Below are 520,338 nucleotides of genomic sequence, written 5' to 3' on the forward strand. Positions count from 1 at the left end.
CAAAAATCAGCAAAATACTGCATTTACAAATTGTGGAAAACTTTTCAGAATAGGATTCCTCCATGTGAAGCTGCAAAAACTTTCATCTACAGTCCATAATTTGATCAAAGTTTTCTTAAAATCTGGAGAAATCTCTGTGGGCAAGGGTCAAAGCTGAAAATCTTTGGGCCTCAAGAGACACTGCATGATTCTGTCATGGAACTAACTGCTCAGTAACTCTGTCATACAAAAACAACACCACATGTGATCATGATCCAGAAACACTCGTCTTCTCTGAGACAAAGCTCACTTAAAATGGACTGAGAGAAAGTAGAAAACTTTTCTGTGGTTAGAAAAATGCAAGCTTGAAATCATGGATGGACTAAAGAGGAGAGTGACCATCCGGCTTGTTATCAGCGCTGGGTTCAAAAGTCTGCATCTCTGTGTCATGTTTTGGCTGTGTGCAGGCAGGAGAAGGACCCAAATGCAAAGCTCACCATACAGAAATTAAACTCAAAAAGCTGCTTTATTGCAGAATGGCACGAAAAATATAACAAAACTAAACTGGGACATGGATAACTAACACACAGGGAAACACAACCATGAGGATAGATCATAACACGGACACGGGGCTTAAATACACAGAGGGAGCAATCAGGGAATGGGTAACAGGAGGGAAACACAGCTGGGGCAAATCAGGCCTAACGAGACAAAGGAAGCAAAACCAGACACATTTACATGAGACATGGAGTTTCAAAGTAAAACAGGAAACATAACACAGAGACGTGAACTTGACAAGGGGAGACAGAGCAGCTAGAGAACACAGAGACATAAACCATAAGACAGAACTCTAACAAAGAAACCAAAGACTAGAAATGATAAATAATATGATAAACTCAAAACCCTGGGTCAACGACCCAGGCATCCTAACACTCTGGTGGTATGAGGGTGAGTCTATGGAACTGGCAGCTTGCACATCTGGAAAGGCACCATTAACTGAGAGGCATAAAAGGTTTTGTGCTCCCATCCAGACAACAATTTTTTAGGAAAGTAAATAATAAACTACATACTCCATCTAATACAAGAACATGGTTTCATAGTAGAAGTGTCTGGGTGGTAAACTGGCCTGCTGCAGTCCAGACCTTTCAGCAAATGAAAACATTTGATGCATGATAAAAAAAAATCAAATGCCACAAAGAAGACCCAGGGGGTTTTAGGAACTAGAATCCTATATAAGAAAAAAACTGGGACAACATTCCTATCCCGGAAGTCCAGAAAGTGGCCTCATCAGTTCCACACATTTACAGACAAATGCTAACAGTGGTAAACGTGGCCCTGTGCCAACTTTTTTGACACATGTTTCTGCAATCAAATTCAAAATTAGCTTTTTTGTTTTTTTAATGGTACTTGTTCTCTGTTTAAACATATACTTACTGTTACTGTTTCTATTGTGAATAAAATAAGAGAATTGCTAGTCGTTGCATTCAGTTTTTAATTATGTTTTACCTTTTGGGGGGATTGGGGTTGTACCTCACATCTTCAGAGCTTTTTATTTTCTACACTGTGGTTTAGTTATGAAGACATTTTTGAGAATTGCTATATTTCAGAGGCAGATGTCACACAAAAATAAGCAAGATTTCCCAAACATGACCTGCTTTAAAACAAAGCCAACTGAGTGTGAAATTTGAAATGCTTAAACTATTCCATAGAGTGGAAAACTGTCCTCTCAGGTGGCCATTGATTTCCATGTGCATGCATTTTTGTATCTATGGTTTGAACTTGAGGGAAGCTCAGAGCTTTAATTCAGGATGTGTTGTCTGGCACAGTTAGTGGCCTCTTCTGGGAGGTTAAAATGCCCTCCAACAGCTGCAGCACCTGCTCAGATTTCTCTCTGAGACAGTGTGATAAAACACAAGTCTCCCTTCGTACATAAAATAAAAATGCAGACTCACAATTCATCTGAAGTCATGACTTGACATACATTTTTGTTTTCTGCATGTGTCTGTACATACGCATATGTACTTCATGCACATGTGGGGACATATGTTTGTTCTTTGGTGAAGAAGTGCATGCCTGTCTGAATTTGTGTATTTTCCACGAATAACATACTGTACATACATGAGAGTGTTATTTATGCATCCTCTCTGTGTCTGTAAGTGCGTAAGCTCCAGATGTGTCCCGGGGTCAAAGCAGGGCTGCCCTCTCCAGTCCAGATGTGTCCAGGTGTGGCCTTAAGTGTCACGCCAAACAGAATCTTCTTAATGGCAGAAACAGGTCACAGGTTTACAGATATTTTGTCCTGACTTGTGTCTCAAGAAGAAGAAAAAAAAATACAAAAAAAAAAAAAAATCAATCATGTGACAAGCAGGTGCACAGACACTTGACTTGCTGTAGTTTCTACTAAAATGAATGAATGTCTCTGGTCTAAAGTAATCTAGTGATTCATTTCTCTGTTACTATCTTTGGCAGGATATGACTGTCTATTCAGTCCTTACAGCTGTGTCCGTTGATATCTTGAGCAAGGAGGACAGGACCACGCTTAAGGACGGAGATCTGGCAACTTTACAACAGGAAAAGGGCACTCAAGTCTTACATTCTCTGGCACAGCGAATGGAGAGAGCGAGAGAGGAGGAAAGAAAGAGACAAAGAGAAGGAGGCACTAAAGTTTAACAGAATTTTTAAAATGCAGAATTTACTAAGGGGAAATGTGAGTAAAGTTCAGGAAGAGCTTGGTGTTTGTTAAGTGTAAGGATTTGGGTTTCAGGGGCATCAGGTCTGTGGTCAGGAACATAAGGAGAAAGGGAAAAAGGAAGATGTGCTCTACTTGTTATCTAGCCTCACTGTTTACTCAGATTCCAGCTCACAGATAGCATCAGCAAATAAGCTGCGGCCAAGTCAACGTGCTGTTAGACCATGCCAAAACTGACCTTTTGCTTCTGTGAACACACACACACACAACATATACACATGCTGTCAAGCCATTCTCCACATTCTCCACAGTTATAAACAGCAAGTATCAGTGGGGCCAAAGCAAAACAAGAACCTGATCCTCAGTACGTTTATCTGAATCAAATAACACAAACATGAACATTTACATTTAAAAGGCACTGTGATCATTACATGTACAAATAACAAAACTGAATCCTTATATGTAGTAGCTAAACTACTAAAATATGAAATAAGAGTAGAATTCAGCAGTCATTTACCAAAATGACAAAAAGCATGCAGAAAATGTTCTCAGAATCCACATTTGAACACCTCACAGATCTTGTGTGGGTTATACAGTCATCCATCCATTTTGGCCTATTTGGTCAGGCTCAGATTATATATATGTACAATGAATATAATCTACAAACAGTTAAAACAGGGATTTAACACCCCAGTAAGTCAAGAAAGTGAATTCTTGACTGATTTTTCTGGGTTTATTAGGGTGATTAGACCTTTTTTGTTTTGTTTGCTCTGTGGCCCAGGACAAATTAATAAAAAAATTGCATACTAACTCAGCTTCATTAGAAACAGAGGTCTAATCCACTGTAACTCATCAGATTTTCATAACTGTAAACTATCCTCTCTGTTATATGGAGAGGAAAGTAAGATTTTTTAAAACTGTTTTAACATAATTCAGCATTTTGGAGATCATCTTAAAATAAATGATCCTGATGATGGTGACAATGGTGATAACATTGATTACTTGGTATACAACCTGTTCTTATTTTTCTCATTTTAAAAATTATTATATTTTTTCAAATGTGACATGTCTCAGATATACAAAAGCTGTCCTTTGGGAACACTGGGTGACAAACAGGGTCTTGGGATAAATGAGGTGGAGCTATTGCTACAAAGCTGGTATTACTGGTGTGAGGGGCTGTATTTTAATCCAAACCCAATTCACTGTTTCCTAACTATTCCTGAATCATTCTAATTGTAATAATGTAATAATATCCTGGCTTAGAAACGTGTTAACTATGCCAGCCCTCCAACCTCTTTATTTGGACTTTCTTGGACACCATCACCAACTGGCACCAACACCAGACGGCCTCTTGTAGCATATGACAATGGACACAGTTGTAATAGCACAAGCAAATCTATTCCTAGATATAATATTTTCTTCATTATTATTAAACCTGTTTTGCTCTCCCTGCAGCTGCCATATGTCTATCCTCCCTTGGCCTTACAATTTAAGGTGAGTTTTTATTCCTTACTGTCACCAAAGCCTTACTCACAAGCAGCATGTGTCTCTATGGTGTTGTAGGTTATATAAATAAGATGACATGCAGGAGTAGAAGGAACATGACCACCTGCCACATAGCTTTGGTGAAAGTTATAACCGGCTCATGGGCTGATGTCTTTCTGGTGAGCAAATTTCACAGATACTTGATCTGACTGAGAATTATGCTATGACCAACACTTTGAAGTCTTCATTGTGTTTCTCAAACTAGTCTGAAACAGTCTGTGCATTGTTGCAAGATGCAAGCTAAAAGAAGGCACTGCCACTGGGGAATATTATTGCCATGAAGAGGTGTAGCAGGCATACAGCATTAAAAGCGTGGCCACAAGAGTTCCTTAACCCAAGCTTTCCCAGTAAATCATTGGCCAGAACATCGTTATTCTTCCAGCAGCTTGTTTTCTTCCCACAGTGCATTCCTGGTGGACTTACTCACCTGTTACATGGCATGAAATAAAATGAGCTTTAATTTATATCACTGCTAATGTGGGAACCTCTCATCATGCCAAGGGTGCTCTAACCAGGTCATCTGGCCAATGATAATGGTTTGATGAGGGTTGCTAAGTTCTGCTCACCTGCCTGTACAGTGGCTAATTTTCTGACCAATATGTCCTAGACTATGACTTTCACTGCTGGCTGGACTCTTGGTAATTTATTGCCTACATTTAAGAAATGTACTATTTTGAAATGGATGAATCAACCCTTTTAACGTCTGCTCTTCGGTGCTGGAACTCGTAGATGATTTTATGAACTAGAAAAAAAAACTGTAGCAAAGTAATGATGGAATAAAGTCTCCCATGTTTTTGTAGACTAATAAAATGACTAAAGTGTATTATAATTTTGCGACAGCATTTTGATGAAGCAATAGGAGTTGGTGAGCTTTGATTTTATTACGTAAGCATTACTGTATCTTTCACAATCCCCATCTTCTTGCAATGTCCCTCATTCATATTCAGTGTCTCCCTCTATTGCTGTATTCCTCTCTTTGTGCGACAGAGTGGTGTGACAGTAGAGAGCAGACAATGTCGGGTTACCCTGGTAATTTAGGGAGGAGGACGGAAGTATCCTGGACAGGCAGTCCCTCCTCCCGAGAGTCCCACTGATGATTCACCAGCCTGCATGATGAAGGTTGGTGACCCCAATTTGAGTAAGGCAGGAGGAGGTGGAGCGGGAGAAGAAGGCGGATGAGGAAGGGGGATAATAAGCAGGAGGGGATGGCGATGCCTACGTCAGTGGCACTCGCTAATAGGCAGATGTCCTTGTCCATGACAGAAGTAAATCATGTCTCTTGGGGGAAAGAATACAAGAACGAGAGGAGAGGAAGGGAAGAAACAAGTAAGACAGAGACCAAGATTGCTGTCTGGAGTAGTGAAGTGCAGGGCTGGACGTGAGTGCGTGTCTAAGTGAAATTATAGGCAATTAGTTCAGCCTCTGAGCCCACTGTAGAAATGTTGTTTTGATGAAGAGGAAAACAAGAAGGAGGGAAGCCAGAGAAGGTGAAATGACTCAGTTTAAGTGTTTGAAGCTGTTTAGGTTGAGTGGGCTGGGTTGCATTAAACCAGAGAAGGTCACAGGTGATCTGCAGAGACAGAGGAATACAGAAAAAAAGAGCAAAAAAAAGGAAAGGTAAAAGAGTAGTGTGCAGCAAAGAACTAGTAATGTGAGTGTAACAATAGCAGACTATGGAAATACTCAAGAGTAAGTTAACTTACAATTAATAGTATATTTCTATAGAAAGTACCATCAGAAAACTGCAAACTAGCAACAGAAATAAAAATCACTCACATCCCTGTTCCCCAGATTACGTAATATATTCTCTGTATTAAATTAGTATTTATGTTTATAATTTTCTTAAAAGGCTTGTATGGCTTCAGACAATTCATGTGGAGCAATGTGTCATGTTTTGTAAGCATCTCCTTGTTTTTGCATGAAAATATTTATCTATTTTTTTATGTAACTCTTTGAAGCGCCACAAAATTGATCTTAGATGTAGTACTTAAGTGTCCCAAAGACTCGGCTAATGACTAAAAGAACATCAACTTTTATGAGTATGTGATCTACCTCCTGATGAAATAGCTGTATACCCAACAACCACCCCCACTGCCAAGTTTCCATGCCACAGAAAACATAATCAAAACAATAATAATAATAATAATGGATTGCATTTATATAGCGCTTCTCAGGACCCCTCAAAGCGCTTTACAATTCCACTATTCATTCACTCTCACATTCACACACTAGTGAAGGCAAGCTACAGTTGTAGCCACAGCTGCCCTGGGGCAGACTGACAGAGGCGAGGCTGCCATATCGCGCCATCGGCCCCACTGGCCATCACCAGTAGGCGGTAGGTGAAGTGTCTTGCCCAAGGACACAACAACTGAGACTGTCCGAGCCGGGGCTCGAACCGGCAACCTTCCGATTACAAGATGAACTCCCAACTCTTGAGCCACGATCGCCCTACAAAACACCAGAAACACTTATTTCTTAAAAGTAATGTGGACATTCAAGGTCATAGAAACATTTCAAGCAATCATATTATGAGACACTAATAATAATAATACGATCCCATCAAAAAAAACTAAGGACAGGATTGGGCCTGCACCCAGGGCTGGACTGGGACAAAAAAATCGGCCCGGGCATTTTGACTAGAGACCGGCCCACCAGGTATTATAGGAAAAGCCATAAAGCCTTTGAATGAAAACAGACGCTGTTGTGACAGTGACATACAGTCTTTTTGGTAAATTACGTCAGATAAAAACTTTGGTTGTAAGAGTCAGATGATTATTTATTAAAAGCTAGATATTTTAAATGAGAATAAGAAAGAAAAGTATTTCTTTGTGCCCCCCTTTCCCTGTCAATGCCCCACCTGGCCCCCTGGCAAAACTTTGCTAACCCGCCCCTGCACAGTTACCAGCTGTCAACTACTTAGAAAAGGATCCTGGTGTTATTTGTCTTTCAGAAACAGTTCATAACTTCCCTTCAACTCACTCATGTCACCTAAAAGGTAAACCTGTTTCTCCATCACCTGTTCAGCCCTGATGATTCAGTAAGGACATCTCCTGGTTTCATCTTCATGCTTCCCTCTCACCACATATCCAAACCGATATCATGACCAGCAGCTTTTATAGCTGTGGCTCCAGCAAACATCAGCTGATACTAAAAATGAATAAATAAAATAAAATAAAATTATAATTAAATAAATTCTAACAACAGCTGATCAAGCTTTAACGTGCTGCTGTTGTTTAGCGCGACATCCGCTGGTTTCCTGTTTCTGGTGCAAAGTGGGCGATAAACAAACAAGAGAGAAAAGCCGATCAGCTGATCATTGATCAGTTTCATGATTGACAACTGCGTTCCTTCTCAGCTCAATACGAAACGCGTAATATTTTCTCTGAATGAGGGACCATTCCATTTTTTAAGGGGTGGTTGGCAACTCTACTAACTAACCTTATGAATAAAATAAAGTTCACTATCAGTAACATCATAGCACCCACTCAGCTGTTTAGAAACTCTGTCATACTAGCTAGTACACAGTACGAGTTATTGTAACTGACTGTAAAAAGTCAGCATAACGAAAATAAACTCCACCTAAACTTGGTTTATATCTGACTCAGATAGACTGCAGGTCATAACTTCTTACCTGAAGTTCAGTTCACCACACTCAGACCGGTGGCTGCCTCGGGTCTCTCCTCCTGCCTCCCCTTTCCCTCATCCACCTGCTGGCCTCTGTGGAAGCTTCGCCATAGCCACCACCAAACAACTGAGTTATTTTTACACATCTGCCAGCATCTGGTCAATCCACCACCTTTCATTGTTTATACCCTAACAAAGGGAGAGAGAAAAACGGCAAATACTGGCAAATGCACGGTATGGCCGATGGCCAGTCCAGCTATGCCTGCACCTGAAGCAGGGTTTAAAGGGAAAATGATTCTCATCAACAATGTGTTCCTATTTTTGTCTTATTAGCAAACATAGCTGAAAGGTTTCTGAATAACATATGGTTCAAATCATGTTTCAAAAGTAAGGCTTGAGTGAACCATTAAATCTGATAAACAACTTAATGTATATTACTGTTCAAAGAGTTTATTTTTCATGTGCCACAGCTTGGCATTGCTTTATTGACTGCATAGAGATATTTGCTCAGTAATAATAAAAGAATGACATCCCACTGTCTGCCTACACACTCAACGTGTTCTTTTTCATCCTCATCTCTGAGTTGTGTTCATGGTGCAGATGTAAATAAAGTTGAGGTCATGGAAGAACTGAGAAGTATATTATTTTTTTCTTGTTTAAAGATTGTGTGAAAATATAAGGTATTTTGGCATACTGCAGGCTAAACGGGTTATTTTGCAGTACCGGGGGGGAAGTTTACAGTAATGCACGATGTTGGAGTGGTGGAGGGCTGGCTGTGCTGTTCGTGGTCTATGTTGGGCTACATCAAGGCTAACAGGTATCAATTTAAGGTCAATATTGAAGGTGATGATGCTGATTAGTCGCTCACCAAATTTTTACTTACTTTATATTGTCTAAGGGGTTGGAAAGCAGCCATATAGCTCATTACACATCTGCTTATACCTTGTTGAAATCAGATCGCGATATCTACAAAGAGCAGTGAATGTCAGAGTATCAGTACAGGTCCACTGATAACAGCCTGTCCACTGAGAAAATTCTTCTGGTGCTCCCAAAACAAACTATGTGGCTTATTTCCAAGTGATTCCTTTCCATATGCTGCACTGCTACACCCAATCTTCAGGTTACTCCAACTGCCAAATCCCACTTTAACTGCTGCCTGGGATAAACTGGCAACCTCTCCAGGATGTAACGCACTTCTCATCCCACAAATGCTGTGGTACACTGCAACCTATACCAGCTGTCATAGGCCAGAAATGCAAATATAAAATCTAAAAATAGCTATTTTAAGGCCTTGTAAAAATAAAGTTGGGAATCTTTGACGTTACCTTAGATCCTAAGCCCAGCATACTAACATGACCATAGTTTAGCTGATGTAAGATCTGTAATATGTTGTGAACCTCTAAATCACAGGTGTCGAACTCCAGGCCCTGATGGCAGGTGTCCTGCAGGTTTTAGATGTATCCTTGATCCAACACAGCTGATTTAAATGGCTAAATTACCTCCTCAACATTTCTTGAAGTTCTCCAGAGGCCTGGTAACAAACTAATCATTTAATGCAAGTGTGTTGACCCAGGGTGATATCTAAAACGTGCAGGACACTGGCCCTCGAGGCCTGGAGTTCGACATCCCTGCAAGATAAGCACGTTAACGTTTGCTAGTTGGGACCAAAAAGGTACAGTTGAAGTTGATTAAAAAAAAAAAAAAGTCATAATTTTGCACATATAGCTGTCATACACCAGAGGATTAAATAGATGACCATTGTGACTTGATCCTGACATTAGCTGAAATCATGAGACTGACTTTGAAATCAATACAACATATTTAATAGGAATATTGATGACTGCACAAATGTGACTTTTACGTGTAGAAAAAAAAGGATCTCAGAGATAAACATCAGTCAAACCTTCACTCAAATATTCACAAGCTTCTCAATAATAGCATTTCCAGCTGGTCCTGATTGGTCACAGCTGATGAACCTGTCCAATCAGTGCTGACATCAGTTGGTCCTCAGCATCACAGACACTAATTAGCAGCATCTTCCTGTGTTTACTCCTGTGGGGAAGGGAGTGGGCCGTGATAGAGTCTACAGACTTATAGATAAATGGAGATAACTTTAATCTCACTCTAATTGGCGCTTCCCTCTCCTCCCACCTCCTCATATGTCTTCCTGTCTAGACTTGAGTTGGACATAAGCCTCCACTTTCCCATATCATGCTGTGGCAACTTCTTGATCATGCGCACAGATAGATATAGTGTAATATGGATTTGGTTCCTTTGCAGGGCTGCAGGCCAATAAAAAGGAAAATTATAGTTTAGTATCTTCACTTTTTTATTTAAACAACTGGCAGCTTTATTTATGGGAAACAGTCTCAAAATGCTGTTGTGTTCATATATTCACCCTAAACACAAATAAAATTGAGTCTTTCAATGCCTATGGGGTTTTTACAGTTTGGATCCCAGGCTTTTTCCAGCTGGCATGCTCCACTGCTGGCCTCTTTATCTCCCTGGCCACTTGAGCTGGGGAAATGAGGCTGCCACAGAGCGCCTGGCCCTCACAATTGCTGGAGATCCTCCAACATTCCCCGCGGTGGCAAGTCAAACAAACCTGGGGACTGATTGTGACTCAGCCATTCCTTTTGTGTCTGTTTGCCTGGCTGCTTTGACAACACCTTCAGTGAGAACTTTACAGTAAATATCAGCACTTCTACTTTAGAAAACGTACTGTGACTGTATTGTATGCGCTAACGTAAATGGGGTTTTATTCATTTATTTACCCAATTCTTCTTAATAATATCTATAATAATAAAGGAGGGAAGCACCAGAAACACTCTCTCATTCATTCACTTCCTTACATAGTTTACAGTATTCTATAATGAATATTTAATTTGTGTTTTAGAAATAAACATAAATCTTTTCTGTCATCACTGGTGGCTGTAATATTATGGGATTAATTTAATCATAATTACTATAATCATTACATTGAGGGATTTTCAGCACTTCCATTGTGAGAATGTTTGAACTCATTAACTAGTGTATAAAGTTCATAATCAGAATGCAGACACTTAAGTACAAAGTAATTCTGCTGCCTTGAATAGTAAACAGAGAATGATACAGTTGTCTAGAACTGTGCACATGTCTGCTGAGACAATGTTTTTATGTATGCAAGCTGCTGAATGCAAATGAGCAGTGAGGAGGCAAAGTATCGGACAATCTTCTTGGCATACTGTACCTTGCACTAAAGAAGGTCTGTATCAAATTTAGTACCTTTTGTCTCACAAAGATATTTTTTTTAGAGATTTGCCTGTTGGTTGCACAGAGAAGTTCAATTCAGAGTCATATTTATAAAGCAACAAAATTACAACAACAGTTCCCTCAAGGCACTTTATATTGAAAGGTAAAGACCCTGCAATAATTCAGAGAACAAAAACCACACACCCATGAGCAACCACTTTGGTGACAGTGAGAAGGAAAAACTTGCTTTTTACAGGAAGAAACCTAAAGCAGAAGTAGGCTCAGTGAGGGACGGCCATCTGCTCTTACTGGTTTTGGGTGAAGGAGGGACACAGGGCAAAAGACACACTGTGGAGGAAAGGTTTTCAGCACGATTGTAAAAGTAGAGAGGGTGTCTGTCTCCCAAATCCAAGCATCACTATGTAAAGCTGGTACTGTGAATGCTTGCCTTCCCCACTAAACAAGAAGAATGAGCAGTAAGACAACAACCGCAATGTTTCCAAGTCAGTTACAAATAAGCAAAAATATTAAATTAAATGTGAAGTTGAAGGGAGAAAGTGATCACACTGACTCATTGAGGAAGCAGACGAATGAAAAGCAGTTTCACTGACTCATCAGCCGGCTGAGTGAATTCCCCATCTCATACTCCAGTGTATTCATTCATTGTGCTCCCAATGTCACAGCTCAGAGGAAACTTCATTAGTCCTCGTTACCATATATGTTAACGGGTTTAACTCTAGCATTGATACAATGACAACCAAAGTTAATACTTGCTTATACTTGGGTTAATATTTGTTCCAGTGAATGTTATCATGTGAATCATCATTTCTTCCCCCTTTTGATAATGAAATGTGCTAAAAATACCAATTCATGAGGTCACTGCCCAATTATTTTTGTCTGCTGGCTGGTGTTTTTGGCAAAAAGGGTGATTAAGTGGTTTTGAGAGCTATCAGACACTTGCCAGGAAGTGACAGAGGACCACAAACAGGAAGGAGCGGAATGTGCTTCCTGTCGGCCGATGGTAGTGTACAGGGGCAGATTCCTTGTACCATCGTGACTGATACACCAGCATACACACACATGCATACACTAAAAGGCAGGGATGTTTTTCCACTGAAATCAGGGAGAAGCAGACTGTCAGGAAAGGCAAACAGCAAGAAAAGATAACACTGAGACAGCGTGTTCAAGTGCAGTGCGGCACATTGGGAAGCATAAGCCAACACCAAGCCTTCAGAACTGCCTTGTAAAGCTCATTCTCACTTAACCTTTGGAAAATACTCATGTAATATTTGTTTTGTGGAATAAAGTGAAGTCATGAAGAGATCACTCTTTCGGCCAACTTAATAATGCATCCGTTTGACAAAGATGTTCCCGTCAAATTGGACTGATCTTTTCCATACTAAAGCTTAATTTTTTAGGTCACGTTTGCATGAACAATGACAGCCTGGCATGCTGACATAACAGACTCTTTAACAAAAAGCTTTTTACCAGTCAGATAGAACCAAATCTGTGAAGGTGTTCACCGAAAACACCAAAACAGTGAGCTGAAAAAGGTTTCTGATGGTTTCCATTTTCTTTTAATTGCATTTTTTTAAAAGATGTTGTCCAGAAGTATTTGGACAATGACAGGTGACTGAAAAGTACACTATGTTGGGTTGAAATCAGGTGACTGACATTACCCTTGAGCAATATTCAAGTTTTTGCCTTTTGCAGCTTTCTTTAGGCCGTTATCTCTTTGCACTGTGAAGCAGTCTGATCAGTTCAGCTGAATCTGAGTAGAAAGTATAGCCCTGTATACTTTGTAATTCATCCTACTACTTTTACCAGCTGTCACATCAATAAACAACAAAATCCCAGTTCCACTGGCAGCCATACATGTCCATGCCAAACACTGCCTCCACCATGTTTGACAGATGACCATTGTGATCTACCCATTGTTCTGATACAAGTTCATTATGGTTTCATCTGTCCAAAGACCGTCCACTGAACTGTGCAATTTGACAATGACATGCCTACCTCCAATACATTATCAGATATCAGATCGGACGTGTTATTAGAAAATGAACCAGGAACCAACTAAAGCATGAAGTTGTATAAAATTGAAATGAATGTGTTTATGTATTGTATACATTCCTGCAGATAGTCACAGAGGTGAGAGTGAGAGCTGGGGGAGTTGAGAGCTGCTGGTCATAGAACAGTATATGAAATTAACATTGGTTGTCCTTGAGGGCTTCCTGATTCAATCACACAGGCTTGATGACGTCATGCAGAGGTTTAAGTCATATTTTGGATTAGGGAGGGTGAGAGAGAGTGAGAGGGATAGCAATGTGGGGTGGCGGGGAGGCGGACGGGGGGGGGAATGAGTCACTACCTCACTGATGACTGTCTCCACTGAGTGGTCAGATAATTCAGGTACAAAAAGAGACACAGGCACAGCACGACCGCCTAATGGCACTCAAATAAAATGACTTATTGGGAACTCGCAAAATACACCTTTTAGGAAGATTAAATAGTATTGATGCCACCCCTCCTCCTCCCCATGAGGCTGGTACAAAACAATGACCAATACTGTTCTTCTGTATTTAATTAATGATCAGGGACTTACACGACGGATGTCTTTGCTGCCATCATATGTTGAGTCAGTATTGGCTCTATTACTGAAACATTCAAGAAAAACAATCTGGTGTAATCCTGATTCATCAAAGAGTACAGTTGATTTAGGTTATACAGTCCCAATCAAAAGTTTAAGACCACTTAAAAAATGGCAAAAAATCATATTTTTCAGGGTTCGATCTTATAAGGTTCCAAGTAGAGCTTCAAACTGCAACGACAAGAAATGGGAGTGAGACAAAACATTTTTTTGAGCATGCAATTTATTGAAAACAAAGCTTAAACTGAAAGAGGCTTCTTTATAGCTGATATAATGTTTAGGACCCCAAAAAACAAAACAAAAAAACCATAAACCCCCCAAAAAAGAAATCAAAGTTCCAAACATGAACTCAGTAATGAGTAGGTCCACCATTATTGTTGATCACTTCAAAAATTGTTTCGCGGCATGCTTGATGCAAGCGTGCTACCTGACAGAAAATGACAATGAATCCATATTTTTGCATATATTTGGCCTTTAAAAGGCATATGGTCCTAAACCTTTGATCAACTGTAAAGCAGACTGTTTCAGTTAAAGCATTGTTTTCAATAAATTGCATGCTCCAAAAATAGTTTTGTCTTACTCCAATTTCTTCTTGTTACATGATTAAGCTCTACTTGGAACCTTGTTAAGAGCCAACCATGCATTTTTTTTTTATTATTGTTTTCAAGTGGCCTTAAACTTTTGATCGGGACTGTATGTTCCATGCTGTAAAAATGACTGAAAAAATATAATCGCATCACTATAATCTGCATCCATAGATGCAAGGTCAGAAACAAGGACAGATGATGAACCTAGAATTGTCATCATTACAAATTTCTTGATCATCAGAATAATCATTTTCAGTCAGTCAGTTGAGATCCTACTGAACAGTCCAACAAGTGAGTTTCACAAGTAAAAAAATAACATTTGTGAAAAACTTGCTAAGAAAGAGGATAGCAGAATGATACTTTAAAAGCTGTTGCAGTAGTCCAAACATCATTACTTTTATGATGATACTGGAGAAATACCTTTTGTTTCTTTATACTCTGTACCTGATGAAACCTTTAAGAGGAACAAATTACAAATTTCTTGGTGATCGAAATAACAATTTTCAGTTGATCAGTTAATCAATTGAGTATGAAAACTTAACAAAGTGTTCATAACATACTATAACAGTTCTACATGTGAACATGAGGTTTTGAACTGTGTCTAAGTTAGCTCATTGTACAGCAACACTTTTATTACGTTTAATGTCATTATTATGAATATGAAACTGAAGATCAAGGAAATCGGCTGTCACACTTTTATAGATTAAATGGGTTGTTTTTTTTTATTTCTCCAAATAAAAACAAACAAACTAAATATCCAGTATAATATATGTATGTCAAGGGCACTGGCACATATATTTAAAAAAATAAAATAAAATAATAATAATAATAAATTTTCAAGCAGAAACCAATAAATATAAAAACTGCGTGCAACTAACTGTTGCTACTATAGTCGACACACTATTCTACCAGTTTGATGAAACACAGATATTACACTGGTCATCATGATGATAGAGAGCCAACTGGAGAAAACTCAGTTTGTAGCTTTGTTGTCAGGCATTTTTAAATAATTATAAAAAAGGGTTAAAATATAGCTATGCAGTGGTAAGCCTTACAGGACAGACTTTGATTCCAACTGGCTGGAGGTGCTTCTGTGTGGAGTTGGGATGATCTCCCTGTGCCTGCACACAGTTCCTCCAACAGTCCAAACACATGCATGTTAAGTTAGACGATGGTTCTAAATTGGTTATAGATATGGTTGAGTACGAATGGTGTTACCCTTTATGTTGTTAACCTTGTGATGGACTGGTGTCATATTTAGTATGAACCTAACATTATACAGTACTACACAAAAGTGGGACAACCCCACATATATACAGTGGGGCAAAAAAGTATTTAGTCAGCCACCGATTGTGCAAGTTCCCCCACTTAAAATGATGACAGAGGTCAGTAATTTGCACCAGAGGTACACTTCAACTGTGAGAGACAGAATGTGAAAAAAAAATCCATGAATTCACATGGTAGGATTTGTAAAGAATTTATTCGTAAATCAGGGTGGAAAATAAGTATTTGGTCACCTCAAACAAGGAAAATCCCTGGCTCTCACAGACCTGTAACGTCTTCTGTAAGAAGCTTTTCTGTCCCCCACTCGTTACCTGTATGAATGGCACCTGTTTGACCTCATCATCTGTATAAAAGACACCTGTCCACAGCCTCAACCAGTCAGACTCCAAACTCCGCCATGGCCAAGACCAAAGAGCTTTCGAAGGACACCAGGAAAAGAATTGTAGACCTGCACCAGACTGGGAAGAGTGAATCTACAATAGGCAAGCAGCTTGGTGTGAAAAAATCAACTGTGGGAGCAATCATCAGAAAATGGAAGACATACAAGACCACTGATAATCTCCCTCGATCTGGGGCTCCACGCAAGATCTCATCCCGTGGGGTCAAAATGATCATGAGAACGGTGAGCAAAGATCCCAGAACCACACGGGGGGACCTGGTGAATGACCTGCAGAGAGCTGGGACCAAAGTAACAAAGGTCACCATCAGTAACACACTACAACGGCAGGGAATCAAATCCCGCAGTGCCAGACGTGTTCCGCTGCTGAAGCCAGTGCATGTCCAGGCCCGTCTGAAGTTTGCCAGAGAGCACATGGATGATACAGCAGAGGATTGGGAGAATGTCATGTGGTCAGATGAAACCAAAGTAGAACTTTTTGGTATAAACTCAACTCGTCGTGTTTGGAGGAAGAAGAATACTGAGTTGCATCCCAAGAACACCATACCTACTGTGAAGCATGGGGGTGGAAACATCATGCTATGGGGCTGTTTTTCTGCCAAGGGGACAGGACGACTGATCCGTGTTAAGGACAGAATGAATGGGGCCAAGTATCGTGAGATTTTGAGCCAAAACCTCCTTCCATCAGTGAGAACTTTGAAGATGAAACGAGGCTGGGTCTTCCAACATGACAATGATCCAAAACACACCGCCCGGGCAACAAAGGAGTGGCTCCGTAAGAAGCATTTGAAAGTCCTGGAGTGCCCTAGCCAGTCTCCAGACCTCAACCCCATAGAAAATCTGTGGCGGGAGTTGAAAGTCCGTGTTGCTCGGCGACAGCCCCAAAACATCACTGCTCTTGAGAAGATCTGCATGGAGGAATGGGCCAAAATACCAGCTACTGTGTGTGCAAACCTGGTAAAGACCTATAGTAAACGTTTGACCTCTGTTATTGCCAACAAAGGTTATGTTACAAAGTATTGAGTTGTATTTTTGTTATTGACCAAATACTTATTTTCCACCCTGATTTACGAATAAATTCTTTACAAATCCTACCATGTGAATTCATGGATTTTTTTTTCACATTCTGTCTCTCACAGTTGAAGTGTACCTCTGGTGCAAATTACTGACCTCTGTCATCATTTTAAGTGGGGGAACTTGCACAATCGGTGGCTGACTAAATACTTTTTTGCCCCACTGTATATACACACATCTATAGCTTTCATATAGCCGACCATTTCAGAGGAATGCTTTGTTATTGTTTTGAGAGGAATGTTTAAGTCACTTAACACTGACCTATGAATCACCCAAACATAAAAAGCACCTAACTCAAGTAATGCACCAGTGTTGTGTCTACAGATAATGACAACTTGCCTGTTGTTGAAAAAACAAAACAAAACAACAAAAACTCGTCCCTAAAAAAATCCCCCACAATTTGCTCCTTTTCTTTAGATTAATCTAAAGAATTATTCATTACTAGTAATCTGTTATTATTATTACCATTATCATTATTATATTATTAAGCTAAATACCAAAGATAATAAAATCTGACAGGCATAAGATAGAATTTTTGTACCAGCAATGTCATTCCACCACAAGAGGCATCAACTGAACACCTGGCATATCTTGACACAGTGTGCAGTGCAATCTTTAAAAAATTGAGGAAAATGACCAAGTGGAGGACAAGTGTCAGACCTAAATTACAAACTACAGCCAACGCAGCCAAGGACATAACATCCGAAAGTTGTGTCCTTAAGAATAAGGGGGGAAAACAAACAAACAAACAAAAAACCTGTTCACTGAAGTCTCATTAGAAATGGTCTCAGTGGGAGAGTGGCCATCAAAAAGCCATTCTTAAGAGAAACAGGCTGAGCAATGCCAAAATAGAGAAGAACTGGACTGAAAAACAGTGGCAACACGTCCTATAGAGTGATCCACATTTGAATTTTTTTAGTTAGACAAGGTCAGGGAAGAGGTTTCTAGCCATCTGTAAAACACAGTGGAGGGTCTAGTGTGGTTTGGAGCAGTGTTAAAAAGCTTTTCAAAATTGGTGGAATAATGAACACTGAAAGATACTATCAGAACCGTGGAATACTACCAAGATTCCAAGTATCTGATTGGAAAATGCTTTACTTTTTAGCATCCCAAACATACTGCCAATGCAGCAGAAGCATAGCTGGATAGAAAAAGACAATGAAAGACATCATGGATTAGCCTCCAACATTACTGAAGCAGTGTATTATCTTAAGAGAGAACGAAACACAAGGAAGCCAACATCCAAAGCTTCTTGAATGTCCTTCAAGAAGCCCAGAGAATTATTCCTGAAGACTACTTCAAGAAATTACAAAAAAAGCTGTTTAGAGCTCAGGCTGTGCTGAAGAATAAAGATTGTCGTACAAAATATTGACCTTGAAGCTTGTACTGTAAATGTAGAAAAAGTTTTTGCTTTATTTAAACTGTATGTTTTTGCACGTTTCAATCAATCACACATACTTCCCATTTCTGTAGAAAATATAAAGAAATGGAGGTACCTCAAGACCTTTGCACAATGCCAAAAGGAAGAGTTTAAATGAGCCCATTTTAGGAAAAGAGCTCAATTCAAGAGTGGCTTTTGAAATTGAGCTTTTCATTAAACATGAATATTTACCAGTTATTTCTTTAAACATTTTATTTTGCAAAAAATAACATTTTGCCACACAGTCCAGATAACTTTCACAGAGAATACAAAAGTGTTTCTTTTAAGTGCAATATTTTATATACCACATTCAGTTAAATTGAATGAGGCAATTTCACAACTCCAGCACCAGTACAGCAGTAACATGTTTGTACATATCCAACTCTGATGTTTAACTGAGACAGGAAACCTGCTCATAAACATGATACTGAGGCTAAATGTCAGGTGACATCTGGCAGGATTCACTGACCTCAAAAAGCTGCATTATCTTTGAAGTGTTGCACTTCTTTAACTTTGCAGACTGTTACAGCCTCTACCTCAGACATTTGTTGAGACTTATTATGAAACCACTAGTGGCACTTCTGATATTTAACTCAAGAGAATCATTGAGCTCTGGTGCAACCGCTAAACTCTGCCATCAGGTTTGGATGGCTACCTCTTGACACAAAGGCACGCGACTCCCTCTTGTGTTAAAACAGTGGGACTGCTTGTTGAATGCAGTCAAATCTCTAGCATATAATCCAGTCCACCGCACACACAAAAGCAACATGTTTATACATCAAAGGTGAATGATATCACATCCTGACATCTGATTAGAGCCTCTTTCTGCACACCAATGGGAGTGTGCAGGTCAGACACCTGAAAGTTCAGCACGTCAATGTCTGACGCTCCAAATGTGGCCTCCACCTTCACATTCTCGTACATCTGGAACTGAACCTTCTTGTTGGTCATGGAGAGCAAGCACCGGAGGAAGCCCTCTCTCAACACAGATCGAGCATCCTGCTCTTTCTGCAGCTGCTCGCTGTCGCTATCTGAAGCTGCTGAGGAGGAAATGGAGGTTCGGCAGAGAGCGATGAAGCGGGGCGAGTTGGGGTCAAATCCACGGCTGTTGGGGTCAGGTCCTTTGGGCAGGCGGAGTACGGGCACTGGAGTCGCCATGCTGACTGCTTCTGCCAAAGCCTGCAAAAGGAAAATAAAATTCAGGAGCAGGAAAATAAATGTGCTCAGGAAAAACTTTTCCAAGCACAACCACACAAAAAAAGATTAAACTGCAAACTAAAAATAAACAGATCTACTTGCAGTTCAAGATTAGCTACTATATTATGAAAAAGTCATTCACTGTCACTTGTAAATTGTCAGTTAACTTTTCTTTTTATATGTAAGACTCGGCAAAATAAGTATTTAAGATGAAGTGAGGGGGATCATCATGGAAAAGTTATTTATTTGTTAGTTACATTAAGTAACAGGTATAAAAGCAGTTATGTAATTATAGCGCTACAGTTACAGATCCTGCTACAAAATGTATGTAAACCATATGTGTTTGTTTTAAGTTTATTTCTATGGGATCAAAATCACATCTTAACAATTCTAAGTATAAGTGGTTATTCTTTTCCCCCCTCTTTATCCTGTCAATTACTCATATCCGTGTTCAGATTTTTGAGAACTGGTCTTCAGTCAAAGATGGTGTGACATGGGCAGAATTAAAAGCAGCATGTCACGGATAAGAGAGATATAACAGAGACATAAGAAAAACAAGCAAAAAAACCAAACAAACAAAAAACCCAACAACAACACTCGCCTTAGTGCATTAGTGCATTCTTAGCTTTACTGAAATCAACAAACCTTTCATAGCTCGCTAAGAGTTGCTGATTAACAAATGATTTGATCCCATTCTCTGCTGCATATCACTGTAAAGTATATTTTGATTTTGTGTTTTTCCTTTTGTGCGTGCCTTTGTAAGAGTAAAGCATGATGCGCCATTCGGGGTTTTGATAACAAGTTATCCACATTTTCATCAAGTTTTATTTTATCGTTTTCTCTCCGGCCCCCCTCTTTCTTTCTTTCTTTCTTAAATACATTTGGAACTTTTCATTGTAAAAATGCACTTCAAATTTACGTTATTATTAAACACGAAAAAAAAAAAAAGATTTATATCGTCGTTTCATCCAAAGCAGAGGTTACAGTGAGCTAAAACGTTTCATGTACGCTGCCCGACATAAGGCAAATTTACCAGAAAAATAAAATTGGCCAGTTTATGATCAACTGAACTCCATTAACAGTTAGACACTTGGTTTACAATCCCGTTTAATTTAGACACAACATAGCCGCACAAAACGACCAGAAAGCATAGTGAAACAATCGAATTAAAAATGCACAAATGCTCTTTCCTTTACTTACTGTGTGCTTTCTCGCGTTAGCACCGTTAGCAACAGCTAGTCCCAGGCCTTGTTGTTCGGTTTCTTCCTCGACGGATTCATTTGCGCATATAAATCAGCTTAAATGGGCATTACCTCCCCCTACTGGACGTGAGGGCAAAGAGCCAAATTTGCAAATAATATTCGCAGTTTTTTTTTATTTGAAAAGTGAATTTTGAAATATTTTATTCTATGCATCAATAATAATAATAAAGGTGGACATGTAGAGATATCAAGAAGCAACTGTTAATACCATTAAAAATAATGTTTTTGAATACAATTACTTTTTAAAGACACAGTAAAGTAACTTGTTAAAAGTGTGTCAAAGGTAAGTCAAATAACCATTCATTAAATCCGACATAAACAGAAGAGCATTTCTGAAATCAAAGTCATGCTACAAGTTAGTTTGCTGAAAATTACCTCCTCTGTTGTCAATTCAGCTTATTGTAGCATTTTTCTTCAGGACCTGTAGTCGCAAACATTTGGAAAATCCACCCACAGAGCATAAGTAAATTTTGTAGCCACTGATGTAAACAATATATATAACTTTTCACTAGTCCGTTGTTATGTTGCAACATAAATTTTGAAAGCACATACTTTTGAAAGATGAAGTAAGATGAATTACCAGTTGAACTTTTCACAACACCCGGGGCTTGTTTTGCCCCACAGCCACTGTGTAGTAAACAGTGTAGCAAAACAGAGCTCAAGTGAACCAGATAGATAGACATAAGGTGTCACGGTCCTGGGTAAGTGGCCCAGTGTTTTGGTTTTCATATTATTATAGACCTTTGTTTTTATCTGGGGTTTGACTGCTAGTGATGGTTTCTGTTTTGTATTTCTAGTTCAGAGATTTTGGTCCCTGTACTCTGTGTCCCCTGTGTAGTTTCAAGTTTGTGCCCTTAAGACGGTTGTATTTCCTGTTTTACTTTGAAGGTCTGTGTCTCAGGTCATGTATTCTGTTTTGCTTCCCCATTGTCTTGTCTAATTAGGCTCAGCTGTGTCTCCCTCCTGTGTGCCATTTCCTTGTTACCTTTGCTTGGTCTCAATTCAAGGGCTGCATCCTTCGGAGACCCGGCCTTCGCAGTCTACTCAGGCCAGGTTGAGAAGGCTGGAAGTGCGAGGCTGTGAAATAGGACGGTCTAGCCTTCAGATTTGCGTCACCAGCTGTGTTTAATAAACTCAGCCATCTGCTCCTTGCTGTCTTAAATATAACAGGACATTGGAGTAAATTCTCTACCATCTCACACTTCTGTTTAATCAGTTTTCTATTTGTTTATTCAGCTGTGTAAAAACTATAACTTTAATCTCACCCAAACCGTTTTACTCAGGAACAAATAAAACACAGAAAAAAGCCAAACAATGACATTGTTAAGTTACCTGAGTAGCAAAAGACACGCGGGGTCTGAAAACAATGTGCAGGGAGTCTGGTGTTCTCGTCAGCTTTAGTGAGTCCTTACCACCCTTTCAGCTATTGAGTCTCCGAAAAAATCGGAGCACTTTTGCAAATATGTGAGCAGATATTTGAAGTTGACACAGCTACATTCTTGCCTGAAAATATGTTAAAAGTTTACTTTGTGACCCAGAAAGAGTAATAAGATTAATGTTAAAACTAAGCAGCTTCCACTTTTGTTGGAAACTGGAATTGGCTGGGCCATGTTATGAATCCTGGGATAGGTTGGGCCACGAAGGATACACCTGACCCATCCTTCAAATTCAGGGAAATGAAGGAATTGTCGGCCGCATTTGGAGCAGCCTTCGAATTGGGACAGCCCTCGTCGTGTCACTGTGACGTAGTCGGCCTTCAAATGCAGCCTCGGAAAGGTCCAGCCCCTGAATTGAGACACAGCCCTTGTGTGTATATTTAGTGTGTGGTTACCTCTGTTCTTCATCGGAGCGTCTGCATATCATGCATGTTGGTCATCCTGCTCATCTTCCCCAGTGTCTCTCCAGCTATGTTTTCATGTTTCAGGTTGTTTATTTTTATAGTTTAATGTTTAGCTGTCCCCAGTTTAGGTTTTTGTTGGTGGTTTTGTGGTAATTCTTACAGCTGCAATAAAGGCTCAGTTTGAAACACTCTGTCCTGCATCATTGTCTGCGCCTGGGTCCACACCTCTTATGACCACCATGACATAAAGGAAGATATTTTGTGATTTTTATTTCATTTTCATTCATTCATTCATTCTTTTTTTTTCTTTTTTTTTATCTTTGACATTATTTAGCTCTCTAAATTTCAAGAGAAATCGCAATAAAGTTGGATTTTTTTTTATTTCTAAGAGTAATGCATTTTTTCACACTATGGAACTGGAAAATAAAACAGGATTTTGCTTTTAATAAATAACGTTTGAGTTTTTTTGGATTTTGTGAAAACATGTTTTACTGAGTGTTGGTTTGAAGATAGAGGTGTTTGTTAGGGCTTTTGTGGTTCAATTTAAAAGGTGATTGGTTAACTCAGTTTTATTTATACAGCGACAAATCAAAACAACAGTTGCCTGAAGGCACTTTATATTGTAAGGTAGATCCTGCAATAACACATAAAGAGAAAAAAACAACTTGTATGACCTCCTTTGAGCAAGCGCTTTGGCAACAACAATGGGAAGGAAAAACTCCCTTTTAACAGGAAAAACTCCCTTTTAATAGGAAAAACTCCCTTTTAATAGGAAGAAACCTCCAGCAGGCTCAGGAAGGGGCGACCATGTGCTACAACCGGTTGGAGTGAGGGGAGGAAGACAGGACAAAAGTCGTGCTGTGGAAGAGAGCCAGAGATTAATAACAAGAAAAAACAGTTAGTTAGAAATATCAACTGTTGCTTCACTCTGTGCAGGTTAGTGATGTAGAAAGACAAGTTTTAAGTGATATAACTATAACTAACTGATCCAATCTTGATCCATCCCGATTTAAATGGCTAAATTACTTTCTCAACATGTCTTGAAGTTCTCTAGAGGCCTGGTCATGAACTAATCATTTGATTCATGTGTGTTGACACAGGGTGATATCTAAAACCTGCAAGAAACTGGCCTTTGAGGCCTGAAGTTGCCCACCCCTGCTCTAAGGTCATTATAAGGTCTTTGATTTTGTTTGTTCACAAGATGGAGCCAACGTGCTTCGTATTTGCAAAGTCATGATTCAGTGAAACGAGATAGTGGAAAGCTGTGGGTTGGCAACCAGAGGAGTGAATCCAACGGTGTAAATAATTTCCCACACCCAAGCATTTGTAGCCTAAGCTCATTTGCAAATCCTGGCACTTTGTCCTTTAAAAGTTGGCTTTGTTCACAGTTAACAGATTTGCACACAGATCCTGTCACTGTCTGTCTCCGTATAACCTGGGTGAAGAAGACCCCCCAATGGGGTCATCAGGGGGTCTGAGGATGAGATGAGCGTCACAGCATACATAGTTTGGGAAGCACAGGCACCTGGTTCATGTTGCATTAATTTGAGTGACAGGTGGAGGTCCAGTGTTTGCCAGTGCATCCCAGACAGTTTCTGCCTCTCTCTTAGTGGTGCATCCAGCCATGTTGGAACCCTCCTCTGAGGTCACAGCAGCAGCAACAGTGCCAGGCTGAAGAAAATGAATGTACAGAAGGCAGCAAGCCCAGAAAAGTCCAGGACACATACTCAGGGAGTGTGCTGACCAGCTGGCACATGTCCTGATGGACAACTTTACCACCTTTCTGAAGCAGACTGTTGTTTCATCATGTTTCAAGTCTACCATCCTATCATTACAGTGCCCAAAAATCCACCATCACATGTTTTAATGACTGTTGCACTAGCTCCCCTAATGATGAATTGCTTTTGAGAGGCTGCTAAGAACTACATCATCTCTATAGCTCCCATGTACGACTGCTACGGAGCCACAATGGAGTATGTTGACCAGCTGTATCGCCACCTGGTATGGCAATTGCACGGTCTAAGACAAAAAACAACTGTAGAGAGTGGTAAGGACTGCAGTGAACATCATCAGGACTTCTCCATCCATCCAGGATGTCGTGCACAAACGACGTCTCAGCAAAGCATTGTTTCCATCATCTGTGACTCCACCCACTGACACCAAGCACTGTTCTCCCCCTAGAAAAAGATTTTGTGGCATGAATTCTGTTTTAACATTGCCTGTCTTGGTTCCAAAAGTTTATTTCAGTGCAATAAAACTGCATTTCCTGAACAACTCCATCTCTGCACAAAGGTAAGACACCAGACAAACAGAATTCACCCACTCAGCCAAGTGCTTCCCACTCGACCTCTCTCTATTTCCAAAGATCCTGTACATATGTCTGTGAAAGTTCTCAGTCATCCAGGTCATCGTAGTCTAAGGAGCTTGGATAGGAAAGCGTCTGGACTTCTTTAAATCGCTTGAAGACGTTTCATCTCTTGTCTGAGAAGCTTCTTCAGTTCTAGGGTCAAATGGTGGAGAGTCACAGATTTAAGCCCTGTGGGAGTTTCCCCCAAAGAGGGACAATAGACCCCCTAATGATCCTCTGCCTAATCGCATGAGCCAAGGTGTGAAGACGGGTGTAGGTCACAATCAGCCAAGGTTTTGGGTGAGCTCATTGTGAAACCTAACCCCACCCTATCATGGAATTTCCTGAGGTCAGATGGCCCAGGATGTGAGTGGGAGTTGAGGCATCTGGGAAGGATCTCAAAACTGGATTATAGATGGCAAAAAGTTGGTGTCGTAAACCACCGCCTCTGTTCAAAGATGGTCGCTCACAGTGGACATAAATGGCTTCTTTCACTCCTCTTTCAAACCATCTATCTTCAAATTCAAATTCAAATTCAAATTTTATTCGCCACATGCAGTGGCAGGTTGCCCTGCAGTGGAATGAACCCGCCCCCCGACCTTACACACACAACACAGACATCACATGGGGATACAAGTCAGAGAACGGTTGATACAGAAAAACCACTGAAATGGACACTACAATGGGAAAAGTACAAGAGGAAAAAAAGAGACCTCTACTTATGCTGGGCTACAGGAGGACAGCATGAGAACAGGAAACAAAAAAACTCCTCTGCACAGAAAAGCACATAAATGTCCACAGTACAACATTATAGAGCACGTGGCCAGCAACAGGGTTGGATAGGGGATAAGGAGTAATCCCAGGCAACACAGCAGCCATCCTGCCACTGCGCCGACTCTCCAGCGCGGGCCCAGACCCGCCTCCTGTTCCCAAGGAGGCAACAAGCATCGAAGGCATTGGAAGGGGAGGGGGGATGTGTGAATGCTTATCAGTGTAAGTGTATGTGTGTGCGTGTCCATAGTTCAGCTGAGACAGTGTCCTTCACCCTATCAGGCTAAGTAAACAGTCTGCTAGCCAACCCAGGTGGCCTTGCATGGGATGTCTGAAGTATACTGGGATGTCGTGCTTGGAGGAGATTCTCCTGAGTTTTTCTGATACACTGGCTACATAGGGGATGACAATGTTGTTGTGTTTGTCTTTCTTATCCTCCCTAGCTGGTGTCTGATCTTCTTTTCTGTGCATCTTTGCTGACTTGATGTTTTAAGAGCTTTCTTTACGTGTGTGTTCCTTCTTTTTCCCTTCAGGCTTAAAGGGAATATTTTCTGCCCGGTGTTGTAGGGTCCTGATTACTCCAAGTTTGTGTTCCAGCAGGTGATGGGAGTCAAAGAGGAGGTACTGGTCCGCGTGTGTGTGAGCTTCCGATAAATTTCAATGTTGAGGTCTCCATTCCCTTCAATGTACACGGCACAGTCCAGGAATGGCAAACAGTTATCCTTTGTGTCTTCCCTGGTGAACTTGATGTTTTTATCCACAGAGTTAATGTGAGCAGTGAAGGATTACACCTCTTGTGTTCCTGTACAGTTTTTCCTTACTTATTGTTAAGTTTTTTATATACATTTATCCACATTTCTTAGATTTTTCTCACATGTATATAACCTAGATTCTTTAAAAAAAAAATTTTTTAATATCTTTAGTTCTATTCGTTTATATCATACAGTCCAAAAACTCCAGTCCTCGAGGGCTGGTGTCCTGAAACTTTTCCATGTGTCCCTGCTGCAACACACCTGAAAAAAATTTAGTGGCAACCCCTAACCCAACTCAAGTAAATTTAAGTAAAAGTTCATTGTAAAAAAAGTACTTCTAAAACTACTTTTATTGCACCATGTTCATTCACCCTGAGCTGCTGCAACATGAATCAAATTGCTGAATTGCCACCTCAGCATTCAGCCAAGTTCCATTACTAATGACCAGAGATGGGCAGTAACGCGGTACTTGTAACGCGTTACTGTAATCCGATTACTTTTTTTCAAGTAACGAGTAAAGTAAGGGATTACTATTGCAAAAACGGTAATTGGATTACCTAACTTTCCCGTAGGAACGCTGCGTTACTGCGTTACTAAAACCATGATTTTTTGCGAGAATGTCTCATGACAGTGACGTAAGCAAGTGCGACGTTTGTGAAAACAGCTGTGTGCAGTGCAACAATGGATAATATATCGAGTGCGGGAGAGAGTATGAGCGTGCAGCGTTTAAAGCGTGGAAGTACTGACCTTACTTTGAGTTTGATTCCATAAAAAGTGACATAAAAATTTGTGTCCGTTGTGCGTGGGAAGAAAACTTCTTTTTACAGTGAAAAAAACCCCCTAAACTTCCGTGCAAACGCCGAGTGCGCTATGACGTAATGGGAAAGTCACAGAGAAACTCGCGGATTCTTCCACTGACCGCTGTGGCACACCTGCACCAAGGTAAACCTCCGCCCACCTGCTTTACAGGTGAAAATAGAGCAAAAGGACCGCTGAGTCTTTGACTTTATTTATTTTCTGCTGTGTTTTACTTGCATCTATTTGAAAGAGTGAGTGTAAACACAAAAAATATTTTATTTTATGTGCTGGAATGTGCAGAAAATAGGTTTAAATATTAAACAAATTTCTTCCAGTCAGAGAATGTTGCATATAATTACATTTTTGCTTGATGCATAAAGTTAAAAGGTTAAAACTAATAAAACAAGTTTTAAAAAGGGACTTTTCCATTTGATTACATTTTGTATGATGGATTATGTAGAAAAAGTAGAATTGGGCTGAAAGATCTATCGCTTTATCACCTATTCAGGTTGTAAATCGTGTTTTTAAAAAGTAACTAAGTAATTAATTACTTTTGAAAATAAGTAATCAGTAAAGTAACGGGATTACTTTTTGGGGGAAGTAATCAGTAATTAGTTACTGATTACTTTTTTCAAGTAACTTGACCAACACTGCTAATGACCTACTAAATTTTGGTGTAGCAGGCAGCCTCCCCCATATCTCAGCCTGTGGGGGAGGCTGACATGATGACTGAGCAATCTTCAAAAGAGATTGAGGCATTTTGGCTGCTGACCTGAGAACTGAGATCATTATTTCTCTAACAATATCCATAACAGATCTAAACCATAAGTTAGAAAAAAATCACTTGATCCCAGTCTTACTTTTTTTTGCCTCTTTCTTACCCTAATCATCCCTCATAGTTTAAATGGCCACAGAGTGTTTGTTCTCATTACTGTGATGAAGATCATTTAGCCATTTAAATCAGGTTGGATCAAGGACACATCTAAAACCTGCAGCACACCGGCCCTCGAGGCCTGGAGTTGCCCACCCCTGACCTAAAACTACCAACCAACCACCCAACCAACCACGGAGCACAGAGTTTAAAAAAACACAAACACACATCAAACAATTTATGGTTGGGGGGAGTGAGTTCCTGAGTAAACATGTGAAAATCCCCCTTCTTGGTCTATTTTTGCCTCTTTCTCTAAAATATTTGAATTGACTTGTGTCACCTTTAAACAATCAGTATGCTTGATAGGGAATTTAAGGATATTGGCTTGTACAATAGATCCATCCATCCATCCTCTTCCACTTATCCTTGTCAGGGTCATGCAGGGGCTGGAGCCTATCCCAGCTGTCTTAGGGCGAGAGGCATGATACATCCTGAGCATTTCCCCAGTCTAACCAGGCTAACACATAGAGACAGACAACCATTCGCATTCACACCTATGGACACACACTATGATCTCTTTTTTTTTTTAAAAAGTATATGCTAATTGTTTTGTGTCTTCTTGTACACATATGCTACACGACTGGTGTATTAGCGAGTAGTCTTTCAGTCATTAAGTGTGCAGATGGGTTTGTTGGTCATTCGAAAACGTTTGTATTTTATAATTTAGATCGCTTTCTACCCAGATGAACATAATGGACAATTTTAAAACTTGTCTTCATCATATATCTTTTAAAATCAGAGGTAAGTTAGTTACCCTGCTTTGATATTACTGAACCCGTGTTGTAAATGAAGGTTTATGATGGCTGTACATTTTTAAGCAAACACATTGTGTGTGTGTGTGTGTGTGTGTGTGTGTGTGTGTGTGTGTGTGTGTGTGTGCGTGTGTGTGTGTGTGTGTGTGTGTGCGTGCGTGTGCGTGTGTGTGCGTGTGTGTGTGCGTGTGCGTGTGTGTGCATGTGTGTGTGTGTGTGCATAAGCCACCTTGATTCTGTGTTGACTAATTGCCCATTTTTGGGCTATATCACAAGGGAGTTGTGGTTTTAAAACAGTTTAGACTGAGCTGTTTGCTTCTTTTGCATCTCAGTTTTAGAGACAATGTGCGGTCGGAATTTCCTAAAACGTTTACAGATGTTCTCGCTCTGGTCTCTAGGCTTTGGTAGGCTACTTCATTCCTTTGCCAAAATTGATTCTTTTGAATTAAACATTGTTACTTTAATACGTGTTACGTACTACGTGTTACTTTAATATTTTTACGTAATATATATATATATATATATATATATATATATATATATATATATATATATATATATATATATATATATTTTGTTTATATGTGTGTGTCCACTTTAGGCTTTTTCACGTCAATAATTTTAAAATGGGCTTTATGTGAAAAGACAGCAGCAGAAGAACTAGGTTTCTGTTTCCATCTCTTCCCTTCCCCCCCCCCCCCCCCCCCCCCCCTCTGTCTGTGCACTATTCTGTGGTTTTGTTGCGACTAATGTACAGTGGAAAAAGGCAGTCGATTGTTGCTTTTGAACAGATACTTTTGTAATATTTATCAAATTGTATCACGTTAGACAATGACATGGCATAACCTTTGAATTAGGAAATATTGAATCTATTTATTCAGAAAAACAGATTTAACGGGTTTTAGTTTGTTAATACAAATTACTCACAGCTTTGAATGTTTGCTTGTCCACAGAGCCTGCAGGCGCCGATAATAATTGTCATCGGTGAGTCACCTCTGCCTTACTGTGAAAATGTGTGCACACAATGCTTATTTTTACCATTTGACTATCATTGCAAGTTAAGTGCTGTTCAGTGAGTGTCACTGAGGTTCCCTACAAGAAAAGAATTAACAAATGAGGCTGTCAGTTTGTAAGTTCAAACAAAAGGCATGAGTTGGATTTGTTGAAATTGGTGTTGCATGCTTGTCCACCTTTGTTTTTTAATGGCTGAATAATGACTAAACATTTGTCCATTCTCTGGTCTCTTGCTGCTTAAGTGTGCATTAACGATTTGACCACATCTGTCAGTTCAGGGTTAACCTCTACCTTCACCTTCCACTTCATTAAAGTAATGTATCTTTCCACTTCTGATCATCATATTCACTTCACTCATTAGAGCCCACACTTCTGACACCACTTGTCAGTTTGACCGGCAGTATCTTTTAGGTTCAAACAAAAGGCATCTTCCACAAACTAATAAAATACAATAAAGGTAATGAAACCACTTGTTTTCCCTGCAGAGGAAGATATACTTTTATATCTGACTGCCAGCAATAATGTCCAGGCTTTGGTTATCTATGCTTTTCAGAAAAGACTGTAATGGAACATGGTATGACATCAAAGAGGCTACATGCTGTGAAAACAGACTTCACCCTGGTGCAACCCTGTCTTGTTGTGGAAATGAGCCTTACAGTCCTGGAACAGCCACTTGTTGTAAACAGCAACACAGACACACAGTCACAGGTAATAAAGTTATAAGATAGAAAACTAGAATGTAAAAAAAAATATGTATAGAATAGTAATATTAAAAAGTATGTCAATAAATGTTCATCAGCTGGTATTAAAATAGGTTATATGTTTCCATCTATTCAGATCTATTCTTGAAGGTCTTTTTCTCACTTCTGAGAACATTTGTGTATCACTCAACCTTGCATTATGGGTATTAAGCAGATAAAGGCTTTTCTTTTTTAGCAAACAAAAAACTGCTAGACACCTACAGTGCTGATGTGATGGTTAAGAGGGAAAGCTTACACTATTTTGTTGCAACCATCATAGAGTACGGGGAGATGTGAGGAAACAGAAGTACAGAGCATCAGGAAAGTATTCATAGCTTCTTCACTTGTTCCACATTTTGTCATATTGCAATCTTTACCAATAGATTAAATTCATTTTCACCCCAACATTCTACACCTAACACCCCAAAGTGACAAAGTAGAAAAATAGTTTGCCTGAAATTCTTGCAAATTCATTAAAAATAAATAAAATAAATGATAACATATACAAGTATTCACATCCTTCACTCAATACGTTTGAAGCTCCTTATTGAGTCTTATTGAGTATGATTTTTAGACAGTTTGTCATATTATTCTTCCCAGAAACTCTTAAGCTCCATTGGGTTAGACAGGGACCATATGTACACAGTCATTTTCAGATATGTACAATTAGATTTAAATCTGGTTTCTGATTTTCCCAATTAAAGACATTCACATACTGGTCCCAAAGCCACTCCTTTGCTGTCTTGGCTGTGTGCTTAGGATTGTTGTCCTGTTGTAAAATTAACCATTGCCCCTCCTCCAGTCCCTGCTGCCAAAAAACATCCACACAACGTGATGCTGCCACCACCATGCTTTACTGTAGTGATGGTGTTAACCAAGTAATTAGTGGTGCCTAGTTTCCTCCAGATATGATGTTTGGCATTCAGGCCAAAGAGGCAAATCTTTGTTTCATCAGACCAGAGAATGGTTTCTCATGGTCTGAGAGTCCTTCAGGGGACAGCCACTCCAGGCAGGCTGTCATGTGCCTTTTACTGAGGAGTGGCTTCTGTCTGGTCATTCTACCAGACAGGCCCAATCAGTGGAGTGCAGAAATGTTTGTCCTTCTAGAAGGTTCTCCTCTCTCCACACTGCAACACTGGAGCTCTGTGAAAGTGATTATCGGGTTCTTCGTCACCTCCCTAACTAAGGTCCTGACCACTCAGATTGGTGGGGCGGCCAACTCTAAGAAGAGCCCTGGTGATTCCAAACTTCTTCCATTAATGTGCTCATTGGGACATTCAATGCTAAAGAAATTTTTCTGTACTCTTCCCCATATGTGTGTCTTGATACAATCTTGTTTCACAGGTGTGAATATTTTCCAGATGATCTCGATGCTGCTCAAGTAAAAGAAGCAAAAGAAAACAAAACCGTTTTTAGATTGAACTTTGAGTTTCTTTGAAGTTGTGAACTTTCTAATCGTGATTTGATGCACTTATAATAACACTCTTTCAGCAGTTACATTAAGGTACTGATGTCTCCATCCTGTTTTTACAGCCAGAGTTACACAGGGTCTTAGTGAAAAGGTATCCAGCTGCTGTGAACTGAAGGCTTACAACCCAGTGAATGAAATATGTTGCCAGTCAGCCATCATAGCAAAACCTTCACCAATGGCTGAGTGTTGTGGTAAAGGTGAGTAGATGCACTGATGCATTAAATCAGTATACAAGTATACAATGTAAGTATCGAATTATGTTTTCTCCATCACTAAGTTTTGAGTGTCTGCTGCGAATTTGTAGTTGTTTGAGTATTAAATCGTCGGATTCAGTTAAGGTGCAAACTGAAAGAGATAGGAAACTGCAAGGTGGTGTCAAGAGAGAATATAAGTAGCCACCATCAGATGGCAGACTTTGGAAATCAAGAGAAATGACTGAAGGCAGAGAAAATGATTAAGTGGTGGCTTGATGCATGCGCAATCATTCAGGTAAGGGAATGCCAACATTTTCATTGGGAGAAACGTTTTGTCACTCATCCAAGTGATTTCTTCAGTCTCAGCTGACTGCTGGTTCCCCAACCTTATAAGTAATACATCTGCATAATGACAGGCACTATCACCACTGACTAACAATGGGTCATGAGGGCAGTTTCATGATCATTATTATGCAAATTGTCATGACCATTAAGTTTTACATCAAGATCACCCAGGGTTAAAGTCAAAATCAAAGGATGTTGTCTTTATGGATTTAGTCAACTAGACTGCACCATATATACCAAACATTAGCCAACATGGCCACTGTCCAACCTCTAGCAAGTATAAAGCTAATATAATGGTGGAAGTATTACTAAGGGACATAACTAGATTGAATTGAAATCAGTGATTGTCTTTTGAAACAGTCATAATGAGATGCATCAGGGCACTCGTTTGGGAAGTCATTACGAGGCACTTTCTAAATGAACTTTAATTTACAAGGTCAACAAGACATAAAAACTGAATGTACAGAATATATAGTAAAACATGGTTAGAAAACACACACACACACACACTTAAAGGTTTACCAACATTGCAGCAGCTTGACAGCTTAGCTATGGTTAAGGTAAGTTAAGAAAGCAAAAAACAAAACATATTTTCTTTTCACAGATGTTTTTGATAGGGTCAAGCAGATGTGTTGTGGTTCACCTGATATTAAGACGAGTCTGATGAGAGATTCCAGTCACCATCAGTGCTGTGGTCACAGCCAGTATGACACCGAGACTCAGTGCTGTTGTTCAAGTGAGGAGAAGAGGCTGGAAGTACACCCAAAGATGTCATCCTGCTGTCTCAGGGACTCCACTTCAGGTCAATACAGTATGTCACACTGTGCAGAATAGATTTAATAAAATCTAAATCTGAAATCTGAAAGATTTTGTAGTTTGCATCATACTTTGCATGTTAGACCAAGACAAGAAAGTCATTTGATGGGCTAGAAATTTAAAAAAAAAGAAAAAAAAGTCTTATCCCTCAAGACTATCTGCACTAGATATGCCATGTCTTTAATGTTGCATATACTTAAAAAAAAATCTTTGTGGGAGTATGATAGCTGTCACAGAGTATTTAAAGGAAGCCAATGTTAATTACTGTGAGTAATGAAATTGTGTTGACTGTCTTTGCAACTACAGCTCATTTATGTGGAAATGAGACCTATGACAAAACACATAACTATGCTGTCAGTCAACTGTTATTGACAAACGTTCACCGAATCACAGATGCTGTGACAAAAGTAAGTGAAGCTGAAAAAACAGAAAAGTATTTCACTGAATATACAGTAGATGATTAGGAAGATTATTCATCAAATGAAGAACATACAGACATCTTTAAAAAGCTCCATATTAGTTTAGCTATGATTAAAGTTCAAGTGTTTCAGTTTTTGATATGTGTATCTTTTCCACAGGGGCGTATGATGTGGAAAAGGAGCTGTGTTGTGGTCCAATTAGTGATAAGAAGATCCTGACAAGGAACTCCCCAGATCACGTGTGCTGTCATCAAGGCCAGTTCAACAGCAAGACTGAGTGTTGCTGCTGGCAGGATGATGGTGCTGAGATACAACCGAGGAATTCATCTTGCTGTGAGTCGTGTATATTTGAATGGCATAACTTGCCAAAGGCAGCTTAAAACACATCTTAAAATTTGATTTAAAAGTAGGCTCTTCATTTTATATTTTATATTTAAATCATGAAAACTGAATACAGTTTTATTTTAGTGTTGGGAACAGTTCCATCATATTTATAATGAAATCAACTCATAGACCACAGTGCTTATCGCATTACATACTTATAATCAGATTAAATGCAATAAAAAAATTGTTAATATATTATCGTTTTAATCAAAATCCTTTGTGCTTCATGTTCACAGGTATGCAACAAGAGGTAAGTGTTATGTTTTCCAAGGAAGGAAGTTGTTAATAATTAAACTGAAAATAACAGACAAGCGCCACTCAAGGGCAACAAAAGCAAAGAAACACAACAAAACCCAAAAGATGTTCACAAAAAAATGTCTGTTAACCGAAAACATGCTTTTATCCACAGTATGTGGCTATAGAAGGGCTCCCAAAAGTTCTCTTTTGCCTTTGTCTATAGAGTCAGCTGCCAATGGCAGTACCCAAGCAAGAAAGTCCATACTATTTTATTTATTGTGTGTGTGTGTGTGTGTGTGTGTGTGTGTGTGTGTGTGTGTGTGTGTGTGTTTATTTTTCCATACTATTTTATTTATTGTGTGTGTGTGTGTGTGTGTGTGTGTGTATTTTCCAGGCACCTGTGCTCCAACCCAACTGGTAAGTTAACTGTGGCTTTGCCCTATTATTGTCCACTTATCTATACATACACACATACAAACAGTATATACAAACATTTTCTTAACCATCCATCCACTGCTTTGTTGACAGCACTACAAACCTTTGGACTTCTCTCAATAAGCTTCATGGTGTAGTCACCTGAAATGGTTCTCACTTCACAGGTGTGCCTTGTCAGGGTTCATTTGTGGAATTTCTTGCCTTCTTAATGGGGTTAGGACCATTAGTTATGCTGTGCAGAAGACAGGTTGGTACACAGCTGACAGCCCTAATTTAATAACTGTTAGAATTCATATGGCAAGAACCAATCAGCTAACTAAAGAGAAACAACTCCATCATTACTTTAAGAACGGAAGGTCAGTCAGTCTGGAAAACTGCTAAAACTTTGACTGTGTCCCCAAGTGCAGTCGAAAAACCATCAAATTAGATTACATGAAGACCGCCCCAGGAAAGGAAGACCAAAGGGTCACCTCTGCTGCTGAGGATAAATTCATCCAAGTCGCCAACCTAAGAAATTACAAGTTAACAGCACCTCAGATCAGAGCCCAGATAAATGCCACACAGAGCTCGAGTAGCAGACCCATCTTTACATCACCTGTTCAGAGGACACTGTGCAAATCAGGCCTTTATGGTCAAATAGCTGCTAAAAAACACTACTAAGGAAAGGCAATAAGCAGAAGAGATTTGTTTGGGAAAAGAAAAACAATCAGTGGGCAGACCAGTGGAAATCTGTGCTTTGGTCTGATGAGTCCAAATTTGAGAGCTTTGGTTCCACTCACCATGTCTTTGTACAATGCGGAAAAGGTCAAAGGCTCCCACCTTGAAGCATGGAGGAGGTATGACGGTGTGGGGGTGCTTTGCTGGTGACACTGTTGGGGATTTATTCAAAGTTGCAGGACCATTGAACCACAGCATCCTGCAGCGACATGCCATCCCATCCGGTTTGTGTTTAGTTGGGCCATCATTTATTTATCAACAGGACAATGACTCCAAACACACCTCCATGCTGTGTAAGGGCTATTTGACCAAGAAGGAGAGTGATGTAGTGCTGCAACAGATGGCGTGCCCTCCACAATCACCGGACCTAAACCCAATCAAGATGGTTTAGGCCGAGGTGAACCTCAGAGTCAAGGAAAAAGGGCCAACAAGTGCTCAGCATCTGTGGGAACTCTGTCAAGAATGTTGGAAAACCATTTCAGACGATTACCTCATGAAGCTCGTCGAAAGAATGCAATTAGTGTGCAAAGCAGTAATCAAAGTAAAGGGTGGCTATTTTGAAGAATCTAAAATATAAAACATGTTTTGAGTTATTTCAGTTTTTTGTTTACGACATAATTCCATATGTGTTGATGCCAGTGTTGGGCAAGTTACTTTGAAAAAGTAATTAATTATAGTTACTAGTTACTTCTTCAAAAAAGTAACTGAGTTAGTAACTGAGTTACAAGATTCTAAAAGTAATTAATTACTTGAAAAGTAACTATTGCGTTACTTTTAAAAACATGTTTAACCCTCTGGGGTCCAGGGTATAATTGGCCATTTTAACTACTTTTGATGTTTTCTCTACATTTCACCTTTAAAAACTATTTACTTTGCCTTGTTTGGTATCATTGTTTTCAGCACAACCTCACGTGTCTGAATTTAAGGTTCTATTTTCATTTGACATAGTGTATTAACACAATTGATCTAAAATCAGACAAAAAACATAACATTCGAGTAGAAAAAAGTTATAATTTTTACTGTAACAACCACAAACATGTTTAATGAATCATATTTCATAACTGCAAATATAAATTGTCAATTTTAAATAATCCCTTTTTTTAATAACCATTTCAAACTATTTACAGAACAATCAGGTGTTCTGCATTCAGTAAGATGCCACACAAATTATTTGTGCCACTTCAAAAATTTCTGTCCACTATAAAGGAGAACATCACAGCCTGATACCTGGAGGTCTGACAGCAGCAGGTGTATCACTCCTGTTCTCTACCTGGAGACAGCAGTCGCCTCATTGTTCTGACACACAACACAAAGCAATCCACAACACCACAACTCTCTCTCTCTCTTTACCTGCTACGCCCCTCTCTCACTCTCTTTACCTGCTGCGCCTCTCTCTCTCACTCTCTTTACCTGCTGCGCCTCTCTCTCTCACTCTCTTTACCTGCTGCGCCTCTCTCTCTCACTCTCTTTATCTGCTGCGCCTCTCTCTCTCACTCTCTTTACCTGCTGCGCCTCTCTCTCTCACTCTCTTTACCTGCTGCGCCTCTCTCTCTCACTCTCTTTATCTGCTGCGCCTCTCTCTCTCACTCTCTTTACCTGCTGCGCCTCTCTCTCTCACTCTCTTTACCTGCTGCGCCTCTCTCACTCTCTTTACCTGCTGCGCCTCTCTCTCTCTCTCTCTCTCTCGCGGTCACGCCTAAAACTTCCCCCTCTTCCTAAACAACCAAATGTCATGTTGCCATATCATTTTTGATTGGTCGACATGGGGCATTTTTCCACCAACACGAACGGGCTGTTTTTTGTTTTGGTTTTTTGGGGTCATAAGCAGAGAGTGCTTGCTAGCGCTGACCTTAGACAGTAAACATGACAACACAATTTAAAAACTGATATATATCACCTTGTTGCTTTCTCATCTTGAAGTGATCATGTGATTGGCTTACCACAACTACTTTATTCTTCCTCAGTCAAACAGCAGCACTCATGCGATTGTCTTACCCCCTAGCTACAGGTGTTGTGCCAGAAAGTGATTGTGGCCCTCGGCAGCCCGCAGAGCTGCTTAAAGCTGTAGAGCCCAGCTTATTTACAGCTACTTCCTTACAACTGATATAAGATGAGATAAGCTGAACACAGCTTCAGCCGTCTGTTTGTTGAAAAATAGTAACGCGACCGCACCGTATTTTCTTGTTAGTAACGGCATTGTAACAATAGAAATAGTAATTAGTTAGATTACTCGTTACTGGGAAAAGCAACACCGTTACTTGTAACGCTGTTATTCCTATCACTGGTTGATACATAGTTTTGATGCCTTCAGTGAGAATCTACAACGTAACTAGTCATGTAAATAAATAAAAAAAACATTAAATGAGAAGGTGTGTCCAAACTTTTGACTGCTAGTGTATCAGGGGCTGCGGAGTCGAACAGAGGTAAACACACCCTCAATATACACAAGCAGGAAAACGAGAGGATGGGGAACAGGTGAGAACACAACTGGGACGTGACGAGGCGGGGAGGAGAGCAAAACTCAGTGACATAAGACACAGACTGTTATTAGTAAAAAAGGAAATACAAGAGAGACATGGAGACACAGATTCGACACTTAGACATGGAAACATGAGACGAGGCGAGGTGAGGCACAGGAACAGAACAGAAATCAGGAGGGCTAAATATAATACAACAGAAAACAATTCAATGAATAAAACTTAAAAACACTGGGTCACAGACCCAGGACAGTGACAATGGCATAGATGCCACATGACACCTTATCTGTGAGAGGCTTTGAAAACTTAGCATAGTATTTATGCAATGTTGACTGTTTTTGTGTTTTTGATTATTTTTACCTGTTTTTGCATATCCGCAGCACTGAACCAAACACACATCTCTGTCGGTCATCATGCTACAATCCAAAAGAGCACCACTACTGTGAAAGAAACCAAAAGCCTCTCTGGTTCTGTACCTCAGGTATCACTGTCTGTTTGTTTTGGTTTTGCAGCTGTCATGTCAGTTACTATCACATAAAAATTACATAACCCTGTGGTTCTAACTTTGCAGCTTTTGGAAGAGAAAGTGGAACTGGATCACAGCCCAAACTCCAACAAAGCAGTTAGAACTTAGTGAGCAGTTTATTTTGCTCTACTGGTGTAAAAACAAAGAGTTGTTTTCAGCATAAATTTCTCCTACAGAGCACATTGTGCCTTTGGTTCTTGTGATGTTAGCTCACTGTGGAAAACTCTTCAAGTAATAAAGTGTGAAGACATAAAACACGCCCCTAGTAATATCATTTTATATACTGTAATACTAAACTAACTCTTTCTAAAACTGAGAATAATGCCTTGGGAGTTTATCAAATGATGAAACAAAGAAATACTATCTTGTCTTCTATTTGTATTTGTAAAATCCTATATGCTCATTTTTAGTTAAATGTGTGCATTAAAGAGGGTTCATGCAAGATATGGAACCTATGCAGACTCAAACCCAACTTAACTTTTCATAAGACTTTATTTGCACAGCAGAAGAAGAGTGAGGTAAACATGAATATACACCAGCTGAGAACAGACTATCATGGAGAGCCACTGGCAGAGAATAATTAATCACAGAGAGTCACTAATGGTGAATCACCCCGGAAACCCACCAACACCGGCTGGAAAATCCCAGACACTGCCATGGAACATGACAGTTTTATATTTGGAAAAACATCATGTGAAACTATAGTCGCATGGGAACACCCTGACTCATGATTCTCTGACTCACTGATTCTCAAACATTTCCCATGATCTGAGTAAATGTTATTTTCTTTCCTTTCTCAGATCCTTTTTTTTCCCTGTTATGTCTTTCCAGATGTAACGGAGTTCAGCATTTATGAGAAGTTTCTAACTCCTGTCCTCTTTCCACCCTTCCAACCCTCACACCTCTATGTTTAGGTCAAATCAAGGCAATCCACACATACAGGTCTGCTGTGATGGATGTATGTCTGCGTGGAAGCCTTGGATGGATCCGGTAATAATCAAATTGTTTTTCCTTGTCTTGTTTGTTTTGTTGTTTTGTCTCTGGGCCTCATTTTTATTTATAATAGAAAGTTGTGTCTTAGGAGAATTTTGGAAGAATTTTTAATAAGATTGTTAATGGGTAAAATGATAGGCAACATATTTCATTATTAAATAAAATGTAGAGCTGACAGCAGTGGAAAAGAGAGATTCTAGGAAAAAATACTGCTTTACTGACCCTTTGATGAGAGAGCTCACAGCTCCCCGCTCCTTTTATACAATAACTGAGGGTGTTTTTTGATCTGTCTAAAGGTCATCAAACGGCCTCAGTATTCGCTACTAATGCAAAAGGGCCAAAAGTCTTAGTCTGCATTTCTGAACAATTTACTGTATTATCTCTGATTCTTCAAGTGCTGTGGAGAGACGCCGTACGGCTCGGGACAACGTGGAGTTCTCTGTTGTAATAACACCTTGTACGAGGACAGAGACGATGGAGAGGAATGTTCAGAGATGGGTATTCCTTACAACCCGGCCAAAGGGACTATATGTTGTTCTCAGTTTCACGGCAGCCCGGGACAACACTGCTGTGGGACAGAAATTTACCGGCCTGATGTTGAGGTTTGCTGCAATGGACACAGGTCATTTTGTGTGTGTGTGTGTGTGTGTGTTGCTGATAAAATCTAGTGAAAAGGGATGGGGTTTTTTCCATTCCTTATTCATTAGCTTGGTTCAATCAGTGTTTGATTTTAGGTCAGTGGGGAGTTAATTTTTATGCATCTTGTGCTGGTTGAGGGGAAACCCAGAGGGAAATGCAAAGGAAATGTCTTGCATTCCAGTAGAAGGTCTTTTCTTTATAGAAATTCCAGCTGTGCATAACACTGTCCCACCTTTGTTTACTTTCAGGCACCGTTGTGCTCTGGTCTAATGTGATAAAGGGAAATTGGAAGTCATGCAAAGAATTGACTAGCAGGTAAACACCCAGAAAACCAGAGAGATCTTGTAATTATAGATTGTCATTATTTAACTTATGCATAAGCTTTATTTGATATTAATTGCTCCCTCTGTTTTCCAACCAGACATCCCAAATCAGAAAACATTCACTGCTGTGGGGTCAAACCCTACAACATTAAAGACCCAAAGGTGAAGTGTTGTGCAGTAACACTGTACAATCTGACTTCATTACATAAGCATGGAGGGGATGTGCAATGCTGCGGATCCACTCTGCAAGACCCACAGGTAGTTTATCAGTAATGATGTATATAATATAATTATCATGTTATCATCCTATTCATGCCATGAGAAGTTATTTGAGATAAACTATATGAATTTCAGGGGCAGGACGACACGTCAAACGCTCCACTTCAGGTTATATCTCTATAAATGGCTCACATGCTTGTTTGTTCTCTGTGGTGGGGCGTGGTCTGCGGTGCCGTGCGGACGCACCTGTACGGCATCCGCAATCACGCCCGCCGTGTTAAAACACGAGGACTCAGGGGTTGGTGTGGTGTGTGGTGAGATGTAACTCAATAAAATGGCTCTGAACGATACTCCGTGGTCCCGCCGTGCCTTATTCTCGCCACATTCTCATTTCCATGCCCCACCATCCATCCCTCTTTCTCAGTTTTTCACACCCTCTCATCATTATCAGGGGATTTGTAAGGTTCAGGAGCCACTGAGAATCTGTCACTGAGCCGTTCTCATTACTGCAGTCTCAGGCAATAATCTTTGCTTTCTCCATCTGTTTTCCATATCATATTTGAGATTGCAGTCCCAACTAATGAATGAAATTATAGAGCTGCAAGGTGAAAGTAGCATTACAGGCCACCCTAGTTTCAGAAATTATGGTCACATTAATTTTGACACTGTTTCTTTTCTTTTTTTCTTCCTCCAAAAGCATTTTGAATTTCCTTTCTAACTTGTGACACCTCTCAATAACCAGTTGAGCATTAAATCTAGAATATATGCCTACTCTACAGTGAAGGAAAACAACACCTTGTAATGCATTGGCTCCCAAGGCTGCTTTCATGGACACAGCTTGTCCGGCTGTCACACAAATAGTTGATAAATGCATCCAGGAGAAGATTACTGTACTTTATAAAAGTCAGTCCAAAGAATCCTTTACAGATCATTTCAAAAAAGAGGAGGATCTCCAGTCTGAACCTAAACACAACAATTTATAATTTAATATAACCAAACCATCATTATTAGGCTTTGCAAGCCAAACTATGCAGTTGCTGCCAAGGCCCCAGTAAGACCAATACTAAAACATTTTTATATTTAGTTTATATCTGACAGTCAGAATACCTTCAGCATAAGGAATATTACACCTGTCTTTAGAAACTTAACATCTCTTGTCACTACCAGGACATTTGCTGCTCAAGTGAGGAGGAAGAGGTGATCTTCTCTGCTAAGACAGGGTTTAGATGCTGTGGTCACCTCTATTACAAGACCACCTTGTGGTCATGCTGTGCTGGGAGGCTGAGATCAATCCATGAACCAGGACAGGGTCAAAGAAAGATGATTAATGGTTTGTTTTGTCTGCTTAGATGTCCTTTCCGTGCAGTAGAACTTCATTTGACGTCATTTTAATTTGATGGCAAAGCCCAGATCCTGCATTTTACCAATAACATGTATAATGTTGTTTTCAGAATCCAGAGTCCTATCTGTGAATAATCTGAACAAAACAGATCTTTGCCAAAAAAGTAAGTCTTTTTTTAACATAAAAAATGCTGATGTTTTGGTTTGTAATGCCATGGCTTTATGTATCTTTGCTTAGTGCACATTGGGACTGTGAAAAGTGTGTAAATAAATAAATAAATAAATGTTTATTTATATAGCACCTTTCAAGACAGAATCACAAAGTGCTGCACATAAGATTACAAGTCATAAAAAGATTTAAAAAGAGAAAATAAAACAGGCAAAAAATTAACCAAAAGCAGTTTTTAAAAGGTAAGTTTTGAGCTGTTTTTTTAAAAAACAGCTACTGAGTCCGCAGTTCTTAATGCTTGGGGGAGAGAGTTCCACAGTCTCGGGGCCACAGTGGCAAATGCTCTGTCACCCTTAGTCCTCCTCTTAGTATTTTTTATAGCAAGTAAGCCCTGATCAGATTACCTCAAATACCTGCTAGGGACATAGGGGTGTAGCAGATCAAAGATGTAGGCAGGTGCCAGTCCGCGCACAGCTCTGTAGGTCAAGACCAGGATCTTAAAATCGACTCTAAATTTAACAGGAAGCCAGTGTAACTGAGATAACAATGGTGTCACATGTGAGTGCTTGGAGGATTTTGTCAAAAGCCTAGCTGCAGCGTTTTGCACAACCTGCAGACGATCCAGAGAACCTTTGCTTAGACACATAAACAGCAAATTACAGTAATCCAAGCGTGACGAAATAAATGCATGTATAGCAATCTCAAGTTTAGAGCGAGATCAAACCAGGCTTAGCCTAGCCACATTTCTTAAATGATAAAAACAAGACCGAACCAGAGATTTCACATGCCCATCCAATGTGAGACTCGAGTCAAAGGTGACACCTAAATTCCTGATAGAGGATTTAACATAAAGTGAGAGAGGACCAAGGGCTTTCACTATCTGCGATAGAAACCTATCAGGGGCGCATACGAGGACTTCGGTTTTCCCCTCGTTGAGTTGAGTCTCAGCAGAGCGTTGTGTTTGGGAATGTGCTGACGGTTCATGGTATGGAGACCGAAGCTCTGCCTTTTCCTTACATCCTGGAAACAGATGATCGCTGCAGCTTCCCTAAACTGATTCTTGGGAAGACCTACTTCTTTAACAAAGTTAATGTTTTCACTGATTTCAATCATGACTCTGTTCTTCAGTCACTCCATTTCGTTCTTTCCAAATGTTCACCTTAGGTCACCATTGGCTGATTTATACATGGGCAGTCCTGATGAGTTACTCTAGTCTCTGGCAAAGTACTAATTTTGTATTTTTATTTTGTGCTTGCAATATTGGGTTTTTCACTCTCTTGAACGTATTACACATTACTGCATTGTTATACATTGGTCTGTTAGCAATAGTGATGCTATCCTAAAAAGAAAGTCATATACCTAATCTGTCCTTTGTTTTTTTTTGTGTATTATTAGAGCCATTAGTAACGGTTGATTCTCACAATTAAATCAAAAACTCCTTATGTACCGTCTGTAACCATAATGTCTTTACCTGATTTAGAAACAGTAATGCATTACAGACAAATGCCATTACAGAATGCATTATTTTTAAATTGTTACACTTAACACTGCTTACTTATGCATTTAAAATAATTACATACATAATATTACTAAAACTGCAGCATCAGTTACATGTGACTCTGCACATAACTAGCCAAACACTGCCATTCCTCCACTCTCAGAAAATCTGTTCACTGAGATGACTAAGTAAAATTTTTGAAATCACTGAGAACATTGTAGCTTACTGAAATATTTACTGAGTTTCACATTGTACTCACTCACATAACTCAAGAGTTATTACTACTGTGACACAGCCCAGTTGGTACATATTTAAGTATACAGTGTATGCAATAATACAATTACACTATTAACTTCAGAAGTCTAAAAGAAAGCTTAAGTTTCTTCTTGATTCTTGTTAACATGGAATCAACAGTTGCTGACTTCTTACAGCACTATAAAATGTAGCTTCATAAAATATTAGCACACTCGTTTTTTATTTTTAAGCTATTTTCTTGCACTGAAACAAATTATAATACATAATAGAGATGGCACGATACCACTTTTTAATGTCCGATACCGATACCATAAATTTGGATATCTGCCGATACCAATATGAATCCGATATAGTGTGTTTTTTAATCAATAAAACGTTTTTTTTAATATCTTGCTGCATTTTGTATAAGTTTATACTCAAGTTTAAATAAATAACAACACTAAAGCTATTCTGTTATACCTGTATGTAAAAAATACACTGCGCCCAAAATATTTCATAGTTCAGCAACACTGATCAATCTAATAAACTTAAACCTACTCCATCCTCCCTATTCTGGTATTTTAAAGAGTACTTAGCAGAAATGTTAAGCAACCTAACTAATAGGGTTGCAAACTCCCAGCAAAAAAAAAAAATAGGGAACCACCCTCCTCCTCATGATGCTTAATCGATGTAATCAAATTTAATTTAATGCAGGGGGAAAATGCACAAAAATAAATTATTTTCAAGAATAATTAAATAGATTCAACATCTTTCTTCAACAGAATTGCAGACTGCACAGATGGTATCTTCCCAAAGGAAAAAGTACTAGCTTACTAGGGTATATTAGACTTAACAGTTACTATATACAGTAATGGACTTCTATATATTTTACATCATATAAAATATATAGATTCATATAAATAAAGCTAAATAATGTCTAGCTTTATTTATTAAAAGCTAGACATTTTAAATGAGAATAAGAAAGAAAAGTATGTCTTTGTGCCCCCTTTTCCCTGTTCATGCCCTATCGGCCCCCCTGGCTAAACTTTGCTAGATCCGCCCCTGCACCAGCCATCAGCTACATAGAAAAAGATCCTGGTGTAGAAAGCAGGGGCGATTCTAGGATCAGAGCTTTGGGGGTGCTGAGCACCCAGAGAGCTGCTCAACCAGGCAAGATCAACTTTACTCATCACGATGAGACGTCTTCCCTGTCTCTGCAGTTCCTGCATCCCTACATGTCTCCAGTTGTCCTCTGTCTGTCTCCTCGGTGCATTTAAATATGCTATATAAAATTCAACGGGAGCAACAGGACGATCAAATGTCGCTGATTCTACTACAGAGTAGGACGGGTTGTAGGGTAGCAAACATCGTGGGAAAACACAGTTTCAACACTGCAGGGGCGCACCTTGGACCAAGGGCAGGACACCTGCTATGAAAGGATGCTGAGAACCGCAGGTGAGGCCAAATCAAGAGAGGAAAAATCCGTGGAAAGCAAGTCCACAGACACGTTGCAGCCGGATAACAGGCACAAAGTAATATGGAGGTCACAGACATAGCGGGCTGGGAAAACATGGAATAAAACACAAGGAGGAGAAACGAGGCACGGGGACTGGCAGATACACAGAGGGGGCACACAGGGGGTAAAGTCACGAGGGGAAATCAAATAAGCAACATTAACAGAACAACCTCGGGACCCTAAAACTGCCATCAAACAACAACAATACAAGACACAAAAACCAGGTAGAAGTCCCGGGACCGTGACATGCAGGTGGTCACATATGGTTAAAATGATTCAAATGCAGTAAGTATGCACGTTTCACATATCAATATAGTCCATAACTTGATTATTGTCTGTAGCCCACATGATTAAACACTTTAGTTACATAAAACATGTGAGTTTAGATTTTATCTGCTGTATAGCCTGTATAGTAAATTAATATGTAGCCCAATAAGTATAAAATCCAGAAAGCTACACAACATGGGGCGGTTCATTTACAAACACAGGTCTAACTTGAGTTTCACACAGTTTGTATTAGAAAACAATCAAATTGTTAAATGCTTAAAGTACACAAACTGTCAGAAATCTGCACCATCATGAACAGAAATTTATTTGTTGATTAACCCTCCGAGGTCTAAAGCCCACGTTGTGCACATCAACATCACAGATTTGTACAAATAAAGTTTATAACAAAGACATGTTAAATATTAAGTTGCCATAGCGATGCCTCCAGGGAAAAATTAGGCAGCAGAGCAAGAATGAGACCATATTAGTGGATATATGTTTGATAACTTTGCCTAACAACCATAAAGAAATGTTTTATATTTTGTGTGTTATTGAGCTTTAATCCTGCATGAAGGCCAAGATGAATCTCTTAGAGTAGAACTTTACAGGAACTATTAGAATAAATAAAAATAATAACACATTGACTGCTTTAGTCTTTTAGATTCACTTCTGTCTGTTTTTTTGTCTCCATTTAAAAGATATCAAACTCTGAGCAAAGAACTTGATGTAAAAAGAATCTCTGCACATTCCACAGTCTTTGCTGCTAAAGTGACATCACAGCATTTAAGCATGTTTTGAATGAAAACATCAGCATATGAACACAAAACTGAAGAGACACTGCAGCCGTATGAAAGCAGACCACTATTTAGTGACATTTCGACGTTTCCCTGAGGATTAACTGCTCTGTAATTTACCAAGAACTAAAGTAAGCTCAAATTTCAGTTTCTAAACTTAAGATCATTTACTTAAATATATAAAGCCTGATTTTCCTGCCTGCCAGGACAGTATTTATGTACTTTACATTGTGCAAGACTAGACTATATTTTCCATCATAGAGAGGATGATGTGGATCTATTATTCAGGAAAACAAATGAAGACTTAACTGATGTAATATTTGACAAATTATACATAAATGAGAAAATGTTTTTAATCATATCTGAGTGACAGAAGCTCTTTTTAACACGATTATTTCTGAGATTGTTTTGTTCATTTAGGAAAATAGAGAAGACTTTTGTTCTCAAACAAACTATTCGAATTTCTGAGAAACTGAGGCTGCGTCCACATGTACACGGCTGTTTTTGAAAGCGCAGCTTTGTCTCTGCATTTGGGCCTTTCGTCCACACCTAAACAGCAGATTGAGTCACTGAAGAGATTTTTAAAAACTCCTGCCAGGGTGGAGATTTTTGAAAACGACGTTTTTGTGTTTAGGTGCGGACGAGGAAAACGGACATTTACTCAGGCAATGTCAAAAGTGTGCGCCGCTGTTGACGCCACGCTGTGGCCACGTTAGTGTTTACATGAGATCAATTTCTACAATGGCGGATGTAGACAACATACTGTGTCTGTTAATCTTAGTATCTGCAGGTTTTACACGCTTACATATACACACACAGTTACTGCGCCTCCATTTAGAAACACAGAGGCATCAGACGTGGCTTCTACATTCAAAACAGTCGGTTTGGAATAAATGTAATTTAAAAAATTACATTTATGTATGCTGTATGCATTTTGTCCATTTCAAAGTTGTGAGTCTGTTCCAGCCAAAAAGCTGTCTTTAGTTATTAACATTTGAAACGATGAAGGCACGTGAAAGTAACACAAAATTAGCTGCTTTTCCAGAAAAAGACAAAAACTTTTCAGAAGTACGTAAGGTTTTGTGAGGTTTTCCCACCCAGGCTTCTAGACTTCTGATTGGCCAACATTTCTACACGGTTAAGATTTGGCGTGTTCTTGACAGCGTTTCACTTTGTTTTTAGCGTTTACATGTGGAAGAAGATATTTTCTCAAAACTGCACATGTGGACTGCATTTTTTTTTTTTAAACGAAAAAGGAAAACGTGCGTTTTCAAACATAGCCGTGTACGTTCGGACGCAGCCTGAAGTCATCACAAAAAAAGCAAATTCTCTGAACATTCTGAGTTGAGGTTTACTGATCATTGTTGTTTTGTGTTCCTTGTAGTCAAAATGAGTGGAATAGGAGATGGATTCCAAAATTACCGTAATGGTAAGCACATGTGCTCAGTCTTGAAATTGATGAAAAACAGATTTTCAGCAGATAGTTATGAATGCTAATTAAAAGATTAAATGATCTTGCAGACCGGCAGGTTACCCCCCAAAGGTTTTCAAGTGGAGATCAGGAACATGCTAATGAACCAGTTAACCAACCAGCTAATGATCCAGCTAATGAACCAGTTGATGGACCAGCTAACCAACCAGCTAACCAACCGGCTAACCAACCAGCTAACGAAGATATTGGTGGACTCCGGGGCTACGTGGTCGATCTTTATCTTGCTCTCCGTGATATTTGTCGGAGGCTGGATGCGCTAATAGCTTCAGTATTGAATCAATATGACGATTACCTTTACGATGACAATTACAATGTCAACAATCGAAATATTAATGTGAGGGACAATAATGCCAATGTTGACAACAATGTCAACATTCGAAATATTAATGTGAGGGACAATAATGCCAATGTTGACAACAATGAACAGCATGAGGATCATAATGCTGTTGTTTTTGGTGGCATTGAAAATGAGGATTCTGATGAGGCATTTGAAGACTGTGAGGATGTTCACCAGTACATCCCAGAAGAGGACCCTCAGCCAGGTGTTTCCAGGAGGAGGTCTAGAGAGATGGATGAAGAAGACGTGGAACCAAACAAAAGAATCAGATGGAGCGAAGAGTTTTCTGATGATGACTCTGAATTCTTCTCTGCTTCTGACACTGATAGCGTGGGCTGTCCTCATGCTGGTAATATTGCCGATGAGGACATCAATCAGCAGGTAACAGAAGAAGAACCACAGCCTGGTGGATCCACGAAAAGGTCCAGAGAGGAAGATGTTGACGAAGAAGGTCGTAATAGCAAAATATCCAGGCTTGCACACTCTGATTCGGGGACCAGCTCAGCTGTGTACGACCACTCTGAGAGCAGCAGTGATGAACTTTTTGAAGATGCACACGAAGAGCTTGACAACCATGAAGCTGGAGGCTCGAGGAAGCGTTCCCGAGAGGATTTTGAGGAAGAAGAGGAATACTTGCCTGTGTGCAAATTTCGGAGGTGTTCAAATGAGTCCACCAGCAGCAGTGATGAAGACTAAGACTATTTCGACGGGTTTCTTCAGTATCCTTTTAGTAGGCTGATGGCCTACTCAGGTGACCCTGAATCCTCCATGCTGCAATAAGCTGGGCATACACTGTGCTGCGATTTTTTTCAGTCGCGTTATTCAGCTCCTGCTCAAACTGATTGACTCGCAGGGGTGAGAAGTTTGTGCCGTGGCTTGTGTCCAGATCACACGCCGCACCACCGTTCTACTCCGTCTTTTCACTCTCATTTCTGCGTTTGCGCGTGGGCAGTGTGAGACGCTGCGGTGACACCCTCAGGACGACCGACAGGATTTCAAACAGGTTTGATTTTCTTACGAGCAAACGATTGATGATCGGGAGCTGGTCGTGAGGCGTTAATCGCTTCTCGTTACCCCATGTAGACGATGCACGACACACGATCAAGGCCAAACTCGGGACGATGCCCAAAACGGTCGCACGACTGAAAAAAATCGGCTCAAAATGGGCCAAAAATCGCACAGTGTATGCCCAGCATTAGGCTGCCGGGGGATTCCCATGATGCACTGGGTGCTTCTTCTTCACCCACTATGTTGAATAGACCTCTCTGCACTGAATGGTACTTGTTATTAACCTCTGTCTCTCTTCCACAGCATGTCTTTATCCTGTTTTCCTTGCCCCTCCCCAACCGGTCGCAGCAGATGGCCGCCCCTCCCTGAGCCTGGTTCTGCCGGAGGTTTCTTCCTGTTAAAAGGGAGTTTTTCCTTCCCACTGTCGCCAAAGTGCTTGCTCATAGGGGGTCATATGATTGTTGGGTTTTCTTTGTAAGTATACCTTACAATATAAAGCGCCTTGAGGTGACTGTTGCTGTCATTTGGCGCTCTATAAATAAAATTTTAAAGCGCTTTGAGGGGTCCCGAAAAGCGCTATATAAATGCAATCCATCATTATTATTATTATTATTAAAATTGAATTAAAAATTGAATAGATGTCACTGTGATGATTTCTTCCCTCCATAGAAAGCTTAGACCCAAATGCAGATTCAATGCACATGGTTAAACTATTTATGAGACTTTGTTTAAAGAGAGCGAATGGAGAACGTGGCTCGAGCTAGGAGTGTCAGCAGAGAGCAGGAACCAGAGGAAAAGCTATCGAGAGACTGAACACCTGGCTCCTGATGGGAACAATCCAACGGGAATTCTGCAACAGAGGGAGAAGAAGTTGAAGTTGAAAGATTTACGCTGTGTCACATGAAAATATTCCTTTGCAGCATTTGATTGAAAATAATTACTTTGATTCCATCACATCTTAAATGAATAGTGCTGGACGGGTAAGGGAGTTTGAGGGTTGGATGAGTATGTTGGCAGAGGAGATCTAAACACAGGGAAAACAAGGTTAAACACAGGGAAGCAGCAAGCCAGAACTGGAGCAGAGGTGAAGCCTAGTTACCACTGGAGATGGCAGAACAAACTGGCGAGGAGTAGCAGGCAGCGCTGGTTTAAGAAGCCCTCCTGCTGATTGTTTTCAGATGAGGCCCAGGTGAGATGCTGGAAACTCCACCTCTGAAGTGTGGACACAGTATCCCGATTCCAAGTGGAAAAGCCCCTCAGACACTTCCATGGTGCATGACAAGAAGGATGAGAAAGCATTCATTGTCCATCCATCCGTCCGTCAGCGTAATGCCTAAAAGTTTATTCAGATGTAAATATATTACATTTTTAAATAAAGATCATCAGTGTTTTTAATGACACTGCATTTCATTCATGTGTCTCTATTGGACAGTGTTGTAGAAGTTACAGAAGACAGGAAGCAGTTCCAGCTTGGCCTGACGTTTGATCACTAGTGATGTGCGATACCACTGATTTCCTTTCCGATCCGATACCAAGTAAAATTCAGGGTGGTATTGACGATACTGATCCGGTACTTTGTACAAAAACTTAATTTATTTATTGTATCTCAAATTATAGCATCATAATCATTACAGGACATCAGATTACTTGTTCTTATCACTTAATAATGCAGAGTTCATCATGTAGAAATAAAACAACTGAAGCTGTGCTATTTGAACACCTTGCCTGCCTGCAGCACTAAAGGACTCCGTGAGAGACATCTGTCTTGTAGCATCACCTGGCTGAATGATGGTCTCTTATACTGATGCTTCACAGAGGTTTTATTGGAAAGGTTTTTATTGAAACATTCAGTGAAGACACCGTAAGAGCTAGGAGCAAAACAAAACCAGCAATATTAATACCATAACATCAAAGGAAACAAATTTCTCCTGCTCACATATAGCATATACATCAAATTTACATCACTCAATTCATTATATCACCTCACTAACTTACAACTACACATAAAGGTCAAGATTAACAACATAAACTTTATTAAACGACATTTTGATTGCATGTAACTTATTCCGTTAAAGGAAACATTAACAAACCTTGTGCCACTGTCAGCCAGGTACTAATTGGCAAAGGAAACGTACATATTTTTCACTTTAAGGCACACTATTTACCATATCCTAAAAGAAACATTACTAACAGCCCTTTAACTGTTTTGCGCCAGTTTCCTGTTTCAAAATAAAAGCATGGATTTCAAAATAAAACCGAAGTGCCTTTCAAACAAACGTAAAAATTGTTACCGCGCCAGATCCGCGGTCCCGAACCGTAGTAAGGAAACCTCTGGCAGCAGTGGCGGTCCTAGCCTGTTTGGCGCCCTGGGCGAACACTCCCTCTGGCGCCCCCCCCCCACACACACACACACACACACACAGACAAAACATATTAAGGATTGTACATTAACATAAAATTGTTGTACACACACATATGAAGAGAGACAGAGTATGCATAGTATGCAAACGGCTAAACAGCCATCATAATTCGTCATACAATGAGAACAGGACAAATCAACAACTGACAATGACTAATTAATATTAAAATCTGTAACATAATGTATTGTTTGGAGTTTAGTCTGTTACTGTTGCTATTTTTTACCATTTCTTCTTGGAGCAACTGTAACCCACATAATTTCCTTAGAGATTAATAAAGTATTCTGATTGTTTCAGGATGACCTGCCATTATCCAATCACACGTCTGCTTATCTGTATCTTTTGTTTCTCCTCCTCTTCTTTTCTCTTTTTTCTAAACTGAGGACCTGATGGCTTTGAACTTTTCTTGTCCATCTTCCATTGGTTTTAATTTTGCACTCCAATATGAACACCCATCCCTCAACCCGAGGATCACCACAACATAACCTAACACACCTACACCTTAGTTCACAGATTCACTTTGTCTAGGGTGCATTTCTGAGATTTCACACAACCCAGGATTCAGATCATGAATCCATAATGAGCTTGGATTTACAACATTATAAATGAAATGTGCTCTATTTGGAAGCAGCCGGCCACTCCCCTTTCGACGGCTTGTGTGTGAGACTTTAAATCATCAAACTGTAAATTTTAAATTGTTATTGATCCCTTTGCCCCTGGTCCTAAAGTGTATATTTATTTTCTTACTCTTCTTATATTTATTGTTTGTTTACTTGCACTGCTGTAACTGGAGCCTCGTCGTCTCGTCTCTATATATACTGGACTGTATGTAGCGGAGATGACAATAAAGTTTACTTTGACTTCAGCAGCGAGCAGGCGCACCGAGGGCTCTCGCGCTCAGTTTTCGTGTATAGAATTTCGAAAAAACATCGGTGCAAATTATAAATCTGTATCATGATGTCTGGTGTTTTCGTGTTTGTTGGTTTGTTTTTATTTTGTTTTATTTTGCGAGCTGGTTATTAGATGCTCCAGCCGATCAGAAAATCCCCCGCCGCCCCGCCCTCTCCTCCCTGTGCCGCAAGCAGCAGGGCGCCCTTACTCCCAGCAAATGGGCGATAGAAAACCGATCGGTGCTTATGCCATTCCCAATATGCGCTGGTTGACGTCGGGGCAGCATGAGTACGAGCATTTTTTTTTTTTTTTGCCGATGCCGGTGATGCCGCCCCCACCACGATGCCGCCCCGGGCAACCGCCCGTGTCGCCCGTATCTAAAACCGCTACTGTCTGGCAGTTACTTGAAAGTTCCGTAACTGGCTCGTAGCCGGCAACAGCTTACTATACAGGTCAACTCCGCTAGCAAAAAGATTGAAGGAGGCGTAGGAAACTGCTTCACTGAACTTTATTTCTTCTCCAAGGCACGAACACCGCGTACAGTGGGCTGAAACAGTCTACTCACAGCGAGCATCGCCGACACAACTCTGGCTGTCGAGGGAGTTATTATATTCCTTTAATTTATTTCCTTTCCGTCTCTTCTGTAGCTAACCGTTACTTTTTCTTCTTCTCCGCTCTCTCTCTCCACACCCACACACGGCAGTCCCGCTACACACATTCCAAAATACATTTCCCATCAGGCTTCACCCTTAAAGGGCCAAGCCTGTAACAAAATATTTACCAAATTTAAAGGTCATTTACATGTCTCGCCCTAGCAGCACCTGTCCTTCTCCTCCTCTTCAGTTCGCCTCAACATAAGCTTGTCATATTCTGAGATATGATTTACTCTGAGGTGTTTGACGAGGTTAGCGGTGTTGCCACAACACCTCACTTTCTTGCCACATGTATCGCAAACCACGTCTCGGCTGTTTGTGGATGTAAAACACGTGCACACATGACTCCAGTTACGCTCAGCCATTGTTGTGAGTGCGCACGCCAGAGGCTGCCACACATTTATACAGCCGTATTTCACACATGACTATAAAAGGCGGGAGAGGGAGTAGTTCTTTCCAATGTAGACAATCCGAATGATCGTTTCTTTCCACTGTGTTCCTGTTTATGAAAAACTACAATTTTACCCAAAATGATTAAAATATCGATATTTTAATGTGGAAACCTTCTGTTTCCACATCTGGACTTTCTGTTGCTGCTGTGAAACTTTCTTTGAAGTGGCTCAAAGTTGTAATTGATAATCAATTCCTACACAATGTGAGAATCCAATCAATTTGTTTATCAGGGGAAAGGTGTGATTTTTTTAGGACACAGGAGCCTAACATTAACCGGTTTAATCTTAGCTTATTTCCATAAGAAGAAAAACATACTGAGAAAGAGATCACCAAAATATACATGTACAAATGTGAAACGGTCATATGTAGTGTGAAAGAGCTATTTGACATCTTTAACCTCCTAGGACCTGCCATCCACATATGTGGACATCGCATTTTGGGTTATTTAGACCAAAATACTCAATTTTGCTCTACAAGGGCCTGATATCCACTTACGGGGACATTATACTGCTACAGTTCTATCAAAATTTTAAATGAATATCCTCACATGTGGCTTCGATTTTTCATAAAAACAAAAATAAGGTAAAAAAAAATAAATCTGGTAATTCTTTGTTTTTACATTCATTGGACCCAATCAGCCCAAATATCAAAGACAAATTAAAAATGCATGCTGTGGAAGAGTTTGGGTCTTAGGAGGTTAAATTCAAAGTAATGTATAAATCCACTTACATAAAACATGAAAAGGCGGAGCAGCGATGCCCATCTCAGCCAGTGGATGATGGTAGGGCAAGATGGCAGCTTCCACAACATGACGCCAGCTCCTGTGTATTTTTAGTAGATAAATGATGCGTTTATGACAATGTATCAATTTGTTGGACGATGTAATTACACCTTAATTATGTAATTAGAAGCAAAAATGATTTTTTTTAATCAAATCACCTCAAAAAATTACTGTCCTTACTTTCTAATTGATTCTTTACCTCTAAAAGGGGCGGCTGTGGCTCAGGAGGTGGAGCAGCTCATCTACTAATCAGATGGTTTTTGGGTCAATCCCTGGCTGCTTCAGACTGCATGCTAACTGGCAAGACATTAACCCCAAGTCACTCTGATGAATGTGTGTGAATGTTAGATAGAAAGCACAGAAAAAGGGCTTCTATGAACAGGTGTGAATGAGGCGACCTGTATAGAGCGCTTTGAATGTTCAGGTAGAAAAGCACTGTAAACATTTCTCTGTGTTGATTTCTTTTAGACCTCAAACATCACTCACCTTGTTGCAGTTTCTTTATTAATGCTGAAAACCCAGAATGGAAACTGACCTTACTGCTTCCTTTAAGCATCTAGAAGCTGCTTGACATCTTTACAGATCTATCTATGTCTTTCAAAACTGTCTATAATGTTTCTTTACAAATACATATTACATATTGTAATTTTGCTCTAAATTCATCTTTGCATCTGATAGAAGAATCCCTCCCTATTATGATTTCAGTTTCATCGCTGGACGAAGCTTCAAAGATTTTCATTCATGCCACCAGCATTCTCTATATCCAAACTATTGCGGCTCCTCCAGCCAGCGGCCGCGGCAGGCTAAACACGAGGACACAGATGACACGCAACAGTAAACACATGAGATACACCGCTGTACTATGTGCTACTTTTATTCCACATACAACTGTCCACTATACAAATCGGCACACGGGCTCAAACCATTAAACAAATGCACAGACTGCACAAATAACTGCACCATTTACTATGCCAAATTACAACATTGGCCTATTGCATAACTTAGTGCATAAGTTTACATAAACCATCAAGTTACAGTCAAAAATGCATCAAAATGATTCAAGCTGCGCTCAACAGAAGGTTTCGCCTCATGCTCACCCTACCTTTCTGCTCATCAACATCAGGTGAGTGCAACCACATTTATCACCTAACACACCCATGAGTCACGCCCCACACCCGTGCACCAATACAGTGAGTGCATTTAAACCAACCCACTTAATCAAAAAAGGAACAACTCATATGACTCCTACACAAACTACTGCCTAACACATTAAGCTCGTCAAACATCTTTCTCATCAGTTCTTTGGAAACAACAGAATGACTTCAAGGCGTTGCCGTGAATTTGTGTATTATGTTGGGTTGCATGGTAGCAGGGGCGATTCTAGGATCAGAGCTTTGGGGGTGCTGCGCACCCAGAGAGCTGCCCATCCAGGCAAGGTAAACTGTACTCGTCACGATGAGACATCTTCCCTGTCTCTGTCAGTCCCTGCATCCTTAAATGTCTCCAGTTGTCCCGAGTTCCCTCTGTTCCTCCTTGTCCTCATCGTCTGTTGTATTCGTCTCCATTATCAGTCATTATAATTTTACCATCTCTGTGTAAGTCTGCAAATTTCTTTATTAAATCATGAGATTCTTAAATTCATCAAGTCTCTCTGTGCCTGGGTCCTCGTCACAAAACATGACATCACTGTTTTGTGCATTTTAACACAATTTAATCCCACATTTGTGAAAGAAAAGCAAAACACTTTTTTGAAAAGTCTGTAACAAAACCATCAAATCTGATCAAGGTTATTTAAATGCTGAAGAATGGATTGGAATAAAAAACATATATTAATTAATTACTGAGGAGAATAATGAATGATGCTCACAGTGAGTAAAAAGTAAACTGAGTGCATTTTTTGGACAGAGATTCACTTTTAAAGTGTTTGTATAATACAATACAGATACATAAAAATACACTCCAAAAATAGAAGAGTCCTTGAAATGTACAAAATATTATTACAAAATTAGAAAAATGGAGACACCTTGGCCTCTGGTACAATGTATGAAAAGATGGTCACTTGGTGTTCGCTCGCTCTGTGGTATAGTATCACTTCCTGTTCCTGCTCAAACACAGTGGTGTTTCTGAGTAGCTTATTTGCTTAGCAGTTTAATTAACAACTTTTAAATACATTCTTTTTTCATAGTATAATCTTCACGTGCTTCTTCCGAAGTACACTTTCTGTGTACTCACTACCTAATTTATAGCCAAAGTATTCACTCACTGTCTCTGTACTGTTTCGCTAGCTTAGCTCGTAGCCGACTCGTTAGCACCATGGCTACTTCACCTGTCCCTTCTGCACTTTCTTGCTCATTGTGTCAGATGTTTAGTTACTCCTCGGCCTCCTTTAGCAGTAATGATATCTGTAACAAATGTAGCATATTTGCAGCTCTGGAGGCCAGGATTACTGAACTGGAGACTCGGCTTCACACCCTTCACTCACCCTTAGCTAGCCAGGCCCCTGTAGCTGGTGCAGCCGAAGATAGCGTAGGCCCCGCTAGCTGTTCCCCGGCAGATCCCAAGCAGCTGCGGAAAGAGGGCGGCTGGGTAACGGTGAGGAGGAAGCATAGTCCTAAACAGAAGCCCCAGGTACACCACCAACCCGTTCATTTGTCTAACCGTTTTTCCCCACTCGGTGACACACCCGCTGGGGGTCAAACTCTGGTAATTGGTGATTCTGTTCTCAGACATGTGAGACTTTGTGCAACTTTGCCAAAACAATGTCGGACTCTGTAGTTTTCTCTGGTCCCCTCCCCAATCAGACCAGGAGTGACATGTTTAGCCGCATGTTCTCCTTAAATTGCTGGCTGTCTGAGTGGTGTCCCAGAAACGATGTGGGCTTCATAGATAATTGGCAAACCTTCTGGAGGAAGCCTGGTCTTGTTAGGAGAGATGGCATCCATCCCACTTTGGATGGAGCAGCTCTCATTTCTAGAAATATGGACAAATTTATTAAACCCCTCAAAATATGACTATCCAGAGTTGGGACCAGGAAGCAGAGTTGCAGTCTTACACGCCTCTCTGCAGCTTCTCTCCTCCTGCTACCCCCCCCCCCCCCCCCCCCCCCCAAAAAAACCCATCTCCATAGAGACTGTGTCAGCTTCCAAAAAGACAAAAAACAAACTAAAAACCAGCAACAAACAACTTAAACATTTACAAAGAAAGAACAATACAGTATCCACATCTGAACCAAAGAGTAAAACAGTGAAATGTGGATTATTAAATATTAGGTCTCTCTCCTCCAAGTCTCTGTTAGTACATGACTTAATAATTGATCAACAAATTGATTTACTCTGCCTTACAGAAACCTGGTTGCAGCAGGATGATTATGTTAGTTTAAATGAATCAACACCCCCAAGTCATTCTAACTACCAGAAATCTCGAAGCACAGGTCGAGGGGGCGGTGTGGCAGCAATTTTTCACACCAGTCTATTAATTAATGAAACACCAAGACAGACTTTTAATTCATTTGAAAGCCTGATGCTTAACATTGTCCACCCCAGCTGTGAAACTCAGAAACCAGTCTTACTTGTTATCATCTATCGTCCACCTGGGCCTTACACAGAGTTTCTGTCTGATTTCTCAGACTTTATATCTAATTTAGTTCTGAGCTCAGATAAAATAATTATTGTGGGTGATTTTAACATCCATGTTGATGCTAAAAATGACAGCCTCAACATGGCATTTAATCTGTTGTTAGACTCAATTGGTTTCTCTCAAAATGTAAAAGAACCCACCCACCACTTTAATCACACTCTAGATCTTGTTTTAACATATGGCATAGAAACTGAACATTTAACAGTGTTTCCTGAAAACCCTCTCCTGTCTGATCATTTCTTGATAACATTTACATTTACAATAATTGATTATGCAGCAGTGGAGAGTGGACTTTATCAAAGTAGATGTCTTTCTGAAAGCGCTGTAACTAAGTTCAAGAATATAATCCAGCCACTGTTATCATCGTCAATGCCCTGTACCAACATAGAGCAGAGCAGCTATCTGAACGCTACCCCAACAGAGGTCGATTATCTTGTTAATAATTTCACCTCCTCACTACGTACGACTCTGGATACTGTAGCTCCAGTGAAAACTAAGGTCTCTAATCAGAAGTACCTGACCCCGTGGTATAATTCTCAAACACGTACCCTAAAGCAGATGACTTGTAATCTGGAGAGGAAATGGCGTGTCACAAATTTAGAGGATCATCATTTAGCCTGGAGAAATAGTTTGTTGCTTTATAAGAAAGCCCTCCGCAAAGCCAGAACAGCTTACTACTCATCACTGATTGAAGAAAATAAGAACAACCCCAGGTTTCTCTTCAGCTCTGTAGCCAGGCTGACAAAAAGTCAGAGCTCTTTTGAGCCAACCATCCGTTTAACGTTAACTAGTGATGACTTCATGAACTTCTTCACAAATAAAATTTTTATCATTAGAGAAAAAATTACCAATAATCATCCCACAGATGTAATATTATCTACAGCTACTCTTAGTACCATTGATGTTAAGTTAGACTCTTTTTCTCCAATCGATCTTTCTGAGTTATCTTCAATAATTACTTCCTCCAAACCATCAACGTGTCTTTTAGACCCCATTCCTACAAAACTGCTCAAAGAAGTCCTGCCATTGATTAATTCTTCGATCTTATATATGATCAACCTATCTCTAATAATCGGCTATGTACCACAGGCCTTCAAGGTGGCTGCAGTTAAACCTTTACTCAAAAAGCATCTCTAGACCCAGCAGTCTTAGCTAATTATAGGCCAATCTCCAACCTTCCTTACAAATGATCTTCTTATGGCCTCTGACAGTGGACTCATCTCTGTGCTTGTCCTTCTTGACCTTAGTGCAGCATTCGATACTGTTGACCATAATATCCTATTAGAGCGATTAGAACATGCTGTAGGTATTACAGGTATTGCACTGCAGTGGTTTGTATCATATCTATCTAATAGACTCCAATTTGTGCATGTAAATGGAGAGTCCTCTTCACACACTGAGGTTAATTATGGAGTTCCACAGGGTTCAGCGCTAGGACCAATTCTGTTTACATTATACATGCTTCCCTTAGGCAGCATCATTAGAAGACATAGCATACATTTTCACTGCTATGCAGATGACACCCAGCTCTATCTGTCCATGAAGCCAGATAACACACACCAATTAGTTAAACTGCAGGAATGTCTTAAAGACATAAAGTCTTGGATGGCCACTAACTTTTTGCTTCTTAACTCAGATAAAACTGAGGTCATTGTACTCGGCGCTGAAAAGCTTAGAAATATGGTATCTAACCAGATTCTTACTCTGGATGGCATTACCTTGGCCTCCAGTAACACTGTGAGGAACCTTGGAGTCATTTTTGACCAGGACATGTCCTTCAACGCACATATTAAACAAATATGTAAGACTGCGTTCTTCCATTTGCGCAACATCTCTAAAATTAGAAATATCCTGTCTCAGAGTGACGCTGAAAAACTAGTTCATGCATTTATTACTTCCAGGCTGGACTACTGCAATTCATTATTATCAGGATGTCCAAAAAACTCACTGAAAAGCCTTCAGCTAATCCAAAATGCTGCAGCAAGAGTACTGACAGGTACTAGAAAGAGAGAGCATATTTCTCCTGTTTTGGCTTCCCTTCATTGGCTTCCTGTTAAATCCAGAATTGAATTCAAAATCCTGCTCCTCACATACAAGGTCTTAAATAATCAGGCCCCATCTTATCTTAATGACCTTGTAGTACCATATCACCCTATTAGAGCACTTCGCTCCCGCTCTGCAGGCCTACTTGTTGTTCCTAGAGTATTTAAAAGTAGAATGGGAGGGAGAGCCTTCAGTTTTCAGGCCCCTCTTCTGTGGAACCAGCTTCCAGTTTGGATTCGGGAGACAGACACTATCTCTACTTTTAAGATTAGGCTTAAAACTTTCCTTTTTGCTAAAGCATATAGTTAGGGCTGGACCAGGTGACCCTGAATCCTCCCTTAGTTATGCTGCAATAGATGTAGGCTGCTCGGGATTCCCATGATGCACTGAGTTTTTCCTTTCCAGTCACCTTTCTCGCTCTCTATGTATTAACAGACCTCTCTGTGTTGAATCATATCTGTTATTAACCTCTGTCTCTCTTCCACAGCATGTCTTTTATCCTGTCTTCCTTCTCTCACCCCAACCGGTCGCAGCAGATGGCCCCGCCCCTCCCTGAGCCTGGTTCTGCCGGAGGTTTCTTCCTGTTAAAAGGGAGTTTTTCCTTCCCACTGTCGCCAAAGTGCTTGCTCATAGGGGGTCATATGATTGTTGGGTTTTTCTCTGTATCTATGAAGCGCCTTGAGGCGACTTTCGTTGTGATTTGGCCCTATATAAATAAAATTGAATTGAAATTGAATTGAATGTTTAGTGCAGATACTACTATGGCTCTGCAGAGTTTTTCTTTTCTTTTATCCTATGTCGCAGACTCGCAGCACAGCCAGGTGCTGGAGTCTGCTTTGACCCATGGTCCTTCTCAGCCAGGTATGGAGCTGACTCAAGACACTAAAAGACCTCTCACAGCTACAGCTGCTAACTGGGTTTGTTAGGGCAACCTGAATAACAGTTTTCAGTGTGGTGAAGATCTGATTATCCAGAAGATTGTACAATGTTAACATATCTGGGATGGCACCAGCCTCACTCTTGAGCTTCAAAAAGTTTTTTCTTTGCCAGTTTAACAGTTTGTGTTGTGCCTGTCACTGTTCCCTGTCTGTTTTCTTACCTGGTTCTTCCTGAACTTGTAGTTTCTCCTCATGTTCTCCTCTTTCCTCTCTCCCTCTTTGGACTGACAATCATACACAAATAGATTGTATTCAATTAAATTAAAAAAAATACTATTAAGATCACTAATAAAAAAGTCCTCTCTCAGTTTACTTTTAACCAAAAGGCAAATAACCAAACCACATGTACATCTAATAAAGGATATAAATATTGAAACACTGATCCAATATTATCCTTTATTGATGGATCATTTGATCTTACACGTTTACCTGAATGTGGCTCCTTTTTTTGAAAAAACTTCCTCATATCCATTATGGACCTGGCTGTCTCTCTGCACACACACACACACACACACACAACAGCAGTTATAAGGTTAATGGGAATCCAGTCAGTTAGCTAGTAAGTACCTTGGGTTTAATATCGGCACATATGACAAAATAAGCAGCTTCTCTCCTTTTCAAACAGGACAGTGGTAACAACAGCAGGCTACAGATAATGTTAAGTTTTAGATTTTAAATAGGCTGTATACATTTCAATGGGAGCAACAAGACGGTCAAATATCGCTGATTTTACTACAGAGCAGGACGGATTGTAGGGTAGAAACATCGCCGGAAAACACGTTTTCAACACAGCAGGTTACCTGGTGTAATGTTTTTCAGCTAAAAAGAAACATGGCCTGACTCCTACCCAACTATATAAAGAGTAACTTAGGGTTAAATGCAGCTAATATGTCCTGTTTTAAGGCAGGCGCTTCCACCTCCGCTCCGCTGTGTCTCAGACGCCGTCGCTCTGGCAGAAAGGGCGCCAGAGCAGGGGAGAGGCGAGCTGGAACAAACCATTTTGGGAGGGGAGAGGGGTTATCTATACTTTTGTTGTTAAAATGTTCCATCTCAAGTACGTACTGTATGCTTTTTATATTTTTAGTAGTGTGTCCCACAAACAGCAAATATTGTCAAAAAAAAGTAAGAAATCTTTGGGGGTGCTTTGATTCATTTTGGGGATGCTGAAGGACCCCAAAAATGGGCTAAAATCGCCCCTGGTAGAAAGTAATATTAAATAAATTCTAACAACAGCCTATCAAGCTTAAACGTGCTGCTGTTGTTCAGCCGCTGGTTTCCTCTTTCTGGTGAGAAGTGAGCCAAAAACAAAGAAGAGAGACGGACTTGCGACAGAAAAGCCGATCAGCTGATCATTAAGCGGTTTCACGATTGAAGTAGCAGCAGGAGAGAGAGAGAGAGAGCGACGCAGTCCCTCCATATATCTGTTGTTAAGCTTAACGTGGGAACGCTTTACAGACATTCAGAGATGAACTTACACACTTGCTTTACTTCTCTCTGGGAAAACTTCCTCGGAGATGAAATGCTGGTTTGCTAGCTAGGCTACAAATACACACGGCGCTCTATCACGTGATGCACACTGCTGCGACTGCTACGGTTATGAGCCGAGTTACGCCGTGTAGCAAGTTTTGTGAGATGCTTTTTTGATATTTAATGGATCGGATTACATTTTTTTTATTTCTCGCCGTTATCCGATCCAGTAATTTGGGTCAGTATCGGACCGATACCGATACATAATATCGGATCGGTCCATCTCTAATACATAATTTAAAAAATGTTTGACCTTGACCCACATAATCAAATGTATGCATATACTGTAAATGGCATAATTTATTTTGATAGCTAAAGCTAGTGAATGTTAACCACTGAGTTGCCAATGCCATGAATGTTACTATGCTGTACCACCTGGAGGTCCCACTGAAAAGACCATGAAAGTATTTTCTTTTCATAAACAGCTGTTTTTATTCTTACTTTTTCTATTGGAATGTAATTTATATAAGGCCTCAGTGCACAGACACAGTAGTGGTAATGGCAGATGTTTGGGTTTTGTAGTACTGTCTCGATACTGCATGTTTGACTTTGCATGTTTGTGTTTATTTTGTGGCCTAATCATAAGAACATTAATGTTCTTATGATTTAAGCTTTAAATAAATAACATATTTTGCTTTATCTTGAGGCTGTTGTTGATGTAGTTGATGATCTTGAGGCTGGGCTTGCCATTGGCAGAGTTTGTTTTTTTTTCTAAAAAAGTGCTTTCATTACATACAGACTTTATGTTTAACATGCAATGTTTGCAAAAAAGTTGAAACATTTATTTTAACTAGTTTTGAACTGTTAAATAGTCAGGAATAAATGTTAAAGAGGATTCTGCACCTTTCTCAGATCAGATTCATTAAAAACATGGGACTGGCTGCATCTATAAATGTATTACTGGTACATCTGGTACACGTTTAAGGTCAGAAAAGTGGTATTCAAGCATTAGTGTACACCCATTTAGACTGCTTAACCTCCTAAGACCTGGCGTCCACATATGTGGACATCACATTTTGGGTTATTTAGCCCAAAATACTCAATTTTGCTCTACAAGGGCCTGATATCCACTTACGGGGACATTATGCTGCTACTGTTCTATCAAAATTTTAAACGAATATCCTCATATGTGGCTCTTATTTGTCTTAGAAACAAAAATAAGGTAAAAAAAAAAAAAATCTGGTAATTCTTTGTTTTTACATTCATCGGGTCCCAATCAGCCCAAATATCAAAGAGAAATTAAAAATGCATGCCGTGGAAGAGTTCAGGTCTTAGGAGGTTAATTGATAACTTGATATCCCAAGACTATTGTAAAAAAAAATTTCTGACATTAAGTTCTAGATAGATTAAGACTATCTGGTAGCTTTATAAGGTACCAGATTACTCTAAAGTAACATTAGGCTGCTTTGCACCCTTTAAAAATCAGATAATTTAAAAAATATTCATATCTAATAGCTTTGTTTAAAAAAATGAACTTAATTATACACCTGACACGTCAAAATATGAAAAAGCAAAAACAATGCAACACAGGAGCACTTAACACATTTCATGAAAATCAATAAGGTTATCCCTTTCTGTTATTATTCTTCGTACATTACAAGGTCATTAAATTACACCTTGTAAGAATAAGCAGAAAAGGCCCTCTTCTTCTCTTGTACTAGAGAGGTTTGGCTTGATAGAAAAAAAGAACTGTGCAAAACAAAATCCAAAATGACTGACTTCCTCTAGGATACAAAGGAAAGTGTATGAATGCAATTTTGCTTGAACTGACACTCAGTCTTTTATTTTGTTTTGGTCCTGTTAATCCTTCTCATGGGAACATTACAGAGCAGAATATAAAAAGAAAGGGGACTTTTCAATAACACAGGAAGCTTTTAGGGAAATACCAAAATATTCAACTGATGTCATTTGGATGCAACCAAAACAAATGAAGTGATGTTATTACCAACTTACGCAAACTTAAAAAGAACCCAGAAATAAACTAATGAGGTGTGCAAATCCCTAAGATCAGTGGTGTAGGGTGTGCCTGAGTGTGAGGATGTGAGTGAATGTTGTAAATCCAAAAAGTAAAACCTAACTAAAGGCTTTCGAAGACTAATCATGACTTTGCAACACAACACTATGTAAACAATGGTATGAACCTAATCAGATTATTGAATTAGGAGGCATATATTTGCACTGGTTCCCATCTGAATGTTACACAGTCAATCTTTTTATTTGAACCTATACATATACCTTTAGGTTCAAATAAAACCTATACACCATATCAATAAGATTATTAAAAAAAAAAAAAAACCTGCTTCACCTATAGGGCTCAGTGTAGACCCTTCCTATTCTGTTCACACTTCTACAGAAACTTTATGTCACAGAGGAAATGGCCATGTTTACTGACTGCAGTCATTTCATTATGTAACCATACCTGGGATTTCTTTGACCCAGAGGCAATTCTATTTAAAAACAAAAACAAAACATTACTAACACCTTAAATTACCAACACGGCAATTAGAGCTTTATAGATACAATAATTTTTTGAATAAAAGCATAAAACAATTTAGTTTCTGAGTTTCAAAAGAGGGCTGAAAGGTTTTAAATGAAAGGTCACAGGGTTAAAGTTGAATGTAAAAAAAGGCTTTGAGTTGATTGAGGTGAGTCTGCGTTATAAAAACGGCCTTAACTGTTTGAGAACTGCATTGGAAGTTGTGAGAATAATATTCCTGATGTATCAGAACTGCATCAAAGCATCAAAAGATTGCAAGAAAATGTCTTTTTTTTTCCACAAGAAATGTGTGGCTTAAAACGACACATGCTTGATCAGTACTGGACCTCAGAGAGAAAACATTTAGAGCAGAAAACAGATTTCACAAGTGTACAAGGGCTGTTGCATGATACAATTAAAGCCAACTATATCTTTTCTTTTATGCGATTTTTCCTCCCCAAACTGCATTCAAATAAAATTCTGTATCTGCTTTTCACCTGATCAAACCTTTAACATAACAGACCAGCCTGTTCTATAGGAATAGATGAACGTGATAATGGAAATGTAATACTGAAAAACAATTGGCACATTCATTTAAAAGTGCTTTATTAAAGCTAATAAAAAGCCCCATGGCATCACATACATCCACTGCCCCAACGGCATCCCAGGGGCCGTGGTTAAAGCCAACTGGCAGGGATCCCCACTAGACTGTTTAACCTCTCCCTGCCACCATTTCCAGCTGTCTGAAGGCACGATCATTTACATCCCCCAAAAAACTGGTATAAACAGCCTCATTAAGTACAGACCTATAGCCCTCATGTCTGCAGTCATGATGTATTTTGAGCATATAGTGTCTCATCACATCAGAGACTGTCTACCCCCTCCCTTGACCCCCACCAGTTTGCTTACAGAGCAAATCGGTCCATGGAGGATGCCATCACCATCACCCTTCATAGAGCCCTGATCCATCTAGAGAACAGAAGGAGCTACATGAGGATGCTCTTCATGGACTACAACTCAGCATGTAAAACCATAATTCCAAACATCCTCAGCACCAAAATGAACCACCTTCAGATCCCCCCTGCCACCTGCTCCTGAATCAAAGACTTCCTTACCAACCAGTCTCAATCATTGTGACTGGGCCCACCCCCACCCCGACTGCCCCTCAGCAACAGATCCTCCTACGGCACGCCTGTACACCTGTGACTGTAAAGCAACCCACGCAGCAAACGTCAACGTCAAGTATGCCATTGTCCATGGACAGTGGAGTAGATTTTCCACTGTCCAGGGAGAATGGTCACACGAGTGCTGAACTCACAAAAATCCTCACAGATGTCCGCTGGATCCATACTGGTCAGGTTGTTCTGAATTTGACGGAGAGGACCCAAAATTCAGACAAAATGGAATGTGGAACAAAACTTGAATTAACAAAAAGCGAGCAGTTTAATGAGGCTGGTAAAAAATTTTTTTTAAAAAGGTACAAACAAAGGGCAAGGCAAGCTGAAATAATACTAATATTAAACTAAACTGGGAGAACTAAACAAACGACATGAAACTTGGAAACATGGCATGGAGAACATGACGTAAACAACAGACGACCTGACAAAGAATGAACAGAAACACACAGCTTAAGTACACTCAAGGGTGATTAGGGGAAGTGGAAACACATGGGGAAACAGCAAATACTAGTCTGACATAACGAGACAAAGGAAGCAAAGCTGACTAAACTGACATAGGACACAGACCTTCAAAATAAAACAGGAAACTTGAGACGCAGACATGACAATATAAATTTGACAACATAAGACACGCAGTATGAAACACATAAAGGGAGAGGGAAACTTAAATACAGGGGTAGAAAACACAAAGGGAATCTAATAAACAAATTAACTTAGCTACCCTAAAGAACTTAAACATAACATCCAAATAAACTAAAACTCAAAACGCTGGGTCAACAGACCCAGGAACATTACAAGACAAAGGTAAAGGGTACAAATATACACTTTAAAATTAAGGTAAAAGGATCAATAACAATTGGGGTGGTGGTGTGTGATTTCTATACATTTTACATCAGATGACCACTTTGGTTGTAAGATTCAGAGAATAATGAGAATAAGAAAGAGAAGTATTGACTATGTGCACGTTAGCATATGCTACTTCCGGTGCGGAAACTCCTGTGGGGAGCTTTGTTTCCGGTGTCCTATTCGCGCCTGGTTTACGGTCCAAAACAAGTTAAGCAAATGAATGAATCAAGCGGCAATTTACATTTCTATAGATGTCTTGGGCATTTACCCAATATATCTGTAAATGATGTTCATCGACTTGTCGATATTTTTTCCCCGCGCCTCAGAGCAAAGGAGAAAATGGATTCAAATGTTAGATTTCTCAGCTGTCCCTCGTTTATTGCGGGTGTTATGTTCTAAAAATAACCAGTGATAGGTGAAATCAAGTAGCCAATTTTATTTTTTTGACCGTGCAAAACGTTTCGTGGACATCGTGGACATACAGCACTGCATTTCAGAGTCACACTGCTAGCGATCGATGCAGCGATTCTGTACTGTACAGGAGAGACGGCACGGAGATCGTCTGCAGCGATCAGGACGCAGGACACAATGTGATGTAAAATAAGCATGCAAACTTGCACTAAAAAATCCGTGAAACAGCGAGGTGAAAGGTGAACCTCGTTATTAGCGAGGGACCGCTGTAATTTTTAAGGTAAGTCACAACATACTCTTCATAAATACTAATGTATAGAAACCCTTACCAGCAATCATTCATTTTTTGTGTGGCTTTTTTCACGGTTTGTTAACATGCTGTGTAGGTGTGTACTTGACTAGCTGATCTCGACATAACGGGGAAACATCTGGTTTGACTATTCTTCACCTGTAGTTTGAATGCTGAACATTTGCCTGTTTAAATCATAAGACCAGTCACTATACAGAGATGTGCTTCTGAATGTGGACGATGTGTCTCCTGCATGCAGTGATGCAGTTCTGCTTGTGTTGAGTGATGTAAACAACTGATCGATCTAAACTCTTTAAACGTCAAAATAGATCATTAGATTTTTTATGACACAACAGTGGTGAGTGTTCCCACCTTCTCCTCTTTGTAACTTAACGCGATCTTTCCGTTTTCGAGTTTTGGACATGATTTTGGAGTATATCTTCACAGTAGCGATTGACCGCAAAGTAAAGCTACCGGAAATGTACAACCCCACATCCTGTCTCAAACCAGGAAGTTAGCATTTTCTCGTGCACAGGGTCAATTTCTTTGTGCCCCTCTTTCCCTGTTAATGCTCTACCTGGCCCCCTGGCAAAACGTTGCTAGACCCGCCCCTGCACAGTTGTCAGCTATGTAGAAAAGGATCCTGGTGTTATTTGTCTCTCAGAAACAGTTCATAACTTCCCTTCTGTGAATCTGATTAAGAGCACCTGACTGCTACATATCCTCTGAATTCATATGGAAGTAAGGGTGTACTGTGAGTAGTCTTGTGAAAATCTTCTTTTTCCCATGAGTATAAATAATTTGTGCTTTGTGTCTATATGCTTTGTGCTTTGTGTGTACCAAATGAAGTGGTCAGTGTATATGCTGCATTTATGACTCGTAGGTACCAGTAGAAAGGTAGGGATGTGACCGGATGCAAAATGTAACGTAGAGGCGCAATCGGTTTTTATGTGAGGAAGAACGCTAGGCTTTGGCGACCTCTTGAGGCAAAAAAAAGCACTCGAAAGAAGTTGTATTGACTCGTACTATACCTATGCGTGCTAGAACGCCGCTCATCTGTCTGGAGGTTAACTCGAGTGATTTGAGGTTCTAGCGCAATGGCAGGTAAGGCGATTTGTCATTTAAAGCAAGTTGTAGCTATTCAAATGTGAACACATAACTGAAGTTTTAAATCACACGCAATTAATACAAACAAGCAGCACGGGTTGAGGAAGTTGGAGAATGGCTATAGCGATAAACACGGATCTGACTGATAATTGAAAACTTCCTTTTTTCTCTCTTAGTCATTAATTATTCGTTGCCAGAGCTCAGTTAGGATGAAATCAAACTTGACCTGGTAGTAAGGCAAACCACCGGTTAAAAGCTCTGCTGTCATTTTTTGGCACAGCCGCAGAGTGAAAAGCAAAGGAGATCCTCCTTCGATCTAAATCCTGTTTAGTATCCGCAGAGATTGTGTTTTCACAAAACGCATTCGCCTAAATGATGCCCTTCGAGGAAATGACGTGATACTGTTAATTGTTCTGCTTTTTTTTTAAAATTTGTATTCTTTTCCCTCCTTTTTTCAGCGTAAAATCGTTTGTAGTTTCACTTTTGTACTGCCGCACCCACTTTTCTTTGTTTCTTTTTTTAAATATTCGGTTTACATATCCACACAGCGCCGGATGAAGATCACTGGCCAGAATATATCAACACAGATTTTAAAAGTTATATTTAGTTATAGATTAGCTGCATTTATCTCGAAAAGGAAATATTTTTAGAAATATCTTGTGTTTTCAGATGGAAAGCACGCCACTGGAGTGCTTTTAATATGCAGCACTAAAATACTAATTAAATCTCAAATCAGGTACACCTGTAAAATCTAATGTAAACCAAACAGAGCTTTATAAAGAGATCACCGCTCAGTTCTGAATGATTCTGTAGTTTAACTCGCAGTTTTCCAATAAATTCAAACAAACACTGGTCAGACAGCTGAGAACTGAGCTTTCTAAATGACAGATGTGTTTCAATTTGTGTACAAGCGTGTTGACTAATTTTTTTTTACCACTTGAAGTCACCTTAAGAAGTCAAAATGAGAGCAAATTATTCAAGTTGTTACGTGAGTTTGTGTTGAATCCTCTTAAACCTGATAAATGGGATTTTCTTTCTCCTAGAAAGCGCAAGCTCCCTGCTTGTGCGGGTGAGAAGTAAGTTTGTTGAAAAGACCTCCAAACCTCTTCTTGACCAGCTCCTGGATGACATTTTGGAGGATGGCATCTTGAATGATGGAGAGAGAGAGTCAATAGTTGAGGAGAACAAGAACCGAGCCGACAAGGCGCGCTGCCTCATTGACACTGTGAGAAAAAAAGGAGATCTAGCCAGCAACAAGTTGATTAGTCACCTTCAAAGAAGAGATCCTTTGCTTTTCGCTGAGCTGGGTCTGATTGTCTGACCAGGTGAGATGGGATACATCAGTGGAGCTTATCAACACATATGAGCAAAAGGAGGCTTTAACCCTGATTTCACGACATAGTGTCACAAACTGATGTTGTACTTTGACACTGAAATACAGAAATAGGATCTATCAGGCTTTGACTTTAGTTGATGCCTCTTAGGTTATGTTTAATCTCTACGCATTGTTGTTTGGCACCATGTTTTTTTTTTAACCGTTACCTGATTTTTGGTATTTATGTTTTTATCCACAGGAGGAAACGAAAACCTTGTGAACACTCATCCCTACTGCCGAGACTTTGTGAAATAAAGAAATGTGGAGTGAACATGCTCATCTTTCATCATCATTACTTTTCAAAGCAATAATATCAACATGAATGATCACATCTAAAGATATAATACTGTATCTTAATATTTTTTTACACTCTAGAGCACTATTATATGATGCTTTTATATTTTGCCGACGTGACAATCATAAAAACAATCTATTTGTGCTTTCAAATGTCCATGAAAATAAAACTGTAATGGTTCCAGGTTCCTCTGTACATTATTTTTTGCATGTGATGGATGAGAATTACAGAAATTACAATCTGTTTACATTAAGATCACTTTATAATCTAGTTGAATTAAATCTCAACGACAGTAAATGAGCTTGTGTGTTTATTATATAGTGTGATTAATTTGCATGTACAATGACATGTGGACCTTTATAGCGCATGAGGGTTTTTTGTTTATGTTTTAACCATTATAAATTACAGTTTAATAATCCGGGTTACTCATATCAAAGTAGGAGCACCACAGGCCTGCTTTGACTTTTAAACATATTTATGCACTGCGCGGTACTACTATGTAGGTCATATGCGGAAAGGAGGAGCCTTTTATCGTTCATCTCTGATAGCAAACATTATGCAAGCATAATCAGGTTATAGTCCGCAGCAATTTAAGCAGGTTGGCCACACAAGTTTTGAGCAATGGCAGGTAAGAGACTAAATGCATTTTGTTCTACGTTGTCATACATGAGTTTAGCCAGCGAGCAGGAATGCAGCACAATAGGCATAAAGTGTTTACCACTACTGCACTGTGTTACGAACGTTTTGCGGAAGACAGCGGCGGAAAATATGTATTCTTACACTTTCGACAGTTTTGCAACAAAAGTGTTTTTCAGACAAAAGTTTGAATAGTGCGATTCGACATTTGTTATTTTCATTCATGTTTATGCCAGGTTGGATCAATACTTTCGTTTTGCACCGCGGAAAACTATTCCCGCCCGGATGTCTGTTGTTGAAAAAATCGTCTAGTGGAAGGGTTTCAGAGATGAGAGAGCGAGCGTTTAAGTTTCTTTGTTGACAACTATTTGCGTTATGTATACACACTGAATCCACGGAAGTACAACTTCTAAAGATGGGAGGTCACACATTTCCAAAGTGCGACAGGATAGCATATAGAGTTTGTTTTGTGTTGTTTGTTTTTTATTAAAATATCCAAATTTGTATGTTGACGACAGGCATCGGTAATGGTTTCGTTATGCACTAAAACAGTAGCTTCGTTTTTACTCTGCACTTTATGAGGAAAAAGGACATATCAGCCATTTCCTCCGTCAATCCGAAGAACACCAGGCGTTACTATAACAGGGCAGGGAGTCCTACGTGCGTAAACATTCACTCTTTATACGGGACCAGCGTTAGAAATGCTGAAGTGATTCATGCACATGAAATGTTGTAGATTCGCGCTAATCTCTCAGGGGATCATTCTGTAAATGTGGGTCTTTCACCGTTAACTGCATTAAGATGCCAGATTATTAGATACAACTAATATATTTTACTTTGTTACAAAGCAATAAATCTGTACATAGATCACAATGTTTGTGTGGTATCGCAAGAAATTAGTTGGTTATATAAATATAAGAGTATGCATAATAGTTATTATTCATAGATACCAACATCCAAGTTCCTGTTATTCATCTGAAAGAAATAGAATGAGTGTGTTGTTACAATGGTAATGCAGTATTGGTTCTGTGTTACATTAATGTTGTAAGAAAGTGAAAGAAGGGTGTGTCCTGTAGGAGACAGTAGAAAATGGATACTGATGTTCTGTACATGCCCTGAAAAGAAGGTTCAGTAAACCACTTGCAACGATACTCCATTGTAAGGCTCAGTTATTTTATTTTTATTTTTTGAAGATGCAACAGTTTGCTTTTAATTTTAAAAAAAGACTATTCAACTTTTAGAGTCATTGTGAAAACCACAGTTTGTAGTGATGCTGACATGTGTTATGCGTTACTGCTCCCCACCACAAAGTGAAGGGTATTCGATATATTAAATAAAATATATTAAATAAAAACATCAAAATGTATACATCGCCCACTTAGTTTGAGACGAAAAGTTTTCAAAGGTCAGCAATCTTTCTAAACATTTCTAAAATGACATATTCTCTATTCTAGATAAGGAGCTTGGCAGGGTACGGTCAGACTTTGTGACGAGTGTGTCCAAAGCGGTTATAAAGCTGCTGCTTGACGACCTCGTAGGAGATGGTGTGCTGAATGATATCGAGAGCGAGTCAATACTGGAAGAGAATGACAGCAGAGTTGATAAGGCGCGCTGTCTCATCGACATTGTTAAGAAAAAAGGAGACACAGCCAGCAGCAAGATGATCGTTCACCTTAAAAGTAGAGACTCTTCACTTTACGAAAAGCTTGGTTTGTCTTGCAGTCAGCCTTCTGAGGCAGGTGAGAAACCTGAAAAATATTTTTATTAAAAAATATAGTGCAGAAGATAATGTAATGATCACATAGGTACAAACAGAATAAAATACATTATTTCAAGCAATAATCTGTTTTGTCAGCCCCAGCTCCAGATCCTCGGAAGCCGCCGGAATGGTCAAATACACTGATCCACACGACTGAGCAATTCTGGAAGATGAAAATGGATGATAAAAGTGTGAGTCATTCACAAAACTCATGTAAAATATCTCAGTTTGATAATAAGAAATAAAGTGTTTTCTTATTAAAGTTAATGTTGAGACACAAGATAGATTTTTCAACTTTTTTCCCTTTATTTTTGTTTTCCAGATTTACCATGTGACCAAAGACGCCTTTAAAAATCGCGTAGCTCTGCTGATCACTAACATAAAGTTTACTGATGGGAAATTCAATAGAAATGGAGCTGAGAAAGATGAGGAGAACATGAGGAAGCTGCTCTCTGCTCTGGGTTATGAAGTGGTGAAATACACAAATCTCACGGGAAAGGTATTTTTATTAAAAGGGAAAATCTGGGGGGAAAAATTTTATGTCTGGTTTGTTTTGAGATACAGTAAGTTATGCCTTGACTTTTTTTGTTATGTTCTTACAGGAAATTAATAAGGCTCTAATTGACTTCTCCAAACATCCAAAACTCAAAGATACAGACAGTGTGTTGGTGGTTATAATGTCTCACGGGAAGCTAGGAGCAGTCCTTGGTGTCGACTGCAAAGAACCCCTTTGTGATAATGAGGAACAAGATGCGTGTGAGGTGAACAACATTTACAAGCAGTTGAGCTCAGACAAGTGTCCTGCACTTCTGAACAAACCCAAGATCATCATCATCCAGGCCTGCAGAGGAGGTGATCACCTTCTGTTCTTACAGTTACAAAAAAAAGGATTAAGTTATAGATTTGCTGGAGTCTTCTTATCTTACAAGTACATTGAATGTGTTTCAGAGGAGAGAGGAGCTGTGCTTGTTAGTGACTGTGCAAAGCCAGATCTGGTCTGTGATGACTTGAAACAGCCAAGTCCATCCCTGTGTGCTGATGAAGAGGGCTTAGAAGACGACACTCTACGATGTGTACACAAGGAAAAAGACTTCATTTCTCTTCTCTCCTGCACTCCAGGTCAGTGTAGCTAGGCAATAATTAAAACTTAGTGACACACACACTGATGACACACATGAAGCTGTAATGATAACACCCCCACCCCCCCTCAAAAAAAAACTGTATCCAATTTCTGTCTCTGAATTTTCTTCCTGCAGATACTGTGTCATATAGAGACAGGAATCAAGGGTCTATCCTCATACAGTACATTGTTCAGGTTTTCAACACCTTTGCACATCAAGACGACATCGAGGAGCTCTTTAGAAAAGTAAGCGCTGCAAGTGTAAATTGTTTTATACTTCTTGGAAGCAAGTCTCATTACTTCACAACCATGTTGATACTGCTTGTGACATTTATGTGGACAGTTACTTTAAAGCAGTATTTAAATTACACTTCAATTATCACTGGGAAATAGTGCATGTACAGTATTAAAAGTAAAATAATAAAAGGTTGAAAAGTTTGCAGAGTATGGCCCAAAAGAAGGTTTTCAACGCATTTTTCATCTCCTGGAAGTTACGCTTACAGGAATCAATGAGTGCCATATCTGTCACTTATGTTTCTGGTACATGTGGAACGTTGTATTGCTATAGTCAAGCAGTAATTACTTTATTCTCGTGTCATTAGTGTGATAATGTTGTACATTATTACTGTGATAATGTCGTACATCATTTATATCATACAGGTGATGCAACGCTTTGAAGACTTCGAGGCTCAAAACAGGAGACAGATGCCAACAAAAGACAGATGCACACTGACAAGACACTTCTACTTCTTTCCAGGCCTCTGAGATATTTTTACAGTTACCTCAACTTTGCTGCCATTTCAATTGATGTTTTTAGTGCTCAAAGTTAGGTGTAATTTCCAAAGAACTACAAAGAGATACAAACCTAGAAACAAAGTAAATGCAAAAAGATGATATGATCTCACAGTTAGACAAAAATGGCCACAATAAGATGCAAAATAGCTACAAACAGATGGAAAATACAATGATAATAAAAATTTAAAAAGAATGAAACAAAGCTACCATCTGTCTGTCTCCTTTGTTAAAAAAAAAAACCTGATGACATTTCTAGCTTCATGTGAGACCCATGCACACAAAACACATCAACAGTGAAATATCCTCTATGTGGCAATTGGCGACAGTTGGATGGACGAACTGGAAGAGACATCTAGCAGAAACAGGGTCAGAGAGGGACAGTCATACTCTCTTCCACAGCATGTCTTTGTCCTATCTCCCTCCCTTCACCCCATCTTCGCAGAAGATAGCCACCCCTCCCTCAACCTGGTTCTGCTAGGGCTTTCTTCCTGTTATAAGGGAGTTTTTCCTTCCCACTGTCGCTAAACCTCTTGCTTGCATAGGAGTCCATATGACTGTTAGCTTTTCTCTGTTTTCTTTGTATTATTTTTTTTCTATTATTCTAGAGTAACATGTAAAGTATCCTGACATAACTTGCTGTGTTTTCATGCTATACAAAAACAAAAAAATAAAAATAAAATGCGCTTTGCTTTTATTTTCCACTCACTGCCTTTCTCTCTCTTTGGATTCATACACCACTGCTGCATTTAACTTAAGTAGTTACTACACTCTGCCTCTCTCTCCTACAGAGTGTCTTGCTCTCAGTTCTTCTCATCTCTGCCCTTGTCACCACATCTTTCTGTTAAAAAAGAATCCACTGGTGTTAAGTGCTTGTTCAAAGGGGGTCATTCAGATGTGTGTAATGAATCTAAAATATATGAAAGTCTAATGTTTATCAGTACATAACAGAAAATAATGAACTTTATCACAATATGCTAATTTTTTGAGAAGGACCTGTAGACAGGCATGTTTTCATTGTTACCCAGAGCAGACACTTCCAAGTAAGGCAGGAGAAGGGAGGGGGATTACTTGTGAACTGAAACTTACTGAACTTGTTTCTCTTCTTCGAGATCTTGCAATGATAGATAAGAATATCTGTGGTCTTGATGCAGTCAACCGTACAGGCATAGTTCAGTGTATTGGAAACACTCAGCAAAGGAACGGTAGATGGAAAGAAAATTATTCTATGAAATGAAGAGAGATGGCAATTTTTCTCTGGCTATGTTATTTTTTATTTTATTTTTTGTCATTAACGTATAATATTGGCCATTAAAACATCGTAGAGTTGAAATGTCCAGACAAGTTCAAACATGACTTGACATGTTGTGGTAATTCAAAGGACACGGAAATGTTGATACTGTCAGTAAACTGCTTTTATCTCATCTTTCTGTTTTCTTTGTCAGCAGCCCAAGTTTCACGTTTACTTCCTGTTCCTTATGTCTGCCTTCTTTTTAAAGCAAGCTGTTTTGATCATAATTCAGTATACACAAAATGCATTTATTGTAAGTTAGGCGTGAAAATATCTGAAAATAAATTGAAAATAAATTAAGTTATAAATGCAAGATTGGAGAGTTTATATGCCTAACGTGCAGCAGATGAATCTATGAAAGTAAGAAGAAAGATTGTCACGAAAGCAGCACCTTGCCTATGCACTAAAGCAGGAAGAAGAGTTTATGAACTCTTGTTCAATACAAGTTAAGGCTTGAATAAAAATGTTACAAATGCAAAAGCTAGTTGATCCTTGAATTTAAAAACATCTTACATTTCATTAACTGCTCTATAACCACTTATTGGCATGTCTTTGTTCCTAGGAAATCAGGCAGTGCTGTCCAAAATACTTCACAGCACACATGAGCACACATAAAGGTTTGCAAATCGTAACATACAGAAAGCACAAGTAGTGCAGGAGATGCTCAGGAACATGACTCTTAGAAAATATAAAAGATGTGTTCTTTGCAAACAAAGATAATTGTCATGACTTCATTTCTAAGAGACCACTGCTCAGAAGAAAAAGAAAATATTTTATGTTGCATTTCAAGTTTGACTTGATTACAACCACTTCCATGGAAGTGTGGCTTCCACACAACTATTAATAGATAAAAACATCTTGGCAAACACACAATCATTTGTACATGCTGGAGGACACAGGTTGCAAATTTGTGAAGTAAAGGTTATGAAAGATGGCAGGTAAGACAGAAGGTTCATGCACTCCAAGTGTTAATGTGTGATAGATTTTGATTTTGACATGATTATTTGATCTCATTCTTCCCTCTAGATAAGGAGCTTGCCAGAGTGAGAGGACGGTTTGTTGAAAAGGTATCAAAAGCCCTTCTTAAACAGCTCCTGGATGACCTTTTAGAAGAGGGTTTGCTGAATGAAGGAGAGACAGACTCTGTGCTCGAAGACAACAGCAACAAAGCAGACATGGCCCGTGCTCTCATCGACATGGTGAAGAGGAAAGGAGATAAAGCTAGCAGGAAGATGATCGAACACCTGGAGAAGAGAGATCCTACACTTTACTCTGAGCTGGGTCTGTCTTGTGGTCAGCCTCCTGGTGAGTTCACCCTGTTTGGAAGAAGGAATAAAGTCTGTCCGTACAGAATAAAGTCTGAACAGTGCTTTTGTTTTTTCCAGCCGCAGCGTCTCAGAAGGAGCAAAGCTGGTCATCCGAACTCATCGCCACAACTGACTCTTTCTGGAGGACAAAGCTGAACGATAAAAATGTTTGTCATGACTGTTCAAACACTTTTAACAAACAAGATTCAAATTTGGAATACTTTGTAAGTTTATACACTTAAATTTTACATTTATAACTGTAAATATTCTGTCTTTACATTTGTATTTTTAGATTTACCCTGGGGCAGAAAAGTCCATCAGCAGTCGTGTGGCCCTGCTAATCACTAATCGAAATTTTTCTGATGAGAGATTAACCCGAAAAGGAGCTGAAGTTGACGAGGAGAACATGGATAAACTTCTCCGATCTCTGCATTATGAAGTGGTCAAATACAAAGATCTCACTGGAAAGGTATTTAAATACTAATCTTTTATTCTTTCCTAGCAAATTAAGGCTGAGTGACAAAATAACTGATGCTGGGACTTTTTGTGTTCAATCAGATGATCGATGAGGCTCTGATGAATTTCTCCAAACATCCCAAACTCAAAGAGACAGACAGTGTGTTTGTGGTGATTATGTCTCACGGGAAACGGGGAATAGTCCTCGGTGTCAATCACAGAGAAGAAGTGGAACCAGATGAATTCCCTGTTGACAATATTTACAAGTACTTGGGCTCACAGAAATGCTCAGCACTGCTAAACAAACCAAAGATCATCATCATCCAGGCCTGCAGAGGAGGTGACTTTCAATCATTTCATCTGACCAACATCTACAAATGTCCTCGTAGCTAAAGTTTGGACCTGAATTAAAAGCATGCTGCGTGTGTTGCAGAATCTGGTGGCTCCGTGATGGTTAGTGACAGTGCAAAAGTGGTCTGTGATGATGTGTCACAGAGCCACTTTGATGAAAACAGCATTGTGGATGACTCTGCTCGATATGTGCACAAAGAAAAGGACTTCATTTCACTTCTGTCCAGCACCCCAGGTCAGTTTGTCTGCTGATGGGTTTTATTATGCAAAAGGTTTCTGCCATTATTGAGATAAGCATCTGAAATTTGCACCAATAACACACAAGCATAGTCTCATTCTGTTTTCACATGATTTCCTGCAGACACTGTTTCATACAGACAGGAAGACCGTGGGTCTTTTCTGATCCAGTTCATTAAGGAGGTATTCAACACGTGCTCCCATGAGGACGACATCGACGAGCTCTTCAGAAAAGTAAGTACCTGAAAACTCGTTTGGTGATAGTGCTGCAGGCAAACAGATGCAGTCACTGGTTATGTTTTCATCACACAGGTCATGCAACGCTTTGAAGATTTTCCCTCTGAGAAACTGAGACAGATGCCAACCAAAGACAGATGCACTCTAACCAAGCGCTTCTACCTCTTTCCAGGCCGCTGAGACAGGATTGAATTTTGGTCAGAGGAAACTCCTAATAAGTGCTAATAAGTACATTAATGATTTCATGGAATAAGGGATTCATACTTATCTGTAGTATAACAGGGGATATGCATTGATTATTGTGAATTATATGTATAATATTGACTTCTTTATTTCTGTTTTTACTGCTTTGTGAAAGTGAATGTGAAATTTTGTTAACCTTTAATACGTTTGGAGATTTTAGTAGCTATATGAGTGAGTGTATCGTTTACATTCATCAGTTGTTCTCATCTATAATGTCATCACTGTTACTGTTATGTGTCTAAGTAAATGAGCCCTTAGTTACAGTAAATGAATCTTGTATTAACTAAAACATTAACACATTGATTAGTGGACCTCTCCCTCGGTTACAAAAGGTAAAACCAGCATAACAATAAAATTAAAATTTGAAAGTAGAATTTGGTCTCTTTGGACATTTATTCAGTTTCAATTACATTTTAGTGTGTTGATTTACTTATATGTGGTATTTTCTAAGTGGTTTATAAGTATTAATAGTACTGAAAAAAATCCATATGTTAAATGCCGCTAAGGAAATTAACTTTTTAATCTAAACAAAATGTACTAAAACACTAGAGCCAATTAAAAAATTATATCTTTTGTTAATAAAGTAGATGTGTCAGGGGTTGCTGAGTGGATGAGAGGAGGACCCAAACGCTGGACTCAAAGGTAGGTAGGTGAAGGTTGGTGTTTATTGTTGATGGAGTGAACAAACAGAACACAGGTAGGAAATGGCTGGCTGGACGACTGACTGAATGGATGAAGGACTGACTGACTGAATGGATGAAGGACTGACTGACTGAATGGATGAAGGACTGACTGAACGCCTGGCTGACTGAACGCCTGGCTGACTGAACGCCTGGCTGACTGAACGCAGGCGGAAACGACAAGATAACATCAATGACACAACAAGGGCTGAAGGGAAGAGAGGGCTTAAATATATGACTAACAATGACAACGATTGGAGACAGGTGAGTGAACAGCTGAACATAATGAACTAATGATAAATACCCCCCCCCCTTCAAAGGCCGGCACCCGACGGCCAAAAGAGAAAAAGACCAGAACAGGGCGGGTGGAGGGGGCCCAGGACCGAGGGACGGAGTCCACACAGAGACCGTTCAGGTGGGCGGCCGCGAGGAAGGCGGCGGCGGCCACTGAGCAGTTCAGGTGGGCGGCCACGCCGGCGATGACGTCCAGAACGTGGCTGGGGCGACGGCACGGCAGCCGCAGGACCAGGCGAAGCAGAAGCTGAGGCTGAGGCTGGACCAGGCGAAGGCATGGGAGCCGGGGGTGACGGAGCCACAGCTGTAGGGCCAGCGGGCGCCCCTGGCTGTGGCTGCAGGTCCGGGAACTGAACAGGGTGGTGGATGAGTGACTGGACTCACTGGCGGACAGGTGGAGGCTGAACAGCAGGTGAGGGGACTCACTGGCGTGGAGGCTGAACAGCAGGTGAGGGGACTCACTGGCGTGGAGGCTGAACAGCAGGTGAGGGGACTCACTGGCGTGGAGGCTGAACAGCAGGTGAGGGGACTCACTGGAGTGGGGAAGCTAAGGGATGAACAGAGGTTGGCGATGCTAATGGCTGAGCTAATGACTGAGTTACTGAAGGGGACAAAACTGCGGCCTGGGCTAATAAAGCTGGTGCCTGAGCAGGGGACAGGTCCGCTAATCTAACTAGGGACAGTGCGAGGGCGTGAAAGGCTGGGTCAGGAGGTGGACCGGTTAGCTCTTCCAGGCCTCTAGGGGGGGTCAGGCTGGGTTCTGGCTGCCCTCAGCCTGGGCGCTGGGACAGGCATCGGAGGTGGCTGGACACCAGTCACCCCCACCCGAGAAACAGAAGCGGGTGTGGAGGTAGACTGGGTCGCAGCTGCCCTCCTCCTGGGAGCTGGCACTGGTGTGGGTGTAGACTGGGCCCTAGCCATCTGAGGAGGTGAAACGGCTGAAGGGGAAGGCCGAATCTGGGCCGCCGTGCTGGTGGGAAATGGCTGAGTAATGGGTGTGGAAATAGTGACTGGGTGTATGATACGGGCAGGTTTATCGGGGATTGTTCTGGTTTTTCTGCCACCACTATTTACAGTCTTTGGGGGAGCAGAGCAGAAAAACTCTTCCCAGTCCACATCCTCGTCTAGAAGGGAAACTCCCCATGAATCAGAGATGAGTCTATTAGTTATTTTAGGTGAAGAATCAAATGAGGAGGGCGGAAAACAGTCACTGGAACTCACCATCGGGAGTTGCTGAAAATAGTCCATGTTATGGCGGCGTGTGCGCCGCTTTTTCCGGGAAGAGGAAGCGGGCGGGGTACACAGCCGAGCCTCTGGCGCGGGAGCCTCTGTTAAGCCGAGGTGGGAGGCGGAGCCGCTGTGCCATGGCGAGGTTGAAGGTCCGATGAATGAGGCAGGTGGCGTGTGAGCGAGGAGCGGACCCGCAAGAGAGGGAGCCGCCGAAGCACGGCGCGAAACGCCCACTCTCCGCGGCAGATGCTCCGGTGCATGGGAGGCAGCAGGTGGGTGAACGCGGCGTCTCCGAGGCCCGCCCAGAGCCAAGCGAGTACCCTCGAAGACGTGCTCTCGCTCCGCGAAGAGCCGCTGTCTCTCCTTAAGCTTTTCCGCCCACAAGGAGAGCGCTGCCTCCTGCCGCTCAAAAAGGTCCGAGTCCGCTGGGTCCACAACGCGGGGTCGTGTCATTCTGTCAGGGGTTGCTGAGTGGATGAGAGAAGGAGGACCCAAACGCTGGACTCACAGATAGGTAGGTGAAGGTTGGTGTTTATTGTCGATGGAGTGAACAAACAGAACGGAGGTAGGAAATGGCTGGCTGGACGACTGAATGGATGAAGGACTGACTGAATGGCTGGCTGACTGAACGCAGGCGGAAACGACAACATAACATCAATGACAAGGGCTGAAGGGAAGAGAGGGCTTAAATATATGACTAACAATGACAACGATTGGAGACAGATGAGTGAACAGCTGAACATAATGAACTAATGATAAATGGGAAGAGGACTGAACATAATGCACACAGACCAAGGCTAACACAATAAAACAGGAAGTGGAACAGGCAGTAGATAAACGGTGAATGTGAACTGAAAATACTGGGTCAACGACCCAGGAACCCTGACAAGATGAAGTGAACCTTTAATCAACAGTTCTGTATCGTTTTGGTTCATATACCTTTCATATACCACACATTTCAATAAGCCTGCAAAGTTTCTCCTCACATGTAAACCTTTATTTCTCATCTCACGTGTTTGAGAATTATGACTCCGTGGTATAATTCTCAAACACGTAGCCTATAGCAGATGACTCGTAAGCTGGAGAGGAAATGGCGTGTCACAAACTTAGAAGATCATCATTTGGCCTGGAGAAATAGTTTTTTGCTTTATAAGAAAGTCCTCCGCAAAGCCAGAACATCTTACTATTCGTCACTGATTGAAGAAAATAAGAACAACCCCAGGTTTCTCTTCAGCACTGTAGCCAGGCTGACAAAAGGTCAGAGCACTGTTTAGCCAACCATTCCTTCGACATTAACTAGTAATGACTTCATGAACTTCTTCACAAATACAATTTTAATATTAGAGAAAAAAATTACCCATAACCATCTCACAGATGGAATATTATCTACAGCTGCCTTTAGTACCACTGATAGTCATTTAGACTCTTTTTCTCCAATTGATCTTCCTGAGTTAACTTCAATTGATTACTTCCTCCAAACCATCAACGTGTCTTTTAGACCCCATTCCCACAAAACTGCTCAAAGAAGTCCTGCCATTAATTAATTCTTCGATCTTAAATATGATCAATCTATCTCTAATAATCGGCTATGTACCACAGGCCTTCAAGCTGGCTGCAGTTAAACCTTTACTCAAAAAGCCATCTCTAGACCCAGCAGTCTTAGCTAATTATAGGCCAATCTCCAACCTTCCTTTCAAATCAAAAATCCTTGAAAGAGTAGTTGTCAAACAGCTAACAGATCATCTGCAGAGGAATGGCTTATTTGAAGAGTTTCAGTCAGGTTTCAGAGTTCATCACAGCACAGAAACAGCTTTAGTGAAGGTTACAAATGATCTTCTTATGGCCTCTGACAGTGGACTCATCTCTGTGCTTGTCCTGCTAGACCTCAGTGCAGCATTCGATACTGTTGACCATAATATCCTATTAGAGCGATTAGAACATGCTGTAGGTATTACAGGTACTGCACTGCAGTGGTTTGTATCATATCTATCTAATAGACTCCAATTTGTACATGTAAATGGAGAGTCCTCTTCACACACTGAGGTTAATTATGGAGTTCCACAGGGTTCAGTGCTAGGACCAATTCTGTTTACATTATACATGCTTCCCTTAGGCAGCATCATTAGAAGACATAGCATACATTTTCACTGCTATGCAGATGACACCCAACTCTATCTATCCATGAAGCCAGATAACACACACCAATTAGTTAAACTGCAGGAATGTCTTAAAGACATAAAGACCTGGATGGCCGCTAACTTTTTGCTTCTTAATTCAGATAAAACTGAGGTTATTGTACTCAGACCTGAAAATCTTAGAAATATGGTATCTAACCAGATTCTTACTCTGGATGACATTACCTTGGCCTCCAGTAACACTGTGAGGAACCTTGGAGTCATTTTTGACCAGGATATGTCCTTCAATGCACATATTAAACAAATATGTAAGACTGCTTTCTTCCATTTGCGCAGCATCTCTAAAATTAGAAATATCCTATCTCAGAGTGACGCTGAAAAACTAGGCTGGACTACTGTAAATCATTATTATCAGGAAGTTCTAAAAACTCCCTGAAAAGCTAGATACTCTGTTACTAGAGTATATAAAAGTAGAATGGGAGGGAGAGTCTTCAGTTTTCAGGCCCCTCTTCTGTGGAACCAGCTTCCAGTTTGGATTCGGGAAACAGACACTATCTCTACTTTTAAGAAAAGGCTTACCCTAATGACTCTGAATCCTCCCTTAGTTATGAGGCAATAGGCATAGTCTGCTGGGGGACTCCCATGATGCATTGAGTTTTTCCTTTTCAGTTACCTTTTTCACTCACTATGTGTTAATAGACCTCTCTGCATTGAATCGTACTTGTTATTAACCTCTGTCTCTCTTCCACAGCATGTCTTTTATCCTGTCTTCCTTCTCTCACCCCAACCGGGTGAGAGAAGGATGGCCGCCCCTCCCTGAGCCTGGTTCTGCTGGAGGTTTCTTCTTGTTAAAAGGGAGTTTTTCCTTCCCACTGTCACCAAAGTGCTTGCTCATAGGGGGTCATTTGATTATTGGGTTTTTCTCTGTATTATTGTAGGGTGTAACTTACAATATAAAGCGCCTTGAGGCGACTGTTGTTGTGATTTGGTGGTATATAAATAAAATTGAATTGAATGAATCATGTGGGTCTATGACCACTGGTGCAACATATAATTATTCTTAATGAAAGCATTTTGTTAGTAACTCAGATTTGTATTACTGCAAATTAACTATCTTTAATCTACAGGTGGGCTACAGTAATAGAAATTACAAGTATATAAAGTTACATATTTATATAAATGTAATTATTTATGTAAAAGTTAAAATAAAATTGCCAATAGGAGGTGGTTAGCTTGAGATATTACTAATTACTGTGACCTAAATTTACTGTTTTTCTATTGAAGATCCAGTGGCAGGTTAGTTATACATTGATTTAAACACATTGTATAGACTGGAAAGCTTTAGTAATTTATACCTGACAGCCCTTGTTATTTATGTTTTTTGAATAGTTTTAAGGAAATACATCACTTTATTTTGTATTTTAATTAGAGTGAAGATTTAAGATTGGGTGGGCCCAGTGGGATTTTCAGTTTTTTAAGCACGCTGCAGCATTTTTGACTGTGGGAATGAGCATTTTAAAACATCTTAGACAAAACATAATATGGTACAGTTACTGACATATTAACACATTCACATTCAAAGAAATCATTACATGCTTTCTCAACTTGTTCATCTGGGGATGAGCACTTCTTTACCTTTATGATTGGCTAGCTGACAACAGATAGGTCAAAAGATCCTTAACTGGGTGGAGAGAAAACGTGAGCATGTACCTTTAAAAGTTGTGCAGTGTTTTGGCCACATCCTGTATGATGGTGGTTTTCAACCTTAGTCATCTGATGTAGCCTCCACCCTCAAAACCCTGTTAGATGGGTTAAAAATAATTCCCTTCAGCACCACCTTATAAACACCTGCACTGCTTTATCTCTTACGCTCGGTGCATGCAGCCTACCTCTGTAGCAAACTGCCTAAATCTTTAATCAGTTGGTAGTGGGTTTATATTTCAGACATGCAACTAAAATGTTTAGTTAGCAGTCCATATAACAGCTATATTCATGAGCCTGTTTTAACCATTTATCGGTTCTCTTTAGCTAACAATTTTATTCAGTTATTGAGAATTTCGTGGTTTCAAGTGATGAAATGCTGCATAAAAAGCATGGTTTGCTTGTTTCACTCGAGCCAGAAGCTTGTAAGTAGTAGTGCAATCGTGTTCACTGAGGATTTCCTGCATCTCGGTGCATCTCTTTCTTTACAGGAAGATGACCCTGATGGTGTGAAAGTAGTTTTGCAAATAGGAAGTAGCTTTCTTGGTAAAAAAAAAAAAAAAAAATTTGAAAGGAAACCCACAAACCTGAAACCCTGTAACATTAAGTGTACAACTTTGAAATGCCTTCAAATACTAAAAGAAAAAGTAGGTGAAACTCTGGTCTCTCTCATGCAACGTACAGAGGAATTATGGGTCGCACATAGGGATGGGTACCGGTATCCGGTGCCATGATGGCACCGGTTCTGACATAAATGGTAGTAACCAGACCGAAAAGCAGCGCACATTTCGGTGCTTTATTTCAGTGCTTTTTTTTCCTGAGATGTGATACACTTTAGATTCTAGCCAATCATTTTACGTTTCCGAGGATAGTAGGCGGGTCCAGGTACGTACGTTCTTTTAGAGCAGAGCTACAGATTAAAAATGCCCAAGGTGAAGCGGTCAAAGTCTGACTGTACTTCACAGCAAAAGATGCAAACTCAGCAGCCTGCAACAAGTGCTTTAAGCTGATACTGTGATACTGTCAAAGGAGGTAACACCTCAAATCTGATGAAACACCTGGCGACGCATAGCGTTTTTTTTTAAAAGCCGAGAAATGTGCTGTATTTGATAGCTTGCTGCGAGACCTTACACCGAGCGCATCTACTGCGGGTGTGGTGCCTGTTATCGGACCCGGAGTTAGCAACATCCCCCAAAAACCCGAAGAGGAGAGTCCTGGCCCCTAGCCCTGCCAGTGTAGCAGAAATGATGAAGGATGGCAGCAGCAGCCGTTCTTCTCTGCGTGAGTAGCTTAATGTTGTTCGTGTGTAATTTACTTTGAGTAGGCTAACCACGTTATTAAATTAATGCATCTAAGGTGAACTAGCAAACACCGTAGTAGTTACATGTGGCTGTCTTCTTGTTTGATGGCAGATACTCCCTTCACCCTGGCCAAAAAGGCTAAAATGACCAAAGAAAAAGTGGAAAACAGTTAAACATGAGAGGTTTTTGGACAAAGTTTGTGTTTTTTCCATTGATTAAGCACTGCTTCCAGCCAAGAGTGATACCATATATGCCCTATAGCTGCAGAAAAGGCTAACATTGTCATCTTTTTACAAAAAAACAGCTGAACATGAGAGGTTTTTGGACCGGTTTGAGCACCATATGAAGTTTCTTCATATGGTCTTTTCTGCCTTCTTGCACTCATTCTCGCTTCTCCTTATTTATTGTGTGACTATACGTCATACTTTCCACTTGTGAAACTGAAATAACTCCACTAACTTTACTCAAGTAGCTTCCCAGTGTTTCATTGGGCAGACATCCCTTTTCTTTTCCAAATTTTCCATCATATTTTGACAAAATCACTGCCTTTGCAGATTTTAAGGCTGTGAATAATTCCCCCCGTTGAGTAGAATATAATATGCTGAAAAGCTACCCAGATGCATCATGACAACCTTCCCTGCTCTCAGTTCAAACGGATAAACAGTCACATGCCAGAGAAGTGTTGATTTTTTAAACAAATATTGCCAATAAATGTGTGAGGCATCTTCTCACTATACTGGATAAGGGAAAAATAGATACAATACAGCACAAGCTATAGGTTAAAAGATGGAACTGAGCACTGGACACATAATATAGTTGGCTGTTTGTGGATGGTAATGTTGGCTTTGTTGTTAATGTTACTTTTTTTGCACCATCTAGATAAATGCCTGTTCCTTTTTGAGTTCTTGAAGTTGCTAGTTCTAATAAAAGAAGACTGCTACAATTTTCAACTTTATTTAGGGAAATCTGACCAGCAGCAGTGGTGCAGTTTTGCCATCAGATGTGGTCTTCTGGGCTTCCTAAAACATACATCTGCACATAAACCTGGAAGAACTCATATGAAGCTACCCAAGTGTTGCCATTTTAGTTTCAGCTTGTCCATTCAGCAAGCTAAACCTAGACACAGAGTGCTGCTGCCTGACCTTTCTTTTAGAAGTGAAGGTGTGTTTTCTATGAAGCGGAAGCATATCCATATTCAGATGTGGCGCAGATCACATCAGAGGCGCGTGAAACGTGTAAACAGGTCTGTGCAGGTTCTGTAATGCAGGTAGTCTAAGAAGTTTGGAAAGAAAGCGACTGCACTTTAGATTTTGTGCAGATGTTTCATGGGCTAAACCTTTCAGTTCTAAAATCAAATGGTAGACTGTCCCAGTTGTTAAACCCTTCTTGGGTACCTTGAGAGGGTCACTAAGCCAGTATTAATTATGTGGCTCGCCACAGTGAAACATCTTCAAGAAACTTAGTCCAGTCATTTTTTCCCCCAAGCTTTTTGGTCTAAGCAGATCTTTGTTATTTTAATCTTTATTTTGCATTTTTCCCATGCCGCAGAGAACGAGAAATTGCTGAAAGCGGTATTATGGCTACCCATAAGTCCCGCTCTGCCCCAGCTTTCAGGTTACTGCACTTTTGCTGTTGATAGAAAGCTAAGGACAGGTTTGGTTTTTGCTACTAATGATGTGTTGGTGCAGCAATAATCCTGCTTTGTGCATTCAGGTTCAAACGTTGTGCTTGAAGAGTCAATGGTGCAAAGCGACCAACTGCGGGATTATGACTGAACTCCTCAAAATCAGAATCCTGTCTAGAAAAAGTGACATCATAGTCCTGTGGATCGTCAGTTCATCTCGACAAGACAGTCCGTCCAGACCAGTGAAGGAGAGCAGTTTGGGACTGGGCTGGAGGAAGGCTGAATGTTTGACGTCCCTCTCCAATTTTGCAATCATGTTTGTGGACATTCTGGTGCTTAAATAACTTGCTACCAACACATCAACTTCAAGGACTCACCATTCATGTTTTCACTGGTATTGGACTAATGGATATATTATTCCCCTGTGGAATCATGTGTGCAAGGCAAAGTACAAACTCAGTGTAATTTTTTGGGACAAACTTTACTTAAAAAAAGAAAAAACAAGACTCATTAAACAAATAAACCCATGTCATTACAATACAACACAAAGGCAACAAGTTGAGTAGGCAACATGGTAACATGGTTGCAGTCTGTGCTGTCTGATGTTTCCCCCCAAAAATGATATGAGTCTTTTAACGGGGCTACTTTGAGTTCATGCTGATGCATTCATTGACTCAGTGAGTTCATCAATGGAAATAAATATACAGTAGAAGTAGCTTGACAGGATAATATGCACTGTTTAAACCTTGGGGTTTACAGAAACGGCAGAAATAAACAAAAGGTTTGTCACTTCATTAATCCAACCAGACTAGACTCCACTTTAACAGCTTATTTAAATATACTGGCAGTGTTAGAGAGCTTTATATTACTTTAGAAAACAAAGACACATTTGGCTACCAACAAGCACTCATGTTTTCATCCAACGACTCACATACAACGTGTTCAGACATGTAGCTACCAAGGAACTTGCAAATATCCTTTCAAATCTTATATATGCATGCATGCACTCAATCACACTCAACACTGGAGCAATGGTCAAAAATGCTGCACAACCGGTAAGGCCAGATGAAATTAAGTACAGTAGCATTGCTTCTGTCAACTACAAGAGATGTGCAATTAGAAAAAAAGTTTGGCAGTGTGTTAAATATACGAGCAAAATACCCAACATCAGCGTAGCTATGTTCTTTTTGATGTGTTCCCTTTTGCAACAGAGTACAAAACACCACTTTACAGTGAACTAAACCATGCAGGGCTTTTAAGAGGGAGGTAGAAGACAGAGAGAGAAAGTAAGAAGACTACAAAAAAGATAAATACATGTGCAAATGAACAGAGGTCTACAGATAACATAGCTCTGAAAACATAATGTGTCACTTTGCCTGTACAACACAAAAAAAGACACATCTGAATCAGTGTCATACTTGGAAGTTGGAATGTTTTAGTATAGTGTTACATTTCATTTAGTAACTTTTTCATTCAAGAAACATCATATCATTGACAACACCCGACACTCTGATAAACAGTTTGCAGCACCACACATTTACAAAATAGCAACTCATGCGAAACAAAAACAAAACACCTCTGGCCCTGTACACTGTGTGTAAAATTTATTGTACATTATGTAACGTATCTTTTGCTGAACACGTAATAGATTGCATTTGTTAAAACAGGAAATTGGAAATGTGTGTTATTCTGCTTTTAGCTCTGTCGTGTGACTTTGTGTGTTTTTTTTAGTGTGATTGTGGCTGAGGTTTAGCCCAGTGTTCCCCCAACAATGGAAGCAATGACGACTCCCAGAATGATACAGCATATAATAATCATAATTTTCTTCTGAATGGTATTAACAAAAAGAAAAAAAACAACATCCAAAGCAGCAAATGGGGAGCAGAGAAAACATGTTAGTTATACTGTTTGTGCTTTACTTGAACAGAGTTAATAATAATTTGAACAAAATGCAGTTTACAACAAAAGTAAAAGAACCAAGCGGGGAAAAAATGCAATTTAATTCATTCTAATAATGCTGGAGTGTGACCAATATGTTACGTTATTTCTACATCTTCTTTTAAAAGAAAGAAATCTTTAAATCCTGCATTTTGCTCATACCATCTGTCACATGCCACAAACAGAAATCATCTCTGCGGTTAAAGCCATCACATGCACAACATAAAAAGCATCAATTTGGTTCCATCTAGTGGTTAACTGAAAATATGCAAGCAAGACTGCAAATTTATCAAAAATTAAAAATCCACCAAACACAAACTTCACTTTTAAAACGTGTTTTTTAGCAAAGGTCCCTCTAATGAAGAAGTTCAGCGTGCAGCAAATAAATCCTGTGGACAGTTTCCAACAATTCTTAAAGAAACTGTTTAAGGAAATATGTCCTTAGTTATGAGTCACATACATCTCATCACATCAGTGTAATAAGAAGAAAATAAAAGTTCAATTAAACACATCATCTCTATGAGACACCCTCATGCAGTTCTAAAGTTTTACATATCAGGACATAAACAAAATCATCTGGTTATTACAGCTAAACTAAAATTATCCATCCATTCTCTACTGCTTATCCTTCTCAGGGTTGCGGGGGCGCTGAAGCATATCCCAGCTTTCTGAGGGCGAGAGGCAGGATACAACCTGGACAGGTTGCCAGTCTGTTGCAGGTCTAACACACAGATACAGGGCAACCATTCACACTCGCACTCCCACCTATGGACAATTTATAGTTTCCAATTAACCTATCCCCACTAACTGCATGTCTTTGGACTGTGGGAGGAAAGTGGAGTACCCGGAGAGACAAACATGGGGAGAACATGCTAATTCCACAAAGAAAGACTTAAATTAGTTCATTAAATTTTAATTTACTCAATAAACCAAAACATATGACATATTATAGTGTGTCATTATTTGTTTAAAAAAAAGGCAAAGTGCAGAAGCAGTGTGTGAAAAGCTAAGTAAACAACATGATTCAGTAGTTTGTAGAACCAACTCCAACAGCAATAACTTGAAATAATCATTTTTTGTACAAATTTCTCAGTATTTTATATTATTGGGGTTTTTTTTGGCTTACTCTTCTTAACATTGCTTCAGCTTGTTGAGATGTATGCGCATGTAATGAAGCACAGTTATTCCACCAGAGCATTTCAATCTAGTTGAAGTCTGGACTTTAACTTGGCCATTGAAACACCTTGATTCTTTTCTTTTTCAGCCATTCTGTTGTCGTTTTGCTGCCATGCTTGGGATCATTGTCAGTGACTGTAAGGTGCCCAGCTTCTGTGGTTGCAAAACCCAAATCAACATGAAGTGTTTGATATGCTATAGGGTTAGGGGGGTTAGGGGGGTTAGGGTTAGGCCTTCAGTGCTAGGCCCTCAAACTGGTCATCCTTCTGCTCAAAGACCTGTTTCAGAGAAATGAAAATATCTTGATCTCTGAGCTTCAGAGAGAAAAGTGCCCTGACACTCTGAAAGGACACGTCAAAGGCACAGCGTTAACGGAGAACCTGGCGACCCAAGACTCGTTCCCAACAACAGAGAAGGATGAGGGACAGAGCAGTACACAGGGATGGTTCTCGTTGAGGCATAGACCTTAACGAGAACCCTTCTCCACTATCAAATGCATTAGATTAGCAGCACGTGGCTGCTACTTACCCTTTTAATTCCTCTGAAAGTATTAAGAATGTACTTAGTTTTTCACACACTGGTTCTGCATTTTGGATTTTTAAAAAATAAATAATGACACATATGTCATGTGTTGTTATTCATCTGAGGTTCTTTTTACCTCATTTTAAGCTCTGTAAAGTAACAGACTAAATTTTTAAATGTCCCAACCTTAAATTAAATTAAAAGAAAGCGTTCTTTTGAAAACAGATATCTCATTCTGTCTAAAAAAAAATTTTTACAACTATAAACTTAGACTTGTTTGTGTGTTATAAATCCTAATTTTACTCATAAACTATTAATAGCTTATTTAATTTACGTGGTCATTTCAGATTCATCGATATATCATGGATGTATCGGGTGAGAAGGAAATAAAATCTCTACATTGTTACAGTATCTTAAAAATCATGATTTTAAAAAAAAAAATCACAATTATTAAAAAAAACAAAACAAAAAAGAAAACATCCACCCAGCTGTTAACACATTACCACAAATCAATGGTTTTATATTTGTTAGACTTTTCCAAAAGCAGAAATTGCACGGAAGCATAAACACTGATATGCACACTACAGATGAAAACCAGGAAGGGAGAATACATTTTTGGAGATTGCTGTAATTCCTAAACACTCCTCCATAAAGTCACTATGCCTGCGAAACGACAAAATCTCTAGGGCACATATTTGACCAACCTGACTCAAAAGTGGATTTCCCAAAATGTTTAACTATTCTGTTTTACCTTTAGTAATACATCATTGTTAAAACTAATTGGTAATAAGCTTATTTTGATGACTATTTTAGTAATAATGCAATCATCTTCAATTTGTGTTTGTGGGACAACATGGAGAGAAACATGCACATGACAAAGCTTTGCAACTCAAACAGGCCAAGCACAAACCATTCCTGGAGCTGAAGCACACATTAAGAATAAAAGTTGATGCAGATTATATTTGAGTGTTCATAGCTTGCTGCACAGACCTCAGACCAGTAATGCAATGACTTGCTTCCCAGTTCATAAGCAGCGCTCACTGCACACATTGCAGAGGCCACCATACAGTACATTTAACACATGAACAGTTGTGTGTGTGTGTTTTTGGCATTCATGTTACTCATAATGACTGTCCTGTCTGCCATGTGATGATTTTTTAGGCTCCTAACTGAGTCCCACTGCGAGTGAAATAATGAGGATGGTGATACAAATCGCAACACAAACTCCTATCAGGATCACCTTCTGGATGGGGGACCATGGGGAGGGAGAACAAGGAGAGCACAGCGTTAGATAATGAGTCAGGGGATTGAGAGGAACATGAGAGAGAGAGAGAGAGAGAGAGAGAGAGAGAGAGAAAGAAAGACAGAAAGAAAGAAAGAAAGAAAGTTTGCAGTCTTTAATTATAAATGGGGAAATAACCATGTAGATGACCCTTGCACTGAGTCATTGGATGTGTGCAATTTATCTAATGTTGAGCACCTTGTTAGACGTTGACCAAGAGGTGGCAGAATTACTCCATTGTGTTGCAGATTGTTTAAAAGAAGGAAGACTGCCATGATTCCTTTCAAAAGCATTTGTCAAATGTTTATATACTACGGGAACAATCAGCTTCACATAATCCTGTCCAAAGATAGTGAACCTCCAGAATCCATGATGTAAGATGATACATCTTGCTTTACTAGCAAACAACTATTCAAAGATGACAGTTTGTGCATTTACTGTATATGCACTAAACATGTAAAATAACTTATCTGTTGTGGCTCCTTGTCATGCCTCTCCACCAGAATGTAGTGTTCATGTGTTAAAAGTGACTCTGGTTGAAAAGGTTAAACTAAAAATACATACAGAGTGTTTTTATTTATAAATTGAATTGTTCTTAGGTCAGATTCTTATAGGCACTCACCGGCCAGTTTGTTATGTACACCTATTCAACTGCTTTTTAAAGCAAATATCTAATTAGCCAATCACATGGCAGCAACTAAATTCATTTAGGCATTTAGGTCATCTAGACATGGTCAAGATGCTAAAGGTCGTGGTAGGGGAGCAGCAGTAACTCAAATAACCAGTTTTTACAACTAAAGTATGCAGAGGAGCATCTCTGGAGGCACGACATGATGTGCTAGAGCAGCAGAACATCAACAGTTTAGGCTGGTGGTATAATTGTGTGGAGGATATTTTCTTCGCACACTCGCTGCTTTAATCACCGTAGTATCAAATGGTCACGATTTAAACTTTGCAGCCCATCTGAGTCTTGCTGTTGACCATATACTTTCCTTTCCTTTCCTTTCCAGGGCTATATGCCATGTCATAGAGCTCAAATCATCCCTACCTGTTTTTTTGAACATGGCCATCACTGTTCTCAAATGTCCTCCACACTCACCAGATCTCAATCTAATAGAGCATTTTTGGGTTTTAATTTTTGCATCATCATGGATGTGTAACCGACAAATCTGCAGCAACTGTGGACTAAAATCTCTGAGGAATGTTCTTAGAACTGTGTTGAATCTATAAAAGGAAGAACTGAAGAATTAAGGCAGTTCTAAAGTCAAAAGATGCTCCAGCTCAGTACTAGCAAAGTGCACCTAATAAAGTGTCCGGTGAGTGTATATGCTAAAGTTACTGAGGCTGAAAGTCATTGCTGTAGACTTAAATACACTCACAATAGCCACAGTCCATACACAGATACATGACAGGTGAGCATGCACAGCAACCACTCCACTATGCACATGCACCGATTCTGACTTCAACTACCACCGTTTCACATGACAGCACGTTTTTCCGTTTAAGCAACTCACCCTCCGGGCTTTACTCTGGTATTTAACAGCCTTCTTAGTGTCTGATACCGCCCTCTCCACATAGTCTACCGAGTGCTCCACATTGTACTCAATGCGGTCTATCATTTCCCCCTAGAAGAAGTTAGTTACAGAGGAGGTGTGGAGGACATGCAGACAAGAAGAATAAAGAGGAAGCCAGATGTGTAGGCAGGAGGAGGAGGAGCGGATACAGATGGAGGCAAGTGACAGGGGAGGAATAACAGATAAATGAGTAGGAGAGAGAAGGAGAAGAAAAAAGAGAAAAAGAAATAATTATGTCACCCGTCTGTTGGTCTTTTTGAACTTTTTGCATTTTGGGATGTTGTCCTTTCCCTGCTCCACATAATCCTGGGCCTCCATAACACAGCGCTCAATGTTGTTCACGAGGTTGCCCTGCACAAGAATCAGAGATGGAGACACATTAAGGTAATAGTAAGAAGAAATCTGTAGTACCAGCAATGTTTCGATTTCATAAATGTTTCAAAGCAACCTGACTAGACTAATGACAGCTATCATTACATGAATGTCATAGAACACAAAATAACTGTGATATCACATCTCTTATCATTTCCATTGTATTGGTAACAAACCATGATTAAAACAGCATTAATCAACAAGAAAAAAAAATCATAACTTTTCACATTAGCACTGACCCACAATCACTTGACAAATCAAAAGTGACCCAGACTGCTCTCTGTGCATGCACTAAAACAAAGACAATTCAAAGTCCGCACAGGTGAAAAGTCATGAGTTAGAGGTAAATTACCTTGCTGTGTTAGAAGGGGAACAACGTTCTGTGTTCTCCAGAGCTTAGAGTCATTGGAGTGGGGGCAGTGTTGTGTAGTGAAGAAGAAAACAGAGGCGAAAACCAAGAGAGTGGGAGACAGAGAGAGCAAAGCTGAGAAGGGTAGATTTAACAATCACAATACAGTTTAATCTTAAATCATGTGGCACTCAGAGCATAAAGGGTTAGTTAATTGAACGGTTTAGAGCACACACATACAAACACCCATTTCCACTGAATTATTAGACATTTTCCCACTAAATGTTATTGCATTGTGCCATCAGTGTAACCAAAATCAGTTTCATGTAGCGATTTACTTCAATATTTCACATATTTTCTTATTTTTCATATGTTCAAGTGTTCTCTAACTCAGAATCCATTCTGTACAATTCAGGCCGATTATTTCTGATGAAGGAAATAGTTCATCTCTGTGGGGGTTTAGCCACACACACACACACACACACACACACACACACACACACACACACACACACGCACACACACACACACACACGAAGAAAACCCGAATATGTATCGGAAAATTAGGGAACTGTTCACTCCATGAGGCTTGGAACGCTTTTTAATGTGCAGCATTCATATTTTGCAACATAATAAAGAGACTAATTCTGAACAGCTCTAAATGCGCGAAGCTAAAGCCTGAAATATTTAAGGTTTATTTATAATTAAAAGCTTTAACAAAATGTGACTCCGTTAAGTTGCCAACTTGAAAGTTGTAGATGTCAGATTTATTTTCCAGCTAATGATCGCAGCAGGAGAATTATTTATAAAAAAAAGAAAAAGAAAAAACAGTCCAAAGCCAAAAATCCCACGTGGAGATAATCACCAAACTCCAATCAACTTATCTTTGAGCCAAAAATGATCTGTTCCCCCAAAACTGTCTAAATTTACTGAGATAGTTTGCAAACAGACACCCAGATGGAGCTGAAAACATAACCTCCTTCCAACTGTGTTGGCATAGACAAGCCCTCAATTACACTAATACACTTAAAAAACCATTCTGCAAAATGAAAGACATGTAGTTGCTTGAGCTTTAATAGGGAGGAGCAGCATGCTAGCATGCTGAGCTGATTAATGATTTTACTATTAATGAACACGGGGAGCTACTGAACCGCTGCAATGGCAAGATGGCCCTTTCTGCATGTAGAAACCAGTCATTATGCATCAATTGGCAGATGGATTGTCAGTTATAAACATATTGAGCATTTGCATGTTTGTTTCATTTGCATGCATTTGGCCGAGACTCAAGCAACACAGCTGTAGAGAGAGAGAGAGAGAGAGAGAGAGAGAGAGAGAGAGAGAGAGAGAGAGAGAGAGAGAGATCAGTGTTTTCACCTGGCTTTCCACCAGCATGGCCATGTCCATGAACATGTCGTGAAGCTCCCTGATACTGTTTTCCAGCTTGATAATCTCATTGTGCCGCGTCTCGATCTCATTCATTGCTTGCTGGGTGATGTTGTCCATAATTATCTAAGAAGGTACAAAATTAAGGAAGTAGTGACTGACAGGTGCGCCCCTGCTGCATTCTTTATGTTTTGCTTTTTTGTTTTTTTGTAAGACTTACCCCCGAGGTGAAGATGGCTGGGTTGTCACTTTCCAACATGCTCTCCAGCTCCTCGTTTGTTGTGTTTCTTCCAGCTAAAAAGGCAAAGCGCACAAACTTCAAAAAAAGACCACCAGCTTGCTTAAACTTTTAGGGATAACTGTAGGTGTGTCGATATTTAATTTAAAAGTCTTTCCAAAGAGAATGAAGACTATATTAATAAAACACTAATATAACGCCCTGGATGATAACAGTCATCCCCTCCTGGTCTATATGCCAATTTGAGGATTAATTAAAATAAAAGCTGTTTGCTCATCTTTTACATATACTTTTACATTACTTATACTTATTTTCCATCCTCTCTCCATCCGTCTCCACTGTACAGGAACGGCAACACTTGATGTAATATGTAAAAGATTTGTCCAAGCAGAAAAAGAGCTAAAAACAGATGTAATAATAGAAAAACTGATCTGAATGTCGCAGGGTAAATATGTGTTCATACATCTGTCAGTATTTAACTAGTCATCTCAAATTATCTCCAAGCTAAGGTTCAGACAGAAAGCCATAAACCCTGCAATTCAAACATTAATGGGCCTACAGTTAAAATATTGCTTAACTACAGGAGTGAGCCATCGGACTTCTTATTGCACTTAACCCCACATCTCTGACATTTGCAGGCCAGGAGTTTTGCATTTTTCTGATCCAGCCACACTAATGTGACCACGATTAATGGTGTAAAATACCTCGAGAAACTAACAGTTCAGTTTTTTGCTCTGTGTATATCCATTTGTTGATGTGTTTTGAAGCTGTAATTGAAGCAAAACATTCACGGTCTCTCTTCTTTAATCCTATCAGCACGTTTCATTAACGTTTGAACGAGGATCTGTGAATACTCTAAAACCTACAAGTTAGATTTTTTTCGCTTTTGACAAATCACACACGGTAGCTCAGCGACTGCAGCTGAGTCAGAGATATCAGTCTGCATCTCATTTTTTAGTAGCTGAGATTGAATCTGATACTCGCTGATCATCTTTTGACATTTCCCCTTCAACTGTCAGACAGGCAGAACATGAGTAAACACGGCTCGTATTCATTTCAATATGAGGCTTGTGTAGTTTTCTTAGCATGAGGAGCAGAGGAAGATGGAGAACTATCACCTACTTATTCAGCAGTTTATTAAGTTTGCTTTAATATTTTCAATCTCCCATCTCTTTCTGTGTGACAGCATTTTTTATGGCTTCTTTCTGCTGATGAGTTTGCTCCTCATCCATCTTTATTGTCCCCGACAGAGTTGCCCTACTTTACAAACATTTCCCTACACCTACACTGATACTCTCGTTTGAGCGCTGAGTTTGCATGCAGCGCTGCTCCACTTGGGCTCCATTACTGCCCCACTGTTACTGTAAGTCATAGTCAGACACTATCAGCATCATTTCCAATTTTTCCTTTGCACATTTTAAATCCTCTTTGGGGTTGCATGTGAATACAGGACTTTCCCTTTCTTCCCTGTGATGACACACGTGATGACCCATCAAATAGTAACTCAATGTACAGAGCTGAGCAGTTAGTTTAACTTCTCTCGGCTATGGTTAAAAAAACAAAAACAAATAGCAAGCCAAAGAAATCTAATAGCTTTCTAACAACATGTCTATTAAAAAAAAAAAAAACCTAGTGGTGAGAGAAACACTGAGCTTTTTTACTAAATAGAAGTACAAGAAAAAGCCATTTAGAGAAAAAGTTCAGAAATATTGTCATAAAAATTATTTAAAATCATCAAAACTTCCCAATAGGCAAAATGGATTAAGATTAACAAATTAAATTAAAACACTAAGAAATATATTTTGAACATTTTCAAAGCAGATATTTTGACTCACAGCAGGGACAGCACAAGTGCCTTCATGATGGCTGCATTCAATTTTCTTCATACTGGTTCACTGCTGTGGCATGCTGGGATATTATGGGGAAATTATTAATTCTGCCTGTTCCTTCCCTACTGCGCCACATCACAATGTTTGTCTAGAAAAAGATCTAAAAAGCACGCCATCGATAACATTTCTCCTACGGCCTCAGCGTCACAGGTCTAGAGACCAGTGGGTGATCACCTGGCAATCACAGTTTGCTAGAGAAAAATGTGCACGTTACTTGTGCTCGAGTGAAATTCCTCGCAAAGAGGTATGTAGTGCTACACCAGAAACATTCTTGTGATTGCTTTGAACGCCAACAGGTTGTTGTGGTCCCCTGTAGTTGACCTGTAGTGTCGTATACTACAGGTCAACTACAGCAAGCTCAGGCAGCCACTTACCAACATGTCGGGAAATTCTCAATGACTGGAGGTTGTCAGCAACTGATATAAATTAACATAAAAGAGCCCTTCAAATTACACTGTGCTAATACAGCACTTTAATAAATGTATTTAGCTCATTTCTGCCACTGGGGTATACTGAAACAGCAACCACAAAAGAAGCCAACTGGAAGTGCCAAAAACCTGCAGTTCATCTAGTGGCCACTTGAGGCCGCTTACCCTTTTAACTACTCCAGAGATAATCTTAACATGCTCACAGCCTGGTACAAAAATGGTTTGGGTCTCTACAATGAATTTCTGCTTTCAAACATCTCTCTGGGGGATTTATTTCTTCCCTTTGTATTTTGTTCAGGGATAGAGTTATGATTGCTTTGACAGAACGTTATCAGCAATAGCTGTCGGCAAGACTTCATGGCAGTGTGTGTGCTGCTGGTGCCTTCTGGAGTATTTTTAATGGAATTATGTGACAAATATTATGACCCTCTATGAGGTACAGCCCGTCCAAGAACTATGTGCTTCAAATTGGTTTAGTTTAGAGAGAATTTTTGTCTTTTTATTAGTCTGCTACATACTGTAATAATTAGCTGCTATATGCACTCACCAACTACTTAATTAGGTACATTTATTCAGCTGGTCATTAATGGAAATATCTACAAATGTCTAAACCCATCATTAATAATTTTATATTTTCTGCTAGTATAACCTCACTCCAAGAAGAAATGCACTTAAATAAATTAAAGAATTTTAAAGTATTTTATAAGAAGAAAAAGCATCAAAGCATTACTTAACCTTTCAATAAGGGTTAGGACGTGCTGATGAGTTATAACACATAGTGACCTCAGTCTAAGGGCAGTAAAATGTGCAGCACTGCCAAAAGTAGAAACGCTGAACAGTGACGCTGAAAAACCTGTTAATGCATTTAATACTTCAAGGTTCTACTTTAGTAATTCCCTCTTATCAGGTTTTTCTAAAAACTGAACCTGAACAGACTTTATTAAATCTAAAACACAGCAGAAAAACTACTAATAGCGACTAGAAAGAGAGACTGTTTCTCTTTCCTGTTAAACTCAGAACTGAATTTAAAAGCCTTCTGCACAGATACAAGGTCCTGAATAATCAGGCCCCATCACAACATATCACCCCAGCAGAGACCTCTCAGGCTAGATTGTGACTTGTGGTTCCCACAGTTTGCAAAAGTAATGGAAGGCGGCTATCAGGCCCCTCTCCTGTGCAACCAGATTAGGTTTAAAAAATTCCTTTTTGACTCATAGCTTATAGTTAAGGATGGATCACGTCACCCTGCAGCATCCCTTAGCAGTGCTGGTAAAGGCAGGGAATGAGAGACTTGCTATGACGCAATGAGCTCTTCTTCTCCACTCGCCCCTTTTCACTCCTGATGTGTTTACATGCCACTAATGCCGGTCATTAACGTGTCTCTTCTATAGTTTCTTTTCTCTTCTCTTTCTCCTCAGCCCTGCAGTCACAGCAGATGGTCGCCCCTCCCTGATCCCTCCTCGGCCATTGCATGAGGTCTCTTCCCATTAAAAGAGAATTTGTCTGTCTGGAGGTGGTGTTTATTGGACTTTTCTGTCTAATATTGAAGGGTTTGTTTTTTCCTTACAATATGAAACGCGTTGAGATGACTGCTGTTGGTGCTATATAAATAAAATGAGTCAAATTGAACTCAAGACTATTCAAACTGGAACTCCTTGGGGAAATTGTTTTGTAGATCAAAGAAATTTATAGTAACCCTGACATGGTGTGACCAGTTCTTCTGTGTGATATTAAAAAGAGTGTAGCGAGATAGTAGTTTGACACTTTGTGCTTTGCTTATAACGATGATTTTATTAACTTTAAATTCTTGGAAAAAGGCAAATAACTCCAGCTCCTAAAATTTCAAATAATTAGAAAAAACAAAACTCAATTCATTCACAGTAGCTTAAAGTAACAGACCTGCACGGCTTGCTTTGTGAACTCTTCTCATTCTTTCTCACCACTGGACCCCTGGGAGGAGATTTTAGAGGCAACAAAATCTGGATTCATGATCTAATCAGCGTGCGTGAGAATGCGTGTGATGAAGACTGGTGGTTGCTGTGGGGCCTCAGAGACAGAGCAGGTAGCGTGTTGGTGACTGATGATGGTCGGGAGTCAGAGCCGATGATTGCCTTCACGAACAGAATTTTGATGAAGCCGCACGCAAGCATCCATGGCAGAGTCCATTCACACTTCTCTTAGTATACACAGAGCGCATCATGTGCAATTCAAACTTCATATCCATATCAAACCAATGAATTTCATTTAGTTGTGAGTAAGTGGTTGCACAGTTTCATTACCATGCTTAAGAGACATGTTGAGCAATAACATTTTAGCAGCATGACAAATGGGAGGATGAGAACGAGGCACAAAGAAGAGCGAGAGGCCACATTCACTACATCGCTGTGATTGGTTTCCAGTCCTCTCTGATAATAATCGCTCTAACATCAGACTAAAACTACCACATTGAAGAGGGTCAGAGAGGAGTAACAATGAGTCATGCATAATCATGAAGACAAAAAAATTGAGGCACACTACCCTACACTATTTATCTCACTTCCTACACACACACACATTCTTCATAGTTTTTTGTTTTTTGTTTTAAGCCATGACAGTCTCTGAGGGAGGCTCTTAGCTGTTACCATGGAGACCTAAACCCTGAGAAGCCTAATATGAAGCCAAGAAGTCTCACTTCACCCATGGTGTTTATGGGCTATTAAATCATTGATACTATGTTGCTACCAGTAACAGCATTATTTCATTTCCATTGTTATATAACACAAATCAAGCGAGACCCTCCAGGAGCAGAGAGAAACGGCAAATTGCACAACCAGGCACAAGAACAAGAAGTGTAATTTTCTATTACATTTTGCCGATCTGCACCCATGTAAAGGAGATCGATCTCTTTTGTTCCCGAGGCAGGTATGTGGCGTACATCTCTGTCTTTTCCGCTGGCATTGCAAGCGCGCTTCTCCTAAGCTAAAAGAGCGTCCACTGAGAAATAAAACACAATAATCAAATGTCAAAGAGACCCTGCAATGCCTGTGACCAACATCCACTCCACCCTGCTGGCCTGGCCTCTCTGCTCACTGCTGCAAAATAATGGAAGCAAAATAGCATATCAAAATATGCATTCTCAATCAATAGTAAACTAAAATGCAAACACAGTGAATTAAACTCATATCAAAGTGCTTTAAAAGGTTAGCTGAAATTCCATGGGTTAGTTCAGCATCTGTAAAATGCACTCACTTGCTGTCTTGCAAGAAATGGTAAAGATTTACATTATTCTAATATTCAGCCTTTGAATATGAAAACATATTGTATTAGCCGAGCATGAATCCTAAAATCAGAAAAGAAAACAGAGCCTGTCTCTACCTTAAAAGAATAAAACTGGATAACCTAAAGCTTTAAAATCACTATCAAATCAATTCTTACTCTTTTTCTAGTGAAAAGAGTGAAGTAAAGGCCACCGGAATGACGTGGACCCAGCTGAAGAGAACGGTCCAGAACAGAGTCCGTTGGCATGGTGTTGTTGCGGCCCTATGCTCCACCAGGAGTCTACAGGCTTGACAATGATTTAAGTGAAAATAGCATACAGTTTTATGGCTTTAATAATGTGTCTCCGATACACTAAAACTGTTTGAGTTCAGGTCTGAAAACCAAAAATTGTATTTATCAATCCATTCATTTTCTTTCACTTATCCATTTCAGGGTTGCGGTTGGCCTGGAGCCTAACCCAGCGGGGTAAACCTTAGACATGTACCACAGGCCTAACAAGAAACACACAGCCATTCACATCTAAGATCAACTTAAAGTCACCAATCAATCTAACATGCATGTGTTCACACAGTCCCAAAGAATTCCTGAAGTAAAAGTCATGGGGAGAATATGCAAACTCCACACAGAAATGTTGCATAACTCAAAAACGTCTTGCTGTGAGGCAATGGGGCTAAACAGCACAACACACAGCGGTGTTGCCCAAATTTTATTGATAGAGATAAAATTCCAGAAGAATAGATGTATAGAAATGCATTTTTATTAGAAATGATGCATCTAGATCTATTTAGGGCTTTATTTAAGACATTATAAGGTACTCAAAAAAATTCTGACAACAAATCTGTGGAGGAAACACCATAGACGGCAGTTAAAGGAGATGATAAGTGTTTTCATGCACTGACATGAGTGCACAGCTGAGGTTCACGGCTGTTGTCGCAGATAAATCTAACACTTGAGGCAAAGATACACATGAGTAAATGTATTGTTTTATGGGTTTATTGTAGCCTTCACATAACATGACGTGACAGGTGTTTTTGCTGGACAAGCCAGAAACACTAAACAGCACCAATACTACCAATTTTGCTCATTTGTAAAAGACATAGGAAAGAAGAACATAAGGATGACAAGAAGTTATGAACCTTTTTTTAAAGCAAGAAAGTTGTTCTCACTTACCCGAAATAACTTCTCGGCTCTGTTACTAATAGCAGCTAGTGGTCTTGATTCAAGACTTTTTTAGAGTCACTGTTGATCAGGGGCAAAAATGTTGTCTGGACAACAACGTGTTTACATGACAGTGTACCTTTCCTGTTTTCTTTTTCATGCATGTACCCAGCGGGTTTGAGTAGGAGTGAACAGGAAAGGGGATGAGCAGCAGAGGGAACATCAATACTCTGACAGAGCAGACTGTTTCCCTCTGTGTGACACACTCTCATTGATTCACAGACGTGCACACATACACATGTCAAAGGTGCAGGCACAACAGAAAAAGGCCACTTGCTACATCACCCTAAATGATTTAAACAGTGTTAGATTCAACTATTATGGACTCATTCTTAAATCCCTAAACTCCAAGTCCGTCTTTATTTCATACTGATGATTTCCCGATCTTTCTTTCCATCTCCGTGCTCTCTCTCTGTAACTAATCCCTTCCTTGACGACAGGTGAGATCAGCTAAGGCCTCCTGTGACTCCACCAGCTGACAAATCAAATCCAAATGGATCTAGATGAGCTCAAGGAAAAAGTGAGTCACATGCGTGTGTTTAACTTCACTAGTGGATTTGCGTTGTTCTTCTTTGCGCACGGTTGTTGTTGTTGTAGTCTGCATATACTGGGTGGAGCTCACGCATACAGACTGGTCGCATGTGTCCATCTAAACTGACGGCCGATGGCCAGAGGAAATGACATCTATACCAAGCGTCGTGCAACATAACTGCCCTTGCTCTCCTCTGCTATTGCTATTACATGAGTCACTGTCTCTGGATGCTCGTGTGCATGTGTGTTTTTATAAAGGTGACTCTATCATGATTGTTAGGGGCAGCTGGCACAGTGCGGTCTGCCAGGATGCTGTGTCAGAGGCCGTGCGAGGTGCCTGGTCCAGGAGCTCAGCGCCTACAGCTAATACCTGTCAAATCACATTACACATACAGCGTGTCACGAGTGAGATGAGCTCAGATCTGAGCTGCAGCAACCTGGCATGTGCATGCATATAGGTGTGGGTGTTGGTGATGTATGTGTTTTGGAAAGTGGTTTCAGTGTGAGGGTGGTTGTTTTGGTACACTACACAAAACAATTCAAAATAAAATATGGGTGTGGGAAACTGAAATTTCTCTATAAACAAAATCAAGAAAAGACTGCATTTTGTAGTCTTTTCTCCACAAGTGTTACTGATGATTCTGTGGGATGATAATGGTTGGACACAGTCTCCAATTTGTATTGTTTTATGTGTGCGTGTGTGTGTTCAAGTTTAAGCTGAAGACATTCAAATGCGACTTTGAGAGTGAATAAACTGAATATATTTATAAATTAAACTTGAATGTCAGCCCAGCTGAGCGAATGTTCTATGAATAACGATGTGCTGGAAGCTGTTGGAGCAGCTGCGAGATGTTGCGATGATGAAGTTTTCCCCCTGCCGGAATTTCTTTTTTTTAAAAAAAAAGCAGAAACCTTGAAAACAGAAAATGTCAAAAGAACCTGCGCCTACAATTACAACGCTTCTCGCTACACAAGTTTCTCTGATTGAATTTGATCAAGTCAATCAATTGAGGTTTGAGGGGTCATAGTGTGTGGTAAACAGTGTGCAGACATACTAAAGCTCTTTCAAAAATGGTGAATACACCTCAAGTCTGCACACATGCAATGATTTTTAAAATTTAAAGTGGCAGAAAATGGGTACAGTAGCCCAGCTGGATGGTAGATGACTTTAAATACCATCCAAAGTAACAGGTGCGCAAGAGTGGCAAGCAAGAAAGGTGGAGGAAGGGTGGAGTGTGTGGAGACGAGTGTCAGGAGTGATTTGTGACAGAAAGATAACAGCAACAGTAACAGTGTGTGTGCAAGATGGTGACACCTGCTATGATTGATGTTTTATAGATGGTGGCGCTGATAAAAACACCGGAGGTCTGGCTGGAGGTAACAGACCTAAGATTTTCACTAGCAGTGGCCAGATAATTAGAAATGAGTGCATGAGAGGGATAACTCAGGTTAACAATTGTTGAGACATATTTAAAGACACAAGGTCGAGATAGTTTGGACATGGTCAGAGAAGAGATGGTGGATGCACGGGCCAACTGATGCTGAGCTGTTAAGCTGGAGGAGAAGAAGATGACCACAGAGAAAGTTCACAGATGTAGTGAAGGAGGTCATGCAGACTGTTGGTGTGGCAAAGGATACCAGGGATAGAATGAGACTAAGGCTACGTCTACACTAGCTCGGATAAATTTGAAAACGGCGTATACGTCTGAAAATGCTCTGTGTCCACACTATCATTTTCATTTGTTTTCACAGAGTTGTGCGTCCACATTGAAACAGCCAAAAACACTTACGTTCCAGTACTGCGCATGTGTGAAGCGCAAGATGTTGCGGCAAAATGTTGAGGAAAAGCAGCAAATTTTTTAAATGGACTAACAATGAGCTGGAGTTGTTGCTGCGAGTAACACAAAAGTACAACGTTGGAAAAGCGAGTGAGAGTTAAAGAATGTGAAGAAAAGCTATCTACATGTACAAACTAATATTAGTCTTTAATAGGGCTGTCAAAATTGAGAGCAAACAAAACAACTGCTGTGCAATGCCCTCCGCTATCTTAGTTTAATTGGTCACATGACTACATCACATGACTAAAATGTGTCATCGTTTTCAATAAAGGCTCCTGGTTCGCTGTCCACACTGCGACGCGAAAGCGGCGTTTTCAAATATATCCGCTTTGGAGAACGTTTTCAAAAAGCTCTGTTTTCCTTGACCAAAAACGCCGTCTCAATGTGGACGGAAAGCCAAAACGGAGAGAAAAAAATGCGTTTTCAAATGAAAACGTTTTAGTGTGGACATGGCCTAAGGCACATTATCTGCTGTGGTGACCCCAAAAGGGGAGCAGCTGAAAGAAGGATAAGAAGAAGGAGTGCGTCACCGCCAACTGAGACCCTTTCTGTGTTTGGATGTTCTCTCTGTGCCTGTGTGGGTCCTCCAAGGCTTCTCTGGCTTGTTCCCATAGTCCAAAAAAAATGCATGTTAGGTTAATTGGTTATTCTATATTGATGTAGGTGTGAATGTAGGCATGAATGTTGCTTTAGGCCCCGGTGCCAGCAGGGATAAGCTCCATCTCCCCTAAGCTGGATAAACAGTTCAGAAAAAAAAAAAGGGATGCAGATCTCATTTTCAGCCCAATTAACATGAATTCAACATCTGAGTAATAAGAGGGAGGACAGATATGAAGAGGACGATGCTTGGCCTGAGGATAAAACACATGCTAGGAAATGTGGGAAAAGTGATTTTGACAGCCTTTTTTTTGGACAGAGATGACTAAAGCTGACCATTTTGTTCACAGTGTAGCAACAGCACACCTACACAAGAGTTAGATGTTATAGTGTACGATAAGAGGGTGTGTTCTAGGTGGGATCAGACAAACCAGATAGAAAATACAAATTAGAACAACAATTAAGATGTTTTTATCTGGCATATGACAATAGATGTAGATGTTCTGAATCGGTGCAGTGTTCACACAGGTACAGTCACAGTTTGAGGGGTGGCGGTGGCTTTAGTCTCCCGGGTCTACTCACTAATCTCCAGTTGTCTCTGAATGCGTCCCTTGCAGCGCTCCCTGTAGTCCGACTGAGTGGTGTTGTATTCTGACATCACCTCGACAAATTTACGGGACAGTGTGGAGTGCTGCAGAGACAAGGAGAAACAACAAACCACTTCACCTGAGTCCGACTGATGCTGGCGCCAGACAGTAAATAAGAGAAGTAAGAATAAAGTCAATGCTACGTGAACAGGAGTGTAGCAGTGTACCAACTGCATATTACACACTAATTACATGCAAATGTAGTGTGTTCAGAATGGAAATAGGACAAATAGGCCCAACAAGTATACTCAAAGCAGTGAGTATAATACTATACTATGAATACTAAAAGAAACACTTGATTTTTTCATGTGCTGTTTGATAGACACCATTAATCCACATTGTAATGGGAGGAGGTAATGGAGGAACCTCTCACATGTGAGTTTTATTTGTGATTATGGTTAGAGTTTGAATGCCATGATTTCATCATCTGTGAAGTTGTCTCATCTTTGCTGATTGTCTGAGAGAAATCCAGTGATTCTATGTCCTCACAGAGTGGGGAGGGTGTTAACTCAAGTACTCAAATATGGCTCACCGTCATGCAGTAAGATGCAACTGGAGCACAGCTGTGATTCTGCTGCTTCCCTGAACTGTACCTGTGTTTTACGTATCCTCAGGTCAGCCGATGACCTGTTCTGCCCCTCCTCTTGCTCAATGGTTTGTTGGATACCTGGGCAAATGCACAAAAGTACACATTTGATCAACATACAGCTGCTCTCTTTGAATAAAGCCTCCAATGCTGCTGGCTGCCTTTAGAGATTAATTAAATCATACACAACGTACAGATTAGATGAATTAACAAAGATACCAATGATTTAGCTGTTCAGCAGTAGTGAAAATAAGGGTACGAATCCGTTGATGATACCAGAGGAAAGACGAGGAGGTTAATAAAAATCAAAAATGAACTGTAACCACGAGAGCAGAACTGTGCTCACAAATCCTCATGGTACTCTGCTAAATAGATTATGAGGAACGGCAGTTCATTTTGTGTGCAGATCTGGCATTTTGTCCTGAGGCTAGAGCAAGAAGAAAGGTCCAGAGGTTATTAAAAATACAAGAATTCAATATCTGGAGACCACAAACATACACATCCAAATTTATTAGAAATCCAGCTATTTGTTTTTGAGATACCTTGTTACAAGATGGACAAGGGAAAGGATGAACTGTTACAAGAGGAAAGGCTAGGAGGTCAAATCATAATCAATAACACTCTGGAGGCTGTGAATCTTTTACCGCATTCGGTCAATGCTTGTCGAGCTGGGAGTGAAAGTGCTGGACACTTTGTCAATAGGGGAATCAAATTCTAATTCAACACCTGTAATCAAGAGGATGTGATCTATGATCTATGTATTAAACTATAATTATAACCCGGGGGGTGGTTATTATATCTACGTATAATAATGTAGTAATGCACTAAGATTGCCATACATGCATGACACAAAGATTAACTAATCATACGTCAAATCAGTCACTCAGATGAATAATTGATGATGTGGAAGAAGCAGCGACTATTAAGAAATTCATCAAGGTACAAATTACTGGGGTGACTGTTCCCGTTCTAGTTTTCCAGTGACATGTTAGTATGTAATAGTCACTTTTTCTTGACTGCTTCTTCACTGTCACACATCAGGAAGATGCTGCCGAGCATAATAATGTAAATGAAAGGCTATCAGAGGCCACGGGAAGTACAGTTGCTGAAATATACAAATCCAGTTTTTCATTATTTAAGATGGGATTGGATGGCTGATGAAGGCTGCTACACCTTCATGGACACATCTTACAGTGAGATGTGCAGCTACACCTGACTTGTTACTGTAAGGGTCTGTGTTCGTTTCTATTTATACACACAGCTTCAGTATAACAAACTATCACAGCTCATAGGGTGTTAAAACATGATAACTCATAATAAATTACTTGCTTTCAGGATCTCTGAAAAACAAGTTCATTTAACATCCATTTATCGATCGGTCCTGATCGATTCAGCCACTGGGGATGCTTCCTTTTTGCCAATTAACTACAACTGTGTATTATTTGGAAAACCCAGACAGGCTAGAGGAGTTGCTTTATTTATTTAACACAATAATTGGTTGTGTCACAAAGGAGACATTGTATTTTAATTGTTCCAGGAAAATCCACAATGGGTTTTTGATTTACTTTAACATAATCAGTATTATGCATCATTTAGAAATCATTTCAAATTGGATTTTTGCCTTGAATGTGTTTCCAAAACCACTGAGAGCATGATTAAATCCACTCTTTGAGCTTGTTAAGTCTGTGTCTTCACAGTGCCAGGCTGCACTCAGTACAACCTAAGAGTATTTATAACTCTAGGCACATATAGCTAATTAGGTACGTCTTGTCCACAGCACAGAAAACGAACCTTTGCTTCACTACTTATACAAGTTTTTTCTTAATAAATAGTTTAGGTGCATGAAAATAAACCACTAGCACAAATGCAGTATAAGAGGTCCTTAACAGCCAAAGCAGACTGTATATGCAGTACTCAATGCAGTACTGGTATTGTGAAATTAAAAATGCTCATTAATACTATAATTTCCCATCTTTATTCTTAACTGGAAAGCTATTGAAAAAGGCATTTGGTACATTTACCAGTTTTCTAGAAGGTACAAAGAATTCACTTTTTAATTGTCTTATTTTTCAATTTTGCTATTTTGATGCTTAAAACTACTTATTTGAATTCTTGGTATTTCTTGAAATAAACTTTCTTTAAAACTAAGTAAACAATTGACCTCACGAGTCACTCTAAAGCAAAAATAAGACTGCAGTCACCTTACAACCAATTAAAAATAAATAAATCAGTGCCTGGTGATTCCAGTATTTTGTTATGTTGTTGTGATTATGCTGATGATAAAATGCCAGATTCAAACAACTACTTCAAATAAATAAAAACAAAACTGCATTGAGCCAGTTATCCTGACTTCCACAAGTGCTTGCCTGCAGAACTTCAGCAGCGATTAATATAATAACTTTATGTTCATTTTGATTTACCAAAATGACCACAATTCAAAAAGACCAAGATCGACCTCTGAACCATCTGTTGTCTGTTTGCAAAGAAATTTTGAATTATTCATAATTGTTAAAGAATACACATGAAATACAGTGGAGAAAATAATTATTTGGTCGTCTGCTAAATTTGTAATTTTGCTCACTTACAAAGAAATTTTTATAGTAGTTTCATTTTAATGGAGGGAGACATAACATCAGAAAAAACACATTACATAAAATATATAGATTGAATTGCATGTCATTGATTGAAATGAGTATTTGATCCTGAAGCAAAACAGGTGGAGAACACTTTGTTGCTGAACACAGCGGTAAGCTGTTTAATTGTTCTTGGTCATCAGGTTTGCACAGATTTCACAGGAGGGATTTTGATTCACTCCTCTTTACAGAAACTCTAAATCCTTTAGATTTCTGCTGTTTCAGCCCCCCAACTGACTGAGGTCTGGAGACTGGAAAGCCCACGCCATGACCTCAAAATGCTTCTTATTTAGCCACTCCATTGTAGCCTTTAAGACATGTTTTCAGTCTTTGTCATGCTGTGTAATGAATGGTGTTCAGGGTGACTGTGGTTCCAACTGCTTTTAGATCATGAATAAACTCCTCTGGTGTAGTTTTGTGCCGACCCACCACTTTTCTCATGATCATCCTGACTTCATGACCCATGAGGGTAACTGATGGTCATTTTATATTTATTCCATTTCCAAATTATTGCACCAACAGCTGTCAACGTCAATTCAATTTTATTTATATAGTGTTCACCAAGCTTCTTGCTGATGGTATTTTAGCCCATTCCAGCCTTGTGCAGGTCTAAATTTGTACCTGATGTCCTTTGACAGCTATTTGATGTTGCCCATGGTGGTGAAGAGGTCCGGACAGGTGTGCTTTATGCACATAATGAGTTTATTCACTGATTCTGATTTGTATGCTACATCTATGCTAGTCTGAGTTCTTGCAGGGTAGGAGGGGATCAAATACTTATTTCACTGAACAGCATGCAAATCAATTTCTAACTTTTATGTGTTTTTTTCTGTGTTTTTGGTCAATATTCTGTCTCTCTCCAATAAAATGAAACCATCATAAAAATTAGAGGCTGTTAATTCCAGCGAGCAAACTGAGCAAATTCACCAGGGGTTCAAATAATTATTTCTCCTACTATATATAAAAAGTAACTGCTGTTGCTCCCTCTTCAGGATCTATCATAGGGTGCACTCTGAGGTCACTCAGTGAAACACACAGAAAGCAGCAACACAAAGGTATCCCGTGGCATCAAATGACGTGAACTGGAGTGACACAGTGGACTGTGATGCAAGGCCTGGTCTGCCTGACAGCATGTGCCTCCCGATACATATATGTGTGCTTATCTTTGTGTCTCCAGGCTGTAGGCATGCCAGATGAAGGATAAGGCAATCATCTTCTAGTTCTGTGCACCGAAGTATATATTTTATCTTCCTTTAATACAGAGTATACCGTTATTTCTTTACTGAATCTATGAGTGTAAACCAAGTCGTCTGTCAGCTGCCAAATGCTATACAGTTCACTGTCTCATTATGTCTCGCTTGTTACCATCTCTCCGATCCTAAGAAAGTACCAGGACTACGAGATAAACCACTGTGCACACATATAATAAACAGGGCAAGAAAATTATTTTACATGGTCATTAACCAGTTAATTGGTCTCTGCAATGTATGAATTTAAGATATTCAATTTGCTAACACATTGAAAATGCTTGTCAGAATCTCTATAGTCCCATGTTGGCAGTCCAAAGCCTTCATTTTTCAGTTTACAGTGATCAAGGAAAAGCTGCAAATTCTCACATCTGAGAAACTGCAACCTTAAAATATTTCAGACTTTTTGCTTTAAAAAAGAGATAGAAATTAAACATTTTATTCCTGGTAGTTTCATTCACAGTTATTAGAAAATGCCTCACATCCGTGTAGACAATAAAACAATTTTAAGCATTTATTACATAAAAACCCTGTCATACTCAAAAGTGCAATAATTTTTGGATGCCAATCAGAGTTTTGGGAACCAACTGGTCACTAATTCTCAGAACAAGGCACATTTAAATAAATTAAACAAATGCAAAAAAGTTGAAGCAGCATAGAAAATAATAGTAGTGGCTCTGGCAGGCGAAAAGAGAAAGAAAGTATACCCACTCTTTAACTTGGAGCGTACTTTGTTGGCCAACTTCTTGATGTCTGCCATAAGATCCTCAAGTTCAGCTTTAGTTTCTGAGAGGAGATGAGACAAAAGGAGAGGATGTGTTAGTGGATTATATACTAACTCAGCCAAGCACATAAACCACTGGGAAATACGATTTCACAGGCACCGACTCCATACTGACACACAGGAAGTGTCGCTCCCAACAGAGACGAACATTCATCACTTTCAGTCCACAGCAGCACAACTCATCCTTCTTAATGCTTCTTTTCTATAGGGAGTAACTATATCCTCCCTTTTCTCTTGCACTCTTTCGTCTTCTTTCCAGGTTTACACTGTTAAATATTCACATTTATATTATAGAGACACAAAGATACAGATCAATGAGTGTGGAGCCGGCGCACAGCCAAAGAGTGGCAGGACCACTAAAGGCTAAAGAATGGCCACACAAATAGTGGTGGAGACCCTAAGGGGCTTGCACATGTTAACTGCAATAGGTACCGTTTCTTTTTTCTTTTTCCTACAGTGCACTGCCATGAAGAAAAATCAAGGCATTAGTTTGTGTGCCAAAGTAAGTAATGATTTTGTCCTGGTCCTACAAAGTTTCCTACTTTGACCCCTGGTGAGGACAAAGATGTGATCGTAGCAATAAGTCAAATCACAATGGATAAAAAAAATCTGGCCTACAACAAGATGAATTTAGTATATTTTAGTATATACTGTATAAATTTGATATAGATGATGGAGTTACTAATACATTTAAAATCTCTGCCGGCAGTTTATACTGATCGTTTAATACGTAGAAAATGTTCAAATGGAGAAAACAGCGGGTAGTAGAACTGGAACAACTAGTGTAGCTTTGATCAACGAGGAAGACTTGAAACATTTGCTAGTTTTAAGTCAAATCAGTATAGTATGTTATAGGAACACAATACAGCAAAGTGGTTAACTTTGGTCGACCAGGGAAAAAGGTAAAAATTTCTCTTGTCATACCTTCCTAATGCTGGCTAGTCATTAGATTGCCTTGGCAACACGCATAACCTACCGTCTTTACTGTGCTACTCTAAATTTTCTGGACGCACAACAGTAGCCTAAGTGTATGATAATCAGACACATTTTTACATTCAACTGTTTACAAGAGGGACCAAAGATGGCATCATTTGCTGAAGAGAGTGAGGGTCTTGGAACAGGGCACTCATGAGGATTCACAGAAAGGGAAGGTCAGCACTAAGTGGAGAACATAAAGACAAAAAGAATGATGCCTTCACCCCTCTATCCAGCCATCCATGGGCATGTTTAACACTTTATTTTGTGAGCACAAAGGAAGTTTTTCTCTTCAGTGAAACCTTCAAAAGTCAGCAGCAGTGAAGGGCCCACTCGAGTGCTTTCCATGTAGTTTTTTCTTATAATAAACTGAAGAACCAACTGTTGCTCATTATACTTTCAGCTGAGGCAAACATTTTCATTTTGCTTCAGGTTATCACAAATGTGAAAAAAGCACTGGAAATACATTTTATTTTCTCTTGCAGTCAAATTTGTGGCTTTTTTCATGTAAAAGGGCCACTGAAGCATTAACCATTGCCTGTTTAAAGGCTGAATACATCCATTTACACAGAAGATGATTCATCTTTTTTTCATATATGGTGTAGCTTTGATCTACATTTTCTTGTAAATGTGCAGAAGTGCATTTTCATAATTTTTCCATGTGCATTCATCCCCAACACAACCTCAATTGACCTCAATTTATTTAGGGCATGCTATTTCGCTGTTACAGTGAAATAATTGCATGGCCTCATATTAGAAAGTACGTGGTTAATTATTTGCTTTATGACAACGACAGCAGTGGAGGAAGTAGCAGGGAGATAATAACATTTACAGTGCTGTGAAAAGTATTCGCTTTCCTCCTGGCTTCTTAGTTTTATGCGTATTTATCACACTTAAATGTGTCAGATCATCAAACTGATGGTAAAATTTAGAAAAACATAACCTGAATAAATACAAAGTGCAGCTTTGAAAGCATTATTTCATTTATTAAAGGACAAAAAAAGCTCTTCGATCTTACTTGACCCTGTGTGAAAAAGCACTTCCCTCCTAAATCAGATAAGAACTCCAATCAAGATCTGTGATAATTGTGAGTTTGTCACATCACTGTGTAGGAATTGTTGCCCAATGTTCTTTGGAGATTTTTTTTAAATTGCCACCTCTATGATGCCAAAAACAACCTGACCCATCAGGGCATGGACAGAACACCTCTGGTTTCATCTAGAAATCCAAATCATTTGAGTTCCGGAAGTTGTTGTGCAGGATCTCTGCTGATGCTACTTGTTCTATTAACCTTCCCTAAAACACTCAATAGGTCTGAGAACTTGACAGTTTGGAGGCCAAGTCAACAGCATCTTGGTATTTTGTATTTCTTTTGTATTTTTTTGTATTTCTTAGTTAGTTAGTTTTTGAAGTATAGCAGGATGAAATGTGACAATGAAAACTGCCATTTCCACAAGTTTGGTACACATCCAAGCTTTATTGTGTTTACACAGGTGCAGCCACTTACAGGTGTCCACAGGAGCTGTTGCAAATTCCACTCAAATCTTCTTACAACTGCCCTAATGCAAATTAGTATTAGCTTAAAAATGCTGTTTAAGGGTTAAAGTAAAGTGCTACCCATTGTTTCAATTTTCACTACGGAGGGGAGGAAAAAAAAGTCAGAGAAAATGGAAAAGCTTTCACACATATTCCCTCTCTCTATCACACACACACACTACCCTGGAGCATTAACTGCCATTTTTAGCACATTGCAAGGAGGTGAGAAACTCATTTATCATCTTAATGCCATAAAAGAACCAAATCTCCATATGTTAACAAGCTGTAGGAGGCCAGCATACATAAAAGATTCTTCTAAAAAGTTATTCCGGTCAACCTATTCAATCAAACCAAACCGCCTGCAGTAGTTCTTTCTAATGAGTTTGTTTCTGCGTAGTTCCCTTCTTTTTAAAGCTGAATAAATCACAACGATAAATAACGGCCAGTTTTAGCCCCACTAAACTAAAATTCGTACTAAACATCTGCACCCAATTAGAGACACAGCCTCAGTGGATAATTTGATTACACAGTACAAGGAATACTTCAATCACTGCTACATGTTCAATTACTGAAATATAATATTTGCACATATCTCTGATGGGAAAGAAACTGAGAAATGTGAAATCATCATCATCTCTTCCTCTGAAGCTACAATGCAGATCCATATTATATGAATGCTCCTCATGGCAGTCTGGGATATCATTCTCTGAAAGGAGAATGTTGTATTTGGATTTTAGTCACACTGAATAATACCATTCATACCATACCATTTCATCTAAATCCTAATCAGGAGCTCATTCAAACAAACCCTCACTGATGCAATAATGCAAAAGATGGTAAACCATTTATACACTGATCAGCAAAGCACTACAAGACTTTAATCTGCTTAACAGATGCATTTCCATATCAGCAGACATCAGCCTGTGGTACGTACAGCTCAGTGAGACAAAGCTGTGGACACACAGAGTGCTGGCTGATAGGTGTCCTTTAACATACAGCATTTTTGTTTTGTTTGTTTTTAAACAGCAAAGTGGAACATTTTCATTACATGGACAGCAAACACACGGATCACCCTAAAGTCTAGCTTCAAACACATCAAGAATAAATCTGAATCTATTTTTTTTTACCAATAAATTTAAAAAAAAGAAAAAGAAAAGCCAACAATAAATTTATTGTATTACCAAAGGCTTCCTTAAAGCTCAAGCCTGAAAAGCCTTTTCATGCCGTGTATCACTGATCCAGACGCACATCCTTGCAGGAGATTGTGTTTAAGAAATGTCAGAAAATACCTGTTTCAGTAAAAGAAATGAAACAAAAAAAATTTAGGATATATTCAAACGTCTTTTTGAAATGTGATGCACAAACACTGGGCAAAAATCCAATTAATAGCAACTGAAAGATGTAGAACGAGAACCTGGGTAATAGAACCGTGAGCACAGGATCATTTTCCAGATTAAAAAAAAAAAAAAAAAACTCTTAATGGAAAGACTCACTCTCTTGAGATTACAAAAAGTAGATGTGGAAGAAAAAAAAGGGGGTTTAAAATTGTTCTTTTAAGAGGACTATGCATATAAAGTGAGATCAAGTGTTTTGTCCCTTCATTTACATTTGTAAGTCTCTATTTTATAAAATAAATGAAAGGTGGGAAAAACACAGAATTAATGTAAGTCTACCATACCAACACTCTCCAGCTACAATAAATAATAACCTACCAATGTTTTTAAGGAAAAAAAAAAAGCACAAGTTAGAGTACCAAGAAAATAAATAGCTACTCCACTCAGGAAATGAGCAATTGGGAACTAGATCCTTGGTATGTGTTTGAATAAGCCTATATCGCTTGCAATTAATTTTGCTGCCAGTGGCAACAGCAAATACTGAGTTTGTCAGGGTCAAACACTAAGGTGGTGGGCTGAGAGCTTCAAGGCAAAATAACAGTGTATGTCCTATGCATGCATGTGGACATGTGCACACTTCTTCATAAGGCTGACTAGTTTCAGTTGTGTAGGACTGAACAGATCACCGATACATGACATGAGGCAGCTTGGGGCTAACCTTCTGTGTCATCCCTCATTTTAAATGTCAATATAGCAAGTCTCACTATTGACAATAGCTATATGTTGTGAATATGTGTGCAAATAAAAAAAAATAACAAATGAAACCAAAACAGACTTTACATAGATTCTCACAGATATGTGAGGAAGAAAAGGCATGAGAAACTCTGCTTCAGTATCTGGTGGAGCCAACTTGTGCCGCAATAGCTGCTGCAAAAGCTTGTCATCAGTCCTGCACATCAATGTGGAAGAATTTTAACCCATTTTGATCAGAATGGTCAGAAATATGATCAGAATACATTCATTTTTGAGATGGTTGGTTTCCACACATGAACTGCTCACTTCAGGACATTTAACAACATTTCTGCTGGCTTAAGGTCAGGACTTTGACTTGGTTGTTCAAAAACACCATTGTTATTTTTCTTTGGTAATACAACTGATGTGCTGAGGGTTACTGTCTTGCTGCAAAGCCTGCTGGCAAGATTCAGTTCACAGACATCATCCTTAGAATTGCTATAATATTTCAAAATGTCTAGCTCCATCAATCATGGGCAGCTATTCTTGCACAGTTGTAGCAAAACAAACCCAAACCATGATAATACTATGACAATGGCAGTTTTCATGCTGGAGTGCGGTCTTTGTTCTTTTTCTCCAAACATAAAGTTTTTTCATATTAATTTAATCGGCTCATAAAACATTGTTCAAACAACTTTATTGATTCTTCCTGCGATTTTAAGCAAACTGCAAGATGAGCTTCTTGCAGTCTTCACATACACACCAGTTTCTTTTGATCGTTGACTCATTAACATTAATCAATGTGTGAAGGTCTTTCGTCATTTTGGAGTCTTGAACGTCAATATGTCTGACTGTGGATGGGTGAAATCTAAACTCTTTAGAGACAGATTTGTAACATTTTCCAGTCTGATTAGCATTCATGACTGATTAGCAACCACTAATCCAATCTTACTCTTACTTTCTAAAATGTGTTGGGATTTTGATTGTTCTTGAAATAAAAACATTGTGCTCATTCATAAATGATTACAACTTGAAATAAACCTGTAGGCCTGAGTAACAGGTTGTGATGTGATGTTTGTGAGCGGTTGGTTGAGGTTGCTGGTAGTCACTAGGTAAAACTGTTTGCAAGGAGATACATGGCACACTAAGCCTAAAATCTCTCTGCGATTGCTTTGGCCACTAGCAGATTGCTGCAGTCGCTTGTAGTTTGCATGGAAGACACTGAATTGCCTGCAAACTCGCTAACCATTCACAGGGGATTTTTTCACGTTTGAAAAAGGGAACAACAAACCAGAGAATGTCTGCCTTCAAAAGTCGCATCTTTTCAAGCGCGTGATAGTGATAGAATCGTTTTTACTTCAATCGTCTCTGTTTGAGGGCTTAATTTTAAAAAAAACTTTCATCCACAGAGATATGTAAAAAAGTATAATATTGTAAATTCATTGTTTAATTGGGTTCTATGAGTTTTAGAACTAGTAATAAAATCTGCTGATGTCATATTTATGCAGACCATCCATCCATTCGCTTCCGCTTATCCTTTTCAGGGTCGTGGGGGGCGCTGGAGCCTATCCCAGCTGTCATAGGGCAAGAGGTGGGGTACACCCTAGACAGGTTGCCAGTCTGTCGCAGGGCTAACACACAGGGACAGACAACCATTCTCGCTCACATTCACTCCCGCATTCACATCTATGAGTACCCATGCAAACACGGGGAGAACATGCAAACTCCACACAGAAAGACCCTGGCCTGATGGTGGAATTGAACTCAGAACCTTAGCGACAGTGCTAACCACCGTGCCACCAGGCTGGGCTATTTATGCAGACAAACAGCAAATCTCAAACTCAGAGAACAGGACAGTTGTGTAGGACTGAATAGAAAATGCCTTCTTCTCCTTGGTGCGTGTTTCTCTTGCTAATTAAGCCACACACAACTACTTCTGCCGAGTTTGTGATAAGACAAACTCAGGGAGAAATAAAATATATACGTAAATTTGTGGGCGCATTTCACAAACCAGCAAAAACAGACTGGCTGTATAAAGACCAGGAGCAGGAAAAAGAGCAGATGCAAAGGATGCACACAGTATGTTGGATGATGTGGTCAATGGGAGGACAGTGCAAAGCTTTGATTAACAAGCAGATGAAGAAGCAGAAGAAAATATGGACATAGCTTCTGGGATGGCAAAAGTAAGGGAATGCATCAGATCATTAACTATTCTTTCCAATGGGCACCAGCAAAAATGTCAACCTGCAAATTTTGGTTGTATGACAGTCTATAAGAAAAGCTCTCACTGCTCATGTGATCTATGACCTCCAGTTACTCAATCATATTACTGAATACAGTGTGATGCTCAGTTTGGATTTTATGCTCTCTCTCTTATCAAACATCAAAATGGGAAGACGCTCAGTTTCTAGGCGTGACTTCCCCGAAAACAATGAGCGATGTCATAATGGCCATGTCCATCTTTTACTTGCAGTCTGATTGTCAGATACAAAAGAGCCTGCAAATGATTTTGTTTAAATGATGGCACAGATCTTCCCAACTTCAATAATCAATCTGAATGGAAGTTAAACATCATAGATTGCAAGAAATTTGTTATTATACCCATTTATCTTCAATAAAATGAAGAGCCTTTTAATTTGTGGATTCCCCCCCCCCACTGCAGTTAAGGTTCATCCTTGTGCCCACTTATTCATGTGTTTGCACTACTTCAGAAACTCAGAGGGGTGTGAGGTTATTAACAAGCGTGTCTCTCGGTTCTGTGTAACCATAGCAACCTCCGGTCACCTGTTCGATGAGGTCAGCTACCAGTATTACAGAGAAAATACCATAAAAACTGAGCTTTGTTTGAGGCTGCGTGTGATGTGTTTGTGTGTGTGCATCCTGTGCGTGCGCTAAGGAGTTAGATTAGATTTCCCGCTTGTGGTTACCAAACAGAGGAGGCCAAGCTGCTGAATCAAGTGTCTATTCAGCCTCATTACTGACTGTGTGAAAAGAGGAAGAGTACAGGAGCTGATGAATAAGCAGAGGGAGAGGAGAGAGGGAAGCAAATTAGAGGGCAAAACTGAGGAGTCAATTGAGCTGTGGCATCACACTCCATCCCTCTTCCAGACGCTCTCAAATGAAATCTTCAGGTCATGCTTGTTGCCATCATTAAGACTGTGTTGCTATGGCGATGTCTGCAGTCAGTCCTCTCGCCAGCTTCAGATTGTTTCAAAGTGACAGAGGGAAGGAGAGCGAGAGAGACGCTACAAGGCACGGTGAAATGTAGAAGCTCGGAGAAGAACAGTGTGAGCACATATCAAATACACGCAGGAAACACAGGAATGAATTTGTTTTGAAGGGTAATAAAATTACCTTTTTGCAGGATTTACACTCATGTTACTCGAGCAATAATCAATTTATTCACCGCAGAGCAGTCTTATGATTTTAAGTTTTGTTGCAGTTTTTTTTTGTTTCACATTTTGTCGTTTGTACATCTAGTACCCTGTGTTTCATCATCTTTATCTGCCGTTGTTTGTTTATGCATCTCTTTTTTATGTCTGTGTTATAGTGTTGTGGAAGTTTTCCATTTAAATAAAGCCTGCAGACGAGCGGTGAGCGGTAGCTAACATTCTTTAATCAAAACACACAAAGAACGGACAACCAAGCTTGATGGAGCCCCTGCATGTTCGCGGGACAGACGGTCAACAGAGTTCTCCCTGAGCCTAGCATGGCTCTCAGTTAAATGCCTTCTCCAAGAACAAAAGGCAGTACACAGCTGTTTCACACCTTAAGGTTCACACTCCCTTGCTACCTCCCAGAGTCCTTGAAGAGACAAAAGATTCCTTCCTGTGGAGTTGTCTGCTTCCTTACTAGACCCCCACCATTTGTCTTTCAGTATGAGTATCAGACATGTTAAAATCCAGTGGCACCAAGGCATTATACAATAAAATAATGTGATTAATACATAAGTAAAAGAAATTCCTATACAATAGTAACATCCTGTTTAATTTGGTAACCACTTTTTGTGCATCTTTTACTTCTCGTCTTTGCCTTTTAGCCATCTGTGTAATTTCCCACCCAGATCTATTAGGTTTCCCTTGGATCTGGGTTCCCACTTCATTCATCTGCTTTTACAATTTTTCAGGTTTTGTGAAAAATTACAGTAACCGTCTTTCCTTCGAATAGTTCCTTTAAGTGTCCGATGATGTTGTTGGCTATTTTACTAATTATTGACGCAAAGCAGAAACAAAACAGATCAGACAGGCATGCTCAGTTAACTCTTCCCAATTTCAGTCTAGGTATTAAAGTATGTAGTCATTTACAACTGACACACTGTTACAACACACACTAAGACATACACATGATTAAATTGGTTAAATAAACAAACCGTTTCTCCCATGTGTAAACACTGCAGATCTCCACTCCCACTGGCAAAATTACTAAATTAATTTAAAAAGACAAAAAAAACAAAAACAAAAAAAAAAACCACACACACACACGCACACACACACACACACACACACACACACACACACACACACACATCAGGCAAGTCAATGACCTTTTTCACAGTGGACCAACAATCACAGAGATAGATGACTTAACAACCAGAACGGTGGAGATTTGAAATGCTCATTTTATAAAATCTGTTACGGGAGTATTTAGTAAAAGCTTAATAATAACTGTTCCTGACCAAGACATCACGTGACATATAAAACAGTGGAGCAGAACACCATTAAGCTCATCAAGTTAGGGTGGAAATGCATACAACACAAGGCTAATGCAGTAATGCAGTGCTCCGGGCAATTTGCTGTGTGTCTTCCCCTCTTTCCCTGCTTTCTCAACTGTTCCTATCATAATAAAAGGTGCAAAAAGCCCCCCAAAAAACTCAATAATGATAAACATTCAAAAACAGTAGAGAAAAGTGGATTAGAAAGAAAAAAGCAAAATGTAAACATTTATGCCACACTTGCAATATTTTGCTATGCACAGACAACATCAGTATTCATTTCTTCAGCTGTTGGCAATAAAAAAATGTAATATCACTGAAGAAATAATTCCAAAAACTTTTCCTTTAACTTTAAGCTATCAGTGTGAGACTGTTCCTGATTATCAGATTGCTGATATCTCAATTAAAGCTTTGAATCAAAAGGCAAACCTCCTGCAGTGAGCATGTTCTTATCATCATATCACTTTTCTCAAAGGTGATCATGAAATCGTATCATGTGAACTGAGAAAAAGATCCCAGAATTCTTTCCAACATTAAGCTTCTAGCCTACATGAACTATTACAGCAGGAGTGTTTAACCTTTCAACAAAACACAATCCGAGGTTGCTCTTCACATAACATGGGTAACATGACACTGACAAGATACCAAGCTGCTTCTGTTTCCTCCTCTCTGATGCAGGGTCAATTGGTGCCATTCCAATCTCTAACTTGCAGCTATTTATCTTCTTCTTCATCTCTCTCTCTCTCAGCTCCCTCTGTAAATATATTACCAGTCCTTTGTGTGTTTGGTCCGCTTATTGATCGTCTAGAGTCCAGATGCCTGATGTTTCAGAGAGACAGTGTGAGCTCATCCCTCAAATATTACTGACATTTGCCTTACTCCAGAAATGCTGTCCTAACATGGATAATGGCAAACTGAAAGCACATTTACAATTTAACCACTAAAATACTATGCATACAAGAAGTGTTTAAAAATAGAGCTCCTTCCTTCCTTTCCTGGGTTAGATTTGAAATCCCTGGTAACCTCTGTGTTTGAAGGAAAGAGAAAATGGCAACTGCACTCTTCATCCTGTTGTGTTTTTTTTTTATTTGGTACTTTACAATTTACGGCACTTCTCATGTGTAAATGAGTGAACACCATCAATAGCTGCCTGGAGAGCTCGTCATAAAAATTCAATTCAATTCAATTCAATTTTATTTATATAGCGCCAAATCACAACAAAAGTCGCCTCAAGGCGCTTCATAGATACAGAGAAAAACCCAACAATCATATGACCCCCTATGAGCAAGCACTTTGGCAACAGTGGGAAGGAAAAACTCCCTTTTAACAGGAAGAAACCTCCGGCAGAACCAGGCTCAGGGAGGGGCGGCCATCTGCTGCGACCGGTTGGGGTGAGAGAAGGAAGACAGGATAAAAGACATGCTGTGGAAGAGAGACAGAGGTTAATAACAGATATGATTCAATACAGAGAGGTCTGTTAATACATAGTGAGTGAAATGATTCTGAATGATACTGGGCCTGCCCCCTGCATCGCTACGACAGACGACTTTTCTTTTTTCCTTCCAGCACGGTCATTCATAACAACTATAACACATTTGATTTTCAATACAGTCAGACAGCACATCAAAGAGAATATGGTCTTTCTATAAAGCTGTTGGGGACTAATGCTGTGTACTTGAAAAGGTTGCAAGAAATCAGATAAATGCACCTTTATGACTTGAGAAGCTCTACAGCCAACTCCTCATCTTAGCTTTGGTTGGACTGGTTCCTACTTGTTCTTACAAGTAGCATCTAATGTAGCTGCTGCTAGCAGCAGACCAAGCAGGGTCTTTTTTAGTCAGGGGCCCATACGGACAAGCCAAATGCCTTCGTTCAAAAAGTTTTATGGTCAGACGAGACAAAGACTGAGCCATTTGGTTATAACGAGGTATGTTTAGAGCATGGTGGTGGTAGCATCATACACGGTTCTGTTTTGTTTCCAGTGGTACTGGTATATTGAGGATAAATTAATAAAGGAGGAGGACTACCCCAAATTCTCAATGTTTGACCACTTTCTGAGCAGAGTGGTCAAACACTGAGTCAGAATTATGCCAGAAGCTTTTTTAATTTCTTCCAAAAGCATCTGATGAAGTTGCAACTTGCTAAAGTCATTAAACATGTTTGCTGTACATTCATTCCACACTGGAAAAAGAACAGTTCAAAGAAATCATTAAAAGCCCAAAGATTACTATTCATTCATTCATTCATTCATGTCAACGATAAGTGGGTAGTGGTGCAACGGATCACGGTTGATCCGTAATCCAAACCGATCCCACTCCATGGTTCAGTACGCATGTGATCCGAAGATTCAAAAAAGAAGAAAAAGGTCTGCGTATGGTGCGCGTGGTCAGTCTGTCAAGCGATAGCTAAGTGGAGGAGCAGAGGAGTTTGCGGTATCTAAGCAGCCCTTTGCCGCCCAATCCGACCGGGCTAAAGCTATTACAAAAGCTATTGGGGTGTTTAGCTGCAGACGGGAGGCCGTATTCTGTTGTGCAAAACAAGGGGTTTAAACTAGTCAACGCGTTAGTTGACACATTGACACCGTGCAGCCCCACGCACGGGGCGATCCGTGGTAACTAGTTAACGGAGATTTGCCGGGTTAATGCAGTTATGGCATTAACGTCATTTTAACGAGATTTATGCTGACAGCACTAGTTTAAACTATGATGAAGGTGCTTGAGCCACGCTATGACATCCCATCGCGCGTCCACTTCAGTGACAAGATCGCTCCCAGCATGTATGAGCAGGAAAAGTTTAAAGTTATGGCTGAGCTGTCCCAGGCATCTTCTGTTGCCCTAACTACAAATGGGTGGCCCTCCAGGGCAACGGAAAGCTACGTGACCATGACCGCTCATTATATCACAGCGTAGTGGTAGATACAAAGCCTTGTACTGCCCTACATTGCACCTTAATTTGGATGGATGGATGGATGGGTGCTAACCACCGTGCCACCGTGCTACGGTGGCACGGTGGTTAGCACTGTTGCCGCACAGCAAGAAGGTCCTGAGTTCAATTCCACCATCAGGCCGGGGTCTTTCTGTGTGGAGTTTGCATGTTCTCCCCGTGTTTGCGTGGGTTCCCTCCGGGTACTCTGGCTTCCTCCCACCGTCTAAAGACATGCAGTTTGTGGGGATAGGTTAATTGGATAATCCAAATTGCCACTAGGTGTGAATGTGGGAGTGAATGTGAGTGCGAATGGTTGTCTGTCCCTGTGTGTTGGCCCAGCGACAGACTGGCGACCTGTCCAGGGTGTACCCCGCCTCTCGCCCTATGACAGCTGGGATGGGCTCCAGCGCCCCCCGCGACCCTGAAAAGGATAAGCGGAAGTGAATGGATGGATGGATGGATTTTATATAATTGCATGGAATGAGTCTTGAGTTGAATGTTTTTTAATAGGCAAAAAATAAGTAAACGGCAAGTTAAATTTTTGTCTTCTTTTTTTCCCCCTGCTGATCCGATAATTGATCCGATCCGTGACGGAAAAAAACATCATCCGATCCGAACCTTGAGACTTTTGATCCGTTGCACCACTATAAGTGGGTGTACACTTGTGATCACAACCGTAAATCAGCTTATGATGCTATAACACTAATCCTGAAAATCTAAAATTTTCAATCTCAGAACTCAGTTTAAATGAATATGTCCTACACTCTGTGCTGCAAGAAAACACTGGTCATGTTATCTCTTTGGTTACCGCTCACTGTAGAGCACATAACCTCATTATGTCTCTGCTAACAAACCATTTCCTTCTCTCCAAGAGCCTCCCTTTGCCCTGCAACATCTTCCAAGATGATACTTTAGGGTTATAAAGAATTAATATGGTAATGATATGGTCACTTTGAAACTAATACAGATCAGACCACTAACCCTGCACGGCATCGCTGATCTGGCTCTACAGTCGAGGACAGAAGGCATTCAGACTGATTTATCCCTGTGTGAATACGTTATCTTACCACCTTTGACCTGTCTCTTAATGCGTCCCTATTCTTGGATGCGATAGTCCGCATTACAATAACCCCACTTTCATAGAGATCTTATTATTCAACAGTAAAAAGCCATGTCTTCGGAGGCTATAGCACCACATTATCTCAGCTCAGACATAATGAGGGAGACGTAAGAGAAAAGGAAACAGAGTGAAAAAGAGAGAAACACAAAGAAAAAGACAGCTGAGGGAGAACAAAGAGAATACAGAAAGCTGGGGGAACTTACACAACACTTTCAAATTCTGGTTGAGGGTGGAGGAGCCTTGGCAAACAGCACTCCGAGGGTGGGAGCAGACCAAAAACTGACTAACTAGAAATAGTAACACTCACAGGCTACAATTAAAACAAGCATCTCCAGTGCTGTGAGTTGAGGACTTTTAAGATTCAGGGGAAAGATGCTCTTTACAAATTGGAGGCTGAGATGTCAGAGGGTGCAAACGCATAAGTGGCTGGAAAAACAGACTCAGAAATGTTGTCAAATAACCTCTCAAGTATCAGTGTTAAAGGGCAGATTCTCTGCAGCCAAGTGCAGATAAGTGTCTATTGCTTTATTGTGTTTCTGAGGTGCATTTAACAACTGTACCACTCGTCCTTACTGTTATATTGTAGGGATAACATTCCCAGCACATCGCAAAATATGTATAAAAAAATGCCAATGTGAACACTGACAGAATAGACCAAGTCCCTCTGTTTACATAAATTTCAGCTAATGAGTTTGAGTCTGGCGTTATGATTCATGCAAAACTCTCCAGCCAGGAGATGTAAGAGAAAACAAACATTTAAAGGCCCTTCGCTGGTGTTCTGCTAGTTTTGCATCAGTTTTAACATCACTTTGCTATCTGTGATAAAATATTCACCACTGCTTTTGCATGGTCAATAATGAACCTCAATGCTAAAAGTTGTTTACTAGTGGAGCACCACTTCAAGGTCTTACACCAGGCTGTCTGTCTTAAATGGTTTTAATGGACAGATGAGGAAGGCATGTTAAGTGCACTAGGATCAATCATTCTTCAGGCCTGGCGCACAGTCGCTGCTCAGGATTCCTCCCAGAGTCCAAACACTTTGTGGCTTCCTGTGTCATCTAAGTATGAATTGAATATATTTCCCCTGTGGTGAATAGCGTGGTTGGGATGGTCTTCGACTTTCCCAACTAGGTGTGTCCAGTGATCATCCATAATGTGCTCCATTTTTGCAACAGGATAGCATATACAGATAATGGAAGGATTGGTAATCTTGAGATTTACTTCTATTCCCAACAACCCAGACACCTGAAAAAGCCAAGTGCTAAAAAAAAAAAAAAAAAAAAACAGCCTGAAATTGTTTTTTTTCCCTTTTTGAGCTCTGTGTCTAACAGCTTGTTAGTGCAGCTTTCTGAACTGTTAAAAACTGAGCAGATCAGCTACTTTCCTTCTTGTCTTTTCAAATACAAGTGGATGCAATTAAAATGGGTGCTAGTAGTAAAATACAGTAAGGAAAGAGGCATGGATAATCCAATCCATGCCTCAGTTTAAAAATCAGCAATTAAACCATTCAGATAATGAGAAGGAAACATTAGCACTGATTTAGGGTGTAAAATCCTTTGCATTTATGATGAATCACTGCTGCGAATTGCTACATGAATAAAATCTATCATTTATGTCCAAGATGCTGAATAGTGAGCACTGGCCATCCTCTCCAAAGCTATACACACTTGACATGTAATGAATAAAGGGTTAAAAAGAAAATGCTGAGGGATTTTCCCAGCATGTCAAAGTGAATTTTACAACTGTTTTTGTAACCATCTTTGTTTAATGGATCGGGTTGTGACTGGCAGTTTCAGGATCTGCTAGTTGGGTCTCCAACTCCCCCTTGGAAGGCCAGGACTTTCCCTGGACCAAGCATCTCCCTTCAATTTGATTGACTTTCTGAGTATTATTTAATAAAATCACTCAGTTAATTTAATGCTGCTGTTTGGACGACCTTTTTTAAATGGCTTGACCAAGCCATGAAAACAGTAACAATGAACTGCACATAGCCTACGATGGAAAACGTCGAGCTGCAAAAACTGGTCTTATATTTGACAAGTTTCAATTCAATTGATGTTTAAACTAAATGGGTAAATACTTTTATTAAAGCAGCATATATGCAGCTTGTCACACAGCATAAAGAGGCATGAGAAATTAGAAGGAAAGCAAGCAAACACATCCATGTGCCATGGCACAGTAGAATCAAGCTCAGCATCAGCCGAGCTAAACACCTTCTGTAAACATGCACTGTAATCTATTATCAGCTGGTGAACACACTTTAACATTCAGCAGCAGTGAAGCGAGCAGAAAACCATATGAATGGTGGCTTCCAGTTTCCACAGCGGGCGGTAATGCGTTACTAGAAAACACAATCTCTGAAAGCTACTGATTATCATCCATAACAACCACAATGTCTCAGTGTCACAAACCCTAATGTGGATTAAAAAGGTGCTTTAAAAACACCTGAATTCTCCCAACTGAAAATAACTGCATGCCTCACTGTATCCTATAAATTTCCCACTCTCCTGGGACTAACAGAGTGTGGAGGACGTGGATGCAACTGTGTAGGAAAAGTAATGAACGCTGACCTTTGACCTTTTGTTATATATTCTGCCTCACTGATCAAAAAATGAGAAGCTGTGCCCAACAACCAGTGCGACAAGCTAAAACAAATAATGCAATCATTTAATTGCGAATGGAAAATCAATAATGTTTCTAAATTTAAATTTGCAGCTTCTCTTCCTGCATTAGAGGAATGCACTCATGAGAACATATGGGCTCAATACACATTATGACACAGATGATTACGGAATCCATCATCATTTGTGAAACTTCTACTATTCTACGCAGCTGCAGAAAACTGTCCACACAAACACATAATTAACTGCAAACAAAAAAGCACACAAACAGCATACTGCAATTCCCCTGAGGTAATTTTCTGTGCTTCATTCAGAGGGGTGGATAAACTGAGATATGGGATAATGTGTAATGCAGGGGCGAAAGTAACACCGCAAAGAGGCTACATGCATGACATTATGTGTGTGCGTATGAATGTAGGATCTAAGCCTGTGGAGTTCTTGAGGAAACATCTCGGGCAGTGAAAGTTTGCAGCGAACAGAAGGGGAAGAAGAGGAGGGATTCAGGGTTGTGAAGCTGGCCAAGCGCGCAGCTCCTGGGGAGATGTGAAATGTTTTTGAAGCCACGGTGGAAGCACAAATAGATTAATAGATCTCTATTAAAACAAACAAAAGTAAATAATTTTACATATTACATAGTACTTCATCAGTAGCAGCAGACTGGATAAAAAAAAAATATATGGCAGTGTTTTTCCTCGCTCTCTCTTTCAATATAACGCACAACCCACTACTCCCATTTAAATGCTTAGGCCGCTTTATTAGGTACACCTTGCCCTTACTTTTACTTTCAGAAATGCCTTAATTCTTCAAAGCAGATTAAATGAGCTGCTGGAAACAGTGATCAGAGATTTTGCTCCACATTGGCATAAGAGCTTCACATAGTTCCTGCAGATTTTTTTCGGCTGCACACCCATGATGTGATTCTCTCCCAAAGCTGCACTATTGGATTCGGATCTGGTGACTGTGGAGGCCATCTGAGTGCAGTGCAGTGAAGTCATTATCATGTCCAAGAAACCAATTTTAGATTGTTTAACCTTTGTGACATGGTGTGTTATTCTGTTGGAAGCAGTGATCAGATGATGGGTTCACTGTGGTCACCAAGTGATGGACATGGTAGCAGCAATGATCGGACACTAGTAGAGTTTAAACACTGCTCAACTGGTACTAAAGACAATATCCCCCACACCTTTACACCACTACAGGGCCAGAACCGTTGACATAGGGCACAATGGATTCAATGGATGGCACCCAGTGTGTTCTTCTGATACTGTAGCCCATCTGCCTCAAGGTTTGACATCTTCTGCATTCAGAGATGCTTTCCTGCATGCCTGGGTTGTAACAGGTGGTTATTTGAGTTACTGCTACCTTTCTGTCAGCTTGAAACACTCTGGCCATTCTCCTCTGACTTCAACAAGATATTTTCACACAGAACTGCCGCTCACTGGATATTTTCTCTGTAAACACCCGTTTTTATGTGGGGGGGGGGGGGGGGGAGCAACAGAAGTTAAGAGTCAAGATTCTTGGATGAGTAGCAAAATACTTGTGCTAGAAGAGGAAAAGAAAAGGACAGACTCGCCTATTATGCATCAGCAAGGAGGTAAAGTTTGATTTGATGGGAGGAACCTTCAGAAGCAGAACTGATTCATCTTGCCACGGGGGAGGAAAAATCAGTGAATATCAGCAAGACTTTCCATTTTCGATACAGCAGTGAATGAGCGTAGGTCTTGCATGCATTAGATTTCACAATGAAATGCCACTGTGCAATTACTTTTGATGACACACGCCAGCAGAAGCAGGGAAATGTCAAAATCACAATTAGAACCACAGCAGCCAAAACAAAAAAAAGGACGTTTTCACACAGGCACGCACAACCACACTCACACACATATACACATGCAGACCTTATAATGCACGGATAAACTGTGAAATTGGATAAAACAATTGTGTTCCCATCAGGATTAATTTAATCTGTTTTTTGAGATTAGTTTCTCATTAGGTCAACGTTTCAGTTTTACTAAGACTGTGGCTTCTGATCATGAAATAGCAAAACAAATCTATTTTACATCATAAGATTAGCATCTATTATCATGGAAATATCATTAGTTATTTTAGTGCTAATAATTTAGAGATCTTACCGGCTATTATATGAAGACTTAGCCAGGGACAATGTCCAAAACTCTGAGCCAGCAGATATCCACGCCAGCACATCATGTTTAATGTGACGGGCATTTTTATGAATGCAGATTAATTTAAAAAGCTGCTCCAACACTAAACTGTTGTCAGAAGGTGGTTTTGAAATTGAATTTCATAAATGTGTTCCTTCCTTTGTGGAGAATTCTTATCCAGTGCCTGTTTAAAGAGATTAAGTGCTCCTTCTTCTTCCTCTATCAGCTGTTCCCTTTAGGGGTGGCCACAGTGGATCATCTGCCCACATCTCACCCTATGCAAAGCATCCACATTTGCCACAGCAACCTTCCTTCACTATATGCATGAACCTCTGTGGTCTTCCTCTTTTTTCTCATGCCTAGCAGATCAGTCTTCAACATCCTACTTATCATACTACTTATTAAATTTAGACATGCCTCAGGTCCCAGAAACAGATGATGTAAGGAAATGTAACAAGAAACACTGATGTAGGGAAATTTCTGCTAAACAAAAGCAGTAATATGTAATATGTAAATATATGCACAAAAACACACAGGGTATAAAAATCCTACTCAGCAAACGAATGAGCGTCCTGAATGTACGTTCCAGGTTATTTCAGTCGCCGTCAGTGGTCGCAGTGCAACGGGTAGAAAGTACAGAACATAATGACCTACCTGTAATGAACAACCCTGACATTTACATCAATCGTTGATTGATGTACGGTTCTTTAGCATTTATCACAAAGGCGCACACACGGCTCTGATTTCATTCACAGTAATTTCAGTCAGGAAATGACCTGCAGGAGAATTTGTATCATAAATGCAACACCTTTCCTCATTGCTGCTCCGCTCAGTGCGTCCATCTGCACGCTCAGGATAGATAAAGGGCCCATCTGATGCCTGCCGCTGCAAGCACATAGATACATTTGCAGGCGGGAGGGGAGGCAGGGACTTAGTGAGGAGGAAAGGAAAATTATTAGTAGGAGGTGTCAATAGCATGAGTAACATCCCCCTTGTGTGAACAAGGGTCAAGATCAATGCCCTGACATAAAATGAGAGAAGAAGAGGTGATGAGAGGTTGTGGAGCAAAAAGACAGCAGGAACGATGGATTGAGTATCCAGCACAGACTGAACAAAAGCGATGTAAAGAGGGGCACAAATGGGCAAACAGACAGCAGAGAAACTGGGAAGTATGAAATATGGTTAACAGCAGCTGAAAAGGAAAATGTAGCAGTAAAGAGTCATGGAGACAGAAAGCAGAAAAACTGAGAAAAATGGAGAAACGGGAAGGTAAGAGATTTCACCGTGAGGGTATAAATGCCCCAAAAGCAGAGAGAGGACGGATTGGTGGAGCGCTTTGAAACATTTTCAAGGTCTTCTGACTTCTACTGAAGTCTCCAGTCTGCACACAGCCTTTCTTGCTCTTTCTGACAAATTGTCCTTTTTTTCTTCAATTTCTTTTAAACGACACAGTCATTTTTCTTCCCTTTGTTCAGTGGATTCTGTGACGATTATCCTGCTTTTGGCTGCCGTCGTACATTAGACGGCAAACTTTGACTTTTGGCTTTCTTCTCTTTCTCCTTTCCATTAAAAGCTTCTCTGACTCATTACTGAATCACTGCAGTATTAAACATTGATGTTATCATTAAACAGTGATAGGTGAAAACAAGGGGTCAGTCGTGGCTCAGACAACGTAACCTCGGCTGAATGAATCAAGAAATTAAGTCATGGCGAATCACTCTTTCTGGAAATAAGGGAGCAACAAATCGATGGGTAAAAAATTAATTAAAACCAACACAACATTAAGTGATTTGGTAAGGTTGTTTTTAAGCCTTCAAAGCTAAATTGAGATCTGAGGATGGTTTTGCACAAACGGTCTCTACCTAGCCCTGTGGTCCGGTGTATCGTGTGTCTCACTGGTATATTCTCCATTTCTTTTGATGGTTATTTCCCCATTAATGTTAGTTTACATCAGTGTGGTTGGTACTGCACATGGCCTTATCCTTTTACTTCATTGTAGGCCCCTTTTTTAAATCATTAAACTTGCTCTAGTGGTGGCATCTCTTATTTTATGATTTTGGGGGGTAGGTAACAAGTTTAACAAGTGAGAAATAAAACTCTGTGGATATGATTAATAAAAACCCATTCAAATTCTGGATAAATTAGGACTTTGGTTAAAAGAATATAAGTTATAGTTTTCACCTGAATGGAAACTCCTAAGGCAGTCGAGTCCCATCAGAACAAAAGTACAGTATTTCTGAGGCAAGAGTTACCCTGAGTATGTCATTTTAAAGCGCTAAACACTAGAAAACAGAACAGACAAAAGAGCCTTACTCTCATCTGGGTTGGGTGAGGCAAGGATGGCGCTGTGCTTCCTCTTCACCTCTTCAACTTTCTCTGCCAGCGATTCGATAAAACCACGGATCTCTTCCACCTGTCAAGAGAGCGAGACACAAAAAGGTGCTTTAGATCTGCTCCGTAGCAGGAAGCACCTGTGACTAACCTGGCAGATGCTGTGAAGACCACAAATATGAAAGTTTTTCCAAGTTCATCCAGCCTCAGTCATCATTTCTCCATGCAAAACTGGACGACTCTCTTAATTATACCGTTTAATTCTGACACAGATTTCAAGATCTGGCTCCTTTGAAATCCACTGAGGTTCAGGACTGATATTCTACCCCATCACCTCTCGCCTATACTTCCTGCTGCCTGGCAGCCAGCTGTGCTGTCTCTGGCTCTCGGTGACAGCTGGAAGATCAGCGGGTCACATCTGTCAGTGACTTCATCAATCTCTACTTTCATCTCAGTCCATCAAACTGCTGATCATTTTCTCCTCCTTTACACCTGCTCTGCTACAGGCCAGCCTATCCCCATGTCATTCTGGTCATTTCCTTGCACATCTCTCTGGCTTGGCTTTTTAACTCTAATTCCACTTTTCCTCTGTCACTCTTCACAGCTCTACTACAATCCTGAGATTTCCTCTTCTCAGCCCCGGTGATTATTCGCCAGTTATCTCTTTAATTGGCTTCTGATTGGCTCTGTTTTTTAATAACATAATTGGCTCTGAAAGACAACTGGGAGAGAGACCAGACACCGTGGGTGGGTCGCTTAGGTGAATGCAGAGCTAAACGTCATGGGGGGAAGAGAGCAAAAGTTAAAGATGTAAGAGAGTGAGAAAGGACTGGAGAAAGGAAGGACGCCAAAGAGAGTAGAAGATGAAACCACTTTAAGCTGCCTCGCTTTAGAAATCACACGTTAGTGAGTCATGGCACATCTCTCTGCTCTTATAAGGCATCAGATAAATTTTATTGGTATGAGAGAAAAACATGATCAGACAAGGCTAAAAAGCCCACAGATGTGTAAAAACAAACTGATACACGTACTTGGAGGGTAGCTTTGCAACTGCTTGTAACTTTTTGACCCAAGACATTTGTTATTATTCTCTGTGTCTTGTGCAAATGTCCTGTTAAACAGCCTTAATCCCCAGCTGGATCTTGCAGTAATTCATTAGTTTTAAGTTATTCTAGTGTAAAAGTCTCATTTTTATCTGGTAAGGAGAATGATTAGGAGCCTCGAGGCAACAGCGAGTCTTTCTTGCTTTGGCTCACTTCATTCTTGCATCATCAGGTGAAGCATAAATGGGCTCTGTTGCACAATGGAAGAAAAGTAAGACATGTTTTTTGACAAATAGCTGAAGATGAGGGTCTTTTCTCTGCCTTTTCCTTTTTCAGCTCACTGTTAGGCACTTATTTTCTTAGAATTATCCATATTCAAAACCATTTTTTTCAAAATTGTTCATAATTTCAAATATCAGCCTCATCTACTACCCATCTTTAGATCTTCAAATTAAACTCTTTCTACAGCATCACAATTTAGATTTAGTTGCGTCTTAGAGTAGTGTTTGCATCCATCTAAACGATCTGATACTCAGACAACGCCAAAGCAGATTAAAGCCTCAACATATTGCATACAAATTTATTCACACACTTGCTGTTGTGAATACATTTGTGTGCAATACATGAGAAAGAAATTATTACTTTATAGCAGGAGTCTAATGATTCACATACTGTGCAAGTCTTGAGCCACCCATCACGTCTCTGTTTCTTTAGGAGAATGAGAAATAGGAGAAGCATGCAAACATATATGGAAACACAGAACATAAAGCAAAAACAGCTGTAGAATTCAGCTAAACTTGAGTTGTGTTACATAAGAGCTTACTCATAATCAAGTAGCTCTTCGCCTTCCTAACAGTCATTCCAAAGTTCATCTTGACACCACCAGGACGGAGCCTCCACCGTGTTTTGCAGATGGCTGTAAGCACTCACTGTTGCATTTCTCTCATGACCTCCTGGATACACATAGACCTCAGTTTCCTCAGTTTTTTAAAAGCCACACAATGTGGAAAAGAAGTTTTCGGTAACTGCTCTTTTGGATATAATACTTTATTAATCCTTCGGGATTAATAAAGTATTTCTGGGGGGAAAAAAACACTGTCAAACTTTTGTCTTTTTCATAGATTCAACTAAACAAATGAGAACAAGGGATGCATTATTGTACAGGCTGCTAGTAACAAAGAGTATAAAGATATCATTTAAAATTGGCTCTTTCCCAAGTTATTTTTATACACAACACTGCTTCATACCTTGAGACTTCTGTTGTGGTTTGGCATACAACCAAAAAAAAGAAAAAAAATATTCCTACGAAGATGATCAGATACAAGGACTTGACTGAAAATAAGTGAGGAGCAGATGATGTCTAAAGAAAGACCTTGAAAAACTTCCGAAAGCCTGAAAACTATTCTTCAAGGCAAACCCATCTCCTCGAAAGCAAAATATAAAGAAAGGAGTGGCTCAAGACTTTTGCACAGTACTGTAAACATTTATAAAAGCCCGTATCAGAAAAAGCTTGCAGAGAAAAACTGCACTGCTGATTTTCATAATCAACAAAGTAAAAACGCTACTTAAATGTAAAAATAGAGCTTTTTAATCACTTTATCGTGAATGCATGTCCTGGCTAATGAGCTTCAAAGACGAGCCACATCACATGAAGCAGACCCTAAATTAATTTTCTAATTAAACTAATTAGAACTTCTCTGTGTATCCACCATTTCAACAGCACTAATAAAGATTACGGAAATATAAGAAATTCTTTTAGTTACAATTTTCATTGTGTGACATGTAAAAAAAAAACCAAAACAATATTTCGTGGGGTGGGCAGTTTCAGTGACTGTTACATAATCGCATAGTTTAGACAGCATCAGGAAGATATTCAGCCATGTGCTGCTAAAACCGACTGTTGGTTTGACAAATGCAGCCTTAACTCTTACCCCTATAGGTATTATGTGCATTAATCTCCACATAAACAGGCATGCACACAGATAGATACTAAGCAATTTGCACACTCAGTGTTTACAGTGTGACTCAAGGTCACAGTGGTATTTCCACTGTCCGTTATCCCTGCAGATCACTAGTGAAAGCTTAATTAACACACCCAGTCGGGGTGGAAGCCTGACCGCGCCTGCTCTTCTTCTGCTCCCCTCACCATCTACATCTCTCTGTCACATATTGATACCCGTTCTTCCTCTCTGGCCTTGCTGTCTAACTTCTCCTAACGACTCTTTCAAAAATCTGCCACTCTCACTCTCCCTGAAGCTTTTAGCTCAGTGTCAAACCGCTCTCTGTGGATCCCTCTGTCTACATGTTTCAGTCAAACTCTGCCTCCTTCATTTCTTCACTTGAGACAGACTGAAAATTACAGACAGATAAAGAGGGCTGTGTTTCTATATCAGGGATACAGACAGTCTGTCAGAAGCGGGAAGCAGCAGAAGAACATAAATGAGAAAAATGTAAGAGAAATGGCTGCAGCCTGCAGCGATCCTCCGGAGCTAAAACATCCCATAATTACAGACTTTTTGAAGTTATACCCTGGATTACCTCTGTACTGACTGTCAAACCTCAGATTCAGGAGTTTTAGACTTCGCAGCTGAAGAAAGAAAGAATAGAAAACTTTCTGCACTTTTTTTTTAAATATAAAAATGCGTTGTTCTGGTTGCTGACATACAGGCGTAGCTGAGAGATACCAAAATTGTTTTCATATTTTGCATTCAACGGGGCGGCACATTGGTGCACTGCTTAGCACTGTCATTTTACACAATGAAGGTTGTTGGTTCAAATCCATGATCTCCCTGGGCCTGTGTGGGCTTTGTCCAGTGCTTCGCTTTCCACAAAAAAAACCAACAACAACAACAACAACAAACAAAAACTGGTGATTCTGAACTGAACAGAAAAGCTCTTACTGTGATGGGCCATCTACCTGCTTTGCTAGTGCCCAGCCTCCCGTGCCATGACACCCTGGATAGGCAACATCGGAGCATTAGATAAGCTTTTAAACAAAATGGACGGCTGTACCAGATGTGCCAGGATGCTGAGTCACAAGCCGATTGATGATTCTCTTCCTGTTTTAGATGGTGTTCTTCTGTTGTGTTCCCCCCCACGCCACTGTATACTAGCATGTGCAACAAATATTGCCACTGCCACCTTAGCCACCTGTGATCTTAATAACAGGGAATGTTTTAAAAGGTGGCCACAGTTCAGACTCAGAAAAACAAGGGAAAAAAGAGAGCATACATTTTGAGCATGAGTCTGCACAGTGACTAAGCATTGATTCTTAAAGGATTGAACGACATTCTTCCAAAATTATTTCCTCCTTTTTTGCTTTGAGGAGAGTGGTACAAACACTTGGACATGTCAGTCCAAAATCTTCAATGTTTTGAAGACATGATTAACAACATTTTCACAGTCAAATTATTGAGTGTCCCTTCTTGCCCTGTTGATGGGGACATCGTCATCTCGATTGGGACATGAATGTTTCATCGCAGCATGAAGGTAATTGCCTCCAAAATCCTGAATGATTTAATGTAATCATTCCCTGGTAGAAAAGTGGATCAAAAGCATGCCAGAAAAGATTAGCACGGCAGAGCCACCAGAGACCATTCATTCTGGTGGTCACTGGTTCCAGTTTATCCTTAGTCCTTTTCCTGGTTTCTGTGCAGTGCTTTGCAGTGCAGTAGAGCTTTCATGGTCTCCCCCCTGTGTGGGTTCTCTTGCTCCCAGAGTCCAATCAACCTTGAATTTAAAAAAGAAAAAACTAAAAACTTTAAGTGGTTAAAGCACCTGAGGGACCTGCTGCAGTAACAAGATAACACATTAGTAGTCATCTGATAGTCGCGAAGCACATGAATGAGCCACTAATGGTGAAGAATGAAGGAAGTAGCCGATGCCGAGCCGAGCCAACTACTACAAGCATAACTTCCCCGCTCTGTGCGCATTAACATTTTGCTCCATTTGAGAGACCACTGTAGTAGACAAGTTCTGGTTAATCTGCATTTCGTCTCTTGCCCATTCTTTGGCTCATGAATAAAATAATAAGACTGGACAGAAGCAGCTGAGGTGGCCTGTTTGATTGACCTGTGATCAGATGACTCCACGCAAGAAAAGATTTTTCGAGGATACGCACACAGTCAGAAGAGGTATTCACAGACTAATTACTCATTTATTATCAATATTTACATACTATATGGTGCTTTTTGATTGCCTCTGCTGCCGAGTTTCTCCAAAACTGTGCCAGTTTAACACAAACTTGTTACTAAGCTCAAACATCTGGCAGGGTGTGCACTTCACCACATTTAAATTTACATGAAGTTATGGTTGATGGAGAAATCTAAATGCTAATGCTGGAAGTGGGTGGAGAGGTGGAGTGCGTTAAACAATCGCAGGCAGTCACTGAGCACATTTAATCAACTCGCATCTATATGCTGCCCAGTTGCATGAATTAGTGCTTTTGATGACTTAACAACAATATTGTGATGATAAAAACAATATTTCCATCACACGTCTGTAAAGAAGGCTGCGTCTTCTCCTTTTTGACGTCTGTCTGTGCTGAAATATTAAATATCTATACAGACGTTTTGATTGATCTCCCTGCAGCTCAGTCACTGATGATTGCGGCTTTTTGGCGATGTGTTTGTTGTCTCGCGGCACTTTGAAAGCTCACGTATCAAAGTGCTGGTTGCCAGACCTTTTTCGTAACTCAAAAATGCAGCTAAATGCCCTTCAACCTCGCCCGACCCACCTTTGTAGCAGCATTTGCAATGGTGATTTAAATACTTCAAAGGCAAATCCCAGGTGTTTTAGAAAATGAAAGTAGTGGCGCATATAATACAAGAAATATAACTGCCAACAACACAAGTAATAAAAAATTTACACTACTGTTCTCACAGTGAACGCCGTCACCGGGTAAAAAAAGGCCTGGCACCATATGAATGATGATTCCCAGTGGGTCTCCCTCTCTCTGGGGTGGAGATGTCACTGCTGCCATGCTGAAACGAGGCCCTCCCTCTGAGAGCTATAATGATGTTCAGCTTGTACTCTCAGCAAACGTGCATGGCACGCACTGGGAACACGCTCCCAAATGTATGTGAAAAGAAATTTACGGTGTGGAAAATTATTATTTTATTCTCTGATGAACTTGTAAGTTTGCAAACATGCAAAGAAGTGAACAGTCTCATTTCTATGGTAATTTTAATTTTAATTTTTAATGAAGAGAGACAGAATATTAACGATAATCTAAAGACTACAATCAGCATTGTTGAGAGACTCCTGATCTCAACTTCTTATCTGTATAAAGCGCGTCTGTCCACAGAATCAGTTTCTTGCATTCCAACCTCTCTACCACCCTGGACACGATCAAAGAGGTGACATCAGGGGAACGATAACAGGAGGATGATCGTGAGAAAAGTGGTGGATCAGCCAAAAACTGCATAATGAAGACAATTGGGTTTACAGTCACCAAGAACAGCACAGTGTCCCCAAGGTCCCACTGCTCAAGAAGGCACATGTACAGGACGTCTGAAGTTTGTCACTAAACATCTAAATGACTCAGAGAAGGCCTGGGAGAAAGTGCTATGGCCAGATGAAACCAAAATCGAGCTCTTTGGAATCAACTTGACCCACAGTGTTTGGAGGAAGAGACAGCTGACCCACAGGACACTAACCCCACAGCCAAGCACGGCGATGGAAACATTATGCTTTAGGGCTTTTTATGTGCTAAGGGTATAGGAAAGTACAGGAGGGATCAATGGACAGGGCCATGCACCATAAAATCTTGTATGAGAACCTCCTCTCCTCAACCAGAACACTCATGATGAAGTCATCGATGGATCTCCCAGCATGACAGTAAGGAGTGACTTATAAAGAAGCACATTAAGGTCATGGAAGGGCCTAGCCCAGGGGTGGGCAATCTCAGTCCACAAGGTCCGGTGTCCCTGCAGGTTTTAGATGTGTCCTCGAACCAACACAGCTGATTTAAATGGCTAAATTAGCTCCTCAACATGTCCTGAAGTTCTCCAGAGGCCTGGTAACAAACTAATCATGTGATTCAGGTGTGTTGACCCAAGGTGAGATCTAAAACCTGCAGGGACACCGGCCCTCATGGACTGAGATTGCCCACCCCTGGCCTAGCCAGTCTCTAGAGCTGAATCCTACAGAAAATCTATGGAGGGGTACGAAGCTGTCACTGCAGTGGTTGGCAATAAACCTAAAGGACTGAGAGAGTTTCTTTAAAGAGGAGTGGGCCAAAATCCCTCTTGAGATGTGTATGAACCTGGTGACTTCTTACCGCTGTGTTTGCTAATAAGAGTTTCTCCAACAAGATCTGCTTGGGTATCAACTACTTATTTTACTCAGTGACATGCAAATCCATTTATAACTTTTATGTAATGCGTTTTTGCTTTTTAAAGTTTTATTTGTGGTTGATATTGTGTCTCGGGGACTGTTACGGTACTATTCATTGCTTGGTAAGTGAGCAAACTTACAAATTTAACCGGGGATCAAATAACGATCCCCCGCTGACACACAAGTTCAGCATCTGTCGTGCCACGAGGAAAGACTGAGAGAAATACATGAAAAATATCAATGTTATTCAGAGTTGGGCGAGTAGAGCACTGGTGTGATATGTTGAATCAATAAAGGCTTTTTCAAATGAAATAAAATGCAGAACAATTTATGCCACACCAGCAACAACATCAACAGTTATAAAATCATAAAAACGCGCCCCAGAGAAGACAAACGGCATGAGATTGATTACAGCACTCAAAAAAGCCAGCACGAGTAGATTCAATATCAGCAGAGGAAAAACACCCGGGCATGTTGTAGAGTAGCAAATTACCTGGACTGACAAGTTATTAGCCTTCAATGAGCCTGATAATGTGTAAATGGGGAAAAAGTGATTGACAGCAAAAAAAGGAGAAGGAAGGATCAGGATTGGAAGAGAAACACACCTGTTCAAAGAATTCGTCCATAAAGCCTTTCTCCATCCCAACAGCGACTTCATCTTCCTCCTCAGTCGTCTCCTTCCCCTGGACACACACACACACACACACACACACACACACACACACACACACACACACACACACGAAATAAAAAAATTTATACGCATTAATACATAATCTTATCATAATTTAATTACTTATATTACATGAACCAGTTAAATAATAAAGCAATAAACATGGTTAATAACATTAAAAAAACACTAAAACAACATGTAAACATAATTTCTATCAACAACACTGATGATGACGACTGAATTGGACCGTGTTAGGTTGTTTTTACATAATTCGAGGTTAAATGGAACAGTGAGAACCCCCCCCCCTCCCAAACCTCTCCAAACATCACCTGATTAGAATCAAGGAGCACTTAATGACACTTTTAATTAGAACCACAGGTCGAGTGATTAGCAAGTCATTATTGAATTAGAACCTACGGGCAGAGAAAACCTTGACTTCTGCACCCCTCTACCTTCACTCATGCACAGATACATGTAACCATTTCAGCTTAAAGGAGCAGATTAATATTTTGATACCACTCCTATATCTCTGTAGTTAACACACTAAATCATGCAACAGGTTAGACTTTAATCAGGGGAAACCAGCTGTTGTGACTTTGTCCTAATGGTAACAAAATCCCCTTAGCAGTTCTCCAAATTTACATGTGACTTAATAACATTTTGAAAAATAAACCCTAAATAGTCAACTAAAAGCTTACTGCAGAAAAAACAAACAACAGGGTTACTCAAAGAAAAAGAAAAAAAATAAATCACAAGACTGGAACCTGTTGAAACTCAAATTCTCAAAATGTCCAACTCTTCTAGTAATTACGGTTGTTTTCTGCTGTTACTGAGGTACATTCACGTCACTAAGGCCTGAACATTCTCAGTGAATAAATCAAAGCTTGGACGCAAAAACATAAAAACAAAAAGTTCAAAACTCTGCAAACTTTTCGCAGTCTGGCATATGATTCATTCTGAAATGCATGCTTCTAATCACACATCAGCCATTATACTGCATTAGTGGGATCTCATGTGGCCTCATCTCATTCATCACAGCCACTGTCAAACTAATTTGGTTCCCCATTAGTGGCCTATGAGATCCATTTGCTTATCAAGGCTGTGAGGACAGAGTGCAGTTTTCATCTTCTTTTGCCTGAAATGACTCCTTACTCTTATCCCAGAATTTCCAAACAGCAGTAAGAGAGTCCTGAATTATGCAAATGATGCTTCCCAGTGTCTGTCAAAATGATGACTTCATTTCCTCTCAAACCTCAAAATAAAACTGTTACCAAAGTAAGAATAAGATTAAGAGTCCCTAAAACTTTAAAAACTCTTTAAACCATTAAATTAACCAGTAAATATTTAAAAACTTCAATGAATCATATCCAGATATTATTTATGCTCTCTCCATGTGTATGGGCAGCCAGCCAGGTTCAACCAGACAGGGAAACAAATGCAGGCATTACATGCATCAGCAGGCAGGAAGCACAGGAAACTTTTGCATCAAGTGATCAATTTCCAGTAAAAGAAATGAGCTACTTATCCCTTGTTAACTGTTTAACAATGGATCAGCAGGATGCACATATACATCATGCGTTACTGACACAAGTTTGTACAGCTGATATTACCAAACATTCATGAATACATTTATATTCTCCAGCCACTTTACTCCTTGTCAGTGTTGGATTGAAACCATTTTGTCTTCAGAGCTGCCTTAATTCACTATTTCATAGATTCAACAAGTTGCTGTAAATATTCCTCAGAGATTTCTGTCCACATTGACATGACAACATCACACAGTATCTGCAGATTTGTTGGCTGAGTACAGTGAACTCATTTTCATGTTCAGAAAACAAGTTTGAGATGATTTAACCTTTGTGACATGGCAAACTGTGGTCAGAAAGGGATGGGCATGGTCAGCAACAATAGTCGGGTAGGCTGCAATGTTTAAATGATTTTCAGTTGGTGATAAGAGCTCCACAGTGTGCCAGGAACATATCCCCCACACAATTACTCGCCTGCGGCTGCCATGCATGCCTCAGCAGCCTGGTTTGTTGACACGGGGCAGGGTGGATTCTGATTCTACCACCTGAATGCAGGAGAAATCGAGACTCATCGGAACAGGTAACATTTTTCAAATCTTCCATTGTCCTGTTTTGGTGAACAGGTGCAAACCGTAGCCTCTGTTTCCTGCTCTTAGCTGACAAGAGTTGCAGCCAGTGTGGTCTTCTGCTGCTGTAGCCCATCTGCTTCAAGGTTCAACATATTGTGCATTCAGAGATGCTCTTCTGCATACTTGGATGTATTTATTTGTATTATTTGCGTTACCATTGCCTTCCTATCTGGCCAATCTTGCACTAGCATCCATGCAACATTCAAAGTTGTTCAAATCACCTTTCTTCTCCATTCTGATGCTCGCTTTGACCTTCATGCCAGATCCACTGAGTTGCTGCCATGTGATTGGCTGATTGAAGTGTTAATGAGCAGCTTAACAAGTGTACCTAATAAAGTGGTCAGTGAATATAGTTGCCAATGTATGGTGGCACTGCAAGTTGTTTAAATACGGAGATTCATCTTTTTAAAGTCATTCTAAAGTATGAAAAATTGCTTCTGACTCTTTTTATTCAGTGAAAAGCATTAAAGTGTCCGAACATTAGAAAATAAAGTCTGCGTAGGAGATTTTTTGTAGATTACAACTGAAAAATATGATAAAATGACTCAACGAATCTAATATGACTTAAATCAAATCATACCGCTTCTTTTTTATGTTCTACTACGCAGACACTGAAAGATAAAAATTGTGAAAGTTTGCGCCTGTAAAAAAAAATAAATAAATAACTGTATTAAACTTCTTCTTCGATGCCATTTCTCTTTGAAGAGGGTTAAAATGTGATATGCTGACACAGTAGGAGATGGGGAGGAGACATAAGGAAATCAGACGAGAACAACTGAAGAAAAGGAAACAGTTCCTGAGAAAATGCTTGTGAAGACAGACTTTAGCAAGACAAATGCCACAGAGGAGTACGCGAGTAAGCGAGAGGAGTACAGAGATGCTGTAATCCCACTAATATCTAGACCTACTCAAACTAATCCAAGTGTACACAGAGTATATATATTCACTACAGGTACAGTAAATTGCTAACAAACTAGAATAATAAGAATAAAGGTCCTAAAAGTCCATTTTGAGACCTAATCTTTAATGTGTTGGTATGGCGCTGATATGCATTCACGGAGCTGCAGACTTTCAGAAGCAGCCAGAGTAGAGGCGGCAGAAGCAGCAAGAGGCAGAGGAGGAGAATAAGCAGGGAATCAGAATAGGCTCAGAGCACCAGTACTGTGTTCAGCCTCCACAGAGAGATGCTGTATCTCCCACAGAGAGAGGAGGGCTTTGGTCTGGTTTTACTTTGTGTGGTCAGGAGGACAGAAGACCGAGTAGCGCACCTCAAACGTCCTCCTCCCACCAGATCTGAAGCTCCTGCTGAGCCACAAAGAGGCTGGGAGAGGCCTTTAGTGCTGCGCTCTTCACTGAGCCTACAGACTTGACTATCCACACAACAGATGCTCTGAGCAAGACACACAAACATGCATACACACTGTAGCTAGCACACTGGCAATATACAGCAGAGGGTAAACACACAGAGAGAATGAGCTTTATATACAAACTGGTCCCCCCATCATACCAGAACCTTTGAATGCTTGCTGCCTCTGGGGCTCACACTCGGGTGAAACTCCCCAACTGTGGTGTAGTCAAGTAGTGGCCTGATTATGGTGTTTATTAGATTAGAGAGTTGATGCGGGCAGCATGCCAGCAAGATATTGCTCTATGAAGACAAAAGTGCCTGCACAGACACAGGAGGAGGAGGAAATGTAGTCCAAGTGTGAGGGAGGGAGAGATAAAACAGGCTTAGTGAGCAGGCTGCAAGAATCACGGTTCCTATCACCAAGGTATTAAAGGGAAAAAAAAAGAGGGGAACAAAACAATTACAGAAAGCTGTTAAAGTGCATTAACATGTGCAACAAAAAGCCATGCAGGCAATAGTGTGTTGATGTACAAGAAATCGGATTAAATAAAGGGGGTGTGGAGGGGGAATAAAATATGCTTGCAAGCCTGTACGCTCTCAGACTCTGTGCAGTGTTTTATATGAAAATAAGCTGAGTAAGACCAGTGAGAGACAGTTCAAGTAGACACCCATGTGAGCAGTACTTTATTGTCCTTTTGTGTTACCATATTAAAGCAGACCCGTTTCCTGCATCTTTGTATCGCAGCCAAATCAAGCAGCTTCCTGCAGTCCCATTAGAAATGACTCATAAAAATCTGTGTCAGCTGCACAGAGGAACACTGAGCGTATAACCAGATTTATTATCCCAATACAGCTAGGTAGCATTCATTATAGATGTGCGCTCACTCAGTGACACGCAAACCTTTGATTATTTATTCATTTTCCTACAGTAGACAAACACCAAGCTAGAAACAGCAGAATCTGAACGATATAGTAACAGATTCGCGCTCAGTTTGCAAAGCTCTGCTGCTCACAGGATATTTCGAATCTGCTAGTAAAGGAGGAAGAGAACCACGACTTTCAAACTGCAGTCTTACAGCGAGTTTTGCATGGGCTCAAGCGCCATAAATTTTGTCAGAGAGTGAACACAAGACTCTGTAATAAAGTCCTTCACCCCTCACTTCACTACAAGGGAACTAAATGGGCACGTGTCCTTCCAGGTCCAAGTAAACTGGAAACTAATTTTGTATTTTTCATTCATTTAATTTTTCTTAGAGTTTCAGATTGTGTTTGGTCATTTCAGTCTATTAAAAAAAAAGTGAATAATTTTAGCATTACCTTCATTGCTTTTGTTTTGTTTGCTTTTAAAGTAATATAGGTGGTCTGAATAAGAAGCAAAAAATAAGATGCCAAATCTGCTACACGATCAACTCACACTGGTTTTTTGCAGCCATCTTGATTTTGCACATTATTTGAATATTATTATTAATATTTGAATAGCCCCCTGTTCTGAGGCTTAATGCTCCAACTGGTCCCCATGGAGATAAACACTGAATAACCAGCTCCACTTAAACCGCTATGGCCTGTACTCATTCAAGCCCTCGAGACATTCAACGCTCTACGCTTATATGCAGATCTGCGCTCTGCTTATATGCATTCAGGAAAATCTACCAGCAAAACTAGCAAGTGAAATGTTATTTTTCACTTTCGCTTAAAGCAGAAAATCATACCCAGAATTACTTTGTTATGAAAGGCATAGGTTTAATTACATTTATCTGTCACCAGAACAACCACCGCAGAAGAGTACGAGTGAAAACTATATTTAGAGGCTGTGCATGCACTGATCTGCCACAACATTAAAACCACTTCACCTGCCTGCTATTGTGAAGACTCCTCTTATCCCACAGTAAACAGCTGTGACTGGTCAGGGCGTTAACATGGCATTTTTGGGGTCTCCTGCAAAGTCTGGCACCAGGACATGAGAAGCAGATTTTTTGGGTTCTATTGGTTGCAGACATGCGCAAATGCCTGCTTAAGTCGGGATCTAGGGGAATTTGGAGGCCACATCAACACCTTGGGCTCTTTGTTGTACTCCTGAAGACGTCGCTGATGAGTATTGCAGTGTGACAGGGCAAAATGTCATGCTGCAGGATACGGCCGTTGCCATGAAGATTTCGCAGTGGAGGGTATTTTTGTCATCCTATGTGACCAAGTAACAAAGTTTTCCATGCAGACCACTGCCTTGTTACCAGATAACAGATGTTAACCACTTCACCTGGGGCTAGGCGATTAATTAAATATAAATTTCAATTATTCCACTCACAACTATATTGTGAAAACAGAAATAAATTAGGATAAACTGTTGCTTTTTTGTTTCTATTTTTGCTACAAAGATCTTCTATTTTTTCCTTTTATTGTGTGTGATAAATTCAGACTCAGCCACTCGCCTGCGGCTGCCATGCGTGCCTTTAAAACCTGCAAATCTACTGCCACATGGGCCTCTCTTTGTCCCCGACTGAACCAGCAGATGTCCCGTGGTGAAAGCAGGCTACCAGGAACTGGCAGTTACCCTTGGACTACAGGCTTTTTGATCAAAAGCAACCCCCTAATCAGGGCCCAACTCTGTATCCTGTGCCTCTCGCAACCTCTTTTTTCTTTTATTTTTATTTCAGTTTAATTTTGTTAAAAGTTTGAGGAAATCTGCTGTAAAGTGACATCTTTTAACAACAACAAACTTCCGGCAGAACCAGGCTTGGGAAGGGACAGCCATCTGTGGCATAGCACTGATGGTACAGAGATGGTGCTGACACATCGAAACCACAATTTCACAAACCTCACTGATCGATTGATCCACTGACTGGCTAACTGCGTGACCGGCTGATGAACGAGAAGGACACAGCGTAGGGCTATCGAGACAGGTTACACAACCATGGATCAGTATGGGTGATGAGAGGACACAGGAAGTGATAGACTGAACCAGAAGACCAGCCAACTGTAAAATTAATTCAGGTCTTTTCACATTATTGTTCCCTCTTCTCTCATATAGAACCAGGAGCAGAGAAAATCAACAAGTCTCCATCTTTAAGGGCACATACACTAATGGCAAGTGTGAATTTCAGGAGATGCAGTCAGCTGGAAAAAGCAATGTGGTTCATTTCTTCGTATGCACTGGTTTGTCCATTGACTCCTGCTGGTAACATGCTTTAAAAAAAAAAAAAAATACAGCTCAATACTGCGTTGATCTGAGATATGAACCTAAAAAGGTGCTTTACAGTTTTGGCCTTGAGTAAAAACATAAAATATTGTGTAAGCAATCACACAGAAGAACATCTACTGTTCTCTTTCTTATCAATCATCTGAGCTCAATACACCACCTGTCTATATTTTCAACGCTCAACAACACTCTGCAATCAAACCACAGCCAATTTACTGAAATGGCACAAATCGAAAGAAGGAACTCACCAAGGAAAAAAAGAAAAAGACAATGACAGGCTGTTCCTCCTTCCAGGGTGTCAAATGCTGCCATCAGAAGCCGCTGGCATCACAGAGATATGAAAAAAGATATTGTGCCAGCTACAGCAACAGAGAGACTGGTCTCACTCCAACTTGACACATGTGGATGATTTGTTAGGACCCACTTTAAATAAACTGCAGGGTTCATTTTGCAAACCCAAACCACAATCTTTAAGCAAACAACTGTGCAGCTTGAACACAGAATTAACTTACAGAAAGAGCTCAACTTAAACATATCTATATCTATTAGTGGATTTAAAAGCATTGTAAGGATACAGTGAATGAGACTTCTGGATGTTTCTCTGAAGTGGCCACGAGTGTTTTATGTTTCGTGTTGTGGGTAACGATTTTATGTTGAATCTGTAGCATTTTTCGAGATTTGTTTAGTTTGCATAGCTGCTAACTTGGACAGGTGAAAGAGATTTGATCTCAGTGGGACTTCCTGGTAAATGAAGGTAATTAAAAGGAGAGATTGTGGGGCTTCTGAACAAAGGCAGTTATTTGGCACCTACGCCAACCTAAAACATGAAGTTTTTCCTCCAAAAGGGTTAAAGAATCAACACAAGAAATAACATTTTAAAGCCAGTCATTAAAACCCATTTAAAGACATTTCCTGGAGCCAAGGGCTAACAGGGTCCTTTTAGAGGAAATCTCTTGTTCCAGTCTTAGTTCCAGAGCTCTAATCATTACTGTTGTGTTATTACCATATTATAGACCTGCTGGCTGTTTGGCTAAGCCAACACAAGTTATACTACGTGTTCCTCCTTCATATATATATATATATTTTTTTTTTTTTTTTTTTTTTTTTTTTTTAAATTTTGGGGGTTTTAGTTTCACTTTAGTTAGAAAAGGATATCCATCTAGTTTATGAAGTATGAATGTTTTATATTCCATTAAAAAAAAAAAAGAACAGATGTGGCTGAGGTTAACAAGACTGTATTATAAGCTGTGCCTACAGTGTACAGAGCACGGGGTAGATAGATGAAGGAGAATAATGTGGGTTGGAGAACAGATGAAGCGCTGCCACTACAGCAGCACAGTGTCAAAGTGTGAACATGTGCAACAATTTCCCTTTCCTAACAATCCTCCTCAATGTCCTCCCCCTTTAATGGGCTTCCTTTTTCTTTCTCACTCTTCCTGTCAGTCATTCTCCCGCTCTCCTTCCTCCAGACTCCAGCTTCACTACAGAATCATTACAGCAGTGAGCCCACACAGCATGGACTCAGTTACCTTTGTCTCGCTCTCCCTCCTCAGACCTGCACTGTTTGTCTTTTCTTCTTTACTATCTCACTATCTCTTGCCAAGACCACCAATTGCTATGTTGTGTATGTTGTGATACCTTGCCCTCAGAAGTATCAACATTTCATTCTGCTAGACACTCACCAGCCACTTTATTCGGCAAATCTTGTTAGAGGCAGGTTGGACTCCCTTTTGCCTTCAGAACTGGCTTACTTCTTCATTACACAGACTCAACAGGGTGATGGAAACACGCCGAGATTTGGGCCCATGTTGACACGATAGCATCGCATAGTTGCTGCACATGCTGCTACTGAGATCTGGTGGCTGTGGAGACCATTAAAGTACAGTGAATTCTCGTCATGTTCAAGAAACTAGTTTGAGATGATTTGAGTTTTGCGATTTTTCCGATGCTTGGTCTGAATCTCACGGGTCATCTTGATCTGTCCTAACGTATCAAGTCACCGACTTATACATTAACAAGCAGTTAAGTAGGTTTACCTAATGAAGTGGCCTCTGAGTGTATATGTATTTCTTAAGTGGAATATCAAACAACACAGATCTGACAGATTTGCAACTCTTTCAGAACTGAAGGAGGCAGCATATGACAACAAGACTGCGATCCAGTGATGCTGAAGAAGAAGAAAGACTACAAGCACAGGAAAAACTACAAATGGAAAATGAAAACTAATTCAGTGATGGCTGACTCACCGACAAGAGTCACTATGTGTGTCGCTGTGCATTTGAGGGGTGGTGACCAAGGTACGACAACTGATCCACAAGTGGAATATGCAAATGCAAATGATGTTTTTCAGACCAGAGGAGGAAATACTTCCAATTTAGAAATATCGTAGCATCAGAGTGATTTAAACCTGTCTGAATACGAAGTAGCACACGGTTATTGGTTAAATAATATCTTATCATGTTCATAGGAAGATTTCGTGTGAATCCTGATTTACTGACCAGATTTCCAATGTCTGTAGTTCCTACAGGTATTGTTTTCTAACGAAGGAGCTCACGAGATGACTGACCTTTTAGACTAAACAGTGGATGCTTACTTCCATTATGGCTTGCTCATAATTGGCCTATGGGTATGGATATGAATATATAAGTGACATGCTGTTCATACACAAACTTATTTGCCCTGAGCATGTGTGTAGGAAGCAGTGGATCGTTGGCCAGTCTTCAGCGTTGAAGGAGTGGGTGAGAAAATGTCATAAAAGCTCCAATTGAACTTTAATGACAGATCACAGGCAGTGAAAAGATATGCTGTCACCGTTTATACTATGGCTTTGCCCACCCCTAGTCTCTTCTCTTTCTTCCCTGGGGAATATATTAAGTGCTTTGCTTGGTATCTCGCTTACCATGAGGGATTATGACAGCACCAATGCACCACTAAAGCAATTATATTCCAGATATGGAGGAAATGTAAGTGAAAGTGAGAGGGATGTCAAAGAATAGCAAGATGCAGAGAAACCAAATGAAGGAGCGATGAAAGAGCTATATGACAAGAAGTGCAGAGGAAAAACAGGCTGTCAGGAAGCACTGGTTGAAACAAAATGGCAAATTTAAAACAAAACAATTACAGCTGTTGATCTCCATTAACTGATTACATTTTGGTATTTAAGTCAGGAATAAATAAAGTTAAAAGTGCCCTTGATATCTCAAACCCAAGGTGGTGTGCTCGAAACGACAGAATTTAGTTTCCGGTGATGCAAGTGAAAAAAAAAAAAGTAGAAAATCACTGAAGTTGTTCTTTAGTCTTGCTTGAAAAGTGACTTTCATCAAAATATTAAAGTTATGTTGGCGTTAGAGTGTTTGCTAATCAGTTTAACAGTCATTTCAGCTTTAAAGCACTTGTAATAGTAAACGCAGCCAAATTCAGGATCGTCGTGATGCAAAAATTTCAAACTTTGACTGCAACACCCGGGTCGATGGTAAAAATTACGAGGCATAATGTGTTAAGCTACAGCCCTGATTTTTTTCCTGTTTATTCGTTAAGGCAGACTGCTACCATTGATGGTAAACTTTTAACTTCAATCAGGGACTTTGAAGAGAAACATAACACATTTTAGACACAAATAACCGTTATCCTGCTGAATTACCACTGTTGTTAACATTATAGAGAGGCAATACTGATAATGTGAGAGCGAGGCATCAAATGTTATCGGTACCACTTTATTGTTAGCCATAGCTGCTACCTTAGTGATAACTTGAAGCTAAAGGAGGCGAAAATGGCACTGTTGCAAATCTAACCTAATCCAAAAATACAAACAAAAATAGCCACCATCACATTTTCAGTATTTTAGTAATAAAAAGGTACCGTAATTATCCGTTCTGGTGGTATCACTCTTCTCTTTCTCTAAAGAAATAGCAATTGCTATCTATAAAAATCAGGACCCAGAGGGATGAACACCAAACTGATGTTACATTTTATTTTATTTATTACACTATTGTGGCTGAAGTAACTTGGGTATCTTATGAATCTACAGAGAATAATCAAAAAGAATAATAAAAACATGATTTTGTTTCTCAGGCTCATAATTATACTGCTCTGGTTTGACTCCATGTCCAAAAAGAAAGGGTTTTTTTTTAAAAAAAAAAGAAAAAAAAAAAGAGTACATTAAGCTTCCTGCTTTGCACCCAACAACAGTTGTCACGGTAAGCCGTTTCCTTGTGAACACAGAAAAGCATTTAGTATGAACAGATTGATACCTTATTATCTACAACAAAGCTAAAGTATCCATGAATATTGATTTTAAAGATTCCTGATGAACAGAAACACAGCAGATGTGTAAATGAGAAGCTTTTCACTAGAAAGTTTTCTCTATCAATTTAAAAGTTGATGGTGTCAGGATGGTATTCACAGCTTCAGCTTCAGAAGTTACTGATGCTGTTCTGCAAAAACATCTATTTTCGGTAATTGGGGAAATTGAACCAAGTTACTAACACAACAAAGAGACAAAAACAGGCAATTTAAATAACGTTTAACTTATTAAAAGAGTGCTGGAGGGACACAGCAGCAAAAATCCAACAAAGGAAAAACTATGAGAAAAGAAAATAACAGAGTCCAAAAGTTGATAATAAAAGCTCAACTCAGAAATAGGAAAAAGACAGGAAGGTTGATGATTCGACAGACTAACTTAGGGAAGGCATAAAGACAAAATATAAACCAGGGAGAAAGATAATAAGGCATAACTGAATTCAGTCGGGTAATAACGATGGCAGGAAGCAAAGCCACAAGAAGGAAGTCCCTTGAAAATAAAACAGGAGGTGAAAAACAAAGTAAGATACAGGGACACCCAGAGGACAGAGAGAAAGGAAAACACTGTTGAATGTTGTCATTTCTAAGCCGTGCCTGATGACCGAAGGTGTCCTTTGATAATGATGCTACGACTGACCAGGCTATGGCAATACTCATATCAGCCTATCACTCCAAATTCATCACATACAGGTGCTTGTGAAGGACCACTAATGTAACACTTGGTGGAAGCAAAAGTAAAAAGTGAGTAAAATAAAACAAAGCCAAACACAAACTTGTGTCTCGGGCCCCAGTCACACAGGCCTACAGTGAGGTCGACGACCATCGAGCAGTCATCGAATGGAGCAAACGGAAGAAGTCTTTAGGCTTGCTGCTCTGAAAACCTCCTTGCAATTGCTTTGATTAGCAGATTACTGCCCAGTGTTCATATGGAACACACTCACCTACCAGCAGACATTCGCTTATTTCTAGCTGAACAGTCACAAAACTAAATGTTCACCTTCAAAGTAAAAGCTGTGCTTTTTCCAAACGTGTTGGCCGTGGTAACGCACAACTTTTACTGTCTGTTATTTGCGTTGTACTTTCTGAAGTATCACTATTACTGTCGTCCATGCATACTCCAGACTACCGCGGCAACTTCCTAGCAACCAAAGAAATCAAAGGTGGTTATGGAGGTTGTCAGGGGTGGTGGTGGTGGTGAGATCACCAACCAGTCTGTATGCCATGGATGGCCAACTCGCGCCTCTCGAGCCACATGCGGCTCTTTGCCTGGTTTCATGTGGCTTTTACGTTCATATCAAAGGTGGTTGTGGTTGTTGTAGTAAAATGTGCGCGTTCGCTTCGCTTGAGCTTCAAATCTTCAGTGCAGCTTCAGCTCACTCCATGCTAACATGAATTTCCAAAAGGGACTGAACTTCGCAAGCACGAGTTGTGATATACAAGACAAGCCTCAGTTGGCAATATTTGCACGGTCTGTGTCAAACGATTGTGTGATCAAAGAAGAACTCCTTGATATTGTGCCATTAAAAGACAGAACCCATGGCATAGATGTGAAAGAAACCATGATGGCTGCATTTGAAAAAGCAAATCTGCCCATAATGAAATTAACTGCAATAGCCACAGATGGAGCACCAGCCATGATGGGATCTGTGAACGTGCTTGTGGGGCTGTGCAAAGCTGACCAAACTTTTCCTGAGTTTTGGAACTTCCACTGCATCATCCACATGGAGTGACTCGTGTCTAAATCACTGAATTTAGATAACATCATGAAGCCTGTGATGGAAATCGTCAACTACACCCGCACACATGCGCTTAACCGCAGGCAATTCAAGAATCTCATCGCTGACCTGCCGCTGCAGTGCACTGTGAGGTGGCTGTCAAAAGGCCAGGTACTCTCTCACTTTTGGATGCCGTAAAACTGTTTATGGAAGAGAAGGACAAGGACTATCCCGAGCTCTCGGACCTCAAGTGGATTATGGATCTGGCCTTTTTGGTTGACATGCTGTTTCACTTGGACAGACTGAACCTGACCCTGCAGGGTAAGTTAAAAATGCTGCCTGACCTAGTGCAAAATGTGTTTGCGTCTATCAACAAACTGAAGCTGTTCAAGACACATATTCAAAAGGTAGATTTATCGCATTTTCCCACTCTGCTAAAAGCCAGCGGGCAAGTCGCCAGCGCTGCCCTGAGTAAGCAAAGAGCCACATATGCAACGCTGGTTGAAAACTTGCATGAAAGCTTTGTGACCCAGTTCCATGATCTACAATTGAAAAGGCCACAGATTACGTTCCTCATCGACCCATTTAATGCACAGACGGACTGTTTGAAAGTCCCGCTAGTCACAGATGAAGCTGCGGCTGAGTTGGAGATGATCAATCTTTGTAAGGAGGACCAATTGAAACCTGCTTTAAGGGAAGGGACCATTGAGTTCTGGAAAAGTGTGCCAATGGAAAAATACTCCAATGTCAAACGGGCTGCGCTTAAGATACTGTCAATGTTTGGGTCAACATACGTCTGCAAGTCTGTGTTTTCTACCCTAAAACATGTGAAATCAAAGCATCGATCTGTTCTGATTGACACTCATTGCTTCGAGTGACAACAACGGAATACAAGCCAGATTTGAAGAGGATTGTTCAAGGCAAGGAATGCCAGAATTCCCACTAAACAACATGCATAGCAAAAGAAAAATGCTATTGTAGATTATTATTATTTTTTTGTTTGTGGACTCGGTTGAACTGAGAGTTTGTGTGTAAGACAGTGCACACAGTGTTCATTGTTGAAAATGACTGGCCTGTGGTTTTAGTACTGTAGGAGTCCATTCCTGTCAGTATCATGTTGATGTGTGACATTTACACACATCTCTGCTCAGCCAGATTTATTCTATTTTTTGTGCACGTGTGTGTGAGAGAGAGAGGGAGGAAAGGATGGGTGATGTTCGTGTGTATGATGTGGCTCTTTGTGGTAACACAATATAAAAAAAAAAAAAGTCTCTCTTGGTCTCTGACTGGTTGACCACCCCTGCTCTATGCGACTGCGACTCGGGCCTTAAGGGCCCATTAAGTTCACCATTTTCACTCAGCAGCAGACAACAAAAGTGACGTCCCATCCAGTGGTACAAGCCGCACTTTGGTGTTCTTTTTGGCTGGTTGTGCAACTCTCCGTCTTAATGATATATCAGTAAAGAAGCTATACAGAGGCCATGTTGCAACAGTCTCGAAAGATGAGGCTTTCTGGAAGGGAAAAAAAATACAAGCTCAGGGGAAAAATTTAACCTCTGTGACTTCATTGCTTCCAGTCTTGTCTTCTTTTGCTGTACCTGTGCTGATCTGGAGGTTTCGTCTGAGTGGCGACATCTGTCTTTCTGGAGAATACTGCAGTGAGTTCTCATGCCTTCAGCGCTGATATAAACGGTACAGAACTGTGGCAGCATCTATTTTTTACTCCTCTACAACCAGATACACACTTTTCTTCTTTTTGAAAGTGGCCTATGAGCTATTAACACCTAACGATGAGGCACCAAGTCACATAAGCTTGAAACACACCTTGTGTTTACCTGAGACAGCAGTGGCATCTGACAGAAGGTGACGAGAGCGTGTTTAATAAGAGCAATCGAAACCAAAGGAAACTGCAGGGTCCGCGACAGTGAGCCCAAATATTGTTATATGTTCTTGTTTACTCCAGAGGACTTAGTTAAAAATATCTGTACCACAATATTAACTACCTACAAATGCAGACAGAGCTAAACCGGGACTAATAAGGACAATGGCAATTCACAACCTTAATCACCAAGAAACATCGTTGATAAAAAGATGTTATCGGCACAGCTACAGAGCCCTTCTGCTGCCATTAATTATAAGATGATGAGAAAAGAGAGGTCAGCACATTAAAAATTCAATTTTAGCAGCGGCAACAAAGATGACCTGAAGCTAAGTCTCCCACAACAGATGGGAATAGTTTGATTACAGAATCATCTATTTATTATTAGGATTTCTTTTAGCTCGTGCCTCTTCGAAGCTGCTTCTCCTTTTGAGAAGATGCAACGTGATTTTGGCACGCAGAAAACGCCACAAGCAACATGGTGATTTGCATTAATTCTAGGAGTCAATATTCAGCAAACAGTGGTACAAACGACAGTCCATTCACACATATCTAATGTCTATTAACAGCCAAGAGATATTGGATATCATTGCAACTGTCACCTCATTTGCAAAGACAGACAAGTCTCTGGTGAAATGCCAGATCGGTCACACTCATTTCATGGCTCATTAATGCAATTATGCAGCATTTATCTGTTAATGAATAATGTGTTTGTGACAGTCTGTGTGCCTTTCTGATAATATAGTGCAATAACAACGTTAGTTTATTCCTCATACCCATAATTTTACAGAAAAGTCTGATTTGTTGGTCACAAGCAGAAACCAGCCAGTTTGCCCTGCAGTTTACAGAGGCTCAAAGCTTTGAACGACGACAAACAAAACCTCTGACCCCCCCTAGGATCAGCGTTCAGTTCAACAGCCACCAAAGTGGCTTCTTTTTCCTGACTGCCGGTAGTGTCAATGAAAAAGGGTCAACAGTAAAGTTCAGGTCCTGGACAGAAGAGAAAAAAAGATAAAGACACAGAACAAAATGCAAGAAAAAAGGTGGATAAATGAAATAAAAACAAGACTTTTAAAGACACGAATGGGCTTTGTTGACAATTATCCTATTACTTAATGTGTCACTCCAATGCCAAACAGGTAGCGACAGTGATTAGCCCCAGCATTCAGAGACACAAAGAGCTGCCTGAGCCAACAATGGCTAACAAGGCTGCCTAGAGAAGCGAGGAGGGATAAAGGAAAGGAAAAATCTAGGGGAGGACAGGAAGCCATCTGATAAATCACTGATAGGAAGAGAGCAAAGAGCAATAATGGCCGAACTCACCATTACATAGAGAAAGAAAGGAAAAGAGAGGCTTACTATTAAAGACACAGAGATAGGAACAGAGGCAGATACAGTCAATCAAATGACAAGACTGAAGAAAAAGAGAGCTGATAAAATGTCAGGGAAAAAAATCTGAAGGCGAAATTAACTGTTACAGGTGCCGCGCTCATAATGCCGGCCTAAACGAATAACTCGCTGCTGCAAAATAATAAACAATCACATTTGATTTATAACAGTCCCTGTCGTGTGTGAAATGTGTAATAAACTCATCAGTGTTTTTCCCTTCAGGTTTCAGAGCTCGAGAAAGGCTGACAAACGCGTCACATCATCACCATCTGTCACCAAATCACTGCTGGGCCAACTGGGAGTGCTGGGACAAGGTGAGGGGAGGGAGGAAGCCGTGTGGCCATCCTTGTTATTAAGTCGGGTGGCTTTAGGCAGCAAGCTAACAAGTTATTGGGAGAGCAGAGTCGTAGGCAGGTGTTGAGCTCATAAAGTAGCTTTATGTGCATATGGGCAGTGTTGGAGCAGAACCTGTACCCTCACACAAATATGAGCAAAACTCAATTTCCTGCCAAAATGACACACGAGCACATGGCTGAGTAAACTTGCAGTGTGACACACACAAAGACACATAAGCAACAAAATCTGTAAAGCTCACAAGTCCTCCGTTTGCTCCTGATATGCTTTGTTTCGATGTGAAAAAGAATTCTTATATAATGGGGGAGGTTTTCTAGCTGAATGGGTTTGCTTATTTTACACTGAAGAACTAATCACAAAGTCCAAATAAATGATAACACCAACACTTTTAGCAATCACCAAAAGTTCTTAAATTAAACCCTCAAAGCAAGTCTTAACAAAGACTTGCTTTGTTAACTATAACTATCTTATAGTATTTGCATTTAACAAATGCAAATACTATAAGATAGTTATGATCAATACTGACACAGAGCAGATACAGGACACAATCCACTCTATTTCTTTAGTCTGTGCAATCATGGTAAAACAGGCTCGTGTTGTTTTTCAGAGAAATGATTCAACCGACTTCCAGATGTTACATTTAGGCAAAAAGACTGCTGCCCCGAGCTCAATCCCTCCACCCTGCATTTCATGATTTGGAGACATCATCTGTTATCTTGTTCAACTATAACACATACAAATCTTTGAACAACCATCCATAATTATATACAAACACACACACACACACACACACACACACACACACACACACACACACACAAATACAATGCTGTGAACCACTTCTCATTTCTTTATATTTTGCTTTAAAAAAAAGGGAAATACGCACATCAATTTATTGACACATGTGCAAAGGACTCAGTGGCACCGTGTCAAATGGAGCAACGAAGCCAGATTTGAATATCTTTGGTTCAAATTGTTGTCAGTATGTACAGAGAAGGTCAGGAGTCATCTGTGATACACGGTAAAGGCTGTGTCATGCTTTGGGGTTGCACTTCAGGCAGTGCTGTTTGAGAGCGTGTCAAAATTGGATGAATTATGAACACAGGAAAAAGTACCATGAGATACTAATGCACCATGAGGTACTATCTGGAAAAGCATCTGATTGGCAGCAACTTCCTTTTTCAGCATGACAGTGATGCCAAACACACTGTCATCTTGACAGAACAGAACAGAACAATAGGCAGCAAACATCCAATGAAGCGCTTTGAACATCCTTGAAGAAGCCCGGAGAGCTACTGCAACTGTACCCAAAGACTACTTAAAGAAATTACAAAAAAAGAGTGTTCAGGCTGCTGAAGAATAAAGGTGATCATACCAAATACAGACTGTCGAGCTAGCTACAACTCTGTTTTTACTTTATAGACTGCGTCTCTTCCAAGTATGTTTGCACATTTCAATAAATTGCTGCAACTATTTCTCACTTTCCTAACAAAATGTAAAGAAATTAGTGGTGATTTAAGACAACTGCACAGTACTCTATGTAGGTTTATGTTGTGGTGGCTGCTGGCTAAGAAAGAAACTTCCACATGTCTTCCTTAATGTACTTAAGCCTAAATAGGTTGCAACACTGACTGAGTCACTAGCGAGTGTTCATCATGAGTTCCTCTAGTTTCTATTCCCAAAGCGAGGATGCTCTGTTATGCTGCTAGTCCACAGAGATCTTGAAGTAAAAGTTCCTGGGGTCATGGGAATCCAAGATTTCCCCTAGTGTTAAGGTGGCAGCTCTTAGAGGGCCTCCCGAAACTCCCAAATCTCATTAAAACCAATACAACAGTGGAAATGGAAAATCCAAAGCAAAAATAATGAAAAGCCACAGGAGGTGGGTTTATGAGCATGCACAATATAGAACTTGACCTTCTCCCGTCTTGTCCACCTGAGAGGCAAAATATAAAAAGTGCAGTTATTTGCAGAGCTACTTTCAGGTACTGGGTGCTAAACAAACCAATGAGTAGGCTACAAGTTCTTGTTCTTGAGCTTAAGTGTTGGCAATAAACTGACCAAGCTCTCAGCTCTCAAGCTCAGCAGACTTAATTGCAAAGGTCTGCAAAATATTTCTCTAAATACATCTCTACACGAAAGCTGGAGCTCTGAAAAAGTCAGGGCGCTGATAGATTAAAAATGGATCGTTTATCACATAAATACGACTGATAATTGTTTCTTCGCTTTTCTATTATTATACTAATAATCTTTCGTCTATACGATTGGTCAGCCACACAAGGGTTTTTGGGTCCTGGAAACTTGTAAATATATTTAATATAAAAATGAGTTTAAAGTAACTATAGAGTAATCAGAAACTAAATTACTGTCACTGCTTACTGTTCAGTTTTTGACACAATCCCATCTATAGCCGGCCCTTCAGAGACAGATAAGAATCAAGAAGCCACATTAACTTGAAGCTGAAGAGGAAACCAATATTAATCTAATGCTGATAGGAAGTAGCTCTCTGTGACTTGCAATTTATTCCAGTTTTATTTGGTGCAGTTTGTCTGAAATAGGTCCGGCTGAGCTTCTCCAGCTGCCATTTCTCAGACATGACGGATATGATCAAAACTGATAAAAGAAAATAGAATCAGGGTGTTTGTGGACTGGCTGATGATTCACATTGAAGCTGGTGAGGAAGATTTGGACTATTTCTCCATCTTTCTCTTTCTCAATGATACAACTGCATCTTTCCAGCACTCCAAAGACATAGCATGGCAGGCTGAAGGCACACCTCTCTCTCTCTCTCTCTCTCTCTCTCTCTCTCACACACACACACACACACACACACACACACACGGCAAGGCTGGGTTGTCTCCCTTGTGACCAATTCATAGCTAGATCTTCACTGAAAACTGAAGAGCTGCAAATTGTTTCCCCTTTCCTCAGCTTAACTGCCAATTACCCAGATCTGACAATGGCCACTTTACCACCACCACACACACAGGAAGTAGCCTATATGAAGCTGAAACTAACATTCCTGTGGAGGATGCTACTGAGTGGCTGTACTTCTGTATCAGTCAAGCCAAAAACCTGTTAGCCATCCAATCACACGTCTTCTTGTTACCACGTTAGCTTTAATAAACAATTAAAAATTGTTTTTAAAAAAAAAAAAAAACAGCTGGCAGAAAGTCAAAGGGTACAATTCAAGATTTCAAGGCTTTATTTCTCATCAGTGGTAAGAATAAATGGTGTCGGAGTTCATATCCACAAGACTACATCCCTAATGAAGCACATTGCAGGGGTTTGAAAGACAAAACGTTGCGTTCCTTGTTGTTGGTGTTTAAAGGTTCTTGTATAAGACCCCTGTGACGCGCAGAGGGCGGACATTTCACAGGTGGAATGGGCGAGCTGAGACCAATTTCCCCACTCGAGTCACACACCCATAGTTGGCCAGATCGATCAAACCACACTGCACACATTAATTAAAATCACTGGTGGCATATTTCCACATAAAGTGCACGTTTTGTTATCTAACACCTTTAAATTCCGAATGATTTTACAATTTAAAAAAAAATCCTAAAAGGAAACCAGCAGTGGATTAATCAGCGACACCAGAAATATTTGATGCTATTAAGTACAAAGTCTTAGCCGATGACCCTTTCTTTAGCACCAAAGAACCTTTAAACTCATTTCACAACACTGACAAAAAGATCAAAGGGGCCATTGAGAAAATGACTTTTACTTTGTTTTTAACATCTAAAACCATTCCTGTCTGCTGCGCTTCATCCCGATTTACGCACAGCAAACCATGGCAACAATACGCGCTCGTTTCCTACAATAAAACGTTACATTTGAGCTTCCATCAGGACCCGAGAGTCACAACTGTTGCTCACTCCGCGCACCTCGCTCTGTGGCCAGGAGCTTTCTGAGCACACATCGCTCCATAAAAAAAGCCCGTCTGTTCAAATTAACAGGTGGATGCTGAGCAGAAAGCGCACAAACACAAACTTACATGTTTAAGTTCTTGCATGCGGTCCTTCATGATTCCCCGTTTCGCCGGTAAATTGTCGTTATTCCCTCAGTTCCCGTTGTCTTCTGGGTGTATGTGACGGTGATGGAGCGGCGGGGCGGAGACCGACGGGTAGACGTGAGCTCGACCGAGAGGAAGAGGCGCGTCTGGCGGCAGCAAGGGGCGGTGATTTTCCCCCCTTCGGTTCGGATGCTGGGATGGTGAGACCACTTTACAGAGCTGGGTGACGCGCAATAAAGGTGAGGCGAGGCCTTCCGCCGTTAACCCATTACACACCCACAACTTCCTCAATCCGGACTAATTGACTTTTTTTTTCTTCTTTATTCTTTTCGGAGCTCTTTTATTATTTTGGCTGAATATTTAGTCCGAGTGCATGAAGGTTAGTTTGACACAAAAACCAAAAGCACTGGGAGCCTGCCTGAGGGGGGAAATTGTGTTGACTCTGGTTAACAATTGAGCAGGTTCAGAGATAACGCCCAGGTACTTTGCATTGTGCCAAAGCGAACAGCGACCCCTGTCGAAACCGACGGATATGGCAACAGTACAAGGAGCTCGAAATGACCCAGAAATATTGCCTTCAATAATATATTTTTGTATTTAAAGCTCCATTTGAGAAAATGAGAAAATTTAGTCAATATTTGTTGTTTCCTGAGCAAATTAAAATAAAGACAAGGTCCAAAGAAGCATTAAAAATAACTCTGTATTAGTAGAAATTTTGACATCATCACAATCTTCCAGCTGTTTTTTCTTAAGCATTTATTCAACTCTTGGGTGGGCTGGAGTCTGTGTCACTGGTCCTTTTCTAGGCACAGAATCCCTGCAGTTACCATACACCACTCAAAATGGTGCCAACATGGTGCAGCAATTTATTGAAATGTGAAATACTGTATATAAAGAAAAAACAGAGCTTGTACAATTTTAACAAACTTCAAAGTCAATAGTTAGTACGACGACGGTTATTCTTCAACACAGCCTGAACTCTCGTAGGCAGCTTTCTTGTTATTTCTTTAAGGAGTGTTCAGGAATAGTTCTCCAAGCTTCTCAAATCACATTCAAAGCTCTTCTTTTGGATGCTGGCTGCCTTTTTGTTTTGTTCTCTGTTAAGTTGTTCCCACACTGCTTCAGTAAAATTGAGGTCTGGGCTCTGGGGAGGCCAATCCATGACCGATAAGTGTTACATTTGTGCCAAGCAGAGGCTTTCCATATGATATTGCGCGCTGGATCAAAATCTCACAGTACATTTCTGCGTTCATAATTTCATCAATTTTGACAAAATTGCCAACACCACGTTTTCTAGACTGCTGTAGACATTCACTGTTGTGCATCTCTCCTGACCTCCTCCGTACATACTGATGACTGTCCTTGTGTAATTTGGCAAACCACACCCTTTTCTCTCCATTTCCTTACCTAAGAACAACTTCTCAACAGCCACCTTTCCACTGAGCTTCTGATGAAGCTTCAGCAAACAGGAGCTCCTGTGTTAGATCCTAGCCCATATTTCATAAGGACATGACTGTCAGATGGTGCTGCAGATAGTTTTTTTTTTAAGCATAGATCTTTTACTCTTTTAATCTTTTAATCTACTTGCCTCTCAAACTGTTATCTTTGATGTTCTTCATAGATTCAGCTAAAGAAATGGGAACACATTATAAGTTTGGGGGGTTTTTTGCAATGGGTTGCTATTAACAAATATAAAATTGGTTCTTTGCCAACTTGTCTGTTATGTGCAGACAAAACACTCAGTCATCTCTTGAATTAGGTGCCTTCCTATGCGTGAATGATTCATACGTCAGCGTTTAAAAAACAAAAACAAAAAAAACATTTCTCTGAAAGTGGTCAGATAAAAAGGGCTGGACTCAAAAAGCTAAACAAAAGCAAAGAAATGCCAAGTGTCCAAAAAAACCCAAAAGACCATCAGAAAGCCTGGAGAACAGAAGACAGCTTCAAAACCTCAAGAAAGTCTGGCTCCTTGGAAGCAAAATATGCAAAAATGAGGGGTGACTTAAAAGTTGTACACAAAAATGTATTTTTCTTAGCTGCAAGAAACAATAATTTTCCTCCATTACAAACGAGGCTAGTTCAGTTTCTCCCTTGTAAACGCAGCTCCTGAAGTTTCTTTCTTTTTAACCTGATTAACTACCATTTTCTTCATTATTAGGTCATTTTTTATTATCATAGCTCCCTAATAAAGGTAAATTCATTTTGTGGCTCTTTCTTTAATTTCTTTTATGAGCTAAAAATAAATAATTAAACAACCTCAATACATTTCTTGTTTAGTTTTAATTGAGAAACATTGCAGATAATACAATAAACCACAAAGATATGGCCACTTATAAAATTGCTTTGATTTATTTATACTGTTTTGCTTTTTCTTCACTGTGGTTTTTGCCACCAGCTGTGAGTACACACACATTTGTTCATGTACTTCCAGCCAAACTGAACATTGTGAGTGCAATCTCACCGCTTTTAGCGAGGAACACTCGACCAAATATAAAAACGACTGGCTGTAATTGCATTTTGCTCTTGCATCACATCCACTTGAATTAAAGAGCTGAAAAATAAATCAGAGTCCAAACACTCTGCAGTTCCAGAGGTGGTTCTGTGTGTCTGTGTGTTACAGAGGAGGGCTAATGAAGGCGCAGCTGCATGAGTCAGAGCTAGAAATGAGGTCTTCGCTTACGTCCAGTGTATTTAGTGTCGGCTCGAACCTCCCTGCAGGTTAACAAACACACAGCAAAGACAGAGAGAAGCCAGTTAAGGTGCATTTTAAAATACAGGCAATAAAAGGTAAAATCCAGTTAAAGCTAAACTAAGTACATTACGACATTCAGAGCTTTAAGCTCGGTATAATGAATTAAATTTTTCGTCCTCTAAGAGTTGAAAATACACTCATGCACACACCGTCCCTGTCTCCTCCTCCTCTCCTTCTTTTCCAGGATCCAGTCTCGTCCCTTCTTCAGCGATTTTCCCTTCATGTTTCTGAAACGACATCTTCACAGCGACAAATGAATATTAATACTTAGCATTAGATGCAAAACATCTCACATATCCAGTCACTTGAGTCTTACTCTGTAAAAGGGAGGAAAACCTGCCTGACAGGGTTTTAAGTCAAGCAGGACAACGACCCTTTCTGTCATTTCTTTTGGTCTTTTGGCTTCATAAAGGCAGGTAAGACTGAACCTGCACTCATCAAAGCTGAGACCAGTTCACTATCCTAATGCAAAGTAATAAATGGGATGATTTATACGGCTGCGTTATCACAAATCATAAGCAAATCACCAATTATCCTGATGAGAATAAATTACAGCTGAAGCAAACAGTCGCCAACATCATTCATCTTTACTGATCATATTGTTTGCTGCAGAAAAAAAAAAAAGAGATGTAGCAAATCCTCTGAAAGCTACTACCACACAGACGGGAAATAAAAAAAAATGTAAGGTTGTTAAAATCCCATACATTATTTCCTTCGGCAGTCAACAATGAACAATCAGCAGAAAAACACATTAGAAAACACTCAAGTGGCCTCGGGCTGAAACACATTGCATATGTCTACATGAATCACAAACACACAAAAAGCTGTATAAACGCCAGAGAGTGAAATAAACTGAATTAACAGCTGTTATGTCAACCCATGCAAACAGCTTTATGAAACAGTCTAATTGCTCAGGGTTGGCAGCATCGGTCTGCAGTGGACGTCTTTACCTTTGTCCTGAGTACTGAACCTGGTTTGGAACAGCTTTGTCTGACGTTTCTGATCCCAGTCCCTGAAATACAGGAAAAAGAAATTAACATGATCATCATCTGGCTGAAACAAAAGGCAGCAACCCACAACATCCACAGCTTTTCTTACTTTGGGAAGAACTCCTGCGACGCCGGCAAACAGACACAGGAAGAACCTGGAGATAAACAGGAAGCGTGTGTGTAAGAAAACGTAAACCAGCCAAACAGCTCCAATATGTAATCATTCATCATGCAGCCAAGTCCCCCCTGTTCTAATTAGCCCTGTGTTGTGAGCACCCTGCTACCAATTTCACAGCCAATTAGGAAGGAATCGGTTGCAGACGTCAAAATAAAAAGGAGCCACTTCCAGTAAATACTGACTTTTTTGCTTTTGCGCTGTTGGGGTAATCCACCACCATGCCTCCACTGAAACCTGCCTTCATGGCCTGTGTTGTTATCAGCTCGAGCTTTGGAGAGAAAAGAGGAAGGTGGTAAGTGAGTGAAGAGAAACCTTCAGGGTGTTCCTCTGCTGACACAGAGCCTTCATGGAAACACAAAGGTTTTTTTTCCCCCTTTTACCTGTTCTGAGTTCTCGGGATAAAGCTGAAAAACTGCACGTGAGCCTCTTGACTGAAAGAGCAAAAAGAGGTTATAAAATGTTTTCATCAAAAATAAGCTTCCTGGATATTTGAGTGATAAAAATCTTACCAGACATGAGTACAGAGTGCTAAAGAAGGTGTAGAGTCTCTTTGGAGGACTGTGCGTCCTTTTGTCTGCATTACAAAGCCACTGCAGGGCAGAGATACTGAAACAGAAAAAGAGTTTTTTAAAGGGGTCATAAATCATTCAAAATTCCCAGGAAGAGCCCGACTTATAAGCATCCTTTGTTCTTTACCTGACGCAACCATCAAAGGTACCAGGTCTGAACGGCATCCCGTGGCCCATGTCTCCCAGTACGAGGTCTCCTTCCACCTCTCTGTCCAGTGCAACATCTGTCACACAGAAGAGAATTACATTTGTTTAGAGTTTATGCATTTCTTGTGGTGACATAAATGCACAAAAAACAACCAACCTTAACCACATATTGGATCTGTTATCATGCTTAAAATACATTTTAGGCTTAAATTTCATTAGCCAATCACATGGCAGCAACTCGATGTATTTAGGCATGTAGACCTGGTCAAGAAGATCAGCTGAAGTTCACTAAGCATTAGAATTGGGAAGAAAGGTGATTTAAGTGACTTGAATTAAGCATTTTTGTTGATGTCATCAGGGCTGGTGTGAGTATTCAGAAACTGCTGGGATTTTCCCCGAACAACCACCTCTATTGTTTGCAAAGAAAGGACAGAAAAATAAAATATCCAATAAGGAGCAGTTCAGAGTTAAAACATCCTGTTGAAAACAGAGGAGAATGGCTTGACTGCTTGGACTTGATAGAAAAGCAACAGGAAATCAAGAGTATTTTGAAACGCACAAAGGTCTGAGCTGTAGCAGATGGGCTACACCAGCAGACCACCACACCTGGTGCCATACCTGTCTGCTAAGAACAGAAAACTGAGGCTAAAATGTACATAAGCTCACCAAAACTGGATTTAAGAAACATTGCCTGGTGATGATGAATCTCAATTTCTGCTGCAGCACTTGGATGGCACGGTCAGAATTTGGCCTAAATGACATTAAAGCGTGGATCCCTCCTGCCTTGTATTTACAGTTTAGACTGCTCGTGGTGTATTGTGGCGGGGATATATGATTTTGCACACTTTGAGCATTTTATACTCTAGTTTTATGACTACCTATAAGTGTGTGAATGTATTGGATGTCCTGAAGCTAACAATGTCTTCCTTTAACTCATCTAGTTCCAGTCTGTAGCCAGACTTCAGGAATATTTTTGGAATATAATCAAGCTTTGGCACCATATGTTGGGAAAAACATTGTGTTTTAACACACGGACATCAATAAAACAGGAGGCTGACTGTTCATTTCCTTCAAGTGTGTTAGAATATGCCAGTATTTAACTGCACATGTACAAATTTTGAATGATATATTCCGTATATCATGAGTGATATAAAGTTTGAGTGTCAAACGAACCCAACATCGCGGTGCTGATGTCGACTCCGACCCAGTAGTGTCCCTCTTCTGACAGGTAATCTCCGCTGAGACCGGAGCCACACCTGAGAGGCACAGACCAGATTGTTTCTCATCACAAATACATCAGATTACTGTGTCACATAACAATGAGTTATGTTCAAACTAAAACTCAAAACAATGACTTTTCTACAACACCAGCAGACATTCTGACTTTTGCCACATTTCCACCTTTAAGTACCACGAAAAAAAAATGCTGCTTAAAATAAATCCGGGAGGTACAAAACCCTCCACAGCCAATCATAAATGTTTACATCCCCCACCTCCCACGTTTTTAGACTAAAAGCACTGCGCCATCCCCTGAGCAAGAGGCTTCTTGGAGGATAAAGATAATATCCCAGAAACTTGATTTAGACCCTGGTCCTTTTAGTCAAATCACAAGAACATTCCTAGTTCTTGGAAATGCGTCCTGTACTGGAAAATGCCACTTTCTCAAAACTCAATTTTTCAGGGATTTCCTTAAATGCTTTACTTCTTTTTTCTTTTCTTTTTTTTTCCATTACTAATAAAGAATTCAATAAAGTTTGATTGGAGCTAGTTCTAAACGTACATTCATTCATGCAACAGTACTGCCAAAATGCGTCTACCTGTCAAAGCACTGCTTAGATTACTGATGAGCCTTTTATGTTATTGTTAAGAGTAAATATGTACTACCATGTTACATCTCTAACTTAATGCACTTGCTATAAGTAAATTCAGCCACTCACTCACCCAACATCCAACAAGAAGCAGGGCTGGCCCTCTGGCAGGCTCAAAAGCTCCACAGCTCTCTCTGACATCTGGGTCTGGATCTCAATCATTCGAGAGCTAAGAAGGAACAAAACACAACAAGATTTCAGATCTTTTATATTATTAAATTTTTTTTGGCATATGCTAACTTAATTTTCTCGCTTATGAACACAAAATCAGGCAACTTGCCCCTAACGGACAGGCATAAAACTGTTCTCTATTCTGTTTTACTGTAAATCCGTCTGAAAACAAAAGGGGGTAATGACACAGCTATACCCCTTTTTTGGAAGAGGAAGGGTGGTTCATACATGACAGCCACAAACAAAGCCTCTTTAAGTTGTTATATGTTTGACCCAAAGGAGTTTTAGGTGTTTGAATCTTTGGTCAGTGTCCCACATCAAAGTAAGTTAGCCAAGGTGGGATGAAAGAGGCTAAACACGGGCATCTTTACATTTAGTCAAGAAAATGTATCCTTTCCTGAGGTCTTCAAATTAATTTATACACTGAACAACTGTGCAGTAATGAGCATTCACCCAGAGGTGCAACTAATTGTTCTCATTATCAACCCACTGTACCTGGTTTGATACAGATTAACGGATTGCTCATTTAGTCCTAAAACCAAACGCTTTCCAGTTAAACATAAAAAACCAGCAGTCAAGAAGCCATGAAGGCAGAATAAAAATGGTTTACTAAATGAAGTGTCTCAATCATATACAGAATGTATATATAAAGTGCAGCGGACAGTAAAAGGGTTAGAATAAAACTACTGAGATTAGATTCTCTATGTTAGAAATGCAACCCTAACAAAAAACTAAATGAAGCGCACAGTTTAATTATGTCAAAGGACAGAAACACTGAGACACTGGATAAAAAAAAGAGCTGTGTGTAACATATAAACATGTAACGTAGTCACAAACATAGTATCGTTACATCCACACTCACTTTTGGGAGTACTTCTTGGCCTCCTCTTCATTGTAGAACTACAGAGATTAGAGCACATCAGATTGACAGATCAGTAACACCTCCGTTTACTCCTACAACCCTGCAGCTGCTTCTCTGGTGCTTCAAGCATCATTTAAACCAGACTAACACAAAGCTCACCAAATCACATCCTTTGAAAAAAACAAATAACCGACTCATGTTCACTAAACAACCATTTAAACCATGTCTTTAAAGCTGCTTCAGCTGGAAGCCTTTAAAGAGCCATTTACAGATTTAAAATGCTCCTGTAGAAGAAGCACCGGCAGAAAACAAAAGCTAATAAAAACAATAAACCGTCCGACTGACCACATCTGGAGGAGCTGAGTGTTCGGGTCGTCGACAGCTGGACGCCATGCTTGCTTCTCCTTGCCAGTCGTTATGTTACGGGAGTAATTTTACTTTATAAACAAGCTACCTGGTAGCAAAAGACCCACACGTGAATTATGTTGACGTCATTCACAAGCGACGGCACGCCTCTTCTTCTTTTGCCCCGTTTGGAGCGTTGGAGCGCTTTACTGCCACCCTCTGACCTGACGTGCTGACCACCTTAAGCGTTCTAAAAATAAATAAAATAAATAAAAACATATAAAAATATCATTTTTTATTATCAATATAGATTTTTTCTTTGATCCTAACATAATACTATTATCTCAAATTTTGACTTAATTCTCGAAATTAGAAATGCTAGTAAAAAAAGATTGTAGTCGAACTGGAAGTTAATATTTTTAATTAATTGAGAATAGATTGTTAGAAAAAAAACGACTAATGCTTTATTCTGAATGTGGTCCCAATGCTCATACATTATTTTTCGTAGCAAATTTGCAATACTTACTACTTCAACTTAAAATCTGGATCTTGGATCTTTCGACCTTAATCTAGGACATTCTTTTATTATTGCTGTTGATTTTGAGAGGGCAACATTTTGAGATAAATCTCAAATAATAATATTTGTAGATTAACTGTAATGAAAAAATCAGATTTAAATCAGATTTATTGCCATATTTTAATACTATATTTATTACATTATTATAATCACTAATTATAGTCATTTTTGGCCCTCCATATCATTACCAACTTACTGTTTATTTTTTAATATATCTGTTCATCGTGCTGCATCTTTGTGATATGATTTATTGTCTATTTTTTGCACCTTTATCCAGGTTCTCATTCCTCTTGACTCCAACAAAAACAGGAACTTTATGCAGAAACTAATTCATTCATGAAATCCTCTTATCCGTCTTACTTTGCATCCAGAGAGATAGAAACGCTTTCCTCCATAAAATTCACGTTTAATTAATCACACAGTAACAAAGTTGGAATTATCTTATCAAAGTTTGTGACGCTGTTGCATGAGTAGCTACTCTGTCTTTTACATTGCAAAAGAAAATAAAAATACAGTTTTAAGAATAAGGAATTGTCATTTCAGTAAAAGAAGAGGACTTAAATCAAATCTCTCTCAAATGTTTTAACTATATTTTACATTTTAGAAGATAAAGATAATAAATTGTCCTAATTTCCTTTAATTTTACACGAGAAATAAAGTGTTAATGTTGATCTTTATGTTGCTGGTGCTCTGCTAAATGATTGGTCGGTTGTGTTTGACTACTTCCTGTAAACATTGACTCTGATTGGGTCCTCTTTCTCTCACGCGCCGGATGCTGCAGCTGTTTTCCGGCCCCTGCTCGGTAAAATGGCAGAGGTCGGTCACAGGCTGGGGAACGGAGTTTACCGGCTGTCTGCTCTCAAAACCAGCCAGAGTCGAGCCGTGTGCCCCGGAGGAAGTCCCGGGTGTCTTATAACAAACCATGCCTTCGTTTCCGGTCGGGTTACGGAGAAATCAGTCCAGTGTGGACGTGCAGTTCAGTCAGCTTCAGAAAGCACAGAAACACTTCTTAGGTCAGAGAAAGTTTCCACAGTGAAGGAAAGCGGGAGTCAGGTGTTGGAGAGTGCGGCTGCCTCCGGTTTCACCGAATTTTTAGAAAACACGGGGAGCCTGCGAGCTCATAAAGCTGCTCTTTTCCTCCAGAAGAAGCTGCTGCTTTGCAGGATGAGACTGTGGACGACAGCAGCTGTCTCCATGCACCCTGACGCCTTCAGGTCCCCCCAACAGCGCCGAGCTCTCTGCACGCTTACCTTCATCTTGGCAGATCCTGGATCAGACAGGCTGGGAAGTGGACACGGCCTGAGATGTTTGAATCTGCTCCATGACGCACTGAAGTCAAGTTTCACAGCAGCTAGAAGCTACAGCTGGAGCTCAGAAGACGCTCCTCTGCTGCACAGGAGCAGGACGGCCTATTATGACATCCTCAAAGTGTCTCTCAATGCCACGCAGTCTCAGATCAAGACGGCTTATTACAAGCAATCCTTCATCTACCACCCTGACAAGAACCCCGGGAGCAAGGAGGCCACCCAGCGCTTCTCTGATATCAGCGAGGCTTACACCGTGCTGGGAAACATCAGCCTGAGGAGGAAGTACGACCGCGGCATCCTGAGCCGGGCAGACATCCAAAATGCAGGCAGACCCTCCAGTAAGGAGGCTTCCAGCAGATCCACGGGTTCCCAACAAAAGCCTCAGCAGAGAGCCAGACAGTTCTCCCAACCTGGAGGGAGTCCCATATTTGATTTTGATGCCTTTTATCAGGCTCACTATGGGGAGCAGCTGCAGAGAGAGAAGGACCTGAGAGCCAGGAAGCAGCGGATGGAGGAGAAGCTGAAGAAGCATCATAGGAGGTGGAGGCAGAAGAAAATGATGGAGGTGGCTGTGGTAATGCTGCTGGCCATGGCAGGGCTAATTATTATCAATGTCAACAGGCCTTGAAATAGAAGCGGCAGCCGGAGGCGCTCCTTTCTGGGGCTGCACTTTATAACTCTCAGGGTGAGGAGGTGGAGACGGGAAGTGTTTGCACAGTTGCTGACAGCTGAAGAGGTTCATTTGTTTTCAGGAGTAAACAAACCGTCTCACTCGGATTATTTAAGCTGTTTCAAGCAGCAACTTGTTAGGCTCCATGTCTGTACTGTATACTGATTGTTTAAAAACATGGGTTCATTTCTCAAGTCTTCGATTTAAAAAAACAAAAACAAAAGAGGTCTTGCTTTTTACAGTCGTTCCTCCTGTTCATGCTTAGTGATGACAAAAAAAAGAGGCCAGGCTTCATTTTAATAGTTCACAGGACATTGAATTGACCTTTAAATCACGCATGATGTGTTTTTATTGTAAGCGATGTTGGACAAAAGCCCCAGTTTTCCCCTTCCATTCAAAAAACTGAAGCTAAAATGAGCCTTCAGCTGTCCCCATTTCAAAGAGGATGTCCTCTTGAAAGACAGGCTCTTTTGTTGGCAGCTCACTATTTCTATATCTGCCTGAGCTCAGGGTGGAACCGCTTTTCAGGGAAACAAAGAGACTGGGTTTTGAAGGTTTTGAAAGTTAATTTAAGAAGAGGATCACTTAAATCCAACAACCTGTGCCTACGCTAAGTGGAAAATCAGGTTGTGCATTTGTCTGAATGTCCCTTTTTTTTGTATGTATTGGTTCATTGTGAGCACTATGCACACATGGTGTGAACACGTCCTTAATGACCAGTGTAAACATGAGGAATGATTACAGAAAGCAAAACCTGGTTGAGACAGGCAGCGATTCTGTACAACAACAACTGAATGTTTCAGTTTCTCCACGTGTAGAAGGGCGATGGATCGAAGGCAGTGGAAACTGTAAACCACCCCACAGGTTGGGGACTTGAATGTAAGTCAGGGGTGTCAAAGTCATTGTAGTCACCGGCAGCCCATTTTGATCCACAGTCGGATGATTGGAGCGAAACCCGCATTAAACACCACAGTGGACCTGCAAAAGCACAAAACCTTCACATGTAGCTGTTGTAACTAACAAAAGCAACAATAACTTTGACCCATTTTCACTCAACTACAGTGATGTTTGTGGATTTTATGAACAAGTTAAAGATGTCGCTGCTGTCCTGTAGTGTAACGGTTCGTGTTACCAGGGCCCTGCATTTGACACCCCTGACACACTCAGTTTCTGGGTGATGTCCTCATTACCTCATTTCATGTTTTTATGTTTTATGAGGTTAAGATTACCCTGATGAAGGCAGCAGGCTGGTAAAAATCACAAAGCTGTTCTTTATACTGCAATTGTTGCTGGAGCTTTGACTTCTTTGGACCCTTTTTCTTTTCTGTGCATCTATGAAATACCTGGCATAGACTTGGGTTAGTCTTTCTAGCACCTATACTATTTTCTGTAGTAGCCGGCTGAAGTCAGACAGCTTTTGGTGGTTCAGGTTGATTTCTGTCTATCAAACTTCTGCAAAAGGACGACAATCATTCAACTTGTCCTTCCTGTATAATGCACATTTCCTTTGGCCTTCCTCATACTCCAGCTCTGTAATGTGGAAAAATCACTTTAGTAGAATTTGAAGATTATGGAATCTTTTTTTTGTCCCACTGGGGGGGGGGGGGGGAGATTTGGTACAAAATATATATTTTTTGCGATACATAAGTCAAAATTTAAAGTTACAATCTTGTTACTTATTTTGACTTTTCAGTGGCAAAAACAAGTTTCCATATAAGATTAAGCTGGTATTAGTAGCATTACATACTTGCACCTCCTTCCATGTATTTCAGTTTAAATATGTTTATGTATTGTAAAATTAAAATTTAAAGTCGATTATTATGTGTGAGGAAAGCTGCAGTACAAAAAATACAATAAAACTGTGCAGTGCATCCCTTTTTTTCCTGACTGATTCAGCATCAGGGCAGAGTCTGTTCCAGCTGTGGGAAGCAGAGGACAACAACACGGAGGGCTAACACAGAGAGACAAGCACTCATATTCACATTCATACCTATGACCAATTTAGAATTACACGTTACTCTAACATGCATGTGTAAAGGGAGAGAACCTATAAAGGTACAGAGATAAAGTCCCCGGCCAAAGAACTCAAACCCTTCTTGTATTCTCGCTGTGAGTTGAAAGCACTGCAGTTACCTAATAATTACCTGAGCCGAGGATTTGGCCCAGCTTAGAAGCGATTAGGTTTTAGTTTGGCCCTGAATCCAGGATTCTTTTTCCTTGTGAGATAACTGTATCATGTCCTCATGAATAGAAATTAATAATAAAAAAATGCATTATATGATACTGCATTGGTGTTTGTAGGAAAATACTTACTACTTAAACAGTATGTGCACAGAGCACCCGTGTTTGTCCCCCCGAATGTTACAAGAGCTGACCTGTAGAGGGCATCTGAGCACAGTGAAATGATCACTAGGTTACAGCTGGAGGCCTGACGTGCTCCCAGAGGCTCTTTGTGTGAGTATGAATGCATGCAAGCTGTAACATATTAAAGACATAAAAGCACTACAAATATTGACTCATGTCTTTAACTTGTTGTCTAGCATAAGTCAAACATTTGTAAACTGTGGCTTTTTAAATTGAGATCACTGGCCACCCTGATGAGTCTACGTGGGGAGCATGAAAGCATGGCAGGTCATTTTATGTCAGCCGTAGAGCTTAATTATAGAATAAAGGTGGGTGGTTACGTTAAATATAAACACACAAACAGCGAGCAAACCCACGGTACATATGAGTTTTCATACCTCTGTTAACACAGATAGACTCATAAGTGGGTCTCTTTTTGTCTCTGTGTTACTTTCGGCACTTTATGAGAATATGTTTGTTGAAACTCTCGAGTCTGTTACCTGCCTGAACTTTCGAACGGTGACATCTCAGCGGGAATAACTGGAGAAAGCGTGCAAAAGTTTGTTCACATTTTATTCACAGAAATATAAAGTAGTATGTCAAGTACATCACTTTGTACAAAATTGCACAGACTCTTCAAAACTCAGCCAGACAACAGAAAAACTTGGCTGTAGGAGTGTTAAGAAAATAAAAGGGAGACGATGAGTAATCTGCGATATGTGAGATGGCTTTCTTGCAAACAAACAAGAAGAATCAATCAATTGTACATAAGTAAGACTCAATAGGAAAAATGTAATTTTACAACGGCTGAGGAATAAATATGTCTCAAAAATAGGATTCAAATTGGCACATGAACCGCTCCGTCCGCTCCTCGACTGCAATCACCTGTGAGGCTAAATGGCCGCGCTTGAAGGGGCAGCTAACGCTTGATATGTTTATTACAACTGAAGAAAAGTGTTGCATATGTGCCACCTGTTACAAACAGCTGCTCGCTTGGCTGTTGCGCTGTCTGTTTTTTATGCTTTAAGGAAAAAGAAAGAAAAGACTGACATGTTAGGAAATATGCTTGTTCACTGCCTTGGCAAGAGATTGCTGAGATGACTGACAGGAAATGTGAAGCTGCAGTTGCCAAATTTATCTTTTAGATTATTCATTAGAATAAGGGTGTAACAGGCGGAAATCTAGAAGGAAAAAGCTCCTCATCTGCCCTCTGTAATCCAAGAGCCTTTCATCTGATGAGCACAAGCATATGCACGTACTTTGAAGGGTTCTGCTTAATCTACTATGCCAACACTTTCCAGATGGACTTAATCTGGCCTGAAAATACCTGTGATTGGACAAAGTCTCCCTACCACAGGTTAGAGTTTTTAAAGCTTCAAAACAAAGCCATGAGAGATGCAGAAATCCAATCATAGTTTTCTTGGATTATTGCTCACTGGTGCCAAAATCATGTTGCCTGCCCCAGTTTTAAGACTGGAGGTAAAGGGGATTCAGATAAGTTGGGCTGACTCCATTCGAGGTGACAATATCCATCTATGAGCTTCTCCGAGGCTCATTTATGTCTCCTTTATTTAGCACAAATCCAAAACTGCAAGTGTGTGCTCTGTTTGGGCAAACTTGCAGGTTGCTTGGAAAGTAGCTCCAGCCAAAAATTAGTCCAACATGCAATCAGAACATATTGTTGTACATGTTACACAAGCGAGTCTTGGCCAGGAAAACTGCTCCCTGTGTTTCCAGTCTTTGATTTAAATTAGCCACCTATTGGCAGCGTGGCTTCACAGGAAACAGAACTTCCTGAACTACGGGGCACTTGCAAGATAGCCCAGAATCAACTTTGGTCCTGTGGTAGCTGTAACATTCATGTGGCCGAAAAGCATTTCAAATGTTGATCATGTTTTTGAGAAAAGTGTCTGACACCATAGATATAGTTCAGTTTTTACTTTCCAGAGGGTCACCTAGTGACAAGTCTGGTTTCCAGACATCAAATAAGCACCGGGCGATTTCTACCAGCAATCACCTGACAACAGTCACCACTTACCACAATAACCGACTGCTTTTTACATGCAGGCGAGTTTCTGTTTTAGTTTGACTACAGTGCCAATGTCAGTCCGAGTCACAGCTTTGGAAACACGCCTCCGAGGGGGGATGTCCTGTCATAAATCCCGTATGGCTCTAGCTTGCAACGAGCAAAATCTGTTCCACTGTAAGAAAATCAAAATGACTGACAGTAATTTTCCGAAAATTGAAATGATCTGGCGCAGGTCCAAATAAGTTCCGCTAATGTTTAGCTCTGTTCAGTCCCATTCATTGAACACTTTGCTGCTTTTCACTCTCCAGGTAAGCTGCAGCCAATGTAAGTATAACAGAGGCAGTGATAGGAAGTGACGGGGCTCTGGTGGTATTACACTAATTAGTTATTAGCAATATTTCCAAAAATGTCACACTTTTCTTTTTGTGAAAATGATGTTTTTCTTGAATAATTTTCTGCATAAAGCTTATTCCCATGTCGGCACAAATTAAAGCAGTGACGCCATATCTGTCCATTCAAGCATGGCCATGTAGTACCCTTTATTTAACTGTGTCATTCCTGGTCACACCCAAAAGCTCACCTGCAGGCCACATATACAGTGTACAATACTGCTACCATTCAAAACAACATGTCCCAAGTCCCTCCGATAAATGCTGGATTTGGTATAATTATATTTTCAAGGCATTACTTTAATGTGATCTATATAAACAGGATATCTAATCTACAGGTTATTTATATGCTGAGCGTGAATACAGAACCGTCACCAGATGGAGGGACCCTGAAAACCATGTTTCAGAAACACTACTGTAGCACACCGATCATCGAAAAATATTTGCACTCTAATACACCACCACACACTCATAGAAATACCCCAGTAGGACGACAAAATTGGAGCCACGCTTCCCTGTTCGTGCAGACTTCTATTGTTCATGTTCCATTTAAACAGTTTTAAACTGATTTGTAACACAACATATGACCGTGTGTGTCTGTGTAGAAGAAAATGCTCTCAGTATGCAGAGATATGCAGGTTCGGTATGTTTCAAACAGTAAATTAATCAGATAATTGTCAGGCACTAAGACCCTTTAGGCTGTACATGTTTGGGGAAAAACATCTCCAAGCTAACACTAACACACCCATGATTGCTGTACTTATGTTAGTGGAGAGCAAAGACCCAGAGCAGGACTCTGTAGGGAAAGCCCACAGGGAAAGTGAGGATATCCGGGACGGGCTCAAAGCAGCTTTACAAACATTAACAGAGCTCATAAGGGAGGGGCTGTTTCTTCGGGGTCATTTTAAACTCGCAAGCCTTCGGCAGGGTGGTGACACGGGCTCTGCTCCCAGGGAACTATGGGTAAGGGTGAACGGGAAGTGGTCAGTAGAGATGAATCAAAGCCATATGACTCTACTGGATGACTTCCTCTTGCTTTCTCCACCTACGATTACATTCACCACAGCCTTTTTTGTTTTGTTTTTTAAACAGCTCCTTCTCAACCATAACCCATCCTTACCTACCTGTAGCCCTCACTGTCTCCCATTAACCGGCATCCACAGAGAAATCCATAGAGGCAGAGGGTTTTTATGAGCATGGCCACACTGCTAAGGATCATTATCATCCCATCCCTTGTCAAATCAGAGGAACAGGAAATTGCCTTGAAACAAAAACCAACAAACTGGACGATTAGTGATCCAGTGATTTGGACCAATTTCATCATCAGCAGAGGAGAGCCCAATGTAGCTTCCAACTTTCTGGACCTGGCCTGGGTCATTTAGTAGAAAGAGTACTGGTTCTCCACAGCCCGGGCCCTGCGAGTCCCATCAGCATCGTGATAGTCATCAGATGTACCACTAGAGGCCTCCAGCAGACGTTCAGAGCTATTGCTCCGGCTCTGCAAGCCTCCACCTACTCCTCCTCCAGTACCTGGGTCGCTGCGGGAGAGGGAGGGAAGGGCGGTGGGTGAGGAGGAGGTGCTTGAGGAAAGTGGGGCATCAGATGGAGGCCCCGTAGGTGCTGCGATTCCAGGAAGGTGAAGAGCTGGCTGGGCTGAATCTGTTCGGCACATTGCATCCCTGGATGGAGTAAGGACTGGAGGCGAGGTCACATCTGTAGGAGATTGTGGGGAGAAGAAAGGGATCCTTTTAATAGAGGACATATTAATTATACAGAATATTCTGTGCTGCTGCTATTTGTTTGCTGGCTTCCACTAAGAGAGTTGCTTGTAAAAAGCTTCTTCACAGAGCAGTGTGTAAACACAGGCGGTGCGAACCTCCTTTATTATCCTTTCTCTCAGAGGGCAATAACACCGACAACACTGTTGCCAAAGACACGCCTGACCAGCGTATCAATAAAGTCTTTTACACCCTGAATCAAACCCTCGCTGTGTGTGTGTGTGCGTGTGTCTGTCAATGAGTGCGTGAGTGTGTGCAGCATTTGAGGAAACAGAGGACTTCTTTGTGACTACCAGAGTGGCTAGGAGCCGGAGTCTCGGCCTGCATGCAAAACTCCTGCGGTATAATCGCCCCCTCACTCTCCTGTACAGGAGGGCATTTATCCCATGCCAGGAGAGTGGAGGGCAGAAGGTGGGGGTGGGTCTTTTAAATCCAGTATTGTTTACATCTGTGTTTACCAGCTTGCAGTTTTTGAATTCTCTGCCTTTGCTGGTGCATTGCAGTGTATCCTGTTATATTACCTACATCAGATCTGTGGAGTAATGACGCCACTGGTTTGACTTTACACTTTACAGTTACAGATTTATTACAGTTAAGAGTTTAGGTCCAAGCTTATCGATTGCCACAAATATTCTACGTATAAAACTGGCTCTAGGAAACTGGTCCTTCCTAGAGCCGACAGCTGGATGGTGAACGGGTTGAAACAGCTGGCAGAAAAGCAAGGCAGCAGTGAGCAGATGGGAAATTCTGCAGCATAAATAGTCATGTTACGTGTACATGATGCAGTGGAGCTCAAGTTGCTCGCCTGAACTAGTTTGCAGGGTTCATGTGATAAACAGTGAGATATAAACAGGTCCAAAGCTCTGCAGGAAACCTTACGTGGAGTCTGAGTTTGAGTTCATAACAACCTAATAATCATTAGTGTTAATGATTATTAGGTTTGTGAGTAAAAATTCAGCAAATTAGCAGCTAAAATTATATTTGCCACTTCATTAGGTACATTGGTTCAACTGCTCATTAATGAAAATATCCAGTTGCCTGATTACATGGCAGCTACTCAGTGCATTTAGGCATGTAGAGATGGCATGGCTGAGATCACCAGCTGAAGTCCAAACTGAGCATCAGAAAGGGGAAGAAAGGTGATTTAAGTGACTTTGAACATGGCATGGTGTTGCTGCCAGATGGGCTGGCCTCATTATTTCAGAAACTCCAGATCTACTGGAATATTTTCCCACAACCATCTCTAGGTTTACAAAGAAACATACAAAATCCAGTGAGTGATGTCAGCGATCAGGAAGGCAACAGTTACTTAAATAACCACTTTTTACAACTAAGGAATGCAGAAGACCATATCTGAGTGCACAACACAACAAAACTTGAAGCAGAAGTCCACACCAGGTAACATTCATGTTAGCTAAGAACAGGAATTTCTATAAAGATAGGACAAATGTTGTCTGGTCTAATGAATAAACAACATGAAAACATGGATCCATCCTGCCTTGCATCAATTGTTCATCGTGGTGTTGGTGTAATAGCAGGGGAGATATTTTCTTGGTACACTTTAGGCACCTTAGTAGCAACTGTTCATCATTTAAACACAACAGCCTAGCTGAGTACTGCTGTTGACCATGTCCATCCCCTTATGACCACAGTGTAGCCATTTCTGAAGGAATCAGCAAGTTAATGCATCATATCACAAGGTTCACATCATCTCAATCTGGTTTCTTGGACATAGCAATGAGTTCACTGCACTCAAATCACCAGATCTCAGGCCAACAGAGCACCATTTTGGACGTGGTGTAACAGGAGACTTGCATCATGGGAAAGTACTAGTACTAGAAGGTATACCAAATAAAGTAAACGTCGAGTGTACACAACATGTGTTGTAAGTTACTGCACTGATTACCTGTGTTTGAGCTCCGCTGCACTTGTACATAGGAGCGTAATGTGATGTCAGCTGAGCCTCCAGATTCAAGGGGGATGGGGTGGGCGTGGAAGTGTCGCAGCATGTCCGATACGGTGTGGAACCAGAGGTGGTGGACGTGGCACTGCCCATTCTCATTAACTGACAGACGCAAGTGCTGGTAGGGAGAGTGGAAAGGTGGAGGGTGGGGGGGCATTAACAAGTAGAGAGAGGAAGTAGAGAAAGAAGAGGAGAAAAACGAGAGACAAAGCAAAGTGTGAGACACAGTGAGCATCAGAAACAATCAGACAAACCAGACCAAGATAGAGGTCAGGACATTATTTGAGAGACTTATTGCTGTGGCAGACCGCCCAAGGCTGACACCAGAGGAAGAGGTGGCAGCTGAAACTTCCTCAGCACTGCCGGCTGGCAGGATGTGATGTGCAGGGATCATGTTACATAAGAGAACATAAAACATTGACATTACTGCAGCTTTTCCAGAGCCTGAGCAACTGCAGTCCCCAGAATTCACAGAACAAAACAATATGTATGTCATTTAGTTAAAGCTGCCAATTCTTTTTAATTAATGAAAATAAAAAATAAACATTTATTTTTTCCAGCTCACCAGATAAAACTGAAATCATTTCCAATGTGCAAGTTTCAGTCACATGACATTGCAGATCGTCCATCTACTCATCTCACCTTGGCTTTGCCCTGGAAGTTGAAGGTGAGGACGTACTCGCCCGGACGCGTCTCGCTTTGACGAATCACAAACAGCCCGTGGCTTCTCGCCCCACCGGCAAGCACCAGCTGAGCTGCACGTACGCGGGACAGCGTGCCATGGAACCACGGGTAACCTGCCAAACTGGCATCTCCATCTGAGTCTTTTGATCCTTCACTGCCACCTAAGCAGCGTCACAGGAGAAACCATGGTTTATTTTTCCCCATCTGTAATTTTCTCATGTTTATTTTCTCGTAAACCTGCTTGGATCACCCTGTAAGGAAAATAAAATGAATTCATCATTACCTGCAGAGGAGTTGGAGCCCTGGGCCTCTGGGGATTGGAGGAAGCGCTCTAAAGGCATGTGAGATGGGTGCTGGGTGAAAGGAGGTTCCCTGCAACGGACTGAGGAGGTGCTGTAATGCTCTGCTGCTGTAGAGCACGATCTCTCTGGAGCACGGTACACTCCTAAACATGTTTTTATACATTATTGTATTGGTCAGTGTCAAAACATGTTCACGTTATGTTACACGGTGCTGCATCGGAGACTAAAAACAAGTCTCTACGCTCACCCTCAGAAAGCAGCTCGCAGCTGCAAGAGGCCACCATGGAGCACTCTTTGGAGGCCTGACCATGAGGACAGGACGCCAACTCGATGTCATCGCCGCTGTCACTGTACACAAGCAGTTGGGTCAGAAGAACCGCAGGAACGTATACACATCCACACACATGAGCAAACAAACATCAGTGAGTCCTAACAGACGACTCTACACAAATCCTACAAGCACCTACACAAGCGACCTTTCTGTTTATGTCCTGAGCTGCACTGACAAATGTCCACTCGTCCAAGAAACTGGGCAGGAATGTCCGCGGTGCAAGCTCGCCCATGTTTATGCTCAAGAAAGTTGTCAAAAACTCTAGTAATTGGATGATTAATGACTGTGTGTGTTCACCCTCCTCCCCCTTTTCCCGTCCACTCTTTCCTCCGCCCCCGCTTCCGTCCCTCTCTCCTTCTTTCCATCTTCAGTCAACAGCAAATATTTATCTGGTGGTTTACCCGGGGTCTATGCAGTCCTGGATGTCAGCAACCCACGAGTTTTTCTGCAGCGAGTCGATGGTTTCCAGGATGTATTCTCCCCCGTTTTCCACCTGTGGAAGCAGTCATACACTGAGCTGTGTTCAGTGCACCACGTCAAAGCAAAAAAAGAAAACCGCACCAAAAAACAGGTGAAGTGGAACGTGACTTCAGCAAAGCCATGGTGTACTTGATTTGCATACCAGACGTTTTTTAAGCTCTGTTTTATATGTAGGGTTTTTCAGTGTTATTGATGTCAAGCAGGAAGTTGTTGTGCACAAATATTTGTGTATTTCCTACCTTAAGAACAAACGTGTTGTCCTTGTCAGGCATCTCCAGCGGCATGGTGGTCCGCACCTCCACAATGGCTGATAAAGGGATGCTAACTTTGGGCTTTGAGGACTACAACATACAAACAGACGCATATTAAAAATAGTGCACATACATGTCACATACTAAAGGTATAAAGTAAGCTTGTTGCACTTGACACCAGTGAGTCCCAACAGGTCAGTCAGGACTCAGCCAAGGTTGGTAAGATGAAGGTGTTGGAACCAAATAAACGCATTTGCTAATATACAATATGTTGATTTTTTTTAAATGCTCTTTAACATTTGCCTCCAAAAACTAAGGACACAATCTAAAGTGGGAAAGTTGCTTCTGAGCTACTCATACTTTCTGTTGCAGACATGTAAAACGTCCTTCCGTTGTGTTCTAAAATTGTGAACCAAGCCCTGTTTCAGATGACCTTAGACTATAAAAGTCCTGCCTCTTATGTCAGTGTACTATTACCCAAAGCAGAGGAGGCAAATATAATTGGTCCAAAGTTAAAAAGAAAAATGTTGGGTTACATCCTACAGGAGGCAACTGCAACACTTGTAAAAGTAGAAACTGTATATTTTTCTAGCTTTAAATTAGTAGTGCGATAGTTTAAATAGTACCACTTCACCCCCTCTCTTTAGTGTGAAACACACAAAGATAACTTTTCCAAACCCTCAAACTTCGCTCTCATACATGATAATTAAGGGGCAACATGCAGTCACAACATTTGGTTCAGCCTTAGCAGTACACCCACAGATTAAATAGTACAGCTCAGTTGAAATTAACATTCATTTAAATAACTTTTAAATATCTCCATGGCTCAGATTTTATGCAGTATCTCATTTCAAAGCCTGTTTTTTGGCGATTATTCCTGCTGGCTGACTAACAAATACGACACAGGAAGGCTTTATAAAAGCGTGAACACAGAAAACATGCTGGCCTCATGTTCCCCCTCTGCAGAGAGTTGGATCCAGATGACAATCGCAGCAGATCCGGTGAATGTGTGTTGAGGTAGTGAGCTGTGAGCCGTTTCTGTGTGTGTTTCAGGAAAGGCGGAGTGGGAAGGGGCTGACTGACTGATGGTCAGTCAGAGGCTTTTATCAGCTGATCTGTCTGGAGAAAACACCGTCCTCATCTTGATCCACCTGTGCAGCTGGCTCTTGTCCCCGCCCACAATCCCTCTCTTTGGATCAGATGTCAAAAACCATTTCCTGTAATAAACTATTTCCTGTGCGATCTAAGTGGGCTCCGTCTGTTGAAAAGCAAACCAGTGCACTTGAAACTTGAATATTGTGTGGTTATTATCTGAGATAAGTGAGAAAAGTGACTTTGAAAAGGGGGCTTGGCTTCTTTCAAGGGAGCTTCTTTAGAAGGCTCTGAGTTGGTATAATCACGGGACGTAAAACAGTTTGAAACAAGACGAATGCATGCATGCAACAGCTTTCCCTGACTGCTGTGTATATGTGCATTACTGTGTTTCTATATTAGTCACTGTCCTGAAAGTAAAGGCACTGATAAATAAATATTTAGCATTTCACAATGAATAATGTATGAAATGAAAGCTGCAGTAGTGACCAAAAGTACACACATGTTTTTACTTATTTTCTGCCCGTACAAATACAGTTACAATGGTGGATGCTGATATTAAATAATGCAAAAGATTCAGAAAATGACATCATCATATAACTAATCCCTTCTAGCCAATAGCTGAGGCTTCAGACTGATCAAAAATGCTTGGTTTCAGGCATTTATTCCTAGATGTGGCTCTAAATTATGTCGATGAGAGGAAGATTTCCTTCATATGGCACAAAGTGACACTTTTGGAAGAAAGCTGGCTTAAAGTGATAGAAGATAAAACAGCTTGTTTCAGATGAACTGAGCAGCTTGTCCTAGTATAAAATAAACATGGACTGTTTTGAACTATGAATCATGCAAAGCTACTCTAGTGAAGCTACTCTAGCAAAGTGCACCTCTCCTTCTCCTAACATACGAGGTCTTAAATAACCAGGCCCCATCTTTTATTGAAGGCCACATAGTACCATAGCACCCCCATAGACAACTTTGCGTTCATACTGGTAGTTTTCTTGTGGTTTGTAGGATATTTAAAAGTAGAATGGGAGACAGAGCCTTCAGCTTTCAGGCCCATCTTCTGTGGAACCAGCTTCCAATTTGGATTCAGGAGACATTTACCCTCTCTATTTTTGAGATTAGGCTTAAAACATTCATTTTTGATAAAGCTTATAGTTAGGGCTGGATCACGTGTGCCTGAATCCTCCCTTAGTAACGCTGCAACAGGCCTAGGCTGCTGGGGGCTTCCCATGATGCACTGAGTGTTTCTTTGTCACTCACTTCTTTTCACTCTCTGTGTAATTGTACACCACTTTGCATTTCATCAATAGTTATTGTTAATTTTTGGCTCTCCTCTACAGTGTGTCTTTTGTCCCGTCTTCCTCCCTGAGTCTGGTTTTGTCTGAGGTTTCTTCCTGTTAAAATTGACTTTTTCCTTCCCACTGTCACCAAGTGTTTGCTCACAGGGAGTCATCAGATCACTGTATTATTGTAGAGGCTTTACCTTACAATGTAAAACGCCTTGAGGCAACTGTGGCTGTGATTTGGTGCTATATAAATAAAACTGAATTCAACTTAACTGAATAAATAACGTGGAGCTAAAAATAAGCACAATAGTTCCACCTTTAAAGCTGGTCCTTAGGTTAACTGCCTCTGCTGCTACTCTTCCTCTCTAGTTTGTGCAGGTTAGTTTTGTGGTGTGAACCAGAGCGGGTTATCTCAGGCATTGCTGCTGTGTCATAATGCAGGCAGCGAAAGCGTGCTGCAGTGTGCCGTCTCTGCCACACAGAGCAGCCAGCAGATAGGTGGACCTGACAGGGACGGAGCTGGAGTCAGAGCCAGGAGCGGGCAAGAGTGAGATTTTATGAGTCAGTTTATCTTTCATGCACTGTTGACTCTGCACTGTTATGACTTGTACTGCGCGAATACGATGGCAGTGATAAAGCAAGTCAGAGAGTTGCAGAGCAGGACCGTCGAAATGCATGTGTTTAATTAATGTGTCATCAAGGCTGTAACCGCCGCTCTGAAGTCTGAGGCTTGTTCACAGCTGATAATAATTTTCCCATTTTGGATGTTAATAGAAGTTAACAGATGAAACTGCTTTAGAGCCGTCATTACGTTTTTTTGTTCTTTTTGTAGTTCTTAGCAACTTGGCAGAGTTCGAGTGACTGACAAAACTATTTTGGTTCCCATTTTCAGTTGGTCACTGCTGACAGTTTGCCAAAGGCGCGGAAGCAATCGATATTCATTTTTTGCACATGAAAGGGAAACTTTGTGATCCCCTCGCCTTATAGAAATCAATGTAAGAGCTTCCTCTCTCCCTCTCTTTCCCACAGGCTCAGCTTTTCTACTTTCATCCCCCCCACCCCCCCGCACGTCTGCATCCCACCTGTCCTTACCCCTCTCCCCCATATTCCCACCAGCCATGATCAAAGGACAGTGGCAGATTTACACACAATCAGCTGCACAGCCTTGTGGCCTACTTAAGGTCAGGGGCAATGATCTGGAAATCCCATATAGACAAATGTGAAGGGTGTGTGCACACACGTGAGCGCGTGGTTTGAACTGTGTCGTTCTGCGTCAGCAGGGCTGGATCGCCCAACTAAATTTAAAACTAGAATTTAGGAAGTGCTACTACTACTGGTTACTTTTATTACTTCATCACTTTTTAAACATTTTCCTAATCTATAAATAGACTTGAGGAACTAGAAATGCACTAAGCTTAGAAAATTAAAACTGCTAAAGACAGAACTCGCGATACCAATAATGGCTGTGAAAAAAACTAGATTTCCAAAATGTGTGATTAAAAGTTCTTTTTCCATACCATTATCTGTTTTTGTTTTTGTCAGCTGGGTATGTTGGGAACACTGAAAAACTTTAAAATATATGGAGATGAGGACAAATTACTAAAAATTAAAAGGAACTTAGGTGAAATCTTATTATAATAACATAAATCTCTGTTTGTTTGTTTGAGTCTTCGGCCGCCCTATCATGATCACGGGTTGAGCAACCAAACTTGGCACACAGGTACAATCTTAGGTCCCGAAAGGTTCATATTTATTCTGGATCTACATGTTGCCTCACAAACTTCTAGCAACGGGCTGAAAAGACTTATGTTTTGCATTTATGCAACTACAACACCTAAAAATAAAATAAAATCTTCTTATAGTTTTCTTATTGTCTTCACATCAATAACGGCTCACGTATATACAGAACAACTGAATTATACATCCTAGCAACCACATAGCAACAGGCTAAAATGTCAGATTTTTAGCATCTAAACAACATCCAGCACTATGTCTGTTCTCAGTGATTCGGGTCAAACTAGTCTTTGTGAAGACATATCCCCTCTTATCCAAGAGGCCTCTTCAGCTTTAAAACAACTGGAGTAGAGACCACCCCTTTGGAGGTGACCCACTACTGACCATGTGAGTCCTCACATGAACCAAAGGCCAGTGTCCATAGGTGAAACCTCTATGAGACACTGCCCCCACCATCATGTGAGGCTATGACTCATGTGAGTCACCTGAGAGGGGGTTGAAATACCTCACTGTGTAAGAACTGAGAGAGCCTCTCGGATGAGAGGCCAAACATCTCCACAGCTGCCTTCATTTTCAAGCTCTGACCACCCATATTTATTAATCTCTGACTGAGATTAACTATATCAGTTTGTCAAAAGCACGAACAGGCCAAAAGAAACACGCCAACAACAACAACAATCTGAGACACTTAAGATTATTGTTTTAGTTGACTGATAATAAAAACATATTTCACGATTATTACTAGATTAAACAACAAAAAGCTGGTGTCCACTTCTCAAATTCTAAGGATTTGAGGTTTTGCACACTTTTTTACATTTGAAAGCCAAAAACAACTATCTGATTAATGCAATAATAATAAATAATAGCTGATCCATTTTCATCGTAATCATTTTTTCCTTAACTCTCCACCAGAGATGGGTCAAGAAACTTGATACCAGATCCAGCCAGACTAGCCCGTACATGACTACTGGTAAGTGCCTCGGCAGACGGTGCTGTTATGGGTTTTTATGCAACGTTAATTTGTTTTGACATAGATAATGTTTTCAAATTCCTAACTGACCCAAATAATGACAAAGCTGCCGGTCTTAGGCGATTATATTTGACATTGCTGTGTGTTTACATTCGGTTCTGACTGATCAAACATGTGAGCCTCATGAAAACACAGCTCACTCCAGCGAATGACGCTGACAGGATGTGCCAAACTTAAAATGCAACCTCCTCAATTTATTATTAACTGAAAAGTCTGCAGTTAATAAGTTAGGGTTAGGGCATCATTATTAACCATTTCTTTAAATGCTACTAGAGTTTAGGCAAGCAGCAATCGCAGTGGAAAACAGTCAGCCTCTAAAGTCAAACACCTGCTCAGTGGTTAGATAAGGAAACCCAGACAGGGCTGTCGGCATGTTTATCACAAAAGATTTAAAACCTTTCATTCCGGCACAGTTTCACCTTTCCTCAGCTGTCCTATTTTATTTATCGTGGTTTTTAAAATGTCTAGAGCAGGGGTGTTAAACATAAGGCCTGGGGGCAAGAATTGGCCAGGCCAAGACTCCAATCTGGGCCATTGGATGTCTTTGGAATAACTGAAGGAGAGCGAAGATTTTGGACTTTTATTGCATTGATGTATTTTCCTGGTTGTGTAGCTTTTCCTACTGATAATGAGCTCATCCATTGCCATTCATACACAACGTCAAAGTAATTAAGTAGTAGATAAACGTTTAAATAAAAGAAAAGTTCCCATTTTTTCGCTATCTACTCTAGAAATGATAGTCTGGGCCATAAGCTACCAGAAATTTAACTCTGTAATTTTACACATTTAATTTTTTGTGCTGACAAATTTCTTTCATTTATGACAGCAGCAATTCTTTATCATGAAGAAAAACTGAGATGTTCTATTGAAACTGCACTTCTTTGGCTTATATTATCTTAAATATTTTAAATGTTTAGTTAAACTTCTTCACACTAACAGGAAGGGGCGTTTTAACTGGTCCGGCCCACTGCCTGTAGGCTGTGACATCCCTGGTCTACAGGGAGCACCTGACCTCAGAGGCATGCTTACTTTGTACACCTTCATGCCTGCTAAGTATAAAGTTTAGACAATAAACATCACTGGTTAGCATGCCAATGTGTAATAAGAATGGGCTGCTGTTATGATAAGCACATTCCAAGTATTGATAAGAGTATCAGTGTTGATATACCTTGGGTGGTACATAGAACTCTAGCAGGAACCTCTCCCCTTCCTCCCTCTTTGCCTTCCTCAGCAGCAGGCGGCACTTCTGCCACTGTGCAGCACCCATACAGTTTGTGTCATCAGCCACCATGTATCTCAGTGCTCCCTCTCTTTGGATTTCTAGGAGCTCAGCCTTGTGGCCTTGTGAACCCCGTGGAAGCCGAAGCTTTTGGGACCACTTCTCCCCGCCCACAGCCTCCCCTCCTCCTCCCCCATTAGCCTTCCTGGTCCCAGAGGGAGCATCAGGTTCAGGGGAAGCCCGTCTATGCCACATTTCCTTCACCCCATCCACCACACACAGGCTCATGTTCCTCAGGGAGAAGCCCTTCTTGAATCGAGCCTTTGGGTGACTGACTGAAACGTCCTCTGAACTGCGGGACTGTCCGAGAGCGGAGACCTTGTGGGTCGTCTGAGGGCCCCTGGAGGCAGTGGTGCCGCTGCCTCCCCCATTTATTCCTCCCCCTCCGCTGTCCATACTGTCCAGGGAATCACTCGAAGCCCCGGCGTCCTTGCGTCTCTGGTAAAGGTCGTGACCGTAGGACAGCGGGCAACCCTGGATCCCCAGGAAAGGAACGATGCTGTACTTTGTCGCTGCGTTGGAGCCGTCCTCTCCCGGAGAGGATGCTTGGTTTTCCCGGGCCTGGGTCAGCGCTGCAGAGAAGCACTCTAAGAAGTGTTGGGCAAAGTGCTGTGAGAAGCTGGCATCAGCGCCTGGCGAGTCATAGCAGGGGTTCTCCGACAGAAAGCGCTGGAACTTGTCAGCGAAGTCTGCAGCAGAGGCTCGAGCATGGAGCTCACAGAACTCTCGCCAGTCGGGCAGCGGGCACGAGGAGGAGAGCTCGGGGCTACCGGGCAAAACCGCTCCGTTCATCACTGGGCCATGCCAACCCACCGAGGAGAGGCTGAAGGGGAGGAAGAAGAGCACAGTTAGTGTGGAAACTATAAATGGACTGCGACATGAATTTATCCATCTCTTGGTCTTGGATGTCACACGCAACAGTTGTGGCACAGCCTGCATGTGTGATGGCACAAAGAAGAAGATGAGGCAGACTGCAAACCAGCTTGTTTGTCATTACAATATTTACATCTTAATCAAATGAAAAATGAAGTGATTTTCAGTGAAATATTTACTAATAAAATATTACACATTTTTACTTTTTTTGCACTGTTAAGGCAAAACAGCACAGAAAGCGTGACCTGAGTGTCCTCTGTTGCCGTTATAGCTCTGGTGCACAAACAGCCCCCCATTTCACTGTGTTGGGGCTTTATTCACTTTGACTTTGAGTCCAGATGTGTGACAGTCCAAGATTATGAGCAGTGCTGGTGCTTGCCATGTGAACAGATTCGATGTGACAGCGGATCGAAAGGAAATGATCCACAAAAGCTCGGTCTCTACCACTTCTGAGCCTCGCCAATTGATCATTTGTGACGCGCGCTGAGATAATCTGAACGATCTGGAAGTGTGTTCTGTCAGATCAGGTTAGCGCGGATTGCAAATTCAACACAAACCGATCCTCTTTACATCCTGTGTGTCTCACTCGTTGGCGCTTTTCTAAATAATGAGTATTTATGAGAGTTGCTCTGATCCACTCATCCTTGCATTCCTCTGCCCTCCAGCAGGTGTGTGTTTGCATGATTCACTCCTCAGCACTGCCCACCCTCTCTGGCCCCAGCAATGCCAGAGCGCAGCACATCACTGCAAAAACTCTTCGCTGCACAGTCAGAGTCATACCATCTTTGTGTCAGTAGCAACATCCAACGACAGTTTTCACCTCCCTCCCCTTCTCACTCCCTCTCTCTGCTTCAGCGCGCGAGTGACTAACACAGCATTAGCAAAGAGTGCCAAACCATCAAAAACATGCTGGTTTGATTATTTCTGTAAAAGCACGCAGATAACAAAGAAGTTAACATGTGAGTGGGCAGGCCGGGCAACATACACAAAGGGACGGCCAACACTCCCCGCGCCGCGAAGGCTTATTCTCAGAGCTGCCGGGCTTCTCTTGGCAGTTGACTCACAGTAAGAGCTCAAATGTTTGCTTACTGAAATTGCACTCTTAAACCAAATCATGCATACATTTGCACTGCAGAGTTTCATGGAATTTCTCTGGCAAGCAGCTTTGTTGTCATTTTCAAAAGCATCAGTGTGGGTTGTCTTTTCAGAAAGGATTAGCGCTCTCGCCGCTGGAATGAAGTCTGACACGCATGTTCAACTACAAGCCAGTCGCTTTCTTTCGTTTCTTCTCCCACAGATCTGAAACAAACAGTTTGCCAGATCACAGAGAGGATGTGATAAAGGGAGCTCACTAGCACATCTTAGATTCTAAGACCTGGTGTTAAAATTTTAGAGGAGTGCAGTGATGGTTAGAGACACTTGAAAGTAAAGGAAAGGCTCAGATTAACAAGGGAAAAAATGAGAATGGTTAATGTTTTCCTTTAAACTGCAGCTATTCACAAATCTATGGAAATTTAGACTTATTTTACTCCTTTACTTCATTTAAGTGTGACGAAGCGGGTGGGTCAGGGGTCTCAGTTTAAACAGATGTACAAGTTATATACCAGTTACCCAGTTCTCATCTATGACACACCAAAATAGTGTTTGTGGTGGCTCGGGATTTAGAGCAGGTCGTCAACTATTCAAAACATCAGTAGTTTGATCCCCAGCTCGTGCATCTGTATACTGAAGTGTCCTTGAAACACTTCCTGAATGCATCCATGTTTCCCATGGATTGCATGTGTGCGCAAGAGTGAAAAATGTGTCTTTGGATGCAGCTTACGTTGTAAGAAGCTTCTGGGTTTAAACCCATCTGACGACGATCATCGGGTTAACTGGTGATTGTAAAGTGACTGTCGGCGTAATCGTAAATGCAGAGGGTGTGCCAGCACGATTTAATGAATTCACTGAAACTTGATAAGTGAAAAAAAACTGTTTTTACTATAATACGTTTACTGATTTTCCTAAATCTTACCTCTGACATATATCTGCTATACAATATTATTTAAAAAAATGTTTTTAATAAATAGAACTACAATTGAAACCAAACTAAAAGAAAACATTTTCAAACAATAAAAACTAAACTGAAACAAGCAAAACTATCCTGGAAAGACTGTTAAAAAAAAAAAAGTTAAAGTGAAATCAGAATAAAAACTAATTAGAAAATACAAAACTATAATAAATCTGCTGAATTCAGTTGAACTAAGCATAAAGGAGTCTTCATGCATTGAGTCCACACAATTCACTCAGTTACAAATCGCAAATTAGCAACAGATTAATGTTAAATGTCCAAACCTAGTTGTATCTATGCCTTTAAAGGGTTAAAAAGATAATCCATCAAGCTCCACAGCAATGCACTGCACTGTCCACTGGAGCAAAATGTAACATGTGTCACTGCAATTACCATACTTTACTTGAAACAGAGGAGGCCTAAAGACGTTTTTAAGTTGTGAGCGCTTGGGATAAACATGCAAACTCCACCTATAAAGACTGCAGCTGGACAATGGATTTGAGCACAGGACCTACTGGCTGTGAGGCGACTGTGCCACCAAGACTGAATAGTGAAGAAAAATGCAAGAGAGACACTGAAATACATGCTAAGAGATATCAGACAGACACAGTGGTCATTTTGTGACTCTGTTCAGTTTCACAAACCAAAGAAAAATCATTTGTGAACCTAAAAATTTAAACTGCAAGTTGCTGACTGGAAATGTCAAAGAATAGAAATCAGCCAGTCAAATTCAGATAGAAGAGAAAAATATTATGACTAGCAAATTAAGACAAAGTGCATCATTGATTTCAGGTTGGACAGAACGTGTTAGGCATCCACAGAACAGTATAGCTTCTGGAAAGAGTCACAATGGACCTGAACCCAAATCCATTCATTTACCACTTATTACAATTAACTCTTATTAAATATTATAAAGACCATTCAAGCCTAGATTTATTAGAAAGCATACAGGGTGATTTTCATAACTCAACAGTACAAGGTTTGCTCTTATAATGCCTTATAACTGATTATAACACATTAGTAAATGTCTTATTATCCCCAATGTTAAAAACTTATTAGGAGAAAGTTGCTAAACGTTTAAAAGTAAAAAGCTAAATTCTCTTTCCACTCATTCATGAACTTCATTCACGAACTTCATTCACGAATCTATCACTTCATTCATCTAAACATCCATTCATTCTTTCTTTCACGGCACACAAGATTTAACCCAGTGTTGTAATAATCATCTCCCTCGCCTTGTGTGTATGTGTGTCTGCTTGTGTGTGTGTTGTGTGTGCGTGTGTGTGTGTATGTGTTGCTGTTGCCAAGGCAAGGAAGTCAATATCCATTCAGCTATTTAAAAACCTGCACTGGGCCCACTTTCCACTCATTCAGCAGAAAAACAACAACACATTGTGAGGTGCGATTCTCACACTCCTGCCCTTCTGTAAAGACGAGGATGCGCCTCTCTCAAGGATACTGAAATGACTACACACACATACACACACTAACACTGACACACTCAGTCATCGAGTCAGCATGAAACTCAAGCCATGAGACGCTGGAGGAAGTGGACAGCATTATGGTTTTCTGAGGCTCAGCAAACTGAGACTGACTACATACTGGAAAGACACACGAGGATCTAAAGTTTAAATGATGGCAGAAACAGCCAAAGCAGAGTGATGGGGGGAGATGATGCAGAGCGGATGAGAGAGGTCCGTGGTGGAAATAGTTGAGCTCTTTACTTGAAGTACTGACCAGAAATGTGTTTTGGGAACAAATTTTTTCACTTTACATTTGACCTGAAGCGGAGGGAAAGGTTCAACTCTTTTTCCTGACGTTTGTTTGACAGATGTACTTCAGACAGTTTAAGTTTCATAAACCTAACAACACATTAAGATTAAACTGATATCTTTAAGTGAATAGGTTGTGCTCTGGCCAATATATTCACTCATGGCTTGAGTTTCATGCTGACTCGATGACTGAGTGAGTTGGTGTTAGTGTTAGGGGGAAGCATACATCTACGACTGCGTTAGCCTGTCTTTATGTGCTGCAGGAGGAGGATATCTACAGACAGGAGTAGTGCTGTGATGGCTCTTCCCAAACTCACTGATAAGAAAGGTAGTAAGAGGAGTCAGGTATGGAAATACCTTGTGGACACCTGGCACTGTCTTTGTGGAAGCAGTTATTTTTCTATGGGCTAAAATGTTTGTATCAGCTAATGCTACATAAAAGCTTAAGCTAACGTAATGTAGCATTAAGTAGGCTACTCAGCAACCATGCTAACATTTTACCCTGTCTTTTGAGCAAAATATAAAGTCAACATTTTAATGATATAGAATGCCACTGATTTAAAACCACTTTTTAATAAAGGAGGTCATCTATAAGTACACAGAAAACCTAGGCATGGAAAATCCTGTCATACCACTTGTATTGTCACAGACTGCTACATTTCTGTTATTGTGACTTCCTGTGTTTTCTCCACTTGAAAAAAGCAAACGCTATGTTGTGTTGCTAGTGATGCAAAAATGTATCTACTTTGCTAAGGCACAAAAAAAGAAAGTAGAAAAACAGCAAAAGTCAAAAGCAAACATTTTGGAGTTTTTTGGGGGGGGGGGGTTTTCAAACGTTTCTAAAAAGTCTCATTTTTAGGAAGCTCTTTGTAATATGGTTACAAAAAGTGAAAAGTTCATGATAAACTACACCTATGATTGGCTTTTTTTTAAAATTACCATTGTTTGAGAATTCGGGCATAAAACGGCCTTCGCGTGTTGATCTGGGATGTGTGTGAGGAACATATTCAGCATTTTAGCTGCTAAATATTCCACTGCTGACAGCAGCGAGTCACCTGTTTCTGCTGCTAATTACAAAGGAGCAACTTATAGGTTTATCACAACAAGCAAACTTTTCCTTTAACTCTACTTTAACTCAAAGCCCGTTAAATTTACTGTGGAGTATTTTTCTGTTGTTGTATAGGTACATTTGATAAAGTAAAGAACCTGAATACTTTTTCCACCACTTGAAGGGGGCATGTGTTTGCTCCACAGGCCAGCTGCTAAAACAATCAGTGATGTGTGGAGGTGGAGGAGACAAGGGGAGCGTAAAGAAAGGGAGACAAACTGCAGGATGGGGGGGGGAGCAGGGGCACCCTGTAGTTTCTCACATTGCCGCGACTCCCCTCAGATTTTTTTTCAGCTCCGATGATTTGGAAGCAAAAGAAATAAAACAGACTTAAGGGGAGTCGTGGGGAATCTAAAAATGTTTACCTCCATCCTCCAAGCCTCGAAAGGCCCTTTTCCTTCCTGTTACTTGTCCCTATCGGTTGTAAAAATCTACGGCTCCTGTGCACCCACCACCTCCTCCTGCTGGTGCGTTCCCCCAGGGGAGGGGGCAGATATCTCTGTCAGGTGGTCGGGAGCTCTGTCTGTAACTGTAAACTGACTCTGGGGGAGACTGCAGAGAGATTACTGTGCAGGGAGAAGTGATTGGCTACAGCCTGCAAAACACATCATACAAAATCCATTCACTTCATGTACCTTGTAGAGCTCTCACAGGGCTGAGCTGAGCAGAGGTAGGAATTACACATGCCTGATTAATACTGTGGTGTTTTGGGTAGTAATATAGAGCTACTGAGGAAATGATACTGTAGCTAAGCGGACCGGATGCACATGGATTTTTATTTATGTAGCCATGTCTACTTCTGTGCACTTTCAGGGATAAACACTGCACTTGCCCTTTAACAGACTTATATGCCCTATATACTGCAAGCAGCTGCATGCCAGGAGCACAGTCTCTGCGATTGTCTGATGAGGATGATTGGTGATGTTGTGCTCCCACTCCAGGGAGTTTGAGCCCAGACATGTTTTCTAAGATTAGCCTGCTACACAGGACAGCACACAGCTAGCAGCACACTCAGTACAGTGATGTACACATACAACATCTTCAGCGCTCTCTGAATTAATTAATAATGTGTTCTTATATAAGATGGAAATATGGCAGCGCTTTGAAATGGACAAACGATATACTGTTTATGTGTTTATGCTCTGTGTGTGCATTTGCACACGGATTTGTGCGCACCATTCATACATTCCAAAGCTAAACAAACTCAGTGGACACTTTATTAGGTATGGATTAATACTGCTGGGTTGGATCCAACAAGCTGCTGGAAACATTCCTTGATGATTTTAGTCCATGTGGGCGTGATAGCATCACAAAGTTCCTGCACGTCCATAATGTCAATCTCCCGTTCCACCACATCCCAAAAGTGCTCCCTTGGATTGAGATCTGGTGACTGTGGAGGCCATTTGATTGTGTTTAAGACACCAGCTTGAGTTGATTGTACCTTTGTGACATGTGCATGACCTGTAGACAACAGAGCATGAGTACACTGTGGTCATATAAGGATGGACATGGGCAGCAACGATGCAAAGGTAGCCTCTGGTTTAGACCAGATTCTGACCCTACCTCACAAATATGGCTGCAGAAATCGAAATCTAGACCAGGCAACGTTTATCCGATCTCCACCAGAACCAAAGCATTGCCTATTGTCTGGTTTTGCCCGTGTGAAGTAACTATAACAGTACAGCACTACTATAAAAGTATAGAGTTGAAAAAGATCCCCTCCCATTAATGAGTTAAAACTTAAGAAACAAGACAAGAAAAACACATTAAAACAGTTAAAACAACCAACCAATTCTGGATAAAGTTAGTCAGTCAGTACTAATACCTGAAACCATTTTAAGACCATTCAAAGTTGTACTGCAACATACCTGCACATCAGCTGCCAAACACATTAATGTTAAATATTGGAGTTACTCCATATAGTGCCTTTAGATAAAGAGATGAATCAAAATACTTCATGCAAAATTAAGATTTCCCTTTGCAACAGAAACATGCTGCAGAATAAACAGGATAGCTCTTTTGTTTTGATACCTCACGCTAATGGAGGACCGAAGCAGACACTCACACAGGAGGAAAGTCACGCTGACAAAAAACTGACTCACCTACAGAAGACACAATACTTCCAGGTGTGTGTAGGAGTAAAGATAGCAAAAGAGAAAGAAGGGTACTATGCACTCCAGGTTTGCCACTACAGACGAAGAAAGGATGATGGGAGTGGAAGGAAAACCAGAAGAGATGTAGGCGAATTATAAAAAAAAGAAAAAAGAAAAAGAGTGAAATCCCAGGAGAAAGAAACTGGAGATAGAGAGGTATGATAGGGAAGGGGATTAGACGTTGCAGCAAGAGAAAGAGCAGAAATAGAGGTCAGCAGTGATAGACCCCGACCTTCGACTACTTTTAGATCTGTTCACTTCAGAGGAGCTGGTCAGTGACCTTTAACCCAAGCGGTGATAACCTCATTTCTCCCCAAAGCTCCTGAATGTCTGGAAGAGTTTCTGTCCTGTAACACAGGACCACCGCAGAGAGCGTCTATGTTCACTGGACGGGTGACGGCGCACGCAGACAGACGTTATGAAAGCTATACAGCCCTGATCCAGACACTGATATGCCTGAGCTGTCTGTGCGAGCCTGTGTATGTGCGCGCAGAGGCAGACAGATACAACAATGATAAGAAGCCAGTGGTGATGGAGATCGAGCATTCCTGAGGACCAAATCACCAAACTGTAACTGCACACAAATAAACTGAGTCGGCTCACCTGTGGGATTTTTTTTCCAAGACGCTACTAATGATGTAGGTACGCTCAGATATTAAACACATAAATTAGCGTGTCCTCTGCAGGCAGACTTTCCTCTCTCTCTCGCTCTCTCACATGCTTCCTCTGGCAAGCGGTGACAATGTAAATGTTGAGTGAGCTCAAGCATCCATATGGCAGCCAGTGATAAAGGACGAAGTGTGTGGGAGATGCACATTGCACCACTGACTTCCATTTCCTGTCTCTCACCCACCAGGTCTAACTAATTTCACAGATGACCACAGGCCTCTCACAAAGAAGCACACAGAAGGAGGAATACTGTACAACCTGTGTGAGCGTCGAGTCTTTCAGCTGCTGGACTAGATGGGCTTTTAATTTGTGGTGAAGCTGATGCAGAAAACAGCACGGTGATAGTGCCGACAGAGGTTGGAGACAGCCGCTTACACAGATCTATGTAACGTTACTTTGTGGTTAACTTCAGCCGTGGATTAGTCCCTGTAGTTTTCTTATGAAGTCATCGTATTTCATCTTTTCAGTCTCGCACGCCTTAAATGATGTAAAGTAAAACGTGAGCAAATCTGAATCTGAATATTTAGATCTGCACAGAAATCTAATTTTCATTACTGATCAATCTGTTGGTTATTTTTATAATTTGTGTGCCTGTGTGGGTTTCCTCCAGGGGCTCCAGTTTCCTCCCACAGTCCACAGTCATGCACGTTAGGTTAGCCGTAGATGTGAATGTGAGCGTAGTCGCCATCGGTGCTCTTTAATGGACTCGCACTCGGTCCTGTTTACCCCACCCCACCTCTCCCTGTGCCAAAGTAACCCACCACCCTGACGCTTTCGTTTCAGTTACACAAGAAATATTTTTTATGTTTATCTAACTGATTGAATATCATATAATAAATAATAAATAGCAAAGCTTAATAGGCATGTCGGTACATGTCAAAGTTTGAGTAAATGTATCCTCAAGTCTTTTTTAACCACATAGAATATTACAAAAAGTTTCTACTAGAATCTGAGCTACTTTCTGCACAGCCATGTCTACAGTTTACAGGTCATGGTCCAAAAAGGAGAAAATATCCAATGAGCACCAGTTCTTTGGGTGAAAAGTGCTTTGCTGATGTCAGAGGTCAGAGAAGAATGGCCAGACTGCGTTGACTGGTAGGAAGGCAACAGTAACCATAGTTACACCCAACATATGCAGAAGAGCATAATGATGTGGGGGATATTCTGGCCCCCTAAATATCAAATGAGCATTGTTTAAACACGGTTCTCAAATGGTCCCGTGGTCAATACGTCTCAATATAATAGCGCACCTATGAGATGTAGTGGATCTGGTCCCACCCAACATGCTGTTGAGGAAGGTCTGAAACAAAAAGATGGTCCAGGTGTACCTAATAAAGTGCCTGTGAGTACATTTTGGTTTAAATCAGTGCAGATGGAGAAACACAGGGTTGATTTTGCAGTAATTATTTCAAACAGCATCTAGTTCTGTGAGATCTCAAACATGGAGGAAGTAAAACACAACGCAGAGTATGAAAGATGTTCCAGTGTCAAGATATTTGAGGGGCTGCCTAAGCAAAATGTAATTACTGTATAGAATGATTTTTTTTTTATTACTGAAAAAAGTCCATCACAACAAGGTCTATGACATTACTCAAAAGTCCTATAAATGTATATGTATATATATCACTATTATATTTGACTAGAGCAAAGCCCAGTGTTGATTCAGCTGTGCAAAAGACACGTTGCCTAACTGACCGCATGATAACATCTAGATTTTTTTGGTGTGTTCTCACGGTGTAGAATAAATAACTTCACTTAGCAGTCATACGTCACACCTTAGAGTTTTAGTGAAAGTATCATCTTTCAACCTTGTCTATCCTTTAAGTGTTATCAGAACATAAGAATGATGAAACAGTCTATACACCAGCACAGTCTGCACATAACTACACTGCATTGTATGTTACTGTGTTTTATTGTTTTGTTACTTTACTCTGAGTAGATTCAAAGTTAAATGCTTAGGTGTTGTTTTCTCACCTGGCACAAGAGCTCAGGTGAGTTCCAGAGAAGCTTAACTTTTATTCAAAGAACTGTTCGGTCTTTGACAACCTTGATTTTTAAAATCCTAGTTAAACATCGCAAAACAAAAACAGCATCGCCAGTGCAATATTAGAGAATTTAGTCAGAAAATAAGGGAATAATATGCTGTTTTTCTTCTATTACTTCAATAGAAAACCATAACCTGGAGACAGAGACGCAGTCCAGCCTCGGAGGAGTGTTAGCAGGACGGTACAATGATGTAAACATAACAAACACGAGCAGGCCCGCATCCTGGTCCAATCTGACTGATAAGGCTTCATATTGACTGACTGTCTCACATAACCAATAAAAAGACACATAAGAGAAAGTCAATAGCAGGCCTATAACAGGCCCACTGCAGGCCCGGGGAGCCTATTTAAAGCCGACAGTGAATCGCTGTGCAGGCTGCGCACTGGACTTCATGAATGGGAATTGGCAGCAGCCTCCTGCTGAATGGCTGACAGACACAGGTCCAAAAGCGGGCGATGAATGGGAGTCCGCGTGTAGAGTCACGAGCTGGTACACTGATTCTGGATCCTCGCGAGCGGAACCGGACTGTGCATCATACCAGATCACATCAGGGCCCCCGAGCCCTCCTGTGAGCGACCACACCAACTCCCCCAAGTCTATTAAACGGATTATCGGAAAAGCCCCCCTTCTTACACCGCGACCCCCCTCAAAACCAGGAAGCCTCACACAAACACACACACAACCCCCCCCCCCCCCCCAACAAGCCGCTATCATCATCAAAAGACCCGCACTCGCTCTCTGCCTGGCTCTGAGCGCTGGTTTAAGGGGATGAAGCGGGTTTAACACCAAAACAGAGCAGCCTCTTCTCCGCCTCAGCACCTGGAGGTGTGCTGCTGCTGCTGCTGTCCTCGACAAATCACGATGCGGACTCCTTTCTGTTGTCAGCACGAGCACACGAGAAAGGCTCTGCAGAAATGTCTAAACCTGCGCGTCAGGATGGTCCAGACGCGCTAAATAAGAAATAAAACGCAGCGACTGCTTCTGCGGTGCCATCAGCTCTCACCTCAATACAGGAGTGCTGTCATGACGCTGGCGTGTCTGAGGCGATCCCGGTAAGGTTGTTCACTTTTCGGGATCAAACATGGTCATTCCCCGGGCTCGGCTGCTGTCTTTACGCGAGCTCACAGCCGGTCAGCTCTACCTCCATCTCCGCTCGACGCACTATGCTGCTCCTGCTGAACGCCTGGCTCCGCTCTCCACAGACCACCATCAACCGGGGAGAGTCACAAAAGCTGCTACTTCCGCTTACTGCTTTCAGAATAAAGCTAAAAGTTTAAGGGGAAGGAATGAGTTGCCTGTAAAAAGCTTGATTATATATGTTCACAGACACGCCAAAAGTAGCTGTGTCTGGGTGGAAATTGGAGGACGAGGACATTTTTTTCCTAAGATATTAACATGATGTGTGACGTGCCAGTTGTTCTCCAGCTCCTTATTGTGAATTATGGAAACCTGAACAAGCTTGGTCAATCTGACAGAACAATGGGATCATGTGGTTTTGTTGATTTTTTAGTTGTACTTTTATAATCATATTCTGGAAAGCACTATGAAATACAGACTAATGTTAGGTGAATGTATTGTAACACAGCTATGATTTAGGCGAATTATATATACCACAAACTTGTCATTTCAAACCAAAGTAATCTTGATTTATTATGTATGAATTACCCAAATTATTACTAGAAAACAGGAAAAATTTCTTATATAAATAATATTAAACTAAACTAAGGTGGTACTCGGTTACTGAGTCCTTTTTTAGAAAGTAATGTGCGTTCAGGAAAATAAAAAAAGGAAGTATACCACAGATTCCCCAAATAACATAATAACTAATAATAAAAAAAAATACATTTTATAAACCTCTGTAGCAAAACAGAAAAGTGTCCTCCAAATAATTTCAGTTAAGTTCAATCTCATTTATATCGCACCAAATTACAACAACAGTCAGCTCAAGTGGGTTTATTCTGTAAGGTAAAGGCCCTACAGAGAAAACCCCCCTCCCACAAAAGCAAGACTTTGACAACAGTGGGAAGTAAAAGAAACTCCCTTTTAATAGGAAGAAAAATCAAATTCACTTAGGAGTGAAAGGTTGGGGGTGAGTGGAAGAAGACAAGAATAGATTAATAATGAGTGATTAATAAATTCAGTGATGATGATACTCTGCAGTGTTTCTACTTGTTGGTCTAGTAGAAAACGAGCTTCTTGCTGTTTTTATCATTAGTTTTATGATCAATCAGGATTTTTATCAATATAAGAGAAAATTTTCCTGGGAGGTAACAAAAGTGGGGCCTTTTATAGTCTTGCTTTTAATGCAACTTTCAGATCACACAATGCTGATTTCTGTATATTAAACACATTTGTTCTTCATTGGGTGATCACAAACTTACTGAAGCCTGGTTTCTATGAGTTATAGTGCACTGCGCTTTCCGTTATCTGAACATGGAAATACAGAACTGAAAATACACGCTGTGCAGTTAAACTGCTTGGTTCCTTAAAATCATTTTTAAAGATAACTCACTCTTTGTTCAGATTTAGCATCCACAGAAAACACACACACACTTTCGCTCCAAATTTTTGAATCACTTTCAGCATTATCACGAGGGCCTTTTATTTTGAAGGCGCATTAAAATGCTGTCATTTTCTGTGTGTCTTTGGTTGAATTGACCGCATCTTCCTGCACTGGGGGGGCTATGTGTGCGTGTGTGTTACACTGATCTATTTAACACTGCCCTTAAAGGAGCCACACCCTTTTATTGTTACCACTGACACAATGCTGGATGCCCTGTTTATCTGTGCGTGCTATTTAAAGAATAAATACATGCAAAAATACATTTATTAGTTTGAAAAACAGGATATTTGATCCATTCTTCAGAGCGTGCACAGACACAGGGGCATATAAACAAATCAGCTGACCACAGACCCAGATTCACAGGAGTGGAGGACAGTGTGGGCGTCTTAAAGGAGTCCCACCTCTTCCTCGTGTTGCCCTTTAAACCAGAAACCCCAAAACAGCACTGGAGCAGCTCACCAGGGGTTCCAGGACAGCGTGTCAAACATCTAATTTTACTCTTCTGTTTGCTTTGTGTTGTCAGAGCTGGTGATTAAACTGATACTGAATACTTTTATCACTTGAGAGGTGATCACGAGGTCACATCAGCATGAAAGCAAATGAGGTCTGTAATGTGAACATTAACACGATAATCAGGGATCCAAAACATAACGAAGGAAGGAAAGCTAGGATCTGATGTGCCACAAATTAACACCTTCAATCCAAAACAATTAAATCTGTCCATAAAAACATGTTCACAGTTTCGTAACTCTCTTCCTCCTGCTCCTCCTCAGTAAGAACTATAATCCAGAGTACATCCTATGTGGGGTTAGGGATTAGGCTCATACTTCAGGGAAGTGACAGAAAACCACAGACAAAATGGGAAATGACATTTCCCTCTGTGCATGTAACAGAAGTATTTTCAGATGATCTTTTCTTCCATCACTTGGCTGAAGAAAGCAAACAGGTCATGTCCGCAACATCTGAAATAAAAACCTTGGGTGATGGGGGTTTAGTTTTTCTTTAAGGGGGGTTTGTCTTCAAGGGTAATATCTTTTCCAGTTGGTAAAGCTCTTTGAGCTGTGTTTCAAACATGCAAGGTTAAACAAATAAAGTCAGTTTGTCCTTTATTACATAAATGTTGTTTGGGCCAAATTAGGCTTTTCACGTGGCTCTGTGATGTTTCCGTCTCAGTGGTAGGGGCATACAGAGTTTAGCTTCATGATAATCCTCCCTGAGAGGATTGAGTCTGGTGGGGGGGTTAAGGACTAAAATAATGGCCTGGTCAGGCCACAGACAGGTGGTAGTGGGAGTGGATGAGCTGATTTGAAAGGTCAGTATTTAATCTGAGTGTTTCCTCTACACCTGCTTTAAGTCAGAGCAGTCACGATGTGATCTTGTTTTTTGAACTCTTTTCTCAGCCATTAAGCAGCTCTAAGTGATCTGTGTAATGATTAGCAGTATAGACAAACGATTAAAGAAAAGCATGGTGATTTAAAGGGTGCCAGTTTTATGGCTTCAACGATTTACAAGTCTTTGTAAAGTACTAAAACCAGCCCAGAGACTTGGTGTCTGATGAATATGGTCCCAAGAAATCATATGAATTTAGATGTTTTGTGTCACTGTCTCAAGAGAGACTACACAGAATTACCTTAACACCTGGCTCTTAGTTCTTATGACTTCACATCTGGAAAAATTTGGCTTTTATTTCACTATAAAAATGTCTTATCAGCTTATATATGTTGTGTCTTTTTATTTAATACAGTATGAAGTAAGCTACTTTGAGCTGCTCCTTTATTTCCCGAGGGGTTGCCACAGCAGATCGATCTGCACGTTTGGTTTGGCACAGAGTTTTTTTTGCCCTTCCATCTATCTGGGCTTGGGACCAGCAGTACATTAGCTCGTAAGCCCCTGAGGCTGGGTTTGTCTCTCCTGCTCTGCTTTGAAATGAGGATCCTTTGCATGTAAAGCAATTTTTACAAAATATTTTCTTAAATCCCTTAAATATTCCATGGCATGGTTGAAGGATTCATGTACATTAATGCAATAAATATCCAAAAAAAAAAAAAACAAGCTACCAAGGAGGGGAAAAATTGTCAGAAGACCGAAAGGTCGGTACTAAAACTGGACTCAGGGGCAGGAACCCAGAAGAGAGACAGGACGTTTCAAAATGTTTATTAGTTAAATTTGAAAGCGTGACAAGGACAGAAGGCAACAAAAACACAGAACTTAACGTTGCGAGGCCTAGTTAACGTGGCTAGGTGGATATGGATCTACAGAGGGGGAATTGGGCCAGAGATGCAGAGTGGAAGGGGGCAGTTAAGCAGACATAAGCAGACTCTGAAGATGGTGAGTATATTATATAACTTTACTTACTTGCAGGTGGAGGAAGTGAGCGATGAGAGGGGATGACGTGAATCCAGAGTGAGCTGAGCGATGTGGAATGGCTGACCTGAGATCCGGAGGGTCACTCTGGTTTGATTGCCTGCAATCAGCTCCAGGTGTGTGGAACTGGAGGAGGAGGTGGCCCTGCCCAGGGGTGGATACCAGGTAGACTCAGGAGCCTGATGGAAAATTCCAGCCACACAAATACTTTTTCACAGTACTGTAGTAGCAGTCCACCCTCCTTTGCAAACATGGACACTTTTCACACAAAACCCAAGATGGTAGTTGCAATAAAAGTAAGCCTGAGGCTTCAGGCTGTGGGTCTACGAACCGGTGGGTGATTATGAGAGCTAGAGTATGACCATTTTTTATTTACAGTCTGTGTTTGTTACACATGTACAGACACACAACTTCACACATGATTTTAGTTTTTGATGACTACTAACTAACTGCTTTTGCTATTCCAAAGACGCACGTCCCAGTGGCCCCCAGGATTACAGGTCTGTGGCACTGACCTCCCACATCATGAAGACCCTGGAAAGACTCATCCTGGACCAGCTGCGACCCATTGTCAGACCACATCTGGATCCCCTTCAAGTTGCCTATCAGCCTCGTCTCGGAACAGAGGACGCCATCATCTACCTGCTCAATCGTGTCTACACCCATCTGGACCAGCCGGTGAGCACTGTGAGGGTCATGTTTTTTGACTTTTCCAGTGCTTTCAACACCATCAGGCCGACCCTCCTGGGTGATAAGCTAACAGAGATGCAGGTGGATGCTTCTCTGGTGTCCTGGATTGTTGATTACCTGACAGGAAGACCACAATATGTACGTCTCCCACAGTGTGTGTCTGACAAGGTAATCATCAACATAGGGGCACCACAGGGGACTGTCCTCTCCCCCTTCCTCTTCACCCTCTACACCACAGACTTCAGCCACTGCACAGAGTCCTGCCATCTTCAGAAGTTTTCTGATGACTCCGCGGTGGTTGGATGCATCAGCAGGGATGATGAGACAGAGTACCGGGCTGTGGTCGACTCCTTTGTCACGTGGTGTGAGCAGAATCATCTGCACCTCAACGTGGCAAAGACCAAGGAATTGATAGTGGACTTCAGGAAAACCAGGAAACACTTGACCCCTGTTTCAATCCAGAGGGTCAGTGTTGACATTGTGGAGGACTATAAATACCTTGGAGTACACATTGACAATAAACTGGACAGGGCTAAAAACACCACAGCACTTTACAGAAAGGGCCAGAGTCGTCTCTATTTTTTGAGGCGACTGAGGTCCTTCAACATCTGCCAGAAAATGCTCAGGATTTTCTATGAGTCTGTTGCGGCCAGTGCGATCCTCTATGCTGTTGCTTCCTGGGGGAGCAGGTTGAGGGTCGCAGATGCCAACAGACTCGATAAACTGATTCGTAAGGCCAGTAATGTTGTGGGGATGGAGCTGGACTCCCTCAAGGTGGTGTCAGAGAGGCGGATGTTGTCCAAGATAAAGACAATGTTGGATAACACCTTCCACCCACTCCATGACATGCTGGTCAGTCGCAGGAGCACGTTCAGTGAGAGACTCAGATTACCGAAAAGCACCACTGAACGACACAGGAAATCATTCCTGCCTGTGGCCATCTCCCTGTACAACGCATCCACTTAACACACTGCTTACTGCAACAGCTACACCCTTCTTGCACATGTTCTTTTTCAGCTTTTTATTAATACATGACTTTTATGCATATATATGCCTGTATATATTGTGCTATTCTTAGTTAGTGTATTGTCTGTCTCTGTTAATGTTTGTTTATAATGGAGCACTGTAACGAAAAATAATTTCCCCTAGGGATCAATAAAGTATTCTGATTCTGATTGTGTTCAAATCATACAGAGCAAGAACAATGTTTCATTAATCAAAGACGAGTTTAAGGAACATTTGATTCCTTCACCTACAATAATTAGATGAAATAATTTAAGTGCATGACTGTCACTGATTCAGCTGGTGTGTAACTGCACACATAAAAGTGTAAACTGCATGCAGAACCACAGTTTTAATGAAACTATAGGTGTAATTTATGTAAGCTGTTATTATAAATGCAGTATAAAGTGTAAGACTAAGGTGAGCTGAATGCTGAGAAACGTTCCTGCTTCAAAAGATGAATGGAGGACGTGACAACAAAACTAAATAAACACATTTTAGAGGAAGCATGGAGACGTGTTGGGGAAAATGACTCAATTTCTGAGAGTGTGAATGAGATACTTTTAATCTAATGAAAGTGTGTGGCACTTAAAAAGTTTTAAAAAGTGTTAAAAATGACAGATAAGAAACCTTTTGGTTTGGATGACCATGCGGGAAGCAGCCTCTCACTGCTGTTTTCATTAGCAGTGATGAAGAAATGGAGACAGAAACCTTTAAGCTCGTTATTCTCAATTCAAGCCCAGAACAGGGCGAGGAGCCGCTTAATGAAACAAAAAGAGACCTGGGCTGCACGAAGGCTCTCTCTTTGTCTCTCTCCAGAGACCCTCGCTTCTTATTGATCCTTAAACACTTCCTGCCGGAAGGATGAATCGACAGAGGCCTTGAGGGGGCAGTGGCCGCTTTAGCCTAATGCTCATCCCCAGCTTCCTCCCCGGCTATGCCACATCACATCTGTTCTAGTCCTGTTCCGTCAGTGTCTCAATGCCTCCAAATTACTATCACATTGTTCCTTTTTAATTCCTCTCATTGTGCCACAAAAGGTCACCGCTTTCCCTTTTGTCCTTTGTGCTCACATACTGCACAGCTCGATGGCAGAGGACCCGTAACGTTACTGTGTACACAAACAGCACGGCCTCCTCAGTGGGTGTCATTGATCAGAACGCTGTATATACCATATTTAGACTTCAGATGGGTGAGACACGGGTGGTAGAGAGCTGGAAGACCAAAAAGGAAGGGGAAAAGAAGATGCTTTTGAGTTGATTTCCTGTGAAAGCATCTAAAGTGGTTGAGATGAAGATTGGTCTCCTGGGGGCTGTTGAAGGATCAATGTGTCAGCGGGCTTTAATAAGAAACTGCTCCTCACTCTCGCCTGACCAAAAACAGGCTACTGAGGTGCACATAAAATGTCCTGACTTTGAAGAAGAAATACTTTTCAGTAGAATTCACAAAAAAATGTGAAAGTGCAGTCTGTGTGTACATTTCTAAAGCTATAAATGAGGTTTTAAAACAATAAAATGGGAAACAAAAAAAATAAATTGAACCCTTACACCTGATACGTTGGAGGGGGGTTCCAGTTTAGTGCTTTCACTTCAACACTGCTCTGAAATAACAGAGAAAGTTAAGATATTACCATATCAGTATACTATTAAATACCACCCAGGGAGGTAGTTTGAGTTGCACTGTGTCATCCACTTACCAGACAATTTATTATGTACACCTGTTCAACTGTTCCATTAACACAAATATGTAATTAGCCAGTCACATGGCTGCAGTTCAGGGCTTTTATACATGTAGACATGGTCAAGATAATCTGCTGAAGTTCAAACTGAGCATCAGGAAGAGGAAAATATGTGGTTTAAATGGTTTTGAATGTGACATGGTTGTTGGCCCCAAATAAGCTGGTCTGCTGATCTGCTGGGACTTTCCTGCACAAATATTTCCTGAGTTTACAGAGAATCATTGAAAAAGAGAAAATACCCAGAGCAGGACCTTGTTGATGTCAAAGGTCTCAGGAGAAAAGCCAAACTGCTTTGAGCTGATAACAAGGCAACTTAAACTTAAATAATCAGTTTTTACAACCAAGGTGTGCACAAGAGCATAACTGAAGGCTCTTGAGCCTCGAAGCAGGTGGGCTACAGCAGCACAACACCACACTGGGTGCTCCTCAGCTAAGAATGGGAAACTGAGGCTACAATTACACAGTTCCAGTTATTTTGGATGGATTTGATATGATATTCAGTTTTAGTTTTCTGGTAAGGTAAAACTAAAACTGAGGTAAGGTAAGATATTTGTCAGATTCATCACTTTTTGAAGTCATCCAGTCCCAATTATTTTATTTTATTTTTTTTTTTGTCTGTCCCGTTTGGTTCTTTTGCCATCAGAATTATTGTCTAAAGGTGAAGAAAGATGCCCAACGGATTTACTTTACCAAATGGACCATCCCAGCCTTGCCGTATTGGTCTATTTGATTCATTTTATTTTATTTTATTCTCACTTGCTAAATATGGGACAGATTTGACTGGGGAAAAGAAAGGGGAGAAAGAAAGAGGGAAAGAAAAACAGCAGGGAAGAGGGACGGGGATAAAGGGCAAAAAACAAAAACCAACAAAATAAGCAGACAAAAAATACATATAAAAATCACCTGGATCACCTGTTGAGAAAGAAAAAAGAAAACAAGCAGAAGAAAACGAGAGCAATACAATAAACAACATCACGATGATATATGGGAATATAACAGTAAATACTAAATATTAAACATTACTGTGCAGCACGTAATATCGACAGCGCACAGTGTGCTTTGAGGTAGGAGCCAAAAAGGGTGTAGTGTGTGTGTGTGAGCACCCGTGTGTACACCTGTGAGCATGAGCGCGCTTGTATTAAAAGGTTCCTTCATGTAATGATCTGCTAGAGCAGGGGTGTCAAACTCAAATACACAGTGGGCCAAAATTCAAAACTGGAACAAAGTCGTAACATTAATATTTATTGAAAAAAAATCTTCCTCCAGATATAAGAATGAATCTTTTCTTATGGACTCAAATAAGTTTTGCTGGAAAACTGAATATGGAACAAGCAAAGCTTAATACTAAACAATATATATATTAGCTGTATAATACCAGTAGGCCAGCTCTAATAGTAATTTGGTTTGGCTTCGCGGGCCAAATGTAATTAGGCTGCGGGCCAAATCTGGCCCACAGGCCAGAGTTTGACACCTATGACTTATGGCAAAGTTACAGTCTCAATGTTAGTCTTTATTTTTTCTCAGTGTCTTTTTGAGGGACAGTATGTGTATATGTGTACGTGATTTTAAATGAATGTTTAAGTGCAGGTTATTGTGCAGACTCAGCACAGAGCATCAAAGAGTTGATTTGTAGTGTGTCACATCAGTGTGGTGGCAGCTGTCCTGGCAGCCATTTTTGGAATTCCATAAGATACTATGATTCATATCAGTATATCACACATAAACACATTGTATTGAATGACACAAAAACAGAATCTTATGAGAATTATAAGATTCTGCCAACATTCTGTCCACATTTGATAACCTGCTTAGTGATGTGAAATCATCATCAATGTGTGTGGGCAAAACAGAAGCAACTTTGGATTTCTAACTACAAATCCATTCTCTCTTGTTTCTTTTTGTCTTTATCCCACTCTAAAAGTTGGATGTAACAGTGAGACCAAATTCACAACCCAATAGAAACAGATCCAGGTACATTTACTGCAATATTCAAACTGAATACAGGCTGCTGGCCATTGACATGTAGTATCCTTTTGACTTGAAGTCACCTGGAACTGTAGCTGTGCTGTAAACAAATAATGAAGCACAGTTTGACCAGAACTAGAATCTTTGACACACTAAGATAATAAAATACACAAGCTATTTGGCTGGTAACTGGCAATAAGCCAGAGGACTAATGGCCCAGAAGGCCCAAATGAAACTAGTAATGTCCAGACATCTAGCCTATATTACTTAATATTCATTAACCTATTTAAAAAGCACTTTTGCTCTGTGTCAGGTAAAGTGTAAATCTGCACCTCTGATTTGTGTGATTACATTTTCTCTTTGTCGTTTTCTGCTGCAGCAGCCAAAGTCTGATTTATTAATGACAAACCAGTGGTAGAAGCATCATAACATCAAGAAAACTGGACAGTTAAAGGATTTTTCTTCTTACATAAAAAAGAAAAAAAATGTTTGATGATCTGAAATGTTTAAGTGTGACAAACATACAAATAAATAGGAAAATGCTTTTTCACACCATTGTCATATAAAAGACTTACTTCCTTTTTTCTGTTCATTGACCCCATTGTGGACCACTAAAATTTTGTATACTATGTAGTATATACCTTATTTACTTTATTTATTAAATTTTGGGTTTGTTTTGTTTTTTTGCACTACATTAGACAACATCAAAATAGTGTTGGCATTTTTGTTATTTGTGTTTTGTAATCTTTATAAAAACCTAGAAAGAAACACCTCTTAATCTTTGGTATATGGCGAGGCGCTGTGGACATCCAAGTTTGTGATTGTGTAGATTTTTCAAATCAATACCATGGTTGTATCTACTGAAAACCTCTGTGAAGCTTAAATCTCAGTGACCTTGACTTCAAGGTCAGAGGTCAACTTTTCTGAAAATCGGAGGAGTTTCACATTTATAACACAGGTATGTCTACTACGAGGCTGAAGGGTAGCACTATATATTTATAAACAATCAAAAACAACAATTTATTTCCAATTTGTATGGAATTTATTTCTGTAAACATGGTGTTTTAGGTCGGATTAAAGGACTGATGTGATGGTAAGGTGTTCGCTGCTCTGCTTTGAATATTGGTAGGCTTTTTTTTTTTTTAATTTCACAAGAATTGCTAGTTCCCCTAGAGTTTTGGCCACCCCAGCAATCAGAAGATTCCCTATGAGCAAGCATTTAGCGACAGTGGGAAGGAAAAACTCCCTTTAAAAAGGAAGAAACCTTCGACAGAACCAGGCTCAGGAAGGGACAGTCATCTGCCACGACTGGTTGGGGTGGGGGGAGTGAAAATTTAAAAAAAAAAAAAAAAAGCCAAAGTGATAATTTTTGGAGCAGCTTAATTAATATTTCCAGTGTAATTTGCTGTTAATATCCTTTTCCAACCCCAGTTTGTGTTTTTATCACTTTTGTCCAGGGTGGAAGATGCCATGCTGGAGATTGACTCTGTATGGTTTTTCAATGTTGATACTTGGGAACCTGTTGGAGAGGCCAGGGTTGAAAAAGGGATGCCGTAGAACCTGAGAGGGTGTTATCCGTTGGTGTGCATCCAAGGCCAACATCTCTTTAATTAGGCTGACAAATAAGCGTTGGCCATCTTCTGGTCCTCGTCTAAACATCATTATTTGTTCGAGGTCATCCAGACGTGTCAGTTTTATGTATCTTGTCTCCAAAGATTCATATCCTGTCTCGTATTTAAATTGCTGGGCGGTCTTAAATGTCCAGCGTTGTTGGTTGTAGTTGTAGGTGTCTTTTGTGAAATAGTCTTCAGTGTACACACCAGGATCGAGAACATGATCTGGTGGCTGACCCTGAGTCTCTATGATGAATTTCAAAACATCATAATATTTTTTTCCAGGGTAGAGTGGCACCCCTGTAACAAGCTCCACAGCCACCAGCCCCAGAGACCACATGTCACTTGCTTCGTTATAAGGAAGGCCAAGCATAACCTCAGGTGCACTATAACCAACTGTCCCCACACGGTCACCAGGCATCACTGCAGACGCAGGACATGCGAGGCCAAAGTCTATAAGTTTGACTTTGACTGGAGACTCATAGCAATTTACAACCATGATGTTTCCAGGTTTGAGGTCAGCGTGCACTATTCCCAAAGAACCCAGGTGGGACAGAGCATTTGTGAGTTGACCTAAAATAGGCCTGACTTCGCTTATGGGGAGACGCCGGTTATTCGGGTCCCGTATGTAGTCCCACAGGCATTGATCTAGGAGTTCAAATTTCAGGCAAACCTGCTCTCTGTCAAGGAAAAAGCCGTTCCATTGAACAATGTTGGCGGCATCTGGATCCAACCTTCGCAGCTGCTCCAGGATGAAAATTTCCTTTTTTGCCTGTTGCAGAATATCAGGGCGGCTCTTGTTCACCTTAATAGCAACAGCTTGGTTGGTTTTGGTATCACGGCATTTGGCTACAATACCAAAGCCCCCTTCTCCGAGGAAAGCCTCTACCTTGTAGTGGTTTCCCAAAGTGCTCCCTTCAACTATTTCAAGCTCATCTGAGCTGAAGGATGGGCTGGCTGACGTGTGGACGAATACTTGTTGAGAAAATTCAACCGAGTTTTGAAAACTGCAGTTGATTTTCTCTGATCTCTTGCATTTCAAGTTTGAAGGGTGCTGAAAGACCACAAGGTTTTGTGGTCTTTCAGCACTCATGTCAATGCAAGGGGAACTCTTAGGGTTGAAAAAGGGATGCCGGAGAACCTCCGACGGTGTTATGCGCTGGTTTGCATCCAAGGCCAACATCTGTTTAATTAAGCTTACAAACAAACGTTGGCCATTTTCAGGTCCTCTTCTAAACATCATTACTTGTTCGAGGTCATCGAGACGCGTCAGTTTTATGTATCTTGTCTCCAGGGACTCATGTCCTGTCTCGTACTGAAATCGTTGGTCAGTCTTAAATGTCCAGCGCTGTTGGTTGTCGTTGTCTTCAATGAAATAGTCTTCAGTGTACACGCCAGAGTCTAGAACATGATCTGGTGGCTGACCCTGAGTCTCTATGATGAATTTCAAAACATCATAGTCTTCATTTCCAGGGTAGAGTGGCACCCCTGTACCAAGCTCCACAGCTACCAGCCCCAGAGACCACATGTCACTTGCTTCATTGTAAGGAAGGCCAAGCATAACTTCAGGTGCACTATAACCAACCGTCCCCACACGGTCACCAGGCATCACTGCAGATGCAGGACATGCGAGGCCAAAGTCTATAAGTTTGACTTTGATGGGAGACTCATGGCGGTTTACAACCATGATGTTTCCAGGTTTGAGGTCAGCGTGCACTATTCCCACAGAACCCAGGTGGGACAGAGCATTTGTGAGCTGACCTAAAATTGGCCTGACTTCGCTTATGGGGAGACCCTGGTTTTTCCGGTCCCCTATATAGTCCCACAGGCATTGATCAAGGAGTTCGAACTTTAAGCAAACCCGCTCCCCGTCATGGAAAAAGCCGTTCCATTTAACAATGTTGGCGGCATCTGGATCCAACCTTCTCAGCTGCTCCAGGATGAAAATTTCCAGTTTTGCCTGTTGCAGAATATCAGGGTCGCTCTTGTTGACTTTAATAGCCACAGCTTGGTTGGTCATGGTATCACGACATTTGGCTACAATACCAAAGCCCCCTTCTCCAAGGAAAGCCTCTACCTTGTAGTGGTTTCCCAAAGTGCTCCCTTTAACTATTCCAAGCTCATTTGAGCGGAAGGATGGGTTAGCTGACATGGTGAAAAGTGTCGGCTTGATCAGTGAATTGCTAAGTAACGCGAAATTCTCTCAAAACTCTCCAAAAGGGTTTGCTTACTGTCAGGTCAAGGTCCGTTGAGCAGCAAAGTTTAACAGAGCAAAGCTCCTACTTAAGGGTTTTTTCTCTCAGCAAGATGATGACATCACAAGGGATCAAAGGCATTCTATTTTTGATCAATGGCATTCTATTTTTTCAGTTGAAACACTGAAAAAAATTGTGTTTCAACAGGGCAGGCTGGCGCCCGGTGGGAGGCAGAGGCAATAGGGTAAGGATGCAGAGGATAAGAAAAGATCTTATCTGTCAGCTCATCAGCGAGCAGCCGCAGAATCACAGGTGCAGCTTGGCAGGGGATGGAGAGTGAAGACAAAATCAACAATGACTTATGGCAGCGGTGTCAAATACACAGTGGAACAAAGCCGCGGGCTAACATTAATATTTATTGGAAAAAAATTTTTTTTCTTCAGATATAAGAATAAATCTTTTCTTATGGACTCAAATAAGTTTTGGAAAACTGAATATGGAACAAGCAAAGCTTAATACTAAACAATATATATATTAGCTGTATAATACCAGTAGGCCAGCTCTAATAGTAATTTGGTATGGCTTCGCGAGCCAAATTTGGCCTGCAGCCTAATTACATTTGGCCCGCGGGCCAGAGTTTGACACCTATGTGCTAGAGGGTGTGGGGAGTCACAGCCCCGTCCTCCAGGGCATAAAGCAGGTATGGAGGAGATCAAAACTCCAGACATCCAGAGGCCCCCAGAACACAAGAGACCAAAGAAGACCAACAGAGGGGCAGCCGCGAGGAGAGCCCCAGATGAGGGGTCACTCAGCAGCCGCGGAGCAGAAGCCGGGGGGGTTGCAGTGACGTGCCCGTGAGCTCCGCCGGCAGCCAGCTGTGCCAGAGTGACCGAGCCCCAGGCCGAGAGGCTGAGGGCACCCCACCCCCGAAGTGGCCCGAGCGAGCCCCAGGCTCCAGGCCCCAATAAGCAGCCACCAAGGAGTGAGCCGGTGTGTACCTGGACGCCCACCCCCAGACACAAAGAACCACCAACGCACCGATTCTTAGGGTGTCTGCCACTGGCAGGGGGAGTGGTGGGAAGAGATAGGCCTCCATACCTTGGAGGACCTGAGATGTCCCTAGGGAGGTGGCGTCTGATACCCAACCTGACATATGGACACAGACAAACAGGCACACACAGATACAAACATCCATTCCCACCCTCATGCTCTCATATGCAATTACTCAACACTCACCCAACGTGGAGACAGACACAAAGAAACACTGTACACACAATCACATTCACCAAGCGTACTCTAAGCCCCAGGTCTAGGTACCCTTGCCCCTGGAGGGGGAAACTGCACCCAGACCCAGGTGGTGTTACCCTTTTTCCCTGCGGTGGAGAGAAGCAGACCGCCCCAACTCGGCAGCAGCAGGGATGCCCCACACTCCAGACCCCAATCGGACGGCCAACTCCTCCTCCCAGACCCCCCGCTCCAACAGGCAGCAGAGAACAGGGGTGTGAAGACTCCAAACCTCCCTCCGCCCACTCATATGTAGTGTTGATGTATGTGTGTTCTAAGGTGCATTTAAAACCCACCAAAGCCTCGTCAAACAGTCAGTAATAAAACTAAAACTGACAATATTTCCTGTATATTTTTAGTGATGTCATCATTTAATTTAGGTCAATGCTGATAAATCTATTTCCTTGTTTCTTTCTTTCTTTAAATTGTTATTAAAAACTGGGATAAAGCATAAAGATGACCTCGTTTCCTTTACCAATCAATTTATCACAAACAGGTTTAGGAGCTTATTTGGTTTGTCAGATGATCCCAGAAATACTCAAACAACCAACAGACACAAAACATCTGAAATTACACTACAGTTTTTTAAAAATGACACCAAAAGAGCGAAAACAAGAATGCTGCTATTAGTTTGCTTTTCTTGCTCCTATTCGTATGGGCTCCACGGAGCTTTTAGACCTCTCGGTCCATTTAATCTGTTCATCCGAGCACCACCAACTAAAAGTCAGTCTATTATTCTTTAAGATGTCTCTTTTATGTCTCTCAAATTTGATGAAAGTGGAATATGAATACTTACAAGAGTGACCTTTACTCTTTTCTGGGGGCCCTTGAGTGTGCGGTACAGACGGAAAGTTGCCTGTTTGATACTCCAGCCTCGCTTCTGAAGTGCTTTTGAGAAGTGACTCATATTCACAAACTGGAGGAAATAATTCAGCCTCTGTTTAATAAAGACAAGATCTTTATTTCTTGTTTTCCGGTTGGGTTACAGTCTGGTGTTGGACCTCGTCACACAGTGTCACAAGAGTCAGTCTGACTCACACCAACTTTCACTTAAAACACTTTCACAGGGGCGCCAAGAAATTAGCAGCGCTGATCCTCAGACGACCTGCTGAGTAAAGCGTTGCTGTGTGTGTGTGTGTGTGTGTGTATGCACGCATGTGTGTTTTTTTTAGTGTCACCCTGTACCTGACTTTGCATCTCTCCTGCTGAGCTGGCAAGAGGTGATGCATAATGTGTGCAATGATGTCATCCCAGCCACTCTGGAGCTCAGCCCAAGATAGCACAGTAAACCACACCATCGATGACACTGTAAACAACACGAGGAAACAACAACAGGAAGGGAAGCGCGTCAGTTAGTCATGTGCTGGAAAGTGTCTGCCAATAAACTTTCTGGTGGAAACAACAGAGGTGGAAAGCAGGCGTGTTTACCCAAACACTGTGCTTAAATATAGTTTTGCACAGGTGTGGCTCACAGAGACAATGTTGAACCAGCTAAAACACTACAATGCTGCTCTCACAGCAATATGAATTTATCTAATCACAGAACACACAGTTCCTCATGATAAGGGGCTTCCTTTTGATACTTTACAGTATTTTTGATGGCTTTCTTTTCTTTTTTTTCTTTCCTATTAGCTTGAAGCAGTCTAGTCCTTCTCTGACCTATGATATTTTCTCTTTTTCCAGATCATTCTCTGTAAACTCTAGAGATGGTTATATGGGAAAACCTCTGTGGGTCAGCAGATTCTGAAATACCAGACGGACTGGTTTTTGCAAAGTCCCTTAAATCTCTTTCTTCTCCATCCCGATTTTCAGTTTGAACTGCAGCAGATTGTTCTGACTGTGTCTGCATGCATAGTTGGAAGTTGTTGATTGAAGAAGCAACAAATCTGTCCATTCAGGTGAATTTGGTTGCAGTCTCAACAAAGTGTCATGTCAAGCATTCTTGACCTAACTATAGAAAACTAATTTTTATGAAACTTTATGTGACCCGTGGTAGGTCCCTATTTAAAATAGGACAGAGCCGTAGGCGCACAGTCAGTTAAAAAGAATTTAATTTTTAATACAAAATCAAACTAACAGTGTAACAGCGGCACCTAAAAACAATTAAAAACTTTACCTTATTAAAACCAATAAGACTGTATGATTGCCCGTGAGACAGGACAAGCGCTGCGGGGAACCGTTTAAGAACAAATTGTCATAGTACACTGGTTAAAAAGGGACGGCAACTCACATCACCCCAAATGGGCAAAACTCTATAGAAAAAGGCAAATCTTCAGTGCCGTCTTCACTCAGGCCCACCGCTGGGCATGCAAAAGCGGTGAGACAAAAAAGGATTTGTTTTCCCTGCAGCGCCTTCACCGTCTGCGACAATATATATGTATAAAAAGGGGTTAAAATACTAAAAGAACCAATCTCTATGGTGCCTACTGATACAGAAAAATAAAACAAACAAATAAAATCGACAGCTGCAGCAGTCAAAATTACACCAGTAAAAAAAAAAAAACACACTGATGTGTCGGGTCCTGTGCCCGCAGCCAGAAATCCACTGGGCAAAGCAGCAGCTCGGTACTCTGTAAATAAAAGGCAGGAGATGGCTTACACTGGACAGTAAAACACAGGAATATTCCTCAACTGTATTGTTTTCGTTACCTGTCCACAAGTTCGCGTCACACCCTGATAAATGTGGGTCAGTGGCGGTGAAGTCCACTACACTGTTCTGACGGGAACGCAATGTTTCCCACCTACAAGGGTGCAAATAACTGTAAACCTCGGCCACAACAACCAGAGCTCAAGTGGTACATTGTTGTGTAACCTACCGTTCTGACAGAGTTTAGGGGGACCTGCATCAAGCTTTCATGGAAAGAAGTTAAAAACACCAACTTGGACCAAGCACTGTCAGCTTCAGGTTTGCTGAGGTATACCTAATTGCCCACACCTGAGCTCATGAAAGGAGCAAAGACCAGCTCCGCCCACCAGGGGCGGTTCCCAGACTAAGGTCTCACCTGTCACATTTATGTCACACAACAGTGTTCACCACTCACTACAATTAACTGCACAATTTTGCTCGAACCGCCTAATGAAGCTGCCAGCTGAGGATCTGTGTGGTTTCTCAAACTGCAGACGCAGTTGTGCTCGGGTGGGGGGCTCCCACTTCTCCTTCTGTTCCAGTTATAGCCTGTTTCCACTGTTCTGTGACAGGAGCAATCCACACATTTATTTAAAAAAAATTTTTTTCATTTCCTTTTTTGTTCTTGCTCATTCGTGCGTTTAATAGCGTCCTTTTCTTAGAATAAGAATGCTCTGAACAGCTTAGCACTTTAACATAATAAACTAGCATTTAGTGCCATGGGAACACAAGGAGCGATGGATGCTGAAAATACAAAACCAGTAAAAAACCTAAACCAGTTCAGATTTCCTTCTTCAGCTTACTCCAAACTGGAGAGGAGAGGCTGATCTGATTAACAGCGACACAAAAATCAAACATTTACTATTTTGAAAGGTTATAAAAGAGAGAAAAATGACAAATGAGCTGAATGTGATAAGAAACAGTGTCTGCTGAACCGATAAAGAGGGTCAAAGCACAATATTAAAGTTAATCTATTTAAATGAAGCCACATATTATGTAGTTTGAACAAATAAGTCATTTTATTTCTTAGTAAATTATATCTTTTTCCTGTGAATTAACACGAACCTCACCCACCCATAACTTCCCCTGATGAATGGTTGGGGAGAAGACTGGAGGTGGGGCACGCACACGGTGGGGGTGGGGGGTGTCACAAGAGAGACCAGCTCCATATTCAGCATCTGGACTGGCTGATTGAGGATCACGTGTCAGAGTGATTCAGCCAGACGATGTCAGAGCAAATCAGAGCGCTGGGGAGCGTTAGGCATGGAGCCACCTGACAGAGGAGGCCTGTTTCCATAGCAACACCCACAGGGGGGTGGAAGGGATAGGGGGTGAGGGTGATTTAGAGGGGTGGGGGGTAAACTGACTTCATGCAGACAGGCTAAAGAAGGAAAAGAGGAATGGGACTGAGAGATTTCCGAAGGGGATTACGAGAGGTTGAAATAAAATGAATGAGACCTCCCCGACACACATATAGGCACCAAACTCCTTTAGCAACACAGACACACACACACTCCCACACACTCTTTGTATCCATGCAACAGTCCTCTGCAGCAGTTTATGGTCTGAGCTACTTAGTGACACAAAGGAGAAAAATCCTGAATGGTGTGTTAGTTCAATGAAAGCTCTGAATGAGATTTTCACAGCCGCAGAGAAATGAATGAAGATGATGCCTCTGAATGGGAGCAATGTCTGGGGAAGAAAAAAAAAAAAGGTCTTACCTGCCAAGCTGAAGCAGGATTCATGGGCACTGAGCTGCAGCCTGCAGGCTCCACTGAAAACTCTTCATTCATTTAGGACACAATGTCAAGGAATTTAAGCCCGTAAGGCCCCAAAACCTGGAGGAGTTGCAGAGTCAGTTTGAGCACGTGTGAGAAGCTGATGTTTAAAATGTGTGCGTTTAACTTAGAAACCGACTAAAATGTGAGAACAAAGTGAATGTTGTTAGATTCAGGTGTTCACTTTTTTACATAACAGTTGAACTATTTAGTTGAATTACATGGATTATAGTCTCCAGTCTGTGAAAAACAAAGTACATGCCCCTCTGTCACTAGCTTGCAGAACCACCTTTAGCAGCAATGACTTGAAGTAATTGTTTCCTGTGGGATTTTATCAGAAATTCTGGCACATTCTTCTTTACAGCATTGCTTTAGTCCATTGAGCTTTGCAGGCATTTATTTACACACAGCTCTCTTAAGGTCTCAACACGGCATTTCATTCAGGTTGAGGTCTGGACTTTGGCCATTCCACTGTGTGCACAGTGTGCGTGGGATCATTGTCTTGTTGTGTGACTCCTTTACGGTCCGAGCTTTAGATGCTGGACAGTTAAAATACACAAGAGTTCATTGTCAGACTCAGGTGTTGTGCCAGCAAAACAAGCACATCTCATCACCCCTCCACCACCGTTCGTGACAGCTGGTATGAGGTGTTTGTGCATATCAGCACAAAAGCAACTAATAGCATATCTACTTTGATCTTGTTGGTGCAAATGACTTTGTTCCAGATCTTTTTTGTTTTATTCAGATTAAAATCTGTAAACCTCAGCCATGGTGCATGTTCTTTTTGAGAGGAGTCTCTTCGTCACCCCCCCCCCAAACAAGTTATACTTGGTTCAGTCTTTTTATAACTGCAATGTCTTTAGCATTAACATTTAACATGCTAATTGAGGCCTGTGGAGTCTGAGATGTAGCTCTTAGGGTTTTTGTAAATTCCCTGAGGATATAGTGTTTTTCTACTTTCTTAACACTCAAAGTACTTTATACAACTTGCCTTATTCACCCATTCACACCAGCACTTTTTTTCTATGCTTAATCCATTCATGTGTAATATCTTGCCTGAGGATATTTGGCATGCAGTCTGGAGCAGCCAGGGATCGAACCACGAACCTTCCAATTAGCGGATGATGTTGTAGTCTAAATCTTACTCAAAAACAGGTAATACAGTTTTCTGTTGTGTTTTTGTTTCAGTCTTGGGTCAGCTAATGAGAAAGATTATGGGTTGTATTTTTATTGTAGCTGCTTTTCAGTTGTTCTGTTATTCACTACAGCAGGTAGCGTCACATGTTTGATTTGGCAGATTTTTGCGTCAGATGCCTTTGCTGATGCAACCCCAAAGGGGATTTGTGTCTCCTTTGGGGATCTTTTGCTTGTTGTGTAAACACCTACATTATGGAGCCAAACAAAAATGCCATTAAAAGAATTTATATCTAAGATCTAAAGCTGTCACTTTGATCTTCACATATTGAAAGCATGAAATATTAATATAGTAATCAAAAAATTTTTCCTTACTAATTAAAAAAGAAAGAAAACATAGCATCAGATCTATGTCGTGCCATTAAAGACACAAGTGGAGATGTTGGGAACACTGTTTCATTAACAGGAAACAGAAATCAGGGAAGCTGCAGGCAGACAAGCAAGGAGAGTCAGAAGAGTCAGCTAAATAATTCATATTGATAAAAAGAACATAACTTTACTGCCCTCTGCTGAACACAGGACGGAAAGCAAAAGGATTAGATCCGCTGTCCTCTTCTTTCATGTGCACTTTCGAACAGCCTCAAAACAAGCATGACAAGGCGAAAAATAAATAAATAAATGAAATGCTGAGGCATCAGTGCACTGTCATTAATGAGAGGACCGGTCCAAGTGAGGCGGCCTGTCCACTGCAATAAAAATAACATTGTGCCATTAGGCTTACTTAAGACCTTTGTAATTCCACAGATGGAGGATGTTAATATTAATGCTGCTGACGATGGGCAGCTGGAGACGCTGAGAGGAGAGATGTAGGAGAAAGTGTGGTGGGGACGCGTGAGAGGAGAGGGGATGTGAAAAAAGATTGAGGTCAAAGGTGAATGCCGCTCTGGGGGGCAGAATGAAGCCGTAATTGTGCCGAGATAGCCCTGGAGCCTGCTCTGATTGATAAGCAAAATGGGGCTTAAGATAGAGGCCGGAATGGTGGAGGAGGAAGTGCATGTCTGAGTCTGCCAGCCTTGTTTGTCTTTAATGGCAGTGAGCTGTGGTGCTCTTTAAGAATTGCCTCTCATGAATAATGCAGGTTAATTCAGTCATGCTAAGATGTAGGCAGACTTCAGAGGGACCGCTGAGGGTCGAATCACTGATCTGTGAATTCATTCCCCGTCTTTATTTAGACGGTTACTCTTTTTTTTCTCTTCATCATGGTGCAGCTGTTACACAAACCCAAGAATGCTTTTTTTTTTAACCTTCATTAACTCATTAAAAAGATCCCTATAATGTTACTGATGTGCTCTTTTTTCGGTAGCACGTTATACTGCTGCCCACCACTGAGAGTGTAATTACCTTGGAATTACAACACGGGGTTCAGTATGTTGCTCAGGGATAATTTGGGCATTCAGACTGGAGCAGCCAAGAATCGAAACACCAACCTTCAGATTAGTTGATGCGCTACAGCCACCCCGACGTGGTAGGTAGGTGAATATAATTACATGTAAGATACAGTGTTAGTCATTTTAATACTAAGGAAATGATCAGTGTCAGGCCTAAGCTTGTTCATTTCTGCTTTAGAATACATTTACTTATCTTTACACTCAGAAATAAAATCCTAAGAGAGATCTGGACAATGATGTTTTGGGCAGTGGAACAATTTTCTGCTGGTATTTGATTCTCTTCTGGGTTGTGTCCAGCGACAGTAGACACAATGCATTTGGCACTGGAGCAAAAATAAACTATAGTCCTATCTAGTGCAACAGATAGTGAGAGAACATTGACACATTAGAGAAAGTACAGCCTGCTCAGGAAGTTCATCCTGTCTCGGCAGCTGCAGATACGAGTCTACGCAGCTCCGACTGAACACATCCATCACGCTCTGGTCAGGTTCAAACTCCAAAGAGGACAGAGACAGACAACTGACAGGCAAGTCTGCAGGAAAGCGTGCACCTGCCCACTGTTGACTTGAGTTTGAAGGCACTACCTGCTCCAATGTCTCCCTTTTATAGAGCACTGCAAGTCTACGCTACAAGACAGCCAACAGTTTTTACCCCTCTTGCCATCACCCAGACAAAGCAGCAAAAATTACAAAAACTATTACTTCTAAGGAAGGAAACCACCATACAAGTCAGTATTACACAGCACATAAGCAAACTTAAGCTTGATTTTGAGTTCTGTGTAAAATCTAGGTCCGAACTTGCTACGTAACCAGAGAGCAATTTAGCCAGAGGTTTCTTCCTGTCAAAAGGCAGTTTTTCCTTCCCACTGTCCCACTTCTCCTTTCTCTGGATTATTATAGAGTCTTTACCCTACAATATAAAGCAGGCAACTGTTAATGTGATTTAAGGTTATATAAATAAAACTGAATTGATTTGTATGCATATTATCTTCGGCCATCTCACACACCACAAGATGAAGATAAAATGAGACTACAAAAGAAATTGCTGTATAGTCTTTATTGTAAGAGATGTGCAATGACAGAAAGGGAGAAGAAAGCAGGTAAACATGCACAATGACGTTGAGTATTAGGATCACAGACTCAGTAACCTTTAGTCTATTACTGCATCACTCAGCCGAGGAGAAAACTGTCTGCTAATAACAAACAACAGTAACAAACCATTAAAACTCGTACCTAACAATCACTTATTATTCCCATTAATTATTCTAAATAGAGCAAAAAGGAATGAAAAAATGTGTTGTTCCACCACCAGGATCTGCTCATAAATCCTTCTATATAACTTCAAGCTGTGCTTTTACAGTAAACCCACCAATCAAATTTAATGTTAATGTCTAAATGTTAACCCCACCAACCTAAACTTACATCTTCAGTTCCAGTTAAACCAGTTAAACACACCGCACAAACAAAAAAAAAAAAAGAATAAGGAGTATCGTGGTCCCTTCAGTCCAGAAAGGTAAAGAAGAACTTCATTAAACCTGCTTTAAATAGCACATGTCTCATATATACTGTTAATGATTGATTTTCAGTATTGTATTATCTAATAAACATCAGATTATGGTTTTGTATATCACCCGCAACTTACCAATCATCAAGTAATCAAGCAACCCTTTAATTTACAGTTCACAGCCCTAAACTGCCCCCTAGTGGTGAAATTAGCTACTGCATGAAGAATAAAGGAGCTTTAATAAAGGTAAACTTCTCTAAGGAACATGCATGCTGCTCAGTGTTGATGTCACCGATGCCATGTCATGATGTCACCGTGGGTCGGCTTAAAGGTTTGGGTCGTTCTCATGGAAACGGTGGATGTGGTCAGCGTACCTGAGACAAACAGCGAAGCACTCGTAAGGGTCAAATAAAACATCGCATTTATCTGCTGCATTATGTGACGAGCTTCTGAGTCAGCTGCAGGAGGCACACTCACTTTTTCGCACAGAAAGCTGAGCAGTCTCTGCCAATGCTCTCACTCCAAGCGGTCTTATACAGCACCTGAAAATAATCACAGGTGACAGGTGAGTCCTGTTCCTCTGAAGCTGCAGATGTACCTACCGGAGGAGGCCACTTGGCACTGAAAGCAAACCTACCAAGAAGACCAAACAGTGCAGGAACAGAGTGTAGAAGAAAGCAATGGTCCTGGCCATCTTGTTGGAGAGAATCACACGTCCCTGAGAGACGCAAACAACCGGAGCGTGAGATGAGAAGTTCACACGGACACACAGAAGACGCGTCTGATGTTTGATTCAGATTCTTACCAGGCCCAGAGTTGCTTTATCCCAGGGGCTGAGGCTGAGGTATCGGCGCTGACGCTCCTGAAAACACACCGCACAGAACTATGACGACATCTCCCGGCAGCACGTGTCAATATAAAATCTAGAGTTGATTTATTTTATGATAAATCAACTGTTTGTGGAATATTAATCCATGTTCTTCTTCACGTGTTTATACATCACTCTGCATTTAGTCATTATTTATTATCACTATCTCATAAAACAAAGAAACCCCTCTAAGAAATGACAGCGTTTAACATTTTTATTTGATCTCAAGTGTGTGACTTTTACCCTCTTGCTGAAGGAAGCAAACGGATCCAGTCTTTCCTCGTACTGGGAGGAGTAACGCATCACGGTGTCGTCGCTGCCTCCAGCCTACAGCAGGGAGTAAACAGGAGGGAGGGGAGACCGATCCAAATTAAGCATTCATCAGCCACTGAAACACCCAAACTGGGTTTATTTTGTGCCAGAAAACCAAACTGGACATCAGAAACAAAGAATCTCTCAGACATACTCTGCCTGGGTAGCTCTGCAGAAATTTGATTTTCTCATAGAGTTTGATGTTGTCCGCTCTCAGGCTGTCCAGTTCATTCTGCAGGGCCTGCATGGTCTGCTGCATGGAGCGACTCTCCTACAGGCATCAGAGGGAACAAAGGGAAGAGGAATTAGCCCTCCAGGGAAAGAGACACATGAATATACGTGTGTGTGTGCACGTGCGCATATGTGTGTGTGACTCACAGCTTCCAGCTCCTGGTTGCGAGAGCGGAACCTCTCCCTTTGGCTGGAGATGATGGAGAGCAGCGAGTCCATCTGGCCCTGAGGAAGCTCAGGCTGGGCGCTCACACCTGAACCTGCAGATAAAGCAGCACTTACATGCCGGGAATCTTTTCCTCTATTTGCATGGCTAACGTTTCAGATCAGACAGAGGCGAGCGAGGTTTATTTGATGCGATAAATAAGATAGACAGCGCTCAACTCACCAGACCCTCAGGTTTTAACTGGCACACGAAAGAAAAGCACTTGAACGCCTCTAATCAGGTGAGAATCCAAAAAACAGACAAACCCCCTGCGGAGCATCCTTCAGCACATTTATCTGACTTCAATTAGAGAAGCTGTGCTAAAGACAGACTTCAGTATCAAAGCTGGGCGAATAATTCGGTTTACGAGGCGTGCCAGCGGTAGGCTTAGAAGGGAAAAACATTAAACTAATAATTTGTCATTTTTTGACACGTAGAATAGAAATTTAAGGCAACAGATGAGCCAGTGCCAACAGGCATGTGAATGCAGATTTACCATCAGTGATCTGTAACGACTCTTTTCTTAATTTGGAGTCTTCTTCCCTTTTTCTCCACTCTGCTCATGGTTTTGAAATGTGATAATTGACTCCAATAACACTGAACATTGAATATTATCTCTCCAGCCTTTGCTTTATCTGTGCGTTAATGAAAGCAGAGGTAACATTAGCATTAAAATGTGTTTGAAAAATAAATGTAAGGTGTCATAAAAAGGCGAAAGTGCCTGCTGGCTGAGAAATTTGCAAACAGGAAACATTAAGTGTTTTTTTTTTCTCGGGTGGCTGTAATTTTTATGCACTTCCACATCTCGTCTACCGTGAGCTGCGTTTTCAGGCAGAAAGCTGTTGTATCATCAGAGAGGCGGCTCATTCACACGCATGAAAAATGTGCGCAGCTTTCTATTTGACTTTTAAGGACTCAACTATACATTTATGTGACATTGTGATATATAAGTGTTTTGTAGCATGCATGTCAGCCGCCTTCTACTACAGCTTATTACAGTTTTATTACACAGGTGTTGCGAGGATTATGAAAAGCTCCTTGGCTGCAAATAACCCTGGAAATATACACATTACATTATTAGACCACCATCCACTGTAAGGTTTATGCCACTGCTGCCCTAGATTAACTGTACTGTAATGACCAAAATCTTTTTATGTTTCATGTTTTTTATGGTTAATCAAAATAATATTTTTAATGCTAAAACAGTTTTTTTTCCTCCATAAATTTAATTTTATTTCCAATCATTTCAATTTTCAAATTAGTTTTACAAAAGAGATGAAAACAAACAAACAAACAGTAAACCACATATTATCATTATTATTATCATAATTTAATTTAGATGCCAAATTGGAGTCATTTATTTGCTTATTTGGTAAAAAACCATGAATTCAGTCTGTTGTTTGCCAAATAAGTCATCTCATTTTTAGTTTTTGACCATTTCTACAATCTCTATATTTATTGGGGGTTTTAATGGTCTAATAAATGTGTTTTTTTGATTTTATGGTAAATGGTAAAGTTGTTTCACAGTGACTCTTTATTTTGAGCATTTCTGCACAAAACATTTGCAATATTTTTTTATTGCAAATTATTATTATTTTTTTTTTAGTTTTTTAAATCCTTTGTCCTTTCCAACGATTTCTAAACAGTTTGATATTGTCACCACTTTGATCATAAATTTAACTGCGGGGCCACTTTATGGCTAAAGGTGACGTTTCATTTTGGGATGACATGTGAGGAATCCGAATAGCAAACACACACATCATGATCAAACATCATCAACTTTCCATTTCATCCCGGCGACCTACCGATAAAGGTTGCAGAGGCCTCTTTGATCGGCTCGGGGATGTTGCCCATGTTGCTGACCTCTGACCCGTCTGCATCGGGGCGCGGCAGGGAGGACATGGCTTGGACGGTGCTCAGGTCGTGCTCCAGCTTCAGGATCAGCTCCTTCTGCTCGGCGCTGGTACGCACCGCGGCTGCAAACTCCACCTGCAGCTCAGAGTAACGTCCTGAAGACAGACAACAACTTTAAGACCATCTCTGATTCCAAAAACTTACCAACTGTAGACTTTTAAAAAAAATTATAATAAAACATAACCCAACATAACTCACCTGTAGCTGCTGAAAAAAGGCAGAAGCAGTCCAAAACATCTGTGAAAGCCCTTTTCTTTGTCTCTAACAAGCTCAACTGATCTCTTTCTCTGAGAATACTTCTTTTACAGAGTGAACGCGGAACAGAAAAACAGCCACAGCACACTTTTAGTATTTGTATAAAAGAGATTTACTTCAATTATCACACCTAGGGTGCATGTGAATAATAATGATGATGAATCAAATGTCAATCATAACAAATACATTGTGAACATTTCATACAGTGATATTGCTTTTCAATGTTGTAGAAGGGACTGTTTTACAGTGCTGAGAACAAACAACATGATACGTTTAGTAAATAGAAAGATAAAGAAACAATGATACATGAGGAAAAACAAACCAAAGGGAGGGAGACCGTGAAGGAGTTAAAAAGCATCTCAGGAGTGACGGAAGTGCGGAGGGGGACGGGGAAGGAGAGAGGGGGGAGGAAACGACTTTCAAAAAACATCTTGACCATCCCTTTACAGTCATGCATCCTTTTGTACTACAACACACACGTACGCGCACGCACACACTCATTAAAAAAAATAAGCAGTGGGAGAAAGTGATGAGAATTATTACTTTCACGTTGTTGATGACATGTTGGGGGGGAGGGGAAAAAAATCTAAGAAAAAAAAGAACAATACTCTGAACTTGCTAAAGCCTCAACAAGCATCTTAAAGCTTTCCAAAAGGGGAGGGAAGAGGTTAGGGTGGGGGTAGATGGGGAGGAGGTTGGGGGTGGGTGGGTGAAGATCTCCCCAGGTCATTTTGGTTGTCAGACTACACTGTGGTTTAAGCTATGGGTGAACTGAAGCGACGACACTAGCAATGTACAGGGGTAAAAAAAAAAAAAAATTCAACATTTTAAAAAGTCAGCGACCTTTTTCCAACAGAAGAGGATAACTAATGTCACTATTTGGCTTTTTGCTTCCTCTTTTTTTTTTGTTTTTTTTTGTTTAAATCTTAAGTCTTGTACTGAATGAAATGTTTTTTATCCCGGAGCCGATCTCCGAGGCTTAAGCGTGAAAGACGACGGGGAAATGGTTTTAAGACTCAAAACAATAACAAAAGCCATGTGAGTAAAGTTAAAAAGGGGGTTAAGGGAGGGAGGGAGGGTGGGTTTAAAACATGAGTGTATTGTGCTGTATTATGTGTGTATGTATTACTGAGTGTGCTATGCATACAGCACCGCTGATTCAGAAAGTGTTTCCTTACAAAAACCCACTTCATAAGATATATTTTAAAAGTATTACAAAAAACATCTGAGGTCTCTCTCTCTCTCTTACTTTTTTTTTCTTCTTTTTTTCTCCTGAATATGGTGACCAGTGCTGCTGTTCGGGCTTCCATTACAACTAAAAACATGTCAAATGAACAACCACTACTTCAACAGATCATACAGTAAAGCTTTACGACTTCAGAAAACATGATATGATATACAGCATCTGTTACACCTTTACAATGTTATTCAACAGTGTATAGAATCATCTGATTTAAATTTGTAGAAAAATATCTGTGGATCATGGAAAAGTCCTGAATCGTCCCTTCTCTCCTCCTGCCTTCAAAACAAAAGCATACCGTGACAATAGTGAATCAATAGCTACTCCATCGACCGTATTTACACGTCTCTCTCTCTCTTTTTTTTTCTCCAAATAACCATCAGAATTGGCACGTGTCATTATCAATACCTGTAGTGCCGTTTATCAATGTCACAGCAAACCTGACACAAACAGAAAAATACAAAAAAATGCCCTATGAATAAATTCAGTGTTATTACAGTGTATGCCGTTTCTGCATGCTTCCTCCTTCATTCAATGCTCTGGCCTTTTTCGCTGCTAGTCAGTTTATATACAACGTAAGTAATGCATTGTGGGGAAAAAATAACAAACAAACAAACAAAAAAAAAATTAGTTTGCTTTCTCCTGCTTCACTGCACTCCCAGCAATTATATATATATATATATATATATATATATATATATATATATATATATATCCCTCTCCGGAGAGCTGATGGAAGTCGAGTTTAAAGTACCGTGAGAAACAAATTTCAGGTCAGGACGCGAGATGCATCGCGAACGAATCGGGTGGAATCCTCTACATCTAATGACATCACTAGTTTGGTGCCCTGCTTGGCAGTTAAAGGCACAAATCTGATGATCTCACACGGTTCGGGTGAGCGGATGGATCAGGCTATTACAAAAACAAAAGAAAATAATTACTGATGGGTTAAGTGCTCATACTTTACAGTAGCTATTCATCACCATAAAACAAACACACTGTGGCTGTCCAGTCCAAGCGGTCCCAACAGAAGGCAGTATCACTATTCAGCGCGCAGCAGGGGACAGATGTCTCACATCAGTCGACAGCAGGGAGAGCCGACGTTTGGGCGATTATTTTTTAACAACTAACAGACGCTTTGGAAAGTCCGATTTAAACTTTTCACAGGCTGCCACCTTATCTCGAGTATACGCTGAGGGGAAAGTGGGAGGCTATAAAAAAAAACGTTGGGATTTCTGAATAGAAAACGACACGTTTGATACTCATGATATCTACACCTGCACAGGACGACGGCCCGCCTGTCACACAGTCATCTGTAGTTTGAAATAAGGGTTGGCTGGACAGAAACTCAGTTTAATCACATAGAAAACATGGGTACAGCTATCTTATGATTCTTTTTTGTTGTTTTTAGTGTTACAATGTGGATAAGCATCTGTGCTTGGTTTACAACCACTTTTTTTTTTTTTTTTTTTAAAGGCATACACTTCCCAGGATCCCGGGATCGTACTCTTGTTGTAGTGTTTACAGACCCTGTCCTAGGTAAGTCTTACAAAGATCCTAATAAGTGCTTCGTTACTAACTGCAATAGAAATTCTGCATAATCATAGGCTGGCTATCTCTGCTCGATCTGGCGTAGCACACCTGCTAGCTGGTACACTTCTCTAATCTCAATTTGGCAGATATGACCTCTTTCAAGTTAACATGCGTTCGTATGTTTAGGTAATTTCACTTGACCTATTTGACAAAGTGTATAATTTGGACCAGTTAATTAAGTTAATGTGATTAATGAGTGGGCAAGGTCTACATCTAAAGAAAGCTGCGTGCCCTGCCGAGCGGTAGTGTTGGGCTTGCCCAGGAAAAGAAAAGAAAAAGGACAAAAAACAAACAAACAAATATTATTGGAGGATAGAAAACAGGAAAACAGATATGCTATCATATATTCACTGATCTTGATATGTCCTTTGATTCTCTAGCTAGCAGTTTCTTTTTGTGTGTGTGAGCATAACAGTTGTGGTAAGAGCTTTTTATGCTTACGGGAGCATGAACTGTAGCAAAACACATCTTTCAAAAGCTATTGAAATGACACTAAACTTTAGGATTCATGAATATACAAACAAATGAGAACTAGTACATCTTTGTAAATATTAACCAATACTGCCGGCAGTCTATACGTCTAATAAAAATGTTACTTGCCCTCAGGAACAGTATAATCCCTTAAAAAATAGACAACTCAAATGATAAGACATTAAATGAAAAATACAGCACCTATAAATAAGCGGAATAAAAACCAAACTATAAATGCAAAATAGCAATAAAACCAAGCTACAGTAAATCATAGTATTACACTACTTTGTGAGAAGATTAATGTAATGGTAACGCATCAAACAGCTTAAAGAAGGGTGTCAGTTGTGCACTAGTAGTGTGTGCAAGATACGAAATATGACCCCACTCATTGGAAACACTGAACACTCGAGTCTCACGCACGCTTTGTGCACACGCATGTATTGACGACAGGCGTGCGTGCACATGCATCCACGCAAACTCTCACGCACGCGCACAAACACACACACACAAACAAAGGGGAGGCAGTGGGCTGACAGGCACTGAGGGCTTGTGTGGGACAGGGAGGAGGTGATATGCCTTATAATTTGTAGTGTATACAGTAGAATTCAATGCAAAAAAGACTTACATCCCTGGATACAGGAGAGACTGGAGGAGAGTGGTAACTACTCACACCAGGGTTGGGGCGAATTCACCAGCAGAAGTTTCTGCACGCTGCAATTCATTTGCTTAAAAAGAAAAATACCCATTTTCCATCAAGAATTTCATTATTGACAAATCGATCGATCGATCGGTCCAATTCTGAGTGAACTGACCTCAACCCCGACTTACATGCAGGCAAATAACAAATGCACACAGACACACACGTACACACACTCTTCCTGATTTGGCCTATAAAAAGATGTGTGTTTGTGAACAGAGAAAATTTTGTCGGTGGTGCGGACATACACGCACGCACGCACACACACGCACACACACAAACACACCCACCCAGCAGGTCCAGTGCTGGGCAAAGTTGTGACGTGCACAACCGAAAACAACGAGAGACACGTATAGTATCACCATGTCAGACAGCTACAGTACTACGTGAATTCATTGTATTGTATGTCTACAATGCAACATTATTCCATTCTAAGGTTGTTGTTTGTTTCTTTCTTTTTTTAAACAGTAACTTGTTATTCTTGTCTTTTCTGTTCTTATTTTGTACTAATTAAAAATGTTTCCTAAAATTCCCTATTTTTGTACTCTTTAGAGTCAATAGACTGTGCAATCTCTTATTGGCAACCAAATTGCAATATTTAAAAACAAAACAAAGAAAAAACAGATCATCCTTCATCCTAAAAAGAAGGGTTTAAGGAGGCAAAAAGAGGGTTCCTTCCTTCCTTCCTTCCTCTTCAGATGAGTGTGTGTATTTTGTGAGGAATTACACATCCTTCTGGCCATCACATGGCTGTCAGCAGGATAGGATATGGGACACAACAGGTCAAAGTTCATCGTTCTTACACCAGTAACCATGGCAGCTCAGCCAGCAGGCCTTCAACTACCCTCTTAAGAGTGTAGGAGTGAGATTAAAAAAATGAAAACATGCTGCCATTGAGAAGAGAATACACATACACACCATTTCTTTTTTTTTTCTCTTTTTTCTGGGTGTGTATACACTCTCGCACACACACACAGGTGCACACTGACACAACCCCTAACATACAAACACACACACACACACGCAGTGAGTGAAAAAGGCAAAGGGTTTGTAACAGTCACTCTACAGTGTGAAAAATGAGGCATCTCACTGAGTGAGGGGAGGTTTGTGGACACTTGGGAGGTGAGAAGAAGAGCGGAAAAAAATCTCCTTTAAGAAAGTGAGAGTTCTTGTAAGAGAGTTCCTGTCTCTATCTATCATCTATCAGTGTCTATCACTGTGACAGCTGCTGTGTCAGGCCTTGCCTGTGTTACTGAGTCCAGGTTTCAACCCCAGCTGTGGGTCAGACCCCAGCTCAGGACTAACCAGTCTGGTGCACCAGTGGCTGGTGATAGGGGGAGGTACAGCAGGGCCAGAGGCCAGCAGGACGGCTAAGTGCTTTTCTCAGTACAAAAACAAAACGCAGTTTTTAAAAACAAAAAACAAACAAAAAAACCAGGAGAAACAATTAAGTTCTCTTATTTTGTTCTTCTACGTATTCAGTAAATCTTCTTTTTAAGGGTTTTGCCAACCACTCTTTGTTTCTTTCCTCTTTTTGGAAAGCTTCTATGTAATAAAAATGGCTGCTGAGCTTGACTTTGGCTGTGTCCACTCTCCAACTGGAACAGAGCAGGAGGGGTCCAAGGTTAGAGGTCGTGAGGTTATGAGACGAGAAGGATGAAGGATGATCAGGGGGAGCTAGAACTCCCACTCTGAGGGATCCTCTTTGCTGGCAGCCTTCTCCAGCCTGTGGATGATGTTATTGAGATTGGCTGCTTTCTTCTTGCGCAGATTGTTGTCCCTGGGGTTCCTGGCAGGGCCAGAGGCTGGGATGTTAGTACTAGAGGCAGAGCTACTGGAGGATGCCTCTGTGAGGCTGAAAAGCCCCAGTCCACCCTGTCCACCGCTGGAGCCCGGCCCGGCCAAGCCTGTGGCGGTGCAGTCTAACTGGGCAGGGGAATTATTAGAGCCCCCTGCCTCAGACTCAGCCTCCATGTCGTGGTCTTTGCATGCTCCTCTGTGATCCTCCAAGCCAATGCCCAGAGATTGGCGTGTCTCCACTGTGCCCTCAGATTCCGTCCCATCGCAGCTGTCCCCTTCTCCTGATTTGGACCCACGGAGGGAAGGCGATCCCGCTTCGCTGCCAGGCCCTACCCCTCCAGCTGCCTGGATCTCCTCTATGAAGAGCTCTCGCCGGATACGTGACCTAAGAGGGAAACATGAGTTCAGTCACGCTACTTAAATCCTGAAATTCAATTTGTGGAATACAATACACTCTACTAATGTCAAAATATTTTCGATGAACAGGGAACAGCTTACGCATTTGGACTTTTCACTAACAGTGCAACAAAAACACAATGTGATCTGCCAGAGTCGTACACAAAGATTTAGACAATTCATTTATCTGCAGATAAAGTCAAGACGAACACACTAATGTATTTCAATAAAACGAGGAATTTGCACAGAGGTACTATTCACAAAGACATGAGATCCTTATCGTGTTAACTTCAGGTAAACTATATTTAATCCATCAGAGAGCAGCTAATAAATGCAGAACAACAGAAAGAATTTAGCAGGAGTCCATCTTTTTTTCTCCTAAATGCTGACCTGTAGTTATGGAACCAGTTGATAACAGTACTGGTCTTTAGGTTGAGCTGGGAGGCCAGCTCCTCAATGGTTTTGGGGGAGGGATAGGGCTTCTGCTGATAAGCCTTTTTCAGAGCCTCCTTCTCCTCAGGGCCCAGCACCACCCTGGGCTTCTTCAGCTGCTGCTGCCCTGGGCTCTGGGAGCCCTGCATGTACTCTGACCCCACCAAGCCTCCGTCCACAGAATGGCCATCACTCAAGGAGCTCAGCCGCCTCTTCATGTATGCTGGATGGGAAAGAGGGAGAAATGGGTCATCCAGTGAATACATTAATAAATCTACAAATGAATGGGAGTTTCAATGATAAAGCTGGCAACACCAGTAAAAACCACAGGTGCAAACTACAGTGCATAACAGAGACATTTCAATACAAGTGAAGGATTACATTTAAAAATGCATAAATAGCTGTACCACATGACATTTAAGCAGTTATATAAAATGTGCTGCATTAACATATAAAGAGAGCAGAGCAGCAGAGAGGTGGGACTTCAGCTGGAACATAAAAAGGTAAAAGATTTGTCAGCAAGGTTTGCTGTTCAATAAGAAAACACTGATTGCCTTTGAATTTCCGTTGTTAATGTGTAATCGTGTTTCCATCAAAAGCCCTGAGGCAGGAGATGTAGTCTCTCTTCTCGGCAATAACCTCTATTACTGAGCTCTGAATCAGCTGCAGTTGAGCCAAGTTCAATGCAGATTAGCAAGATGATGACAAAGACTTGGAGTAATAAAGCTGCTCCGTTTTCATACAACGTAACAGGTCTGACAACTAATGCCGCCAGCCTCCCAATCAGCCACTAGGTGGTGCTCTTGTCCTTCTCACCAGTTGTAACAATGAATGCATCTCTTCCATTTTACAGCAAACAAGCAGCACCGTTCACTCGGGGCGCCAGCAACTGAAAATGAACAGCTCATGGCAGCTTCGTATGAGGTTGACATTTTCCCAACCCCAATACATGCTGCCAGATACATTAGTGTTGCAGGGAAAAGCCCCTCAGAGCAAGGTTAGAGCGCTCTCAAAGTTGTGCGCCGCCTCGCAGGCTTGCACCACAAGGGTGAGAGGTCAAATGTGGTAACTTTGGACTAGGTCCATGTCTTTCCTCTGGGCTCTGCTGGTAGCCAGAACTATTGCCCATTGCTATTTGGATGCATTACTCTTGGTCAATAATCTAACATGAAGCTGAATGTAGTGCAACCCCACCAGTCCAACCCCCCGACCACACAGGCGTAAGGTCAGTTGTGTTTTTCGCCCTTGTGCATAGTTTGTGATATCAGCAGGGTAAGCTGATCCTGGACGGCTGTGCCCACCGGCAGGTTCAAATATCCATACCCTGTTTGCTTCAAGTGGGCAGTGCGGGGTCACTGTGAGGCAGCGAGGGAGGAGGAGGAGGGTTATGAAGCAGGCCTATTGGGGGTGTTTGATTCCTAAACGTATCCTCCTGACAGAAAAGAGTGCAGGATGATGGAGTGATGGAGCGGGCAATGGGCTAATAAATGATAAAAATACGAGCTTATAGACACTGATGATTATTATGTTGATGACGATGATGAAGAGTAGTGCTGATGACTGTGAGTAAGCAGGCCCCCGGCAGTCGCCTAGCTGTCACATTGAATACAGTACGTGATGTCTGCAGTCCTGATTGGTACTGACATCACACCAAGATGACTGTGATCTGCACAACATGCTCTGCTGTCCTGCACAAAGGATATTGTGTGCAGATGTGCATGTGTAATTCAAAGGCTGCTGCTTGTGTGTGTATGGTTTTTTTTGCTTTGTTTTTTTGTGAGCATATTTCTCAAATAAATGCATGCTTAAGCACAAAACATGAAAGTTTTTCTGAGCCTTTCGATTATTATTTCTGACAGCATGCTTTGCTGTATATAGAGTATGCATCTATTTCTACTCATTGAGCTTTTTGTTACACACACACACCTTTCTTCTCCAGGCGTTTCATGTCCATAAGTTTCTCCACGCTGTGTGGGTCCTGGAGCCAGAGCTGCATGCGGACAAAGGGCTCCCTGCCCTTCAGGCTCAGCTTGTGCCAGGGTTTAGGCCTGGCCAGCAGGTCTGAGACAGAACCCTGAGTCAGACCCAGGATAGTCTCCCCAAACAGACGCTGACCTGGTTTGGAGAAAGAAAATGGAACCAGTTAAACTACACAGAAAAGTACAACACCACAATTGAGCATAAGAGCAAAAAACAAACAAAAAAAAGGTCTTACCCAGGTTATTATCGGTTAGCACCTCCTTAACCTTCTTGGTGATGGCATAGGTATCAAGCTCAGGAGACATTGCAACCATCTCCTGGATGCTCAGACCCGAGTGACCTGGTAGAGGCAGCGGGGTGCCCGGCTGAGACTCCCCACCTGAAGGATCCTCAGACGGAGGTTTGAGACTGGAGGACTGTGACGCAAGTGGGTCCCCAGTGAGACCATTGACAGATTCTTCAGCTGAACTGAGGGGGGACTCTGGAGCGGGGCTGCAGCTTGCTGATGTCTTGGGAGTACCCTCTGCTCGAGCACGACACACAGAATGAGAAAGATCGGACAGGTTAGGCGACGTGTAACTATGCGAGGCGACACTAGTTTCATCTCCTCTCCCTGCTGGGTTCAGGAGGGACTTCAGTCAAATTACATCGACTAATTTAACTCCTGTTGAACAAACAGCAAAGGTGCTTAAGTTTTCAGTTTGAAGCCTTTTTGGCTTCCTCCTCCTATTCCTTCATCTCCCTGTCTCTGTCTGTGTAGTGCCGCTGTAAAGCTCAGCAGGCTGGAAGAGAGCAGTCATGAGGAGCTGTCAGTGTACATTAGCTGCTGTTTACACCCCCAGAGAGAAAAAGAGACACACACGTGCATGTACGCACACGCACACATGCGCGCAGACACACACATGCAGAGCTGCCATCTGGCGCTGCAACACTAACTTGTCTATGACATGACAAACCAGCAGCTTGCTGGCTGACACTGCCACAGCACTGGGGATGTGGGGGAGGAGGGGGATAGTGGGAGGAGAAGTGAGCAGGAGGGGGGAGACAGTGGGTGGGATGGAAGCAAGAAGGACGAGGGGGATGAGGAGGAGGGCGGGTGGGGTGAGTGACAGAGTGACAGTAACAACTAGCCACTAGCTCTAATCAGGCTTTCAGAGTAGTGTTCCAGCATAATATATGGTGTGTGTCGGTGTGTGTATTTGCATGTGATTTGTTTACCTTGGTTCTGAGTTTGCTGGATGTGTGCGTTTTGCCCCTGGTCTCCGTTGAGCCAAGGCTGCATGCGGAGGTACGCCTCTCTGCTCCTCTGGTTCAACTTGTTCCACGGTTTGTGCCGAGACAGACTGTCGGTCAGTATACCCTAAACCCCGTGGAGGGAGAAGACTTCAGATGTGCAACCAATGGACAGTCAAAGCAAAGCCATAAAACTCCCCTAAACTGCCCCTAAACCTCACCTCTTTAGAGTCCTCCTGGTTGTGGTTCTCTTCTCCTATCTGGCTGGACATGGTCCTTCGCGGATCCATCTGCATGTTGCTCCACCACTGCTCTCTCCAGTAACCTGCTCCTCCGGCACTTCCGGAGCGGGACAGTCCCTCTGAGCTCCGACCCATCCTGAGAGCTCCGTCAGCAGACATGTCGACCCCCGAAGAGCTGCGGCCCTCTCTCTTCACGCTGGAGCTAAAGTCCAGAATTGGAGACGGGGATGAGGGCGAGGACAAGAGGGAGCTGGGAGGTTTCTTGAGGGAAAGGGCCAGGGGGTTGTAAGGGGGAAGCGGGGCGGTAAGAGATGAGCTCAGGATGTCCCTCTGTGATAGTGACACTGATGACGAAGAGGAAGATGAGGCTTTAAGGATGGGCTCCAGTGCGGCCTGTTGGGCTTCCATCTCCCTGCGAGCTTGTTCTAGGATGGAGCGGATGGCTTCGTCTGATCCACTCCCCCCTCCACTTCCTATTCCACCTCCCCCTTTCAGTCCTGCATAGGACGGCTGAGCATGAGACAAGTCTACAAAGAGGAGAAAAAACGGCCTTCATTACAGACACAGCCATCATGGGCACCTTAAATGCCCCGGAGAAGACCGGGGGGGGGGGGGGGGGGATTAAATAAATAACTCCAACTTACCAGCTTTCTGCACCTGCAGCTCTCTTTTGGCCTGCTCCAGTATGGACTTGATAGCTTCGTCAGAACCTGCCTCTGGGGTGCGCACACGAGCGGTGATGTTACCTGGAAAGAGAGGATGAGGGAATGGGAGGAGATGGAATACCTCGTCAGATTAAAACGCTGGGAATACTAACAGAACAGATAAAGAGGAGACGCTGATGGAAGAATTACACCATAGCACAGCACAAAGAACAACATTCCCACCACTGAGCTTCAAGGCAACTACACTGGAGGGATTGTCATAATTCCTCAGGTCCCTTTAGAGCTTGCACATGCACACGTGCTGCAGGGTTCGTATAGTAAATACTCCCCGCAGAATAACAACTACCAATAAAATCCCTAAATACACATGCTGGCTTTTCCTTTGACGCAAGTCACTGAAACTGTGCGGTTACCTTCAAGGCACATTTATATCTGTATGCCTGCCCGCAATTAATATATGGCGACATAGGCACACACAACACAGAAACATCCCAACACAAACATGCCACACAGACAGAACGTGCTAGAATCTCCGTGTGTGAAGGGGACAGACCTGTGTGTGAAGCTGTATCGGAGAGGGTTCTCCGCTTCGGAGCGTCCTGAAACACTCGGCTAAGCTGGGGCTGGCCTGAGCCCTCTGTTAAAAACAATATACCACACACTATGTTACAGCACTTGTGTGTTTTTTTCCTTTTACAGCTAGACTAAATGGTGCCTTACAATGCTCTGCAAACATAATAAGTGTCTGTTCCTTCCAATGCACATTATATAGTACCATAAATGCATTGATCTTAACCATCTGTGGCCCAAGTAGGATTCCAACTTCTACCTCCAACAGTAATAATAACGCCACCACAGAGATGGCCTAGTGGCAGCTATCAAACATGGGAACACCAACATGGACCATCTATGACTCGCTGGCAAATTGTGTTATATTTTTTATGTACCTCTGAGACCAACTTCAATCAGCAATGTCTTGATGCGTTAAGAAAGGCAAGCCCAGGCTAATCGAATCTACCCGTAGTTAACAGTACCCCTGCCTTTCTCCTAGTTCCCACCGATCAATACTATTGATGTGTGAAAGGTTTCTGTATTGACCACGATAGCTAGGAGAGGCTCTTGGGATCAGTGCGTGACTAGGAGCTCATTCAAAAAACACAGGTGTGGCACAGAATGGGAGTTAGGAAAGAGAAAGAAAAATAAAAAAGCTAGTCCATATTGACAAGCTAATCAATTGCTCTGTGCAGGCCTTTACACACATACACACACATGCAAGACACACACACTCCCCCACGCACAGACAACAATACAGGAACGCAGACTCACCTCTCTGCCGTCCCTGGATGCTGCGCAGAGCGAGGATGTTCTGCTCATCGGCGAGGAACTGCCTCATCTTGTGGAACGGCTCCTTCCCCCTGATGGTTAGCTTGTTCCACGGCTTTGGTCTGGCCAAGATCTCGCTGACTGATCCCTGGGACAGTCCCAGCACATAATGACCAAACACACGCTGACCAATGTTGTGCTTGATCAGCTGCTCTTTCACTTGCCGAGCAATCTCCGCTGTGTCCATGTCCTCCCCGTCCAAAACACTTCCTGTATTAGCATCAGAGTGGCTTGGTGATGGGGAGGGGGCGCTGCCAGCTGTACTGCTCCCGTTAACAGGAGCCATGTCAGGGCTGGCTGGAGGTGGCTGGGGGCTGCTGGCTGCCAGAGGGATGGCAGCAGACCCTGAGCCAGGGGTGGAGGTAGGGATGGAGCTGAGGGTTGGCGTGAAGGGGGTGAACAGTAGAGCCCCACTGGGGATTCCAGAGGACTCCTGCAAGGCTTTTGAGTAGAAGGTCTGGAGCAGCTGCCGCTGAATCAAGGAGTTCAAAGCCATCTTACCACCCACCAGAGGGAAGACGGGGGAGTAGAAGTCCTGTCCAATGCCCGTAGGAGCGAAAGGGAGCGTTTCACTGCTGTTGCTGCTGCTGCTGGTGGTGGTGGTGGCAGTGTTGAGAGGGTCCGTGTGAGTGCGAGACAGGGGGCGCTGTGAGGAGGACGGAAGAGAGGGAGGGGGAGGAGGGGGTGAGGAAGAGGGGTCGCTTGGCGCGGTCTCCTCCTTCGTTGTGGACTCTTCTGTCCCTTTTCGCCTGGCTGACCCTACAAGAAAGGTCAGACACACCATGCATTATGGGGGGAGTCAACAAAAAAGGGGTTCCAAAACGAGAGAGAAAAAATAAAATAACAAACGTTGAAAGTTGTCTTAATCAAGTCTTTTTCAAATTAGTGAACTCTGTTTTCCTTTTTTGCCAACCCCCCCAGGCAAGTGCCCATGCATTTGTGATTTCAACCTTTCTTGTAAGCCACAGCCTGGAGGGAAAAAAAGGACAAACAAAACAATTGACACTGTGCCACTTAGGCAGATTAGCTTGGCCCAGGGCTCAGTCTCTTTTTCCCTCTCTCTCTGTTGCAGGCAAAGCAGAAGTAACTGGACAGAGCAAGATGATGTCCTTAGATAGCCAATACACCAAGTCCTCTTCCATGCTGCTGCAGTGTGTCCTTACACACCGATTTATTCCATTGTAGGTGTAGTAACATAGTTTTTAGTCCAGAAAAATACATCCAGGTGAAAAAACATAAATAAATAAAAAAAAAAACTTCTGAAGTTAGTTTGGCTTAACAGAAAAAAGACGCATGTCACCAAAAGACAGACTGCACAGCTCTGCTGACTCAAAACAAAGGCCCTCGGCTGCTTGTCTCCTAAAGAGTTCTACTGAATACATTTTTCTATACAGACAAAAAATATATTTTCTCAGACTTGTAACTACCAGAACCCATCTTGATAATAATCGCTGGGAGAAATATTATTCTAATGCATAACCATTGAGACTTAACATGATTGAGTAAGACAGTAAGCTCCTCTCACTGTGAATGTTAATCAATTCAAAGCTATTCAGCTATTCATGCCTAAAGCCATGACATTTCAAACCCATAAACACTGTTGCAGAGGGCAAGAGTCCTAATGTCGGGGGCATTGCACGTTGTCCTCGTTCTTGTGTAATGCGGCTCCGTTACCGTTCAGGTTGACCTCCTGCTGGGATATTTACAAAACACCAAAGATGCCTTTTCCTCCCTTCCATGAAGAGCGGGACTACGCCAGCAACATTTCCAAACCATGAGAAAGTTTTGCATGACTTTTACAATTTTTTTTTTCGACCAATGAACCTGTACATGTGGGCTGCTGTGGTGCAAATAATTCCGCAAACATTACGAGTTAAGTATTCTCAGAGAAAGACCATCTATATGCACACAAGATTGTATGCACTTCCCTGATGACTTGAACTGCAGCTAAAGCCTCATAATCTCCCTTGACCTTCTCTCGTTTTTTTTGTTTTGTGAAAGCAGTTTGTCCGGTGTCGATGAACCCGGTCCTTACAGCAACATAAGACTTACCGCTCAGCTCGGTGTTGGCGATGCGCAAAGCGGCGCTCTCCGATTGAAGACTTCGGTTCCTCTCCAGTAACAGAACCTCCAGGGGTTTGGATGAGTCCTGGCAGAAAGGAGATCAGGAACAGAGGGGGAAATTAAAGCTTTTGACACCTCCCAGCCTCTCCTCTCAGATGGTCATGTTTACTGATCTAGTTGTGCAATTTTTGCTTTGTCAATAACTTAGTGGCTGCAACCTCAAGTCTACAGTCTGCTGCTTAGTCTTACCTGCACAGAGTCGGATGCTCCAAACTCCATAGCCTTGAGGATACTGAGAAAGGAGGGAGGAAAAAAAGCAAGCATGAGAAAACCACCAAATATACACAAACACACAGCATGCTAACTTTTCTATGTCTTTCTTTTTAATGACAAAGAGCGAGACTGACGATACAAAACTACAAACACAAAGGCTTCGCCTACGTAAGGGCACCCAATTGAGTTACCCACATTAAATGAAGAGACACATCTTCTGTTTACTGCACGTGTCTAAAGACATCAGACACGTGCAATAAACAGATCTGTACAGGACACACAAATGCCTGTGTTCACTCCTCACCTCAACTCCTTCTTCACCTCCTCATAGTCAGCTTGCTTCTGCAGCTTCTCCTCCAGCTCCTACACATTGCAAAGATGCAACAGAGACAATTAAAACAAATCAACCCTTGGATCTCAGTAGATCCTGCGTTTCTATTATTTACTTAACTCTACACAACGAAGGGTGTAAACTGGTGAATAGGGTTAAGCAAACGGGAAAAAGACAAGCTTTGTAAGTATTACTATTATAAATTAAAAGTTAAAGTGGCTTCCAACCAAAATCAGATGTTTGTTGTGTTGGTACCTTCAGAACTTCAGATTTGCTGCTAAGCTGCTGTTCCAGCTGTGAGATCTGGGAGCTGGTGGTCTCTCGGAGTTTGGTCAGGCTGGCCTGCAGTCTCTGCACATCTTCCACCAGCTGGGCAGTCTCTCTTTCTTTGGCCTTGAGCTCCGCCTCCAGATTTGAATGAGACGCCACCTCTTCCGACTGTTCCTAAAGTCCAAAAAGTTAGGCAGCTTAATCGAGTAAGTCTCCAGCCACATATAGTCTCAAGTTCTATCAAATTAATAATATCATCAATGGATGTTTTGTGTCAAACAAAGCTGATCAATATTGATTATCTTGTCAAAAGGCTTACTTCTTCAGATTCATAGTCACAGATGATGCAATCAATCACAGTCACCTCATACCAAAGGAAAGTAGATAACTTTGGCAGAACAGTAGTAGTTGTACACTAACCAAGTCCCATGTCTGCAATCTATTGGTTAAATCCAATAAATCAGATAATCCATATACCAATCACATCTTACTTCTTAAGGAAGCTTAACTGGTTACTCCAGCATCTGACCTTTAATACCAGTGACTAAAGTCTATCCATAAAGTGAGGCTTAAAGCTACAGTCACTAGGGAGACCAGGGCACGGCAATAATTACTGTGACCAAATGCCGTGAACTAGAAATCTGGTCTGCCACCACTTGCAGTCAGTTGCCATCTTTAAAGCAACTTGCATTAAGATGGTAATAAAAAGGCAAAACGAATCTTGCTGTGATCACTGTGTAACTGAATGGGTTGATATGGCAATTACATAAAATCTGTTTGTGATAATGGTGATCAACTGTGGCAAATCTATTGACATCTACATAAAACGAAACTCACATTATCTACTCCTAATCAGAATTCAGTCAGAACCTCATGGATTTGTAACAGAAATGAAAATATTTCTCCACAAATAATGATGTAGTTGCTGGAGGACAGTGATTTAAAAATGATGATGTGCACAACCTAACATATATACAGAAATATAACCAGAAGCAGGCAACCACTTGAGCCAAGCTCCCAACTGCAAAGAGACGGGCAGCTGAATTGCGTTTATTGGCACACGTTCGCTCAGACTGCCAACACATTGCAATCAATCTGTCTGTGTTTAAAAATTAAATGGCAATTATTTGCAAACCTTCACCAATCTGTCAGAGTGATGGCAGTCGGTCCGAGCTGGACTGTGTGTGTTTGGAGACAGGCTGCCTCCCACAAGGGGATCTGTGCAGTCGCCTTGCGATCAAAAGTGGTCTGCTAAAGGTCGATGGTGTTGCATGCTCAGCCTTTGGATGATCAGTTTGTTCCAGCAACGACTTGCAAAAGATTTATTGAAATCACTGAGCAACCGCCTATTTTTCCTAGTGGCAAAGAGGTTGCCACCCTATTTTTACTCTAGTGTGACTGAGCCATTAATCAGTCTGTCAGTGTAGCATAAAAAGGCCAAGCTGATCTTTAGCCTATCAATCTAGTGAATGAGTGAAACGTGTTACCGTGTTTGGGTCAGCCTTGGCCGGGCTGCTGAGCTGCTGGGATTGGTTGCTCAAGGTCAGCTGCTCTCTGACTGACTCTGTCTCTCTCTGAGCTGCTTCTGCTCGCTGGAAAGAAAAAGAAAAGGAGAAACATTCAAGGAAAATCCTGTGTCGCAGGTTCCTACAGTTAAAACACTATTAATCTAAAGTTTAACGCAGATCAGTTCTGTGTGAGTTCAGTGTTAATTTTAATGTACACGCTTTTCCCTACTCAACCCGTCTCATTTTTTCCACTAGCCCTGGAGAAAAAAATTAAAGAGCTATTTAACACATCCTTCGAGACAGACAAAATGGGAATAGTGAGCCCAAGAAAGCGGGAATAAAAGTTTTTGTTCATATGCAAAACCCCTCCCCTTTTACTCTGTTTAAAATCTGTCAAATCAGTGACCGCTGCTCATTGACAGCAAAGACGTCTGTGAAGGAGAGGAGTACAATACTGAATGCACAACACTAGCAATCAAACTGAACAAGTTTTTCAGTACACAATCTTCTATCAGTCAACTGCACTTTTTATTTGGAAAGCGAGTCAGCCCCTTTCAGTGTAAACAATGATATACTTCAGAGTGGAGGGGGCTGGAAATGCGATGTACAAATTTAGAATGACAACCAAGAGCGAACATTTCCTTAATTAAAAATCTCAAGTTATTCCTGAGCATGACACCCGCTGCCTGGTGTTTACTGCTAAAGTGCAGTGCTCCAGTAGGGAATCATCTACAACACCGGCCAACTTGCCATCATTAGGAGTTACAGGGAGCCGATTCCACAGTGTTCCTAATTGCAACCATATTGAGAGCTGTTATTGACTGGGTGGGAGTTGGACTGCTAGTTGCAAAAGAAAATCCTGTTTTCCATTTTCTTCTTATAAAAGCATATAAAAAGTCTGTGACTGAGCTGGAGGCCATGCTGTCATCCTCTGTAAACCTCAAATCAGAAGTGTGAATAGAGTGTGTGTTTGTGTGTGCGGCATTATAGTCGGAGCGTTAACCTTTAGGCTAATATTAACATTACATGCCTATGCTACCCCTTTAACCACAAATCATACTCTTGGGCTAATAATGAAAGTTAACAACAATGACATTAACAGATACCACAGGAATATTTACAACACGAGGGCAGAGGGCAGACCGGGGGGCTTATTTCAGCTGGATGGGTTTAGTAGGTGTGTAATAAACAAGCAAAAGAAACAGCAACCCTCGCAGTGATAAGCAAGCCACATCTCATGGATTCTCAATAGACAGGAATATTTCGGTATTTTTAAGGTCTATTTTTCATGTCAACAAACGCACAATAAAAAAAAGAAGAAAAAAAAGACCAAAACCACTTTTCTGAGATTCTCTCAGCAACAGGCCCACATGCTCTTTATGAGGATTAAAGAACAGTTTCTTTAAAAAACAAAATAATGTCCAAAAAATTATGCCCACTGTGACGTTAATCAAACCAAAGCACACTGTGCAAGTGTACTTATTATAACACCTTATTATAAATAATATTTATACAGCAAAGTGCTTCACATATTGGATAAAACCACACATTAAATATGTTTCAATGCCCCCGACTTACACACTTTCAAGCATATGGTCTTAAACACACCAACAACAAAAACATTTATGTGACCAATATCGTAAAAATAAAAGCGCAAGTATTTAAGAAAAAGTTAACCCGTTTAGCAGACATTTAAAACAAACCACAGATTTCTGAAGGATTTCGGAGACAATAAGGAATCCAAAGTTCAGCTGCCAAAACCTCAAAGACTCAATTTAAAGTAAACGGTTAATCAGAGATCGACTGTCGTCACGAAACACTCAAAATAAAAAGCAGGAGCCTGGCCATGCAGGACTTTGTATGCGATTCATTGAATTCAATTAAAATGAACGCTAAACCTCACTGCAATTAACATGGAGGGGTGTAGAAACAAGGCTCGGGTGCCACAATCAGCCCGGCAAAGTAAGAGATAAACAATTAAAGGACAGAAAGTCCCTATCAACTATTTTTCTGTTGACAAAGTTTTTTTTAAATGGATCCACAAAAAAATAAATGACACATAGTGGATGTGTGTTAGCACAATAAAAAAACGTGTTGGTGGTTTGGTCATGTCACATTTGTTTAGAGGATGCTAAAATACAAAATATCACTAAACTAAATTGTTTTAAATCGGTTTACCTCATGTTTGCCTCCACAACAATTTCAGCCAGCATTTGTTTTGTCTACAATTTAACAATGAAACTTATGAAGACAACTTGGACAGTGTTGCACTTAAACAAAACAAAAAAAATACTATTCAGTATTAAACCGAGCGGGCTACCTGATTGGCTCTTTCCAGGTCTGTCATCAAGATCTCAATCTCATCAGCCCTAAGAGACAGAAAAACATGTGTTGTTACTTCAGATAAATGCACAGAGGATACATAAAAAAACAAAAACAAATATGGATAAATGAATGATGACGACTCCCAGAAAGAGAGGTGCACACATTTAGAGCATCCCAGTACGGTGTCCATTAAGCTACTGTCTAAATTTCACCTTAATCCATTGATTGTGAACTCCATAACCCAAACAGCTTGTATATGTGCGCGCATACATGTATTTAAATGTGTGTGTGTCTATGAGTGTGGGTGTGCACATGTAAGCCCCTAAACCCAGGCCACACTAAAACAGAGGGATTACATTAATAGAGCTCTAAGTCCTAATACAGCAGACTAATCTGCTATGAAGCTGTGTGATTGTGTCTGACTAATGGTCTGGATGGAGGCCATGGTTCACCTCTCACTTGCTAGAGGTCAAACAGCAAGAATACATCCCCGTAATACCACCTCTCATTGGACTTTGGGAAAAATATTTTAAATAATCCCTCCATCGTGAGAGACGTGGATACCTGGCACTTTTCTGTGAACAATGAGCGGGAACTAAAGAATACAGAAGCGCAGCGAATGTTAATATTTCGTAACAACGGCTTTAACTTTCGAGTTAAACTACAATTGCCTTTCTGTTTTTGTTTTCAGCATGCGTGAATATGTTTCCCAGCACGAGGAGGCTTTGGAAATACTGACCTCACCGATGGTCTATAACGCAATGCAACGACACGGCATAAATGCGTGCGTGTTTATTTAAGACATTCCTCGCTGATAAGAATACGCGAGTGGCACTGAGTGGAAAGGCGTGAGGCACATATGTGCACTGCGCGCCCATTAAGACCTTTTGATTTTATTGCAATCTTTTGATAGTGAACCCAGTAGCCCACGCAGCTTTTGTATTTGTGTGTCACAGTATGAGAAACAGTGTTATGTCCCATAGGCTTGAGTACTACTGATTTGAATGTGTTTAACAAAACAGACACAGTTGATATTAGGTCAACATTGTGCCACAGGCAATGCAGCAAAAAGAATCAGATGTGGGTGGGAGAGCTTTTTCACTCTCCGCTTTTATTCTTTCCCTAACAGTTAAAAGGATCTAGTATGTATTTAAGCAACATAATAGTACACTACCTCAACAGCTTTTATCCCGTCTTAAGCTATAGTGTGCAGGACCCGCAAGCGCACTCAAATCGCGCACCCGCGCACACAAATGTTAAGGTCAGAGAGCCAACAAGCTAGAAAAGCTTGTAATGGAGAGCGTTTATGGGTAGTAATGCAACCCAAATACACCACCGCTCCTGCTCCAAATGTGATCATTTAATCAAAGTACAGATGCACAAAGTCTTCTTAAATAACCTTTGGATTTGGCTGTATTTGGGAATTATAAAGGCAAAGCTAGAGGCTGAGGGCCAAAGCAGATCACAGGGAAGGGATTTTCTGCATATCCTGATACAGTCAGTCAGTCAGTCAGTCGCTGGGCAGGGCAGGAACTGTCCGTGGCCCGCCAATGCACCCGCTGGAATGACTTCATCAAACACTGGAGAGTAAAAGGGGGGGTGGGTCCTTCGTGATGATAAAGTCTTATTTTATAGCACCCAAACTTATCTATAAAACACCATACAGCAGCCACAGGGAGGAGCTATAGAGTAGATACACAGCCAAAATGGAAAACGCACACGATCAGCGCACACTCAAACGCACTTGCACACACTCTTTTGTACCATGAAAGCCATTGGGTGTACCCAGTGACATCAGTGAGTACTATAGGACTTCTGAAACAAGCCCAGAGCCTCTGAGGCCCTACTGTACTTCCTCCATCTCAGACAGGCCTTTTCATCTCTTATCATCTTCTCTCTTGCTCCTCACTCAAGCGCTCCTTTTCTTTTCCACCCTCTGCCTGCCTCCATCCTTTCCCCCTCAACCGTTGCCTTCCCATCGCCCTCCACTTTTTTCACCCCCTCCTTTCATCTTTTTCTTCCTTCCACCTCCCCTCTCTCATCTTTCGCCCTCTCTTCCTCGGCCTCTGTCCTCGGTGCCAGCAGGATATTCCCCTGATTTAGATTTTCATTTCCCTCCTCTATCGCACTCTTATCCCCTCTTCCTCGCTGAAGCCTCCGGCCCCTGGCTCGCTTTTTGCCCTCCAGCTTTCATCACTCCATTCCTTTTCTTTCCTTGGCTTTCTCCACATTGCGTTTTCACAGCGTGTTACCTTGGGGATTTCAAGGAGGCTTAAAAAGAAGCTAGCTGTGAGACCGTGTCTGTGTGTATGTTGTGCGCCATTTTGTGTTGTTGTGTGCTTGGGCTGGACACCGGAAAGAAAGCCCTATTGACCGGTGCCTAATTATCGGCAATTAAACGGATTTTAACCAAAATGTTATCAAAGCCTCCTACATGCAGATAAAGCTATGCGCAAACATACAGAGGAGCCTCCGCACACTCAGCTCACACACACACACACACACACACACATACACACAAAGCATCCTGTGGGGCTGGAGATCAATATATCATTAATCTTTAACAGGGACTAAACGGGTAAAATGCGGCCAAGCCAGACCCTCACAGCGTCGACACAGAGAAGGGGGGGGCACGCTACATCTGCAGGCTCGCCTCCCGCTGAAGCTGAGACTCTCCGGGCGCTGCAAACATCGACCAAATTCTCAGGGAGTGTGTTTGTGTACGTCCACGGGTGTTTGTGAGAGTGTGTTAGTGCTTATTTTAAAAGGCAGATTACCCAAATGCAGCGAGAGGATGGGGGGGATTTGTCACGCAATGTCCTCCTTAGTGAAAAGTTCAGAGCGAGTGTGTGCGTGTGCGCGCGTTTGTGTGTGTGTGTGTGTGTGCGTGTGTACCCGCACGTGTCTGTTCGCTTGTGAGGAGAGAAGCGCATGATATGTATGTATGCGTTTGTGTTTCGAAGTGCCAAAATGTATGCAGTTAAAGGGTTAAAAGTTGTGTTCAGCCAAACACTGGCGATTTGCTCAGCCAAGCAGTAAACGGGGGAAGGACTCCAAGGACTGGGAGGGTGCAGGGTTAGAGAGGGTTTGTGTGTGCTTTAAAGCGTTGCATTAAAATTTCAGATCACAGCACGCCACATAGTCAAGGACCCTGACTGCCTCGGGCTCACGAGTGAGTGAGCGAATGAGTGAGTGTATACTTGTACGTGTGTGTGTGTGTGTGTGTGTGTGTGTGTGTGTGTGTGTGTGTGTGTGTGTATATATGTGGGTGGGCATGTGTTTATTAGCTTCTGTAAGCAAATGGGACCTACTATAAGTGTCTTTTCAAAAAGTGTTTTCTTCTGACATAAAACGAAGAGACAAGGACGCCAAAAGAAAGCGTGTAGAAATGTAGGAAGAAAAAAAAGAAGAAGAAGAAGAAGTGCAGGAAAGGGGACGGGGGAAAGAGAAAAAGCAGGGAGGGCCTTCTGATAGACTATGAAACATATTGATTAGTGCCATTACACCGTGTGCAATATCGTCCTGTGGTCTTTCCTCTCACACTCCAAAAAAAACACACCTAATGCAGGAGACAAACGACAAAGTGTGCGAGTGAGAGAGGTAAGAGGAAAAAAAGGGAAAAAAAACAGGGAGAAAAAAAATTGTGAGGAAGAGAGAAGAGGGATCGATTTGTTTTTAACAGCCAATCAATTTAACAACTCTGTTAATGGAGAGGCACAGTGAGTTTGGGGCAAGGTAAATGGGACGGTGTGGCGATGGTGGTGGTGGGGTGGCCTTAAAAGCCAAGTTGATACTCTCCCGTACTTTGTGTATGAACACAGGATGCCCTTGACCATTTTATTATCAGTCCCTCGATTTAGCCAAAAGAGCTCATATTTCAGCCAAGGTAGGGTGATTCCCCCCCTCCCCCGGAAATGTAATTTTTCAGCTTTGCGTATGCGATTCTGGTGCTCACAAGGTTCTGGGTCCTGCTGCTAACCCAGAGGGAACGAGGAGTGTGAATGTCATAAAGTGCCACTTCACAGTGCGGAGTGCTGACATGGAAAAGCTTCTGTTCTCATCCTCAACACTACTATAAGATCAATAATGATAGATGCCCAAAGCTCGACTGAAGCCATCTCATCTTACAGGTCCTATTAGAAAACATATGTAGCTTTCAATCTGGCACCTCTCTATCAAGTCTCTGATGAAATCTGAAAGCTCTTTACCCCATTAAGACATCAGGCGCCTATATAAGACTTATACGTACATATCAGGTCTTAATGGATTAAACAAAACCACACACACATCCGCGCGCACAAAACAAACTCTATTTTGATGTTTTAGTTTGGCTGCAGAATACATTACAATCCCTTTCAGTATTTACAGTGCATGGGTAATGCCGGGATTTGGAGGCTGCTGGCTGTTGTGGGAGAAAATCCAGCTGTTAGGGAGAGAAGGGGGAGTTTCCATGCAAGGAGATTCACTAAACAGGATGATTATGTCAGGAGGAGAGTATGGAGGAGCCAGAGGGGAGAAGTCACCCGCAAACACACATAGATCAGTGAGGCACGTACTTTGCTGTGGATTCCTCGTCATACTTTGTCTTCAAATCAAAGAGCTCGGCCTGAGTTGTTTCAAGTGCTGCAAAAGACGGTGAGAGACAGTTAAGGGTTTTCCTGATGCAAAGTGAGCTGAAGAAGCAGATCCAGACATGAGCGATACTTTTTAAAAGAGCATTAAAACGTGTAAACATTATCTTTGACAGCTTCTTACTGCTAAAGTCTTATTTCACACGAGAAACTTTGGCATTTCTGTTTCTCACTGATGACAGCTGAGATTTTCTTAGATCTCCAGGCCTCGCAGACACCTATTCCAGATGTGTCAGATTAACTATGAGTGTTAAACATAATAATCACCAGCAGCTGTTTTTTTTTTTCAACTCATTTTCATAATGGGTGAACATTTATTGAGAAATAGAGAGGAATAGAGGGAATCTATTATTATTTCCTTTTTTCTGTCACACAAAGGTGGATGATCACGTTACAAATGACAAGTTTTAAGTAATATAGCCGGCGTATGTGGATGTAACCCCTATGAGCCCAAAGCTCCGGTTAAATATATTCTTTTTTTCTACTTTGGGATCTGCATGATATCACTGAGAGGGGATATCCTTATATGGTCATCTCGGGAACGCAGCTTTGCCTGGGAGCACAGACGCTCCACCCACCTGATGTTTCAACCCTTCTATTTGTCAGTCTGAAGAAAGCTGGATTAAAGGGAGGTGGAAGGGAGCTAAAACAGCTTGTTTCAGGACAGCAGAATACAGGGCTTCACGGGTTTAAGGTAAACAAAGATGACGCTGAACTTTTAAATCATACAAAGCTACTCTACAAAAGTACAGGGATAAAAATATGGAACTGGAGATTAATATAATAAGTCCCCTTTAAGAAGTTTTCAAAGGCATAATAGCCAGCCCAACTACACTTTCAGTGATAAGGGCACTTTATCTAAAGGTGGGTAAACAATCCCCAGGTGTGTACAGGCTGTGTAGGCTGGTACCTGTCTGTAGGGACCGGGCTTTCTGTTCGGCCTCCTCCAACCTTGAGGACATGGAGTCCTGGCTCTCCTGGAGTTTCCTACAAGAGACCAGGTAGCAGAAAGTCACAGTCAGTCAAGAGATACTGAGTCAGTAAATTCTGAGCTCACACTTTGTGGCAACTGCGACTATTCTCTATTTTCCCACCATTTCTGAAGTGTTTTCCACCCTAAAATCCTCCCAACACAACCCACTCCTCATTAAGCAGCCCTATTAGGCAGGAATGTCTGGCCACTGGGGCACACTGCACCCAGGGGGGAGAGAGAGAGAGAGAGAGAGAGAGAGAGTGCGCAAGGCTTGACTAAGGGAGAGGGGGGAGGGGGCGACAGAAACCACAAGGATAAAATAGATTCATTCTTAGCATATAAAAAGTTGGGCTCTGCTGAGAAATTGCCACTGCGTGTAAAAACATCAATAATCTAGCACAAAGATGGTCTTTATGGCACTCTTTGATGCCCCCCTTCCCCGCCAATCTGTCTCTCCTGTCATCTCTATTTTTCTGCCCTCTACTTCATCCTTTCATCTCCCTCACTCTCTCTACCCTTCGCTCACTCCTTGCAGGATGAAATGCATCGGAGGTGCCATCCATTTACTCCCACCCCCCTTTCTCTCTCAGACACAGGAAGTCAGCTCACTGCAGACAGGAAGGGGCCTATAAAACACTGACGTACAGGAAATACAGTTGGACAATTGATCTTCTACTGTACGTCTGAAAGGGACAGTGAGCTTTAATACAGCTTCGTCAAACAAACGAGATGAATGACAGGAGGAAAACGTACTTTGTAAAGTCCATTACATATTAGTAAACTGTATACATCAACTTGAAATGAGGACTTTCATCAGAGGGATGGTGTTTTAAAGACTGCAAGCAGCTTGTAGCTTGGAGAAAATCCATAGCGTTCAGTGCGTCGGGTCTCATTCGCTTAGAATTACAGCAGAGACTGTTTGGAGTCAGTATATCATTACTAAATCTGCATGGTGAGAGTACGATTTAGTAGTAAAACTGCATATTAACATGCTTGAAGAGGAACTCCATACTGTGCAGCTGAGCATTTGTGACACGCTGAATTTAATCTGTTAATTCTGTCGGTCTCAAACTTTCATTTCATTGCTGATAAAAACGTTCAGGTCTGACGCATCCATCAGAGCTTTTTTAGCTCTTGTTCTCCCTCAGTGAAAATATGCTGCGTCTTTAAGCCCCGAGGCTGCAGCGGCTAATCACATGAAGCCTCATCACTCAGATGTCTGCACATCTCTTTTTTATTTGATTTGATTACTTCAAAATAAGAGCACACATTATCCAAGTTAATATGGGATCACAAGATAACTTAAACTAGTTACTGATTTTTGGGATCCAATGTAGAAGCAAAGGAGCCTGAGTTAGTTGTTACGTGAAACAATATTCCTGCCTCAAGTCCATTACACTTTAGGCCAAATTGGCCCTTTTCTGGAAAACGGCAGTATTAAAGCATTTTAGCCTCACTAAGCGTTTTTTTTAAATGTCCCTAAAGCATGCGGAAGTATTTTTTGAGCTTATTACTGCCCCCGTCTTCCTGTACACCTGCAAATTACACACTTTAACATGCCACACTTTACCAAAAAAAACCCCATTGTATTGAAATAAAGTAGTCTTTATCAGCAAAGCATATTTTTGTCATCAAAGGCATTTGGTAGGGCTCTCTGCTTATTGTACATTTCCAGGCACAGCAGAGGCCCATGGCAGCTAAATATCCAACACAACGGCTGAAAAGTATCTTTGTAAACAGAAAATGGGAGTGGATGGTGTCGATTCCCATCAAAGCGAGAATGGCAAGCGCCCACATGACAAAAATGCTGGCATTGTCTTTTATGCAAGTTATCTCCATTCCTACATTTGTGCGCAGGAGGAAAGCAATAAGCAACAATTTGTCGATTAGACTGATAACTACTGAAAAAAAAGAAAAGAAAAGAGCCCTTGGAGATTTGCTTAAGGAGGAATTAGTAAGTTGTGAACAGAGAGCCCTGCTAAATAAAGTCTGAAATCTTAAACCTATCATTCAAAGATAAGAATCAGCAGTTCTGCCTGAGGGCACAATGACCCAAAGCATTCAAACTGCAAAATAATGCAAAGGTTATTACTTTAAACACAGCTGCAGCAGCGCACATACGCATATAAACATGCGCAACTTTTACCTCTCCTTCTCTGCATAGTCGTTGTGTAGCTGGAGCTGCTTCTCTTGGGCCAGGTTCTCGGCTTGATTCTTCAGAGACTGCTCGTACTCGCGAATCTTCTCCTTCAAGGCCTTAATGGTCACCTCTGTGGAAGAGATTAGAGCAAAGAGGCGAGCACCGAGAGAAAAGAAGTCAGAAACGTGGGTGATCTAGATAGAAAACACAGAAAACAAACTATGGCGCTTTTCTATATATCTGATATAAAATAGCAGTGACGATGTTTTTAGCGAGGTGTTTGACCTTTGCCTAAGAAGCAGTATTTCACATCCTGCATTGTTCCTCTGTGAACACAGATGAAGACCTTGGCCCCCATCGCTCCAGTTTAATCTTTGAATCCACGGCTGCCGTAGAATATTCAACCATCACTAAGAGCAGATATGCTGCATTCATTAGAACTGCATTAGTACCGAAACCCCATAACCTGCTGCCGGCTGAGCGCTGTATGGGGCAGCCTGAAATAAATCTAACACATAACTGGAGTAATAAACAGTCCTCCCTGTGTGTGTGTGTGTGTGTGTGTGTGTGTGTGTGTGTGTGTGTGTGTGTGTGTGTGTGTGTGTGTTTCTCAGAGAAAGATATAAGTGAGTGAGACAATGATATAACGCATTGCTGCTCGCTACCTTTGACTGAGGGCTCTTAGTACTTTGTGTGTGTGTGCGTGTGATTTAAACTCCAGTCTCACTGCTCTGACACATAATCAATAGAGGAGAGTCCCCTCAGAGCCCTCTTACCCCTTAACTGCTTAACTGAACTTTAAACATTTAGGTTGCGGGGATCAATGGCCCCTGCACTCTGTGTGTGTGTATGTGTGTGAATGTGTGTGGTGTGTGTGTGTGAGTGAGAGTGTGCGGGCGGATCCGCGTGTGTGTTTAACAGGAGTGGGAGTTCCACAGTGTGTTTTGGGGTTTAAATATCCCCCATCTATTGAGGCGGGAAGGAGGGATAAAGGATGAGGGAACAGGAAAATCAATGGCAGAATGGAACCCTGCCGCTATCGAGCTGTTCCAATTAACTCTCACTGAGGAAAGGGGGATTCCAAAACATTCCCCCGTTCGCTTGCTCACTCCTCCTTTTCGACTGAAATTACACCACTTTTTATTACCGCTTCTCACTCATCTCTCCCCGCTGTTGTCAGTTTCTCCATCTTTAAGCGGATGTAGATCATTGCATTTTTTTTTTTTAATTCCTCCAACTCTGTCACGTCTTTTCCATCCTCACAGGAAACTTTTTAAATATAAACCTGTGGACATTTAAGTGTTTAGAAATTTTTTTTCACATATCTCAATGTATGTTAAAGGGGTATAAACCCGCAATGATGAGGACAGATTTCAAGTAAAGCTGCACAAAAAAGGCAGTCCACACACACACACGCAGAAAATAATTCTGAAGCAAGAGTAGAGACTTTCTCACCTTTAGTCCCCTGAACTTTAAGACATTTCCACTTTCGAGAGAGCTATAAGCTAAACCGAAAATGTGTCCAGAAACTGAAAATGTTGTGTTCATCTTGCTTCACATACTGCTCGTTTTTTTAATGAACTAAAACTACATTTTCACACACAAGCAGGACACAATTTTCCACTACACTTTTCACACACAGACTTGACAACAAGGCCACCAAAGTGTATCTGCCGATTCAATTTAGCAATGTTTTCTTTTTTAATCCATTAGAGAAAGAAAATAACTCAGTGGATAGTCTCCTCAGTTATATTTTCAAAGTTCATTTGCTGCTAACCAGCTGTACTCCAACACTTCCTATCTACAGGGATGCTGTAGTGGCCCTCCTGGATATCACTTTAGCTGCTACTCCAACAAGTCTCTCCTAGACTTCAACTACCATAGCAAATCTGCAGCAGGTGACTCAGTGAGTCCGTATTCTGCTCCACCCAGACCCTCCTGTTACTGCAATTATATGCAATCCAGGACAGGATGACTGGTCCACTGTAGGTCCAAGCTGAGCATATTGTTTTTAATTTAGTTAACATCCTTTTTTTGTAGAAAAAAAAAAAAAAAAAGAATCGCTCTACAACAGCTTTACAAAAGCTTTTCACTAAAACCCAGGTTACACAAGTTCTCTTCTCATTTTATTTTTTTAAAGTTTATTTTTAGGCTGCTGGGAAGGGGGATGGATAGCACAAGTGTAAAGAGACCAGAAGTGTAAGGAAAAGGAAATGACATGGAGTGAAGATCTGGACTCACTGCCATTAGTGTCTGTTTTTTTTCCACAAACGAGCGTCAACATAAAACACCGGAATGTGAAATTTTGATAAGTGATTAACTACTTAATTGTATGGTCTACATCTACTTCTGTCAAAGTCGGGAAAATCCCATAATGTGTGCCTGTGCACGCATCCGTCTCTAACCTTGGTTTTTAACCTCTGCAAACTCTTTGTTGTAGTCCTCCAGTGTCTCTCGAAGTTTGGTGTTCTCTGTCTCAATGTCGTGCATCCTCTGGAGCTTCAGCTGCAGCTGCTGAGCCAGCTCCAACACAGGTACAGGATCTGGTAGAGAAAACACACACCATGTTAACACACTGTAAAGCAGATCAGACAAGCAAGGGCGGCAAGGTGGTGTAGTGAGCTAGGAATAACTACATTCATGGCCCTGTGAGAGAGAGGGAGTGCTTGCCCTGGTGAAGAGTCCTTGGGCAAGGCAATGAATCTCTAGCAGCTCCAGGACAACTGTTCTGGAGCCGACCCTGACCTCTGATCCCCCTTTGGAGGATTAGTGGTTAGAGCAGAAACCAAAACATATCACAATTACCAGTCATACTGCGATGAGGGGAGAACAGTCTGACATCTTCAAATCAGAGCTTGGCTTTACTTTTAGAAATAATAATGTGGCAGTAAATTCTATTTAATGTTGGTTATTTATAATAAACCTGTTTTCAAACTACTCTCAATGATAGAAGGTTCAATACATTAGAGTAGGGATGTCCAACTCATTTTACATTGCGGGTCACACACAGCCAGGTTTGATCTTAGGTGGAACTGCATGATAAATGTGTAAAATTACAGAAAGAGTCATGATAGTTCATTGCACAGATTGTCCTGTAATTGTAAAATATAAAGTTTTTGTTAATTTACTGTAGACTCACTAGTGGCTGAAAAGCAAGTGCTTTCCTGTCATTCAATTACTTTGGTGTAGTATGAATTGCACTGGGGTAGGCAGTCTTTATCAACAGGAAAATCTTAAAAACTTGTGAAAATACAGTTTAAAGGCCGGATTCAAGTGCTCGTTGGGCCGATTCAGGCCCCCAGGCCTTATGTTTAACGCTCCTGCTTTAGAGTAAAGCAGCTTAACCTTGATGCGTCTTCATCACTGGCTTCTCACGGCCACACTTAAATACATTATTCTCACTTACTGATAATGACCTAAAAAGAAAGTCATCAGGCTCTTATAACATCAGAGCACTTCTGTGATTAAAAAAGAACAAATCAAACTTCGTACTTATAAGTCACTGTTGGTTTACCCATTCTTTCCTAACAAAACTTTATCCATAAAGTCTATTGAACGATAGACTATCAGTCTTTGTATCAAGCGACCATTGTTGAGTTAGGAGATTAACTTTGGTTTCTGTATGGGGAAAAAAACATAATGCGTCAACTGTTGGCGCAGCGGGAGAACCGGATAAGTAGAGGCACACAGTAACATAGATGAGACAAATTAACAGGAGAGATTACTGGGCTATGATCAGTTAAAGTGTTTCGCTATGATGCCGCTTGAAAGCGAGGAAGAAGAAAAACATGGGAGCAGACAGATGGACAAAGCGGAGCTGTAAAAACAGGCAATGAGAAAAGGTAAATACGAGATTAAAGAAACAGAGACAGAAGGAAGAAAGGCAACTTTCTGGAGGCATTTTACCAACATCTCTGAACACACAGCAGGGTTAACTGTCAGTGTGATGAAGAGAGGCCTGTCAGTCAGGCCAATCACATCTGATTGGTGCTCATGGGTGGCAGACTGGTGACAGGCAGCCAAGAGACGCAGGCGACGCTCATCAGCATGCCAGCTAAAAGAGCAGTTTATGTGTGTGTGTTTGTGTGTGCGTGTTTATGAGTGTGTGTGTGTGTGTTGTACAGATAAGAGGAACTGACAGCTTACAGCTGGGGGTAAGGGCTGTGTGTGTGCGCGCGCGTTTGTGTGTGTGTCTCATGTCTGACGCAGTTAGATATCTTAACTATGCTAATGAGAGATCAGCAGAGAACGATTGGGGAATTTCATGCTGATTTTGTGCTGTCAAGGTGACACGCCATGCAGGGCTTCGCTCTGACACACGCACGCACACACCTCTTCACATAAACACATGCGTTTGCTTCCAAAGTCTCACAAAAAAACATACACACAAGTACAAACACTCACTAACATAACTGTACGCCCTGAATTTGGACTCCTATCTGCTTCTGTGCCCTTGAAAAATCAACTTTCTCTCCCTCTTATCAAACCTGTGTCCTTCACTTGGACCCCCCCGCTTCAAATCAACTGTACAGCCTGTTAAAAGCAGTTTGACTGGTGGGCCACTGGTGCTGAACGCTCTCGCCAGACACCTTTAATCTAAACCAGAGCACACTGGGCTGACTAACCAGGCCTTCAGCTGATAGAAGACAGAACAAAACACACTGTTTCCTCTTTCAAGACTGCTGCATTAGTCAGGCCGGTCTGTGTCTGTGTGCGTGTATGCATCAGGCATTACATCATTGTCTCGCTGCAAGTTAAGAATAGCCCCGTCAGAGCTGGCGCTGACTTATTGGGAGCAGTACAATCCAAAGATATTACTGTAGGTCTATCCATGCGGGAATATGATGACCTCCTTACGCTATAGATGAACTCAACTCTTTCATTCCTGCATACGCGGCCCCTTCAGGGCTCCCGAGCAGCTGAAAGTCTCCTACCAGCAGCACTGTGGCTGTGTGTTCTACAGCTCTCGGTGCCGCGCAGCCCTCCCTCAGCCTCAGTGCTGCTGGATGCGACCGCTCATGTTTGTGCACACTTTGCCGCGGCCAATTGTGGGCACGCTTGTCATCCGTATCAGGACGCACCTTCTGTTAAGACCCTATAAAGGCTATACCAATGGGGATGAGGTCTCCTGGGGACATATTAAGGCGTCGCACACGCCTGGATGAACAGTGAAGCAGCACCAGAGGGACGGTGTCACACGTTTTCTGCGTTTTTCCCTGTTGCTGCTGTCTGCACGGATGAGGGAAGGTCTCCCTGATTGCAATTCCGGACTAGGGAGGAGTCTACACAAACACACTTGTATCATCACTAAGAGCAGTCTTACCTGGGACATCGATTATTTTTTTGTACACGTTCAAGAAGGCGGCCTCTGCTTCTTTACTCCTCTTACTCAAGGCATCGATCTGCAAGGAGGAAAAATAAAACGTAATTGTTAAACGTCAGTTACCATACACTCCAAAAGCAGGCACATTAATTTAACTGTGAGAGCCGTCTACATATCTGTCTATCCTCACTATGCCTTGGTATGTTGCATGAGATCGGGGCCGTCATGACAGCGGCCACGTTGGTGTTTCCTTCCCGTGAAGTCAGTTCAGCTGTTCAGCCGATGACGGATGCGTTTCGTTTGCTGTGTACGTGTGTGCGTCTATCCGTCTGTCCTCGAGTGAGTGTGCCTAAGTCCTTCAGTCTGTGTGTGTGTGTGTGTGCTGGCGAGCCTGTGTGCAAATGTGTGTGTTTGTTTCCCCTCCAGCACACTGACATCATTAAACAGCTGGCTCAGTCTTTCCAGCCACAGCAGGGGCAGATTATTCAGTCAGCTCTTAGCAGCAATACAGTGTGGATCCATTACTGATGCAGCCATTAACACAAGAGGGCACGGCATGCATTCCATCACCGATATTATTGAAATGGACAGCATTAGATTGGATCTATAAGAGATTAATTCTAAAATCATACCGGAGAGGGGAACTTTTACGCTGTTGTCAATGCTGAAACATGAGGCAACGAGCTCTGCCATAGTCTCTGTGTCACACTTCAATATGAGAAGCAGACAGAGTAGGCGAAATGCATCTGAAATCAAGTCTAAATCGAGGGAAACAGATGCCAAATAAAGACATTCAGATGGTGCTACTGTACTGGGCAGAGCTACAGCTGACTACTCTGGCTCACGCACTCAGACTAAACAGCCTGTGTTTCTCTTCCAACTCCTCCAGCACATTCACTGAGAGAAAAGGAATAAAGACAAAAGCCTATATAAGTCCAAATATAAAGTCTTCACATTCCCAGCCAAGCCAGTAGTGTAGTTGATGGGTGGTTTAGGGGTTCTTGCCACTGTAAACAGAGCGGGCTACATGTAATACTGCCTGGGCTCCTATGGGAACCTAATAAATCTCTTCACATGGCTTTGATTCATCTCTAGTTTTTTAGCCGCAAAACATCTGGCCCTGAGTAGGCTGGTGCCAGCACCCCCACCCCCCACCCCTCCCTCTTTTTTTCATTTCTCTGTGTCTTTCTCCCCGTCTCTCTCACAAATTCTCTCTCTTGTCACTTCCATGTTCTCTGACTCAGTCTTTTCTTTTCCTCAATTTGTTTTTTCCACTGTTAGTCTTTCTCACATGTTTCTCTGTCACACTTGAGTCTCTCATGCTCCTGCTCCTGCAATCTCCCTCCTCCCTCTCTCTCCAATACTAATATCTCTCGTTCTCACATCATGCTGCATCGTGTACTTTACCCTTCTTCGTGTGCTGTGTGACACTGAGCGATCAGAATCCTCAAATGCATGGCCGCTAATGGGAGATTACAGATACAGAGCACTAATACCTTTCTCACACACACCAACATCAAACCTGTCGAAATGTCCGTGCACACGCCTGTGTGTCTGTTTGTATATATAAGGGAATGTGATCAGAGACTTAAAGTCCCGCCACACAATCTCATCATAAAAAAGAAACATACAAAAACCATCACACACACACACACACAGAAAAAAAAAATTATCTGCCAATGGCACCGAAGGAAGCCAGCTGCGTGACTGTACAATGACTGGGCCAAGGTCAGTGGTACACTAGCTTTATATAGCCCAACATGGGAGGCAGGAAATAGACATTTAATGTAGGACACACCCTACAGTTAGAGGCAGGTTAACTGCAGGACCAGAGCCATTAGAAGACCACCCAGGATTTGCAAATACAACCCTGCTGTTCCAAACTGCAGCTCTTTCAACCAATCCCAATGACATCTGCTATTACATGCTCCCCTGCCCCCATCCCACACACACACACACCAAGCAAAACAAATGAAGTGACACAAATGATACCTCACCAGTATCAGTAGGTTACTGATGAGAAGTGCTTGCAATTGCAAAAAGGTATCCCTGACAAGTCCACGCACACAAACACATACGTACATACGTCAGCACCTTGTGCCACCATCACTCAGCACCACCTTGCTCCCCTATCTAACCCGTAGTGTGTGAAGGGCATCGGGCTGACCTGTGTGTGTGTATACATATATATCTGTGTGTGTGTGTGTGTGTGTGTGTGTGTGTGGCCCCAGTGGAGTCTGATAAGGGGAGGCTATGGGAAGCAGAGACTGAAGCCTTGGATAATGGAAAAGCTTATCTGATCGATGGACCAACAAGGAACACTGAGTATGCAACATACACACACACACACACACACACACACACACACACACACACACACACACACATAACCCGTTTACCAAACTGAGGCCTTGTGGAAACACTACTGTTATTGGTAATAATTATGACCCGAGGGCATCCACCTTTCAATGACAAAGATTAAACAGAGTATCAAGACCTCCAAGTTCCTGGGCTAAAACTTTTTATTGTTCTGTCTGAGTTCTACATTCACTTAGTAAAGATTCACCCTCCTGGGTAAAATGCTTAAGGATGAGTTACTGTGGGATTTCAACAAGACCTTCTGGCTTCTGGTGCTGTCTTGTCCTTGATCAAAGCATTGAGGGGTAAGCAAACAAAGACGGGCTAAAATTACACATTCTCAGAGCAACTCATGTCGTGGCATGCAAGCGTGCAGAATAGGCGACTGATTGATGGGCTGCTCTAAGACTGGCGCGGGTGTACAGTATTATCTCAATAATCATAAGATAATGTCCTTCTCAGTTCCGCGACCACCCACTACGCGTCTCAGCGTGTTCTGGTGTGCACGCCGTCGAGGTGTGTCAACATGAGGATTGTGGAAACAGCTGACAAAGCCCCAATTATACCGCTGCTGTTTCTATTCTCTAAATAGACTGTGGATCATCAGCAGAACATGGAAGAACCACTATAAATTACAGCATTTTTACATAACCACTGGCTGTGGTTGTTGCTCTAACACAAGAATATGGAAACTAACCCAGTGTTAAACTGTAGCACTCTATGGCCAGTAGCAAAGCAGCCCTGTCACTATCTATTGAGATGATTTTCTTTCTCTGTGTGTGAGAGTGTGTGTGTGTTAGAGAAAAGATTCTGCTGAATGTCCACCCACTCCAACCCCAAATAACGCCCCAGTCTAAACCAGCCGCTTCCACTCCTACCCACTGACTTTCACATATGGGAGCGAACTGGAAATGCATGGCTGCCAGTGAGGAGGAGCCACGATGGAAATGGGCCAAAATGATGGAGGAGGAGGATAGAGGGTAAGGGTGGGGGGGAAACAGCAGGGGTATGATATAGCGCACACAAAAGTCACCTTTGATTGGTCAAGGTACACAAAAACCTTGGGCAAACTTAAAGTAAACATGCATGTGCCACAATGAGCAAAAATGGCTCATGATTCACCAAATCAACTGAAGAAAAAAAAAAAAAGAAGAAAAAACAACAACAAATATCCCCCCACAGAATCATGCAGACAAAGTCTGAGGAAATAGCACTCGGTGAGTTGTGACAGGCTAGAGCTAGGGTTTTGTGGTGCCTTTTTTTCCTTTTTTTTTTTTTTTGCAGGATGCAATTTAAACACACCCTCGGGCAACAGGACTTCATGAATAGGACAGAAAATCAAGAGCAGAGCAGAGCAAAGAAAAGAGGGAGAGGAAAGAAGGGGAAATGAGATAGTGGCAAGAAAGAGAACAGGAGATGGCGAGGTGAAGAGGGGAAAGAGAGAAGTGAGAGAGAAGAGATGATGATTGAAGACAAAAGTTAAAAAAAGAAAAAGAAAAAAAAAGAGAAAATGGCACTGCGAGAGGAAGCAAGTTAGCAGTTAATGAATGTCAAACAAGCTTCATAAAATGCATTATTTGATTACTTTGCTTGGAGCATGTTATGGATATCGCTGTGTCAATAATAATTTCCAAAATAATCCACTCACCTCTCCTTGGAAGCTCTTAAGCAAAGGGGCAACCTGTTTCCGTAAATCCTAAAAAAAAAAAATAAAGAGGAGATTAGTGAGTATCAAAAACAGAACAATCAACTGAATATTTTAATCCTTAAATAGCACTAAATAACACAGGGACAAGTGGCAGAGATGCACAAGTTGTATAATGACTATGTAGCAATCAAATAAGCTGCTCAAGCAGTGACCGTTCCTGCTGCTGTCAATGAAAAACAAAAGAAAAAAAAAAAAACACTGCGGTGCGTGAGTGATGAACATGATGTTAGGGAGGACGCCAGGTTTGTACCCGGAGGTGTTCCGGCGGACAGCGTTTCTCACAAGAACAGGTGCAGCACCACCTGGGCCACCCAGGGGCAGCGCTAGCGCACGTGAGAGTGAATGAGCCGAGGAGAAGGCCTACCGTTAATGCAAATCATTTCCACGCACCAAATTTTATTTTATATTTTTACTATAACGGAAACGCTCCTTATCCTCCAAGTCCCATTGCATGACTTTCCAGTACAAGTCAGCAGTTTCAGATTAGATACCCGGTCGAGTACGTATCAGGGGAACATGCAAATCACCGTACTGTTAGCTGAGCCCACATCCTGACAAACTGAACTGGAGCGTATGGTAAAAAGCGCGGCGGAATAGGACATTCTGTACAGGAACACTTGATTCGCACAGTTTGTGAATGCACACGCACTCTCAAAACTGCCTAATGAAGATGTGAAGTAGGGCAACGACAGATGTGTGCTCGGGAGACTCGGCACCTTTTAGAAACCCTCTGCCTTTAAAAGCCTAGCTGAGGCTGCAGGGGAACGTGCATCCCAAACTGACCTGGGACCAGTGTCTGGGGCCAGGCCTAATCCCAGGTTGGTCCAGACAGGCCGCTTGTCTGGGGCTGAGGACAGGTCGTGACCTTGGTGACCCCGCTTCATTGTTACCTCATCAGGGGTCGTTGCGGCTGTTTGTCTGGGCCAATTCAATATCCCCCTGCTGAGGGGTAATGACCTGCACCCTGCCCCCCCCTCAAAAAACCCTCCTTCCCTCTTTTTTCTCCCTCTAACACAGAGAAGGAGATGAAGAGCGTGGAGGAAAAAAAAAAAAGACCCACCCACACAAAACACCAGATAAGTGTCAGCTTCATCGTTTGCATTCTGATAATATTCTAATTTTACATTTCAGTTTCCTTTTAGTTTTTTGATGACCTGCACTACAGCGTATTTGGATTCATGAAAATACAAAATATAAACAAAAGTTAACTTGTTTGGAACTTGTATGCCCCTGTTTTGCTGCAAGGCAATGAAAATGCAACATTTAAGGCACTTTTCACTTCAGTATCTCACACTTGGTGTTATCATTAACTCAGCTCCGATTCACAGAACCTCTTATGAAAATACAGTGACCAAATAAAGTAGTCCAGCAATAATTGCTACCTTTGTTCAAATTATAATCTTCAGCTTTTTTTGAAGGAGTCTGCACGATGAGTCAACTTGAGGCAACCATAAATTTAAAAAAAAAAATTTTTTTAAGAAAACCAATCATATGAAGTCGCTCTATTAATCTCATTAGCTTTTTGAGTTTTTAGGTTTTAGTAGCTGTAAGCTTTCATAAATGCTGCAGCAACCTCAACGATTACTTACAATTATTATACTTTTGCATTTTTCTTCTTTCGTTTTTGTGTTTTTGTTTTTGATTTGGTTTATTTTCAGACAGTTTCCAGATGCGGATTGATTGTTTGGGGGAGAAAAAAAAGTTTCGTTCTTTTCAGTGTTACTTTTAGTCTTTAATTACTTTAGTCTGGAGTGCTTTAGTCACATTTGTCAGAGGTTCAGAATAGAAATACGAACATAAACAAGATTTTCTAAAGGCTGTTCATTCACACATGTAGACATCTCAAGTCTCGATAAACACATGGCAGGTAATAAAAGCAAATCAGACCAAAGTGACAAAACCTAAAACTGAAGATTTCAGTATTTTTTTACTCTATTTTAGTTCGATTTTCAAAAGTTTAGCTTTTGTTTGTATTGAGCTTAACTGAAATGCTTCATTTACACCTACTTTTAGCTTTTAGTTAACTATAATAACCTAGTGTAGACTCAAACTAAAACAAACACACGCAAATACCACACGGCACCAAGCGACTCCTTCTGCTGAACACCGGAGTTTTAAACCCCTCTGGTCCACTCTGCGGTGCTCCACCCCCTGCCCCCTCCACTTCCAAAGATTTATGACCATATAACAACAATGCACACAGACACCATGGTCAGTGTGTGTGTGTGTGTGTGTGTGTGTGTGTGTGTGTGTGTGTGTGTGTGTGTGTGTGTGTGTGTGGTGAGGGGAGTGGAGGGGCCCAGGCAGCAAGAGATGGATGGCTGGTGTGTAAGCTGCCGGCAGACAGCAGACAGGCCAGCCCGAGGAATCCTCCAGGGAGTATGGAACTCCCATTCGCTGTCTGTCTGGCCTGCAGCTAAACACTAACATGTGTGTGTGTGTGCACGCGCACACCACACACACACACACACACACACACACAGTTGTTTTACTACCACTGCCTCTGGCTAGCAATCTTTGGGACATTTTACAACCATTCCCACCCTTGCCTTTATAACAGTGTAGTAGAGAAGTCTTGACTAACTAAAAGGAAATTAAGAAGTGGATGAATAATTTAGGTGACTTAGGAAGCGCAGCGAGATGTAGTCTCTAAAAAAAAATTCAACAGCGTGTCAGTCCTAATGAATTATAAAAACTTTGTTTTCACGCTGCATTTCTTTGCACTACTTTCAAAATGCTACAAAAGCCTGTGTGTGTGTGTGTGTGTGTGTGTGTGTGTGTGTGTGTGTGTGTGTGTGTGTGTGTGTGTGTGTGTGTGTGTGCGCATGTGTGCGTTATTATGCAGACCATGAGTGCAGTTCACACCGAGTACAGCTCAGCAGACTAGACACAGTCAACGTGGGCCGGTCTCCTGGTTGTTGAATAATGGATCAGAGACGGACTCCCGCTCAGCCTAATGCAGTCTGATCTGATGTGACTGTGATCTCCGTTGACTGGTGCGGACCACAGAGAGCTGACAGCCCGCTTTATAAGCTGGTCAACCACACACATACACATGCAGCCACGCAAGCGATGGAAAAAAATGCGGCTCCTCAAATGCACACAAGACGATCGGGGCATTTTTAATCAAGCGCGGGCCATCACACGTTATGAACCAGCCTGTTTGGTAGGCAGCCTTGATGCTTCTGTATTTCCAAACGCCCGGAGTTTTAGTGCTGATTCCTATTGAGGCTGTTACAGCCCTGTAATGAATCCTGTCGCTCGTCTGGCCTGGCTCAGATTCCTCCTCCACATACCAGGGAGATGCCAGGGGCCACACAGACGCCAGAGGAGCCTTCCTAAATCACAGCCTTGTTACACTGATGAATGTGTGTGTCCTGTTCTGTGATCTAGGCTATCTGCCTCTGTGTGTTTGTGCCTCTGCCTTCTCTGCATGTTCTCTTTGTGCATGGCTCCCGCTGCCTCTGCATGTGTGTTTCTCTCCCTTTGTGTCTGTCTTGCCTCCCTGTGTGTGTTGTTAGCTGTGCGGTTATACTTGGAAATGAGATTAGAGATGAATGTGTAGGGTGAAGTGAAATTAGCATCCTTTGTATGCAGGTACAGTTTCCTCCCGTGTATACTCCTGTACAGCGGGTGGGCTACATGCTGAAGTCAATAGTCACAATCCCCATCCTGTGGTAACTATAATAGGCCTACTGTCAACTCCGCGGAGAGTTGACAATTTTCTATCCACTGTCTACTCCGTTCATACATAATTCATGCTGCCATCAATAATTCACCATGGTGACATTACCAATAATAACACAACAATACTTTGTTTTTGCTGTGAGGTTTGAAATACGTTGCCTTGGTTACAGAGATGAAACAAATATTCCCTGGAGGAGTGATGGGAACACAAGAACAGGACAGAATTCCCTCCTGATCCCACTTAGTAGTGTTGTCTCTCTCTCTCTCTCTCTCCCTTCTGCTCTGCTCTGTCACTCTCTCCTTGCCTCCCTCTCTCGCGCGCACACACACTCACCGACCACACTTTCTGCTCGCATAAAAAACTAGGTCAGATAATACAAACTCCTGAGGGGTTTTCTGTTTTGTCTCTTTAGGATTTCAGGGAAACTAATGGAGAGACTATTTTTGGGAGCCAAGCCCGCATCTCTGTTCCGTCTACTCCTCTCAGTAAATAATCACGGCTACATTTATGAAGAGGAGAGCAGACACCGAGAAACGCCGAGGCCAAGCGTGATTGTCAAAAGAATTGCAGGGCGCACTGTACGCGTGGCTGTGTGTTGGTGCTCGCCTGTGAATATCCGATTTTCTCACCTCTGGAGTGTTCTTCTTGAACTCGCGGCTCAGGTCGATGAGTTTCTTCCTGGACTGTTCGCTCTCGTCCTGTCTGTTGGCAAGCTGCGTGGCGGTGACGTCTAGTTCTTTCTGCAACACAAACAGAAAGGTTGTTGTTTTTGTTAGTTGCATTCAACATTTTATTACACTTATCATTACTGTAATAGTCATTAAAATCGTAATCATTGTTATCAATTACGATTAAAAGACGGGAGCTGTTTTATGACTAGACTGCAAACTGTTGGACCTATTTGCTTTGCTGATATTATTCAGTATACTGCAGAAGGCCGAAAACACGACCACAGAGTAGAGGTTTCTAAAAACTAAAACTTTGATTGATGTGCTTCAGCTTGTGGCCTTCATTGGGGTCTACACAAAACATATTACAGCCATTTTTAAAAATTTGAGGCATAAAGTTAAAAAAAAACAAACACACATATATATGATTGGTTGCTTTGTATTTTAAATTATTATTTTTTACCTATAATATGTCTGTGACCACTCTGGCACAGACCTATCAAATCATAAAGTTCCACTGGTTTTGCTGGAGCATTAACCTGTTCAGGAAGCAGAACCACAACACCAACGGCCCGCCAAGGAAAAACCTGACGGCCTTTCACCCTGGCAGTCAATCAGTTACCGCTCTAACCACTACTAGTAAATGCCCAGGCATTTCAAACCAATTATTGACTACCAGGTGACTCCTCCCCTCTCACCACATAACAACAAAAACACAATTATCAACAGCAGCAGTTGTCAAGGCTGAACGGAGGTCCCATCTTCGTCCACATCCATTTTGCACTGTTATTAATAGCTATTTATGGGACTTGTTCCAGCTGATGGGCCGTGTGCTGACATTAACAAGCCGTTCAGGCCTTGTAAAGATTGTATCTCTGCTCTCAGCTGAGTGTGTGAGAGTGCTGCTGGATTATGTTTCGGCTGGATTCTTGCTCTCCGTCATGCTCGCTCCCTCATTTTTCCATACTCTCTACAGATCATCTACTCACTCATTCAACCAGCAGTTCCTTCTCTTCAGTTTAAATCTCTCTTCTGCCTTTGCCCCGCCTCCCCGTCTCTCACTCCCCCCCTCCCCATTCACCTCCTGTGAGGCCGCCCACCCTTGAGAGTGATTAAACGCTGCTGAAGGGCCGTTATGCTAACTAACGCACTAATCATTTAATACACACATTACCACAGGGGCCCTTGTGGCTCAGTCTGCTGACAAGGTCCCAAAACACACTCACGCACACATGCCCACCTCCCCACTTTGCCCATACACCCCACCCCCAAAAACACACAAGAAATTTCAACCCTCTGAAGAAATAGTGTGATCAAGAACTAATTAGGAGATTTTTTTCCCCTCCATCAGCATTACGTTTAATTCCCTGACCAGCCGTGATCTCGTTTTATCCACAAACCATGAAAAAGTATAACAAATGGATTCGGTCGACTGTCCCCTGCAATGGATTTTATGCAGGAGAAACAGGATGTTTGGGGAGAGAGAAAAAAAAAACAAAAAACTGCTCACTTGCTTACATGCCATCTTGTTCTCGCTGCCCATAGAGCAGTTGATGTAGCAGCCTGTCTGCCCATGGCCATGGAGCAGCTGCACTATCTGTTAGTGAACTCGAGCGTGCGCAGAGGCTTGTGCATCGCTTGATGAAAGGAGGAACCTGATAAATTTTAATCATGTTAAATTAATTGTCAAAAACTGAATGTTCTAGTTCACGAACAGTGGTGTAATTATTGCACTGGTAAAGATTAGCTACAGGAAAAAGAATACAGGGCCCAGTATGTTCAAGATACAAGGATCAAATTGATATGACAACAATATGATGCATGAAGCCTTGCTTTTCTGATCAGCGTGGACTATAATCACTCGCTGGAATTTTATTTTAAAGCCTGATGTGAATTCAGCTGGAATTTGCAGCAACGAGGGTAAATTTCAGTGTATCCCCGAAGTGTGGTTGCTGTTAATCATCCCAGCTGTGTGATTAGGCACATGGAATACATTTGGAAAATAGAAATACTCCCTCTGCAATGATGTGATGCGAATTCTGCAAATGTGAAATAGTATGGATGGCCGACAGAGCGTAGGTAACGTCTGAATAAGCCCATTACAACTGCTTTCATTTCTCCACTCTTATTTCAACTGTGGGTTTACAGAGATCATAACTTTCACACTGCATGGCTCCTTTGTTATACACTGCTGTTCATTTGTAGTCTTTCACAGTCACTGTAAACGCAGGGCTTATAGTATTGCTTACTCAGATGAAGAAAAATCCTGCAACAACATTGTCTTTTTATTGACAGGAGTTCTCAGGATGCATTCCGATATGCACATTAGTCCACGAATTTTATGCAAAACGGTGTTGAAGGAATTCAACAAAGTAGGTCAATCAATTCATTTAAGCTGATCAATAAGATCCGTTTTTGTGCTCATAAAAGTGAAATATCCACAATCCTCCACTAGGGCTCTGCTTTAAGAGGTCATGTGCCAATCTCCAACGCCCTTGATTCTGTCCAATCCCTTTCCAATACCCTGCATATATCCCAATGTGTTACCAAATCCTCGCTCCAAAAAAAGAAAAATTCTCACTGCTAAGCTAAATAAACACATCACACATGAAAGAGGATTGATTCAGTGCCAAGTGGGCAAGTAATTATGGGCATGGTCTTAGTTTGGGGGGAGAGAGAGGAGGGGGGGGACATAAAAAGGACCCTCACACTCAGTCAGATTTTGACTATGCAGCAAACCCCTCTGCCCACATCAGCAGACACAGGCAGACTTTACACTCATCTTGCTGATAGAGCGTAACATCGGAAAGTGCACAATCCCCACTGCCTGCACGTTATTCACTCACACTCACACACACACACACACACAAGTGACCATTAGAAAACCATTAACATTTCTATATTAAGCTCAATTTTACTGCACATGAAGTTGTCATGTTTAAGCACGTTTAGTGAAACACTGAACAAACAGTTCTGTGTTTTCTCGGCCGGATGCTGTTTTTGTATGAAGTGGAAAATAAAAAAAATTATACTGAACACTGGTGAGGTCTTTGACTCCATTATCCTCCTTAAAATATATATAAAAAAATGCTTCCAATGTCCGCTTCTTTCTTTTATTTTTGTTTCTAAATCAAATTCAAACTTGTTACGTTTTTCGCATTGGATGGTGTGGACTACAGGAGTCAAACTGTCATGCCACATTTCCATAGGGCAAATATATTCATAGCTGTAAAATGCTGCCGCTCTCTTCGCCATATCTCCAAGTTTCCTGGGAAGTTAGCTTGTTGACCAAGGGTTAAAAGAGGTGGACACTTTCTCCACAATATGAATGTTAATGTATAAACTCTAACCATCTGAGCTGCCTGAATTATTTGCAGTTAGGACTGTCAGTGCTTAACCAGTCCAGCTACGTGATACTTGCTAGCATGTACTCTGGAGTTTATGTTACCGCCCTGACTAAAGATAGCAGATAGCTAGATTAATAGATGGCTAAATAGAACCACGAAGACCCTTCATTTTCATAATGAAAAGCATGGTGACATGTGTCACTATCTATCCGAGTCACGACAGCGATCACAAACAGCAACAGCGTGTGCAGACTGGCAGAAAGGAGTTGGCAGTGCCATGGCAAGTTTCAGAGCTGAACAAGAAGTCAGAAAGGACAAACATGGCAGAAAAGAAAATCCTGAATAAAAGAAATCTAAAAAGTCTTATCCTTGCAGTTACTTATGCTGCATATTTTTAACTAAATTTCCTGTTTTCTATTTATTATCACAGGGTTTCTTTCCTTTTCACTAAAAACAAAATTTTTAAAAAATGCTTCGCTACATGTTATTTTAATGACTTAAAAGTTTATTAGGCTCAAAACTTTGGAGGTTGATTACTGTTTAAAAAATGTTTTTTCAAATTAAAAAAAGGCTTCTCTACAGGGGTTTAAGCCATCTGGCATTCAACTGGGATTTTCCTTCTATCTTGTTTGACATCAGTGACAGACATAATACGTACACACAAACCTTACAAATTAGTCTGACAAGGAGACAAAACCCTAAAAGTAAAGATAGAAAACCTGGTAAATGAACACAATCCACATTTTGTATTACAAGACTCAAGAAGAAAATGCATTTCCTTTAGATAATGTAAATACTTCAGTGAACAGCCTGCAGACAACCATCAAGCATGAAAAACTGCTGGGTTTGGGGCCTTCAGGCTCAGCCTCTGAGGTCAACACTCTCTGGCTCTCCTTGGCTCGACTTTGAAAGATTTTACTTTTCATTTAAGAGGGAAAAAAAAACTACTTAATATATTCTATAACTGCTCATTACAACACCAGCGCTATTTTTGAATCTGCACTGTCTAGTTTTTAGTCGAGGAAGAAACGTGGTCTGTGCAGGGGAGCATTAAGTGGGCTGTAATGTCTGTGTGATTGCTGTAACAGCCCTGCTTGGCTTGGCTGGACTGGCCCACAGCAGCAGTCCCTGTCCTGGTTCATTTGGTCGTCTGGTCAGCTGTAAAGACGATTGGAACAGATTGCCAACACTCCCTAGAGAGACTTCAACACCGACTTGGCCAAGAAGCCTCTTGCACACTGCTCCACACGCGTGTGCTCTCACATGAATGCACAGACAGGCCGCTGCAGTAACTTGGGGAGCCCAGTCTTTCCACATTCTTTTGAACTCCCGTTTCAAAAGAGGAAGTCTGCTAACATGTTCGCCCGGCGGAATTTGGCACGGGTAGCCACGTTCGCAGCGAGGAGGAAGAGGCTGCGCTCGACATGAAATGAGCGTCTCTCCATCCTACCGCTGCGGTAATATTAGTAATCGCTGATAAGAGTCACGGGTAAACAAATCCCATTACCAATGGCCATCAGACCCAAGGTGTATGTATGTGTGTTCATCACTCCTAATGAAATTCCTTCCACTCGTCTGCAGGCAGAGAGAGGCCTTCTATCTGACTAATTCACTCTAATTACTCTAATGAGCCACAGGTGATGATACAGTGAGACTGATTAATTAAATGGGAGGCCCCAATCAGGCATGTCTTATTATGCCAATCATATTGACTACAGCCTAAATGAGATAACAGGAGACAGACGCACTTTAATTGAGGTATCAAAACTTTGTGGAATTTCTTTTGCCCTCACGCTCCGACGATGACGAGACAGATAGGCTGGTGGAATGACAACAAAGTTATTGTTATGTACACAGTGTGAAGTCGATCTGCAGCTGCCGTCTGTGCTGCCAGGAGCGTACGGTGACCAAGAGTGCACGCCGAGGAGAGAACAGCGCACAAGGATTTGCTTCAGCTCCTTCTCTGTAGAATAATTGGGACTGTAACTGCTAGAAACACTTTGTTTACACCCCGTCTGCAGTCACACATGCCAAGTAGACTGCCACTACTCCTTTAGTCCAAACACCATGTAGGTTAACTGCGCCACATTCGGTGCATGTTTTACACATTAATCTAACGGAGTACCACCCTTGAGCCAGGCGTAGAAAGGGACAGACAAAAATACATCCGCTTCTTCTCAGTAATATTAACACCATATTAGTCAGACTACAGAGGAGGGTACTGTTAAAAAAACAAAAACATATTAGCTTTCTTGTGTTCATTACAACGTGAGAAGCCTTTTCCTGCCTCTGTGCTTGGCAACATGACACAGATGTTTAAGAGATGAAGTTTTCTGTCTTGCCAGTGCAGTCGCTAATCTTTCCTTTTATCTCCGACATGTCTGAGGCTGTTATGTGGTTATGATAGTAAACAGTAAAGGCGTCTGGAAAGATGTCTTATCTGAAATCTACGAGGCCTACCTTTCAAACTCCCAGCACAGCTTTCCACCCCCTATGCGGCTGACTGTTTTGTATGCCAAACCCACTGTGTGTGGGGGTGGAGTCGCGGGGTGGCAGCTCAGTCAGGAGCGACAGCCACGCTCGCTACAACGACACGGTACATGATCACAGATCACAGGCACGCCCCCTCAAAACACAGCACAACAGCAGCACAGATAAGAGACTTACAATCCTGGCTGCCTGTCTGCCTTTCTACCTTTGACATAGCGGGGTGCACAACTTTAAATGTGCCAGCAGATACTGTGTTCACAAAACCACACAGAGTTTGAAGACGCAAGTTGTATCTACCTGAATCTGTTTTTTGTTGGGGTTTTTTTTTTTTTTTTTTGGGGGGGGGGGGGGGGGGGTGGGGGGTGGGGGGTGCTTTTCCTCTCACCCATTGGAGTGAAAGCCACAAAGTTTTCCTCACTACAAGAGTTTTACTGACAACTGAGGAGCACTTTTTTTTTTTTTTTGGTGTGTACTTTTGTGAAACGGTGTGCACGTCTCGTGTTTACGTGCAGAGCGGCTGGGGGCGGGGGTCAGCCTAACACTCTCCATAGTCTAACAAGACGCTTGTGGTCCCTGAGCGTTTTGCTCCTTTTTTTGAACACAGATCCATATCTACCAACAGCACAGGAGCTGTCAAGACTCACCTCAGCGATGCTGACGCAAGCCTGGATCAAAAACAGCCTTTTTACACCGCAGCTTCGTTTGTATTGATCCATGTTTCTCTGCTGAGAGACTGGTTGTTGTTTTATCTCCCCAACATCCAAGCCTTAACTCTCCTGAAGCTTACTGAGAGCTAGTCATTATTTTGCCTGACCTATCATCTGACAAGGGGATTCAGAAGCCCGGCCTGAGCCTAAATACAAATATAATGAGACTAAGATGGTTTCTGGCATGGAAGAAGTGCAGCTCACTTGGTCTCATTTTGCAGAGTTCGAATTTAGCTGGAGGCCTGTGTCACAAAGGGTGAGTGGTGTGGAGTGTGCAATGGGAGGAGAGGGGTATGGCGATATGCTAGGGTGTAATGCATTGGTGAAAGGGCAAGATTTTTCATCCCTGCGTTTACAGGGTGGAACGGCTAGGATATTGAGATCTGAGATAGGATCAGAGGGTAGTGAGCTGTTTCAGCTACGATAAAGGCCACGCATTACAAACACAGTGCTGATAGAGAGAGAGCGAGAGAACCAGAGAGACATAGAAAGAGAGAGAGGGTGAGAGTATCGCACCTCTCATCCCTGAATTAATGCCTCCACTCTGCCAGGAAGCCATTCTGTGCCAGTGAGAGGAGATTGGGGAGGGGATGAGTGCACAGATACGGACTAAAAAATGGAAACTGCGATCATGGAGAGGGGCGATAGGGATTAATCAAGTCTGGAAGAAGAGTGTGGCTCTTCAGGCCCGGTAGCACACACACACGAGCCCGGGGCCCGACAATTTTAGAGTGCCGCCATTACTTTAAATTACTTCAAATGCAGGTACGAGCAACAATTGGTGGATAATCGCGTTTTTTCCTGGCTCGGACCTGGCCATTTGGGAGGGGTGAGTACACACCCAAGTGCGGCCGGTGGCCCAGGTTGCGCCTAAATTGTTTCATAAAGTTAAGGTAAACAGCCTGTGCTACTTGAATTAAAAACAAGTCTGTTCATTTCCCTGATATTTTTGGCAATTTGATAAATAAAAATGTATTTTAAGCTTGGAAAAATTAAACCCCCACTTAAAATATTTTTATCACAGTCCCAGTGAATTTCTTTTGGTGGAAGGCCCAAACCTCTTCAGTGGAAGCCAGAATGTTTTATATGCAAGGTTAAAAAAAACACCCTGATAATGACATTAAAAAAAAAAAAATCACAGGTGCAAGATAGCAGTGTAACGGTGCAAACGTCCACACCTTTTTAGCTTTCAAAGTCTGTGAGCTCTGACAATGGAGCAGTGTTCAAAGTTCCTCTAATTCAGTTAAGATTTGATCTGTTCTCAATTCGTTAGCCTATTTGATTTGTTGTAATTCACTTTGACTTCCATATAAGGACGAGGAGCAGCTTCGCGCTGTTGGCACAGTTACAAGACAGTGAAGAAAAAAAAAAAAGAAAAAGAGAGAAAGAAAAAAAAAGGTGTGCATCACTCTCATGTGCCTCTGGTACATTAAATCCCTGCTCTGCGTGATGCCCTTTTTCCACATTTTAATTTAGCCTCGTCTATCTGTTGTATCCAGTAATTTTCTAGACGCCTGATGACACATCAGCGTGAGCTGTGCCACAGCCTATAAACGCAGCATGTTGATTTCTTCGCATAAATTAAAAGCATACATCAAAATGCCTCATTAGTTTAGACATATCTGTATGTCGAGACTCTTTAATGTGTCCAGTCTGTGCTGTCACTACTTTCTAGTGTGGCCTTGCGTCCTGACTGAGTTTGACACCCATGGTCTATACAATCAACGTCAACAGAACATGTCCCGGGGCTTAGTCTTACTCAGCCTTTATGAGTAAGAGTTTGCTCTGTTCTGCTTGCATGACTTTTGAGAGGAAAAGGCAGAGGAACACAGTGCGAAAGAGAGAATGAGCATAGCTAATCCTTACAGTAATGACAGAATAATTAGCTTGCGTTAGGCTAAGTAATGGGTTGTAATTATATCATTTATTCTGTGTTGAGAGAATGTGATATAAAGCCTGCACAATGAAGGAAGAGGAATTGAGCTCAGTGGGAAGTAGGATGGAGCATGTGTAAGAGCGCAGGCTCTTTCTATTGATTGATCCAAACATCAAACGAACCACTAGAGTAATGGGGGGAGTGAAGGACAGCTAAAAGCTATTTGGAGCCTTCACTGCATAAAAGACTTGACCTGTTCCACACAGCCTACATATCAAAACCATCAAACAGCAATCAATAGACCAAAGCGGTCAACTCAACAAACCGTCACCCTACTAAAACATCAAACCCCCGGCCCAAGCGTCAGATGATAGGCTACACTCAGCTTATCCATTACCATCAGATAAAGAGGAGATAAAACACAGAGCCTAATCCTTTCATGTGTCGTGACAGCCACAGCAGCCTCCGAGGCATTCCTTCAGTCTGGCTCTCAAATAGTTTTATGGCGGAAGGCAGCCATTCAGTCAGCCAGCCAGGGCTGTTCTGGTCTGTTTGTCTTATTTCACAGTTTACACGCTGTTTTATAGGTAGTTATTATGGTCGCCATGGTGATGCCATACGTTTTTATGGTCTTTTGGTCTGAGGGCAGAGAGTGTAATAAACGAAAAAACACACACACACGCGAAAACAAAGACTCACAAAACACACTCCTGCTGTGGAAAGGTCTCCCGTCCCTCCCTTCCTCCCTCACTCACTCACTCTTTATCAGTCGCACCAAATGCCTATCTCTCCTACTTTCTGCTTCATGTGAAACATGGATAGGCTAGCGTAGATTTGTCCTCACTCATTCCACATCTGGAGCTGATCAGAGGGCCTCCTGGAAGTTGAGGCCTCTGGGCCTATTAATAACCATACCACTGAACTCAGGGTCAGACAGCAGTCAGCGGATGAGCCTGTGTCTACTAAACACAGTCCCTTCCCCCTTCCTCAAGAGGCAACTCTCACTTTTATTTTTTCCCCCCCCCCGTTTTTAAAAGCTCAGCAATGTACAGCCAATTTTATGCCTTTTAACTGGGGCACACACAGACTCCTCCAACTCGAGCAGGAGCTCACAAATTATACGCAAAGAGCTAAACAACGGCTAACGTTTCAAACCTCTCACCTCGGTAATTTAGCTTTAAAACTAAAACAGATATGCTGCAGGAGAACCGCCTGCGTAAACTGTGACACCATTTTCTCTCCTCTTTTCACCCCCATTTTCACACAAGTTCAAGTTCAAGGAGGCTAGACAGATGGTGAAGTCATCATCTGTTAGCTCTAAAGGTTAGGCCAGTCAGACAGCCCAGGTCATACTGGGGTCTTCAGGGTCAAAGTTCATCCAAACCCTGGCTCCAGTCAGACAGCTGCTCGGGTCAAAGGTCAGAAAGAGGTTAACGTACCGTCTGAGGACGCTCAATGAATTTAGCAGATACAGGACGTTCTTCGTATACAATTTCCCAAAGCCATGGACCGGCCTTTAACTAGGGTTAAAGTAGCAAGGACCCACTGCATCCACTGATGTCCACTATAAATAAAGTTTTCACTTCATTAACATGACTCAAAGAAGAAAGATTTCTTTTGTGGTTCACCTCAACAGCACACAAATTCTCCTGACTTCAACAAAAGTGTTGCCAACCTAAGAAAGAACTAAAAGTAAACCAGTGATCACTGTACCAAATGCAGAAAACCATTTGTTAAGCACAACCCACCCCCATGCAACACACACACACACACACATATACACATGCACCTGTGAATACAGGGTAGTTGAATCATCATAATCGGTGGTAGTTTTCTGCTGAGCCCAGCCAGCAGTCTGTGTTATTTTTAGAGGGCTGACACAGAAGCAGGCCGTCCATTTACTCCGTGAGCTGGCAGCAGGACTATCGCAGCTCTGGTTGCTTTTAAACTACCAAAATGGGACTGAGCTCAACACAAACACGGCAAAGGTGTGGACACTTACTGAAATTAAGTTAGCTCATATTCAGAGCCATTACTTAAACATTAGGGGCCTTATAACATAAAACTGTGCATGGAAAAAACAAGAGAGCCTAAATCCACACACAGCTACTGAGGGACAGGCAATCAATAAAACTCTTTACCTAATCTAACATCTATAACCGGCTCCTTATTAAAACATGCCATTTCTAGCCCTCATATTCTGGGAGAATAAAGGCTAGAAAGTGTACAGAAAAGAAAAACAATAAATTTCTACACCTATTCTTAGACTGATGCAATGAGTCCAGCAACAAAACCCCTGATAGACTGAATAAGAAAGTGAAAAAGGAGACTGTAACGGAAAGTAAATTGGAGTGAGAGCCGAGTCTAAAGGGTGAAGGCTTTTCCCACCTGACTCCACTGATGTATTGAGCCTTAGGGCCGGCTATGGATCTAGCAACTGAAGCCATGATTGACATTGAAAATTACACAGAGTGAGCTATTAGCAGATAGCTGCCCATATCATAATTCAATCCCTTCACCATCAAAGTGCACCAATATCATAATTCAATACTGAGAACCATTAGCCCGCAGCATACCAATATCATAATTCAATCTAGAGGCCATCAGCCCTTGCCAATATCATAATTCAATACTTGGACCATTAGGACACACCAATAGGCCTATTAGAATTCAATACCTATGGTCAATGATCTAACAGGACACTGATACTGGTGTCATGGGTTGACATGGGATAAGGTCTGCATAAGGCTCCTCAGACCCTATTTAGCCGAGACACCTTGATAACAGTGAGATAAACAGCACTAAAATTAGGTAGGACAAGTGGTTCACCAATAGCTTGGATACAGCAGTCAAGCGAAGGCCACAGAATAACCGGGTTTTGGCCTTAATCCAAAAGAAAGAAGAAAAAGAAAATCACCAGGGCCGTGACAGGTTTTTAGGTTTTTAAGTGGGGATTTATTTACTCAAGATGAAAGTAGGTTTTTATTTATTAAAACACCAAAAAAATAAGAGGAAAATGCAGTCTGCTCTAGATTAAGGCAACGCAGACTCTTTGCATTAAATATACGTACACCAGCCGTGCTTCTGTGTGGAGTCACACACACACACACACCCCCCCCCCAAAAGGCCCACTTTGAGGCAGGAAAAACCCTGGAGTCTCTGCTGCAGAAACTGATTTTGACACACTCGTGTAGAACTACATTAGTCAAACCGTTAAAAAACATGGCCCCCAGTGTGTGACCATCTGCAGTTGGGCTAAATTATCACATTGTGGTACCTTGTGGAAATGAGACTCCATTTCGTTTTCTGGTCTGCTGCCTCTGTTTATGTTTCCATGTTAACATCTTGTTTAAACTCTTCGAAATGCCTCAAATCTCACCCAGACGCTTCTTGCCGGGTCATCAGAATTCTGCTACTTAACAACCAATCAAACAGCTTCTAAAAGCTCAGATTTCCTCAGCTGCTTTAAGGCAGTTTTTTCACAAAAGCATTATTCACGGGGGGTAGGTTCTCACCACACATTTCTGAGGTTACCACGCTTAATTGTAATCTTCATTTATTGCATGTGGAGTGGAAAATGACTCTGGAGATTGTAAAGTAAGGCAAAGACTAAAAAACACAATTAATTACCTGAATGATAGAAGATCAGGGAATGGAGGAGATTTAAATAATTTTACAGTAGCGCCCCTAAATGTTGTTTGACAGGTACACATTAAAAATATGAGGTTCAATCTGTAGGTCACGTGCATGTAAAAACATCACATCAGGCCACCGTCATGAAGGTTAGATCATTAAAAACATATGGGAGGTATGTAAAACATATGTAAGTACATATAAAAAAGGGGGGTATGAGTGGACTGCTTTGTTATAAAAGTGGATCTAAGCCTCCAGTCGGCGTTCACTTCTCTCTCTGCATTTTGACTTTCGCAGCAAACTCAAGACAAGACGCATTTCCCTCTCGGGAATGCAGGATTTCTGTTTACTGAAAACCTTAGGCTTAATATTACAAGATGAACACCAGACTCTGCAGGAATACATCAGCCTCTGAGGCGCCGTTTCAAGTGTGCGCTTGATTTTTAAATAAAGTGGGCATCATCCTGGAACAAGTGGAAAGAGCCAGTATATTCCACAGCGAGCCTAAAGAGAAGTGTCCGCTCACAGTAGCCCCTTGCTCTCTCTGCTGGAATACAGAGCAGCGCGATAATGGATGCTTCTGTCATGAGATACGGTGAAACTCTATGATGCTGTAGGTGAGAGAGACTCCAAGTGGGTCTGTAAATAATGCCTGCCACTTGAAAATAGGTCTCTGCAAACTGCCCCCTTATGCTCTTGCTGCTGGTTGTTGGGTGTAAGTTTTTGTATTATACAGTGGGAAAAAAAGAAGAAAAAAGAAAAAGAAAAAGCAGGAAGGCGGACAATTTTTACATGGGCCTACATTTTGATCCTGGATAAAGTTTCTCTAAATATTATCACAGCGTCTAAACTTTACAGTGATACTGTTAAGGGTGCAAGCTACTGATCTGAGCTGGTAAACATATTGCCGACAAAGAGTTATAACAGAGATTTTATTTACTGCTGATGTATGAAAACACTTTTTTAATATATTGACACCCTTATTTTTGTGATTTATTTGCGTGGTTTAAGTAGTTTAGTGTTTGAGCTGAATACACACTGATAAAAACACAAGATTGGTAAAAATGCATTCCCTAATATTCAGAAATTATACCTCACACACTCATAAACTAACACTATAAAAACCAGGGAGTATATTAAGCCCCAAAGGCATAACTGTTGTAAGAAAAACAAGAGAAAATGTGAGGAAATGTGAACATTTTCATGTCGTATCCACGCCCTGCGCTCAAATCATAGCAGATTTTCCGTTTTACCTCACATGTTTTCAACATAATAAATGTTGTCTTGGGTTAAACAAAACTGAACTTTAATGTAATTAAATTGTAGTACCACAATTACTTCATTTGGTTTTTGGTTTTCTGATCGAAAGAGGGAAAAAAATGACAAAGATGAACACAAAAACATGATGTTATATTTTTATATAGCAGAGACTTTTTCAAAAAGGTAAAAAAAATCTGTTTGGTGCGCACTTTTGCATAAAGCCTGAATTGAGAGCTGCTGACTCCATCTGTTTGGCTGCCCCTATTTTTAGACTCCTGTTAAGTGCTTTGTATCTTTTGTTCAAACATCAGATGACACTGGTCCAAATTTCATTTACCCTGCCAAAGTTAAAATAACAAACAAACAAAAAGAAAAAAAAGTCAGATTATGCCTCTCATGCAGTAATACATTTAATATTTATAATAAATCAGATAAAGTGAATCTAAACTAGACACTCGTCTCTTCAATTCAGAGGGAGGGTGAAGAAAACCGAGCCCGAGAGTGACGTACGCGTAATCGCTGAGGAGTTGGGGAGTATGGGCCTCTGCTGAGAATTAACCAGTGATAAGGTCCATGAGAAGTTTGAGTTTCATTTCCTCCCCCTGACTTTTCTGAGAGCTGCACCTTGTTGTCTCCACACGTTTACACTATAACCTCTCAGAAAGTAAGATGACAAAGCTTCCCACCAGAGTAGACGGAGGACAGCCCAAAGACCTGACATGCACTCGTCCTTCTGTCTGACTCATGCTTAGTCGCTCACCACCCACCGACACACAGTGAAACCTCAGTCCCAATGCCAGGTTTTGTCACTGGGCAGAGAAGCGGTTGGCTACAGTAAAAGCATGACGTGATGCCCCCCTTCCTCTATGCTCCCCCAGCCTGTGCAGCAACAGAGGGGTAAAAATATCCCACCAGTGAGTTCAGACAACCAGCTCATAAATTAACACTAAAACTCCTGCAGACAACAGCGAGCCAGTCGCTGAGAGATTTAAACCACTCAGGTTGCCACTGACCATGGCTCTGGGATCAACTTACAAAACCCTTTTCCAAAATTTACCCATTAGGAGGTGGTGAATAAGAACTGGGGCCTATATCAGCTTTCATCCAAGTCACTATTTAGCTGTCCGCTAACATAGTGAACTATTTTTCAAAATGGCTCTGGGGGTGCGTTGTTCCAGGAAATGTTATGAGGTGAGATGTAGGCTATTAGGCCTAAATTGGGAAATGTGTATAACAGAATGGTCTGTTCCTAATTTTCCTCACAGAAAATACGCAAACCATAGGTATATAGGCCCAGCTATTCACTCATATCTTATTAAGGCTCGCCTGTAATGAAGCGCAATCTCTCACCGCTCTCAAGCAGAAACGCAATGTTCCAGCAAACTGCTTGACTGGGTCAAAAAAAAGGAAGAAAAAAAAAAAGGAAAAGGAAAAAACAACAGGAGAGAAGAGTGATGATCCCCTCTAAAGAAACTCAACTCTGTAATGGACGGACAGGGATTACAGACGTTAAAGCCTTCTCCATCTGTAATTCACTGTCACCCTGCCATCATCTCTGAATCACTGATCCACTTTGCAAGTGTGCAAGACCTTGCTAAAAGCATCACTGTTGCACCCATTTGTGTTTGTAGTGGTGGTGGTGGTGGTGCTGGTGCTGGTGGGGGTGCGGGGAGAGGGAGAGGGAGAGAGAGAAAAAAAGGCATGCAGAGAAGACAAGTTAACAGCTCGCTGTGCTGTTTCAAAGCACTCTCTGTCCTGTAACAACCACCTAGCTAGTTTCTCACACAGGGAATGGGACACACTGATCAAATAGGATTTTAATGAACATCAGCAGTCGGAGCCTGAGGAATACACGCTATGATGGCTTAAAGCTACTGACATCTAGCTTGAGTTGGATTTTCATCATCAAAAGAAACAAGAAAAGAAAACATTCCTTTGCTGGTGCTTCTCGCACAGACGAATCAGGCTGCGAGTGTACGGCGCGAACTGCCCGTCGATTACAAGGAAAGGGAAGCAAATTCGAAAGCAAGTGGCTGACAGAGCTGTGTGTAGACCATGATCATATCATGCTAACCCCCACATTATCCTCCCAAAAAGAAGAAAAAAATGGATAAGAAAAAGGTCCTCATCTGAAGGCTTTCCTCTAGGAGCCTCTCAGTGGGAGGGAGAGTAAATAAGATGTCATCAATAATAGACAGTGAATGTTCTGCTCTCTCTCTCTCACACACACACACCAGCTCCGACTGATTCCTATCCTGCAGACAGGCCTGCCAACCGCCAGCCTTTTTGCACACGCTCAGATTCACTGTCCTGACTAATCGCTTGTGATAGGGGCCTTTGCCATAATTACCCAGGGCCTTATCACAAACTTATGCGATGCATTTTTCATGTCCTGGCTGCTGGCAGTGCCTTCACTGTCCGTGCTGGCAGTCAATCTACGAAAAAAAGACTGATCTCAGACAAATTCACACACACACGTACACACACCAGTTCAGAGTGGGCAGAATAGGTGAAAGCAGGGTGAAGGGCCAGAGGAGAAAGAGAGAGAGAGGAGAGGAGAGAGAGAGGGAAAAAAATATAAAAGGAAGGGAGGGGGAGGGAGGAGAAGGAGCGAAAGATTGGAAGGGAGCAGGAAGGGGGTGGGAGATAGATAGTGAGGAAAGACAAGAGAAAGCAGTCTCAATTTTTTTTTTTTTTTTACATAATGCATGAACAAGGGGGCATGAGTAGGAGGACTGAACAGGATCAAATAAATAGGAGAAGTGGAGCCTTGATGATGTGGCGTAAGTGCAACACAAAGCCCCGCTGGGAAGACTTGTTCACTGTCCTTTTGTCTACCCAGTCATAGGGGCATCATGACCTAAATAAAAGTTTAAACCCCAAAGCCCGTGCGGTTTGCAAAATAAATGTATGAACAATTGGGCCAAGCCTACATAATGCAATCTTTATGTTAATGACGACGGCAACTGGGGCTACTAATATTCATAAAACTGTGATTTAAAATTCAGCAATGCATGTAAAATGCCACGGGAAAACACAACAGTGCCATTGTCTACACGTCTTGTGATAGGTCAAACACGCTCTAATATACACAGGCTATATTCACGCAATGAATAAGGCCCAATATTTTCCTCGTACCCCCCCCCCCCCCCCCCCTTCTTTCTTTCCCTTCCTGTGCCACGGATCTATCTCCTCCGTGCACGCCGAGATTAGCGAACGTGCGCGCGCGAGCGAGCTCGAGCGTGCGAGGCTGGGACATTTCTGGGAGTTGATCATAATCACAAGGTCATGATCTATCACATTTCCAACGTTCGTGTTTTTAATTGCGACGCGTCAACAAACACTGTCCCGTCCTGTCCACTTCCCACAGACGTGGCAACGTCTGTGAAAACCTCACTGTGTGTGTAATTGCCGTCAGGGGAAACCGAGAAAAAAAAGACGGCCGAGTTCATCAAGCATAATCTCTGACACGACTTTCACATAAACTGTTTCACAGCCGTTAGCCGATAAGGTTGCTAATGTTCCCGTCCGCTTTCAACTAAACTTACCGATATGACAGTTAAAAGCAGAGGGAGGAAAACACAACTAAAAACACTGTTGTGTGTCTGTGCTGCCCGTCTCAACGGTTGGTGTCACCACAGCGCCACCGTATAATAAGTCGCACTTATTTTTCCCCCCTCCGAAATTATCCAACCTTACAACGGCTAAAGCGTCGGGCTAACTACGGCTACTGGCTCCGGTAAAAGTTGAAGAACACGCAATAAAGATAGCCAGCCGTGAGCTTTCCGCTAAAGCGCCGCCGTTTGGCTTTTATTTCGGCGCATCCCCGCGGCGTCGCCCCGGCTTGCCCAGTTGCAGTGTCCGATCGATGTTGAATTGAACAAAGAGGATCAATTTCTGATCAGCAAGAGAGCCACTTTCATCAATGTGAGGAAGAGGTCTTGAATTCTCTTCCGAAACACCTCCGAGGCGGTCGCGGAAAAAGACCCGAAACCCGGCCGCCGAAAGATGCGAGGGGGCCGAAACGAAAAGAAGCGAAGGCGATTTAAACAGAGGCTGAACTGACCTGTAGTTGTTGTAAGTCAAAGCGCTTCCAATATTGAAACATCGATCCTGCATTGGCCGCCATCTTGAGACATATTGAGACAGGAATGAGATGCTGATAGAGAGCGCGGGGGTTGGAGTTCAGTGGAGAGGACCGGGCGGCCGGAACACCCGGAACGGATCACATCCGCTACCCGCCCCTGCAGCAGCTGGCTCACGGAGCGGAGTCACCTTCCAGGAGTGTCACCTTAATAACGCCATTATAATTGCTTAAATAGCATTTTATCAACATTCAGATATTACAGGTAAACAAGCGAATCGGCATTAAATTACTCCTAATTTTATCGCGCTGAAATAGGCGAAGTTGTTCAGCGCCAGATGAGCCCGTGGTTCGTGCTGTAGCTTGTTTTTAATCAGTGTGTGTGTGTGTGTGTGTGTGTGTGTGTGAGTGTTACGGAGAGCAAAGATCATACAAAAATAATGCCAGGAGGCTACTTGGAAGCCATATCTAAGATAAATAAATAAATATATATATCCCACCGGGGGAAGCAGCCAGGACCAGTGTTGTTCCTACTGACTTTACTGTGCTGGAAGATCATTTCAAACCACAGTTAAATCATTTTTATTTTCATTTTTTTTTACACCTACAGTCAGTGTGCCAGCAAATTCAGCCGGCATTAGAAAAAAAAATCAACTTCCTTTCAGTGGTAGTTTATGCATTTTTTTTTACATCAAAAAAATAAAACTTTCATTATTCAAGTAGCACACAACTTGTGTTTCGCAGTACTAGAAAAGTTAACATGTGCCAAAGTCAGCTGCAAAAATATGGCTCACTGTGAATTTAAGCATAATTTAATTCATTAGGGTTACTAAACATAGAATAGAGTGGGTGGGGGCAGGGGGGGATGTAACTCTAAATATATGGCCACAATTATCTCAGTTAAATGATCTGTTGCAAATGTTTTGTTTTTGTTATGAAAGAATTGGATCTAGTGTACAAATAGTAAAGAACTGGTAAAAAGATGAAGTGGCCTCCAGCTTTTGAGCAGGTTATTTCTTTTAGTTTAGTTTTCTCAGTTTGCAATAATTTGATTAAGGACATGAGCCTTAAGTTTAAGGAATTCTTCAGCGGCACAGATATTAATCAGATTAGTTAATCAAATAAGCTTGTTGTGCTGTTAATCCAGTGAAGTCAGCGCTGCAGCATTCAGCCCAGTGGTCACAGTGTCACTGTGCATGTATATCGTTTGTTGATGCGACCTTGAGCAATGCACTGAACCCAGGCTGCTCCTGAGGCGTCACTCCTGCTGACCATGTCCTCTGACCCTCTCGGTGTGTGGACGTGTCTCAGAGGGATATGCAAAGAATTTCTAATTACGCTGTATGTATGGGGTGCCCTAAATTCCTGTGTCAAACTGCACCGCCTCGTTCACCTTAAAACGCATCACGCCTCGGCTTCGGGCACACCAAACCAGAGCTGAGCTGCTCAGGTTTATCAGGGTGACACATCTGCTCTGCACATTGTTTTCATTTTTAGCACTTTGTGGCTTCCCAAATTTGACTTGTTGAGTGTGTTTTGAGGCCTGGCAGTGTGGAAAATCCACGCCTGCCTTCACACTTTGGAGAGTTTTGTTGTTGTTTTTTTTTCCTTGAACGCTTGGAGCATTTAACAAAAATATTTCATAGCTTTACCCCCCCACCCCCCACCCCCCACCCCACCCTCAATCATTTTCATTTCTTTACAGCCATTGCACTCTAATTGCTTTGACTAAAAATAACATGAGAATTTGCCATAGATAATAACGCCTCTTTCACTGCATTTTTGTGAATACAAAGGTGGGCATTTTTGTGCTTTGAATTCGCTCAACTTTCAGGCCATTAGTTGATTTGATTTGAAGCTGTTTGTGTCTCCCTCCTCCCAAGAGTATGAATGGTGCTCAGTGCTCAGCTGATATGTAGCCTTAATAGCTTTGCCTTATTTTATACTTCATTTATAGACATAATACAGTGAATTAAAGGCTGGCTTCAGTTTGCTAATCACACCCAGTCACATGCTTTTAATAAAAAATGGACCGAATTGCAGTTAGGAATCAGTCACACGAAGAAATGGATACATCTGCTTTAATTTAATCACTGGGACATAATAGAAGTGTGATTCGCATTAAATTGCTCACTAGTCATTTTTAAATACTATTAGCAATTGATCTACAAAAGGAAACAATGAATGCTGTTTAGATGTGTTTATTTTTAAGACAAAACTGCATATGAACGGATAAATCCTGTGTTTAATCCTCTCATTCCTTTCCCTTTGTTAATCATTGTCTCCTTGTTCTGGCCTCCCTGACTTATGATGCTACCTATCATTAAGCCAAACCAGAAATACAGGTCTGAGATAATCCGTACCAGCTTAGTTGCTTTGCAATGTGTCCATTATGCTGTATTTGTATAGTTATCTCTTCCCATCTCACAAAGAAAACACTGAAAGGAATATGATGCGTGGCTTTCACGCGGCTGGCATTAGAGGAGTAAAGCAGAAAGGAAAAGTTACGTGTGCTGATCGATAAAAAACATGGGAAATGTACATGCAGGGGACAAATTCAAGAAATAATAACCAAACTTAGTAAGGTGCTGGGTCACAATGTTTCCGAGTCTCTAGGAATCAACTGGAGGGATGAACACCATTCATCCAAAACGGATTCCCTCATTTGGTGTTTTGATGATAGTGGTGGTGGGGAGAGCCGTTTAACACACCAGTGCAAAAGCTCCTGCAGGTGTTCCACCGGGTTGAGATCTGGTGACTGCGAAGGTCACACATTGAATTATTCACATCATTTTCACAATCCTCAACCTGTTTTGTGAGCCCTCGTGCCCCGTGCATGAGGGCATTCAGGAAGAGACCAGACATGTGAAAAGACGAACAACCAGAGTGATTTTTTATTGATTCGCACTGACCTTTCGTCTAACAGCGAAAAACGATCCAAATCGTGCCAGAAAAAATCCCCCAAAAGTACAAAAGAGCCACTGCTGGTGTATATGAGTCAATTTATACTTGGTTAATGTTGTGAGGAGTTTAACCCAGATTCGTGTTTTACTATAACTAACCTGTAAAATATAGATAAATATAATAACAATAATAAGTCAAATCTAAAAAAGGATCCTAGTTGGACACTCCTGAGTGAAAGTCTTCTGTTTTGACCCAAACACCTAGCTTGACCTCCCCCCTTTGTGGACTTCTTTACACTTTATAGTTTGTCACCTGACTTCTAAAGGCTTGAGTGGCAGAAAGCAAACTTCCCCCCTCATACAACATCTGTCTTTAAGATTGCTCTTCTGTAATGTTTGAAGGAGCGTCACAGTCATCAGTTGTGTACCACCCACCATGATTTCCAGTGGATCTAAATGCAGATGTGCTTTAAGTTAATGAAGCAAATAACAGTTGAGCGTTGTGACTGAAGTGTCTGCCGCTTCTTTCAAAGGGATCTTTTCCTCCTTCCATTGTGGTAGAAAATGAGAATCCACTGGGCCTGCTCAGCATTTATCTACATGCCACGGAGCATGAGTGGATGTTAATTGCTTAATTGTACCATGCAGTGCACCTGTGTGGAAACATCTGCACTGGCTGTGTCTCTCCACTCATTTATTCAGGGTTTTTCTTTTAGATAGCCTCATTTATTATTGCAGATGTTTTGCTTTGCACGGGAGGACTAAATTAGTCAGATATTGTGATTGGAGTGCCTTTGTTTATCCGTGATGCAGTCCATGTTCAGTACGAGAAAAAAGAAACACCGTAGCAGACATGAGGCAAAAAAAATAAATCACTCAAAACTCTGGAACAGTGAAAGATTTTTAAAATCTTCCTTTCAAAATCAATCATCACAAATAAGGGACAGTTGTATAAATAGGATAGACCATAAAATAATTAACAATATCCCATGACTAGACTCTTATCTACGCACATAAAAAGCGTTTTCTTATCAGCGAGACCATTAAATGTTGCTGTGGCTAATGGTCACTTATCCGAACAGAACAGAGATCTTACGCGTTTTATTTACATGAATTGTTCCAAGTGTTGATGCCAAATTGTTGTCAAGGTGTAATGTGCTAATGTAATTTAGCTTTAAAAGAAAAACAAAAAAAGATCTTTCTACAGAGTGCGCCGCACAAGTCTACAAGCCGTGAACATTACCAGTCAGTTGATTTTGTGCTGCGCTCTTCTCAAACTGCGCATTTCAACACACAGCATCTCCATGAGGATTTGACTGAAGCTTCACTTGGCTCTGGATTACTTTGAAGCAGCAGGGGTGCACAGTGTAAGTCGGAACAAGTAACAGTCAGAGTTATCAAACTGCCTACAAATGATCGTGTTCCTGCTACAGAGGTTCACGCATGTTTGCCATGAATGACACGAGTTCGGTGGGTTTTTTTCCTCCTTTTCTAACTTGCCTTTTTATTACTCTGTGGTTAAAATTAGAGGGGAGGAAAAACAGCTCAAATTGCTCATGACACGAACAACAGGAGGAACATGTTGTGATTTGGAAATTTAACGTCTAAAAAGCCTCATCGGTACTTCTGGTTAAAGTTTAAATATATAGAAATAGGCACAGATTCTGTGTCGCTGCCATTATACAACTAGAGCCAGAGCCACGGGCTAAAAGCAGCCTTTCTGTCCTTTAGCTTTCCCACTTTTCTCTGTTTGTGTCCCTTTTCCTCCTGCTCATTGACTCTGCCTGTAAGGTGCTTTTAGCGGGCCTTGTGTGGCCGGGTTAGAGATGGATGTGTGGCCCTTGGGAGCCGCAGGCAGAGTGCAACACTGATCATGTCAGACAGGCTGGGGAGGCTGCATAAGATCATCATCACCCAGCAGTGGAGTGAATCGCCGCAGTGGCACTTTCACACAACCTCTGACCTCCGGTGCAACCTCTGAGGTCATGATCAAGGTCAGGGGTCAGCGAGGGCCTCAGCGATCGTGGCGACCGCAGGCCCCGCCTGGCTCTTCTTCTCCTTGTTTGTGTTCTCCCCTTCATTTTTCTCCTCTCACTTTTCTCTTCCCCTCATCTTCTATCTGTTTCTTTATCGCTCACACTCTCTGTTCGCCCCGGCGGGACCAATTGAGACATCCAATCCCCTGGGAGTGTGAAAAGGAGAGCAAGAGAAAATCAATAGGGAAGATGAGTGAAGACCTGGAGGTCCCATCAAAAACTGAATGCTTCTCTGTGTGCTGGCATGATTCACACATCCACAAAAACACATACAGATACACAGCGGTATTGCTTTTGAGAGACAGGAAGGTAGCAGTAAACAGCAGTCTGGAAATCGTAGCAAACAACTGGAAGGGTCTGCAAAACATCCAGTTAGATGGCTTCCCAGGTCAAAACAGAGTGACATGAAGAGCTCTTCTGTCTGTTTTGTGTGTGTGTGTGTTTTGTCCTTTTATCTAGATTGCTTACATGTGCCCACAAGTCTGTTGTTGGAGAGATGTTTGAACCAAGAAAGACGCAATATCGATCTCTCCAGAGAGATTCAAGGTCTGCAACAACAAGTGAAAGAGCACGATGTCACATAAGTTCTCTTCCAGCAGGCGAGATGACACAAACATAAATGCCAGGCTTTGTGTGTATCGTCGTGGCTGTAATCTGAGCTGTGCAAAATGTCACCATATCACCAATCAGCTCGACTTTAATTATAGTACATTTGCAGACACATTTGCAGAAACATTTGCATGGCTTTGTGCTGCATAAAAGGCTTAAAATAAATAAAACTGAACCAATAAAAGGAAAAAACAAACTCATCCCTATGTGTCATTTCCTGCACTCAAGAGCCTCTGCTATTTTGGAGAAGAAGCACACATGTTTATAATGTTAAACCTCACTACTCGTCTACATAACTTATGTCTGGGTAGATTTCTTCCCAACACAAGATAACCCCAGGCAGGACATTAAATGATTGGCTGAAAATAGAACTGTTCAGATGAAAGGGAGAATAAATAATGCACAGAGAATACAAAACCTCTTATGGGGATAACTAGTCGTGCATGCACATGCACACATTTCTTCCATGGTGAAGAAAAGTGAATGGATGTAACAGGAAGGAGGAGGACCCAGCGGAGACACACATGCTTCTTGCTTCATCTCCTCCCACTCCTCGTCTGCCATTTTTTTCCGCTCACATTCAGACTTCATGACATACTCTGTGTCTGTGGGGAGGAATAACATCGTCCCAGTCACGGCGTGTTTTTCCTGCCCACCAGAGCTCAGACACAACACACAGTGCACGGTTTCCATCCCTGCTGCCTCATCATTTTTTATGAGTTTTGATCAGAATGGATTCATATGATGACAACAGCCCGGACAGTTGATCCTTTTACAGGGAGAGTAATGCGCCATTGTGTTAACAACTTTTTTTTTTTAAATTTGAAATCACCAAATGAAAACAGTGAGTCACATCGTAGTTAGAGGGTATTGCAATGTTGGGTTATATCTAATAAATAAAACATTCAAGACAAACCTTTTCAAAGCACCGCTGCTGTATGACTAATTTGCAGCTGGGATGTTTATTCATTGGCGAAATTAGACATGCACGTTTTGAGGAAGATCCTTAATGTCACTACACACCGAGCAAACGGCACAGGACGGCGCACGGGCAAGCTTTGCGCTTGTGTAGGGAGACACCAAGTGGTCAGTGACAGGTGTAGCGTCTCACAAGAGGCCGTGTCAAGTTTTCAGGGGCCAAAGAACTGCTGCTGACAAGAGCTTCCGTGTGTCATCCTTTAAAATGCGAGGGATTGTTTACACGACTTAATAATCATAAACAGTAGTTCAGGGGTTAGAGCCATGCAATAGTGTTCAGTGTTACACTCGATTTAAACCTCAGTCTTACCTTGTTTGGATTATACTCGCAAACTGACTCACGAGCCGATTTCTAAAGGGCCTTCTAATTAAAAAACATTTGCTTATTTTATGAGCGGATCGCCGCGCCCTGGGTCAAGATGTTTACCCACGCTAAAAGTGCCCGAAAAGTCCTCCGACAGTCAACAGGCCTCACAAAGGCCCCATTCAGCTGTAACTGGAACCTACGCTGCCACGTCAAGTATATCCTACAGCACAGGGACAAACTTTTACTTTTGCTTTACATGAGCCATGGCGGTAGTTGGAAGTTTCTCGACTAGTCGGACAGGTGAGACAACGATGAGGCAACAATAGAAGGAGTATTTTGGAGCTGTGGAACCCCATAAGCTTTATTGGCTTAACTGTACCTTGCTCTCTTTGTCGCACCTGAAACTACAATGACTTTAAAAGTAGAGCACACTGGGTGTGACTGCACGACTGTAATGGACTCCGGTGTTTAACCTACTTTCCCCGAAAAGCCTCAAATGGCTGTGCGGATATCTCAAAGACGCAAACTGATATTACAGCAGTTTTGGGGGAATCCGCAGGGTGAAGGGCGTCGATGGGAATTGGGGATCTCTGGAGACCAGAGGGCCGCCCCTCAATCGCAGCTCACGGAGCAGACAGGCGCTCAGGGTTATTCCGGCGGAAAAACCGCTGCGTGCGTGTTCTAACAGGGGTCTGCTCCTCTGTGTGCGTGGCCACCGTGGTTTTCCTGTTACTCGTGGGAGTCTGCCTGCTCTACCTGCCGGATGCATTAGCGCCTGACCCGCTGGTTTCTCTCAGCCCGGTGACGCTGCTGATTTGGACGTATCCATTCGGTCAGTATCGAGAACTTCCGGACTGCCTCGAGCTGTTTCAGATAGACGGCTGCACGCTCACGGACGACGAGCTCAGGTACCCACAGGCTGACGCCGTGATAATTCACCACCGGGAGATTGCCACTGGCTACGCCGATCTCCCACCAGAACCGCGGCCACCTGCGCAAAAGTGGATATGGATGAACTTCGAGTCTCCCACGCACACGCGTGGACTCTGGCGTTTAGGCGGTGTTTTTAACCTCACGATGAGCTACCGGACAGACTCGGACATTTTCCTCCCCTATGGGTATCTGGTCCCCCTCGCGCGCACAGAGAGGGCTCTCCACAAGAGCTTTGTGCTGCCGCTTCGCGGATCTTACAGCTCCAAACTCCTGCGCTCACGCTTCGTGGCCTGGGTCATCAGCAACTGGTCGGAGTCCCAGGCGCGCGTGACCTTCTACTACCAGCTGCGCCAATACATCCAGATCGATGTTTTCGGGCGCGCGGGCTCGCCGTTACCGACAGGCAGCGTGGTGCCGCTCGCCAAGCGGTACCTGTTCTACCTGGCGCTGGAGAACTCCCAGCACACCGACTACATCACGGAGAAGCTGTGGAACGCCGTGCTGGCCGGTGCAGTCCCCGTGGTGCTGGGTCCATCCAGGCAGAACTATGAGCGTTTCCTGCCCCCCGAGGCCTTCATCCACGTGGACGACTTCCCCTCAGTGGAAGAGCTGGCCCAATACCTGCTGATGCTGAGGCGGAGCCCGGCTCAGATGAGACGGCACCTGGACTGGAGGAGGGGCTACGGCGTACGCCAGCCGACCTTCTTCAACGAGCACTTCTGCACGGCCTGCAGTGCGGTGAGGAAGACCAGAGGCAGGACTAATGTAGTCAGAGACCTGAGACGTTGGTTCCACTCGTGAAAACATGCATCAGACCTCCAGTACCTGTTTGAAATGACGGCAAAGCCGAGAGATAAGACCACGAAAGGGGAAAGATTTACTAACCACATGCTGCTTCCAGAGTTTACAAATCAAATCTTTTTATCATCAGTGAAAGAGTATATTTAATTTATGTGATTTAATTAAATAATGTAATAACTTAAATACATTTATGATCATTGATCTTATCTGAGTGAATTCTTCTTCTTCTTTTTATCTTAATTTATTTATTTATTTTAACTGACTCCCATCTAGCCAGTAAGAGTCCTTCTGATAAAACAGCTGGAGTAGAGTTAACCTTCTGCACCAGGGCTTAACAACACAACATCTGTAATTTAGACCAGCGGTGTCAAACATAGGGCCTGGGGGCCAGAATCGGCCGGCAAAGACTCCAATACGGTCATCTGGACACCTTTAGAAAATCTGAAGGAGTGCATAGTATTTGAACTTCTAATTGTATTTTCATAAGTTTTACAGCTTTTCCAATTGATAAAGTGCTTTTTTAAAAAAAATGTGAATTCATAAAAATGTTATATTTTGTAATTACAGGAGAGTCAGTGCAATGAAAAACCAGAACTTTTTATGTAATTTTACATACTCACCATGTAGTTTCACTGTTCTGGCTCACTTAAGATTAAATCAGGTTGTATGTGGCCCACAGTGTAAAATTTATTTGACTTTGCTGCTTGGCAAAATTAAAATGTGTGACAAAGAAGAAAGACCACAGTCTTCAGATAATATTATTTTATTTTATTTTTTTTAAAGTGACCAAATGTTCATGTGTGACTGTGACTGTATATTAAAAATATCTGAGTGCCTGCTAATTTTGTTCAGGTTTCACACCTCTGTGAAGCAGCTTTTACCTGATAGTGAGATGGGAAAAGAAAATGTGAGGAAGAACAAACAAATATGCTGGTGCAGGAAATAAGCTTTCCGAGAGAGGGCAAACATGTTTACCTGCAACTTCCTCAAGGTGACTCAGAAAGAATGCCACATGTCCCCACCACAGCCTGCTCTTTGTGTCTGCACATCACTGATCACTTTATTGCAGCGCTGTTCCTGCTCTAACTGAGTCATTTTTAAAGGTGTCATTAGACCCCAAACCTAATACTGTTCAAACCTAAGGCGCTGGGGTTTTGCATTTTTCATTTAAGATTGCATAATAAGCACACGCGCACGCTCATTTTGCTGATATCTGTTATATATTGTTGTGGGTTCGGCTGTGGCAGTAATGCAGAAAACGAGAAAAAAAACAAGGGAGGAGGTGAACACATGTGCATCAGCAGTCACTTGATAGGACTGCTGATGATGTGATGCAGATCATTTAAATTTACACCTCTGCGTTGGGGCCGTGGCACAGAATTAACACTTCGCACTGTCAAATGAGACATTTCCTACGGGCGGCAAATAATGTTGTTCCCCATAATGAGCTGATGCCTCAACAGCTGGTGAAACCACTCACGTCTATCAGCAATAATGGTTTCAGATGGCCAGAACAGCCAGAGCCCTTATCCCTGTCTTAATCCCATTCATGCGAGCATATCTGGTTACTGTGAGTACTGGTTACCATCTTTGCTTTCAAATATAGATCCATTAATCTATACCTCTCCACTGTGGACAGAACAGGTGCTAGACAGCTGACATATGGACACACAGAAAGCAGACTTCTCTTAATGTGCATTAAAAAGCGCATCTGATCACTGAGAAGCCTACAAAAGGAGCCACACAGCGGTAACACCCTGAACAAGATATCTGACATGCTTATTATACATATACATACATATACATACATACATATTTCCCTGCAAACACTGTGATGCTTAGCACCTTTATTTATGTGTCTCATGCTCGTTAAATTAAAATTTGTGATAGTTTACACAGTAATCAATATGACTGTCACGATGCTTCTTGTTAAGCATTAAATCTTGCAAATTAAGAAAAAAAATATGCAGAAATACAATCAACTGCATGATCGTTTCTAAACGATCTCCAATCTCTGTGATGTTTATGCTGACTGACACAGGTTGCCACCCAAGCTGTTTTCACTTAACTGAACCACAGCAGATCTGGTATCTCAGTGGGCATGTGTTACAGGCACCCACAAGAGGCTTAAAAAGAAGGAGACTTGAGTTCTGAGTAGAAACAGATCCAGGAGTTCAATGAGGTTAGAGTACAGATGCCAGTGTGCGTGTGTTTGTGTTTGTGTGTGTGTGTGTTTGTGTGTGCACGCTAATAGGGCTCACTCCCTTTTACTCTGTGAAGCTGAACTGCCTCTTCTGGCAGTTTGCATCCTCTGCTAGCAGGCTTTCACAAATATGGACCAGAGCTTAGTCAATATCATACATAAGAGATGCAAAAGAGCTTCTTCTTTGGCTCTATTTTTAAACGATTTCTTGAAAGCAGACAGTAGGTGAAAATGTGAGTTTTATGTTAAAAAAATGTCTGTTATTAACTGTTGATCAGCTTGAATTAAAATAAAAACATCAAATTCTATCACCTCTTTTTAAAAATCTATTTGTGTTTTCAAAATGTGTTTATATTTGCATTTAGATGTTCTATATTTGTGAACCATATGCCCACAAAGTGGATACAAACCAACGAATTTATTTCTTCCACATATAATAATAACTTAAAGCTAGTCAGAGATTAATATTTTAAGTAAAACATAGTCATAGTCATTCATATTTAAAGATCACAGACTAGGTTGATTTTAAAAGTATCCTTAATGTTTTTTATGGGTTAAAAAATAGTTACCTGAATGCACTCACAGAAAGGATTCTGGTGTGTGCTGCAAAGTCCAGATTTGTTAGCATCAAAACATTACGTTTTAGCAGGGTGACACAAAAAGTATCATCTCAAGGTGAGTCAGTGCAGTGTGCATGGACGTCTTTGAAATGAACAGTCCCTGCTCGCAGCGTTACCTGTGTTTTGTCAGAAACTGACCCCGAGCAGATGATTCTCAGTGCCTTCGAGGTCTTTGACCCAGAAGGAGCAGTAGTTCCTCAGGATGGGAGGGAAAGAGCGACTGTGAGATATTATTCACAGTTTTCACAGCAGAGACTCGGTGACCCTTCACAGGAATTCATCACACAGATAACAACGAATTAGACCAATAAAGGAGGCGTTTCATGATGATGCAAGGCTCAGTCAGTGAAATGCAGAATGTAAAGTCAGAGAGATTGAAACAGTGATTCTTGTTCCTCGTTGCTCCCCTGCAGCACGAAATAACACCTCATGTCACGGGCTGACAAGTTTACAGAGGATGAGGTGAGTCGTTGCTTGGCAACAAGGTGAAATATCGGATGTATCAATATGAGATACAAGTGGTCGAGATACTTTTGAACAACTATAAAGTGAGCCTTGATGAATACTCGGAATAAAAGGCAATTTGATTATTTAAAGCCCTTAAATACCCGCTGCAGCTTATTACAAAGATCCTTCACAGCTCCTTCTTCAGTAACAGTGCCATTCATAACCTACATGGCCCCTGGATAGAGACACAGTAATCTCATTTGTGCAGCAACAGATGTTTCTCTTAAAAACATCCGTTGACTGGGGAGTGAAAACTATGCCTCTCATTCTCTCGGGAGGGTTCAAAGAGACCAGTATAATCACTATGAAATTTGTCACATTTGTACTGGTTTAAAGAGACATGCAGACTTACTGCAGACTCGCTATGTTGTAAAACAGTAAAAGCTCTCCTTCTCTGTCCCTCACACACAGCCTGCACATATTTTATAAGGAAGCTTTCATGTTCTGTTTATCAAAACACCGCAAAGGGGGGAGGTAAGGGGGCCAAGAAAATGCATATGAAACAACAAAACCCCTCGACAAATAAACAGCGCAGTGTTCCCATGGCAGCGCGTTGCATTAATCTGAAGGCTGGTTTCCCATGGCTGTGTCTCACTGCCCCATAGACCTCCACTCTGTCTCACTGATGGCTCCTGTGATTGCAATCATCCATCTTACTGTCAAAAGCAAAAAAAAAAAAAAAAAAAAAAAGGGCAAGAAAGGGGAAATCGCACACACCATCTCGCTCTCGCTCCCTTGTGTCCAGCAAACAAGGCACCCCAATGTGAGCAGAGCCGACACATGGACCACAGGCCCTCTGCATTGTGTGTGTGCCCGGGCTTGTATGATTAACAGCGAGAACATGTGTGGGTGTGCATCTTTGGTTGTCTGTGCCTGCACTATACTGCATGATCAGTCACTGGAGTGTACACGGGGGGGAAGCGGTGGACATGTCTGATCTTGCAGCTGATCAAAAGCACCAGAGACTTGTTCCCTTGTGGTCGTGCGAGCGGGCCCTCATATCAACACGTCTCTGTTCAGTAGACAGGAAAAACAAGAGGAGAGAGACAGACAGACAGAGGAGGAGGAGGAGGAGGGGTACTTGAAGAGAGAGACAGAAACAGGCAGGCATAGCAAAGATGAAAGGATGCATAAAGAGGCCAGAGTGGAGTATGACAATGATACATAACCGCACTTATCTCTCTGTTCTGATGAGCTAATTGAAAGGCAAAAGTCAGCTCTGTTTGTGTCTGTAGATTTAACAGCGTGCGTGATCCTTCGATTCAAACCTGACAGCAACTGTCTGTAAAACGCTAAATGTGGAGAAAGAAGAAAACTCTGATGTCTATAAACTTCCCCTCGGGATGCGGCTGGTTACCTTAACTACAAGACCTTGTGTTGTGTGATCACCCACAGAGAGGACAAAGAGCAGGAGCGAGAGGAAGAAGGAAAAAAAAAAGGAGGACAAAGGGAGGAGGAAGACGAGGAGGTGGAGCTTCTGTGGAGCTTCTGCTTGTAAATTGTCTGGCCACGCTGTGAAGTTGTGGTGTGAGAATGTAATTATGTGCAATAAAGTGGTGATCCTATGAAATGAATCCCTTTGTTGTTTGCAACTTTAATCTCACTCCAGTATAACCAACGCAGAGCCGTTTCTGCTGAGCCCAGCAATTTGCAAACGGAACAACAAAGCCCACCTGAACATGATTTAGTGTAAAAGATAAAGAGACGTACACAAACACACCAGAACAGATGTATTTAAAAGGTAGACTCAACACTCCAAAACATATGATTACTTATGACACCGAAGACAAACAGATCGGCCTATTGTCGTGATTAACGACTAGATCAAAACTCGGATCTTGTCGTAAACTCGCTTCCTTGCCAAAAGTCGTAGAAAGAGATAAAACACATTCTCATGTCTGAACAATAATAGACTGTATATAAAGATGGACACAAGATAGTAGGTTTGATTGGTTTGTGAAGACCTGTTTTAAGGCCTTGACTCAAAGTTTGTATTAGTTGCCTGGTTGGCTAATGCTAGCAAGCTTGTTTAGCAAGGTTTACTGCAATGATGCATCACATGACACAGGTCCCTGCCAATTAATGTCAATTAGTAATCCACAGATTCTTATAAAAAGTACAATTTTATTCACAAAAACTGGATTACAAATTTCTTGGATACTCTGTACTTAATAATGTGAAATAACGTTTGGATTAAAAATCCTACAGAAAAGATCAGCACCACAAGCACAGCTCAGAGGTCCAATTCTACAAGTAGTTGGGACCAATATCCTCCTGTCATTCAAAGCAGCTAAAGCTCCTAATAATGCAAACTTTAAGGCTTAATAAAGAGTTATGAGTTATGACCTTGTAAAGCTGTTATGAAAGGAGAAGTTTTTCTGTGAGCTTGCTTATGGTCGCCTTTGCAAACGGAGTGAGCCATGAGCCACAGTTTGGTGTAATTTCAGCTTGTCCTCCATCGCTCAGCTTTCTGTAACCTGGTGCAAGCTGCGGTGTAAAATCCTGCTGCCCTTCACTGCCATTTCAGTGATATTGCAGTGCTTAAGAGGGCAACTCCACAACAGCTTGAAAAGGTGAAACTTTCTGGAGAAAAATCCTCTGCAGTTTCTTTGTGTCCTGGTTTGATTTCTTCTTCTCCCATAGAGATGTCTCACGTCACATCATGTGCACAATTCTTGAGAGTTGCCCATCATTTTGGATGTGATACAACCAACGATCAATAGGAAAAAAAAAAAGTATGGATGCTGCCAGTTGCTTCCAGGCAAAGCTGGTTGTGGGGCTTATTACTGCGCGGTTGCTAGCAGCCACTTCTAGTTTGGATGGAAGACATCGACTTGTCTGCAAAGCAGTACTGACTACTTGCCAAGAGGTAGTAAAACCTGAGAAACTGCGACACAAACTGGAAACAGAGAACGTTTGCCTTCAGAGTAAAAGCTGTGCCTCAGCACTTTCACTAAAGCTCAGAGAGCAGCTGGCAATTGCAAATTACAGGCAACTGTGTCAGTCTGCTAGAAACCAAGAAGACTTCTACCAAGTGGTTGGAGAATGCACAGTTTGGGGTCTCTGACGGGTCTCTCTCTGTAGCTGGGACGTTAGCAATTGATTGGTACCACTCACCAACTGGTAGCTTATCCCTCCACTGTCCCCATGATCATCATGTCTCTAAAAGGGCTAATAAATTAATGGCATGGTTGCGTGTGCGTAAAACCTCAACATCATCGCTGTTTGTTTGTTTTCTGAGAAGAAGACCTCAGTGAGTCTGGTGCACCTGCAGCGGGACTTGTGTGACATCAAAAGTCAGTGAGCAACACAACCAATGCTGTCACTGTAAAGGAGCCTTCACTCACTTTTTGATCCAGCCTCAAGTGGCCGTTGGAGGAACTATGCTGTGATCAGAACACCATACTGGCTTCATTTATTAGCCTTGGAAGTTGCAGCTTAACTTTAAACCGACCTAATATCCCTTTCCTTTTGTGTCATACAAATAAAGGATTGTTGCATCATTTAAAAATCAGTTTGTTTGTTTTTACTATTGGATGAGCACGATGCCAAAGGTCGTGGTATGATTAACGTATATGGTCACCTCAGGTACACAGGTGTGGCTGTGAGCACAGCCTGCTACGGTAAGAAACACTTTGCTTACCCATAAAAACTAAGTAAATCCATCTATCAGCACCTGAAATATCATTAGCATGTTCTATCTGTACAACACGAAACAAATTATGTTACATCTGTACAAAAAAAGAAGTGTGAAAATGTCATTTTGTGGTTATAAAAGCCATTATGAGGAAGGTATATTTGTTATTACATTTCACCGTGTCAGGGATACAGGAAGATCGGAGGGTAATTAGATTCTTTTGTTGTGTTACACATTTTTCACAGCCTGTTAACAAGTGAAACGGTAGACCACACAAAAAGCGTAAATCCACTGGTGTTAATACTGGATTTTATTAAGATGTCAGCAGATCACAGAGCTGTAGTTTTTCATTTAGTTCTTCACTAGATGGAAAATTATTGTGGCTGTCAGAAATTCATAAAATCTCAAACTGAGGCAAACCAAACAGATGATAGATTGTGAGAGCAGCACCGTAATCCCCAGCTGTGCTATTTTTTTTTCTTAACCTTAGGAAAGCTGTTTAATATTTACCTACAGAAATGAGAGTGGTATTGATCATAGCTCTAGTTCTTGGCACGAAAACGCACCGGCATATTTCCAAACATGCCTTTCACATAAGGAGCTTGTAATCTAGAAAACAAATACCAGACAAGGCCGGAGCTTTATTCAGAAACCAACATCTGGGTCTCCCGGAGACTTGTTATACAATAATCATATCAGTTTAGAAAGAAATCTCAGAGGCAGTTTATGAAGAAGTCAATGTAACCCTGACAAGTAGAGTCCCCTGACAGCATTTGCATGAAGGAGCACTGGGGCCAGGCGGCGGTTGTTGTTTCCAGGCTAAAATTCACCGGTTCCAGCATCCCCTTCCTTTAGCTTTCCAGATGTGACCCCTCCAGATGTTACTCATTTCACCTAGCCTTATTTTAAGCAGATATTCTTGGCAGCTTGTCATGTCTTACCTCAGTATTAACAAGGCAGAGCAGCAGAGAGACAGAGAGAAAGGAGGGTAAGAAATATGTTGGACAGGCACAGAAGATGAACCTCGAGGTGATTCCGAGAACATGTTTGACACTTAATAGTATATTTTCAGTCCAGCTCTGAGCTTCTTTGCAACCTCAGCCAAGGGAATTGATGCCTTTACTAGGCAGTCTTTTATCTGAGGAAAGAAAGATGCCAAAAGGCTCATAACATTTTATGAGATGATATTTCATTGTATAACAACATGTAAGTGCTTCTGCCGAGGTTATGCAGACTATGATCACGCAGCAACAGGGTGAAAAAGGCTGAGGGGGAGCCTTTTATATGGAAGAAATGCTCAACATCTCATGTCTGTATAGAGCTTAATTTTTGCAACAGTACTTTTTGTGTGTGTCAAAGAAGGCCATTATAACAAAAATACATTAACAAAAAAAAGGTATGAGGAATCAGATAAATCACATATCCAGTTATGCAAAAGTTTGCAACATCCTCCACAACTACTAACAAAAGCATCCAAATTAGACGATCCTCTTAAAGGGCAACTCGTCTTTGTCTCTCGCGCAGTGCTGGAGTTTGAACAGGCTGGAGGCGTTTGGTTTTGAGGGCAGTGAAAGACAGCGGGTCTGAAACGCTGCCAAATCCAGATCCCTCAGAGGTTTCTGTGTAAAACAATACAGATTAAAAAACAGCTATCAGCGAGAAAATGCTCATCTATAAACACTGCTTAACAGGAATCATTTGATATTTTAGGATCCCTCATCTAAACTGCTCTCTGGAGCAATTAGAAGAGAAGACTGACACCGCTCTCATGCAGGCTGTGATACAAATTGGACACCAGAATGGAGAAAATGGAGGTTTTATTTCACTAACTAACATAAAAATATAAGTGAATTGGAAAACAATAAGTATACATTAGAGTATGATGAGCTCTAAGAAAGGTGGGGGAGTGCGTGACCAGCCAAAGAGGAAAACTAAAGCACCTTTTAAAGCTAATTATTTAGCAACCAGGGATTGCAAATGGCATACACTATCTGGACCTGGAGGAAAATCCAGGTTGCCTGAAAACTGCTTAGCATCAAGAGAAAGTCCAGTGCATACCTCTTAATGTTTGTACCTAAAATTGTGTAAGTGAATGTGTCATTTTTCAGGATGTTTTGTCCTCTCTCCCTGTTGTTTACCCCTATTTCCTCTTTGCCTTCATCCTAACTGGTCATGTTTCTCCCTGAGGCTGGTTCTGGGGTTCCTTCCTTTTAAAAGAGTTTTTCCTTCCCACTATTGCCAATTGATTGCTTATAGGGGATCATCTGATTGGTGGGGATTTCCTCTCTAACACTCTAGGGTCCCGGTTCCAGTCTTTTCTCTATATTCAGCTAGTTGTGAGTGCAGGTGAGTGCAGCTTCAAACTTAAGGGGCAGACCTGGGAGCGGTATCAGTCTTTTCATCTTACTCCCTGCCTGAAAATGAATAAGTGTTTTTTCCACAAAATGTCAACTTGTTCCTTTAATGTAATAATTCTCCTGTCTGGCTGTTTTTCTCCTCACCATGAATGCCAATCATGTGCTCCAGGATCAGGACCCTCTCAGCCAGGATCTTCAGGGCCTCCCTGAGCTGCTGCACGGCTTCGCCCTGAACAGCACCGGCATGTTTATTTGGGATAGTTTTTCAAATGAGGTCAGGAGGAGAAAAAAAAAACAAAACACCCTCTCGCCTCTTACCTCGTTCAATCCTTCTCCTGGCTCTCCTTTTGGCCCGGGTGCTCCCTGTGAGCACAGAGTGAAATAATGTTGTTATCTATGTGTGAGTGTGTGTGTATTTTATGCAGCAGAATAATTTTCTACTTACAGGTAGGCCCTGCTCGCCTGTGGCACCCGGGGGTCCCTGGCAAAGGAAATGAAGAGAGAGAGAAAAAAAACGTAAGATTCCTGCACTTTTATCCCCTCACTAATCTGCCTCTTCACCCGATATCCAATCATTAAATCAAGCTAGTAAAGGAAGGGGATCAGGTTTAAAGGCAGAGGCCCAGTAGAGAGCTGACTGCAGAGGGGACCTGACATGGCTGCACTGATTAGTGAGGCCTGGCCTTGGATGAGAGCGAGAGCGAGAGAGAGAGAGAAGAGGATTAGTCACGGCTTGGAGTGAGTCTTTGAAGAAAAGCTCGTTCACCTTTAATGTGTTTAAGATTGCATGACAGCGAAGGCCACTTACAAAACGTAGAACAAAAAGCATTTTGATAGCTCATCAGCAACAAATATGCTCAGCCTGTCCGATAATCCAATAATGAGGATGATTTTTTTTTTTTTAAAGCAGCCTCACCCGCTCCCCTGGATCTCCTTTAGGGCCTGGACTGCCGGGCTTGCCTGGGAGGCCCTCCTTGCCCTCGTGTCAGACAAAGAGAAGGACACGGATTAGCGATGCCAGTCATACATAACTGTTAACTTTGTGCAGCAGTCTCAGTGATAGAAACTCACATTTTGTCCCGGCAGACCTGGTATCCCTGCAGGTCCTCTCTCTCCTGGTGCACCTGCAGAGTTGTTCACAAATGCATTCACGTTGAGCTAAACTGATGAATGGCAAATATTTAATCTGGGCTCAGAGTGTAAAAACTTAACGCAGTCAATATTAGGATTATATTGTCCTGTGAGAGGGATTCACCAGAGTTTAAAATAGATGCATAATTACCCACGTGTCATCTTTTGTTTTTCTCATTTTTACCCCCGAGTACAAGTCGCACTTAGACGTTTTGTATCAGTGTTTTCAAACTGCAGTATGTCTTGCTTATACTCCAGAGCTATTACGGGATTGTTTTCATTATGAAGTGTTACAACAATTACTTTTTGGCTCCGCAGCTGAAGAAGTATTTAGAAGTTTTTACCTCTACAATGTAAAAATGCTCAGTTTGAATCATTCTATAACCTAACATTACAAATACAGTGTTGTCAAAAAGTATTTGCTCGCTTCCTGATTTTTTAGGGCTTTTTTTGTGATACAGGTTTAATATTGGCCAGTGATACTCTGAGTAAATAAAACATGATGGTTTTTAAATTATGATTTCATTTATTAAAGTGGGAAAAAATATCCAAACACACCTGGCCCTATGGGAAAAAAGTTACTACCCCACCTTGTTAAATCATAAATTGACTGTGATTAACCACATTTTTGGAAAGCTGAGATCAACTTTACTAGCCACACCCAGAGGTGATTGCTCCCAGACCTGTTAAATTAAGAAATCACTTACACAGAACCTGTCTGACAAAGTGAAGAAGGATAAAAAACCTCAGACACTAGCACGTTATGCCACGCTCATTAAACCTCAAGAACTGCTGAGCCATTGACGTCTATCAGTCTGGAAAGAGTCCCGAAGCTACGTCTAAGGTTTTGGGACTCCAGTGAACCACAATAGGAACCATTCACATTCATCCACAAATGGAGAAAACAGTGGTGAAGCTTCCAAGGAGTGGTCGACCTACCAAAATTACTCCAACAGCCCATCGGCGACTCATCCAAGAGGTCACAAAAGACCCCAGAGCAAGATCTAAACATCTGCAGGCATCACTTGCCTCAGTTAAGGTCAGAGTTCATATGATAAGAAAGTGATTGGACAAAAATGGCATTTATGGGAGAGTTCCAAGTTACAATACTTAAAAAATCACCATCTCAAATTTTTTTCTGGCATAAAACTAACACAGCATTTCACAAAAAGAGCATCATACCAGCAGTCAAACATGCTGGTGCTAGTTTGATGGATAATTAATGGAAACATGAATTCTGCTCTCTACCAAAAAATCCTGAAGGAGAATTTTCAGTAATCAGTTCATGTCCTGAAGCTCAAGCACATTCGAGTTATGTAGCAGATTCAAAGCACACAAGCAAGTCCACCTTTGGATGGCTCCAAGTGGCCTATTCAAAGTCCAAATGACCCTAAACAGGCTGCTAAAGCTTGGAAACCCTCCATTGTGGCTGAATTAAAACCAAAAGTTGTCTATAACGATGTGAAAGACTCTTTTCCAGTTATCACAAACACTTGATTACAGTTCTTGCTGCTAAGTGTGACAAAGCCAGTTATTAGGTTTAGTCTGCAATTTTTTCACATAGGGAAAACTGAATAGATATGTATTATTGTCTCATGCACTGATAATTCGTAACTAGTTTAACGGTTTAAACGGTGACAATTGAAAGATCCCTGATTTGATACCAGGAGGAGACACAAATCCTTCGTGGGTTGAGTCACAAAAAGAGCTTCCAGTGTAAAAATCTGCAGAATCAAACATGTGGAGCTGCCCGCTTTGTGAATCAAGGAACGGCCAAAAGAAGCTTTACGAGTACATGGAAATCTTACTTCAGTAAAACACAGGAGTAAATGGACTCAGTCAGTTTCCACCACTGATTGTATCCAGACTTGGATCCAGTGATGGGATCCAGTCAAAGGTTAATGTAAAAAAACATTTCATATTTTAGGCACAACACCATCAAAAACAAAAAAAGAAAGATTTGCTTTAGTTGTACTAATCTGTGCTGAGAATGTAAACAATGAAGGTTTGGATAACATTCAATTTTTTTGGCCTTCATTAGGCCAGACAGGAAATTGAGGGAAATGACATTCAGAAAACAGCCCGGGCCGGACTCAAACCCACGACGCTACAGCAATGATGCGTCGCCTGCTCACCCAGGCCTGCTATAGTTGTGCCTGGGGGATATGTGTTTGCACTGAACGACTGAGGGCAGAAAACAGCTTTTATTCATACCTGAGGGGCCGACTGAACCGGGAGGACCGGCTATGACCTGAGGTTCCTGGAGAACGGCATGGATGGGGTTCTCCTCTGCAAGGGAAAACAAAACAGATTAGAAACATAAACATCGGATCTACTGAGCATCTGAAACAACAAGAGGTGAGTTCACCGCAGCTTATCATTTGGAGTGTGTTTTTTTATAATAAATCATCTGCTAATATGCAGCCATGCAAATATTTACACCGTCAGCAAAGTCGAAATGTTAATAAAGTCCTTTAAATTTTCCTCTAGATTGTGGCCCATTTCCCATTTACTTAAAATTTAACTGTTTTTGTATAAATACCGTCATTAATCAACGCTGTGAATAATCTACTGAAGTGACTCACCGGCTGCAACACACTGACCAGTCAGTTACTTTTGCCAAAGTTTCCATGACTGCAGTGCTGGTGCTTGCCAGAAGTCATGTGGTTATTAGAGCTACAAAGACAGCAATGTTGGTGTGAAGTAGGCTTCATTCAGTGGCAACTATAAAGCGTGTCGCTGCAATTTGGACACTGGAGCAAATTTCTTATAAAAACAGATACACCCTCACAGTTACAAGTTTATTACACTTTTATTTAGACATAAAAAGTGTAAATGCAAAGGCCAAGTCAACTGTTCTTAACCTGACAGGCCATGCTTTTCAGTTACTGAAGACAAACCTGAAGGCAGATAGTCCAACAAACAAGCAGCAACTTAAGGTGTTTGCACGAAAGTCCTGCAGCGCAAACAGCATTTGGTGACGTCCATGGGTTCCAGACTTGAGGTACTCATTGACCGCGAAGGATTTCTATTTTTCAAATAATCTTTATAAATTACAATTATTTTAGTTCAATCACATCTCGACTCGTTGATTTAAAATCTACTGTGATGCTATAAAGAGGGAAAAACTACAAAAATTGAGTCACTGTCCATATACTTACAAAAGTACCTGCAGATTTAGAAAGAGCCTAAAGATACCAGATCTGCTTCCAGGTTTTATTTGCTGTGTTCTGAGCATTTCAAACACGTCTTAAAAAATATGTTTTTATTTACAGTATATCGTCCAGTTGTTGAATACATGTACCGCTACCCTGGTGGAGAATCAAAAAGCCTATACGTCGTGTGATAGGGTGTTTAATTCAAACCTACACAAGAGTTAAAACATCAGGGGGTCTCCAGCCAGACGGTAGAGTTTCCCCAGCAGTCAGCAGCTGGAATACATCCTGTGAGCAAGTGATGGACATGAACAGCTGGTTGATCTCAAAGAGGTCCCATTTAACGGAGTAACAAATGCCTGGACATGATCTGTCTTCATAGAAAGCAAGCATGAGGTGGAAGTCATGTCTTGTTCTCAACATGTTGGATATTTTAAAGTACACTTGTAAGTATAAATTTTGTTTGAAACCACGCCACACTTCCTCACCACTTCAACATATGTTCAGTGTCAGTCTTCCCCCGTGTTGAGACAGCACTGTTACATTATGGCTGCAGTCCACTGTACGGCTCTAGATGGAGCAGATTTCCCTCTGGAACTAATTTTCTAATGCTACAGTCTCCTTGAGCCTGGCTGCCTCCCTAAGAAACTCCACATGAGTGGCAGACTATCTCCTCCCTTGTTCAAAGCCAGCCCAGCTTTTGGCTCGGGGCCGTGGCCAGTTCCCCCAAAACACAGACTGTTGTGCTGACAGCTAACAAATTAGGTCTGATTTACAGCCAGTTGGCCCCCCTCAGCTTACATGGTCCCACAGACCCAAATCTACATAGTTCCAGACCCGCAGACACAGTCCCGGGCTCAGAAAGGCAGACAAAGCCAAAAGCCTAATCAGAGCCAGCAGTCCTCGTGAGGTAATGATTATACCATGGATTCCTACTGCCTCCCTGTGGTCAAAGTGAAGTGTTCAACAGCAGAGAAGTAATGTTTTTATATATGTATTGCGCTTCTATTGCCTATTTGTTAAAAGATATGATCACTTAAATGTTGCAAATGATAAAAAAAAGCAATGCTTTCATGTTAACAACCAATACCAAAGCTTCACCCTTGCATGTGTCGATCTGTGCAGCGAGTGTACAAATGAATGACTTTGTACTAAACTGGAAACAAAGAATGAAAAATGAGTCGTGTATTTTATAATCAAGAGTCTTTTTAAAACTCCCAAGCCTAATCTTGTGATTTAGATGAACGCTTTCCAACTGTGTTAAACGAGGTTGCAGTAAACAGTGGCTCTGCAGCAGCAAACGCACACGGAAACAATTAAAATAAATCTATGCCAGCCCTGCTGGGGAAGAGAAACAATACTCTCTCCGTTGCAAGTTTGGGTCTTTTTCTAAAAACGGCCTCTGTGCTTCCACCTGTTTCCCCTTTAAACTATTTTCCATGTAGAGAAACCGGTGGGTTCATGTTCTGCCTGACAAGAACATGAGATATGTGAGCATGAAGCACATGACCCGGTGCAGGATGAACTGCAGAAATGGACTTGAGGTAATGGCACCAATTCAGACCGTCCAAAAACGTAATGCTCGAATGGTTTTACAATAGTTCTCGGGTCATAATTCATCCATATGGGTAAGCTCTACTTCTATCATGCTCTCATTTGAGCCCATCTGGGAGAATTTAGCTCTAAGTTACTGTGAAATAGCACATTTGACGTGGAATCGCCTACCTTGATGGTCCATGTGAAAAACGTCGCCCCGGTTTCTGACAGGAAACGGACTCGGTTCTGAAGGACCCGGAGGACCTGGTGGGCCAGGGGGGCCGGGTCGACCGATCTCTCCAGGAAAACCTCTTTCTCCCCTTGGTCCTGAGCATCAAGGAAAAATAAGCGAGCTCAGCTTTAAACAAGAACGAGTTAAATTTTTAATAAAAAAGCTCAATAGCAATAATTTCGCAAACCATGTTTAAATGATGCTAAATGTTTTTGCTTTTTTACCAACAGGTCCAGAAATGCCTGGAGACCCTGGTAGACCTGGAAGTCCTGTAGAACCTGGAGGCCCTGGAGGTCCCATTGGCCCTGGAGGCCCTCTGTTTCCTGATGCTCCTAAATAGAGAGAGAGAAAGAGACGGTTATGAGTGAAAAGCAGAATTAAGTGATCATCTAACTCCACAAAGAACAATGGACAAAAAACCCTTATCAAAAACCTTGAGCGCCATAATTTGTTCCATCTTCCATCTAATTCCTTTTCTGTCTGCAGCCAGATGGTTGCTGGCCAGAAAGTATAAATTTGATCACACCACGCTGCGTGTTTACTCCTCTCCACAGTATACACACCAGATCAGATCACACCAGAACACATGCACAACACATGATAGAGAGAAAAAAATAAATAAATAAAAAAAAAACACTGATTGCTCCGAGGCAAATTTTTCACTTTTTGATTATTTTCATAATTGATTAATCGGTTTTACATTCACTTGATTCCCTGACTAATGTTTGGGAGGTAAAAATACCAGAAGAATGACTAACAGTATTTCCTATAAAGCCCAGAGTAGTATCTTCACACTGATTGGTTCATCAATTCAACAATCCAAAAACCAAGAGGTTTAGGAAGAAAGTTTTCCCTTGAAATATGACCAAAATAGTGCACTTGAATGTGTTGTCACCTGGTGGTAGAGTGGGGCGGGATGTGTCCACCTCATTGTCCGTTGAGCCCCCTGGTAAACTACTGGCTGTGGGCAGAGCTGAGCATCCCTCTTCTAAGAGTGTGATCTGGAAACAGAGAGGCAGATGTTTGACACATCTGTTAAGCATCCACTGCGAACACTTACAGCGTTCTGCTGTCAGGATGGATGGATCTGACGGATTTTCTTTACCTTTTTTTCTATCGCATTTATTCTGCTGTTCATGTCATTGAAGCTGGTGCAGTTCATGCACTCTGTAAGAAAGAAAGACATGTTTCCACATTACAGCAGACACACACGCTGCTTCTTCGCCATCTGTCTTTCCTTATTCTCTCCTCTCCGCCTTGTCTGTTTCATTCCTGTTTCTTTTTTTCATCCTGGCACCGTCGGTAGCATCTCACACAGAGCAGGTCAGGCCAAGATACACAAGAACAATGCTCATCAAACCAGACCCGAGAATTTATTATGAATTCCTCCTTAAATCATGTCACTTGCTCAGGGAATAAATATTGTCAGGACTTCTCATGAAATTCTCGCTTGCATCGCAGCTCTGCGTGCTTCTGTCTGTCTGCCCACACTCACATCTTCCTCCAGATACCCAAACCATTTAAAGCAGCGCATGAAAACATATTGGCTTTAATTTATGTTTTCTTATCCCACGAAAAGCTAAACACACAAAGCCCGCAGCCAAAATCAACATCTAGTGCCAAATAAATCAGATTCACCCTGCCACTGAGCTCCAGTGTTTTTCAGAAGCTGAGGCAGTGTCACCCACTCGGTTTATTTTAGAGTACGCATTTCTTCTGCTCTAAACGCTCGCAACACTGCATGTGTATTAACTCGCAGTGAGCTTGTTTGGCCAGTTGGAGGCGCTGGAGAGAAACGACAAGTCATCATGTGGACAAAGTGTTTAGCTTTTAAATCACGTGGTGAAAATGTTCTACCACAGAAACAGAGAAACATCCTTCATTTGTCGTATTTGTGTCCGCTTGGTGAATCGAAGTTTACTGTTCACTCTCTGTTTAGCTCTGATTTTGGTCTCCACCACCTCTTAACAGAAAGCTCCAGCTCTTTAGCTGCTGAACGGTCCACGGTGTTCAGCATCTATGGTCTCTAACTGACTCTGTCTGCTGTTTGGTGCTGAAGAATAAAGGCTCCGGACTCGTTGTAGAAGTGGAGCAGGGCAAAAATCATCACTTTTTCATATGTTTTCTTTAAATCTGTTGCAGTATTTTCTTAAAAATTTAGTTAGATTGTATTTTATACTTGAATCTTGCACTGGGATTATTTTTGAAACAGGTGAAGTAATGAAACAGACTTAAAACCTGGTGTATCATACCACTCGCCCTGTGACAGGTGGCCACCCTCACGACCCTGGTGCTGAATTGGATACGAAGAAAACTGGATGGATGGATGGATGGACGGACGGACAGTATCTTAACATTTATTCTAAAATAAATCAATGAAGTCTGGAATTGATAAATTTGAAGTGAAATCTCCAAGTAGATATTAACCAGTTGAAAGCCTACTAGGAGTAACCTGTGAAGCTGTTTTCTGAACATGCATCAGAACTTAGCGAGGGTGGTCATTGCCTATGCAGGTACCCTTTGAAAAATCCAGAAACTAAACATCTTTATTATCTATATTAACATGTCAGTCTTTATGGGGGAAAGAGTCAGGGCTGTGTTTGTGGTTTAGGTTTCCTCTCACTGGGCTGTTGATGACTTATCCCAAAACAATGATTTAGTAACACAGTTAAACACAGAAATCTGCCAGATCAGTAACGTGGATTAATAACTTAAGTACAGATTAACTACTACTTCCTGATTCAGTATAGTGACTCTTAACTGGTAATGTATTGCAGATTATTTTCTTTTGTAACTTTGGTTTTTATACTGATATATAACGAATTATAGTTGAACTTGCGACCTTATGATAAAAAGACCTTCCTTAACACCTGAGCCACCAGCACAAATACCATTTGAGTTCATGGTTTACAATATAAGACGTCCCCCGTGATGGTTACAGAGTTGGCGGATAGTAATTTAAAGATTTTTGAGAGGGTTTTGCATAATGTCTTAAATTGGACAGAAATTATTAAAATGCCAAAGCTGTGGTTTGAGGCTCAAAAAGCATGTTGGACCTCTACTAGGCAGAGGTACAAAACGATACCCTGGAACTAAGTGTCCAAGCAGGAACAACAAAAAGACATTTTTATGTGCCATTGAATGACAAGATAATAATACTTGTCAATAAAAGTCAGTTTGGTAAGTTTTTCTTACCAAAATATCTATGCGTATTTGCTTTACTGGTTTTGGCTTTGGTTACCTTCAGTCTATTTTGGTCCTCTTTCTCACACACAGGTTGCACCATTTTAGCCACCACTAAACCACAGATAGGCTTACTTATATATTTTCTGGCTGTGCAGCAATTTTGGATACACTACATTAGCTTTGATGCAAAAAACCCCAGAACAACATAGTTTCAAAGAAAAGCCCTGCATTTGTTTTATATCCAAGCCTTCCTTGAGCCCACGGCTCATAAGAAGTGTGGAATGTCAGCTGTCAGTCCCGCAGATGGGACCCACCCACATTGTGGTCATAGCAGGGATACCTATAACGAGGAGCAACTGGTGCTCATGAAATAGCCAATGCAACAACAAAAATGACCCAAACGAGCTCTGGTCTGCCCGCAGCGCGCGGAGTGCTAATGGCAGCCGCTGAGGTTTGCGCTTTACTAAAATAGGACACGGCGAGCACCTAAAGATCATCTGTGAGTCCACAGTTGTGTACGCCCAGTCCTGCGCCGTGTCAAACAGCGTGGGTAAAGTTTCTTAATGCTTCATTTCAACATCTTGAGTTTTACCCTGGAGTGTAGCCACAGACGGAAACAACAATCGACAGTTAAACCCAAAACGCATTCCTCAAAATGTATCAACCAAAATACTGAAAGCTGCTGAAACGCTGACCCCACATAAGCTGTTTGTTGTGACTGAAAGCACTGAGGTTTCTTCAGAGACTCTAAGGACATGAAAGAAGAACACAACAGTGAGACTGTGGGCAATCATGGGCTCCACAATATAAGGACTGATGAGATGATATGCCTTCATCTCCCCCCATAGTTACTCATCATCAGCCCAGAGGAAGTCTCCACCCTCTGACACTCTTTCTCTATTATACAGTACATCAGTCTGTGATGCATTCCAGGAGCTAATCAGTGATGATGTGTCAACATTTAGTTTTCAGCCAAACTAGAGCTCATCTCTGTCTGGGAACGGGTCAGAGCATTCACATTTAAGTCTCTCAAAAGCTATACCATGGATTGGCACAGAAACATGCACAAAAAAATTGAGGTTTCCTTTAGTGCCACAGCAAAGCCGACAGTTTCATGTCACCTAGAAGCAGAAAGAACGATTTCTGAATGAGCCTATTGTGCACAAAGGGTCAGGAAACACCTGGTGCCGATCCTCTGTTCAAAGGGATAGTTAACACTTCAAACAGAAGCGCTAGTAAATCCAACAAACAACCACAAAGACATGCAAGACAATGGAAAAGAGACTCAGAATGTCGAGAAAGAGCAGCAGGTGACACAAAGTGAGTTAGAAACTTACAAAAAGAGCCATAATTAATGCAAATTGAGTGCAATAGACAGGTGTAGCAACCACAGACGAGAGGCAAGCAAAATGAACACCAAGAGATATAAAACCAGTAAAGCATAAAAGTAATGTCGTTATATGTCGTTTGATATACAAAGATGTCTTTATGAGGGTTACAGAGTTATTTTTGTGCACATTTTCATTTATATTTGATATTTACATGTCTACATATCTGAATGTTTACGCATGCACTTTCAAAGCAGTAATAACTGCGTGTCGAATCTGCCAAGTTGGTTTTCCTGAATTTACCTGAGTCTAAGATTTCCTGGCTTCTGATTGGTTAGTGAGGACACATGGGGCTGAAGTGTGCTGAGAGTGAAGTTATCTGTCTCCATCTTGCTGTTTATAATCGTTTAGAGACATTTAGAACCACATGACGAACCCTCATGTTACACTGTTGTAGGTAAAATGGTTGTAAATAATAAAAACAAGAGTGCTGAAAAAGATGAAAACTTAAGCATTTGTGTGCATACAAAACTGAGTAAAATAAACTGAAATTAAACAGTCTTTGGTATTAGTCTTAGTTGGATTGGCAAAATCTGTCATCCCAGCGTGCATCAGGAGGCTTTGAGGCATGTGTTCAATGAGACCAGGAGGTCTGCATGACACGAAAAGCTTAACATGCACCCACACAGGTCGCCTTGAAGCTCACATTTGGTCACTAAGCACATTCCAGGCTCCAGTTGCCTAGGTAACCCTTACTACCCTGTCACATATATATGGTAAAATGGTCTGGTACTCGTATAATGCTTTCCTACTTTATTTAAGCACTCGGTGCACGTTTTTACTACAACCCCCGTCCATTCACACTACTTTATTCTATGTCTAAAGGCAACATTCACACACCTACATCCCAAACATACTACGACATGTAGACTACAGAAGCTAGCTAGGTATTGAACTATGAAGAGCTAAAGCGCTCTACCTACTGAGCCACAGCTGCCTGATTGCTAACATCCTGCGCCCTCATGGACACTTTAGTCACCAGCAAGTTGAAAAAAGGTTATCTTAGTGTTTTTGTTTTGTCTTATGAAGACACCTAATGTCTTTAAATTTCCATGGAAATTACTGGTATTCAGCAGCTTCAAGCAACTACAGGTGAAGTGAGCTAGACCTGAGCTGGACTTTTCTCACCTTCCAGGTGATCTATTGAAATGAGAGTGCAGGATATCATTGATTGACACATGACCTGTTAGTAAATATGTGTTGTCACTGTCAGTGTCAATATGTCAGTGTGGACGAAAATCTCTCAGGCCTGTTTCCAGCACCTTGGTAGAATCTATGGCACGAAGACTTGATCAACTTCTGAAGGTAAAAGAGGGCCCATCATGGGGCTAGCATGGTACCTAATAAAGTGGCCAGTGAGGGTAGATTTGCTCAACATTATATCAGGCCTCTGTGAACTAATTGCATGAGACTTGTGTCCTGTCAGCTGCTGCAGGAATGAGTGTCTCTGCCTCGCCCAAAACAGCTTCTTGAGCTCCATTCTTCACTGCTAATGAGCTAACATGTCCAGTCTTTATCTCGCCTCCATCTAGGACCAGAAATAAACCAGCCACATCTCATTATGTTATAAACACTCACCACAGGAAACACCAGAACTAAGTCAATTTACCATAAATGTAAACCAGAAGAAGACATTTTTTTTTCTTGCTGTTCCCAAAAGGTGGTGGGCGGGATTTCTGTTTCTAGAGTTGGAATTTAATTATGTTGGTTTCAGAAAACCAAACTTCCGCTGTGATCGAGCTGATGTTTAGAGCAGGGACCGCAGCTATAGAGTCTGTTTGGATCCATAATTACACTATGGCAACACAAGCCGAGGTTATTTTTCTTGGACCGCGCTCGGCTCGTGGGAAAGATTCGGGATCATGTTGTCTTTTGTGAGGAGAAAAAACAAACTGAGAAAACAGGGAACTTTCCTGCACCAAAGACAAGAGGGAGTTTGAGTCTAAGCAGTTTTTCCATGGATTCAGATGCTACATCCTATCAGATATTATTAGGAATTCACGATGGAATTAAAAGAGCACATTTTTTAGCAACATACATTACATAATTACCACAGACTTAAAGTCACACAAAAATACACCATGAAAATGAATTGCATAAACATAAATAACATGTTGTGGAAGCAAACCTGTCGTTGGTCTTATGCGATAAGATCAGCTGTTAAGTCTGGCACTGAGAAGTGAGAGACGAGGAGGCTGACTTCGCAGCATCAAACCTTCCCGCCCCAGGACGAGATCCGAGTGTAAATAGGTTCATATACTCTCGGGAGATAAAGAATGAAAACAAGAAACCTACAACTAGTTTAATGAATCATCCCCATTGTTTGATCTGCGGTGCAAGGCGCAGGCTATTTTGGCAAGCATGGAAGTCAGACTGCGGGCATAGCAAGTGTTGAGACAGCTACATTTCCTACATTAGACATGGATATAGATCAAAGACAAATCTCCTTTTTGCAGGTTCTCTTTTTTCTTTTGGACAAACACCTACAGAGACAACCTCAACCACAAAACAAACCATGACGCACACGGCTGGGGACGGTCATTTTCACCGTGTGGGGAGTGCAGAGTGGGGATACGCCGAAACATCTTCCTGGAGCATCTTAAAACTCTCATCACCAAGAAAAACAGACAACTGTGCACGCAGGCTGTGTGTTTGTGTATGTGTGCGTTTGTGCAGACCACGGACAGCCTCTGGCCGCGTCCCAGGGGCCTGTTGTGTGTCGGACCCAGCCAGCAAGTGGTCAGCAATTGCTGGCATGAAGAACAGCTGGCACAGAACACACACACCCACACACACACAGACACACACTCGCCCAGCCGCAAGCTCTCACTCACTAAATCACACACCCACTTTGACGGCGGTGGCTGGTGGACGGTGAATGGGGCTTTTTTGGAAAATCTAGATGCCTCGCAGTCCACAGTGGGACCATTTAGCATTTTTCGTTGTGATGCCAGCTGACAGGCCACACACCATTTCTATAAACCATAAAAACTATGAGAGTACAGATACTTGGCGTCTGGTCCACGGTGCCGTTATTGCACGAAGAAGGGGATGTTGTGATGGCGAAATAATGGACTTTAAAACCACAATGATGAGCTGGTATTAATCTGACATTCTCCCTCTCGAAATGCTACTACTCAGCAGGCATACGCATCAAAATGAATCTCTTCAAATCTGAGAAAACAGCCCATTTTTTTCAGCGATTTCCCTCGTGCTGTCAGGACGCATCCGCCGCCATCCCATCATCGTGCCGCATCGCCCAGCTTGTCAGCCAACGCAGCACACACTGCTGCGCCGCCGCTGAGATGTTGGAGATGGATGAGCCTGCTGGTGCACAGAGACAAAGCCATCGTCGTGCTATGAGATGACGCTGCTCAGAGAAATGATTGCAGAGTGATCGGTTGAAAGACGGACATTTCTGAGGTTCAAATGTTGTTTCTTTAAGAGTTATTGAACAGGAGGAAAGGGTGGAAACAGAGAAAGAGGCGACAGGTTATAGCAGAAGCACTGTAAGAGGGATGGAACTATAAAATAAAGACGGAAAACAATTAATCTACTTATTTACAACCTGGACAGGTTGTTAGTCCATCGCAGTAAAGACGGACGTGCTTGACAGAAATGATGTCCATTGTTGGACGGACTCTTCATGAAATCTGGTGCAAATGTTCACGCTCACAGCAGAAGGATGTATTTTAATGACTTTCTCGGGGAGTTCATTCCTGTTTGGTCTGAAATGTCTCTCTGTGATATTTCACAGAGACATTTATGTCCCTCTAAGGATCAACTGTAACACCTTTGTAAAGACTTTTCATTTACTGCCATCATTATGTTCAATAATTGGGTTAATAAAACAAAAGCCTACAAAAAAAAATGGCAGCTTATCAGCCTCAGCTGCACTTTCTGCCTGCCTTGTGAATGCTTACATCCTCACACAGTCCAGACGAATGGTGAGTGCGGTAAACAAACAGAGAGCTGGCTGTGCTCATTGGGTGGTCGAATGCCTTCAGAAACTACCTCCCCATCACCTTTCTGGGTGGAGTAGTCTTCTTTTCTTCTCAAAAGGAGAAAGTTAAAGTCTGAACTTCTATTTGTTTACACACACCACCTCAGGAAAGCCACCAGCATCTTAAGGACCCTGCACACTCATGCCAGAGTCTATTTGAACTGCTCCCATCTGGTAAAGCTACAGAGCCTTTCATGCACGGACCTCGAGGCTCAGAGGCAGTTTTACTACAAGAGCTACAAACGCACTTAATCAGTCCATCAAGAGGCCCCCATAGACCTGTTTTAACTATAATTATAACTACCTCATTGCAAGCTTTGCTCTGCAACCGTTACCCGAGCCATTTTATGAATCATTTGCACCGTGTATTTATGTTTTCATGGTTTTATGTCGCATATTTTAGAGTTTTTGCTGTAATGTTTTTTTTATTATCTTTACAGAGAGACTGTGTGTTGGAGTAGCTGCAGACTGAATCGCTTTGTACTCGTGCACCATTCAGTTCAACTGATCTCAGTCTTTTCATTCATTTACATTCATCAGTGCAGTGGGTCTGAACTGAACTGTTTCTATTACTGCTCACGTGAAACCATAGAGACGGTGTAACAGAAGAGTATCATCTGCGCGCTAACTCTCCACCACATTTGCCGTGGGCAGCCGTGGGCTGATTTGCAAGTGGTTTTGGGTGTGTGTGTCTATATGTTTGTGTTTGTGTGTTTCACAATTGCTGTGAGCCAATGGCTGTGTTTGGGCTGGGTTAATTGAAGACAGGTGTGTTTCACTGTGCTTCCACTCCACACTGCAACACTTGAGTCAGACTTTGCTGTTTCTCACTGGAGGTCAGAGCCTGATAAGGCAAAGCTGGCTTGCTCAGGCAGGAGTGATTCTCGGTCTGCTCCGTACAGAGTTTCTGGGTTTAAGAGGAGACCCGCTGACACCTGTGGAAGTGGTCGGCCTTTAGAGAGGGCAGACGACCTGTAGCAGTGCTGGCGTTGGCCTCTGTCCCTTTTGCAAGTGGGACACTGGACTGATTTTCCCTCTTTAACTTTTTTTTAGTCAGGTCCCTTTCCCCTTCAATTCTCCCTTGATGACACACCTAGAATCTGTGTGTTACAACATCTTCTAAAGTCGAGGGTAGACCTCAGTTTTTAAGCGGTATTGGATCCCCTCGCTCTCCTTCTCTTTTTACTAGAAGCTCTTAATTTCTGATGAGCAGCATGTCATACAAGCCCTTTCGTTCTGAGCGTAACCTGATCCAGTGAGCAAATATGTTTGCTTCCAATAAAACCGTAAAACAAATCTGCAGTTTACACCAAATCTCAGATATGGAAACCATGACTGTGGAAACGTTTCAAGGAGCCTTTTTAGGACCTTGGGAACTTTACCTGCACAGCTCTCAATAAACAGATGTGTGGAGCTGCAGACAGATAGAGGGACATATGTTAAGATATCACTGAAAGGCAGGAAGAGCCGCTGATAAGAAGAGGAAATGAATGAAAAACTGCAGAAGGAGCATGAACAGAGCATCATCCATCAGGCAGATCAGACCAGGAGCAGGAACAGTGTTGCTATCCCATAGCTCCCTGCAAGTCAAAGGGCACCCTCTGACCTATATTTCAGTGCAACCTGAAATGTAACAGAGACATCAGTCAAGTCCTCACTCTGCAGAGGCTGCAGTCTAGGGGAGCACATGTGGGACACGGTTCTGTTTTATCGCTTTACTCCAAGGAGAGGAAAGCAGGAGATCTAAAGGACATAGGAAGTCAGATAAGTGGAAAGCGGTAAGGAATAAGAAGATAAAGAGCCCAGCAGTGGCAAGAAAAAGAGAGGGCAAAGGAGCAAAGGCCTGCACGGGGATGGCAGCGGATGATAAAATGGAAAAAATCTGACGCTATTTCTGAATGATATTTAATATTGCTGGTGTTCAAGATAATCCCTCCAAAAAAGCATTTTAACACACTTCCTCCTCATCTAGCTGCAGAGGGGAAACAGTGACTTTAGCAACTTTATGGCTGCAGCGTTAACAAGTTAACACATTTGACATCCGGAGCTGTCAGACACCTTTTCACCACGTTAATGAAATTCATCGTTAACTTTGCTTCAAAAAAAGTGAACCGCCCCCCCTTTTTCCCCCCTTTTCCTGAGCTTTTTCACAGGATCAAAGGTCACCGCTCTCATCAGCACAGGGCCTGTCTCTAATTCCTTTAGGATTATGTTCCCCATACATAGAGGAAACCCCAAATCCTTGCAGTAAATATGATCATGTGTGCAGATAGGTGCCGGGGTGCCGCTGTGACAGAGTGGAGGGGAGGGGGCAAGGAAATTACGAACACATTTCTCCTAAATGTGTTCCATGCCGTCATGCGTTAGCATAACTCTGCTGAAAAGCAGCGTTTAAATCTTGAGATGCACGGTACACAGCCAGCACAGACCAGGCTGTCAAAAATATTGACGGGTCAGGGTGTCAGCGCGGCGAGAAAACACCCATTTTCCATTAGCAAACGCACAAAAATCCAGACTCTGACACCAGCTTGGCCCTAGAGTTTGGCTGCAAGCTTCAGGATTATTTTCAGTCTTAAAAGGTTGTCACAGAGAGATATATACAAAAACAAAGTGTTTAGAGGTAAAATGATGTTAAAGATCTTGGTGATATAATCAAGTTTAGGGTCCAAAATACAAAAAAGCTCAGTTTAGTTTTACATGCGAGAAAGAAAATCAGTAAATTTCCAAACAAGGGGTGAAAGTCTGGGGTGCGCTGCATTTATTTTGCTTAAAATGTTGATTTAATAAGTAGTAAATTGTCAAACTGCTTATTATTCTGTCTATCAACTGAGCATGTAACTCCAAAGCTTCTATTTGTTCTGTTGTCGGGGAATGAATGATATCGCCTTAAATAGAATGTGATCAAGCATAAAACAGCTCCACTTACAGCAGCTCCAAGTCATCTTCATTAATGACTCTGAGATTATTTGATAAAGAGTGATGATTAAAGAAAAGACAGTAAGGTATTAATTTAATGCGGAAAATGATTCAGGATATCGAAAAAGGAAACAACTAGAGAAACAAGCATCTATACATCTTCGTCTGCCTTAATTTGACTCTCGCCTTCTCTAGGTCCTCTGTCTGTACATCTCTGAGGGCCTCGGGTGCCTCTGAAGTCGAGCCAGAACTCCATCAAACCAAAACCAGAGGTGATGTCATCTTCATTGGTTAAAGCTGTCCTCTTTCCTCTCAATAAAACAGCTGGCTCTGTGCCCCAACGGCAGTTTTCTGCTACACAGGGCTTCATGTTCAGTGTCGCCCAAGTGACTTACAGACTCAAACATGAGTGCGCAAACTCACACTCGGACTCCTATCATCAGCGAACATGGTGATATTTTGGAAAATGTGCTTTTTTTGCTTCCTTGCCAACAGTAACATGAGACCACTGATACCATATCTTACGTCTGTGACACGAAGATGGTTAACCTCGGGTAACATAAAGCCTGGAAGCAGTATAAATAGCTAACCTATCTAGTGAATCTGCATACCTGATCCTCTGATTCTTGTTAGATCTTGCTTATTTGAGCCCCAAAACAACATCAACAAAATGCAAAAACAAAACGCGTCATAACTTATGCAACATAACTACTTCTCACGTCAGGAGTTCACAAACATGACGCGCGACTTGCTTTCAGACCTTCAGCAACTCAAAACTGTTTGTTGTGTAAATTACAAGAACAGCAACTGGAAAGCAGAGTTGGCATTCCTACACTTACCCCAGCATTGTATTTATGTCTTATTTGCTGGCTGGAGAACAAGTTGTGACATTTGACACACTGATTGGAGAGACAGTAAATTTTGTCTGTGTCTCAAACACTCGAGCGCAACCAAAGAGGTCAACAGCAGTATGCAAGTGTCTCAAGTTACCCTAATTTCTTTATAGTTTTCTTACAAAGAGCTAGACTTTCTTGTCATCTTTTAAAGCGGTCTTGAGCATTAGTTCTCCAGACTGTAGACATTGATTACTTTTTCCTCATTTTCAGTCCTTGTACTTCACCATTTTCACAAACTTAAGGGGTGAACCAGTGTTTTGTCTACACATAAAAGTCAACTTAGCAAAGAACCAATTTTAAATGGGATCTTTAGGCTCTTTGTTACTGGCAGCAAAAACATCATTTGTTCCCATTTCTTTAGTTGAATCCACGAAAAATGCCAAAGATAACACAGTTTGACAGAAACAAAATAGTATTTTTTCACCAATACGGTGATTTTAAAAGAACTATTGATTGAAAACTTGGCATGTCTCAGCATGGTGTGCAGCGTGTCCTTAAAGAAACAGTGGGAAGCAGGAGGATAAAAAGAAGGATGAAAGAAGAAGCGTCAGGTCTGAAAAACTAAAAATATGTACAGCAGATAAACACTATCTGAAAGTTATGTTCTTGAGAAAAAGGAAAACAAAATCCGGTGAAGATCTGACACAAGACTTGAGAGATGACCCCTCTGCTGTTCAGTGAAGCCTCATCAGGAATGACTGCAGTAGAATAGTGGCTGTCAAGAAGCCATTCATATTAAAGGAAACAGAGGGAAAAGGCTGAGGTATGAAACACTACGCAAGAAATGGACTGAAAATCAGTAGCAACAGGTAACTTTCGCTTGAAGTTGTTAGCATGTACGGAGGTGGGCAGGAGAGACATACAGCGGTGAATGTCTACAGACATCTGTAAAGTATGGTGGACGCTCTGTCATCAGCCAGTGATGTCAGTTAATCAGAATGGATTCAGATCAGATTTTGGTCCACCATGAAACACCACCTGGAAACCTTCTAATTGGCTATGGTTTCATTTTTCTGCTGCGTGACAATGATCCCAAACACATTGCCGGTGGAGTAAAATCATCCCTGGATAGAAAAACAAGCAAACAAGCACCATCAGTCACAGATTGGCCTCCTCAGTACCCGCACCTCAGCATTATTGAAGGAGTGCAGAACAGAACAACAGGCAGTCACCACCTAACAGAGAGCTCTGAACGTCCTCTAAGAAGCCTGGAGAACTATTCCCGAAGACTGCTTACAGAAATGATAAGAAAGCTTATCTAAACGAGTTCCGTCTGTGTTGAAGAACAAAGGTGGTCGTACCAAATTCATGACGCCAAGAGCCATAAAAAAGCTAGATGGATTAATTAGCTTTCCAAAACTATTTGTTTGTTATAGATAATAGCAGCTATTTCATGCACGTCCCAGAAATGCTGCAAGAAAAAGCATAAATGTGATTTCCCTGTCACTGTTAACAGCCGTGTTTCCTGACCTTTCCCCTGCTCCTTGCAGCTATGCTTTCTGAGGTAAGGCGGGTGTAAAACTATATGAGGAGAAGTCTTTGTTTCAAAGGTGTAGCCTGATCCTAACATGGTCACGTATGTTACAAGGACCTTGAGGAGGAGTGTCATGCTCCTTAATCTCAGTGGGGCCACTTTCTCACAGAGTGGCCTCTCTGGTCTGCTGCTGTCTGGGCAGCAGGATTATGGGAAAGATACACTTCTCTCCTCTCCTCTCCTCTCCTCTCCTCTTCTCTTCTCTTCTCTTCTCTTTTCTTCTCTTCTCTTCTCTCCTCTTCTCTTCTCTTCTTCTCTTCTCTTCCAGCAGCCTGACTCCCACACACCGACCCCCCCCCCCCCCCCCCCCCGCCCCCCCAGCTCTCCCTCCACTCCTCAGTGTGAAACAGACTGTCAGTGACATCAGCCCCTGCCTTTCAGGTCTCCTCGCCGAGTCCAACCTGGCCCTCTGTCTCACCATATGGAGGTGATTTTCTCGCACTTTCTCCCCATTAGAAAGTGCAAATACATTTCAGCAAACGTTAAATAAACAGTCCGATTACTTCTTCACACTCCTGCAACCACTTTGGTCTCAAGTGAACCAGAATCTCTGGCATCGCAGACTCGGTGGATACAGCTAATCTTAAAGCCTTTTTCCAGATTTCTAATCATTTCTGTGTTTATTCCACTTGTATGAAAATGTGTTTTTGTGGAAATCTTGCCCATCCAAGGGCAACAATGAATAATCCTGCAAAATGGAACAAGGTGGGGGTAATTATGACCAATAAGCGACATGCTCTTTGAGGTAATTGTTAATCTTGGACTAATTTTGACAGGCTGTGCCAGCTCCCCATAATATTTACCAAGCTGGTGGATGTACTTAATAATTTCATTCAAAATCTGTTCAAATAAATGTGCATTTTAAAACAGTTGTGTCTCAGCCAGTGCAGCTCCAGACTTTCTTTGAAACACTTCATGTCAAATGCAGTCCTGCACCAGACCTCCTTTCATTCACTGTTTCTTTAGGCTGACTGCAGTGACTCGCCTCTGGTTGAAGATTTTGGTCTTTACTGGGCCTGGAGTCTGCGGTCTGTGGCATTCTGGAGCAGCGCTGCCCATAATCGAGACACCCACTTTACAAGCTGCTCTGCTGGACCTTCCTCTGACCTTTTTTCATTCATTCTTCTGACTTTATTAGCTCAGAGGATATTCAGGGAGACAGCTGCCTCTGCTGCTGACTACAGTTAAAAGAGTAACATCAGTGTGTGTGTGTGTGTGTGTGTGTGTGTGTATGGTAGCGAGACAGAAAAGACACACAAGGAGAAAGAATGTGATTCTAATCCTCCTTCCAGGCACTGAAGCGTCTTGAATGCATGGCTGTAAAAATGTTTTTAAAAAAGGAAAAAAGTACAAAACCAGAGTGCACAGGATCTCTTTCAACCGTTGATTTCCTGCTGTCCCAGTTCCCCAAAGCAACCCAACACAGGCTTTCAGTCTTAATTCAAAGCAACTCTACAATTGTATCAAGACTGCCGCACAATATGGCACACGGGATTAGCGACCTACCCGACTACACCAGCAAACATATAAAAGAGAAACTGATGTGGGTAAAGCTGCATGGTTCTGCTAAAAAGATGCAGATGGGTCCAGGCATAACACATGGCCTTTGTTTCAGTCCCTGGGAAAATTAGTCTCAGATAAAACCCTACAGCTCCTCGAGTCCAAGTCTAAGCAAGGCTGCATCATGCAAAAGAAAGAAAGGAAGAAACTCACCTTCACGACACTCTTCTCCCACAAATCCTGGACAGCATCTCCACTCCAGTGCAGTGACTTGCTTGTAGGTAGTCCTGAATGACGGTCTGGTCACAGTCCTGTAGCTGGAACAGACACTCTCTGACTTTATGGACACGTGATGCACAAACACACATACAACATGAAGTATTTTGCTTCTTGGTATAGTGGACAATAGACTGGGAACCCCAATGGAGGTGGGGGGGGGGAGGGGGGGGGGGGGGGAGAGAGAGATAATTATAAAGAACCAAAGAGCCTTGCAAGCTTTGAATTAGGAATACAATTACGCACAATTTCCTTTGCAACCTCGTACCTCTCAGAGAGGTTCAGTGCCTTTTTCAGTGGAAACTCTTCATTTCACTGTGTGGGTAGTGCTTCAGTCATACATACATAAATATGTGTGCAGAACTTTGACTTTCAGACAATTATTTCTGCTGTTTTGCATTAACAGTATCACTTTATTTGAAGATCCTCTTCTGGCAGACATTCTCAGCCAGATTAGGGATGTAAGTGTTTCACAAAAGATGCTCCATGCCTAAATTTGCCTGAAGCCACTTATTCACTAAATCTGCCCCAGCCACCAGGCAGCACCTCCCACGCTCCCATGAATTATTGTAAAAAGCAAAGTTGCATCTGCATCACAGACCAGTGAAGAATCTGACTTGACTGGAGTCAAAAGTATACCTGATGACTTTGGAGCAGGGTCCGGGCCACCGGCAGTTCTGAAACACTCTCTGCACTGTGGTTTCAGTCCCATTGTGCACCTGACAAGACACTGTTTTGAAAACAGTGTACTGACACCAGTTCCTAAAAGACGGAATAAAAGAGATGTTATCGTGATTAATACCGAGAGAGAGAAATAGAGCGAGAGAGAGCAATGATCTCGCACTAGATCCGTTTTTATTTCACAATAAATTTCGTTAAATCGTTACAACCCCTCCAGTGTGTGCGCACCTGAGTTGGGTTCGGGATCCAGTACCCGGCGGTCCCGTGACGCCACTCTGTTCCGATTTGATGCGCTGCCGCTGCAAAGTGATGCCCGGGAAGTGATAAACAAAGCTCGTTCCCAGCGATGGACAGACTAAACTTATCCACATGCAGAACGCGCAGAGAAAAGAAAGAGGCATCATTGTTTGATTTATCCCTGAAAGAGATATCCGCGGTTTTCAAGTAAATCCCGAAGTTATAAATCCCTCTTTGGTCGAAGTTCTACTGAAGCGGAATGGAGGAAGAAGAAGAAAAAAGAAAAGCTATGGAAATCCCACTGAAACCATTAACGAGTTGGTCATCCCTTCTCCACGACGAGAAAACAACCGGGCTCCCACTCAAGAGCCCGAAATGAATGGCACACAACCTCTTCCTTTAGAATAATTTGCGTTTCTGACGTTTGACATGGTGCCGAGGACCGAGGAGTCAAATATCCAGTGTGCGTAAAAAGCGCGCCGAGTGTGAGGGCTGGAGACAGAGTGCGTAAAAGTGCATCTGGTCTCGATTGAAAACCACGAGCTCTGTCTTCATATAAGATAATGTGAACGATATGGCCACAAGTGATTAGCGAGCGCTAACGCATTTCTTATGGGCTTGTGTTATGTCTTTGGTTACCCTTATTGACGCTACAGTGTCGTAGACTACACCACAAGGTCTAAATTCTTAAAGCCTGCATGAGTTGGGGTAACAGATACGATCAATATGCCTGTTCTCATCACTCTATAAAACAAGGCTGCTTTTCTTTTGGAGACTAAACTGTTAGAATCCACAGTTCCAGTACTTTATCACGTAATGAGAAGATTGTGAATTAAGCCCCAAACTGGGGTTTTCTTTATCTGATTACATGTTGTCTTGACATTTAGCTTCTACAAAGAGAATAAAGTCAGTTTCTCGTTTAAAGGGAATAAAAATTTAAAAGAGAACATTTTGCACATGTTTGCCGTGGTAGATGCATATTTTAAGGCTGTATTCATAACAATGGCATCTGGATCTGAACAAATGTTTGACCTCGCTACATCACTACTCTTGAAAACAGAAACACCGGAAAGCAAATTATACATCCACAGAATTCAAAATATAAACATAACACAAATGAAGTAATTGTCATATCATGACCAAATTAGGGATTTGAATATTAACAGAGCCACGAGTCTTTTGACTGGACAGAAAATATGCACAGATGTACTAATTTACTTGCAGGCAAATTACAGAAAATTCCATATATGCAATGAGACTAGTAGACTGTGATGTTTGCAGATGAAAGTGTGATCTGTTGTAAGAGCAGGGAGCAGATAGGAGTATGGAGAGGTGGAGGTATGCACTGGAGAGAAGACCAAAAAAAGTGAGTAGAAGCAAAAAGGAATATATTTTGTGTGTGTGAATAAGAGGGAGGCAGGAGAAAGGGTGAAGGTGCAAGGAGCAGATGTAGTGAAGGTGGCGTTTAAATCCCATCCAAATCAACATATGGGCACAAGAGAAGTGAAAAAGAGAGTGCAAGGAGGGTGGAGTGGGTGGAGATGAATATAAGGAGTGATTTGTGACAGAAGGTTAGCAGCAAGAGTGAAAGGGGAGGTTTATGTAAAGGTTTTTATTGGGAATGACCAGAATGGATGAGAACAAGTACACCAGAGGAACAGCTCAGGTCAGCTCCCAGGAGGGACGGTGGATATACTGAAAAACGGATGGAGCAGCTAGCTGGAAGAAAGGTCCGCAAAGATTCGTGCGTGTAGTAAAGGAGGACATCACTACAAACATGACAAAGGAGGATGGTGTGACAGAGGAGGATGCTAGGCTTTAGGTGAGGTGGAGGCAGATGATCCGCTGTGGTGACCGTTAAATGCAGCAGCTGTCAGAAGGAGATGGAGGACTACACCGGATTTGCAGTGTATGCTTGATTTCAGTTCACTTCCTGCGTGTTAAAATTAGCTGTTTGTTTTTATACTTCCTTATCCCCTAAGATAACTGCGTCGTTTGGCTTGAGTAACCTTTGACCTTTTACATTACCAGGTACTATTTTTTTCTCTTTTCCTCATGAAAACTATCTTCCATTTACTTCCAGAGAAATAAACATGGCATGAAACTGTCATTTACCTCTAGCTGGTTCCAGCACTCCAGGTAATGTCTTTTACATACAGTCTGTGATCCAGACCCATAACGGAGAACGTCCTGAGCGGCGGGCGCCCCCTGCTGGTCGCTGTGGCTCCCTACAGGCTTCAGAGGAAAGGAGACGTGTCTCATTTCAGAGCAGCTTGGACCGACTGATGGAAGCACATAGCACCGGTGGAAACGTGGGAGAGAAAGCAGACGTGGAGATGGCAGGATCTCCGTTTGAACCTTACATCGAGTCCCTGCGGCAGCAGCTGGAAGAGCAGGACCCGGTCTTCCTGATCGGAGTTATCGTCGCTTTGGCGGTGGTTGTTATCACCTGTGGTAAGAAGTCATCTTAGCAGCTTAGCAGTCTAGGCCGAGCGTGTAGCTTAGCCCCGTTAGCCGCAAACAGCGGGTCTGTGATAAACCTGATATGTGAGCAGGGCTTTTTAACGTTGAAATACAATAACGTGTGCTGTTTTAATAAATTGATATATGTTTTAAATACTTTAGCTTAAGTAGCAAGCTAAGAAGCTAACAACGGCTGTTGGTTTCTCGGGAAGTCATTCAAACTTAGAGCTACCACACATTTTTGGCTAACGGACGGCAAGTTGCTTTGATACGTTGAGAATCAGTCAATGAATGTGTGTCCTTTGCTTTGTGTTTGCAGTCTTTCTGAAGTACTTCCTCACCAGTAAGACTGTGCGCACCTCCATGCTCCTGGTGGGGCTGTGTGACTCGGGGAAAACCCTGCTCTTCAGCCGGGTGAGTTAAGGCTGAGACAGACCCCGGAAGCCCGGGGGGGCAGCTCATGTTTGTTTGTTTGCTTATTTCTTTTTGTGCTTTTCATGTGTTGGCAGCTGCTGTCTGGAAAGTTCAAGCGGACACAGACCTCCATCACTGACAGCAGTGCTCCATACAAAGCCAAAAATGACAGGGTGAGTTGAGGACCGTTGGTGGACAGAAGTAACTCGTGTGAGTGTGGGATTTACACCGCTGTTTTTCTCCACCCCGTCTGCAGGGCAGCACCTGGACTCTCATAGACCTGCCAGGCCACGACAGCCTCCGTCCTCAATACCTGGAGAAGTTCAAGTCTGCGGCCAGGTGAGAGCAGGACGATCTGTGAGGTGATGCATGTGTAAACCGCTGACAGGTGAATGGAATAACGCTGACTGCTTCCACAGAATGAAATGTTCTGACCATAGACTGCATAGAAAGGATGGTGAAGCCATTTTTACCCTTACATGTTTTGCATCATCAAACACACTTTAATGTTAGAAATAACCTGAGTACATACACAGTGCAGTATTAACATCATGACTTAATTGATTAAGAGAGAAAAGCTATCCAAACCTACCTGCCCCGTGTGAAAAAAGTAATTGTCCCCTTGTTTCCATCCTTATCACATCTGTCTTATCATCACCCTGTCCTCTTTTTCAGAGCGATTGTGTTTGTAGTGGACAGCGCAATCTTCCAGAAGGAAGTGAGAGACGTGGCCGAGTTCTTGTACGTGTTATTGACGGACGCCGTGATCACCAGAAACACCCCGGCTCTCGTGGTGGCGTGCAACAAACAAGGTACAGCAACCCTCAGGAAGTTTTTAGAGAGCTGGTGGAAACTTTTTATTTGTTTTTTTTTCCATGTTTAAATAGAAGGATTCATAGTTTTCTGTCACATAAGGTAATTGCAGTTCACAGAGTGTGCAGTCACATTCCGAGGCAGGAATGTCCTAATATCTGAGCCTTCACTGTTTACTCTGAGTACATCCAGGTTATTCACTGGTGTCTTTATCTTGTAGACATCACCATGGCAAAATCTGCTAAACTGATTCAGCAGCAGCTGGAAAAGGAGCTGTAAGTAACTCTCTGTTTTGTTGTCTTCTTATACAATAAATATATTTGGGAGCATCGCAACAATAAAGTTTTGGATCAAAACTTTATTGTCCATCGCAAAGCAGTGGAACTTTTTCTTAAACGTGGCTCTCAGTGTAAATAAATAAAACCATAAAAAATAATGAATGCTACATAGCAGGATTCAAAGATTGTTGCAGATATGACATTTTGTTTTTCACTTTGTTCTTTTTCAGTTTTTGTGTAGTAATTATGCCAATTTATTAATATTTCCACTTATAAGCCAGTGACTGATCCTGTACCTGTTACGGCAGACTGTAGGACGTGTGTGTTTAATGTGGACTGTGATGTGTTACTGCAGCCTACCCCAGGTATCATAGGGTAAGAGGCGGGATAGGGCTGTTCGATATAACGAACAGCGTAAAATGAAACGATATAAAAACGTCTATCGTTTCATTTTACGCTATCTTTTGTTTCGTGGTGTCGCAAAATAAACTGTTTACGGCAATATTTTTTCACCATTTTGATGGTCACTGTAGTGGCTATATTAATTTCTTAAAGTTCTCTCTTTCTCTTATATTTAATATAACCACACTATGGATGGACAAGCGCCTGTTTTTATGCGTTGTGGTTAGCAACAATGACGGTAACACCATCGCGTGTCCGCTTGTTTATGTACAACATAAACCTTTCACAATAAAGCTCAAGATCCTGTTGAGACTTTTCAAAATAAACTGAATCACGTGAAAGAGCAGATTATTTAGGGATGAGAAGTAGAAAAGAGCCGCCAGGTGCTAGAAAATAAACCTTAGACTCAAACAGAACAGGCTTTTCTCCGCAGCATGTCGTGTAATAAATACTCACAAAGAAAACGGCGGCCGTTACAACTTATGTCTAAAAATGTATCGTTTCATGCATCGGTTAAAACACTCGACTCCTGCTACATGACGCGCAGCTGGAAACACTTCCCGCAAGTCGAGCTGCCTGAGATTCACAGAATTTACAGAAAATGTTACATTTTTGTGATTTATATCGTTATCGGACGACAGAATTCTTATATTGGGATATGAGATTTTGGTCATATCGCGCACCTAAGGCGGGATACACCCTGGACAGGTCGCCAGGCCTAACACAGAGGGACAAACAGCCATTCACACTCACTTTCGCACCTATGGCCAATTTAGACTGATCGGTTAACCTAACCCCACTAACTGCATGTCTTTGGACTGTGGAAGGAAGGCACAGCACCCAGAGGGGACCAACACAGACACGGGGAGAACATGCAAACTCCACACCATAAATAGTATGGTTGCCTCACAGCTGGCTTCCTCCCACAGTCCAGAGAATAATATATGTTTAGATATGTTTTAGATTTTTTAATGTAGTCTTCATTGTGCATATTATTCTAAATATGACCTCTAAAAAAATAGATGTATTTCAACAATCAATGTTGTTCTGGTAAATTTATCAGTACGTGGATCTTGGCCTTACACCAAATCCAAGATGGGAGTTTGGCAGTTTAGCTTAGGCTAAAATTGGGGCCATTTGGTACAACCCTATTCATTTATTTATTTATTTATTTATTTATTTATTTATTGCCTCAAATGTTTCCCCTAGATTATTTTATGTATTATATATTTTCATAATGTAAAAAATATTGACTAGAAATCTGGGCGCCTATTGCTTCAGTCAAGTTGGATTTTTAAAGAACTAGTTCTTTAGTTTCTCTAGAGACATAAATACATTTGAAACATTTCAAAGAGGAACCCCCAACTAGGCAAGGATCCCCTAACAGAAAGATATTGATGACTGTGAGGAGGAAGGACTTCCATTTAAGAGAACTAGACTCGGGGACAAGCAGCCATCAGCTACGACTGGTTGGTAAGAGAAAAGATCAGAATGGAACAAAATGAAAACTACAGAAGAGAAAAGGCAAAAAGTTAATTAGCTAAAAAAAATGTGGTGTCTTAGAGACAATAGAAGTGGGAGTCATCACCTGTAAGGACAAACACCCAAAGACTGTGTAAGGCCACATCAGAGACATGGTACTGGGTTTTTACTGTCTGCCACTTAAATCTTGAATCTAAAATAAACCCTACAGGTCTGCTGAGCAGTAAACGATTCTTCTTTAACGATGTCTCATTGTCTTGCAGGAACACCTTGAGAGTGACTCGCTCGGCAGCACTGAGCTCTCAGGACGGCTCCGTAGGCGGCAGCATGTACCTGGGCAAAAAAGGCAAAGACTTTGAGTTCAGCCAGCTGCCCATGAAGGTGGAGTTTGTGGAGTGCAGCGCCCGCGGGAGCAAGGGTGAAGACGGGGGGGATGCAGACATGGAGTTGCTGGAGAAGGCCCTGGCCAAACTGTAAACATCATCTGCTCAGTGCACATTGCCCTAAAGGCACAAACCTCCAAAATGTGAGACCACGCCAACATCGCCTGCACCTCTCAGTAATCAGAGGGGTGAAACGCCTCACACCTGTTAACTTTATTTAAACCTGTTCTTGCAAGACATGAAAGGATTTTAACAGTGGAAGACATCCAGGCAGATTTAGTAGGCTATTAGTAAGTGATTGTGGAAACGATCTCTACAGTGCTGTGAAGTGATCCTGCTTACTCAGTGAAATTTCCACTTTAAAAAGCTTCCATTTGATTGATTTATGACGTGCAGCTTAAAAACATTTTGTTAGACTAGAAGAAATATTGTCAAAGATTTTACCACCAGTGGATTTTTCTTAAGCTTTTCTCGTGCAGTCTGAGCTGTAAGCTGCCTTGTTAAATCAGACGGGCGTGAATTTGCTCAGTCTCGTGCCTTTTCATGTGTCGTTGTTGTGTTTTTCTTGTTTGCGGAAGAATGATGCTCCCTTCTTTGAAAGTGCTGCATGAATGCAGAACATTTCCAATGAATGTACTTTAATGTTTTGTTGGCGTTAAGAGAGCAGAATGCTGTTTGTAGTTCTCGGGTTTGGTTTGGAAACAAAAACTAAAGTTTTTGATGCTTGATGCTGATGTGTGTGGTGTGTCAATGAAATGCAGTCCAGGAAGAGGGAGCAGTCGTCTTCTTCTTTAGTGTCGCCATGCGATACATCCCCAGCATCCTACTTCTGTCACACCAACCACGTCTTAACCTCTTGAAGTCTTCCACCTCTTCTTGTTATTCCCACAGTCTCATTATCTGGCCTGCACGCTCTTCTTCACGTCTCCTGTGTAGTTTCAGTTTCATTAACCAGGTATTTGAACACATCTGCTCCTTGTGGCTTCACTCAGGAACTGGACAGAGTGATGAGATCCCTGACGGTTAAACCTTGATCCAGCGTTTCCTTCTGTTTTTTGCTTTTGTTTTTTTTGGAGTTGTGTATCCCAGAGTCAGCCTGTGGCAATTCATAAGCAGCAAACAGGACTTATTCATTAACATGTATTCCAGAAAATCCCAGTTCTTCTTTCACATGGGATGTGCTTTTATTTTTTATGCTTTTTTCATGTGGCAGCAATTCAAATGCATGTGTGGCTGTCTGCAATCATTTTTTTGTTCTGATGTCTGTGGGGCCAGCTTTCATTTACTGTGCTTTGATTTCTGTTGGCCACCTGGTTTGGATTGGGGTGGCTTCATTAAAAACTCTGTTAAACATGAAATGCAGATTTCTTCTGTCAGATGTGGCACAATTACAATCCAGAAAAATGAAGAACTTGTTTATAAAAGCATAACAAATCTATTCAGAGACAGAACGTGTATTTAAAAGAGACACTTTTATAGGGACACACACACACAAAAACCTCATAAATAAGCCTGCAGTAAACGAGACTCCAAAATAACTAACCTCTGGTTTATTACATTGTGGACTCTCATGCAGATTTTTTTGATGTTTGAGATTAAAACCGGTTGGGTTTATTTATTTATTTTTATTTTCAAAGTGTTCACACATTTTAAGAAGGAAAACCAAAAACATAACTCAGTCTCAATCAACAAACAGAGGGGAAAAAGGTTTTCTAAAAGATGAACTGCTGTGAGGGGGAAAAAAAGCTGTTTAGTGTCCAGTTAAGAGAGAGGATAGACTGTCAGACTGGAGCTCTGATCTGCAACTATCACACTTGGTTCTCCTTTCAGCACAGTAGGACACAGCCAGTTCACCTTGTCCCCATGGCTGATGCTCAGTTTAGGCCCAGACTTATCCTCCGTCACCTCCTCTGCGCTTCCTGCTGCTCCTGCTTCATCGCTCCCCTCAGCCTCGTCCTTCTGCGCATCAGTCTTTGTTTTCTCCTGGGACTGCTCCTTCCTCTTTGCTTTGCTCTTACCTTTCCTTCGATGGGGTGCTGTCTTTTGAATTTTCCCCTCTGGAGCCACCACTGGGTGCTTGCTGAGGTCCCATAATGCAACCTGGCTGTCATTTCCACCCGTGATGAGCCAGTATGGGTGGGAGAGGAAGTTAACAAAGTGGGCTTGCGAGGCTCCCTGGCTGTGGGCTTTAAACGCTCCGTGCTGCTCCAGTTTTGAGCCGCTCCCGATCCGCATCAGGTGTATCCGCCCGTCCTCTGCTGCGCACCCCAAAATATTTCCACAGCTCGAGACAGAAACGCAGTGGGCCAGCGGCGGGTTGAAGAGCTGACCAGGTCGCTGCTGCTGGTTGCCTTCCTCCTCTGCCACATCCTGAAGGTTGAGGGTCCACAGAGGGCGGGTCTTCTGCAGACCCCACAGCATCACCTGAGAGACCAACAAAGCTAATGTCAGGAAAGAAATGTTAGTAACAGGAAATAAGTAGGTAAACGTTTTTTCACCTGCATGTCGAGTCCGGCAGACACCAGGTTATTGGGCCTGTGAGGCCGAAAAGCAACAGAGGAGCAGATGTTGGTGTGTCTGCGCAGAGTCCTGCAAACTTTTCCTCCAGGAACCTCCAAGACCCGCACAGCCCCGGAGTCATCCGCCACAGCCAGGGCCGAACCGGTCTCATTCAGTGCTAAAGCATTGATCTCCTCCTCCCCTGCAGCCTGATACTCCTCTACGGGACCCTTCAGGCTCCTTGGGTCAAGCACACTAACTGCATCTCCATGTGCCACAAACAGCTGGTTTGGAGCTGAAGGTGAGAACACAACGCTTGTGCTGTCTTCCTCACCAGAAAGAGTGATGTGGCCTACGATGGTGCCCTCCTGGCTCCACACTGTGACCTCTCCACCCTCAGAGCCTGAAGCAATGAGAGTTTCAGGGCCCATAGACACCTCTACACAGAGAATGGAAGTGGAGTGGCCCTCAGACCACTGCCTGGCCATGCTGACCCTGTAAAATGTAGGTTAATGAGAAGAATTAGACATAATTCTAGATGTACACCAAGCCTATTTTTACTTAATAACACAGTGCCAGGTAGGTTTGGATCATGAAATTATCATGTAAAAACTGCATCTTGTATTTACTCAGATCATTTTTGTCTAATAGGAATATTTGTTTGGGGACCTGAAACATGCAAGTGTGACAAATACGCAAAAGAAAAAAAGCCCAAAAACACTGAATTTAAATGCGCTCAGGAGCGGTTTTCTAAATACTTAAATTGTACTTCACTCGCATATAAAGGATAAGCCTGTAAATTGGATGATTACTTCATAGAAACCACAATAATGAAAGAAGTTGCTACAAACAGAAAATCAAATCCAACTGTGCTAACCTGCTAGCTCAGCCGCTAATTTTTAACCTCCTGTCCAGCTGACGCTTTGACGGCGGTAACAAACACGTTGACCTGAATTTACCGATTACAGTTGATTTATAACGTGACTTCACCGAGAACAGAGAAATTACACTACCTTCTAGAGACGTTTAAAACTTCAGCAGGTTGCCATGTGAGGCTGAGTCGCCTGTTGATGTCGTCACGTACACGTATTAGGGTTGAGCCCTGTGTTTATCTTGTCAGGCGGCATCAGCGAGGATTTTTTTCTTTCTTATATTAAACTTATCTGCGTTAATATTTATTATTTATTTATTACATCAAGTATTTAAATAGTATATTCAAATAATTAATTTTCTTTTCATTTTCTGCAAAATTGGAGCAAAGTACTGCCTGCGAAGTGTGTTTCAGGGTAAAAAGCTGAAGTTGTGTCTGCGTTAAATGGGGTTTATTAGAGATATTAGGCTACAAAGCCACTTATTTAATACAGACAGGTTAGTGTGTCACCAATTACTGTACATCCACCATAATATACAATTTATTTGCACAATAATAGAGGTAATCATATATAGATATATAATCATATGTCGTAATATACAGTACATGGACGTATAATATCAATTTAAAAAATATAGATAAATAAATAGAGCAGTTTGTCAGAACTAGAAGCTGTACCGCTTCAGTCCTTTTCTAATTTTACTGATTGAAATAATTTTTTTACATTATTAACATACAACATGCTGAGTGATGCCCATAGAGGCACTCATACTTGCTGATGGTCAGTTAATCAGTTAATAAGAGGATAGAAAAGCAGCATCTGGTTACTTTTTACCCTCTTAATTCTCATGAAAGCAAAAGGGTGCATTCATTTTTTCATGCACTGCTCTTGCAGATCACTTTTTATTATGTATTGATACATAAAACATTAGAACTGACAGATGGTGTATCTCCTTTCCACCACTGACCGCACATCTGTATACAGCTATGATCGATAGTCATCTCCATGCACAGAATGTCAAAGCTTTCTTGAACAGATGTGCAAGCCGGCAGAGCTAATGCTTTACACAGAAAGTAGTAACACATAGCCTATTACATATTCTGCGTGACATGAAAAAGGAAAGCAGAGAAGAGGCAGTTCATCAGGTCATTGTTCAGTGTGCCCCCACTCCCCTCCCCGCCTGGCCTTCATTGGCTGTTCTTCGCTGATTCATCCAAAGCTATAGATCTGATGAGTGTGGGCCATTTCTGGGTCAGTGAGCACCATGTTGCACTGAATAGGAAACAGGGAGGGGAGGCCGGAGCTTTCAGACCCTCACACACACACATTACATTGTCACCCCTTCATTCAAGTACTGAGACATGCTGTACACCCTGACAAAGCTGCAGGAGCACAGAGCACTGTAAATGTAAGTACTGTGCAACATTTACCTTTTTTGATCATAAACTGTGCATTAGTGAGCTGCATCCTCACAGTGCTGTTACAGTGGGAAGACTGAATTAGGAGGCAGAAATGTGCTGATGAAATGTGATGCTGACCTTGTTGTCAGGTTGTTTCACAGTTGAAGGTTTGGTCACACGCAGTCTATTTGTCAGTTAAACACGACCTCCCCAGTTGTGTAGCACAGTGGACCGCTATCCTAGTTACTCTTTAAATATATTTTTGTAATATTGCAATACCTTCGGTGTAAAGTAAGCAACGTCTTTTTGAGCTGGAATAATATTTAGCACATCGTGCTTGAATGAGACTGTATTTTTCTCCATAACTATCAAAAACTCTGAACATAAAAATTCTGATGGTGCAGTCATGGTCGAGGTGGCAAACAGAATTCACATTAGTGACAATTGAATTACCTTCTGCTACCACTGGACTTTTTCCAGCAATTGTTTCAGAAGATAAGCTGCTCCTGGCAGATTCTGATGCAGCAGCTACTGAATTGAGTTGATTTAGATGGGCCAGAAAAGAATCTTACTTTGAAAATATTCATTTATATGCATTTAAATACTGGTAACTTACCTCTCAAGTGAACTGTATACCTGTGTTTGCTTTTCTTTAGTGTTTTTGTCCTTTATAGCGTTCAACCATATCTTTGTTTATCTTCCTGTTCATTTGTTGTTGAGCACCTTCAGACAGAGCTACTGGAAACTGCATGCCTGCTTGTCCAGTAAAGCTGCTTCTAACTCTTCTTTTCAGACGATTTGGAGGTAGATGAAAATATTCACACAGCAGAGAGAATGAGGTCGCCATATTTTCCAGCCAGATCTGTGCTTTTCCACAAGGAGCCGAACGGAGTGACGTACAGAGTCCCAGCTCTGCTCTACCTGCCCCGCTCCAGATCCTTTCTGGCCTTCTGTGAGGAGAGGCTCAGCCCGTCCGACTCTCAGGCTCACCTGCTGGTCGTGAGGAAAGGCACTTTCTACAGGAACTATGTGGAAGTCAGTGATACTCAATGCTCACTGGCTCAGGGCTGTACAATTAAAACTTGTGCACATATAAATACTGGAGCTTAAGTACATTTTTACAATCAGAAGTTTGATAACAAGTACTTCTTCTAAAATCTATAGCCTGACATAGGCAGAAAAGTAAACAAATGTAGGAAGAAAAGGTCAATATTTTAACAGGTTATAATAAGAAAAATAGTGACTTTACAAAGTGTCAGTGAGGTGGGAAGATTTTGATAGTCTTGTTTTAAATTCAACAAGCTAAATCAGACTGTAAAGCAACAGTTTTATGGCAAATAAATAAATAAATAAATATATATATATATATATATATATATATATATATATATATATATACACACATACATACATATGCGTGCAAATATAAGTGGTACAATAAAAAATGAAATATACTGAATATTTTATTCAAGTATTTTAACCAAGTGTGGCTGATAAAGTACAAAAATAAAAAACAATAACAGACTTTAAATGTAATTTTCAGATTCTATAATCCTCTGAATATGAAGTTTGTAAAAAAAAATTAAATAATTAAAATCTTTTTTTTAACTTTTGTTTTGTAATTTGACGTGAGAAGCATCATTTCTTGTGTCTCCTGTGATTCTCCTCAATCGTCGTTTGTCTGCAGTGGGAGGACATCCGTGTTCTGGGCACCGCTTTCCTGCCAGGCCACCGATCCATGAACCCGTGCCCGGTCTACGATGAGTTCACGGGCACTCTCTTTCTGTTCTTCATCGCTGTTCTGGGTCACACCTCAGAGTCCTACCAGCTGGTGACAGGGAAGAACGTGACCAGACTGTGCTACGTCTCCAGCACTGATGATGGTGACACCTGGAGTCCCGTCACCGACCTCACCAAGAAGGTCATAGGAGACACTATTAAAGGTGAGGCTCATTCGAAAAAGCATTGTGGTATTATTTATCTCCAGTTAAATTGGAAACAGCCTCTTTGTCTTCAACAAAAAGATCTAAGTAAGAGTCACAAGATGACAAAATCCACAGTCCTAATAGTTTCACTGCTTCCTTCCTGGCAGAATGGGCCACCTTCGCTCTCGGCCCGGGCCACGGCATCCAGCTGAAGTCGGGTCGTTTGCTCATTCCTGCCTACGCCTACCACATCGAGTGCAAAGAGTGCTTCGGGCACCTCTGCCAGACCACTCCCCACTCATTCTGCTTTCACAGTGACACCCACGGGAGAACCTGGCGCTTTGGAGAGGCGGTCCCAGGACCAGAGACCGTGGAGTGTCAGATGGTGTCTGTGGACGAAGAGGATGGGACTAACGTGTTATACTGTAATGCTCGAAGCCCTCTCGGGTACAGAGTGCAGGCCCTCAGTCTGGATGATGGAGCCGTGTTCCAGGAGGGGCAGCTGGTGCAGCGGTTGGTGGAGCCTCGAAATGGTTGTCATGGGAGTATTATTGGATTTCCTGCCCCGTTAAATCTGTGTCAGAGTCTTAGCAACGATTTACAGCAACCTGTACGGCTCTCACGACACTGGACATCCTGCACCACAGAGTCCAGTCTCTCCAAGTCAACTACCAGCTCTGTAGCCTTTTCAGTGTCAGCAAACAGCTCCAGCACCACCAGCTCCATCCCACCTCCTCATGAAGCCCCTCCGGATTTCCTGACTCCTACGTGGGTAGTATATTCCCACCCAACATGGACGACTGCACGCAAAAACCTGGGCTTGTTCCTCAGCCTTTTCCCCCGTGATCCAGACAGCTGGCGTGGCCCCTGGGTGATCTATGATGGGCCGAGCGCATACTCTGACCTGGCCTACCTGGAGCTGTCACCCTCACCTGGAGCCCCACCTGCTGTGGCCTTCGCCTGCCTGTTTGAGTGTGGTACCAAAACAGCTTACGACGAAATCTGCTTCAGCATCTTCACCCTCTACGAGCTCATCGATAATCTGCCCCGGGACGTCTGGCTGGAAACAAACAACGAAGGACACAGAAAACAGCAGGGGAGGAGCTGCAGACGTGATGCTCAAAGTGCAGCAGTTTCCCAACAGGTGACTCCTGTGAAGAAGAGGAGGAAGAAGAGCAAGCTGGCTGAGATGTGCTCTGTGTCTTAATGTAGATTTTAAACTTGTGATACAAGTCGTCCATTAACTGTTTCTTATATTATGCTTCACTTTCTTATTTGGACCTTTGCAGACTGAAATGTTCTCAGATTTCATAAAATTCAGATTTTGACACAAATATAGAGCTAACACTTCACAAAAGCGCCTCAGGTCTGCAAAAGGGAAGTTAAAACTCTAAAGACGTCGCTCAGTTTTCCCCACCCCTCCACCACTGTGGTCACAGCTGGCATGAGGTTTCTGGGTTTTGTCCCAACGTGGTGCTTTATGTGCATTATGATCAAACATCTCCATTTTGGTCTCATCTGTTCAAAGCACATTGTTCCAGAACTTATTCAGATGCAGCTTTGCAAACCTAAGCTGTGCTGCCTTCTTTTTAGAAGCAAGAGACTTCTGGAAACCCTTCCAACCAAGCTGTATTGTACTTGTTCAGTCTTTTTCTAATTATGCTATTATGAACTTTAACATAACCAACTGAGGCCTGTTGAGTCTGAGCAGTAGCTCATTGTTTGATCTGAACCAGGGGTGAATCGTAATTCCTATGCAAGCAGTGAAGGTGTCCTTAGTTATTGACAGGACTGCACAGACTCCTGTGAAAGCTTTCTTTTTCACGACTCTATGTCCAAAAACATGTTTTGTAAGGGTAATCGTGACCTCTGAAATACCCTTCTAAAATAAGATGTTCAACAGAATAGGAGGGAGAATGCCTTCATGTCTCAGGTCATAACTGTCACTTGGATAAAAAGTAAACATTTAAGTTCACAGAGGAAAAGAATTCAGGACTGAGCTGAAGTGTTGGACTGACACTGAGAAGGTGGAGCACTCGCTGAGCTTCTGTCCACCATATTTTCCATCACATTGTGCACACAAGTGACAAAATAGATTTTTCTGATGTGTCACGTTTTAATTTGCAATAAAACGTGCAATAAAAATCTTTCACTTCCTAAAGTGTTGTGTTGTTTTTGTTGCAATCTTCCCTTTGCTTTTCCTTTGCTGTCCGGTGGAAGTGGGTTGTTTGTTTTTCCATCCATCCATCCATCCATCTTCATCCGCTTTGTCCGGGGCCGGGTCGCGGGGGCAGCAGCCTAAGCAAAGAGGCCCAGACCTCCCTCTCCCCAGCCACCTCCTCCAGCTCATCCGGGGGAACACCAAGGCGTTCCCAGGCCAGCCGAGAGATATAATCTCTCCAGCTTGTCCTGGGTCTGCCCCGGGGCCTCCTCCCGGTGGGACATGCCTGGAACACCTCACCCAGGAGGCGCCCAGGGGGCATCCTTACCAGATGCCCAAACCACCTCAGCTGGCTCCTTTCGATGTGGAGCAGCAGCGGCTCTACTCTGAGCCCCTCCCGGATGACCGAACTTCTCACCCTATCTCTAAGGGAGATGCCAGCCACCCTTCGGAGGAAGCTCATTTCCGCCGCTTGTATCCGCGATCTCGTCCTTTCGGTCACTACCCACAGCTCGTGGCCATAGGTGAGGGTAGGGACGTAGATCGACCGGTAAATTGAGAGCTTCGCTTTTACACTCAGCTCCCTCTTCACCACGACGGACCGGTGCAGCGTCTGCATTACTGCAGCTGCAGCCCCAATCCGTCTGTCGATCTCCGGCTCCCTTCTCCCATCACTCGCGAACAAGATCCCGAGATACTTGAACTCCTCCACTTGGGGGTGTTTGTTTTTCCAGTCAATGGAAAATTAATATGCAACCATTATTGTTCATTTACCGTCAGTAAACTGAATATTTAAGAATGGCAGCTGTTGAAAAGCAGCATTTCATTTTCCATTTCATTGACTAATCCGTGAACAAACATAATGAGTCAAATGGGAGCCAGAGCTTTTAGATAGCAAATCCAGGAGCTAGAACATGCTATCAGGGTTGTTCCTGTGAATTAGTGTCAGATTATTCTTTGCAACAGTCCATTTTGTCCTACAGGTCTGTGTCCAATCTGTTCTTTTTCCTCTCCCAGTCAGTTAACGGGATAAAAGTCGACAGAAACAATCTTACAGTGACGTCTGTGGGCACGTCCCAAATGTGTTTCCTGAACTACGGCTTTCAAGGTCAACAAAAGCATTTGTTTTATTAAAAAAAATTATTGTTCACAAAATGTGAAATGCAGACCACCTAGTTTTAAACATTTTTCAGTTTTTCCTTTGGCAAGCTGATATTGGGCAGAAACATGTTTAATCTGGCAAAGTCTTCCTCCCCTAAATTTAAAGTGACAAACAGCAGCCCAGCGCCAAGCTTTCTGATTAATCACACCTGCAGCTTGAGAGCACAGTAGATAAAGTTTGTTTGGATACAGATTGCTGCAGGAAGACAGCAGGATCTGGACAGTCTCTTCCCTCTGCTTCCTCCTCCTCTTTACATAGCTCCACTCGCACAGGACAGTCATTTCCCCGCCTGCGCTCTTCCACTGAAGTCGTTACTGGTTTTCTCCCAGCGTCCCGTTTGAAATAATGAGGCTCGTCGTCGTTCTGGCTGTGTTAATGGGAGTAAGTGGGATTCCCGACGTGACAATCAGCCCTCCGACTGCCTCAGCGGACACGTCAGCTCATCCCAACAGCATACCTGAGACGGCGGATGAATCTGAGCAGGTGAGGAGCAACCCGGTGGACGACTGTTGTGCTGTGGTTTGTGTTGCTTAGTAGCTGGATTTGAAGGGAGGGATGAAATGTTTCTAAGATGTTATTGTGCAATGACTGACACACAGACTCATGCAAGTACATTTGAAGGTAATACGTCTTTGTTGCAGTCATTATAACATAAAGACCTTTCTGTACATAGTACAAAAGCCATTATAAGCTCAAGTCAAAACTCTGAGCTTAAACGCTGCCTGCAGACTTAACTGTTGCTAAAATGCAGGTAATAAATAGTCTTTCCACATGAAGCAGACATTGGGGGGGGGGGGGGGGGATTAAACAACTAAAGGAAAGTAAAATCTTGTTTTTGTGTAGAGCCGTGGTTGAGGATGAGGAGAAAATGATGAGTTCAGCTCTTCCACTTGTTCTTCTTCGCTGGCAGCTGTCCTGTAGCCTCCAAGTATTTGTGGATGAGTTCTTCTTGTGTGGCGGGCAGGCAGGGCTGATATCTGCTGTACTCCATGGTGTACTCTCCTTTCCCCTGAATAAACAATGACACAACATGTTAGCAATTCAGCTGTCTTCTTCTACAAACCATGTCTGATTTCAAGAATTTCCTCTATTTTTGTCCTTGCACATCTCCAATCCATCTAATTTTTCTCGCTAAAAACTCTTTGAACCATATCTAGTTGCCAAAATCCAGGACCTGATCAACACTAGGGGTGGGGGAAAAAATCGATACTGTGTAGTATCGTGATATTTTGTTTGCTAATAATGTATCGATACAGGGACAGCAGAAATCGATATTTTGTTACAAAAAGGTTTTTGTGCTCTGACTTCAGAGCATGTTGATCCTTTTTCTGAGCAAGAATCCTGACATTCCTTCACTGTCCAAATGTGTTTAACTTTTTTATGGCAGCAATAAACATGACAGTTTACTTATTTTAATTTAAGACATGTTTTATTTTAATTAAGTTTAAAACTTTTTTATTTAATGTAAAATTATATTTTGTTTTAATTTCCTTTCAAATTCTTCAGTTGCTGAAGGGGCTGCATAGTTTTCATAAACTGCATAGTTCAGAATAGCTATAATTGTACCAGATGGTTGCGTTCAGTTAAGTTGGACTAGACTGTAATACAAACCGTTCAGTTTGTCAACAATACAACTGAAATGAGAGAAAGACTGAGTGTGAGACTTTGATATTAGATAAAATGAATATTGATAAAGTTTAACTTTATGTACAGAATCTGAATATCGCAAAATATTTTTAAAAATTGCAATAATATCGTATCGTGCGTTAAGTATCGTGATAATATCGTATCGTGGGATGTATGGTGATTCCCACCTCTAATCAACACACTTGACGCACTCATCCAAGAAGCCTCCAGTTTTTACTGTGAACTCCAGCTGTAGGCTATCAAAGCAGCACAAATGGGCTACATAGCAGACGGAGGCTTCAGCAGACTGCATACTGTCATACATGTCATTACATGTGTGTTCAAGCCTCTGCTTAGAGCACCAGCTCTGATCTGATTGTTCTTGGTGGAAATGTAACTGGACAGACATCCTGAGATGAGCTCCAATCATTGTTATGGCAGTACCCCACCCTGCAGCTGGTTCAGCAGAAAGATGTCCCCCACCCCTCCACGCTGCCAGAGTAGTGCAGGCCCTCCTGGATGAGGAGCATATCCAGATGCTTCCTTGACCAGCATTATGTTGTAACATGTTTCCTGTCGAGGATGACTGGGACATGCAGGATCAGCATGCTTATCAGAGGCAAATGCAACCGCTGCAAACGTCCAAAAACGGAGGGCAGTTCTTTGACAACAGATTGAATACTTATACAGTCTTTGCACAGACGGGTGACCACTTTCACCACATCCACAGGAGGCTTTACCTCATATTAAACACCTTGCATATGGTTTATGATATCATTTAAAAAACAAACTTTAATTGAACTCATTCCTCAACATTACCTGACTGTCAGGTTTTGTATGTTTTTGAACTTACCTCAGTACAAGAGCGCAGCTCTGTGGCGTAACCAAACATGTCATTTAGTGGGATCTGTTGGACCAAACAGGATGACATTTGAGTTAAAGGAGGACGAGAAAGCGGGTGAAACTGGAGATGAGCACTGTATGTTTATATTTACTGGACTTACATCAGCATAAAGAGTGAAGTATCCTTCACCCCCATCCTGTCCTGTGATGACGCCGTGGCGGCGGTTTACTCCAGCAATGACGGCTCCTTGAAACTCCTGGGGTGCAACGACTTCCACAGACATGATTGGCTCCAGGATCACTGCGTTGGCCTTTTCCATAGCTGTGGAGAACGGTGAACCCAGCGGCAACATATACTAGATATTTTTCAGCTGAATCGGACACAAATGGAAAAAACAAACAAACAGAAGGGCGTCCTCACCTTGTTTTAGAGCGCCCTCTCCTGCGCGGATAAAGGAGATCTCATTGGAGTCGACCATGTGGTGCGCTCCGTCTTCCAGGAGGAATCTGACTCCTGAGATCTTGTGCCCGCTCAGAGGGCCCTTCTCACAGGCGTCCTTGAAGCCCTGCAGCACGATGGGGGAAGGAGGGAGAAAATCGAGACTTTAAATTTGGAATAGCTTCCACTTGTGTTTAAAACTTATTCTGAAAATGTTTGCATGCCTTTTCAACAGCTGCCACAAACTGCTTTGGGACATTGGTTCCAACAGTTTGATCTTCAAACTCCAGTTTGGTGTAATGGTCTGACTCGAGAGGCTCGAGGACCCCGATGACTTTACCATATTGCCCGGAGCCGCCACTCTGCTTCTTATGGGTGAAGTCAAATCTACAAGAGAGTGGGGGGACCACTTGTTAACATAGAGCAACACAACAGGAAATAGATGATCCAAATGTATGCACCAATCAAATCAAAGAACCAACATAACCAAGAATACTCTTAAGAAACTAAAGTAGGTTTAAGTACTGCAATGTTTAAACAGTTTTATTTTGGGTTTATAACAAAGTATTTGCATATCCTAGGCTGTTTTAATGAGGAAAGATGAGATGTAACTTTAACTATTCAGTACTTCTGATGATTGATGAAATTGTATTTATAAATATGTCTGTTGGGGATCTTTAATTTACTCCAAATATAAGATTTTACCAATACCAAGTATACTTAATATCCAGCTCTATCCACTAAAATGTGAACATTTCCTTCATATTTTAACTGAAGCTGAAACTCTCCATTACTATATAACCAAATTTGACCTACTTTACTAAGTTGCAAACATTTGCAGAGGTCTGTTTGCTGTAAAGCGCTGCTTTTTTTTAAAAAGTCAGGAGGAAGTGTTAAAAGGGCTCTGTCTCTTTAAAAAGGGGCAGTCCTCGGTGAACTCTACTGTCGGAGGAAGTGGGAAGTTATCTTTCCATTTGCGCGAGGAGCAGCTGACTCGGAACACCGACTGTGGGGGAAAAAAACATTCCAGTTGGCAGAGATTCATTCCCCACTTTAATTCAGTTTGGGACACTTCACAGCTGCGTACCACTTCACCCTGTAAGAAAACACATGGTTTCTTTCCTGTTTTGCTCAGTGGCTGTTGTGTGCAAAGCTGTGTTTGTCTACATAGCTGGTCACACCTAAAGATCAAAGTCCTCCAGGAACTGGAAGCCCTGCACAATAACCATCTTCTGTTCTCATTCACTCTCCCTCCACTTTCCACCCACAGATAAAGGCACGGACAGAGGAGGGAGCCGAGGAGGATGTGATGGCAACTGGCGAGCTGAACCCAAATCACTACCCTGCCACGAGGGCAGCTCAGGTGGTCCAACACTACCTCAACACCCGGTACGGTTCACCATTCAGACTGATCGGAGTGCAGACGGTCCACAGTGGGAACGCGGAGGTCAGCTGAACTTCAACACTGAAATATGTGAATATGCCACTGTAAATAAATAAACTTGAATTTCCAATTTTTCTTTCAGGATGTGGCAGACTCCGGAAGAAAGTATCAGCTGGAGCTCTCGGTGAATGATATCATAAGCAACGTAGGACTTTCTTTTTTCTCTTTTTCTTTTAACCACAATGTGAGGAAAGAAGACATAATGGTGGAGGAGGGAGGGGAGGGAGGGGGGGGGGGGGGGGGGTGCAGCTGCAGCTTCTTAAGAACCACAAAGAATAATGATCAACCTCTAAATAGGGTGGAGGTAATCTGAATAAATGTCTTCATCCACTCCCAAACACAGAGTTATCTGTGTTTGCTGCTGCCTGTTGAAAGATCCTACAAATAAATCTTAGGTATGGTAAACAATCTCACAGCGTCCAGCCTTAGTGTGAGCAGGTCTGACAAGAATGACTAAACAGCCTATAAAAGGAGGCTTATGTTAGCTTGTATGATGGTGTGGTGCAACCTTGACTCATCTGGGCTACATCTACTCCCATTTCTTGCTCACTAAGAATGCCTTTACTATTCGTTTTTTGCTAACTTTGTTTTATTTAACTCCTTCAGACTACACGGACTTGCTCTGCAGAGCTTTTCTTTCCAAAAGGAAAAGGGCAACAGCCACCTGAAGTCAATGCCTCGTGTGAGGAGCTCCTTAAAATTGACATTAAAGCTCAAGAAGAGGCTCTATACCAAAAATACAAGACCAACCAAACCCTGATGTCTGCACAGTACTTACCAGGTAAGTCCAATAAAACAGGCTTAACTGTGCAAGCTACTGCAGTTCCACCCCATCAACACTGAAAGTCAGATATTGCACAACAGTTGCGTTCAGACATTTCAACACTGTCGGTGCTCCTCTAAACATTGACAACACAAGTGCTGTCATCATGAACACAGGATGCTTGAGAGATGAGACGTAACTGAGAACTCTAAACTTCCCTCAGACAGCCACGGTCACATCGAGCCCGACATGAAGCCTTTTTGGCATCTGGGCATTCTGGCCTCCAGCTTCATCATGCTGAATGAATCCACTGAAAACACTCTGTACAACATGGCTCAGGTGGCCAACATCACTCAGCTGGTAGGTGCTTCACAAAAATTTAAATATGAGCATATTATAAGAAATTGATCACCCCCCCCCCTTTAAGCCCCATGTCTGCACGATTTACTGAATACATACAGATTGTCAATAAAAGTCCTTCATGTGGTAAAACAAGACAGGTTATGTCGGCCATATAAACAAATGTATTAAGCCTTTAAAATTCCTACTGGACTCTTTTTGTTTCCTACAGACAACTGAGGAGGACCAGCTGGAGTTTGACTGTCACACACTGCTGCATGAAATGGTGTCCCAGGTAGACACTTGGCTAAAAAATGTCTTTAAAAAGCCTGAAATGCTAAAATAAGACACTTTTTATCATCCTAATCGATTTGGTACTTGTGGTGTGTTGGAGTAAATTAAACATCCACTTTACTGATCTGCACTCATGCTAAACTTTGCTATTCAATCTGAGCCACATTTTTGCATCCAGAGATCTCGCTGATCTGACATTTTTCTGTGCCGATACAGGAAATCATTCACTGGAAGATGCTGTTTACCTGGTCTCCTGCAGAGGGGGTTAAAGTGCTGCAGATGAAGCGGCTGCCTCACCGCCATGAAAGGGAAAAATCTCCAAAGACTAACTAATCTCTGGGTGTTCATCACACAGCCAAGACCATATCTTGTGGGGTCAAATATTGGAGAATAAATGGGTTTTTTTTTTTGTTGTTGTTTTTTTATGATGACGCTACAAGCACTAGGCACAGATCTACTGCTGAAACCTAGAATTTACACTCTTAAATGCTTGTTTAACTCATAAGTATATGATATACTGAAATGGTTTTAAATGTCTGTGTTTGGTCTATTTTACCCTAAATAAACTGTTTACAATGACAAAGTATTTTTTTTTGTGTGTGTGTGTGTGTGTGTGTGTGTGCGCGCGTGCTTGTGTGTGTGCGTAAGGACAAAGACTATCAGGACGTACGGTATGGGACTGGTGATCGTCTCTCTGAAAGCTACTTTGGGTTTTCCCATCACACAGGGGCAGTTGTATTCCCTCTCCATCCTCTGAGAGAAAAAGAGGCAGAGCAAAAATAAACTTGGATTAGATCATAAAGGTTACTCAGAACAGAGATCTGTTAATTTGCAGAATTAAAGCCTTCTGAAGTAAATACTACTGAAGTACTTTACTCCAAACTCCAAAATTAGCCTGAGATAAAGCAACGCTGGTAAGGCCAAAGACACTCACTAAATTGATTCCCTCACTGAATTTGTTAGTTTGCTCACAAAGAAATTAACAGCCTAATTTTTCTAGTAGTTTCTAAAGTAGAGAGACAGAAGATCACAAATCTGTTACATAAACATTAGAAATTGATTTGAATGTCCTTGAGCGAAACAAGTATTCGATCCCCTTCATCTAAACTGGGCACACAGATTACAATCAGTCAATCAATTACAGACTCCTGATATCAACTTGTGTGTTTAAAGCACACCTGTCCACACAATCAGTTTCTTTCCAATGCACAACAGGGACAGTGTGGACCTGCACGAGGCTGGAATGGACTACAAGACCAATCCAAGCCTGTTCGTTTCTTTTTAAGTGAGCAAACTTACAGATTCAGCAGGGAGATGAAATAATTACCCCCACGTTATATAATGGATTTGATGAGATGTCCCATGAAACGTGCAACCTGTCTAAGTGAATACCTGTGAGTAGATTTCCAGATGCAGCTCGCCCATGCCTGAGATGATGGTTTCTTTGCTCTCAGTGTCATAATGCACTCTAAACGTCGGGTCTTCTCTGGTGAAACGGTTGATTCCTTTGGAGAATTTATCCAGGTCGTTCTGTTCAGTCGCACGAGAGGAATTAATAATAAGAGGGAGTGACAAAGAGGTGGATTTAAGACCAGAGTTATAATATAAGGCACGTCTTTCAGGTTAAACGAGTATTTTTACCTTGTTGGCTGGCTTCATCGCCATTGAAATGACAGGTTCGGGGATGTGAATGGACTCCTGTGGGTGTTAAAAATTTACATCAAATGAAGATGCTTCTCATGAGGCACAGAAACACTTTAAAAAGAAGCAGGTTTCTTTGTCTTTCGGATGTCCTTTGCTTCTTACCATGGACAGGTCAGCAGTTGTCTTGGATGTGAAAGTGTCTCCGCTGGCACAGTCGATTCCAAACAGGGCACAGATATCTCCCGCATAAACCTCATCCACATCCTTTCAAAGCAGAGAGAGCACAAAAAGCAGGATGATTGTTTTGAAAAATTATGATAGGAATGACTAAAAAACAGTTTCACATCGTGTTTTGATAGAAGATGGCTGCAAACATGTTGTTTTGGTGTCACAGGGGATGTGGTTGATATCTACACACTTGATTAAAGCCAAAAAGAGGAACCCAATCTTTCTGACCAGTCATGCTGCTCTGCTGTTTAATGTGCAAACCACAGATGGAAAACTGTGACCTCTCACAGCTTGCTGACGCAACGCCGGTTTGCTCTTACCTCCATCTGATCAGCATGAAGACGCACGAGCCTCTGAACTCTGACTTTCTTGCTTGTGCGTGTGTTGTAAATATATTCTCCCTTCTTCAGACAGCCTTGATACACTCGTATGTACGTCAGCTGACCAAACCTCCCGGCCTGAAAGACAGGAAATAGCAGAACATGACAAACTGAAGTATTTCTATTGCACAAATGTGCAGAAATGGAAAGATCACGAGGACATGAGAGAGAACAGATGCTCTCTGTCAAACTGAATCACCTCCAGTTTGAAAGCCAGACCAACGTAGGGGTTTGCAGAGTCTCTCGTTGGGTCCATTTGAATCTTTTTGGTTTCAGTGGAATCTCTAACAGAGTGGAAAAACCCGCCAATGTTAGTGGAAAAAAAAACAACCAACTTTTAATCTGATACTGATTTAAATCTACAGTTTCAGGACACTTTGCATGCAAACTGACGTTCCTCTTCATACTCACTCTTCATTGAGGATGGCGTAGTTTTTGACTTCACTTGGGTTGGGCAGGTAATCCAGGACGGCGTCCAGTAGAGGCTGGACACCTTTGTTCTTCAGCGCTGTGCCCACCAACACTGGGGTGAAGAGACGCTGCACCGTAGCCCGGCGGATTGCTGCCTGGAAGGCAGTGAGGTGAAAACTGATTGAGACAAATGGCTTTTGCTCTTCGCTAATGTGAAATGTTAATCTCAAAATTTGGATGTGAAAATTCTGAATAATTTTCAGGATTTCTATACAAACTTTGGGGTAACTGATGATGCCAAATTTGGTATTTCAGGACTGATCAAAACGGACTCTCAGATATGTTTGCTTCTTTGGATCGCCACTACTTGTATCAAGTCTGAAATACAATCACCGGTCACTTTATTAGGTACACCTTGACAGTACTGGGCTGGACCTACTTTTTGCCTTAATTTTTTACGACACGGGAAACATTCCTGAGGTCTTTTTATCCATGTTGACATGAGAGGATCGCAATGTTGCTGCAGATTTATCAGCTGCACATCCATGATGTGAATTTCATGTTGCACCACATCACAAAGGTGCTCTACTAGGTTGAGATCCGGTGACCTTTGGTGTTCATTTCAGTACAATGGACTAATTGTCATGTTCAAGAAACCAGTTTGAGATGATTTGAGCTTTGTGACATGATGTGTTATCCTGCAGGAAGATTGGTGCACAGTGGTCATAAAGAGAACCTGCACAGTCAGCAACAATACTCAGGTTGGCTGCTGCATTTAATCATTCCTCAGATAGCACTAAGAGGCCAAAGTATCCCCCGCACCATTACATCAGCACCAAACTGAACTGCTGATAAGAAGCAGGATGGATCAATACTTTCATGTCGTTTATGTCAAATTCGGACCATCTGAATGTCACAGCAGAAACAGCCTTCAGACCACAGCACCTTTTTTCATGTAAGTTGTACCGTCAGTTGCAGTCTTCTGCTGCTGTAACCCATCTGCTACTAGGTTCAATGTGATGTACGTTCATTATCTGCATTTCTTGGTTATAACAGGTGGTTATGTAAGTTATTGTTGCCCTACTGATCTTTTTACACACAGACGATTGCTGCTCACTGGATGTTTTCTTTTTTTCTGACTATTCTCTGTAAACTCTAGAGATGGTTGTGCAGGAAAAACCCAGGAGATCAGCAGCTTCTGAAACCAAGCTGGTATCAACAACCATACCACATCCAGAGTCACTTAAATCACCTTTGTTCCCCAGTCCGATGCTCAGCTTGAACTTCAGCAGGTCGTCTTGACCCTGTCTACATGCCTAATGCACTGAGCTGCTGCCATGTGATTGGCTGATTAGATACTCAGATTAACAAACAGTTGAACAGACATACCTAATGAAATGACCAATAACCAGTGACTATACCTCAGATACCAGCCGGTTTAATTGAGGATTTTGCTTGTTTGTTTGTTTTTGTGGGGATTTAGTTGACACTTTTAGATTTCACACAAACTGGTCTCTCAAACCTTCAGATCATCTTTGGTTGGAATTTTTTCCTCCAGGAACATCTCTCCCAAGATTTCATCAGCATTGGCGACACACTCCACCAGTTCCTGCCTGCGGTCTGCGGCCTCGGCTCGAAAATCTGCCGGGATCTCATCATAGCGCATAGTTTGCCTGCAGGAAGCACGACGCAGCTTTAAATATTTTATACAGATCAAACTCGTAAGGAAACTTGGTCTTATCCACAGTTTCTATGGGACTGATGCAGATCGCAACAGTTTAATTGTACAATAGCTGACCTTAAGTCTAATTCATGGCAGAGGGAAAATAAAAAACACCCATTTACACATAAATTCGTCTTACCCAAACTGTCCTTCGAAATACATGCTCCGCTCCTCTATGAGGTCAATGATGCCACGCATGTTCCCCTCCAGCCCGATGGGGATATTCACAAACGCTGCGTTGTGGTTGAGTTTGGATCTTAAAAAAAGTAAAAAGTTTCTTTAAAACTGCAAAAAAAATCCAAAAAAAGAAACATACAGCTGCTTACTGCAAGAACCTAAAGAGCTCCTGTATATTCTCACATTTTACTGCTCTTTGATTTCATGCAAACTAATAAAATAATAAAAGTCCAGAAAAAGAAACGTTGAATACACCAAATGTGCAAACAGACAGGGGAAAAATATTGATTACTACACTGCAATCTAGTGTGCAATGTGGAATATGGGTTAAATATATTTGTTTTATTGCATTTACAAGCTGTGTTATTGATTAACAAGTTAGTCTTTGTGTTTGCTGCATTAATGAAACACTTAACACTGTCAGACTGGCAGACATGAAAAAGCTGAGATACAAGGACTGGTCTACATTTTCTCAAGGGATTCTTCTTGCTAAAGATCTGAAGACTGAAACATGGAGTTAAAAATAAAAGTCCAATTACAGTGTGTTTGATCACTTTCAAGTTACCTCTATGGATTTAGGGAGTTTATGATTTTGTTTTTTAAACTGCAACCTATAATACATAATTTAAAGGCACCCAGGTCCATCCAAGAAGGTCACTGTGGCCCCTCAGCTGATGTCTTAAAAGTATAAGTAGAATTAAGTCACATGGTTTGGTAATGCAAATGTTAAATACACACATTGCTAATAAGTTAATACAATTATCACCTAATCTGTATTATTATCCAGTTAAAAACTGCTTAAAGCACCAATCGTGGTGCCTGAAGAGGGCATTCATGTTGGAGAACATGGGCCTATGCAAGTGAGACCTTAGGAAGTCAGCTACTCCTTAAATATATCTCTTTAGAGCTAGTAAAGGTGATCATCAGCTCCTGAACTTGTCTTTAAAGAAAGCTCTCACCATGAGCATACTGTGCGTTTATGCTTGTTATGCACACCAGGTCAAGATGTGGTTTCAGATAAGTTGTTTATGCTTCAATTTTGCGTAGGTTGTAAAGGTGGCAGAACTAATCTCTCCTCAGTTTTTCTACCGACGTCTCAAAGCCTTTCAAAGCTGTTTGCCCATCCAGTCCATACACGTTATTCTTCAGTCCGCAGCCCTGTGGTGTAACGTCAAACATGCTGATGCGTCTGACTGTTCTCTCTGTGTGACGTGTGTGTACAAACCGTACCTCATCTGCTGCAGGGCTCGTCCGGGGTTGGCGCCCATTCGGTCCAGCTTGTTGATGAAGGTGAGGAAGGGGACGCTGTAGCGTTTCATTTGTCTGTTTACCGTCATGGTTTGACACTGGACGCCTCCCACCGCGCACAGAACCAGCACCGCTCCATCCAGCACGCGCAGCGCACGCTCCACCTCGATGGTGAAGTCCACGTGACCTGTGAGGCACATCGAGTTCAGATGCACTCAAAATAAAAGTGCTGAAAATGTGGCTTCACACCCCTTCACATTTCTACCGCTGTTAAAGAGTTGACAGAAAAGAAATGATCAAAGCAGGGACGTTGCAACTGCATGACTGGTTCTGATTGAATAATAGAAATGCTAACAAATGCATTACAACATAGACGACTTGGGGCCACTGACACTCTGTTGAGAAAAAAATGTCTGGCTTTTACGTGAGACTATAACATTCAAAGTTCTTTCAACTTTTATCCTCTGTTATATTTTTGATGGAGGAAAGTTAGAATTACGTCAGCTCTGAATCACTTTTCCACTTCCAAACAGACAATGTGAGCAGCTTTAGATCCTCAGGTGCACAAAAATGTTTAAAGCACATTACAAATAAACAATCACGCCTCACTCTACAACACCACTAAGGTGCGAAGACTACAGCACACTTGAATTTTAATTCATGTGGCTTCTGTGGCAAACCACACAACAAAGTAAAGCCTAATATTACCTGAATACTAGAAAGGCTTTAAAGAAGAGCCTGAGAAAGGCTGGATTTTGATGCTGTTGCAGTTTTAAAGAGAGCTAAAACAAACAAAAATATCAACCGATTTTCATATCGGATGTGTGTTTTTGTTTTGTTTTTTTGAGCCGCGTGACTCAAATAAACTGATCAGGACAGAAGGAAAACCAACCAATGACATCAGTGCTGTGAAAATGTATTATCCCCTGCCTCATTAAATCATCAACTGTCTAACGACATTCTTTTCAATTTCATTACCCACAAACAAGTCTAATTTCTACTGTAGAATCAACAAATCACTGACACAAAACCTGTCTGACAAAGTGAAGTGATGCTAAATGACCTTAAAAAGCAACACATCATGTCACATCATGTCACATCATGTCAAAAGCTGAGAAACAAAGTCATTGACATTTATCAGTCTGGAAATGGTTATAAAGCCGTATATATTGGTTTCCTGTGAACTACAATGACAGGCATCATTCACAAATGGAGAAAACAGTGGTGAACTCCAAGAGTGCCCTGACAACGCATCCAGGAGGTCACGAAAAAACCCAGAAAAATGTCTAAAGAGCTGCATGTCTCACTTGCCTCAGTTAAGGTCAAAGTTCATGACTCAACAATAAGAAAGCAGTTGGGGGAAAAAAAAGGCACAAAGGCTCTTCTCGCATTTGCCAAAAAAACATAGGGAAATGAGGCTGCTTCAGGAGCGACTTGAACAACTTGCAGAAAATCTTGAAGGAGAATGTCTGACCATCAGTTTGTGCCCTGAAGCTCAAGAGCACTTGGGTTCTTCAGCAGAACACACCAGCAATTCCCCCTCTGACTGGCTCAAAATAAATAAATAAATAAATAAAATGAAGGTTTTGGATGGGCCTAGTCAAACCCATCTGTCACTCCTACAACACCTCACCACTGCCTTGCTGTCCTCATGCATGTCCTGCACCACCCTCACGTACTTCCCCGTCACTCCTGACTTCCTCAGTATCTCTTGGCAACCCATCAAATGCTTGTCTAGATCCAAAAAAGACACAGTGCAACTCCTTCTGAACTCCTTTATACCTCTCTATCGACCCTCTAAAAGCAAATATCATATCTGTAGAGCTCTTTTTAAAAATGAAGGCGCTCACTGATCATACCCTCTGTTCTTAACCTAGTGTCAACAACTCCCTCCCCTAGCTTTAAGGTCTGGTTCATCAACTTTATTCTTTGTAGTTACTACAACTCTGCACATCACACTTTTTTGTGAAAATCAATACCAATACACTTCTCTTTTCTTCAGGTATCCTCTCACTCTCCAAGACTGTGTTAAACAATCTGGTCAAAACGGTCCATTGTCTTCTCTCCTAGACATCTCAATAACTATACAGGTAAGTATCTTCATAGCTGACCTCACTTCCTCTGCACTTCCTGACTCACTACCTGACCTCCATCCCTCCATTAGTAGCAGAGCAAGAGGTAGAAACTGCTTTGGGGTGAGTGCGGATCAGTCTGTCGATTCATTTTTGACCATTTACAGACAGTTAATGAACAGGTAATACTAAATTACCCTACCTGTGCAGCTCACCTCAGCAAACGTTACTTTGTAGTTACACAAAGTACCACAGTAATGAGTTACATTTTTACTAGGTGTATGTCTAATTACCTGGCGTGTCAATTATGTTGATGTTGTGATCTTTCCACACGGTGTATGTAGCAGCTGACTGGATGGTGATGCCTCGTTGTCTCTCCAACTCCATGGAGTCCATAGTGGCTCCAACGCCATCTTTCCCCTTCACCTACACAACGCAGGTGAGGGAAAGCATTCATGAGCCTCACTTAAACGGAAAAAAAGAGCTTGATAAAGACAATGAAACGGACTCACCTCATGGATCTCTGCTATCCTGCCGGTGTAGTAGAGCACGCGCTCGGTCAGGGTGGTTTTCCCAGAGTCGATGTGAGCGGAGATCCCGATGTTGCGGATCCTCTCGCTTGGAAAGACACCGGAGGAGCAGCTCCGGCAGCTGTTGATGAGCACCTGAGGATATGAAACCATCACAGTTCACTCGATCTACCGACTGTGAAACAAACTGGACTGAGGTCAAGTCAGCAGACTCGGGTTAGATAATATTACCTTTTTAAGTGTGACGCTTCCTCGCGCCGAAAGATGCGTTTTAGCTAAAAACATGCCCGCTTTTAACACCCTCATCTCGGCAACAGCTCAGTGGAGTACAGCTTGGTCGTAGTATCGCCCTGTTTAGACGACCCCGGTGCTGCTGACACCCCGGTGAAAGTCACGCCGGGACCTTCGCTGCTTGTGAAACGACTGCTTCCGGGTCTACGGAAGCCCAGAAGTACCAAAATCACAAACGTTTAAGTTTTCTCTTAAAACGCATTATTTATTTATTGTCCCCTTTCTTTCTTTTAATTTTATTTCAATGTTTCACGTGTTTTGAAAGGCCAAACGTGTTTAGCCACAAATCTCAATTTATCTGTTTGATAAATTATTTTTTAGGAAATAAAAAATATATCTCCAACTTGCACATGAAAAATATCTGAACCTCTGTGTTGACTGTCATGTCTATTTTATTTATCACCTATAGCACATTTAAACAACAGAAGTTGAACCAAAGTGCTTTATAAGCAAGCACATTTACATTCCAGGTCTTAAAGTAACCCAGTTTCAAAATACATGACAAGTTGAAAGGTGTGTTTCGTTGATTATTGTGGAAATTAAATTCAGTCGTTAAAATCAGAATTTGCAAATTCATGATGATTCATCCCATAAATCATTACACGCTGCTCTTGCCTTCATAAGCCGCCTTTATAAGTTAAAAGTATCGGTATCAGTATTGGTATCGGCAATAATGGCCTTGTATTTATTTGGTATCATCAATACCAAAATTTTCAGTATCGCACACTGCTAGTTCACCACTAAAAAGAAAAAAAAAGAGGTAATATCTCAAGATTTCAATTTACATCTGAAAACTCCAAATTTTTGTCATTAAATCGAAATTTCAGCATATTAAGTTGTCATTTTTACTTACAGATAGATAAAAAGAAATCACGGGCATTAACAAATTTCCATACTGCACTAATGTAAGAAATCCAAAATTATTTCTGGATGGTCAACTTTGGTATTTCTTGAATATCAAACACAAAAAAATGCAAATATAATTTTTTAAGCTACCTTGCTGTTACGATGTTTACGCTTTTGTTTTATCAGACTAAAAAAATTAACTTTTCTCAATTGTAAAGGTTACTAACGGTTTTTCTTTAGCGCCTAAACAGCTAAAATTCGTGGTGCACTTGAAGGTAACGCCATTAAATGACCAGTAGGCCACCGTCGGATCATTTTGAGTAGGTTTGTGACGTTTTCTTAGACATAATAAAGATTGTTTTGGGTGACAACATTTTGTTTGGTCGCCTTTTTTTGGGTCTTTTCTTATTTACTGTACTTGTGGTCGTGGTTGCGTTTTTAACTGAGCTAAATCGTGTTTCTTTTTTGTTTTTTGTGGCCGTTACGTCTTGTCGTTTGGAAGCTCGTTAGCTTGTGCCACTTCAGGTGTCTCTGGAAGTTACTAAGCCTGAAAGTTAACGACACTTGCCTCCGTTTTACCAGCGCTTCCTCTTTTACTTTAACCACATGCTGATACTTCACTTCGTGCAGCAGCGATTCGCACACACTAGCTGAACAGCTCATGATCACAGACACATCATCATTTTCACGTCCTGCCAGGAGTTTTTAAAAACCTCTGCATCCCTGTCAGCTATTTTTAACAGTATACCACCGGAGGACCACTTCAGGATCAGTCAGGTAAGATTAACTCAAGTTTTTGTGTGTATGTGTGTGTTTTTTATCCGTTTGGTTGTTTTGCTTGGCTGAAAACGCGCAGATAAGACTTGTCTCTTCTTATTGTTTGATCACAGGAAACTGGTACGGGCGTTTTAATTTAGGGCCAAGTTAAAATCAGGATTTTAAAAAGCTCTAGTGCTGCCCAAGCTCAAATTGAAAGTGTGTGCTAAACCGCCGTTTAAACAAATGACTCACTGATAAGTCTCTTCATTTAGATTGGCTGTGTTTTCCATTTTAGCCACAAAGTGTATGCTGCTGATTGAACAAACAGATGAGTGGTTTTGATGGCAGTGCTTTACTGCCATTTATCACCCTGAGATCTATTTTAAGGGTGTGGGTTTTTTTTAAATTTATTTTATTTTGTTGGGTTTTTTTAAAGACTTGTTTTGAAATGATCAACTTCCCATAAACTATGTGTCACTGTATGAGCCCCTGCGGATGGCACAACATTCACAGTTATTCAGGCCAGCGTGAGTCATTATATAGGATTAGTTATTATTTGGATTATGAATATAGTGGACTGTGTGGTTCTGTATGAGCTGTATTTTCCTTTGTTATCCTTGCTGTCTCATTTCCTGTAAGCATTCCTTTTGAGCTGTCGCAGCAAATAACAATCACTTAACCTCACCGTGTTTCATTTATAATGTCGGAAAGGCTTGAAACGGCTTTCTGATAGAGGAAACGTCATGATTTGACCCTTTTTAAACACTACTGTCTTTTGTATTTACATGAGAAATGTTGCAAAACGGCAATTCCTATGAGCAGATAGAGGAAGTTGAAGCTGTGTTTTGACATAGCTGACTAGAACGACTGTAAATACATTATTAAAGGGAACAAACTGTGCTTTTTCTTGTTTTCTATTATTTATATATAGTGGATGATCAAATTAAAAAATAACAAAGGAACAAAAGTTAAGTAAGTGGGGTTAGCCTACCAGCAGCCTGAAGCATCAAACTGCTGGTACACTGTACATAAAAGATGGACATGGCCATAGTGACATCACCTGTTGTTCATGAGTTCTCATTTTGAAGCACTGAGCTTAGCATTGTTTCCGTCGCCATCTTGGTGGTTTGAAACTAATCGTGATAACAAGGCGGATCAGGCAAAGAACCCAAAGGAGGCTGCACCCCCGTAGGCTGGTAGCTTGTACAGTCGTTTATTGGAGATAATTATTTTCAAAAAATTCAAGTTTGACTTTAACTCAAGAAGGCTTGAAACTACCAACCAATACCATCAACACATCAGAAATAACATTAATAACTGCTGTAACAAAACATTTTCCCAAGTATTGGATAAAGTGTTTATTGTATCCAACTTATCTTGAAAATAAATATAGAAACATCAGAGGAGTCGCCCTCTGCTGGCCTTTACAAAGAATGCAGGACATGCAGCCTTCTTCCATCTTTTCTATACAGATAGTGAGACTTTTTTTTTTATTATTTATGAGGGGCAGCAAATCAGAAGAAATCTGAATTAAAGAGGGGGGGAAGTGGATCTATGAGTGTTTCAGATAGTAAATGACTTCACAGGCTGCACCAAGGCCCAGTATAAGATAAAAGTGGGTTATTTTGCATGCTGTATCAGAATAGACAAAAGTACTCTTGTAAAGTCCACGAATAAAGATAAGCTGGAAGGGATCTTAATAGTTTAACCCTTTAACCAGTGGAAACAAGTTACGTCATAAAAGTAGACCATCAAGATGGGCAAATTTGCTGTTGCAGTGATGAGCATTTAACATTTGTCTTCTTAAATCATCAAATTCTGACATATTAATTTAAAGTGATTGTTCTTCGCCTTGAAAAATGTCCAAATTATGTAATGCTGACTATTTAAACTCTTAATTTGGACATATCAATGCTTTGTTTTGTTTTATGTCCACTATTCCCTATTGGGGGATTTTTTTTATTTTTATTTTTTGAAAGAAACATAAGGATAGCAGTCTAAATGAAGCTTACTGGGACAAATGAATCGTGTCCAGACACAGGAGGGCAGTATTAGACAGACGTGACTAATGGTGAAACTGACTAAATCTCAGTGAAACTTTTACAGTTTTCCCCCACACCAGCTCCCCCTGTAATATTTAAATCTTTGTTCTTGTCATATTTTCCTGTAATTATACTCCAGTGCAGTTTCCAGTGAGCCTTGATCTGACAGTTTCAGTCCTGTAGTCTGGAAATAATATGTGACTTTTAAGGGTGATTAAGCACATACGAGTTTGCATTCTTGAATCAAGCGCTGGTTTAAATGTGCGTTTGTTTTTGTGTTATCATTGTGTCATCGGGGACTCTTTAGGTAAGGTAAGGGTTTAGGGTTTTATTTGTGTATTGTCCTTGCAATTTTGCTTACTAAATCACACATCATCTGCTTTTTTTCACAGATCAGTATAATCCCAGATGATTAGCAGGGATTGATCAATAGCACTAACTGGAGTGTGTGATTAATGGATTACCGTGGCTTGATGGAGTCACTGGCTAAGTAGTTTCGACTGTTTTCTAAATCATACTTTGAGGGTGTGTCTGGGTCACTGCTACTATTACGGCATGCAGGATGGGCCAAACTCGCTCTGCTCTATCGCACAGCACTGCCACCCGAGGCAGAGCGAAATGGAAAGCGGGCGAGACAGCCCGTCGACTTCGTATCCGCAGACCTGGGAGCGGAGAAAAAGCGAAAAGTGACCAGTTAAACAGAAATCCGATGAAAAATAAAGTGCTGTCGTATTTGGGAAGGAGAAAGCGAGACTCTAGTCAGGGGGAAGCGGATTTGGGTGGCGGAAACGCAGCTGGAGATCCAGCAACGCGCCGCGGCCACAGAGTAGGAAAGTTGCCGAGGGACGAGGTCGTGTCGGCGGTTGGGGAACAGCGAGCAGCCGCGGGTTGTTTTGACACGCCATCCGGCCTAGATGGAAATACTGAACCGACACAGCACGTCGTGAACCGTGAAGCAACCGCTGGTTCATCCGATGCACCAGGCTTGGAAAGTAAGAGCTGTGAAGTCAGCGGCGCGGGCTGCGAGGAGCCGAAACCCGTGCGAAAGAACAATGCCTCGGATCCCCAGACGAGGGCCATGGAAGATAAGCCACTGGGGGGAAGCAACCACGATCCCATTGTGTCTCAGGATCAACTATTAACTGGAAATAGCACGCGTTCATCCAACTCACCCCCTCTGAAGACCTCTGACCCAGACACTGAGGGGATTTTGTCTAGTTTGGCCTCGGATCAACTTTTGGACTGTGGACTTTCGATTAGGGAAGATCAAGCCGAGGCTACAATGACAAAAACCGACTGTAGCACCGTTTCATGCACACCCAAAGCGACCTGCAAACTGAACAACAGCTGCCCGGTTGAAACAAAGAGTCAAACGGACTCTGATCAGACCAGCCAGAGTCCACCAGGAGGCCAAAGTTTCCCAGGAACCATACCCAAGCTCATCATAACCAGAGACCCCAGTCCGAACCGCTCACAGGTCGCATCGAACCTGCTGAGAACGGAGCCCAACACCGGCTGTCTGGAGCCTCAACCGGACGACGAGTCCCCCTGCTCGGACAGCGGCTGCGGAGGGTCTCCCGCTCTGATGCGGTCCCCCAGGAAGCTGTCCAACTCTTCTTCCATCGGCCTGTCCTCCGCCTCGTCCTTCGAGGAGTCCGAGGACGACTTCACAGGCAGCGACATCGAGTCCAGCCGGTCTCTGTGCAGCCCGGAGGATGGGACGGGGGTGAGTGTCTATTCAAGTCTTCTTGAACAGACAACTTTTATAAAGTTTTCTGTTCAGTTGCTTGCAATATATTCTTCATACATATTTTAAAAGACCTTCAGCTGGACTCTGACAAGAAACCATAAACTGGTCTTACTGCTTCAGCTACCAAAAATGAGTAATGCAAATATTGTGCAACTGACCATATATGATGGCATTACAGTATTTGAAGCTATTCTTTCCATAAACAAACATGTTGTTAGGTGTGACCACACTGGAACTCATTGTAAAATTAAAATCAATCAAAAAGAAAATGATACAAGTCGGTAACTGACTAGGTATTACATATTAAAATCTAGTACACACACCCTGCATAGGAAATGTACAGTAAACATTCCTGAGTCCTGTGTCAACCTCAACCACAAACACTTTATTTTGTCATCAAATCTAAACGGTGTGTGAGAGCAGGTGTGTCAGTCACTGCTGGTGCTATAAAGACAATCAAGGAAAGAAATTTGTTTAATATGTTTCACGTTGATAATAAAAGGTCATTATTTGTCAGGAGGTGGAGATTTTTCAGCTGCTGTGGTGCAAATCAGGGGAAAAGGGCCCATTCATTCAGGAGAGACTTTTGATCTAATGTGTGTCATGTGTGGTAGAAGGCTTTGACTCACACTGCCCTGATAATGAGACATGACTGTAACAAATTTAAACCCAAAGGAGAGGAAAATGGTTATTATTGCCAGCCCCCACTTCTGTGTCCTTCCATCACCCATGCCACATGATCGCATGGCTTTGATGAGCTCAGCCTGAGGACCATTTAAACATTGTTTGAATGCATTTCTTAACTGCTCGTCATTCGTTTACAGTCAGCACTTTGAGCTGTGACCAGCCTCCACGGACGTTATTAGAGAGTTTAGCCTGCAGCCCCAAGAGGCTTACAGATTTTCCTCTCCTCCGTCCGGGAGAAGTAGCTTAAAGTTTAGTAGGAAGTTGTGATGATTTCCTCCGGTGTCAGGAAGCTTTGATGCACTGTTGACTACCATGCATGGAATGCTTTAAAAACAGGATGTATCAGTATCTTCTTATCATCACGGTAGCTCTGTGAATGCTGAACGTCCAGGTTTTCATGCAGGGCCACATCACCAAGAAAGATTTTCAGCTGTCAGTGTTGTGATTCATACTGCGATGCCCAGGACATAATGATCTTCTGGTGGATGTGGTGGAAAACCCACCCTTTTAATTTATTTATTCATTTTCATAGATCAGGAAAGATTGAGAAATGCGTCACCCATGAAAATTGATGCAATTTGAAATTCACGGTCATACATTAGACCACCCCAGAGTCTCCTCTTTAACATATATTACTTTTGCTTTTCTCCAAATTGTTTAGTCCTTCTCAAAGAGCTGCACCAAACACAGGCCTCTTGAGACCACTGTGAGGTGGAGACAAGCTCCAGTTGATGTTTAATGATTTGATTATTCCTGTGAGTGAGGATCTAAATGTCAAAATAAAGACCGTGTGGGCAGCTTTCTTCCTTCAGGCATGATTTTACAAAACAAAGTTCAGCAAAAACTTAATACAACTCGTGTCACGATGGCTTAATTAGATTAAGTATAAAAGTAACATCCATATCGAGTCCACACATCTACTGATCTCAACCAACTGAAAGATGAACATTTTATCCACAGAAGTTTGTCTGTTACTGTCGCAGCTTTAGTTTAGATCAAACATTCTTGTTTCTTGTTTCATATGTAAAACATCACAAAAAAATGAGAAAAACCACACCTTAATCTCTTCTAAGAAGCCAGTGTGGTATCTTCAGATGTTTGTTTTTTCTATGTTCTGCAGTCTTAACACGCGAGCAGTGCTATAAAACACAAACACTTTAAATCCTCGCATTCAAAAAGGAAAAACGAAGAGTTTTTGCTTGAAAATTAGAAAAAAAAATAAAACGCTTATAATTTATAATACCCCATCATGTTTAACGTCCCCTTTGTCAGTCATTCGTTTAGTGTAAAGTCCATAAAATACCTCTGTCACGTTCAGATACACATTTCTGCAAACATATTGATTCACATATTGCATGTCTTGAGTGAACAGGACAGCGGACAATGTAATTTCCTGGCTATTATAACAACACGCAGGAAGTGAGCAACCTGAGTAGTTGCACTTGAGGTGTTGTAACAAACAGGATGACGCTGGCCTGTGGTTTCTGATAAGAGCTGGTTTTAATGGGCATGTTTTGTCATATGTGCAGCTGTGTGGAAAACGCTTTTGTTTGTTGTAATTAATAGAAAGAGGGAGTATGTGTGGCCGTGCCGTCAACTCACAAACAAACCTAACATTTACTTCATGAGGTGACGTGAGCAGATACTTGTTCGCGCATGCACGCACACAGACACACACACACAGAGCGATGCCGTCTTGCATTCAGAGTTCATTGTGTGTCATGGAAAATTGGGCTGAAGGCTGAGCCGGTTGCTAGGCAACGTCTTTGCCATATATGGTGTTTTTTTTTTCTCCTTGTGTTGTTCGCTCCACCAACAGTGTCTACTCTGTCCCTGACATTTGAATGCTATAAGATATAAATTCCTGCCAACGTCTGCTGTGCACAGCAGCGCCGATATTTTTCGCATGATCATGTCTTCCATGTGAGACACTCTTTCTCCCTCTACAGTTTGCCTGCACTTATATAAAAAGGCTTAATATTTTCCTCTTAAGACAGTGAAACGGAAAACAAGAGGAAAATTAGAGTAAGCAGACAAAAGAAGGAGCGCGCACAGATGAAAAATATGCAGCGAAACTGTGAACATGTAGCCTACACTTGATGATTATTCTTATTTATGCATGCTTATTCACTCATGAGCCACAATTGCAGACTTGTTTTCCGTCCCACACATCACTCCTACAGCAACAGCACTTATACACAAAATCCACGATACAGGAAAGTCCACGTTAGTTAAAAGTTAGCTTCGCTTTTATGTATATATGTGCACAACACAGAATTACCTGATACAAGATGTATCAGGTTAAGATGTAACACCCACAATGAAATAAAATCCAGTGGTGCAGGAAGCACAAGATTCAGAGTATCAACGCCTCGAGTAAAAATTCTCCATTACTTCCAAGCAAATCATTTGCTTTTGGAACGTTGGCTGTTTCTTATCAACAATCTATTAAGGAAGTAAAGAGCATCATATCTCTTAACCCTATATCACACCTATAAAACTGTGCCTAACTGGATCATTAAACACGTTGTCTCTGGAGTATTTTTTTAGGTCGCTGTTCTGTTTTTGTAACTGCGCATGTGCTTTAGTTTTTACAATGTGTGACATTTTTAATGTTATATGGTTATGCTCCGGATCTTATCTTTGAATACGTGCTTCTGCACTTTTGGTTTTCCTCTTACTGTCTATTATTTCCATCAATCCCCCAGGGACAAGATATGAAAATGAGCCTGTATGACTTCATCTGGCACATTCACACTATGGACAATGTACAAAGCACACTGCCCCTTTTTTAAAAAAACAAACAAACAAACAAACAAAAAAACAAGACCAACAGCTTTTGAGTAAAAGTACTCACAGCGTTTGGAGGGGGCGGGGGATCATCATTTCCTTCATTACATAAAATTAAAAGATGTGCATACAGTTAAAGAACACAATACTGGATCACAAAAACAAAATCCAAAACCTGGAAAGCAGTAAGACTTAACCTCCTGTCATAAAAGCTAGAACACTGTCATTGATCCTTCCTAAACCAGCAAATCAAATTTTGCTCATATATGCCATAACCCCCACACGTGTCCTCATGTGTTCCGTATAAGTCAAGTCAAGTCAAGTCATCTTTATTTATATAGCACATTTAAAAGACATCAAGTGTCGGCCAAAGTGCTGAACAGAGGGATAATGTAATAAAAGAATTAAAATAGAAAGAAAACATTTAAAAAAAAACCAAACAAACAAAAAAAAAAACACAGGAGAGAAACAAAGGTTTAGGAGTCCTTCACTGATAAATCTGGAAGTTAAATACTTAATATGCGAGCTGGAAAGTGAGCTGCTTTTCTTAGCTCAAGGTTTCACTGGAACTATATCGGATTTTATGTAAATAAGAGTTGCCAAAATAATGTTTTTATAGTTAAATGTGCTCCGCAAATAGAATCGGTCGTTAGTGGAAAATCATTAAACAACACACTGAGATGTAGCACAGGTATAAGAGGTCGAATACTTCCAAGTATTCCGGAAACCGTGATATTAAAGGGAAAAAGTAGCAAATACAGCAAATACCAAATGTATTTTCATTTGTCAGTGATATCAACTGATGATGTAATACCGTGTTTCTGGCACATGCAAATAAACATATCAAACATTATCAGATAAAAGAGACATGTGAGTCTGTTTTCTGCAGATGATTTTCAGGCGGAGGTTGAAGCCGGTGCCATCTTCTGTGCGTTCACTGGCCCATCACAGTGGAGCTTCATGAGCTCTGAAGACTTGAGTGAAGGGAAAGGGATGTGGTTTATATAAAGTAGTTTTGAGAAAAGGTCTCTAAGAGTACCTGAAAGCACGCTTCGGGGTTTGCATACAGTATGCTGTCACTCTCGTAGCTGACTGTCGCTTGACAGGTTTAGTTTTGTCCCCGTGCACAAACGCACAACTTCGTAGGCCGCATAGTAGTCAAGACCTCATCATGCAGACAAAAGAGGAGCTGTGGGACTATATGGAAATGGTTGTTGGCTCTACCCCCACCTGCACTGAATCTGGCAGGAGATTGGCTAAGCATGAGGCTCAGGATAGGCCCGGAGGGGATTAGAGGATGAGAGAGTGAGACAGGAGAGAAACAAAGGTTTACACTGGGAGAAAGCGAAGACGGCTCGCAGAGTGGGGGATTTGCGCCTTCGGGGAGACGGGGTGAATGATTTCAGGGAGGAACTGCAAGTAACAGGACTAGTTCAAACAGGCAGAAAGTGGCGAGAGCCAGAAAAGGGACTGCCTTAGGACACTTGGTGGATATGTTTGATGACGGCAACAAAGAAATTGAGAAAGCGTGAAGAAATCAAAGGGTGGAGTACTAAAATTCTGCAATGGTGCAAATTGTGAATTAGAGTGACAAAAAGGAGGTTGTAGAGACGCACGAGTGATTATTTATCGGGCGATAAAGGAGACAAACAAACATTAAAAATTTACAGCTTGACTAAAGGTGATTTACCAGAGGAAGACCGAGCAGACAGTGGACTGAGTTAAAGGACGTTATAGATGACGGTGAAGGATCTCACGCCCACAGGGAGGCACGCGTCCCTGACGTTTGATTTAAGAGACCCTGTCCTGATGGCGGGGGGCATTTTATGTTGGTTGCGTTCTCGTGTCGTCTCTGGGGTCGTGTGTATCTGTGTCGGCACCTGCCTCCTCCTCCGCTACTGCTCCGTTTGCCAGGTAAGAAAAGGGTCCAAAAATAATTATTGAGAGAGCAGAGATACTGATTCAAATGTAACCTACCTCAGCCACTGTTATAAATGTACGCTGGTGTCATGCTTCCTCAGAAACATGATATAAGGGGAGATTGTATCAAAGAGACTTGGGTATTCAAATAGAAATTAAAAAAAGATTGCTGTTGTTGCTGTTACAGCATATGAGGGCTATCTGGCTCGCGTTCAGCCACAAAGAACTGTATCTGGGTTAAGAAGCCAGTAAGCCAGTAGCAGCAGGCTCACCATGCTGTACACCAAGTGCTGCTATAACAGCTAAAAGTAATTAACATTATAATTTAATAGCACCAAAAGTTGAAGTCCACAACTTGTTTTACCCAGCTGATCATTACAGGCCTCATCATGGGCTATAATTATTGAAGATGGGTCTTTTTTTCCTGACCACAGTGGCCTTTGGTGGTGGCTGTGCACATAGCCACAAATGGTCTACTTATATTTTAAGGCAAAGAGTCTGTTACATTACTCGTGTTATTTTTGACAATTTTACAAGCAAAGATGTGTTCTAATTTTTGAGTAATTTAACTTGAAGAGAAAAAAAATACCTTGTTAACTGGTGAGTCTTCTTTAGTGGGCACTTATTTCTTTTATATGCTGGGAAATCGCCGCTAAAGGGCTTACTGAAGTGGCAGTGAAACACCTTCCTTGTCTTGGATGCATACTTTACACATCTAAAGCAGAACATTCGTGGCCCTTGTAATGTCTCCTAGCAGCGCCATTGTTGTCATTGTTGGGAAGTGTTTGGGCGTGTTCTCTCATGACAAGCACCGGTGACATTCCTGGAATTCCATCCCATAGGTCTAGGAAATATGAAGAAGGGATGGGAGCACTACAGGGAAAAAAAGAAAGTGGTAAAAGCAAGGGATCTCTGTCTGTTTCAAAGCAAAAAATTAAAAATAACCTCAAATGGGGGTTGATATGATAACTTTGTATGTTTGTATTATGTATACAGTTTTCATGAGTTATATAAAAGAAAGTGGAGATGGCAAGGGTTCGACTGTGTGGGGTGAAATGTGACCTCAGCATTTAAAACGTGTGTGTGTGTGTGTGTGTGTGTGTGTGTGTGTGTGTGTGTGTGTGTGGGACGGCTTCTTCGCTTTAAGCTGAAACGTCGAAAGCTCTTTATGTGCTCTTTGATGGGCTTCTGAACATTTATCAAACCACCCTTTTAAGAACGCCTTAATGTCCACAAGAATATTAGCAGCATTAGTATTTGGCAGTGCATCTGCTGTTAAGGAGGTGCATTCAGCTCCACAGAGGCAGCACATTAAGCTGTCAGCATGGGGCCATTAGAGAGCCTGACCTGGACGAGGAAAGTGAAAGAAGAGAGGCTGAAGCATCACGTTTCTCCCCGCTCAGGCCTTCTGTCACTGAACTGGTCTTCAGATGGAAACAGATGCTGGTAATGACTAAATATTAGTGAGGAGAAGAAGTAAAAGATTTGATAAGTAAACAGATTCTGTTTGGGCCACAGGTGGATGGTATTTCTGGACTTGTGCATTCAGAAAACTAATATTTATCTGTGATCAGTAATCACAGCACGTCGTTACAGCTGACAGGAAATCTAGTCAAATATTCAACTATAAACTAAAAATGTTTAAATAAAGGTCGAGCATGTTTTGGGAATTTTAAGAGTCTTTCTAGAGTCTCTGGTGACAGTTTTCTTGCCTGAGTGGAAAGTTTAAATGTTGCTGGCTTTTGTTGTGGCTTCATTTGGATATTTTTCCTTTGAGTTTGAATAAAACAGTTATTTTTGCAAATAAAGAGAACAGGAGTTTTGCTGAATAGGCTGAGATATTTGTATTTATTTGAAGTCTAATCAGAGATTTGGGTTAGGGTAAAGATCAGCTCAAACACATCCTGAGAGACTGTATGGGTTGTCAACAGGCAGTGGAAATAAGCAGGCTAGTAAGCGAGAAAATAGATAATAGAAGTGTTTCATCACTGTGATCCTGCACATCTATTAGTGTTTGTCTGTGGGTCAAATGAAGGTGTGGTTTGCTCAGTTAAGTGAGCAAGAGGAATTTTTGTCATGTTGAAAATTCAGTCGTGTACGTCACATGTGGTGAAGTGCTGTTCTTCGCCCAGACGAGGCCGAGGTTAGGGTAAGGTGAATCTGTGTGTGTCGTTTAAGATTAAGTCCACATCTTCACCTTCGGCCTCTTGCTAAAAATCCTGGTAGTGACCTGCTCTCTGTTTTAAGCAGCATTTCTTTTTATTGTAGGCTTTGTGCCATCTCATGTTAAGTTTAAACCTGTAATCCATCCTGGGATCTGAGGTTGAGAAACTGATGATAAAAGATTTAAATGCACACTCATTCTAGTTCTTAGAATGGTTACAAACTTACATGTTTGATTCAAGTTATCGCACTAATATACCAGAATAAATAATCCACAATTAAAGTAAAACCCTTTGCAAAGATTCATCCCAATACGTAAAACTGCTCCTTCTCCTTCAGCTAAAAAGTGTTTTTAAGGCTTTCAAACTGTTGCGAACAGTTTAAACTTGAAGCATTTTTTTCCCTCCTTCTTCTTCTTCTTTTGAGGTAAACACATACGCAGTGTTTCCAGTGTGTTTATGTTCCCGGATTAAGACTTTTTTACTGTGACAGTTTCCAAGAGCAGCAGTGAAGGAATGCAGAGCAATGGGAAGAGCAATCTCTCTCACACATGCATACAGAGAGAAATAATTTAGTTGTAAAAAGATAACTTTTATGGTTATGGCCTCTTGCATTTTATTACTCGCAGAAACCGGTTTTGTTGCCCAGTGCTAATTTTCTTTCTGCTCCTTTAACCTAATTGTCTCTGTGCTTTAAACCGGTTTGGTGCATAGAAGCATTTTAGGACTTAATCAGCTGAAATGTAAAACACACACACACTCTCATCCAGAACTGGCTGTCCGTTTGTTGTGATTTCCCACACACATGTTCTAATCAATCAGTATCAGGCGCCTCTCTAACTGCTTGCGTCAAAGCGGCTGTTGCACACTGTCCTTGTTCTAGTGTTTCCCAACACAGATTACTGTAAGCCACACACAGGCCCACAAGCTTGCAAACACGGAGGTTCTGTTTTACGACACCACAGCGGAGGCTTTGGTAAATGTTTCATGAATGGGCTTTGTCGTGTATGCGGCACACCTGGCCTTGGCTGCAGGGGAGGGTCTGTCCAATGTCTACTGATATGTTTGTGTGGGTATGAGGACAGTACAGGTTGGGTTTTCCTTTTAATGAGTAATCAGTCTTTTGGCCTGCACTCAGCTCAGTACTGTGTTTGTCCAGGAAAGAAAGCTCCTTTTCTGATTAGTCAGAGCTTCAGATTTATTATGTGTGTGACCGCCCATGCTTTTTTTTTTTTTTTTAAACAAGGCGATGAAACCCTTTGTTGTTTTTTTTCATCTTTCAGAGTAAGTCCTGGCACAAGCTGAAGACCATGGTTCACTGGTCCCCCTTTGTCGTGTCCTTCAAGAAGCGTTACCCATGGGTGCAGCTTGCTGGCCATGCAGGTATGTGTAAATGGTGGAGGTTCCTTCTAAGAAAAGAACAAAAGATTTATGCTACTGTTGTATCTACTGAAAGGCTGGCAAGCATAAAGTTTAAGGGCAACAGTGCCGGCTCTATCCTGCTCACTTGTACGCCTTTTTTCAGATCTGCAGACAAACAAAAATGCACAGACATGTTGTAGTTTCTGATCTTTCTGTCTCATGCGTCATTAATTTTCTTTCCCTATCTTTCTCCAAGGTAACTTCCAGGCTGGGGAGTATGGGCGTTTGTTGAAGCGATACTGCGAGTGTGAGCAGCAGTGCCTGCAGAAGCTAATGACGGACTCTCTGCGCCCCTACGTGCCCGGATATTACGGCGTAGTACAAAAAGACGACCACGACTACAACCTGATGGATGACCTGCTGGCTGACTTTGACTCGCCCTCCATCATGGACTGCAAAATGGGCAGCAGGTAAGACTTGGCACGTGACAAAGAGAGTGTATTTGTGTAAAAAGCATTTTTCCAAAACCGGCTTGTGCCTTAGGAAGGCAAAATGAGCCTTAAGAGTTTACCTTCATGCACATTTACTCTTGAATCGTGTATGTAGAATGAAGGCTGTGCAAACATTTAAATCTAACCCAAACTCTCAGGACTTACTTGGAGGAGGAGCTGACAAAAGCCAGGGAGCGTCCACGTTTGAGGAAGGATATGTACGACAAAATGATTGCCGTGGACCCTGGGGCTCCAACAGAGGAGGAACGGGCCAAGCAGGGTGTCCTCAAACCGCGGTACATGCAGTGGAGGGAGACGCTTAGCTCCACCGCCACCCTGGGCTTCCGGATCGAAGGCATTAAGGTAAGAGGTCATGCTGAACACACAAACGCATCTAGCCCGAAGACCTCAGCTTCAAGAGAATAAACAGCTGTGCTTGTTGCTGCAAAGACGTAAACCAATCAGCGGGAGTAAACACTTATCAGTTTGTTCACAAGACAGACCACGTGCACTGGGGTGAAATGGAAAATGTGGTTGGTTAACATGCAGTCATTAGGGGGACTGTTTGTTCTTTCGAAAATAAATCCGAGGCTGGTTATCAGTTTGTGCCAATAGTGAATTTGCATGCTACTCAGAGACTAAAGAAAATATGTGATGACACACAGTGTATTAAAGGCTCGCTGCAGCTGTATTTTCCAGTTGAACGAGTTCCGTGACTGTGGAATTTATTTAGAGCCATTTGTTTCCACCTCGACAAAACACAACTGTTAAAACCTTCAATTGTGCAGATAGTAGCGTGAATCAGCATGTATAAGCTGAAGTGAGTCATTATGACATTTTTGATGGTTTCCTTTTATTCTATATAGAGAGCTGATGGAACTTGCAACACCAACTTTAAGAAGACAAAACACAGAGAGCAAGTGATGCAGGCCTTGGAGGACTTTGTCGATGGCAACACTCAGATTCTGGTATGTTGTTCAATTCTTGTGTTTTGTAAATGCAAAAAAGCAAAAAGCTAGAATCAGCAGCTGCTTAGTTTGACTCGGCCTGTGAGAAGAGGAAACGGCTATCGTGGCTTTGTCAGCTCCTCTGAAGGTCACTGATATGTTGTTCTGTTATTTAGAGGAGTCTCTCACTGACTCGCATCAGACACACAGACAACAAGTTGTTACTTTGTTCTTAGATTTGTACAAATAAGACAAACCAGATGTGGCATGTTCATCAGTAAATCTTAGAGATGCTGCTTTATGCTCCACTGCTTCTCGGGTCTGCACTGTGCTCACTCCATACAGGACTTACATCCTTGTTTCACGCGGTAGCACCTGCATCAAACAAGGATGTAAGGTTTTACACTTACCTTTAAATAAGAAAGAAGAACAAAAAGTGCAAATTGCCACAGTCTCAGTTTCTGTGTCCTTTTCTGTTTTCCTCAGAAACTCTACCTGCAGCGGTTGGAGGAACTACGCTCAGCCCTGGAGCAGTCACAGTTCTTCAGGACACACGAGGTGAGACGGACTCCGTTCTGACTTCTTCTAACAGACCTGTTGTCTGTGTTGCTGATTTGATATCATCCCATCAGCGCTGCATACCTAAACTCACTGGTCTTGCTGGTTTATCGATTGCAGGTTGTGGGCAGCTCTCTTCTGTTTGTGCACGACGCCTCAGGAAAAGCGAAAGTCTGGATGATCGACTTTGGAAAAACGGTCCCCTTGCAGACACCTCAAACTCTCGACCACAGGACTCCCTGGGTGGAGGGCAACAGGGAGGACGGCTACCTGTGGGGACTGGACAACCTCATAGACATCTTCAGCACCATGCTCCCGGAGACTCCTTGAGCGAGACACGGGACTGCAGTAAGAGACTGATGGGATGTTGAAGAAGATTATACAAACTAAGAGTGACAGAGGAATGGCTAACAGAGGGCCACCACTTCAGTTACTCCTTTCAGGGCTCACACCAAGTGACTTTATCAACTTGAACCAGTGTGAGAAGGGCGGGCGAAGTGGAATATGCCAAAAGGTTAACGTTATGCATTATGTGGAATAAGGAGGCAGATGGCACGAGCTGTTAAATTTAAAGCACAATTGTAACTTTGTTTTGTTTTACTTGGGCTGTGGTTTATTTTCTGAGAGTACAGTCCTCTGCACTCATGGACTTCTAGCAGTGACTTTTTATTGCAGAGACTCATCTCGCTCCTCTTCACAGCTCCGTCTGTTGGCGAGAGGTGGCCAGAGCAGCCACCTCCTCAGCCGTGATCTTGACCAACAGGAGCGTGTTTTTGTTTTTGTTGTTTGTTTGTTTTTGTTTTTGTTTTTTTAAACGAGCCTCTGAGGAGTGTTGGATTTTTGTTTTTTGTTTTTTTTATCATGGACCACTTTTGATGACTAAGTATACAGCAACACTAAAAACAGTGGTCAGACCACGTGTTAACTAACTCAGCATGTAAATACAGTTTAATTTAACTTTGTTTTGTTTTTTCCTGCCTTGGTATAGCCTTCTTACTGTGTTTGTATGATTTCTGTGCCTGGCTTTTTAAAAAAGAAACTGAGCTATCTGATCATTCCAGTTGCAGTGGACTCGTGCTATTTTACTTCCAAAAGAGTTCACCCAAGTATGAATCGATTTACATCGAAATCCCACAGTTTTAACTTTTCTTAGAAACAGAAACAGTTTTTTTCTTAATTGGACTTTTGTATGAAAATGCAGTGATTTTTAGTAAGAAGCTCGACAGCCTTGTTTGTCTGAAGTTTGTTGCACTATGGATTCTCACAAAGCCATTGAACAAAACATGTCTGTGCGTGTCCAGCAGAGGTTTAAGTATTGGGTTTACTGTTCAACGTAAATATTTCTGCCTGTTATCTCGATTCGTGTTGCTTTAGTCTGTGAAACTGGAATTACCCGATTAATCTGATCAGTTCGTGTGGGCTCTGACTTACACACAAACTCAAAACCAAAAAAAAAAAAAAAAAAAATCTGTGTATGAGCGATGACAGGTGTCTGAGTAAAACAGAGGTTAAAGGACACCGCTGTAAACATAATTAAGCTAGGATAGACGGGAGGAATGTGGGTTTTTACATTTTTGTATGCAACATTGAAAGTTTACAAAGAAGCAACACTGTTATACGTGCAGGCCGTGCTTGTGAGCATGTGCATCAGATCCCGACGGGAATGTGACGCATTGGTGAACGTCAAGTGTCCAGTCTTCCTTTGACAGTGTCAGGCAGCACTGTTTGGGTGGGTGTGGGTGTGTGGTTTACTCGGCACGCACATTTCCCACATAAGTGCTGTGAACGCGTGACTTAACAAGATTGGAATTCAAATTCAGGAGTTTAGATTTTTCATCTCCGAAGGGTAAACATGGCAGGAGAGACAGATAGTATAGTGTTTACAAAGTGTTAAAAACCTTTGCCCAGAAAGTCTCTATATTTGTAAAATGTCAAACTATCAGGTTTTCAAAGAGGGTGCTGCTTTGTAAGCAAGAAAACTGGATTCGTGACCACATTTTGTATTTCAAAGGCAGCGCTTTTCACAGAAAGAATAGACGGACTGATTGACTGTTTATAAACCTCTGCTTTGTCCAGAAGGTCGTGGATTACAATAAAATGAAAGTGGAGAGTTTTCAGAGTTTTGGGGGATTTTTATTGTAATTTTTTTTCAGTTCTTTGTGCAAACACACACACACCAAACCATATAATTTTGTAAAAGAGCGCTGAATCAAGATGATCTAACATTTAATTAATTTAACACTACTGTAAGAATATGTCCTGTTCAGTCAGCTGTGACCTTTTATCACAAGTTTCTAAATAAAACCAGATGAATCATTTTGTGTTGAACTGTTCCTGAAAACTGAGATGGTGGAAACTTTGTGTAAAAACTAGATGACAATTTATTTTTGGTTGATAAGAAAATTAGCAGTCCACAAGTACAGAGACAAGGAAACCACCTTAATGAAGATCCGAATCAAAATACTTTTATAATCCCAAAGGAAATTAGATGTGACAGTAGCTTCTTGTTTTTTTTTTATTTTTATATGTAAATTAGGAATCAAAGTGCTAGTTTATCATTTTGGCTGTAGAAATTCCACATTTAGATGAACTTTGCATGATTTAGAGGTCATACTATGCCTCAGCGCTGAGGAATGGCTTGCGATTTCCATCATCTGTCAAACATGCTGGAGGCGCTGTTATAGTATGGGCGTATCGATGGTGTGACTGCTGACAGAAGCAGCAGGACGACTTCTGAAGTGTGCATGACTTCTACTCAAATTCAGTCAAACGCTGCAAAACTGGTGCTTCATAAACAACCTACAAGCTTCTTAAGGGGGACAAACTGTAAGCTTATAAATGGGTTAGTCACAATTATTTAACTAAGCCGGATTTGTACTTGGTAACGGGCCTGCAGGGAGGAAATAAAGCATTTCATAACATCCACCCAGGCTTCAGGCAGTCGCCAACTGCAAATGAGGTTCATCGGAGCAGATTTTATAATTATCTTCGTTTATCTGATTGTCTTTGAGCCCATGGAAACTGATGGGCTGTTCACATTCATTTGTCTACTCACACATTTTACGAGTGCATGATCAAAATGACTTCCGCGTTTTTCTTTTTTTTTGTACAACAATGGTTCAAAATTAGAGAGAAAACCATGATTTCACACACCAGTTGCACAAAATTCTGACGGCATTGCAAAATCAACAAGTCTTCTGATCTTAACACGTTAATGGCCAGTGTGAGGTACGGTTTGAAGCCAGCATGTATCCTGTAGCGTCTGCAGCATTTGAGTTGAAGGAAACTGAACATTTATGGCTCTTATAGATGTTTCACCTCCAAACTGAAAGGCTTTTTCGGTTCTAAAGGCTAATGAGGAGTCTCGGGTATTCAGTATGTCTTCAGTGTGGTTTTTACCGTGGAGGCGGTCTTTAACTCACCCTGTAATCACGTGTCACTGCTACATGAGTCAAGATGTAAATTCTTTGAACTGCCTTCGATTGAAGCGGTTAAAACTACCGTGATGTGGATGATTGAGGACCTGCACAACTAGAAGTATGTTTTCAGCGCTTGACAAAAACACTGCAACAACCAGCACAGGCTTTTATCTCCTGACATATTTTCTATGCTCTCTGCTCCATAAAAGCATTCATTTGAATGACAGAAAAGTAAACTTGTTTGATTTAGCAGTGTTTAAACAAGCTCAACAGCAGCCAGAAAAGCAACATTTGAAACCCTATTTCCCTGGTTTGATGCAACCATATAAAAAACTTATCTGGACAAAGGACTGAAGGTCATTTATCACCGAGAATGCTGCAAAAAAGCAACATAAAATTCAGAAATTTCTTCATCCAAACTTGCTGGGTAATTTATATACACCGAACGTGTTGTGTTTTTTGTGAAAAATCCATCCTCAAAAAACACACTGTGAGCAAAATGAAGTAGATGTCAAACTGAGAGGAGCTGAGATTCAAACTGAGATTCTGGGTTCATCAGATTGTCACGAGAAGGAAGCAGCAGGGAGAACTTGATGGTTTGATCCAGGAGTTTCGTGCATATTTCAGGATGTCAGTGGGGCAGTTCGAGCTCTTGTTGGCAGAGTTGGGATTGGTGGAGGTAGAGGAATCTTTTCAGAGAGCCGACTGACCCGGAGCAGCGTCCAGCTGTGCATCTGACGTAAAATAGTATTACGTTACTATTAAGTATATCATTGCGTATTCGGTACTGTGCTATGAGCATGCTTTTTGCCAAAAGCAGTGATCTGATTGATTCAATTGGAAAGATTGAGCTTGGTTCGAAAAAATAAATGTTCCAAACAAATTCCTCCAGAGAAATTACACGGCCTGTCTCCTTAACTGTTTATTTTAAAATCCATTAAGGTGGTGTAACAGGCAAAAATTACATAAACACTGTTCCTCTCCAAATAAATTGTGGATATTCTAAAAAAAATATATATATATAGCTTTTACAGTTAAACTGACACAATCCTTGTTAGTGGAAAATTATAAGACGACTACACATTTTACAAAAACTGACCAGAGCATGGCTGAACATGTGGGCGTGGCTTCTCCCTGATAACCCTTACTTTAAAGCCCTTTTAATTACATACATAATGTGTGTCTGCTTCACTGTGTGGACCTTGTGTGGAGCATCACCGCCTTTCCAGCCAGACCGGCCTCCACCCCTCCTTTGGGAACCACATACTTGGTGCCATCACTGGCTCTCTGAGGGTCCATCATCCTCAGCTGCTCATTGCTCTGAGCTACAGTGTCCAAACTCCACAGCTGGTAGCGCAAGCTTTTACCTTGCTTAGCGAGGATGTAAACATCTCTGAGTGCCGTGCTGCCGGCAGGACAAGATGAGCTGCTGTCGGCGGCGAGGTAGAGCCACGGCAGAGAGGGATCAGGCTGAGCGTGCTCTTTACTCACACTCCCCTGGTCCACACCGAGGAGAACGCCTGGAATGAATAAACTCTGTTACTGTGTGGTCTGATTAGTCAAACTAGGCTCACTTTAAGGGAAATCCTACATAATAAACCCTGCCTTAGGTTAGGTTAGCTATTCATTCTTACCTGAAGCAACTGCCCAGTGTGCTCTGTGGCCACTACGCTGGCACGGCTCATGGTTGTAATCCTCGTCATAGCTGTAAAAACTGTCAAGGAGTTTTGCTTTTCTCTTTAATCACAAATCCAAATCTACTGCTTTTCCTTCACAGCAACCCTTTCCCCATGGTTTGGTCCAGGATACGGGATGAGAACAGGCTGTCTCCCCCACAGGTGTGAGATGATGGCTGCAGCATTATTACCACTCAGACCCCCTGAAAGGAGCTTGGCCTTGCAGCCACACACCTCTTCTGCCAGCAGGGCCATATTGTCAGCTGACAAAATAAAAAGCTTAATGAGAACATAAAGAAATCAAAATTCACCAGCTTGAAACTGAATGTTTACTTGCTTGTGAAACATTAAATTAAATATCGGCTGCAAAATGTGTCATAAAGTTCCAAATGTTTAATCACAGCCTCCACCTGTTTCTTTTGTGCTATTTTTTTGCTCCCAAATACAAACAGACCTGAAGAGTTCACACATTTATTTTATACCCGAGAACATTTCGCCCTGAGCCGTGTATCCCCTGCTCAGAGCTGTCTGAACCACCGTCTCCATGTCGACACTCAGCCGCGGCTGCCGTAGGTGAGCAGCCATCCACAAAGCCACCAGACCACACCTACAAGGTTACCAGAAATAACACACTGAACAAATATGTCACCCACCCACGTAAAAGAATTCAGGTAAACCAAATAACTAAAAACAATAAAATACCACAGAAGTTTAAAATTGTTGTGGAAACTGGCGTGCTATGCAACATACTTCTTAGCCAAAAATAGATTGAGTTGTTGAGTGACAGGTATTACAGTGACACTTCACTTCAGTGACTTACTGTGGACCATCTTGAATGAGTGATGGCACGTAGGTGTTCGCCAGAATCCACTGCAGGTCCTTCCTGAAACTGAAGAACAAACAAATGGCACTGCATAACATGAAGGAATGGAGTTTGTTAACTGTTTATCTGATGCTTACACAAATGCAGAAATTTGTACAAAAGAAAACGTTTTTTTCTCAGCCATGAATCAATTCTAAGCATCAGTTCCATATGTTGTGTCACATTATCTGCATCAGAACTGTAGCAGCTTACAGCATGTGAGTGTTTCCTATCCCCAACTGTTTCTAATCCCTGCTTTCTGATTTTTTTATAGTCACGTGTTAATCAACTGGCTGATAACTGTATTGGCTGCTAAGGATACTTTCAGGATACTTTGAGGAGTCAAATGCCAGCATTATAAAAAGCTTCTTTCACAGGACTATCATATACAGTACTGTGCAAATGTCTTGAGCCACCCTTCATTTCATCCTGTTTTGCTATAAAATTTGAAATAAGTTGTCTTTGGATGATGGCTGCTTTTCATTTAATTCAATGGAATTCAGTTTTATTTATACAACACCAAATCACAACAACCGTCGCCTCAAGGTGCTTTATATTGTAAGGTAGACCCTACAATAATACATACAGAGTAAAACCCAACAATCATACGACCCCCTATGAGCAGGCACTTTGGCAACAGTGGGAAGGAAAAACTTTTCAACAGGAAGAAGCCTCGAGCAGAACCAGGCTCAGGAAAGAGCCGCCATCTGCCGTGACCGGTTGGGGTGAGGGGGGAGGGGAGGAAGACGGGACAAAAGACATGCCGTGGAAGAGAAGAGATAATTAATAAGTAATGATTCAACGCAGAGAGGTCTATTAACACATAGTGAGTGAGAAAGGTGACTAAAGAAGCACTGAGTGCATCATGGGAATCCCCCAGCAGCCTACACCTATTGGAGCACATAGTTAGATGCTTTTCCAGATGGTACTGATGGTGGATCAAAATGTGATGGTATTTTTCTGCATTTATAATTCCATCTCGTGCAATTCGGCATACCTCAGCCTTTTCTCCCTGTTTTCCTTCCTTAAGAACAGCTTCTTGAAAGCCACCCTTTCAGTGAGACCATTTCTGATGAGGCTTCAGTGAACAGTAGATGGATAAACTGAAAGGTCAGATCCATCTGATTCTGGTTCCAGTCTTTACTGGATTTTTTCTTATTTTACAAGGACATTGCTTTCAGATATTTTTCATCTGCTAAAGCTTTTTAGGCCTTTCACTTCTTTTGTCTTCTATTTTGCAATTTTCTCAAATATTTAAGAACACACTACACACCAAGCAAAAATACTATTTTATGTCTGCCTAATTGTATTATCTGACACTTTTTCATAGATTCAACTAAAGAAATGGGAACAATTTATGTTTTTATATAACAGGCTGCTAGTAACAAAGTGCCCAAAGATACAATTTAAAATAAGTACTTTTCCAAGTTGTCTGTAATGTGACTCACACTGACAACGGTTTGAGTTAGGTTCCCTTTTTTATGCTATGATTCATAGGTCAATATTAAGTTGCACAAAAAAGATTATTCCTCTGAATAAACGTCAAATGGAAGGACTGGACTGAGAATGAGTGGAAAAAGCAGCCAATGTCCAAAGAAAAACTTTTCAAAGACCTTCAGAAAGTCTGAAGAACTATTGTTTAAGACCAATTTTTTTAAAAAAATGACAAGAAGGTCTCACTCTTGGCTCAGGACTTTTGCCCCAATCTTGACATTCAGTTTTATTGACTCCATGTCAAAGATATATTCAGGCAACTCTCTGTTCTTGGGGTTAAGCTACAATACAATAATATCACAATAGGATAATGCAACTTTGTAGCAAATTTGTAGTAGTACTCAATACAAAACAACATAACCATCAGAGAAACACACTCTTTGTATACAGTCCATTGTGATGTCTGTGCGTGTACTATTTTTAAACTTTTTAATTAAATAACAAATCTCTCACTTTACTGCTGTCTTTCATCCTTCCTGTGAGATTCATTTTCATCACTGCAAGCTAGGTAAGGTCTCTCTTTACTTTACTTTAATTCATAATTACAGCCATTTAGGTATATTACAGTTATTTGTTATATTTTGTAACTTTGTAGCATTATTTCATTTAGTTTAGCTAGTTACTGTTCTTAACGTCTTGGAGCAGCTGTGATCACATAATTACCTGTGTGATTAATAAAGTATCCTGATTCTGATTGTGGGACACTTATCGACTCATAAGTTCATCCGTTCAGACATCTGACCAGGATGCCTCCAGGACAATACAGGAGAGGTATTTTGGGCCGGCCAAGGACACACTGAAGAAATTATATCTCTGAGATTTTCCCGAGCAAACCCACTGTCCCCTCAGGAGAGATGGAGGAAGATGAGAAGGAGGTCTGCTGCCCCCACCACCCACATAAGTGGCAGAAAATAGATGCATATATTGCTCTGTCAATACTTTATCTCACTGCTCACTGGTTCTGGATTATATAACTGTACATTCGGAGATGTGTCCTGGTCCGTGGGTTTTGTTATGTTTTAGGTTTTCTGGACTTTAGATTTCTTTTCACTGTTATTTCTTAAGATTTTTATTTTTAAGCTTTTTACTTTAATTCTGGTTTATATTGGTTATTAATAGGTAACTCTTTGTTTAGCCTAGCCTCCCCACGTGTCTTCTTGTATCTTGTAGTTAAGTTGTTGTCTCTGTGTTAGGTGTCCCTCTGTTACATTACTCACTTGGTGAATCCTTGCCTCTTATGTTTGGTTTTTAGTTCCTGTGTCTTTGATTAGTTTAACCGCGTGGTTGTGTTGTTTGTCCCTAAAAACATCATCAAAGATCAGTTATCACAGTCATGGCTGATTATGCTGCACATGGATTTTTAATCAATAACCTGTATGGCTGTATTGGCAGATGAAACATTTGAACTGCACAATGGATCTGCTTGATCAACTTCAGCATGACTGTGTGTGACAAATGTCTGCCAAGCATGTGAGCACTTAAAAATGTGCAGATTTATGTGCAGATTTAGCAAAAACATCCATGATAAAACCTGACCTGGTCTCCCTCTGACTGATCAGCAAGCAAGCCTCTGTGTGATCTCCCTCTACAGCACTTCTACTGCTGGCTATAGTCTGATACAGCTTCTTCTTTGGTGCTGACGTTTGAGGTGGTGTACACGGAGCAGGTGGAGGAGGTGGAGGTGGAGGCGGTGGAGGTGGCAGGGAGCATTCCATTGACATCTTCTCCTATCCTGAGGAATTCTGGACTAAGAAAGTAGAAATTAGTTAAAAAACGGGGGCAAGCTACAGCAAGCCAGTATAAACTGTAATTAAAGAACCTGCAACTACCTGCCCAACTTCGACTTCTTCTTATAATAAGCTAATAACTAAACCTGTCAACATACAGGACCAAAAGACGAACGTTATTCGATGTTGGAGACTATTTTAGTGCAAACTGGTGTGCAGAAATGATATACAAGTACTTCGTTTATGGTCTTTTGCACACTTACCCCACACCCACTTATCTAACTAGCAAAGCCAGCTAACAACAGTCCCCATATTTGGCAGTACTACTCTCGCGCTGCGTCTTCTTCTTCTTCTTTGTGTAGTCACACCTCAGGAACATAGAAACATACCGCCCTCCAGTGCATCTAAATCATCTCAATACCGACTGCAAAATGAATACATATGACTCTAACTGCTAGTTAAATATGAAGCTAAAGATAAATTATAAGAATTCAAAAAAAGCGCTAAGTTAACCCGGACTAAAATATGTGCCACACCATAATCTGAACTCTGAGAAGAATTGTATCAGAATGTCTGCCCCTATGTTGTATTTTTATCCAAAACTGTGACACAAAATATTATGTTGCCACAATGATTGGAAACAGCTACAACAGGAAAAACAATAATAATACAATGGGACACGGACGTTAAACATCGGAAGTTACGCTTGCACTGTTATCGCGAGAACAGAAAACGGGATTTGTGAAGACCGGGTTTTCATTCATCAGGTAGGAACGTCGAGCTAAAGACTTGAATCGTTTATTTTCTTACAAAGAAACACTTCTTCTTCGCTTTCATGTACTTAAATAATGCATTTGAGCTTTTTGTGACGATCTTAAGTATTTGGGTGATTAGTATATACATGTAAAACACCAAACAAGGTGTTAATTTGTAGTAGATAGCTTGCAGGCTAACCCTCCCCGTTACGTTTGGTGAGTGTTTGCTAACGATCGCTAGCTAGTTAGCTACTTAGCATCTAATCTAAACTGTGAATCTGACTGTCTCTAAAAGTACAAACGTTCATCAAACGCTCATCAGCAGATTAAAGGATGGCCACCCCGGATGTCCGGCTAAATCATACTATCTACATCAACAACCTGAATGAGAAGATCAAGAAAGATGGTGAGGTTTGCACGTTGAAATCTCTTTCCGTTTAAATACGCACAACCAGACTAATCCTTTTATGTTTTGTGTTATTTTTTTTTACTGCAGAGCTGAAAAAGTCGCTGTACGCCATCTTCTCACAGTTCGGACAGATTTTGGATATCCTGGTGGCACGAAACATAAAGATGAAGGGTCAGGCCTTTGTTATCTTCAAAGAGATTAACAGCGCCTCCAATGCGCTGAGATCCATGCAGGGCTTCCCCTTCTATGATAAACCGATGGTAGGGTAACTAAACACTGAATATCACACAACTGCTGCTTAGCATAGTTTATGTGTGTCACATGTGATCTTTCTGTTTGGTCCTGCAGCGCATACAGTATTCAAAGACTGACTCTGACATCATAGCTAAAATGAAGGGGACTTACGTGGAGCGTGACCGCAAAAAAGAGAAGAAGAAGATCAAAGGACCCGATGGCACTGGACCAAAGAAGGGTGTAGCTGGTGCAGCCATGGTCGCTGGCGTGCCTGCCGCTATGCCTGTAAGTGGAGCCAGAGCTGTTTTATTGGTTATTTTGGCAACTATCATGTATTCACAAGGAGCTCTGAGCCAAAGTGTGGGCAGAGACGCGAAGTATACAAACCCTGAGATTTTTAACTTTAATATGTTGGAAAATTCTTGTTTATTTTGTTCTATAGAGTAGATGTTTTATAGTAGATTCCTACTGTTTCCTGGATCACAGAATACCCTAAAGAAAGGCCAGAGTTTGTCAGGTGTGTTTCTGAGACATTAATGAGCAACTTGGGGGCTCCACAGTGGACTGTGCTGGGTCCATTGCTTTCTACATTGCATACAGCAGACTTCGATATATACAGAAAATCATTCTCTACAAATGGCAGATGAGCTGTGTCAAACATATGAATTTCCGTTTGTTACCAATAAAGTTGTTCTTATGGCTAAAACATGTTTTCAGCTGAAGTTGCAGAACAAAAAACATGATCCTGAATTTGGATGAACCTTTTAGGAACAATATTAATAAATAAGGAAACAAAAGCAAAGGGAGAAAGTTTCTCCTGCATCTAGAACAGTTTGTGTGATTGAAAGCTGACCCTATTTTCATTGACAAATGTAAATAGTAGCACACACAATGAAAGATGACCTCAGAAGAGGAAAATGGACATCGGGTTTTCTATTAACAAGCTCTTCACTTTTTAGGGAATGCCTCCAATGAGCCAGGCTCCCCGTATGATGCACATGCCTGGCCAGCCACCTTACATGCCCCCTCCAGGCATGATGCCACCTCCAGGGATGGCGCCTGGCCAGATGCCCCCTGGTGCCATTCCTCCTGGTCAGATGATGCCTGGGCAGATGCCTGGACAAATGCCCCAGCAGGTAGTGTTTTGTCACAGAGCATGTTGTGTCTTCATTTAATTTAATAAATTGATATTTTTCTGGTTGATTGATTCTGATATCCAATGTGTACTCGTAGGTTGCAGAAAATCCCCCCAATCACATCCTCTTCCTCACCAACTTGCCGGAGGAGACCAACGAGCTCATGCTGTCCATGCTCTTCAACCAGTCAGTAGCAACCCATTCTCTAGATCTTGTTTTGCATGCTTGTGTCTGTTATAGGCTGAGCCTAACTGTTGGTGTGTGCGTTTTAGGTTCCCAGGTTTCAAGGAGGTGCGTCTGGTCCCCGGACGCCACGACATCGCATTTGTGGAGTTTGAGAACGAGGTGCAGGCCGGAGCTGCACGAGATGCACTACAAGGCTTCAAGATCACACAGACGAATGCAATGAAGATTTCATTCGCTAAGAAATAAGCACTCAGGAAGGGTGGTCTTTGTTTCCCAACGTATAAACAGGTCTTTGTTTTTTAAACTTGCAGTAAATCTGACTGTGATTTATTCTTAGAAATTGACTTTCAGGGTTGCACGTAAGTATGTGTCAAGCTGCTGTTTTTTTATCGTGCCACATTGACAGAACTCTTTAAAAATAAAGGACAAACATATGTGAGTTTTGTATCCTTTTGATAGAAAACTTACTTATGTAGAAGGGTTTTTTTGTTTGTTTGTTTTGTTTTTTTAGCTTTACATCAAAATCCACAAGCAGCTTGATATGTCTTCTACATTTGTCATAAAGCATTGCACCCAGAGTCTGGTTTACCAGACATTGTACCTGGAGCTTTTCTTTTTTTTTTTTTTTTATAAATAAAACTGTGTTCTGAGAATGTGCTGCTCTTCATTTAAGCTGCAGTTTGAGCTTTCTGCCAATAGGTGACACTTTCTCTCCTCCTGTGTTAAACATTTTCTCTCAAGTCCATGTAGTCAAAAGGATCTCATGTTTAAACAACTTCAGCTGTACAACATGTAGAAGGAGAAACCAGCATTGAGAAAACCCTGGGTTTTTTTTGTTTTTAGAATACTAATGCTATGTGCTGCAGTCTGAAGTTAGACTGCATCTGCAGAAAATTTAGTTCTTTGGAGTCTTCTGATTATTACAAAGCATGGAAACTTTATGGGACTCCATATAATTCACCGTAGCCATCCTGCTTGTAAAATAAATGCACTGGAATCTCATTTAGTTTGTGCTTTGAAGTAGAACCTAGATCTCTGAAGCCATTTTCTTTCCCTGTATTTGGCATTATTCATTGGTATATTATTTAACGGATGGCTGGTGTTGCATTGTTGCAGCATTTCGTCATCTGCTCCCCCAACAAATGCTCGCACGCTATTACGCCTCCAAAACTGCAGTGTTCGTGTTGAGACTGGTGTTGTTGAAATGAGATAATGAAGCTGCTAATTGAAGATGTGTGAATGTGCTTCTCAAACCGCAGTATAATTGTTTTTGTGTTCTAGCCAGTAGTAAATACCTGTCACAGATGTGAGGGTTGCTTTTGTAGAAAAAGGGTTCTGCTGCATTTCAGAACAAAGATATTATTTTTAGAGGATCATTGTATGATGAAGCAAAACATGAAAACAGACATTTGATTCTCTGGACACTTGCGTGAATATTTTGTTTTCTACTTTACTAATTTTTTTTTCGGATGAAAATTGTGCATTAAGTCACAGCATAACATTAAAACAGGAAGGCTTGTTGCTGAAAATGGGCCTCCATACAGCTGTGTAGATATTTTACGGAGATTTGATTTATCATTGAACCTAGTTTATGCAATTTCTAGTATTTCAAAAAACAAAGGGTAGGTGGACCTGAAGTTTTAGGTTGTTCAGTAGTGATAACTGGATAAACTCTATACTGGGTACTGTTAGGTACACCTTGCTAGTATCTATCCATTCATGCTATGCATTCAACAAGGTGCTGGGAACATTACTGACAGATTTTTCCATGTAGCATCACACATTTGCGACTCTCCTGGTTCATCACATCCCAAAGGCCCTCTATTGGATTGAAATCTGGTGACTGTGGAGACCATTTGAGAGCAGTGAAGTCACTCATGTTCAAGTTCATTTTCAAGTTTGAGATGATTTGAGTTTTTGTGACATGGTGTGTTATCCTGCTGGAAGAAGATGTGTACACTGGTCGTAGAGGGGTGGACATGGTCAGCAACAATACTCAAGCAGGGTGTGGTGTTTAAACAATGCTCAGTTGGTACTATGGGGCCCAAAGCATGATAAGAAAATATCCCCCACACCGTTACACCATCACAATCAAACTCATCATACAAGGCAGGAAAGATGCATGGTTCATATTATATTTACTCCAAATTCATCTGACTACTCTCTGAATACCAAAAAGTTGATGTGGGTGAAATCCAATGAAATGTTTGTGAGGCAACATCCCAGAAGATCAGCAGTTCCTGTAATATTCAAACCAGCCTATCTACCGGCCACAGTGACACACCCAGAGTCACTTAATTCACCTTTCTTCCTCCTTCAGATTTTCTGTTTGAACTTCAGCAGGTTGTTCTGACCATGTCTACATGCCTGAATGCAGTGGCTTACTGCCATGTGATTGGATGATTGAATATGTGCATTATTGTATTTAATGAAGGGACGGATGAGTGTATATTTTCATTTAAGTTTAAAATGCTGTCATGTAAGTGCAAAAAAGGTTTTGCACCTGCACTCTGTAATGTTCTGTAAGTAACATAAAATTAGGTGGGTAAACAAAAGTAGGTCAGAATCATGGACAATATGAATTATTGTCTCAGTAAATTCTTATTGTCTATTTTCCTCTCAGCCTTCACATGATATGTTTGCAGACATGCTAATAAGGAGCACGTCCTCCTCTCACAGACTAGATTCAGACAGAGTGACGTGTGAATTAGGCCTGAAAGGCTTAATTTAGACTCTCACTATCAGCTGTGCCCGGTGTACACAGGGCCTCCCTGTTATGGGCTTAAACTGTGCCCTGAGTAATTGTCTTCAGGTCAGCTCAACGGTGCACACAGAAATCCACATTCTTCTGCAGTTTCCCAAGCCTTTCCACACTCCCTTATTTTGCCTTGAGAAAGCACTGACCTCAGCCACCAGGGCGCCGTGTGTGTGTGTGTGTGTGGGGGGGGGCATGATTTTGGCAACATGCCTAGTGCCTTCCCATTCACCAACACAGTAATCTTTCAGAGACTGAAAGGCAGCTTATACTTATCCAGCAGCTTATGCGTGGAAGCTGTTCCTGTCAGTACCACTTAAAAAAATAAATAAATTTTATAAATCATCTCTTAAATACTTTTAGTTTGCAAAGTATGGAAGAAATATAGTATCATCTGAATTCAACTATTTTTAGACATTGAATTTATAACACTGAATTTTTATCCTCCAAATTTCCCAAAAACTCACCTGCAAAAAATTCAACTGCAAATATTCACCTGCAAAAAAAAATCATACTGTGTAGCTAAACTTCCTAAACCTTCAGATATGTAGGCTACCTTCAGTTAAAGAGAAGCAAGTTTAGAGGATAAAATTTCGGTTTCACTTTAAAAGTTTTACCTCTATTTCACAGTTTGTAGTGTAAACAGAAAACATGGGAAGTAAAGAAAGGACGATCAGATGCATCATAAGCTGAACTGATGATATTGAATTTGCATAATCCTGCATAGTGGAGGAAAGAAAATTTGATTTCTGAGGGGAAAAATGAAAGTTCTTGTGTTTTTTGAGTTCTTTAATTTAATGTGGTTTGGTTTCAGTTAAGTAAATAACAGAAATTCAGTTAGATAGAGGTTAGTGGATATTTTAGAGCTAATGTTCTGTTTTTATGCTTATTTTCTCTGTATGGTCCATTATTTGTTTGAAGCGGATGAAACATTAAAAAAAATTATTAGACATGTGGAAATCAAATCTGATCTAAGCTCATTCTAAAGGCCCCGATGAAGCAGGTTACTTATCTATATATATATGCATTATTTATTAGTGTTACATTTTGATTAAATAACTCCTAAATGTGTTTTTTATCCTAATTTGAAATGAGCCAATGTTTTCACGGCAGTTTAAATAGTGTTAAAATAAATAAATAAATCTGCCTTTTCAAATCCTGCGCAATAAAACGCGTATTGACCATTAGATGGAGCTAAATGCACAACTAACTGCATATCCGTTATGTAGGCACCAAGAAAGCAAGTGAAAGGATTACTTTTTTTGTGACTCTTCTTCTTCAGGTGAGCCACACACTGCAACCTCTGCGCAGACCCAGTGATGCACGTGTGTTTCCGGATGCTTGGTTAGAATTCAGCTCGTGCTTCGAGGTCACTGCTTCCCCCATGCAAATCAAGCCTCTGCTCCTCAAGAGCCCTCTGTTCCGCTCCGGGGTCAACGCGGACCGCCAAGCCGCGGAAACACCAGCGGTTGTCAGGGAAGCTCTTGAGCAACAAGCCCGTGATAGACTTTAAGATTGAGAAGGGGGAGGAGGGAGAATCTCATTAGATTTTCTCTGATAAAGAAGGTGCATTGTGTGGAGGTCTTGGGTCCAACAAGACGAGAACTAGAGGACTGGAGGAAATGTGGAAAATATGTGTGCCATGTGACCGGTGCCAATATTCAAAAGATGCCTACACACCCTACAGTTCTCTTTTATATTTATGCGTTCAGCCGGTTAGTATTTGCAACCCGGCGGCTCCATTAAGCACCAGCGTGTGTGAACACTTTTCAGAGCCGCAGCTGTCGAAACAAGTTCAATCATAAAAGTGGTTCGATTATAACGTGCCATAAGAAATCAGTCTGCAGGTGGGTGAGAATCGCGTAAGCACTTTTGCCCTGTGCGTCCTGACCAGAAGAAGCCGCTTCACACCTTTCCTGCAGGCGTGAAAGTCTGTTTGTCTTTTGTAAACAACTTTTAGTACATCATCCGCAAGAGCACGGGTGTTTTAACTAAGCTTGAAGGACAAATCGTTTCTATTCACAGGTCTGAGCAGAACTGTGAGAACAGTTCTGCCAAGCTGAGCTTTGAAGTGTTCCGTGGACTGCAGAGGTTTGAAACTGGAGGAGAGGAACCAGTGAGGCACAACAAAGGACAGAGGGGAAACAGAACACTCAGGAGAGGATAAAAGAGATGCGAAAAGCATTCAGAATACTCTCAAACGTAAATATGGTATTGAAAAAAAAGAATGTTGGTCAAAGTGTGTAGAGAGAGAAAAGGGGATGAGAGCCCCGTGCGCTCTGGGAACCATCCGGACAAGGAGTGAAAGACGGATATTCCCTGCCCCAGGACACACCCTCATGCTCTCTCTCTCCCTCTCATTGTTTCCCACAGTGACTCCGTGGCCGCCAGCCTTCGTATCGGGTTTACAAATGACCAGCCAGCCGCTCCAATGACAAGAACACAAAAGTGAAATCATTCCGCCGGGGAGAAGCAACTTTGGTCGCTGCTTTGGTCTCACACTCATCAAGAAATAGGATTCATACGATTGTCCCCTCTCCATATTATCTCTGAGAGTGGATTAAGCTTTGAGAGAGACAGGAGATGAAGAGAGAGTATCAGCTAATTGGGATGTGAGTTCAAGTCAAGTGAGCCGGCAGATTGGACCCGTAAAGCCTCTTAAGGCAGGTGGTGGTGGGAGGAATACACCAAGGGGAGTGTGTGTTTGCGAGAAGCGTGCGTTTGTGTGCATGTGTCATTCCCAGAGGAAACCTGCCTTGGTCACAGCAGCAAGGGAGGGGTTGATCAGGTGTGCGCGCGAGCGTGTGTAGGTGGGTTGATTGCAGGGAGAGATCCAAGCTGAGACAGAGTTATGGTTTCTCCGGTCTGGAAGCGATGAAGTGGCTTTGCGGGAGTTTCAGGGTTTAAGACCGGCGAGGAGGAGTAGAGCTGGGCGGACGGAGGACACTTGAAGAGAGGAGTAGGAGGAGGGGGGACACCACCGCCACCAAAGCGCACAGCACGGTCCCCAGTCCCTTGATGCAGGGATGGAGAGCTCACGGGTGCACGGGATAACTCGGAAGAATCTGAGGAGCAGAGGTGAAAAGCTCAACGGGAAGCCAGACATGAGAGCCGGGCGACACCAGGGACACTTCCACCTGCCGCGGACTGTGATTTTTTTCGTCGCGCTCACGGTGCAAACGCAGGTAAGCCACCGATTAAGTGCTATTTCGGGCTGCATGCACTTAAACGCCCCACGCTGACTCGCAACTGTGGTTCTGTCTGTTTTTTAAATGAAAGCTGAGAGAAAAATACTCAGGAATAAAGTCCACGCACAGTGTCCCTTTATGCTGCCCTCTTTCTGCTCCTGCATGGCGCTGTGCCCACCTGTTGTTTCAGCCCGCTGGTGTATTATCCCACGCAACAGAGAACGACTGTAATCCAATTGTAGAAGCATTGGATGTAAATATCAGAACAAAAATCCGCCTTTGAGACAGACGGTAAAAATCACATTTTTTTTTTTTCTTGAATGAAAAAGAGTCAGTGTGCCACTGTTTGCCAAACAAAGACATGTCATGATAACACAAATCAATCACATTAGTGACATGTAGTCGATGAATGTGATTTATTCCATCATTTTCTGCTAAATAATGATTCTTAATCCCTTTTCATTCACTTTGGTATATCCTCGATCATTAATTGCGCATAAATAACACCCAAATTTCACACCGCACCCCTGTTAAGGTATTTTCCTTATTCACGGATCAGTAAATGAGTGAAAGCATCTTCCTTTTTAGGCTCTTTGGTTGCTGCTTTGTCCATTTCATATATTAGTAACCATTCTCAGGTGTGGTCTGATTGTCTTATTTTGCAGCCGTGCATACATGCATGGCTGCATGTATGCACGCTTTCTTTTTGGCATAACAGCAAAGTTCATTAATGACTGCGTAAATACTTCTGAGAAGGTGGTTATAACATTATGAGGACAATTTGTGGCTGTATTAAAGCTCTGGATTTTATTCCAGTGTTTTTTGGGCATGAAAGCGTAAACAAGCAAAATATTGTTCCCCTTTTCCCCCATGAGCTCTCAGGCAGCTGCTGGTCTTGTCACAATGTGTCTGATGTGTGACAGCGCTCACCAGTAGCAAGACCAGGCCCAGGGGTGCTCCGAAGCGTGCATGTGTGCACACACGTGAGTGCACGTTTTTTAAACACTGAGCTCACATCCAGCATCTGTGTCCTGGGTGTGTGTGGAGCCCGGGGCCACAGCCTCATAGACTCCGGGGCGTGTGAATGTTGAACATTCAGGCAGCTCTGCGTGCCTCTCTGTACCTCTGCAACCCTTTCACAGCTGAGGAACAACACACCCTGCTCTCTCCATTCTCCGACTGCACTGCAGTGTGAAGCACACACTCAAGATCCTTTGCATCTGCTGGTGCCCATTTATAATGCAGAGGACGGGGGATGTTTCAACCTGCAGTTCATAAATGAGGCTTCTTGACACTCCAGCGGTCCTTATGTGTTGTCTATTGTGCAACGCTCACACCGCAGTACGCAAGGCATTTATGTTTCACTAAATTAGAATGCCATTTTCAAACTGAAGCTGAATTTTAAAATGAGATTGGATGAAATTTATGTGCACATCATTTCTGTTTGAATGCTGAGCAAAATGCAATTCATAAAGTGAATCAGCGACAAGAGGATTTCGACATTTAAATAAACAAACACTTAGAAATTTATCATCCGCACAATGCTTGAAGCATCCACCCAGACAGAATTTCAGTGTGATTGAAGATCCTGACCGTGTCTTAACGCAATACTGTGACAGTAAGAGACTGCAGTTATCAACAAATAGTTAAAATGCCTCTCACACAACACCATACATCTTGAAATACTCTATTTTGTCTGGACAGTAACTGGGAAATCAAAGATATCACAATCTCATAAGACAAAGGAATCAATCATAGACTGCTTGTTATGAATAGGGTTGCCAAAAATGCAAGGCTCGTTAAATAATCAGTTCATAAAATATCTGATGCAGTTTCACAGTGGCATTTAAAGTGCCACAGAAATATGCTTGAAATCAATGATGCCTTTCCGAAGAAACTTGTTGGCCTCGAGTACAAAGAAAGTCTTGCTGAAATGGCTCACAGCGAGCTCTGTGGAGTTCGTCGAATAGTAGCATTTGTTCCATGACAGTAGAAAAGTCAACAGATCATTTTCCAAGGCTTGAATGTCTTTAGGTACAGAGGATTGTGAGTTTTGCCCCTTAGAGAGCTTTAAACTGACGAAGCTCAGTTTCAGAGACGGGCTGAGCTTCGGCTCGGCTCACTCTCTCTCTGTTTCCCCTTCTCCCTCTCTCTCTCTGAGCGCTGAAATGCTGGTATGCAGGGAATGGCTTAGGCAGCGAGTGGAGGAGAGGAAGAAAGGAGGATGCAGAGTGATGAGCGCCACTGTATCTCCACAAGCCTTTTGATGTAGACAAGTTCACCCCACCTCCCTCCACCACCACCACCACCACCATTACCCTGCGACCCCTCCCATCTCACCCCTTTCAGCTCTGGGACAGGGTGCAGGCAAGGGACACAAAACCCAGTAACAATGGGGCGACTGAGACTGTGGCTCAGCGTTGGGCGGCCTGGCTCTGGCTAAGCAGACATATGAGAGCTTCCAGGTCTCGGTGATTGCTGTCCATGATTGAATGCACCACACCTCTGGGAATACACGACTTAGATCCTCGGCTGTAATGAGGTGTCACCAGCTCATTGTTTCAGATAGAAAGCCAAAACACTGTGAATTATTTATATTTATTCATCAGTGAGGGTTTAAGGACAAACTGATATAACAGTGGCCTTATTTTGGTGTTTGCTGTTGTTGGATAAAGCCAAAACCACAGAGAGCATCACATACACACACTCACATACACACGCAGACACACACGCAAATGCACACACGCACATACCTGACCCTTGTGCTCTGAGACTCTCAGGGGGTCTTGTTAAGTCTAGAGTGTGTGTGAGAGAGGCTGTGCGGTTTGTGTGTGTGTGTCCCCTCTTAACCCATCCCTAAACAGGGAGGGAACACAGACAAGAGAAAAGGAGGCAGATAAAAGTGAGGATGGGAACAATGTAGAAAATGGCTGATGGCTGCAGAAAGAGAAGTGACAGGAGCGTCAAAGCTTGTTCTCAGATAGAGAAACAAGTGAAGTGGAGGAGGAGGGGAGAAGAAGCGTGTGAGCAGGATCCCAGTGTCATTGCCCCCTGGGAAGGGGAAGTGAGAAATAAGAAGGGAGTGGTGGTGACACACAGGAAGACTAAAGAAAGAAAGACAAGAGCCAAAGAAAGGCGAGTCCAAAGATAAAAGCTAGTGCTGTTTAATCCCTCGGTAATTTAGGGAACATCCCTGTTCCCCCAAAAGTTGGCACGCTGTGAGAAATGTAAATAAAAACATGGTGCAATGACGCAGAATGATCATTTATTCTTTCATCTTCACACTGTAAGAATCTGAGAACTGAGGACATCAGTTTCTGTAGTTTTAACATAGTTAACATAGACTGTATATGAAAGATGGGTGTAGCCTCTGACTTTTAAAAATGGATTACATTTATATAGCGCTTTTCTAGGCACCCAAAGCGCTTTACAATTCCACTATTCATTTACTCACTGATGCAGGCAAACCACAGTTGTAGCCACAGCTGCCCTGGGGCAGACTGACAGAAGCGGGGCTGCCATATCGCGCCATCGGCTCCTCTGGCCAACACCAGTAGGCGGTAGGGTAAAGTGTCTTGCTCAAGGACACAACGACCAGGACAGAGAGAGCTGGGGGATCGAATCGGCAACCTTCCGGTTACAGATGAGCTTCCCTACCACCTGAACCACGGTCGTTTTAAACGATAAGCCATAAAACTGCAGTTTTTGTAATGTCTAACAGGGGGCGACTTCTGTGGGTGCAAAAAGAAGCCTGGTTGTATAGAAAACAGCCTATCAGCTCCCTTTATCTGTAACCTCAGTAAAACACTTTCCTGATGAGTTTTTAGTCTTATTTAATGCAACATGGTGTTCATTTTGTAAATTATGAACTTAATGGAGTCCAAAAGGAATGTAAAGCAAGGTCTGCTGTAGGGTGGGTGTACATTGGATTTAAAAATCGCTACTGTATGAGCATGTCCTTTGGATTCTCAGTCAGATCCACCACCTGCTTGTTGAGTTGAATTTCTAAAGGCACCAAGACAGCGATGGACAAAATGATGATGATGATGGATTGGATTTATATAGCGCTTTTCAAGGCACCCAAAGCGCTTTACAATGCCACTATTCACTCACTCTCGCATTCACACACTGGTGGAGGCAAGTTACAGTTGTAGCCACAGCTGCCCTGGGGCAGACTGACAGAAGCGAGGCTGCCATATCGGCCCCTCTGGCCAACACCAGTAGGCGGTAGGGGAAGTGTCTTGCCCAAGGACACAACGACCAGGACAGAGAGCCCAGAGATCGAACCGGTTACAGATGCACTTCCCAACCCCCTGAGCCACGGTCGCCCAATGCTCAGCTTGAACTTATAAGATGAGACTTTGGAATCCAATGAGCGATCTCACCAGCGCTTGAGATCATTTTTTTTTTTGAATTTTTATGGGGACAGAGATATTTTTCTATTTCATAATCTGCCAAATGTTTTCGTTGGGTACCAGATCTGGAATTCAGGCAGGTGACTTAATCTCACTTTTACGACAAAACCATGCTCTTGAATGCTTTCTGAATTTAGTCTGTCTTGCAGAAAAAAGAAAACCTGCTGAGAAAAAATGATATTATCTGCAGCTGTATGTGTTTCTCCTAAACCTGCATATTCCGTATTAATGGTACCTTCACTAATGTGCACTTATGCACCCCCATGTCATCACTGATGCTGGCTTTTAAAATTTGTCCTGATAAGGAACTTGATGGTCGCTCTTTTCTTCAGCTTGGAGGACAACATTTTTCACTGAGCGAAGGTGGCAACGTTTCTCCGATCTCATTTATATGTTGTTACTTTGTTCCCTCTGCTTGTTAAGGCCAATTCAAGGGCCTTAACATATGTTTCTAAGCCCATGAAGTTATTTATACTAAAAAAATTAAGCTTTACTCCTAAAACCCCGGGCCTGTCGTAATTGCTCTTTTAATACCCAGTCATGTTACTTGTTATCTAATTATGAAATGTTCCACCAGGTCTGTTTCATTCTTTTCTTTTTGTGTCGCCCCCCCTTCTAACTTTTATTCTTAGTCCCAGTTACATAATTTTACTTGTTGTCTTTGGATTATTTTCAGTCAAATATAGGTTTTTAATCATTTTTAAACTACCACGTTCTAGTATTTATATTCTACACAGCGTTCCAACTTTTTGGGAGACATTGGTTGTAAATGGAAACGTCTGTTTTTCTCTTCACTAGAGGTCAAACAAAGTTATGGGAATCAAAGTCATGTCATAATGTCTTCTTCCCCCTTTTCTCTCTCTGTTGCTTGCTTTTTGAACGCTGCTGTCTTGTACGTACTGATAAACAGATGGTGGAGAGGAGACATGCAGGCCGCTGCTGATTCCCAGAGGCACTGAGACAGTACATTAGAGGAAACACGATAGCCGTCTCTCAAAGTTTCATTGCACATTTTTGTTTATTTTGTTTATTTGATTATTGTTTATTTTAACTATATGATGGTGTTTGAGTTAGTCAACCTCTATCATGTAAATTAATATCTAAACTATTAAATAACTGTGGATGAAATGCATAAATCAAGCTCAAGTGACTGACAGGGAGAAGGACTTCTTTTTCTTATGTTATAAACTGCTGGAATCACATAATAAACTTTAACATTAAAAATCTCACTGTAAAAAAATGTCTGCTCAACTGAACTGTCAGTGGAAGTGATTGAATTCTGCAATAAGGGGAGGGCAGACATAGAAGCATCTGGTGAAGCTGGTTATTTGTGTGAGGGTAATTGATCAGTTTCAGAAATATTCTAGCTCTTAAAGTGAGTCTTTATAAATTAGAGGAATAGTTTGACATTCTGTGAAATACGCTTGCATTTGCTTTTTTGTATTATGTGGGTAAATTGATATTGCACTCTATCGTCTGCACTAAGGCTGTCATGATAATGGAATTACAACTTTTAGACTCATACCCAGGAAAATGCTTCATATTTATTACCATTTTCAATACCGTGGGTGAACAAAATGGCCAAAAATCAAGAGTAATTTTTAATAAATATTGATTAGAACAATACAAACAATGATAATGTCAATGAAACTATTTGCAAGTTGCCTGAAATATTGTAGAAAGCCAATTAAGATAATTTTAAGGTATATATAAATATGTATATGACAAATATTTTAAACAAGAAAAAAGGACAATATTTTTAGTTGTCCAAGGTAATCTCTGTTTGTCATTGCTAACGAGATAGTCAGTGACGTGTCAGTAAAGTAGGCTACCTGTTTTTGTCTACTTGTCTAGGTTCAGTCTAGGATTTTAAGAAAAAACATAACACTTTTTAGACACGAATAATTGTGAAATCCTGTTAAATCCTTTTCTGTAGGATAAGAAGTCTTAATTTTCATGCACTTACATTCTTAGTTTTTCAGTAACCAGAAACCTCAGCATTCAGCAGCCATCTTCAGACACATCAGTGCATTTATTTGGGCAGGTATTTTGAAGTGCTATGCATGGTAAATCATTGATCACTGAGACATAAAACTGGATGCATGTAATCAGCAGTAAAATCTAAAACCTAACATCTGAAAGGTTTACTGACATTCAGCTGAAATGAGCTTTTTTTCCCCTGGATGCTAAACTTGCACCACCATCTTTCCCGAGGCAGAGTTCTCCCATAGATTTCAATGAAGGTTTCTTTGATTGCCCTCTCTCTCTTATAACGTCTCTAATGTTACAGCTCATCAGAGGCTTCTCTTGTATGTTTCTGCAAAGGCCTGTGGTCCATTTTTTAAGATTAATTGGTTTCTAACTTTGCACCAACTGTAATTTAAACATCGTTTGATTTTTATAAAAGATAAAAGGATAAAAATAACTCCTCTTATAACTTAAAAGCTTTTGCAATTACCTTCTTTCCCTTCCTGTCCTAATGAGACATTTTTAAGTAGAGCTTGAAGCAAGACACAGCAATGACGTGAATTTTTACACAACCTAAAATAGCCTGTAAATGTAAACCACCTGTCATTACTTGGTGATCTTCCATCACTACAGTGGTTGAGACTGGACTTAACTGTGCAAGTTTGATAATATATTAATGTAATTCTCTCATTTGCTCTCCTCTTTGCTCTCTCTGGATTCAGGCTGTCTGTGCGGTTGGGATGTTTGAGCTTCAGATCCGACACTTTCAGAACCCACATGGACGTCTGCAAACAGGAGAATGCTGTGATCTCCAGGCCAGCGGAGCACAGCACTGCTCTGCCAGGGACCAGTGTGACACCTTCTTCCAGGCCTGCCTCAAGGAGTACCAGGCCCGGGTCGCCCCAACTGGAGCCTGCACCTTTGGTACCGGCAGTACGGGTATCCTGGGTGGAAACTCCCAGTTGTTCCACCACAGAGGACACGACAGGGGGGGAGGAGGAGAGGACGGGAGTAATGGACACATTGTCATTCCTTTCCAGTACGCCTGGCCGGTAAGTACAGGGGCAGTGATGGTTAGCAGTATGGTTACCAAGGGAACAGGCTAAGCTTCAAGTGGGAAACAATGCACTCAAACTGAGGCTAGAGGAGAATAACGATGACACTCAGAGCTTCACACTCACATGCTTTTGTATCACAATAACCACAACATATTCTTCTACTAGAGTATTACAATATGGAAAACACAGAATTTGCTAATGTGCTCATGAAAGAAAGATAATCTTCCTGGTGAATCACACATCTTACATCTCCCAGACTGACCCAAGAAGACCTGATCTAAGCTGTTAAAGGGTTATTAAAAGAATGAAATGAAAATATTTGACAGTGTTTGACACAGATATTCTTGTTGCCCATGATTAAAATTTTTGGATATTTGTGATCTTTGGTTTATGAGCAAAAACACACAAACCTAAAAATGAGAGTGATGCAGCTGTGGTTCAGAATGAGTGTGACTATCACCCCCAAATTGCCTCTGATGCATCCGTGTCAGTGTGACAGAAAGTACATAAAAGCGCAGAAAAAGGTTGGGAGAAAGTCCTCAGTTAGACTTGAAGACTGCTTGAATAGAATGAGGCCATTTACCAGCAGAATGGCTATTTTTTGTATTTAGTATATGCTAATCTTAAAGTTCTTCCTGCAATCCTGTAGTGGCCCTTGGCGACTTTCTGCCGTTTACAAGGGAGAGTACACTAGTGTGCATTTCATTCATCCACATTCTTGTGAGCCTTTTTACCTTTATTAGACAGTATAGTGAGGTGGAGAAAGGAGAGTGAGGGGAAGGGATGCAGCAAAGGGCCTCAAGTCAGAGACTAACCCAGACTGCTGCATTTAACTGTGCAGCATACGAGGTCCTGTTCAGTCTCTGAGCTTTATTCCAAATGCAATCATGGAGAAATACAGCTGGTGAAGCACTCTGGGTAATCAGTAAGACTAGAAGAAAACCTAGAAAAGCACGAAATGAATGCAGCCCATTTATCATTAAACTGGTGTCAAAATGTAACGGCCTCCAACATCTCCACTACACTAATGGCCACCACACTAGCCATTAGCCTGGTGGCCATTAGTGTGGTAATTACGTTGGTAACTGTCAGTGTAAAAATGACAATTACCAACATTGTCACCATAATTTAATATATCCGATATATGTTGGCTGGCTTCATAAACTGGAACTGAAACTTTGTGTGTCTAAACCAAGAAGGTGAGCACAGTCTGCCTAAACTTGGTTACTTGTTTGGTTTGCTTTTCACTCCATTCCACTGTTTTTTCCATCACTTCACACCTCCACATCTTTAAAACGTTCTGTTCCTTATGTTACAGAAAGTTTCTGGAGGTTTCTTCAGCTCATATTGAACTACTTGTGTCTTGGGTCCTCTTTACAGAGCAGAACAATTAATCTGCAATTAGCACAACAGTAGGCAAGTGTGGTCAATTGATTATTCAATCTAACTTCTTTCTTCCTCCTCCAGTGCTCCATCTATCCCTGTTTATCCATTTAATTTTTGTTTCCCCAATAAAGCATCCAGAAGCTAAAAAGGCCACAAATATGTGCACTCACAGAAGCCTCTTTTAAAAATTTCTGTCTATTATATCATTTACATGTGCTGTATGTATGTATGTAAAGCACTATGCAAAACTATGGTGCCAACCCTCATTTCTTTATGCTTCCCAGGAGCCAGACTTTTCTTGTAACTTTTTTTCGCAGTGGTCTTGAGAAGTAGTTTTTCTTTAGACATTGGCTGCCTTTTTCTCTGATCCTTCTACCTGACCATTTTATGAGGAATGTTTTTGATTGTTGAACCGATTAACATTCAACTATGAGTCATTCAAACAAAAAAAGGGCGCCTAACTTAAGGGATGAACTATTGTTGTGTGCACACATAACAGAAACCTTCTAAATGTAAATTGTATCTTTAGGAACTTTGTTACTTGCAGCCAGAAACATTTTTTTCCAATTTATTTTATTGAAACCATGAAAAATAATAAAGATTACACAGTTTGAAAAGCCTAAAATAGTTTTTTTTGCCTAATAAGATGGTTCAGTGTCTTATGGAGTGAGATTTTAGTTTCAAATGATTGTCAAAATTTAAAGATGCGGTCAGGAGAGTACAACAGTGAGGCATCTGTAAAACACAGTGGAGGCTCTGTCGTGGTAACTGCTAATAGCATAAGCGATTGATTGTTTAGGTAAAAATAAAAAAAAAACATTCGAAAAGTAAGTACCTTTCAAGTGTTAGCCTTTTCAGAGGTTCGGGGGAAGGTGCAGCTGTTGGAATAAAACAGCAAGTGGGGTCTTCATGTGTCACGTGACTCTTAAAATGACAGGAGAGTAAAAAGGTTTAATCACAGTGTAACACAAATACAGTAATTAGGCATAGCACTTATCTCTTCCCATCAACCCATTTTCTAAGAATCCATTAGTCCATCTGGGTGCTCATTAGTCACTCCTTTACTGTACTTTATTCTCACATTTAACTCTTGTTTATCGGTGAAACCAGAGATAAGAGAATCTGTTCAAAATGTCTTGGCAAGGACACATAGAAGTCATCCACAATTTTCCCGTGGATTTGAAAAGGTTTTGTTTGTTTCTTGCACTGAAGAAATGCTCCTGCACTATTTCCTGTTACCCTTTCTTTGTCTTTGATCGCTCCCAGCATGGTCGACTTGTTTCTCATAATGAAAGAATTACAGAAATGGCAGTCAAAGACCTCACGCTTCTAAGCCATAATCATATTATGTCGTAATAATGTTTGTTATGTAGCACAAAACCCCGAGGTGAGGCTTCAGAAACACACACACACACACACACACTCCTAATATGTCTGCAGTGGCACACACACAGCTGTATTTCCTTCACTTCAGAGGACGTTACTTTGACTCACATTAATTTCCCGGAGACTTACGCTAAACCTGAAAACTAACCCTTCATACTGAAATGAATTGATTTATGTTATGGGGACTTGGTTATTGTTCCTGCAGTGTGACTGAAAACAGTTTATGTCCCTGCAACAATCTAAGTACAAACACACACAGAGGAATGTTACACAGCTTGGGTTTAGGTTTCTTTTTCTTGATTAGTATCACCTGTGAGACTCCCTGTCCCAGAGCCAATTATCTTCCCTTATCTGTGTATAGTTTGCTTTTGTGTGAGTTTTCATGTGTGCGCTGTATATCTAGTGCGTGTGTCACACTTTTCACCGGGGAAGTGCGTGACTGGCAGGTACGAGTGTGAGAAAGTTCTCCGTCAGAAAGCTTTACCTGGATCAGTTTCAGGGCCGGGCCGCAGGGCGGGCTGGGCTTCAGGGGAGAGAGAGCCGGGACACTCTGTGGCAACCTTAGAGCATTTTGAACTGAAAGGCCTGCTTTATCTGGCCATCTCTGGGAGGTGGAGGGTAGTGGGTGGTGGGTGAGGGAAGTAGAGTGATCCCCCTGCCCCAGGTGAGGGGATGAACAGGTGAGCAAAGTCATTATGAGGAAAGGTGAGCTCTTTCTGTCCCCTGCCCTCCGCTCACATGTGCAGTCTTCATTTCTCACACTAATCTCTTCAGGGAAATGCGCGCCTGTGTTTTTGTCTGCATTTGTTTATGTAGCTGTAATTTCTCGTGTTTTGTTTGGTTTGCGTATCATGCTATCAAAAATGACTGCAGGGGTCCATCGCTATTAGGCTCCTGTAAGTCTGCGCCATGATTTCTCAGCTTATGGCTTAATCAGCTTTTTCTATTGGTTTTAGAGCACCTGTAAAAGCTTTACTGAAAGGCAGCCTCTCTGAGAGGGTTTTATGAGAATAGTTCAACTTTTTGTTACATGTTCAATGTGAAGACTAATACCATTTTCCATTTCTCTTTAGACAAAATATTCAGTGAGCACAAAGACATCTCTGCAGGCCTCTGTTAGAATGTTAAATGTTAAAGTTCATGACAGTACAATTAGAGAAAGACTGAATAAGCATGGTTTGTTTGAAAAAGTTGCAGAAAGACAGCTTCTTATCTCTAAAAAGATGCACAGTAACACATTTGGAGAAAATGCATAATAGAAGGAAAATTTCATATCAAACCTCATCATAACTGTCAAGCACTGTGGTGGAAAGGTGATGATTTGGGCTTTTTTTGCAGCCACCTGCGCACCTTGATCGTGAACTCTAGAGTCAAACGTAGGCCATCTGTCTCACAGCTAAAGCTTGGCTCAAATTGATTCATGCAACAGGATAATGATTGGGACCACAGCAGTAAACTACAGCAGAATGGATGACAAAAACAAAGAATATAGGTGTTGCAATGGCCCAGTCAACAACCAGACCTCAACCTGACTCAAAATACTGTGAAGGGACCTTAAGAGAGCTCTGCATAAACAAATTCCTGCAACCCTCAATGAACTGAAGCAATGCTGTAAAGAAGAGTGGTTTAAAATTCCTCGGCAAGAGAGAAAACCGCTACTTCAAGTTATTGCTGCTAAAGGTGGTTTATATATAAATAATGCACTTTTTTTTCCCCAAAAATTATGTCTTGATGCGTAAAATCTGATGTAAGTAGTGAAATGTAGCAGTGAGTTTGCATTGCTATCCTTTTGAAGTCTGAAGTCAGGTTTGCTGGTTTTTCCCGTTTCCAGTCTTTACACCACGCTTAAGGTATCACGGCTTTAGCATTATACGAGTCCCAAGTGGTGTCAATCTGCTCCTGACAAACAAGCTTATTTTTCAGCGAGGAAACTTTACAAAATGTCACATAGTGTAGCAACATTTAATGTTTTTCGTTTGCTTATTATGTGAAAGTGCAGACGAATCATCCCTCGAGTGACAGAGGATGAAATAGGATATCGTTGCTATTTTCAGTCTGTCTTTGAAAATGAAAATGCAGAGTTTAGCTTTGCCTCTTGGTTATCAGTGACGGTACAGATAGACTGAGAGACGTGGCTTTTTTTGACCCCGGCGTTAGATGCGTGGATTCTCAGCGGTCTGGAATATTTTAGCTGTGGCGTTTCAGCAGAGATCAGAAAAGTTCAAAGACTTCGTAGATATGAGGTTGTTTCTTTATGGCCTTCATCTGAGGTTTATTTCACTGGTGAATCTGTTTTCATGAAGTGAAATAAGAAAAGCATTAACGTAACGGTGAAAGTTACAGGTGCAGAGGAAACAAACAAACGCAGAGACTGAAAGAGAGTTTTAGACAAGTCATCCAATAAAATAATTTTAGTGATTGTTTGTTCCTACTAATATCAGCATTTCTTCAATGAACATTAGAAGCATTTCCAGAAATTGGACCTTTGACATGAAAACTGGAAACATGAAAGTTTGAGTCTCATTTGTGATAGTTTGGCTTTAAACACACCTTTTTCAATGTTGTGCAGATGTTATTAATATCTACTTTCTAAATAATCGGGGTATTGATCTTTTTGCTTTGTCTTGAAATCAAAGATTCTTTTAAAATTTGAATTGCCTAAAAATAAGATCTGTGTTTTTTTTCCATAATATAAAACGTGTAAGTAAATATGGCGCTTTAGAATAAGTGGTTATATGAGCCACTTATATTCAGGGACATTCAGTGTTATCACATATAGCACAAAGCTTAGTGGTGGTAAATCTGAAGTTTTGTTGACAGCCTAACATTAATTAACCTTTTAATTTTACTGTGTGTTAATAGTAGTAGTAGTGTAGAATATTAACTGGTTCAGTAAAACACATACCACATGCTTTTATGTACCACAGCATTTTTCTTCTGTAAAATTCCCAAAAAATAAGTTTGACTTTTTGTTGAGGGACCCAGGGTGATGCTGACTTTCAGTCAAAAATACATCATCCCTGAAGCTCTCCATTCACAAGGCCACTGAAGTTTTCTTAACTTTAAGACAGACGTATAGATCATATTTACCGTCGTCACAAAAGACCTATGAAGTCATTTTCTTGGGCGAGAGAGTCTCCTATATGTATTGATTCACTGTGAAAACGGCACTCACCAGACAATGTGGGACGTGAATCTGATATTTCCCGACCCTTTGTGACTCAGAACTAGTTTATCAAGGTCTGGTTATGCCCGCCTTTTTTTTCTTCTTCTGTTTTTTTTAAACAAACTGCGACAAAAGACGATTTGATAGGTGCCACAGAAATCCTGTTAGGACAAAGTGAATGGAGTGAAGTCCCGCCATTTGTAATCCTCATGTCAAGTGTTAAAACCCATTGATGGTCAGGTTCACCGCTAGAGGCTATGGCTGGGAAAAACTCACATTCAGCAAAGAGTCTGCGCACGAATGTGGTTTCGAGTGTGTGTGTGTTTAGTGAATACCGACTTCCTCTTGCCTTTAGTCTTGTCATTCAGGGTAAATGTATCTCTTGGGTTTGCATTGATGTGGGTCTTTCTTTGTGTTGTCAGGAGTAAAGATAAAAGCAGCACACTGAGCGCACAAATAGCAGAAATGTTGACCGTTAACAGATAATGAGTTGTTTTGATGCTGGCTGTAAGAACGTGAGCCAAGATGCCCAACTCTAAAAGCTCTGCCGCTAAACCCACAAATGGATTTTCATTAGAAACGGGGCATCACTTAGGGGTAAATAAACAGGCTTTTCAACAGCATAAGATTTATTGCCAAGAAGCTTTATACAACAAAGAGACACACGTTTTCTTACTTTTTGTGCAGTGCAAATTTATTTCCTACAGATTTTTTAAATGTGTTTCTTCTAAAAACAAACCAGAAAATGATACCAGAGTTAATGTTGCTCCAAATAAAACAAGGTCAGAATTCTCAAATATGTTTGGGACACTTGCTTTTGCACTTGTTTTGCACATTAGTCTCTGTTTGTGAGAACTAACTGTAGTCACCTATCATGTGTGGATTAAATTGTCTCTGATGTTGGGTTTCCACTACTTTTATATTTTGGTGAAAATTTTCCAAGTGCTACAAAAGTCCAGATGATCATGTAAAAATGGTCATTCTTTGGTAACATTCTAGCGCTCATCAGCTGATATGCTTCCAGCATGTTATCCACAAGCTCAGTGTAGCTCTCTGATCTCTGATTGCCAAGAAAATTCTGGATAACCTGCACTAATGCTTCTCATGCTGCTGATTCAGTTTCCTTTTGAACTCATGGTTAAGCATTAGTTCACAGATTCAGGATCGACTAAAACACATTCCTTAATTTTGGCTTCACCTTTCCTCACCAAACTTGTTTCTTAAATGCTGAAATGTCTTAAAGTGCAGCGAAAGAATCCCAGTAGCAAAATGCGTGTTGACCAGTGTTGTAATCCAAGCAAAGTGTTAAGATGGAATGTTTTAACTAAGAAAATTTTAAGTCTTCCATTGGATAATTTCAGAAGTGATTAGTATCCTTTAGCTGGCAGCAGGTTATTAACCCCAGCTGATGCAATGAGTAGCTTATATCCTATAGTCGTGTTGCCCTGTTTCAGAAAGAAAGCTGAGAAAATTGTTGAAACTATCAGAACTGGGTGAAGAACTGTTTTAGATATTATTGAAAATCTAGAAGGAAATCAGTGACCATCACCTTCAATGGTTGGAAAAAAATCTTGAATGGTTGTGAACAAAGAGCAGTCAAATGTTTGGTAACATAAAATTTAAAAAAAAGCTGCAGTAGAACTAATGGAGAAGCCAAGAGTCTAAACAGCAGTGTAGCCTTAAGAAAACCACCATCTCACCATCATTGAGGCTAGTTGGGAGAAAAAAGAGTCTTCTCTTTGCTCTGGAGCACAAAGTTCAAGCTCTTGAGCAAAGAAGGTCATGAGAAAGGCGAATGACGTGTTGAGCCGGTCATGCCTATTGTGCACTGTACAGTCCAGGGGAATTATGATCTGACTGCTTGAGTTTTTTAACCTTATGTGCACAAAAATCAGGTCAGCTGACCGTCTGAATATATTTAACTCTATTGAAAATTGTTGGGACGGGATGGAGAAGACTACACGCAGTGGTTTGATCATGATCCCATCATCAATGGGATCTTTGTGAAAAATGAACGTAAGTCTGCATAAGCATAAGCGATAAAATAGCGAATGTGTGCTGCCATCAACGCTAAAGGCAATCTAACTAAACAATAGAGGGTGTGAGGTTTTGGCAGCTTTGGCCGGGCAGTGTATCACCTCTAGATGTAAATCTTCATCCTCTCCATTCACTGTGTACTGTCAACTGTTTGATAAAGAAAATGAGGGAGGTGAAAATATCTTTTTACTTCCTTGTTTTCAAGTTAATCCACCAACAAATTTCTCACATCTTAACACAACAAGTCTAATCCAACTTGGCTCTTCATCAGAAGAGCTATCGAGGCTACCTCGGGTCACATGTAGGCGAAAACAAAGGCTCTCTGCTCAGAGCAACATGCAAAGTGCAGGCATATGCAAATATCTTCACTTGTCATTTGTGTGACAAGTTCTTTCCCGTCAGCCTCTCAGCTCTCATGATAATCTGTTGTCTTTGTGTGTCTCTATCTGTGTTAAAGAGAATTAATTCAAAGGCACACATCCCACTGTATTCTTATATGTGACATTTTCAGATGACATAGTAACAAAGGAAGAATTCAGGTTTAGTTTTTACAACAGGAGGTCGATTAGATAGATGGGTCAACAAAACACTGGACATCAACACGCAGTAGTGTTTGCTTCAACCGCAGCTCTGTGGTGGCATCGTCAGTTTGAAATTAGTTTTTCAGGACAGCCTAACACATTTTCAGTTTCATCATTAAAAGAATTAAGTCAGATAAGTCATTTTTTATACAAACATTTTTATATCCATGCCTCCATAATGGTCCCTGATCAGTAGTTTCAAATGGATGGTCTGTGGATGTGGATAGTGATTATCTATATCTACACGTCAAAATATACAATCAACAATTTCATTAGTCGCACGTAGCTAGTACCATGTTGGACCTCCTTGCCAAAAATTCAACAAGCTGCTGTAAACATTCCTCAGAGATTCTGGTCTTTGTGATGTGAATCTCCTGTGTGATCACATCCCAAAGATACTCTATTAGATTTAAATCTGGTGACTGTGGAGGTCGGTCGTTGCTCAAGAGTTGGCAATTCATCTTGTAATCGGAAGGTTGCTGGTTCGAGCCCCGGCTCTGACAGTCTCGGTTGTCGTGTCCTTGGGCGAGACACTTCACCTGTTACCTACTGGTGGTGGTCAGAGGGCCCCGTGGCGCCAGTGTCCGGCAGCCTCGCCTCTGTCAGTGCGCCCCAGGGTGGCTGTGGCTACAATGTAGCTGCCATCACCAATGTGTGGATGACAAAACGTAGTGTGAAGTGCTTTGAGGTCCATAGGGACTAAGTAAAGCGCTATCCAAATAGAGGCCATTTTACCATTTACGTACAGTGAACTCATCGCCAATGTTCAAGAAACCAGTTTGAGTTGATATGAGCTTTTGTGGCATGGTGTTTTATCCTGTTGGAAGCACCCATTAAAATATGGATACACTGTGGTCATATATAGATGGACATGGTCAGCAACAACACTCAGGTAGCTTGTGGTGTTTAAACTATGCTTAGTTAGGGCTAGATTATTTCCCCCACACCATTACACCACCATCACCAGCCTCAACCACTGATACAAGGCGGGATTGGAGCCATACCCTCTGTTATATATGCACAATTCTGCCACTACCTTCTGAATATTCAACACTCATCAAACCAAACAATGTTTCTATAATCTTCTGTTGTTCAATTTTGGTGCACTCGTGCGGTTTCCTGTTCTTAGCTGACAGGAGTGGCACTTGGTGTGGTCTTCTGCTTCAATGTTCCATGTTGTGAATTGAGAGATGCTCTTCTGTATAACTCAAAGCAGTCTGGTCATTCTCCTCTTGCAACAACAAGATGTTTTCACCAAGAAGATTTCCACTTCTTGGATATTTTTTTTCCCCAGACCATTCTCTTTAAACTTGAGATGGTTGTGGAGGAAAATCTCAGTAGATCAGCAGTTTCTTAAATACTCAGACCAGCCCGTCTGCTTCCTGGTGCCAGACAGGCTGGTCTATGCAAACTTACTTAAATCTCTTTCTTCCCCTTTCTGATCCCAGGTTTGAACTTCAGCAGGTCATTTTGACCATGTCTCCGTCCTTAAATACACTGAATTGCTGCCCTGTGATTGGCTGATTTGCGATTTGTATTAACATTCAGTGAGTACATATGAATAGGTGAAATGAACCGATTGTTTATGTCATTGTCTTTGCAACACTGGTTTATAATTAAAGCCATCTTGTGGAGTTTTAATCTAGTACTGCTAAAACCTGCTATATACACAGGTTTGAAAATGATGCTATAATTAATATTTGGTTGGATTTTGGTGACTTAAACACACAGATCAGTAATCCAAAAACAACCATTATAAAGAAATGTACTAGCTGATGTATATCAGCGGGGGGGGGAAAGTAAACTGACTGAAAGCAGACACCAATCCAGCTTGCGTTACTACATGAATGGTCCGTGTGGGTGTTTAATCCCACTTTAAGTGGCACTCTGTAAACCTCTTTGCTCATATATATATATATATGAGCAGTATCAAAGTAGGCAAACTACTTGTATGGATGATTAGGTTAAAAGACTTGAAGAACTAAGATCTTAGTGGAACAGTGGATGTTGTGGATGTGTTGTCCTAGAGACGCCGCCAGCTGCCTGGGAACCACCAAGAAATTGTTTGGATTTGTGTGTGTTTATGCACGGATCAAGCCAACAAAGCGATGCAGGTTAATTAGCGAGTTTGACAGGTGCTCAAGTGAGATTTTGTTGCCTTTGGCTAATTGTTTCCCCCTGTATGAAGTCTTAAAGCTCAGTTAAGCTAACTGTTAATAATTTCCTATTAAAATCAAAGCCTGCAGAGGAAACAACTGGCAGAAAATTAAATGCATATACTTAGTTACATTCCACCAGTGAAACCAGTCAGCGGTGACTCTCAAGACATCAATAGGACACACAGACAGCGACGTAACCTGCATTCCTGCTGTGTGGGAGCCGAGCGGAGGGAAGTCAGTGGAGGGAAACCAAAGGAGAGGAGCATAGTCGGAGCTTTCTTTCTCCACGGAGTTTCTCTTTCACTCTTTCTCCGCCTGTCGTTTGTGCTCTCCTCTCTTTTGTCCCCTAATTGACTCTCCTTGCATACCTTCATGTGCGCTGATACTGTTGTGTGCATTGTACACACACACACACACACACACTTCTCATTTCTCCTTCTACGGACACAACTGAACACACAGATTGTGAATCCTAGAGGCAACCCGCACACACGCAGATGGAGAACACAAAAAGGTTAATTCCATCAGGATTTGAAGCTTGTGTTTTTTAGAGATAAGTTAATAACTCGGGGGTAAACGTCTCGAGGGAAGTGTGTTTTAATGATTTCATTTGTGTGCAAATTGGATCAGGAGTAGGAGTCTCTTTATTAAAGGAGAAAAGAGGACCTTGATTTACATGATCACAGTGAAATTACGGCGTGTCCCTGTTTCTGCATGTGTCATTGTGTGTCACTGAGAGCAGACTGCAGGTATACTATCCTTTCAGTGTATAAGAAATGGCTTCCTTTCAGTGCCATCGATTTGTCCTTGTCTTTTATCTGTCTCGAACATTTCTCAGACATCATCTTTCTCTCAGACACACCCTGGCTGTCTCCTTCAAAATTACTCGTTGAAGACCTTTTGTTTTCAGCAATCGCTCCCCTTCAACCACATCAGCTCCCCGTAGACTACACGAGCGCATAAAGTTAGAGCACAGCTGTCATAGAGCCTCCGCTTCTCTCAGTGGTTTCCTGTGTTGCCAAATCTCAACAGCAGCAGCCACAAATATTTTGAGGCATCACATTGTGAAATGTCTGAATCTGAGCATAAATCCCTTCTGTGATTTAAACCCTGCCTCTAAAAACTCACGTCTCATGAGCTTACCTACAGTATATTTACCTTATATCGGCTTGGGTTGTGTCAGGAAAAATCTCTATTGTAAGAAACAAATCAAACGTGCTGATCCATCCACTGCGGCAACCCCTTGGGAAATAAGAGAGAAGCTGAAGGTTATTTATATTTACTTTATATAGTATCTTCTTGATGTAGGAACATTTAAGGCCTCAGGCTACATCCACACTAATGCGTTTTCCTTTTGCATCGTTTTCTCTCCGTTTTGGCCTCCCGTCCACACTGAGATGGCGTTTTCCTCAAGGAAAAAGGCAGCGTTTTGAAAACACTCTCGAAAACGCATACATTTCAAAACGGAGCTGCCCCGTCGCAGTGTGGACACTCGAAAACGCAGACTTTCTAAAACGATGAGGCATTTTAGTCATGTGATGCAGTCATGTGACCAATTAAACAAAGATACTGGAGGGCATTATACAGCAGTTGTTTTGATTGCTCTAAATTTTGACAGCCCTAAAAAAGATTAATATCATATCAGATTAACATTGGGGGTGACCGTGGCTCAGGGGGTTGGGAAGCGTATCTGTAACCAGAAGGTCGCCGGTTCGATCCCTGGGCTCTTTGTCCTGGTCGAGACACTTTACCCTACTGTTGGCCAGAGGGGCCGATGGTGCGATATGGCAACCTCTGTCAGTCTGCCCCAGGGCAGCTGTGGCTACAACCATAGCTTGCCTCCACCAGTGTGTGAATGAATAGTGGCACTGTAAAGTGCTTTGGGTGCCTTGAAAAGCGCTATATAAATCCAATCCATTATTATTATTATCAGTGTGTACATGCTCCAGATAGATTTTCTTCAAATTCTTTAATTCTCACTCGCTTTTGCTCATGCGCAGGACTGGAACGAAAGTGTTTTCGGCCGTTTCAATGTGGACTCACAACTCTGTGAAAACGACTGAAAACGCTAGTGTGGACGCAGTCCGTTTTCAGATGAAAACGCAGTTTAAAAATCTATCCGGGCTAGTGTGGACGTAGCCTCAGTGATACAAGCCTACAGAGCAGGCAGTGGTCCCCGCATTGCCACTGAAACCAACACATTTCAAATGGTGCAGCTTTTACTTTGAAGGCAGAATTTCTCCTTTTTCTTGCACTTTTCAAATTTTCATTATCGCTTGGTGGGTAGTTGACGAGTGTTTCCAGACAAGCTGGTGTCATCTATGCAAACTTTTTGTAACTGTGGCAGCCTGCTGGAGGCCAAAGCAATCCTGAGGGGGTTTTTAGTGCAGAACTGTATTCCTCTTTGTGACCAATTTCACGCTAGAGACTGTCAGCAACGTGCACACTCCACTTGCTCACCAGCTTCTTTTCCCTTTCAGTCAGTGATTACATGACGGTCACTTCATGGTATGTGGGCTGAGGGGCCTAACACTTTGGCCTTATAGGAAAGACATTACATACTAATTAAAGAATCTTGATGTTAAGAATTTAAAAAAAGATTTTGTCCCGGCAAGCAAATATATCGTTAAAAGCTGAAAGTGGATATGTTAACATGAAAACATGGTCTTGGTTCTTAGTTGGCTTTCTCTAAGGTCTTTACACACCGAATGTGCTTCAAAAAAACGACCAGAAATTCAGAACTAATTACACCTACATGTTTGTGAAAAATCCATCCCCACAAAGGCGTACAAAAAACACTGAAGTAGATATTGAGCGATAATGAGCTGGTTCTGATGTTTCTGAAGAAGAACATGAAGAAATGGAGATCTGATTCTCACAAGAAGGCAGCATCAGGGAGAATTTCATGGTTTGATCCAGGAGTTAAAGCTGTATCAAAACTGCATATTTCAGGATGTCAGTGGGGCAGTTTGAGCTCTTGTTGGGACCACATCTGAGGAGGCAGAAGAATAATTTCAGAGAGCCGACTGACCTTGAGCAGCATCTAGCTCCGTGTCTGAGGTTAAACAGTATTATTCTACTATTTCAGTATATTCAGTGTATGTGTTTTGAGCTACGAGTGCACTCATTGCCAAATGGTCCCTGTGGAACCAGAGCCTGTTTTTTATGTTTGTACATTTAAAGCATAACCAGTTTTGGAAATCTATGTATGCTCAGGAAAATACAAACAGGGTTGGTGTTTAGATTTTGAATGTTTACATTTTACTCAGGTTCATAAGTGCTGCAGAGAAGCATGCCACTTTTACTGTAGTGTGATGTCAGATGAATAATTGCAGAATTAGTGTTTTGTTTTTTGTTTTTTTAAATTTGCATTAGTGGAACTAGTATAGGGAGTAACTGGAATCCAGGATGCTAACATTTATCATGAATTCAGGGATATGCAAAGCTAGATTATCTGTGCTTCATGTAAATGTCTCCAATTTGATTAATCGTGGGACAAAGCTTGTAACCAAGAAATTCATGCTCATTGTGTCCCATCAGATAAGCCTGTGCTCTCTCTCTGCCCGACTGCTGGCGCTGCGATATTCTTCCTTCACTTTTCATCTGAAACGACTGCAACGCTTTTAAATATGTTAAAATTCAGTCTGCGTAAGTACAGCATTAAGCGTAAGTGGACCCAAATGCTGGACACTGTATGTACGAACATGTAGGTGACTCATTACAGTCTTGTCAATTTTATGCCCCACTGATATGCAGTTTGTGATAAAATGACAAAAAAAAGGCAGCACGGCAAAAAGAGAGGATGCAAATGTGCAGAGAATAAATTAAATGCATTAAAAGTTAGAAATCCCGGATCCACGGTTAAATTCACAGTCCAGTCCCAGGAAGAGACACAAGCTGTGTCCCAATTCAGGGTGTGCACGCTTGAAGTACGCACACTACGCGTACTATGTACGGTGCGTACTATAAGTATGAGAAGTGCGGAAGTGAGAGGCTTGTGAAATGGGACGGTCTAGCCTTCGTCGCGCTGTTCAGGTTGCCTAGCAACCATGATACTAACCGCAAGAAACGTCTCATACAGCATCGTGTGACAGAAATGAAGGAGAAAAATGTTTTGTTGGTCATTCATTTTTGTCATGACATCACTTTGATTAGTTGAGACTGAGACCACAGGACTGTAAAACATGATTGTTGGGCTTCATTTCTGTATTGAACAGTTATTTCAAGATTAGTTAGTAAATAACAATTAGCTAATGTTGTTCATGAGACTAAAATCACCTCACTGTGGTAATGTAAATATAATATGGCCAATACTATAGTATTGTCAGATTATTATGTTTTTATATATATATATATATATATATATATATATATATATATATATATATATATATATAAGGCTTTACAACTAAGTTAACGCTGAAAGTACAAATGTCACTAATGTCACACAACTTTGCCAACATGTGGCCAACAGCAATGTTTTAATCTTCTTCGTTATTAAACATTCCCACATAAATAAGTGACGTCATATTCAGTACTTACCTTTGACAGTTCACTCTTCGGCCGCTCCCTCCTGCCGTATTTTGCAGCAAAATTATCCACACCCACCGCCGCGCTATGAATTGTGGGATATATGGGACGACGAAGCGTGCACCGGACCACGGTTGATATTTGGGGAAATCGACGGCGCATTTGGAGTATGCATTTGAAGTACACTTCGGATTGGGACAGCCGTCGTCGCGTGGCGGTGACGTAATCACACTTAAAATGCGTACTTCAAGCGTGCAGACCCTGAATTGGGACACAGCTACAGATCCCTTTGGGTTTGTGTCAGGAAGAGCATCCGGGATTAAAAAAAAAGCTGCCAAATCGAACATGTGGCACTGCCCACTGTGGTGTCTCGTTGTTAAAAAGCCAGCAGCAGACAGTGCTTTTTTTAAACTAGAAGAGAAACTTTGTAAACTCTCCAAAATGCACCTGCTTTTTCTGCTGTACCAAGTCAAAGTATCTGCTGTGAAAAGGTTTGTGGCAAAGCTGTAATTTATCTCACTTAACAGGTAATAATAATGGATTGAATAGTGGCACTGTAAAGCGCTTTACAATGCCATTATTCATTCACTCTCACATTCACACACTGGTGGAGGCAAGCTACGGTTGTAGCCACAGCTGCCCTGGGGCAGACTGACGGAAGCGGGGCTGCCATATCGCGCCATCGGCCCCTCTGGCCAACACCAGTAGGTGGTAGGGTAAAGTGTCTTGCCCAAGGACACAACGACCAGGACAGAGAGCCCAGAGATCGAACCGGCGACCTTCCGGTTACAGATACGCTTCCCAACCCCCTGAGCCACAGTCGCCCAAGGTGTAGCACAAGAGTGTCACTCAAACTGTCTGTGCACACCCCCACAGGCCTGTGGAGGGGACTAATCCGACACATTAAGTGAAAACACCTGTGGATGTAATTACTGTAATACAACTACTGATTGTAAGGCCTCGGTGTAATAATTCAAAGTGCTCCCCTCAAAGAAGAATGAGTATAAGTGGTTTTAGCAAAACAGGAGCAAAAGTGCCTCTTATTTTGAAACTGTCTCATTGCTGCCTTCATTCTCATTAAACAGATTAATTAACAGAGTAGTGCACAATTAAATGCAGACAATATTGTGTGCAGAACACTGTACTCATTTTGTTGTTGTTGTTGTTTATTAAAGTAACACTTTTTAATTTAATAATCTAATTAGAACTGACCTTTTCTGTAACATCACAAAAAGCCACAGCCAGTGTCAATGTAAGAGCTGCAAAGATGAGAAATATGCGACGAGTTATCGCCACTTCTGACACTTTTACTGTTTATGAAGACTAGAAATCTGAGACCATATAAACACACACACTAACAAGACATCCCACTCTCAGGCTCGTCCTGTTTTGTCACTAGAATTGCCATTTTCTGAAAGTGCAGGCGTGGATGTGAAGCGCGCAGTGGCTAGACAAGGTAATTTCCTGCGGAAGTCGGCGAGCAGGAGGGTTTTTTTTAGGGGGGGTGGGGGCTGAGGGCGCTCGGGTCTGGGTCGCGATGGGGCATGTGAGGGAGGAGGGGGAAGTGTTGAGATTAATGGGCAAAAGGGTAAAGTTGATGTCAGCTCTACAGAGGAGAGGCTGAGTGAAGAAAAAGGAAGTGAGGAGGAGGGCGGTTAGTAGGTCATCTCAGAGGGGAGCACAGGTGTTTTGGGTGGAGGTGCGTGTGTCGTAACCGCTTACGCACACTGCTGAGAGAATCATAAGCGGCAGGACGTAAAGACGGGCGGGTGGTGGGAGGACAGGATGAAGATGAGGCAGGGCGATGTGGAGGATGAGGACATGACATGTCAAGAGGTCTCTGCCGCTCCACGAGTTTTGAAGATGCTACATAATTAAGTAAAATAACCCCAGAGGAAGGAGAGCGTCAAAAGGCAAGTCAGTAGAGATGCTGAGACAATCCTGGAAAGTAACTAAGTAGATTTACTCAAGTGCAATGTTCGGGTGAACAAAACCCTTTTTACTCCATAACATTTATCTGATCTGCAGATACAGGTCGGGTTGTTACATGAAAACATTAATGACACTGAACTGTTACCACTGTTTCTCCAACCTTTTTAGCTGCTAAAGAGTGCATTCCTCATCAAATGTCAAAATAACAAGCTGCACAATTTAAATAGCTACTGAAATTAGACTAAGATATGTTACACAGAGGCGTGCTCTGAAACCCCCCATATTCAGGAAATCTGTGCCTTTAAAGATAATTACTTAAAATACATTCGTGAGGATAAGCAATACAATAACAACCACACAGTTAAGGTTAAAAAAGCACTGGCTTTTGTATTATCTGTAATTTCACACACAGTACCAGAGGGATTAGACTCCATTAATCATGATCCTCAAAATTTACAGTGTTACCTTTATGGAGGGAATCACACAAAAGTGCTTTGACTTTTAGCATGAATTCACTGAGTTTAACAAAAGGATTGTCTGACTGTTTAGGAATTACAGCCTTTTTTATTCACAAATTCTTTCCTTGGTAAGAAAACGGTCTTGGAAAGTCAAGAACACTCTTGAAGAGTTAGATTTTAGATATCCCTTTGAAGTCTACAATCAAGAGATGACTTTATGAATACAGAAGGTTTACAAGCCAATGAAAAGTAATGGTTTCACTTAAGAACAAGAAGACCAGGTTAAACTTTGCCAGAAATGATCTGAACAAACCGGCACAGTTGGGAGAAAAATTCTTTAGACAGAAGAAACCAAGAAGGAGAGAAACAGCTCATGATCCAGATCATAACACAGCATCTGTCTAACAAGACAGGCAGCGTTATGGCATCGGGACCTATGTCTGCTAGTGGAACTCAGTAACTAGCGTTTATAGATCATGTGACTGCCGATAGAAGTAACAGGATGAATTGTTAAGTGCACATGGCTAAATCTGCAAAATCAATCAGACAGCACTTCACTGTACAGATGGATAATGACCCAAAGCGTATTTCAAACGCAAAAGAGTTTCTCGAGCCAACGAAATTGGATAGTTTTAAGTTATTAAATACAAATCTGAAGGCAGAGAGACCTACAAACAAGCAGCAGCTGAAGGGAGCTTTAATAAAGATCTCAATCGATGAAACCACATGTAGTGATGTGGATTCTACACTTCAGGTTTGTATGTTTGTAAAACTCTTAAACAGTCAATGCAATGCTTTTGTTAGACACTTTAAATTAAAGCTGAAAGTCTGCACTTCAGTCACAGCTTGGCTGTTTGATTTGAAACCGACTGTGGTGTACTGAGGCAAAACCACAAAGAAAAGTGTCAGTGTCCAAAAAAACCTAACTGTGGACCTAACTGTATGTGTCCACTGTGACACAGACAATACTGACAGAGGGTGGTTTAGTTTAAGTGAAGATAACTGACCTGGTTTTTATTAAGAAAATGACTTGACAGTGGATAAAAAATGGATAAATAAGAAAAGAGTCACTGTTACTTTTGATGCTCAAAGTAAATTCAGCCAATAACACTTTTGAGCTTTTATATTGTTTTCACTTGTGATTTTTTGGAAAGTGAAGGGTCTGAGGACTCTGTCCCCCGCAGGAGGGCAAAGAGTTCGATGGAAGACTAGGTGGAGACGAGGGGTGGAGACGAGGGCAGCACTGGTGGATACATGGAAAAGAAGTGAGGGCGAAGAGGGGAAGATAAAGTCTGAAGCTAATTATATCCACAATGGAAGAAAAACAGGAGAGACGTCGAGAATGTGAGAGCAGAGACGTGTAATTATAGAGACGGGGTCATGAGAGCAGGGTGGGGCGGACCGCTTCACTCTGGGGGTCTAATTCCTCGTCTCATACTGTGTGTTTGTGTTTTCGTGTGTGTGCTCGTGTGTGTGTCTTTTCCACCTGAGGGCAGGGTCAGCACTGGATAATATCCACAGAGACTTTTAAAATTCACAAATTAGCCACCGTGCCGTTACATCTCCCGCTCTCCTGTGCGCTCATTGATCCGAACACAGTGATGTCTTTTCTTTGTTGTTCAAGTCAAGAATCAATCGATAACACCGATAATCATATTTGACAGGAGGCTTAGTATTCGACCGTCGTGTCTGTCGGGAGCTTGAGTGGTCAGATAACGTTTTATTTTACACTTCATTTAAGCGGGCGCAGCTCTGAAGCACTGACCCCTTCCAGGTTTTGACCTTTTGTTGTAGCTTCTAACAGGAATAACATGTTTGTCACATCTACTGTATGCGCTTTATCATTATGCAAACATGGAGCTGTGCTGCTGGAATAGTAATGGCATTGTTACTGTGGTTACCACCACTACTAATATATAGTGCAGGTGAGCTGACGGCCATCCAATCAAGCTTGTGCACTACTGCTGTCATGACAACCGTTAGCATGTTCATGTGTGAGAGTCAATAATTACTGGCGCTCGTGATGGGGCGAAGCAGCACGTTCAAAGGCAGATTCTAAATATTAAAAGTTGTTTGAAACATTGAACTTAATTTTCTCCAATTTCCTCCTGCAAATGTTTAATTATTAGTGAGACTTCATTATTTTGTGTCTGTTTTAATGTGCTTTCAGACTTAGGCTCATTTGTTTAATTGCTGCATGCTGGCTTTACTTGAAATTTATTAGGTTGGACATGAGGGAAATATTAATATGTTGTGCTTTAGTATATTACGGTCCTCTACTTTTTAGCCATCATTAAAGAAGGCAGCAAAAGAGGATCAAATGGGTCAAATAATATAAATAATGTTGGAATCTAAATCATTAAAACACACTGTTAAAAAAGATATATTTTACATTTTAATATTTTCCTCTAAACTATAAAAGAAAAGTTTTTACTTTTCTCCTTAATAATAAATTGAAATCAGCTTCTCACTCTCTGGACATGCTGCATGCACAAGGACGTTCATCTATTATTATGCATGCTCATATGGAAAAAAATGCTAATATGGTAAACAAATGGAAATATTGCATGATAACAATGATATCTGTATAAATTATTAGATATTTGGCAATTTACAAATATATAGGAAAGCTAACGTGTTGATGGGCTAAAGCAGCAGAAGACCACAAACTTTGCAAACTTGTAGCTATTGCCTGTGATTTGGTTTGCATATACCAGATATTTTTCTGGTTATTGTCGCTGCCCATGTTCATCCCTTCATAACTACACGGAGGCAGCCAATCGTCTGCTGGTTGCCTCTGTGAGGAAAAGGCAACATGTGACAAAGCTCAAATAATCTCAAACTGGGGTTTTGAGCATGACAATCAGTTCACTGCACTCAAATGGCCCTCACAGTAACCAAATCTCAATCCAATAGAGCTTTGAGATGTGGTAGAACTGGAGATTTACATCGTGGATGTGCAACCAATAAATGTGCAGCATCTGTGTGATGCTGTCACATTAATATGGACCAAAATCCCTGAGGAATATTTTCAGCACCTTGTTGAATCTATGAGATGAATAATTAAGGCCGATCTAAAGGCAACAGGGGGTCTAACTCAATACTAGCAAAGTGTACCTAATGAAGTGACTTTACGATATCATAGTTAGACTTAACTTTACGGGGTCTGGCTTTTATCATTATTTCTAAATAATTCCCACCTATGTTTCCTGGAAATAACTATGCGTTGTCTCTAATTAAACAGAAAAGTGACTGTTTTAATTGGTATCCCTCTACTTAATTAATTCTTGTTAATTACATGCAGAACCAGTCATGATAAACATGAAAAGATGTGAAATTGTAATAAATCTGTCTGCAGGCAAACAAACTAAACTAGCTTCCTTTTAAATTAAGTGAAATTAAGCAGAAATATCCACAAAATTTGAAAAAGAACATGGCAAATAACACTCATTAACATCCCATTAATGTTATGTGAAAATAAGTAGCTGCTTCATCAAGTTACCCTGTTTTTTTTTCTGTGATTAAACAGAAAAGCTGAGTATGCTGTGATGGCGGAAGTGAAAAAGTGCCGAGCAAAATTAAATGGAAATGTACACAAATTTTTATTTCACTTGAAAAATGTGATTTATTATGGTAAGTGGAGGAGTTGGTGCATTTCAGTCAGACTGCACTGAATTCTTTTTATCTTTCAGTCCACTTTTTTTTCATTCAACACTTTTTTACAATTTGAAAATATGTATGAATAAATTATATGCAAAGTAAATGTATACACGTGAATATTTATGTGAATTAAAACCAACTTTTTTCAGGAAAAACCTTATTAGAAACTCAACAAGCGAAAATAACAGCCTGCCATCCAGCAACTGTTTCTTTTCATGCTGCTGACCCAAAAAATAAAGACAGTTTGTTGGTGTGTTTTTGTAGAAAAAAATCACAAAAACCTGTTTGTTGTCTAAAATGATAAATGACATGACATTTTATCTGCAACAATGCCGAATGATTTCAGCAGACAAATGAAAACACTGTATGTCGGAAAATAACATTGTCTTCCACAGTGTGTGTCAGAACTGCGTGTGCATGTACGCTGGCATGCGTGTGTTTGTGTGTGTGTGTGTGTCAGCTCTGAGGGGAAATTCCTCTCTCAGGGCTGGGAGTTTTTCCTGTCGTAGAGCTGTGTTTGTACAGCCTGGCTTTGTCGGGATATCCTATCCTGCCCATGTCTGAGAGGGAGGGAGGGATGGAGGGAGGGATGAAGGGGGCACTGATAAGGGCGAGGGAGGATGAGAGGTGTGGAGAGTCAGGATGAGAAGCTGGAGGGAACAAATAAGAAGTGGAGCAGTGAAATGGACAGCTAAGGATGGCAAACATTTTTAAACCTTTATTTAATAGAATTTGTCATGCATTGATGTAACATAGTCCGCTGTAATCCTCAGCTTTCCGGTGTGAGGCTGCAGGCGAAGGGACTGTGCGAGACGACCAGACAGCCTGCAGCCTGAGGGAAGGGCCGATCTATCATCCAGACTAATTCTACTGTTTTGATGTTGTCTTGCTTTTGGGAAACCCAGCTATGCTAGACTCAAACATTTGGACATGTGACAATCAGAAAGAACATGCAGAGATACCGGGCTCAGATGTTTCAGAGAGGCTCGGTACAGTGAGTGGAAGACGGGAAGTGGTTTGGATAGAGGGACAGGGAAATAGGAGCAATTCCTTAGATGGACTGAATGTACAGGAAATCGAATATCTCCCATCTGTTCACAGGAAAACACACTGAACCACAGTTTAAGCATGCACTGAGACTTATAGACAAAATCTTTGTCTGTCTTGTTCCGATTATATTTAGGGAGGATGAGCTAAAATGAAATCCGAGATCCTACCAGGGGATGCAATAAACTGCAAATCACAGAACTGTTTTAATATCTCAGGTCAAAATCTTCAGTGAAGATGAAAGAGAAACACAATAAAAACAAGAAATTAAACGCATGGGGTCAAGACTTGAAATTCTTAGTCAATCGGGTTTTCATTTAAATCTGACTTTTATCTCAACGGCTGATTATTTCTTCCCAAGAGAGATAAAGGTCATTTTAGGATATAAAACTGGAGTCAAACTAAGAAGGGAGACCGGCTATTTCTCAGGCACAGAAATTTGTAGAAAGAAATGGTACTGATATTAAATTTAGGTGAGTTATGTCAAGGAGAAATATACATGAGAAGAAAAAAATGTCTTTAATTTTTCGTTCTTTCTCGGTACACAGCATAAAATAGACAGAGGGAACAAGACCTGGAAGTCAAGAAAATTGTACATATTTTAATTAGTCTAAATGCCTCCAATGTATTTCATTATTGGCTGGGGAAGGACATTGTTAGTTTAGACAAAGCAACACTGACAGAATAAAAGATGAATGTAGCCACGGCGACATCACCCCGTGGTTTGTGAAATCCTGTTTTGAAGACTCCTAATGAGAATTTTCATCATTGCAAGTCTTGGCCAATGAACATACCCCAGACAATCCTTCATTCGAAACTTAGATTGACAAAAATTTATATAATTGGCTTAACAATATGATAACAAATGAGTAACTGAGACCATAAATTCAATAGTATTCAATTCTCTGTACAGAGAGTACCATTTCCCCATAAACTTCTATTCTAACTTAGTGAACAACTTAATATGATGTGGGAAAATTGCCACAATTAATTGTCAGGAGTAAGAACTGCAAAACAGGAGTGTTTGCAGTTGTTAAAGGAAAGACACTGTAATTTTGTTGTACATACAATGACAATAAATGATTTCAACTTCAAAATAACAGAGGCTAACAGAGGCTAACAGAGGCTAACATCGACAAAAACAGCAGAATACAGATTTATTGCTATGCTAAACTCCAACAGCACGAGTAATGATGGGAAGCCAGTACATTGTTAGCTAAAGCTAAGTAAGTTAGAATGCTTTACATATGATATCAAGTCAAAACTCTTTTGAGTCAGATATATATATTTGAGGTAATCTTGCCTTTAGGACTTTCTGTCCTGCTTATGTTTGCTAATTACCTAGCGTTTAGCTCCTTTCTATAAAATAATCGTTTACATACTCACCTTATAAGCTGAAGATCACCAGTTTGATCTCAGGAGGAGACATAAAGAGCCAAAATCCTATATATTTAGTTTTTGTAAAGTTAAATTAAGTTTAGGAGTTGACAAGGACAAGGACTAATGAGAAGGACTCTTATAATAAACAGGATGACATAGGGAAGGCAAGACTAATAAATTAAACTACAAGTAATCTAATAAAATTAATTTTAAGTACTGACAGAAGCTAAAATAATAAAATAATATATATATATATATATATATATATATATATATATATTTTTTTTTTTTTTTTTTTAAAAACTCAAATTAAATATGGACATACAGATATCAAGGTGAAGCTAAATAAAATCGGAAAACTATAATCAGTAACCTAACTGAGTCACGGGTACAAAAAAACGACCCAACATCAAAATAATTTATAGAAACAAGGAAAACCAAAGAACTCCCATAACAAACCCAAAAACCATTACAGTCAGGCATGTTTCACAAACAGAGACATCAGCATATTTTATTTAAGACTGTTACTATTAGAAAAACACAAAGGAGTTAAGCACATGATCCAGGCTGACAGAAGCACAGCTGCTACATACAAAAAGAAGTATGTGAATGTGTGTGAGAGAGAGTGAGCGAGGAAAAGTGCAGCACAAATTCAAACTGGCAAGTGTGATGACGTACATGCAAATTTCAGATCAACAACAGCAACAGGTCAGTAAGTTCAAGGCTCGTGTGCTCTGTTTTAGGATTGCTGCAAAAAAAACTTTAAATCATTTTACAGGTAAAATCAGTCATTTTTTTAGGGTTTTTTAAAATAGAAAAAACAATTTTGTACTAATAAATATATGTGGCTTAATATATCATTACATCTTCCAACTAACTGATGTATTATCATAATAACCTTTAACGCTAAACAATATCCATCTAATGTTAGGATTTCATACTTTCTATCTGATAAGCAGTTTGACAATGCTAGATCCACTTCAAATAAAGTTTTACTAATGCCTCTTTATAGCAGCTAACAGAGGCTAACAGTAGCTAGTGGTGGCAAAATCAGTGGTTAACAGAGGCTAACAACATATAATAGTGGCAAAACAGCAAAGAGAGGCTAACAGAGACTAACAGAGACTAACAGCAGCTACAAAGAAGCTAATAGTGACAAAAACCATCACTAACAGAAGTTAACAGCAGTAAAAACAGCCCCTAACAGAGGCTAACAGAGAATCAAACAGGAGTGCTCAATAACTCACTTCAGTATCCCTGTCATTGGACAGAAATAAGCATCACTGACTTGTACTGGAATTCTTTCACATAGTTTTACAGCCTTCTCCAGAGTAAAGACATGGATATTTATAGATAAGGTTAACAGCAGAGTGACAGTCTACACTCTCCAATGATGGCCAAAGTTATTTGTCCTACAGTGACCACCGTAGCTAGGATTACGCTCTCTATTTGGGAAGGTTAAAATCTAGTACTGTGATTTTACCGCCTGTAATTTTAAAATCGTTACACTCTCTTACTGTTGTGAGAGCAGATGACTCATTCAGGAATGGTGTCATTATTTTCCAAATGCCTAATTTCCTGTGTTTTGAGTCATTCCTATCAACTGTCCACATCTCAAAAGCCTGAGAATCTCTGATTTTTCTGAGAAAATTCCAGGGTGATGATATAAATGGTAAATGGCCTGTATTTGTATAGCGCTTTGCTAGTCCCTAAGGACCTTCCGATTACAAGGCAAACTCCCAACTCTTGAGCCACGATCGCCCCATATACATCTTAACAGGAAAACTGTGAAATTGTAGCACTCTACTGTTATTAGTTTGTTTATAAAAACTATGCTCTTGTGGTAAAGTCAGGTGCCTTTTCAAGCTTTTCTTAAACAGAATTTTCTATCGAGTCATTTTCAAATAGATATGTCTATATCAATCTATATCTATAATTTCTTCAGGTATATCATTCACAGGCCAAATATCTGCTGCCTTGATTTCAGGCATATGGAATTTCAAGAGTGTAGCTGAAGTTCAGCATCAAATAATGTGAGCATGAATTAGCTTGAAACAAAAGTAGTGGGTTAAAGCTTGTATCACAGATTTCCATATATGAGGTGTACATTATACTGCAACACTACAGTATAGTGTCACATCAGATGACTGGTCTTAAAGAAAGTGTGTGTGTGTGTGTGTGTGTGTGTGTGTGTGAGTTTATATTTTTTTTATAAGTTTATTGTGATATTCCAAAGAAATCACACCGTCATGAGCAAAACATTTTTTAATAGCAAACAAATAATGGTAGAGCTAAAATCTGGCAGTTTTTCTGTTAAGACGTGCATCATCACCCTGGAATTTTCTCAGGGAAATCAGAAATGGTCGCGCTAGCTTGTGCGATGTAGGCAAGACAAGAATCACTAAGAAGTGAATCACCTTCATAACACTGAAAAAAAAGCTGTTTGCTTGGTTCTTATCTTGCTTCTTTATCTTGTTAACCTGATATGCTTATATGCATTTTATCATCATCGTAAATATACAGCTTTTTCTGAAAACTCCTGTAAACCAGGAGGTTGATTTGAAAAGTCTCTTGTAGGTCCTAACATGAGGCTTCTTCTGTGGGTTTCTTTGGTGTTGTTGTCGTTGTTTGTGGATTTTTTTGCTTGATTGATTTCGCCTGTGTTACATCATAAACATGTTATATCATATATAAATCATATAAATCATGGTAATGTTGGTCTCAGGACAACAGCCCCTTTGAAATGGAACGTGTTTTTCTTTTCCTGTTTCTAAACACACACACACACACACACACACACATCTTGTCCATTTGCCAGTTCCTGCTATCATCACTTTGGTCATTATCACCACAGGCAGCACAAACATTATATTAAAAGGTTGTTTGTGTAGGGATAAAATAAAAATATCACTTTTGTTTGTGTTGTTTGTGTTTTTTGGTTTTTTTTGTTGTGGTAGGAGGTTACTTTTCTCGATCCTGGCCCTAACAGCTTTGGTCTTTGCGACATCTTCACCAGGTTTCTGTGGCGTGACTGTGCATGTTTTGGAAAGACAGTTAGGAAGTTTATATTGCTGTGATAATATGAATCCCTACGGACATAATTGTTTTAGCTGTTGTGACTTTAACTTGGCAACCATGGTTAGTTTGACCCTTGCTGGCTGCCATACAGGACAACAGACCTCAGTGTAGATACACCCTTCCTTTATCAGAGCCTGGATTATAAGTTTGGATGCATGCAATTGTGGGAGGTGAGGGTGTGTGCTTTGCAGGCAAGTGAATAAGTTTTAGTCATACCGTTGGAGTGAGAGTGTTGGCAAAAAAAGTGCATGGAAGGAAGGGTGAGGGAGGAGGGAGGGTGATTGTAAAGATGATAAGGCTGAGGGTGTGTGTGAAAACACTACCAGTGCATTTTATAGGAGTGGACAGTTCATCACAGTTGTCTTCCTAGTCTCAAAGCTGCAACTCCGGCATCATTTTTTTTTATCAAACTGCTGCTGCAAAGATGTGTCAATCTTATCTTCTGGGCAGTGCTGAAGAGCAACCGAGTGCATTTGCTCAGTTTCACTTCAATATTAAGTTTTGATGTAGTTCATTAGCTTCATGCTGCCATAATTGATCTTTATGTAGGCTATAATTTGTTTTTTTTTAAATATAAATAATTACTATAACCTGCAAAGGGTGACCAAGAGATTGTGTGAAAATTACTTGAAATCACCCACAACAGTTCAAAACCAAAACAACAGTATTCACCACTTTGAAAAAATGAAAATAGTGTTTCTATTCAAAGACTGAAGCACAAATTCCTTGGACAGGCCGCACCACATAGGAAGCCACATTAATTTTTTTGTTGTTGTTGTTTTTTTTCAAATAAGTCCAAGAAGATGTACCTGTTTGTAAACATTATTGTGCTGTAAAGTTGGACTTTTTAACATCACAGTCAATGGGGACTGATGCATTTTTGGCACCTGCCTCCAGTGGCCAATAGCGGAACTGCAGTTTTTGGCACTTCCTGGCTGGCTTCATTTTTCAGTCCTGTAGGTTGCTGCTTTGATAGTAGTTTGTTCCACACTGAGTGTGACCACAAAAACACGCATGCCCATAAAGTGCAAACAATACTTGTTACCATATACAGAAAATGTGTCTATTTTAAATCCCAAAGAGATCCCATCCAAGCCGTAGTACCCAGAGTGTGCCTGTGCAGGCAGGGAGAGGACATACAAACTCCACACAGAGAGGCTTCAGGTAGATCGGGGATTTGAACTCAGGATCTGCTTACTGTGATGTAGTGGTGCTAACCACTGTGATAGACTTGACTACACTATTTAAACAGGGAAAGAAAACATGACTTTGTTTTTTCCTTTTATTCAAACTGAATGAGATAAAGGAAGCATTTTCATTGGTTTCAGCTCTTCTGTTTTAGCCATCTAACCCGTCTCACCTTTACAGCTACAGCTAGAAAGGCAAATGCCCCCTTATAGGTGATTAACACAACTGGCCCAGAAAGGACTGACATAAAGCACGGTCCTCTGAACAGACATATAACAAACAATAACCACATGTATTTAATGAATGCGTTTTCCCTGTGCAGCTGTGAGTTATAAGATAGCTCCCTGAACCGGCACTCTGTCACTGAAACCCGTAATATAAATGAATTTAAATGATTGTCACCGGAGCCTTGGCTCTTACACATTGCTGGCTCAGTATAAACACTCCAATAATGTCATATAAAAACACATAATAACATAATAAGAGAAATTTTGCTGTGGAATGGATACTTTTATCGTTAATATTTTAAGCACCATTTGCTGATAAAACTGTGTGTGTGTGTGTGCAGGATATCTAGTTGTGGGTACACAACTGTAACGGTATTTCACTTAAACTGAGGATGTGATTCATTCTTCCAGCACGGATCTTGTATGGAATTAATTTCATAAAAAGTCGTCTCAAGATCCAACAGTGTAGCTGTAATTCATGAATACCAAACATTGCTTCAGGTGAGAGTTTTAAGCCAAAGCCTAATGAGTCCAGCTGGTCCGTCTGTGGGTTACCCACTATCTCCCAGGCTTAATTAACTGTCCGTGAGCCCTCTGCAGCCCAGCACATCTCATTAGCGCCACGACATCCAAGTATAGTGTGTGGGAGTTCGCCCACTTACTCAACTACCATTTCTTATCATATCACATCAGTTCTTTTGTCTTCTCCTTTAATCATCTCTCTTGTATCATCATCCGTTTGGTTTCACCTCCCTCTGACCTTTCTTCCATCTTCCTCCGGGCATATATCTGAATCAGAGAAACTCCAGGACGCCTACAAATTATAAGTATTCTACCACAGTGGCGTTTTTCCCCTGCTGTACCTTTCCGTGCCCTTTTCTTTACATATCCCCCAAGTAATTATCCTCCCTTCCCCTTTTCTCTGTCCTTTTCTCCTTCTGTACCATCATTTGGTTCACCTTTTCCTCCCCTCTCCTCATCAGTTGGGATACAAACACACTGGATGCTCTTTCTCTTGAAGCAAATTCCTGACTCAGTGCTTTCCGCTGCACAATTTTCGCTCCCCTAACATTTTGCGCCTTCATCGCAACCCTTCATCTTCTTCTCTGCTCTGCAAATGTGCCTCTTTCTGCCGCTGATGTTTTTGGGCCGACCTACCGCACTTAACCTCTCCATCACTCGGTCACCTCCGGTGCCCATCACCTGCTTCCCATCCATTTGTCCTGCAGCACCTCACTTCCCACTCCCCACCCGGGCAGTGCTGTCCCTCAGCAAAGACGTGACCACACATTCATGTAGCCCTTTAGAAGAACCTTACCCACAATGCACATGGTGGAGCGATTTGCATGACAGGCAGTGGTGCATTTCGCAGAGGGAGGGATCGGCCGGTGAATGTACAGAGATAGAGAAACCCATAAAGGGAGCGAGAAGAACTGTAATGTTGGTTTGAATTATTCATAACTGGTCTATAGGTCGAATAAATGCATCAGGAAAGGGGAAGACACAAGGAAGAGCACCTGTTATCTATCCAGAGTGTGATATCTCTGTAAGCCCAAAGTCATGTATGCTCAAGTCCTCTGCTACTGCACTATGAGATAACAGTATATAGGCTGGCTATGTGTCCACTTAAAGCTCTGAATTTAATTAAAGTGTATTACTAAAGCTAGAAAAAAAGGGTGCACGTAACAGTCATTGAAGCGCCACACTGACTCCACTACATTTATTTGAGTTAAAGCTTTATTTACTATTTTAAATATAAATCTACTAATGAATTGTTACATTCCTATAGATTAAGCTAGCAGCACATGAGATTTTTGTTGTGGGCCAGCCTGTGATACAACATTGGCATTCATGTGTGAGGATTTCACTTTGGTACTTAACCTCAGGCCAGACACCAGAATGGAGTGAAGGGATCAGTCTCACATGAAATCAGTGACAGTCATTTCATATTCCCCATCAGGTCTTGTTTTTGTAATGAGCGAATTTGTGCCTGAGGTTGCCAATAATCCTTTCCATTTTTCAGCATTCATAGCCTACTCAGCAAACCGATGTTTACACCGATGCATTTGTTTCTAGAACTGTTTAATTGTGAAAGCTAAATCCTGATAAAGACCAAAATGACACAAATGTCTTGGATTCAATTTGAAATTGAAAATTGTGAGCTAAAACATGTTTGAAAGTCTGAGAAAAGAGCGTGGGAGGGAGAAGAGAACAATTTCTTTGTGTAATTTAATATAAAAAAAAAAACCCTCTGCATGTCATCACACTGACTGTGTTGTTTCTGTGTTTTTTTTTCCACAGAAGTCGTTCTCACTGGTGTTGGAGGCTGTGGATTATGACAATGACACATCGAGTTCAGGCGAAGGTGTGTTTGCACGTACCTGCGTTCCTTTTTATTCACGTGTAGTCAGGAATGTAAATAAAAGGGGGGCTGAATTAAATAACAATAAACAGAAGGAAAGTTGTGAGGGTGTTATTATTCCCCTCATCCTCACACATGTCATGTTTTGAGGTTTGAAGCTAGAGAGCCTTTATACAGTCATCGCTTAAAACACCATTAAAGTGTTGAAGGTAAGTGACACGTTTAAAAAATGGAGCCGTCTTTACTGCATTTCCAGCTTTATCTTGTCAAGAAAAGAGTTACTTGTGAGTTTAAATATTAACAATCAACAGTTTTATAGAGGAAAACAACACAGGTGCTTGTTTATGAGCGTTTGCTGTCTGACATGATGAAACAATGTGAAAATATCCTTTGTGTCTTAATGTCTGTGATCTAACGAGTTTAGTGGGCCTTTTATCCAGACCCTTTAATTTCCTGCTCGTCTCAGTGCTGTTCCTCCTCATAATCGGGAAAAGCTCCGTGACAGGGAATGTGAGCGGCATGCTATAAAAAGCAACACACATACACACACAAGCACAGACAGACAGATGTTTCTGTGCCTTCCTCATTCCTGTCATGCCACAATCCTTCCTTTGAGGGACCACTGCACTGCGGTCTCTCAACCTCGGTGCTACCCAGAAGATGGCTGATGGGATGAGAAACTGGGATTTTCACCTCACATTTCTCTTTCGCCTTCCGTCTCTCCTTCGCTCTGCCCTCCAGCGACGCTCTTACATCTTGTTTGCATTATCTTCCGTTTCCACCTGAGCTCCTGACAGCCCTTACATTGGGCCTAAAGCTGTTCGCTAGGCTGACAGCTTAGCTCAGCCCAAAAAGAGGCGTTCGGTAGCGGTCTGAATGGACTTAGCGGGCCGTGCTGCAAATCAGAAAGGATTACCAAGCATAACTGTACCTTCTGAAACGGTTCTTGGAAATACCAAGAAAATGTGATGTGCTATGAGCACAGACGGTGTGACCTTCACAGAGTTTTCTTCAAATAAAATGTAGCTTAAGTGTTAACGTGCAGGGGCGTACCTTGATCTGTTAAAGGATAATTCCCGTTGGTTACAACTTTGGTCTTTGGCCTTGTTTTTGTTGAGTATACTGACAAGTAACTGTTTAGATAAGGGAACACGATGGTATCACAGCAATGAAATGACTGTAAAACTTCATACATGCCTGCAGTAGTTCACAGTAAGTAGGTAATATGCAGCAGGTTTTGGCACCTTTATTTTGTTTTATTTAGTTTCTTTCAGTTGTTTTACATATTCTCTATCCCGTTTTATGTTTATTTTGAAGGACACAGTCTTTTATTTAACTTTATTGCACAACAGACCTGATGGAAACACCTGTCACTACAACAGTGAAAATCGAATAAACAGCAAACTGCAGTCTCCTGAGCAATCATCAAGATGAGTAAACGCGCTCTGTAATAACCAATAATTTAATGGAGGCTGGAAATTTTGCAACACCAGGCTGCATCAGCTTTAACTCATAAGTCAGTGACTGAATGTTTACACAAAGTACGATTTAACAACAACATACAGGATAATATACTCAGAAAATAAACATGTCATTAAGTACATAAAGAAAAAATGAAAAGGCCTGCGTTGATCTTTTGGGCCTTGCAGTTCTTGTAACATCTCATTTCTGCAGTGCTGCCATTTCCCCAGATTTCAAAGGGTTTTCTAGTCAACAAAAAATGTATTATTTAATTCTTGAACTGAATTTTCCTGCTCAGAAGTTTTGCAAAAGTGCCTTTCTTACTGCGTTACTGCCACCAGGGCAATAGCACAGAGAAAACAGTTTCTCACATGCTGTTGGATGTTTTGTGTACGCACCAAACATCAACCTCCGGGGCTTTAAATAAAGCTACAGCCTTCATAACACATGTACAGTGCAGTTTGTTTATAACTCACTAATTAAGGCTTAAAGTTAGGAGCAGGTCTGCTTTAACTGACAGATGGACGCTGACACAGGCTGCTGCTTTTCCCAATTTGCGCTAATTAGTCACTGAACTAGATTTCTTAATTGTATTTGTGCCTTTAATGAAATAATGTGAGAAAATAACTTGTATAAATCTGCGCTTCACTTTTGGAGAGTCAAATTCCATCCATCCATACATTTGTGCATTTTCTGCCACTGTCTGCCACAAAAAACCAACATAGCTGCTGTCAAAATCCTAAATTTGAACCTTTAAAACAGGGCTTCTGTACAAAATGCTTATAGTAACTACGTCCATCTCTTCTATACACAGTGAAGACCCCCTCACAGAACAAAAACCCCACAGGGACATTTGTAACTTTCTCAGTGTAATGTTTCAGTAAATATGAATCATCTTCAAATGTTTTTTCCCATGTCCTCCTTCTGTTCGCGTATTCATTGGGTGATTTTGACAGCATACTTGCTGCTGTGCTCCCCCGTGTTTCAGCTGTACTGATGTTACACCCACAGCCACAAAACTGCGAAAGTGGAATTCAATATTAGAAGCATTATAATCTCGACCAGCTTGTCACCAAAATTCAAGACACATGTTTAGACTTAGTCCCCCATCCATGTGAGAATAGTTTCACTGGGAGTTTATACTAGAATGAAAACTGAAAATAAACATAGAAATGTCATGAGAACCCATGCACATCAAATTTAAAAAAAAAAACCTTCAGCTGATCTATTGGCTTCCACAAGGCTATTGATTCAAAATGAAGTCACGGGGAGGTGTTTTCTCTCATGCAGTGTTTTCTCACCATTGTCAAGGGCAAGCACTTCACAGCTAATACAAGACAGTAGGGGGACAATCTCCAGAGACAAGAAAACGAGTTTTTTTTTAACTCCCTGCAGATAGAATCTCTGTTTCTCTGCTGCTTATGTTTCTATAAAGTGTGATTTCAGGAAGAGCTCAGGGCTTCTTGTTTCAGCTGTTCTGCCATCAATCTTTCTGTCTCTTGCTCTCTCTCTTTTTTTAGGATGCCCATTAGCACCAGCCAGAGAGGCTATTCTTCTTGGGGTCCTCCACACCCCTCACATATTATTGTACCATCTTCTCTAATCACGTTACTGTGAAAATTGGGCTCTGTTACACACCTTCCCTGCTGTGCTGAATGATAATTCACTTACTTCTACTTCTTTTCTGGAAGAGAAATGGTGATGATGAAATTAACCCCTGGCCATGCCAGAGTCATAAAATAATGAAAAACCCACAATGCACTGCAGTAGCATAATGAGTGTTTGTGAAACGGGGCCCTCGAGTTTGACTACAGGCGACGGCAGAGGAATCGTGCAGTAGCCGAGCTAACAGTCCGCTCAACGTCCGCCCTGTTCCCATCCCACACACACACACACACACACACACACACACACACACACACTCACCAACCACTGTGTATCCCTGTTTTCATTCCTTTGGGTCAAACCGCAGTGATCTCATCTCTCCATCAGGCCGTTTGTTATGTGTGTGTCCTAATAGCTGCTTCCCTTCCTCTTTGACTCTGTTTGCCTCTGGCAGAATCTCTCTCACACACACACATGCACACACTCGCACATTCTGTACACTCAGTCTCTCTTCACTGCTGACATACTTCCAATGAGGCTTCCTGTTCTGTCCTCCTATCATGCAATCTTTGCCTGTATCCTCACTAGCATCTCTTAGATACACACATGGCATATACACTGAAACAACACACAGACACACACACACTCACACCTATTCTGAGTACTGTGTGTCTGTTAACACCCTGTCAGAGAGCAATGAAAGTGACTTGGGGATGCCAGTGCCTCTGGGAAATCCCCTCCGGGGGTCAGGAGCAGCAGCCACTGCCCCGCTGTTGCCCTGAGGCTTGTCTGGTCCTCTCTCTGCACCTCCCCCTCCTCTCCAATAGCTAATCAAATGTTAAAGAGCTGCCTCATAGGGATGATCTCTTGGATATTTGTGGTGTCTCACAGCTCTGCAGAGCATTTTAGAGCCTCATTGTTTTGGTTATCAATCCCACAAATTCCATCATCCAGTGGTTTTCTTTTGTTGTTGTTGTTTTTTTTTTTTTTTTTTTGGTGAAATAGCTCTCATAAATCACCTGTACACAACCTGCTCGGCACAAAATGGCAAGCACTAAAGTTAGTGACTCACTGGTGGGTAACTTGTCACATTAAACAGCTAAAAACAGATATTTTTCTTAGTGGGTGATGGAAAAAGAGCCAGACTCCATATGATGGTAATGTTGCTCCATAACTGCTCGATGTGTTAACAGGCGACTATTTGATTGAACTCGTGCCATATCAGCTTTGATGCTAATAATGTTAAGGAGTGTTTAGATTTATCTGCTGAATGTGGACACAGTTCCTCCTTCCCCAGTTGTTTGGCACCCTTTGTTTTCCCAGTGGCAGAACAGCAAACAAAAGAAAGTATTTCTTCCTTCCTTCCTCCCTCAGGTCAGTTGATCGAGCGAATCCTGCTCTCCTCCATGCTGAACCCCGGTGAACAGTGGCAGACTTACCGTTACCACGGACGCTCTTTCAGCCTGGAGTACCGACTTCGTTTCCGCTGTCACTCCAACTACTACGGACCCTTCTGCAACAAGTTCTGCCGAGCCCGCGATGACTTCGTCGGCCACTTCAGCTGCGACCAAAGCGGCTCCAAGGTCTGCATGGAGGGCTGGACGGGGCCAGAGTGCAAAATAGGTAAGAAAAGGAACACAAAGGAGTCCACTGGTGTTTCCTCAAAGTTGTGCATTTGTTTGTGTGTGTATGTATTTTTAAAAATCCAGTATTTGTCTCTATCTCATTCAAATATTAACACATAATCATTTTCTTCCTTTAATGCTCAACAAGACAATGTTTTTGCCAAAAATGCTCCCTTAAATACTAAGTAGGTATTACTGTTACCATCAACAATGCAACACGTTATTAAGTTATCCAGTAACAGGGGTACAACATTAGAAAAATAAACCCAGGCTTAATGTTTGCTGCGATGGATTACACTACTAAAGCCTGTACTGGTGGGAAAAAAACCTTCAAATTCCTCAACACACAAACATATTTTGTAAACTGCCCAGATCAAAGAAGTCAACTAAAAATATTGGAGTCTGTCTCACACACACCCTGTGCAGGTTTGCCAGTTAATCACAGGGTCACAAAGACCCTTACTTCCACTTCAGAATCACTAATAATCTAACACACGTATCTTTGGAGTCTAGCAGGACTTATAAAAAGGAAAGAATCCCACACAGATACAGGTTAGATCATGCAAACCTGACACAGAAAGGTCCCACCCAGCCAGGAGATACAAACACAGAGCCTTGTTGGTGTGAGGCAGAGAACACCCTCCATCACAGTGTCACTCCACAAGTGGTGAACTGACCTAACCTGAAGTTAATCAAATTTTTCTTGAGATCGTCTTTGTTTTCCTGTCTAATTTTAGTCTTTGAAACTATTTAAAACTATTATTGTGATAAAAGTTTCGTGGATATGTCATCTAAATATTCACACACAGCTTTAATAGCACTCTACAAGGTGAGAACAGGCCTCATTAATAAGGAATAACCGCACACGTGCTTGTCTTAGTGTTAAAAAGACTTCAGGCCATTACACGGTTGTTCTCTGAAACAGTCCATCAGCAAAGACACGCTGGCTACCTTCTGTGGTGAGGGTGTGGGGGATTATTTTGTGTGACTCATCAACTGAGCGCCCTCACTCTGTGACCTCGGAGCGCTGCCATCATGTTGCAGCGGTTGAACTGAGTGAATGGAGGAAGCCAGAGTGGAAACCATGGGAACCCTGAAGGACACAGAGCTAGTTTAAGGACATCCTGCAACCCTGCCCATCTCACCCCTTTCTCACTTCATCTGACTTCCTCCTCAACACGACACTGATTGGACTGCAGGAAGGCAGGAAGCTCGCTCTGTTACCCCCTGCAGGTTACTGTTGATGATGAAGTTCAGGGCGTTTTCAGGGTTAATTAAAGGCATTTTTGACCCTGATATGATGTGGCAGATATTCTGACGCCATACACGCGTCTACTCCATAAAAAAACATTGTGTTATGGTATGATTCCAACCGTGTTTTGTTTTTTTTGGCTTTGTAGCGGTGTGCAGGCAGGGCTGTCATCAAACCCACGGCTCTTGCGATGTACCTGGAGAATGCAAGTAAGTGTATACTTGTACCGATATAGAAAATTGGAAATATGAAATATTATTTTGACTGTTACAATATAAAAATTGAGGAATGAAAACTTTAGTCAATACCAGAAGATGACAAAAAATGTGATTTTATATGAGCAGGATAACTTTTTAAACCAAACCCTTCAGTCATTCATTCATAAATGGCCAGCCAAATTAATGGGAGTTTTTCTTTTAATATACACTAACCTTATGTTCAAAGCATTCTGGTTGGAACAAACAGCCAATCAGGAGAAAGGTGACTTAAATATGATGAATTGAGCGACTCTACCAAGTTCAATCCAAAAATAATGCACAAAACTGTAAATACACAAACTTAGATCCCCTGTAAGTCCAGCAGTAGTGTTGCGGGTGTAGATTTAGTGCAGCTATCACATTAGAGGGATCTATTCTCTCTACAGATAAATTAACTTCAGTTGTAAAGTGGGTCTGAATGTACACTATATCTACAAAACCTAAGGGGGCACCTACATTGCATTACACCTGCAGGAGCTGCTTGGCTATGCCATGAAGATCCCGGTACTCAGTTTTTACACCGAGAGAAAGTCTGGAGCTCTGTTGTTGAGCCAGCAGTAGACTGACTCTACAGCTGGTGACCCCGCTCTGTAACTTTATGTGACTTTCTACTTTGTGACTGAGTCACTGTGCTCCTTAAAAGCTTCCACTTTGCAATAATACCACTTACAGTTGATCGTGGAACATCTAGGAGGGAAGAAATTTCACAACCTGACTTGTTGCAACGACTGCATCCTATTACAGTAACACACTGGAATTGAGTGAGCTCAAAGTTTAAGAGGAGTGGCTCAACACTTTAGTCCATATAGTATAGATTGATCTGCACACCAATGAGATCCCACGTAAGGATTTAATTTGTGCTGTGCAGCATTTTCAAGTAACAGCGTCTTCCACAGAAGTCTAATGAAGCAAATAAAATCATCATCGAAACATCCCTATAGCATTTCTATGACTATCATAGCAACAGCAGCTTCATAATGCAGATAATGAGATTCGTGGTTGTTCAAATCTGCCTCTCTGCTCTCGTCTTCTTCTTCTTTTTCTTTTAGGTGTCAATATGGCTGGAAGGGTCAGCTGTGCGACCAGTGTATGACGTTCCCAGGCTGTGTGTATGGGAGCTGCACTGAACCTTGGCAGTGTGTGTGCGACGTCAACTGGGGAGGACTGCTGTGTGACAAAGGTCCGACATGTGACCCGCTCCTTTTCTGTAGTAGAGAAGAAGAAAGTGTTTATGTGCGAGTGAGGGGGTTTCCACCCTTTTTTTCCAGTATCTCAGATATGCAACTGGAGTCGTGTGTGTTTAGGATACTGCGCTGGCTTGTAGACACACAGAGTGATCAATCGCTAGGTAAATTTAACCACACAGCGTGGCAGGCACTATAAAATTAAAACCAAGTAAAAGTTTAGACAGAAACTCTTGGAAAAAGCGAGCCGACTAACTCTCAGCTGTCCAGCTGTCTACTCAGTGACCTTTTTACACAGTTATACAGAATTCATGATTATTAATCTTATTTCTCTTATTTCTTTATGTCATGCTAAAGATACTTACTGTGTCACCTTTTTAAATTTTTGATTCTTTTCTATATATGAACTCGTAGGTTTACAAGAGTTTGGATTCAGCAACACACTGATGGATCCTTTGTTGTCCACAAGAGCTTCAAAAGACTCATTTAATATAAAAACACAGTAGAAGACTACATCATACGTAAAGATGAAAGTGCTCTGCCGTGTATTGTATGTTGACTAATAACTCATCCTGTCTGTGTGGCTCTGAGACAAAGAGAGAGGCATTGTGTGTGCAGTCTTAGTGAGGCGTGGTTCTTCACACTTCTCTCCATGCATGATCTTCTGTATAAGATAAGATAAAAGTCCCCGAGGATTTCGAGCGTCAGTATTTTCCCACCAAACTGTAGCAAAGTTCACCCAGTATTATCCCAGCATATGACTCCTACCTCTGTCCCAGTGTGGGAGCCTAACCAGTGCCCACGGGACAGCGTATTGTGCAGGAGAAAGGTGATAGCCTTGGGTAAGGTGAACGTGAGCGGGGCTGGGCTGGCTGCTTTTAACTAGGTGGGGTCTTAAGCTGTTTTTGCGCATTCAGAAAGGCTCTGTAAAGAGCTGCAGTGAGACAAAGAGGCCATGGGCACCGAGGAAATGATTAAAGAAAGCAAAGCTCTAAACAGCCTCAACAATGGAGGAACAAGCCCTGCAGCTACTGGCCTGCACAGTCAGCCCACAGAACAGACCTGGATACACCAGGCCTCTGTGCGCTGTGTGTGTGTGTGTGTTCGCTGGATGTTTACCTGAAATAAAGTCAGACTAAGACATCCTCATTCATTTTTCTATTCGCCCCTATGTCACTTTGTTTTTGCTGTGAGCTAAAATCTAAAAACTAAACGCATCTTTTTGTGGGTTCAGATCTAAACTACTGTGGCACCCATCAGCCCTGTAAAAACGGCGGGACCTGTACGAACACAGAGCCCAACGAGTATCAGTGTGAGTGCCAGGAAGGCTTCAGAGGACGCAACTGTGACATCGGTGAGTCAACGTCAACAAACAGCAAAAGTGCTCTCGGTAATGTTTGTTTACACAAATGTAAGAGATGCACAGAGATGGCCAAGACTACTGAGTGGCACAAGGAGGAAATATCATAAATTGTTTGAGTTATTTAGAAAATTCCTACTTATAAGTAGTCTTTACATGTACACATGTTAACCCCAGTGTAACGTGGGACTCTACAAATTCATTCTTACTTCAACGTTTGTTTTCTAGTTTATTTATATTATATTTGTATAAGCCATTCACATTTTTCCACACTATTGCTTGTCAAAGTTAATAACCGTTATGAGAGAAACAAACTGCACCAGCTTTTCATTTACACTTTCCTCCCCTCCTTCCTCCCTTTAGTGGAACACGCGTGCTTGTCTTCCCCGTGTATGAACGGAGCGACCTGTGTGGAAGACCAAACAGGGTTCAGTTGCATCTGTAGCGAAGGCTGGACTGGACACACCTGCACAGATGGTGATTGTCGATGCTGCTCACACTCGTGTCTTACTGAGCTGAGGGGCCGGGGCGCTGTGAGATTGTCTGTGATTGGTTATTATTGGATCAAAGCCAGCGAGTGACTCTAATCAATGCAACAGAGGAAGTTAAATTAGCCTAAACATCTTTCCCTCTGTGTGTGTGTGTGTGTGTGTGTGTGTGTGTGTGTGTGTGTGTGTGTGTGTGTGTGGAGGGGGGGAGGAGGGCGGGGATGCAGGAATGCATTTGTATTTGTATCACTAGAACAATCAAGACCCTCTGTTGGAGCACTTATAATCAGCAATTGCATTAATATAAGCAGAGGTGGCACCATGAATTATTACATGTTTTTTTTTGTTTCTTTTTTTAATGGCAGTAATTAGAAGGTATTTATTATCAGGTCTTTTACTCATGTGAGCTTTTTCCCATGTAATGTGATTACTTTAATCACATAATTGGGAATTTGTGGAGTGACATCCGGTTCTCTTGCGATGTGCGTGAAAGTGAAAAAATAAGAAGTAGCGAAGTGTCTGCCAAGTGAATGTAAGCTGAGACTGCTGCTAAACACAAAAACATTACACAGTTGTGTTCTGGATTGGTGTGGCATTGTTGTTCTTGGCCTTATGTGGATGTCAGTTTGCTGTACAGTAGTCTGATGTTTTTCTTAAAAATATGCAAAGCCAGACTGTCTTTACTTTAATCGCACAAAGACAAGAGCAGCCTTTAAGGGCGTTGTGACATGCAGTCTCCTCTAACACATGCTGAAGCGTTTATTCAGACTCAGATTCTGCTGGATAAACACGACATCAGGCTTTCTCTGCTTCTGCTGGGTTGACAAAACCCAGTGAGAGATAACGATGGTGGTTATAAACGTTCTGCTTTCTGCTTCTCTCACATGAAACAGTGGCTTGACACCTCATCTTCCACGTAATGTAGGACAATGTGGCGGCGCATGCATCAGTTAGAGCAGAGGTGTCAAACATGAGGCCCGTGGGCAAGAATCGGCCCAGGAAAGACTCCAATCTGATCCACTGGATAGCTTTGTAAAATATAAAGAATGGCATAAATTTTGAATTGTGTAATGTATTTTTAGATGTTTTACAGCTTTTTTTCTATCTGTGAATTGCACCTCTTTTCCTTGTATCAAGATGGGTCAGAAATGAAATGTTAAGTTAAACACCCTTACAGTGAGAGAAAGGGGACTTTTACTAGTCCAGCCCATTTCAGATCAAAGTGGCCTCACAATGTAAAATGAGTTTGACAACCTTGAGTTTAAAGGCACAGGTTTGGAGAATGTCAAGAAATATGAAGGATATAGTCAATTCAAATCAAAATTAGCACAGTAGCACATTTTAAACAACCACAGGTGGCCAAAATCCTGTGAAAGATATACAAAACATACACTATGTATAATAGTTGTTAATTAAACAATTACAAATCCAATTTTTTTTTTAAATATTTTGATTTTACCTGTCTGCCTGTGGCTTGTTACAGCTGTGTGTTAGAGCTCAGTTTCATTTAAACATAATCATTGTGACATGCAAATCAGGAGAAGATGTAATTCTGCAATAGGGGTGCTGGTTTAGGTCACTCAGCTTACCCATATGTTGTAAAGCTAACACAGAGGCCCAGGTTTGCAGCTGGTCTCATTCCCAGCTTTCTCGTTATCTCGCCACTATTTTATTAACGCGATACAAAGGCTAAAAAGCACAAAAATATGAGAGCAAAAGCCATTCTGACATAAATGAAAAAGGACAAATCCATTTTCAAATCTGTGCTCTGTTAGCTGTAATTACAGCGGTGTGAAATGGACTTGGCAGCAAAAAAGGAACAAGAATTTAAAAAAAGATATTCATGTTCTGCATCAACCGAATGCAGGGTAACCGAATGCACATAACTTCACTGCAGGGCTCCTTTCAGTGAGGCTAGTAGGATACATCTCAGGAGGGTGCCTGTTATCTATTTCGTGCTTACAGCATGTTGTCTGGAAAATAATTAGCCCAGTGAAAACCCAAAGTCTGGTCTCCAGTTGTGTGGTTAGCGCAAGTTACCATGGTGAAAATAGAGGCGCCTTACTGACCTACTAATCCTGCTTCATAGTACATGCCCCCCCACTGATCTCCCATAAACACAGTTTTTCTTTTTCTTTTTGTGAGTATGAAAGATGTCAAATCATTAAACATAGCGGTTCATCCTTATATTCAGAAACTGTCCCTCTTAAAAGAAAGAAAGGCGGAGATATCTCCACTAACAATCACAAGTATGCATCAAGCTCAGAAATGCTGGATTGTATAGTTCCCATGATCCCAATCCTGTAATCTGGGCTTTCTCTGATGTTATCAGGGGATTTTTTGTTTTGTTTTGTTTTTTGGTTTATTTTTTCACTCATTATAGAAAGTTCCTTCACAGGCACAGAGGACCTGATGCCTCTTTGAATTGCTTAACATCATGGTTTGGTGTAATACAAGTAAACCACACTTAAATATATGTCTGTTTGTAGGTTAAATGCTTTTAAAGACTGCGTTAGTTCCCGCTCACTCAGCCGCATACATTGTTTGATCTGCACGCGGCTAAAGGTCAAGCTGAGCAGAGCTGTCAGAACAGTCTGGGTTTCTCGGTCGTGTGGTCTGCTGTGCGTGTGTGCGTGTGTGTGTGGGTGGGTGTGTGTGTGTGTGTGTGGGTGGGTGTGCGTGACGGCAGGTGAGATTGGATCACACGGGTTATGGTCTTTCAAAGCTGTCTGTAAACAAGAACAGTTCCACATCCTCAGCTTTCACCTCGTGCAGGATAAACAGCGCTGTGGCATGTAAACAATTCAGCTGAAAGCATTTTTATCAAAGAGTAAGAGCAGAGGGATGAACGGGGGAATAAAAGTTTTGTTTATTTTTGCTCTTGTTGTTTGTTCCTCGTTTGATTAACAGTCAGAGAGGCGGCCTATCTCTGCAGGCTATGTGTTGTGCGGGGGGGGGGGGGGGGGGGACTCTCCAGGGAACATACAGCAAGAAGATTGTTAGGCTTGCAAGGAATGACAACCAAAACCACAACATAGCTTTGTTTTCAGACTAGATTTATATATATAACCAATATTAATTAAAGGCTTCTTTGTTTGTTATGAATTCTCCGTCTCATTTTTGGAGATGTGCCGTTAACTTGGCAGGATTATTGTTGTTCGGGGTCAGGAAAATGGAAAATGGTTCTTCTGTAGGGTTAGGTAAATGAAAAAAGGTTATGAGAGAGACAGAGATGTACACCACAGAGATATGCATGGGAAAGGTTATGATGCCCTCTTTAAGTTATGCATGGTTAACCCCTAAGTGGGGAGCTTCTCTTTGTCTGAATGTGATGTTTTTCCTGTTTTAAATTCCTTGTCAGATGGGTAGAACCACACATGGCAGCCTCATTTTTATTTCTGTCCAACCCCCGGCTTTGCCATCCTTTCCCTTATTCAAATGCGCTCCTTCCTCCCTCCTCTTTGTGAAAGATTTGAGATGATTGTATTCATCACTGTTTGCACAGAAACCAGAGCAGCAGAAAGAACAAAAACACGAACGCATCAAAGCTTCCTCACACCAATACTACCCTTCAGATCACACATGCACAAGCTGCCTCCTTAATGTTCTCACTCACGCTCCCGTCACACAGGCCAGTAAGTTCATATATATTATTCTCTGTTTGTCTTCTCAGCGGTGAAGCAGTGTGATCGCAGCCCCTGTGGCCATGGAGCAACGTGTGAAGAAGCTCCTGGAGGTTATCGATGCCTTTGTCCACCTGGATGGACCGGCAGGACGTGCCAGCTGGGTCAGTGGGTCATCGTATGCCTGCTCTTCTTTATCTTACTATAATACAACAAATTACTCTCTGTCTGCAAACTCCTCCCACACAATCAGGAGCTAAGCAATCAAACTTGGCACACAGGTATATCTTAGGCCCTTGAAGGTTCTTATCTATCCCGCCTTCATGTTGCCTAGAAACCACATACCAATGGGCTAAAATTCCCTTTTCTTTAGCATTTATGCGCCTCTATGTGCTTTTAGCTGCTGCCTTATCTGGCAAGGAGTCCTCAGAGCAGATTGATCTGCATCTTTGATTTGACAACGATTTTATTCATGACAGAACCCTCCCTGTTTATCCGGGCCCACTTTGCATGTAAGGTGAATGTGTTGACCGCAACACCACAGCATCTCTGCACCTACAACACCTTAAAAAAAAGCCACTGTGCCAATTTCGTTTCATAATAATGTCTAATTTCTATTTCTAAAACTTGAATATTATAATATATTATGACTCCATCATGTTGCCTAGCAACCTCCTGGTTGGTATGTACTAGTGTTGTAAAGTTTGCATAAATATAGTCACTTTCAGCACAGGGCCAGTATACCATAGTAGGGAATAAATAAAAGAGTAATAGAACAAATAGTAAATCATGTTAGTGTTTATTGACTTTAGTTGGATTATATCACATTTTTGTTGAATTACTTTTACTCAAACTGATCACAGTTCGTGAAAATAATGACCAGGTTAATGGCACAAGGTCCAGTTAGTATCTGCTCATGGGCACCTGCTCTGTTGTTTCATATATGCGGAGACTCAGGTTTCCATTTTTCTGAGTACTTTAAGTGTTTTTTCTCTGTGAACCGAAGTGTTGTTGACTTCACAAAAGAGAAAATAGTCTTGACTGTTCTGGAGCTTTCAGCTGGTTATTTTTTTGGGATCATCTGAGCAAAATGATGGACTAAATGAGAGGTGTGATTTCAATGCATGTACAAACATAAATAGAAATATAGTATATGTAGTCCCAGTGACATAAATCTCGTCATTAGATAGTAAATACTCAGATGTGAACATCCACATGGCTGCATATTTGTTTTGAAACCTCCGACTTGTCCACAACAATTTATATTATAATGCACCAACTACACATGACAAAAGAAGGGTAACAGGAATGACTACTCGGCCGTCAGGTCTCAGTAGAATATAATCTAGGCTTTAGCCAAGCTTTCTTGTCATTTCTTTGAATAGTCTTCGGGACTAGTTTTCCAGGCTTCTTGAAGGACAAAGCTCTTCTTTGGATGTTGGCTACCTTTTGTTCTGTTTTCTGTCAAGATGATCCCAAACTGCTCAAGTACTGCTGAAGGTCTGGGCTCAGGGGACTGATAGTGTACGGCTGTGTTTTTTCAATCTTTTACTGCATGTGCAGTGTGTTTGGGATCATTGTCATGCCGAAAAATGAAGCTGCTGCCAATCAGATGCTTTTCGGATGGTATACCATGGTGGATCAAAATCTGACAAGATTGCCAACACTACTGGCTGAAATGCAGTCCCAAACTATGGGATGGCTGAAGACACTCACTGTTGTGCCTCTATCCAGACCTCCTCCGTACATACTGATGACAATTTGAACCACAAATTTCAAATTCAGATTTCTCAGACCTGCTGCCACTGATTTTTCCGTCCATTTCTTGGGTAATTTGGCATACCTCAGCCTTTTGTCCCTGTTTTTTCCCTTATGATGATCAAGTACAAGTGAAAAAAGTGTTGAAATAGTTGGAAGATCTTTAAGAACTATTGGTCTGGCACCTTGGCTCAAAAAATATAAAGAAATGAGGGGTGGATTGAGACTTCTGCACAGTACTGTATGTGCATTTGACATTTTGACATCGTCGTCTTAAAAAAATTGCACGTGCAATGCAAGTGTAAAAGTGTATTTTTATTCTTTAGGGTGCAGAGATGATGTCTGCTAATGCTAAATCTGTACATCTCAAGACAAGCTGCCATCACTGGGAATTAACCTGCACGGATATGTTTCGTTTGGGATCAGGATCTACAAGCTATTTGGGAAAAGTGTTACTAACAAGACAACTGATCAGAGATCCTTATTTTCAAAGGAAACTATTCATAGGAGTTTAAACAAAAATCCTCTGAGAACAAATTCAATCTGAGCTTGTTTTAAAAAGCTGGGAACGCTTGTGTTCCACTTGAAGCTAAATATGAATTTAAAGCGCAAATTAAAGAGGCAGAAAAGCCAGCAGCATGCTAATTTTCCCATCAACCCATGCTGCCTGAGAATCAGTAGTCTCTTAATGCACCGTCACGTCTCTTTGGGCTGCATTTGCTCATATTGACAAGCCTGCACCCAGAGGGTTGTTGTGTTAGATACTACAGCAGAGGGAGTATTGTATGGGCTCAGGTCAAACACACACGCACACACACACAGTATATATACACATGCTGGGCTTTGGGGTGATGAAGTAAAAACTGAGACATATTTCAGGATGACAGCCTCTCCTACTCCTCGGTGTTACAGCGATATGTCACTCTGACACTTGATGATTCTCCATAGTTCCACATCACGGGCCAATGGCTCACAGTACAACACACACACGTGCGCACACACACACACACACACAGTGTTTGGACACATGTTATAAAACTCTTTATAGCCAGAGCCAATAGGCAGAGCATCAGCAGCACCTGAAACAGTAAAAGTCAATTACACTTGCTGATCAGTTTCACTCGCTTATAGCTGATTTCTGCACCCACATTTTCTCCCACAGCAGGATGGATCCTCAGGCTCTTACCATTGATAGCCTTTCCATATTCACACACACACCCCCACCTAAATCCTAATAGGCCTCTGGCTGACGGTAAATGGTTTAGATTACCTATAACTGACTCACTACTTCCTCTTTATTCATTGAGCATTTCTTTCTAATCCTCCTTCTATCCTTTTGGAGCCAAGCGCTCGAGGGCTCCTGGCTTCAACACTCCCAGAACAACAGAGGGTGGGAATGGGCACTGATAAACTTAAAGCAGCAGGAGGTTCTGTGCATAAACAAATAAGATGCTGCAAGGTTTTTGCTGACATGCATCCCTCGACTGTAGGGTCTTCCCAGCAGCTCTCCACTTCCAGGTTCAAGCACCCAGTGCAAAACTGAACTGTTTAAATGGTGGGTAAAGATCATTTGAACTCAGTGGGAGACATGCAGGATTTGATTTGATGGGTTTTGTGGGCTGTGCGACGCTTAGATGGAGGGATTTAGGTGATGTTTTATCTCACTGAATTAGTGCGGTGCTGTTTGTACGTTCTCCAACAAGGTTACGCTCAAATTTTGTTTTTATTAATATTGGCTTTCTGTTTTGAGGGAAAAGTACTGGTGCAAACCAGGGCCATCTGGGACAGCAATCCCCAAAATGATTTGTATTGGTAACTTAGCCTGATTGTCAAACTGAATTACAGTCATTGATACAAATGAATAAAAAACACAGACATGTCCTCTGACATAAAAAAAGACATGTTTCCCCCAAAAGGATCAATAAAACTAATCTGGGCTTTAAAAGTATATAAATGTTTCTCACCTCATCACCTTAATGAGATTGGAATCAGCCTTAAGTGGCCATTAGGGGAACTGCAGTTTTTGCTGTTCCCACGTGAGCTCTGTTTTTGATCCCCTCATGTTGCCTGTGCTTTTGTGTTGTGTAAAAGTGATAATATATGCCCAGATATGTTTTTATATTATCAAAGTTAATAATTTTAATAACTTTTTGATTAGTAATTCAATAGAAGGCACTGAAAGCTGTAAACTGTGAGGGGTACTTTTAAGGAGGTATTTTATCAAAATCTAAATTTATAAAATGTTCTTTGGGGTTTTTTTTCAGACAACAATGAATGTGAGTCGAGTATCTGCATCCACGCCCGCTCCTGTCGCAACCTGATCGGAAGTTACCTGTGTGACTGCCTTCCTGGATGGACGGGGCCTAACTGTGACATCAGTAAGTGCACAAGGATGAAAAAAAGTAACGAAGGAAAATAATTTTATAAGTAAAGAGAGAAGAGACAATCCTGCGACAGATAGTAAACCATGAAGAGCCGTTAAACAGCAGGTCTGACTCCCTGTGGGCTGGAAATCATTTTACTCCAGCTCCAGTTTTATCAATCATCCTTCACAGCGTATCACTGCAGTGCACTGAAAATGCAACAAACACTATGTAAAGGTCTCTTTTGGCTGTTCTCTCCTGTTGCTTTGTGCTAACTTTAGTCTCTTCTGTCTTCACTTTGAACATGTTTGATTACAACGTTTATAGATATCATAGATATTCTGTGTTTGTGGGAGAAATTAATGTGGCGTTCCTCGTTTCCCCGCAGGGAACAGCAGCTGTCAGGGTTTGTGTTTGAATGGTGGACGTTGTGAGGTAAGACTCCTGCCTGCCTCTCTCTGTCTAATTTGCCTACAGTCTCTGCACCTGCTTCGTTGTTCTCGTCTTAAGTTTTTCCCTACTCAGCATTCACATTATCTTGATCATTTTTCAGTATTTCAAAGAAAATATTGATATATAATATAATATTCAATATGAGCTTTTAGGCATGTCAGCAGGGGCGCCACAAAGAGGAGAGGGGGACCACCCCACCACACCATGTGCAACTCCAATATTTTAAGTGGCCCCCATATGGCCACCCCAATAAAAAAAAGTCTGGAGGTGTCCCTGTATGTCAGACATTATTCAGTACAAAGTTTTGAAGCTGCTGTGCTTTAAGTTAACTTAAATGTTCTCTTAAATATTATTCTGCCTGTCGCAGATCCTCTGTAACCCTCCCCAGTGCTCTTTTCCCACACTTCATTTCTTCGTGTCACACACATAAATTACATACAGTTGTGGTCAGACGATTAGATACACTCATCATGGGCATGACTGTCATGGTAATTTGGGGCTTTTAAGGTTTTTTGAACTGTTCTTTTCCTGGGTTCAATGATTGTACAACTGTTTGAATTTATTTTCTACTTTCACTCATCCACAAGAACTAAGATGTATACTTAATTAAATATTTTAATAAGTGGTACTGAAAATTAATTGGATAAGACCGAGGCCTGTTAACTTCTTGTTACTGATCATGATTGACTACAACTAGCCAACATAAAAAGAAAAAGCACTCACTGGACTGATGAATACTCACGACAATGGGGATGTTCATGGAAGTTAGTGAAGCTCTAAGGAGTCCACAGTGAAGAGAGTTTTACATTACCGTGGATTAAGAGGGTGCCAACCAAGAAATAAGCCCCTGCTCCAAAATCAACAGAAATCAAATGCTTTGTTTTAAAAAGTTGTATGGTCAGATAAAGGTTGAACCGTGTGACTGGCCACAATCCCAGGAGATATGTTCTTGAGGTGTGAAGGCTTTTAAATCTAAGAACACTGTACCAGCTGTGAAGAATGGAGGTGGTAGCATCATGCTTTGGGGCTCTTCTGCTGCAAGTGGTGCTGGTATATTGGACAAAGTCAATGGAATAATGAAGAGGAAGAACGACCTGTGAATTCTTTAACTTCGCCTCAGATCAATAGCTAGATGGTTGAAAGTTGGACACAGTTGGGTCTTCCAACAGGACAATTATCCCAAACACACATCAAAATTGGTTTTGGACTGGATAAAGCAGGCTGACATTAAGCTCCCAGAATGGCCTTCCCATTCCTAAAAGCCAGGTCTGTGCCAGGAGACCAACCAGTTTAAATGAACTCATGATAAATAAAATCTGCCAAGAAGAGTGGTCAAACTGTTGATGATTGCCGAAAGTATCTGGTTGAGGTACAACTTGCTAAGTGAAATTAACCTAAATATTAATGGGGCTGTGTGCATATAGTTGAGCATGTATCAGAGAAAACCCAGAATTTAATTCAAACCCAATTCCTGTTTTTAAAGTCATTAAAGATAGATGCTGTACAGTCATCAGCCTGAAAAAAAAAACAGTTCAAAGAAGTCATTAAAAGCACAAATTTACCATGACAGTCATGCCAATAATGAGTGGCTGTGAACATCTGACCACAACTGTATATTCTGACCCATACAGGACCAGGTGTCAGGGTCCAGATGTGTGTGTCCACCTGGATTCTCTGGAAAACACTGCCAAAATCGCCAACGTCTGTGTGATAGCGCCCCCTGTCTGCACGGAGGGCAGTGTGTGGAGAAGGCTGAAAGAACAGTCACCTGCAACTGTCCCACTGGATATTCTGGAAACTTCTGTGAGGTTGGAGAACCTAATTTAATAATTTTTTAAATAATTAAAACTAAAATTTTTTTTTTAGTTGAACTAATGTGTGAAGATAATTTCTAGTAAAAAAGATGAAACAGGCATACAAGGTAATATTAGATGTTACAGTCTCTAAATCAAAGACTCAAGGGAATCTAACATAATCTAGCCCAGAAAGCTGCTCACATTCAATATACTTTTAATAATGTAAATATGATTACTTACAAAGAATAAACATGAATGAGGAAAATGGAAACCTTGCAAAAAGAAACAAAAGAGGAAGAAGATCATGAAACAACCATACAAGGAGCCATCAGATTCCATTTTCCCCTAAACTAATATTAATGACCTAAAATAACAGAACCAAAATCGAAAAAACATGACTGCCCGTAACTCCAAACTCAACCCATAAACAAAAGCAGCAGAACGACATCACCAGTGCTGACGAGGATCAGGAGACGAGGTACTGAGATGCCAACCGGCAAGCTCCGTGCTCCACCTTTTCTATCTGTATATGCATGCCAGTGACCCTTCTGCAGCCAATCAGAGTGAGAAACGTATCAGAGGTGAAAGCAAGTTAATGAGGATGACAGAAAGAGCAGAGGAAGATAATAGATGTGTGGGTGCACAGAGAGCGTCCATAATATTAGAGAATATTTCAAAAGAGTAATCCAAAAATAGATATGATGGATTTAGAAAAACTCGGATTTTTAAAATTTAGTCTTTATCAGAAGTTCATGTTAAACAATGGTAAAATATGTATTTAAACCTGTTCCAGAAAGACAAACCTGAATATTTACAGTGCTGAATGTACTGCAAAGGTAAATGAAAAGCACAGTAACAAACGCATTATGCAGCTAATCTCAAGTTCAATTGGTTGGGGCGAGGCGCTGTCCACACATACACTGGTATTTGGTAAACATAGCTTTAGTCTATGGATTTCAGCCTTATGTCCACACATACAAAAACTGAAATGAAGATTTAGATTTAGAACGTTATCTACTTTTATCTCTGTTTTGACAACAGACTGTGCGGTTTTATCGTCTGTAGCCTTCTGATTGGCCAACATTTATGTTGCATAGAACCTAATGTTGTTTCTTTTTCTTTTTCATGTGGATGGAGATATTTTACAAAACAAAAGCAGAAAATCACTTTTAAAAAAAAGTAATACATGGACATGGACCTGAGTATAAATAAAACATGCGATGATATCATGAACAGAGGTAAAACAAGCTTATAATTAAAAATAAAATACAGAATAAAAAATGGATTGAAAGCTATAGAAAGCACATCAGATGTTATTATTTATACCAAGAATAAACATGATTCGAGCATGTATAGCCTTATCAGAAGTGAAGTACATTAAAGAGTCCACAGAAGTAAAACTTTTTAACAAAAGCCAAACAGTAAATAAACGTTTTTATAATATTATAGAAACCTCTTAGCTCCAAGTTTAATGCCTAAATTTGTTAACTGTAAAGTGATCCTTGAAAATCAAATAATTACATAAAATAACAAATCTAAAATATTCAGGTTTATATATCCAGTGTCTTTAGTCTTTAAACTTTCAAGTTCATCTTTGTTTTTTTATTTATTTTTGTTTTTCAATCCCTGCTGAGCTACAGGAGATGTCACACTATTAGGAGGAAATTTTACACCAAAAAGTTTAAAAATGCTAAAACTTAAAAAAAATTCATTGGCTGTAAATGAACATTTGAGTTTTAGCATTGAAAGTGAAGTGAGAAGAGATCTTTTAAAGATCCAATCAGAAACTTCACTGGAGGTTAGAGAGAAGTGGATGTATCTCTTAACTGTCTTATTGTTTTGTTTTTCCAATATTTCAGGTCGTGTTGGACTTGTGCAATCCCAACCCCTGTCAACAAGGCCTGCAGTGTCACATAATAGATGGCAGGAACACATGCATCTGTCCTGACGGTAACTATGGTGACGAGTGCATGAGCCTCAAAAATCCCTGCATTGGTCACCACTGTCAAGGTGAGACAAATACTTGTGCATCTTTAAACGTACAAAATCTTGATGAACTCTGGTCTGATCTTTGACGTCTCCACACCTGAAGGTGCCATGTCTGACTCAGCACACGGGGGCCTGAGCTTCTACATGATCCTGGTGGGAGTCTTAGCTCTGCTGACGGTCTGTGGCTGTGCCTCCTGCGCCTTCATCCTGTCCCACCTCCATCGGAAGCGGAAAAAGCAGCAGGCTGTCCCGCAGGAAGAAGGCATCAACAACCAGAGGGAGTTTGTCAACCTCATCAGAAACGTGGACCGTCCGGTGCCCCAGCTGCCCGCTGCCGCCCCTCTCACAAACCCTCCAGCCCCCGCCCCCGTCTCACGTTGCTACGAGGAGATTGAACTGACCCTACCGCCCTCCCCGGCCCCTTCACACCCTTCCCCAGCACTAAAGCCAGCACATGCTGCCAAACTGGACATTTCAAACCAGGAGAGGGAGAAGTTGAACCGCCTCCACTATGCAGATAACCAAGAGCTGGAGGTCTGACCCCATGCTGACTTTTTAAAGCCCTGAGGAGCTGTTTTTTCGATTTACTTTGCGTCCTTAGCACTCTTTTGCTCACAGGACCCCGTCTCCAGTTACTTGCACTGTGTCGATGTTGCAGATGTAAAAATTAAAGGTGACCCTCTGACCTTTATAAACACAGATGGCTGTGCTCAGACACCAGAGGAACAAAGGCTGCTAAGCAGAGGGGTCGAAAGAGCGTCGTCGCCATCGTCTTTGGGCCTTCTTAACGGCCATGAAAAAGCAGCACAGGCATAAAGTTGAGCTGAAAGACTCAACAGTAAACTGAAAACTTAAAGACTTACAGACTTGCCTTTGAGTGCCTGTGAAACTGTCAAGAGTAAACAGAGGATCTTCCTCCATTTGAGTCCCGATACATTTCCTGTTCGGTGTTGCCATCTGACTGTTGTCCAAACCTCCACTGAACTCTGACAGAAAGGATCAGTGAACAGATGCCTATTTAACATTTGTTTTTGTGTGTGGCTGTGTGTAAGCGTGTGTGAGAGTGAACAAAAGACTGGCTATAATTAGTTTTTGTGAGAGGGGAAACATTTCACTCTGCTTAGAGTGAAAGTGCATCCTCCTGAACCAAAGGCTTGCAAGCCTCCTGAGAACATTTTTAAAACTATACACTGATGCCTGTTTTGTCATGTAATACTGCAGTTTGCCCGAGATGTATGGTTTTTTATCATACTTGTGTGTAACATAGTTGTTTTTGTACATAAATAATATTGTACATATTGATGCCCTTTTTGTACTGTGATTCATTCTGGAAGTATCACTGTATTACTGTCCCCTGTTTTTCCCCTTATACTTTCCATTTGGAGCAACCAGCACATGTGGAATGTAATAAAAGTGCATTTACCAACTCTTTTATACCTTTTATTAAACACCAGAGTTTAGTTGTCCAAAATAATCCCTGTGAGCCGAAAGCTTAGGCTTCAGACAGCTCTAAACCCTCCGTTCCAGACAGTTTTTCCTTAGGTCTGAATGAGAGGAAGAGCAGACAACCCTAACATGGTCACCTGCTGTTCAGCTCTTCTGTTTTTGAGGGGCAGCTAATCAGATGAAAGTTGGTATAAAGAGGGAGGAGCTAAAGATGACAAGATAAATTATTTAGGACTGTGAATAATGTAATGCTGCTCTAGTCAATAATAACGCCTCCGTCTCTGTAGATCTGCTTTTGACCATAACCGTATATGTAACAAAAGGCACCCAAGCTTATTTTTAAGCTTTGGAATAGCAACATTAGTCTTAAATTACTTATATTTGTTTAAGAATTATCAGTTCGTCTAGTTCCTTGTTTCCCTGTATGCATTTTTCAGATGTCACAACCAAGCTTTCTGTTTATAAATCACTGACAGAGTCCCCTGAGAGGATATTTCATGTTGGATGACTAGGTCTGTAAGTCACCGTATACACAATGACTTTCACTAGTTTCCTTTTCTTTCTGATGCTGTCGGTGCCAGGAAAATATTGGAGACCACCTGACTAACCCCAGTTTTCCTAAAAAATAAATGTGTGGCTGCAGAAAAAAAAAATAACAGTAAGTTTCAAGAGCAGTGGGTTTGTGCAAACTGCTGGTCAAAAGTATTTAAAATGCTTTTGACCAGACACTGGCAAATATTTACTTAAAGTTTATGGTTTTAATGGGTCTGCAATGAAGTTAAGTGTAACCATTTTTGCAGATATCAGAGAGTCTATGTTGACTTAAATCACTACAGTGATGCATGCTGTGTGTTACTAAAATATAAAAAATTGTCAAGTGTAAGCAGCTCCAAGGTCACAGCATAGACATTTAATGTGCATATAGATGTGACAAATGTGACCTCTGACCTGTGCAAACAGCGGTGGGCTGGAAATGAACATGGTTTCCTGTAACCATGCTGGTCATGAGGAAATGTAGGGAAGAGAGTTTACACACACAAACGTAGTCGTATCTGTATACATACATATGTACAATCCTCTTTCTGCACCTGCTGAGCAGGATGTCAAAGCCCAGCCAGCAGATTAGAAAGCTTCAGATTCAGCCAAGAGGTCACTGCCCCTCAGTGTGAAGGTGTTAAATGTTTGTCCTTAAGTTCTGTTATATATGCTTTCACAGTGCTGGATGGTTCTATTAACGTGGACAAAGATAAAATATTGTGATCTGGTTGACAGCCAACTGTGAGCACAGAAGCCCAATCCACATCTCAATGCTAATGTCATTTTTTTTCATATAGTAAAGCAATAAAACCTAACAAAGCAAAGTTTGCGAGAGAAATAAATAAATAAATAATAATAATAATAAGTTAAAACACACACACACACACACACACACAGAGTTAGAGGTCTATTAGCATTATAGACACTGAGAAATGTTCCCGAGGCTCAAACCTTTGTAGAAGGATTTAGAAGTGATCCTGTTTTGACTTCAGTACTGTGATGATATGTTCAGATTTCCCCGTATATGAAAGGACTCTGAATAAGCTGACGTCATCCTGATCGTTTGGATAATCCAGCAAATAAAGCATTACAGTAATTTAAACTGTAGTGATATAGTCTCTCTGGTGCGTTCAGGGTCTGCCTCCAGCCTCCTCCCGCTGAGACATGCTCGCAAACCTCCTTTCCATGCGGAGGAGTAGCACCTCTAGTCTGATTCCTCCCAGATGGATCCAAGTTACTTTTCTAAGGAGCTGTGTGATTACAGCACATTGGAGAGATAGATTATACTTTTATAAATAAAAGGTATTGTATATAATTTATTCATCCAGGTAAAAGTCTCATTGAGATTACAGTTTTTTCTGAATGCTTAAACCCTAACTGTGATTCTTATAGCACAATTCCTAAAACTATTAATACTTATAGCAAAACCACTCACTGAGTTTGCAAATCTAAAAACACAAACACTGCTTTGCACTCAGTTTGCAATTTTGTAACACACACTTTGCAAAACTGTAGGCACAATTCACTGCACAACACTCTTTTTGCAGAACTTTAAACACAACTCACTGCTTACACTCAATTACCAAATTTCCAACACACTCCTAGCAAAATTATACACATGTATGGCTATCATTAACACTATTTTGCCAACTGTCTGGCACACTTTCACTTGTGAAAACTTTTTTAGATAATTAGTTCACTTTGCAATCAGCCTAAGCACTATAATACAGGTAAGCTCTGTGTGTGGAGTACAATGGAGGGAGCAGGAAGAGTGAGAAGTAGAGGAGGCCGAGGAAGAGGACGTGGAGGTGAAGAAGTAGGATGAAGAGGACGACAAGGACAAGGAGGAGCAAGAGGAGGATGAGAAGGGGGGAGAGGAGGACGAGGAGGGGGGAGAGGAAGGGTAAGAAGAGTAAGAAATAGAATTGCTGATGACATCAGAGCTACAATAGTGGACCATGTAATCAACCGTGGAATGACCCTGAGGGAAGCTGGCCAACGGGTTCAGCCTAACTCGAGCCACTACTCTGTAGCAAGCATCATAAGGACATTTTGAAATGAGAATCGGTTAGTACAGTCACTTTGCACTAAGATTTGTAGCACAACAATACCATAGATGTAAAAATACTGAAATTGTTACTTTACAGAATTGCTAGACGACCAGATGCTGGGGGCAGAGGAAGCATGTTCACTGCAGAACAAGAAACCCATATAGTCAATATGGCGATTGCAAATAATCCTATACTTGGAAATAAACACTTATGTTTGTTTTGATGTGTGTGAATAATAGTACTTGAAGTTAACTGACATAGCCTACCTTGTGCACAGAGAAAGCAAAAGCCAGATGTGTTTTTTATTCATACCATCAGTGTGCAGTTAGCGCATTGTGTGCTTAGTAGATGATGGCTTGTGTGTACTGTTTGATACGAAAACACCATTTTTACGAAGGTGTGAAGAGTTAATCTAGCTGTGTTCGCTTTTGCAAGAGAACTACAATGTTTTGATAATTGGGTGACAGGTTTTCTTATTTGTGTGTAGAGTTTTGCAAAAATAGCCAATAGTTACAAAAAATGTGCTTAAGCAATCAGAAAAAACTGTAAAATCTCTTTCTAAGGAGAGACCTGTCCAGGCACAAAATAATATAACAAGTAAAGGAACAAATATGACTAATATTCAAATATGCAAAACATTAAAAGCAGTCACACTGACTAAAAGAGTTATTCTCTAATTCCTTTAAAATGGTCTTAAACTCCCCAGTCATATCCAGGTCTGACACTTTCAGCTCCGTTCTGACTCTGTGACAAATATCAACATGAGATAAATAAGAGGAGCTGAAGATTCTTTATGATCATTTTGTAGTCACATAACGAAATGCTGTGTGGTAGCTTTCAGCTTAAAACACAGGCAGACACACAATGAGTAAATATACATAACAGGGAAAGGTAACAATATAGATACATGATGTAAAGTTCAGCTGTCTAGTGCATGCCTTGGTTTTTTAATGCATGCAATGTGTGTGTGTGTGTGTGTGTGTGTGTGTGTGTGTGTGTGTGTGTGTGTGTGTGTGTGTGTGCGTGTGTGTGTGTGTGTATGCATGTATGTATGTATGTATGAAAATCAGCAACTCCAGAAGAGTTGATTTATACAGAAAAATGTGGTAGTTAAAATTAATATAACAGATTCCCTTTAAGGATTTATTTTAGTGCCCATCCACATGTGCAGCTGATGCACTGACCCAAGGGCACCTGGGTTTGTATTTCTGACAGGGATTCAGGAGAGTTTGACAACTCCACAAATACAAGAAAATATAAGGCTTAAACACTGAGTGACTCTCACTAGAGCAGCATTAATGCATGTCCTGGTGCACATAAAATAGTCATAGACTGGTACAGGGGCATAATACTTTGTAGATTAATTATTTTTAGCTGGATTACCACAAATGTTTTCACACACAGTTTGCCAGTTCCTTAAAAGTATCTCTCTCTCTCTCTCTCTCTCTCTCTCTCTCTCTCTCTCTCTCTCTCTCTCTCTCTATATATATATATATATATATATATATATATATATATATATATATATATACACTGCGATAACCTCAAATGTGCATCTCTCCTGTCTTACAGGGACATCTTGTGGCCAAATACGGTACACAATCTTAAAAACCACTGAGCCGTTTTTCATACTGACTTATTATGTAACTTTCATTAAGAAGCCAACAGATGATGTAAGTAATGTGCACAAACTTTCGTTCAAAATAAAACACATATATTATCCTGTTAAAGTTTAAGGAAGGCTTTTTGGAAAGACTAATATTTGTGCTGAAATAAGGTACTGTTCAGATTCAGCAATAAAAAGAACTACATTTATTCAAACTTTTAACTATCATAGCAAAGTATAAACTATATTTAAAAACCCAATTTAATCAATCTAAATATTTATTCATAATTTTTCAAAAGGACACCGAGCATTGTATTAAAACCGTCTGTGAATTTAAAAAGAAGAAGAAGAAAGCTGTCAAAATGTTTTTTATTTGTGATGCTTTGTATAGAATCTCCTCTGACTCTGGTCTGCGTTCTCTGCTGTGAAGGTAGAAGTATTGATGGTGATTATTGTTTACTGTTTTATTATAAGGAGATTTTTTTCAAAAGTATCTTCCCATTAATGTTACATACACACGCCTCCCCTGCAGCGCCCTCACAGGCCAGAGCCGGTACTGCAGCCTGTTATATATACGCTAAGGAGGCGTGTGGTTACGCTCCACTCTGCTAACGTCGCTTTTGGCCGACTGAAAACAACCCGAGTGTGTGTTGGCGATTAGTAAAACAGGTACACTGTAAGAATTTAGACCGCGCTGAATGCCCTGTACGGACGTGTGTGTAGATTTCAGTGTTTCGTAGCTGCTTTTTTGACTATTGTTCCCAACGTCTTTGCAGATCAGCTAAGCTAGGCTAGTTGTGATGCTAGATGGCATTAAAAAGGCCCGGGCTGCATGCGCAGTCAGGCCCGTGTGTATGCTAACAAACTCCTACATCACTTTGATAACACAGACTTTTTTAGCACCCGGCTGAATCTGAACGCTGAAAGTGGGGCGTAGACGGGTTAAAATAACAATTTTTAGGACAAACAGCGTTGTAATGTAACCGTTTTAACTACGTTAATACTGGATAGAAAACTAGGTTAGCTTTTTAGCTTAAGACTGTTTAGCTACTGCTGTAAATTAAAAGTACGTTTAGTGGTAGGAGATGCAGAGGTGACACCTTGATTCACAGTTACTGTAATTTATATGATGTACCAAAATCATATTTTAGGTGTTTTTTTTTTTCCAGTGAAATGCATTTTATTTATTTTTAAAATATAAATCGGAGTATATTTGCTTGTTTGAGTTATTTCATTAGTCCCTGTTTTAGCCAAATGAGGACTAGGAATCCGCTATAGAAAAATATAATCCTGTCATTAGTGCGGATATGAGTTTCGTCAAACACTCCGAGAAATGCACTGGAAGTGTAGACACTGATGCAAATTAATGGCAAACATATACATTTTTGGTTTCCCGTTACACTGAATTTCCCTCACATCTCTAACATGACGTGTCACAACTTCAGTTTTAGGAAGTGACCAATATGCCTTAGTTTACTTATGAATAGACAGACTACAGATAATTTGTGCATTCATGGCCTTTTAATCTCAGGCTATGTTTCTGTTGTCTTGTTAGAAGTTTAGACGTCAGTGCGTGCCTTTGGTTGTCAAGTGTTTAACAAGGAATCTAGGTAACGATTGCATTACAACATTACCTGTGTTTAGTGTGAAGCTTAAAACTGTGAATCTTCGTGAGTGTTGATAGTGTGTTTGCAGATGTGCTGGTTGCACTCTGTAGTTGGTCCTGATCAGAGATATGAACTGTAATATGTAAGAGATACTTTCTGTCTGTATATCAAGGAAATAATGTGGAGTTCAGAGCTCTTGAAGTGCTCTGTTTATCAAGTCCACTATTTATTTATTTTTAATCTTGCCCCTAACACCCCTTAATCTCACTTTCCCCTGTCTTCCATGATTCTTGCTTGTTTGCCCTGAGCAGCAGCCGTGCCCCGCCGCGCCCCCACCCCTAGCGGAGCCGTCATGTGGCAGGAGGCCCGCAAACACGAGCGCAAGCTCCGTGGCATGATGGTAGACTACAAACGGCGAGGCGAGCGCCGGCGAGAGTACTACGAGAAGATAGTAAGAAACTTTATCATGTAGCATTGCCACAGTGTACCACCGGGTAGGAGTGAGCAGGTCTTGCCTGAACACTCTTACTGCAGGATTTTTAAAAAAAGAAAAGATTTGAGCAAATTTATACACAGTTATGTGGGTCTAAACTTTGTGGTATTTTTTAAAAACATATGCTGTTGACACAGCTTTCAGTTATCCTCATTGCATCAATGAACCAGTTACTGTTTAAAAAAAAGTGTGAATTTTTAGAAGTTAATTTCCATGGTTGTTGGTTTCAGTTTAATTAAAGTGCTGTGCAGTGTAACATTTCGTAGTTTTTAGATATTAGTCAATGCATTGCATTCTGACAGTTTCATTTTCTTTTGATAGAAAAAAGATCCTGCTCAGTTTCTTCAAGTTCATGGTCGAGCCTACAAGATCCACCTGGATCCAGCTGTGGCACTGGCTGCAGAGAGCCCTGCAAACATGTGAGGAAAATCACAAAATCCACACATAAGAGACGAGCCACACCACAGCGCTTATGATCACATGTTGCCTCCTTTTTGTTGTCTGAAGGATGCCTTGGCAAGGAGATGCCAACAACATGATTGACAGGTTTGATGTAAGGGCTCACCTGGACTACATCCCCACCTACACTCCACCTCTGCTCACCACATCGTAAGTCTGAAAGTACTTAAAGTCACATTTTTAACATGGAACCCACATTGTGTGAACATTTTACGGTTATATATTTACTTTTTTGTTGTATGATTCTACATTGGACAGTTGTGAGGAGATTCACACATTTACTATAGATTGTTGTACATATGCAGTACAGATTGTTATATATTCAACAGTTAGTTCATCAAAGAGGGCTTTCAAAAAATAACCATTCATAATTTGGTATGGATTATGTTTTCAGTTTGTTCTTTTTTTTGTTTTTTTTTAATTACATGGAAACATTTGCTCTTATATGAGGTTGAGCTGATCTGACTTTAGTGGTCAAAAGAGATGGTGACCCCTTTTTTGTTTGTTTGTTTGTTTTAAGGAGAAAAATCCCCAAACAGGTCATTTTGTCACCTGTAATATAGGCTAATTTAATTACTTGTATTATAATTCCTATAATAATGAAGCCGAAACACCTGCTGCAGTAGTCTGTAGTAGTAGATTTATGACTCTACAAGCACAGCTTTAGTGCTTCTGGTGACCCGCTCCTAAGACAGTGGCAGGTGGGGGCTTTGACTGGGGCAGTACATCTGTCCAAACTGTAACGCAGGTGTCCTAAGGTGAGCTCAGGGAGGACAGAAACCACCTGTGGAGCAGAAGGGCAACAGCTTGCATGACCTTGATTCCCAGTATGAATACAGATTATTAAAATGGGTCCTCATGGTCCTCTGGATTTCCTGGGTTTTAAGACTGTGGTCAGTAAGTGCTGGATTGTTGACCCGCTAATAGGAAAGTGAACTGATTTTTAGGCCGTTGTAAGACATTTTGGTGTTTCCCTGCTGATGATGTGTGGTTGTAGCAGTAATCCTGCTCAGTACGAGAGCAGTTGACATTATGTGTATGTCTTTGGACAGTGGTGTGAAGCTGCCAGCTGCAGGATTGACTGAACACCTAAAATAAGGTGTCAGCACAATCCTCAAATGCTGATCATAGCTGTGGTTAGTTTTACAGGTTCACTGTTTTCTAAACACAAGCACAGTCAGTCCATTTCAATAACAAGTGCCAAAAATAAACAGTGTGTGAAAACATTTTACACCTTGTGAAAGGAACTCCCAAAAATGCATCTGCATGCCAAAACGCAGGTGTGCTGCAACAGCATGATAGCAGATCTGGCCCTGATACTGTAGGCCTTTGGTTGGTCGCAGATTGCCGCCCACTGGGGTGAAGGAGAGCAGTTTGTGACTGGTCAGGCAAAATGCCGAATGATGGTCACCTCTCTCCAATCTTGGACTCGTGCTTGTGGAGAACCTGCTGCTAAATAACTTGTAAAGAACCTGATTGATTTCTCAAAACACCACCCATGAGGAGACTTTGTTGACGGTGGTTGCTGGGATGACCGGGTGACTACTTTCTCTGATAAATACCCCTCCTATTACATTATAATTTAAAAGACTAAAATTAAAAACTAAACTAAAACGGAACCTTTTTATAAAGTAAAAACGAATCTAAAAAATACCAAGCAATTCTGCAAAGTGATGGAAAACGGAATAGAATTAAAAACAAAATAAAATTGAAAAACGCTGGTCATAGCACAACTGTCTGTTTCCATCTTTATGTGTTGTAATGCCGATCACTTCACTGACTGCTTGTGCTGGTGCATTGAAACTTGTGGTAATAACCGAAGAGTGGCTTTTTAGTAAGACTTCTGGTTCTTACTCTGTGATAAAACACCCGCTGCTCAGTTATTGAACAGGTCATCTGTGAGATTGTATTTTTAGTCATCTTTCATGCTTGGTGAGGAGACAAACCAGTTTGGTGTGGTGAGATTTAAGTGTTCAGTGAGGTGTTTAATGTGACCAACAATCTTCTTTGTCTCATGCAGCACTCCAGAGCAGGAGATGGAGGAGAGAAAGTGTAACTATGAGCGCTACAGAGGCCTTGTACAGAATGACTTTGCCAACAGTGAGTGTTATCACACCAAATCTACATGACTATGTAATGCGCTTAATAGTGTTGCACCTGTATTCTTAATGTGACCATGGCAGTGTGTTGACCTGCTCTCAGTGGGTATATTTTGCAGTTGTGTTGTGCTCTTTAAATCCCTCCTGTCCTCCTGCAGTCTCTGAGGAGCAGTGTTTATACCAGATCTACCTGGATGAGCTCTATGGTGGTCTGCCCAAACCAAACGAGGATGAGAAGAAAAAGTATGAACTTAATCTTAAAGTGATTTCTTTATTTCCACTGTGAAATCCAGTATTTTAAGTTGTGTTTATAAATCTTTCCTTGTGTTGTGCAGACTGGCTGAGAAGAAGGCCACCATTGGTTACACGTATGAGGACAGCACTGTAGCAGAGCCTGAGCCCCAGTCAGACAAGGAGGAAGACAATTCAGAAAACAGTGAATCCGAAGATGACGAAGGCATTCCAGATATCGGTGAGCATGTTTCACTGGAGTAATCTATGTGTTAGGGAAATGAAATTCAGGAGATGACCAAATAAAACATTTAGAGGTGACCAAATAAAATATTTAGAGGTGCAGCTGTCCACAGAGAATGTGTTTGATCAGCTTTTCGTCTCTTGGATGTGTGCGAGTTATTCCACAGAACGTTTCTCAGAAGAGACTAAAATTGTCAATTTGACTGTGCGAGCTGGATTTGTGACATCATTTAATGCAGTGCAGGGTTCAAATGGCCAGATGCACATCTGTGTAGCTGGACCAGGATTAGCTTCAGACTAACCCTCAGAATGGGCTTCAGCGAAGGAGAAATGTCACATCCCAATGAGAAATTAATGCTGTTGAACTAAGCAATTTAACAGCGTGTGAAACGCTAGTTATTGAGAAATAACACTAGTTATCTTACACTGTACCTGGAGAAGGTTGTCTTTATAAAAGTGATCCACTCAGCTGGAACTGCTCATCTTTTCTGCCCGGTTGCAGGTTTTTCTTGGCTATGTGATAATTGTGTTTTAAATGCTGTGAACTGACGATCTGATCTCAGGTCAACAGTGTTCCTGTTTAATGCTTGGGTAAGAAATCGACTTGTTAAAAAATGATGTGTCTGTGTGTGTCCTTTCAGATGTGGAGGTTGATGTTGATGAGCTGAACCAGGAGCAGGTGATGGACCTGAACAAAATGGCAACGCCATATGGAATGGCTGAAGGAGACTTTGTCAGGTAACATGTCATTAATGACATCATGCTGTCAGTGGTTCTTTAAATTTTAATTAGTGTCTTGATCAAAGTAAAGTTAATATAGCCAATATAGCTTTTTGTTTTTAAATTCAGGGTTCTTTTGTTGTTGGGTTTTTTTTCCTGTTTTTATTTATTTATTTTTTTAATTCTGTTAAGTTTTTAGTCTTTTAAGTATAATTGTGTAGACATATCTCAGAGGTGAGATTTAGGAAAATAATTTTAGGTATTATTGTGAAAACAGAACTTTTTGAAAGTTCAGTTGACTCAGTGTTTTAGACCAAATTCTTAGTAAACATGTCTGAATCTTTAGGGAAGTTGTGATACATTTTATCAACTATTTTCAGAAGTCTGGTTTTTATTTTATTATAATTTTTTCGGTTAACTGAAATATTTTTTCTAATGTAGTTGTTTTTTGGTTTTTTTTTAATGTTTGTTTGTTTGTTTTGTGGTTTAATTTTGTTAACTGTAATATCCTTGACCTCAAACTTGATGTATTTGGGTTATATTCGTATTAATTACAAGCTTCTGCAGTGTTTTAAGTTCAGCAGATACTGTAAAAATACACACAGTAAAAAAAGGAGGTATTTTTTTTGTTTGCTTTTAATTCGATTGACTGAGGATCTCTTTCAAAATAAGTTCTGTCGAGTAAAGGTGAACTTTGAGCAACATGTTTGTATTCTTGGACTACAGTGGAGTAGCTTTGTATGGTTCACAGTGCAAAATGAGCTTTTTCATTTTTAGTGTTGTCTTAATTGGCTTTTGTGCAGCCCAAATAAACTAGCTGCTTGCCCGTGGGGTAAAAAAAACACTTTCTGAAATTGAGGAATAAGAACAATTTAAGCCTGAGCCATTGCTCGTACAGCCACTCTTGTTATTGTTTGAAACCATGGCAATGTTTAACGTGAGCATCTGACGTTAAAACATAAACCGTAATGAGTACACTGAGCCGTGGCTCCGACACGAACGCATGTATCTCGTGCTGTTACACTGAGGATCATTGGTTTTCTTTTCTTCACGCTGATGCACTTCTGTGTTTAAATAATTATTTTTGTGGTTTTTGTAATGCTGTGATTGTGCTACCCATTTGTCAGGATGTTGAGGAAAGACAAGGAAGAAGTGGAGGCCATCAAACATGCCAAAGCTCTGGAGGCGGAGAAGGCCATGTATTCTGTAAGACTAAATCTGCTGAGGGAAGTGTTTGTGTGGGTTGTGTTTACAGGTTTTATAATGTTTGTTTGTTTGATTGTCTCAGGGCCGTCGCTCTCGTAGACAGAGGAGGGAGTTTAGAGAGAAGAGGCTAAAAGGAAGACAAATCAGCCCTCCGAGGTAAATTTGCGTTATTTTTCCTTACCATGTTCTGAGGTACGGTGAAGTTCATTATGTTAACCCGCCCTTTCCTCTTGCAGCTACGCCAGGAGAGACAGTCCAACATATGATCCTTATAAACGGTGAGTTCACCCACTTAAGTTGTCCGTCCCACTTTTCTGATTGGTTGTCTGCCTCTGTGTGTCTTAACTAAAAAAAATTTCTGATCACTTTCAGGCCAGAGTCAGAGTCCAGCTCTGAGTCACGCTCACGCTCACGTACTCCCGGTCCAGAGAAGATCACCTTCATCACCAGCTTCGGCGGCAGTGACGAGGAAGCCGCGGCAGCACCGCAAACTGCTGCTCCTCACTCTGGCCACGCCCCTTCCAACTCGCAGCACTCTGCAGGTCATAGCAGGGGCTCCCGGTCGGTAACTTTCCCTCCTCCTGGTTTTTCTTCTTGCAGTCACTGTTAATTAAAATGACCGCAGCTGTTCATGCAGAAAGAATATCGATTGTTTTTGTGGTCGGAGAGGTGGATCAGCTTTCAGAGTATCTGACCAAATAATCACAGACTATCAAAAAGGAACTATTGAAGTGTGCATGCGCATAAAGAAAAATCTGATTGGGTATTTTTCAAAGCTGAAATCGGTTATCAAAATTTTTCTATAAATTAAACAATATATCACATTTAAAAGCGGAGAATATGATGTAATGATAGGCTAGGTGCTGGTCTGTATTTATACTGAAACGCTGTCTCTGTTTATTCAGGAGACGAAGGTCATCCAGCAGCCACTCCCCTTCTTCCTCCTCGCACTCCTCCTCTCGGTCCTCCTCTCGCTCATCGTCACATTCACGCCGACCCCGACGAGGACGCGGGGGAAGAGATGGGCGTCGATCCCGGAGTCGCTCGCGGTCAAGGCGGCGCTCTAGGTCCTACTCCCGAGGTAGAGGAGGGAACGGAGGATCGTGGAGGAGACGTGACCGGTCACGCTCCAACGACAGAGACAGAGAACGCGAGAGGGACAGAGAGCGAGAACGAGACCGGGATCGAGACAGGGATAGGGACAGAGACAGGGATAGGAGACGATACTCGGCACGTAGAAGAACAAGGTTGGCTAAATCCGTAAGCAGTGCTACATGAGCTGCCTAACAGAATTCTGTAGTTGAAGCCCTATTGTCTTTCTATTAGGTCCCGCTCGAGCTCACGTCAGGGCGGCAACTCGAGGCGAGGAGGTCGGAGCAGTGGAGGACATCGTCGTGGGGACAGCGGCAGCCACAGTCCCTCACGAACCCCTAGCCGTCCTCGCCGTAGCCCATCCCCTGCCCACAGAGGGGCCCAGCCTGCTACCATTGCCATCTCTGACAAGTTAAGAAAGTAAGAAGACCCTAAAACACTGTAACCGAGTGTGAAAATGTATATAATCAATATTATAGAAGGAGCGGTGTCTTTAATATCCAAAATGAAAGCTCCCTGGCCTTGTCAGAAATCTGGAAATATTCTGCCGATCATCCAAACCCTTAATCACACATAAATGAGACTAAGTGTCTCTGGCCTTGTGTTGTCACAGATTCATTTTGGGCTTTAATGATTTCTTAGTGGAGCATAATTCTTCATTACCATCTCTCCAGTTTAATTTTTTCCTCGTAAAATGATCAGAACAGGAGCGAGATCCATTTAAAAGACAAAAGAGAAATCTCTACACTTCATCAGCTGTCATTTAAATATTTCCTGGTTATTTAAACATGTTTACAAAGACTTTAGTCACTGTGACTGACCTTTTGTGGCCTGACTGCTATATATTGTTAGTCCACCAGGGGGCCTTGCCCCACATTTTAGGAGATGTTGGTCTAAAAGGTATATTTTTAGGCAAAATAGACACGTACATTTCAGGCTGCTTGATTAAAAACCACCAACAGTTTTCATCCTTTTACTGTTTTTTTCCAAACTTTGTAGTTTTCCCCGTTCTTTAAGTGTGGTTTTGTCTTAGGAAAAGCACACTTTCGACTCATAACTCATTAAATTGACTAATCAAAAGCTGAACAGCAAGCTATTTGAGTTTAATGACACACAAGACAAAAGGTTTGGAGATAAGCTGTGCTATAAAGTGGAAATATAAGTAGTACTTTATTGCTTTCTGGCTGACATGTCTCTATTTACCATCATCACTTTTCAGACTTAAGGCACCTGACTAGGCCTGTGCTGCACCAGTGAACAATAAATAAGTCCATAAATAAGAGTCTTAAAACAGTCAGTTTCAGTGTCACGAAGCCAGAACAATTTAACACCTGTTCTTTATTGCTTTTCACATTTAAAAGCCATCCTCACCCTTCAGCGTTACACCTGTTAGAAAGTCAGTTTGCATATATAAATATGCCATCTTCGCCTCATCGTGTTTTTCTGTCTTCTTCTTCTTCTCCTCTCTCCAGGCCTGACACTTCGGGTGGTAAAGAGACGGGAGCTGCCAAAGTCAGTAAGAATTTGATCTAGCTGGGTTTCTTGCTAAAGCCTACGCCTCCCTCATCCCTGACAGGCTGACTTGGTTGTCCACCACACTGGGATGTAGAAGCCATTGTTGCCCACAGAGAACAGTTATTTTATTCTTATCCCCCTCCCCCTAAAGTGGACACGCCCTGCAAATTACTCTACAGTATTCTTGCCAGATGTCTAAGTTAATGCTGCCATTTCTTTATGAAGTGAACTTTTATACGTCCTCTGAAGTCTTGATGATGATTTTAATCTTGGTGGTGGATGCATGTGTGCAGTTTCTAGAGAAGAGAGTGTGCAGTTATCTTTATGCATCTGTTTTTAGTCTAAAATAAACACACTGTGACACATCAAAGGTCTTGAGATGAAGAAGATCACTTCTTCCTCTTATGACAATCTATAAATCAGTAATGAACACGTGAATGACGAACATATAGATTAAAGAAATAGTCGGACACTTTCAAAAGTACAAATGGACACAAAGATCAAAACAACAATTGAGCAAATAAGCAGACTTCCTAAATTTTTCAGCAATTCCCTTTAAGAGTAAATCATCGAAACTGTTTTGAGAAATGTATTTCTGTCATGGACGACTTTTCTTCTCACTCTTTTCCTGGAAGAGAGGACGAGGTTTGAATACATCCCAACTGTCACACAGTCAAATAGTGTACATTTGTTATCAGCTCGTCTGTTGCCTGCAGCTTGTGACCTGCAGTTTTTCTTGCCTGGCCAGATTTGAACAGCCCAACGAAGGGTGTGTCGTGACAAAACGCCACTGGCCAACTTTTTAAACTCACCGGACCTGAACTTGCTCTTGTTTCACTTTCTGACCCTCTCTCCTCCTCCAGTCCTTGTTTTTCTTTCTTCTCTCTGGCAGTGTTCGTACAGTTGCAAGAAAATCTTTGGGTTACCATGAGAATTATGATTTCTGCATTACTTACTCATGGGGTCTGATTTCTTAAACAGTTAATGCCTTTCTTGAACACATTGAGCAATCACTCATTTCAATATTTGAATTTTCAACTGCAATAATCCTTCATGTGTTTGTCATCGCTGCTTATGAGACAACACTGAGAGTCTGGGCCTGTTCCTCTACATAACTGTTTGAGTTCGTCAGTATTTCTGCGACGTTTGTTTCCCCATTGGTGTTGTTCCTTTGTGCAGGTGTGAACATGGTAATCACACTCCAGGTGTGGACAAAACAACCACATTGAGTCCCTTTGGAGATGGAGGTCTCGATCCAGATCCAGACCCAAAGCACACCCAGACAGGTGTGCTTTGCTTTCTGGGATGTAGCGGAGTAATGCAGATGTGCTCAGTACACAAACTGTAAAATATTACCCAGATAAACATGAATGTTAGGAATAAACTCTGAGTTATCTGCTGCTCCAGAGCACAGCATTTTCTTCCCATCTTAGACACGTGGCCAATAAGCAGATTGAATGTTCTCACATATTTTTAGTGATACTTTTTGGTTTGATTGGAGTTTTCTGTGTGTAAATAAACAAAACTCATCAACCGATTTGGACCAGGGTAAACTAACTTTAGGTGTGAAAATGCCCTCAAACAGCCCTCCCCAGATGGATTAAGGTCAGGACTATTCTGCCTTGGCTCATCCAAACCTTGAATTTTCTTTGTCTTTGGTTCATTCTGTTCTTGGATTACCAGTCCTCTCCTTGTGGGTTTACATTTTCCAGTAAAATATGTTGTAATTTGTTGCTCTCCTTACGATCGCGAGGTGTCCAAAACCTGGGGTAACAAGTCGGCCTAAAGCATAATTGTGCCTCCACCGTGCTTCACAGGATGGTGTTCTGGTTTTTTGGGGTGTAGAGTTTGCAGAGTTGTGGTTTCCTGTGGGGTCACAATTAACCTTGTGTCTACAACTTGGCAGAGAGTCCAGGGATGTTGTTGTTACCCTTGGGTGTTTTCCCCAGGACTATACTCTATATTCCTGATGCTATTTTTGCAGAGAGATAATCGGCAGTTCTCAGTTTCCTCGATTTGGAGACGACCCAAACTTCAGTCTCACCTTATCAATTGGAACGCCTGATTCCAATTAACTTTGGGAGTACTTTTCCCTGCCTGTACTCAGTGATTACCCAGGTTGTTTTAAATTTTTGAAATGCATAAAGATTGGTTTCAAAATGAAGATCAATCAGTGCAAAAATCATAGTAATTCCAAAGTGTCCCCAACCTTTTTCTTGCAACTGTTTTTTTTTTTTTTTTTATATATAAACTATATATTTGTGTTCATGTTGTTTTGATCCTGGCCTGTCTCTAAACTGTCCCACAGCAGTTGCAAGCTAAAGCAGCAGTTTGTCCACACACACACACACACACACACACACACACACACACACACACAGAGCCTGTGTCTGTTGTTCCAACACACAAAATGTTTTCAATCACTTGTAATCTGTCACCCTTTTTATCTCCACCAGCTACTGTTCGTAAAGGTGATGGTATTGAATTTGTACAATAGCCCCGGTACCTCCCCCTCTCTCTAACACATGCGTGCACACTGACACACACACTTCTTTTTTTTTTTTTTTTCTCTTTTTTTTTTTTCCGGCCATGGAAAGCTGTGCTAACACATTTGTGTCACCTGCAGCCCAAGATGACCCCACAGGAACGGCTGAAGCTGAGAATGCAGAAGGCTCTCAACAAGCAGTGTGAGTGCAGCCGAGCAGATTGCATGTGCTTGTGGTTAGCGTGCGAATTAAGAATCAGCACTGTGCACAACTTGAAACTGTTGAAGATTTTCTCATATTATGCAAAGTGAAAAAGATGATAAAGATCTGATTTAACTAAATTATTTCTTTTGTCTGACCTGCAGCCAAGGCGGATAAGAAAGCCGCTCAGGTGAAGATCCAGCAGCAGGAACACAAACGACAGGTGTGTGTGTGTGTGTGTGTGTCTGTGTGTGTGTGAGCATGTCTGAGGTTTAGTAAGACAGAAGCGTCTTTGTCCACCTATTTCCTCTTATTGCTGGTTGTTTACTTTACAGGAGCGAGAAGGCGAACTGCGAGCCATGGCACGCAAGATACGCATGAAGTAAGTCCGTGTTTGTGTGCCTAGCTGGACCGTTTGGTATTTGTGTGTCGCAACTTTCTGACCCTGGCGCTCTGCGTTTAGGGAGCGCGAGCGCCGTGAGAAAGAAAGGGACGAATGGGAAAGACAATATGGGCGACAGAGCCACTCGCCTTCTCCATCCAAATATGGTAAGGCTTTAGGTTTTTGATTGACAGCAGCAACATGGCTCCTGTGTAATTAGAATGTGGCTTAATGAACATGCAGTGTTTGTTCTGCAGCCTTGCATACTCGCACAGAAGTAACCAAAATATTTAATCAGCTCAGGCTCTGATTTGCTGCCATCAGTTTCTGCTCTGCCAGTTTTATGGGCTTTAAGATGTTCTGGCATGCAGTTGTTTTTCATCGTGGCTCTGTCCTCTGTCCCTCAGGCCGAGAATACAACTCATACAAAAGGTATGTGAGAAGCCACAAGAATCTGCACAGCCACAATGAAGCAGAATGAATTATGTCTTTTTTTTTTTCTTTTTCTCTGTCTCTCTCTCTCTCTCTCACTCTCTCACTCTCACTCACACACACACACACACACACACACACACACACACACACACACACACACACACTGTCTCAAAGGCTCATCACCAGGCCTGCAGACACCGTAGTTAAGCTATTTGTCTTCTCATCAGTTGCAAATTAGAGTACAGATTAGTGTTGAAAAGTCAGACTAAATGCAAAGAGGTCAATACCTTTTCAGGAAGTTTCTCTACAGCCACATGTGTACCTCCACAGAGCACTTTATTAGGAACACTATAAGCTCGTCTACCAGTTGGAAAGTGAGTGGATCGATTTCCTACTCCCTCTGGTTATAAAGTGTGTAACTGAGTAGAAAAGTACCATTTAAGCACCAGTCCGTTTTTACCATTTAATACTCAGCTCAGGGCTCCCTTTACTCTCCAAACAGCATCTGTCAGTGGATTCCACATCTTTCTGCCAACACTGGGGCTTCTAGTCCTTTCATCTCAACAGCATTACATAATTTCTGTGTATTGGACAAACGTCCTGTCCGTCTGTAACCTTCATACATAGACGTGGGTCTCGTGCTCAGTCTGTTGAGCTCCTTTTTGTGGTTATCTGACCTTTCTCATTGGATCTCCCTCATCTGTCCACAGATATCACTCTGTGTTTTTTTGGCTTTAGTGCCACTAGTAATCAGCACTGTGTGAGAAATATTCAAATCAGCCTCTGTGGCACCAACAGTCATGCCACAGTCGAAGTCCCTGAGAACAGCTGTATCCTCATTACCTGCTCTTGACCTGTAACATGTTACACACTTCACTGCCACCTGCTTGAATGAGCAGGTTTAAAAGTGTTTCTAATAAAGTGCTCAGGAAGTGTACTTTATGTTTATAACTTGTGTTTAGATGATCAGTTTAGGTCTGAAGTGAAGGCTGATGAATGATTTTGGATGAACATTGTACGGCCTAATGGTAATGTGTTATTGATGTCTTAGGCTTGTTTACTTCAGGGATGTTTGTAAAAAAGAAGAACTGGGGCTAAACTACATGGACATGAATACTTATTTTAAATAAATAAAAGAACTTTGTGCTAAAATTTACTATTTGAATTGGTTTCTAAAACTCAGATGGATATTTCCAAACCCCACTGACTGAGGTGCAGACACCTCTTCACTGACTTTCACAGAAAGTCATTCGGGTAGTTGGTTTGTAATACTGCTAACAACCAAACAACTGACGCTTGCGCGCCTTGATGGAGCTGATAAGATGATCTTCATTAGATTAGAAACAAATTTTTAATCTCACACTAAAGCACAGGAGTCATATCTTTGTTTGTTACGCTGCTCTACTGGAGTCTTCTCTTTTTTCCAGGAGGTCGCGGTCTCGATCGCGGAGTCCATACTACAGATACTGAGCAGATGGCTGGACAGCAGTACATCGGTTTCGAGCACATACTATCCAACAACAGCCTACATACAACATGGAAACATGAAGAAATGACTGCTGGCTAATAAACCAACACACAAATCTGCACCTGGATGTTCTCTGGTTTCGATCCTGTGACACCTTCAGCCCTTTTCAGACATGGATTGTTTTATTCACACTGAAGGTCACACTGCTGCTTTCTGAGAACAATTGTGATGCCTGGCACCTGTAGCCTCAAACACTAAAGGTGTGTACTCACACTTGGCTACAGTGACTAAGAGTGGAATCTCTGTATGTGTGCTGCATGGTGCTTCCCCTTACACACAAGCTCAACATTCAGATTCCTGCTTTTCTTTTAAAGCAGAATTAAGTAAGAGAAGAATCTCTAAATATTTCCTAAACGTAGAAACGAATTTTCGATCGTGTGCAGGTTTCTGTGGTTCAGGCTTTAGTGAGGCGAACACCACAAAGATGCAGAAGGGCCATGTGCCTGCCTGTCCTTTCTAAAGCGACTGCATCATTCGACCTGCTGTGATGAATGTGATGCAGAAGGCTGCCGTGTTCAGGTGAAGGATGTGTCTGAAAAGGGCTCCAGTCACGAAATACAGTTAATTGGTTTAATTTCTCCTTGTAAAGACAGTCTTATCAAATAACTAACTCCAGTTTCTCCACTTCTGCATGCTCTCCCTCTCCGTTTCCCTTTCTGAACACTTCCTCTCAGCACGGAGACATTTGTATCTACTACTAAGCAATACCTGCAGTTTGTATCCTCCTCGCTTCACAACCTCCTCCCACAGTTTAGCTTCTTTTTTTAATATGAAAACATTAAACCAAGGAACATTTTAAACGCCTCCTGTGTGACACGTCCATCTGAAACCACCTCACAGAAAGCCGATGAAGTCAAAGTCGATGCATTTATTAAAGTGGCTGCTCTTTTTGTACCGTCCTCAGCCAGCTGTTGACAAAAGCAGAGAAGTCTTTGTTCTCAGTGATGTGGAATGTTAAATACAAATAAAATTTACTTTGAGTTACTTGCCTTTTTTCTTCTTTGTCTTCATTAATGTGACAGATTATGCACAGAATTATTTACTGAAGTCTCCGCGGGGTGAATTAAATATTTAATCCAGGCTGAGCATAAGCATGCTGCATGTATTAGTGTAATGTATCACCATGCATTGAGAGATACCGCCTGCAGTGCGTGGAGGCGAACGGTAGGAGGCGACAGCGTTCAGCGCTTCGCTGTCAGAGCGTCTGTGAAACTTCGGAGGTGTTTTCTACGCTGTTTGTTGAAACGCAGTGGGCAAATAACAGCAACAGCTGCTCGCAAGAAAAAGGAGAAATAAATATTTCTCTGGTTCCGGTTTGGTTTCAGAGACACCTGTGGAAAACCAGCGAGGTATTTCCTCTGAACTGCAGAAGAGGAACTGGTGTTTGAGACCCAGTAACGGGGTGTGAAAACCCTGATTTAGACGGGCTACTTAAAGCTGGGTAAAACAAGCAAAACCGCGAGAGGTGCTTGGGGAAGAAAGGGTTTTAAAAAGTGACAGAAGTCCGTGTCTGCAGAGCCTGTTACCCGGGGAGGGCGGGGTCAGGGTCGGCGGGGCGGGCGGTGCCTCCTCTCGCCCATGCCCCCTCTTGCCCTCCGCTCGCTGCGGGGAGAGAAGCGTGAACTTGAACGCTGCCTTCACTGCGCGCTGCGAGTCCGGGCAGAGGCCACACACCACAGTCTCATCAGCTCGGGCTTCGGACAGTAACTCGGAGCAGGAGAAGCCGGACGGGGTCCGGTTCGGTTTGGGACCCAGAAAGGTGCCAGACGCTCGACGCGATGTCCAGGCGCAAACTTGGAAGCAGACCGCAGCACCTGAGTGCGATTCAAGGTAAGCCCGGAGGGAGAGCAGCGGTAGCGGACGGATGTGATGTTATCGAGGTGAAACGAAAACAAAAATCGAAGTCCCTGCTTCTTTTTTTTTTTTTCCTTTTTATTGGGCTTATCGGCAGTTTTGCGCGCGTGGTGTGTGGATGCGCGCTGGCACCGGTTATCGCACATTAAATGATGGACTTTCCCCCCCTCCTCATCTCACAAACTTAAAACGATATTGGTGTTTAGACCGATCTGAAGCCAAAGCTGATATTTAATCCCGTGTGCAGTCTAACAGGCAAATATTTAAATAAGAACTCCTAATGTTGGCGTTGTGTTTGTCCTGATGTGCATTGTTGGTGCAGCAGTTTCCACAGAAGAAGGACCGGTTTACTGGCACGCTGCTGTCAGCGGCTACAGGTCCGAACACGATGATTAATATTTCCAGGTTTGAAGATGATCAAGTTTCTCGCTCGGTCTCTGTCTACTTTTGAGAAGATATCACCTGCTGAAAGTCCCTCCAATAAAAGAGAGAGACTAGTCCTGCTTCAAACTATGCAGGAGTTTCTTTTCTTTTAATTAAATGATGGGTTTAAATAAAGCATGTTAAATGAGGGTGGTAATTTAATCCCGATCAGATTAATCAAACATTAAAGCTTATTAAAGGAAAATGAAAAAAAAAAACGTGATAACTGAAAGGAAATGGGGACAGAAACTTAAATACCATTTGTTTTTTACAGTTCTCTACTGGAGACCAGTCGTGCATGTCTGTTGTGACCACAGGCCTTGACTCAACCCTGCGTGTGTGTGTGTGTGTGTGTGTGTGTGTGTGTGTGTGAGAGAGAGAGAGAGAGAGAGAGAGGGAGAGAGAGAGTGTGTAACCGCGCCTTGCAAGTCTGCACAAACAGCGCAGGCCTGAAACAGGAAAGGTGACATTTTTGAGTAACAACTGGCGAGATCCGACTTCAGACTGTACTGTCTGTACCTGTCCTGTGTGCTAGCCAGCTCAGCCTGGGCAGGTGGATCCAGTCCAGTCATCAAGGTGTGCCCACGCTGTGTTGAGCAATACACCGCTGACCCCCCTCCTCTCTCCCTCCTTCTCCTCGTCTCCAAAGAGCTCTGTCTGGTCTGAGCTGTGGGACTAAGTGAAGAAATACCCAGAGTTTACAGATGGCTCTTCAGAGGTTTGGGTCTGACTTGTTTGCCACTGCTTGCAAACTGCACTTGCATTTCAAAGTGCTAACCACATAAGATTTGTGAGAGTTGAAGTTGAATCAGATGAGCTGTCCTGTACATGTTTGCGAACTCTTTTTAAAAAAAAAAGAAAAGAAAAACACAAGGGCCGCAGCTCTTATCTCAAACACCTTCTGCCACTTTTTTCTTTTATTGCAATCCACTTCCTGTTGAGAAACTCTCGCTGCCTGTGGCTGGTAGGGCAAAATTTTATTTTGAGTGAAAGGTGAAAGGCTTTGCCTTCGCCGCTTTTTTAATTCACTGCTCCGGCGTGTCAGCACTCAGTCAGTGGCGGTCCTGTTAACAGGAGGTTGAAGTTTCTGCTGAGATGGACAGATGGGGCTCCTCTCTCGCTCGCTCTCTCTGCAGCCTCAGCGAGCAGATCTGTTTTGCGTTGGTTAAAGGAAGTGGTCAGTATTGGCTGAGCAGATTGGCCTCGTTGCTTGAGAGTTTACAACTGAAACTAGCACTTTCAATCACCACGCCTGTTTGTTGTTCCATTGAGGTCAACTGTACATTGTAAGTAGGCTAATTTATGAGAGCGAGGTCAGAAACTTGTCAGCAAATCCAAATGAACGAAGTGCTCTCTAATTATATCAACCACCCAGCTGCTTTTGATGCAAAGTACAGATATATCTTCCTTTCTCTCTCTTTATATAGATGTGTATATACAGGCAACACGTTTACAGACTCTAGGGGCATAAATTGGTCATGTGTGTGGAACATAAAAATAAATGCACATTAAAGAAACGCTTCAGAGAAAGCTTGTTGCTGCAGATGTTTTATAGACACTTTGCACTTGATAAGAAAGAGGAATTGCACAGTTACACACACTTGCATAGGAAAAAAACTGAGTGAAATGCTCTCAGGAAGCAGACACTGATTGATATTTAACCCCAAAGATCTTCATTTAACTCTCTCACAAGAAAACGAGACGACCTGAGAAGCCGTGACTCTTTTACATGTGGCTTCTTGTTTTAATTGATCTCTCTCTCTCTCTCTTTGTCTCTCTGTTATCTCCTGCCTCAGATGCCACCGATATGCCTGATGAAACCGGCTCATCAGGCGACCACCACCCACCCCTTCCTCCCCCTCTTCCCCCAAATCTTCCTCCTCCACAGGTCCGGGCTCCTGACCAGGGTCGCGACCTTCTAACCTGCGGCCAGTGCTGTCAGGCATTCCCCCTCGCCCACATCCTGGCCTTCATTCAGCACAAACAGGGCGGCTGCACCTCCCGAAATCTCGCCTCCAACGCCGCGCCACCCTCACCCGCCGGCCGAGCGCGGCAGCATGTCGCCAGCGCCGAGCTGGGCCCCGGCTTCATCGAGCTCAGGAGAGGGGCAGCCAGGGAGCCAGTCTGGGGGGAGGAGCCCGGCGTGAAGGTGAAGGCGGAGCACAGCAAAGCAGGTGAGCTCTTGGAAGAAGCAGAAGATGATGGCAGGTTGCTAATTAGTGACTCTGGGGTTTTTTTGTTGTTTTTTTTTTTTTGTTATTTTTTTTTTTCCTTTTTGTTCTTTCAACCGCCGCCTCTTCATTTAACAACCGTTCCTCCTCCCTCCCGAGTCCAGCTCATTAACTAGCCGTTGCCATTAGCAGACCTGCGTGAGTTAGTGACGCGCAGGCTAATTGTGTGGAAAGGATAGGCGTCAGGAACATTCGGAGGGCACTCAGGGTCCCCGAGGGCTCCACGCTGAGCACCTGAGCTCCTTCACATCTCCCTGACCGTCAGTCTCTGAGGTGGAGTGGCCAGGTAAACATGTTTCTCCCTCCCTGTCATTCTCTGCACCCTGGACCTCAGAGACTGAATCCACATCTCCAAACCCCCCACCACCCACCCCCCCAAAAAACACGAACACACACAGAGGAGCGTGTCTCAGTATTCAGTGTGTTTTCCAGAGGGCGGCTGAAAGGCTCCTGTGTTAAACGGTCAGAGGATGCGAGGCAGGCAGATCGTGCTGGTTTCCTCGCTGTCATGACACTCTAACCGAGGACATTGCATCATGTGCGGCTCCTCTGCCATCTCCCGCTGTTCTGCCCCAGGCCGAGCCACCTGAGCTCCAGGGAATCTCCCTCTTCCTCCTCCTGCTTTTTCTTCATCTCACCCGTCTCTCTCCCTCGTCTTCTCCTGTATTTCCAGTCCTAACCCATCCCTCTCCTCTTCTTTCAATGGCACCAATTTTCTCTCCTCCTGCCTTACTTCCTGCTTTCCCTACTGCTGACTAAATGATCTTGATCTAATATTGTGTCTTTTTTAGGGTGGAGCCCATTAAACTCAATCAGAAATTCTTTATTTTCTTTTATAATTTAACTGAGATCCTTTTTGAAGAAGGGCTTTTCGTGTCCAGGTTTAAAAAAAAAAAAACCAACCAAAGAAAAAAGAAAAAAAAAACACGTGAAGGCCACGTTGTAGCTCTCGAAAACGGACAGAGCGTCTCGCTGCAGACTCGTGTAAGGTGTGAGTGCCCCCTTTGCACATTTTGAAACTCTCTCTGCCACAAGTTAGCAGTTCCTTCCTTTGTGTAACGCTCGAGGGACGGCTGCACGCACCATTTCCGTTTGTCCACAACCCCTCTTGTTTTGTTTCTTCTGTTTCAGTGTGCTCACCTCTCTTGCTCTGCCTCTCACTCTGAGGCACAGAAACACACCGGTTTAGTAATTTGGTGGCCTGCAGGATTATACAACAAACCTAACACGTGCATGAGGCGGAAGTGGAGAGCACGACAACATGTGAAAAATGCAAAAGAAGAAAAGCTTAGATTAGATTTTTTTTTTTTTTTTTTAAATTCAAGAATCTAGGTTGCTGCTTGTTTGGACATAAAAAAAAGTCTGAGCAGTGCGGCTTTAATTGGGCGTCCTGCTGGCCCTGAAAAGTTCTAGTTGATGTCTTGGTTTTACTCGAGCGACGAGCTGTTTTTCTTTTTTTTTTATTTGTGGTAGAGAAATTGAGCATCTGACAAGATGACTGAAAGCGAAAGAGCAGTTATCCCACAACAGACAGGTCCTCCATTTATTTTCCTGCATTCAAGAGCAGAGGGAAGGGGGTAGAGCGGGATGGATTACTGAAGAGCCGCGTGCATCTGTCTCATTCCTTTTTATTTATTCTCCTTGTTTGTTTTTTTTTTCCTCCTCATCACCCACCCCCTCCCACCAACATCCCCCCCCCCTCCATCTTCAACACACTTTCGCTTTGCCCTCTTTCAATTTCTCGCACCCCCTCTCCTCTCTTCTTCCTCTCTTTTCTCCTCCCTCCTCCTCCCGAGGGAAAAGAGATTCTGCCTGCTGCTCGTTAGTGCTCCCAGCCAATCTGCATTTTTAATTAGTAGTTATTGCTTCTGCTTAATATTCAAGTGCTACCCCGGGCCAAATGGGAATCCTTACAGAAAAAAAAAAAAAAAAGAGCGAGGAGTGAGCGGGGAGAGAGAGCGAAGGAAAGAGAAACCGGCTGGGTATTGTGTTTCACTCCAGGACCCCGAGACAAAAGCCCCACCACCACCCCACCACCCCCCCTCAGGGAAAGATTTGGAGGGTACTGGGGGGCGGCGGGGTGAGGAGAGCCGGGGTTGGAGGATGGGTCTCAGCTCCAATCCAAAGGGGTGACATATTTTTGTGGCATCTCTCAGCCCCCCGTACTACATTATAATCTTTTTATCTCATTTTCTTTTTATCTCCTGAGCCCTGACCTACCTATCTCCCTCCCCTTCTTCTTCTTCCTTTTTTTTCCTGCTCCAGCTCCTCACCCTATTTTTAAAAGAAGTATCACAACTTCTCCTGGGTTTCTCCTCAGGCTAGGTTAAAGGACTCGAACACCGCAGCTCCTGTCGTCTCCAGACAGAGGGGATGGCGAAGAGGGGGGGGAGAGAAACAGTTGCTCTCTTTTTCATCTTCACCCCCCCCCCCTCTCCCCCTCCAGTAAAATACAGAAGGATTTAACTTGAGGAAACATGAAAGAGGCTTATACCAGAGTCGGCTTTGAACCTCTCCAAAAAAAGAGAAAGAGAGGAGAGAAAAAAATAGTTTTTTTTCCCTCAATTTGGGAATCTTCTCTCCAATTTTGATTTATGCAGAAAGGCCTCATTTGTCAAGCAGGCTGAGTCAGAGCCTGATTTACATAAAGCGTTCGTTTTCTGCGTTCTGCTAATTAGCAATTTGCAGCTTAATTGGAGAGTGGCTCTCGGTGAGGAGACAAAGCTATCCACATATAAAAATATCTCCAGATGTACTCTGTGACACAGCTCGCCTCTCTGTTGGACTTCCAGTTTCCGGATCCTGATTTCTCTTTCTTCAGGTCGCACTTTTCCCTCCCTCAGTTCTTCCTTTCCTTAGTTGGGCCTTAGGTCTTCTCATCACCTTTAATGCATTTAAACTGCAGCAGTCTGCCTGTACTACTCTTCTTATAGAGTCTTATAGTGTTCAGTTTAATCGCTTCAAAGCATCTTTAAAAGCAGCCGGGACATTAAAACCAATGACAAGTTAAAGCTTTACTGGGAAAAGAAAACTTGAGTCCTGGTACTCGTGTGGGCGTCAATTTGACATCTAAAGGAGGCTCAGGAGGTAAAGCAGGTCATCTACTAATCGGAAAGTTGGTGGTTTGATCCCTGCCTACTCCAGTCTTCCTGCCCTGAGGAAGTTCGTTCCGATGTTCGTTCATCGGAGTTGGATGTTGGACAGAAAGCACTGCTTGTATTAATGAATGAGAAATGTATAAAGTGTTTTGAGCGTACAATTAGAGTAGAAAAGCACTAGCACTCCCTGATGGCAGAAGCCTCTCCCTCCCACACACAAAGATCTGTAATTGTTCAGGAGCACAACATCCTCAGTCCGATCAAGTATCCCTAGGACGTGCCAGAACAAGCCCAATCCACCCCAAGCCACAACCCACAGGGTGCAGAAATACCACCTGCTCATGCCCAGTGGGTCACATGATATCAGGCGAGTGGTTTTCATGTTGTGGCTAGTGGCTAGCATAGCCTATCAAGCGGAAAGATCCCCGGTTAGATCCCGGGAGGAGACAAAAATCTCTTCGGTGTTGTGTCACAAAGTGTAAAAAAATCTGTTGCACCAAAAATGCAGACCTACTCGCTGTCGAGACCTTCGTGTGAAAAAGGGAGCGGCCGAAAGTAGCTTTGGTTTTAATGTTGTGGGTTATCAGTGGCTTTTTATGTTTAACCCTCTGAGGTCTGAGTCATCTTCTGCGATGACCCTAACCTTCTGAATATGTTATTTTTCGCTCTTTTAAAAAAGTTGCTCTGCAAAATTTTAAGTCCAGTAGCGCAAAGTCTTTGAAACTTTTTCCAGCTGTCAAAATTAGTTTTTTTAATTTACTTATTTAAAGCAGCAATGAGCTGGTAAACAATTAAAAACTAAAGATATATTTCACTGAGAAGGTGGTGGAGACCAAAAGTAGAGCTCGAAGGACAGACACAAATGTGCAGGACATGCACGCATCCGAAATGTTGTTCCCCCACACGTGGGTGTGCACCTGGAATAAAATGTAATTAATACATTTTTAACCAAGAACAGAAAGCTATAAGAAAATGAGATACAGATATGAAAGTAAATAAGGTTTTAAGTGTAAATATGAAAGCCAAAATACAATTATTGATGCCTGTGAATTTATTTATGGGGTGTAAATAAAGATCCTTATTGCATTATTGCAGAGAAGGTGTCTGTGTATCTGCTGGATGTGTGAAGTGTTTGTGGACACTAAAGCAGTGGTTTTCAAACTGACCTTGGATCCATTTCTGCAGTCAATGATTGACCTGACTGAATTGAATGACTGATCTTTTGAGAACCGCCTCTTCAGGTGGCTGCATGTTTGTCCTGTCCCTCGGTGGGTGCTGGACACTTTTAGCTGTACTCTTAGTTAACGTCCTTTATTAAAACCACTAACTCACTTCTGTTTGGTCTGTGTTTGCAGTGCCAGAGGAGCCCTCGTATTTCATCTGCCAGCAGTGTGAGGCCGTCTTCCAGTCCGCATGGTTGCTCTTACAGCACGCTCAGCACACGCACTCCTTCAGCATCTACCAGGAGGACGAGAGCGACGCTGTCATGGAAGGAGGAGGAAGTAGGGATCTTAAAGACCACAAAAGTGCTGCAGCCATTTTGGACCCACGCCACCTGACCCAAGCACTCGCTTCAGCCTTCCAACCCTCCGCCCCACGTCTTGGCCGTTCCCGTCAGTCCCATGGCCCCCTCTCCTCCTCGTCACCTGCCTCCTCCTCCTCCTCCTCCTCCAGGAACCTGCAGACTTTGAACTTTTCCGTGCGGCTCAGGGAGCTTGCCGAGGTGAATAACAACACAACAAGTGGATCCCCCAGAGGCCTGGTGCTGTCGCCCTCTTCTTCTCCACCGGCAGCTTCGCCTTTTCCTCAGACAAGCGCCCTCCAGGCCGACTTCCACTGTGAGCTGTGTGACCAGAACTTCCAGTCCCTCCGCGCCCTCTCCGCCCACCGCCGGACTCACGCCTGCGAGCGGCCTTATCACTGTGGTGTGTGCGGCCAGGCGTTCGCCCAGAGTGGCCAGCTGGCTCGTCACATAAGGAGTCATCACCGGGAGGCCGGAGGGGGGGGAAGTGGATATGAGTCTGTGGAGATGGTCGAGGAGGAAGGAGGGAGGCTGGGGCCAAGAGGCAGGCTTCAGATTCAGCCAGCGGGAATCACGGGGAAGGGAGACCTGATGGCCCACATCCCCTCCGAGCTGGACTTGACCTTCCCCAAACACCCATCCTTGGCTTCAGGTCTAGTGCTGCTGCCCTCCCAGCTCAGACCACCAGAGAGGGAGCTGCTGAGGCTCTACCAGACCACCAGAGAGGGAGGTGAGGAGGAGACGGAGGTGCATGCAGAGGCTCCACACACCTCGCCCTGCGCCAGCCCCTCTGAAGGCTCGCTGGAGAGCGGAGAGACGGGCGGCAGCGGCGAGAGCGGCATCGCCAGCGGAAACTGCACTCCAAAACGTCCTGAGGTGAGCGACAAGGTGCGAGGTGTGGGAGAGTGGGAGAACGAAAGAACGAAAGAGATCATCGAGAAGGAGTGGAGCTCGGCCAAAGTCAGCGAGGCAGTGCAGGAGTGGCAGAGGGACAATGAGCGGAGGACCGTGACGGGAAGCGTGAGCACAGCAGGCAGCGGTGGCGCATCCGCTGGAGCGCCGGGGAAGAAGAAGAAGGACGAGGCCTGCGAGTTCTGCGGCAAACAGTTCAGGAACAGCAGCAACCTGACCGTGCACCGCCGCAGCCACACCGGCGAGCGGCCCTACCGCTGCGGCCTGTGCAACTACGCCTGCGCACAGAGCTCAAAGCTGACGCGCCACATGAAGACCCACGGAGCCCAGGGCGCAAAGGCGTCCTTCTTGTGCCAGCTGTGCGCGGTGCCCTTCACCGTTTATGCAACTCTGGAGAAACACCTGAAGAAGGTTCACGGCCTGAGTCACGCCAGCGTGGGAGCATATGCGCAGGCCAGCGCCGCAGATACTCTGGCTGCAATAAAAGCAGGGGGAAAAGCTGCAGCGGTGGTGAAAATGGAGGAGGACGAAGCGGGATTGGATCAGATAGAGATGGAGAACAGAATGCAGAGTAGCATGTCCAGCACCATGGAGGTGGAGGAAAGGCAAAGCCAAGAGTACATGGAGAGCAGCAGGAGTCCAGCCATAGCGAACGACCTCCCGCCTGAGAGCAGCACGGAGGCCCCTTTAGCTTTGACTCCTGCACCCTGAGAGTCTCTCAAATAAAAACAACAAAAAAAGCACTGTATAGAATTTAACCCCCCATTTAGTAAAACAAAAAGAAACTGAGTTAAAGTGCAGTTTAAAGAAGCTGCAGGTGTGTGCGTCTGTGTATAGAAAGCAGCTCCTTCTCGCCGCCCTCAGAAGACGTTGTTCACGATTATGTGCGCAGCTGCCAGTTGAAACTAAGTGCCTACAGTTCTTTTAGACCACAGAGAAAAACAAGGCCATGACATTCAGCAGGGAGATTACCATAGCTCTCGAACAGGAAGTGAACTGCCACAGTCCACACCGACACAGGAAACTGATCACCATGTTGCAGTGCAGGATGCAAAAGACATGTGATTTATGTCTCTGGTGACCCGCTGGACAGGTGGAGGCAGATCTTAACTGCCACGCGGTGCAGAAAACGGTTTATGTTGAATTTAAAAAGAAAAGGGAAAAAGCCTGACAATAGAGCAACTTTAATATATTTTCAGATGGAGAGAGGTCATATTGTGCTGCATAGCCATTGCTGGTTTTCTTATGAGAAGACCTTTTAAAGGCTAAAGCGGTTCGAACAGACACAGAGGGGGGAAATGAATCCAAACACTGCCCGCCTGCAGTTTCTCAGACTCCTCTTTTTAAAGGCGCTTGCTTGTCACAACACTTGTCACTTAACGTAATGTTTACAAGGCTCGCGGGGGCCTAAAGCAAGGTTGTGCTCCTAACTTTGTCACAGTGTGTGTGGATGACTATCTGTTCTGTTTTTGTTTGTTTTGGGTTTTTTTAAATATAAATATAAATGTGAAATTAAGAGAATTTAAAGTCTACTGATGTTTTCCTTTCATTTTTTTCTATGCATTTAAAAAAAAATTGAAAAAAACACAAGAAAAACAGCAATTTTACCTACATGTAAAACGGGTGTGTATTATTTTTGTTTTTCTCTCAGTGACGGTTGTGATGGTAATGTCTGTCTTTCATTGTTTACATCTGTAAATTACTGGACTGGTTGAAGCTCGTGCATGCTTTGCAGTAACTTGAATTTCTTTTCTTGCTTTCCTGTGTCTCAGTTCTTCCTAATTTATGGACGCCGCATGTTTCGCCAGGTTTGGAGGGCTTGCACGAGTGAGTTGTATGTACGTTTTTGGGCGTTTTTTTTTTGTTTGTGTGTACATATCGCAGACTCGGCTTGAAGCCTCCATCCTGGGATCAGATCAGAGCCTTCAGGCAGATTGCCTCCACCCTTTTTTTTTTTCCCCCTCTCGTGACTACTGTGATGACTTTGTCTGATGTCTGCTGCATTCAGGTCAAAATAAACTGTTGTGTTTTCTAAAAGTGGATTATGAAAGAGTGCAGTGTAACTGTTCAGGGATTTATTTTTTGTATGTATATATACATATATATATACTGACTTTATTGCTATTGCTTGCTGTTAATATTATCTCCCTACATTGTTTGCTTTTTTTTCTAGGTTATCGTGAAGCTTTCGCCGCTCCTGCTGTCTTTGTAAACTTGATGCCATTTTGTAATTGACCTTGTCAGTTGTCACAAGGAGCCTCAATAAAGTGTGAGGTGAAATATTTTACATTTTCGAGACTTTCTTCCCTCCTCGTCTGTCTTTCTGTTCTCTTCGTTCATTTCTTCTTCTTTTTTTTTCTCCCATGAATATTTTGTTTCCTGTTCTGGGACAACAAAGCTTCTGAAACTATTTTTAAGTGTCCTTTCTCACCAGGATGTTGTCTTAGTCAGTGCGGGTCGTTCCTCTGAGGACCACAGTCAGCGCTGAGTTATTAATTTTTAATGTGAGTGTTTGGATAAGGGACCCTCAGTCCTTGTTTACATCCTTGTGATGTTACTCGCTTTGTCTGGAAACACTGTAATGTAATTCTGCCAGTTAGGAGGGGGAGTGCACTAGTTACCGTGTATGTGTGTGCGTGCGTGCGTTTGAGTTGGTGTCAGTCACTCCACAGATTGTGCGATGGGTGCAGCAAGCTGTGATGGGACACGGGTGGCCAGGATTTCTCAGGATACAAAATTGGAGGGGGAGGCGGGTGCCGGGTGGCAGTTTGGTTATTGTTTGTGGGCATGTTAGGAGGCAGAGCAGGATGGGTGGGGAGTGTCAAGGGGTTGGGATAATTGCTGACTCCATTTTAAGGGCATAAAAACCTCTGCACCAGCATCTCTGGCCTTAACCCCACCACCCCCACCCCCACTAATGAAAATGAAGTTCTATGATCCCTCTAGCTCATTAACAGCAGGTCTTTTAATGAGCTTTCAACAAGGTGGGGGCTGGGAAGATGAAGAGGAGGAGTGGGGCTTGATTTGGGAGGGGGGGGGGGTTATTGCACCAGATGCACACACGCCCACTATTACCAATTACCATTGTGTTATGGTGAATAAGGAGGAAGTGAAGACAGAAGCCCCTTTGGATCCGGATGAGTCAGTTTGTCCGTTTCTCTCCACAGAGACGAGGGGGGAAAACACGATAGAGGACAGTACAGGTGACAGGTAAGATCTCTCAGGTAAACTCTGCTCTGCAAGGCTGCTGGGTGCTGCGGCGGGCGCCATTTGGTGCTCGTATGATCCCAATTATGTAAGGCGATACAGAGCAGAAGACTGCATAGCAAGTGGATATGTGCCCTTTGTCTTCCAACAGTCCACACCTATCCACACAGGTCAGCGTCAGTCCCCAGACCAGCCAATCACAGTGCTTGAAGTCATCATGGCTCCCACTCTGTGTGTCTGTGTGTGTCTGTGTGTGTGTTCTGACCAGTGGGTGCCCCTGGGCGGTAGTAATGTGGACTTTGAGATCTAATCGTTGTCTCAGCTCAGAAAGGGAAAGCTTTTGTTTGAGTGGAAGTTAAAAGAGGACGCTGTGGGACAGACGCAAGCAACCAGCAGAGTCACAGGGGAAGTTAATACGCTGCACACAAGCGCACACACACTCTCACACACATCTGCTGTCTAAAAACAGGAAGATTTATTGACGTAATGAGAAGATATCTGAGATTTTTAGAATAGTTTTGCTCTCTGTATTGATACTGTGTTACTGTTAAAACAGTTTTCTGGATATTTTCGGCAGTTTGTGGTCAACAAGCAAAGCCGCTGAACACACCCGTTTGCTTGTTTGGGGCCCCTGAGGTCTGAGCCCGGCTGATAGAAATACTGATAAGTTTGGTTATTTGAAGTTTCAGCTGAGATGTCTTAAACATCTAGTAGCTTGTTTCTAAAAATACGCCATGACATGAAATATAGTCACTGAATCATTGATAAGAGGGGAAATATTTTCATCGTGTGGGTTGCAGAAGTAACGTGCAGGAGTGTCCGTGCAACTTTAATGCATTTAGATCTCCGTGTCGATTTTATAGAGTTTAGGCTGTTTTGAAAAGCTGACAGTTGAATGTCTTCTGCAGAGAATTGACAGATTTTTAAATTCAAGGTCCTCAAATTCAAGGGGGGGGGGGGGGGGGGGGAACAAAGAAGGGAACAGAGATCAGTCCAGAACGTCAGGCTCATAGTCACGGATGCAAATAGAAATTAGCCACAGGCCAGCGGATCCAGGAGATTTTACAAAACAGAGCTTTCAATATTTAACAGACCCTTCTTATTCCTCAACTTCATGGGTCATTGTGGAGTTCTGGATGTGAAGCTGAAGCTCTGGCAGCAACCACAGATTCAGATTAAACTTAAGATGATTAGCTCTGAAAATTCAAGCACAAAGGGAACGTATGAGCAGTAGGTCTGCTTTGCTATGGGGCAGGCCTGCAGCCATGAGAGGCTTTCACTTATGTATGAGAAAGATTGTGCTTTATTATGTAAAAAGCCAATTAACTGTGAGTTTTTAATTACATTTCTTATGGTATACTGTGTGAAGCTTCCAATCATCTCTGCAGTCCTCGCTTTGTTGTCTCCTTCCTCCTCAGAATAGCTGAAGAGGAGGAGGAGGAGGAGGCGGCAGGAGCTCAGGATTAAATGATCAGCAGGGCCGACAGAAATGAGGATAACAAAACGGGAAAGATGCATTTGGGAGTGGTCAGACTAACCACAGGACTCCCTCTCTGCTCTTTATCCTCGCATCGTTCCCACAATCCCCACCTTCTCTCGTCCATCCCTCCTCCCGCAACGACCGCAAGGTGAAACCCGAACCCTGAAATTACACCCGCGTCTCCTCTCCTGCCCCTCGACCCCCCTCTCACCCTCTGAACAGTGAGAGTGTGGGAGGATGAGGTGAGAGGCGGCGAGATCCCGCGCAGCCATCAGTCATGCCTCTCTTTTTGCCATTCAACACCTCCTGATAATGCGAGCAGGGAAAGACAAGGCGGGTTCATTCTTATAATGTCACTGATCACTGGAGACGAGCTCTGAGGGAGGACTGCCACTTCATTTGCACCGAGTCTGTGAGGCACTGATGAGACCGAGGCAGCTGGTTTATACAAAAACAATAAAAAAGCGCACACAAAAAAGGAGGAAGTTCAGTGATTTCTCCTTTTTCACAGCGTGAGATCTAAAGCTTCAGCAAAGAGGAGTTGCAGGCGGCGGGGACTGTAATGATGCTGAAAATACATTTAAAAACTAACCTAACTAAAGCTCACTGAGTAGAGTGACGATTGTTTTTACGCTCACAGATAAAAGTGTGTGTTTGTGCGTTCAAAGCCAGCAAAGACAGGTTAATGTAATCGTGTAGGGATCAGATGTACAGCCCACTGCTACAGTCTGCTGCTGTATTACAGTCGTAACAGTGCAAGAAGTCTGCAAAGACACAGAGATTTTATCCACTCAGAGCTCCATTTGATGCATTCACACTCCAAGCCATGCTCAGTATTCAACCACAGTGTACCACAACACAATAGGTAAAAAACAGATAGAACAGTTCGAGGACAACCCACAAGAAAGCCTGCTTATTTATTCCAAAGTCTTTACAATTCGTCTGAAAAAGAAGAAGAAACTGCGTTAATCATGGCATTTAAATCAATATGATCTGGTAGAATGTGCTGTATAATAATATATATATATGTCATATAATGTAGTGATACAAAAATACAATGCAAAATTCTCATTGCTGGATAAATTGTCAATATGATTTACAGTGCAGTGCAATAAAATGCAGGATCAGTTAAGAAAGCAACATCTAAAGAGGGCCATCTCAACGGACTGCTGACATGAATGATGGTAAATGCAAGTTCTTGTATTATTCTTCTCTGGCACCAACATGTTCGTACATACAGCTGCGAGCATAAACAGAGATGAGATGCACCTCAGTAACCACAAGAAGATGGAAGAGATAAGTTCACCAAACATCTGCATCGCCAAATGTTCTCTGACGCCTGGACTGTTACTCTCTTTGTCTGTCAGAAATGTGTGCTCATCGCGCTGTTCCTGCTGCACCTGGCCGCCCATCTCTTTGAACACGACTTAAGCAAACACACACACAGTAGCTCAGTTGCTCAGCTAATCACGCACATATATTGACATCAGTTTGTGTCTCGTTTAACCCGGAGGCGTCAGTGCATGAATGCTGGAAAAACTGGATTTTGACCACTCGCCGCAGTGCACGAACACGGCGCTGGGGTCAGAGGCGCTACTGTCGTAGCATGCAAAGTAAGGTTAGGAGGTAGGGTTCACTCCTGGGACAGGTGAAAATGCTTTGATGTGTCTGTGCCCTGCAGGCCTGAGGGCAGCTGAACTGCAGTTCTTTAGTGCCTGAACCAGAGTCTCCACATGCATCAAACATCCTCTGTCACCTCAGCTCTACAGGTTTGTTTTCCACAAAAATGTGCTTTTTCAAATATGTTTGTCTTCATAATTTTTGCATGATGTGTTGCATCAATGCAACAGAGCCTTAATTAAATTCTGCAAGGTCCAGTGAGGTATATTTAGTCAGGTAAACATTACAGAGAGCAAAGACACTGCAGAGGGTCAGCACTGATGGCAACCTAAAGAAACATAGATCAGCTTTATTGGGTACACCTTGCTACCATGGCATTGGAGCCCATTTATCTTCATGACTGCTTTAATTCTTCGTGACAGATTCAAATCGGTGCTGGAAACATACCTCAGACATTTTGGTTCATGTTGATGTGACGACATCACAGAGTAGCTGCGGATTTGTCGTCTGCTCGTAGAGCAGGAGAAGGACGTAAGGAAGTGTGGAAGGAGACAAACAATGGGAGACAGCAACACCAGAAACTGGATCTGGAGAGAGATTAGCCAGTATTGTGGCAGTATGGTGAAAAAATGTTTCCTAGAGTCCTTCTCATAATCAGTACAAGGGTGTTGAGTGGTCAGCTGCTGCTACAGATGTGACAGACAATCATGAACCGCAGTAGAATCAAGTAAATGGGAGTTCAGCCAGAATGAACCTTTTTTATGCATTTTAGCAAAAGTGACAAAACAGAGGACGAAAAGAAGAAAACTTCAGACAAAGTCGGCCTTAATTCCATCGTTCCTTCTCCGCCACACTGTGGAAAATAGAGGCATATTTTCTGAACCCAAGAACAATTAGTTCCAAAGCCAGAACCACAACAATGAGCAAGCTCTCTCCCAAAGATCAGCACGAGGCCATAACGCAACTGCTAATGGTAATTTTCATGTTGTAACCCTGAACTCTCCAGACCTATTTAAAAGCAAGTCCAGCTCAGACACTGAAGCTCTCTAACAGTCAGATAGCTCTGACCTCATTCAAGCTGAGAGGTCGATCTTTTCCAGGCTGCTAATGGGGAGGATTTACTCCAAACTGCATCGGGCACCAACAACCATGACACGTTCAGAGACTCTTAAATTATCTTTGCTCCTCATTCTGATGCTCAGTCTGAACTACATCATGTCGTCTGATTGCACTGAGTTGCTGCCATGTGATTGGCTGATTAGATATTTACATTAACGAGCAGTTGAATATTGTGACCAGAGACATCCATGTGAAATTTCGCAAAAATCACATCGAAATGAAAATTTACTTCAAGCAAACTCAAACTTTATGACTTCGAGAACTCTTAGAGAGGAGACGTCTTTCCAAGGATCCCAACAGAGATTTAGATCCTTGGGCTTAAGGTCACTGGAAGATATGGAGTCACTCAAATATTGCTACAGTCTCACCAGCTGACTGAAGTAAACATATTACTGCACCCAGAGAGAAATTAGTGATGTGTCATCATCATATCAGAGTTCCTATTGGTCCAAATCCTATTTTAAACACCCTTTGACCTCTTCAAGAACCTTTCATTCACATCATTTGATCAGATTTTAGAAACTGGCCATAGACTTTGTATAAAGATAAAACAGTGCCCGAAGGTGTCAAATGAATAAATACATCATAATTCTGAAATATAAAGTATTTCAGAAGTACTAAAGTGAATTAAAATGAGTTACTGAGTAAGTTAAAAACTTATGAAAATCAATAATATTTTACACTGGAGAGAAAACTATTGTAATATGAGTACAAGAGAACTACAATTAAGAAGCATATTAAGAATAATATATAACATGATGTTAAAAATTTACAAAATTACAATTAAAAAAAAGATAATCTTTGAAAAGAAGGACACAAACTACAGAAATAAAACAACTAATTTATAAAAATGTAAAAAGTAGTTGAATACAGACCACAATTAAAGAACTGTGTCACAATAAAAATAAGATAAGGAATCCAGGAAGAGTCAAAACGACCTGAAAGGCGAATTAGTTGTATTTTTAATAAAGAACAAAACTTCAGATTGTGTCTAAAAGAAACTCCCATCGGTTGTTTTTCTTCGTGTGTCATTGACGTCCTTTGGCTCGAGTCTTATTGAGGCATATTAAGGTCCCCTCTCTGACCGCTTCAGCTTGCTGTGATGTGTGTGAGTGATGCAGCAGAAAACAGGCCGGGACAAAGCCGGTTAACCAGCGCGCAGGGTGAGACGGGTCGGGGGGTTGCTGGTGCCGGGGTCGTGGGATCAGAGCGGGTCAAGGAGGTGTGGGAGTGTCGGTCGGCCCTCTGACCTTTGTCACCGAGGCTTCCTATAATCCTGTCCTCAAAGACCGCGCGGACATAATGGAGAGCCCATGAATGAAGTTAAATGGTGACCATTAGGCGGATACGTGTCGCTATTCTTCTTGTTTGTTTAGTCCCGGTCAGTCTCTCGTTTTCGGTGTAATCAGGCGTGTGATGGAAGGACTGCTGGAGACGCTTCAACAGCTTCCTGGAGGTGGATATTCACCTAAACTCGCTGAATGACAGCAGAGGGCTCGGGGAGGGTGGGGGTGTAGGAGGTGTAATTGGATGTCCACTTCAGATTCAGAGGCCATATCACAAAAAGGGAGGCCAAACCAAAGCACCCCTGTCCGGATACCGCTTAAAAGGGTCCATATGGGTGAGGCAGCATCTCAAGACATTTAGGTCAGGATTTAAATTCAATTTTCTGTGAAGCAGGCTGGATTATTTTTGTTCCAACTCAGTTTCAGTGTCATAAAAGTTCCTCTAAAGGAAGATTTGTGCAGATAAAAGGCAAACATGTGATTATACATGGAAATGTCTCATATTTATGTTCTAAAAACAGGAGAAACATCACTTTAGTTCAGTGACTTGTTTGCTTCCTTGATCCCTCCTGGAGCACATCCTCCAGATGAATGGAGTAACAAATCTTTCTTTTGTGTTTGCATCAATGCATGAAGTCTTTAATTGACAAGGAGTTTTTACACTTTATATAAATCAAGATCAAGATCAGCTTTATTTTCTTTGTCTACACATACAACAGAACAGACAAAATGGACAACAGCATAAATGTTTAAGTACAGGCTGTTGAAAGAACTATAATATTGCCTTTTATTCCCTTATGTCGCCTTTAGTTTTGTTGTTTTAAATAAAAACAGTACAGTGCACTATATAAAGCAGTGTCAAATTAAAGGAAAAGCCCACGGAAATCAATCAGCATGTGGCACCAGAGCAGCTTCGGGGCTCGCTCTTCATTCACCCTGATCTCCACAGAGGATCACTCTTCCACGGGGATGTTCTCACATTTTTTGGTATTTGATGATGAAAGCGCAGCATAAACTCTCCCGCAGGCCCAAAGGTGATCAGCTGGGTGTTCATCCTGGAAGAAGCCACTACTGCCATCACAGCTGAAATGTTTCATCATGAGAGGAAGCAGCTCAGAGCTGCTGCAGATCTCCTCACTGCCAGAGGTCAAAGATCAGGGGTTTTCTTTTAATTTGCCACCCCTCTTATATATCGCGTTTAGAGAGCTTTCAGTGAGTAAATCAGCTTTCACCATGAGTCCCGCAGTGATCTGTGGTGTGTCGTCCACTGGAGTGCACTGCCACCTAGCGCTGGCGTTGGAGAACTGACTGGGGTTTTCTCGGCATGCATGAATAACATGCTCGTCCTTATTAGAGGTTTAAAATGATTCCTGTTGGTGTTTTGGGTCTCACTGGAAACAAGCTTCCTGCACGCACGCGAACATAAACGTGCTGCAGTCACAGTTCTGGATGTTTTACAGAAAGCAAACAGAAACTTTTAAAGATTTGAAGTTTCTTCATAGTTTTGAGTGAAGTTTTGTGGCACTTGCTGAGTCCCTGCACAGACCCCTTTTCGTATCCCTTTTCGCATCTGTCTGCACTCTCAGCACGATGGACAATAAACTCCAGAGATCAAAGGCGCCCCTGGCACCGTGTTATTACTCCGACTCCCGCACCGAAGGCCCCCCGGGCGCCCCGCATACCTTTCCAGGCTGGGCAGAGCCGGGGAGGCGCTCCAGCAGCCCTCGCCTGATCCGGTGGGTGTGCGCTTTTTCTTTTACTGTATTTAAGCTCTCACATTTGGCATCTGATAGCATTTTTCAGCACACCCACTGACATGGCGACCAACAACGAGACTCCTCTGGGCTCCACTGAGAACCCGATCAAGTTCAAGGACCAGGACTTTGAAACTCTCCAGGCAGAGTGTCTGAAGTCCAGCGTGCTGTTCTCTGATCCAACCTTTCCAGCGGAGCAGAAGTCCATCGGGACACCGGAAGACCCGGACCCTAAAAAGGCTATTCAATGGAAGAGACCCAAGGTGCGAAGGTTTGACCACTGACATGTTGTGCATGCGCATAAAAAGCCAGCGGTTTTGCAGAGGTTTAGGTGTTCGTGGGCTCATTTAGCATGATTCAAACAAAAACTCTGGAGTTAAAGAAAGTTTCTATGTTTTTCAGGTATGTGTTTCTAAATGTTTCCCCCACATTCTGCACATGAGCTCTCAGCAGCGCTGATGTGGATGTAAACAGATTTAACCAGGTGTGTCACAGGTGTGGAAAAACCTTGAGAAGAAGGAGTTGAGAAAGAACCAAGTGAGGGACAACTGGAAAGGGTTATACAAATCATCAAGAAAAGAGCCAAATGTCCATTCACATATCCTTAATCTAGTTTTATATTGACACCAAGTCACAAAGTAACCAAGTACATGAACAAAGAATAAAGGTTTGGACTTCAAAAGTAATTAAAAAATATATATATTTTCCAGGGAAATCCTTGTAAAACAGGGCCAGATAAATGATTCTGTAAAATGTCAGATAACTTAGTGTTTTTAATTAAAACTATCTTAAATGGTCAATCATTGAAGTTATTCTATATATTGTTTGTTATTCTAAACATATCACCATCATCTTCCTCACAGAAATTAAGATTTGAGCACAAAAAACAAATATAAGAACTAGGCACCGTCTGAAAAATGCCTGTCATGGCCACAATGAGTTTATGACAAAGTCGGAAACTCTCTGGTAGAATTAGTATAAAGGAAGTCAAAGTTTAATGGCTTCTTAAAGAGGATGCGGGGATCGCGGGAGGTAAAACATTCATGGTTATAACAGCAGAGTTTGTAAATTGTGCTCTTTTTGTTCTGTTTCTGTAGGAAATCAGTAAGAACGCTGTGTTTGTCGAGGACACGACTGCAACCACTGATATCTGTCAGGGCCAACTTGGTGAGTACATCTGGAACAAGAATAATCTTTTTATCTGCCAGCTGTTTATTATCAATCCCCAGGGATTGAGTGATGAAACCAGTCATGTGGAAATGTCTCAAACTGGGATTGCACAACACCCAGTTAAATGGATACAGGCGATTGAAGTAGCTGTACAACGGGGACAAACAGGCTCAGAGGGACCAAAACATCTAATGTGCAGCCAGAGGGAAAAGAGTCGTGTCTCTTTGTGGTCATCAAATCCTAAATCTGCTGGGGGTCGTTACCCCATCGAGCTGCAGCTTTATTAGTCTGCAGCATCAGCTAAAATATGCGTTTTTCAGTCTGTTTCCAATTTTGATGAAGTTTTCTGCAAAACAGCAAACTCGTCCTCCACCTCTGGGATTTCTACATTGATGATTTGTGTTGTCGGATGTGTGCGAGCATGTCACTGGCACCGATCAATTCCCCCTCCTCCTCCGCCTGCCTCTGTCTCCATGTCTACATTTGGGTTTCCTTTTAAGCTAAATCTCAGTCTGTGTTTTCCCATGATTTACACAGATGCTAACAGTTACTGCAACATCTGCAACACAGAACAGATGTTGGCTGCTGGAGAAGAATGTGGTTAATTACGTGTGTGACGGAGAGCTGCCAGTCTACCTAACATGAATGCGGGAGACCACCACCCTCTGAAATACTTAATAAATATAAAAAGTGATCACCTTTAAACTCGTCACACTCTTCTTCCTGTTTATCAGGTAACTGCTGGCTGCTGGCTGCCCTGTCCTGTCTGACCGCGCACCCCTCGCTCTTTATGAAGGTGGTGCCACCAAACCAAAGCCTGAGCGACCGTTACGCAGGGATCTTTCATTTCAAGGTAAGAACAGACTCTTTTTCTTACTAATGAGAAACGATGCTCACTCTTTCCCCCAAAACAGCATCTATATTATCCTCAATGCAAATTGCCCACAGACAATTCGAGGGAGGCCTATTTGCCATGCTGTTACGGAAGGCTAGCTTTCTTGGTCTGTGCAATTACCATCAGTAATGCGGGACATTTTAAGGTCGATGTGGACTGTAAACCAGCGTATACTGATTTAAGGTTTGACTGTCATCATCCAATGGAGCACAAACTGGGCGTTACATCAGGAAGTTACAACACAGAGCGAACGATCCCTAACCAGGGAACCAGCAGGAAGAACATCATGTCAAAGAGGCCCCGATTAAATTTGGTTTATTGTGGCTGAACTTTTGTGAGCGCTGTGAAAGCACCCAAAGAAGAAAGCTAACTGCTCCCTAAGCAAAAACCTTTAGTGATGCCTTATGTGTCAGGAGCATCAGAATAGCTGAGATGCATCTTTTCAAAACACTGTGTCTCTGTGGCGTTCAAACCTCAAATCCCTGCGCCAAAAACTGGTCCACCCCAAGTATTAGGTCACTCAAAACAAACAGACTAATATATTTTTTGCAATTAAATGCCAAGGGGATTGCTATGAATTATACTTTGTGGAAGCCAAACAACCTCAGGCAGGGCACAGAAGAGCTGCCCCATCAGGTCAGTACTCAACAGTCTGTTTACACCTGCAGGCCAGTGGCCACTCCTTCAGTGAGAATGTGCACATAGTGGAGAAAGGAACTCTCTGTGAGTGGTATTCACAGGCGTTAAACAACGGTCATGAAAATTTGCATATTAACAACCATAAAACTAACCTCACGGGCCATTGTTAGTCTGTGCTGCTGGTTTTGGTCATTACGTGTTTGTACTGGGAACTGAAGACGTGACTCAGACTGGTGAAAAGTTTCTCTGAGTACAGGTGAACGTGGATTACTGCAGTTTTAAGTCATATTTCATACAACGTGAAGCTCATTTTGTAAGTTATGGACACACATCGAACAGAGTATGCTTTGGTATAATCTATCCATTTTCTTCCACTTATCTGGGGCCGGGTCATGGGGGCTGCAGCCTAAGTAGAGAAGCCCAGACCTCCTTCTTCCAAGCCACCTCCTCCAGCTTGTCTGGGGGAACACCAACGCGTTCCCAGGCCAGCCGAGAGATATAATCTCTACAGCGTGCTCTGGGTTTGCCCGGGGGCCTCCTCCTGGTGGGACATACCCGGAATCGCCCAGGAGGCATCCTTGTTAGATGCCCGAACCACCTCAACTGGCTTCTTGCAATGTGGAGGGCCAGCGGCTCTACTCTGAGCCCCTCCTGGATGGCTGAACTTCTCAGCCTATCTCTAAGGGAGAGGCCAGCCACTCATTGGAGGAAGCTCATTTCTGTGCTTGTATCCGCGATCTTGTTCTTTTGGTCACTACCCACAGCTTGTGACCATAGGTGAGGGTCGGGAAGTAGACTGCAAATTGAGAGCATCGCTTTTACGCTCAGCTCTCTCTTCACCATGATGGACCAGTACAGCGTCTGCATCACTGCAGCCGCAGCACGACTCCGTCTGTCTATCTCTGGTTCCCTTCTCCCGTAACTCGTGAAAAAGACCCCGAGATACTTAAATTCCTCCACTTGGTCAGGAACTTGTCCCCGACCCAGAGTTGGCCGGGGACTTTAGTATAATCATGCAGAGGTTTCTCATGTCTGATCATAAAACAGCATGAGGGTAATCGAGCAGCTCAAAGTTGACAGGACTTAACAAATCATTAGGCAACAGTGAGTACGTCCGTTTTTGCATACAGCTTGTGTTGTTGACAGCACAGATTTGACTTAAATTTGCAGATTTGCAGGCCCAGAGCTGTATCAAGTTGCTTTATTTGAAGACACGATCACACATTTAGCCAAATGTGGAGCCAAAAGTGTCAATTAAAGTGTTTCCCTGAGTTCTTTTATTAAATCATTACACACAAAAACTTATCGTCATTTTTCAGCATAGATGTACACAAAACACATCAGTCTGTGGCCCTCGAGCTAGTTCATCTGCTGGTAGTTCTTGCCAAAGTTTGTGGTCACATATCGTTTTGCACAACATAACACGAGACTAAAAGCTTTTTGTCTGGTCCTGCTTGAGCGCCTTTGAAGAGCCATTTATTCTGACGAATGTGAGGCCTCCACAAACATAATTATATTTAGACACCCTTTAAATTTAAGGACAGATTGCCTGAACTAATTTATATTTTATCTGATTTGGCTCTATCCTTTGAAAAATGCTTTCTGTGAGTTGTCTTTTTGGTAAGCTGCTGTGCCACGGCTCTGGTATTTATTGAAGGCAGCTAAGACACGTATCAACTCATCCTGGAGTCATTTCTGCAAGGCCTCCAAGCTTGAGGGAGACAAACGTAAACCCAAATCTTTATCAGCTCATTAGAATTGGTGATTCTTATCTGGAGAGTTCAACACTTATTCTCTGGCTCTAACTTGCTCAAATCAATAAAATACTTCATAGACACATGAATCTTGCAAAAGCAGACACATCGGGAAGTGATTGTTTTGGCTCGAAGCTCTGGACCTTTAGAGACTGCCGTGGAGAATGTGGCGTGACTGAACAAGCAGGACGGAAGGACTGGAAAATGATTCTGCTCTGTCAGAGTAATTGGAGAGCAGTTCAGACATGCAGGTAGTGACTCCCCCGGGACACCTGTACACACACACACACACACACACACACACACACACACACACACCAGCCATGAAAGACCAGTGTAAGCCTGCTTTCAGCTACTGTTGTGTACACACCGTTAACAGTATGGTACACACCTCGAGCCATGACCAGTAACGACCTGACGAGCTGTTGTTTTTAAATTCTCCTTTATAAACCTTTTGAAGCTTCATATCTGGACAGCTGATAAGTCCCCTGATTGTTTCTTGTTGATGTGAAGCCATAATATTAAATTATAGCATTAATTGAGGCAAGACGATCTTACCTACAGGCAACAACACACCAGTTTAAAGTGCTTTCCATTACTTAATTTAATCATCAATCATTAATTTTTCTCTGTAACTGACGAAGGTCACGTTAATCGAAACGTTGTAAAAAAAAAAAAAGAAAAAAAAAAAGTAATGTTGAGCGGGACAGTGTGCAGAGATTATATTATATTATTATTATATTTTTCTCTCTCTATGCACCTGTCATTGATTCAGGTACGCTGAGTCTTCCTAAATTTGTTGCACGATTTAATTTAGTCGTTGCAACAGTTCAGAATAATCTTACACTGGTCTTTGGTCATCTCCTTTGTGTTTAAAGCAGTCTGCTCGGCTCCCATGGTTACTTGGACGTAAACTGACTGGTAGCTGACAAAAACGAAACTACTAACTGAAACATTTCAGTTATTCATCGATTTTCTTCAGCCTGCTAATTCAGGGTATTGTGGGGAGCAGATCTTACATGTGTGAACGGCAGGGTGCCCTCAACAGGCCACCGACATATCACAAGGCCACAGAGAGGCAGACAAATATTCACGCCTACAGTTTTTCACTAGTTAACCGAATGTGCACGTTTTTTGACTCTGGGAGGAAACTGGAATAACCAAGGGGACATGGACAACACCCAAATTCTGGCCAGTGGATTGAAACCCATGACCTATTTGCTGTGAGACAACAGTGCTACTAACCACTGTACCACCACACTGCTTGCATTTCAGTTACCTGAAATACAAATTAAGATAAGACTGAAAGCTAACTGAATTACTAACCAATATGGTCATTAAAGTTAAAATTTAGACAAAACAGCCACCCAGATGAGATTGATGGTGCAAATGTTTGACAGAAAATGTGGTTTATCCCAGGTGAACATTTGTGAGAACTGGGAAAGCACCCAAAGGAAACTGCTCCCTAACCAAAAACCTTAAAACCTTAAAATAATGATTTGATCTCTGGTTGTATTTGTAAGTCTGCTCACTCAGCGCTCCCCAACCTTTTTAGTGCCACGGACCGGTTTATGTCCGACAACCTTTTCCCGGACTGCCTTTAAAGTGTTGCGGATAAATACAACAAAATAAAACCAGTACAGGTACCACAAAAAATAAGATTTATTCATAACACATGGGAAAAGACGCAGGGAAACAGAGTTAACGATAAAAACGCTTAAAAAATAGCAACAAAAACCAATAAAAACCCCGAAAACCATAAATTTCACACTCGAGCCTCAAGTCTCGCGGTTCAGTACCAAACGACTCACGGACCAGGCCAGGGAACCGCTGCGCTCACTTACAAAGACATGAATATTCTCTCATTTTTTTGGTAGTTTCATTTTAATGGAGACAGACAGAATGTCATGAATTATAATAATGTATAATATAATATTATAAATTGATTTGCATGTCATTGAATCAAATAAGTATTTGATTCTCTACAACTCAACCAAAATTCTGGTTGCCTGATGGGCCAGTCTGCTTAAATCCTGCCTGACACGGTGAAGATGAGCATGAAAAAGGTGGTTGTTTAGCCCAAAATTACATGGGTGGAGTTTGTTAATGATATGAAGGCAGTTGGATCACAGTCACTATGAGCACCATTGGTAATACACTATGCTTAAGAAGGCACATGTACAGTCCCATCTTAAGTTTGCCAGTTAACTTCAAATTAGTCAGAGAAGTTCGTTGGACAAATCAAGCTCTTGGCACCAACTCAACACGCCATGTTAGGAGAAAGAGAAATGCTGAGTATGACCCAAGGAACACCATCCCCACAGTCAAGCATAGATGTGGGCACATTATGCTTTAGGGCTGTTTTTTTCCTAAGGCTACAGGATGACTTAACTGCACTGAGGGACCAATGGATTTGGCCATGTACCATAAAATCTTGGAGGAGAACCTTCCCTTAGCCAAAACACTGAAGATGGGTTTTGAGTGGATTTTCCACCATGAAAGTGACTCAAAACCTACCACAACAAAGGAGTGGAAAAAGAACAAGCACACTGAGGTCATGGAAAGGCCTAGCCAGCCTCCGGGCTTTAACTTCCTATAGAAAACCTGTGGAGGGAGCTGAAGCTTCAAGTCACCAAGCAGCAGCCAAGAAATCTAAAGGTTCTGCAAAAAGGCCTGGGTGAATATCCCCTCTAAAATGTGGTGACCAAATCTAGTGACCATTTACAAGAAACATCTTACCGCTGTGCTCACCAACAAGGATTTCTCCATCAAGTACTAAGTCATGTTTTACTTTAATATCAAAGACTTGTTTAATTTAATGACATAAAAATAAATGAATAACTTTTATGTAATGTGTTTTGTGATATTTTGTCTCTCTCCATTAAAATGAAACTACCATGGACACTGTTCATTTCTTTTTATGTGAGCAAACTCTGCGATCCGATAATTATTTCCCCCACTGTATTACTGTGAGTCAGCTGCCTTCACAGTATATTGTGTTTATATTGAAATCTCTGTTCTGAATGTATTAAATTTGCACTGACAAATACCACCTATATCATTTTAAAAGACCTAAGCTAATGCTAATGAAAGAAAAAGCTACTCTCAGCTGCTCCCATGTTTACGAGGGGTCACCACAGAGGTTGGCTCAACATGTTTGCCTTGGCAGAGCTGCCCATCATAAACACTTGCAAATAGTCCTGTCACCAAAAGTATCAACATGGAGACAGAATACGGCAGTACGGAGCCTTTCACTCAGTGAGGCCAGCCTGACACAGACAAACTGCAGAGTCTAAAGGTGGGGGTGTTGTGCATCCCTAATAGTTCGTTTCTACTGACCCCAGCTGGCCAAAAGAAATCAGTTGATTCTAATGTTCACGTTCTCACTCAGTTTTCTTCCTCATTACAGTTCCTCCTGACTCATTACATCCTCTCCTCCTCTCTTCTCACGTCTCCCTCTTCTGTCGCCGTCTCTCTCTCCTTCCCTCCCTCTGTGCAGTTCTGGCAGTATGGTGAGTGGGTGGAGGTGGTTGTGGATGACAGGCTGCCAGTACGCGAAGGCCGTCTGCTCTTCAGCTACTCTCGCACCCGCAATGAGTTTTGGAGCGCCCTGGTGGAAAAGGCCTATGCCAAGTCAGTTTCCACAACCAGCATATGTTTCTGGGTTGTAATGTCTGAGATCACCCACTCCTTTTCTGTCTGTGTTATGTCGCTAACAGAGATAGCCACTTTTCTCACCTCCCATATGTAGGTTAATCGGATCTTACGGGAGCCTGAAGGGAGGCAACATTTCAGAGGGGATGGAGGACTTCACTGGAGGCATCGCCCGCTCGCTGGAGATCTCTTCTCGTACCCCTCGAGTCCTCTGGAGGTCCTTGGCTGCTGCTCTGTCCCGAGGGAGCCTGCTCAGCTGCTTCATCCAGGTACACTCAGCACCAAACTCCAGATGTTGACACTCACGCACGTGGATGTTAACCTGTGTTTGTCTTCACAGGCCAAGAGCGCCTCAGATATCGGCAAGGTGACAGGAGAGGGGCTGATAAAGGGCCATGCTTACGCCATAACTGACGCTGACAAGGTATCACGAAGATGAGTTTCATTAGTGAGCACAATTTTCACGCTATCTCACATTATATCATTTTATTCTAAGCTGATGAAATTTAATGTGACAATAAATGTAATCTCATTTATATTATATCTTGGAATGTAATTGACTCATAATCCGCTCTACTTTGATGGAATGTCGTCTAATCTTGCGTCAAATTAAAAAAAGATCAAGATGAACGAGAGCACTCAGAGGGCTAAACAAAAACTTTAATGTTTTATGATGTTTTTATTACAACATGCTGATGCTGGCGTCACTGTGACGTCGCAGGGTGTCGTATTGAAAACATAAAAAGGTTGTTGTACAGCTCTCTCCATATCCTTTCATACGATATGTTACTCGATATGGTTTCTTGAAATTTTTCTCAAGGTCAACTTTGATCTTGGGTGCTAACAGTGAAGGTCGAACTCAAATGCTTAGCCAACCTTGGTATTCATGTCCCTCAAGGCCTAGAATATTGCGAAGTTTGAAGACGATCCTCCAAAATTGTGGGTAATATAAAGTTTTTACTGATTTTCACCTAAATGAAATCAACTCAAGTTATTGGTATCTACCATCACACAAAATTTAAAAACGATATCTTGAAATCTGTGGATGCTAGACTGCTAACAAGCAGACAGACAAACAAATGGAACTGATTACAGAACAATCAACTTTATTGTAATTTAATGTCTGTCAGTCTACTATGATCTGTTCTTGTAAACAGACTAGATCTTACACAGCACTTTCATAGTCCGATCATTTTTTCATGGAATTATACATTTTAAGACTTTTTCTCGAATCTTGATATAAATAACAACATAGTGAAAAATTATCCTTTCAAAATAAGACTTCATGTGTGTTTTATAAGCTTCTTTTTTGTTGTTTAAATTTTAGTTGACAAAACCATCAGATGAGATTTTGCTGCTGAGGCTGAGAAACCCCTGGGGTTTTATCGAATATTGCGGACCTTGGAGTGACAAGTGAGTGTGCATGTTACACAAAGAGAGCACGCCCACTTGCAGTTTACAGAACATCCACGGATGTCGAGTTTGTCTCTGCGTGTGCGTGACTGCAGGGGGAAAGAGTGGGAGAACGTGGACCCGACAGAGAAGGAAAGGATCGAGGTGAAATGCGTTGAAGACGGAGAGTTCTGGTAAGAAGAAGAAACATAAAACTTAAACCAGTGAATAAATCTCTTGCGGCTTTAAGAGCTCTGATGCGAGTAGCCGTCTCTGTTAGGATCAGTGCCGAGGACTTCTCCAACCTCTTTGATGTTGTGGAGCTCTGCAGCGTCAATCCAGACTCTTATGATGAAGAAAGCACACCTGCCAGCTGGGCCATCACCGAACACAAAGGCTGCTGGCTGCCGGGGAGTTCTGCTGGCGGTAGCCGCAAACATAACAGTACGGTTCAAATCTGGATCACTGTTCATTCAAGCTTTACTGGGATCCTTTCTGTTGCCAGATGTTGCTGTCTCTGCTTTTTTCCCCCCAGAAACATTCTGGAAAAATCCCCAGTATACACTGGTCCTCAAAGAGAAGGACGAGAATGAGGATGAGGACGATGACGACGACATGGGGGACGATGGCGAGGATGACAATGATGAAATGGAAGATCAGACTGTGACCCCAGATTCGAAGAAGAGAGCCGAGAAGCAGAAGCAGAAGCAGAAAGTCAAACGTTGCACGGTGCTGGTGGAGCTGCTGCAGAAAAACCGAAGGCAGAGGGATAAACTCAACTTCATGTACATCGGCTTTCACGTCTATAAGGTGCCATATTTATCCAGCTTTAACGTTTCAGCATCTTAACTCTTTTTCTTGACACACTCATGTGACTCTTTCTTTGTTTTTTCCAGGTTCCTTCTGAGGTAAATATCTACCAATTATCAATAATTTATATAAAATCAAATTAACATGAGAACTATTTTCATTTCTCAGTAACTGTTTATTTTTTTCACATAACTGCAGAACACTTGTCTGGACCGCAGCTTCTTTATGAAGAATCGCCCAGCGTGTCGTTCTGGGAAGTACAAAGCTCAAAGGTATAAGATGAAACTACGAAGAGACTGCATGTTGCTCTTTCAAACACAAAGAGAGCTACGCGTTCACACGATAATCCCAACAGCTGCAGATCCTGATGCTGTCGTGAATGTTTGAGACACTTTTAGTCCTAATTTTGAGTAATACCTGAGCTGACTCTGAAGTTAATTTTTATGTAAGAGAATTTTGAACAGAAAAGAGATTTAAAAACAACAACAACAGAAAATTAGTCAGCCAGAGGAGCTACAGTCTGTATCATATGCTCAAAATCGTTAAGGGAAGACTCGATTATTAAAGTATAACACACAGTTAGTTAAACTTAAGGGAGATCGGTCTGTCCAGTCAGGAAACAGAAACCATTCCCTTTCCCCTGCTTTGGAGCAAATGAAAATGACAGCAGATGCACTGGAGAGGCAACAGGACAACATTCAAAATTACTTTGAAGGTGATGACCATTGCTCTCTCCTCATTCCTCCTGAGTGATTTTCTCCAGGTTTGCTTTTTGCTAGTGTCTTTGTCACGACTGGTAACATGATACAGTACCTGCAGCGCATTCAGCTTGCACAGATACTCAATGCTGGAACATCAAGAGTGTGGAGGAAAAGATGAGGAGAGACAGACATGTCCACAGATGGGCCAGCCCCGGAACTGGTATCTGCTTGATGGTGCAATGAGGAACAGAAGCACTACCAGAATGCCTGTGCTCCAGACCAATTCACCGGAGAGCACCACTGGTCTCGTTGCCTCTTCACATTTTGATATTTGTCATGTCCACTCCAGATTTGTGTCTCTTACCTGGACTAGTTGATCGGGACCGTCCTGGTCCTGATCCGGTCCTGATCACTCTATTACTACGAGTAATCCATCACGCTCCTTTCTGAGCTGAGTGGCTTCTGTCATATTTCAGGCCTGCTTGAAATATGAATATTCAGGCCAGAACATAGTGACTGAGTGTGGTGGTCTCTGCCAGGTGACTCTTGGAAAAACCTGGCAGAAACCTCTTGTGGTCAAACCATATCTTCATTTATGATATACTGAGGTGTCAAAACTTGTCATTAAGCCTACAATGGAGGTTGCCAAATGCTGCCTTTATGGGGGGAAAGAGTTAAAGGAGGTCTGACCCTGAAACTACACTTATGAAGTCTGTTTCTGACAGTTTGGTCAGGATGTGGGCATCCTGCTGGGGATAATTTTGTTGAGCTTCTGGTTGTTTTCACAAAAAGGAGTATTTACTGGTACTGCTGCTGCCTCTATGGTTCTTTCCAGCTCTCCTCATCTCTGAAATCTCCTCCATACTTGTGTGAGTGTGCTGGTAGAAACAGTAAATATGGATGTGCCATTCTGGAGAAGCTATGTGAAGCAGGTGCAGGTACAGTGACAGGAACGGGGGATGGTCTTGTTGTTGCCTCTCCAACAAACGCTGTGGGATTTCCAAAGCAGGTGAAATACATTCACAATGGTTTATGCTTCCTAGAAGGGACCAACAGGGAAGTTTATCTGACTTTGTGTGGTCGAGTGGTCGATCATCACCTTAATGTTTTTGAGCAGGGTATGTGTGACATGTTTTGTGCATAGAATCGTTTAGCTTATTTGTTAGAATCAGTAAACATGCTGTTTGTCCTGCAGAGGTGTGTGGAGAAAGATGCGCCTGGATCCAGGTACTTACGTCATTGTGGTATCCACCTACCGACCCAACATCCCTGGAGAGTTCTTCGTCCGCACTTTCTCCAAGATCGGAAACACTCTCGAGTAAGATGGAGGAAATTTAGCTTTCATTCCCCCAAAAGATTCCAAAGCAAGGATAAAGAAAAACATTCTGCATAGTCTGATGTCAGAAAACAGAGAAAAAACTACTTCTGATAGCATGTGTGAATTATTGTGTGTGCGTCTCCCTGCGTCTGCACTCGTCATAGATATTCTGACAAATTATAAACTCACTTCCCGAGGGCTCAGCTGCACGCCTGAATCACCTGCCGCAACACTCACACTGAACAGCACAGTCATAGTCACCCACACTTCCCTGTACCTATCAGAGGCTGAATTATATGTTAAATATAAAACACTGCAAGCAGCTTATAAAACAAGCTGGCACCATACCAATACCCTGTGAAAAAAAGCTATTTTAGCTTGATGTAAATTAAACTGTGAAGTACTTGTAGTAATGCACTGTTTTCTTGTACACTGCCTGATGTTAGAGGTTTTGGGGAAACTTTTTTATCCCATAACAAAAGACCAGCTCAAAAAAATAAAGTACGATGGCTGGTCATAGATTAGAGGCCTTGTGCAACCACGCTGACGCGTTCAGGTGTGTGTTTATGCAATTAAATCTGCACACGCTCAGTTTAAATGAGTCAGTTAAAAAAAATGATGAAGTTTCCTGCAGGAGTATTAACAGTAGAGACCCCGAAGTACAGTAATACCTATATTTTTTATCAGGTTACATAAGATAATAACAGGCGTGCAGGCGCTTTGCAGTCATTATGCATTGTGAGTCATTTTTTGGCTTTCAACCAAGGAGAAATTAGACTGCAGGACCTCTGATTGTTATAGTATTGCTAGTGCTACTTAAGTAGCCTAAAGTATCTTAGTGCTTTACTGCAGTTATTTTTGTGCAAATGAGTCAGCCAGATTTTTTTACAAGTACAACAATCTGACATGGCCTCTGTGTTCCAGGACTCAAGACTTTGCCTGCACCTCCAGCTTCTCACAAGTGAGTTCACAGACTTCTTCGGTACACATTACAGTACTAGATGCTAACAGGTGCTAAAAGCTGTAGTATGTTTATATTTGTTTTGTTTTTCTATCAGGTGATGACCGCTCCTGTCACCTCAAAGGATCAAGAGAGAGTGGAGATGACTTTTGACAAGCAGGCTGGCCTAGTAAGAATAATAGCACTCAAACACTTCAGGCTCACAAAGTAAAGAAAGCTTTGAAGCTTTTTTTAAGAAAAAAAACTGTTTCTCAACTGTGCAGGATGACAGGCTGAACGTCAAAGACATCATGAAGCTGTTCAACTCAGGTCAGAGCATCCACTGCATTACCAGAAGTCAGTTTTAGTAGTAGTCTGTATTTATGTGTAATACCTACAGTGGCCACCAGATGGGAGCAAAGCAGCTCCTTCATAGGTTTGAACAGTGCAGCCACAGAGGTCGCCAGTCTAGACAGAGGCTCATACACAGTCAGATGAAGTAAATTGAACTCAGTTGAGTAATGAAAAGTGACGACACTTGTCCTCACCTTCACCTTTCCTCTGCTAAATCCAATTTAAACCCTTGTTTTCTCCCTCTCCATCAATCTGTGCCTTTCTTCCCTAATCACAGTTCTTGAGAAAGATTACCATCTGCCTTTGGAGACGTGCAGAGAGCTCATCTTTGGAGAGGATGTATCCTTTTGTCCTCAGTTTATTCTTTAACATCACTCGCATACCAGTCTTTTTGCTTGCGGTGCACTGCGATCCTTGCTGACACTGTCTGCGCTGTAGGCACGTCCTCGTGCTCTTCACGTTACAGCTGCAGCTGTTAGAAACCAGACTGACCTTTGCTTGTTTCACGCTTCCTCGGGGCAGACGCTTGCTGACTTCTGCAGCTGAGTCATTGTTTCACCCTGCTGTTCACTATCACGCTCCTTCCTTATAACTTTATCTCTCTGTCTTCTGTCCTGTTGAGATGTCCTTAAACTCTGCTGGCAGACTAAAGGGCGCTGCGCTCTCAGCCGTGAGCAAGCAGGAACCCTGCTGGCCAGTGTGCGCAATCTGCAGGTACAGCTCAGTCTGTGCGCACATGTGTGTGTCTGTGTGTCTGTGTGTGTGTGTGGATGAGAGTCATGTCAGTGTTACTGATGCTGGTCTCTTTTTCAGTCCATCTTTTCTCAGTTTGATGAGGATTCTTCTGGAAGCATGAGTCGCTTTGAACTCAGCTCAACACTGCAGGCTGTTGGTATGCACACACACACACACACACACACACACACTCATTTTCATATCTTAGTGAGGACATCTAATTAACATTAGGCTTTCCCTAGTCGTTTAATCTAACCCTAGCCCCTATCCATCAAAAATGAATGCCTAACCCTTAGACTAAACCTAACCATAACCTAATTGTAACCCTGACACTAAAACTGCATTTTGAGCCTCAAAAATGCCTTAAAACTTGTGAGGATGGCATTTTGTCCCCATAAGTGACTGTTGGTCACCACAAGTATAGTGACATGCCAGTTTTCTGTCCTCAAAAAGATGTCTAAACATGTACACACACACACAGTTTGGGTTTACACCTTCGCTCATCCCTGTTTTCCAGGATTCCAGTGCGATAACAAGGTGGTTGAGCTGCTGTCTGAGCGGTTCACATCTGGAGAGCTGGACATGCCCTTCCACGGCTTTATGTCATGTGTCACCAGGCTGCGCAAGCTTTTTGGTAACACACACAAACACACACTTGTGTGTACATCTATCATCCATGTGCACTCTACTGTGCTATGTTAGCGCATCCATTACTGTTATTGTGCACAACTAATGCAACTCAGTGCAATCAGGCATGTAGACGTGGTCAAGATGACCTGCTGAAATCCAAACTGAGCATCAGAATGGGGGAAGAGTTTTTCTGGTAGTGTATTAGAGAAACTGTTCATGTACTGAGAGTTTCCCAAAAATAACACCTCTAGGGTTTACAGAGAATGGTTCAAAAAAAGGAAAATATCCAGTGAGCAGCAGTTCCCTGTGTGAAAATACCTTGTTGATATAAGAGGTAAGATGAAAATGGACAGAGTGCTTCAAAATGACAGGACAGTAACTTAAATAACCACTTGTTACAATGAGGGTATGCAGAGGGGCATTTCTGAATGGACAACATATCAAACCCTTAAAGCAGAAGACCACACTGAGAGCCCCTCTGTAAACTAAGGCTACAATTCTCACAGGCTCAACAAGGCTGGACAGAAGTTTGGAAAAATGTTGCCTGGCCTAATGCATCTTGATTTCTGCTGCAACATTAAGATAGTATGGTCACTGTTTGGAGTAAACGTCATGAAAGTATGGATCCATCCTGCATTGTACATCTATTCCTTATTGGTTCTCAGAGAAATTTAGAATTCAGCTTAAAACCCTGTCATTAACATATGTAGCCTACATGGACAGGCTTATATCAGAGCCACTGAGCCACGTTCTTCAATCGCGATCACACTTTTTAGGCTGTTGGCTTTCACCCATTATTTTTGGCCTATTGCTCCTTTGCCTAATCACAAAAATCCAGGTGTGAAAACGGGTGTGGGTCACAATCAGCCAAGGTTTCGGGTGAACCCGCTGTGAGACCTTGCTGCACCTTACCACATGACTAACTCAGAACAAATGCTCCGAGATTTGAGTCGGCGTTAAGGCGTCTGGGAAGAGATGTCAAAACTGGATTACAAATGGCAGACAGTTGGTGTTGTAAGCCACCCCCTCACTTCAAAGAGGGTCGTTCACTCCTCTTTCTGCTGATGGTTGCTTTTAGAAAGATAACACATCATGTCATAAAGCTCAAATCATAGAGTGCCTTTGGGATGCGATGGCCCAGGGGATTCACATCATGTATGTGCAGCCGACAAATAGCACCTTGTTGAGTCCGGGCCATAAAAAAATTAAAGGGGTTGTCAAGGAAGAAGAGGTCCAACGTGGTAAAAGTAAAGTGTACCTGATGAAGTGTCCAGTAAAATTAGAATATCTTCTTTTTTTATTTATATATCAAGTGATGGATCAATTAAGAAAAGCCCAGTTTACTTACAGTGTACCTCCGCATGGCAATCATGCTTGTATAATGAAATAAGAGAGATTTTTAATAAATAGAAAAATTAATGAATTAGTTAAAAACAAAAAGAACAAACAAGGTATCAGCTGTCGTGCCAGATGCCCTGATGTAAGTACTTGGTCTCAACTTGGCCACCTCAGTGAAAACCATCTGGCTCTGATGAGTCGAGTGTTGAGCCTCTGCAAATATATCACATGCAGTCATCTCCTCCCCTTTTCCCCCAGCTCTGTATGAGTCTGAGATCAGCCAGGAGGTGAAAGACAGAGGGATCAACTCTGTGAGTATCAAACATGCTCGGTTATGCACTGACCCCGGACCTGAACAGGCTTTTCATTTTCTGCTCGTGTCAATCCACAGTGGCTGCTTCAGTTTCTGACAGTGTGACGGCGTTTCATGAAAAGCTGTTCCACACGGACCCCGATGAGCTACCGGAGAAATATGAGAGAAGCTGCTCTCGCTTGCTTGCTGTTATATTCTTGCATTCTTGCTTAACTGAGTAGTCCTACAATTTGTAATCAAATCCAGTTATGTTACTCCACATGTAATAAAAGCAGTTTTAGAACCGATATGTCCTCCGTGCTTTTGTCTTTTGCGTCAAACAGCGACAAAAAATGTTTTAAAAAGCTCTCAAGTCCCTCTTTCAGAACATAAAAGTGCCAAAATGATTTTGAAATGGCAAAAGAAAATATGTTTCTAATTCTTACAGTTGAATTAAATGGTACAGATGACTTCAATTACCCACATGGTGAAAAGAAAAACACACTTCAACCCCAACACCTTACTCATCCACTCACACACAAGCGTACCCTGAGATATATGCACTTATTAACACACACACACATTCAGAGCGAGTACTGCCTGCCCCACCGAGGGTGTGAGGGTGATGTCTCAGCTACACGCACCATCTCTATTCTTATCACACTGACGCCACGTACAGCGTCAACACACATTCGCCCCCTCCTCCACTACGTTCCCTCACTCCCTCCATCCATCCCTCACCCTTTCTCCACCCTCCTGTTCTCTCTAGTAAGTGTCTGAGTCTCACAATCTGCATCCTCCTCCTCCTGCTGGTACATGCTGGCTGCTCTCACTCTCTCTCTCTCAAACACACACACAGGTGCGCACACACTCATGCGCATGCAAGCGAGCAAATGTCCTTTCTACACATGCTGCTATTAATAGCCCCCTTACTCACACACCACCTCCTGTTCATCCTTAGGTGAGTACACACAGGTTGCCCTCGGCAACCGTCCATTTACATTGTGATAGAGAGAGGAGGAGACAAAAGCAAGGGAGAGGGGAGAGGCAGACAGGAAGGACCCATAGAGAGTGGTTCTTATGATTGCTCTCTGTGTACGGCATCTTCTTCACAAACACCTACTTTATTCAGTTATTTATTTATTTTCCTGCTTTCAAACCGTGAGGCTTCCTCTTATCTGAGTGTTTTTATCCTGGAGAGGGTTTATAAAACAAGCAACAAGAAACTAAACTGATAGCGTGCAGCCAGGTTAGCAGCTTCTGGAGCCTGCATTGAGGCACAATGGTGCAAAACGACATTGTGCTAACAGAAAGACGATGTGTCATGTTGATGTTTCGCAGAAAAGTGAGAGAAAAACTTCACTTATTTTGTAAAGAATGAATCAGGCAGAAGCTGATGGTTACTGAGTCCTTCAGCAGTACTGCATGTACCTGGGAATGGTTATATTTTTTGAGGTTTGGATTCTTATTTTCTATTATTTGCGTTTACTGTTTTGCGTATAAAATCTTTGGCTTCCTGCTTTCAGTTTATTCTTCATGTGATTAATTCATTTTTATTATATCATATTGGTTTCCATCTTTGGTTATTCATACCACCCCAATTTTTCTTTGTATCGTCCTAAATTTGAGTTTTCGTGTCCATTTTGTTTCCTGTTAAACTTTGATTGTCTGGCTCCCCTCGTGTGCTGCCTCGAGGTTAGATTTTCAGACTTTGCCTTCAGCCAAGTAAAAGTCTTGCTTCTTGTTATTTTGTCTACCTGAGTCCTGCATTCGGGTCCTCCTCACTTCAGACTTCATGACAAATTTCCTCTTAACTCTCATCCAGGATTTGTGATATTTACTAAAGGACCACTTTACTCTCTCATATTGAACTGAGCCTCAATAAAGTCTAGGGTCGCAGACCTCTTCCTTTCTTTGTGTAACAGGTGGAGGAGCACACCTGTAGGCACTCGGTTAATTGTTTACAAGGCTTAGTGAGCTAATATTAGTTGTTGTGTACAGCAGATAAGCATATACTTTTAGGTGTGGTTTGGGGCTAAACGTTTCTCTTTTAAAGATTTGATCACTGTGTATTTCCAATCAGTTTAACTGACTCAAATGAATTTACCTCTGTGGACTCCACATTTGTTTGTCTGAACTTTGAGCCAGTTGATAACACAGGGATCATGAATGTGTGCACCAAGTTCACGATAATGAAATATCTGAGCCATTTTACTCAAAACTGCAAATGTGAATTTCATGGTTGTGTGAGAAGAAAAGTCAGGAGGCTACACACAAGTGATGGGGATCCATTATCTGGGGACCATGATTTGTTTTTACTGATTAAAGTTTATTACATTTATTGCTTCAGTTCATAATTAGAAGACAGCAGATAAAATTAGAAAGAATAGAGAAAAAACAATTCATAAAATAGTAAATAATTTAAGTAAAATAACTAAAAATACATGTTATATCCAGATATATTCGTCAGTGGAAAAACAGCCATCATATCTTTATATGGCAATTCTTCCCCAGATATCCGATCCCACATTTTCAGCATGTCGACATCCTGTTCAGTGTAGCCTTAAAAAAATCTGAGGAAACCAGGCAAGCGGAGCACAGAAGAAGTCTCGGACCTATAAAACTACATTCATGAGATGAATAGAAACCGAAGGTCACGTCTTTAAGCGCTAGAGGGGAAAAACCCAGCAAAGACCTGACCCAGGACCACTTTCTGATAACTGAAAGAAACTATTTGTAAGACAGGAAAACGGGGAGAAAAGGTCGAAGTATGCCACATTATACAAGAATTGGACGGATAATCAGTGGCAGCGGGTTTGATGGAGTGATTTTTGGTTCATATTGCCATCAGTATATACTGAGAAGGTCAAGAGAGAGGTACAGCAGTCAGAGGACACAGCCATGTCTAAAACACGGTGGAGACTGTGTCATGGTTTGGAGCTGCACTTAAGATAGTGGTGTTAAAGATCTCAACAAAACTGATGGAATTATAAACGCAGAAAATTATGGTCATATTTTGAACCACCATGCAGTAACATGTGGAAAGCATCTGATGGGCAATCCCTTCATTTTTCAGCTTGACAATGAACCCAAACACACAGGCCAAGGTAGTAAAAGCAAACCTGGATAGAAGAACACAGAGTGAAACACTATCAGTCATGGATTGGCCTCCCCAGAGCCCCGACCTCAATATTATTGTAGCATTGTGGGATCATCTTGACAGAGAACAGAACAAAAAGAAAAAAGCCAATATCCAAAGAGGAGCTTTGGAAGTCTGGAGAACTATTCCTGAAGACTACTTAAAGAATTTACAGGAAAGCCTGCCTAAGAGGGTTCACTTATATACTGTATTAGCACGTTGTTTTAATGAATCGCTGCACCTATTTTCCATTTTCCAAAGCAAACTACAAAGAAATGAGGGCTGGCTCAAGACTTTTGCACAGTACTACAAGTACATTTCTGTTCATTCTTCAATAATTACAGCTTTACAGACATTTTTATTTCCCTGAGACACCCACGAGGCAGCACTGAGATAACCGTTAAAACTTTACCAAATCCCTAAAGGCCTTAAAAAGGTAATGAGCACTAACCTTTTTAGAAGTTATTCTGATTGATTTGGTATCTCTAATGATCCTTGTAAATATTGTGGCACCACAGCCCACACTTCCCGAGAAGAGCGCCAGCTCAGGCAGGAGCCTTCATATCAAGATAAAGAGAAACAGTTTGCGGCTGATCTGCCAGGATAAAACCGTAAACTGTGTCCTCTTCCTCGTATAAAGTCTGTATTTTCTCTGTTGATTCTTCTCTCTCGACAGCAGCTGTGCTCATCCTTCCACCTGCTCTCCTCCCCTCTTTTCTTCACGCCATCCTCCCTCCTCTCCCCCCTCAGCTGTCCTGTGGGATGTGATGATGCTCTGACAGGCTTGGCGTCTGTTCTTGGAGGTGCTGGTATTTTTGTGCCACGACGACGGGGGCTGGTACAAGAATAGTGCCGAAGTTGTAGTGTATAGTGTGGGGGTGGGGATCTGGGGAGAGCAGGGATGCTTTGAGAACTGTGAGATTTTTAAGCCATTGTATAGACAGGAGGGAGACCAGGGAGGCTTGCGTAAGTTGGCTCACTGGGTGCAAATTTAGACTGGGTTTGCTCACGCATAAATCTGATGAGCAGTACTATCTCAGTCGTCAGAGCTGCGGTATTTTAAGACGCGAGTCTATGCTGGCACGGAACGTGGGGCATATTTATTGTGTGTTTATTTACAAGTCGTGAAGAGTGACAGCTGATAATTTGAGAGGCAAAGATCAGGATTTGCATCTACATTATGCACCTCTCCCCTTTCCGTTCCTCTTCCTGTTGTTGCTATTTATTTTCTAAATGGCAAACTGCTATAGATGGTTGTCCAGGTGTTTCACAGTCACTGACTCTGGCACAGAAATAATGAGGTGATGTAACATCTCACTCAGACTCCCTTTCTATTGCGCCTTCACTTCAGACAGCAAGATTAGAGCTTTCAGATGAATTTATGGATTTTTAGCTTTTCTATTTTTCACTTTTTTTTATTCCTTCCATGTGTAGGTGTCTGTTTGGGCAGTAAAGTTTAAATTCTCTGCTTCACAGTGTTTAGAAAAGTCTTTTTATGTGAGGTAACTTAAGGTTGGAGAGTGCTGCAGCAGAAAGGGATTTATAGCAGGCAAAGGTTAATTTCGTGCAAAGAAACTGGGATCCAGCTGTTTTAATAAGACCAGTATTATGCAAACTGGGTGATTTCCTTAGAATGTAGTCAGTTTATTTAAATTAGTTGCCCTTTAGTCGTTAAGAGGTTATTGAAACACTGAATTGCACTGTTACGGAGAATGAAAAGTCAGCACCAAATCCAGCAGCTGAGAGTTGTTGAAATAATATCAAATACCTGACAACCACTTCTCATGCTATTATTTGCATGCAGGATATTGCTTTCTCTTTTTCACCTGCAGCCAATAAACTTTTTGTATAACAAACATTTTGACTTTGCACACGAGTGAACGAACAGGCTCAGTTCAGGGTCCCAAAATATGCCATGACAGGATAGCGACCATTCAGTTCAGGGTCCCGGTGTGGGGGGTGGAGCCTATCTCAGTGGTCACAGGGCAAGAGCCAGCCCCCTACAGCCAGTTTAAAATCACCAATTAACCAAACAATTGCCATTTCAATGGGAGGAAGACCAGCTTTGAATCAGAAACTTACTGAAGCAGTATGTGCCTTTGCTTTCAGTGTTGTGAAATGAGAATAAATCTACAAAAAAAAAAGTATTTTTCTGCCTCATTCATGAAAATTAAAAACTTCAAACTGGATTAAGAAGATCCTCATGTGAGGATCTGTCAAAATCTGATGATGTGAGTACATTTCTATACATTTTTTTTTTACTCTGAAGACTGTGTTTTTCATTAGGTTGCTAGAAAGGTTCAGTTAGATTTTTCCATATTACAAAGTGGAGGTGAAAGAGTTTAAAATAGGTGGGGTTTAAAACAGGGTGTTTCTCAAGCTAAGTACACAAAGCTTAGACTCTCATTGTTCCTAGTTCATACTTTCTAGTTCATAGTCCGGTTCGACAGCAGAATGCAGGCTCTCGAGGACGCAAGCCTGCAGCACAATCATTCATTCAAATCAATACTCTGCTCAGCTTTTTTAATTTATCATTGTAATTAATATTTAGAATAAAATTACCCTATACACTCATTATTTAAAGTGAAAGTGTAAAATTTTTCATGGCTAGATTTCAGTAGATTGATGATTACAGTCAATCGAGGTCCCTTTTCTTAACCCTCCCAATTCAGGTGTATAATCATAGCTAATAGCTGCCAAGCCTTCTGCATTGCATTTGCAGCTTCATCCACTCTTGTGGGGTCATCTTGAGCTGAAGGTGACAAAAAGACAAATGTGTTTCAGTCAGCCATAAGGGATCAGAAACCATTAAATTTAGATTTAATGGTCGCATTAAATCTAACGGCCGCAGGCAGTTCTTCTAATGTTTGGACCAGATCTGGATCTGACACAAAGTTCTCCCCTTTCTGTGGAAGGCTTTCAGTCCACTGTTTACCTCAGCTGTCAATGCTGAGTGAAAAGCGTTAACATCTATTTAATCTGTAAGAGACTACAAAACTTTGTGAAAAGAGCCTGATATGGGTCAGTGAGTCAGAGAAGTGCTGCTGTTAGCTACTGTTAGCTGCTGTTAGCCTCTGTTCGCGGTTATTTGCTGCTGTTAGTAGAACTTTCTTTGGAGTGGCTGTAGCTTAAGTCTGATGCTTAGTGAATAAACTGTCATATGATGTGAGAATGTTATCAAACTGTTTATCAGAGGGAAAGTGTCAATTTTTATAACACCTTGAGCCTAACATTAGCTGGTATAAAGTTGGCTCATAACCAGCTGTTGTTGTCGTTTAACTGGCTCTGGTCGGCTGTACTGAGATGGGAGGGTCGCATGTCTAATCTGATGACAATAAGTAAATGCGACAATATGGGGAATAAATGAACATGTTTATGTTTTTGCCTGTGTGTTTATTAAATCCAACACTACCATTTTTGCCATTTTTTGGAAATAATTATGTGAGTTTACAGTCTGTGGTGGAGATCGGTCAAAGAATCCTGAACTGAAAAATATGGGAGGATCCAGCAATGGCAAAGATTGTGGTAGAAATTTAACTTACAGGTGGAAATGCTTATTGTGAGGCAAAGTCAGCAAAGATTTTAATCTGTTTCCAGATTTGGCTGGTGGCTTTATATCCATGTATGTCCTAGTGACTACTGAATGAAAGGTAATTTTAATAAATGCTTCTAAATAACTGCTAATATAATTTCAAGACTGCTGTCAAGTGCAAAGACATGCTTCTAGAAGGACTTTGGTAAAATATGAAGATGAAAAAGCAAGATCAAAATGTACATGTAAAGAAAAATATTCTATTCCATAATGTTCATTGAGTTTTATTTATTTATTTGTTTTAAATCAGGCTGGTAAATGAAGACTACAGTAAGTTTTGAACTAACTCTTGCTTTTCATTAAACTCCAGCATAATAAAATATTCTGCAACAGAATTTGTGAACAATGCAAATGTACATCAATCGCTGTGTCTTTTTTTGATACACACTGAATGTCTTGCTTTTTTCTCAGCAGTGTGCTTTCTTTCTAGTCTATCTGACATTCATCAGAGTGGAGATCATGACCAGAACCCAGCACTGCATTTAAAAAAAACATCAGTTTTCTCCAAGAAACCCTTCAGACTGGAATTCTGTCATTTTTGTACATACTTTTCAGTAAGAATTTTATTTTATTTTTGTAGAATATTTAGAAGCGGCAAAAGGAATGAAATAATGTAAATGTAGAGTGTGTACATATGGGATTATTCAAGCCAAATTTAGTTGGTTAGAGAAGTTATTTTTACATCGCAGTAAACTCTACATAGGTGTCAGTATGTGACAACAACCGTAACTAACACACAAAACAAGACAAAAATGAAAACGGCGTTTACTACGTGTGCACAGGGGAGGGGAGAAAAACTGCTTTCGTCAGCTGTTTATGCCTGCGATACTCGAATGTCCCGCAGCTATAACACTTTGAAATTCTATTCATGATTAGAATACCGTGACACGCTGCACTTTGTGTTGAACTTGTCTGTATACTCATCATACGGAAATGTGGTTTTACGCAGCTCGTAATCACTTACACGGTTTACATAAAGGTTTTTGGTTAGTTGTCAAATATGTTCAGGCATAGCACTGACCTGAAGGAGAAAGATAAACATGTTCCTATATGTTTTTATGGCTTTTGTAATAAAACTAGATGCACAGAGAGAAAAACTAGAGCCAGAAAGAGCACAATGTAGGATTTTTAAGATAGATAAACAGTGAATCTGAAGGTGATGCTGAACGTTCCTACAAATGTTTCAGCAGTTGACAAACAGATGCACTCCTGGAAACTGCCGAGGAAATGGGGTGAATGAGGGGGAGGGAGCATGCAGAGAAGAGGAGACGGATACGGTGAGGAGCAGAAGAGCAAAAGGAAAAGGGTGAAGAGCAGAGGGTGAGCAGTGTGTGGGCAGAGAGGGCCGGCGAGGTGAGGGTGATGACGGGGACACATGCAGGTTTGTATCTTCCTGACGTGTGAAGTGTACACACAGTCCTCTCTTCTGCCCCCATATCTTTTCTCTCTCACTATGTATTGGATCCCACCCTCCATCAATCCCTCTTCCTCACCCACTCACTCCCTTTATTCCTACCTATTACTGGTCCCTGAAAAAAAAAAATAGGGCAGCCATTATGTAAGGAAGAGAGAAGAAGTGGGGAGGGGGGTAGACTGTGAGCTGAGTGGGAAAAAAAGGTGAAACAAAGCATTCTGGATAGAAAGCAATCACCGTGAGAATGAGTAGGGGGAATAATGAAGTTGGCATGCGAGCTCTTCGTGCAGGTAGAAAGACGTGTTCAGATTCACAAAAACAATAGGGAACGGGAAAAACAATTAAAACCACAGCATAACAAGTAAACGTCCTCCATAGAAAAGGGTCCAATTAGGAGAGCCTGTTAGTGTTAAATATACATAGGCAGTAATTTGCTTTTGCAGACTTATTACAGCACTAAGGAGGCTACTGGGTTACAAATGTTGCAGTTGCTGTAACATACTTATAGGTTTCATCATATTAAAGCTGACAGTCAGCACTTGAACACGTTTGGATTTGTTTCAAACCAGGCAAACCTGTCTAAATAAAATCTGCAGTCTCCTCCAGTGTGATGTCTCTACTTAAGAGGACATTTTGACATGCAAATGCAGTAAAAGCGCAGTCGTGAATAATAAAATTAATGATGGTTGAATTCGATTTCGCCGGTTCGGTTTTATTGTCGTCTCATTGTGCTGCACGCTGGCTCGCTATCACAGCCTCACCGCTTAGCACGACTTGTGTTTTTCCTACAATGTCAAAGTGTGTGCTGCGAGAAAGAAAGTGGACACATATGTAGGGAATGTTGAGTTTACATGCAATAAAATTCTACGTTTAATGACTCAGCACTGGCTTTAACAACAGCATTTAAGCACTGTGTTGAGGCACACAGAGTTACTTTCCACCTCTGATCTCATCATCACTCTCACTCTCTCTCTCTCACCCTCTTGCGCTTGTCCCTCCCTCTTTCTGGCACTTTGCCTCTCTGACTGGCAGCGAGCCTGTTGAAAGTAGGCTAGGATTGACGCGCTGCTTGTGTCTGAGTCACAGAGAGCTGTGGAATACTGAAACCCACTGATTGCATTTAACTTTAGGCATCCGACTCCCATGCAGTGCATGATACAATAGAGCCATCCACTCTTGTTTCTGTGCCTCAATGCTGACGTTTATGGCTGCACTTACAAGCAGAAAAAAAGGAAAAAAATTGGTCTGATGCCGTGTACAATTGCACAGATGGTTATTTAGAGGCATTTTCATCACAACGGAAAAAGTAATGTCACTCAGAACATAGTACGGCAACAGTAAAGAGACATTATCCTTGTTGTCGTTGCAAAACAGTGGTTTAGGATGGCGTGCCAAATAAAATAAAAAGCAAACAAAACAAAGGATAAAGAAAACAAAACTAAAATTTTTACATTTTCTGCCATGTTACATTAATTTCTCCCTCACACATAGCACGCAAGCATCTCTTTAATTTATGCTTCATCATTAAGTGCTGTCAAGGCCCTGTTTTCAGGAGGTCAGCAGTGCCATGGTCAACCATAGCCCTACTTACCTGCTTAACACAGAGAAAAACTATATGAAGCCTGATACAACCAAGCCAGATAAAATTAAATGACGTAAAAAAAAAATTTGTCTCAGAAGAGTCTGCAACCAAGGTTGTGACGCATGCACAGTCGAATGTTTTACCTTCTCCACATACCGCTCTAAATCATCCCTGTGCGTGTGTGCCGTGTAAACTCGCGAGCCTGTTACTTGCCTAATGAGCCACAAGGATTACACCATATAAACACAAGTGCGCGGACATAAACAGGACAAAGGCGAGCTGCGGCGGAGATGGGAATGAGAAAGACTGGAAAAGATGCGAGTGTAAATAATCGAACTGGCTCTCCACACACGGATGTCAAGGAGGTCATGGGAATTTTCCTATTCAGTTAGCATTAACTTCATGATACAAACTGTTCATTGTGGGCTCCCTGTGGGATTATATTGTCTAATCTAAACCAAAAAACTGTGGCTGTAACATCTGCAGAAAATCAGGCACTAGTTTACCAGCAAATGCGAAGTAAAACAAAAGCCAAACAAATGTAGCGAAGACAAATCAGACACAAGCAGAGCCTGAAAAACAACATGAATACTACAGAGAGTCAAGGGAAGGTGGAGGATAACACTGAGGCAATCTTTGGCTCCTCGCAACGAGGACAACGAGTTCATACCTCTAAGATACACACAAGACAGTCAGCTGTGATTAGCGGAGAAATCTCTACAAATCTTAATCATTTACTCCATTCTTTGCACGCCATCACTGAAAGAATAAACCAGCTAGTACGCAAGCCAAAGAGTGTGTGGAGGTGCAAAATAACATGACTGCTACGCCACTATAAATCAAACACCAAAGCTTGCCTTAAGTCCTCTCCTTAAACTAAGGATTTATTGCAAGCATTTGGTATCAATCCATATCTTGTAGTCCTGAGGGTATTCATGATTTTTACACTAAAAACTGCCATGATAATAAAGAAAATCTGTCAAATATCTGAAAACAGGAAGGCAGGAAACTCGTGCATCTTTGCAGAAATAAAAGTTCAAAAGTTTATGGTTTCATCTTGATTCAAATATTAATAAATTCAGGGCTCTGCGTTTTTCATTTCACCTCAAGTGCTTTAGCTAATGCAGTATACACAGGCCATGTTTACATAGGTGTGGAGGGAGACGGTAAACTTTGCCAAGAAAGAATTACTGCTGGATTTAGACGATACGAGTTTTCAAGCAGCTACAGAGGCCTGAACCACCACTTTAAAGATCATGTAAGAATGAGCTTTGAGGGGTTTTTGAACTGAAAGACAAAACAGTCCTCGTCTCAGTTTAATTTTTGCTGTACCGATCAGCCGAAACACAGAATACAGCAAAGACGAGGAAGGAAACTGTAGAGTGGCCGAAAGAAGAGCTGTGGCATAAGAGTATGAGACGCTTTGGTTGGCTGGGGGAGAGAAATCTGATCAAATTTCTCTCAGTTAGGTGGGGGAAGCCTGTGAGAGTTATGCAATGTTGTTGGGATATGGAGCCAGAAAGGGGTGTAAACAACACCGCTCTCAAGTGGGACAGGCCTAATCGTTGCCTAGTAACAAGTATTTTGGGCCAGACCAAGCAAACATGGCCCGCCTTCCAAAAGGAAACAGGGGCTGGCCTCATGAGCACAGTGCAAGTTAGTGACTTCCCGAAAATACGCTAAGAGACAGGGGCAAGCAAAACAAAGCACGTCAGGGGCATTAGACAACACCAACCACTTTCTATTTTTTCATTTTTACCTAGCTTGGCAGAAGTCTAGACCACCGCAAGTTGTAAACACACAAACTTGCGATGAAGTAAACAGTCTGGAGGGAGGATTGCAGTCTAGAAACTCCACACCATCTCTGACTAAAGTCTAGCCGTGACTAACTATTTAGGCCCATGGAGCCTATGAAGAAACTTATGAAAAAACTTCATCATTAGGTTTACAACCTTTACAAATGCAACCCTACCTGATGATGAGTACACTTGGCAAAGCAAACTCCTGCTGTTCACTGATAAAGTGTTGCTGTTTTAATTATAATCTATATGATCCAAGCAACTTATTGACGCTGAGTAGATCACCTTTAATTCACTGTAATGAAAGTTAATGACCTGTTTCACAACATTATAATTAATGCATAATTAATCACTTCTGCAGGTACAGGAGTAATTACTGCCCACTTTTTGTGTAACAGTGAATGTGTTTATTGCACGAAATGAGAACTGAGGCCATACCAACTGCATATTTTACGACACAGCTACTAGCACATGGAGTCGGGAATTTTACCGGCGACTGCTCGGACGGTATGACAGCTAGTTTAGTGATGTTGAACCTGTAACTGCCTGTGGGTAGTTCAGGCAGCACCGGGTGGAAAAGAAAGATTTAAAAAAACGGTCGTTAACGGTTAAAAGTGCGCTGAAACAACAACAGTCGCCGCACTGCTCTCTGCTCCTCTCCGCTGCTGCCACTGTTCTCTGTGCAGAAAGAATCCGGAAGCCATATTGTGTGCGGCTGCTGTCTTGTCACCCATAGCCGGTTGCCACGGAAACCGGTTGCTAAGCGGCATAACAAAAAAGACCAAATTTATACGTGCTTGCGTCAGATGCAACGGCGTATCCATGGCGACGCAACGCTACACACATTCAGCAAACCCGTGTACAGCACATGGCCCCTGCCTCTTTTAGCACATCATGTCTCTTTTTAACCGCTTGTTTTAGAGATTATTAAAAGTAAACACGTCTTCTGTCGCTGGGAAGCATGTCTGTATTTTTAATCGGACTAGATATATGTTGTGTTAAAATAGCGGCAGCAATGTTAGTCGGCAGCGATTTGTTTCCCCGTGAATGTGGGCTGCCTTTCCTGCGTTATCAGCCATTCACCTTAATAATTCCCCATCAGGAACAATTCGCATCGACGGAGTTAGTCATCCCGGTTCAGCCGCACGGCACCGGTAGCGGCAGTCCGGATGGGACACAGCGTCCTCCGTGGATCCTCGTCTCTGACGTTGTTGCGGCGCTGACTAATAACTCGTTATCCCCAACTCTTCCCTTTTTGCTCACGCCTTTTCATACACCGACTGTATTGCCGTAGCCCTCTCGCAGCAGCAAGCCCGCCCAGTGACACTGTGTGACATCACGAACACAAAACGTAGGC

At 41.7% G+C, this 520,338-nt stretch overlaps 27 protein-coding genes and 1 long non-coding RNA gene across 48 annotated transcripts; 16 read left to right on the forward strand and 12 right to left on the reverse strand.

The window, feature by feature from the left end:
* Positions 1 to 18,675: 18,675 nt before the first annotated feature.
* On the reverse strand, positions 18,676 to 20,949 carry gemin7 (gem (nuclear organelle) associated protein 7). Its single transcript, XM_006795384.3, has 2 exons — positions 20,878 to 20,949; positions 18,676 to 19,659 (listed from the first exon to the last, which is right to left on the reverse strand). Exon 2 carries the CDS (start codon positions 19,636 to 19,638, stop codon positions 19,252 to 19,254), a length of 387 nt encoding a protein of 128 aa, XP_006795447.1. The 5' UTR covers positions 19,639 to 19,659; positions 20,878 to 20,949; the 3' UTR covers positions 18,676 to 19,251.
* A 9,737-nt stretch (positions 20,950 to 30,686) lies between these two features.
* LOC118454544 (uncharacterized) lies at positions 30,687 to 43,753 on the forward strand. Its single transcript, XM_087851636.1, has 13 exons — positions 30,687 to 30,852; positions 32,418 to 32,552; positions 33,499 to 33,705; positions 34,289 to 34,368; positions 34,750 to 34,763; positions 38,760 to 38,872; positions 39,831 to 39,895; positions 40,294 to 40,520; positions 40,959 to 41,118; positions 42,247 to 42,409; positions 42,531 to 42,584; positions 42,659 to 42,679; positions 43,527 to 43,753. Exons 1-13 carry the CDS (start codon positions 30,687 to 30,689, stop codon positions 43,751 to 43,753), a joined length of 1,632 nt encoding a protein of 543 aa, XP_087707762.1.
* Positions 43,754 to 45,605: 1,852 nt separating this feature from the next.
* LOC148098882 (uncharacterized) lies at positions 45,606 to 62,587 on the reverse strand. 2 transcript variants are annotated; one of them, XR_015719992.1, is made up of 8 exons: positions 62,348 to 62,587; positions 61,977 to 62,038; positions 61,709 to 61,771; positions 55,130 to 55,227; positions 54,879 to 54,970; positions 50,835 to 51,068; positions 50,677 to 50,759; positions 45,606 to 50,585 (listed from the first exon to the last, which is right to left on the reverse strand). It is a non-coding gene; the product is annotated as an uncharacterized LOC148098882 (long non-coding RNA). The 2 variants fall into 2 exon arrangements; XR_015719993.1 differs by lacking the exons at positions 54,879 to 54,970; positions 55,130 to 55,227; positions 61,709 to 61,771; positions 61,977 to 62,038; positions 62,348 to 62,587 and adding an exon at positions 51,456 to 51,916 and having other exon boundaries at positions 45,607 to 50,585.
* LOC148098883 (uncharacterized) lies at positions 46,579 to 50,370 on the forward strand. Of its 2 annotated transcripts, XM_087850996.1 has the most exons (3): positions 46,579 to 47,029; positions 48,283 to 48,327; positions 48,420 to 50,370. In XM_087850996.1, exons 2-3 carry the CDS (start codon positions 48,288 to 48,290, stop codon positions 49,421 to 49,423), a joined length of 1,044 nt encoding a protein of 347 aa, XP_087707122.1. In that variant the 5' UTR covers positions 46,579 to 47,029; positions 48,283 to 48,287; the 3' UTR covers positions 49,424 to 50,370. The 2 variants fall into 2 exon arrangements, with proteins under 2 accessions (XP_087707122.1, XP_087707123.1); XM_087850997.1 differs by having other exon boundaries at positions 46,579 to 48,327.
* A 6,693-nt stretch (positions 62,588 to 69,280) lies between the features above and the next one.
* LOC148098884 (caspase recruitment domain-containing protein 18-like) lies at positions 69,281 to 71,231 on the forward strand. The gene is made up of 3 exons (XM_087850998.1): positions 69,281 to 69,378; positions 70,425 to 70,706; positions 70,956 to 71,231. Exons 1-2 carry the CDS (start codon positions 69,372 to 69,374, stop codon positions 70,700 to 70,702), a joined length of 285 nt encoding a protein of 94 aa, XP_087707124.1. The 5' UTR covers positions 69,281 to 69,371; the 3' UTR covers positions 70,703 to 70,706; positions 70,956 to 71,231.
* Positions 71,232 to 71,560: 329 nt separating this feature from the next.
* Positions 71,561 to 75,563, forward strand: LOC102796174 (caspase a-like). Its single transcript, XM_006795383.3, has 8 exons — positions 71,561 to 71,679; positions 73,142 to 73,426; positions 73,543 to 73,637; positions 73,769 to 73,945; positions 74,049 to 74,298; positions 74,395 to 74,565; positions 74,703 to 74,812; positions 75,227 to 75,563. Exons 1-8 carry the CDS (start codon positions 71,673 to 71,675, stop codon positions 75,329 to 75,331), a joined length of 1,200 nt encoding a protein of 399 aa, XP_006795446.2. The 5' UTR covers positions 71,561 to 71,672; the 3' UTR covers positions 75,332 to 75,563.
* Positions 75,564 to 77,580: 2,017 nt separating this feature from the next.
* On the forward strand, positions 77,581 to 79,559 carry LOC102785896 (caspase a-like). Its single transcript, XM_006795521.3, has 8 exons — positions 77,581 to 77,587; positions 77,676 to 77,954; positions 78,035 to 78,123; positions 78,249 to 78,425; positions 78,515 to 78,752; positions 78,846 to 78,998; positions 79,125 to 79,234; positions 79,313 to 79,559. The coding sequence occupies exons 1-8, from the start codon at positions 77,581 to 77,583 to the stop codon at positions 79,415 to 79,417; spliced, it is 1,158 nt and encodes a 385-aa protein (XP_006795584.1). The 3' UTR covers positions 79,418 to 79,559.
* Positions 79,560 to 88,666: 9,107 nt separating this feature from the next.
* LOC102795677 (syntaxin-1A-like) lies at positions 88,667 to 162,208 on the reverse strand. Of its 3 annotated transcripts, XM_087850999.1 has the most exons (11): positions 161,761 to 162,208; positions 141,367 to 141,444; positions 133,365 to 133,464; positions 112,863 to 112,937; positions 108,279 to 108,352; positions 107,621 to 107,729; positions 97,262 to 97,335; positions 97,033 to 97,167; positions 95,178 to 95,288; positions 94,878 to 94,988; positions 88,667 to 90,272 (listed from the first exon to the last, which is right to left on the reverse strand). In XM_087850999.1, the coding sequence occupies exons 1-11, from the start codon at positions 161,788 to 161,790 to the stop codon at positions 90,195 to 90,197; spliced, it is 975 nt and encodes a 324-aa protein (XP_087707125.1). In that variant the 5' UTR covers positions 161,791 to 162,208; the 3' UTR covers positions 88,667 to 90,194. The 3 variants fall into 3 exon arrangements, with proteins under 3 accessions (XP_087707125.1, XP_006795444.1, XP_035765684.1); XM_006795381.2 differs by lacking the exon at positions 95,178 to 95,288 and having other exon boundaries at positions 88,671 to 90,272; XM_035909791.2 differs by lacking the exons at positions 88,667 to 90,272; positions 94,878 to 94,988 and adding an exon at positions 90,283 to 93,324.
* Positions 162,209 to 164,039: 1,831 nt separating this feature from the next.
* bud23 (BUD23 rRNA methyltransferase and ribosome maturation factor) lies at positions 164,040 to 169,815 on the reverse strand. The gene is made up of 12 exons (XM_006795380.3): positions 169,660 to 169,815; positions 169,315 to 169,352; positions 168,355 to 168,450; positions 167,587 to 167,669; positions 166,394 to 166,490; positions 166,207 to 166,303; positions 166,078 to 166,128; positions 165,880 to 165,965; positions 165,629 to 165,674; positions 165,481 to 165,542; positions 164,680 to 164,769; positions 164,040 to 164,490 (listed from the first exon to the last, which is right to left on the reverse strand). Exons 1-12 carry the CDS (start codon positions 169,705 to 169,707, stop codon positions 164,436 to 164,438), a joined length of 849 nt encoding a protein of 282 aa, XP_006795443.1. The 5' UTR covers positions 169,708 to 169,815; the 3' UTR covers positions 164,040 to 164,435.
* A 1,199-nt stretch (positions 169,816 to 171,014) lies between these two features.
* Positions 171,015 to 174,600, forward strand: dnajc30b (DnaJ (Hsp40) homolog, subfamily C, member 30b). Its single transcript, XM_006795379.2, has one exon. The coding sequence runs from the start codon at positions 171,044 to 171,046 to the stop codon at positions 172,169 to 172,171; it is 1,128 nt and encodes a 375-aa protein (XP_006795442.2). The 5' UTR covers positions 171,015 to 171,043; the 3' UTR covers positions 172,172 to 174,600.
* A 515-nt stretch (positions 174,601 to 175,115) lies between these two features.
* sh2b2 (SH2B adaptor protein 2) lies at positions 175,116 to 201,062 on the reverse strand. The gene is made up of 9 exons (XM_006795378.3): positions 200,862 to 201,062; positions 189,077 to 190,010; positions 182,752 to 182,853; positions 182,434 to 182,525; positions 181,949 to 182,049; positions 181,683 to 181,844; positions 181,358 to 181,560; positions 180,659 to 180,833; positions 175,116 to 178,687 (listed from the first exon to the last, which is right to left on the reverse strand). Exons 2-9 carry the CDS (start codon positions 189,977 to 189,979, stop codon positions 178,353 to 178,355), a joined length of 2,073 nt encoding a protein of 690 aa, XP_006795441.2. The 5' UTR covers positions 189,980 to 190,010; positions 200,862 to 201,062; the 3' UTR covers positions 175,116 to 178,352.
* Positions 201,063 to 211,341: 10,279 nt separating this feature from the next.
* Positions 211,342 to 213,945, reverse strand: LOC148098885 (uncharacterized). Its single transcript, XM_087851522.1, has one exon. It carries the CDS (start codon positions 213,943 to 213,945, stop codon positions 211,624 to 211,626), a length of 2,322 nt encoding a protein of 773 aa, XP_087707648.1. The 3' UTR covers positions 211,342 to 211,623.
* A 10,141-nt stretch (positions 213,946 to 224,086) lies between these two features.
* Positions 224,087 to 228,276, reverse strand: cux1b (cut-like homeobox 1b). Its single transcript, XM_087851637.1, has 10 exons — positions 228,162 to 228,276; positions 227,490 to 227,498; positions 227,183 to 227,386; positions 225,320 to 225,432; positions 225,096 to 225,212; positions 224,873 to 224,956; positions 224,567 to 224,623; positions 224,399 to 224,479; positions 224,239 to 224,303; positions 224,087 to 224,135 (listed from the first exon to the last, which is right to left on the reverse strand). Exons 1-10 carry the CDS (start codon positions 228,274 to 228,276, stop codon positions 224,087 to 224,089), a joined length of 894 nt encoding a protein of 297 aa, XP_087707763.1.
* Positions 227,635 to 285,453, reverse strand: cux1a (cut-like homeobox 1a). Of its 2 annotated transcripts, XM_006795375.3 has the most exons (23): positions 285,318 to 285,453; positions 267,900 to 268,010; positions 263,523 to 263,570; positions 259,517 to 259,595; positions 256,599 to 256,736; positions 254,200 to 254,323; positions 251,991 to 252,067; positions 251,006 to 251,072; positions 246,445 to 246,493; positions 244,104 to 244,208; positions 242,602 to 242,790; positions 242,320 to 242,378; positions 241,992 to 242,034; positions 241,731 to 241,827; positions 239,622 to 240,437; positions 238,849 to 238,932; positions 238,275 to 238,376; positions 237,610 to 238,157; positions 237,374 to 237,515; positions 236,391 to 236,678; positions 236,102 to 236,290; positions 234,134 to 234,398; positions 227,635 to 233,732 (listed from the first exon to the last, which is right to left on the reverse strand). In XM_006795375.3, the coding sequence occupies exons 1-23, from the start codon at positions 285,378 to 285,380 to the stop codon at positions 233,225 to 233,227; spliced, it is 4,191 nt and encodes a 1,396-aa protein (XP_006795438.2). In that variant the 5' UTR covers positions 285,381 to 285,453; the 3' UTR covers positions 227,635 to 233,224. The 2 variants fall into 2 exon arrangements, with proteins under 2 accessions (XP_006795438.2, XP_006795439.2); XM_006795376.3 differs by lacking the exon at positions 238,849 to 238,932.
* A 7,288-nt stretch (positions 285,454 to 292,741) lies between these two features.
* Positions 292,742 to 294,629, forward strand: LOC102785610 (alpha-(1,3)-fucosyltransferase 4-like). Its single transcript, XM_035909749.2, has one exon. The coding sequence runs from the start codon at positions 292,742 to 292,744 to the stop codon at positions 293,900 to 293,902; it is 1,161 nt and encodes a 386-aa protein (XP_035765642.2). The 3' UTR covers positions 293,903 to 294,629.
* A 6,542-nt stretch (positions 294,630 to 301,171) lies between these two features.
* col26a1 (collagen, type XXVI, alpha 1) lies at positions 301,172 to 326,405 on the reverse strand. Of its 2 annotated transcripts, none has more exons than XM_087851525.1 (14): positions 325,889 to 326,405; positions 325,619 to 325,741; positions 324,917 to 325,014; positions 310,386 to 310,447; positions 310,176 to 310,281; positions 309,505 to 309,612; positions 309,238 to 309,375; positions 306,572 to 306,646; positions 304,298 to 304,350; positions 304,143 to 304,205; positions 303,672 to 303,707; positions 303,545 to 303,589; positions 303,371 to 303,455; positions 301,172 to 302,488 (listed from the first exon to the last, which is right to left on the reverse strand). In XM_087851525.1, exons 1-14 carry the CDS (start codon positions 326,062 to 326,064, stop codon positions 302,361 to 302,363), a joined length of 1,296 nt encoding a protein of 431 aa, XP_087707651.1. In that variant the 5' UTR covers positions 326,065 to 326,405; the 3' UTR covers positions 301,172 to 302,360. The 2 variants fall into 2 exon arrangements, with proteins under 2 accessions (XP_087707651.1, XP_087707650.1); XM_087851524.1 differs by having other exon boundaries at positions 324,917 to 325,020.
* A 1,708-nt stretch (positions 326,406 to 328,113) lies between these two features.
* On the forward strand, positions 328,114 to 332,858 carry srprb (SRP receptor subunit beta). Its single transcript, XM_006795492.2, has 7 exons — positions 328,114 to 328,351; positions 328,680 to 328,774; positions 328,870 to 328,947; positions 329,031 to 329,113; positions 329,450 to 329,586; positions 329,808 to 329,862; positions 332,013 to 332,858. Exons 1-7 carry the CDS (start codon positions 328,183 to 328,185, stop codon positions 332,224 to 332,226), a joined length of 831 nt encoding a protein of 276 aa, XP_006795555.2. The 5' UTR covers positions 328,114 to 328,182; the 3' UTR covers positions 332,227 to 332,858.
* Positions 332,859 to 333,327: 469 nt separating this feature from the next.
* wdr53 (WD repeat domain 53) lies at positions 333,328 to 335,704 on the reverse strand. Of its 2 annotated transcripts, none has more exons than XM_006795371.3 (3): positions 335,509 to 335,633; positions 334,631 to 335,126; positions 333,328 to 334,556 (listed from the first exon to the last, which is right to left on the reverse strand). In XM_006795371.3, exons 2-3 carry the CDS (start codon positions 335,117 to 335,119, stop codon positions 333,894 to 333,896), a joined length of 1,152 nt encoding a protein of 383 aa, XP_006795434.2. In that variant the 5' UTR covers positions 335,120 to 335,126; positions 335,509 to 335,633; the 3' UTR covers positions 333,328 to 333,893. The 2 variants fall into 2 exon arrangements, with proteins under 2 accessions (XP_006795434.2, XP_006795433.2); XM_006795370.3 differs by lacking the exon at positions 335,509 to 335,633 and adding an exon at positions 335,645 to 335,704 and having other exon boundaries at positions 333,329 to 334,556.
* A 1,065-nt stretch (positions 335,705 to 336,769) lies between these two features.
* neu4 (sialidase 4) lies at positions 336,770 to 340,068 on the forward strand. Of its 2 annotated transcripts, XM_035909781.2 has the most exons (4): positions 336,770 to 336,911; positions 337,697 to 337,938; positions 338,591 to 338,846; positions 338,996 to 340,068. In XM_035909781.2, exons 2-4 carry the CDS (start codon positions 337,738 to 337,740, stop codon positions 340,033 to 340,035), a joined length of 1,497 nt encoding a protein of 498 aa, XP_035765674.2. In that variant the 5' UTR covers positions 336,770 to 336,911; positions 337,697 to 337,737; the 3' UTR covers positions 340,036 to 340,068. The 2 variants fall into 2 exon arrangements, with proteins under 2 accessions (XP_035765674.2, XP_006795435.2); XM_006795372.3 differs by lacking the exon at positions 336,770 to 336,911 and having other exon boundaries at positions 337,631 to 337,938.
* Positions 340,069 to 342,399: 2,331 nt separating this feature from the next.
* On the forward strand, positions 342,400 to 348,482 carry lxn (latexin). Of its 2 annotated transcripts, none has more exons than XM_006795373.3 (7): positions 342,400 to 342,634; positions 346,330 to 346,506; positions 346,586 to 346,648; positions 347,110 to 347,284; positions 347,490 to 347,626; positions 347,838 to 347,900; positions 348,116 to 348,482. In XM_006795373.3, the coding sequence occupies exons 1-7, from the start codon at positions 342,497 to 342,499 to the stop codon at positions 348,230 to 348,232; spliced, it is 870 nt and encodes a 289-aa protein (XP_006795436.2). In that variant the 5' UTR covers positions 342,400 to 342,496; the 3' UTR covers positions 348,233 to 348,482. The 2 variants fall into 2 exon arrangements, with proteins under 2 accessions (XP_006795436.2, XP_035765681.2); XM_035909788.2 differs by lacking the exon at positions 342,400 to 342,634 and adding an exon at positions 345,915 to 346,157.
* gfm1 (G elongation factor, mitochondrial 1) lies at positions 342,762 to 356,738 on the reverse strand. The gene is made up of 18 exons (XM_006795374.3): positions 356,544 to 356,738; positions 356,295 to 356,447; positions 356,076 to 356,208; positions 353,693 to 353,897; positions 352,425 to 352,541; positions 352,085 to 352,235; positions 350,563 to 350,717; positions 350,351 to 350,435; positions 350,092 to 350,229; positions 349,706 to 349,807; positions 349,541 to 349,597; positions 349,292 to 349,429; positions 348,570 to 348,652; positions 345,284 to 345,446; positions 345,042 to 345,186; positions 344,782 to 344,942; positions 344,631 to 344,684; positions 342,762 to 343,160 (listed from the first exon to the last, which is right to left on the reverse strand). The coding sequence occupies exons 1-18, from the start codon at positions 356,616 to 356,618 to the stop codon at positions 343,029 to 343,031; spliced, it is 2,247 nt and encodes a 748-aa protein (XP_006795437.2). The 5' UTR covers positions 356,619 to 356,738; the 3' UTR covers positions 342,762 to 343,028.
* Positions 356,739 to 357,723: 985 nt separating this feature from the next.
* Positions 357,724 to 375,030, forward strand: itpkcb (inositol-trisphosphate 3-kinase Cb). The gene is made up of 8 exons (XM_006795369.2): positions 357,724 to 358,226; positions 360,643 to 361,976; positions 370,843 to 370,942; positions 371,178 to 371,391; positions 371,571 to 371,775; positions 372,279 to 372,380; positions 372,846 to 372,917; positions 373,038 to 375,030. Exons 2-8 carry the CDS (start codon positions 360,813 to 360,815, stop codon positions 373,245 to 373,247), a joined length of 2,067 nt encoding a protein of 688 aa, XP_006795432.1. The 5' UTR covers positions 357,724 to 358,226; positions 360,643 to 360,812; the 3' UTR covers positions 373,248 to 375,030.
* Positions 375,031 to 375,047: 17 nt separating this feature from the next.
* actmap (actin maturation protease) lies at positions 375,048 to 382,800 on the reverse strand. Of its 6 annotated transcripts, XM_087851002.1 has the most exons (9): positions 382,359 to 382,800; positions 382,198 to 382,241; positions 381,905 to 382,115; positions 378,833 to 378,901; positions 378,495 to 378,619; positions 378,146 to 378,275; positions 377,971 to 378,041; positions 377,538 to 377,856; positions 375,048 to 377,070 (listed from the first exon to the last, which is right to left on the reverse strand). In XM_087851002.1, the coding sequence occupies exons 3-9, from the start codon at positions 382,087 to 382,089 to the stop codon at positions 376,968 to 376,970; spliced, it is 1,002 nt and encodes a 333-aa protein (XP_087707128.1). In that variant the 5' UTR covers positions 382,090 to 382,115; positions 382,198 to 382,241; positions 382,359 to 382,800; the 3' UTR covers positions 375,048 to 376,967. The 6 variants fall into 6 exon arrangements, with proteins under 6 accessions (XP_087707128.1, XP_035765680.1, XP_006795428.1 ...); XM_035909787.2 differs by lacking the exon at positions 375,048 to 377,070 and having other exon boundaries at positions 377,178 to 377,856; positions 381,905 to 382,110; XM_006795365.3 differs by lacking the exon at positions 375,048 to 377,070 and having other exon boundaries at positions 377,178 to 377,856.
* On the forward strand, positions 382,766 to 385,576 carry snrpa (small nuclear ribonucleoprotein polypeptide A). 5 transcript variants are annotated; one of them, XM_035909792.2, is made up of 7 exons: positions 382,766 to 382,862; positions 383,173 to 383,256; positions 383,347 to 383,519; positions 383,608 to 383,778; positions 384,453 to 384,629; positions 384,727 to 384,815; positions 384,902 to 385,575. In XM_035909792.2, exons 2-7 carry the CDS (start codon positions 383,184 to 383,186, stop codon positions 385,059 to 385,061), a joined length of 843 nt encoding a protein of 280 aa, XP_035765685.1. In that variant the 5' UTR covers positions 382,766 to 382,862; positions 383,173 to 383,183; the 3' UTR covers positions 385,062 to 385,575. The 5 variants fall into 5 exon arrangements, with proteins under 5 accessions (XP_035765685.1, XP_006795425.1, XP_006795427.1 ...); XM_006795362.3 differs by having other exon boundaries at positions 382,777 to 382,862; positions 383,176 to 383,256; positions 384,902 to 385,574; XM_006795364.3 differs by lacking the exon at positions 382,766 to 382,862 and adding an exon at positions 382,869 to 383,066 and having other exon boundaries at positions 384,902 to 385,576.
* Positions 385,577 to 389,974: 4,398 nt separating this feature from the next.
* LOC102785311 (uncharacterized) lies at positions 389,975 to 451,407 on the forward strand. The gene is made up of 14 exons (XM_087851004.1): positions 389,975 to 390,755; positions 397,864 to 398,193; positions 428,716 to 428,779; positions 433,217 to 433,465; positions 434,868 to 434,928; positions 436,026 to 436,156; positions 437,395 to 437,514; positions 437,884 to 437,997; positions 441,682 to 441,795; positions 445,654 to 445,767; positions 446,141 to 446,187; positions 447,837 to 448,013; positions 449,861 to 450,011; positions 450,094 to 451,407. Exons 1-14 carry the CDS (start codon positions 390,597 to 390,599, stop codon positions 450,528 to 450,530), a joined length of 2,268 nt encoding a protein of 755 aa, XP_087707130.1. The 5' UTR covers positions 389,975 to 390,596; the 3' UTR covers positions 450,531 to 451,407.
* A 4,787-nt stretch (positions 451,408 to 456,194) lies between these two features.
* clasrp (CLK4-associating serine/arginine rich protein) lies at positions 456,195 to 471,316 on the forward strand. 2 transcript variants are annotated; one of them, XM_006795358.2, is made up of 21 exons: positions 456,195 to 456,299; positions 457,549 to 457,688; positions 458,052 to 458,149; positions 458,238 to 458,339; positions 460,210 to 460,289; positions 460,447 to 460,531; positions 460,624 to 460,760; positions 461,404 to 461,500; positions 462,610 to 462,688; positions 462,771 to 462,844; positions 462,925 to 462,966; positions 463,061 to 463,249; positions 463,594 to 463,935; positions 464,015 to 464,200; positions 465,253 to 465,292; positions 467,922 to 467,982; positions 468,147 to 468,205; positions 468,318 to 468,364; positions 468,446 to 468,531; positions 468,772 to 468,796; positions 470,227 to 471,316. In XM_006795358.2, the coding sequence occupies exons 2-21, from the start codon at positions 457,590 to 457,592 to the stop codon at positions 470,267 to 470,269; spliced, it is 1,971 nt and encodes a 656-aa protein (XP_006795421.1). In that variant the 5' UTR covers positions 456,195 to 456,299; positions 457,549 to 457,589; the 3' UTR covers positions 470,270 to 471,316. The 2 variants fall into 2 exon arrangements, 1 of the variants encoding a protein (XP_006795421.1); XR_004843779.2 differs by lacking the exons at positions 468,772 to 468,796; positions 470,227 to 471,316 and having other exon boundaries at positions 465,253 to 465,296.
* Positions 471,317 to 471,951: 635 nt separating this feature from the next.
* On the forward strand, positions 471,952 to 482,583 carry znf296 (zinc finger protein 296). The gene is made up of 3 exons (XM_035909777.2): positions 471,952 to 472,157; positions 474,401 to 474,778; positions 479,289 to 482,583. The coding sequence occupies exons 1-3, from the start codon at positions 472,106 to 472,108 to the stop codon at positions 481,076 to 481,078; spliced, it is 2,220 nt and encodes a 739-aa protein (XP_035765670.1). The 5' UTR covers positions 471,952 to 472,105; the 3' UTR covers positions 481,079 to 482,583.
* An 8,086-nt stretch (positions 482,584 to 490,669) lies between these two features.
* capn12 (calpain 12) lies at positions 490,670 to 507,763 on the forward strand. 2 transcript variants are annotated; one of them, XM_087851005.1, is made up of 23 exons: positions 490,670 to 490,815; positions 490,883 to 491,096; positions 491,931 to 492,000; positions 492,738 to 492,856; positions 498,791 to 498,924; positions 499,043 to 499,214; positions 499,286 to 499,369; positions 500,273 to 500,358; positions 500,454 to 500,531; positions 500,618 to 500,781; positions 500,873 to 501,147; positions 501,234 to 501,245; positions 501,346 to 501,419; positions 503,044 to 503,166; positions 504,091 to 504,127; positions 504,225 to 504,296; positions 504,391 to 504,436; positions 504,738 to 504,799; positions 505,106 to 505,174; positions 505,274 to 505,352; positions 505,713 to 505,829; positions 507,422 to 507,474; positions 507,555 to 507,763. In XM_087851005.1, exons 1-23 carry the CDS (start codon positions 490,670 to 490,672, stop codon positions 507,579 to 507,581), a joined length of 2,313 nt encoding a protein of 770 aa, XP_087707131.1. In that variant the 3' UTR covers positions 507,582 to 507,763. The 2 variants fall into 2 exon arrangements, with proteins under 2 accessions (XP_087707131.1, XP_006795419.2); XM_006795356.3 differs by lacking the exon at positions 490,670 to 490,815 and having other exon boundaries at positions 490,822 to 491,096.
* The last annotated feature ends 12,575 nt before the right edge of the window (positions 507,764 to 520,338 follow it).

Source organism: Neolamprologus brichardi, chromosome 14 (assembly GCF_056152115.1).
Source record: "Neolamprologus brichardi isolate AB-2024 chromosome 14, ASM5615211v1, whole genome shotgun sequence".
Lineage (NCBI taxonomy): Eukaryota > Metazoa > Chordata > Actinopteri > Cichliformes > Cichlidae > Neolamprologus > Neolamprologus brichardi.

Bases quoted from the DNA above. Each gene is read 5' to 3' on its own strand.
- gemin7 (XM_006795384.3), bottom strand. From the start codon at position 19,638: ATGGCGACTCCAGTGCCCGTACTCCGCCTGCCCAAAGGACCTGACCCC.
- LOC118454544 (XM_087851636.1), top strand. From the start codon at position 30,687: ATGCTTTTCAGAAAAGACTGTAATGGAACATGGTATGACATCAAAGAG. The intron at 41,119-42,246 runs GTAGTTTATCAG...TGTCACTACCAG, and splicing joins CCACTCTGCAAGACCCACAG to GACATTTGCTGCTCAAGTGA. The intron at 42,680-43,526 runs GTGTGTAAATAA...CCCCTCGTTGAG, and splicing joins GCACATTGGGACTGTGAAAA to TTGAGTCTCAGCAGAGCGTT.
- LOC148098883 (XM_087850997.1), top strand. From the start codon at position 48,288: ATGAGTGGAATAGGAGATGGATTCCAAAATTACCGTAATG. The intron at 48,328-48,419 runs GTAAGCACATGT...ATGATCTTGCAG, and splicing joins ATTCCAAAATTACCGTAATG to ACCGGCAGGTTACCCCCCAA.
- LOC102796174 (XM_006795383.3), top strand. The intron at 73,946-74,048 runs GTATTTTTATTA...ATGTTCTTACAG, and splicing joins ACACAAATCTCACGGGAAAG to GAAATTAATAAGGCTCTAAT. The intron at 74,813-75,226 runs GTAAGCGCTGCA...TATATCATACAG, and splicing joins TCGAGGAGCTCTTTAGAAAA to GTGATGCAACGCTTTGAAGA.
- LOC102785896 (XM_006795521.3), top strand. The intron at 78,753-78,845 runs GTGACTTTCAAT...CGTGTGTTGCAG, and splicing joins CATCCAGGCCTGCAGAGGAG to AATCTGGTGGCTCCGTGATG. The intron at 79,235-79,312 runs GTAAGTACCTGA...TTCATCACACAG, and splicing joins TCGACGAGCTCTTCAGAAAA to GTCATGCAACGCTTTGAAGA.
- LOC102795677 (XM_087850999.1), bottom strand. From the start codon at position 161,790: ATGAAGGACCGCATGCAAGAACTTAAACAT. The intron at 95,289-97,032 runs GTGAAAACACTG...ATTCTTGTGCAG, and splicing joins CCATGCTGGTGGAAAGCCAG to GGCAACCTCGTGAACAACAT. The intron at 90,273-94,877 runs GTGAGTTGCTTA...AATACCATTCAG, and splicing joins ACCAGAGTAAAGCCCGGAGG to AAGAAAATTATGATTATTAT.
- bud23 (XM_006795380.3), bottom strand. From the start codon at position 169,707: ATGGCGTCCAGCTGTCGACGACCCGAACACTCAGCTCCTCCAGATGTG. The intron at 165,543-165,628 runs GTAAGAAAAGCT...CCTGTATTTCAG, and splicing joins TCGCAGGAGTTCTTCCCAAA to GGACTGGGATCAGAAACGTC. The intron at 164,491-164,679 runs GTGTGTGCATGA...GTTAACCTGCAG, and splicing joins AGGAGGAGGAGACAGGGACG to GGAGGTTCGAGCCGACACTA.
- dnajc30b (XM_006795379.2), top strand. From the start codon at position 171,044: ATGGCAGAGGTCGGTCACAGGCTGGGGAACGGAGTTTACCGGCTGTCT.
- sh2b2 (XM_006795378.3), bottom strand. From the start codon at position 189,979: ATGAACGGAGCGGTTTTGCCCGGTAGCCCCGAGCTCTCCTCCTCGTGC. The intron at 182,854-189,076 runs GTATATCAACAC...TGTATGTTGTAG, and splicing joins AGTTCTATGTACCACCCAAG to TCCTCAAAGCCCAAAGTTAG. The intron at 180,834-181,357 runs GTGAGATGAGTA...TCTCCCTACCAG, and splicing joins ACTTCCAGGGCAAAGCCAAG to CACTTGCGTCTGTCAGTTAA.
- LOC148098885 (XM_087851522.1), bottom strand. From the start codon at position 213,945: ATGTCAGCTAACCCATCCTTCCGCTCAAATGAGCTTGGAATAGTTAAA.
- cux1b (XM_087851637.1), bottom strand. From the start codon at position 228,276: ATGACCTGGGGAGATCTTCACCCACCCACCCCCAACCTCCTCCCCATC. The intron at 225,433-227,182 runs GTAGGTCGCCGG...CTTTATCTGCAG, and splicing joins GGCCTCTGCAACCTTTATCG to GTTCAGGTGTGAGCGCCCAG. The intron at 224,624-224,872 runs GTAAAAGTCACA...GTGTGTTTTCAG, and splicing joins TTGCTTCCTTCAGCAAGAGG to GAGCGTCAGCGCCGATACCT.
- cux1a (XM_006795375.3), bottom strand. From the start codon at position 285,380: ATGGCGGCCAATGCAGGATCGATGTTTCAATATTGGAAGCGCTTTGAC. The intron at 238,933-239,621 runs GTGAGTCTGCGT...TGTTTTTAACAG, and splicing joins CATCCAGGGACGGCAGAGAG to AGGGCTCAGGCCAGCCCCAG. The intron at 236,679-237,373 runs GTAAACAAATCA...GTGCTCGAGCAG, and splicing joins CCAGCAAACTCAGAACCAAG to AGGGTACTCCCAAGACATCA.
- LOC102785610 (XM_035909749.2), top strand. From the start codon at position 292,742: ATGGGAATTGGGGATCTCTGGAGACCAGAGGGCCGCCCCTCAATCGCA.
- col26a1 (XM_087851524.1), bottom strand. From the start codon at position 326,064: ATGATGCCTCTTTCTTTTCTCTGCGCGTTCTGCATGTGGATAAGTTTA. The intron at 304,206-304,297 runs GTGAGTTTCTAT...GTCTGACACGAG, and splicing joins CAGGTCTGCCGGGACAAAAT to GGCAAGGAGGGCCTCCCAGG. The intron at 303,708-304,142 runs GTGAGGCTGCTT...TTCCTTTGCCAG, and splicing joins AAGGAGATCCAGGGGAGCGG to GGACCCCCGGGTGCCACAGG.
- srprb (XM_006795492.2), top strand. From the start codon at position 328,183: ATGGAAGCACATAGCACCGGTGGAAACGTGGGAGAGAAAGCAGACGTG. The intron at 328,352-328,679 runs GTAAGAAGTCAT...TTGTGTTTGCAG, and splicing joins GGTGGTTGTTATCACCTGTG to TCTTTCTGAAGTACTTCCTC. The intron at 329,587-329,807 runs GTACAGCAACCC...TTTATCTTGTAG, and splicing joins GGTGGCGTGCAACAAACAAG to ACATCACCATGGCAAAATCT.
- wdr53 (XM_006795371.3), bottom strand. From the start codon at position 335,119: ATGGCCAGGCAGTGGTCTGAGGGCCACTCCACTTCCATTCTCTGTGTA. The intron at 334,557-334,630 runs GTGAAAAAACGT...TTGGTCTCTCAG, and splicing joins CTGCCGGACTCGACATGCAG to GTGATGCTGTGGGGTCTGCA.
- neu4 (XM_035909781.2), top strand. From the start codon at position 337,738: ATGAGGTCGCCATATTTTCCAGCCAGATCTGTGCTTTTCCACAAGGAG. The intron at 337,939-338,590 runs GTCAGTGATACT...GTTTGTCTGCAG, and splicing joins TCTACAGGAACTATGTGGAA to TGGGAGGACATCCGTGTTCT. The intron at 338,847-338,995 runs GTGAGGCTCATT...CCTTCCTGGCAG, and splicing joins CATAGGAGACACTATTAAAG to AATGGGCCACCTTCGCTCTC.
- lxn (XM_006795373.3), top strand. From the start codon at position 342,497: ATGAGGCTCGTCGTCGTTCTGGCTGTGTTAATGGGAGTAAGTGGGATT. The intron at 346,507-346,585 runs GTCAGCTGAACT...TTTTTCTTTCAG, and splicing joins TCCACAGTGGGAACGCGGAG to GATGTGGCAGACTCCGGAAG. The intron at 347,901-348,115 runs GTAGACACTTGG...GTGCCGATACAG, and splicing joins TGCATGAAATGGTGTCCCAG to GAAATCATTCACTGGAAGAT.
- gfm1 (XM_006795374.3), bottom strand. From the start codon at position 356,618: ATGAGGGTGTTAAAAGCGGGCATGTTTTTAGCTAAAACGCATCTTTCG. The intron at 352,542-353,692 runs GTACGGTTTGTA...ACTTTTTTTAAG, and splicing joins CGAGCCCTGCAGCAGATGAG to ATCCAAACTCAACCACAACG. The intron at 344,943-345,041 runs GTGAGGACGCCC...CGTTCTCCACAG, and splicing joins AGAGGGCGCTCTAAAACAAG to CTATGGAAAAGGCCAACGCA.
- itpkcb (XM_006795369.2), top strand. From the start codon at position 360,813: ATGGGCCAAACTCGCTCTGCTCTATCGCACAGCACTGCCACCCGAGGC. The intron at 370,943-371,177 runs GTATGTGTAAAT...TCTTTCTCCAAG, and splicing joins GCAGCTTGCTGGCCATGCAG to GTAACTTCCAGGCTGGGGAG. The intron at 371,776-372,278 runs GTAAGAGGTCAT...TATTCTATATAG, and splicing joins TCCGGATCGAAGGCATTAAG to AGAGCTGATGGAACTTGCAA.
- actmap (XM_087851002.1), bottom strand. From the start codon at position 382,089: ATGTCAATGGAATGCTCCCTGCCACCTCCACCGCCTCCACCTCCACCT. The intron at 378,902-381,904 runs GTCAGGTTTTAT...TTTGTTCTTCAG, and splicing joins ATCAGTCAGAGGGAGACCAG to TTTCAGGAAGGACCTGCAGT. The intron at 378,620-378,832 runs GTAAGTCACTGA...GTAACCTTGTAG, and splicing joins CTCATTCAAGATGGTCCACA to GTGTGGTCTGGTGGCTTTGT.
- snrpa (XM_035909792.2), top strand. From the start codon at position 383,184: ATGGCCACCCCGGATGTCCGGCTAAATCATACTATCTACATCAACAAC. The intron at 383,520-383,607 runs GTAGGGTAACTA...TTGGTCCTGCAG, and splicing joins CCTTCTATGATAAACCGATG to CGCATACAGTATTCAAAGAC. The intron at 384,630-384,726 runs GTAGTGTTTTGT...GTGTACTCGTAG, and splicing joins CTGGACAAATGCCCCAGCAG to GTTGCAGAAAATCCCCCCAA.
- LOC102785311 (XM_087851004.1), top strand. From the start codon at position 390,597: ATGGAGAGCTCACGGGTGCACGGGATAACTCGGAAGAATCTGAGGAGC. The intron at 398,194-428,715 runs GTAAGTACAGGG...TTTTTTCCACAG, and splicing joins CTTTCCAGTACGCCTGGCCG to AAGTCGTTCTCACTGGTGTT. The intron at 437,998-441,681 runs GTGATTGTCGAT...TTGTCTTCTCAG, and splicing joins TGGACACACCTGCACAGATG to CGGTGAAGCAGTGTGATCGC.
- clasrp (XM_006795358.2), top strand. From the start codon at position 457,590: ATGTGGCAGGAGGCCCGCAAACACGAGCGCAAGCTCCGTGGCATGATG. The intron at 457,689-458,051 runs GTAAGAAACTTT...TTCTTTTGATAG, and splicing joins GAGAGTACTACGAGAAGATA to AAAAAAGATCCTGCTCAGTT. The intron at 462,967-463,060 runs GTGAGTTCACCC...GATCACTTTCAG, and splicing joins ACATATGATCCTTATAAACG to GCCAGAGTCAGAGTCCAGCT.
- znf296 (XM_035909777.2), top strand. From the start codon at position 472,106: ATGTCCAGGCGCAAACTTGGAAGCAGACCGCAGCACCTGAGTGCGATT. The intron at 472,158-474,400 runs GTAAGCCCGGAG...CTCCTGCCTCAG, and splicing joins GCACCTGAGTGCGATTCAAG to ATGCCACCGATATGCCTGAT. The intron at 474,779-479,288 runs GTGAGCTCTTGG...CTGTGTTTGCAG, and splicing joins GGCGGAGCACAGCAAAGCAG to TGCCAGAGGAGCCCTCGTAT.
- capn12 (XM_087851005.1), top strand. From the start codon at position 490,670: ATGGACAATAAACTCCAGAGATCAAAGGCGCCCCTGGCACCGTGTTAT. The intron at 491,097-491,930 runs GTGCGAAGGTTT...CTGTTTCTGTAG, and splicing joins TTCAATGGAAGAGACCCAAG to GAAATCAGTAAGAACGCTGT. The intron at 499,215-499,285 runs GTACACTCAGCA...TTGTCTTCACAG, and splicing joins TGCTCAGCTGCTTCATCCAG to GCCAAGAGCGCCTCAGATAT.